At 42.1% G+C, this 485,417-nt stretch overlaps 2 protein-coding genes and 3 long non-coding RNA genes across 21 annotated transcripts; 4 read left to right on the forward strand and 1 right to left on the reverse strand.

Moving 5' to 3' along the window:
* Positions 1 to 8,258: 8,258 nt before the first annotated feature.
* BICD1 (BICD cargo adaptor 1) lies at positions 8,259 to 268,272 on the forward strand. 10 transcript variants are annotated; one of them, XM_078850128.1, is made up of 10 exons: positions 8,267 to 9,184; positions 122,235 to 122,447; positions 182,362 to 182,514; positions 187,330 to 187,767; positions 199,011 to 200,105; positions 210,654 to 210,805; positions 221,888 to 222,205; positions 223,514 to 223,704; positions 246,034 to 246,109; positions 263,391 to 268,272. In XM_078850128.1, exons 1-10 carry the CDS (start codon positions 8,972 to 8,974, stop codon positions 263,479 to 263,481), a joined length of 2,940 nt encoding a protein of 979 aa, XP_078706254.1. In that variant the 5' UTR covers positions 8,267 to 8,971; the 3' UTR covers positions 263,482 to 268,272. The 10 variants fall into 10 exon arrangements, with proteins under 10 accessions (XP_073177863.1, XP_073177753.2, XP_078706254.1 ...); XM_073321674.2 differs by having other exon boundaries at positions 8,268 to 9,184; positions 221,888 to 222,095; positions 223,542 to 223,704; XM_073321652.2 differs by lacking the exons at positions 246,034 to 246,109; positions 263,391 to 268,272 and adding an exon at positions 229,235 to 229,417 and having other exon boundaries at positions 8,266 to 9,184.
* On the reverse strand, positions 248,521 to 286,698 carry LOC140902114 (uncharacterized). 4 transcript variants are annotated; one of them, XR_012156010.2, is made up of 14 exons: positions 286,059 to 286,698; positions 281,479 to 281,615; positions 278,792 to 278,841; positions 278,016 to 278,102; positions 274,994 to 275,218; positions 267,664 to 267,799; positions 266,592 to 266,773; positions 260,402 to 260,486; positions 256,219 to 256,413; positions 255,715 to 255,791; positions 252,106 to 252,250; positions 250,086 to 250,184; positions 249,927 to 249,969; positions 248,521 to 248,908 (listed from the first exon to the last, which is right to left on the reverse strand). It is a non-coding gene; the product is annotated as an uncharacterized LOC140902114 (long non-coding RNA). The 4 variants fall into 4 exon arrangements; XR_012156011.2 differs by lacking the exons at positions 249,927 to 249,969; positions 256,219 to 256,413 and having other exon boundaries at positions 255,715 to 255,795; XR_012156008.2 differs by lacking the exons at positions 256,219 to 256,413; positions 266,592 to 266,773 and having other exon boundaries at positions 248,522 to 248,908; positions 255,715 to 255,795; positions 260,402 to 260,522.
* Positions 286,182 to 473,403, forward strand: FGD4 (FYVE, RhoGEF and PH domain containing 4). 4 transcript variants are annotated; one of them, XM_073321777.2, is made up of 17 exons: positions 286,182 to 286,596; positions 405,395 to 405,556; positions 421,795 to 421,978; positions 427,176 to 427,653; positions 443,970 to 444,059; positions 446,534 to 446,679; positions 453,276 to 453,432; positions 455,561 to 455,699; positions 456,695 to 456,753; positions 457,382 to 457,528; positions 459,480 to 459,652; positions 462,288 to 462,318; positions 462,545 to 462,640; positions 463,034 to 463,159; positions 465,118 to 465,258; positions 466,404 to 466,544; positions 466,882 to 473,403. In XM_073321777.2, the coding sequence occupies exons 1-17, from the start codon at positions 286,443 to 286,445 to the stop codon at positions 467,137 to 467,139; spliced, it is 2,682 nt and encodes an 893-aa protein (XP_073177878.1). In that variant the 5' UTR covers positions 286,182 to 286,442; the 3' UTR covers positions 467,140 to 473,403. The 4 variants fall into 4 exon arrangements, with proteins under 4 accessions (XP_073177878.1, XP_073177888.1, XP_073177897.1 ...); XM_073321787.2 differs by lacking the exon at positions 286,182 to 286,596 and adding an exon at positions 349,142 to 349,282; XM_073321796.2 differs by lacking the exons at positions 286,182 to 286,596; positions 405,395 to 405,556; positions 421,795 to 421,978; positions 427,176 to 427,653 and adding an exon at positions 437,437 to 437,650.
* Positions 358,400 to 378,318, forward strand: LOC140902123 (uncharacterized). 2 transcript variants are annotated; one of them, XR_012156013.2, is made up of 3 exons: positions 358,400 to 358,801; positions 371,821 to 372,015; positions 377,973 to 378,318. It is a non-coding gene; the product is annotated as an uncharacterized LOC140902123 (long non-coding RNA). The 2 variants fall into 2 exon arrangements; XR_012156012.1 differs by lacking the exon at positions 377,973 to 378,318 and adding an exon at positions 373,485 to 374,421.
* LOC140902129 (uncharacterized) lies at positions 393,520 to 398,831 on the forward strand. The gene is made up of 3 exons (XR_012156014.2): positions 393,520 to 393,800; positions 396,751 to 396,881; positions 396,973 to 398,831. It is a non-coding gene; the product is annotated as an uncharacterized LOC140902129 (long non-coding RNA).
* Positions 473,404 to 485,417: the final 12,014 nt, after the last annotated feature.

Consider the following 485,417-nt stretch of genomic DNA (forward strand, 5'->3'; position numbering starts at 1 on the left):
AGCACAGCCTTTGAAGCTGTGAGAAGCACAGGTGTGCTGCTACAATGTGCCTCTGGGAACATATACAACGATTAGGCTCACAGCAGACAGAGAAGCTGTGACAGACATGGCTCTTAGCCCCTACTAAATAGCGTGATGCACACACCCCAACATCCTAGGTGGGAAAATATTTACCCTAATAAAAGGAATGTCCAGTAGTCGAAACTTATTGTTTCTCTCCCTTGCAAGTGTAAACTACTCTTGCGAAAGCTGGCGTCGCCCAGACAGACCAGCCTCAGTTTGGCATAAGAAAGGAGAAAGAGAATAAAGGAGTACAGAGGTATAAGTATGGGACCTACAGCACCATGATTTTTGAGTGCTTTTCACTATCTATCTGCTGGTCAGATAAGTGACAGCCTCCCAAGGCTTCTGCAGCTAAGAGGGTCCCTAAGCCTTGTCCCTTATTCGTCTTTCCGCGGAATTGAGTGACCGATCCTGGCTTGGCACCGCTGGAATCGAGAGATGCAAGGAGGGTAAGAAGCACCCACACCTGATCTCCTATCTTTAGTGTACACATATTTTGAAATAGAGCTCTATACTTTGTTTTCTTTCTTTGGGATTGTGGCTTCAGTTTTGTAACTTGTTTGTGTGTGTAACATCTCTACATTTAAATAAGTAGGCACTAGCAATTTTGTAACCACATGATTAGAATCTAGTTTAATAAATTTTGGTAACCATTTGTGCATAAGCCTGACTTGTTTCTCTGGTTTACTGTAAAGCAGCCAACACAATTAAAGAACCTCAGCCGTTTTGGCTCTAAAGCCTGGCCATTAGGTGAGAGTACTAAGAGCCTAGTGTTGAGTTGTGCCGCCTCCACGGGGCAAACTCTTGGGGCGCCTGTCAGTCAATCCTGACTGCCCGCTGCGAAGGAGCTCTGAGCTCTAGCAGTTAAAGTCACGGGTGTGGAGAGGCTCTTAGTGCTGCCATTGGGGCACCTGTCAGTCAGTATTGACTGCCCGCTGCGAAGGAGCTCTGAGCTCTAGCGGTTAAAGTCACGGGTGTTTAGGACCTTGGGGCATCCGTCAGCCTAGCCCGGGCTGCCCGCCGCGAAGGGACAGTGCGTCCTAGCGGTTAAAGTCACGGATGGTATAAAACGGGCATAGCTGGCACCTCACCAAGCATCCTTGGCCATCGGCTAACGGAGGTTATTTAATATCAGTAAAGTGCTTTGAGATCCTCCTATAAGAGGTATTATTCAACCCACTAGTAGTACTAACTATTACTGTTGAAGCCTTCTACAGGGTGACTGGCTGAAATCATTACACAAGAGAAAACTAACTCCAAAGAATAAAAGTGAAGAAGAAATAATAATACAGGTAAATCAGATCTGTCAACTCTTAATAAGATGCAGGCACACGGGTTCTGAGCTGTCAAAGGCAGAAAGCATAAAGAGAGATCTGGGCAGGGCATAAAAGTCCATGAGATAACTTATGTTTATGCAATGAAATTATATAAAATAGTCACAGTATGCTTAGGGCTGTGCACTTTGACTATTAAGTAAATACCTGATGGCCCCAGAACTGTGGCCTAGAACCAGTGCTTAATTTGCACCTCCATGTAGCTAGCCTTAACTTTTATTTTTCATGGGAAATAAGGATGGGATCAGGGGGGTCTCAGCCAAGGGGGATCCAGTTGAGTGGATTTCCAGAAAAGATTAGACAAATCCAGAATGTGAGTACCTTTATCTCACACTGCAACACCTTCTTTGATAAAGCCATCATCAGCAGAATGCCATTTACAGCATCAGGTGCCGTGCTGTGATGCTTCACATGGCAGCCAGGGCTGAGACTCACCTTGTTGCCACTTGCATCCAGCATGGAGGAGTCTTGCCTATGCCAGTTGGGTGTTAGCTCCATAATGAGCCATGCAAGCTTTCTTCGCTGGGCCATATCAGCCCTGCCTCTGCCCTGCAGATTGACAATAGATGCACCCCTGAGTCTCTTCAAAGTGTCCCTCTGTAGTGTCCAGCCTCCCTAATCACTGGATACCCACATATATCCCAGATTCTCTGTTCCCAGAAAGAAAAGGAGTACTTGTGGCACCTTAGAGACTAACAAATTTATTTGAATATAAGCTTTCGTGAGCTACAGCTCACTTCATTGGATGCATTCAGTGGAAGATACTGTGGGGAGATTTATATACACACAGAACATGAAACAATGGGTGTTACCATACACCCTGTAACGAGTGATCAGGTAAGGCGAGCTATTACCAGCAGGAGAGCGGGGGGGGGGGCGGAACCTTTTGTTGTGATAATCAAGGTGGGCCATTTCCAGCAGTTGACAAGAACGTCTGAGAAACGGGGGGGGGGGGAAATAAACGTTGAGAAATAGTTTTACTTTGTGTAATGACCCATCCACTCCCAGTCTTTATTCAAGCCTAAGTTAATTGTATCCAGTTTGCAAATTAATTCCAATTCAGCAGTCTCTCATTGGAGTCTGTTTTTGAAGTTTTTTTGTTGAAGAATTGCAACTTTTAGGTTTGGGGTGGGGTGGGGAGAAAACCGGATTTGTGCTGGAAATGGCCCACCTTGATTATCATACACATTGTAAGGAGAGTAATCACTTTAGATAAGCTATTACCAACAGGAGAGTGGGTTTGTGACGGTGGTGGGGTGGGAGAAAATCTGGATTTGTGCTGGAAATGGCCCACCTTGATTATCATACACATTGTAAGGAGAGTGATCACTTTAGATAAGCTATTACCAGCAGGACAGTGGGGTGGGGGGAGAGAAAACTTTTTGTAGTGATAAACACCCATTTTTTCATGGTTTGTATGTATAAAAACATCTCTGTATTTTCCACAGTACGCATCCAATGAAGTGAGCTGTAGCTCATGAAAGCTTATGCTCAAATAAATTAGTTAGTCTCTAAGATGCCACAAGTACTCCTTAACTTTTAGGTCTGTAATCAAGTGACCAAAGAGATTGAAGTGTTCTCCGACTGGTTTTTGAATGTTATAATTCTTGACGTCTGATTTGTGTCCATTTATTCTTTTACGAAGAGACTGTCCAGTTTGACCAATGTACATGGGAGAGGGGCATTGCTGGCACATGATGGCATATATCACAGAACCACTAACCCAGGAACCTATCCTTGCAACAAAGCCTGTTGCCAACTGTGTCCACATATCTATTCAGGGGACACCATCATAGGGCCTAATCACATCAGCCACACAATCAGAGGCTCGTTCACCTGCATATCTACCAATGTGATATATGCCATCATGTGCCAGCAATGCCCCTCTGCCATGTACATTGGTCAAACTGGACAGTCTCTACGTAAAAGAATAAATTGACACATGTTTATTTCCCCCACTCCCACCCCACTGTTCCTCAGACTTTCTTGTCAACTGCTGGAAATGGCCCACCTTGATTATCACTAGAAAAGGTTCCTCCCCCCCCACTCTCCTGCTGGTAATAGCTCACCTTAAGTGATCACTCTCATTACAGTGTGTATGGTAACACCCATTGTTTTATGTTCTCTATGTATATAAATCTCCCGCTGTATTTTCCACTACATGCATCCGATGAAGTGAGCTGTAGCTCATGAAAGCTTATGCTCAAATAAATTTGTTAGTCTCTAAGGTGCCACAAGGACTCCTTTTCTTTTTGAGAATACAGACTAACATGGCTGCTACTCTGAAATCTGTTACCAAAGGAACAGTGTATCCCAGTTTACCAGTTTTACCTCTTAGACCATCGGTCCTGTATATCACACAACACGTGAGTTCAGTTATGGCAAAACAATAGGAAATTTATTTAAGAAAGAATAGAGATTTGGACAGAAATAAGTGTGAGTGATGGAAACAAGTGGTTTCATAAAAAACAAAATCCTAAACAAGAAGTTACCTTTCCTATCTAATAAAGTAGATTCCCATCCCTAAGTACAGTTTTTGCAGTGCTTGCTAGCCCCACAGAGGTACTATCAGTCTTTCATGAAGTATCCCTGTTCATCAAGGTCCCTCCTCAGTGAATGGTCCCCTAGTGTCTTTCTCTATCATGTGATATACTGAATCAGTCTTTTGTCTTTATTCACAGAGAGAGTGATCCCTTGCTATCATTCCTTTTCACTCCCAAGTGGTTTTGATGTTTATAGTTTCTTTGATGGGTTTCCATTGACTTTTCTGGGTTGGTGCAAAGGTGGACACTGAGCAATGCATTACATAATTGGCTAGCCAGAGAAGGTAGCAACTCCCTCCCATCTGAATGGGTCATCACCAGAAATATGATTTCCTAGTGCAGTGGTTCCCGAACTTGTTCTGCTGCTTGTGCTGGGAAAGCCCCTGGTGGGCCGGGCTGGTTTGTTTACCTGCCGTGTTTGCTGGTTTGGCTGAGCGCAGCTCCCAGTGGCTGCAGTTCGCTGCTCCAGGCCAATGGGAGCTGCTGGAAGTGACGGTGAGTACGTTCCTTGGCCTGTGCCTTTCTCACTGCTTAGATAAATTTTACTTTGAAGGGTAACCTTCAGCAGATTGCACTTCAAAGGGCTATAAAAGAAAGGAGCAGAGAATCCTAGACTATCAGGGTTGGAAGGGATCTCAAGAGGTCATTTAGTCCAACCCCCTGACTAATCCCCAATTTTTGCCCCAGATCCTTAAATGGCCCCCTCAAGGATTGAGCTCACAACCTTGGGTTTAGCAGGCCAATGCTCAAACCACTGAGCTATCCCTCCCCCTTAGAACCACAAGTTATCTGCTTCACCAAAGGAGACAAAGGACCCAGCACCTTTAGGCCTCTGGGAGAGATCCTGACTGAGGAGAGGGTCAGTCATTGTCTTGCAGGAAAATGTAGTTGAGAGAGACCATCTAGAACAAAGCCTTGAACCAAAACTTGCTAGATTAAGTTTTCGATTTGCAGATGTGTGTTTTCACTTTTATTTGCTGGGAACTATTTTCTAACTTTCTTTCTTAGGCTTTTAAGTGAATTCCAGTATATCTTCTTTTGTTAATAAACTTGTTTTATTTTTAATCTAAACTAACCGTGTGCTGAGTTTGAACTAAACTGTTTGGTACCATGAGTTAAAATAATAAACTGTTGACTATTGACTCCTTAAAGGGCCAATGAATCTTAATATCCCCCTGATTGTTCCAGGACAGGGCTAGACATTTCAGAACTCACACTTTTGGGAAAATTCAGGGCTGGGGAGAGTGTGAAGTCACCATTCCAGTTGTTAACCAAGGCTGATGGAAGCCAGTGGAAATCTGTGGTATTGCACACAGGGTCCAGGATTCAAAGCACTGGACCAGGGCTGCCCAATACATACACAGAGTGCATGCTTGTTGCTGACTTTGTGTCCCAGACAGAGAGCCACAGGGACAAGGCATTGTGTGGGTTACAGGGTAAGAGGTGACACAACTCTTCATGGGTCTGGATTGTACCCCAGAATGGGGCACTATGCTGCAACTGCTAGGAGATGCAGTGCAGGAGGCACAGCCCAGGAGAGTGAGGAGATAATGGTGGCAAATGATGGGCTATACTGGGGGTGGAATAGCCCCTAGCATAATTAGAGCAGCCGTAGGAGTTATTCTCAGTTAGGACAACTTTCCCCCAACTGCCAGGGAGCTGCTCCACAGTCCCGAACAGCTGGAGTTCACTCCATCTCCCACTCGTGGCTTCCCTGCATCCTCCCACCTCCGCTCCCAAAAATCAAGGACTCTATGGGGAAGGGGCAGCATAAGTCTCCCTACATTGCCTCTGTCAACCCAGTGCTAGGAATCTCAGTTAAAAAAAAAAAATCTCACTCGCCTACTGTGTGGAAAGAAATATGGCAGCAAGATGCCAAAATGTAATCAGTCAGGCCCCTCATCTCTTTTACGGTGCCCAGACTGGGTTTGTGCATGTGGCGAGGTGGTGCTTGTGTATGAGACAATGAACAAACTGATTTCAGTGGAGTTAGACCAAGGCTGGAGTAGCCCTGTACATCCAGTTGCATCCATCGATTTCCATACAGATCTTTGTCATGAACACATATAACGGTCTAGTATCTCTCAACAACCATGTATTTTTTAGCTCTGAACTTAAACAGTTTGTTTTTCAATCTATTGTTGAACAATTATTTATGTAAGCTTTGCTTCTAAAGTGGCATGAGTAGAAAGTTCAAGAGAACAGCAACACAGCACTTTCAAACCCTAGCAAGTCAAGGAAAATACATGCTCCCTTCCCTCCCCCAACCCATTTTATTGTTGGTTTCTTGTATCTTTCATCCTGTTTTAGGAAAAAATGTTGCTGGATGAAGCAAGCATGGAGTAACTGGCTTTTTGGCCTTGTTTTGATGTTTAATTACTTGCAGAAGCCTGTCACTGATTTGTCTACTTTGCTGTGAATATTCACTCTTATTTCTCAACTTCAATTTGTTAGAAGTTTCCTTGTTTGCTTAAAAGCTACTTTCCAACTACACAATAATGTAGCAAAGTTTGTTTGGTGTTTTTAACAAATAATTATTGCTTTCTTTATTTATCTCATTTTTGTTTTCAAGGAAGCAGGAAATAAACACAATTTTAGTATTTTAAGCAGATGGACCATGTTGGAATAATAACATTGAACTCTAATATGTCTAGTAACAAATCTCAAAGTACCTTACACAAGAAAAAAAGTATCATTATCTCATTTTACAAATGGAGAAACTGAGGCACAGAGATGACATAACTTGTCCAAAGTCACACAGCAGGTCAGTGGCAGCGCTGCGATTAGAATGCAGCTCTCCTGACTCCTAGTATAGTGCTCTGTCCACTGGACAATATTATCCCTGGTTTTAAAGACAGCATTTAAAATACAATTAGTCTTTCTCAGACAAATCATATTCTAGTTAGTAAATCTAATTTTCCTAATATTTTGAAAATAGAAGATTTTCAGGAAAACCTGATGCAATAGGGTTTAGTAGGGATTAGGACTCCATTCTTAGTTTTCAACACTGACTTTATATGAAAATTAGAGCCACAATCCAAATTCTGTTCCATGTAGGTGTTTCCCCAGTGAAGGACCAGTCAGTTATTCCATAACAAGCCTGTGAAAGCTACAGGCTGTGCTCTTGTCCATGTAATGGACTGGAGTGAGTCTCAGCTTCTGTTTTTAACAGCACAGTCAGTACTGTCACCATCAGAGAAACATGCTCAAAAAGCAAAAGGGCTAGTCATTAAGAGATTTAATGAATATGTACAGGCAAGACTTCAAAATTACAGTGGCTGATCTTACTAAACATGCAGCATCTTAGAAATACGAACACAGGACTTAGTACTCTCAGGGTGCATGTATGCTGTGGGTATGATGTGCACAACACAGAGGTCAGTTTGTAGCCATAATACACTCTGTGTGTATTATAATAATCTCCCTGATTTTTCAATTTATTAGACAATGAAGTGGAGAATTCCAAACCTTGGGGCCGCACTGTCACAGGGTCGGGGTTGTGTAGGCAGGGTGGCAGGCTCTGTTCCTTTCTTGCGAGGAAGAGGAAGAGAAACAGGGCGCTTTCTTCTCGGTGGCTAAATTATTCAGACTAATGAGTGTTTCCATTCCCATAAACACACGTCCTACGTTCAGTATGGTTAGGACAGAGTTGTACTGAGACAGCCTGGGGAGACTGACATCTCCCATAGGATACAGGATTTGCCATACTGACACATACCCCAAGTCCAACCGGTGCGGTATAGTATCTCTGACAGTGGCCAACATCAGATACCTCAAAGGACGGTCTAAGAATCCTGCCTTCCATGAAGATTTCAGCCTAATCCCAGTGAGGGTGGGAGCCGCAATCATAGAATCATAGAATCTCAGAGTTGGAAGGGACCTCAGGAGGTCATCTAGTCCAACCCCCTGCTCAAAGCAGGACCAGTCCCCAGTGTTTGCCCCAGATCCCTAAATGGCCCCCTCAAGGATTGAACTCACAACCCTGGGTTTAGCAGGCCAATGCTCAAACCACTGAGCTATCCCTCCCCCCCCCCCAATGTGTTTGTGTGTTCTAGGGTAGGAGGATGAATGACTTTGGGGTTCAGTAATATGTGTGTACTGAGGGGGGTGTTGCCTTACAGTGAATTTTTAGGGGGTCTGAGCTGTCCCCCTTCTGATATCCTCTTTGCAACGCTCTGTTTGCAAGAGTGCAGATGCATTGACAGGAAGTAGATGAGGATTGTTTCCTGCTCGTCTCCTTTTGCAAACCTGCCAGAGAATAACCTGGTGGGCGTCTGTGTGGGATTTCTGGGCTGGGGGTGGGAGGGAAAGCGAGCGAGCAAGCCAGAGAGAGAGATGTATACATATGAACAAACCTCTGTGGAGGCAACCACAAACACTCCTGCCCTCGAGGGGAGAGAGAGGCGACATCACTGCTACTTTCCCATCTCTCCTCCCTTCCTTCGTCCTTTCTGCCTCTCCTTCCTCCTGGCCGCTGGGGAGAGGTGTGTAGGGGGGTGGCTGGCTGGGGAGGTGGCTGTAGTCTCTCTCTTGCTGTGCTATGGTAATAATTGTCCCTTCCCCCCCAGCCCAGCTTTCCTCCCCATCTGCTTTCTCCTCCTCTCGTTTGGTTCCAGGCAGGCAGCAGACAGACTGCATCATTTTTTTGCACCGGCTGCAGCAGCAGCGGGGAGAGCGGGAGCAGGTGGAGAGTTCAGAGACTGCAGTGAAGCTGCCCTCGAGACATGGCGGATCAGTGCCTCTGAGGAAGCAAAAAGATCCCCAAGCTGCCTCCGCTCCCAGCCCCGGCTCGCTGGGCGGCTGCTGCCAGGCCAAGGAGCAGGAGAGAAGCGGCCAGAGGACAAATGGTGCTGCAGCCTTTTCTTTGATTTCCTCCCCTTCTTCTCCATGTTGCATCTCTCTTCGGTGCTTCAGTCCGTGTAGCCGCTGCTGCTAGCAGGAGCATCCAGGGACAGTGCCACCCAGCCCTCCCTTCCCCCACCCCCTCTCCATCTATCTGTCCGTCCAGCCCGCCAGCCATCCACAGGGGCTATGGCTGCAGAAGAGGTGTTGCAGGCCGTGGATCACTACAAGACTGAGATCGAAAGGCTGACTAAGGAGCTCACCGAAACAACCCGCGAAAAGATCCAGGCTGCTGAATATGGGCTGGTGGTGCTGGAGGAAAAACTCACCCTGAAGCAGCAATATGACGAGCTGGAGGCTGACTATGATTGCCTTAAACAGGAGCTGGAGCAGCTGAGGGAGGTGAGTTAGCGGATGCTTTTCTCTCCCCTTCTTCTTCTCCCTCCCGAATAAACCCCATGCACTAAACGAAACGAAATAAGGAAAGGTGCCTAAGGAGCTCTTCTTACTGATGCCCTCTGATAATCTACCTGAGCCCCTTGATCAGACATGGAAGCAAAAATGGCCTTGTGGAGAATGTGTGTAAAGAACCCTAGAGGCATGAATTGATGAGATGGGGAGGAGTGATTTATTTCGGGGCCCAAGAGTCAGCAATGACTGTAGAGTTTAGAGTGGATTATATGACGTTTTAAACTACTTAAGATGCCAATGATACGTAGGCATTGCCCTAACCTGTGTAGCAAGATAACAACTGGGAACCACAACTTCTAATAGCAGACATTGGCAGCACTGGCAAATACTTCAGCCATACATGAATGTTTGGCCCTTATTTAAAGAGAAACACTTGATGAAACCTGGACAATCTCAGTCTATAATATTATGGGTGTTATGTATACAGTATGTTGTAATATGTGGAAACAGAGACACCTTCTCTGGGTTACTTAGATACATTTAGGGGGCAGCCTCTCATTCAGCAGGGGCAAAGCAGCCAGAAGATAGTTATGAGATCACATTAATCAGTGAAAATTAAACTTCTAGCTCATCCTTAAAGGATGAAGTATTTGATCTAATACATATTTTTGGATATGTCTTTCAGCTGAGTTTGTTTATATAACATGGAAAGTATAATTATGAGTGTTACACATAACCTTTATCATGTAATCTTTTATTTATTCCTCACCTTTGGATTGTCATCCTGCTACCTATATTTATCATTAAGAGAAGTAACAAAGATTCATACAATGAGCATACAGTCCATCTATGGTAGCATGTGTTTGCATAGCCAGTATTATCCTATCTAATCTCTAAATTTTAAAATGGTCTCATCTTTGTTTATAAAGACAGAGCAAATTAATTCACACACAAAAATTACATTGATGTAATTAAGTAAACCTTTGGAGAAGAGGAGGAAACGTATAAGAATGATCTTTTCTGAACATTTAAAGGAATGTTTTTCTTCTGTAAAATTATATTGCCATTTATAATCAAATATAGGGAAGATCTATTCAGTGAGAAACAATGAACTAGATATTTCTCATTGAGAACAGTAATTTGTTGACCAAGCTTATAAATAACGTATCTACATATGTGTGCAGACACTAAGCTGTATGCACTTTTATAAATATTTGTTTATACATGAAAAGGTTTTGTTTTACCTCCTGATAAATGTGATAAGTTAAATACTTTGTTCCAGTGACCAGGATAGTTTTCAGAAATAATATTTTTGTAACAGAGTTATCTGATTTGTTGTGCTGCTCACACTCACGCTCTTATTAAGCTCTTATATAAAAGGTAGAGCTGAGGTTTTCCTCCAAAACTCGCTGGTCCAGTGCAGTGGGCTCAGGATTTGAAACCAGTGACCTCAGCTTCCTGGATTGGGATGGGTAACTTGTGCTGTCATGAGGGCTGAGCTGGTAAAAGTGGTCCAGTAGTAAAAGGGAACTATAACGAAGGTGCAATTATAAAATGTAATTGATAGGGAAAAAGGAGATATAAGTAACAGCATCTGGCTGTGATCTTCTCAAAGCAGTGTACATCAGTGCTGATCAGGAACTACTGAGGACACAGGGTTGGGCATTAACAGAGGGGCAATGATTAATGCAAGAAATTAAATTAAATGTGAAAAAATTAAGCTTGAGCAGTTATTCAGCTCCTGATGTCTGTGTTGACAAGATTTGTTGAAATTAGAAAACCTATAGGTATAAAATTCTGTTCTGATTTACACCCCACTGAAGCCTATGGGATTGCACGGGGTGCCTATCAGCACAGAATTGAGTCCACAGAACCAAATCCTTGTCTCTGGACCCACAGGCTGTGGAGGATTGGGCCAAAAGAAATCTGATGAGGTTCAACAAGGACAAGTGCAGAGTCCTGCACTTAGGACCGAAGAATCCAATGCATCGCTACAGACTAGGGACCGAATGGCTAGGCAGCAGTTCTGCAGAAAAGGACCTAGGGGTTACAGTGGACGAGAAGCTGGATATGAGTCAACAGTGTGCTCTTGTTGCCAAGAAGGCCAATGGCATTTTGGGATGTATAAGAGGGGCATTGCCAGCAGATCGAGGGATGTGATCGTTCCCCTCTATTCGACACTGGTGAGGCCTCATCTGGAGTACTGTGTCCAGTTTTGGGCCCCACACTACAAGAAGGATGTGGAAAAATTGGAAAGAGTCCAGCGGAGGGCAACAAAAATGATTAGGGGACTGGAACACATGACTTATGAGGAGAGGCTGGGGATGTTTAGTCTACGGAAGAGAAGAATGAGGGGGGATTTGATAGCTGCTTTCAACTACCTGAAAGGGGGTTCCAAAGAGGATGGCTGTAGACTGTTCTCAATGGTAGCAGATGACAGAACAAGGAGTAATGGTCTCAAGTTGCAGTGGGGGAGATTTAGGTTGGATATTAGGAAAAACTTTTTCACTAGGAGGGTGGTGAAGCACTGGAATGCGTTACCTAGGGAGGTGGTGGAATCTCCTTCCTTAGAAGTTTTTAAGGTCAGGCTTGACAAAGCCCTGGCTGGAATGATCTAATTGGGGATCAGTCCTGCTTTGAGCAGGGGGTTGGACTAGATGACCTCCTGAGGTCCCTTCCAGTCCTGATATTCTATGATTCTATGATAGGAAATAACCATTGAGGGAGGAAGGGGAAGAATCCTTTTGCTCCCGGACATGAAATGGCAGTGAAACTATTCCACAGTTGCTAATTGAGTTCCAGGATCCTGGCTCTCTCTGGCGTATATATCAATTCTGGAGAGGAGGGCAACTCCCCTGAGCTGTACATCGTGGTGTACAGGGCATTTAAACCCTCTCAACAGGCTACCAGAATTCTATTCTTCCTCCTGCTCCCTGCAGAAGAGCTACTGATTCTGTTACGTATAAGTAGAGCTTTGCATGGATACAAAATTTATATTCACATCCGATCCGCGATCTACAAACATGGTCCATGGATATCCGCATATGCAGAAGTGAAGCGGGTATCCACATCCACAGAAGTAAAGCAGGTATCCGCATCCACAGAAATAAAGTGGGTATCCACAGTGAATAGAATTGTTGAGGAACTGGCTGGAACCTGCTGAAAGCGATTCCATATCAATGCAGAATCCCAACGAGACAATAGAAATCCCCAGTGACTTAAACATTGACACCTAGGAAACCACAACCAAGTCCCCAGCTCAGGAACAAAAACTGAGATGTGACCCGCAGAGGATAGAGTGTGGGCTTCTGGTTCTGGGGGAGCGTGGCTGCTCTCTCTTGTGACTGACTAAGATGGTCAGAGAGAGAAAGAGGCTGAAATGGAGTTCTCTACAGCTTGGCTGGTGAATTGCTCTGGCTTGACCAGAATGGACTGTGATTTAACCTTTCTATTTCTCTACACTGACCTAAGGACTTCCAGTGCTGTGTTCCAGTGGACTAACAAATCCCACTGTGTTTTGACAATGCTGCTTGGCTGTCCCTGCAAATACTTGCCTTAGTCTCTGAAGAGTGTATAAGTCTTTAGCAGAAGGCTACCTCAGTTGGATTTCCACCAGCACTGGGCAGAGGTCAGCAGATGCTCAGTCTAGGATGTGGTGAGGCTGTGTGGCCTGCCCTGGCCTGAAGGAAGAGTAGGACTCCTTGGGGATCTGCCACACTAAAGGGATTCCTCTAAGAGACTGATTAAAAACTGGAGCATAGCACAGATCCTGTGGATCTGTGACACATGCAATGGAAACAAGTCAGTAAGACTGAAAGAAAAATGCTGTCAGACTTGCATTAGGTGCATCCTGATTGTGGCCCAGAATGTGAACCCTTATTTCACTGGTGATCAGTTACTGACGTGTACAATACAATGAAAACTTAAAAAGGAGGAAGGTGTCCCATACTGTTGTGTTAAACCAGTCTGTTCCTGTGCAGCAGTATGCACAGACAGGATAGTGTTGTAGGGATAAAGTCAGTTGCCCCAATTCAGGTTCCCTCCAAAACCTATGAAAAATGGCCTCTGTGTGTCTTCTGAAACATGCACTGCAGAGGGTATTCTGGGGTGTGGGCTGCACATGCAGGCAACTAAGACCTTTGACTAAGCAATGGTAGAAGTCAGTGGCAGATTTAGAGTTAGTGGGGCCCTGTGTGCAGCTTCATTTTCAGACCTCCCCACCACCCCCCAGGACCCAGCCAAGAAAAGGAACATTCTATCTTATCTCCTCCCTGTTTTTCATTCTTTTTTTCTTCAATCCTCCTATATTATAAGTAATGCAAAGTAAATGAAAATAAAGTGCGGTACCTTGATTGGGGCAGAGGGTTGGGGTGCAGAAGTGGGTGTGGGGGTTGGGCTCTGTGAGGGAGTTTGGGTGCTGAGTGCGGGCTCTGGGCTGGGGCAGGGGGTTGGGATGCGGGAGGGGGGTAGGGGGGTGGTGCTTACCTTGGGCAGCGCGGCTCCCAAAGTGACCGGCACACACACCCCTCTGGCAGCAGCTCATAGGTGGGGGTGGGGTCAGGGGGTCTACGTGTGCTTCTGCCCTCAGGCGCTGCCCCTGCAGCTCCCATTGGCCTGCCAATGGGAGCTGTGGAGTCAGTGCTCAGGGCGGGGCAGCACGCAGAGCCATGCCGGCCACTTCTGGGAGCAGCGCAGCATGGAGGGAGGGAGGGAGGCAGAGCGGGCAGGAAGCCGCCTTAGCCCTGCAGCTGTCACATTTTTGTGCCTCCCCTTGGGGGGAGGGGGTCAGCAGGTTTCCGTGTTTGTTTCATGGTAAATCCACTCCTGGTAGAGGTGGAACTCCCAAGACAGATTATTTTGCTTCTACAAGAATTATCTGTGTGTGTATGTGTGTGGTTTGTGCATGGGAGGAAGGACTGGGTTTCAAGCTATTTTCACTGTATATTTGCCACGTTCTGAATTCATTTGCACACTGGGATAGAATTTGGGTCTATATTTGTACTGACACAGGTATTCATTCAATTAATGAATTATTTCATTATTATACCCTTACATTCTGCTATTAGCAACTCTTTGCACGTTATCACTGATCAGACAGACCTGTCACTTTAACCTTTGCCTCCCTATTGGATGTGCCCCATTGGATGCAAGAAACATACCATGAAACTCAATCCTACAGTCCTTACACTTTCAAAACTCCCATCACTTCAAAGGGACTTTTCTATAAGGACTGCAGTAGGAAGCCTCAAATTTGAAAGAATGAAATATTTTTCAGTATTATGGGTCAGTGAGACGGGAAAGTAAATCCACGGTAGGGAGTAGCAGTGCAATCAATTGTAATGCATTGCATTAAATATTAATTTCTGTACATGTGATTTATGCTGTGCCACCATTAAAATACAAATCGCTGTGGTGGCCCATGACATTTCTTGTACAGTAGTTAAAATGGCCATATTTTAAACAAAGAGTTTGGTGTTTTGAGGTGTCATGATGTTACATGATACAAAAGATATGAGGCTGTAATCAATGAGCTAATAGCAAACTTGACTTCCAGTAAGTGAAATAGTTATTACATTAAGTCTGCCGTCCAGGTTTAAGAGCATTTGGTGGGAAGAAATGAGGAATCAATCAGCTATTATCTTTTGTTTTCCAAGAGTTGAAGCAATTAGTAGGAAGGTGAAAACAGAGATGCTGCTTTGCTGAGTTTACAGCTTTCAAGGTTGTAACATGGAGTTGTAATAGCTGTAGGTTTTAAGGGAGGATTGGCAGAATAGTGTAACAGTATGCCAAATGTCCATGAATTTTATCATTTTAAAAGCTCTTTTAGTTCTGTTGATTTTTTCCCCATCTTATAAATAAGGTTTCTGTTCATCACTAGTTTACATTTCAAGTATAAAAACTGAATTTTAGGCTTGCAGTGGCAATGTCTTGCTTTTAGGCACCAAGTCAGCAAGGTACTTAAGCACATGTGTACCTGTAATCATGCGAGTAGGGATTCAGTAGGACTATTTAAATGCTTAAAGTTATGCATGTGCTTAAAATATCTTGTTAAACTGGGGGCTTAACTGCCTACATTTAATTGTTTTCTGGAAACTGTTCTGTTTTTTTTTTTTTTAATAGAGTTTGTGTTTTTGCATGCTCACATATTAGCACTTGCAGTGCAATTCCTGCAATAAGAATAATTTTTGTAATTACTTTTTCACTAAAATCACTTTTTCACTAAAAAGTTAACAGGCACTAGAGACCTCAGTTAAAACACCAGGTTGCTCCTAAAGAGTGGGCCAGGCCCAACTGAAGAGGCATCCCAGCTGTGGGAGGAGCTGGGGTGGAAGCCTGAAGGGAGGGAGCTGCAGGGAGATAGCTAGGGAAAGATCTCTTCAATACCTCTGTGGTTGCTAGAGGGTGAAAGAAGGGCTAGAAAGAGGCAGAGGTACAGTAAGACCGGGGACGGGGAGGGTCATGGAAAAGGGCCTGAAGGAAGGCCAAGGTAGGAGGAAGTCTTCTACAGGGTTCCTAGACTGGAACCGAGAGCAGAGGGAGGGTCTGGGTTTCCCTTCCAGTCTACCAGAAAACGCAAAGGGGACAAGAACTACTGAGTTTGGACCTTACCACCAGGGAGGGAGAAAGCCCTGAAAGGCATTGCTCTGCACAAGAGTGGGAGGACAACTTTACAGAGGCTGGAAACGGGTGAGGAGTCTGGAGGAATGACCCCAGGTAGGAGTGAAGCAACCAATGTCCTGAGAGAGGGGGTGTGAATGGGAGGCATTTCCCCTTAACGCCGAGTGCCTGGGACAAGAAGAGCAAGGGAGGGAAGGGGCAGCTTCAAACAAGAAGGGAGAATGTGGGGCACTAATAAAAGTTGTTGTCTAAGGGTGTGCTGGCCCTTCAATAGCTGTGCCAGAGTCCCCATCCTGTAACTTCCCAAACCCCACATCCCTTCACTGCTCCAATCTTCCCCGCTCCCAACATTCCTTCTTCTGATACAAAGCACAGCTTTGCCAGTGATAGTAAAACCACGTCCCGCGAGTGAAGTGCATTATACCAGTAAAAGCACAGCTTTGCCTGTACAGCTGCATCTACACGAGGGACTTCTGCCAGCACAGCAATGTTGGTCAGGGATCACACATAATTTGTGGCCCAGGTGTGCTCAGAAAAAGGTAGAACTAGGTGATTTTGTAAACAGCTGATTTTAGCGGGACCTCCTGCTCAAGTGTGAACCACTAACTCTACCCCGTGTCCCCATGAGCCACAGCAAATTTCAAAACAAGCCAAATAAGCGTGTGTATTTTAACATACTTACAATAGTGGACCTTTAAACAGAAAGCAGCGATGCTTAGCCTGATAGTGGAGATGCACTCTGCTGTACTAAATCCAGCTGGAATATGACTTGTTTCCCTTTTCCTTAATTAAGCCATTTTTACCTTTCTCTATTCCCTCTGAGAAATACTGTCAATTTATGGGATCCTGACGACACAAATGGTCAGATTTTAACTCCTAAACTATTAAGAGTGGGAACTTGTGCCATATGTTATTTGAACTTTAATTTTCCATAGATTTTCAATAAAATCTTGTATTAGTACAAAATCTGAAATGATTGATAAAGGTGTTAATGGGTGGAACATGCATTATTATTGTTAAGTTAAATATTTCCTGTTTAAACTTGGGAATTAAGGTTATGGATGATTGAATAATTTTAAGTCTAAGTTAAGTCTGAACTAGCCTGCTGCAGACTAATTGTTTGTGTAGACCCTGCTGATCTGTGATAACAGTTTAATGTGCTCTGATCTACTCCTGTTTCAAAAAGACTAGATCAAAGCTCATTAACAAACTGTTAATGGACACAGCAGGTTCCACATGGACTGTCTGCAGCAGGCTACATTCACACCCCAGCTTCCCCAAAACTAATTGATTGTGTAGACAAGCCCCATGTCACTTAACCTCTCTTGCATTCACACTTCAGCTTGCCTCGAAGTAATTGTTATTGATAAACCTCAGGTGAAAGCTTTGTAGTAAATCATAGATAAACCTCAGGTGAAAGCTTTGTAGTAATTCGCTGGCTGATCTGGAAATAAAACCCAGAGAACTCTGGCTCCCAATCTCATGCTTAATCTGGGATGCTTAAATCTCATGCTCAGTTTGAGCCCTGTGACTTGTTTTATTCATTTATTAAACATTCAAAGTAGTCACTGAATTATAATTTGTATCATTGATATCCTGGATAAATAAAGACAAGAATTTTTCTTTCGCACATTGAAGGTTTCTCAGTGTTTTACAAAGCAGTAAAGAATTATACTGTTCTGAGTAAACCTGAAAGGTTTGTGCCCTGAGCAATAACAGGTGTACACAACTTTGGATTTAAACCTTGATGTTGAGAGAATGTATTGGTCAGGAATTTGGGTTATCTTGTAATCTTTCTGAAAATGGAGTGGGATAGAGACATACAGAAAAGATTTCATTTTAACACCTAACCTGAAGAATGGCCTCTCTAACAATGTACCGTCCTTTCAGTACTGCACATAAAATGTGGGATGAAATCCTGAACCCACTGAAAGTCAATGGCAAAACACCTATTGACTTCAATGGGGCCAGGATTCTTACCGCAGTGGCTGAACTTGTGACCAGCACCCTACTGGCTGAAAGCACTCTCAGCAGAACGTGACTGTTATACATTGTGACTTTTGGTTCCTTCCCACCAAAAAACAAAACAAAAAACAGAGTAGGGGTAACAAAGATCCCACGGTTGAGCAAATCACTGTCATGGGTCACAAAGAGATAGCTCCAGTCTTCCTGACTCTTTGTATAATATACAGTAAGGACAGTTGTTTCACACAAGAATAGTCTGATGGGTTAGTCCTCAAACAGCACTGACTGCCTTTAGGACTGATGCTGCCAAGTGCTGAGGGCCCTCTAATTTCACTGACTTCCTGGGGAGGTGAAAGCACTGAGCAACTCTTGGGAGGAGTTCAGCGCTTTGAAGGTTTGCACACATCAGGTGTTAGATAATTTCTTATCTTCTCTAGAATTTAGAGGCTGGTGGTTGTCCATTTGGTTAAAAAAAAATCATAATTTAAAAACTTCTCCTTTGTTTCACTCAATACAGAGCCAAATACTATTCTCAGCTGAATACTGTAGGTGTAAATCTGGAGTAACATCACTTAGGATGTTGGTGTTACTCCAGATGTACACCTGTACAACTGAAACTGGCTGGATTTGATGTTAAATGGTGACCTTTGGAATTTCAGGAACATACAATGAAGTCCCTGTTAAAGTTTTAGGCCCAAAATGTTCAAATCTTGGTGCCTAAAAGTGAGGTACATAAAATCTGTCTTTAATCATCTACACAGAAGCAGCTGTTTTTGTTTTGTTAGAGGTGCTGAGCAATCCCAGCTCCCATTGACATCAATGTGGCCTTCATTTACTCACCCACTTTGGAATATAGGTCACTTCTATGTGGATGCCTAGAAGTAGGTTTAAGAGCACAACTTTAAGGTATCTAAATAACACTGCATCTGAAGAAGTGGGTTTTTTACCCATGAAAAATTATGCCCAAATAAATCTGTTAGTCTTTAAGGTGCCACTGGACTCCTTGCTGTTTTTCTAAATAACACTGTTTTTCATGAAAGGATACAATGAGTATGTGTAGTACTGAATAGAATTTGTGATGTAGTACTGTAGATCAGTGGCTCTCAATCATTCCAGACTACTGTACCCCTTTCAGGACTTTGATTTGTCTTGCGTACCCCGAAAGTTACCCCTCATTTAAAATCTACTTACTTACAAAATCAGACATAAAAATACCAAATTGTCATAGCACACTATTACTGAAAAAATTGCTTACATTCTCATTTTTACCATATCATTATAAAATAAATCAATTGGAATATAAATATTGTACTTACATGTCAGTGTATAGTATATAGAGCCATATAAACAAGTCATTGTATGAAATTTTAGTTTGTACTGACTTGGCTAGTGCTTTTTATATAGCCTGTTGTAAAACTAGGCAAATATCTAGATGAGTTGATACACCCCCTGGAAGATCTCTGCATACCCCCAGGGGTACACGTATCCACTGCTGTAGATCATGACAGGTTCAAAGTACTCTTAACTTTTATTCCCTTCTTCTCTGCAGTAGAGTGGCTCAATATATAAAAGGGCAGAAATGCAATGCCATCCATAACAGACCATCGGCACTCAGTGTTTGAAAAATACTTTTCAATCATACTCTGGGCTATGACTGGTTAGCTTTACAGCCATTCCTATATTTTGTTGCTTTTTTGATGTGCATTTGTAGTAGATATTAACCTCAGGTGAACCTCCTGCCTGCAATCTCTTAGCAAGTAAAACGAGGAGGTGGGCCTTGCTGGGGAGTTGGTGCATCATTTATCTATGTTTAATAGGAAAAGCTAATGTTGCATGGCTTTTTTTTGTGTGGAGTCCTCCCTGAAGGGATCATAGGGATTGCCGTGGGCAAGATGGACCTTGGCAGTAAGACATCCCATTGGAATTGAAATGCCAGGAGAATAAGGTGTCACGGAGCACAGGGCGTACATACCAATGACACTTGCTTTTTTGCTGCTTCCCTGGGATCTGCTTGTTTTCCTGCTCAATCCATTCAGAAGAAGTTGCCGGGGGGAGTGGGACGGGACGGACCCTGCACCCTCCCCCAAAACGATTTATGGGAAATCCACAAGGAGATCCTTTGTGGGGATTTTCTCCCCCTGGCCTTTACTGTGGTATTTCCATGGGAGTTTTGTCTTATTCAAAATAAGAAATGTCTACTTCAAGTGGTTTATCAGCCTTCCTTAGTGGAAAGTAATCACATTTTTATCTGTAACTACTTGGAAAACAGTCAGAAATCTGATACATAGAACCTTTAAGAGACTGCAGTTCAATTCTTTGTGCCCTCTGTAAAGAATGGAATTGCAGCTTTGAAGTGACAGGAAGATTATGAATACCCAAGTGTCTAAGGTAGGAGTAGCCTTGGATGCAGAGGAAAAGTCAGAGCGAGTGAATCAGCATGACCTTGGTTGCTGCCAGAGCAATGGTTAATGCACACAGCCTGAACAATGGTTGCCATTGGTAGGGTGCTTTAGCAGGAAGTGCCTGCCGTGATATAAAACACACTGGACTAAGCCCTGTTGAAAAAGCATGCTATGTGTATGACCGGTGAAAGGGACAAAGAGGACTACACTGTAGTGAGAAACTACCTCAGCATAATACTGAAGTCTGTCATTTGTAACACTATCTTTTACTTGTAGTAGCTACAATGATTTCACTGTTTTAAAAACGAAGCCAAAGTACTGTATGTATCGCCAAATTTCATTCCACCTCCTGGGCTGTTAGCAATGTCGGCTGTACTTATTGTGTATTCATATTTACTTGTATTAAATTAGAACCTTCAGGCACTGACTCTCTACAGAGCCTAGCATAATATGGCCAAAACAAATGAGAGACAGTGCCTGCCCCAATGAGGTTTCAATCTAAATTGACAAGACAGGCAAAGGAAATAGTATTATCCCCATTTTACAGATGGGGAACTGAGGCACAGGGAGGTCAAACAGTTTAGCCAAGGTCACACAGGAAGTCTGTGCAGGAGTCAGGAATTGAACCCTCTTGACCCCTAGTCCAGTGCTTTAATCACAAGACCCACCCCCTCCATTCCTCCACTGTAAAAACTTAATGAAGGATCAAGGTGAAAACCAGCTGAACTAAAATTTCCCTTGCAAAAAAAGATTTTGGGTTTCTTGATCCATTGTCTCAACATTTGTGTGTTAGAACTATCAGCGCAGTCATGAAAAACTTTCACTGATTCCCCATCTGTCTATAGCTACCGTAGAATTACTTTCCTCTTCCAAAAGGCCTTTTGTTGTCATTCACCCATCTCCCTTTGTGATCTCATCTCTCTTTTCCCCCATTTGCACCTTCTGCTCTGCCTCTTCTGCTCTCCATTCTGTCCTCTTTTTTTCCATTAGAGATTGACCCTTTCCTGCTGCCATTCCAGGCTTTTGTAGCAGTCTACCCATCTCCTTCCTTCTTACATTCTCTGGATCTCTTTCCAAAACAGAGCTCCAACCCCTCCTCTTTTCTGCTATGAATGGGAACCTCACATTGGCATTTGCTATTAATTAGGGCTGGGTGCAGTTTTTCCACTGAAATGGTTTTCAATGGAAAACTGAGGGTGGGGGGAGTTGTCTAAATGATTTTTTTTTGCAGAAACTGTGTGCTTTCTACAGAAAAATTGGACTTTTGCCCAAAAACATTTGGACCAAAATCTTTAGGTGTTATTTTTTTTTTTGACAAACTCTAAATTATTCTGTGGGAGAAAATATATTCCAACCAACTCTCCTACTGACAAGGCTTCGTGCCTCTCCTCGTCTGCTGTCGCCATCCAATCTCATACTCGCTCCCACAACAAAGTTTTCATTGTTGTAACACTGTGTGTTAAAAAAAGTTAGCTTGCAATTGTTTATTGTGTGGAGTTCTGAAACGTGGGATGCTCTTTGTAGTTGTGGTATTTGAGAAATGTACATTTAATCTCAGATCCTGCAAGACGCGAGCCTCTGCAGTTCCAATATCTCACAAGAGGCATTCGACACCATCGGGTCCTTGTTGTGGAGCCGTTCACAATGGTTAGAGTTACAGTGGAACATGGAAGAGAGCCTTCGAGAAGCAGTGGATAGGGCATTGGGCTGGGAATCAGGAGCTCTGTCACTGACCTGCTGTTTGACTTTGGGCAAGTCACTTCCTCTCTTTGCTTATGCCTGTACTGCAATGACAGGGTGTGATTGCTGCTTGTGTAGACATGCCAGAGCTAGCTTTAATGGAGCTAGCTCAGGTACTGAAGCAGCGATGCTGCAGCAGCACACACTTGGGCATTGGCTAACTGCTTAAGTATCCAGATTTCCAGATGGGTGCAGACAAGCCATGCTGAGGCCTTTGCTGTTGTGTGCTTCACCCCCCCGGGATTGCAACAGACCATAGCCTGAGAGCAGTATACCCATACCATTTGACCTCCCACCCTTTGTATGTCTTGTCTATTTAAATTATAAAGTCTTTGGGACACAGGACTGTCCATTACTATATATTTGTACTAAAGCTAGCACAGGGAGGCCGCCACCGTGATTGGGACCTCTAGGCACTGTTGCAAAGATTTTGACAGTCAGGGGTTGGGAATACTGAACACATTAAATTGCTACTCAGAAGGAACAGTTACATTTTTGATTGCTTCATACCTGTGAGGTTTTATGAGATGACAATTGATGTATGTTAAAACCTTTTCAACATAATGCAAAATATTGATTCTGATCTCTTCACTTTTGTATTGCAAGGCTGTATGTAATAGTCTGGAGAGGCATAGATTCTAAGGACAGAAGAGATCATTGTGATCATCTAATCTAACATACTGTATAACACAGTCCATAGAACTTCCCTGAATTAATTCCTGTATGAACTAGAGCATATCTTTTAGAAAAATAATCTAATCTTGATTTAAAAATGGAAGTGATGGGGAATATATCACCACCTCTGGTAAATTGTTCTAATGAATAATTACCTTCACTATTAAAAATTCGTACCTTATTTGTAGCCTGAATTAGTCTAGCTTCAACTTTCAGCCACTAGATCTTGTGATACCTTTTTGTCTGCTAGATTCTATTATCAAATAGTTGTTCCCTATGTAAATACTTGTTAACTGTGATCAATTCACCCCTTAACCTTTTCTTAAGCTAAAGAGAGTGAGTTTCTGGAGTCTATTCCTGTAAGGCAAGTTTTCCAATCCTTTAATCATTCTTGAGGCTTTTCTCTGAACCCTCTCCAATTTATCACTATGCTTCTTGAATTGTGGACACCAGAACTGGACACAGTATCCTGGTAGTGGTTGCACCAGTGCCAAACCCAGAGGTATCTATACATAGGATCACATTAGTCCTTTTGGCCACTGCGTTGCACTGGAAGAGATGTTCAACTGATTATCCACCAAAACCTCCAAATCTTTTTCAGTTACTGCTTTCCAGGACAGAATCCCCCATCCTGTAAGTATGGCCTACACTATTCATTCCTAGATACCGTATATATTCGTTCATAAGCCAAATTTTTTTAGTAAAAAAGGGAAGCATCAGAGAAGGGGGTTGGCTTATGAACGGGTATAGAGATGGGGGGAGGTGGGACACAGCCTCCTCCCCACTCACAACAGAGGGGGCAAGGAGAGGCAGCACAGCCAGCAGAGCCAGAAGGGAAGAGGCGGGGCCAGAATCTCTCCGCTTGTGGCCACGCTCCTCTCCCCCCAGCCTCTGAAGCAGCTGCAGCTCCGGGGCTGGCAGGCTGCAGCCGCGCCGCCCAGCCTGCCGGAGCAGCTCTGGCCAGGCCAGAAACATCTTCCCCTGGCCCCAGGTAAGGTGGGAAGGGATGGGAAGAGGAGAGTGTGGGGGTCCTGGGCTAGGGGTAGGGTCATGTGGGGCGTGGTCACAGGGGTTACTCCCCTGACCCCCAGCTTTTCTTCCCCCCCAAAATTTCCCCACCACTTGCTGTCCCAGCCCGTCAGGGTAAGGAACTGGCAGGCCGGGACACTTTGTTTACTTAGGTTTACCTCCGCGCCTGCAGACGCTTGAGGTAAACAAACCATCTCAGCCTGCCAGCAGCTTATCCTGATGGCCCGGGAGCCAAAGTTTGCCGACCCCTGAATTATAGCATCAGCTTACGAATGAGTCATACAAATTTTCCATTTTTACTTATCCATCTTGGGGGGGTTGGCTTATGATCGAGTGTATACAGTAAATACATTTACATTTTGCTGTATTAAAACGCATATTGCTTGCTTGCACCCAGTTTATCAAGTGATCCAGATTGCTGATCCAGATCAATGATTTTTAAAAAATCAGATTTTTGTAAAAAAAAAAAAAAAATTTTCTAATTTAAATTAAATACTGGTTTATTGTTTAAAAATAAAACTATTCAAAATTAAATTTTATAAAGAAACTAAAACACCAAACTGGTGGAAGTCACTGGCCAAGCACCTGGAACCAGAGTCTGTTGATGTGCTAACCCAGCTTTTGGCAGCACTAGCTTCTTCTGCAGGTTCAGAGAGAATTTTTTTTTCCATTTCACTTTATTTAACTGGTTCAGCTCAGTGACCACTTCATTCAAAGTTAAGAAACTTAATGGAAGTTGAAAAAGCAGGAAAGCTTGCTTTTCCCCTTGCCATTCTATAAATAAAATCTAGGTGTGGGAGGATGGGATCTACTAAAATCTTGAAGGCCATGTTGACCAGAAACAGTCAGTTCAATACATTAACTATAGATGGTACTTCCTTTGTTTTATTAATCAGTTCATTTTAAAAGCAAAATATATTTTGATCCCTTTTTTTCTTAGGTATCTAGCAAGTTAACAATTAAAAAGGCTGGTTTTTGCACTTTTAATTGATTTTGAATTTGCATCCAAATAGAGCTGGAGACAAATTACAAGTAAAAAAATTAATCATCACCTATCAGTAACCATTTTCTAACAGAATCAAAATTGTAAAAATTAAGAATCTGAATAAATGTTAAGCTGCATAACTCCCAAAATAAATGGGTATAGATCCAGTGTCAGCAAAAAGAAACACCAAATTTAGTGTAAAGGCTATATTTAGTTGCAACATGTTGATGGTTGCAAGTCCTTCTTTAAGAAAATAACTAAAAAGTACAAATGCAAAACACAATTAAAATCTATTGTTTTAATCAAAGTTTCTAGCTTGCTGATTTAAATGATGATTAAAATTGCTTTGATTTAAATCAGTCCTCTCTCGATCGCTCTGAATCAGTGACTTGTCCTCTTCATTATTTATCACTCCCCCAGTCTTTGTCATGGGTGGCACGTGATTCCTGCATTTGGGGAGGCTGGGTGTGCACCAAAGGGAGGTGCGTCACATTCTGTTTGGGGAGGCTTAGCCTCTCTTGTACCGGCTGCCCATGGTCTTTGTCATCTGTGAACTTTATCTGTGATGACTTTGTTTTCTTCCAAGTTATTGATAAAAGTATGAAATAACATTGCACCAAGAACCAATCCCTGTGCGATCCCACCCATTTGATGATGATTCCTCACTTACAATTACATTTTGAGACCTGTCAGTTAGCCAGTTTTTAATCCACTTGATGTGTGTGCTGTTAATTTTGTATAGTTCTACTTCTTTAATCAAAATGTCATGCAGTACCAAGTTGTATGTCTTACAGAAGTCTAAATATATTACATCAACATTATTAATTTAATCAATCAAACTTGTAATCTCATCAAAAAAAGATAGAAAGATACTTTGACATGATCTATTTTCCATAAAACCATGTTGATTGGCCTTAATTATATTACCCTCCATTAATTATTTTTTGCTTTACAAAAAATACAGTAGATTGCAGTGGACATGGGATTGCAGCATCACTTTTATTAAAGCAGTTATTCCCAGACTTTATTGGTTCATGTACCACTTTCTTAGAATATTGATGTATGAAGTACCACATGCTAATTTCTCCTTGTTGAAAAATGCTGATTTGTAGAAACTGAAACTTTTCATGGAAAAGTACTAGTTTCAACTGAACTTTCATCGGGAAATGTTTCCGAGGTCTAGACTGGAATTTCTGGTCAAAACCAGAGCAAGACTCACCCCAGGATAACCTGATGGTCAGGACACTCACTTGGGCTGTGGGGGAGACAGGTTCAAATTCCTGCACCAATTAATATTTAACTTGTACAAAGTGGAACAGCTTCAACAGGAAATATTAAGAGACGCGCCCTAGAATAGCCAGTGGCCTCTGGTCAGAGCATTCACCTGGGATGTGGGATACATTGGTTCATGTCCCCACTTGTCTGATTCAGAGCAGGGACTTGAACCTGGGGCTTCCCCGTCCCTAGGGAATGTCCTAACCACCACACTATTGGCTATTCTGGGTTGGGTAGGTTTCTCCTAGTTTTTTTGTGAAAAACTTCAAAAGGTCCCCTTTTTGCCCTGTTGCAGAATTGGGCAATTTTTCAAATCACAAAATTTCACAAACCTGGGAAACCTGTTAGACCGAGGAAAAGGAGTTTGAGTTGGAGCATGTGGGGGCTGTGTGTGTGTAAAAGGCTGGGGAGGGGTAGAGAGGTGGGGGAGTCTTGGCTGCAAGTGTGTGTGTAGGGAGGTTATCAGGGCAACAGGCAGCCTCAGTTCCAGTTCACCCAGTTTCCCAGTTCCCACTGCAGCCCCTGGCCTCTCTGGTGAGTCTGTCCCTCAGGTCTCCTACTGCTCTGGTCTCACAACTCCTTCCACTTGATTAAGGAATTCCCCACCTCTCCTTCCTGGGGCCGTGACATGACCAAGGTTAAGATTTTGTCATAGTTATTTTCATAGGTGACTGGTAGGTCACTGATAAGTCAGGTTGGCGGCGCGGCAGGGGCCTGGGGCCAAGGCCCCTAGCGCTGCGCAGCTCCCAGAAGTGGCTGCCAGGTCCCTGAAATCCCTAAGCGCATGAGCGGCCAGGGAGGCTCTGTGCACTGCCCCCTCCCGAGTGCTTGCTCCGTAGCTCCCATTGGCCGGGAATCGTGACCAATGGGAGCTGCGGGGGCGGCACCTGCGGGTGTAAGGGCAGCGTGTGGAGCCACCTGACCACACCTCTGCTCAGGGGCTATAGGGACCTGGTGGCCACTTTCTGGGAGCCGCAGTAAGCGCTGCTGGGACCCCACATCCCCTCCTGCACCCCAACCCCCTGTCCCAGCCCGGAGTCCCCTCCTGCACCCAAACTCCCTCCTGGAGCCTGCACTCCCTACCCCCCCTACACTCCAACCCCATGTCCCAGGCCTGAGCCTGCTCCTGCATCCCAAATAGCTCATCCCTGTCCCCACCCAAAGCCCACACCCCCAGCCAGAGCCCGCACTCCTTTCCACAGCCCTAACCCCCTGCCCTAGCCCTGAGCCCGCACCTGCACCCCAAACCCCTCATCTCTGGCCCCACCCCAGAGCCCAACTCCCAGCCAGAACCCTCACCGTCCTGCACCCCAACCCCCTGCTCCAGTTCAGAGTCCCCTCCTGCACCCAAACTCCCTCCCAGTGCCTGCATCCTGAACCCCCCAACCCCCTGCCCCAGCCTGGAGCCCCCTCCTACACCCCAAACCCTCATACCTGGCCCCACCCCAGAGCCCTCACCCCTCTCCTGCACTGCAACCCCCTGTCCCAGTCAGGTGAAATTGAATGAGGGTGGGGGAGAGCGAGTGACAGAGGGAGGGGAGATGGAGCGAGCAGGGGGCGGGACCTCAAGGAGGGATGGGGCGGGGCAAGGCCTCAGTTTTCTGTTTTGTGTGATTAAAAAGTTGGCAACCCTATGTGGCTGCCAGCCACCAAGGAAGGGTTGCGACTCAGCAGGCTTTAGGGTGACCAGATAGCAAGTGTGAAATCTCGGGACAGGGGGAGGGGGGATAATAGGAGCCCATATAAAAAAAAAAGCCCCAAATATCGAGACTGTCCCGATAAAATCGGGACATCTGGTCACCCTAGCAGGCTTCTCCATGCCCTCTCTGGCAGAGAGCTGTGCTGCCACTGCATCTCGCTTCCCTGCTCCGGGCGCCACCTAGTGGGGCTCAGTGGGAGTGCTTGCTGCTGGTGCCTTTCCCAGGCACATCCCCTCAGCCGCGCTCAGCCCGACTCCCAAGCTGGCCAAAATTGTAGGGGAGCACGTTGTTGGGATGGTGCTGAATTATTATGAATTACTGTGGTTGACGAGAGTCTGGTAAAGCTTGGTAAGTCTGAATTTGCTAGAGGATTCTGGGAGCAGGGTTCTCTCAGCATCAGATAGGTTGTATGGAAATTTAATGAGAGTGCTGAAATTGCACTTGGATGCTGACTCTGCACTGTGAACCTTTAATCGTGGGCTCTGTGTGTATTTGTGCTGATCTGGAAGACCCATGGTCATGGTCAGTCAGGTTCACCAATAAAACACGCAGAAAACATGTAGGTGCTGAACTTGGAACTAACTGACCTGACTTACCTGACCCTTTAAGACAGCACAACAGTGAGAGCTCAGGTGAATGATTAATGAGAAAGTAAATGTCAGCTGGCCTTCGGTCTGTCTCTGTTGTCCCTTCCAAAAATCGTAATCAGGAAAACAAGTTATGAAACGCCAACAGGGCATATTTTGGGGACATGTGACTCCTTTGAGAAAAGGATATAAGTACTGGAGAACATCACGCGCTCTGACTTCACCCCACTTAACATCTGTCGCCGTCAGACGAAAAGCCCAGGGTAGCCAACCCCCTGCGATGAGGGATTTTTGAGCCCAAAGGTTTCAGGGTAGCCAACCCTCTGCCCCAGGGAATATTTGACAGACCAAGTGCTCGAGAAGAAGAAAAAGAAATAGAAGTCTTCATCTAGGATGGGTAGCTATATCTGCTTTGTTTGCCAGTCAGGATACTGTGTAGGGCCAACATAGTTACGGAGGGTTTATGCCTGAGGAACTGCGGCTTGTTAGGAAGAAGTGTCGTTTCACTTTTTGCCGCCTGTCTGTGATTCTTTCAAATAAATAGCAGTGCATTGCAATAAACCGAGTCTGGGTTTTAACTGGTACTAATACTGTAAATTCTGCCCAGCAGTGGGCCAATAAAGGACCCAGCTCTTCACATGTGACCCTGTGTCATCCGTCTACCCCCCTCCCCGGCCAATGCATCGGCTATGGTTATTTTTAGTAAAAGTCAGGGACAGGTCTTGGACAATAAACAAAAATTTAGGGAGCTGTGACCTGTCCTGACTTTTACTAAAAATAACGGGGGGTGGCGGAGAGGGCTGTGGGGGGAGTAATGCTTGAACTCCTTGGGGAGGACCAACAGCCCAAGCCCCATGACCATGGGAGGGGGGCACAGGCCTCGCTCCAGCCCTAGCTGAAGCCGTGAGGTGGGAGCACAAAGCAGCAGCTCTGGCACCCGTCGAAGCTGCAGGGTATGGGGCGGGGGGGACGACACACAGTCCCAGCTCTGGCTGCAGCCACGGGGGACGGCGGGGAGTCGCACAGCCCTGGCTCTGGCCCCAACTGAAGGTGTGTGTGTGTGTGTGTGTGTGTGCACACAGCCCAGGCTCCTGCTGCAGCTGCAAGAGGGGTGCACAGCCTGGCGCTGGCTGAAACTGCAGGTCAGGGGTGCACAATGCCAGCTCCAGCCCTGGCCATGAGGGCTGGGGGGGCACCACAGCTCCAGCTCCTGCCGCAGCTGCAAGGAGGGTACATGGCCCTGGCTCTGGCCAAAGCCACGGATCAGGGAGGCACAGCCCCGGCTCCACCCCTGCTGACAGCTGAAGTCACGGAGTTCTGGTAAAGTCACGGAATCCATGACCTCCATGACTAAATTGTATCCTTAGGCATGACTAAGGATTCCCCAGGCCACCAGTAGCTCTTTCAACACTGTGGGTTAGGTTGGTTTAACTACACCACTCTGGGCTGTGAATTTTTCACACCCCTGAGCGGTGTAGTTAAGCCAACTTAATTTTCTAGTGTAGACAGGCCTACCTCACTTTGGTACAGTAAGTCCAGATCCTCAGCTTTAATGGAGCTATGCCAATTGACAACAGCTAAGGATCTAGTTTTACATGGTTTGGCACTTTGGGCAATAGAACAAAAATCAGCTTGTTAATTCTTCTCCAGCATAGCAGTTCCCAACATGCGATGTAGCTGTGCCACTGTAGCATTTCTAGTGTAGACAAACCCGTGGTCTTTAAGTGTACACTGCAGTTAGACACCAGTGGCTGGCCTGTGCCAGCTGATTTCAGCTCATGGGGTTCAGGCTAAGGGGCTGTTTAACTGCACTGTAAACATTTGGGCTCAGGCTGCAGTCTGAACTCTGGGATGCTCCTGCCTCGCAAGGTCCTAAAGCCCAGGCTCTAGGTCTACAGTGCAATTAAATAGCCCTTAGCTTGAGCCCCAGGAGCCTGAGCCATCTGATACAGGCCAGCTGTGGGTTTTTAATTGCAGTGTAGACACATCCTAACTGGCCCTCTCTTCATCAGGGATCTGAAAAAATAAATTGCAGTAAGAAGGAACTTGTATTTACACTGCACATTTCATCCTGGATGGAGCCCAGAGTGTTTTATAAACTTTATTTACTGGGGGAGTGGGACGTTATCTGATACCAATATAACCAGATAGATCATTGTTGCAACCACTGTTATATATTTTCAGCAAATATTGTAGAAAGGTGAGTGATGTGCCTATGAAAAGGTTATGATTTGCTGGTTATGATTATGCTCTCTGTATGCATGTATCATTTTTGTATATGAAGTTATAAGTGTTGGCTCTATACTTGGATTTCAAATGTTTGCTCCTGGGGTAATGCCCACGAAGTAATTAGCCAGTACATCTTGGAGGGACTATTCAAATTGAGTGGCCCATCAAAAGAACATTTAACTGACAATGGACCATGGGAGATGCCTGTCTACACTTAATGAAATTTCCTGCTGTGACTAGGCAAAATGCATGGACTAGTGACTTGCCCATGTGACTCCAAACTCCATCTTGTTGCTATAATTTTTCACAGTAAGAACAATGGGATGCCCTTCACATGGCAAAAGCTATAAAAGGCCCCAGAAACACCTCCATTTTGTCTTCAATCCTGCTTCTTACCTCTGGAGGAATTTTTGCTACAAACTGAAGCTCTAAACAATGGACTGAATGACCCATCCAAGCTGTGGATGTACTCCAGAGACTTGACTTAGGCCAGCAGTTTATTCCATCACTGCCACAAGCTGAACCAAGAACTTTGCCATTACTGTATATAATTGATTCCTTTAACCAATTTTAACTCCCACCTTTTTTTCTTTCTTTTTATAAATAAACCTTTAGATTTTAGATACTAAAGGATTGGCATCAGTGTGATTTTTGGTTAAGATCTAAGTTATATATTGACCTGGGTGTGTGGCTGTTCTTTGGGATCAGAAGAACCTATTATTTGATAAGACTGGTTGTAAAGAACCACTCATCTCTGAATCCAGTGTTTTTGGTGGTGATATAAGAACTGGAATTCCTGAGGAAACTACCATTATGTTTTCAGTGTGGTGAAACAGGAGTTGTGTTTGCCCTGTTTCTCAGCAGTTCGTCCTGAATTTGGCACCCTCAGTTGTGACCCACTAAGGCACGGTTACAGGGAGTATTTCAAAGCTCATATAAAAGATTCCAGATTGAGTTAGTGCCTCCTATGTCCCCTCCCAAACATATTTCCAGTATCTTGTTCAGACTCCTTGTGTGATGTGTTCATTTGTAGGTTTGATGTTCTGTCTAGTTCTTTTGTTAAGTGGCTGAGATTATATTCCAGCTTTTCCCTTGTCTGAAGCCTTTATATTTCCTCCTGATAATGATTTACTGCAGTGTGGCCACCTCTCCTGGCTTCATTGCCACAAACAGGATCAGTACTCTACCTTATGCCTTTGGTTGACCTCACTTAGTTTACTTGGGGATAAAACTAAAGTGCTTTGCCTCCACTGTGAGGCAATATCTTTTATTGGACCAACTTCTGTTGGTGAGAGAGACAAGCTTTTGAGTTTACAAAGATCTCGGCTTCAAGTATGGGAAACATAATGTACTCAGTCACAGCTAGACACAAGGTGGAACAGGTTGTTTAGTATAAGTAGTTAATACATATTTCAAGGTGAAGTGGCCTGTTGACATCCCTCCAGTTACAGAAGAGACCTCTTTTTGGCTGAACACAGTGTGTAGGCTATCTCCTTTGGGAGTGGATTCTTTTAAAAACTTTGCCCATCAGCTGCTGCCTGTGGTGTTGATGCCATCTTTGTGGTGTTCATCAGCTACTGGCAGGTGCTGAGCAGTTTGATCAGGAGTCACTTTCCCCAGAACTGATCACATCACCAGTCAATGTGTTTGACTGCTCACTGGAGTGGATGACATAGTTGCTCTGACCAGTACATTGACTAACTGAGTGTAAGGGCAGCATAGTCAATTTTCCTGCATCTCCATGACTGAGCATGTTATTGCTCTAATATGTGTAATTACCTCCTGAAATAGAGACCATAGGAAGGGCATATTGAGTGAGGTCCCGTAGGGATCAGTTCTAGGGCTGGTTCTGTTCAATATCTTCATCAATGATTTAGATAATGGCATAGAGAGTACTCTTACAAAGTTTGCGGATGATACCAAGCTGGGAGGGGTTGCAAGTGCTTTGGAGGAGAGGATTAAAATTCAAAATGACCTGGACAAATTGGAGAAATGGTCTGAAGTAAATAGGATGAAATTCAATAAGGACAAATGCAAAGTACTCCACTTAGGAAGGAACAATTAGTTACATACATAATGGGAAATGACTGCCTAGGAAGGAGTACTGCAGAAAGGGATCTGGGGGTCAGAGTGTATCACAAGCTAAATTTGAGTCAGTTGTTGCAAAAAAAAGCAAACATCATTCTGGGATGTATTAGGAGGAGTGTTGTAAGCAAGACACAAAAAGTAAATCTTCTGCTCTTCTCGGTGCTGATTAGGCCTCAGCTGGAATATTATGGCTAGTTTTGAGTGCCATATTTCAGGAAAGATGTGGACAAATTGGAGAAAGGCCAGAGAAGAGCAACAAAGATGATTAAAGGTCTAAAAAACAGGACCTATGAAGGAAGATTGAAAAAATTGGTTTTGTTTAGTTTGGAGAGGTTTTCAAGTACATAAAAGGTTGTTACAAGGAGGAGGGAGAAAAAGTTGTTCTCCTTAACTGCTGAGGATAGGACAAGAAACAGTGGGCTTAAATTGTAGCAAGAGCAGTTTAAGCTGGACATTATGAAAACTTACTAACTGTCAAGCTGGTTAAGAACTGGAATAAATTGCTGAGGGAGGTTGTGGAATCTGCATCACTGGAGATTTTTCAGAGCAGGTTAGAGAAACACCTGTTAGGGATGGTCTAGATAATATTTAGTCCTGCCATGAGTGCAGGGGACTGGATTAGATGACCTCTCAAGGTTCCCTTCCAGACTTACGATTGAATGGGTAGGTTTAATTTTTACAGTGATCTTTTCATAAATTCTACTTGTGGCTGGCCACAAGGAACCTCCGTAACTTGACATTCCCTAGGCAGCTGCAGGTCACAGTTGTAGTTTGCTGCCCCAAAATGCATCTTCATCCTGTCGAAGAGGCACTTGACTCTGTGTGTGTGTGTGTGTGTGTTAGATTTCAAAACTTTTCCAATTTCGCATCAAGATGAAATGGAGACCTTTCAAAGTTTTTCACTGAAAGAGAGAAAGAGACCCTCCTACATTGCTCCCCAGAATAGTCAATAGCTATGATGATTGTAGGCCTGGCTTGACATGAGTAATTAAACATAGGAGAACCTCATTTCTTGGAAGACAGGATTAGGGAGGTAAACAGATCATTAGGCTGAAAACAGAATATGTGCTAACTAAGATAGGTAAATGAGAGAGACAGAATGTCTGAACTGGCTAAGATAAGGGGAGGGAACACTCAGGGAACCATTTACAGAGAACAAAATAACAATGGACAAGATAAGTTGAGAATGTAAAGATGAGGTAAAGAGTAGATCAAATATGGACAACGTATGAGGAATGCAGATTGGTTCCTGAAAAGTAACCAAGCCAATCCCAAAATGTGTGATGCATTGTTTATAATAAATGCAATGAGGTGTGTAAAGGAGTTCTTCTGTGTAACTTTGTGTCTGTGATGTACCCCGCTCAACTCAGTATAGCATTGCTGTATGCCATGTAAAGATACCTGAGTGACAAAGTCTAGAGCTGAATTTAGTTCTTGGGAAGCAGAGGGGATAAAGGTCTTGGAGGGAATTCTAAACAGCGGTCAGGGCACTCATGAGGGACACCCAGGTTCAAGCCCTTTCCGTTCAAGTGGCGGCCAGTACGTCCCTCAGCCTGCGCTGCTTCCAGCAGGTCCCATTGGCCTGGAGCAGCGAACCACGGCCAGTGGGAGCCGCAATCGGCCGAACCTGCCGACGCGGCAGGTAAACAAACCGGCCCGGCCTGGCAGGGGCTTTCCCTGAACAAGCGGCGGAACAAGTTTGGGAACCACTGCTCTATACCTTAGTGGATAGGTCAGTCACCCGGGTTGTGGTGGACCCATGTTCAAGTCCTTGCTCTGGATCAGGGACTTTAATATGGGTCTCCCATGTTTTAGGTGAGTGCCTGGCTGCTCTTACGGGGAGCTGTGTGTATGGTGGATTCTTGCTGACCAGAAATTCCATCCTGGATCTGAGAAACCTTTCCTCTTGAAAACTATTGCACATTCTTGTGAAAAGTTTGGGTTTTGACAAATCTGCAATTTCCAACAAAAAAATTCCATCAAAAATTTCCCAAACAGCTCCAAGAATTATTTGTCTGGATAGAAGGTGAGTTTTGAAGCATGCTCTGAAGATGAGCAGGCTTTTTGGTTGAATCTTACCTCCTCTAGTATTTAGGTGCCCTTAACTAAGAAGAGTGCTTTAGCTCCAGCCCTCCAGCTAATGAGAACGGTACAGAATTTATTGGTCAGTGCCATTTCTTAATTAACTGGGGTGATGACGGTAGTGCTGCATGAGGAAATTCCCCTCCCCAGGGACTCCATTGCCCTCAGTGATTCCACACCTTGCTGAGCCTGCAGTAATTTGATTTCACTTGCCAATGATAACTGGCCTGGTGCACCTATATAAAGTAGAAAGGCTAAAGCTTCAGTTTTAACTGATCTCTTTATTGGCCTAAGGTAGATCAGTTGAGTTCCATGGAGTTTAATGTCACTCAAATGAGACCTTAATATTGAGGTCCTGTCAGATCTGCTCAGATATCAAAAATTCATTGGTACTCTATAAGAACTGGGGCACACACCAGTGTCCTTGATTAAAATTAACGTCGTGACCTGACTTGGTATGTCTAATATTCGTATACTCTTTGTTTACATGGAAAAATAGTTATTTTTTAAGCATACAGAGCCTTGTCCCCCAGGCCTTGCCCATTCCCATTAGCTTCAGTGGCTGTTTTGCCTGAGTGAGGAATGTATCAGTTCCATACTTACTGATAAAAGTGGCAAAGAGTCCTGTGGCACCTTATAGACTAAGAGACATATTGGAGCATAAGCTTTCATGGGCGAATACCCACTTCGTCGGATGCATGTAGTGGAAATTTCCAGAGGCAGGTATAAATATGCAAGCAAGAATCAGGCTAGGGATAACGAAGTTAGTTCATTCAGGGAGGATGAGGCCCTCTTCTAGCAGTTGAGGTGGAACACCAAGGGAGGAGAAACTGCTTTTGTCATTGGCTAGCCATTCACAGTCTTTGTTTAATTCTGAGCTGATGGTGTCAAATTTGCCTCATTCTCTCTGACTGAACTAGCCTGATTCTTGCTTGCATATTTATACCTGCCTTTAGAAATTCCCACTACATGCATCCGATGAAGTGGGTATTCACCCACAAAAGCTTATGCTCCAATATGTCTGTTAGTCTATAAGGTGCCACAGGACTCTTTGCCCCTTTTACAGATCCAGACTAACATGGCTACCCCTCTGATACTTGATACTTACTGATGATCTCCTCCATCCTGTAATGCTGCAGAAGGGATGAGTAGCCACTTCTTCAGTGTAAGATCACAAGGGCAAATGTACCAAAGTGGACTGGAAGATCTGGCCTAAATTCATGATACAGAGAAATAAATCTGCGTATTGATATATAGTATGAACGGGATGAAAGCTGCCAAGAGCTTTGCCAGTGCACCATGGCTGCTGAAAGTTTTCTGCTGGTTGGGGGAGGGCAGAGGAGCCCTGCCAGCAGAGAATGATTTTTAGGCTGTCTATTTCCATAGATCCCCAGTTTCCTTGCTATTGGGAGGTTTCTCTCTTTCCCTATCACCCGAGAAGCTGATTTCCTGAAAACTTTGCCTAGTTAGCCTCCCAGAGCCTTCAGCCCCCTGTCTCTGTCTAGTGGAGGGGCCCTATGTGACTAAGGCCATGTCTACACTACAGAGTTAAATTGACTTAAGTTGACAATCATAAGATGCTTTAAATTACATTGGTTGTGCATGTCCACACAATGCTCCTTGTGTCAGCGGAGCGCATCCACAGTCATTGCTCTTCCATCGACAGAGCATTGCATCGTGGGTAGCTAACCCACATTGCAACTCGCCACCCTCTGTCACCCTCTGCTGCTGGGAGCTCTGGGAACAGATCTCGGTGCATCATGGGGGTGTGCTTGCCATCCCACGATGCAGTTCTTTCCGTCCCATCATTCCATGGGCTACCGACTTTGTTTTGCACTGTTATTTTTCAACAGCCCTTGTAAACTGTGCACCCGCCTTCTCTGCCTGACAGCATGGATCCTGAACTGCTGACCAGTCTGGTGATGAGCATTATGAACACAACGTGGCTGGTTCTGCAGTATTTTATGAGCTGCAAAACAGAGTGAATTGGTGGTGCCTGCCCTGCTGTCTGCCATGGCAATTGCTGTATGGAAGCTGGCAACTCCAGACTGCTACTGGTCAGTAGCAAATCCGTTTGGAGTTGGACAGTCCACTGTGGGGGTTGCAGTGATGCAAGTGTGTAGGGCCATTAATTGCCTCCTGCTGCGGCTACTTAACGTATGCGCAATGTGCCTGTTACCAGGATTCATCACTGAATTTGGTCTGCTGGTTGGATCATTAGCTTCCCTGGCTTGGGCTGGGTACTGACAGGGAGTGTGACATGAACACTGAAGAACTGTGACTCTTGGTAATGTACAGGAAATAATTGATGGCTGTTAGGCAATGGGATTCCCTAGCTGCGGCAGGGTGATAGATGGCACGTATATCCCAATTTTGGCCCCAGATCATCAACCAAAAGGGCTACTTCGCCATGGTCTGGCAGGCACTGGTGGATCACCGGGGCCTTTTTGCTGACATCAGTGCGGGTGATCAGGGAAAGTGCATCTTTCGGAACACTGGACTCTATAGAAAGCTGCACACTGAGACTTTCTTTGCAGACCAGAATATTCCAATGGGGGATGGGGAAATGCCCATAGTGATCCTTGGAGACCCTGCCTACCCCTTGCTTCTGTGACTCATGAAGCCTTACACCGGGAAGGCTAGACAGCAGCAAGAACGCTTCAACAACAGGCTCAGCAGGTGCCGAATGACCACTGAACGTGCCTTTGGCCGATTAAAAGATCGCTGGCTCTGCCTTTTTGGCCGGTTAGACCTCAGTAAGGAAAATATTCCGATGGTCATTGCGGCCTGCTGTACTCTGCATAATATTTGTAAAGTGAAGGGGGAAAAGTTTCCGCAGGGTTGGGTTGCTGAGGCTGATTGGCTGGCTGCTGTTTTTGAACAGCCAGATACCAGGGTAATTAGAGGGGCACAGAAGGTGGTTATTTGAATCAGGGCAGCATTGAAGGAACATTTTGACAATGATTCCCAGTAATCTGTCTTTATGTGATGCATTTGGCCAGTCAGTGTTTACTTGCTGCCTTGAATGACCTCTGTAGTGCTTGCTTCCTGAGCGTTAATTGTGCTGAGCAAATATTCCTGCCTATAGCCACTGTGTTTGAATGTTAGCACTGGCCAATTTATGTATGACACAAATAAAGACTCTCATTTTATTTCAAAGACTCAAATTTAATAACAGGACAAAGCACAGATTTTTGGTCAAACGGGGCATGGCAAGGAGGAACAGTCTCTCAGTTAGGGCTCTCACAGCTGTGTGTAACTCCAGCTTTCATTGTGAAACCAGTCCCTAGGCATGGAGTATACGGGGTACTGTGAGAGACCGGGAAAATACAAGGAATGTGTGTGTGTGGGAGTTAGGGGAGGGCATGGAATGGAGATTAGTATTGTCTGCAGGGGGAGTCATGCACAGATGTGCTCAGACTGCAGCGTAATGAGGGACTTCAGAATTTGTCTGGCCCTCCAAGAGCTTTATCATCCGTTTCTCCACCTCTCTCCTTTCCAGGCTATCCAGTCTGATTCTTTCATTAATTGTCTCCCTCCACGCTCTTAGAATCATAGAATATCAGGGTTGGAAGGGACCTCAGGAGGTCATCTAGTCCAATCCCCTGCTCAAAGCAGGACCAATCACCAACTAAATCATCCCAGCCAGGGCTTTGTCAAGCCTGAGCTTAAAAAGATCTAAGGAAGGAGATTCCATCACCTCCCTAGGTAACGCATTCCAGTGTTTCACCACCCTCCTAGTAAAAAAGTTTTTCCTAATATTCAACCTAAACCTCCCCCACTGCAACTTGAGACCATTACTCCTTGTTCTGTCATCAGCTACCACTGAGAACAGTCTAGATCCATCCTCTTTGGAACCCCCTTTTAGGTAGTTGAAAGCAGCTATCAAATCCCCCCTCATTCTTCTCTTCCGCAGACTAAACAATTCCAGTTCCCTCAGCCTCTCCTCATAAGTCATGTGTTCCAGTCCCCTAATCATTTTTGTTGCCCTCCGCTGGACTCTTTCCAATTTTTCCACATCCTTCTTATAGTGTGAGGCCCAAAACTGGACACAGTACTCCAGATGAGGCTTCACCAATGTCGAATAGAGGGGAACGATCACATCCCTCGATCTGCTGGCAATGCGCCTATTTATACATCCCAAAATGCCATTGGTCTTCTTGGCAACAAGGGCACGCTGTTGACTCATATCCAGCTTCTCGTCCACTGTAACCCCTAGGTCCTTTTCTGCAGAACTGCTGCCTAGCTATTCGATCCCTAGTCTGTAGTGGTGCATGGGATTCTTCTGTCCTAGGTGCAGGACTCTGCACTTGTCCTTGTTGAACCTCATCAGATTTCTTTTGGCCCAATCCTCTAATTTGTCTAGGTCCCTCTGTATCCTATCCTTACCCTCCAGCATATCTACCTCTCCTCCCAGTTTAGTGTCCTCTTGTTTTGCAAGTGACTGCAGCATTTCATGCAACACATCCTCCTCCTGGTTCGCCACCTTATCTGATTGAAGCACTCTGCTGGTGTGGAGGAGTGGGTCCTCAAAGGTACATCTTCAAAAGCCTAAGAAACAATGAATACAGAGAGTATTGTAAGTGTGCTCACAGCCATGAATCACAAAAGTTACATACACCTCTTTCTCACTGTCTTGGCTGGCACACAGCTTGGCACGAGTCCCAAATATCATGAGTTTGCTGTGGGGAGGGAAGGGGAAGGGGGAATTGGCAAGAAGGGACAAAGGGTCTGGTTGGTTTGTGAAGGGGGTTACTACAAGCACCTAGGGAGCCTGTTCTGAATATTTTTCAGAGTGGTAGCTGTTTTAGTCTGTATCAGCAAAAACGAGAAGTCCTTAATAGGTTCTATAATGGTCTGTGAGAGTGAACCTATCCTGAAGGACGATCCGTCACTCTCACAGACCTTGGGAGATAGGCCAGTCCTCGCTTACAGACAGCCCCCTAACCTGAAGCAAATACTCACAAACAACTACACACCACACAACAAAAACACTAACCTAGGAACCAGAGTTGGCAACAAACCCCGTGTCAACTCTGTCTGCATATCTATTCAAGGGGTACCATCATAGGACCTAACCGCATCAGCCACACCATCAGGGGCTTGTTCACCTGCACATTTACCAGTGAAATATATGCCGTCATGTGCCAGCAATGCCTCTCTGCCATGTACATTGGCCAAACTGGACAGTCTCTACGCAAAAGAATAAATGGACACAAATCTGACATCAGGAATTATAACATTCAAAAACCAGTAGGAGAACACTTCACTTCTCCCTGGTCACTCAATAACAGACTTAAAAGTGGCAATTCTTCAAAAAAAACAAAAAACAAAACAAAAACCCTTCAAAAACAGACTCCAACGAGAAACTGCAGAACTGGAATTAATTTGCAAATTGGACACAATCAAATTAGGCCTGAATAAAGACTGGGAGTGGATTGGTCATCACAAAAACAAATTCCCCCCTACAGTTACTCACACCTTCTTGTCAACTGTTTGAAATGGGCCACTACAAAAGTGATTTTTCCTCCCTTGGTATTCTACTGTTAATTGAATTGTTTTGTTAGCACTGACCCCCCCACTTGTTAAGGCAACTCCCATCTTTTCATGTACTGTGTATATATACCTGCTACTGTATTTTCCACTCCATGCATCTGATGAAGTGGGTTTTAGCCCACAAAAGCTTATGCCCAAATAAATTTGTTAGTCTCTAAGGTGCCACAAGGACTCCGAGTTGTTTTTGTTCTGAATATTGGTACCCTTTTCCAGAGGCTAGGATAATCAAACCCAATATCTCACTCCTGAGGGTAACCCACGATGCAAGGGTGCATCTTCTGTATGTGTGTGGCTTCAGACCATCTCCATATGCCGCTCACCTGTGTGCCACTCTGGTCCCTGCAGAAATAATTGCTGGGTGGCACAGCAAAGTTTTCTACAGCTTGTGGGGGAGAGAAACAAGACAGCTTTGCTAAGGAATCTTCTGCGGAGGACTGCAGGATACCTACAGGAAAGTTTCCTAGGGATCACTATGGAGGATTCTAGAGACATCCCCGTGTACATTAAGAAACTTTTCCACCGTGGCCCAACTGTGTAGATGGACAGGCTATGTTGTTAATTTCTGTCCCTTATCCCTCCTCTACCATATAACAAAGTAAATGAGAGCTCAATCTCCACACACCATGCATTATCAAAGCAAAATGAGCAATTACTGGAGGTCCTCTCTCCTGCATCATGGGTGCTAAAGTCAGAGTGCTGGGACTGGCTGGGCCCCTCCGAAGTCAAAAAGAGATCCTGGCTCACCATGCCATCGGACAACCCTGCTGTGTGCTACACATCGTCCTCCAGCTCCACTTCCTTGTCTGCCACTGTGTCCTTGGGGTTGAGTCTGCTGGCCCCTGCCTCCAGTCCCCTCAAAGTATCCATGGGGCTCTTGGCAATGTAGGTGGGGTTACCGCTGAGGATAGCATGCAGCTCCTTTTAGAAGAGCATGTCTTTAGCGCTGCACCAGAGTGACGGTTGGCCTCCCTTGCTTTCTGGTACGCATGCCTCAGCTCCTTGATCTTAGCACAGCACTGCTGTGTCTCCCTTTCATGCCCCTTCTCCTGCATGCTACGAGCAATCTGCCCGTAAGTATCCAAGTTCCTACGGCTGGAGCAAAGCTGCGACTGCACAGCTTCCTCTTCCCCTAGGCCGAGCAGATCCAACAGCTCCAGTGTACACCACGTGGGAGTGTTTCTGGTGCAGAAAGCTGGCCTGGTCAGCTGGGATGATGCTGTGTGAACTGTGCACGCTGAGCAAACAGGAAGAGGAATTTCAAAAATTCCTGGGCCTTTAAACGTAGTGGGAGGGGCGCATATCCGTGTACTTTTAGGGCAGCGGAGTTCCAACTACTTACCAGAGCGGTCAGGATGGGCATTGTGGGACACCTTCTGGAGGCCAGTTAGGGCAACATAACCAAGCACAGTATCTACACTGATGCTGCGTCACTCCAACTACATTGCAAAAGCCCTGTGCCTCTCATCGACGTGGTTTTATGATGTCAGGGGAGCAGGGAAGTTACATTGGCGGGAGGAGCATTTCAGTGTTTTGTCAACAAAAGCTGACTTTTGTCGACAAAATCGTGTAGTGCAGACAAGGCCTAACATTCAACAGTTAAGAAAGGGCTTGATTTACTCCCAGTGCTTATTTATGCCAATTGAGGATTGGGCCTCGTAACAGTACAAACCCAGATAAGTCTTTAGCCTGAAACACCACAGTTTATTCTAGTCCTGCTCACTGTTCACTCTAAGCTGTGCACGTGCGCAGACCCTAAACCCCACGCACACGGCAAAGCACCGCGTGCACAAAAATTGGCACAGAAGCACAACAATTTGCACAGAAGAAATTTTTTGCACACACGGCCTGTCAAAAATTTGCACAGAAGACATTTTTTGCACACACGGCGTGTCAAAAATTAGAGGGAACATTGGTCCTGTTATTATACTGCCTTGTTGAGAATGAGGGTCATAGGATTATGCACAGAAATAAAACCGCGTCTGTTTCATAGCAACAGCTTATTCCATGAATCATTTTTTTTTTTTTTTAATTTTTTTGTCTGGCTGCGTACAAGGAGGAATGCAGAAATAACCTTGTTGTTTCTAGCACAGACAAAATATATTTTATATGTAGCCAGACATTTAGGCTATTTAGGAACAATCTGATGAGAATGAACATTTGAAAGGGTGATGATTAATTTATGCTAACCACATTGCCCATCTGAAAATTGCTGTTTAGTGCACTTAAATGTCAATATTATTATCTGCTTGAAATGTTAAGCATTTTCTCCTCCTAACAATGCAGCATTTCTAGAATACCAGTAAGGCAGCTCCAGGGAGAGGGCAGAGGCCATTTGAAGATCTCAGCTGCAGCTTGTGTTTTGTTTTTCGCCTAGTGTGATTTATTCCATAACCATTGTCATGGAAAATTACAATGTGTTCACGTTTTTGGTGCTTGTTTCCCTAGTTTTGGGTTGCTATGTTGTTTTTTTGCTATTTAAAGTGTCTTTAAACTACAGAAGCAGAGAGAAGAATCTTTGAAATTTAAAAACATCTCAGATGATGTGATTTGTAACACTTTCATTTGTTGGAAAAGGACACCTGTATTCAATACTAAGAGTATATAATTAAATACGGCATCTTGACTGCACTTACAGTATATGTGTTCATTTAATTAAATCTTTTTTCCAAGTTCTCACTGAAATATTAATACAAATTTTGTTTTACATTTTAAAATTATGAAACAAAGATATTAACGTGCAGCTATTTTCAGAAACATGATTGCCTAAAGGTCTGTTTGCACCTGCAAGCAACTGTAATTCTGAGCACACAGAGCCAGATTCTTAAAAGTATTTAGATGCCTAAAGATGCAGACAGGGACTTAGTGGGATTTGCAAAAGAACCTAGGTTCTTCTTTAAAACCCATTAAGTGCCTTTCTGCATCTTTAGGCACCCAAACACCTTTAAAATCTGCCCCCAAATAATTAGTGCTTGGCCTCAAAATTATGTCCAAATGGATGAAAATAAGAATGCATGTTTAAAACTATCCAGTGTCACTTTGAAATGAGCAATATTTGTTTGATTGTAATGACCCAGTTCAATTTTAGTCTGACAGGATTCCATATCACCTGCTGAAGAGTGACATCTGAGGAGGAGCAAGGGTTTAAAATCCGGAATGTTTCCATACAGATTTCTCTTGTTGTGAAGGTGCAAGCTTAATGTTCCTGTCTTTTCCCCAACTACATTAAAATAGATATTAACACCTGGTATGGTGTGACAGGGTACACTGCCGTATCAGGGGAATCTGGGCTCACCCTGGCAGAAGTAACTTATAGCACCTCGTCTTTGGTCTGTGGAAGTGCAGGGAGGAAAGGGTGAAGACGCTAAGAGGCAAGAACACCTAGAGCCCATCAGGTATTTGGGGTCAGCTGCCTTACAAATACCAGAAAAAAAGGCAGTGGGGTTGAGGAGAAGGTGGCTTTGAACTTAGAGGGAGAATGCTATGTACTGTTTTACAGCACAGATCTTGCTGTATGAATAAAACTGTTTCTGACTGTGAAGGCAAAGCTTTATTTTTCGTCTCCCGTTTTTACCCCAGATGGGAAAGATGCATTTGGATGGGCTTTGTGCGCAAGAAGGAAGAGTGTAATAAGCTGGGCTGGAGCCTACCCTGTGACACAAGTCGATATGGGACCATGCTGGGCCTGAGCAGGGATGATCCTTTGCTTTTGTTAGGTCCTGTTGGGCAAAAAACATGACCAATGCCCATTATTAAGCTTAATCAATTTTAAAGCCTTACTGAGAAAAATGTAGGACAATATATCACAAGCGTAATCAAACATAAAAGAGAGCTGGGTAGGCTAGTGATCAGTTCCCCAGACCGGAGGCACAGGTAGGCTGTTTAGCTCTGTTTAGCTCTGTCCTGGTTTGGCTGTGTAGATCCTGCAATGCTTCCCCGCACATGGTTAGTAACTTCACAGAGACCAGCTCTCCTGTGTCAGAGCAGATGAGCCCCAGCCAGCCAATTAAAGGGGGCTGGGCTACACCTGGGCCTGTAAAGGGCTGCCAGGGGGCAGGAAATGAGGCGGTAGAAGAGAGAATGATTGGGCCAGGCTGTGCCTGGGGAAGAATGCGACTGTGGAGTGGAGTGATCTCCTGTGTGGAGTCCCTAGAGCAAGGGGCCAGGTGCTCAGGGAAGCAGCCCTGGGGCTAAAGCTCCAGGAAGGGAGCAAAGTTGATTGAAATGGGGAAGCTGTCAGGAGCAAGAGTGCTAGAGACCCTTGAAGTATGAGAGAAAGGAGTGAGTTAAAATTGTTTTCTGTTTATTTACCTGCCTATGTTAAGAGAATTAACCTTCTTAAAGGGGCCTGGACATGGCAGCGAGTGTTTGGAAGCTGTGGAGCAATGCTGCCCTATGACACTCTCCTTCTATGCCTGATACATGTACCTAACCCATACATTATGTGTGCACCATCCTTGCTCTTGCCCGTGTTGCCTAACTGGTAACTTATCACCCTTATCTGAATATTCCATACTATACATATGCTGCATTTTCACACAATACTCTTTTCCTGAATGGGACACATTTTCTTAGCATGCCTTGGTCATATATCCCTCCACTCATATTGTTATCTATATTGCTTACTTCTTTGTAGCCTTATTCATTTGACTGTCACCCTGACTCACTTTTCATTTGACTGTCACCCTGACTCACTTGTTCTTTCCCATACTATTTGTGACATTACCCGATTAAAATATGACCACATAGATCATTGTTGCAACCACTGTTATATATTTGCAACAAATATTGTACAAAATGTGGCATGTAAGATGTCTATGAAAAGGTTATGGTTTGCTCGTTATGTTCATGCTATTTATGCATGTATCATATTTGTATTTGAAGTTGAATCTTGGCTCTATACCTGGATTTCAAATGTTTGCTCCTGGGGTAATGCACACAAAGTACCAGAGTAACGGCCGTGTTAATCTGTATTCGCAAAAAGAAAAGGAATACTTGTGGCACCTTAAAGACTAACCAATTTATTTGAGCATAAGCTTTCGTGAGCTACAGCTCACTTCATCGGATGCATAAAGTGGAAAATACAGTGAAGATGTTTTTATATACACAGACGGTGAAAAAATGGGTGTTTATCACTACAAAAGATCCCCCCCCCCCCCCGTAATGCTGGTAATAGCTTATCTAAAGTGATCACTCTCCTTACAATGTGGATGATAATCAAGGTGGGCCATTTCCAGCACAAATCCAGGTTTTCTCACCCCCCCTCCCCCACAAACCCACTCTCCTGCTGGTAATAGCTTATCTAAAGTGACCACTCTCCTTACAATGTGGATGATAATCAAGGTGGGCCATTTCCAGCACAAATCCAGGTTTTAACAAGAACGTCTGAGGAACAGTGGGGGGGAAGGAATAAACAAGGGGAAATAGGTTACTTTTTATAATGACTCAACCACTCCCAGTCTCTATTCAAGTCTAAGTTAATTGTATCCAATCTGCAAATTAATTCCAATTCAGCAGTCTCTCAGTGGAGTCTGTTTCTGAAGTTTTTCTGTTGTAATATCGCAACTTTCATGTCTGTAATCGCGTGACCAGAGAGATTGAAGTGTTCTCCGACTGGTTTATGAATGTTATAATTCTTGACATCTGATTTGTGTCCATTTATTCTTTTATGTAGAGAATAAATAAAAGTAGGTCTGTGTGTATAAAAACATCCTCACTTTTTTTCATGGTCTGTGTGTATAAAAACATCTTCACTGTATTTTCCACTTTATGCATCCGATGAAGTGAGCTGTAGCTCACAAAAGCTTATGCTCAAATAAATTGGTTAGTCTCTAAGGTGCCACAAGTACTCCTTTTCTTTTTGCACACAAAGTAGTTAGCCAGCATATCTTGGAGGGACTATTCAAATTGAGTGGCCCATCGAAAGGACACTTACCTCACAATGGACCATGGGAGACGCCCATCTACACTGAATGGACTTTTCTGTGAACCTTCCATCTAAAGGTAATAGCTTTCTGCAATGACTGAGCAAAATCGGGCATGGATATATGACTTGCCCATGTGACTCTGAACTCCCATCTTTTATCTTTAATTTTCCACTAGCTGAGCTGAGGGCTTTGTATGAAACAGTGGATTTTGATTCACATAGCAGAAGCCCTGGAAACAACCTCCATTTTGCCTCTATCCTGCTCCAGCCTCTTTCCTGCTCAAACCTCTGGACTATGGATTTATACTAATGGGAGCATTCTAACCAAGGGACTGAGGTCCTTCCAATGATTTGGAAGCAACCAGAGACTTGACTTAAGCCAGCAGGTTATTCCATCACTGCTACAAGCCTGATCCAAGAACTTTACATTTATTGTATGTATTTGATTCCTTTAACCAATTTTAACTCTCATTTTTTCTTTCTTTTTATAAATAAACCTTTAGATTTTAGATACTAAAGGATTGGCAACAGTGCAATTTTTGGGTAAGATCTGAGGTATTTTTTATTGACCTGGGTGTGTGGCTGGTCCTTTGGGATGAGATGAACCTGGTTTTAAAGAACCACTCACCTTTAAATCCAGTGTTTTTGGTGGTGATGCAAGGATTGGAATATCTAAGGAAACTGCTTACCTGACTTCTTGTTTGCCAGTGTGGTGAGACAGAAGTTTACTTGTGTTGCTGGTTTGGTATATCTTATGGAACAATAACCACCAGTCTGGGGGTGTCTGCCCTATTTCTCAGCAGTTTGTCCTGAATTTGGTATTCTCAGTTGTGACCCACTGGGGCACGATTACACTGTTACCTATACATAGTAGGTTACTCACACAGCTTCTGGTTATCTGGTTTCTTACATGACCCTCCGATACTTGGTTTCTCTCAGATTGTGTGAGTGCCTGTTATTGTATTAAACTGATTGGGGAATGAATTTCTGGAGCGCATTCCTGCTCGGTCATTTTCTGGTAGAGACTGATTGACCCCATTTTCTGGGCATGGGAGAAGAATGCTGCATTGGTAGTTGTCTCTGTGTAGCTGGCTGCACAAATTGTTGATCAAAACCATTGACCGGTAGTGGTCATAGTACAGGGTGTAATAATTCCAAACCCTCCCTTATGTCAGAGATTGCCTTACTATCTGGTGTTTTTGGAGGCATAATTCATGGTAATTAACTTTTAGTAGGGGAGGAGAATTGGAGAGAGTGATTAACCATTAAGAATTTATCTCCTCCACAAAAAACCCCATAATCCTAGATATTTAGAATCACAGCCAGATTATAACAGGTTTTAAGGCAAATCTAATTCTGAGACTAAGTGCCAATTATCTCTGCCTGTAGTGACTGTTCCTTGTGTGTCTATCAGCCTGACATCTGGGTCCAAATAGCAGTTTTTGTTTGGTTGGTTTTTTTTATAAGAGAGGAAAAAACTGTCCATCTGAAGGTTGAGTTGAAAATTTGGCCCTAAATCTACCTGACAGCGTCTCTTTAAATAGAGCTTCCCGGAACTGTTTACCAGAATCATTAGCTCTGGTGAAAGAGCCTGGAAAGGCTTGTTAAGCTTCTGGTCCTCTGCCTAATAAGTTCTGTTCGTCCTCTGGCTGTCCCCTTACATTGTGAGCCTGAACTGTCCCATTCAGCTGATAATAAAGAATGAGCACTTACAAATAAATAAACAACCAGAGCAAATCCTTACAACTTGTTCTCTAAAACTCTGTAGACAGTGTCTCTGCTGACTCACAAGGGCATTTTCCGAACACTATTACTGCATCATGATCTCATTCTGAATAGGGGTTTTGTGTGTACACAGTATGTGAGGTGAACCTGAGGCCAGAGAGTGCTGGGTGACTGATCACAGATGTGTAGTGGGGAGGAGATGGTGAAATGTAGATTGAGACCCCAAAGAGCATTTTAATTGCATTGTTCTCATTGCATTGTTCTCAGAGTACTCTTCCAGTTCACAGTCTGCCTTCTAGCAATGATGTCTGAGCTACAAAAATACACTGTACAGCCATTGCAGAAACTCGCTGTGCAGACAGACGAAGCAGTTCCATTACTTAGCGTTTTCTTCTGCATTGCTTTGCAAGTTAGGATTGGGGAAAGCTTTCCTGCTTACAACTTTAGTACCGTCATTGGTTCATAACTACAGTCAAGAAACTGAAAGGATGGAGAAAAGAGGGTGAAAGGGTTCCTTTTATGGATTGATGGGTGATTTTTAGTGAATTAGAAAACAAAATTCCAATGGGAACTTTATCATGGAATTAACTGGCAGTGAAACGTGCATGAAGGGCCATTTCCAATAGGTAGGGCCCTGCCAAATTTATGGCCATGAAAAATGCATCACAGACTATGAAGTCTGGTCTCCTGCCGTTAAATCTGGTCTTCTGTGTGCTTTTACACTATATTATACAGATTTCAAGGGAGAGATCAGGGTTTCTCAAATTGGGAGTCCTGACCAAAAAGGGAGTTTCAGGCGGGTCACAAGATTATTTTAGGGGGCTCATGATATTGCCACCCTTATTTCTGCGCTGCCTTCAGAGCTGGGCGGCCAGAGAGTGGCGGCTGTTGGGCGAGTGCCCAGCTCTGAAGTCAGCGCCCCACCAGCAGCAGTGCAGAAGTAAGGGTGGCAATGCCACACCATGCCATGCTTACTTCTGCGCTGCTGCCTTGAGAGCTGGGCGACCAGAGAATGGCGCCTGCCGACTGAAGACCCAGCTCTGCAGGCAGCAGCATAGAAGTAAGGGTGGCAACACCCTACCATTCCATCCTTACTTCTGTGCTGCTGCAGGAGGTGGCTCTGCCTTCAGAGGCGCTCTCCAGCTGCCCAGCTCTGAAGGCAGCACCTCTGCCAGCAGCAGCACAGAAGTAAGGGTCGCAGTACCGCAACCCTCTGCCCGCCCCATACACACAAATAACCTTGCAAAACCCCCAACTCCTTTTTGGGGCAGGACCCCTACAATTACAACACTGACATTTCAGGTTTAAATAGCTGACTGTGAAATTGACCAAAATGGACTGTGAATTTGGTAGGGTCCTACCAAATGCACGATCTCCTCTCTAAGTAACAACTTGAAAATAGCTCCAACGTCTTCAGTACAATTTTGTTCTACATTTAGTTAAACCTCAACCTCTGCTAGACAACCATTTATGCTTACCCCCTTGTGGACAAGGTGGGTGAGGCAATTTTTTTTATGGGACCCACTTCTGTTGGGGTGTGTAAATGGCCCTGTCAGGGTTCCCTCCCCACTCTGAACTCTAGGGTACAGATGTGGGGAGCTGCATGAAAGACCCCCCCCTAAGCTTATTTCTACCAGCTTAGGTTAAAACTTCCCCAAGGCACAAATTCTTTGCCCTTGGAGGTACGCTGCCACCACCAAGTGATTTAACAAAGAATCAGGGAAAGGACCACTTGGAGTTCCTGTACCCCCAAAATATCCCCCCAAGCCTTTATACCCCCTCTCCTGGGAACGCTTGAGAATAATATCCTAACCCATTGGTTACAAAGTGATCACAGACCCAAACTCATGGGTCGTAGGACAATAAAGAAAACAGTCAGGTTCTTAAAAGAAGGATTTTATTTTAAAAAAAAAGGGGGGGGGTAAAAATCACCTCTGTAAAATCAGGATGGAAAATAACTTTACAGGGTAACAAAAGATTCAAAAACAACAGAACTTCCTCTAAGCTTAGTTTCAGAGTTACAAAAAACAGGAATAAACCTCCCTCCAGCAAAGGAAAAATTCACAAGCAGAACAAAAGATAATGTAACGCGCCTTGCCTGGCTTTTACTTACAATTTGTGTAATATGAGAGATTTTTAGGATGGTTTATAGGAGAAGGAGTTTTCTGACCTGATGCTTCTCTGCTTCCCAAGAGAACACACACAACAAAGCCTTCCGCCCCGCCCCGCCCGCCAAGATCTGAAAGTATCTTCTTTCCCCATTGGTCCTTTTGGTCAGGTGCCAACCAGGTTATTTGAGCTTCTTAACCCCTTACAGGTAAGGAGGAATTCTAGGCTACCCATAGCTGTATGGTTATGACAGGCCAACTCCACTTTGAATGGTCCCTTGTATATGTTAACTACTGATGCTAAGCAATCTGTTCCACTCTGTGTTTTAGCTGTGACACTCTGATTAAGGCCTTGTCTTCACTATAGAGTTTTGTCGACAAAAGTCATGTCGAAACTCAAAAAGCGCTATAATAAAAATAGGTATTGCGTGTTCACACTCGCTCCCTCTGTTGGCAGAGCACATCCACAGTTGAGGCATGATCATCAACCATGTGAGCAATGCATTGTGGGTACCTATCCCACAGTCCATCTCGACACCTTTTGCTGCTAGGACTGGTGGGAAGGTGGAGTGGGTTGCGGTGCAACTTGAGACTGGGCTTAATGTCCCATGATGCACTGCTTTTGGTCCCAGCATTCCATGGGCTTCCGGCTTTCTTTTGTGGCTTTTTCAATGGCCCTTGTTTGCTGTGCACCCCAGCTTCTTTGTGAGAAGGGATGGATCCCACACTGCTCTCCTATGCTCTGATAACTGTCATTAAGACATTGCAGATGGCAGTGCAGTTAATCATGAAGTTCCTAACTGAAGAAGACTCCCAGTTGCCTGACATGCTGTAGGATATTGATAGGAGCAACTTTAAATTGCTTTTGGCATTCTCGGAACAGCTGAAGACGGTGTTGCTTTTGGGCTCAGGGAAACAAGCACTGAATGGTGGGATTGTATCGTCATGCAGGTCTGGGATGATGAGCAGTGGCGACAGAACATTTGGATGTGGAAAGCCACCTCCCTGGAACTGTATGTGGAGCTTGCCTCAGCACTATGGCGCAAGGACACTAGAATGAGAGCTGCCCTATCGGCAGAGAAGCGTGTGGCAATTGCTGTGTGGAAGCTGGTGACTCCAGGCTCCGGGTTGGTCACGAATCAATTTGGAATCAGGAAGTCGACCATTGGGCTGCGTTAATGCAAGTGTGCAGGCCAATTATTTGCATCCTGCTATGAAGGACTGTGACTCTGGGAAGTGTGTGTGTGAGAAATATTGGATGGCTTTGTAGAAATGGGTTTCCCTGATGGTGGAGGGGTGATAGATGGCACACATTCCAATTTTGGCACCAGATCACTTTGCGACAGAGTACATCAATAGGAAGGGGTATTTATCCATGGTGTTGCAGGCACTTGTGGATCACTGTGGGCATTTCAGTTACATCAACGTGGGGTGGTCTGGGAAGATGCCTGACATGCACATCTTCAGGAACACTGGCCTGTATAGAAAGCTACAAGCGGGGACTTTATTTCCAGACCAGAAGCTTACGGTGTGGGATATTGAAATGCCCACAGTGATCCTGGAAGACCCCGTGTACCCCTTACAGCCATGGCTCATGAAACCTTACATGGGAAACTTGGATAGCAGTAAGGAGTAGTTCAACAACAGGTGGAGTAGGTGCCCGATGACAGTGGAATGTGTTTTTGCAGATTAAAGGTGTGCTGGTGATGCCTTTGTGGCTGGTTAGACCTCAATGAGGATAATTTTCCCTTGGTCATAGCCGCGTGTTGTATGTTACATAATCTCTGTGAAGCTAAGGGTGAAAGGTTTGCTCAGGGGTAGAGTGCTGAGGCAGACTGCTTGGCTGCTGATTTTGAGCAGGGCAGTGGAGTTCAAACTGCTGATCAGAGGGGTCAGGATGGGTGCTGTGCTCCTGGAGGCCAAAAAAGTGATAAAATCAAGCATGGTGTCTACACTGGCAGTTTATCGACAAATTTTGTGCAAAAAGCCTTATGTTTCTCGCCGGGGTGGTTTTATTTTGTCACCAAAACAGGGCATTTTTGCTGCCAAAAGTTGCGTTGCAGTATGTACGCATTCACTGTTTTGTTGACAAAAGCTGCCTTTTGTTGACAAAACTCTGTAGTGTAGACAAAGCGTGAGTTTGCCAGACCTGAAGAAGAGCTCCATGTAAGTTCAAAAGCTTGTGTTTGTCTCACCAACAGAAGGTAGTTCAATAAAAGATATTACATTACCCATCTTCTCTCTCTAATATCCTGAGACATACATGGGTACAACAACACTGCATACCCCCTTAGGTGTCACTTAAAACATACTCCTCTGTGTTTCTCAGTAAATGCTGCTCATTCAGGTCAGGAACTGGCATATGTACTAACTCTATGCAGTGTTGTCGTAGCTGAGTTGGTCCCAGGATGTGAGAGACAAGATGGGTGGTGTAATATCTTTTATTGGACCAACTTCTGCTGGTGAGAGAGACAAGAGTTACACAGAACTCTTCTTGAGGTCCGGGAAAGCTGCTCAGGGCTTGTCTACACACAAACCAGTACAGGGGCGCAATGGCACCACTGCAGCTATGCTGCTGTAGCTCTTTAGTGAAGATGTTACCTACACAGATGGGAGGAGCTCTTCCATTAGTGTAGGTAATCTGCCTCCCCAAGAGGCAGTAGCTAGGTCAACAGGATAATTCTTCCATCGACCTAGTGCTGAATACACAGGTGGTTAGGTTGGTTTAACTGCCTTGCTCAGAGGCGTGGGTTTTTTCCACGCCCCTGGATGATGTAGTTATACTGACCTAATTTCCTAGTGTTGACCAGGCCTCAGAGGGTACATCTATACTGCAATTAAAAACCCACAGCTGGCCCATGCCAGCAGACTGGAGCTTGCAGGTCTTGGGGCTGTTTAATTGGGGTGTAGACATTAGGGGCCCAGTCTGCAACCCAGACTCTAGGACTCTCCCATCTTGCAGGGCCCTAGCAGGGGCGTTGGAACAATTTTTATACAGGGGGTGCTGAGAGCTGTAAACCCTGTATATGATGGAAACCACTTCAAGCCAGAGGGTGTGGCAGCACCCCTAGTTCCAGCACCTATGGGTCCTGGATGTGGTACAGCACATGTAGTGGTAGGCATCTGTAGGACCCTGGGTCTTGAAAGATGTGTTGTGGGGGGTATAGATCATTGTAGCAGTGAATTAGTCTGCAGGTTTTGCATCTGTTATGGCAGAGTCTGGTGCCACTTTGAATTTGTGGGTCCTGGTATGTGGGGAGCGTGCTTCTGATGATGAGTTTGAGGGCCCCAATAACAACTGGGTGAAACCAGACCAATCACTAAGCTCTCAGATGAACGCTCACTGAAAAATAACAGAAAACCACTAAAACTCCGTCTTTATTAAGATACTGGATTTATGGTTTAAAATGACAATCTGTAACGCAATTAAACCCCTCCCCCGCCCCGGTATTTTTTGGCCCTGTGACTGCACCGGTGTTAACAAGCCACTTAAAACATATTGTGAAATTTAACTACTTATGCTTAACTGTCTGTTCCACCTTGTATTTAGCTGTGACACTTTGCAGTGTAGACAGTAAGCCTAGGGTTCTAACTCATTCTCAAGCATAACCCCACTTTCATTTCACACATTGTGCTAACACAGGGCTTGAACCCAGAGTCCCAGGACCCAACCAGGGTGGAGGGTCTGAGGCAAGCCAGGACCCAGGTCCAAGCCCTGTTGCTTTGCGTGTATGTAGAGCCCCACAGGACTTGTGCTCTGGGAGTCCACCAAAAGTATCCCACAATCCCCCCGGCTGACTTTCTTTGTCTGCTGGTCAGTCAAGTTTGGTGGACAGTCAAGTTTTCCCACCCTGCATACGAACAAAGGGCTAGAGTGGCCGTATTTTGGGAGGGCTCTAGGAAGTCTGGGATATGGGTGGTTGGACTCAGGCCTGCATAATGCAGTGTAAATGCTAGAGCCCTAGGTTGGGACCCAGGATTCAACAGTTCCTAACCTGCGGTTACAAATTAATGTAAATGCTCAAGCCGTAAATTAACAAACACAGAGTTTTGTTAACTCGAGTTCTACTAGCCCTAGGCTTACGTTGCAGTATAGACATGCCCTCAGAGTTCCTTTTCAAGATCTGAAGAAGAGCTCTGTGTAGCTCAAAAACTTCTCTCTTTTAGCAACAGAAGCTGGTCCAGTAAAAAGAGTTTACCTCACCCACCTTGTGTCTAACATGTACTAACTATACACTTTCATAACAAACAGACATACGGGTGTAAGTTATGACTGAACATAAATATTAGTATTGGTCGAACAGAGAAGATTAAAAATAGGGCTTGGTGATCTTGCTTGGGCAAAATAAAACCTTCTCCAACCTTCATATAAAAAGTTGTCCTAGATCTACTCTGAACAGTTTTAGCACATTTAAAAAAATTCTCCCTGCTACTTTATTTTTCATCTTCACATACCTTTGCTTCTCTTGTTTCCTGCTGGGGCTGTAAGATAAAGTGTTGAAACATTATGGTCTGCAGAACAGCCTTTCTTGTAGAGTTTCAGATAGTTTGGATAAACATTTGAACTATTGGTTGCTTATCTGAAATGAACCTTTTGGTGCTCACCCTTTTCCAGAAGAGGTGGAGCCCTGCTGCTAGGCCTGTGGAATCAAAGTTTGGATCTGAATGTGTTCAACTTTTGGCTTTGGGGTTTTGGTTCAGAAGCACTACTTTTAAAAAATGCACAAAAACTTATATGGAATTGAGAGGAAACAGTGTAATTAACTTAAATCTAAAAAAGAACAGGAGTACTTGTGACATCTTAGAGACTAACAAATTTATTTTAGCATAAGCTTTCGTGAGCTACAGCTGCTTTAATGTAACAAAAGCACTAAGAGCTTTTGCTTTTAGGTCAATTTAAGAACACTATTAAGAAAACAAACTAGGTCCTATCTAATACACATTTGTCTGTCTTTATCACTGACTATTGTAAGTGAAATAAACTGTATTTTTAGGTGAAAGAACATATTTGCTGTCAAGGTTCTTTCCCCATTCTGAACTCTAGGGTACAGATGTGGGGACCTGCATGAAAAACCCCCTAAGCTTATTTTTACCAGCTTAGGTTAAAACTTCCCCAAGGTACAAACTATTTTACCTTTTGTCCTTGGACTTTTTTGCTGCCACCACCAAGCGTCTAACAAATATATAATCAGTAAAGAGCCTGCTTGGAAGCATCTTTCCCCCCCACAATCCTCCCCAACCCTACACCCCCTTTCTTGGGGAAGGCTTGATAAAAATCCTCCCCAATTTGCATAGGTGAGCACAGACCCAAACCCTTGGATCTTAAGAACAATGAAAAAAACAATCAGGTTCTTAAAAGAAGAATTTTAATAGAAGAAAAAGTAAAGGATTCACCTCTGTAAAATCAGGATGGTAAATACCTTACAGGGTAATCAGATTCAAAACAGAGAGAATCCCTCTAGGCAAAACCTTAAGTTACAAAAAGACACACAAACAAGAATATACATTCCATTCAGCACAGCTTATTTTCTCAGCCATTTAAACAAAACCGAATCTAACGCATATCTAGCTAGATTACTTACTAAGTTCTAAGACTCCATTCCTGTTCTGTTCCCGGCAAAAGCCTCACAGAGACAGAGAGAACCCTTTGTTTCTCCCCCCACTCCAGCTTTGAAAGTATCTTGTGTCCTCGTTGGTCATTTTGGTCAGGTGCCAGCGAGGTTATCCTAGCTTCTTAACCCTTTACAGGTGAAAGGGTTTTTCCTCTGGCCAGGAGGGATTTAAAGGTGTTTACCCTTCCCTTTATATTTATGACATGTGCAGATACCAAAAAAACCAACAACTTCTGCTGGAACACTTCTTTGCACTTAATCTTGTCTCTCCCTCCTCTTTTTGCTCTTCTTCAATAAAGCTCATGTCCGCTGACTTTGGATTTCTTTGCCATTGCCTCAATCTAAACTAGGGGTTTTGTTTTTCATTCAGTCCAATTTATTCAGGGTCCTGTTTGGCAATGGACCTTTATTGATTTACACTAGTTGAGGATCTGGTCCTTTTGTCTCCCCTGTAGTTTACTTATTTGCAAAAATGGCATTCCATTTCATGAAATGCTGCAGCTTGTTTCAGAGAACATCAGCAGATAAGGTATCCTGTTACATTATATATAGGCAATATATTCAGTACACTCTTTAAAAACAAAATGGCTGTGCAAATATTACTCAACACGGAAGTTGCCTCATAATGGAAGTCACTACCCCTCCCACTTAAGTCTGTGGGCTCTCAGCTGCCAACCATCATGGAGTCTGCAGTAGCTAGGTCTACTTTTTTGAAAAGAACTTCACTGAGGAAGCCACATATAGCTACAACTCTTACTAGTCCTACAAAACCTAGGAACAATGCTATGTATACCCGAGTGCTGTTGGCTGGCACTTTATCCATTAAATAGCTATTTACTAGAGCTGGTCAAAAATTATCTGACAGAACAGTTTTCTCAAACTTTTCAGGGGAAATTATGAAAATGTTTCATTGAGTCTTTATCAGTTTGATAAATTATGATTATGATCAATTATATTATAAAATCATAAACTTGAAACAAAACATTTTGACCTTGTCTAAACGAAATGTTTCAATAAGATTAAACAAAATATTTTGGGGATGTTTTGTTTTGCAAAACATAGGGAATCGTGAGGGCTTGGTTGATTCTATATCACATGTGCACAGACCAACCTGCCCAGGGGAACGCCATGGGCTTGTCTTACCACACAAGTTGTATCAGTTTAACTAAAATTGTTTTTAAATCAATTTTTGTTAAATTGGTGCAAAACCCTGGGTGGAGACTCTCCATTCAATTTAACCCTGCCTTGTATTGCATTGGCAAGGAATTGATTTAAGCTAAACTGCTATAAACCAGATTTAAATATAATTGAGAGTCCACTCTGGGTTTTACACCAGTTCAGTAATATCAATTAAAAAAACACATTAATTAAAATGGTGCAATCTTGCATGTAGATTGGGCCACAGTCTATTCTAGATGAGCACGTTCCCTGTGGCAAAGAGCCCGAGGGACACCTCATACTCTTCCTGTTCCCAATTATGTTTAAAAGATGCAGTTGTTTTCTTAATCTAAAGTGGCACAGTCCTCCTCCATAATAGCACTAGGACTAACTCCCTCACTTTTTCAGTTGAATTGAGGGCCAGATCCTGCAAATCCTGACTTACATCAGTATTCCATTGACTTCAGTGAGACTCCCACTTGAGTTAGGGTTTGCTGGATGTGCCGTCATTGTTGATGAGATGAGTTGAGCCAACAGGCCAGGAGAAATAAGTCCATTATTTGCCCAGTGATGGCATGAACAGTGGCAGTGTAATCTTTCTCACGCTGCCCTCCCAGGTTTCGTCAAATCTGCAGTGGTAGGCCCACCTCTGGGGGTAATATGGTCTTTGATTTCCATGACTACTCAGTCTTTGGCACCTCTGCTCAGACTGCCAATGAAGATGCTACGTAGTGACCTCCCTGTGACTGTGCCCCTGCCATAAGGCTTTATGGAAATATGCTTATGAATGTATTTATGATATAACTAGAATATGTTTCATGTTACTTATGCCATATAACATTCTCTGTAAAGGTTATGATCTACTGAATCTATTAATCCTATTTGTATGTATGTATCATTTTTGTGTTCGAAGCTATGAATATTGGGTGTGTACTGGCTTGATTTTTAAGCAGCCTTTGTGAACATTTGGTCAGCTTCTTGAGAAAGGAATGTGCAAGTTAAATGCCCAATCAAGAAGCACTTAATGGACAATGGATCTTGAAGACGCCAATCCACATCTGAGCTTTCCCAGGAATGTGGCTTGGCTGGTAAGAAACTCAGTCATACATGGACATGTGACTTGCCCATGTGACTCCAAAACTCCATTTTGTAGCTGGATTCTACACAGGGGGAGGGGGCGGGGTGTCCACCCACAGGAGAAAGTCTATTTAAACCCTTGGGAGACCCCTCCATTTTGTCTTCACCTTGCTCAAGAGATAGCCTCTCCACCCACAAGGATACCTGAAAGAAACTGGAACAAAGGACAGTAACTACAGGGGGTGTGAGTGATTGCTGGACCCAGACTAGAAGGAGACTAGTCTGTAAAAGGAAGCTTCCTGGGTGAGGTTTTTAAGAAAACTGAATACAGATAAACATAGACTTGCGTGTTCTATTTTATTTTGCTTGGTAATTCACTTTGTTCTGACCGTTACTACTTGGAACCACTTACATGCTACTTTCTTTATTTAATAAAATCACTTTTTACTTATTAATTAACCCAGAGTATGTATTAATACCTGGGGGTGGGGGTGGGGAACGGGGACAGCTGTATAAGCTTTATACAGGGTAAAACGGATTTATTTGGGGTTTGGACCCCATTGGGAGTTGAGCATCTGAGTGTTAAAAGACAGGAACACTTTTTCAGTTGCTTTCAGTTAAGTCTGCAGCTTTGGGGCACGTGGTTCATACCCTGGGTCTGTGTTGGAGCAGACTGGCATGTCTGGCTCAATAAGACAGGGTGCTGGAGTCCAAAGCTGGCAGGGAAAGCAGGGGCAGAAGTAGTCTTGGAACATCAGTTGGCAGCTCCAAGGGGGTTTCTGTGATCCAACCCATCACACTCCCTGCACCCTAGGTGGAATTGAGGGAGGGCTGGAGGTTGTGGTGCTATGCCTGCCTTCCCTCATAATTTCCACAGGGCGGGTGGCCTCTTAAAAACCCACCAGAGACCTCTAAGGGTCTGTGCTGAATCAGCACATCCCAGACATTGCATCCCCCTTCCAGGACAGCTCTGCCTGCTTCATGGACTGATCTTGCTCCCCCGTAACTCCTTGCCACTGTCAGACTCCCCAGCTGGGCCTAATCCACAGATCTTGTGGAATTTGCCCTCCAACCCCCCAGTCATGTATGAAATGCTCTCAAATCTTTGTAGTTAATGAGCCAAATTCAGCCCCACATAGCCCCTTGCTCCCACTACCCCCTTTCACCTTACTTTCAGTGTTTTATTGGGCAGCAGCAACTTAAAATTACATCTGAACCACAATGGGGGAGACTTCAGAAATATGATGATCTAGCACATCATCTGACCACCCCAGTGATACCTCCTCCCTGACCAACGCCGCTCACTTTTTGGGTAGCGTTGTCGGTCAGCAAGCGCTTTGACAAAGCCAGGGATATGGCCGTGCTGCCAATTGTCACCTCCTCCCTGTTAGAACTTCCACCACAGTGTGTGCTCTGCCTTGATTTAAACTGGCCTAAAGCTGGAATTACTTTGTCCCCATGTTTGAAAAAGGAGCAGAACTTTGAACGTTTTTTGGAACTGGCTGGAAAACAAAAATTCCACTGTGTGAAAATTTGAGGCTTCAGAATTTTTGTTTTTATTTTGCTTCTGGATGAAACTGAGGCCTCTCAAAATTGAAACTTCAACCTGGTTCTCCAAGATCCTCGGTGACTACCCTAACCACTGTGCTAGACAATCAGTCTCCCTCTCTTTTTCAGTCTGCCCTGTTGGAGCTGTTCCATTTTGCATGAATAATTCAATATTCATTAGGCCAGAGAGAGACAGAGAGTCTGAGGCCTGGTCAACACTTTATTTTTCACATACCTGGATTCCATAGCTATGTCAACTGAAATTTTCACACCTCTGAGCTCCCTATCTGTGCCAACCTGATGCAGACATAGCTAGGTTGATGGAAAAATGCTTCCGGTGACCTACTTACCATCAGCTTTAGAGGTGGCATTCCTACAGTGATGGAAAAACCTGCTCTGTTGCTGTGGACTCCATTTATGCTATGCGGTTATGTCGGCTTTGCTATGGAGAGGTAGAGATGCTGCTATGCTCCCTTTTAGCATAGAGATAGCTGCACTGCTCTGAATCAGACAAAGCAGACTTTCACATTTGCAAGGCTGGGAAGTCTATGTAGACAGAAGGTGTCATTTTCAGCACCATGACTCACTAACTCAGAAAATCCAATTATAGTTAACATTTTCAAATATATTTCACAATTAAGTCATAGACAGAAGGTATTCTGACTTTTTGAACTTTCAAATTGTTGGGTGGGGTATTTCTTTACTACCACAGTGCCATACTTCACAGTCATCTTTTTCACTATTCCCATAACTCAAGAGATGTTGGACTGGACAAAAAGATTTAGTGGGGCCTCCTATTTTGCAGCAACTTCTGTTGTACTATTATTCTGAATTTGAGTGTTACAGCACAAAACTAAACATGGAAATGTATTTGCTGCCCAGGCACATTTGGTGAATTGTTCTCTTTTATGTGTTTTAAAAAGTGATTGAGTAATTAGGGGCATCTCGGTTTTCAAGTGCCCAATCCAACTCGATTATACCTTGAAGGTGCCTGACTTTCAGAAAGGGGATGCTCTGCACTTCATGAAAATCAGGCCTCTTTAATTGAGGGGACCCACATATCCCTGCAAAAAAAAAAAAAAAAAAGAGATGTTTTTGGAAATTTTGGCTTTTATATAGGCTTGAAAGGCTTAGCTTTTTATTGGTAAATTTCAGTAAACAGAAATTTCACTGTATGCACACAGATAAAAAAACATTTCCTTTGATAATTTAAAGTTACAGATAGGCAAAGTAAGAAAAATGCTGCTTGAGAAGTTATAGTTTTATTTAAATACGTTTACTTTGTATATTTTGACATGTGATGTTGACAATTTGTGTTTTAATGGTTATAAAGCTTTAACTTTTTGAATCAATGTCTACAATCATTAAATAATTGTCTGACACCTCAATTCTCTGCCCCCCCCCAATAATTTCCTACAACTGTGAAAATTTTAAATCAATAAAAATGGAAAAAGCTGCTTAAAATAAGCATTAACATTATCTGTCAGTTATATTTAAAAAAAAAATTGAATTCTGCCAAGCCAACTTTATAGGTGCATGGAGTTAGGTCAGAAGTAGGTCCTTGCGCTTTACTACATGTAAACAAAGGGTAGGGTGACCACACATCCTGTGTTCTAAGCCCTCCTGCAGGTGTCCCAACTTTTTCTTAAAAATGGGCAAATTGTCCCATATTTTCTGTCTCCCCGCTTCAGTACTGTCAGGTCCTGCTGTTGGCCAGATCCCTGCTCCCCAGCTGCCCGCCCATCAGCGGTGAGTGGAGGAGTCCAGGGACTGACGATGGGGGTGGGTGTGCAAGGCTCGTGGCGGAGCAAAGCTGCAGTGTGTGCGGCTGGCCGCTCCCGCTGCTGGTCCTTCAGCGCACCCCCCACTGGATGCTAGCTCTTGGCCAGCAGGGCCCCATCCCGTTTCCTGCCGGCACTGGCTGCGTGCTGTGAGCTGCAGGGGCTGGTGAGTGTCGGCAGGTGCCGGGCCGGCTACGTGTCACCTCTGCTGCCCGCCCATCAGCCCTTTACATGCTCCCCCTCTCGCTGTCCTCTCCCTGCTTTGCCCCTTCACCCCCACCCCTGCTGCTCCTCCATATCCCCCTAGGTGGGGCTCATCCTGCTACCAGTGCTGTGTGGCGAACCACCCCTCGTCTGAGCGCTCAGTTCATTAACAGCCTGGCTGGCAGGCTCTTTCCTTCCCCCACGGCCTCTGGCAGGGTCGGCCCCTGGGAAAACCCAAAACCCTCCGTCCCGGGGCACTGGCCAGGAGGAGCTGAGCCCAGCGTGTGCCAAAGCCCTGCACAGCACTGGCATGGGGCAGCCTCTCTGCTCCTCAGCTAAGCTCTGGAGTGGCGGGGCAGGGGAAAGGCGATTTCCAGCCTGTTCATGCCCCGACCCTGCAGGCTCCACAGCAGCCCTCTGGGCGGGGCTTAGCACCCTCTTTACCTGCCCCCCCCCCATCCCTTCCCCCAGGGAGTGTGGGGCTGCTCTGTGCCCTAAGCACCCTCCTCAGCTGAGCCACCTCTCTGGCCAGGTTCGCTGAAGCCCCTGCAGTCAGGTTTCCTGGGCCCTGATGCACAATGCAGCCTTAGGGCTTAACCCCTTCCTGCCCACGCTGTAGCCAGGGGACAGGAGGCAGCTGGGTTATGTCAGTGGCCAGCAGCAGCCAGGAGGTGTTAGCTGCCTTTTGACACTGTGTGGGCAGGAAGGGACAAGCTTCTTCCGGCCACATGGGAGAAGGGAGGGGGGAAGAGGTGAGCTCTGCAAAGACACAGGCGAGGTCATCCCTTCCCCCGTCCCCCTGTGGCTGGAAGCAGCTCCAGTCCCTTCCCTCCCACAAAGTGCCAAAAGGCTGCTGCTGACCACATTCTGGTGTGAACCCTGGCAAAATATGGGGAGGAGGGAGCATGTGATCCTGCGTACCCCCCACCATGTGTTGCCTTGGGAATATGTGGCACCTGGTACCAGAAGAGGCTGGTTCATCCTGGGGGCCCAGCCAGGCATGGAGCATGGAGAGTGCTGGGCTGGGAGGGTCAGGTCAGTCAGTCACCTCATCCTGTATGAGAGAGGTGTACAGGAGCATGAGTGTCACCTCTTTCCCGTGTGAACCCCAAAGCCTTAAAGATAAGAAGGTAAATAAAAAGAATCCAACTACGCAATATTTCTTTTTGACAGAGACTCAGTCAACTTGATGTTTGTTTGTGCTGCATAGTTCTGATTGATTGTCATTGAACTCACTTGAATACGAGTAATTTTACCAGGTGTCCTGTATTCAGCATAGGGAAATATGATCATCCCAACAAAGGCTGATGTGTACAATAAAGCATGTGAGAATACAGGTGGTGCTGTGCAATAGTTCAGACGTACCAAACAAGTTTCCTCTAGGGTTGCCACCTATAGCTTTCTGAAACTTTGAATTATTTAATGAATGCATCCGATGAAGTGAGCTGTAGCTCACAAAAGCTTATGCTCAAATAAATTGGTTAGTCTCTAAGGTGCCACAAGTCCTTCTTTTCTTTTTGCGGATACAGACTAACACGGCTGCTACTCTCACACCTGTCATTAATGAATTAAGAGACTCCCAGGATTTATGATACGTTGAATATTAACTGCTAAGCATTGTGTAAAACTGAATGTGTGCCATAAAAAACAGATTCCTGTGAAACTTTGAGCAGCGAGATTTTGAGTGGCTGCAAATGTTCCTAAATCTGAGAGAGTGTTTTATATTTGAAAATAAAAATAGTTGAAGTAGCATCTCTGATTTCCATGTGAAAAATGGAGGCACTTTTTCCTGAGTTCATAGTGCGTGGTGTTAATGGGGTTGGGGACCTGTGCATCAGAATGTTTGGCAGCCTGCTCCTTTTTCTCCTTTCCCTTGCTTTAATCTTCTTCCTCCTTTCATCTTCCTCGCCAAGACTTTTACTCTCCTACCCTTTCCCTTTCTCTCTCTGCTATAGATACTCCTCCACACCAGTCTTGTCCTTCATCTCTCTCTCTCTCTTTCTCTCTCTCTCTCTGTACTTTTGTTCCCCTGTCTTCACCCTCTATGCTGCCACAATCTAGTGTTCTTCTGCGGTGGCAGGGGAGGACACCAGCCCCCACTCTGCGTTAGTAGCTGTCTGCGTATGGTGGCATTGCAGCTCCATTGTCTGTAGGTTTGTTGCTTGCAGCGATGCCCAGGGTTTTGTCTATGCGGATCTGAATTCTGTATACGCAGCTTGAGAAGGTGTGCTCCCTGGGAGCGGTCATGGAGGGCAAAGTGGTAATATTATTGAATAACGGGCATGGGGATGGTCTCTGAAGTTCATACATGCTCATTCATCCTGATCTCAGTTTCACCAGCTTATGTGGCTGGTTGTTGGAGTTTACAAAATCAGGGCAAAACATGGTTTTCTGCACAACAGGCAATGACATGCCCTAAAAATTGAGACATTGATTTCCTTATTCATTTGTAAAAACTGTGATTGTGTTATTCACTCATGTTAATGCAAGGGGCTATGGGCATGGTGGACCAGGTGGCGAATGGGTCAGGAGTTTAACTCTTTTTTGGGGGGGGAGTGGGAGAGGATAGTGGTGGCGAGGCAGTGGGGAAGATTTAGTTGCAAATGTTTTACAGACGTAGCAAAAAATGCTAAGACCTGCCCTGCCAGCATCCTAGTTAGATTAGGCACTTACAGATATAGAGCCAGATCATCTGCTGGTATAAATCTGAAGTCAGTGGGAGCTGTTGAATGCTCAGCACTTTTGAAAATCAGACCATTTACGTTGGCACCTAAAAAGGATTTAGGAGCTTAATTTTAGGCAGCCATTTTTGAAAATATCATTCATATTTTTACGTGAAAGCAGTAGAAAGAACCTTTGAAGGCAGCACAGCTTACCACTGAAGTATTGTTTTAACCTTTCAGCTCCTGGTCCTCTATTGCCCTGCTTTGCCATCGTTGCCCTTTTCTTAGGGAATGCCTTGTGCATCCAGATGCATGGTGGATGTGTTCGGCTTGGAACAGTGAGTGAGCAGCCCTTAGAACTGGACATAACTTATTTTCCCCTGACTGTTAGTGTTCCTAACATTGGTGACTGCTGTTTGAGTACAAAACTCAGAACACCTTTTTGTTGCTAAATAACTTCATTATAAGATTGACTGTTACCCTGCGTGAACTGGAGCACGGCTTACTGTATAACAAATAAAGATATTCTGCTCCAAGATGATAGCATAGAAGGACATTAGTGAAATCAATATTGCATTAGAGATGCAGGATCCATTAACCATGTGTCAATATGACAGATTGTTTTTCACAAATGCTGACATCAGAGTTTTGTATGTACGTTTCTGCGCTTTCATAACAACAGTTCTGCTTACTAGGTAACTTAAAACTGTAGCCAGAGTTCTCTCTTGGGGGAACCTTCACTGTATTTCTCCTCCAGTTCCTACTGTACCTTTGCCTCTTCTTCCCACAGTAACCTTTGAGGCTACAGGCAGCACTAGAGGCTGCTCTGATGTTTACAGTTAGAAGTACTGCAGTGCTGTGTTGGGGTGTACCCTGGCTGTGATGTCCGTGAGAAATCCTGTTAAGCCGTCAGGGTTGCAGAATTATCTGAAAAGTAAAGGTAGGTTTGGAGTGGGTTGTAGAAGGCCCACAAGGAAGAGTGTGTGTGTGTGTGTGTGGCAGGGAGTGTTACATTCTGGGGTGTAACCCATACTGGTGAGGGGTTGTGTCATGGACTGCTGTGTTATTCTGGGTACCTTAAATACTCTGCTGCTTTGGTTCATAGTCTGGACACTGACAGCTAGCAGACAAGCAAGCACTGAACGTCTATGATAAGCAGCTCTGAACCAACAACTCTGATGCCAGCAGCCTGCTTGTTACACTGCAGCCACACTCTGGCACGTAACAGCTCTGGTTACACCTGGCATGGTGAATCCAACACTCCACCATGCTGAATTTTCCCCAGACCATGTGCTCTGCAATGTCCAGCCTTTTCCTGGCCCATTCAGAGGAATAATAAGGTTTGTCTGCTCCTCTGAAGAGACAAAACTTATCACTTTATAAGCTTATCACTTTAACTGGAGTTAGCAATCACTTCAACTGAAACATAGCACTGGGCTGGTTTAGGTTTAAAGTAAAACAAGTTTAACAAAAGGAGATAGAATTTAATGTGAGTAAAAGTATAAAGGATAGAGTTAGAAATGGCTACAAGCAAATGAAAAGTGAAACACGCTTTCTGTTGGCTGAGAATTAACACAACAAGCTACAGCCTTTTGTTCTGGTCAGGATCTCCCACGAAGTCCAGAGTGCTCCATTCCTTCTTAAGTGAAAGATAGCTTGGGCCTCTTTGCCCTTCTCTTTTATATAGTAAGTTACTCATAGACTTTAAGGTCAGAAGGAACCACTGTGATCATCTAGTCTGACCTCCTGCCTATTGCAGGCCACAGACCCTCACCCACTCTAGACCCCTAATGTCTGGCTGAGATACTCATGCCCTCAAACCAGGGTTTAAAGACTTCAAATTACAGAGAATCCACTATTTACACTAGTTTAAACCTGCATGTGACTCATACCCCATGCTGCAGAGGAAGATGACACCCCCCCGCCCCAACCCCTCTGGGTCTGTGCCAATCTGACCTGGGGAAAAATTCCTTCCAGATGCCAAATATGGTGATCAGTTAGACACTGAGCATGTGGGCAAGACCTGCCACGCAGATACCTAGGAGAGAATTCTCTGTAGTAACTCAGAGCCCTCCCCATCTAGTGTCCTGACTCCAGCAGTTGGTGATTTTTGCTATTGGCAGTCACCGATGGGCCACATGCCATCTTAGGCAGACCCATCATACCATCCTCTCCACAAACTTATCAAGCTCAGTCTTGAAGCCAGTTAGGTTTTTTGCCCCCACTGCTCCCCTTAGAAGGTCGTTCCAGAACTTCACTCCTCTGATGGTTAGAAACCTTCACCTAATTTCGAGCTAAACTTGTTGATGGCCAGTTTATACCCATTTGTTCTTGTGTCCATATTGGCGCTTAACTTAAACAACTCCTCTCCCCCCTCGTTGTTTACCCTTCTGATGTATTTATAGAGAGCAAACCTATCTCCCCTCAGCCTTCTTTTGGTTAGGCTAAACAAGCTAAGTTCTTTGAGTCTCCTCTCATAAGGTACGTTTTTCATTCCTTGGATCATCCTAGTAGGCCTTCTCTGCACCTGTTCCAGTTCGAATTCACCTTTCTTAAACATGGGAGACCAGAAGTGCACACAGTTTTCTAGATGCGTTCTCACCAGAGCCTTGTATAATGATACGAACACTTCCCTGTCTCACTGGAAATGCCTCACTTGATGCATCCTAGGGCTGCATTAGCCTTTTTTTCATGACCGCTTCATATTGACAGCTCATGGTTGATCACAGGATGACTAATACACCAGATCTTTTTCCTCCTCTGTCACTTCCAACTGATATATCCTCAGTTTATAGCAAAAATTCTTGTTGTTATTCCCTAAATGCATAACTTGCACTTTGTGGTGTTAAATTTCATCCCATTTCTATTACTCCAGTTTACAAGGTCATCCAGATCTTTTTGTATGATATTCCAGTCCTCCTTCGTATTGGCAATACCTCCCAACTTTGTGTCATCCGCAAATTTTATTAGAGCACTCTTACTTTTTGTGAGTAGGTCAGTAATAAAAACGTTAAATAAGATTGGTCCCAAGACTGATCCCTGAGGAACTCCACTGCTAACCTCGCTCCAGCCTGACAGTTCACCTTTCAGTATGACCCATTGTAGTCTCCCCTTTAATCAGTTCCTTATCCACCTTTCCATTCTCATATTAATCCCCATCTTCTCTAATTTAACTAATTTCCCATATGGGACCGTATCAAATGCGTATTGAAATCCAGGTAGATTAGATCAACAGATTTTGTAGACAAAGGAACTGCAGTAATCTTCTCAAAGAAGGAGATTAGGTTGGTCTGGCACGATCTTCCTTTTGTAAAACCATGTTGTATTTTATTCCAATTACTGTTCACCTCTGTGTCGTTAACTACTTTCTCTTTCAAAGTATGTTCCATGTTCATTCAAGATGAGGGGAAAGAGACATGGAGTTCACTGGTGAAGGAGATGCCAAGCTGGTTTCTTCCCCCCTGGTGTTTGCTAAAATGCAAATTAAATGGCCACTTGATATGTAATTGCTAATTGACTGACTCTCTGCTGACACCTGGCTGGAGGCATCAGCCTATCCTCTGTGTGGGAGAAACCTGTTTACCCACTCCCCAGATTTGTCTGGTAACAAACATTAGTTCCACATTTCCTCCATATTTGTACGGTCCCTCGGGCATTTACCATACATACACCATGCAAGAATATTAATGATCCATGTGTTGTTAGTGTTCCAGTGATACCTTATATGTCACTTCTGATAAAGTTTATGACAATGAATTGGGGCACACTGAGCTGGTTTGGCCAGCTGAAACTCACTACCGGATACCAGTGAGCCACTTTCCCTCTTGCATGGGGATGCTATTAAGGTTACAAGGGATGATGATGGTGCTAGAGGTTTCTATTATTTGTTTTCCTGGGCAAGTTGTTTGGTGCAATGGATAGAGCACTGGACTGGAACTCAAGAGTTCTGGGTTATATTCTTTTGACTCCGTGTTTGGCCTTGGGCAAGCCACTCTGTTCTCTCCATATGTAAAATGGGAATGCTGAAGCTCGCCTACCTTTTTATAGCAGTTTGAGATCTATGAGTGAGACTTGCTGAATATTAACTATTCATGGATTATTATGATTTGGTTCTTTCCCCACTCTCTCATTAACTTTTGTATGTAAATATTTGCATCTCTTGTTCTAGGAAGATTTTTCTTGTTACAACAGATGTTGTGGTTTCCTGTTTGCTTTGTTACTTCTTTAATGACAATTGTAATAATACTCTCCAGAAAAGGATGCATAAAAGAAAAATAGCAAAATGGTTTTGAATTTCAAAGACAGGTTTTTTTAAATTTTACTGTTTGCAGATAAACCAAAGTCCCGTAATGCTTTGTATCTGTAATCTTTTGTATTAAGGCTAAATCTGTGCTGTTGAATCTTGGATTATGCATGACCCCTTGCTCTGACCTGCTGACCTTTATGAAATGTGCCCAGGAAACCAAGAAAGGGAATAATTGTTTTTACAGATGTTTCTAATTAGGTTCACTGATGCTAATGAGAACTCCCAGCAGTGATCAATCCTGTGAGAGAGTTGCTGAGGGACTAGGACATGCTGTGGCTTGCATCAAAGAATTTCCTTAATAATGGCCTACGGGCGAAGATTTGTAGAACCATGATTGGGGCATGCAGTGCAATTTTCAGATCCTACTTTTTCCACAGGTCCCCCAAATCTGTAAGTTTCCATATCACAAGAATTCTATGGTGCTGCCGACCTTCTTCTACCCTGCTGCCATTGGCTTCTCTGCCAATGCCTGGACAGTCCTCCCAATGTGAAAGGGCAGTTGTCTTTCAGTAGCACCAAAAGGCCGTAACCAAGGTCAAGGCCCCATTGTGCTGCATGCTGTACCAGCATATAACAAGGACAGGAACTAAGTAGACAAGACAGACAAAAGGTGGGTGGGGAGAAGGAAATGACTTGCCCAAAGTCACATAGCAGGTCCGTGAGAGAGTTGGGAATTAATTTTTAAAATAGCTTAGCAACTTTCTATATTATTCATCTTAGTGACTTCTATGTAAATTATGGTTATATGCCCGGCTTGTCTGCAGATGGGGTTTAGAAGAATTATCTGATATGCTTGGCCCAAGGCCATTTTTCATTGTGTTTTAATATGACATGCCTGACTGCAAGTCCTTTTTCCTCGCCTGAGCATTAAGCTGCCCTGCTCTATTGTTTGTTTGTGAGCAGTCACCTTTCCTAACTTCCTCTACAGATTCCGAGGGTGGGGAAAGTGTGACAGTTGACAAGGGCTCAAAGCTGCAGGGGCAGAAAAATTAAGAAAAAAGCCTGATACGGGGATTGGAGGAAATATGTTTGCTTGCCCCAGGCACTAAAATGCCCAGTTACAGCTCTGCAGATTCCACAAATTCAAGTCCAAATCTATGCCTTTCTTTCTTGTGGTCTTGCTTTATTAATAAAGTAAATAAGATCATCTCCGGTTTGGCTGCTCCTTGTATTCCTCCTTTAGGACTGTTCAGTCCATAGCCCAGATGCTAGAGACCAGTTTCCACTGCCATCATATCCTGTGAGGCCATGAGTCACTGGTTTCAGTGAGAGAGCAAAACACACTTAACCCTTTCCCCACAGACGCCACACTGCTAATGGTGAGGTATTCTAGGCCAACGCCGCAACCCAGTGAATCTTGCTAGCAAAACTGATTTAAATCTCATGGTGTTGACCTGGAGCTGAGGATTGTACTTTAAAAAATGTGCCAAACTTTCCTTTCTGTGATCTGATAAAGGGATGAACTGTATCCCAGGTTTTTTGAAGTCTCCAGAATTCAAGTTATATCTTTTTTTCCCCCCATATATAGGCGCCGACTCTGTGGGTGGTCCAGGGCTGGAACACCCATGGGGGGAAAAAGTGGTAGGTGTTGAACACCCCCCGGCAACTCCTCTATCAGCTCCCCTCTTTCCCCTCCCCCAGTGCCTCCCACCTGCTGGTGGGCCCTGTTGGTCAGCGCTTCGTCCAACTCCCTGCACCTCCTGCCTGCTGGGATCAGTTATTTTGCGGGAGGCTGGGGAAGGAGGGAGGAGCAAGGATGCTTTCAGGAGAGGGGTAGGAAGAGGTAGGGTGGGGGCTTGAGAGAAAGGGTGGGGTGGGGCAGGAAGATGAGGAGCAGGGGCGGGGCCTTGAGGGAAGGGGTGGAATGGGGGCGGGCCTGGGGCAGAGCCTGGGGTCGAGCACCCTCCGGCACTTTGGAAAGTCAGCGCCTGTGTCCCCATAAATATGTAATAAGTTAAAGAAAAGGAAATAAACATTCATTACAGTGGTTGTAGTTAACATCACAAGGAGTTTTGTGCATGTTGATTTAATAATTATTTCACTGGCCTGCTCCACCTATCCACCTTCACACATGACAATAGATCCTAGAGTTTAAAAATAGGCATAACTAGTAGATGATGGTAAATGCTTATCTGTTTTCGTATGCATGAATAAGAATAAAGGTGTAACATACCCAGTTTTATGGTCAGTCCATTAATTATTGTATCCTAGACATTTGGAAGACAGAGGGCAAAGTCAACAAGATCTTTGCCTGTGTAAGAATTGCATAATTGGGCACAAGTGCACCAATATAACAAATGATGGCTGGCATCAAAACCGGGACAAGCTACTATACTTTAGTGGGCTAAAGTCAGTCTTTTGCAAATAAAGCAACTGTTATGTTCTGTGTCCGTTTGGTTTAACCCAACCTAAAAAGAAGCTTTTTTCCATGGCTGAAATATAAACAGGATAGCATATCATTAATAGAATCATAGCATATCAGGGTTGGAAGGGATCTCAGGAGGTCATCTAGTCCAACCCCCTGCTCAAAGCAGGACCAATCCCCACTAAATCATCCCAGCCAGGGCTTTGTCAAGCCTGACCTTAAAAACTTCAAAGGAAGGAGATTCCACCACTTCCCTAGGTAACGCATTCCAGTGCTTCACCACCCTCCTACGAAAAAGTTTTTCCTAATATTCAACCTAAACCTCCCCCACTGCAACTTGAGACCATTACTCCTTGTTCTGTCATCAGCTACCACTGAGAACAGTCTAGATCCATCCTCTTTGGAACCCCCTTTCAGGTAGTTGAGAGCAGCTATCAAATCCCCCCTCATTCTTCTCCTCCGCAGACTAAACAATCCCAGTTCACTCAGCCTCTCCTCATAAGTCATGTGTTCCAGTCCCCTAATCATTGTTGCCCTCTGCTGGATGTTTTCCAATTTTTCCACATCCTTCTTGTAGTGTGGGGCCCAAAACTGGACACAGTACTCCAGATGAGGCCTCACCAATGTCGAATAGAGGGGAACAATCACGTCCCTCAATCTGCTGACAATACCCCTACTTATACAGCCCAAAATGCCATTAGCCTTCTTGGCAACAAGGGCACACTGTTGACTCATATCCAGCTTCTTGTCCACTATAACCCCAGGTCCTTTTCTGCAGAACTGCTGCCAAGCCATTCAGTCCTGAGTCTGTAGCGGTGCATGGGATTCTTCCGTCCTAGGTGCAGGACTCTGCACTTGTCCTTGTTGAACCTCATCAGATTTCTTTTGGCCCAATCCTCTAATTTGTCTAGGTCCCTCTGTATCCTATCCCTACCCTCCAGCGTATCTACCTCTCCTCCCAGTTTAGTGTCATCCGCAAACTTGCTGAGGGTGCAGTCCACGCCAGCCTCCAGATCATTAATGAAGATATTGAACAAAACCAGCCCCAGGACCGACCCTTGGGGCACCCTGCTTGATACCGGCTGCCAACTAGACATGGAGCCATTGATCACTACCCGTTGAGCCTGACGATCTAGCCAGCTTTCTATCCACCTTATAGCCCATTCATCCAGCCCATACTTCTTTAACTTGTTGGCAAGAATACTGTGGGAGACTGTATCAAAAGCTTTGCTAAAGTTAAGGAATAACACGTCCACTGCTTTCCCCTCATCCACAGAGCCAGTTATCTCATCATAGAAGGCAATTAGATTAATAAGGCATGACTTGCCCTTGGTAAATTCATGCTGACTGTTCCTGATCACTTTCCTCTCCTCAAAGTGCTTCCAAATTGATTCCTTGAGGACCTGCTCCATGATTTTTCCAGGTACTGAGGTGAGGCTGGCTGGCCTGTAGTTCCCCGGATCCTCCTCCTTCCCTTTTTTAAAGATGGGCACTACGTTAGCCTTTTTCCAGTTGTCCAGGACCTCCCCCGGTCGCCATGAGTTTTCAAAGAGAATGGCCAATGGCTCTGCAATCACATCCGCAAACTCCTTTAGCACCCTCGGATGCAGTGCATCCGGCCCCATGGACTTGTGCTCGTCCAGCTTTTCTAAATAGTCCCGAACCACTTCTTTCTCCACAAAGGGCTGGTCACCTCCTCCCCATGCTGTCCTGCCCAGTGCAGCAGTCTGGGAGCTGACCTTGTTCATGAAGACAGAGGTAAAAAAAAAAGCATTGAGTACATTAGCTTTTTCCACATCCTCTGTCACTAGAAGATGTATCTGAGGAAATAAATTTTCTATTATTGCACATTTTTTGTTAACTTTGACCTCAAGCTCTGTTTTTATGAAACCTCAAATTCAAGACTGTAAAAAGAGTAGCGTTGTCATACTTTGCTCTGAACTCATGTTGAACTTGTAACCTTTTACAGATTTGCTTTTCTATTGCATAAGAAATGAGGACAGAAAGGGTGGAAAGCTATCATTCCCTTTTGAAAATGGTTTAAAAAAGATGTCTCAAAATATATTGTTTATCCAACCACTGAAATCAGATGACCAGATAGATTAGTTTACTGGGGGCCAGATCAGACCTCCTATGGAGTAAATCCACAGGAGGAGGTGCAGGGGTAGGGAATTTGCATCCCCTCACAGGGAGTATCATGGTGATCCATCAGAGGTGGCATTTATCTTGTGTAGAACAGACTGGAGAGACTCCCCACATCCTGAGGAAGCCTACCTGTGCAGAAGCCTTGCATCTTCATACCTGCCAGATGCCAGTATCTATTTGATCCTCGCCTGATCCTCACAATCTTTACCCCTTTCCTACTGCATGTATCCCTGGAGTAGTCAGGAGGACTCTATGGGATTTATGGAAAAATGGGGCATGGGAAACTGTGCTCTAGAGGTTGCTGAGCTCCTACCTTCAGCGTAGGAGTGGGGAGATCTGTTCATAGAGGGTTCTCTGGTGTGGAATTTGAGAACAGTGCCTCTGCTGGTAATCATGTACTCCCCATAGGTGGATTAGAAATGGCAATATTCATAGATTAAGGAAGTGCAGAAGGATATCTCCAAGGTTAAGCAATTGGGTGGTGGTGAATGAGAGTGTTTCCAGCTTTCTCTTATCTTTTAAGAAAGGTGGCTTTTGAAGAGAATAGGTAGTATAAAGTGACTTAGTAATTTCTCTAAGGGTATGTCTACGCTACGAAATTAGGTCAATCTTATAAGTCAATTTTTAGAATTCGATTTTATACAGTTGATTGCGTATGTTCACACTAAGCGCATTAAGTCAGCAGAGTGCGTCCTCACTACTGTGGCTAGCATCGACTTACAGAGCGGTTCACTGTGGGTAGCTATCCCACAGTTCCTGCAGTCTCCACTGCCCGTTGGAATTCTGGGTTAAGCTCCAATGCCTGATGGGGCAAAACTTTGTCGTGGATGGTTTTGGGTACATGTTGTTGTCAGGCCCCCCCTCTCCCTCCGTGAAAGCAACGGCAGAAGCTACCTAATGCAATATCTATATCTATGGCCTTCCTGCTCACAAAGCAGTCATGTCCCGCCCAAGGCTGACACAGCACAGAGTGCGTGTGACACAGCGACCTGGCTTGGCAGGATCGCTAGCAAGGCATGATACTTTTGCTGTTAAGCAAACACAGCAATTCTTTCCTGGCCTCTGCCACTGAATGCCTCCATGCATTAAGATGTGCCCTATCAGTGCGGGAGGACTGCATGAGCTCGGAAAACATGTCATCGCGAGTATCTTTTTTTTCGCCTTCTAATCTGCGATAACCTCTGGGACGGAGATAATGGGGGAGTGTAGAAACATTCTGTGATTCTGGGGGGACTGCATGGTCACCAGTGCTGCTGAGTTCGCCACACTGACCAAACAGGAAATTAAATTCAAAAACTCCCGGGGATTTTTCTGTGTACCTGGCTAGTGCATCGGAGTTCAAAATGCTGTCCAGAGTGGTCACAATGGAGCACTCTGGGATAGCTCCCGGAGGCCAATACCATCGAATTGCATCCACACTACCCCAAATTTGACCCGGTGATGTCTATTTCCCCACTAATCCCCTCGTCAGGGAGGAGTACAGAAATAGATTTTAAGAGCCCCTTAAGTCGACAAAAATGGCTTCGTCGTGTGGATGGGTGCAGGATTATATCAATCTAACGCTACTAAATTCGACCTAAACGCGTACTGTAGACCAGGGCTAATGTTCCTCCATGAGCAAAATAAATCCCACAAATGGAGTTAGAGAAGCAAGGCAGACACAGGGATGCTAGAGATCGTTGTTTGCCACTCTGTGGAACCAGGCCTCTGTCAGAATAGATACAGTCCTGCGAATGCTTCCTTTCTTCCATGCAGGACTGCATGTAACTTCAGAAAAAAATGTGCTCAGTTCTTCAGTTAGAGTTTTATTTTTTGCTTGTGGGAGTTGTTAGTTCAGTATAAAGGTTCAATCTCAGTTAAACGCTGTAAAGAAGTCAAGTTCAGCTAGTCCTCCTTGAGATCCTCATTTAGGCTTGTTCCTGCAACCACTGAAATGAAGGAGTAAACTCCCATCAGTAGGAACAGGCCCTGTTCCTGGACTGACGCTTTGGTGCAATTCGGTTTTCTTTTATAACCGGAAACAATAACAACTGATTTCAGTGGAGTTGTGTGAGACGTAAGTCAGGGCAGAATTTGTCCCTTAGTACAACTTCATGTGTACTGTTGTATCCAGGTTACTTAGAAATAATATTTGTCTAGTGCTAAAATATGGTGAGCACCATATATACAAAATTCATGGTGGAAAAAATATTTTAGCTTATGGTCCCATACTGATAGTGTCCCAGGTTAGGAGCACATACTAGATAACTTCATTTAGGTGTAGCCTTCTGTTAATATTTACTGGGTAATTACTGCACTTTCACCATGCAGTTTTTAATATCCTCTGCCTTATTTAGTAGCCCCAAAAGGAGACTCCCTTGCTGCTTCAAGTCCAAGACCCTCACTTGAGCGTGGAGAACTGTCTTTATTCCAATTCCACTTTATTTTTAAAAAGTTACTTTTTTGCATGTGTTCTCTCCCCATTGTCAAATTCATCACCCTCTTCCCTGATAACTGTCCGTTTTACTAGGGAGTTCAGTGTTGCGCATTTTAATTCAAGAACTATTTCTACTTGAAAGCAAAAAAGAACTAAAGCTGCAATGGCCAGTAATTAAGTGAAATAGAAGTCAAGCCTTCTAAATGAAGATAGATGGTGTATGGGACCACTGTATTTAAGACAATTGGTAGAATTCTCATATTTATCTTGATAGTGAAGACCTAGCCCCAATCAAAGTCAATGGGATTTTGCCATTGACTGCCGTGGGGTCAGGATTCCACCCACATTTTCTGTGTCCTTTCATTTGATCAGTGAGGAAATACAGAGCACAGTTTCTGTTTCCACCCGCGTGCCCTCCTCCCTGCACCCCCTTCTCCAGTCCAAGTCCAGTGATCTTGGACCTGAGCTGCGCAAATTGTATTAAGGGGAAGACTGAGTGAGCTAACTGAGTTACATGGTTTTGAAATCTCCATTTGGGAACTGATCTTGCAAGTTTTAGGGTAGAATTCCATCAACTTTAGTGACATCATTAGCACAGTTCACCTAGCTACTATTTCATTCTTGAAATCCCTCAGAAAAATGCAAGTCTTCCACGTACTCACAAGTAACAGCTTATGAGAGCAGAAGTAATCCCCAAATTATCCCTATCTCTGGATTTCACAGAGTTCTTTTCTGTGTCTTCAGGTGATGTAGTGTCTTTATTTTTGGGAATTATACAGCTCTGAGGACACAGTCGGCATTATGTAAATAATAAATAATTACATCTAAAAAAATCTACAATAAAAGAATTTTTAAAATTGCAAATCAAGCCTTCAGAAGTTAGGAAACTCACTAGATCTAAAATTAGATTGAAATTTCATTTCTTTGGGGACATCACAGGATCACATCTGCTCTGCGCATACGAATCCCGACTGTGTGGGAGGATGTGGGGCGTTCTCAGGGAGATGTAAGAGGATGCAGGGAATCTCTGCCGCAGGGTGGAACAAAATTTATCTGTGCGTCCCAGAGGAGTCAGACAGATAAATCCTGGGCCTGACCTATTAGCTGCTTTTCCATTATAGTGTAGCACTAACAAACATCTGTCAGCTGAGGGACTGCTGGAAGGCTGTTTCCCTGAAAGCAAAGGAGTACATATGAATGCCTGCCCGTATCATTGGAGAGTCCTCGGCAAGGTTCTTCCTCTTTTCTTCAGTTTGACCCTGTATCTCCTTAGTGCTGCCAGCCAGGTAGGTGACGTTAATGTCTTCAGGCAGTGGTTTATCTGGAATATTTCCCTGTCTGCTCAGTCAGCTGGGAAATAACCTGCCCACCACATTTTACTTTACCTTCCACCCTGCTCCTTGATTGCCCAAATAAGGTATTAAATTGAGTGAAGTAACAGAGTCTGAGTCAGATTCTAGCTACCAATAAGGCTGTGATGCAAAGCAACCTTCAAGTTACCAGGTCTGGTTAGTTGGAGAATCCCCAAGTATGGAGGACTCCCCAGTTGAAACAGAGCCACCTTCCCTCAGCCCCATGAGATATGTGGTGTGCTGGAGGTGGGAGAGGGCATGGTTGGAGCATGCGGTACTTTGACAATCTCCCGGGAGTGGGGTGTTCGTTGCAAGCTGATGGTGGTCGGAGTGGTTTCAGAGCTGCTCTAACTTGTGACGGGGGCTGAACCAGTCTTTGGCAGACCTAGGTATTGGGTGAGTGCATAGATGGCTTAGACGGCTAGCTTCTCCCTATGCCTTCTTGGGCGAGCCAAGCAGATGATGAGCTGGTTGGTTTTCTGTCCCCAGCCAAGCAGATAGATCTAAGGCAGCCACAGAATACCCTTTACGTGGCTCAGCAACCATTACTAAGAGGTACTTATTCCTTTGAATAGTGAGCAGCGTTGACAGCTGCATGCAGTCCAGAAAGATCTGAGGCTTCAAGAAATCTAGAGTAACAGAGCATTTGACCAAGTCATGAAATCTCGGTTCCCTCTTTGACCATCTCAGTGTGAACTGTCACATCTCTTAACCTCACTATGCATTGGTGTTCACATCTGTTGAATAGGGGTGATACTTGCATATGTCACCAACGTGTAGTGAGACTTAAGTAATACAAGTAATGTTTAAAGTTTGTGTGAGGATGTTTGATATCCTCAGCTGCAAGGTGCTACAGTATGTCCGAATTTCCATGGTACTGCCAAGGCAAATGCCAGTTTAGGCTGAAAGATGTCACTTGTGGAACGCATTCTGAATGTGACTTTTTCCTCAGAAAAAAAATTCTGTTAATTTCTCCTGGTTTTTGTTGTTTTACAGGAAGAGCTCTGATAGATAATGGTGTAAATGATGAAACAGAATTGAACTTGCATTATTTTCATGTCCTAGAGCTTTTTCAGTTTGTTCTTATATGCACAAATGAGAGAAAATCACTGAGTGAGTGTTCCGATAGCCTTTGGATAGGGAATAATGCCTGAAATATCATTTACGTTTCATCTATCTTCACGTATAAATAATATACTTTGCGTGTTTTCCCTTCCTATTACAAAGTAAATTCCCATTTTCTTTTCAAAATGGATGATACTGTTTTTGTGAATGTAATTGCATGCACCATCATAAAGCTGCTGTAATGGAAAGGAGTATTTGTTTCACTTGATACAGTGAGGCTATCTGTGGAATGCTGTTGTGATAATCTCTACTATAGATGTGGGTCTCACAAGGATAACAACATTTTGTGGATATGTTCACAAATAGAACTTAATCACCTGTATTCAAAATATATATTACCGGTGTCTTACAAGTGTGTTACTATGTTACCGATAGCTATTAGCCAAAATGGTCAGGGGACAGCCCCATGCTTTGTATGTCCCTAAACCTCCAACTGCCAGAAGCCGAGACTGGATGAATGAGGATGGATCACTTGAAATTGCCCTGTTCTTTTCAGTCCCTCTGAAGAATCTCATACTATCCACGGGGCTATGTGAACATTTGGTCTGACCCAGCAAGGCTGTCCTTACGTAGTATCTTACTAGTATGTTACTCTTTTACTAGTATCTCACTTGGAAAATTAACCTTGGATTTCAAAAAAACATTTTTTACTTCCTAAAAAGAGTTTCAATATGTGTCGATTCCATCAGTTAAAGAAGAACTTGATTCCATAGAGGCAGAACACGAATTAGTCATTATGACCCCGAGATCTGGGAACTGGGTTGTCACTAGGGAGGGGAAAAACTCCTCAGTCAGATTTTAGTTTTTTGAAACCAGCTCTGTTACTAGCAAAAAATCAGATCTGGGGTGGGCCCCATTTTATCTGAACGTATGATGTTTGAGAGAAGCAATTAGATGAAAGCTTCAGTCTCTCTATTTCAGATAGAAATGGACCAATCTGAGGATACCTATTTGTTTTTTTCAAAGGTAAAGATTGGGGTTTTGTTTTGCACAACCAAAACCAGATGCAATTTGGCTCTGAAGTCCATATTATCCAAATCCCTGCAAAGGGTGAGGCAGGGCAATATTTAGATAAGTGATCATGTTTTGACCCAAACTACTCGCCATGTAAAGGAAAAGAAGTGGATAGTCTTACATCCTCATGGTCTAGCTAAATGTCTTCAGTTAGTTGCACATTTGTCAGTTCTGCCTTCAAAAGTAGTCTGAACCATCACTGCTGGGGGGATATCAAAGGGATTTTCGACTTTCTAGGAGGAGTTGGGCCAACCTAATGTGCGCTTTTTTTTTTTTTTAAAACTTTCTTTTACTGACAAGTTTTTAATACAGGTCAGTTTGCTAGTTAACTGCTCTATCAATTTAGGACCTGATTTAAAGCTCATTGAAATCGAGGCTCTCCTTTGATTTCATTGGGCTTTGGATCAGGCTCAGAATGCATTTTGTGTTCCCTGAACGCTTTGCGTTCATTAGGGTGTCTCAGGGACCTCTTGATGCCAACTGGCAGAGGGCATAAGGGATGCATATAGGTTACAGGAATTCCTTCTGTTTGGTATTTAAATTCTTGTTCACCAGTGTTTAAGGAGAATGTCTAATAAAAGCCGATGTCACTCTGGTCATCAGTATCATTGTAAAATGTATGAAGGTTTTATATATATATGTGTGTGTGATATATTGTGGCAAAATACCTTTTTCGCCTCAGTAGGCTCAGTCCTTTTTAGCCTTGGAGACTCAGGTTTGGGGCAAGGCGAATCCTTATAGGTGGCACAGGGTCCTGCTACTCCTCTCCTCAGTCAGTCCCTTGTGCTTGTTTTCCTTCCCTTCTGGGGAGCGAGTGCAGCCTCCCTACTGGGAAGGTCTGGTGTCTTACTGCAAACAGCCTACTGGCAGCTTCCCTGCTCCTCTCACTCCCCGCCTCCTACCATCCAGGGGAGGGTTTAAAAAGGTCCCAAGTAGTTGGAGTCAGCTGAACCTAAATGATTCCCTAGCAATCCCTTTTCCAGCTGAACCTTTTTGCCTAGTGGTTCTCTCTCCTCAGTGGATAGGGAGGGGCCTTTTAATGCCCTGGGACTAATTACTACCCCCCTTTTGTAGCTGTTTGTCCTGGGTTTACCATTAATATATATAATAGTGTGTATATATATACTCTGAAAATTACGTTCTTAATGTATGCAATGGGGTCACCAGGAAAGCTGAAAAGCAGGTGTTTCTCCAGACAGGAGATGTTTGTTTATCTGTCTGTTTACATGTAAATTGAGTATCATCCGGTTCACAATGGGCAACTGTTAGCATTCTAAGTTGCATGCTAACGAAGAGCTGGCTGAGACTTCAGAAGGAAACTAAGGCCTTGTCTACGCTAGTGAGCTTACAGCGGCATAGCTGTACCAATGAAACGGCACCACTGTAAGGTTATGTCTACACTGCAGACCTTACAGCTTTGCCATTACAGTTGTGCTGCTGAAAGAGCTCTCCTGCTGGTAAAATAAAACTACCCCCAACGAGGTGCGGTAGCTTTGTTGGTGGGAGAGCATCTCCTGCCGACAAAGTGCTGTCCACGCTGGCACTTGTCATCAGTAAAACTTTTGTCAGTCGAGGGTATATTTTTTCACACCCCTGACCAACAAAAGTGTTACCGACAAAAGTGCAGTGTAGACATAGCTTTAGTTTGCTTGGGTAGTTGCTCTGAGCTGACGGGGGAGAGCTCTCCCAATGACATAAGATCACCTCAATGAGCAGCAGTAGCTATGTCAGCGGGAGAAGCTCTCCTGCCAACTTAGCACTGTGCACGCTACCACTTATGCTGGTCAAACTTTCATCACTCAGGGGGGTGTTCTTCTCACACCTCGGAGCAATGTATGTTTTGCTGACATCGGTGGTGTAGACATGGCCTAACAGGAAAATGTAAACTGGGGTGGGGGATGGGACTCTATCTTGAGGTGCACATCAAAGGTTTGTTCTGCAAGAGGCATCCTTTACTTAGGAACTAAATGGACGGTGAGTTTGCCTCACTCAAGTGGGGTTTCAATCAGTCTTGGAGAGAACTTTGGGTGAGATAAGCTGCTTTAGACAGGCAGTTAACCTGTTTAGTCTCTAGAAAGCTTGCTTGTGATTTTGTTTTGTACGTAACCATTTGTTTCCAACATTCTTACTCACTATCACATGAATCTCTATTCTTTGATAATAAACTTATTCTTGTTTTCATTATAAATATATGTAAGTGCTGTGTGCTCAGCAGTGCTATCTACTAAGGTATAACTAATAAGCTGTGATCTACTGTTCTTTTTGGGAACAGCAGGCCTGGTAGTTCTGTGAGTGTTCAGTGGATAAGGGGCTGGTTCCTACAGGCAATGCTTGGAGGATTCAGGGGGTGATTTGTGCCTATCACGAACCTGTACAAAGAGAGCGAGGCTTGCGGAGGCCTAAAAGGCAGTGCTTGTGTTGCCAGAGGCTGGTGGTCTCAGAGCTGACCCATAACGGACACAGATAAGATTTCCTCACAATAATAATAATAATAAATTCTGGTTGAACCTGGTTATTTAAAGTCCTTATTAATAATCCAAATCAAATCCTAATATAACAATGTGCCAGTTCTACCCTTGGGTGCACTAACACAAACCCACTGACACAGTTGAATGGGTATAACTGAGGACAGAATTTGGCTCCAAAATTAAAAAATCCTCAATATTGATTTTTTTTTCTTTTGACAAGCTATAGCAGTAATACTATATAGAATAGGAGTACTTGTGGCACCTTAGAGACTAACCAATTTATTAGAGCATAAGCTTTCTAATAAATTGGTTAGTCTCTAAGGTGCCACAAGTACTCCTTTTCTTTTTGCGAATACAGACCTAACACGGCTGTTACTCTGAAACCTGTCACTATATAGAATATTAACTTTGTATGCCATTAATAATAGGATAATATATTTGAATGATAGAAATTGAATACAGGGTGAAACCTACAAGAACGTTTAATATATAATAGGCTCTTCTTGGAGAGCACATTATTTCCAAATGGTGAGGTACATGCACGTGCAGCGATTGCAGATCTCTTGTTGCTTGCTCTAAATTGTGGAAATAATTAAAGATACCAAAGCAATTTGCACATGCCTCCTTGGAAATATCCAGGGACATTGATTCATTAAGTAGTTCTGCAGAGAAAGCTCTTTAGATTAGGCTACTGCTGGATGCATTAATTCATTAATTAATTTCAAAGAATATTCTTAAATTTGTATATGTCTTGCATTTTTAATCAGGAGGGGGAGGGGAAAATCTAGAGATGTACTGAACACGTTACAATTCAGTAAGACCGTTCTGCCAGCTAACCAAGGGCCTGGTCCAGAGTCCATTGAATGTATATTATGGGGAGGGGGGAGGAAAAAAGCCGTTTTTGTGACAATTGCATCTTGTGGGACCAAATTCTTCAAGTGCATTACACCCAGGGCAACCCCAATGAAATGAGTAGGTTTGCCTGGGTATAAATCAATGAGCTGTTTGGCAAAGAGTGCAGTTAGAAAGCATAATATGTGGGATAAATGTGAAAGTTAGCATCTGGATTAAATAGCGAAGTGGTATAAAAGAATGGGCTTTTAGATTGTATGCTTTTCAGGGCAAGGAAGGTATTTTTGTGTTGTGTTTTATGCAGCATGTAGCACAGCGGGGCCTCAATCCTCGATTAGGGTCTTTAGGGGCTACCACACTACAAACAATAAAAACAATAATAAAGGTGGACTTAGAAAGATCATCTTACAATCCAACGGATGAGAGAAAAGGGTTTTGGTAATATTTGGATCTCTTTCTGGGTAGTGTAGTTGAGTATTATATTGACTAAAATACACATTGTAACAATCTGTTAGTAAAAACTTAGTTCGATATGTAGTTGTGTTTAGCTGCCTGCATTTTCCCCCTTCAATATCCTCCTATCTATTGTCTCTTCTCCCCTTTCTGTTTTAATAATTTTTGCTTCATCTTCATCCTCTCTGACTTCTCTGCTGCATTTAATATGGTCCATCAAGGCTCATTTTCTTGTTCTTCCTTGGCTCATGGGGTACTAACTTCTCTTGGCTTTCCTCTTACCTCTCTGAGTCTTCCTTCAGTGTTTTATATGGCTTGTCTTCCTTCTTTTCTTTCCCATTGTCCATTGGAGTCCCACAGGGCCCTGTCCGCTTTTCACTTTCTTCACTTTTCTCATGTCAAACTCCTCCCCCCTCCAATCCATACAAAACATAGCCACTATGATGATTTTCTCAGCTTGTTACTTTGACCATGTCACTCCCCTCTCTGAACTTCTCTAGGGTTCCTCTTCCTCCAACACATCAAGTTCAAAATTCTTTTCCTTGCCTTTAAGACCTGAGAGAACTCAGGACCTGCTTAATTAGAATATAAGAATGGCCATAATGGGTCAGACCTATGGTCCATCTAGGCTAGTATCCTGTCTTCCAGCAGTGGTCAATGCCAGATCCTTCAGAGGGAATGAACAGAGATGGGCAATTTCGAGTGATCTATCCCCTGTCGTCCAGTCCCATCTTCTCACAGTTGGAGGTTTAGGGTCAGCTGAATCATAGGGTTGTCTACCTAACCATATTGAAGGATCTATCCTCCATGAACTTAACAAATTCTTTTTTGAAACCCAGTTATACTTTTTGCCCTACACAACATCCCATAGCAATGAGTTCCACAGATTGATAGTACTGTGTGACAAAGTACTTCCTTTTTTGTTTTGTTTTGTTTTTTAAACCTACTGCCTATTTAATTTTATAGTGACCTGTAGTTCTTTGTGTAATGTGAAGAGCAAAGAAACACTTCCCTATTCATCTTCTCCACATCATTCATGGTTTTACAGACCTCTAACATATTTCTCTCCCCCACTCCCGTCATCTCTTTTCTAAGCAAAACAGTCCTAATCTTTTTAATCTCTCCTCATATGGAAACTGTTCTATACCCCTAATCATTTTTGTTGCCCTTCTCTGTACCTTTTTCAGTTCTAATAAATCTCCTTTGAGATGGGGCAACCAGAACAGCACACAATATTCAAGGTGTGGGTGTACCATGGATTGATACAGTGGCATTGTTGTTTTTTGTTTTCTTATATTATTTCCTAATGATTCCTAACATCCTGTTAGCTTTTTTGACTGCTTCTGCACATTGAGGGGATGTTTTCAGAGAACTATCCACAGTGATTCCAAGATCTTTTTTGAGTGGTAACTGCTAATTTAGACCCCATCAATTTGTATGAATCGTTGGCATTATATTTTCCAATATGCATTACTTTGCACTTATCAACATAGAATTTCATCTGCCATTTTGTTGCCTATTCACCCAGTATTGTGAGAGCCTTTCATAACTTTTTCAAGTCAGCTTTGGACTTCACTATCTTGAGTAATTTTGTATCAGCTACAAATTTATCTTATCTAATGTTTGTCTCTTTTAGTATTGACACTTCTCTCCTCTGCTCCACAGGAAAGCAGCTTCCACTCTCCATTTGTCCTGTTCTCCCATTGATGTCTCTGTGTTATCTTCCACATGACCCTTTAAGTTTAGAACATGCTTCTTGAGCTGCAAGTATATTAAACTTTCCACATGGTATTCCCCTGAATACCCACTTGTATTGTGATGCCTACAAGAAAGTACCAGATGATTGTGCCAAGGTTGTGGGGTTCTTGGGGATATTCTGCATCTTACCAAGAAAAGTACAATTATTACCATATTATATTGTCAAGACGTGATAAATTACAATCCACCCTTTGTTGGCATTTTACATCTCTTTTCCCCTATCTTCCACCTTGTGTTAGAGTTTAAGGTCAGGATCTATAAGGACTATAAGGTGGATAGAAAGTTGGCTAGATTGTCGGGCTCAACGGGTAATGATCAATGGCTCCATGTCTAGTTGGCAGCCGGTATCAAGTGGAGTGCCCCAAGGGTTGGTCCTTGGGCCGGTTTTGTTCAATATCTTCATTAATGATCTGGAGGATGGTGTGGATTGCACCCTCAGAAAGTTTGCAGATGACACTAAGCTGGGAGGAGAGGTAGATACGCTGGAGGGTAGGGATAGGATACAGAGGGACCAAGACAAATTAGAGGACTGGGCCAAAAGAAATCTGATGAGGTTCAACAAGGACAAGTGCAGAGTCCTGCACTTAGGACAGAAGAACCCCATGCACCGCTACAGACTAGGGACCGAATGGCTCGGCAGCAGTTCTGCAGAAAAGGACCTAGGGGTTACAGTGGACGAGAAGCTGGATATGAGTCAACAGTGTGCCTTTGTTGCCAAGTAGGCCAATGGCATTTTGGGATGTATATGTAGGGGCATTGCCAGCAGATAGAGGGACGTGATCATTCCCCTCTATTCAACATTGGTGAGGCCTCATCTGGAGTCCTGTGTCCAGTTTTGGGCCCCACACTACAAGAAGGATTAGGAAAACATCCAGCGGAGGGCAACAAAAATGATTAGGGGACTGGAACACATGACTTAGTTGGGGATTGGTCCTGCTTTGAGCAGGGGGTTGGACTAGCTGACCTCCTGAGGTCCCTTCCAACCCTGATATTCTATGATTCTGTGATCTGTGCCTGGTGTTAGCACAGCTAACCATGTTGTGGGCATTCCTTAAAACAACAACAGTAATCATAGCTAACGTTGTTTAGGTTATAGGGCTTAAAGTATAAGCATTTAAAGCCTGCATTTGTATGGTAGAAGTGAATTTCAAGATGGGCACTGAAAACAGTTGGACATTTTAATGAAATAAATAAGTTTATATTGTATCATAAATACAAGACAGTCGAGCTATGTTGTTATGGCTTTGAAATAATAAAGAAGATATTAACTTGATATTATGCACATGGGGAATGCTAAACAAAATAATTTTATGTTTACAGTGTAGTTTCTACCATTCATTCCTCCACAGAGTACTGGGTGAATTCTGCACCAAAAAACTAAAAATTCTGCACACAAGATACTAAAATTCTGCATATTTTGTTTGTCAAAATAACACAATATAATCACACTGATTTAAATTATTTTGGTAATTTATTTCAAAATACCTATCGGCAAGTATGTCTAACAATACAGACGACAAAAAAGATTCAGGAAATGTTTTTTTGACAAATAGATTCCTTACTAGGCATATTAATACAGAATTTGAGTAAAATTCATTTAAACTACAATATAGAAATCTATTTCCTGCACCCCTCAGAAGCACTGCAAAGGCTTGAGGGAGCTAGGGGTAATGGAGGAGCTGAGGAAGAGGGAAGTAATTGCTGGGAAGGAGGCTGGGTGTGAACTTGGAGGGTTGTTGGATGTGGGTGTGAAGTATGAAACAGGGTTTTTTGATGGGGGGTGGAGGGATTGTTTGGGAGTTGGGGAGCCTCCCCCGCAGATCTGGCTGACCCCTAGGCTCTCCCATTCAGTCAGGCACATTTCCCCTTGTCCCTTTGTGTCCCTACACCTCCCCTTCCCGTGTGTCCCTGCATGCCCAACTCAACCACCACCTCTATGTCCCCACGTGTCCCTGCACCTCCACTCAACCACCCATCCTTGCCCCACCCCCAAGTGCCTCTGCACCACTGCTCAGCTGCCCCATCCACAAGTGTCCCTGCACCCACTTCCACTTGTCCCCTTGTGGCCCCCCCCACCCCCATTCAGCCTCTAGCTCAATGCTGTCGCCCCACTAGCTCCTGGGCCCCCATCCTAGTCTGTCCTCTTCCACTAGCCCTTCTGAACCCCAGTCTGTGACTCCCCATGTGCAGTCCCATGTGCCACAGTCTGTCCACCCCCATATCCCACGCCTCCTTAGCTGGTTCTGTGGGCAGGGTGCTGTGAGAAACACAATCTCTGGTCCCTCCCTATCCGTAGTTTGCTGAGCCAGCTGCCCTCTTTTCTGGAGCCACAGAAGCCCCAGGTGGGAGAAGGTGTAACTGCAGCACCTTCCCATCAGAATGCATTTTCGGGTGTGTGGGGGGAGGGGGGGATAAATCTGTGCGGGACATGAAATCTGCACCTGTGCGGTGGCGCAGAATTCCCCTAGGAGTAAAAAAGAGTGTGTCAGACACTTCAAAGCCTTTGGCCATATTGTTCCAATTTTTTATGATGATTTGTAGTACAATTTTTTTCCTCTAACAATTAAGAACATTGTGATGAGACTAAAGCAGTCCCTGTCTGAATTTGAAGAAGGAAGTTGATTCATAGCTGTTCTGGCTTTTTTTTATTAATGAGAAACTTGAAACAATACTTCAGATGACATATGAGGTTATTATACAGCATAAATAATTAAACAGAAAAAGATTATGACAATCTGGAATTGTGCTATCCTAAATCCAAGACACACATGGCTAAATCCTCCCTGGTAGAGCCAAAAGTGGGTTAGTGAGGGTGGCATAGGGATCCTTCTTTTGCATTCTGCCAGGCAGGATCCCTCAAAAAGTGTATGTGCGGCTGAGCCAGGCTAATGTGACTGGGCGTGAACGATATCGGATAGGACAGGTGATCTGTGGCTTAAGAGATGTGTCTGCCCCCTGTCTAGAGATTACACATCTACTGCCCTCCAGAGCATGCTCTACCTGTTAGACAAACAAGATTGTGTTTTTTCTATCCTAGAGAGAGATGGCAGAGAAATTTAGTAGAACCCCTATTTTACACACTAATAGAAGTTAGTAAAATCCTACATCTCAAAATTACAGTAGGTACAAAAGTTGCAGTATGGTTTACTACACGGATGGGATCGGAATGTGAAGGGTTGTTCTTCATCAACGTCACTTTCATTATGCTATTTATTTTATTTATTTATTTATTGGCTAGGGAAAAATGATTTATATAACTGGAAGATTGTTGCTTGTAACACTGAGGTTCTTCTGTAACTTTACAGGAGTACTGCATCTAGGACAGTGATTCCATACTGTTGTAAATACTGGCAATCCTGGAATAGCATTTGGCTGTGGTCACAATGATACAGAAGAGTTGATTGTTTGAGCAGACAGTTGAATATATTTTTATGTTCAAGATGGACTGTGTGATGGGTTATGCCCCTTAGGAAGCCACCTGATGTGCTGAGATACTACTGAGTCTACCTGTTTTGCCAGCATGGGCCCCCTTTAACCTGTCTTACTGAGCCAAGCTATTAAGGCCTCCTCTAACACACCCATGTGCAGGGCCCACCCAGGTGCAGTTCAGCTCTGGGAAGATTCCGCTTAAGGGACTTGCTTCAGCACTCAGGTGTTTTCCTCCCTCAATGTGGAGGAAAGTATGCACAATTCTTGTCCCCCCAGTTAGAAATTACAGAAACTGTGTTTAATAATAAAGAAAACACATTTTATTAACTATATAAAAGGCAGATTTTAAGTGGTAAAAGGGAGTAACAAATAGAACAAAGCAGATTACTAAGCAAATGAAATCAAACACACAAACTAAGCTCGTTTCACAAAAGAAACTGGTTACAAACAGTGTTTCTCACCCTAGATATTGTTGCAGGCAGTCTGAAAAGTTTCTGTGGTTAAGAGTTCCAGTTATATTTCTTTTCAGACTCGAACCCTGTCTGAGTCTGGACTCCTGCCGCATTCCCTTCAGGTGGCTTTTGCAGTCTTTCTTCTTGGGCAGACAGCCATGGAGGGGAGGAGTTCCATTTAGCTTCCTCCCCACCCTTAAATAGGATTTACATAAGGCGGGAATCCTTTGTTTCCCAAATTTGACTCCCCCCCCCCCACCTCCCTTACAGTGGTAAGTTACAAGAAGTTTCAGGTAATGTGTAGTATCAGGTGACAAGTCCACCTGACTCTGTAGTATCACAGCGTCCATGAGTCAGTGGCAGTTTGGAGCCTCCGCAGGAAGGCCAAGCCTTTTCACAGACAGTTGTCCTCGCTGATGGGCCATCTCCCCTCTCTGGCTTTTCCATTGTTGTACCTGAAGTGTTAGCAATGGACATCACTCAAAGTAGCATAGTTGAAATACAGATACGTAGTCAATATTCCTAATTTCAGATACAGAAATGGTACAGGCATACAAATTGGATAATCACATTCAGTAAATCATAACCTTTCCAATGATATCTCACATGAGCCATCTTGCATAAAGTATATCTCAGTTCTGTCATACTCCTATCATAAGCATATTTTCATAAGAAATATGGAATGACATGTCACAGACCATTTCCAAAATGTGTCATTGTGCCTGGACAACAAGACAAGCTGTTTTTTGTTGTGTTAGGGTTCAGTTTAGATGGTTGATTAATGAAACATTAGATAACTCCGCTCAATCAGTTTATTAAACATGGACACATTAGCACAAACAGAAGGCTCATACATTACCAGCCTCTGGGAAGCAGTCATGCAGTGATTACAGCTCAGATCATGTCTCTTCTCCAAAGTGTGAGTTTAATTTGACTTAGATTTATAGTATATTTGTTTGACAAGCAGAAGATTAATATACCTTACTTTTGCGTACCTTGTTTCATATCTATTTGTCAAAATACAAAGACATTTATACCAATCATACATAATAACATTTCAAGTATAAGTAAACCAAAGAATACAAATGGCATCAGAGCACAGTGACATGAATTGTTTTGGCCTAATGGTTCCTAGCAACAATTAATATATAACATTCCTTAACAGCACATACATCTGTCTCCTGGCAGGTTCTGCACACATGAAGAACAGGGTTTATTGAGTGTTTACCTAGTAGTATATTTCCACAATATAGCTTAGCATAAATTCAGGGTATCCTGGAAATATGGTTTGGCTAGCAGTTGGGTTCAGAATGTTCAAATTAACAAATCAACTTTTTGATGCAATATAAAATGAACTCAAAATGGATACTGCAGTCTTGTGGGATCATTCAGAAGTTCAGTAAGATACTACGGTGGTTGGTTATAAATAGCACTGTGGCTAGAGAAAGAACCATAAAAAACAGATACGATTGTTTGAGTGCGGTGTTCAGAATATGTTGCCACAGGATGCCAACATTTCATTGTATCTTTAAAGAAAGAAATTTTGTTTGATGAACGGTTTTGCAAGATACTGGCGAAGAAATTAATATATGGCTGTTTGGAATGGATTACAGCATTCATTTATGCCAGGGATTCTCAAACATTTTTTGCTTGAACCCCCTTTTGAAAATATTTCAGGCTCTGGTGATCCTTCCCCCAAAAAAGTGATGACACCCCCTCATACCATTCCACCATTACTTCTGTGCTGCTGCTGGCGGCTGCCCTCCCTTCAGAGCTGGGTGCCTGGACAACAGCCGCCACTCTTGGGTCGCCCAGCTCTGAAGGCAGTGCAGAAGTAAGGGTGACAATACTGTGACCGCTCCCCAAAATAGGCTTGTGACCCTCTTTTGGGTCGAGACCCCACAGTTTAAGAAACACTGATTTATGCAGTATATAGTGAGCGTATGCAATAGGCATTGAATTGCCATTAGAATTGCTTGTCTCAACAGATGGAGTTGTCTAATCAAAAGGATATTTGATTTTCCTGCCTGACTGATAGCATGGTGATATGTTAAAGAGTAGATGTGAATTAATTTTTAATTATTAAATGGAATACTAAGTTTCATTTAGGAAAACAGATCAAGACCTCATTTCAGTTTGTTCTGGGGGATATTCACTATTTATTTAAAATGTCATTTTGAAGATTGACCTTTTTGAAAGATATAAGTTGGCAATTATTTTAATTTTAATAATCTGATTCCTTCCGAAATACTTTCTTTCCTTTTGAGTTTTTAGATATTACATTTACTCTTCGCCAGATGCTTTCTGTACTTCACCCCTTTATTTAGACATTTAAAAGAGAAGATGTATGTGAGAAGATGTCGCTTTAATTAAATATTTGGGCTTTTTTGAAAACTTCTTTAAAAGAAAAATGACAGAAATCTTTACAGGTTTAAGATGTCTAAAATTCCCCAAGATATTTGGTTGTTAGATCTGTGCTGCTATTTTGTCCTGTAGTTGATGGCAGATATCTTAAGGTTATCTGTGTGGGTGATAGACCCTAACAAACCTGAAGTGATTTGGATAGCTACAAGGAGGGGAGAGAAAAGATGATGGCCCTGAACCACTGAAGCACTTTGTGCATCTGGTTAGTTACACTGAGCCCAATAGGACTGCTCATATGCTTAAAGTTACGCATCTACTTAAGTGCTTAGAAAATAGCAGCCTCTGCTTCCATCTCTGAAAACAGACATCTTTCGTGAGAAGTTAGCCGAGTGCATGCTTTTGCAATGAGACCCCACATCTGAAGGAAAAAAACTTTTTTTCGAGACTTCGAAAACCAGGTCATTTTTCTTCACCTTTTACCAGTAATTGATCATTGTCACATAAGGCTAACATTTGAAAAATCACTGAGGTCCAGACGTATGCTTCCTGAGTTGTCTCTTTCCTTTAGATCCTGAATGCATGTTCAGTGCTAATTGGGTTGTTTGTTCTTCTAAGATGACTCCTAAAATCTCTGGCCTCTTTGTCTAGAAGGCAATTGTTGTTCTCCTCTTCTAATTATTAATGCATAGAAGTCTAACATTATACGCCTGCCTTTATTTAACACGTGCCTTCACAGGGGACTTGTCCCTCTGGCATAGAGCGTTTGGTGCAGAATGATTGGCTTGATGTTGTAGCTTCTCAGTATTCTACAGAGTTCCTTTTCTTTTCCTGACCCTTTAATTGAAGCATCAGGTTGTCTATTTGTGTCTTTTTATTTTGTTGCTTTTCATCAGTACATTTAAAAAAAAATTCTATTATGTCCTTGAAACTTTCCTCCTTCTTTGCCACAAAATGCAATTGGTCAAATGTGGTGTTGCCATTACTCTCTGTAGCTGCTTTATGTTTTAATCACTGTCTATAAATGCCTAATATAGGGAATAGAAATTTAATAATGGAGGGCTCATCAATCTAGCAGACAAAGGTATATAACAAGAGCCAGTGTCTGAAAGTTGAAGCTAGACCAGTTCAAACTAGGAATAAGATGCCAGTTTTTAACAGTGAGGGTAATTAACCTCTGGAATGATTTATCAAGGGAGCAGTTTGATGGATTTTTCTATCAATGGAAATTTTTAAATCAAAATCAGATGTGTTTTTCTAAAATATATACTCTAGTTCACATAAGAATTTATTCAGGGAAGTTCTATGGCATGTGTGATGCAGGAAGTCAGGCTAGATGATGATGATGATGATTTTATAATCTAGGAAAGATTTCCACCGTTTCCCTACTGTGTGGATCTGTCTTTGTGACTGAGTACAAGTCCTGAACTCAAATGTCCTACTAGTGTTCCAGGACCGTTCAGTGATCATACTGTTTAGTGGAAAACAATTATGTCCCCTTTTTTAAGAAAAAAAAGAAAAAGAAAATTGGGCCATTTGTCTCCATAATTGAAAGGGAAGCAAATAATTAAGTATAAAATTATGCAACTTTATCTTAGTGTGTTATAATACGAAGTCTACATATGTTCTTTCTGTAGATAAGTGGTACACTTCTTCAAAAGCAGTTCAAGTAATCCATTATTTATTTATGTATTTGAATTTTCTTTACTATTTCTCAGCCGCTTTGTATCACTAGTTCTGACTTGGACAAAATCCAGGAGCATAATGTTGCGTGATGTGGTGGTTTTGTTGTTGTTGTTGTAAATACCGTCCCTCCACAGCTTCCTCCCCCACACACATACAACGCTGAAAATTTGCAACAGCTGAAGGAAAGTTATTACAAGGTCTAATGTTGTTTTCTCTGTTTCCAAGAAATATTCACAGGTCGCTGTGATGGACTGGATGGTTACCTGTTTAAAAAAAAAAAAATCTTGGATATACTCTGGAATTATTAAAAAATATAGTACTTAATATTTAAGACTGTGACTTCAAGAGAACGGCTTGTTGCCTATTATTATAATGGACGACGGTCTATGGTGCATGCAGATGGAACAAATTATATTGTGACCGAGTGCAGGGAGCAAACAGGTGAGCCTGTGCTCTGATCACTCCAATGTTAATTAGTTCCCCCGGAGACAGCTGATGTGGGGGCTGTAATTAGACAATCAGGCTGGCTGACTGGATGGGGTAAGGATCCAATTAGCCCATCAGCATGGGGCTGATAAAGAGGCTGGAAGGAAGTGTGAAGGGGGAGGAGAAAGAGAGAGAGATAACCAGGGCTAGTTGAGCTCGGTAACAGAGAGGTCGCAAGGGAGGGAGATCTCTGTTCCCCTTAAGTCCTAGGGAGAGGGCCACTAAAAAAGCGCTGTTGGTGCTGTAAATAGGTTGTTGCATGGGGATTATTGTAGAAATGGTAGAGGGAACTTAAAATTTAAAGGGTACAGTGAAGGCACAATCACTGGAGTCCATGCAGTTTTAGGCAGGAGGGGAGCTACACCCTGTGAGATACATACGGAAAAAAGATGTATAGTATTTGATACCACCTCAGGTAAAAGGGCTGAAATTCCCATGGTGCAGTTGCACTGAATCTGTGAAATAATATATGGGCAGAGACAAATGATGGAAAGCGGTCTGTTTGTTCAGGAAAGTGGAGTTCCATCCAACCTCTTTATATCAAATATTTTATAATACAGGACTATAAAAGGAAATTTTTTTTATAGAATGTGTTAGTTCAGAAGTCACTGAATAAGCAGTGTGGCTAGGTGTGAACCACACGTATCACAAAGTATCCAGAGAGTACAACTCGCAGGTGTCTGGATAAGAGAGTGCGGAGTGACATACTGGCATAATGACAGCGCCTGAGTTGAAACATAGCTTGGCAGTTAGAGTTGGGAGAGACTGCTGGCCTTAAAAAGACAGAACATTTGTCCTCTTAAGAGAAGTAGAAGGGAGTAAAAGGTACCTGGCCTAGGACACTTATCCCTTGGCAAAAGACTGTCCATCCCCAAAACATGATGCCCAGACTCTGGCTGCAAACAGTGAGAAAGTCTGGTGACCACTAAGGAATGGGGACAGCTTGTGGCTGGTGCTTTGCATGTGTAAAAGTAGGATAGAGAATGGAATAATGATGAAGACTCCTGAATATTATGCTCTGCTTTAACAGAGTCACTGGGTGACTTGGGGAAGTCACTAGACCTATCTGTCCATGTGCAAAGTGTTCTGTTTTCATCTCTTGAATCATATGGCTCCTATCCGCATAATAGCTGAGCACGGTATTGTTTGCTATCCATTTAAACCCAATCTTGAACTGGCTCACGTAGCTGCTTACAGGCCCAAAGTGTTGTCTGCTGTGCAGGATGAAAAAGCTGTGGCGACCCCTCAAGAAAGAACTCGGTGTCCTTCATGAAAATCACATAGGCCAGGATATTTCTTGTCTGGTCCAAGGACCTGCCCACAGTAGGTATCGCCATGACCCCAATCTGTGGAGAAGAGGACCAGCAGGCTAGGTCCACTATTTCCCCTGCATTTCACGCAGAAGCTGCTTCCCCCTGACCACCCATGCTCCTTGAGATTTACTTTCAGTATAGGTCTTGGGATTCTTTGCCACAACTTCATGGGAGTTTCATGCCAGTGCAGCCCTTTCATTTAGGCTCTGTTCCCTCTTTGAGGATTGAAGTGAGAGTCTGTGGTGTTGACGTTGTGTGGTTTTGAGATGTAGCTTTTTTGGTTTGATCTTTAACATAATAGCCAAGTAATGCTCTAGTCTAGGTTACATGCCTCTGGCCTTATTGGAGCCAGTAGTGTTCCCCATCTGTAACTGAGAGCAGAATTTAAGTCACAGGTTCTAGAAATGCATCCAAATCCTTGCATAGTTTCCTATCTATCCTGATGTTCATGTTTTTAGGAAGAGATGGTTCTTGAGTTGCTTACAAAGATCTCTTAAGTTAAAAACCTAACCAGCCTTGAAAGCTGTTTTCCTTCAAGTTTTCTGTCTCAGCATCTCAGAAGCTCATAACAACCTTCCTAGCTCATCATTTCCTGAAAAGGTGAGCAATTCTTTTTATGTTGATGGATGAAGAAATACAATTTAAAATGTTTGAGCTTGTACCCTTTATTTCACTTCAGAAATTATGAGAAATCAATTCTAAATAGTGTTCTGACACATTTAACATTGACGGAACTTACTTTAAATAAGTCAACAAGGACATTTCTTACAAATACGGCTTCCAGGTTGGACAACATGACTTGGTTTATGAACTGATCAAGCTGTCAAAAAGAAATGTGAACATGCACCTGTATTTGTTGTGTTAATGGATGAATTGCAATTACAGTATCATTTTCTGTGAGCTATATATGCAGTGTTCTAGCCTCATGAAATGGAAGTTAGCTGAGCTGTTAGGAAGAAAATGGGGAACGAAAATACTTTTCATTTGCAAATGCAGTGAGCCCTTTAGCATTTGGTCTGCATTCTCCAGATATTCACTCTATGCATAATATTATTATATTTGAAATATTCCAGTATGAACAGGCTGTGTTGGGGTTGGCGTGGGGGGATAATGTGGAAAGAAGAAATCTAATTATGCCTAACTGTAACCACACTCCCTTCCTTCTGATGGCTGCTGCCCCTCTTTCCTTCTCCTCTTGCAAATGCTTTCTCTCTGCTCCCTTTCCCTTGGTGGTTATTCCCTCTTCTGCTGCTTTCCCCAGTCTCTCCTCTTTTTCTTCTCCTGGTGTCTGTAGTCATGTGGTAGAGCACACAGCTGGGATCAGAAGATGTAGGTTGACCTAGCTACATTGCTTAGAGCTAGCAATGGAGTTAGGTTGACCTAGTCCCCACTAAAACACAGCTAAATCCGCCACAGCTGTGCCACTGTAACACTTGTAGCGTAGACATACTCATAGATTCTGTTCCGAGCTGTGCCACAGACTGCCTGTGTCACCATGGGCAAGACATTGAGATCAATGTTTTTAAACTTGGATGGCTAGAGTTAGGGACCTTTTAAAAGTGGGGGAGACCATGACCTCTCCAGTCCCCCCTTGGTTCTGGCCCCCTTGCCTTCATCAGTTTCCACTTCTGTAAAATAGATATTAAAACATACTTCACACAGGTGTGGTTAGGCTTAGCTAATATTTGTAACATGCTGTGAGATCCTCAGATGGGCACTAATTTAGGCCCACTGATGTCCATGGCAAAGCTCCATAGTCACTGTTGGGTTTATGAAGGACAAGTCCAGAGCAGTATTGTTGTTTTTCCTCTAATCCATTTTCCTGGTGGTTGCCTGCTCCCCCTCCCTTTCTCCTTCTCTAGCATCTGACTCCAGTCACACAAGAGGCTTTGGGAAATCTTGCTGATTTCACACTGTACTGTAAACCTTCAATTTTGGATCAAAACATGACTAACTTTTAGGCTATCATTGTCATCTAAGACTGCAGTGGTCATTGTAAAATACTTGGATTGTACTAATATGTATTTGTTCTTTTAGGTACAGTTTTATCCTTATATGTACTGTTATTATCTTAATGGCTTTTTTTTCCTCGTTCAGTGGAATTAATGAGTCAATTAGCTAGGCCATCACTCACTGTGAGTGTTTAGCAGCTCAGAATCTAATTAGTTTATCTCAAAACTGCTGTTTATAATGAGGATTTCCCAATTTAACTTCTATGTAAAGAAACACATTAACCTTTGTGGTCTGAGTAATATTCACCGTTGACCTCACCAGTACCTGCTGTCAAGAACATAATTATTTTCTAAATCAGCAGGTTATTTCAGCAATGTTGAAAACAGATGCAGTAATCACAGTTCTGTGGTTTAGTATATTTGGAACATAATGCTTTCATTTCAGGGATGTGGTTGCGTTTTTGGTGTCTCTGTGTTGGGAATTGCCCTAAAATACCCTTTGGTTATTTATGTAAATTTTTCTGAAGCAATCTCTGACTAGCTAATATAAATGCAGAACTGAAACATTACCTGACATACACACTATCCTACCTCAAAGCTTTTGCTGCTAAGTAGAATTACATTTTAAAACAACAGTCTTAGAAAAGTATAATACATTATTTATTACCAATTTTTGTAAGACAAAAGAGGTAGGAAATCTGATTGGTTTTTAAGGGTCCTATTTTTTGTGCCATCACTTAATAAGAGCTTATTTGACAAGCGTATGTGGCTGCTTTTTTTTGTAATGAATAAATTCATAACTGCCTAACCACTCAGTGTAGTGAATATCATATGAATCTGTACAGGAAAATTAACTGCATTCTTTCAGATTTTGTCACTATTTAAAAGATCCCTGGACATTTTAAAGCAATAAAGGTATATGTTGTGGAAAATTAGTGACAAGGTCATATTCAGTAAGTGAAGCAGCAAAATTATAGAAGGAAAATCCCCACTTATTTTGTCTTTGGGACAATCTTTATTTAAAAAAAGAATTGTTCCCTGGATGCACTGTTCTGTATACTCAAGGTCAATGTAGAAAAGAGGTCAATGAAATTTTGATTCTCAGAATAATCTGTTTCCAAACTTCTCACTCTTCAAATTGAAGCTTCAATAGCATTTTTCAAATTTTAAAAAAAAGTTGGACCATTTATGGCTTAGAGCTGGAATGAAGTTAGAGAAGGTCAGCTATTGCTTTAAAAAAAAAATACTAATGGTAACAAACTGTTTCAGAGACTTCCAAAATTTTAAATTCTCAGATTGGAAATCTAAGATTCCTAACATAGGCAGGCTCATTTTAGGATTGGGGGATCTGAGATGCAGGAAGAATGTGTACAGGTAAAATCCCATGAGATTGTTAATGCAAATCTCCTCTTTTGGTGACGGGTGCAACCATACACTATAGACAGAGATTGCATGCTTGTGGAGCCCAGCAGAGTTTGATCTAGAAAGCTGTGACCACCTGGATATAACTAGCAATTTGAAATTTTCACCCTTGGTTGGGCCATTGTCCCTACCTACAGTGTGCTCATAACAAGCCGATGTAGACATGTCATTATTCACAATAAGGATGACCAAAGCAGCAGGTGCAGTTAGAGAGAACTAGGACAGTGTAAATGAAAGGACCAATAAAGAACATGCAGTGACCTTAGGAAATGTTTCCCAAAGGAAATTAAAAATGTTTGTGGAAGTGTATGCCTGCTTGAATCCATAGTAACTAGTCTCGTATTAGAATGGTAAAACTACCTCCTCTAAATCAAACTCTGGTGGTGGTACATGGGGGTAGGAAATGTTTGTGCCAGGGAGCAATTCCAGACCATTAACCGGGAACTGTCTCTTTACACTCCCAGTCTCAATCCAGGGTACATGCAAATACCAAAGGATTTCTCCCCTCTAAATTCAAATCCTCTTGTTGCCTAGAAAATGCTGTTTGGGCACCATTAAAAGCAATTAAATATCAAAGCCTCAAAATATAAGCACCTCAAAATTTGTAGCAGGAAAAAAAAACCAACTGACAAGATTTTTGCAATATACAAATGTAATAGTTTGGATTTTGAGTAAGAAAAATCCCCTGACAAACCTGTTTGCAGAACACAAAGGAGTCTTAACATTAAAAAAATCATAGTGTGCTCTTCAAAACCTTCCCTTCTAATAGATTGAATGGTGGAATAAGATAATATATACTGAAATAAAAATGAAGGTTTGCAAATGATAAAAGTAAAAGCTTTGATAGGTATATTTTAATAATTTGTAATTATGGACAGTGGATGAGAATAGCTAGGGTAACCCTTAGGCCAAGGCCTTGCCAGGCATGAGTGTGTTTTTGCTGATCCTCCTTCTTCGATATTATTTCTGGTAAGATAAGTAATATGTTGAGTTGGAAGATGTAAATGAGAGGTACACAAACATGTAATTGATTTATAAAAATCCCTTTTTTTTCTGGGAAGACCTAGGAACAGGGTGACACTGACCAGCATGACACAGAAATTGCAAAACAGCATGAAAAATGCAGAAGGTGGGTAATTGAAGCTTGCATGTGCGTAGTGTATGGGTTACATAAAACATCAATGGGTAATGTGTTAAAAGCTGTTTGGAGAAAAGTTGAGAGAAGAGAATGTGAAATTGTGTAAGAATCCAAGTAAACATAAGCCCAAATTGGAGAAACCCTGGACCAGAAACTGAAGCATGGGACTGAAGGACCAGAGTAGGAGATCCAAGGAGGTGATGACCATCATGGCAGGTAGAAGCACGTCTCAGAGCTCTGGACTTTGGTAACTTGGGCTCATTTACTTACACTGTCTTGTCTGTTGCTTGTCTGGCATAAATGTATGTTCAGGCACCATACGTGACAATAATTCTGTCTGAAATTGTACAAATAAAGGCGAAAATTGATTAAGCCTAAATTGGATTAAACCCTAAATTATTACTCAGTTTTCCACCTTGCACTCCCAACAATGCTTTTGCAGCTGTATCAGTATGGACAAATGTGACAGTAAGTGGTCAGTTTACTTAAACAGAAGAGTTTGTGTACTTTGTATAACCAAGCTGGTATTCTAAAACATTTTTTTTTTTGACTGGAACAAACCTGAACATAAATTGAATATATACTGGCAGCCTCAATCTAACACCCAGTGGACAGATATCAACATTACAATGGGTTTCCTTATTGGAAGAGCCGACAGCGAGATTAAGAATTGCATGGGCAAGGAGACTGAACTCCGTTCTTGCCACTTGAGGCAGTAGTTGAGTTTTTCAGAGGTGAATAGTAGGGATGTTGGGTGCTGCCATTTTTGGGTGTCCAACTTGAAATATCTAAAAAGAAACTTGTTGTCAGAAAGTGCTGTGTTCTGGCCTTCTAAAATTCACATCCCTTTAAGATGTCTTGCAGTAGACACCCAATAGTAGAGGCATTTGAAATCACTAATCAATTCTGAAAATTGTGGCCGGGTCAGGTCAGGGTTGAAGCACATTGTCAGGATGGTACGCTGAGACTTGAACTTGTATTGCCTTGTGGCACCTGTTTTGTGGATAAAGTGGGCTTCAGTCTATCTCCTAGCCTTCTTCCATTCAACTTCACTTCATATTCCAGGCTGCTTCTTATAATATTACCTAATTGTATTGCAGTAGTGCCTAGATGTTCCAACCAGCACAAGAGCCCATTGTATAAGGCACTGTACAAATAAATATCATGAGATCGTCTCTATATGGAAGATCTTATATTCTAAATAGATCAGTCAGAGGAAGGGTGGGAGGTGGAGTTGCAAGGTTATTCTTGGGGTTGTTCTTATGTTCAGAATATTTATTTGAAATTGAGGCACAGAGAGATGAAGCGACTTGCCAAAGGTCAAACAGAAATTCTGTTGCAGAGCTAGGAATTGAAACCAGGTCTCTTGAGTCCTAATCTAGTACCTGATTGACAAGACCATCCTTCCTCCCTTATACTAGAATGTAACTCCCCATTTCAGTTCCCTTCCTGAGACACACTTTTTCAATGAAGCCTTATGATGATTTCTCCATCACCTCTTGCTTGTGTCATCACCTGATATGCTCTATGCCTGAGCTGTTTTATTGGTGTCTAAACTAGAATATAAGCTTCTTGCGGTAGTTACCGTCTGTCAATATGATTACAAGGCTTTGAGCAGAGTGTCACCATTAACTATCTTAATTGTTGTCAATGCCTCATCTTCCATGATAAATTTTAGAAAGAGAAAAGATATAAATTGCCCCCCAGATGTACAGTGCTCGTTTAAAGGTAGTCAGGATAAATTTATGTTTGGGTTTTTTTTAATTTTTTTTTTTTTTTGAGAACAGAAGGGGCTATTAGGTCATCTAGCCTGACCTGTATAACACTAGGCATAGAATGTCATTCAGTTACTCCTGTATTAAACCTAATAACTTGTTTTTGAATGAAGCAGGGTCTCTCAAACTTCATTGGTTCATGTAACACCTTATATTGTAGTGAAGTGAACTGATGGAACATTAAGCTCATGTACAACCACCAGTACTGTGGGACTAAAGCAATTCTTCTAGAAAGGCATTCTGTCTTGATTTGAAGACATCACTTCCTTCAGTAGTCTGTTGCAGTGATTAATCACCATAGGACTGAGTGGACTTGTAGGCTCTAAAGTTTTGCATTGATTTGTTGTTGAGTGCAGTTATGTAACAAAAAAAATTCTACATTTGTAAGTTGCATTTTCATGATAAAGAGATTGCACTACAGTACTTGTATGAGCTGAACTGAAAAAATACTATTTCTTTTGTTTATCATTTTTGTAGTGCAAGTATTTGTAATAAAAAAATAAATATAACATAAGCAGTGTACACTTTGTATTCTATGTTGTAATTGAAATCAATATATTTGAAAATGTAGAAAAACATCCAAAGTATTTAATAAATTTCAATTGGTATTCTATTGATTAACAGACGGAATAAAACTACGATTAATCGTGATTAATTTTTTGAGTTAATCATGTCAGTTAAACATCAGAGAGACATACCAGAAAAATGCTACCTCCAGAACTGGGCAGACCATGTACACTGAACATTTAGGAGAATTGTGGGGGTTTTCCTCTTTGTAAATTATTCATGCACACAGACTGCGAGTGTTTTACAATTTTATTTACTTATTACTATTCAGAATTGTTCAACACATTTTGTGCAAAGAAACTTCAGCCTATAAAAGGGCAGGAAACTGTTCACTGTGAGCATTTGCTGGAGGAACTGATATTTGCATTTTGATATTGCAGCTGTGGAAGTGGTCATCTAAGTTGCATAGGGTTGAACTAAGCTTTATAAACTGTTAACTCTCTAAAATTCAGAGACAAGTTAGATACTTCCTTTCTGAAAGGAAGAGAGAACATGTAAGCACTGACGAGTGGCTTTGCCCTAGTGTAGACTGCATAGAACCGCTACACAAGCGATCTTACAGGGCATAGCTGCATTGGTACAGCTGTGCCGCTGTAAGTTCGCTAGTGTAGACGTGACCTTCATGGCAGATTCAGTTTGCTAGCTAAGCATTCTCCTCTCTTGTTGCTGGTTACGGTTTCTTCCTTCTATGTATGGCTGATCCTGATTTCTCCAAAGACACTGACTTTGCTCCTCATGATGACATGGATAAAGTGAGGAATGAATTTCTTTCATTCCTAGGGAACTGCCACTATAGAAAGAAAGGTTTCAGAGTAACAGCCGTGTTAGTCTGTATTTGCAAAAAGAAAAGGAGTACTTGTGGCACCTTAGAGACTAACCAATTTATTTGAGCATGAGCTTTCGTGAGCTACAGCTCACGAAAGCTCATGCTCAAATAAATTGGTTAGTCTCTAAGGTGCCACAAGTACTCCTTTTCTTTTTATAGAAAGAAAGAATGTAAAGGGAACATGTTGATTACACCTAAGTTTTGTGAAAGTCTCTCTGAAAATAAGACTATACTTCTTGAGCTACAGTTGTCAGGATTTGTTAATTTAAAAAGCTATAGTTCCTTTAACAGCAAATAGTTCCTGCTCTCTGCTTGCAGGGAGTCTATGGTCAGAAGAATACAATACATCATCCAAAAATAAATACTTAGGGTTGAAATCCTGACCCCATTAAAGTCCATAGGAAGTTTGCCATTGACTTCAGTGGAGCCAGAGAACTTCACCCTTAGTACTTAGGTTTTCTCAATGGAACTGAAGCAGTCATGAATGCTTGGTTTGCTTATTAGAGAGAGAAGGTGGGTGAGGTAATATCTTTTATTGGACCAGTTTCTGTTCATGAGAGAGACAAGCTTACACATTTTGCTTATTCTCACTAAATTATTTTGCTGTCTGAAGATAGGTCACCTGGAGACAAAACTGCTGATAAGGCAAGAAGCATATTATCCTGTTAAAACTATTATCCCTTGCAAATTGTTCCCTGGAAGACAATTTATCCCATAAACGGAGCTTTTATTGCTAAAGAATATTTTTATTTTGCTTTGTTAAAGGATATGTGTAAGAATTTATTTCAAGAGGTATATAATTGACTGAAGCAGGGTGGTAGGATTCTCTTGGTAGGCTTGGAAACCCACAGGGAGCTTCTGGTTAATTCCTGCTGCCTCATAGATTCCAAGGTCAAAAGGTACCATTGTGATCATGTAGTCTGACCACCTGTATAACACAGGCTATAGAAGGTCCACAAAAGAATTCCAGGATTATATCTTGTAGAAAATGTCCAGTCTTGATTTAAAATTTGTCAGTGATGGAGAATCCACTACGACCCTTTTGTAAATTGTTCCAGTGGTTAATTACTCTGTGTTTAAAAAATTTGCACCTTATTTCCAGTTTGATTTTTGTCTAGCTTCAACTTCCAGCCTTTTCTCTACTAGATTCAAGAGCCCATTATTAAATATTTGTTACCCATGTAGGTATTTACAGACTGTAATCAAGTCACCTCTTAACTTTCTCCTTAGCTTAACAAACATTGAGCTCCCTGAGTCTAGCACTATAAGGAATATTTTCTAATCCTTTTATCACTCTTGAGGCTCTTCTCTGAACCCTCCCTAATTTTTCAACATCCTTCTTGAACTATGGACACCAGAACTGGATGAAGTATTCCAGCAGCAGTTGCACCAATGCCATGTACATAGGTAAAGTAATCTCTCCACTCCTACTTGAGATTCCCCTATTGATGCATTGAAGGATTGCATTAGCTCTTTTAGTAGATATTAAAACCACTACAATTCTTTTATGTGTGAACTAAAATGCTCTTTTGTTGTGTATTGCGACAAAGCTCTGTCTTTGTTTCCACGGGTCCCACGTTTCCTGGCGGATTTCGCTAGACTCAGAGGCTCACTGTGACCCTCCACGTAGCCCTTCTCTCTCTAGAGACAAAGGTCACAGCCTACTGAGCCATTTTTTCATCATAAGCCAGCGAGGGAGGTGAGGAAAAGCTATCCTCCCTTGCACAGTCTCTGTTGTCTCCCAGTCTCAGTGATTAATCGGGGGGGCAAAGGGAGGAGCCCAGGCCCGCCTTCTACTCCGGACTCCAGCCCGGGGACCCTAACAGTATCAGCTATGGTAGCTGGCTTTTTAGAAACAGGACCTGTACAGTTCCCTGGGCTACTTCCCCACAGCAGCGCCCACGTCCTCAAGATCCACTTCACCCTTACCTCAGGGCCTCCTTCCTTGAGCCTGATATGGTGTGTACTGCTCAGTCTCTCCAACAGCACAACTTCCTCCTACAGCTCCTGACATGCACGCCCACCTGACTAACTGGGAGGCTTTTAACTAGTTTCAGCCAGCCCCTGATTGGCTTCAGGTGTCCCAATCAACCTAGCATCCTCCCTGCCTTCTGGAAAGATCTTAATTGGCCCCAGGTGTCTTAATTGACCTGGAGCAGCTGCCATTTGCTTATCCTGGTAACAGGGATTTCTTTAGCCTGTGGCTAATATATCTGTCTCCCATTACTTTACTATAGCCATCTGGCCTTGCCCAGTCACAGTATCTATACAATTTAGTGCTTTGTACCTATTCAACTGAAAAGTTCTGTGTATTTAAGTTGAATCTTAGTGGGTGACAAAATGAAGGAAGGCGTGTATTCAGTAATGAAATGTGTATAATGTTTTAACTCCCTTGACCTAGTCTCAATGTGCAAGAAGGGATTCCTGGCATGAAAATGGCTGCCTATTACTACAGAAGTGTTAAAATGAATGAGTGGGGGCAACTGATAAGGGGTCCTTATAATCCACTTACGTTCTGCGATTGATGAGATATTTGTTATTGCACACGTTTTCTGTGATTTTATGAAATAATGACTCATAGAAAGAAATGTATAACTCATTAAGAATTGCGTGTTACCGCAGCTGTTAGTCTAATAACTGGATTAGAAAGTCCTTTTGCCTATCAATCATGTAAACTGAGATACCATACAAGAAAGTCTGTAAGTAATGAGGTAAACTGAGATATTAAAAACAGATCACTCAGTAGGATCAGTTTTGGGAGAATAGGATTTTTCTCCCCACAACGGAATTTTCTTTGCCCTAAACCAGGGGATAAGAAATGAATTTTGGGAAGTTAGTTGGGAGTGACTAACTCGGTTGAAGATTTATTTAAATAAGACATCATGGCTTATTAAGTTTAAACACAGTTCCCTTTTGGCCACAGTGTCGCCCTGGAAGCTAATGTTTAGTTGATTATTCATCACAAATCCTTTCAGAGTCACTGCTTCCCAGGATAGGGTCCCCCATCCTGTGAGATATGCCCTAGATTCTTCGTTCCTAGATGTGTATATTTACATTTAGCTGAATTAAAAGGCATATTGTTTCCTTGCACCCAGTTTACTAAGCGATCCACATTGCTCTTACTCAGGGTACGTCTACCCTGGCAGAGTTACAGCACTGCTCAGAGAGCGCTGAAGGGAAACCACTGTTGTGTGTTCACATTGTCAGCTGCCTACACAATAGCGTGTTAACACTTCTGGCAGTTGCAGTGGTATTCGGAGCAGTGCACTCTGGGCAGCTATCCCACAGAGCATCTCTTCCTCTTCTGCCGCTAAGAGTTGTGGGAAGGCAGAGAGGGTCACAGGGCATCCTGAGTCCTGTCCCAATGACCCTGATGCATTGCTTCGCATCCCAGAAATCCCGGTGCATCCATCCACATTTGGCGCCGTCTTTCAACGCCATCTTTGTACTCCGCGCTCTGCCTCTTCGGGCTGCAGGAATGAATCCCTAACTGTTGACCAATATGCTGCTTGCTCTGACTAACACATCACGAGTGGCTGTGGAGTTATTCCTTAAACCACAAAGGCAAAAGCAATTCAACATTGATCTTGCCATGCGTAGTAGTTACAACATGAGACTGCTTGCAGCATTCACAGAGGTGCTGACCACAGTGGAATGCCACTTTTGGGCTTGGGAAACAAGCAGAGAGTGGTGGGATCACATCGTCATGCACGTCTGGAATGACAAGCAGTGGCTGCAGAACTTTCGGATGAGGAAAGCCACATTCACCAGACTGTGTGAGCTCGCCCCAGCTTTGCGGCACAAAGACACAAGAAGGAGAGCTGCCCTGTCATTGGAGAAGCATGTGGTGATTGCACTGTGGAAGCTGGCTACTCCAGACTGCTACCTATCAGTTGCTTGTCATGGGAAAGTCGACAGTTGGACTCGTGTTGATGGAAGTGTGCAGGGCCATTAATCGCATCCTGCTCCGAAAGATTGTGACTCTGGGCAACGTACGTGACATTGTGGATGGCTTTGCACAAATGGGCTTCCCTAACTGTGGAGGGGCGATAGATGTCACGCATATTCCAATTCTGGCACCAGGCCAACTAGCCACAGAGTACATTAATTGCAAGGGGTATTTCTTAATGGTTCTCCAGTTGCTTGTGGATCACTGTGGGCATTTCACAGACATTAACGCAGGCTGGTCCTGAAAGGTGCATGACACACGCATCTTTCGGAACACTGCCCTGTTCAGGAAGCTGCAAGCAGGGACTTTCTTCCCGGGTCAGAAGATCACTGTACGGGAAGCCTAAATGCCCATTGTGATCCTGGGAGACCCTGCCTACCTCTTAATGTCGTGGCTCATGAAGCCATACACGGGGCACCTTGACAGCAGCAAGGAGCGGTTCAACAAGAGGCTGAGCAAGTGCAGAATGACTGTGGAGTGTGCATTTGGCCATTTAAAGGCCATCACATTGCCTATATGAGAGGCTGGACCTGGCAGATGACAATATTCTTATGCTTATAGCCGCATGCTGTACGCTTCATAATATTTATGAAGGGAAGGATGAAAGCTGTAGTTAGGGCTAGACAACTGAGGCTCAGTGCCTGGAGGCTGAGTTTGAACAGCCAGAGACCAGGGTTATTAGGGGACGCAGCATGGGGCCATAAAGATCAGGGATGCCTGGAGGCAGCAATTTGAAGCTGAAAGCCACTAATATTTGTTGCTATGCTCAGGAGTGCAGTGCTTGTAATGCTAGGAGGTGATTGCATTGTCTGCACCAATCGTACTATGAAGGTTTCAGAAAACTGCCTGTTGCTTTGCAAGACTCTTTGCTTTCAATTAATGGAATAAAGATTGCTTTCAAACCAAAACAATTCTGTTAAAAATCATGAGGAGAGAGACCAAAAAAACCCAAAACCCAACACATCAGCACTGAGTGGGATGGGGGAAGGGAGAGTCCCAGGAAGAAGTGGAGCCCTGGGACGGTTAAAGATTTGTGTATGTCCAGATATCCTATCCAACCTTCTCCTTTGGAGTACAGTGCATCAGGTACTATACTTCAGCAGGGCTAAACTGCAGAGGGACGGGGGTTGAGTGCAGTGGGTACTGGGAGTGCGCAGGGATGGACTGTGGTGGGGCAGGAGTGGAATGCAGCGGGTACAGACTGGAGCCAGGAGGTGTGTTGACGGTATCTGGGGGGCGCATGGGAAAGAGTTTTGTGACAGCGGCTGCAGGGAGGGCGGGCGGGCGCAGAGCTGCTCGGTTTGCAGCGCTAGTAGCACCTGGAGCGTGTTCTCTTGGTGCTCCATAATCTTTAAGAGCCGCTCCCTGGCTTCCTTCTGGCGCGCTGCGTTCTCCTTCCGGTCCCTCTTCTCGCTGTCCCGCCACGCCTTCAGTTCTTGGTTTCGGCTGTGGAGTGCATCATGACGTCACGCAGAAAGTCCCCTTTACTTCTTCGAGGCCGCTTTCTAGTTCTGCGCAGCCGTTCAGCTGCCGATAACAAAGAGGGAGGCTGGGATCCCAAGGTCATCTCTGTGAAGCCAAAATGCAACATTTTACAGAAGCAGTATTGTTTGCAACACAGAGACCACTGATCCAGTGATTTAAAACACAGCCACTATTCACATACCTGTCACTAACTGGCTGACCCCAGGCAAGCACACATGGAGAAGTCACAAGACCCCCAAAATGGTTAGTAACTGCAGGGGCAGGGGAAATCAGAGTTCCAGGACTGTACTGTACACTGGGCATATGGCTCTTGGGGAGAGCCAGCACTGAAGGGGTGGGGTGGAGGGCTTATAATCATTACTGTCCCCACATTTTCCACAGGCTATGCTCATTATGGAAGATATCTTGCTGCTGAGTGTGAGCAGGGAATCAAGGGAGGGTCTTCTTCAAGACTGCGGCTTCCGCCCTGGGCCGTATGCAGCTCGCCTGTGTGCAGCAATGGTCCCCACCCCCCAGTGACATCAGAATGGAGTGGGAAAGTTATCCTTAATGGGGCAAGAAACAAAGCATTTCTGTCAAAGAACCTGTGGCAGTGGATTGCTCAGTATCTCCATGAGAGTTTCCTGGAGATCTCTGAGGCAGATTCCCGTGAATTGAGGGAGTCAATCAACACCCTGGTCCACTGCTCAGACTAGGCATGTGGTGGTACGCGCATCATACAGAGACACGCCTGCTTTCTGCAACCCTCCTGCCCCCAACAACTCGCGTCAGCAATTCCCCAAATCAAAGCCACTTACTAGGGGCCTCCTCTCCTGTTTGTGCTTCATCAAGCTTCGACAGCTGTGACTGCCTAACCTCCTCCAGGGTAGAGAAGAGCTCCTGGCTGCATGCATTTCTGACCTCCGAGTTGTCCTCTGCCTCTGGGTCCACCTACCTCTCCACATCCTCATCCAAGATATCCTCCTCCTGGCTCGGTCCACTCTCAACTGGCATGCAAGCCCCCGAAGTATCCACAGTGGCCTTCGCAGTGGAGGTGGGGTCACCACCAACTATCGTGTCAAGCTCTCTGTAGAACCGGCAGCTCATGGGCACAGCACTGGAGCGGCGGTCTGCCTCTCGCACCTTGTGGTAGGTGTTCCGCAGCTCCTTCACTTTGACCCTGCACTGCAGTGTGTCCCGGTCAGGGCCCCTTTCTGACATGCATTGTGAAATCGGTCCGTAGGTGGTATAGTTCCTACGGCTGGAGCGCAGCTGGGACTGGACAGCTTCCTCTCCCACAATGCTGAAGAGGTCCAGAAGCTCGGCATTGCACCAAGCAGGGGATCGCCTGGTGCGTGGAGCAGGCATGGTCACCTGGAAAGATGTGCTGAGACCACTGCACGCGTCACCGAGCAAACAGGAAGGGGACTTTCACAATTCCCAAGGAATTTAAGGGGTGGGGCTGATGATTGGTCACCAGAGGGCAGGGCAGTAGAGTTTAAACCGATGACCAGAGAGAGGCAAGAACAGGCATGGTGGGACACCGCCCGGAGGCCAATCGCAGCGCTGTAATCGACCAGGGTGTCTACACTGGCACTGCGGCACTGTAGCCCCGCTGCAGAAAGCTGAACGCCTCTCGTCGGGGTGGGTTTTTTACAGTGCTGCAACGGTGCAGTTTCTGCGCACTAAATGGCTTGGCAGCATGTACATCTCGGGAGTTACAGCGCGGAAAGCTGCTTTACTGTGCAGAAACTTGCCAGTGTAGACAAGGCCTCAGTGGCCTCACCTCTTCATTATTTACCACTCCCCCAATTTTTGCATCATCTGCAAATCGTATGAGTAGTGATTTTATGTTTTCTGGAGTGTAGTGGGAGGGGGAAGGGAAAAATTCTTAATCCTTTTTGCTTATTCCTCCCCTCACCCACGCTCCCCAACCCTACTGGCTGGGGTGTAGAGGTGGAAGAAGCAATGGTGTCTCCCCACTCCCCATTTCCTTCCCAGCCACTTCCTCATGGTGCTAAAGGGGGAGTATTCGGCATGCAGCCTTTGGTAGCTCCAGGCATGGGGGAGAAAGCATCTGGCCAGCCCTGACATCTTCATGTGGTGAGAGGGTCCTTCCTCCCTCCCTGCTGTTCTGCATGGCTGCACTGTAGGGCTAGAAATAATCTTGCCCTTATACAGTGACTTAATGTTTAAGGAATCAAACTTCAACCAGACATTCTCTGCAAGCCACTTACAGGCAAACAAGTGAAAGCAAAGAACAGTTAGCTTGCGTATTTTGTGCATATAATGGAAAGCAGTGCATTGTTAAACTTCACTGTGCAGTGTTAAACTTGGGGCTTCCCATTTATTTACAATGTTTGCAGGAGTCTGTGAAAGGTGTTTTGTGTAATAGTTCAAACAAACATTTTAAGAATATCCTGGGTGATCCATGTTCAACCAAAGCTCTCACTGGTTTTAATGGAATTTTAGGTTTAGTAAGTGCTGAATAATGTGGCCTAATAACAATCTGAACTCGTATAATCTATAAGCAAAGAAGTATAAATCTTTTATCTCCAAATACCAGTAGATTTAATTTACTAAATTCAGCAGTGATTCAATTAGTGATTGTAAGCTGGTCTGGAAATAGGTGTGAATTTAGCTACCCTTTTTTAATGATTGTGTTTATTAACAATGTGTGATTGACTATTTACAGGAATAATGTCTTTAAAAATGAAAACAGTCAATAATAGAATTGCTTTAAACTACCAGCATAAATCTAATTAGTAGTGTAGATAAGCAGTTTCCTTTGTTACCACCACCTGCTTTCATGTATTTTCTGTGCCTAGAGGGAATTCTCAGGAAGGGTATTTAGATCCTCTTGAATGCTGTAATGCCTTTTAGAGAAGGATTCTGATTCAACTCCCACTTTTGCTAGATTGATGATTAACAATGGAGATTATTTGCACCTTAATTTCCATGGTAGCTCTTTCTTGTCCTGGACTATAAATGTGTCCTTAGCGATATATTTAGGGATATTTTTGCTCCTCATTATTTTTGCTCCTTCATTATAAAAATGAAGCTGTAAATTATGTATGTTTGCCCAAGGCCCTCTCACTATGCCATATTTATTGAAATCTGCACAGAATGGACTGCACAGGTGTGGCGATATCACTGGATGAGCTGAATGAAACTGGCCCCCCTGTAAATTTCTGACAGCATTTGTTGACTTGCATTTGATTATATGAGCTTCAACATGGATCTTAGACTCTCTAGGGGTTTATTGATAACATGCAGAAAAAGTCAACATAACTTTATTTCCTTTTGTCCTTTTATTTCCTTTGGGGGAATACTAAGAATTGTTTACTTTTCATGCTACAGCTCAGCATTTATAGCCTAGAAATTACCATCATTTTCCATACACACTGAACACCTTTCTATGTGTGGTATAGATAAGACACCTATCACATTTGAATCCATAAGAAACCAAGTTAGATACCCAATGCCAGAAGGTGCAAGTTACGCTTGTGCCACTATGCCCCATATTCTTCATAGAAATATTGTTGTAGTATGATTATAAGCATAGCTAAGATGTATTTTCTGCAAGATGGGTCGTGTGAGGTAGTATTGGAAAGGTTATGATTTACTGAATATGATTATCCTATTTGTATGCATGTATCATTTTTGTATATAAAGTTAGGAATATTGACTATGCATCTGTACTACAAAAGTGTTTGCACCTGGGGAATGCCCACCAGACAAAATGCAATCAGTCTGGCTGGTTAGCTGGGGACAAGTCAATGAACCATTAGGGAGAACAATAGGTCTTTGAAGATGCTAATATCCCAGCTTCCTGGGATGCTACTCATGGCTGCTTTGACACTGCAGGATCATGTGATCATGTCACCTGGTACTGGATTCCATGATAGAATACCAGTATTTTTCCACTGATGGGGGGGGAGGAATCACACTGGAAAATGAAGGATTCCCACCATATGTAAATCCTATTTAAGTCAGGGGAGTGAGATGATCAGGGTTTATTCTTCTCTGAATCCCTGCCCAGGATGATTGCTGGAAACATCTAACGGTAAATTTCTGCAGAACTCTTCTTCCGAATTTCTGTCCTGAGAATGAACTAATAAAAATAAAACAGAAACTCAGAGGGACTTCCCACAGCATCTTCCATTACCTACTACTGTTTTTAGTTGATCTTTTGCATATGTGGTGCTTTCTATCCTTGAATTAACTCACAGCTTCTTTAAAGGTTTCAGAGTAGCAGCCATGTTAGTCTGTATTCGCAAAAAGAAAAGGAGTCTCTAAGGTGCCACAAGTACTCCTTTTCTTTTAGCTTTTTTAAAAGTACTGAACATGATGGGGGTTTTTGTCTCTGAATAGGCATTGTCTTTCTGATTGTTACCTGTTTGTCGTACTATTCACAACTGTGGAATTGTTTGGATCAATCATATTTTTGTTACACTCCTTCAGGAGCATATGTCCACCTCGTTCCCTGCATTACTTCTTGCATGCCAATTATATTCAACACATAAAGGTTCTAAGATCTATGATGAATGACCTTGTTTTCATTTTTATTTCTAACTCATTTATCACATAGACTCCCAGGCCTCACATGTCCATTAACATGATCCCTTATAATGCACTGATATGAACTTCTGTCATTGCTGAATTCTCATTCTTCGGAGTGCTCAGAATCCATTTGGAATAAAAGTCACACTATATACTGTTATGAGGTTTCAAAGTCTCAGGGCAAATGCTCAGTGTTTAATGACATCATACTATACAGTTTTTGTGAGCAACTGAAAAGGAAAATTTCCCCCCTTCCCCCGCCAAGTAAATTTATCACCGACTCCCTCCTTGGGCAAATATCTGAGGTAAAAGATGGGCTCTATACTGTTACCTAAAGGTTCGATTCCAGGCTCAATTTATTAATCAAAGATTATTAGTAAAAGATTAATCAGCATGATACAGAAAGTCAAATACATTATCAATATGGGGAAGTGATTTTGCAGCCTGATGCATTCCAACTGTCTTGCAGAAATTCCCCCCTTTATATATTATACTTTACGAAAAAGAGACTCAGAAAATTTCATACTCATGACCTATTGACTTGTGGAATTCCTTTCATGGCATCTCAATTTATATAATTGTGATAAGCTAAAGACCTCTATCAAAAGTCCTTATCTCACAAATTATAGAAGACATCTGTAACAACATGTGTTCACTTTCTTGGTTTTCTGGACATATTTCTGAAGATCAGTGGGTCAGAGAAAGACATCACGCACAATCTGCCATTTGACAACACACAAAGATTTAGCCTGAATATGAAGGATTATAGTTATAAAGCATTATGGGACTTTGGTTCATCTACAAAGGATCGTTGGGGTCTGGTTCATCTGCTAACAGCGTCATGCCTTGGTGATCTCACACTTGACCTCTGTCACACCAGTCGGGGATGTCTTCCATTGAAAATGTGGCATTCGGCCTTTAGAACTTTAAATCTAGCTTGAGCATCACACCCAATTTAAACTGTTGTGGCACTGTACCAGGAGGCCAGTAGTTTGTCAGCCAGGACTCAAGCTATATAGGGCTTTAAATAGCAATATTAGTGTCTTGAATTGCATCAGGAAGCCAATGCAATTGTCAGAAAACTCATGTAATGTTTCTTGTAACTAAAAGCCAGCAGTGGGCCAGCAGTATCTTCTGAGTCGCTTTCTAGGGTAGTCACAACTAGAATTACTCTCAGTAATCTAATCAATCACAGAAGCTTGGGTGACTGGGGCAAAGTCCAGATCAGAGATAAACAGCTACAGTTATGGGACCAAGTACAGCTGAAAAAAAGCACATTCTGGCCTAGAGAAGCACCTGGAGTCCCCATACCTAGCTGTAATCCCTCCTCCACAAACTTGCATATATCTAATCTTCTCCTCAACCCCCATGTCCACTTAACACACCCATTTATTCCTTGTGACAGGGTATATTGTGCCTCTCTGCCCCCTGTGGAGGCATCAGCGCTCTGACATTCCCCGCTCAAGGAAAATCTATTCAGACCAGATGACCAAAAAGACAGTCCTCCAGAAGCCTAGAAGGGCCAGGAAGAAACTCTGACCAATCAAGAACCAGCAGGCCAGTTAAGAAGGTATAGCCTTCTTTTGTTCAGGGTGGAGCTGGGTAAGACGAGGACAGAGGAGGAATGCTTCGGGGTTGACCCAGAACCCAGGCCTAGTCAGGCCTTGCCCTAAGCATTGCAGCTAAGCATTTGCCTTTTTTCTCTTTGGTGCAGACAGCTGAATCCTGATGTGCTATTTAGTTATTTGATTGTTTAGAGACGGATGGTAAGATCACAGCACAGGTCATCCTGCCCCAAGCAGATAGCCAAACCTTGCAGACTAAGGTGGGAAGTACCTGCAGTACCACTTGTGGCCCTGAAGGGGGCACTGAGAGCAGCCCCAGCTCCCACATACCCCTCCACATGACCTAAATCCCAATTACACTCCTCCATACTCCACTGTACAGCCTACCCTCGTCTACATTTGACATCCAGCTCACACATGATGCATGCACAACTAACTCCTTTGCATCCAACAAATGCACATCCAACTCATTCTTCCTCTCAACCTGACTGGCACCAATAAGAATCTCCTTGAACCTTCATTCCTTTGAGAACCTGAACCAAGCAGGTTTCTTTTTTCAGGCTTCAGGGAAGTATTTGCCACTTTCAGTTCTTTGTTCCTGGGTGGCCTTCTAACACCTTCCCATCAGACGCTGTCACTGGGTAGCTCTCTGGCCCTCGTCTCCCATCCCATTTCTCTTTTAGGGCAAGCTATCTGCTCCCTGAATAAACATGGGGAAATAGTTTTACTTTGTGTAATGACACATCCATTGTTATTGGTTATATAAGGAAGAACTGTTTTCTACACAAATGCCTTAGGCTCTGATCTTGAAAATATTTATGCATGTGCATAACTTTAAATGTGTGAATAGTCCCATTGAAGCCCTTAAGTAGTTCTGTTTGGAAAGTTTAACCATTCTACGTGCAAATTGTTCTAATTGAAGTTGAAAAAGCACAAGGAGGACAACTGCTTGCATACACTTTGACAAAAGGATACTTTTGATATTCTCTGCTTGATGTGTGGGTTTGCATAATTTCCAACCATGCTAAGAGGAATTATGAAAAAAAAAAAAGGAGGGGGACTGGGGGGGGGAATAAATTGACAGCAATTTGTGGAGTAGTTTAATGGCTTAGCTTAAAATATTTTTACAGGCTATGTGTTCAAATTAGAATTCACAGGAAAAAATACGAAATTGTTTATTTCTCTCTAACTATAGCTAATTCCCCTGCTTATATTCACATCGTTGCTCTGGCTCTCATCAAGCTGCTGCAACTATAAATAGCAATGTAGCCACAGGAGGATGGGTAGTGGCAGGGGAGTGCTGAGCCATGCCAAGTACCTATCCACTGGTTTCAGGTTTGTGCTTGGCCTGGCTCCGCATGTCTCTGCTACCACTCCCCGCGCTACTGCAGTGACGCCGCTCGAGCGGGCGTATGTGCATATAAGCGGGGCAATCGTTCCCCGGCTTTGAGCTGTAAAATGTACATAAAAACTCATCAGCTCAGTTGCACCCTCATGTCTGATACCTCTTATATTTGGACATTTCATAGTTGTAAAGTATCAATTTCTGTGAGAGGTAGGAAGGTAGGCAATGGGGTGAAGTGATGGTAAAAAGCTTAAAGCTCTTACAGTGTGAGAACTAGTTTATAGTATGTGAAGTATGGTACAGCTTTGAAGATGATTGGTAGAAGTACAGTTCTTAATCAGTGTAATTCATAATTTGCTGTTAGTGGTTTTGTAAAAAGTGATTCCCGATAAATGATTTATCAGCACAGTAAAAGATTAAGCAAATTGCTGGTTCCATCGCTGAGCAGCTAAAATTCCATGGTTCCTGTGGAGACCTAAACATGTACTAGAGACCCGCTATATTTTTGGCAGCTAATTGTCCTGCATTCCTTTGAGAAAAAAGCATTTATAGCTTGGATTTTGGAGGGTGGGGATGGGAGGGGAAACAATCCTTTTGTGAATGGTTGCCTCTTCTTCCTCAGACTTGTATACACTCGGGAAAATCACAACTATTGTGCTCCTGTGTCCTGCAACTTGTGTTTGAAAATGTCCTTAGTTCTAGCATAGACATCATTTCAGCTCCATTACAGAAAGTGTGTTAGATGTGGTGCAGCAAATAATAATTAAATATTTGTTTGTATAATTTTTCTTATGCCCGAAAACCCTGAGGGTCTAATACAGTATTATTATTTTTTTAATTAAAAGTTGCTATGGACAAATGCTAACCAGGGGAAGGTTTTCAGGGAAGAAAAATAAAAACCCAAATCCCCTTTCAATGCACCCCACAAACATAAAAAGACAGCACCCTGACATTCTATATGAGGAAAAGGGCTCATGATGACCAACGTAGAAGGATGGATAGGTTCATTGATGGGAGGGATAGGTCCATCAATGGCTACTAGCCAAGATGGTCAGGGATGCAACCCCATGCTCGAGGTGTCCCTAAACCTCTGGCTGCCAGAAGCTGGGACTGGATGACAGCAGATTGATCACTCAGTACATTGCCTTGTTCTGTTCACTCTCTCTGAAGCATCTGGCACTGGCCATTGTCAAAAGACCGGATACTGGGCTAGATGGATCGTCGGTCTGACCCAGCATGGCCATTCTTATGTTTTCAAGGATACCACTGATGCATTTTGGCATTTATCCATAATATTCTCCTTAAGTGATATCTGACAGCATGGGAAGGATTCAGATTCTAGTAATATAGGTATTTAGTAGCAAGGCTGCCCTGCCCTCCCACCTTTTCAGGGGCTAGTTGTCTTCTCTTGCCGTGCCAGCTACAGCTGCTGTGATAGACACATTTTATATGCCACCATCTACAAACACACATAGCTAACATAAGAATGGCCATACTGGATCAGACCAATGGCCCAGGTAGCCCAGTATCCTGTCCTCCGACAGCTGCTGGTGCCAGATGCTTCAGAGGGAATGACCAGAACAAGGCAATTATTGAGTGATTCATCCCCTGTCATGCAATCTTGGCTTCTGAAGTCAGAGGTTTAGGGACACCCAGAGCATGGGGTTGCATCCCTGACCATCTTGGCTAATAGCCATTGATGGACCTATCTTTTGTGAATTTATCTAATTATTTTTTGAACCCAGTTATACTTTTGGCCTTCAGAACATCCCCTGGCAATGAGTTCCACAGGATGACTCTGCATTATGTGAAGAAATACTTCCTTATGTGTGTTTTTAAACTTGCTGCCTATTAATTTCCCTGCATGATCCCTGGTTCTTGTATTATGTGAAAAAGTAACACTTCTTTCTTCACTTTCTCCACACCATTTGTGATTTTTATAGACCTCTATTGTATCCTCCCTTAGTCGTCTGTTTTCTAAGCTGAACAATCCCAGTCGTCTTAATGTCTCCTCATTTGGAAGCTGTTTCATACCCTTCATCATTTTTGTTGCCCTTCTCTGCACTTTTTCCAATTCTAATCTATCTTTTTTTGAGATGGGAGAACCAGAACTAGATACATTATTCAAGGTGTGGGTATACCACTGATTTATATAGTGGCATTAAGATATTTTCTGTCATATTCTCTATCACTTTTCTAAAGGTTTCGAACATTGTGTTTAACTTTTTGGATTGCTGCTGCACATTAAGCAGATGTTTTCAGAGAACTGTCCACAATGACTCCAAGATCTTTCTTGAGTGGTAACAGCTAATTTAGAATCCATCATTTTGTATGTTTAGGTGGGATTGTGTTTTCCAGTGTTCATTACTTTGCATTTATCAACATTGAATTTCATAAAAAGAAAAGGAGTACTTGTGGCACCTTAGAGACTAACCAATTTATTTGAGCATGAGCTTTCGTGAGCTACAGCTCACTTCCTTGGATGCATACTGTGGAAACTGCTGAAGACATTATATACACAGAGACCATGAAACAATACCTCCTCCCACCCCACTCTCCTGCTGGTAATAGCTTATCTAAAGTGATCATCAAGTTGGGCCATTTCCAACACAAATCCAGGTTTTCTCACCCTCCGCAAACAAACTCACTCTCCTGCTGATAATAGCCCATCCAAAGTGACCACTCTCTTTAAAATGTGTATGATAATCAAGGTGGGCCATTTCCAGCACAAATCCAGGTTTTCTCACCTCCCCACCCCCCTCCAAAAACCACACACACAAACTCACTCTCCTGCTGGTAATAGCTCATCCAAAGCCCACCTTGATTATCATGCACATTGTAGGGAGATTTCAGAGTAGCAGCCGTGTTAGTCTGTATTCGCAAAAAGAAAAGGAGTACTTGTGGCACCTTAGAGACTAACCAATTTGGTTAGTCTCTAAGGTGCCACAAGTACTCCTTTTCTCATTGTAGGGAGAGTGGTCACTTTGGATGAGCTATTACCAGCAGGAGAGTGAGTTTTTGTGTGTGGTTTTTGGAGGGGGATGGGGGGGGTGAGAAAACCTGGATTTGTGCTGGAAATGGCCCAACTTGATGATCACTTTAGATAAGCTATTACCAGCAGGAGAGTGGGGTGGGAGGAGGTATTGTTTCATGGTCTCTGTGTATATAATGTCTTCTGCAGTTTCCACAGTATGCATCCGATGAAGTGAGCTGTAGCTCACGAAAGCTCATGCTCAAATAAATTGGTTAGTCTCTAAGGTGCCACAAGTACTCCTTTTCCTTTTGCGAATACAGACTAACACGGCTGTTACTCTGAAACCATTGAATTTCATCTGTCACTGTTGTCCAGTCACCCCGTTTTGTGAGATCACTTTGTAACTCTTTGTAGTCTGCCTGGGACTTAACTATCTTGAGTAATTTTGTACCATCTGCACACTTTCCCAACTCACTGTTTATCCCTTTTTCCAGATCATTTATAAACAAGTTGAATAGCACTGGTCCTAGTACAGATCCTTGTGGGATTCTGCTGTTTACCTCTCTCCGCTGTGAATACTGACCATTTATTCCTACCCGTTGTTCTCTATCTTTTAACCAGTTACTGATCCATGAGAGGACCTTCCCTCTTATCCCATGACTGCTTACTTTGCTTAAAAGTATTTGGTGAGGGACCTTGTCAAAGGCTTTCTGAAAATTCCAGTACACTATGTCCACTGGATTGCCCTTGTCCACATGTTTGTTGACCCCATCAAGGAATTCTAATGGAGTGGTGAGACATGATTTCTCTTTACAAAAGCCATGTTGACTCTTCGCCAACATATTGTGCTCATCTATGTGCCTGATAATTCTGTTCTTTACTATAGTTTCAACAAATTTGCCTGGTACTGAAGTTAGGCTTATTGGCCTGTAATTGCTGGGATTGCCTCTGGAGCCTTTTAGAAAAAATCGGCGTTACATTAGCTATCCTTCAGTCATCTGGTACAGAGGCTGATTTAATGGATAGGTTACATACCACAGTTAGTAGTTCTGCAATTTCATATTTGAGTTCCTTCAGAACTCTTGGGTGAATACCATCTGGTCCTTGTGATGTAGTACCATTTAATTTATCAGTTTGTTTCAAAATCTCCTCGACTGACAACTCAATCTGGGACAGATCCTCAGGTTTGTCATCAAAAAAGGGCAGCTGAGATGTAATCTCCCTTATATCTTCTGCAGTGAAGACTGATGCAACAAATTTATTTTGATTCTTTACAATGGCCTTGTCTTCCTTGAGTGCTCCTTTAACATCTTGATTGTCCAGTGGCCCCACCGATTGTTTGGCAGGTTTTTGCTTCTGGTGTTCTTAAAAAAGATTTTGCTGTTAGTTTTTGTGTCTTTTGCTAGTTGTTCCTCAAATTCTTTTTTTGGCTTGTCTAATTATACTTTTATGCTTGACTTTCCAGAGTTTATGTTCAGGGTTGACTTCCACTTTTAAAAAGATGTGTTTTTGTCTCTAGCTTTCATCACCACAGTATCTGTGTCCCTTTGATCGACAGGCACTTTATTGCTTAGGCCTTTAATAATTAATAATGAGCCACTGAATGCACCTTTTATTTCATAAGATGCACTTTATCGGCAGTGTTCTTAACTCACTGTTACATTAACAGGTTTATTGACTGAATCACAATTAACAGTTAACAGTTTCATTATTTTAAATCGAACCTCTTGTTTAAAATAATCCATCCAGTAAATTGCTGACTCCTGCTGTTTAAGAACTTGCAGCCTTTTGAAGAGACAGCTGGATTAATATATTATTGAATATATTTAGAATCCTTTAATGCTGATTTCACAATACCCTTCAAGTAAACCACACTTACAAAGTACAAAGGTATGAACAGAGTTTTGCGATTAAATTCTCAAGGGTTCTTTCAGTTGTGGTGCCAGTAAAAGGTTGCATGTGTTCTGAGAAGGCTATAAATAACAGTAAGGCAATGAACTTAATTCAGCATGACATTTCTATTAACAAGAAGGTAAAGGAGAGCACTGTTTACAAGAAGACCAACTGTCTAGTATACTTTGGGTTTGGGGTATCAGGCTGAGAATGGAGCTGAGTACAGCAGAAATTAAATTTTTGGGAGGGTCTCCATTAGAGGAATAGATGCTTCCACAACCTTTGTCAGCCCTGAAATGGGAAGACTATCACCATCTTCCAGCAAGAATAATTTATTGGGTTAAGAAATATGTGTGAGAGCTTTAGCTATTATTAAGATAGTGGCTCTTTGTTACTTCCATTGGATTTTGAGATAGACTGTCTGTCTGGTTTTGAGCAGGTTATCCACTGTTTTGACTAACAGTAATTAAAATGAAATGGCAGATGTTTCTTCACTATGTACCTTTTTGTCTGTCTTATTGAGCTAAATTATGCTGCTGATCTCTACTGGGCCTGCTGAAGTACTGAACTAGAGCTGTACAAAGCAACCATCTCTCTCATTAACCACTGGGAAATGCTGTGCAAGAAAGGGGATCACTCAAGCCAGCAGCAGGGAAAGAGTAACTGGCAAATATCTGTTCCTTTAGAAATTTCTCTTCATCCCTAAATAATAATACTCTCTTTTCCTGAGAGGAATAGGGGATAGAAAAGAAGGGAGTGGAGGGATGAGAAGAAGAAAGTAAATAAAAATGGAAATGCTGTCAAACTCTCTGATTTATTTTTTAAGAGTTTAAAAGTGGCATCCCTATTTGCTGTACAGTAATATAGATGGTCATTGCCTACATAGCCCTCTCAGCTTTCTTGTGAATTATGATCAGCCTTCGCACATTTTCTTTGCACCCCTGACTGCCTGAAGTTGGGTCACATCATAAGACACTGTTGAAAATGGAAGACAATGTAGAGAGCACTACTAGCCATGTACACTCTTTTAAAAAAATCTATTTAATAGAAATTAGAGAAAAAGAGCACTTGCAGATATTAGATTACCTAGTTCAGTGACGGCCAAATGGCTACCGATGACGTAAGCCCCACGGGCAGAGACAGTGTTTTGTCCTGCACCTCACAATGTAAGGGGGCCTGGTCCATGAATAGGTCTCCTAGGTGCTATGATAATACAAATAAGAATATTAAGCCCAGGAAGACTAAATGTCTCGGCAAGCAATGCATCATCTTGATCTCAGACGAGACTGCCTGGAAGAAGATGAAATATTGCACGGTGATACCTGTGTTCATTCTGAGCTACGTCTATGTTACAGATGACAAAAGCTTCAGTGTGTTTTATTTCATGCAAATTAAGTGGGGCCCTCTGTGATGTTACACCCCATATTTGTCATAGAAATATTGTTATGACATGAATATGGCATAACTAAGATATGTTTTATGCAAGGTGGGTCATGTGAGGTATCATTGAAAAGGTTATGATCTACTGAATGTGCTTATCCAATTTGTATGTATATATGATTTTTGTATCTGAGGTTAGGAATATTGACTTTATAACAATTACAACTGCGTGTGTACGTGGAGGAACGCCCACCAGACAGTAGGCAATCAGCCTGAATGAGCCATTTAAGAAGGACAATAGAACTTATAGAATATTAGGGTTGGAAGAGACCTCAGGAGGTCATCTACTCCAATCCCCTGCTCAAAGCAGAACCAACATTCACTAAATTATCCCAGCCAGGGCTTTGTCAAGCCGGGCCTTAAAAACCTCTAAGGATGGAGATTCCACCACCTCCCTAGGTTCATTCCACTGCTTTGGAGATATTAATCTCCCACCATCCTGAGGAGCTTTGTTGCTTTGACACTGCAGGGTCATCTGATGATGTCACCTGGTACAGAGTACCATCTTGGACATTGCTGGTATTTTTCCACTGGAAACAAAGGGTTCTCGCTTTATGTAAATTCTATTTAAGGCTGGGGAGTAAGACAAATAGGACTGGTCTCCATTGCCTCCCAGTCCAAGAAGGAAGATTGCTAAAAACACCTGAAGGGAAAGGCAGGGGTTGAGTCCAGGCTGAGACGGGTCCAGTCTGTAAAGAGAAATAACTGGAACTCTAAGCTACAGAAACTCTGCAACTTGCCTAAAACAACATTTAGGGTGAGAAATTACATTTTGTAATCTGTTTCTTGGGTGTATTAAGCTTCATTTGCATGTTTTGTTTTATTTGCTCAGTAATCTGCTTTGTTCTGTTTGCTATCCCTTATAATCACTTAAAATTTATCTTTTACAGTTTATGAACTAATTTCTTGTTTATTTCAAAACCCAGTTTGTGCCATTCATACCTTGGGGGGGGGGGAAAGCTGTGCACATCTCCCTCCACATTGAGGGAGGGGGTGAATTTTTATGAGCTTGCGCTGTGCAGAACTTTCTATACAGTTCAAGACAATATTACTTTGGGTTTATGCCGCAAAGGAGGTGTGCATGTGAGTGGTGGGAAATCCCCGAGCTGATTCCTCCCACACAGAGCTGATCTCAGTGTCTGTGTCCGTTTGCAGCAGGGTGTGTCCCTACCTGTGTATGTGTGCTGGAGAAGGCTTGAGGGCCTGGCACACCTAGGGCAGGGTGAGGAAACCCAGGCTGGTGGAACAGGCAGAACCAGTGGGACCCCAGCACATCAGGTGGCATCCCGGACAGGGGGTTCAACCTGCCACACCCTCATCTCTTGGAAAGCTGCTGATACAGTGTTTAGTTGGTCATAGCTTGGAGGCCCCAGATGTGGTCCATTCCTCATTGCAGGGCAGAGTTGCTCTCTACAGTGAGTAGATTTTTAAGGGCTTCCATTATTTTACTCTTGCAGGCATTTGGACAATCATTCTCAATCCACCGCAAAGTGGCTGAAGATGGTGAAACACGTGAAGAGACTCTCCTGCAGGAGTCTGCATCAAAGGAAGCTTATTACCTAGGGAAGATCTTGGAGATGCAAAATGAGCTGAAACAGAGCAGGGCAGTGGTCACCAAGGTTCAAGCAGAGAATGAGAGGCTCACTGCTATTGTCCACGACCTGAAAGAGGTAAATTGATGAGGGTGAGGGAGGTGGGCAGGGGATGGGACTAAGAATGGGGTTTTTTTGAGTTTGATAAATGGTATGGCTCTGAGTCTCAAAAATAGCCTTGCATCTATAAATATGGGAGTATCCTGCGGTAATCAATCCCAGGGACACCGCAACTGTGTGTGTGTGTGGGCGGGGCTTTTAAAAAGAAAACAATCACTGTTTTGAAAAGCTGCATTTGAAGTAAAACCAGGTCAGAAATTTATAATTTGAAAAGCACAGCAGGGTTTTCATCACTTACTGTTCAGGACCTGCAGAAAGATGCACTTCTCATAAATACCTGTTTTTTGTGTTCTCTTCTGTTCAGATGATTTCCTCTCTTCCTCTCACTTTCTGTTTTCTCACTCAGATTATTTTCGGTTGGCTATGCCTAGCCAGAGCTACCACTGCTTAGTTGTTCACTCTACTGTACAGGGGTCATGAGTTTGGTCATGTTTTGAAAGTTGGGATTAGGGAGGAAACAAACTGGCTAGCTAAGGTTACAGACTCCAGAGAATACATGTCTTCAGATTTCCTAGTCTTACCATTTTCTTAATAGAATAATGACAAACTGAATGAAGTGTAATAATTGGAGGTAACTACGCATCTCAGGTGCTTGTAGGCCTTTGGCCTGAGGAATAACCGTATCTCACATTACCCTCATACTCATATCCAGAAGTGTCCTGTTGCTTACATAGCTCATTGCTCCTCTCCTTCCAGGCATGCACATCTCACTGAGATTGATATCATAGGTCCTATGTGTCAGTAGGGAGTCAAGAACTGAGGTGCTGTTCTACTTTAAGTGACTGTGGACTTTGTCCCGTGTTCCACTACTGACACTAAGGCTTTGCCTACACTTGCAAGTGAAAGACAAAACTTTTGTCTTTCAGAGGTGTTAAAAAAGCACACACACCACAAAAGACAAAAGTTTTGCTGATGACAAGCGCCAGTATGAACAGTGCTTTGTCAACAGGAGCGCTTGCCTGCCGACAATGCTAACGCTGCTCGTTGGGGGTGGGAGTTTTTTTGTCGGCAGGAGCACTGTCTCCTGCTGACAAACAGTCGCTATGCTGCACAACTCTTACCGGCACAACTGTGTCGCCAAAAGCTGCATAGTGTAGACATAGTCTAAATAGAGTAGACAGAATCAGGCTCCAATACATAGAAACAGGTAGGAGAAATGCCTGCCACATTTTTGGGAGCTAGACAATAACAAAGAACTGATAAGTGCTCATGTAGTCATTACTGGCTGCTCTTGCCTGATTGCTCAGTTTTCAGAAAGCTGTTTAGTACATACTCTCCCAATCTGTGCCATATTCAGCCAGTTATTTGCAGCATTATTGTAGCCATGTTGGTCCCAGAATATGAGAGAGATAAGATGGATGAAGTAATATCTTCTATTAAACCAACTTCTGTTGGTGGAAGAGACAAGGTTTTGAGCTACACAGAGCTCTTCTTCTGATCTGGGAAAGGTAATCCCTTTTTGCAAAACAATCACTCCATATCTGACCCCTCAGGCCTCACCCTCAAAGGAAACCTGCACAACACCTTCAAATGACAAGTTTGGAAGTTTAAATTCATAACTTTGCTAGACACTGAAAATCATGGATTCAGACATACTGGCTTTATGTGGGCATGTCTACACATAAACTGCTACAGCAGCACAGTGAAGATACAAACTACGCCGATGGGAGAATCCCTCCTGTTGGTATAGGTATTCCACCTACCTGAGATGCTAGGTTGATGGGAGAATTTTCCCATCAACCTACTGCTGTCTACACCTGGGGTTAGGTCAGTTTAACTGCATTGCTGAGAGCTATGGATTTTTCACCCCCCTAACTGACATAATTATACCAACCTAATTTCCTAGTGTAGACCAGGCCTGTTTCTTTACAACAGTCTGTAACCTACCAACCCTTATTTGTCCCAAAACTGCAGAGATGTTAATGACCCACTTCATTTTGAAGTTACCACATGTGTTAACGCCGATGTTTAACAATCTGTTCTACTTCGTATTTAGCTGTGACACTCTGATTACCTTTCCCACACCCGAAGAAGAGCTCTGTATAGCTTGAAAGCTTGTCTCTTTCAACAACAGAAGTTGGTCCTATAAAAGATATTACCTTACCCACCTTGGCTCTCTAATATTCAACCAGTATGTTTAATAATCCATTTACAAAAAGAAATTGGAGAAGAACATGGTCTTGTGCTGTATGAGTAGAGAAACAAGCAAATATTAAGTCCAAAATCCTTTTTTTTTTTAAGAGGGGCTGTTGTTTGTTTTTTAAAATACTTAATAAAAAAATCATAAAGTACAAATTAAATTTAACCTCCCCATGTTTTAAAAAAAAACATTTTAACCACTCCTCCACAATGCTGGAGATAGTAATTTTTGTGAGTGTATCATAACCCCACAGTATTCTGGTCTGGACTCAGTTGATCCCCTTTGGTGTGGAAAACAGATTGTTGGAGTCTCCCAGTGCAGGCCCTGTTATAGGTACCATGTTGCTAAGTTGCTTGAGGAAAGTGCACCTCCAACCCCCATCTGTGTTGGGAACTCTCTTCTGATTGGGTTCTGCTTCTTATTCTGGTCATGTGTTTCAGAATCAGGATGCTGATCATGTACTGTAGGAGTGTCTGGTCAGCAGTTTTCCAACAGGGCAGAAATATCTGAATCCCTGCAAGGATATTTTGAACAATCAGGACATATTTGAAAGCCAATGGTTCTTATGAGCTCTGTGAATTGAGTAATCCCAGAGTTTAAAAAAACAGGAATTATTCCAACGATGTGCCATACTACAGTCTGTCAAGCTGTTTGAGCTGGATTTTCCTCATTATAAAAGGGGGATGGGGGCTGTCAGGGCTTTCTCTGTGAGGCCTGTGGGACTCTGGAACTTGTCCCACCCATCCTTGTGTGTGTGTCTGTCTCTTTCATGTACACACAGAAATAGGTTCAAATTGGTGCAAAAGACACCTGTCTGAGAGGGCTGAGGGTACGTGTCCCACAACAATGAAAGGTGGAAAGGAGTGTCTGGAGGTCTCTGACTGGCTGAGTTCCTATTGAAATTATTACATTAATGCTGCTGAGACTTCATTGTATTATTAATGATGTGTTGTGAGGTCTAGAACCTCGGCTAGGCATCCTAAAATTATTATTTTAAATCCAAATAAATAAATAAATAAATAAAATAAATGTTTTCAAAAGTAAGCCCGTCCTTTGTCCTCCCCACCCAAGGCCTCTGGCTTGTGACATTCAAAATTTGTAGTCCTAGAGTTTAAGGCCAGAAGGGACCATCAGATCATCACATCTGACCTCCTGTATGTTACAGACCAGCAAGACTACCCATCACCCATACACTACAGCCAACTACCAACATTGATTAGAGCCTCTTAAAATCTTTCAGTAATCTGAACCAGAGACCATATTCCGTTTTCATTAACTAAGTTTATAGTCATGAGGAACATTTTTCAGTAATCAGTGGCAAAGTTCAGATATATTATGGGAATAGTTGCTGGCCTGTGTGTCTATAGAAATCAATATGGTTAACAGCTTATTTAACCTTTTATGTAGCTGCATGTGAACTGGTGAAAGGTGAAAATAAGGCCAAAAGTGTCACAACGTAACAGGATCTTTTTACAATATAATCTTTATCTTCTGTCACTTTTGCTGTGAATTTTGCTATATTTTAAATATTTTTGGTTTTTATGGGGGAGATTTGCAAAGGCACAAATGGCAGTTAGGAGCCCAGTTTTGCCATTTGTGCCATTGAAAATCTCCCCCTAGAATAGGATAAGGGGGCTCAGTGCTTTATAGTCCAGCAAAAAGATGAGGTCTCTGACCTGAGGAGCTTACAGCCCTACTTTAGGCTAATTCCATATAAACAATATGTGACCAGACTCAAAATCCGGAGCAGGAAGCTCTTGCGAGGGGGCCAGCTGTGGAAGGACTCTACATGTATGGGAACTGTAAATCTGATCCGAGCACAGCTGACAGGATGTAGAAAAGCATGAAGTTAAGAGTGGGAAACCGTATTGAGGGGGGCGGTTATGAGATCAAGTTGGGCGTAACCAAGATCTTGAGTTTGGACGTAGGAGGAAAAGAGCAGAGATATAGGCAGAGTTGGAACTGTGCAAAGCTTAAAAGGGTAGGCTGAGGAGTTTGAACATGATGCAGATAAATCCCGTTTTTAGTCTCCAAACACGTTCACTGATAAGTTTTAAGGGCTGCCATTCATTCCAGCTCTCTTCAACCTATGGAAGAGGAACTTCAGATGAAACCTGGCAGACAAAGGGGTGAAACCATATTCTGTGTCATTGGAAACCTCTGCATAGCTGTTAGGATTGCAGAAAGGTACAGCCACCAAAAACCATGGCTGCCTGCAATCCAGTAGATAAAATAAATGAACATCAAGGCTTTGGTAATGGGAATGTTAAGGAGCTTAACCATCAGCGTACACCTGGTTTCCAGAGGGCATGGGGAAATAAGTAGCAGTGAAAGGGTGGATGGGGAGAAGAGAACAGGGTACACACTCCCCACAGACCTCTATCTTACACTGAGATTGGGCTGAGAGAGAAGTTTTAGGATCAAGTCCTGACCCTGCTGAAGTCAATAGCAAAACTCCCATTCACTTCATTGGCGTCAGGATTTCCCTTTTAATACCAAAAGGATATGGTGGATGAAACTTTGGACTATTTCTATTTCAAACCCATGCCAGACTTCACTGCTTCAGCAATTGAAATAGTTGTGCTGTGGATTTTTTCCAAGTATGAATAGCTACTATCAGGACCTTAATCACTAGCTATTATAATTCCTTTTGTTCTGGGCCATTTAATGATGGAGAAATTTAACTGTGCATGAAATGGCCTTTTTGCTTCCAAAACTTGAGCAAGTTTTGTACCCAAATTGATTTTCATTCCAGAGACGTTGGAATGTTTGCATTTTTATACTAAAAAAAGGACCCTTTAAAAAATAAATATGGGCTGTTTTCATTCGGAAATGATCCTTTAATCAGTTAAAAAAGCCACAATTATTTATGGTTTCTCCTCCCCCCCACCCCCAAAAAACCACAAACAAACGGAATATATTTGAAAATTTTAAATAAGATGTGAAATCCTCAAATATTGAGGTTTTTAAATTTTGTTTAGTGTTTTTTTTGCAGTAAAAACACAAATCAATTCAAAATTTTTATCACGTTACCCTCGTTCCTGATTTTGTTGTCTCTCTGATGCTAGCTAGTGGCCATATTTTGAACCTGCTCAATCTACTGAAAAATAACTAAGTATTCTTGCCATGAAAGAGTAATTGTATTATCTCCTTACAAACACCTATGTAGCTTTGTAAGAAAGGATCCACTTCTAGAGAGGTAGGAAGGAAAGACCTGAGAAGTGGTTAGCATGGCTTTCTAAACTGGCACCCACTTCACAATGTACTGTTGATAACTTTTATTTGAAAAGAAGCATAGAAGCTGGATGTCAGAGTGGCCCACGCAGATTGCTCTGAGGGTCTAGAACTGCCAAAGAAAAGAAGAATTGTTGAGGCACAGGTGGCAGCTGAACTAAAATTCATCTTTTCACTTTGCAAAGAGAGCACTCTTGTCACAATGAGTGATACGAAAGCAGAAGTAGTAGCAGTGAGTAGCTCAGGCATGAGACAGGTTGTAGGATAAGTCATGTAAAATTGGCATCCGTGGTTTCCTGTCTGGTTGTTCCTCTAGTTAGGAAGTTTTTCATTTATGTATTCCTAACTGTAAGAACAGTAGGACAATGGAACAGATGCCTACGGAGGTCGTGGAAGCACCTTCACTGGTGGTTTTCAAAAGGAGGATGGATAGTCATCTGTCTTGGACGGTTTAGACTCAACAAATCCTGCATCTTGGCAGAGGGTTAGACTAGGTGGCCATTGCGGTCCCTTCTAACCCTATGGTTCTATGATGATACCATTGTTGCATGTTGAAATTTAATAACAATTCCAGATTGTCAAATAACAGGATCAAATGGAATTATTTAATCAGATTATCAATCAGAGATTAGTACAGTACTAAACAGACTACAGAAAGAATAGATACATTACCACCCTTGGCCTCTGCCATGTACATTGGCCAAACTGGACAGTCTCTACGTAAAAGAATAAATGGACACAAATCAGACGTCAAGAATTATAACATTCAAAAACCAGGCAGAGAACACTTCAATCTCTTTGGTCACTCAATTACAGTCCTAAAAGTTACAATTCTTCAACAAAAAAACTTCAAAACCAGACTCCAATGAGAGACTGCTGAATTGGAATTAATTTGCAAACTGGATACAATTAATGTAGGCTTGAATAAAGACTGGGAGTGGGTGGGTCATTACACAAAGTAAATTTTTCCCAATGTTTATTACCCCCCCCCCCCCCCCGCTGTTCCTCAGATGTTCTTGTCAACTGCTGGAAATGGCCCACCTTGATTATCACTACAAAAGGTTTTTTCCCCCACTGCTCTCCTGCTGGTAATAGCTGACCTTACCTGATCACTCTGTAACACCCATTGTTTCATGTTCTCTGTGTATATAAATCTCCCCACTGTATTTTCCACTGAATGCATCCAATGAAGTGAGCTGTAGCTCACGAAAGCTTATGCTCAAATAAATTGGTTAGTGTCTAAGGTGCCATAAGTCCTCCTTTTCTTTTTGCGGATACAGACTAACACGGCTGCTACTCTGAAACCTGTCTTTTTATAGGGCATGAGACAAAGAAACCCCTTTTTGGAAGGAAAATTACTTTCCTACGATTAATTTCACTTTGTGTTATGTTTTAACAGTTTCATTTTACCTTATAGAATTTCTATTATGTTATCTTTAAGTTACATGATTGGTAAACTAAAGGGAATTCTAATCTGGTCATTATTACTGACTTTATTACAAACAGCATTTCCCACTGAGTTAATAACATCTTTTAATGGATCCCCATTTCATCATTTCAGAAAACATCTGCAATAACAATTGTTCCCTGTCAGTCACCCAATCCTTCTTATATTCCAGTAGACACTTTTAGTAGTTTGAGGGGGGTCTCTTTTTTGCACATCTGTTTTCCCAGACACTTAGAGGCACCTGCAATAATGAAGTACAGTCCAATACTCAGTCATATGAAATTCCTAAATATAGGTCATTCACAGGTTATAAACCAACACTCTTGCCTTACTTTTCAAACACACTCTTTGCTAATACCATATGGATTTTGGGAGAATCGTTGATATGTGAATGAATTTAATGTATAAAAAGAAGAGGACTAAAAGGATTAATATTTACTAACATCATGTTTTTTTGTTGTCTAACACAGGCATGTGTGGGGAAACAATTCATAAGAGCTGTGATGGAGAGTATGTACCTGCACACATGGGGGAATACTGAGTTTCATTTAGGGGTAAAAGATTTGCCTTGCCGTGAAGGGAGTGTATGAGCTGTCAGTCCTGCAGCAGTCTGGACAGGTGGGCCTTGTTAGGTTAAGCAGGCGTTTAAAAAGGCACTGTTTGTGCTATTGAGTACAATGAAGAATGCACTCCGCCAGGGGCGAGGGGACCCTGCAACCTTCCGGGGCTCAGGGATTAACAGCATAGAGGGTGAGAGACTTGGTACTTCTTCTACTTTGGACTACTTTGCTGATATAGTATCCCAGGGAGAGCCGGGGGGTGTGTGTGAGCGAGCTAGCCCCTACAGAGGATCTGAAATAGAACCCTTTTTAATACTTATTCCTGTTCTGTGCGTTGCTGTGTGAACTCTGAAATCAGATGGACCCCATCAACCTGAATCAAAGGGCCAGATTAATCTGGAGTCAAATGAATTATACTAGGGATGATTTGCTATTTAAACAAATAAAGCAGCAGCCTAGGGTGGCTCATGGTTTAATGACTGTTAACTGGATGAATGATCTGAGAGCCTGAGATTTTTCTACTTTCTAGTTTATCTATAGCAAAATGGAAATTGTCTCTCTGCTTCTATAGGCACATCACATAAAAGCACCTTTAAACTGGATGAGATTTTTGAGGTCATGCTGGATTTGCTATAAATAGCTTACTGCTTCAGTAGTAGGGTTTTATTATTTAGTTACTAGACATGATGGGAATATACCCAGATCTACATGATGCCCCATAAACAGCAGATCGGGAACCTTTTCCCTCTACCGCCCAAGTCAGAGCAGTAAACTTGTAAAGCCCCAGGTACTTTTTGGGGCTATATAAAAGTAACAGTAATAACAAGGCCTCCACCACGTGTTCACTGACCATTCTGTTAGGTCTGTGTGGATGAGGAGTTCCTGTTTGGTGATACCATTTGGCAAATCTACTCCTCAGCAGCCACAGCCCTGCCATGGAAGATCTGCCTTTAGAAATGTATCTTTAAAAGTGCCCTGTGCAAACTCCATTAAGACTCTGTTAGCTGGTGCCTTCTTTGGAAGTCCACCACCTGGTTCTGATGTGTCCATGAGGTGCTGTAAACTTTGATCCTGGGAACATGTTTGGAATCCAGTCACCTGACTGTCTTTTCCTTTGCACCTTGTTGTGACATTCCGGGGTGCAATCCAGACCAATGAGGGACTGTGTCACAACCTACCCTGCAGCCTTGGGTGCCTCACAATGCTTCACTGTTGTGGCTCCCAACCTGGGCTCCTCACAAACAGCCAAACAACATGCAGGTCACCTTGACTGTCTGTGTATAGCCACAGTCCTGATTCAGCAATTCTGACCCCGAGACTCTGTCACTAAACACCAGCCCCACTCTGGTTTACAGCAGCCTTGGCTACTGCATTCAGGGTGATCTCAACATATTCCCAGTCCTGAATTTCCCCTCCAAAAAATGTTTGTTCTGCACTGTTCAGCTCTCTCCTGGACAGTCCAGACATTTTAGGTCTGTCCCTGTCAGGGAACAATATACAACAATGTGCTCCTTTTAAATGGAGTTACCACACAGCCCAGTTTAACCACAACCCTGGATTAATTTTGACTAAAAAACTAAAACAAGTGTATTTAGCAAAAGAAGATAGGATTTTAAGTGAGTACAAGCACAGGCAATAAAGTCACAAATAGTTACAAGAGAAGTAGAGATAAAACACTTCCTGATACTAAAACTTTACAAACGTGGCTTGGTTCAAGATTAAATTCTTACCACATGCTCCCAACAGCATTACTGACTGATCTTCAGGTCAGGACCCCGTCCAAAGTCAAAGAGCTAGATTCTTTTGTCATCTTTGGTTCAAGAGAGATGGATAGGGAGAGAGAACTTGGGGTGTTTTTGCCCCTCACTCTTATAGTTCAGTTACCCTTTAAAATGCATCTTCCTGAGAGTGACCCGTAGATAAAGTTCTTTCTAGCTGAAAGCAAGGAGACATGGAGTCTGGTAGGGAGGAGGCTTTTTGCTGCTGTTTGCTGAGATGCAGACCTATTTATTCCTGCCCCCTTTCCTTGCCAAAGAATGGCCACTCGATAGGTTATGGCCCATCAGCTTTGATGACGTCTGGCTGTGGCATCAGTTTGTCCTTTGTCTTTGAGGAACAGGTTTACCTACTTCCCAGACTTGTCTAGTAAACACACTTCTGTTATGATTTCAGCTTATGTTAATAACTGTATATATAATGTTGTTATATACATTTGACCAGAATATTATTGACCAGCAAGCTATTAGTTTTCAAAGATTATTACAGTAGTGTGCAGGGTGTGACTATAAGGGCACATCTGTCACACTTGTGTAGTCACTTACATCGATGCAAAGTGAGCACAAAGTAGATGTAAATCCTTCTGATTTGATAGCATTGTAGCTCGCTTAGCACTCATTTTACACTTGTGTAATGACTGTATGAGATGCATGGCAATGGAAAATTAGGCCCCAGATATCTAAAAGGATGAGATTCTGATCCATGTCTGCAAGTGGTCTAGAGGGGGAAAAAAGCAGCAATTAAGCAAATTGAAGAGTAATAGATTTGGCTATACAAAGCAATAGAGGTACAAAATTGTAGTGAGTTTGTGGAATAGTGTTTGCTAGCGCTGACCCAGATTGAATAGAAATATTTTCCTGTGCCTCATTTTGCATGTAATGATCTTTATATTTATTGGGTCACTTCCTCTGTCCTTTGTATCCACTTTTCCTGTCTTCGGTGTGTCTTCCAGAAAACACCCAATAGGAAACTTTAGCATTCTTTGTACCACTGACCCAGAGAACTAAGTGATGTTCTCTGGGTCAGTGCTTTGGTAACCCTGCTAGGTCTTTTCTCATACTATAAAAGGGTACTGATACGCTACAATATGACATTACCTGTCCGTCATAGGAACAGCTGTGAGTTTGGGGGAGAACTTTCCAGAGTCTGGTTATGTCAATTGGCTTGAACTTGTTCTGAATACACTTATTAAGCAGTAGATCAGTTGAAGAATTGCAAGGCAGCCATTCACCCCCACCCACTTATTATGCATCATTGTACAGTTCCCCTGCTATTCTAAATTTCCATGCTTTCTCCCAGTGACTCATTCAGCCCTTATATCTGAAACCAAATGAGGGCCATATTGCATTAATTTTAACATTTGTTGAAACACAGTTCATAATATCATGACTGTTCATAATCTGATCATACATTCAAAAAAGACAATCTCACTGATTAAATGTGATTTTAACATTGTTTTTTTCAGAGCAATTTTCACACATCCAGTTCGTCGTCGTTGTACTCGAAAAGGCATCCACATTTGAACAAAAACATTTGTCGGTTGGTCTTGTTTCCTGTTGATGAATCTGGGACTGGGACTTTGAACACACATTTCTGATCTGACACATAAGTGACACTGTTTTCCTTTGGCAACATTCAGGCATTTAGCTCTGCCACAAATAAAAAGACTTAAACAATGGACAGAGGGGAGGTCAAGCAAGGGTTAGGCAGAATGATGGATCATTGATAAGAGGACACTGCATAATTTACAGCATGTATGTTACTTTAATCTCTCTATTCCCTGTTTTTCTTAGCAGAAAGGGTCTTTTAAGATTGTAAACGCCAAATGAGACAAGTGCACTTTCAACAGTGCTTTTTACTTTCTATGAAGTGATAAATCAAAGCAAGAGCCAGGAGCAGGATAAATCAGTGGAGGTACCTACTGAAACTACTGGGAAATGATTAGCCTCCTAGTTTTATTCTGTTTGTATCATGGTAGCATCTAGAGCCCCAGCTGACATCAGGGCTTCTTGGTGTTGGGTACTGTACGAACATGTAATGAGAGACAGTTCCTGCCCTGAAGAGCTTACAGTCTAGATAGACAAGGCAAAGGTTGGGAAGGGAAGTAGAGACACAGAGAGGTGAAGTGACTTGTCCAAGGTCACCCAGGAGATTAGTGCCAGAATCAGGAATAGAACCGGGGTCCCCTGAGTTCCAGTCCAGTGCTCTATTCACTGGACCATGCTGCTACTAAACCCTAAAAGTCTTCTTATGTGATCCCTATGATTAATATTGTTAATTATTATTATTATTGGGAATTTTTTTTCTAATAAGTAACAATTGAGTGACCAGTCCTTGTTTATAGATGAGGACGAGCCCCAGTGGGAAACATCTGTGCTGATTCAGTCTTATATAGTTATTGTTGGCTAAAAGTAACTTAGGCCAGCCGAAGGCTTTTCAGAAAGTGATGGACTAAGTCAATTGTTGACATTATTCGTATATGCTATTAAATCCTGAGTGGCCAGTTTTACAAATCTTTGCAAAGAGATCTGGATTCTTCAGGAGCAGTGGGCCAAGTTCTGTGCTGACTTTCACCCAATGACTTCAGGGGCTTGCACAGGGGTAAATCAGAAAAGAAATTTACCTCCTGTGTCTGACAGTTTGAGGCTTCAGTCTGCTTCAGTTTGTTTTGGGTTCAAATGTTTAATAACAATATGAGATGTCAAGTAACAGGCTCAATGGGCATTTATGTAAATGGAGATTATTAGTCAAAGATTAATACAGCACAGTGAAAAATACAGAAAGAGAGGTTACTCACCTGAGCTGAAGACTGGAGAAGTGACTTGATTCACTCATAACTTACTCCCCAAAACACTTCTCTTATGTACTGTTCAAGACAAAGAAATTTCTTTCCTATAATTGAGCTTAGTATAGGTTCTGTCCCAGATATCTCACAATCCAAAGTTACTCCTAGTGCTGTATGGGGGAATCGTTATGTAGTGAGCCTTATCAAAAGAAGCACCTTGCAGGTGGAGCCAGGAAGTCAAGTAAGCAACACCCATCTTTATGGTTTTCAGCAACAAGTAAAGTGTTTACTGCTACTTAAAGTCTCTAGTATCTTTTTTTAAAAAATGTTATCATAGTAGGTTGGCAACAGTTAGGACAAATAAGCTAAAGACAGCTGCAGCTGAGCCATGATTACAGAAACCATCAATGACAAAAGCAATTCTTCCCGACATAAACATCAATCAATGGTTCTTTATTTCATTAATCACAGAACACATCTGATAACAAACATTCCCTGTCAATCACCAGTGGTCCCTCTCTAGATGTCTGGGGTACACCCACACTGCAACAAAAAAATCCATGGCACTGGTCACAGAGCCCAGGTCAGTTGACACAGGTTTGCAGGGCTCAGGCTGTGGGACTAAACACTGTAGTGTATACTCTGGGCTTGGGCTGGAACCTTGGCTCTGGGACTCTCCCACATTGTGGGGTCTGGGAGCTGTGGCTCCAGCCCAAGTCCAAACGTCTACACAATTTTTAGCCCTGTAGCCTGAGCCCCATATGCCCGAGTCAGCTGGCCTAGGACAGCCGCAACCATGCTGCAGAGCTTTTATTGCAGTATAGACAAAATTGCTACAAGTCAGCGGGATCAGATCAAGGGAGTACGTGCATTCCATTATTGATTTAAATACATTCCATCATAAGTTTTCTGCCTTGGGTGGGGTGTGTGAGAATGAGAGAGAGAGACAACAATAGCAGAGCTCATAAAGTTGAAGTATTCCCGGTAGTCAAAAGTCACGTGCCACAGTTGACAAACCAACATGGATCTGTCTCCTTGGAACTGCAGGTTATATTGTGGCTCCGACTTGCTTAACATTTGATTACTGACTTTCTCATGTTCACCAAGAAAGGGCATATCCGTGCCCACCTTCTCAATCTACTGGCTCTGTCAGCTGCTCTTGGTTCAGTCTCTCTAGGGGTCCTAGCTTTCTCCTAAGTGGCCCCCTTCAATTCATCTACAGCAGTGGTTCTCAAGCTTATTTGATCATGCCCCACTTCTTTGTGTCTGGAGTAGTTTACCCTACCCCACCCCACAAGTACATATATCGATATATGTGGCCGTGCTTCACTTCAATCAGTTTCAGCTTCTTTGTTTTTTCACTTCAGTTGGGTTGTTTTTTTTTCTGTTGCACGAATGAGCCAACAATCTGTTGTAATAAGAAAAAAAGCAAAACTGTGATTGTGGGCCATGCTTACAATTAAATGTGAGCACCACGTTGTAGCAAATGGATTATCATACAGATGGCAATGACTCTGGTGTAATGCTCTGCAAGCTAACGCAAATCTGTCAAAATGCACAGCACCATCTAGAGACAAATGCACAGCGCCATGTGAGGACCTGATATGTCTGGAGAAATCAGCATTGGTAGTTATTCATTGCTGTGGGTAAAATGTGGTCAGCCTGGTTGCTTGTATGTAGGGATGACTCTCCTCTTTCTTCTGTCTGTGCTCGGTATGGGGTGTATAAACCCTCTTACAGGCTCCCTAACCAATTCAGGATCATGTTCATATTGCCTTCTTTGTTGTAAGGCACACTGTGGACATTCTGATGATGAGTCAAATACATGCAGGATTTTCTGTATGGCACTGTATGAAATGTAATATGGTTTCCTGTGGAAGACATTTTGTTGGGGGGGAAAAAAACCACTTCACTTTTGCATTTGTAATGGCTAACAGCACAGAACTGATTGTAACGTAAGGCCTCACAGGTTTAGAGGTTCATCATGAGTTCACTTAGCAAAACCAAAAGCTTTATGATCTCTTTGAGGCAGAGACCATCTTTTCATTATGTGCCTATCACAACATAGCCCTGTTTGGTGCTACCACAATACAAATAATAAATGGCAAGGAAAATATCAGTGACTCAGGTTAGAACATTTGCCGTTTCCTTATTTATTAAACAAATGCCAAATCTCGTCTTATCCTTATGCATGGTGGGAGGGGGGGGTGTGTCACACTGTGATTGCAAACTGGATGTTAAGATCGAAGAGGAATCTCTTCAAGTGCTGAGGAGCAGCATGTTCAAGGTGTTATAAAGTTGGTTTTAGTTAATAATGCGAGATCAGCCAGACTCTAAGGTGCCACAAGTACTCCTGTCCTTTTTGCAGACTCAACCAGTTTGCTGATCCAAGATAAATCAGCACAATACAAAGAGGTTATATATTACCAACTCTGGGGACCTGTCTTGCAATGTCAGTCCTGAAATCATGGGCTTACTTCTGCTCATTTTATACTACCCTTGTTTATACGCAATGAATGGAAATGCCCCAAACTCCGTTATATATGCACCAACCTTTAATCTTTTCTCAGAGCTGTGAGTAGGCATTTTAGCACCTGGGGCGAGGAAGCCTATTTGTATCTCCTACTAGAGGCAATGCATGCAGGGTCGCGTGCCCCCTCTCGAATTTTTTGGTTGCACCCGCCTGTCCGCCCCCACAACCCAGACAATCTGAGTGGGCCACTGAGGTGAATTGGGTTGGAGGTGATGCTCCCTCTCTGAGCCCTGCTGTGGCAGGTGGAACTGAGCCCCACTGGGCGTTGCTGTCCCCTCACTATCAATACTCCCATGTTGCCTCTGGCCCCTACTGTGTTTTTGTTATCATTTCTCTGCCTCATTTTTCTGTCCCCACGGCTTTGCACCCTGGGCAGCTGCCTTGCTCACCCCACCCTGGTTACAGCCCTGTCTTTTCTGATTTGGTTCCATAAATATGTTGCAAAACACAGAGACCAAGCAGACCCCAGCACAGATATCTGTACTTGGTAGTCTGCACATATTTCACAAGCTTCAACAGGGCATACGTTTTATTCTCTGACAGACTTGTCAAATAAAGAACAGAGCTATACCTACACGCAACAGAGATTGCAATAGTTTAGCTTCTTAGTAGATTTTCAAAATGCATTTCATAGCTCTATTTACAGTTCTTACTTTTACAACTTAAAATGGATACAAAGCATTTTAAAATGTATGCTAGATCTTATTTGGTTACTATTGGCGTCTTTCTTATGTAGTTGCACAACATACCTTATCCCATCACCTTTTTAGTTACAGTCGTAAAACCATTTGCATACTTTAGTTAATGTCTCTATTTGTGAGAACTGGATTCACAGTTCTTAGTACACTTCCATGTCCTTAGTACAGTTCCACTCCTTGTATGGAAACCACCACTGCAACATCAGTACTATAGTTTTTCAGGCAATATTTTCCCACTTCACCTTTGGTCTAGCCCAGGGGTGGCCAACCTGTGGCTCCGAGCCGCATGCGGCTCTTCAGAGGTTAATATGCAGCTCCTTACCTAGGCACTGATTCTGGGGCTGGAGCGACAGGCGCTGATTGGTGGGGGCTGCCGGCAGGCTGGGGAGCAGATGGGGGGCTGCTGACGTATTATTGTGGCTCTTTGGCAATGTACATTGGTACATTCTTGCTCCTTCTCAGGCTCAGGTTGGCCACCCCTGCTCTAGCCATAAAGCATTATGGGACTCTGGTTCAGTTTTGCCAACAATGGTGACATGACCCCAGCAGGAAAAACATTGTCAGATGAAACCAGATTGAGCCCAAGCCTAACTCTGACCAGACTGAAGTGCAAGACTCACTTTTTGTAAAGTCTTTTGCTAGTAGTAATTTACTTACAAAAACAAAGGAGGAAGTGGAATCAAAACTCCTGATTAAAGCTATGTTTTAGTCATGGGTATTTTCAGTAAAAGTCATGGACAGGTCATGGGCAATAAACAAAAATTCATGACTTGTAGTGGCTACTAGTGGGGAGGGACACTGGGGGCCCCAGCCAAAGGGGGGCATGTGGCCTCACCACGTGATACCGCATCCTGACCCTTCCCCGTCCCCACATTACTTGGCAAAGGGGGGCTCTGTCCCGCTGCGCTGTGCAGCTGCACTGCGCCAGGTAGTGCCCCGCCAGGCAGCATGGCCGGAAGAGGAGAGGCTCTGTCCCCGCTGGCTGCTGGTCCCTTGCCCTCCTCCTCCTCCCCGGCATTTGGGGAGGGTCATGTGACCCTCTGGGTCCCTCCCACCCACTGCCCTTGTCGGCCCATGACTTGTCCATGACTTTTACTATGTACCCTTAGCTAAAACTTGGGCCGGGGTTACTCGGGGGGGGGCGTCTGGGGGCATCGTGGGTGCTGGAAGGGGTGGCCTGGAACCCTGCTGGTGCTGGGGGGTGTTGGGGGTGGCCCACAGGCCAGGGGTGTGGCAGTGCATGGCCTAGGACCCCCGCTGGGGGAGGGTAGCGGGGCACGGTGGCACGTGATCCAGGACATAGCTGGTGGGGGGGGAGGGTTGGCAGGGCTGGTGGGCTCCCTACCTGTCTCTGACTGGCATGCCCCTGCAGCTCCTTTGGGGAGGGAAGGCCAGGGGCACTCCGTGGAGTCTGTGCGCTTCTTCTGCCACAAGTGCCGGCTCTGCAGCTCCCATTGGCTAGGAACCACAGCCAACAGGAACTGTAGGGGTGGCACTTGCGGTTACAGGTGGTGCGCAGAGCCCCCTGATCCCTCCACGTAGGAGCTGCAGGGGCATGCCAGTGAGAGCTGGGGTCCCCTCCCCTACGTGATCCGTGACCTCCATGACAGACGCGCAGTCTTACTCATGATACCATTGAGAGGCAGCGCGAGTGGCGGGCGGGTCTAGCCATCCCCAGTACACACCTAGTGTCTCTGATGAGAATGCACTCGAGAGAGTCTAACTCCTCCTGCCTCTCAAACTGCCATGTCCTCATTCTGTTAGCGTGCTAGCTCGCTCAGAGTTAGTGCAAGTGTCTGTCCTCGAGTTGGGAATCACTTGTCCAGCTTGAAGGGTAGACCTATCCTTAAGCACATTCTTGTCCACCTTGCTGTATAGAGTCCTAAAAGTTTAAGGCATACCCTCAAGTTAATTTCTCCTGTGTTTTTGTTTTTGTTTGGTGTGTTTTTGTATTCCATGTCATATACTCAGGCAGAACTCCTGATTGAATTCAATGGGACCTTCATCTCCGAAAACAAAAGGCTGCTATGCAAATCAGGAGTCGTCCTTTGCATGGCAATGTGGTGCCATTGCTCGGTACCATCCTCCACAGGGTAGTCTCTCATGCAATTCCCTCGTCTCACTGAAAACCCAGAACTCATTACCAATTTGGCACTTCAGTGAAATTGCTAATAAGTTCTTGGCTTTCATCATGAAGTCTAATTGTGCCTTCCGTGTCATCTCCTTTTCTCAAGGGGGAAAATGCCAGAGGAAGATGGCAGAAAGGTGAATAGTGTGAGAAACTCAAGGATTCCATTCCAGTGTCTCTTTTTACTTTATTGCTGTGTATGAAGCAAGCTGTTTATTTTTAGTTGTTCTCAATAACCAGTGCTAGTCAGCATCCAGGAAGAGGGCACCAAGTCAATTAGAGGTCAGACAGTGTTATCACCCTTTCATTGTGATGGTCAAATCCACTTTTAAGCTTCAGGATTGAGGTAAATGCACTTTTGCTGGCAAATGCTTTAGATGTGTACGTGCAGATGATCATACAAAATTACAACTTGGCAGCTTCTGTAACTAATTCTTTCAAAACACAACATGGGTCGAACTGGGTATTGATACAGTTTTTCTTTACTGTGGTGTTTTCTTTATACACAGCCCCCTTTCTTTGTACAGCAGCGCTTCACCCAAATGTGTCCTGGAAAACACCACAGTAGATACCTTTTTAAATGTCAAGGGAACATACTCAGAATGCCTATGTTTATGCTGGCTGTAGAATTGCATTTAAATAATTACCATGGAATGACAATGTCAGCATCACAGAGAGAGAGGTTTAACTACGGCCCACTTCCCAGTAGTGTTGCAGAGTTGGTGGTGAGAATGGGATATCAGAATTCTAATGCTAGCTATATTCCTGTGAGTTATGGAGTTGTGCTACATTTCTGTGTCCTGCACAATAACTCACAGACTATGTTAGCTGGTCACATTCTCATGAGAGAGATGGTAACAAGATGAGGAACTATCCTGTAGTTTGAGCAAAATCTGTATAGCAAAATAAATGTATTTAAATTAGGGGTTTTTTGGGTTAAAATTTCAAGAGCTAAGTTCTAATCAGGGCAGGAAAAGTGGTGTCACCTCTCCCAAAATTGGCGCACACATGTGCTTCAAAAGTGTTAAGACAACAGGAAGGTAAACATTAGAATAAATAAAAATATACAAGAGGATTGCTTGGCCCGCCTCTGGTTTTGAAGTACCCAGTGCAATTTCCTGCACTGAACTGAGGAAAAAAATTGAAGATGAGATCAGTCTTTTGGCTAACCCTGTGTGAGCACCAAGGCCCTCCCAATTCATCTTGACTTGACTCAACCCACAGAAAATGCCTAGTTAAAGGGGCAGGCTTTGCAATGTAGCCAGAAGTGAACAAACAGAAGTTACAGTCAGAGTGAAGAATCAGATGTGCAGGTCCTTTTGCAAGGGCTTAGGATATAGCTCCAGAACTGAGATTCCAGTCAAGGAGACACCTTAGCATGTGCCTAAATTTAAGCATGTGGATAATCTCACTATAGCACATAGGACCTTAGCACACAGGTAGTCTCCTTAACTATACAGTTAGGGTATGTCTACACTTTTGAGCTGCATAGGTGATTCCCAGGTCGAGGAGAGACACTCGCGCCATCTCTCATTGTGCTAGCACAATAAAAATAAAATGAAACCCCCAGCAGCATGAGCAGCAGGTAGGGCTAGCCACCCCAAATACTCACTTCATGTCTTAAGGGAGTCTAGCCCCTCCTGCCACTCCAGCTACCATGGCTACATTCTATTTTTAATGGGTTAGCTCGCTCAGAGCCAGCATGAGTGTCTCTCCTCGAGCTGGGAATCCCTTGTCCAGCTTGAAGGATAGACATATCCTTAGTCATGTTCTTGTCTACCTTGCTGAATGGAGGTCTAAAAGCTTAAGGGATACCCTCAATTTGATTTCTCCTGTGTTTATTTTTGGTAATTATTATGATAAACATTTTCCTGTGCAACCATTCCAGTCAAACAGGTATGGAATAAAGATTCAGACTGTTCAAAAAGGTTGATATAGATTTCCCTGATTAGCTTAAAATTGCCTTTGGTCCACACTGTATTGTAGATCTGAGAAACAACTGCAGATTGGGTTTGTTTGTTTATTTATTTGGGGGAAACTATAGGTAGAGCCCAGCTGTCCCCGGTCACGCTCGTGTGTTCAAGTGGTGCGCACGGCCCGGGACAGGAGTCCCTTCCAAGCAGCCATCTGTCTCCCCTGTCTGGGGCTGTGCACGCCGCTTGAACACACGAGCGTGACCAGGGACAGCTGCTGGTGAGCTTGGTGCCAGACCAAGTGGGCAGGGCTGGAGGCGGGGCTGTGGGTGGTACAGCTGTGCCAGAGGAGTGCCGGCACAGGGTGCCGGCCCCTGGGAGCAGCTGCCCCACGTGCTGCTCCTTTCGCCGCTGCGGTGCCTGGTACAGCCCTGCATCTCCACAGATACCGATTTATATCTGTGGATATAAATTTGTATCCGCACAGGGCTCTAACTATAGGGCTCAGGTCTTTGTTCATAATCTGCCTTGTCCCCCTCCCATCCCCAAGTATAAAAGCTATATTCCTCATAAAGCAGATTGTCTGTCCAAATCACTAGCTGCATTTCTGTCCATTCTTTTGACATGTTTGGTATACTGGTTCGTCACACCTCATTTTGCATTTTTATGCCTTATAAATATTTTAGGAAGTTCATAGGAAGGAAACTGTGATATGAAAGTGCAATTGTTTTCACACTTAAGATTAAGTACATATGAGCTGGCATACAGCATGGTCCATCTTGCCCAGTATCCTGTCTCCAACAGTGGCCCATATCAGAGCTTCAGGGGGAGTGTACAGAACAGGGCAATTATGGAGTAATTCACCCTGGTATTGCCTGATCTATAGATTGTGCATTAATTATATTGATTACTGCAGAATTCCCAGTTAACGTTTGGTAGGTTCTTGTCCCAAAATCAGGCCTAAGTGTTATTAAAATTAAAGTTTAGTCAGGAACCCCAATGTGCACGGTTGCATCGTTCACACTTGGGAAAGACTATCTGTATTTGTAATAGTTTTATTAAGCCACATAGCAACGTTACAAACACTCCAATCCGCAAGGTAGATAGAGATAATGCAGAACGTGCATCTGGGCATCCATTTGCAAAAGCACCCGAAGTGCTAGTCGTCGTCCTCATCCTCACCAATCCCATCTCCATCATCCTCAGTGGTTGGCATCCTGGCATCTCCCAAAAGTGACATGTCCCAAGGGACGCAGGCTGGGATACAGTTTTCATAATGACAGGTTCATAATGTGTTACACTGACGCCACTTTGCCTAATTCATATTCAGTAGGGGCGTCATCCCCTTCTCCTTGTCTGTATTTCTTCACCTTACTAATGTTGGGGTGCCATTCTCCCATAGGTTCTAGGCCTTGTACCTCAAGCTTCTTGGCATATATGTCAGTTAGTTACCATGGCATTCTTGTGGTCAGGCATCAGCTGATGTTCCTGATTTAAAATATCCCACGCTGGTATAAACTGGCATCTTGTGGTTACCTATCAGCAGGTTAGTCATTACAGCATTCTGTCTTATGATGTCTTATGATCTCTAGGGTTACTCCTGGCTCAGCTGCTTATGCTAAGGCTTTTGGGCCATATGCCTTGTTTAGCTAAGCTATTGTCTTGAAGGTTCATAGCCTTAACTTATGGCTATGCCCTACCTAGGAAATACCTAGACCTATAGGCTACACCTGTCTTAGTTCTGGATACTAAACCCATCATTTATAACTTTTTAGAATTTTCCATTCTTCCCTCTGTTCCCTTTTAAAGATAATGAGTTACTCTTCCTCCCAAAGCAGCTATATAATTTCTTTTTCCTCAATTTGTTATGAGAGATGGAGTTGCTCATCACAGTGGTAATTCTAGTTAAAAATAAATCATCCTATACATTTTAAATGACTCTGAATTTTAAATTACTGTAGAGTTTAAAAATACCATTCAATTATTCTCTGTTTGAAGTTATTTTTATTAACGTCTTCTCCAAAGGAAAAACAAAAATGACAGTGAATGTTTTGAAGTGTTAAATGTAAAAGGTTTCAGACCAATGGGGAGAAGAAAAGCACCATTGAGAAACCCATTTGGATTTGGAAACAAGAAATAATGAAACAACAACGGTGGTACTCCTGTTTATGAAATCCTTCTCTATTTAGAACGTTATCAATAGCAATACATTTGCCTTGTTTCCCTGTCAGATGTAATCGAGGGCAGCCACATCACCTGCCTCCTGCTGAATTCAGCTTGTGAATTGCATGAGTGCACCAAGGGCTAGACTACTGGAATTCAGTGAATACTATTACCTAGATTCACACTGCAGCAATTAGAAGACAATAATGAACGAACTAGCAACTTTGCTTAAGAGACATTTTTTCCTGTAGTTTGTTTAATCTGTTTTGTGTATGTGTGCTTGAGCACACTCACACACAAACACACTTTTTTTTTCTTCCCAAGGAAGAGGCAGTAAGACAGATGTATATGCTACAGATTGAAGCCCTTCTGAGTGTCCCTAGTATAGCATCTATACATGAAACTAAGAAATGTAAAAGATACCAATCCTTTACCTATTCATAGTAGCCAGTGATCCAGCCCTTGTAACTGGCATGTCTGAAGGAGAATGTGCCTTAACCATCTCCTTAACATTTTAAAGGCAGGATGGTTAGTAAAACAACATTCTTTAACTAACTACAAAGTACTTGTTTTCATGGGGAGTGAATTAATTATGATTCTGTTGTCATCATTGGTATCATTTCAATTATAAAACATCATACTAATTTAAAATGATTTCAGGGGTGTTCTTTCCATCAGGGAATTGAAAGCGAAGATCGGATTTTCATTGTTCAAGAATTATTAAAGCTGTGTATATCAAATCATACAGCACTGACCTCTTCTCAAGGAACAGCAAGCAAGCCCCAGGGTTAGTGAAAAACAGAGAAGGCTCAGTCCTTATTTCTTGCTGGATCACTTTCACTTAAGACGCAGTAAAAACACAATGGTTCCTACAACACTGAATAGCCTGAACATCCAAAAAGATTTGGCTTCTGTTGAGTCTGAACTAGAAATGATCGGGCAAGCAAGAAAAAAATGAACAGATTTGCCCAGTCTTTAGGCTTAAAATCTTCCTTCACAATGTATTAGTGTTGTTTCTTTGTTCTTTTTAATCTCCAGGGTGAACATCAATCCCTTTTGTAAATATTTGCACAAAAGGAGATTGGAATATGTATATTTTTTCCTTTTCTTGCCAGAGGAGTTATTGCAACAGCAAATCCTGCTGTACCGCACAGCTTGTCCCTCAGTTATGAAAATTATTTATATTACAATTTCAATGTCTGTTTTGTCACATGACCTCTGGGAGACAACCATGATACTTTGAACATGATGTGGTGGTGTTACTCATGAGAAGATAATCACAGCGGAATTTTGCTGCAGTTGTGAACTTCACACATCCTCAGCCACTGAGACATTGTATTTAGATAGATGGACTGTGTGTCAGAGTGTGTGTGGATAGATAATGTGTGTATAAAGGACTGATCCAAAGCTCACTGGCATCAGTAGGAGTATTTCCACTGAGACCAGTGAATTTTCCATCACTCCCTTTATATAATTATGTATATAATATTTAGGTTTTTATGACGTGACGGTAGAGGCAACTGGTTGGGGGTGGCAAACATCCTAAAATCGACCACTAAAAAGTACATCCCACGTGGTCACCGCAAGGCTTTCACCCCCTGCTGGACAAAAGAATCAGAGTCTTTCTTGAGGGAATATGAAAAAAGCGGCAACCCAGATAAAGCCAGTGTGCTGCTTGAGTCCTTGAATACGGTGCACCTGGAATGGTGGACAGAGACCACTGAAAGCCTTGATTTCACCCATTCAGGCCATAAGGCATGGGCTCTTTTGTGGCAACTTGGAGGATCCCTGCCAGTAACGCAACGTTCAGCAATGGTGACAGCAAATGCTGTTGCCTCTCATCTTCTTTCTAACAGCAAGACACCGACAGACAAGATTACATGCCAGGAGGTCCAGCGGGAACTCTGCAGAAACCTTCAACGATGCTCGGAGGAATCTCCTGTGACGTTGCACTCTTTTTGATTTTATAAAAATATGCTAATGAGTGTGAATATAATGTAACTGGAATATGCTTCATGCAGAAGGCCTCTTGTAAGGTATCATTACAAAGCTTATAATCTACTGAGTCTGGTGGTCATCCCGTTTGTATAAATGTATCATTCTTGTATCTGAAACTAGAAATATAAAATATAACTCTGAGATCCTATTGTAGTTATGCAAAGTGTGGGCCATTAATGGTGGTTTGGAATCTTAAATGGCTCCCATTAACCAGGACAATTGACTGTAGATGGCTCTCTACAAAAGAAAAAGGACACTAAACTTTCTAAACTACTACATGCTACAAGGGGCCACAGCAATGGTTCCCTCAACCCACCTAGCAATATTGTTAACCTATCCAACTATACTCTCAGCCCAGCAGAAGCAGCTGTTCTATCTCGGGGCCTCTCCTTCTGCCCCTCCACCCCCACGAACATGATACAGTTCTGTGGTGACCTAGAATCCTATTTTCGACGTCTCCGACTCAAGGAATATTTCCAAAATACCTCTGAACAGCATACTAATCCACAGAGTTCTCCCTACCAACACTACAGAAAGAGGGATTCTAGGTGGACTCCTCCTGAAGGTCGAAACAGCAGACTGGACTTCTACATAGAGTGCTTCCGCCGACGTGCACGGGCTGAAATTGTGGAAAAGCAGCATCACTTGCCCCATAACCTCAGCCATGCGGAACGCAATGCCATCCACAGCCTCAGAAACAACTCTGACATCATAATCAAAAAGGCTGATAAAGGAGGTGCTGTTGTCATCATGAATAGGTCGGAATATGAACAAGAGGCTGCTCGGCAGCTCTCCAACACGAGTTTCTACAAGCCATTACCCTCTGATCCCACTGAGAGTTACCAAAAGCAACTACAGCATTTGCTCAAGAAACTTCCTGAAGAAGCACAAGATCAAATCCGCACAGACACACCCCTGGAACCCCGACCTAGGATATTCTATCTACTACCCAAGATCCATAAACCTGGAAATCCTGGGCGCCCCATCATCTCAGGCATTGGCACCCTGACAGCAGGATTGTCTGGCTATGTAGACTTCCTCCTCAGGCCCTACGCTACCAGCACTCCCAGCTACCTTCGAGACACCACTGACTTCCTGAGGAAACTTCAATACATCGGTGATCTTCCTGATCACACCATCCTGGCCACTATGGATGTAGAAGCCCTCTACACCAACATTCCACACAAAGATGGACTACAAGCCGTCAAGAACCCTATCCCCGATACTGTCACGGCTAACCTGGTAGCTGAACTTTGTGACTTTGTCCTTACCCATAACTACTTCACATTTGGGGACAATGTATACCTTCAGATCAGCGGCACTGCTATGGGTACCCGCATGGCCCCACAGTATGCCAACATTTTTATGGCTGATTTAGAACAACGCTTCCTCAGCTCTCGTCCCCTAAAGCCCCTACTCTACTTGCGCTATATTGATGACATCTTCATCATCTGGACCCATGGAAAAGAAGCCCTTGAGGAATTCCACCATGATTTCAACAATTTCCATCCCACCACCAACCTCAGCCTGGTCCAGTCCACACAAGAGATCCACTTCCTGGACACTACAGTGCTAATAAACAATGGTCACATAAACACCACCCTATACCGGAAACCTACTGACCGCTATTCCTACCTGCATGCCTCCAGCTTTCACCCTGACCACACCACACGATCCATCGTCTACAGCCAAGCTCTGCGATACAACCGCATTTGCTCCAACCCCTCAGACAGAGACAAACACCTACAAGATCTCTGTCAAGCTTTCTTACAACTACAATACCCACCTGCAGAAGTAAAGAAACAGATTGATAGAGCCAGAAGAGTTCCCAGAAGTTACCTACTACAGGACAGGCCTAACAAAGAAAATAACAGAACGCCGCTAGCCGTCACCTTCAGGCCCCAACTAAAACCCCTCCAACGCATTATTAAGGATCTACAACCTATCCTAAAGGATGACCCAACACTCTCACAAATCTTGGGAGACAGGCCAGTCCTTGCCTACAGACAGCCCCGCAACCTGAAGCAAATACTCACCAACAACCACATACCACACTACAGAACCACTAACCCAGGAACTTATCCTTGCAACAAAGCCCGTTGCCAATTGTGCCCACATATCTATTCAGGGGACACCATCACAGGGCCTAATAACATCAGCCACACTATCAGAGGCTCGTTCACCTGCACATCCACCAATGTGATATATGCCATCATGTGCCAGCAATGCCCCTCTGCCATGTACATTGGTCAAACTGGACAGTCTCTACGTAAAAGAATAAATGGACACAAATCAGATGTCAAGAATTATAACATTCATAAACCAGTCGGAGAACACTTCAATCTCTCTGGTCACGCAATCACAGACATGAAGGTCGCTATCTTAAAACAAAAAAACTTCAAATCCAGACTCCAGCGAGAAACTGCTGAATTGGAATTCATTTGCAAATTGGATACTATTAATTTAGGCTTAAATAGAGACTGGGAGTGGCTCAGTCATTATGCAAGGTAGCCTGTTTCCTCTTGTTTTTTCCTACCCCCCCCCCCCAGATGTTCTGGTTTAACTTGGATTTAAACTTGAAGAGTGGTCAGTTTGGATGAGCTATTACCAGCAGGAGAGTGAGTTTGTGTGTGTATGGGGGTGGGGGGGATGTGAGAAAACCTGGATTTGTGCAGGAAATAGCCCAACTTGATTGTCATGCACATTGTGTAAAGAGTTGTCACTTTGGATGGGCTATCACCAGCAGGAGAGTGAATTTGTGTGGGGGGGTGGAGGGTGAGAAAACCTGGATTTGTGCTGGAAATGGCCCACCTGATGATCACTTTAGATAAGCTATTACCAGCAGGACAGTGGGGTGGGAGTAGGTATTGTTTCATATTCTCTGTGTATATATAAAGCCTGCTGCAGTTTCCACGATATGCATCTGAGGAAGTGAGCTGTAGCTCACGAAAGCTTATGCTCTAATAAATTGGTTAGTCTCTAAGGTGCCACAAGTACTCCTTTTCTTTTTGCGAATACAGACTAACACGGCTGTTACTCTGAAACCCGTCCATTTTACTTGTAAGTCTTCCTGTATACCTGTGGGCTGGCAAATGGGTAATGAAGTCTTACAGTGACATGTGATCGTGTCACCTGAACTGGAATTCATCTTTAACCTGGTGCTTTTCCATTGAGAAGGAGGGGTGGGAACCCAGAGGGACAAAGGATTCCCACCTTATGCAAAAGATATATAAGTGGGTGGAACAGAACAAATAGGGCGGCCATCATGAGAACTCCCCTAACTACCACCTGAGCTGGAACAAAGGGCTGTACCAGGGGAAAGGATTGTGCCAAGACTAGAAAGGTGTCAAGTCTGTGAAAGAAACTTATTGAAACATCTCTTGGCAGCAATGACTGGGGACCACACTTTAAGGTACACCTTAATGGCCAGATCCCTGGCACAATCACAGACTTGATCTTTTCACTGATATTTTTCACCTTTACCTCCAGCTTTCATTCACCAACAGTAGGAATCAGCTTCACACTGTAAGCTTTCAGTTTTATCTGCTTGTTGTGAATTCTTGTCTCCCCCACCCCTGCTCCAAGTTTTTTTATACTCAAGTCTGGTATAACATTGGCTTGTGCATCAGTGTCCAATTTAAAGTCACAAGGCTTCCAGTTGTTTCTAGTGTAATAGTCCAGTAATTAGATACTGCTTCTTGCAAAATTCTTATGAAAAGTTCTTTGCTGTCGCTTGCACTGTTGTGATCCTCCTCTTTGTGCAGCAAATGTACACTTTTTGTTTCTTTAGGAGCACAGTCTCCCAATCAGCCTGCTCTGCTTGGCTCAACTGCCGACTATTGTAGACATCCTGCACCTCATCCCCCAATTACATTTAGGAAGCTAGCTTGCATTTTGCTTGCTTGGATTCTCAATGGCTGTACTTGCTCACGTGTAAAGGCTGAACTGCTGCTCGAACCTCTTCCAGGTGTCTGCTGAATGAATGAAAAATTTTTTTTTTTTTTAGTGTTCACACCACGTAATCTGACCACTTATATCCAACCCCACTCTTAGGGCGCTCTGTAGGGATCTGATGAAGGAGTCAGAAGCCAGTGTTTGAGGAAGATGTTTCTTTATTGACGTTAACACCCAGCCTGTAACAGCATGTCTAACTTGGAGGTAGAGCTGCTCCGATTTAACTGAACTCCTCAGGTTAAATCCAACAATTTAATAGAGCGGCCATGGAGAAAAGAGAGTAGAGTCACAGACTAGCTCTTAAAGAGACATGATCCTCACAGGTATCTCATGACATTCTGATTAAAAAATGACCACTTTACAATATCAACAAAGTACACGTATTAGGTGGATTAAGAAAGGGCTAAATGACAAAACTCAGAAAGTAGTTGTCAATGAGGAATCTTCCTCAAATAGGGTTGTTTCTAATGCAGTTCTGCAGGGATTGATATTAGGCTCAATGCTCTTCAATATTTTCATCTATGATCTGGAAATAAATATAAAATCATTACTGAATAAAATTTGTAAATGATAATGACAGAGCAGCCACACAGGGCCATCTGAATCACTTGGTAAGCTGGGCTGATTCAAACAAAATATGTTTTAATACAGCCAGATTCTAGGAATAAGGGAGGCCATGCCTACAGAATGGGGACTGTATCTTGGAATGCAGTGACTTTGAAAAGGATTTAGGAGTCATAATGAAGAAACAGCTCAGCATGAGCTCCCAGTGTGATGCTCTGGATAATGAGTTCCTTGGATGTATAAACTGGGGAATAGCAAGGAAGAGTATAGAGATTGATACCTCTGTATTCAGCATTGATAAGACCAACACTGTAATAGTTGTACTGGAAGAGTGGATACAGTTCTGTGCCCACATTTTAAAAATTGGTGAGGGTGCAGAAAAGAGCCGCAAAAATTATATCAGTGCTGAAGAAAATGAGAGGCAGTGAAAGATGTAAGGAGCTCAGTCTGTTTATCAAAAAGAAGTGTGAGAGGTGACTTAATATAAATCCATGGTACGCCCAGACCTTGAATATTGTGTGCAGTTCTGGTCACCCCATCTCAAAACAGATATATTAGAATTGGAGAAGGGTAACAAAAATGATTAAGAGCATGGGACAGCATTCATATGAGGAGAAATTAAGAAGACTGCCTGGGACTGTTCAGCTTTGAAAAGAGATGAAAAAGAGGGGATAGGATAGAGGTCTATAAAACCGTGACGGGTGTGGAGAAAGTAAATAAGGAAGTGTTATTTACCCCTTCACATAACACAAGAACCAGGGGTCACCCAATGAAATTAATAGGCAGCAGGTTTAAAACAAACAAAAGGAAATACCTCTTCATACAACTTCTTCAGTCAACCTGTGGGACTCATTGCAAGGGGATGTTGTGAAGGCAAAAACTATAACAGGGTTAAAAAAAGAACTAGATAATTTCATGGAGGGTAGGTCCATCAATGGCTATTAGCCAAGATGGTCAAGGAGGCAGCCCCAGTCTCTGTATGTCCCTAGCCTCTGATTGCCAGAAGCTGGGAATGGTTCATAAGGGATGGATTGCTTGATGATTGCATGTTCTGTTTATTCCCTCGGAAGCACCTGGCATTGGCAGCTGTCTGAAGACAGGATACTGGGGTAGATTGAGCATTGGTCTGACCAAGTGTGATCGTTCTTCTGAACTGATAAGTACATAAGAACCTTCGGGGAAGACAATACTGGGCACTAAAGGGTTTTTAATCTCGCGGAGAAAGACATAACAACAACCAATGGCTGGAAGGTGAAACCAGGCAGATTCCAGTTGGAAATAAGGCTCATATTTTTAACAGTGAGGCTAATTAACCATTGGAGCTAAGTACCACAGCATATGGTGGATTCTCCATCTCTTGATGTCTTCAGTTCAAGACTGGATAGCTTTCTGGAAGTTATACTTTCATTATTCGGCTCAACACAGGGGTAACTGGGTGAAATTTAATGGTCTATGGTATACAGGTGATCAGACTAGATCTAGTGGTCCCTTCTTGCCTTAAACCAAGGGTATAGCTACGGGTGGGCCACAGCCCACCCACCTAGCATCCAGGCCCATCCCTCAGCCCTGGCTTTGCTCTGGCCCCAGCACTAGCCCTGCCCAGAACCGGAGGATGCTGCACACCGGGTGCACACACCCCCAGCCCAACCGGAAGACGAGGGACAGCAGCGGCACAGCAACGGAGAGCCTTACTAGCGTGCCACACTCGCTGCAGCAGGAGGAGGGTGGCCGACCCGCCTCCCCACCTGGCAGGGCGATCATCAAAAAATGTAGGCTTGCTGCCTTGGGGAGCCGGGCCCGGAGTGGGACAGTGCAACGGGGATGGGTGCCGGGAGCCAGGCGAACTGGAGAGCGGCATCTTCTCCTGGAGCTGGGTGCATGTCTGGGGCCCCGGCCAGAGTGTCCATTGGTCCCCACAAGGCCAGCTGGACTGGAGGGGGTAGGTGGAGGCAGGCCCCCTGACCCCTCCCGCACCCCTGTCATTGCCTGGCCACCCGAAGTCAGGGCCCACCTAATTGTCCCATGCTAGCTATGCCACTGCCTTAAACTGTATGAATGAATCCATGAGAAGTGATAACTTTCCACTGGAACAGGGACAATTTAAAAATAATAAAACTGGAATCCATTGCTGCACAGAGGTTGCCAGCAGTGAGAGAGTTAAGGAGGCATCAGCAAGAAGACCACAATAGCCACAGGCTAGCATGGCTTTTCATTCCATGTATTTAATCACTTCTGTTTAATGATAACTTGTTATGTCATACTCTGTAAGGTTCAAGAACACGTCCCTCTTAGTTATGCCACTGGCTTAGTAGAAGCAGAACTGAACTCCTTTCTAGTCTTTTATGACACAAAGGATCCAGTTTTTTTAAAGCTAGCATTGCAGTAGACAGAGGAACAAAATGTATCTTCAGGCCCAACAGTGATGCCATTCCAGAGTGTGGTAATACGGGGAGTGAAAGTTGTGAAGTACAATGAATGCATGTCACTTCCTTTACCTCAGGGGTGAGGAACCTTTTTTCTATCGGGGGCCATTGACCCACAGAAAATATCAGTCGTGGGCCACACACAGCCCTGTGGGGGGGGGGAGGGGCGGGCACAGAGGCTCAGGTGCAAAGGCTTGGGGCTTCCCCTAGGTTCTGGGGTGGAGCCAGAAAGAGGGGTTCAGGGTGCGGGAGGGAGTGATGGCTCCAGGTGGGGGTGCTGGCTCTGGGCTGGGGCTGGAGATGAGGGCTTTGGGGTACAGGAGGGGGCTCCAGGCTGGGGCCAAGGGGTTTGGAGTGTGGGAGGAGGTTCAAGGCTGGGGCAGGGAGTTGGGGTGCGGGGTCTGGGAGGGAGTTAATGTGAGGGAGGGGATTCCTACTTGAGGCGTGGTGCGGGCTCCGACTGGGCGGCACTTACCTCAGGCGGCTCCTAGTTGGCAGCACAGTGGAGCTAAGGCAGGCTCCCTGCCTTCCGTGGCTCCGCGCGGCTCCCAGAATGTTCCCGATGCAGAGGTGTTGCCAGGCAGCTCTGCGCGGTGCGCGCTGTCCATGCCCACAGGTGCTGCCCCCACAGCTCCCATTGACCTCCGTTCCCAGCCAATGGCAGCTGCCGAGGTGGCGCTCCAGGTGGGGGCAGTGCATGGAGCTTCTCTGATTGCACCAGTGCCTAGGGGGACCGCAGGGTCATGCCAGCTGCTTCTGGGAGCTGTGCGGAGCCAACCGGACTTTTAACAGCCTGGCAACTCTGGCTTCCCGCCGCAGCGGGGCAAGCTGGCACTTGCGGCTCTAGCTCTGCAGCAGGCAGGGGGAGGAAGTGCCAAGTCTCGGGGCTTCCGGCATGCGGTACGGAGACTTGAAATTAGGCAGTAGGACAGATCCGACCCGCAGGCCGTAGGTTCCCTACCCCTGCTTTTCCCGAAGCACATAACTTAGGGCCTGTCAAGTGCCATCACATGAAGGAATGTGACATTTCCACCTATTAGTCTCTGCGTTCAGTCTCCTTGCATTCCTTCTTCCATTAGGAATTTTTATTATTTCACTGAGATTAGCTCTAATTTTTAATAATGATTTATTGTAGCCTACTTGACAATTACGGAGATGGAATCTGTGTTTTCAAGTTAACTGTCCTCCAGGTGGATTCCAGTTTTTTGTTTTTCATAACCCTGTGTTTCTGTGGTGCAGTTCAGGAAGAGTCGATAACCTATTATCACTCCAAACGGATGGAAAAAAGGTAATTTTGTGTGATGAATATTTTCGAAGTGAAATTCAGTTTGTCCTTTCAATTTATTTTAGAAACAAAACTTCCATCTTCTCCAGAATCCAGAATGACTTCTTTAAAATTAAGATTTTACTGGAATTTTCATGAACAGTAAAGCTAATTTTCTTAAAAGAAAAGTAACGAATGACATAACAAACATTGAAGCATTACACTGGTCTTTCAGCACAGTGCAGTAGTGATGGTAAAGCTGAATTCCCCAAGAAGAAGCTTTCAACTCCATTGCAGCTCCTATTGATCGGTACTAAGCATGTTATACCTCTTCTTTCAGTTGCCTGGTTAAACAGTAGGTAAGTTAGTGCAAGCATCCTTGCCTAGCTAAACAACAGCAAGTAAGGTAGTGCAGGAAGCCTTCATTTTCATACACTTTTAAGTAAAAAGGTCAATTTAAAAATAAGCAACCTAGTTCATTTAAAGAGCTACTGGTGCATTGAGCAAAATCTGAAAAATCCCACTTTGAAACAATTCTGCCTCTAGCTTAATTCATCCTTGGCAAATCATTTTTCAAGCTGTATGTGTATTTCATGCTGTTCCCCTATAGTTCTCAAAATGCTTTGCAGTGTAAGTATTACTAAATATTACTAGAGTAAATCTCAGAGCCCCCTGTCAGGATCAGGATCTCGCTATGCTGGGTGTTTTAAACACAATGAGCATGAACTGTGCTTGTCTACGCTGGCCAGCCATTCATTGTCAACCTAGTGTTAGCTAACCTGCCTCTTCACTATCATGTTGAAAAAAGTTTTCCATGCGGAGACAAGCTCATTAAAAGGACTGGGTAGGTTAAGCATCCTCTTGTCTGGATGTTGACTCACAGATAAGCTGGTTCCAGTAGACATTGGCTAGCGCTGAACCTGTCTGAGGAGTTCTCTTTGTGTTGCACACTAGATGGCGGAAAGGAAGGTTAGCACCCAGGCCTGTCTGAACTAGTCTGTGCTCAGGATTAAGATCAACAGGCTTCTTGCGGTTATGTCATGTGACTTTGGGCAGCGGTGTTTTCCAAGAGAGAGTGGGTGGGATAAGCAGGACAGCGACAGAAAGTTGATAGAGCCCTGGTCTACACAACAAACTTATGTCGGTATAACTACATCACTCCGGGGTGTGGAAAATCCAGTGCTATAAGTGTAGACTAGCCCCCAGTAATCAAGGGTCTTCTGGCTAAAATACAATTCCCTTTATAGAGACAAGGTGGGTGATGAGGTAATATCTTTTACTGGACCAGCTTCTGTTGGTGAGAGAGACAAGCTTTTGAGCATGGGGCTCCTTTATTGCTCACTAACTCGCAAGTATAGCCAAGCCCACAGGGCTCTGCTTCAGGTCTGGGAAATGTTGTCAGAGTGTCACAGCTAATGAAGTGAGCTGTAGCTCACGAAAGCTTATGCTCAAATAAATTTGTTAGTCTCTAAGGTGCCACAAGTACTCCTTTTCTTTTTGCGAATACAGACTAACACGGCTGTTACTCTGAAACCTGTCATTAAGGTGCCACAAGTACTCCTTTTCTTTTAGCTAAATACAGGGTGGAACAGATTGTTAAGCATAAGTAGTTAACACATATTTTAAGGGACCATTCATGGTGAAGTGGCCCATTAACACCCATCCAGTCATAGAGAGGAAAGGGGGGGGGCTGTTAGTGGGGCATACACAAAGGGCCAGCCTCCTGCAGGACACAACCAACTTCATCCACAAACTCCACAACATTAACAACCTCTCTCAGAACACCATCCATGCTACCATGGATGTCACTTCCCTATACACCAACATCCTTTACAGTGACAGCATAGCTGCCTGCCTCAAATATTTACAAGAAAATGGACAACCCTTAGATATCCACCCCAAACTCATCCATTTCATCCTCACCCATAACAATTTTACATTCAACAACACATACTTTGTCCAAACCATGGGAACAGCCATGGGTACTGAGATGGCTCCCCAGTATGCCAACCTCTTCATGGGCCACCTTGAAGAAGAATTTCTGGACAACTGCACCATGAAACCAATGTTATAAATAAGATACATTGATGATATTTTCATCCTCTGCACAGACAACTTAAAAATCCCTCATAGATTTCCACCACAACTTCAGCAATCACCACCCATCCATTAAACTCTCTCTGGAACACTGCCACACTAGCATCAACTTCCTGGACACAACAATGGAACCCTACAGACAACCATATACAAGAAATCCACAGATCACCACACCTACCTTTATAGGTTCAGTAACCACCCCAACCACACCATGAAATCTATTAGCTACTGCCAGGCACTCTGACACCACAGAATATGCTCCGAAGAGAAAGTCCAGGGTATACACCTTAACACACTCAAAACTACCATCACCAAACAAGGACACTACACTCGAAATGTAGATCACATCATGGAACAGGTCACACAAATACCCCAAGAAAACCTTCTTCAATACAGAAATAAAATCCCCTCTGACCACACACCCCTAGTTATCACCTACCACCCCACACTGGAACCCATACTGGGTATCATCAAACTACTACTCCCCATACTCAGTGGGGATCCCATCCTGAAAGAAATGTTTCCTGAATCCCCTCTTCTGGCCTTCAAACATCACCCTAACCTCTCCAAGCTCACAATCAGAAGCAAGATCCCCACAAACCAGGACACACCCAACTCAAAGCAGCGCCAGACCCTGCTAAGAACAAGAGATACAAAACCTGCAGACATATCTCCACTGCCACAATGATCAACCCACCTTTCAAGATCCATTGGTCCTGCACATGCATATCACAACATGTGGTGTACCTCATCCAGGGCTGGCTCTAGGTTTTTTGCTGCCCCAAGCTCAGGTGGGGCTGGGGCTCACAGGCGGCGCTGGAAGCGGAGGGAGTGATGTCACCTTCTCCCAGCGCCTGCAGGGGCTTTACCCCCTCTCCCGCCTGGCCGCACAGAGAAGCCCCAAGATAAGGGGTGGCACAAGGCAGCGCAGCCGCCAGTGCGCAGATGAGGTGGTGCAGCCCCAGCTCCCTGGCAGGACTCTCCCTCTCCTCCCCAGGTTGCGGCTGGGCCCTGGCAGCTCAGCATCCTGGGGTTGGGGCTTCCCCTTCCTGCTTCAGCCGGGGGCGCGGCGTCCTCGCCCCGTCTAAGTGGCACAGCTCTGAGAGTGCAACTGCCCCGAAAAAAAAGGACAGCCGGGATGCTGCCCATGGAAATGTGCCATCCCAAGTACGTGCTTGCTTTGCTGGTGCCTAGAGCTGATCCTGACCTCATCCAGTGCACTAAATGTTGCAATAACAACTATGTGGGTGAAACAAGACAGTCACTACGTTCTTGAATGAACTCATACAGGAAAATGATAAGAGTCAAAAACACCACATCACCTGTGGATGAACACACTTTTCACAAAGCGATCACTCCATATCTGACCTCTCAGTCCTCATCCTCAGAGGAAACCTGCACAACACTTTCAAAAGGTGAGCCTGGGATCTTCAATTCATAACTTTGCTAGACACTAAAAATCATGGACTGAATAGAAACACTGGATTTATTGTTTATTACAATCTATAACCCACTAACAACTCCCCTCTTCCTTTCCCCTCTATGACTAGAGGGGTGTTAACAGGCCACTTCACCTTGAATGGTCCCTTGAAAGATGTATTAACTACATATGCTAAACAATCTGTTCCACTGAGTAAGTTTCCCAGACCTGAAGGAAAGCTCTGTATAAGCTCTAACGCTTGTCTCTCTCACCAACAGAAGTTGGTCCAATAAAAGCTATTAACTCATCCATCTTGTCTCTCTAACATCCTGGGACCCACACAACTACCACAACATTGCATAATTGCCTCTATAAATAATGGGGCCATTTTGGGGGTTTCTGAGAGTGAAGTTGCCTATGCACAGTTTCGCTGCTGTTGTTTGCTATCATTCCGGTAAAGGTAAACAGGGCTGCTGTATGTTTTGTGAATAAAAACACACAAGGAGGGAAATAACCTGAACCTGGGTCACCTATTGCTCTTCCAATGGGATAGTAACCTGCTGCAAAGCCCCCAAATCTGCTATCACTGGGCAAAGGGGCAACGGAAAATTCATTTTTTTCCCTAACATCACCAGTCACCCAAATATCCTTTGCACCCAGACAGGGGCTGGATCACTTTCCAAAAGGACTAAAGCCTTTTCCAGCCTGCTCATTCACTCTTCACCACCTGCTTTTCATGTGTAGCCTTACATCCTTCTGAGCCTGACTCCTGTGTTTCAACCATCCATAATATCTAAACAGGGTTAAAGTAGGCCCATGCATATGCTCCATCTTCTACTGAGATACTGAATAATACTCCACAATGCCATTATGGAAGTGTCATGACCGTTCACATTTGTGCATTTGTCCTGATTCAAAGACTATAAAACTTACAGTTATTGTGGAAAACAGACTAGATTTGCACAGGCATAAAGCTTTGAAATGTACAGAGCATGTTCTGTTGTCTGATCCTGCAGAAGAATCACCCTGGTGGATTTGGAAATTTTTTTATAATAAGACAGATAACTGGCTGCCAGAAACACCCATCCTCTCAGACCAGACTTCAGAAGCTCTTTTTCACTCTTTTGTTTTCATCTTATTCTCTAGGATTGGCAAAGTGATAGGCAAATCTTCATGAGTTTGTGTTATGGTCTCTTTGTTTTAGGGAACTGTTATTAGTCTGTTAGTAGAACTGCTAGTATCAAGATGCATCAAACACGCCTTAGTCTACACAATATATTTGCAAATCTTGGACCAAATGAATTGCTGGTGTAACTACAGTGACCTGTTGGGTGAGAGACGAGATCCACTCCACTTAATACAAGGGTTTCTTTTAGCTTTTATTATGTATGTTTTAAGACAATGCTATTATTACCTATAAATTACATGTACATACAAAAAGCAGACAAGCCAAGAAAAGTAAATGATCAAATTACCTTCCCTGGGGACAGGGTAATGCTTTTCAAATCTCTGGTCTCTGCTATCTTTGACAGGTTTCAGAGTAACAGCCGTGTTAGTCTGTATTCGCAAAAAGAAAAGGAGTACTTGTGGCACCTTAGAGACTAACCAATTTATTTGAGCATGAGCTTTCATGAGCTACAGCTCACTTCCACGGTATGCATCCGATGAAGTGAGCTGTAGCTCACGAAAGCTCATGCTCAAATAAATTGGTTAGTCTCTAAGGTGCCACAAGTACTCCTTTTCTTTTTGCTATCTTTGACTGTTCTTCCCTTGCTTTTTCTCCACTTTCTTATTATCAATCATTTATCTTTTATCCTTTGTTTCGTAACTTTGTGCAGACTCAATTTGCCAAGTTACCTTGTTGGGTCCATATTCATTCCATTCCATTTTAAACCCTAATTAAAACACCCTCATGCATAAATCACAGTATCTAACCTAAATTAATACATTTTTACTTATTCCAATGAAAGTAACTTTCATCTGGTTGCAGGTTTCAGCGTGGTAGCCGTGTTAGTCTGTATCAGCAAAAAGAACGAGAAGTCCTTGTCAGTCTCTAAGGTACCACAAGTACTCCTTGTTCTTTTTTCATCTGGTTAGCTCCCAGCTCTGCTTTTACTCCCACTGACTTTACCCATCAGTTCTTGTTTTAGAACAGATGTTCTTCTTACTGCTCTGTTCCTGTGGCCTTGAGCAGGGCTGTCCTTAGGATTTATGGGGCTCTATGCAGTATTATTAAACTGGTACCCCTATGCCTTATGGCAGCCTGGACTTGCATGTGTATTTTAGATAAAGGTGGTCTTTTGAAGGATTTATTTAAAAAACTATACGTCTGAAGATCCAAGCATTTAAGGCTAAAGATGAATACTCAGATTGTGCATGTAAAAATCTATGCAAGTTTTTTTTAGAGATGTGATTTTTAATCTTCAGCAACACACTAATGAAATATTTTTAAAGCAAATTTTAAACTAAGGTCCTGTAAACTAACATATTCTGAGTAAATATTAAAGTAATGCATAACTGTTTTTGTCAGTAAATTCAGAAACTGACAGTATATACCTGGGGATTGGCAAATGTCTGTTAAATGGCTTCATTACTGCTTGAATGGCTCTTTAACAGTTTCAGTGTTGTGCTAATAGGTCTGGCAGGCTGGAAGGCCTTTTCACTTTTAAATACTAGATCCCTCCGGAGGAAGACTCACCAGGCTGCAGCAGCCAGCTGTGGAGGGAGCCTGCAGGAGGGGTCAGAACAGGGATAGGAAGAGTCGGGATGGTGGACACTAAGACCCAGGGGTGCCCCAAATTTTCGGGTGCCCCACACAGCCATGTATGCTGTGAATGCCTAAGGACAGCCCTGGCCGTGAGTTTTGTGTGTTTTTGTTGGCAGGGACGTGATGTATTGCAGTATGGATTTACTCTTGGAAGTATCAGGAAACCTTATTTGGTGCTGTTTTCTAAAAATCCCACAATTTGCCATTTCAGGGGAAACCCCCCCCCCACCCCAAATACCAGCATTTTACCATGCTAGCCACATAGAATTATAGAATCAGAGACTATCAGGGTTGGAAGGGACCTCAGGAGGTCATCTAGTCCAACCCCCTGCTCAGAGCAGGACCAATCCCCAACTAAATCATCCCAGCCAGGGATTTGTCAAGCCTGACCTTAAAAAACCTCTAAGGAAGGAGATTCTATCACCTCCCTAGGTAACCCATTCCAATGCTTCACCGCCCTCCTGGTGAAAAAGTTTTTCCTAATATCCAACCTAAACCTCCCGCACTGCAACTTGAGACCATTACTCCTCCTAACATTCTCTTTCACAGATGAATCACTTTCTCAGCTCATACTAGTAATGCTGCAATTCCTATTGCTTCTTCAGTAGTGCTGCCATATATTCTTCTCTCCATATGCTTACAGGGATAATGTAACCAGTATGTGTTCCGTAGCAAACATTAATCTGATTCATATGTGAAATAGCTGACTATGGAGAAATATTCTATCTGTGCTCAAACCTTTTTGCTTATAAAATTATATATATATATTTTAAAATTGTAAATATATAATATTTACAGCTTTTTTTGTACAGTATGATATTGTTTAGCTAGTATCTGTTTGCCACTTACATACCATAGCACTTTTCACCTTCCAGGCACCAAACAAGTATTAATCCTCTCAACTTTACAGTGATGGGAGTGTATTTCTACTCATTTTACTGATGGGGAAACTAAGGCACACTGGCCTCTGCTACTCACAGCTGGATTTTTAAAGGTATTTAGGCACCTATCTGCAGCTTTAGGTGCCTAAATATTTTTTTTAAAACTGGCCTTTAGTGATTTGACTGGCGACACAGTGGGAATCAGTGATGCAGCTAGGACTAAAACTCAGGAGTTCCTAGCTCCCTGTCTAATGTTCAGACCACTAGACTATATTCATTCTTCCCTCTGCCTCCACTTCAAGTAAAAACACATTCTTTAGTAATACAATATAATGCATACACATTGGCCCCAAGGAACTAAAGTAAACTTCAGTTAATAAGGTAGGTAACTTTCATTTATTCTTCGTGTCCTCTGCATATTCCCACTCCAGGGGTGTGCCAAGAATCAATTAATGCAACTTTTTATTCATTTGCCAGTATTGGTGGAATGTTTTCTAATTGTATTAGTACCAGTCTATTATTGCTATTTCTTCTGTTTCCTTCTTGGGGAGGGGATGGACTCCATGAGTTAGTAGCTTTTTTCATATTTCTAACTACTATAGTCCCAATGTAAGGAAAATACAGAACACTCGTTAGTATTTTATGGTGGCATTTTAAATTTAATTAAAGTACAGTTCCTTTTATAAACTTTACAGTCAGCAAAGGTTTGTTAATAAATTAAGTGTCCCTAATTTAATGACAGGGGTTTGAAATATAATTTATACTTTAAACAAATGTTTCATTTTAAAAATATTCTCTCCCCATCAGCTATGTTTCCCATTTCCCCGTCACTTTCAAAGCTGTCTTCTGTTGCTAAATCCAAGATTCTAATTGAGATTCTAAGCAGGAAAAAATTGCATCATTGGCTTTTGTTTATCTGTGAAAGCCCATATTAATGGAGACTGTTCCATATAAAGAAGTGCACTTTCACTGTGAGAACAAAGGATAGATCTGGTATGAAACAAGTGCTGTAGCATATCAATGTTTTCAAAGGGCCCAACAGCGCTAGGAGGTGCTCCATCCAGAAACATTAGAGCTTCCTTTAATGAGTGTGGTACACCTCTGATGAAGTGACAAACTACACTGTGCAGTAAGAAGGAGCTCAGTCTCCAAATCTTTTCCCAGGGATGGGAGGGATGGGTCCTTTGAGCATCACTCACAGTCTGGAGGAGCCTGTTGTTTCAAATTCCCTGCATGAGAGTGACCATGCCTTCGGCCATAGAAGGCTGCACACTGCTCACTCCCCGCACACTTCCAAGGTGGCCAGAAATTTGGGATCTGATACATAGCCCAGTGAAGCCAATGGTTTTTGTTGTTTTGTTTTCTTTATTGACTTTAGTGGGTTTAGGTCAGCCTCTTAGGGTTTTTCTAAATTAGAAAGAGGCTGAGATTAAATCAGCATTACCTAACAGGTATTCCCTAACCTTGGCCTAACCACAGTCTTTCCCCTAGTGTTAGGTACAAGTTAACATACTTTACCTCAGCTAGTTATATTGAGGTAAAAGGTGTTAACCTGCATCTACAATAGGGAAAAGGTCAGGTTAAGCTATGACATGTTAACTGCCCCCTAGCTAACCTTGACTGCTTTTCCTAGTTCATACAAACTTTTAGGTCAGGCCCAGGCTAGGGAAAAAAGGTGTATTTTAATACACTAGCTAACGCATAGTACCATACATGCTAAAATGTTAGATTTTAAACTCTTTGGGGCAGGGGCATTTTTTTTTTGTTTTGTGTCTGTGCAGCACCCCTAGTACACTGGGGTCCTGGTCCATGACTGGGGCTCCTAGGCAGTATGTTAGTACCAATAAACAACATTAACAACAACTGGTGTGGACAAGACTAGTTATAATTTTAACATGCGCTAGCTGGTAGAAATACACTTGAGGTTCCCTCTGTGGGTTTTCCTTGACCTGGTAATGTGATACAATTACAGCTTGCCTTGTCCACACTAGGATTTTAATACATGCTAGTTAATATGTTAGCTAATATGTGTTAAAAAAATTTTTCCCAGCGAACAGACAGCCTAAATGCCTTGATAGCGTTCCTCCCAGCCCCATTCCCTTGGTAGGCCAACAGCACAGAATAACTCTCATATTTACTATTTACATTCACTTTCTTGTTTCTCTGAAGTGTTTCTGCTTCAGTTCCAAATCTCTTCCCAGGCTCATGATCTTGGTGAGATTACGGAGCTTGGAAGTTTTAATCAAAAAGAAAACTTGGTTGCTGGAAGATACTAAGGTTCACAGAACATTAAGGGAAGTGCTGCTGCAGAGACCAGAGCACTCATGGCTTTTGGGATTTTGGGTTGTCTCTCCCCCCCGCCTTTGTAATGATGCATAAAGAGCTAAAGTGTTTTTTTTTTACATTAGAAGTTCAGCTACTATCTGGCATTGAAAACTGACTGAGGAATGAGTGAACTTGCATCATGAGTCAAGACAGTGAGCGTTGAGCAAGTGAGAAGGAAAGATAGACAGACACTTTACCAGACTGCTTCATCTGTTCTTATTTTACAATATATAACCAGTTACTATTTAGCAATATTAAACCATAGAGCACAAACTAGAATACAAGTTGAAACAAGAGCATTTAGGGTAATTGTTCCCTGGTATTTCATCTTAGTTGTGTTGGGGTTTGATTTAGATTATCGAGGAGACGTCAGAAAACTGAGGCTCAGTCAGCTTTATTAGTCACACAAGAGAACGCAACACAGAAAGGAATGGGTTAATACTTTACCAAACCAACCTGGGAAACAGCATCTCTCAGCATCCAATCTGTTCTGCAATTAAGGGATCACTTTTGCTTATTATTGCCCTTGTTTACAACAAAATGGAAGATTCACAAATCCCACAGTATTCCCTAGGATTTATGCACCAGTTCTTATCAGTTTCTTATCTTGTTTTGAGCATAGTTTTCCAGAAGTCAGCAAAACTTAAGAGACATGCTGCCCTAACCTAGCTTGGTACAGAGAGCATGTTAGCTGAGCATCAACGAAATTGTTTGTCTTGGCCTGGGCCTCTCTGGTATGTCTCTTTAGCTCACACTGAAATACAACACTTCGCATTTCCTCTTGGTTAAACAGCATCCTGGGAAGAGCTTAACATGAATACAATTCATAGTTATATAAACGTATTAATACATACATATATATGAGCACTATGAATTGTATAGGATGCTGGCTAACACAGATTACAACCATCTAACTTCAGTGCAGTTCAAAGTTATACAATTTAGCATAAATATAAAGCATTCTAAATATAATATTTATTTACTACTAGCTACTTTCTTATGTTTGTTACACAAACACCTTATGCAATCAGACTTGTAGTTACAGCAATAAAGCAATTTACATTTTTGTTAATATATATGCTGATGAGAGGTGATTTCATGATTCATCTGTTTACAAGAATCAGCTTCACAGACCCCAGTACAGTTCTGTTCCTTATATTCATAGATTCAAAGGCCAGAAGGGAACACTGTGATTATCTTGTCTGACCTCCTGTATAACACAGGCCATTGGACTTCCCAAAACAATTCCTAGACCATCTCTGTTAGAAAAACATCCACTCATGATTTAAAAAGTCGTCAGTAAATTTAACTTTCATAAATTGTTCCAATGGCTAACTGCTCTCAGTGTTAAAGATGTATGCCTTATTTTCAATCTGAATTTGTCTAGCTTTAACTTCCAGCCATTGGATTGTGTTAAACCTTTTTCTGCTAAGTTGAAGAGCTCATTATTAAATATTTGTTCCTCGAGTTGATACTTCTGGACTCTAATCAAGTCACCCCTGAACCTTCTCTTTGTTAAGCTAAATAGATCGAGCTCTTTGAGTCTATCACTATAAGGTGTGATTTCTAATTCTGTAATCATTCTCGTTGCTCTTCTCAGCCCTCTCCAATTTATCAACATCATTCTTGAATTGTGGACACCAGAACTGGACACAGTATTCCAGCAGCGGTTGCACCAGTGCTATATATAGAGATCAAATTACCTCTCTACTACTACTCGAGATCCCAGGGTTGCATTAGCTCTTTCTGCCACAGCATCACACTGAGTTTCAAAGAATCTGCGTTTTCCCATGGAAAAAGAGTTCCATCAAAAAATTCCCAACTAGCTCTATTTGTATACTTTAAAATATTAACTATTGATTCTTTAGTGAGTGGGATAAAGAATGAGCTGTTTTTTGAATACTTCTGGGCATCCTCAGGGAAGACTTTTTGGATGAAGTATATTTAATTCTTTTTTTATAAAAACCAAAGATTTCACTGAGATTTTTCTCAAGAGAATTATTGCAATCAGCCCAGCTTCCTAAGCATTCCTTCAGTAATAACCTCATATAGAAGCCCAGTGGTAAGTAAAAACAAACTCCCTCCTAAGGCAACAAATTCTAAATTCAAGCTTTCAAAGGGTTAATACAAGCAAGAGTAATGAAAAAAAAGTGGATTTAAATATGATTTTAACCCCATTCCTTCCATTTCTAATGTTATTGAGTTTCAGGCAAACCCTCAGGGCGAAGGGATATTGTTTGTTACCTGCTACTACATTCCGTTCTTATTTGACTTCGAAAACAACAATTTAATTGTAGGGTTCAGCTACCATGTATCTCATGTCTGAGTAGCTCTCAGGCTGATTATATCAGGAGTAATTGGCCCTTGTATTCTGTTTCCATAGAATATATTATGTTTGGGACATTCTCTGGTATCATGCAGCGTATCTTGATATTTCTCACTTGATCAGTCCTTCAAAGCTGAGAGAGAAAATTGTCACTGTAAAAGTCACCTTTGATGACTGTAAGATGTGATGTAAGAGTACTGGAGGTATTATCTGTATTTTAAAATAAATAAAAGAAAGGTCAGAGCAAAATAGTCAAGACCATGTTTAAAATCAATTTATAATGAACTGGCAGAGAAAAAAAAACCACGTAAGTTATCAAGGAATTCACATAACCTCCAATGGTGGTTTGTTTTACTAAGGGCTTGTCTACACTGGCACTTTACAGTGCTGCAACTTTCTCGCTCAAGGGTGTGAAAAAAACACCCTCCTGAGCGCTGCAAGTTTCAGTGCTGTAATGTGTCAGTGTAGACAGTGCACCAGCGCTGGGAACTGCGCCCCTCGTGGAGGTGGGTTTTTTAGCCAGCGCTTTACCGTTGCCAGTGAAGATGTGCCCTTGCATATAGCAATTGATATTAATGAATTACCACGTGTGCCAAAACCAGTAAAAAAAAGTGGTATATGACATTCAGCTCTGAAAGACGTAGTTTACCATCACAGAAGAATCTCATCTTTGGTCATAACTCATTGCTGAAGTCACTCAAACACAGTGGCAAAAACAAAAATGCGAGATGTTCTGGGAAGAAAGAAATTAGTCACTGAAAGCTTGCCATCTTCTTAACACCAACACATGTGCCTGATGTCATAGAAAAACTAAGCATGTGTGCTCTGCATGCAAGGTCAGATACGTTGCAGTGTATTAGGTTTGTCTTGCAACATGTGTGTGAGGTAAAAGAATATGTAGATTTTAAGCACTGGAATTGCATATGCACTGTGGAGAAATTCTCTTCCCTTATCAGTGACAGAATTTATCACTGAGACAACATTTGGACTTTCTGGTACAGAAGTGTTTTTTCAAGATGAACACTGCCATTTTCTGAGTGCCATCTTGGAAAAGAGTGAGAATTGCTGTCGTGCTAGCTATTCATATTTTTTCTATTTTCATAACAGCGGGTGATATCGTACCATTGATTTTGAGTAAGGAGAGTTTGATATAGTTTACTGGCTTTGAGAGAGATGGCTTATGCAAATCTACAAAGAGCTTTTAAGATGCAGTGGCAACTGTCAATTTACAGAACACATTTTTCTACTAAAACTATTTTAAAAGACCTACAGGTATATATAGCATGTGTCTTTTGAAGTAGGATGACTTGGTAGCTGCCCAATTTTGCAGCGCTCATAAGCCGTGAAACTAAAATCCAGTTTCTCTCTAGCCTGTAGTAATTTATGCAAACTGCTTTCTAGAGCACATTCAAATTGATTTCTTCTTCTATTTCCTTCAATATACTGGCTCAATCTCAGTTTACCCTTAGGGAGCAACTCTTTGTATTAGCTTGATGTTAGTTCTATTTTTCTAGGAAGCAAGATCCTCTATGCCTGAGGAAGAGATGGTGAAAGCAAATTGCACAACTCTTAAGTAAATAAGTGTGCGTTGCACACATGCATCCAACTGATTGTTTGTGCTGTGCAGGGGTCTGCGCAAACTTTTTTGCATTTTGCATGGCATGGGTTCACAATCCTTGAATTTCAGATTGGAACACACTCATGAACTTGATGTAAAACTTGGCCTAAACCACCGAGTTTGGTAATGGAACCATGAGAAATAGAGGGCTTGTCTACACAGTGCATTAGTCACACCAGAGGGGTGTAGATCCAAGTGCACACTAGTGGCTGGTGCACTAACTGGCCCATGTGGACCCTGCTGGCATGCACTAAAAGTTCCTGCTTGCATATTAATGTAAATCCCATTTCAAACAGTACTACCTTAATGTCCACTAGTGAGCTTTTAGTACCTGCCAGCAGGGTCCGCATGGGCCAGTTAGCAAGCCACCCTCTAGGTCTCACTAGAATTTACTTCCCTCTGTTGCAGAATAAAGCACCGTATAGACAAGCCCAGAGTTTATGAGGCTTTCTGTATTATTAGTAGGGCTGTCAAGTGATTAAAAATATTAATCGCGATTAATTGCACTGTTAAACAATAATAGAATACCATTTATTTAAATATTTTTGATGTTTTTTACATTTTCAAATATATTGATTTCAATTACAAAACGGAATACAAAGTGTACAGTGCTCACTTTATATTTATTTCTGATTACAAGTATTGGCACTGTAAAAAAACTAAATAAATAGTATTTGTCAATTCACCTAATACAAGTACTGTAGTGCAATCTCTTTATCATGAAAGTTGAATTTACAATTGTAGAATTATGTACAAAAAAACTGCATTCAAAAATCCTACAAGTCCACTCAGTACTACTTCTTGTTCAGCCAATCGCTCAGACAAACAAGTTTGTTTACATTTGCAGGAGATAATGCTGCCTGCTTCTTATTTACAATGTCACCTGAAAGTGAGAACAGGCATTCTCATGGCACTGTTGTAGCTGGTGTCATAAGATATTTATGTGCCAGATGCGCTAAAGCTTCATATGTCCCTTCATGCTTCAGCCACCATTCCAGGGGACGTGCGTCCATGCTGATGATGGGTTCTGCTCGATAACAATCCAAAGCAGTGCGGACCAATGCATGTTCATTTTCATCCTCTTTTGAGTCAGATGTCACCAGCAGAAGGTTGATTTTCTTTTTTTGGTGGTTCAGGTTCTGTAGGTTCTGCATCTGAGTATTGCTCTTTTAAGACTTCTGAAAGCATACTCCGCACCTGGTCCCTCTCAGATGTTGGAAGGCACTTCAGATTCTTAAACCCTTGGGTCGAGTGCTGTAGCTATCTTTAAAAATCTCACATTGCATTTTGTCAAATCTGCTGTGAAAGTGTTCTTAAAATGAACAACACATGATGGGTCATCATCCGAGACTGCTATAACATGAGATATACTGCAAAATGTGGGTAAAACAGAGCAGGGGACATACAATTCTCCCCCAGGAGTTCAGTCACAAATTTAATTAACATATTATTTTTTTAACGAGCATCATCAGCATGGAAGCATGTCCCCTGGAATGGTGGCTGAAGCATGAAGAGGCATACAAATGTATAGCATATCTAGCACGTAAATACATTGCAATGCCAGCTACAAAAGTGCCATGCAAATGCTTGTTCTCACTTTCTGGTAACATTGTTAATAAGAAGAGGGCGGCATTATCTCCTGTAAATGTAAACAAACTTGTTTGTCTTAGCGACTGGCTGAACAAGAAGTAGGACTGAGTGGACTTGTATGCTCTGAAGCTTTACATTGTTTTGGTTTTGAGTGCAGATATTGTGGCAGAGCTCCAGCCTTGTCTCCGTGGGTCCCTCACTTCCAGGCAGTTTATACTAGCCTCAGAGGCTCACTGCAACCCTCCACGAAGCCCTTCTCTCTCTAGGGCCAGAGTTAAAGTCTACTGAGCCCTTTTCATCATAAAGCCAGCAAGGAGGTTGGTGAGAGAACTCCCACAGTCTCTGTTGTCCCTATGGGCTTATTCAAGAACAGTTTAGCCTGCTTTCCTGACAGGGGCCTGTCTTCGCCTCCCAGGAGGTGTTTGTGTAGTGACGGGTTGGGGGGAACCCAGGCTCACCCTCTACTCCAGGTTCTGGCCCAGGGACCCTAGTGGCAGCAGCTGTTGGCAGCCAACCTTTCACTGCCAGAGCTGCTACACTTCCCTGGGCCAGTTCCCCACAGCTCTCCCGGTTCTCTCTCTTAATGCTTTCTTCACCCTTACCTTAGGGCTCCCTTTCCAGTGGCTTGAGGGTGTCTTCATTACCCAGCTCTTCGGTCACACTTCCTTTCCTCTGGCTCCCTTTTCCTTTCCCAACTTGACCAGAGTGAGCTCTTTTACAGTATCAGAGGGGCCTCAGTAGAGTCAGGCGTTCACATTATCTTAACAGCCTCACCTGACTGTTTGCAGGCCAATTGGAGTCATGTGTCCACCGTAGCCTGGAGCAGCCCTCGCTCTGGTCAGTCAGGGAACAGAAACTGCTTATCCAGTGGCCAGTATATTTGCCTTCTACTACTCTGCTGTACCCAACTGGCCTGGGTGTATCACAATATGTGTGCAGTTCTGGTTTAATAAGGATGAATTCAAACTGGAACAGGTACAGAGAAGGGCTACTAGGATGATCTGTGGAATGGAAAACCTGTCTTATGAAAGGAGACGCAAAGAGCTTGGCTTGTTTAGCCTAACCAAAAGAAGGCTGAGGGAAAATATGATTGCTCTCTATAAATATATCAGAGGCATAAATACCAGGGAGGGAGAGGAACTATTTAAGCTCAATACCAATGTGGACACAAGAACAAATGGATATAAACTGGCCATCAGGAAGTTTAGACTTGAAATGAGATGAATGTTTCTAACCATCCAGAAGTTCTGGAACAGCCTTCCAAGGGGAGCAGTGGCAAGCACTTATAAGCTTGATAAGTTTATGGAGGGGATGGTATGATGGGATAGCCTAATTTTGGCAATTAATTGATTATCGGTGAATATGCCCAATGGCCTGTAATGGGATGTTAGATGGGGTGGGATCTGAGTTACGACGGAGAATACTTTCCTGGATGTCTGGCTGGTGAGTCTTGCCCACGTGCTCAGGGTTTAGCTGATCACCATATTTGGAGTCGGGAAGGAATTTTCGTCCAGGGCAGATTGGCAGAGGCCCTGGGGGTTTTTCGCGTTCCTCTGCAGCGTGGGGCACAGGTCACTTGCTGGAGGATTCTCTGCACCTTGAAATCTTTAAACCATGATTTGAAGACTTCAGTAGCTCAGACATAGGTTAGGGGTTTATTATAGGAGTGGGTGGGTGAGATTCTGTGGCCTGCAGGAGGTCAGACTAGGCGATCATAATGGTCCCTTCTGACGTTAAAGTCTATGACTCTATATGTTACACAAAAAAATCTACATTTGTAAGTTGCACTTTCACGACAAAGAGATTGCACTACAGTATTTGTATGAGATGAATTGAAAATTATTTCTTTTATCATTTTTACAGTGCAAATATTTGTAATAAAAATAATATACACTTTGATTTCAATTACAACACAGAATACAATATATATGAAAATGCATAAAAACATCCAAAATATTAAATACACACTCAATGGGTATTCTATTGTTTAACAGTGCAATTAAAACTGCAATTAATCGTGATTAATTTTTTTGTGATTAATTTTTTTGAGTTAATTGCATGACTTAACTGAAGTTAATCAACAGCCCTAATTATTATCATATTTGATTTTCAGTTTCTCTGAATATCGCTACTCTGTGTGTGTCTCATTAGGGGAGTTCGACTGCTACAGGCCTTGATCTTGCATCAGGATCCTCCAATGTAGGGTATGTCTTCACTAACAACGTTAAAGCGCTCCGTGGCTGCTGTAAAAAAATTACCCCCGTAAGGGGAGTAGCTACCAGTGTGGGAGCGTGGCTCCCAGCATTGGTGCACTGTCTACACTGCCACTTTACAGCGCTGAAACTTGCAGCGCTCAGGGGGGTGTTTTTTCACAGCCCTCAGCGAGAAAGTTGCAGTGCTGTAAAGTGGCAGTGTAGACAAGGCCTTAGACTTCTGTGCCCATGCAGAGTTCCACTTAATCAAGAGGGCTCTGCATGGACACAGGGATGGCACTAATGGATCCTGATGCAGGATCGGGACTCAGGCTTTAGTTCACTTTTAATTAGCTTTCACATGCAGTTGTGGGAAACAATGGGTACTATGTACCCATCCTCCCTTCTGGTCGACCTCCACATACTCTGCATAGATCCCCAGCCCCATGTGGTGCCTTCCAGGCTGGAAGGAAGAATGGTGTTGTGGCACCTCGCATGCATGGAATGGGTTTACATGGTGGATTAATGTTGTTTCGATGGACCACCCGTCACATTATTCCATTCCTGGTTTGGTGCATCGTTAATGTTTGAGTGGATTTTTTTCTTTGAAATCTGCTAACTCTTGAGGGTATCATGCTGTATAGAGCAGCTGATCCCTGGCTGTATTCCCTCTGCGGTCACCAAAATCCCCAGATTTCTAATTGTAATGTTGTCACAGAGAGGGGCTCCTATAGGGCAGAAGAGGAGAGAGCATGGCTTTTCCTCTCCCCCCTTATGGGTTGGTTTGCTTCCTTGTAAACCATGCCAGGAGGATAGAATATGCCCTATAGGATGCAGAAATAGATTTACTCTTCCATTTTGTTTGTTTGTTAAAACCCAAACACAAACCAATTTTTTTAAAAGAAAAGATGTAATTGGACCATATAGCTCCTAACAGTCTACCTCAAAGGCAGTAGAATAAGGACATTTTGGCGTTTTTTTTTTTTGGTGGTTTTTATTATTATTATTATTATTATTATTATTACTATTATTATTCTCAAGAAGTTTTCATTCATTTATTTATTTATGTTTTCCTAAGGCCAAATAGAAACAAATTTAGGATGGAGCAAGAAACAGAAATTATGTATAATATAATATAATTAATATAATTAATTATAATAATATGTTAAATTCTAAATCAAGATAAAATATAACTAAAAGGGTGTATTAAGTATTGGTGTCTACAAAACCCACACCTTTTATTTTCATGTGTGTAGATTAAAGTGAATTTGGCAGCCAAATTTACAATGATAGGTGTTCCCAGACTCGAGAGAGCAGACATTAGTTTAATCATAAATTGTCTAACTGACATAATTGGCTTCAAAACATCCCATTTATTGTTAGTACATTACAAATGTCATGTTCAAATGGGCTTTTGTATTGCATACATACAATATTCTGTTCTTAAAACCAAAGTACCAACCTTCTTCATTTTTCTTGCTCCTGAATTACTAAATTAATGCTATAAATTCACATACAGTGCAAATGGTTGTGGCTGCACTTCCCACCAGATAAGACTTAAACTTTGGTCCAGTGTAGACTAGCTTTGGTGCACATATCTGATTGTTTTCTGATTAACAGAGCTGATAAGTTTCAGAGTAGCAGCCGTGTTAGTCTGTATTCACAAAAAGAAAAGGAGGACTTGTGGCACTTTAGAGACTAGCAAATTTATTTGAGCATAAGCTTTCGTGAGCTACAGCTCACTTCATTGGATGCATCCGATGAAGTGAGTTGTAGCTCATGAGAGCTTATGCTCAAATAAATTTGTTAGAGCTGATAAGCATTCACTGTGGAAGAAAATAGGCTTTTTATTGTGCCAAAAGCTGCAGCCATGACTTCTGCTTAACTTGGAATCCCTCCCTTGAGTTTTATGTGAAGTAATGTGGAAAAAATGCTCATGACCCCATGTCCATATATAAGCCTAAATGAGACTCCTAACTATATACTTGTAAAGGATCAATGAAACATCTGGGGAATCGGCCTAGCTCTGTTCCAGAGAATAAAAAGACATGTTAACTAAAGATGATCTGAGAAACTTTGAGGGAACTATATTTGGTCAGAATATGCAGTTGTATAAAAATCAAAACACTTTGCAAAATTAGGTGGATTTCAGTGGAATTTCATTTTGGACGAAAACCAGAAAAAAAGTTTTGACAATGTCAGAATGCCCCATATCTACATTTTTGCAGCAATATGTTTAGACTTTTCATTTTGAATTATCATACAAAAACAGAAGTAAAAATCAAAAAACATCTCAGCCCAAAGCAATTTCAGGGAGGGGGGGGGGGGGCTCAAGTGCATAGTTTTTCATGAACTGTGGGGTGGGGGTGGGGGGGGGACGATGGATTTTTCTTTGGAAGATAATTTTGAAATTTTTGGTTTGCGTTCTGATTTGGAAGGGAGCCAGATTTTGAAATCTTGAAATCCTTTGTGAAATAGCAACGACAGCCTCTTCACAGCTCAAACGTTGAATATTTCATATCGTTATGTATTTGTATTGCAGAAATGTCTTGAAGCCCCAATCTGGGATTAGGGGCCCGTTGTATACACATGTAATAAAAAGACAAAGTTTACATATAGTTGTTTTTAATTTCCTTTTGGTTTCATATTGCTTTGTACGTTTCATGAAAAACTATGCACTTAAATACTTGGTACTGGGTAGCGGAATAGATGACTGGATGCAGTCTGTTGTTGCTTGTAAATTTAAAAGAAAAATTTACTGACAAAATTTAAAGATTCTTAATTACACTAAAACTCTGTTTCTCCAGATAACTCATTTTTTGACACCCTATAAGGTTTTTGCTTACATAGGTATATCCTGTAGACAGCATCTGTCCACTTCAAAATGTTTCAAGTTTTGGGAAGTAAATGAAATTTTAGTTGTGTGCTGTGCAACAGCTTCTTAAAAGAATAATATAACAATAACACAGCATTTCTCTAAGAGCATCTCGTATATTCCACTAAATAAACCATGTAAACATATCTAACTCCTGTGATAGACCCAGGCCAGTTGGGTACATCAGAATAGCCTTATTTGGATCCAGGAAGTGGGCAGGCGAAGCCCACCCACTGCTAAAGGATCCCCCCCAGCCTAAGGGGGGAGTCCACAGGACCTGGAAAACCAATTAATTACAGGGGACAACTAATGAACAACAGGGACGGGGTTGCGGTCAAAGGGTCAAACGAAGGGAACCTGACGGGGACACTGAGCAGAGAACCCCGGACAGCGCCCAGTGCTCCTCAAAGGCGTCAAGGGAGTCAGTGGACACCGCCCAGAGGAACTCTGCCCGGAGGCGTGAACGGACAGAGGATCGAAAATAGGCCCCACAGTCACAGGAGACTCCATCAGCCAACCTCCTCACCCTGGTTTTATAGATGGCTACAGCAGAATAGCAGAAGGCAGATATACTGGCCACTGGATTAACAAATATCTGTTCCCTGACTGACCAGAGCAGGGGCTGCTCCAGGCTAATGAGAACACCTGACTCCAATTAACCTGCAAAGAGTCAGGTGAGGCCATTAAGTTAATATTACCACTGGACTCTAATTAAGGCCCCCCTGATAATATAAAAGGGCTCACTCCAGTCAGGTAGAGGGAAGAAATGTGGCTGAAGGGCTGGTTAATGAAGATACCCTCAAGTCATTGGTAAGGGAGCCCTAAGTTAAGGGAGAAGCAGGAGAGCTGTGGGGAAGTGGCCCAGGGAAATATAGCAACCCTGGTAGTAAAAGGTTGGCTGCCAGTAGCTACTACCATTAGGGTCCCTGGGCCAGAACCCGGAGTAGAGGGCGGGCCTGGGTTCCCCCCAGCCCACCACTACAGAAACATCTCCTGAGAGGGGAAAACAGGCCCCTGTCAGGACAGGAGGCTAAACTGTTTGGGCATGAGGCCGTAGGAGCAACAGAGACTGGAACTCTCTCACCAACCTCCATTGCTGGCTTATGATGAAAGGGCTCAGTAGACTGTATCCCTAGCCCTAGAGAGAGAAGGGCTACATGGAGGGTTGCAGTGAGCCTCTGAAGCTAGCATAAACAGCCTGGAAGCCCGGGACCCACGGGGACAAGATTGGAGCTCTGCCACACTCCCAATATTAGTATTATAGTAGCTAAAATCAAAACCCAACAGATGTCACAAAATGAAATTAAAAGCATTTTGATCCAGAATTTTCCATATCTAAAACTACTAAGGCAGAAGTGTTTACTTCAATTCTGTGGTAGAATTCTCTGCTTAAAATAAAAAAGTGAACAGAAGGCAAAAGTACAATGAATCAGATCCTCAGCTGGCATAAGTCTGTGTAATTCTATTGCCGTCAGTAGAGCTGCACTATTTTACACCAGCTGAGGATTTGGCTCAATATCTTAAAGTTCAAAATGCTGCATTCTTCAATCCCTTAACCAAATGGTTCTAAAATATATTATACTTACACTAATATGCTGTATTAACTACAAAGGCTTATTGTTTAAAGTGCCTTTATGTTCCTTTCATGCCCAAGAGACCCCAGTCAGGATAGGGGTACCATTGTACTAGGCACATTGTGACCACATAGGAAGACACGGTTCCCTGAACTGAAGAATTCACAGTTCACGGCCATGACCCTTAGGCATATGCCCAGACACTTGGCATGTACTGTACTTTACATATATGAGTAGTGCCATTTAAGACGTGTCCGATGTTTGCAGATGTAAACTCTTAAGTTCCATCTTAATTGGTGCATTCAGTTTTACATTGTTTGGGATTTATTCTATTCTATATAGGTTCTTATATTGCCCTCATTACAGTAGCATCTGCATAACTTCCAGTAGTGCTTTAAGCAATATGTTAACACCTACAATAGTTAATGCACATGAGTCACGGTCTGATGCCATGCTGACAAGAAGTCTGTTGTTTTCTTTAGTTTCATAGGTGTCTCTTTCTTGCTTTTTTGGCACAGATGCATTAAAATAATTGCACCAAATTCCTCTTGTGATTGGGACAGAAAATAACCTCTACGCATTAAAACATTACTCGTGTACCTTTAGCTCCACCTCTTGGGTGTTTTACAGATACAGTAATATAGATAGAAGAATCTTCTCTGGAGGTGATAAAAATCTTTTGGTTAAACTCTTGAAAATATTTCTGGATCAGCAGCCATCCCTTGGAACTTTAATAGTCCGTACATGATTAAAAGTGAGGTTTAATTATGAATTATTTTGCTGATCATAGAATCATTTGGGTTAGAATTGTCCCCTAGTGGCTTATCTAGAAAATTGCCTGGCTGACTGATCCATTTTACATCATATAAAAGTATTTTGGTGCATTTCAAAAACACCATAGAGAGGCTTGATGTGGTGATCTAATGTGAAACTTGTGTCATGCTCCCACCCCGGCGTATGTAGCAGGAGACTGTTGTATACTCCATAATCATGTATTGTTCGGTAAAAATAATTTTTTTTAAACTGACAAAAAATAATAAACACAATTGTTGGTGGGCATATTTCCTATGTCTTTAATCAGAACATTTGGTGGAAGCAAATATAATACTTGTGACAGGGACCAAATACAAACTCAGCATGTTATTTGAAAAGACAAAAGAATATTTCACCAATGCAAACCACATAGAAATAGCATAACAGTGAAAATGCTGTAACATTACACACTAGCCTGAAAGACCTCTTCTGGTGTTTGCTCATACTAGGTACTAATTGCTTTTAGATTAGCCATGATAAAACATTGTGCTGTACTAGTAAAGGGTGCAGTATTGAAAACGAAGCAGTGCTTTGCAGCTGGATCTTTGCCAGCATAATGCAGGCTTTTGCAAAGTGCCAAGGGAGAGGTTGGAGTATAGAGTGCAATATTATGCCATTTTCAGTGACAAGATTTGTGTTTTACGTTAGTGAAATATTTTATCACCTTTTCAAAATAACCAGCTGAGTTGGTGTTGGTCCCTGTGACAGAGTAATAGGCTTGCTTCCACCCAATGCTTTGGATATACACTTAAGGTAACATCGGAGACAGAACTGTTAGCAGACATAGTTTTTGGCTGGTTCTTTTGCTGTTGCTGTTTTTTGTTTTAACCAGAGCAAATAGTGTATTGTTCTGTAGTAACATTTTCTGTGTGGATAAAAGAAGGGAGTGAGGAGAAATATAAGTGGTTCTGTTTATACGTCCAAGAATGTGGAGGAGAAGCAGTGGTATGTGGCGAAGGAATGAGCATTCTGTTTGTTTTAAGATGATGAATTTAAGAAAGATAGCCATTCAGCCTTCCTGTACAGTGGCTGTATGTTGTATTAGGGGGGAAAATGGTTCAATTCCTTGGTCTTAGACATTCAGTGAATCTCAGAGCCGTTTCCAAAATAAAATAGCTTGTAGTGCATCAGTGAAATAATGCATCAGGATTTGGTAAAAAGCCTTTTTATTCAGGTCCTTTGATCTGTGGCCATTTTGTCCCCTTCCTGCTTTTTCTAAGAGCTGTTCCTTTTGATCAAAGTAGCTGATTGCTGAGCCAGCTTGGGGTTTGTGTGTTTTTTTGTTTTTTTGTTTTTTTTAAATATTTACTGTATCCCAGAGTATGTGATGGATTTTGTAAAAATTAAGTATAGGACAAAATAATTGGTTAGTTTTGTATATTTGTTGTTAAAACCTTAATTTTATGTTATCAGCTGTTCAACCTTCTTACCCTTTGCTTAATCCAACAGTTACAAATTACTAGTTAAGATTTTTGACCTCCAACATTTTTTTGGTTGTGTGTTTTTTAAAATTTAATTTTGTATGTAAATTTGTTGCTCATGAAAGACTGGCATAATAGGCCTGATCCAAAGTCCATTGAAGTCAATGGGCGTCTTTCCATTGAAGTCAATGGGCTTTGGATCAGACTTAATGTGACCAGACATTAGTTTTCCTGTGTAACTCTGCAAATGCACCCTAATCCTGTTCTATCACACACCTTTCCTAAACTGCAATTGGCTAAGGGCCTGAGACTGCTGTGGACCATGTCAGCATTCCTGAGAGAGATTCCTTTAATGGATGGGGCTGTTATGGGGAAGGAGAATTCTTTAAAACACATTTGTTGCCTGGGTTGATTTTCAGCCACCCTCTCTTCATCCAGGGGCTGATCCTCTTCCAGGCATTGGTAAGGTTGTAGACAGCGCAGTTATGCTTGGCGTGAAAGAGAGGTAGAGCTGGGTGTCGTCCCCATACTGCTATCACTTCAGTCCATTTTGTCTCGCATTTCTCATGAATGTAGACTTGCATGTCTACCCAGACCCTACAGGACTCAAAATTAAAGACATACTGTCAGAAATGGAAATCATAGGCAGTTGTTCAGTGGTATTGGAATTATTAATATTAGACATTATTGATACTAATGTGGGAAATTACCAGACACTAATTTAACCACTAATTCCTTTATTTATTGTGTAGGTCAAATGGTATTTTATACAATTCTCTAAACATGCCTGCCGGCCTAAAAATAAGCAGTCACTACACTCAATACAGTACTAAAGTATTCATAAACATGTGATCAGTATACTTACAGTTCTGCGAGACCTAGGGAAAACTGTCTCAGTCTGGTGTGCTCCAGCATGATCAGGTAGAGTACGACAAAGAATCTTCAAATTCATAATTTTTTATACCCTTTAACAAACAAATGATGTCATTGCCACATACTGATTTCAGCTAAAACCAATTTGAGACAAGTCACCCTTATTTTCAGTCTTACCCTCAATCTTATCTGGATTATGTCTAAACTGGCACTTCGTCGGCAAAACTTTTGTCGTTCAGGGGTGTTGAAAAAAGACAAAAACACCCCCCTGACCGACAAAAGTGTTAATGACGAAAAGCGCCAGTGTGAGCAGCGCTTTGTCGGCAGGAGCACTCTCCTACTGCCGACAAAGCCACTGCCTCTTGTGGGGGGTGGAAGTTTTGTGTCAGCAGGAGAATTCTCTCCTGCCAACAGACAGCAGGTACACGGCTCTGCATTTAATGGCACTGCCGTAGTGGCACAGCTGTGTCGCTAAAAGCTGCGTAGGACAGACGTAGTCTTACAGCCTTCTCTCTCTCCAAGGCCTCTCCTCCCTTTCTCTTCCCCTCCTGGCTCACAAACAGTTTCTCCATTTTGCCTAGTTTACATAGCCCCTGGTTTTTGAGATAACATTGGTATGTGAGGTGGGAAGACTCATGACTCTTTTTAAGACAGATTCTCTTTTGCTTTATTTAAAACCATGTGCAGTCACCCTATTGGTCTCCTTTTTAGAAACTTCCCTTTAGGTCATTAGTTGTTTGTTTTTTTTAACCAGACACGCCCCCTATTTCATTCCTTCTGGCCTTATAACTCACTGTTTTCAAGGCCTTCCTTCTACTTGCTAGTCCGGCCTTTCTTTACAACACACATTATTTCCTTAACCAAACTTAGACTAACTCTATTTCTTTTATTGTATTTTATATTTATCCCACCGGTGGCATAAGCTGTCTTCCCCCTGAGAAATAATATACAATGCCATTCCCAGGTTTGACTCGCAGGCTCAGTCAGCAGGGAATGTTGCAGGAACACATTTAAATGGCCTTTTTTCCCTGGTGCTTCATGACTCTTTTGCCACCTGGGATCTTTCAACTAAAGTCTTGCTCCAAGTTCGAGATCTTGCAGTTTCTTTTCTTTTCTTAATTGAGTGCCAGGAGTTTTCATTAATTTTAATTTGGAATGAAAAGGCTTAGTCTAATAAGGTGCTTGTTTGTCATCCTTTGTAATCTTTGTTGCATCAACATATTTTATAGTGGTTTATAGTTTATCTTTTAGGCTTTTACACTTTAACCCAAATGCAAAACTAAATATCTGTGTCTTGCAGATCAACTCAGAATTGATAACACTTACTACTGCACCGTTATGTACTAGGAATTAATATGTACATAAAGACAGAGCCAGATTACACTTTTGTGGGGCCCTGGGCCAGAGCAAATGGGGGTCCCTCCTCACCATTTCCACCTGCAGTACCCTCCTACCCTCCTGCTGGGGAAATGGGGTCAGGGCCTGAGGGCTTGCCCTGCCCCATCCCCTTGCCCGTTGCTCCTGCTGGGGAGCAAGGATTGGGGTGCGGGGGCTTGCAGGAGCACCAGGCAGGCGGAGCGGGGCAAGCCCCAGCGCCCTGACCACGCTCCCCAGCAGGCACACCAGACAGACAGGCGGGTGGAGAGGGACAAGCCTCCGCGCCCAGACCCTGCTCCGCAACAGGAGCGCCGGGCGGGCAGAGCAGGTTAGAGTGTGGGGGCATTCCAATTGGCTGGGGCCCCTGGGCACAGGCCCCATTGGCCCAGTGGGTAATCTGCCACTGCATACAGAGCCAGATACACACAGATCACTGAATGCAGTTTCTATAGTGCCTGTTTCTTACAGAGATGTTCAACGTTTCAGAAAGATATGTCTATGATTGCTCTCCTGCTGCAGAAATCATAGATTATATTATTTTCTATCTCTGCTCCTCCTGGCATCACAGCAGAGACACAGTCTATGCCATCATTATGAATGTAGCCATTCTTCTTACTATAGAATACTCCGTCGTGCCCCCCGGGTACCACTGTGGCTGCAGTGCTCATTGTTCCTGCAGGAGGGGGAAGATATGACTGATGGTCCTTACCGCCATGAATCAGGACTGAAGGGGCTCACATACATAGCAGTGGTGGACAGTCTTACCCTAAAAGGCCATATCTGTTGCTGATTCACTTTCACCTACTCCATTATAAATAGGCTTGGTAGAATGGGATTTTGTTTATCATTTCAACAGATAATATTGATGTTTATTTTTACACTTTTTATTTTTTATCCATTCAAATTTTCACAGTTGCAGGATGTCAGCCAATAATTAGCTAATGAGAGCAAACTTTGAGATTCAAAAAGTTAAAGCTTTATAACTGCTAAAATACAAACTGTCGACATCATATGTCAAAATTTTACCCTTAAATCAAAATTTAATAAGTTTTCAAGCAGCATTTTCGTTACTTTGCCTGTCTTTAAATTTTGATTATTATTGATGGAAATAATTCTCATTCGTTTGTGTATGGTGAAATCAACTTCTGTTGATATTTACTGATAAAAATCAAATCATTACAAGCCTAATTATAAATCAGGAGTAACTCCATAGAAGACAGTGGGGTTAGACAAGTGTACCATTAAAATCAGGCCTCTGATATCTGATGATTTAGAGAGGTTAAAGGTCACTTCAGCATTTGAGTCTCCCACGAAGAATAACCTTAGCAAACCCAAGCTCGAGATGCAAAAAATTTGTCAAGCCTAGAATTAGGTGCAGTCAAATAACTTTTTGATGGCAGTTCTTGAAAACATATATGAGTGTCTAGAAAACTGGTAGGGTTATTGTTGAAATGACTTCTACCTATACCACTTTATACATACAGCAGAACCTGAAATGAGACCACTCTAATTAGTAACCTCTGGGTTTAAGAAGCTGCCTCTTGTTATCCTGAAATACTCCAGCTTTATTAGAAGACCACATCTGTTGAACAACTGAGTTTTCCATCGTTTGAGAAGTCTCTTGCAACAGGTTTTACTGAATAATACAGCACATAAATACCTGTACTTGATTTCAAAACATGAAGTTGGTTCTTATATTACTTCATCTTGGTTAATAGCTATCTTTGCAAGACAGACACCATTATTCATTTTTCTGCTGTATGAATTTAGTGTATTGTCCTTTAGTGAAAAACAGTAGACAATTGTGTTTTGATTTAAGCCTTTCAACCAGGCTTCTAGCAAATAAAAGTAATGAGACGATAAAGCACTAGAGGGTTTTTTAATTTAAATAGAAAATTAATCTTGGAACTATTTTGTTCAAGTTTCCATATCTCATATGCTCATTTGTGTCCATCCAGCCGTATAACAAATACTAGGAACTGTGGTATGACACCATATAAATTGTGGTACTGCTGTTTTGACATGTAGTGTTAAATCATTTTGATTACTTGTTTGTTGCCCTTGTTATACACTGGGGCCATGTTTACCATTCATGCTGCTGGAAATGAAATCGTCATTTTGGTTTTTTTCCCCTCTCCTTCAGAATAACGAAATGGCAGAGTTGCAGAGAATACGGATGAAAGATGAAATTCGAGAATACAAGTTCCGAGAGGCAAGACTTCTTCAGGATTACACTGAGCTTGAAGAAGAAAATATTACTTTGCAAAAACTGGTGTCCACACTGAAACAGAACCAAGTAAGCACAGAAGAGATTTCAGATGCTAGACTAAAAAAAAAAAAGTACAACACCGATTGACTTAAAACGGCATAATTTGACCTACCTTAAATTAATGTAGTATGAGATTCTTCATATCTTGCTGGTTATTGTTAAACAGTCATTATAAAATATAATACTGGCAAACTAACACACTGGAAATCTTACTAAAGTGCTGAATGCACCTGGAGGTTCCATGACAAGTTAAAACCCCACTGCAACCAGCTGTAAACAGTATCCAGGGTTGCTCTCCACTTGATACGTGTGCACAACTCCCATTGATGTTGAAGGGAAACTCAGACCCACTTATACGTATATGACATTTAGAAATGTTACTCTGAAAAAATGTAAATTTTTCTGTGGAAAATATTGTTGCTGGCGAAGTAATCAAGAAAACTGTTGTCTCGGACCAAAGGGATTTGTTCCTCTGTCAAAAGTGCTATCTTGTCATGATAAATCAGTAAATATGCAATTCAGGTGATTAAACTGGCAATATTTTTCTTCTTTTAAACACATTCCATGCCAGCACTGGATTACAATTTATAAGGCAATGCCTTCGTTTCTAACAGATTGTAATTGCTTCCTGCCTCCATAACATGCAGTTGCTTTTTAAGTCCTAACATGCTCAGCGGGATGATTAGGGCTTGCCACAAGATTGCCACTGTTTCTAAAGCGAGTTTGTTAACAAAACTATCTTGTTGCTGTCAGGATTTGCGGTACAATTTTATCTAACTGTTACTAATATTTTATCCATCCTGACATGGTGATTAAAGTACTTAGAACAACAAGGTAGAACAACTGGGGACATGGAGATAATAGAAACAGATCCATACTTTCCTTTCCTTATATTGAGACACTATGACTTACAAATTTCTAGAACTAAATTTCCAGCAGATTGTCTTTATCAGAGTGGTATTATCCAGGCTACTGTATTCCTCTTTTGAGGCAAAGGTATGATTCTCACTAGCTTCATGGAAATGATCTGCACAGATCCTGGGAAAACTAGACCCCTGAACGGACTGTTGTAGTTTCCACTAGAAGAGAATCTGTACACAAGTGCTATCTGTTAGAACACTTCACTCTTAATGAACCTGAATACCAGGGCCCCATAAAGAGGAAAAAATATTTGGCATATTTTGATTGACTAAAAAAAAATTACAGTATTTTTGTATCAAATGTTTTTTATTTGTTTTTGTAACTCAGAAAATAGTTTTGATCTACAAGATGAAATTTCATAAGAGATTAGTCCTGTATATTCTTTAACTTATAAAATCATGTATTACATAGTCCTTGTTATTTTATTATCAGATCTTTTTAGGCATTTGGAAGAACAATCCATGAAAAAGGGGAATGTAAAAATCAGTTATTGTTCACAGAGAGTGCAAATCTCCCTGCTTTTCATGAGAATTTCTGCTATACACAGCTTATGTTATATGTATAATCAAGAAAATATAGATACTGGATTTTATTAATAGGGCCTGTGTTTTCAGGATTCATTTCCCTACAAAACAGCAACACAGATTTGTGACCCCCGAATCCAAATCTGAAAATCTGAGATAAACCCCAAATCTCCAGATTTTCAAAAGATTCCCAGTATAATCAGTCACTAACTTTCTTGAGCTGTTTGATATCAGGTCACTGAGCAATCTGAAGGTTCAGATTCTAAAGACTGCCTTCTCAGCCAGCTCCCAAATAAAAGTCCTCACCTGTCTACTGAATATCCAAGCCCAAAAGGAACTTGCTCTAGCAGGGACCCATTCCTTGTATTATATTTAAATTCTGCTTTTTAAATATTTGTGTAGACACTGAATGAAACAAAGTTGCAGACCATCAACTGAAGAGGCAACTAATAATGCCTGCCAACTAGTAATGTCTGCCAAATTGTTTGAATTAGAAAAGGGTTTTTTACTTGGGAATTTTTCAACATTTACTTGAAAACCAAATTTCTCCCTCCTCCACCAAAAGACATTATTGCACTATTTAATCTGATTTATTATTTTAAAGTCAGAATTTTACAAATTAAAAATATTAAAGGATTATCATCAAACTAAAAGTCATACCACTATCTGTTTAAGGCTACCATTTTTACAAGTAGAGCTGATTGGAAAATGGAAGTGCTAATGAATCTTTATCAGAATTTTGTTTCAGTGAAAAAATGTGTCTGGTTCTATTTTATAATGAACACAAAAGAAATTGAAAGAAATTAGTCAAATATTTTTTCTTCCTTTTTTAAAGTTTGTGGATTTAACAGGCATTTGTGTATAGACAGTTTGCAGTGTATGGTCAGTAAATTTCCGTTTTGTTTGTGTGGGTCTTTCGTACAGCATCAAGGAACCAGAAAAAGATTGAAAATTGGGAAATTATTTCCTATAAATTTAAAAATATGAATAGGTAAAGCCACAGAAACTGTTCAAGAGATTCAGGGGCAGGTGTAGTACCAGAGAAAACTTTTAACTTTTTCTCTCACCCTTCTCCAACCCTCCCACCCCACCCTCTGAAACCACTTGTATGACACAAGGGTGAAATAAATGTCTTTTTTGTCCATAAAGTTTGAGAGTTACTTTTAATAATTTTTGTTCTGGGGTGAAAAGTACCAGGTATAACCCTATTCTGTTTTCATGAAACATCCTTTATTTTTGTGTCACTTTGCTTATCACTGAGGGAAGAATCAGAATGCCAGAATTGCTTGGTCACTTACATAATGACTCTTGTCCAACACATCCGTGTGTCTTGACTCGTCAGATGCTTATTCTAGCATAAGAACCCTTCCCATTCCAATTCAGCAGCCAGGGCTCTCTCAGTGTAGAATTGTCTGTCTTGGAGCTAGTGAGTCCATCAAGACAAGACACGGTGAAAGAAGGAATTATTACAGGTCCCAGTCTCGCAAGCTGCTCTGCATAGGCAGACTCATGAGTCAATGGGGCTGTGTGTGGAGGCATGGGAATCACATGTAGAAAGCAGTTTGCAGTAGCAGGATTAGATTTTTCCACAAAGAAGGAAATAAAATTGTAAAAATGTCAAATCTTCCTTCCCAACAAACTACAATGGAACTAAACCACTGTATTGGTAATGTCAGTTCCTAATTCTTTTGGATAATAGTGGAGATGAGGATCAGAGCAACTGGAATGCTAATGGGAGCCAAGGAACGCAGATCTTCTTCTATCTAAATGGCTGGTCATTGTGACAGCAACAGGATTTAGAACCCAAACCTACTCCCTTTTATGTAAGTGGGAGTTTTACCATTGATTTCAGTGGGAGAAGGATTAGGTCCTTAACAAACTGGTATCAAATGTATCTAAACCAACACTTCCACTAGCTTCTTTCTTTGGCTCTGTAGATGTGAAACTTTGAGTTTGTGTTAAACAGGTTAATTTTCTAAGTGAATTGTTCAGCATTGGAAGTAAACTGCCTAGAACCCTCCTTTTCTCGCCTGCATTTTTGTCCATGTCTGGCATAGCACATATCGTCTCCATTTTCTCCACTACACCGAGTGGCTATAGTTGTGGTGGGATGAGGCACTCTCTTCCTTTCTAAAAACATGGTAGTTACTTAGGAGAAGAAGCTGCCATTTTCCTCAGCCACATTATCACATGTATTGTGAAAATCCAGCTCCCTGCCTGTGGAGCTGGGTGGCTGATCTGCGATGAGGTGAGAGATTTATCAGTCAAAACTTGACTGGCCAACACCAGCTCAGCAGGGGAAGAATTTCAGTCTGGCCTGCTACAGGACCAGAAGACCAGCTGTCGGTGCCCTAAAATGGCTTCTGTATTCCCTGCTTGAACACCGCTACTATTATATTTTTCGGATTGTCAAAAGTCAACCTCTATTTTAAAACTGCTGCAACTTGAGGACATCTGGCAGTTTAAACAGGTTGGGTTATTAGTCTGTCCTTTCATTTTTAAAATAAAACCTTATTGAATAATTGTCATTAAACAAACCTATATCTCCCTACAGTATAAAAAACTGGACACACAGTGATTACATCAGATAAGAAGTTGGATGCCATGGTGATAGATGCCTTAGAAATACCTATGAGTGATAAGTTGAACAGTATAATTAACTTCCATCTATCCGCAATGCCATAATAGATAAACATTACTTATGATGACTAATAATAAAGCTGTACTTCCTAGTGTAGCTTCAGGTCAGTGACTGTTCTTGCATGAAATACAACAGAGGTTCTCAACCAGGGATCCAGGGTCCCCTAGGGGGCCTCAGGCAGGTTTCAGTGGGGCCTCCAAGCAGTGCCAGCATTAGACATACTGGAGCCCAGGGCAGAAAGCCAAAGCCCCACCACATGGGGCTGAAGCCCAGGTCCCTGCGCCCCACCACCTAGGGCTGAAGCCTGAACAATGTAGCTTTGTGGGGGCCCCTGTAGCATGGCCAGACTGAAATTCTAACGCTGGACCTGGCTTTTATATGCAGAAAACCAGTTATTGTGGCATAGGTAGGCTGTGGAGTTTTTATAGCATGTGGGGTGGCGGGGCGCACTCAGGAAGAAGAAGGTTGAGAACCTCTGAAATACAGTGTGTCCTAATAAATCATCCAGAGATTCTGATTCTCACCCCTTGAAAATGTGTGCAGTACAATAGAAAACCAAGAACTAATAAAATGGGGTACATGCAGTACACCTTTCCTCATGAATTTTCTGAGCATGACGCTCTTTGCAGCTACTGGCAATGCCTGGTCTAAGTAATTTTTGGCTATTTAGTGCCTAGTTCAATCAGGTTAATAAATGGCAGGTTTTTAAGACCCAAGTTTTAGTGTTATGAATGTTCTTTGTCTTGCCTAATTCAGGTTGAATATGAAGGTTTAAAGCATGAGATTAAACGATTTGAGGAGGAGACAGTATTGCTTAATAGCCAGCTAGAAGATGCCATTCGACTGAAGGAGATTGCCGAACATCAGCTGGAGGAAGCCCTGGAGACCTTAAAAAATGAAAGGGAGCAAAAGAACAATCTGAGGAAGGAACTCTCCCAGTATATCAACCTCAATGATAGTATGTACAGTAACCACATTAATATATCAGTAGATGGATTAAAGTTTGCAGAGGATGGGAGCGAACCTAATAATGATGACAAAATGAATGGGCACATCCATGGGCCTCTTGTGAAACTGACTGGAGATTACCGGACTCCCGCAGTTAGGAAAGGAGAATCTCTGCACCCAGTCTCTGATCTCTTCAGTGAGCTCAACATATCGGAAATGCAGAAATTAAAGCAGCAACTCGTGCAGGTAAGAGCTCAGCTTAAAACCATAAAGACTTTCACATAATTATACCAGACTGTAATGCTAATGACTGATTTACTTGTCCATGATCCCTATTCCCCTATTTCTCTGTTCTTAGCTTTCTGCCTAGGTGTTTTCTAATTTCCAGATCTCTCAAAAAAAGTTCAGTTGAGAGAATGATCAGAAACAAGGGGAAATGAGGAGAAAGGGACCCAGCAGTGGTTGAAGTGTGTGTGGGTCGGGGGGCAGGAGAGGAGAGTTCACAAGGGTTTGAAGATCTAGCAAACACAATCATTTTAAAAATCAAGCCAGTAAACTGAGGGGCACCCTTTAAGCATGGTCTTATGAAAGCTGCTCCTCCCACATAATAGACTTTGAGAACTGATGGGGGACAGGCATGGTTCCAGACCACTGGAGAAGAGTGTCACGGTTCATAGAGTGGGTCACAGCTAAGAATGCCAAACTCGGAACGCGCTGTCAGAAAACAGGGCAGACACACCCAAACTGGTGGTATATTCTGCAGTTAGATTTTACCAAGCCAGTAACAAAAGTGTACCCCAGGATCACTATATTAGTTTTACCAAGGAGTCACATACAGCCCCCTTAGCATTTCAGCCCAGACAAGCTGGACTTTATGATGTAAGGTTATTAAAACCAAACCCACCAAACATTAGGTTCTTCCAGTCACTTGCTCAGGTCACTGGATACATCAAGGTCTCACCAAAAACAGCACTGGAAGCCAATCCTTAGAAAACTAAACTAAAGATTTATTAATTCAGGAAAAGAAATAAGAGTTATTAAAAGGTCTAAGCAGATAAGAAACATTACAGTTGGTTCAGAATCTGTGAGACCAGTTATTAGCAGAGGTGTAATGCCTGCTAATTCTCCATAAGTCTCTTAGTGTCCTTTCATAAGTTCCTCAGGGTTTTACCAAAGCAGATTTGGGGAGATCTGTCTTGCATCTGGAATAGCCCCCTGATAGCATCCAGAAAGATTAGAGCTGTTGGATCAGTCCATAAATCTATATTTATAGCTCTCTGACATGAACAGGTTGATAGGTGTCTTCCTAGAAAGACAGTCCTGCCATCTAGTGTGAGGAAGAATAGATATTTGAGTCCGTGACAAGTCCTAATGGCCTTGTTTTGAAGATTGAATGCTTCAGCCCTAAGGTTTTGGTCTTGTAAACACAATGTGATAGCCACCAAGTCTTTATCAAGTAGTTTTCCATCTAAATGCTACATATGCGCTTTTTGATCTAATAACTGAGTATAGTTGCGTTCATAATGTAAAGGCAAATGCAAAACATGAAAAGTTAATTTGATTACACTGGTACCTTCTAAGAGGATGTGGGTAAATACAGACGGATGTGGGTAAATACAGACAAATACAATTTAGTATCTACTCCATTCTTATCAACACAAGTGAACCTCTTATATTTGGTTTCAGAGGGGTAGCCATGTTAGTCTGTAACAGCAAAAACAACAATGAGTCCTTGTGGCACCTTAGAGACTAACACGTTTATTTGGGCATAAGCTTTAACATTCCTTTGTTACTTAAACACAGTGAATTAGCCTGATTATCTTGCAATGCCTCCTGACATGCCTGTAAGATCACACTCAGGTGAATTGGTCTGTTAATTTTATCCTGAGCTGGTTTACCAGTGTCAAAGAGTTAATATAACCTATCTTTAAAAAGGGGAACAAAGAGATTTGTAGGGATTCGTAGACCAGTCAGCCTAACTTTGATACCTGGAAAGATACTGGAACAAATTATTAAACAATCAGTTTGTAAGCCTCTGGAGGACAATAGGGTTATAAGAAATAGCCAGCATGGATTTGTCAAGAACAAATCTTGACAAACCAACCTAATTTCCTTCTTTGACAGGGTTACTGGCCTAGTGGATAAGGGGAAGCAGTAGATGCGATATAACTTGATTTTAATAAGGCTATTGACACGGTCCCATGTGACATTCTCATAAGTAAACTAGGGAAATGTGGTCTAGATGAAAGGTGTGTGCAAAACTTGTTGAAAAACTATACTTACAGAGTAGTTATCAGTGGTTCATTGACAGACTGGGAGAGTATATCTAGTGGGGTCCTGCAAGGGTCAGTCCTTGTTCCGGTACTATTCAATATTTTCATTAATGACTTGGATAGTGGAGCAGAGAGTGCTTATAAAATTTGCAGATGACATCAAGCTGGAAAGGTTTGCAAGCATTTTGGATGACAGGATTAGAATTCAAACCACGTTGACACATTGGAAGTTGGTTGGAAATCAACGAGATGAAATTCAATAAAGAGAAATGAAAAGTACTTCACTTAGGAAGGAAAAATCAAATGCACAGCTATAAAATGCAGAATAACTGGCTATGTGGTAAAACTGCTAAAAAGGATCCGGGAGTTATAGTGGATCACAAATTGAATATAAATCAACTGTGGTGCAGCTGCCAAAAAAAAAAAAAAAAAGGCTAATGTCATTCTGGGGTATATTAACAGGAATGTAGTATGTAAGACACGGGAGATAATTGGCCCGCTCTACTCGGCACTGGGGAGTAGCTGGAGTCCTGTGTCCAGTTCTTGGCACCACACTTTAGGAAAGATGTGGATAAATTGGAGAGAGTCCAGAGGAAAGCAAAAATATGATAAAAGGTTTAGAAAACTTGACCTATGATGAAAGGTTCAGAAAAATGGGCATGTTTAGTCTTGAGAAAAGAAGACTAGGGAGGGACCCTGGTAACAGTTTTCACATATGTTAAGAGCTCTTATAAAGAGGACAGTGATAATTGTTCTCCATGTCCTTTAAAGTAGGAAAAGAAGTAATGGGCTTAATCTGCAGCAAGGGATTTAGGTTAGTGTATTAGCAGAGGGAGTGAGGGAGCTGCATTCACAGTGTGGAGCAGGCTTGTTATGAGCTAACAAGAGACACCTGGTGCAGGGGGGAGAGAACCTCAAGCAGCTGGTTCCTTATTAGAGAGCTGACAGCTGTTTGAGAGGGCTGACTCTGGGAAGTTTACAGGGGAGTCAGCTCTGTGCAGGACTGTTGCAAGCTGAACCCCAGGGCAGGTTACCCCGTAAGAACTCATTAACAAAGAACTCTAAGAAGGAACCCTTTTGGTCGCCCAGGCTCTGAGGTAAGAGCCGTGCCCCAGATTTTTGGGACTGAGTTTTGTCTGAATAAACCCAGGCCCCAATAAGGGTGGTGATTGGATGAGCAAGTGTGGAGTGTCTGTAAAAGGGCCTGGAAAAGGGAGAATAAAGGGCAAGGCAGGGCAGAGGCACAAGGCCACAAGAGGGCACATAGGGGCAGCCAACTCGTTTATAGTTAGATATTAGTAAAAACTTTCTAACTAGAAGAGTAGTTAAGCACTGGAATAGGCTTCCAAGGGAGGTTGTGGAATCCCAGTTGTTGGAGGTTTTTAAGAACAGGTGGGACAAACACCTGTCAGATGATGATTTAGGTTTACTTGGTCCTGCCTCAGCACAGGGGGTGGGACTTGATGACCTCTAGAGGTCCCTTCTAGCCCTACATTTCTGTGATTCTATGACTCTCACTTTTTCCAGACCACTTTCTGTAGTAGGATCCAGTTCTTCTTGCTGAATAAATTAGGGCCACATTCTGATACCATTACATTGGTTCAGTAGCACCTTACTCTCATTTACTTCAGTGAGACTATCTATGGACTAAGGTGCTATTCAGCGTGAGTAAGGGTATCTGAATTAGTCCTTAGTGTATGTAGACTCAGTTCTGTTTCTGTTACAGTCAATTGGAGTTTTTGCCATTAACTTAAGTTGGAAAAAGATTTGGCATTCCATCAAGAAAGAACAAAAGGGGAGAAGAGTTTCTCTTGAAGAATACATACCCGAAGAGCTTGTGGTGTTTGAGACATAACACAATGTTGTATTCCACATTAGCATCCCCTGCTGATGCATCCTGTATAGGGTACCACTGGCAAGTATAATACCAGCAGTTTGTTTTCCATTCCTCCATGCCTTATCTGAGGCATTATCAAAACTGGGAAGGGATCCAGTGTATATATACTTAAAAAGGGGAAAAAAAAAAAAAAAAGAAAAGAAAAGAAAAAAAAGACCCAGAAGAAGCTGCCAACATCTCTGTTATCATCACCCCAGAAAGAAATAATACAAAGCCACACAGCCTAAAGGTCCAACCATGCAAGCTGTTAAGCAATTCCTTTGGAGGTGCACAGCATGTCAGCTCAGTGCCAACTCGGTGTTCTGGGCACCTTCCAGGATTAGGACCATCATTATATCTCTCTCTACTAAAGGGTGAAAAAAAGTGAAAATATCTTGAAAAAAGGTGAGAGATGCACAGAAGTAAAATTGAGAATATAATGAACCTCACTTTATTTGTTCACTGGGGAAAAAAGTGCCCCACATGTTAAGTGACATTTTGCTGGAGTACTTATTGTTTTACCTATTTCATTACCAAATATTGGTTACGACATAAGAAAGCAGTGATGATATGGTACCTCGAACTTTGTGTATGCTTTTCCTCACAAAACTAATTGTATAAACGTGTTAACAGTATTCAGTTGGTAACTATTCTCAGTAACGTTGTCAGTCTACTGGCAATGACAATATTATAATATAATATTAATATAATATAATAATAAGATAATATTATTCTTCACATTTTAATAAGTGTATTCCATACAGTATACATACACGGGCAGGTTTTGTAGATGAATCCACAGTAGATATGCCTGGCCATAGCAACTTGATACTGTGTGTGATACAGACAGCAACTGCCCTTACTAGGCATCCTAAGCATGTTAAGAATTTTTTAAAAAAATAGACGCAGCGAGAAAACTGACATGATTTCTATAGATCAGCATGGCAGGGCTGGGCCAGCCCCCATGAGGGGTGGGGAGGGAGTACCACCCAGCCCTGCTCGGATCCCAGCCCTGCCCTCTGGCCTTAACTCCCGACCACAGCCCGGCCAACGCTTTGCTCCTGGCTCCAGCTTTGGCCCCCTTACACTTGTCTGAATCCCCCCTTCCAGGAGCTGCAGCCTGGCTCTGAGGGGGTGCAGACAGGGATAAGGAGGGGTGCGACCCTGAAAAGTTTGGGGACAACAGCTATAGATACTTAAAGGTTTACCGTAGAATGCTGGTGTGTGCTGGGTTTTGTTTTTTTTTACTTTTTTATGTAAACTGTCCTTTCTATTTGGAGCCACATGAGCTCACCTATGGTCTCACAAATTAAATGTGAGGAATTCCTCCAGGAAGTTTCTTGATGTTGGACATGGGAATTCAATTATGTTCATGCTGGTAATGCTTCAGCAAAACAAGATTTGCTATCTTCAGCAGTGTCTTTGTAGTGTTCTGTTCATAAAGGCATGTATCAAAGGTTAGTATGAGCACTTCCACCGAATGGTGTGTATTTTAGCTATTTGAAATTTCTGTACACAACAGCAATTTATTTGCCCTATTAAACCATAGGCCTATTGTTGCACATGCATCAAAATATTAGTTAAGGTGGGTACAATTCCTCCTGCAGCTCTGGGGCTGAACTCCTTCACGCCTCTTGACAGGCCAGCTCCTGGCTGGTGCCGAGGAGACCTTACTGTCACGGCTTGTATTTCAGTAGTGCAGACAAGACCCACTGTCTAAACAAGGTGAGTAACATGACCCACCAATTCCCAGCAAAGGTCCATGCCTCAATCAAAATTCCAATGGTTATTAATGGCAAAGATGTCTTCTCTGTTTTGGGAGGGAGGAATTATCCACGTCCTTTTCAGAACCCCTGTGATTCCTTCCACCACTTTATTCTCCTTATTCTTGAGGCCCCACCTCATAGCCACCTTTCTTCTGAGTGGAGAGGATTAGACAAATCTTTCTTCAGACCTGTTGACTCTTCATCATCCAATGCTGTGGCTGCTGAACAATGTTCAGTGTTCTCCCTCTCTGACCTCCTCCTTCAGTTTCCTTAGCTCTTCCAGTGCTTTTCCGTCCAGAGAACCAAGAAAATTAGACTAGACATCAGGTTCCATAATGGAAATTTCCTGTTCACAAGTTCTTCATGGTTCCCACCATCAGTTCATTGCTAACTTCTCTTGTTAACAAACTAAATAATAATGATATATGTGGTTCCCATAGGTCAAAGCAAACTGCTGACACACATTGGGGGAAAATACCCCAAAACTGAAATCACTGCAGAGAACTATGCTGCATGAAACACGTACAGCTCATTTGGGTGATATTTTAGTTTGTTTTAGATAATGATAAAGAGAGTTTGTGAAACTACTAATTTAGTTGTCTAAAAAACCCAGATGACACTGAAATATAACATCATGTTTCTAGAAGATTGCTGTGGGTGGAAATAAAAATACAGCAGATTATAGAAAGTGAAATACTTAGGAACAGCAGAAAGTCATTATTATTCAGGAGTTTGCTCTTGCTTTGTTTTTAAGACAGAAGCATATATTAGTCACTGAAACACACGCTAACATCCTAGTGTCGCCTAGTATTGTACTGCTTATTAGAATACATTGATATTGATTCCATAATGTCTTTAAATGTCTCACCTAGTATTCCAGTTAGCATATGGGTTCCAGATACACTACTTCTAACACTATGTTCTTTGTATCTGCAAACAGATAATCCTTTCCATGCAGGCTCTCTATTTCTTTTGCCAGTCTGAAATTTTGCAAGAGAAGCAATTTTTCCAGACCTGGTTTGTGTTTGTTAAAGATATCATAAACATTCCCGTTAATGTCCTTCTCCATAGTAGATGTCTGCATTGAACAATAACGTAGTAAAAGTCAATTCTTTCTAACTAGTTTAAGCAGTCATGGACATTGGAATACAGTGGCTCTGTACGGTTAACTTCCTGTAACAAATGGTAAAACATTATTTGACAATGAGCCCCATGCAGCCATCTTTATTTCTCTATTAGTAGAATCCACTGTTAGCTGCCAAATTCGAGGACTTCTCCGAATGTTCATGCTGTGGCACCACTTACCTTTAAGGGCCAGCACTTCTTGTGACAATATCCATATATCTTTTCAGTATATTGCTGTTGTTGTCACAGGAAGAGCTGGCACTTTAAGATGGTTGATACTCAGCCTCATCTCTGCCAGGTGTAGCCTACCTGGCCAGATGAATGGAATGAGTAGTACAGGTCTTGTGGTGGGGACCATGCAACTAAGAACCAGGCCTGCTAGGAGACAATTCAGCCAGGAGAGAGATTCCAGGGAGAGCAGACCTGGGAAATCTGTATAGCCTGATCTATAGATTAGGAATAAAAATTCCCAGTTATCACTTTCACGGTAGACAGGTTCTTGTCCCAAGATTAGGCCCAGTATTAAAATTATTATATAGTTGGGAACCCCGATGTGCACAGCTGCAACACTCACACTACAGTAACTCTTCTATATTTACAAATAATTTATGAATACATTTAGCAAAGTCACACACACTCTAACTCAGTAAAGTAGACAGAGATAATACAAAAGTACATACTTACACCATCCCTTGCAGAAGAAGCTGAAATGTTAGCTATTATCTTCCTCATCACCGTCACCTTCCTCATCTTCACCGGTGGCCATCATTCTGGTCCTTCCCAAGGGCTACATCTCTCTCCCTCCTACTGCCCTGGAATGCCACTTTTATAATATGTTCTGCTGATGTTACCATGTCTAATGCATATTCAGTAGGGGTTTCTTCCCTCTTCCTTATTTGTATTTCCTTCCCTTACCAATGTTAAGGTATCCTTTTTCTATAGCTTAATATATTTATGATTTCACCCCATTATAATATACATCAGTTCGTTGCCATGGCAGTCTTGCGGTTGGATGTTCCGTCCAAAACATTCCAGAAGCTGGTGTTAGTTCATGTTGCTATGGTTGGCTGATGTCATTATGGACAAAATTCCCCCTTACATTCTGCTTCCAGTTCCCCAAAATGTATGGGTTACATAAATTTATTTGTGCTAAAGTGCATAGGCCTCAAGCCTCATGCTAACTCCTGAAGCCAGTGTCTTACAGGATACAAGCCTGTAGGTTCCTTGCATTACTGCTGAATATAATAAAGCAGAATATAATGCAAAGCAGAGAATATAATAGAGGTAAGCTAGCTCACTGGGCTACACCAGTGTTCCATTAAAGAGTGGAGGGTCAGTGAAAACTAGGCTGAGGAGAGAGACTTGCAGGGAGCAAAAGCCTGCTAGGCCTGGGCAGCAGGTATAATAGGCACTGCCATGGCCACCAGACCCCTGGTTGCGGGGTTTGGCGGGTGAAGGTTTTGCTTTATTATGCCCCATGCAGGTTTCCGGGGTGGCTGAGGAGGTGGTGATTCACAGGTGCTATTCAGCTTCCTGGGTTTATCAGTAATCTCCCTGGACTCCAGAGAGATTACTGATGAACCCAGGAAGCTGAGTAGCAAATACTGCCTCCTCGGCCACCCTGGAACCTTCATGGGGCATATCAAAAGCATCTCCGGGAAGAGCTGCTTTTCCCCAGGGGGCTTAGGGTCTGGGGAGGGGAGGCCCAACTGTGGCTGGCCTGGGGCTCCTCTGGGCAATTGTGGGGGAGCTCGGGTCACCTCCAGGCCGGGTTCAGGGCTACGGCCAGTTTGGGGCTGCTCTGGTGGGGGTGGAAGGGGCGGAGCTGGGGGCTAGCTTCCCTGACAGGGGGCTCCACCCACCACCCATGCTGATAGAAAGAAAGTCTCAGCAGGCATTGGACTAGGAACCCTGAACCAAGGGTGTGAGCCAGCTAGCAAGGCTAATTGGAAGATCTGTGTTATTGTAAACTGTTGGTTTTTTTTTAATAAACCAGACAGTCAAAAAAGGGAGGGCTAAAGCGAAAACACTCACTGCATGAAGTCTGATTAATAGGGGAAACTGAAACAGTGGCAGAGCCCAAGACTGGACTGAAGAAGGCTCTGCTACAGCCATGGAATTAGACTAACCTCTTCAGTAGCCTTAGATTCCAGTGGGGACTAAATGCTTACAGAAATGCAGCTCTGTATGTCTGAGGAGGTGGATGTACTATTTGTGTTGTAACACAGATATGAGGAAAAACAGTAATACAGTTTGGCCCCAATTTTTCTGCTTAAGTGGGTTAAAGGAAGAGCCATCTTCTCTCATCCACCTGCACACACAAGAATTAAGGCCAGATTTTTAAAGAGGCTTTAAAATGGCTTCTATTTTTCCACCTACAATTTTGTGTCCGCTGCTGACTACAGGCGCAAAAATAGAGGCCAGGTTTTAAAAGCAGCCATATTAACCATCTATCATGCACTTAGCCCTTTAAATTGGGAAATGCAGAATTCCTAGCTATAGGATAATAGGAGTCTGAACTGCATTTTAGAATACTGAATGAACATTAATGGTATTAATATTCTTTTTTTTCCCCATATAAGTTTTGCAGAGACTCATTTGACTCTCCCAAATGTTGGCTGGGGAGATATCTATGGGGGGAAATGCTTTTTAAAAGGCTTTTAGAAACAGGCAGCTCTGATTTCTCTGAATTAGTCATTCTGTTCCCCATAAAACGAAGATGGAAATGGCATTTTTCTCCAAATATATAAACAGAGCTGGGAAGATGCAACAGTGGCTACTAAAGAGCACACTGAGTCATTCTCAATAAAATACCTGCTCACAACCCACACTTTAATCCTGCGTTTATTGAAATTACTGTCAAAACACCCATTGAAACCATGGGGAGCAGGGGTAGACCCACAGTCTTTTACCTTCCATTGCATCACCAGTTCTGATCTGGACAAAGACACATGGGGAAACTTTAAATTTTCTGGGGTTTTTTTATGTATGACAGTCTGTAGCTGAACAGACCAAACTACTAACAATTAACCTGGTTCCCTTGCTTTGAGATGTTCTGTATTAAAACCACTGGGGGAATGGCCATTCTCCATGGCACCATCTCCTTTTTTACCTCCAGATTTCTCTGTGGAAACCTAAGACAGAATTAATATAGCTCAGAGGCAATGGCAGCTCAATACCTGCTTTCCTTCTCCCAGACAGGAGAAGATGTAGTCCCAAAACTTTATAGCACACGTGCAGATTGCTGGCTTTTGATTGACACCATCTGTGTCTACCTCCAGGTTTGTAACAGAGCCAGTTTGTTAGTCCCCAGAGTGTGCTGCACGGACCACATTTTCTCCCTTGTCTTTGAGGAGATGAGTGCCGGGTGGGGGTACATAGTGGTGGAATGGACGTCTGGAGATTGTGTGTGCTGTAATTTCTGTTTCTATTTATGTCATTGCTGCATTACTTCATTTGAGCTGGAGGAATTTATGCATCTGTTTAATGTATTTTTTAAAGATTGTCAAAGATGCCCAGGAGCACTGATAGGGTGCTTTTTATAATTGTTGGTAAAAATCCAAATAAATAAATAATGATGGTGAAAGAATGGCAGAGTTTTTCACAGAAACTCCTAAATTAATGCATACGCTTAGGGGAGAAATGTATATGTATCATTATGATGAATTATATCATGACGTAGGCTGAATAATATATGGTGGCTGTTTAAAATTCAGAGAACATATTTTGGGATAAATCTGATATTTAATGAGAAACCAGTCACTGTCAATTTAGATGGCTAAGCAGAATTGCTTGGGAAGTGGGTAACCGTTGATGAAGTAAGCACTAATAAGAAATAATTCCCACGTGTCATTACGCTACTGCAAATGGGAGTGGGAGTTGAGATTTTCAGACACTCTAGGAGATTTATATGTACACCTACAATTTAATTTTAAAATGAATGGCTGGTGTGTCTAAATTTCCTCAAGTGCTTTGAAACCTCAACTAGGTTACATAGTTGGGGGTAAAAATGCTATTGGCAATGTTTGGTGACAAGCGCACAAGCACATGAAGATTGAGAACTGGCCTATACTGGGGCTGCAGAGCACCATTTAAAGTGTGTGTGGGGGGCACATAGATCCCTGCCTGACCTTTCTCTTCTCCTCTCTGGCACCCACCATCAACCTGACCCTCCCATCCACCCATCCCCTACAAATTTGAGCAAATGGCATTGCAACCTGGGTTGCAGTGCCTTTCAAGTTTGTCCCAGAAGCCCCTCCGGCATGACAGAGAGGAGGCCAGGACAAATTTGAGCGAGTGGCATTGTGACCTGGCACACAGTCACAGCACCACTCAGGTTTGGCCTAGCCAAAAAGTCAGGCCATGGCATAGGCTTCACGGCCTGTGGGTCTAGGTTTCTTAGTTTAATTCCCTTGTCAAATGTTAATATTCTTTATTATATCATTCCAGGTGGAGAGAGAAAAAGCTATTCTCCTGGCCAACCTTCAGGAGTCCCAGACGCAGCTAGAACACACAAAGGGAGCCCTAACTGAACAACACGAGCGAGTCCACAGGCTCACAGAGCACGTCAACGCCATGAGGGGACTGCAGAGCAACAAGGAGCTGAAAGTAGAGCTGGACTGTGAGAAGGGCCGAGACTCTGGCGAGGAAACACATGACTATGAAGTAGACATCAACGGCCTAGAGATCCTAGAATGTAAATACAAAGTGGCAGTGACAGAAGTGATTGACCTTAAAGCTGAGATAAAGGCCTTAAAGGAGAAATACAATAAATGTGTAGAAAACTACACTGAAGAAAAGGCAAAGTATGAGACCAGGATCCAGAGGTATGATGAGCAGGTGACGAACCTGGAAAAATCAACGAAGGAAAGTTACGAGAAAATGGTTCAAATGGAAAAAGAGTTGCAAAGGATGACGAGCGTAGCAAATGAAAACCATAATACCCTCAACACAGCCCAGGATGAGTTGGTGACATTTAGTGAGGAGCTGGCTCAGCTCTATCACCATGTATGTTTGTGTAATAATGAAACTCCCAATAGGGTCATGTTGGACTATTACAGGCAAAGTAGAGTCACCCGTAGCGGGAGCCTGAAGGGACCTGATGATCCTAGGGGGCTCCTGTCTCCACGGCTCACCAGAAGAGGAACGGCATCCCCAGTAGAAGCCAGGACCCCAACTGAGCATGTTTCGAAAGAGAGCACAGAGGCTGGCAAAGAACAAAGTCCAACCAAGACACCTACGATTTCTCCTGTCATCACGGCCCCTCCTTCCTCTCCCGTCTCTGACAGCAGTGACATACGCAAAGAGCCAATGAATATCTACAACCTAAATGCCATAATACGGGACCAAATCAAGCACTTGCAGAAGGCTGTAGATCGGTCACTGCAGCTGTCACGCCAGCGTGCGGCAGCACGTGAGCTGGTGCCCATGATTGATAAGGACAAGGAGGCCTTAATGGAAGAGATACTGAAACTGAAGTCCCTGCTGAGTACAAAACGGGAGCAGATAGCAACCTTGAGGGCAGTGTTGAAAGCCAACAAACAGGTAAGTGAGTAACAATGCTGTCAGTTTGTGGTGATCAGTATTTTCATAGCTGATTTATGGGCCTTTCAACAGGTATTGTGGTAGATGTTTGAACAATCAGCTGTCCATCTTTCCAGTCAGTCACAATGAGGCTGAGGTTTTTCTTGTTTTTCTTAACTCCCTGCAATCTTTCTGCATAGTCTTTTTGCAGCACCCAACCTTGACCTAAAGGATGGGCAGAGTGAGTGACTTGCTGTAGAGTTTGAGACCTCAATGTCCTTACATGGATCAGCCTACAGGAGAAGGAGAAGGGCAGTAAGAAAGGCACAGCAAGAGCCGAGCACTAATGTGGCTCCCTAGTGGGTCTCCTGGTTTGAGAAGAAACCAGGTTTTGAGGGCCACAACCAAACCTGGGTCTTCCAAATGGTAACGTGATGTGCTGTAGCCTCAAGGCCGTACGCAACTCCAGGGAGCTCGGGAATAAAAATTTACGTTGCATTTACACAGCTGACTATCTCAAAACACTTTACAAAGGTGGGTGTCTGTACCCCATTTTACAGGTGGGAATACTGAGGCACAGAAAGGCTAAGTGATTCCACCAAAGACATGAGGTGGGTCAGGATTAGAATCCAGGCCTCCTGTCTCTCATTCCCTAGCTGTACCCACTAGACTACAATGCCTTCGTGCTATCCTATCAACGGTGGGCGCTCTCCGCTAAACAAATTCAGTGACTGATCCCTTTATAGTCAACAGTAGTTAAATGGCAGCAATAATCCATGCACTCTAGGCAGGGGGAAACATTTATTTCTGCAAAGCAAAATGATCAACAAAATTGTAGACCCATCTGATTATTGAACAATGTCTGATCATTTAATACAAATGAGTGGATCACACAGCTCTCTTGGGTACGCAAATCTCTCATCCAATTTGGATACTAGTTTGTCACTGCAGTCTCCTGGCCAGATATAATGGTCCTGGTTTTCTTTTCTATACTGGTTTTACATCAGTAAAACTCTATTGACTTAAATGCAGTTACTCCTGATATTGAACGGGTTGGAATTTTTCAAATATTCGTTTTCCAGAAATGCCATTTTATTGCCATTGAAATTTTTGTTTGTCATTTTTAAAATAAGAAATATTGAAAATTTTAAAAAAAATATATCACTTTGGGGCAAAACTGATCAAAAACATCCCACATTTTTTTATTTTTATTTTGAAAATTATAGAGATTAAAAAATTTTCAAAAATGAAATAAAGATTTTAAAATTTGTCTCAAATTTTCTTTTCATTTTTTGACAAGGTCTGTTCTTGATATTGTATAGTAAGACTAGAATAAGGCCCATTGTATGTGAAATGCAAAAAAATCCCTGCACTTGCGCACTCTCTGTCATCACCATGTTCATTTAGTTGTGTTATACCCCTATCTCCAACCCTTTGTCTGCTTTTGCATCTTTAGGCTTTAGTATCTTTTTAGGCGCCAGTCTTGCAAACAATTATGCACGTTGTTATCCGCAAAAATCTAGGGCATCCCGCCTATACCCTGCTGAGGGCTCAAGGCGTGACCTGGTTAATTTCAGTACCCCCACCCTTTCCCTACTGAGGGCTCGGGCTGTGAAGCATATACCCTTACCCATGGAGCTCAGGGTAAACCTGTTCAATTTAAGTACCCGCCCTTTCCCACAGGGTTCTGGGCTATACAAGTCTGTGTAACTTTTTCCCAGTGAAAGAGCCTTACACAGCAGTGCTCTAAACATCAATTTATTAGCAATACATACAAAATACATCTGCCAAACAAAGCTATTACGCTCACCACTCCCAATAGACAGACAAACTTCACCCGATGGCAGTCAGGATCCACTCATCTGGGGATGCCGGTGCTACCTCTGCCCGTCACAGTTGTGCAAGGGCGTCAGTTCTAGCAGTTTTCAGAGTAACAGCCGTGTTAGTCTGTATTCGCAAAAAGAAAAGGAGGACTTGTGGCACCTTAGAGACTAACCAATTTATTAGAGCATAAGCTTTCGTGAGCTACAGCTCACTTCTTCAGATGCATATCGTGGAAACTGCAGCAGGCTTTATATATACACAGAGAATATGAAACAATACCTATTCCCATTGAACTGCAGGCCAGCGATGGTTCCCAAAGAGCATTGTTTTTCATTTACTTTATATAGGTAAAACTAGCTCCCTCCTTCAAATTTACTAAATCTATTACATTATTCAACACCCCTAGGTAATAACATTTAACCAATCATGCACTGGCACCTATGTTTGCTCCTCCCTGCTCTTTACATTTTATCTTTCATGCCCAAATTGTACCTTATTTATGACCTTCTTTGTTTGTGCAGATGGTCAGCATAAATTTGCTGGTCAGAGCTTATCTTATCTATTTCACCATTTGTGGGGGGTTTTCTGTATCCTCCCTAAACTTCCCAGCGCCTGGGTGTCTCTACTTTACAACCTTGGTGTTAGAACTATTGTTAGGGGCATTCCTGAGGTGGGGGTGCCTTAGCAGCAGGAGAGCATTTTTTCTTAATTTTAGTGGTGAAATCCCTGAGTTTTACCCAAGGCTAATCCAAGCTAGTTTAGTATGGGGGTGAGCTGCGTCCCCCAGGCCTACATGAGGTTGGTCAAGGCTAGGTTAGTATGGGGGTAAATTAAGTCCCAGGCCTACAATGTGCTTAACTTTATGCAGGTGAATAGTTCCATTGACTTCCATAGAACTACTTGTCCTCAAGCATGTGTTTATGTGTTTGCAGGATCAGGGCCATAGATTGTAAACTCTTGAGGGCTTTTCCATCATCTGTGTTAGTTTAGAGAACAGGACAATCGGTCCCAATCCTGATTAGGGCATTAGGTCACTACCATAATATAAATGATAGGCTGAAAATATAAAATCACCCAGAGGTCAGGAAATACAACCCTAAAGATTCCAACAGCAAAGTTAACTTGGATGTATTGTGAATTTTATTCCATATCAAGTTTTTTAGAAGGATATATTAACATACACACTTAACTAGAGAAAGAGTACTGGTGAATCTTATGTATATGAAATGAAGGTATTGCAACTGTGCCCTGAAAAGTTATTGTGTGAAAAAGCATGGTGGGATTCTGTGTCTGTTTCTCAATGACTCCAGTTGAATGTGGTCAGTTTGCAAATAAAAAGATGTCTCTTAATTGCTAACTTTGCAAACCCATCCCAATATTTGAAAGCCAATCAGATTTATTTCCATGTCATACTTCACCAACAATAATCTAACTATTAATCTAGGTCCTTATGAGGCCTTTATCACTATAGTATCTGAGCACGAGTAAACCCATCCTAATACAGGTATATTGTTGATTGTAGATGTGATGTAACTGAGATACACCCTTGTTCTAGGCCCTTTGACCTAGGTAAAAGGGCAGAGTGCAGGGGCTATGAAAGCCCCAGACCCAGCCAGGGGAGGATTCCCCAGCACAGAACCTCAGAAGAGAGCCCTAAGGCTGCACTCAGAGTATCTGGGGGGCGGTTGGGGGCTGCTGGGGCTGCAGTACTCAGAGCTAAGAAGATTCCAAGCAGCCCTGCAGCCCATATGGCAGCCTGGGAAGGCTGTGGTAACTTAGGACCTGTCTTAAGTAAAACAGCTCAAGTTAATACGTTCCCTTTACTGCACTGGAGCTAGTGTAGCACAGAACAACCACACTGCAAGGCAACAGTGGAGTTACATGGAGTCATTTGATTAGCTGATGATGAGTTATAACTCGAGCTGTTGCATCTCCACTACATTATTAGCTCAAGCTTCAACCCACCCCACTAACGGGCCAGCTATCTCCTAGCTCGAGCTTAAAGTACCAGTTAACTCAAGCTAGAGATTTTTGTGGGTGGATGGGAATCAAGCTAGGGGTGACACTCAAGACGCACCCTCAGACAGTCTCCTAGGACTGTCTATGTTATGCCAGGGGCCACAGAGCTGCCTCGGATTGGGAGGAGACAAAGATGGCACAAAGCACCATAGGCCCACCTCCTTCTGGGTTGCAAATACTGTGCTGTGCTTTTAGAAAGGTCAGCACATATTCTCACCCTTTATGCCCAAGAAAGCAGTCAAGACCCATCACATCCCTGGCCTCTTTGATTCTTGCTACATTGCCCTTGGTATTCTAAATAATTATTCTAAATAATGTCTAAAATCCTTTTTAGAAATGGCATCACTGTTTTTAAAAATGCCTGTTGGTAGTGGTTATTATTATTATTTTATTGTGATTAATGTTTGTTTGATTTTTCGTAAAGAAACACAATGACAAGTACAAAAGGGGTAAATGACTTACAGCTTGTTAAAGTTTCGAAATACAGTATGCTTCATGGGATCTGCAATACTAGTATGCAAGTTTACAAGTAAACAGTCACAGCAATGAATAATTTTGCCTTTTTGATAACATCTTCTGTTCAGGAACAGTGGGCATAATACTAAAAAAGAGAAGCATTAAATTAATGCCAAAAAGTTAGTGTGTTTTTATGGAAACATACCTATTTAAGAAGAGCATATTACTCTCTTCTTACCATCATTCAACTCAAGGAAAGGCTCCTTAGAAACAAAATGCAGGATTATGGTTTTGGGTATTGCTTAGGTAATGACATGACACAGTAAACCTAGGAAACATGGGTGCTATCTAGTGGCCACCAAGTAGCACTGTAACTTCTTTCTGAAAAAGAAAACTGCATCGTGTTGCTAAAAGAAACAGTAAAATGCAGTGTTTCACTAACATTTTCTGCTAAGTTGGCATTCTAACCCGTAGCTTCTTGAAAAAAAATGTACAGTACTGCCTCTTAACTTGAATTGTGCTTATCTGACTGAAGGAAAACAATCAAGGAACCTACAGTCCTCTTTGCTCATATTACAGTAGCCCTCCAACGTGCCAAACAGGATTAGAGTCCCATTGTACTAAAAATATACTAACTTAGAGGAGGACAGTGTCTCCCTTGCAACCTAAAATATCCAGTTAAAAAACCAGAAAAAGGGTGGTGAAAATGGGATCAAGCAATTTGATCAAGGGGATGATGAGCATACCTTTTGTTCGTTCACTTTCTCCTTTTTATTTTATGCATACACTTATTCAGCACGTCACTTGCTGTATCACCAGTAGTTTGGGCGCAAAACATAGAATCTTTAAAATCTAAAGCAATAGTAAAGTAATCATACTCACCATAAGGCTCACATCAATAATGGTTCTGATTTTTGGTTTCAGATAACATGTAGAAAATAAAATAAACCTGCCTACAATGGGGAAACTCAACAGCCTGAGAATTTCCTTTAAATTAATTAAAAATTAATACATACATAAATAAAATACCCTACTTCAGACAAATATGGTGAACGGTAGGACTCTCTATTCCCCTCTGGTCTATTCAATATCCATTTTACATATGTGCTGGCTGCAGCCACGATGCCTCTATCTTCAACAACTGGGGTGCCTCCTCAAGTCCTGAGACATTGCAGAAATTACTTGAAGACCTAAAATATCCCCTGAAGCCTGAGCCTTAAGCCAAAAGCCTGGAGTTAGGCAGGTATAGTAAAATGGAGATTTTGTACTTTGAATGCAAATGTAGATCATGATACTCAGTACTCCTCAAAGTGCTATGTACTTTCTATAACTAAAATAGCAGGTCCACTGTTTTACTTTTTTATGTGTAAAAAATGAAGTACTTACCGTTTTAGTGTTTTTCATTTTTTTCAGTAACAATTATCGCTCATTTGTTTTGCTTCACACACTGTTATCATAAAGCAAGTGGCAAGACTTTAGAAAGGTGTAAAGTTGTCTTGAAACTCAAAATATCTAAACTGAAAAAAAGTAAAGAAAGCAAAGTTAGCATGTGGGCTATAGTTTTAAGCCCACAACCTTTGAGAGATTGAATTTAGAACAGAAAAAGATTCCTGCTATAATATCGATAGACTGGGGGGGAAGAGTTGAGACAGGCAATACAAAGATATGCTGCATAATTTACATTTTTTTGCCCTGTATGGTCCTAAAACTGTTTACAAACTTAAACTGAAATACAAACTAAATGTAGGGATCGCTTCAACCAGCTATGAAACACACTCATTTTGGGGTGGAATGTCACAGCACTGTTAGCAGCAGTGTCAAAACAGGATAGGACCTACAGAATGCCATATCCATGTATCTGTGATACAATTTGTTAGCACTGTGGCACCAAAGAAAAAGACGCTTGAGAAATCACGTCAACTGTAGCAGAGGAGTACATAGGAGGAGATTATATTTTAAGTCTGACAGTGTGTATCCAGTGCTTCTCAAAGCGGTGGTCGGCAGACTGGTGCCAGTCCGCGAGCCATCAGCTGCCGGTCTGCGTGCACATTGGGGGAAAAAATTGCCAGTCCCCCACATCAGATAGCTTGAGAAGCATTGTCCTAGAGGATGTGGAGTGGCAGTGGAAGACAGTTCAGGAATGGGAGCTAACTGCTCTCCAAAATATTCTTGTACCAGCTCACAGGAAATGAACACAGCCATTATTTACCAGATAGATGTTTCCTTGAAATCCACATTAAGGTTCAGGAGGAATGTTTATATTGTCCCTCTCAAAATGGCAATCTTCTCCCATTGTACTCAATGAGATTAAGGCCCCAGATTCCCTATGGGAAGATGGTTAGTTCCCTGTGTTGTGTGGAGGCAGAGATACTCAGTACCATTGTGAACAATGAGGGAAAGAGAGAGAGAGAGACCCTCATCAAAATGGCCACCAACTGGTGAGTGTTGTAGTCCCTGTCCTATTGAGAACCATAGAAGATAGCAGACATTTTGAAAAAGGGCTTTTCTTTGTAGAGTTCTCAGCAGTACAACACTGTATTCTTCAGCTTCTGATGGAGAGACTTTCAGTTATGAAGAATAGGAAAAAATTAACATCAATCCAAAAATAAATTATTCAAATACACACTTTCTCAGAGTGTTAACTCTATGGGAAGTTAATGTGTATGGGAAGTGTGTTATTTCATTACTGAGATTGTGGGTGAGGTGAGGGTGAAGTCTAGCACCAGATACTAAATTACTTTATGTCCGTTTGATTCCTAAACAAATCAACAGCTTTACTTGTAAACTCTTAGAAGTTTCATTCTATGCTCAAACAAGAAGTGTGGTAAATTTGGGGAGGATACGCAGCATTGTTCGTACAAAGCAAAGTTTGGATTCCTGCTTTTAAGTACAAAAGAGAACTCAGCCTTAACTATGGAGTCACTACTAATACCTCCGTAAGGCAGCCGTGGCATCTTGAAACAGCACTGACTGTTGGGTTAAGTAATCTGCAGATGAGGACTCTTGACATGTGTCCAGTCTCCCTCATACCACTGAGCCACTACCGCCAAACAAGTAGATAGAACAGTCATTAATAGTGTAATTACAACTTGATCTCTTCAAATATGGCCTATACACAAATGTCAGTTAATTTTAACTGCCTGAAAAGTTGAAGCAACTGCATTAGTCCTTTCTTAAAATCATTTGAGACAAAGAAAAAACTGATGCAGATGCTATATTTCTTAAAGGATCAAATTTTAATTAGTCTTAATTCAAATTAATTAATTAATGGATTCACTTGTAAATTTTTAGAAAATTCATGTTATACTCAGTAAATGCTGTGAGTTAGGGAGGATACACTGTAGTTCATGTACAAAACAAAGATTGAATTTCTGTTTTATGTGCAAAATAGAACTCAGCTGAAGCCTCCATAGTGAACGTCCTGTCCTTTCCCTTCCCTCTCAACAACATGAATAACCCTATCACAAATAACACAGGTTTTAATAATTATTGTTAAATAGGAAGTTGTCCCCTTGTTCATTATTCTGTCACTTTTCTTTCTGAGATGGGTAAGAGCAGAGTGACTGACTATTTTATTAATGACAGTTAAATACTCTTCTATGTGTAAATTTTGACTGAATGTTTTTGCCAGTGTCTGGAAACAGATGACCTTTGCTGTAGCCTACCAAAGTGCACAGTGGTACAACACTATACCAAAGCATACCTTTGCCTCTTCATGTACGTTCATGAACAGTCATGAGAGTTGTGTTCATATGACTGTATCTCGGAGTGTTTTCTCACCGTTTCATGCGATGACCCCCAGGTTTGGTGTAGGAAAATGACCTATTTAAAATGACAGGTAGTTTCATAGTGGCTTCTTAAACCTTGGTCTGTCTTCTATGGAAACTAGTCATCAGAAGTAGGAAAAGAGTTAGACACGGTGTGCAGTAATTTGGAGACAATTTTGATATAATGTATTTTAGTACCACAATTTATAACTAAACTACTTCCCCAGAAGCAAATGAATAGAATTTTATTTTAGTGTAGGATTCTTTTGTTCCTTTTTTAAGAGACACTGAATTTGAAATCTAGTGAGTTTCAAAAAGATGGCTTAAAAGTACCTTCAGGTTTTACAGCCATTACCCTCTCCTCTGATGTTCCCATACCAATTTTTGTGGTTTTACAATCACATTTTTCCTATTTATTCTTTCCCCTGTTGATGTGTGAAAGATCCACAAAAACAACAAGGGGAACTGACAGAGTGTAGTGGAAACACAGCAATTGACTACACACTAACTGAAGTGCTCTCAGATGCACAAAGTAAAAATACTGGAAAAATTTAGAAGAAAAAATATTTCTTAATATATTTCAGTTGCAGTAATTTTAACTGAGACTTGTAACACTGCAAAAATACAAAAATGTAATTTTCTTAATTTTAAAATTTTTTATTTCTGTAAAATAAAAAAGTAATGAATAAAACTGACAAACAACAGCAAGCAAATAACAAGACAAAGTTAACATGAAATTTAGGTAGGTCAAGCAGGAAACAAGAAAGAAAATGAGCAGGGGGGGGAAAGAAAGATATAGGCAGAATATAGAGTAGGGTAATTTCATAACTTCTTCCCTAGATTTTCAGTTAAGTGAACATTATCATTTACACAACTGGTTGGTTGGTAAAATTTGCAGAATGAGAAGGCATAAAATTTTGTGACATGGCAGAGTATAACTGCTAATTTGTACAGTCTTGATATTTCAGGCTTATTGAATCCAATAGTTTTTAAGTTGACTATGTCCATTCAACAACATGGCTTCCCTCTTTCTAAGGAAAATAGTTTTTTTTTAACTTTTTTTAACGCATGTGTTGCATTAAAGCTCAAGTCTGACATTTTTTTACTTGAGAGAGACAAGGTGGGTGAGGTAATATCTTGTATTGGTCCAACCTCTGTTGGTGGAAGGGATAAGCTTTTGAACTTCACAGAGCTCTTTGTCAGATCTGGAGAAGGAAACTAAAATGCCAGAGATAAAATACAAGGTGGGACAGGTGGTTAAGCATAAGAGGTTCACACATGTTGCTTGAGACCATTTAAAGTGAAGTAGGCAATTGGCATATTTGCAGTGGTGGGAGAGTGGAGGGTTAATAGGCAGCAGGGTGTTACAAATTGTTGTAATGAGCCATAAAACAACTTTCTCTGTTCAGTACATAGTTTTTACTGTCCAGCAATTATGACTTTAAGGTCCAAGGCTTGTCTTTTGAAGTTGTAGTGTACGTTTCCTTTGAGAACAAGGACTGAAAGGTCAGATATGGAGTCATCAGTTTGTGAAAAGTGTTTGCCCATCGGGTGATGTGGTGTTTTTGTCTTGTCTTATTTTTCTGTGTGAATTCATTTGAGAGCATAGTGATTGTCTGGTTTCACCCACTTTGTTGTTGTTGGGGTATTTGACGCACTGGATGCGGTACACCACATATTGTGATAGGTATGAGTAGGACCCATGGTCTTCAAAGGTGTGTTGTGGGGGTATTGATCATCATACCAGTGGAGATATTTCACCAGGTTTTGCATCTATTGGTCTGACAGGATCTGGTGCCACTTTGAGTTGATGTGTCCCCTGGTCTGTGGGAAGCTTGCTTGTGATGATGAACTTGCTGAGGTTGTGGAGTTGTTTTAAGGCCAGAAGAGGGGGGTTGAGAAAAAATTTCAGGATGTGGTCCCCATCAAATATGGATTATAAATGTTTGATACCTGATTCTAGTGTGGGTTTGTAGGTGTACTGAAGCAGTTTCTCCTCAGGTATTTAGGTGGCCCATTCCATGATGTGATCTACTTCTCCGGTGCAGTCTCCTTGTTTCGTGAAGGCTGTTTTAAGTGTGTATCCCAGACTTTCTCTTCAGAGCATATTCTGAGGCATCTAAGTGCCTGGCAGTAGCTAACAGATTTCATGGTGCATTTGGAGTGGTTTCTGGATCTACGAAGGTAAGTGTGGTGATCCATGGATTTAGTTGTCTGTAGAGTTCCATTGTTGAAGGTTGTGGTATCCAGGAGGTTGATGCTGGTGTGGGAATGTTCTAGAGAGAGTGTGGTGGTTGTTGAAGTTGTGCTGGAAAACTGTGAGGGAGTTTAGGTCGTCTGTCCAGAGGATGAAAATATCATCAACGTATCTCAGGTATATCACTGGTTTCATGGTGCATTAACTTGTGAACGAAGGTGGAAGCCAGAAATGAGATCATAACCTGGCCTCTTAGCTGTTAGCAAATTCCCTTCTCAGAAGCATATATCCCTCTCTCTTTTTCAGACAGCTGAAGTGGCACTGGCCAATCTGAAGAATAAATATGAGAATGAAAAATCAATGGTGACTGAAACCATGACCAAACTGCGAAATGAATTAAAGGCTTTGAAAGAAGATGCAGCAACCTTCTCATCCTTGAGAGCGATGTTTGCAACCAGGTAAGGGAAACTGCCTCATAGGCTTCTCTCCTGCTCAATAGTTGAAAGGGCAAGCCTATGATGTGAGTAAGAGAACATTCTCCCCTACATGCATTTCTTCTCATGGTCTTGATGCGCTAATATGTGGATACAAAAACTGCTTTCCTCAGTGAGAGAGACAAGGTGGGTGAGGCAATATCTTTTACTGTTGGTGGAAGGGACAAGCTTTTGAGCTTTCTGCAATAGCAGAGCTTTGTTGGATGAAGGAGAATGAAGTTTGGAATGCAGACTCTGCAAAAGTTTCAAGCTTCCAAATGGCACCAAGCTGCATGCCTCTGAAAATAATGCTTTTAAGTGGCAATGCCAGTACAGCCTTGGGTAAAGTGTGATAAATAATTATATTAGAGCCCTGTATTTGGATTTGTATTCTGTATTTGGATTTATACTCTGTTTTTTGAAGTGGAAAATAAACATTAGATTTATGCGGCTTTCATTCACACTCAGAAAAGGCACACAGTGATTCTGCCATGTAAAACCCTTCACATGGCTAAACTCCATCTTTGTCCTTGCCATCTGATTTATTATTTACCATTGGGAAAAAAATCTATAATTCTCCATCAGTATGGCTCTGCTATAACCCAGCACTGATGATTATCAGGTTACTGCAATTTCTCATTGCACTGTAAATTATTATTTTCTACAGCTGGCAGTATTTCATTTATTATCTTCTCGTTCATAGGTTTAAAAATGTCACACACCTTCTGCAGTGAATATTTCAGTTCTTCCCAGCAGGAGCATAATTAATCACATATTGTCTTTTTTTTTTTTTCTTTTTTTTTTCTGAAAGGAAACTTTCATTTTTAGCTGGTTTCTTAAAGGTGACCTGCAAATAATTGTTTTCGAAAGATCCAACACCTGCAGCAGTCTGTGCTGAATTCCCCCAAGTAACCAAAGAAAGAGAGATATATTCAGCACTTTATGGGATTAAATCATCCTATTTTCCCCCTCTATTCTGACACCACATTTATTGCAGGCTCTTGCTTCATGTAGCACCCTATCATTTACTAATCCAGGAGTTCTCAAACTGGGGGTCAAGACCTCTCAGGGGGTCGCAAGGTTATTACATAGGGGGTCACAAAAGGTCAGTCTCCACCCCAAATCCCGCTTTGCCTCCAGCATTTATAATGGTGTTAAATGTATACAAAATAGGACTGTCGATTAATTGCAGTTAACTCTCATGATTAACTCAAAAAAATTAATCACAGTCTCAATTGCACTGTTAAACAATAGAATACCAATTGAAATTTATTAAATATTTTGGATGTTTTTCTACATTTTCATATATATTGTAACTGAAACCAAAGTGTATATTATTTTTATTACAAATATTTGCACTGTAAAAACGATAAATAAAAGAAATAGTATTTTTCAGTTCACCTCAAACAAGTACTGTAGTGCAATCACTTTGTTGTGGAAGTGCAACTTACAAATGTAGTTTGTTTGGGGTTTTTTTTGTTACATAACTGCACTCAAAAACAAAACAAATGTAAAACTTTAGAGCCTACAAGTCCACTCAGTCCTGCTTCTTGTTCAGCCAATCGCTAAGACAAACAAGTTTGTTTACATTTACAGGAGATAATGCTGCCTTTTTCTTATTTACAATGTCACCAGAAAGTGAGAACAGGCCTTTGCATGGCACTTTTGTAGCCAGCGTTGCATGTGCCAGATATGCTAAACATTTGTATGCCCCTTCATGCTTTGGCCACCATTCCAGAGGACATGCTTTCATGCTCATGAGGCTCATTTAAAAAAAATAAATGTGTTAATTAAATTTGTGACTGAACTCCTTGGGGAAGAATTGTATGCCCCCTGCTCTGTTTTATCTGCATTCTGCCATATATTTCATGTTCATAGCAGTCTTGGATGATAACCCAACACATGTTCGTTTTAAGAACACTTTCACAGCAGATTTAACAAAGCACAAAGAAAGTACCAAGAGATTTCTAAAGATAGCTACAGCACTTGGCCCAAGGTTTAAGAATTTGAACTATCTTCCAAAATCTGAGAGGGATGAGGTGTGGAGCATGATTTCAGAAATCTTAAAAGAGCAACACTCCAGTGCGGAAACTACAGAACCCGAACCACCAAAAAAGAAAATTAACCTTCTGCTGGTGGCATCTGACTCGGATAATGAAAATGAACATGCATCGGTCCATACTACTTTGGATTGTTATCGAGCAGAACCTGTCATCAGCATGGACACATGTCCCCTGGAACGGTGGTTGAAGCATGAAGGAACATATGAATCTTTAGCACATCTGGCATGTAAATATCTTGTGATGCCGGCTACAACGGTGCCATGAGAATGTCTTTCAGGTGACCTTGTAAACAAGAAGCGGGCAGCATTATCTTCTGCAAATGTAAACAAACTTATTTGTCTGAGTGATTGGCTGAACAAGATGTAGGACTGAGTGGACTTGCAGACTCTAAAATTTTACATTGTTTTAATTTTTAAAGCAGTTGTTTCGTACATAATTGTACATTTGAAAGTTCATGATAATGAGATTGCACTACAGCATTTGTATTAGGTGAATTGAAAAATACTATTTCGTTTGTTTTTTACAGTATAAATATTTGTAATAAAAAATAAATATAAAGTGAGCACTGTACACTTTGTATTCTGTGTAGTAATTGAAATTGAAATATTTGAAAATGTAGAAAACATCCAAAATATTTAAATAAATAGTATTCTATTATGTTTAACAGTGCGACGAATCGCGATTTTTTTAATTGCTTGACAACCCTAATAAAAAACTGTTTTTAATTTATAAGGGGGGTCACAGTCAGAGGCTTGCTGTGTGCAAGGGGTCACCAGTACAAAAGTTTGAGAACCATTGCACTAATCTAACCATATTATATGCACAGTTCCATACAGGAACTTTTCTATAGTAATTAGGAGCCAGATCAACAGCTGGTTTGAGTGAATGTAGCTTCTATGACTTCACTCCAGAAATGCATGGTTTTGTATAGGTTTTAAAAATCTGTTTATTAATCTTTTAAAAAGCACACTTTGTGAGGTATACATAGATGTAGGCCATTCCAGTCCGCAGCAGGGACCTGAGGAGGTTGTGGCATCAGTGGCATAAAGCAGACTGTTTATCATGTGGAACATGAGCCAGTAATTTGTATGTGGCTGGACTTTGAGAAGCTTGAGAAAGGAAGTGTCAAGGTAATGTTAGGTTGTTGGAATACTGAATGCACCTCTTTGTCCCGCTTGGGATAGTGAGCATACATTTCTAAACTCTGCAGGATTTAGGGGATGATCCAAAGCGTATTGGAGACAATAGAAGTTTTTCTGCTAACTTCACTGGGCTATATGTCAGGTCCTTAAAGAATATAGGTATTCTTGTAAGTCATCTTTTAAATACTAACTGAACATGAAAAATAAAGTGGAAACTGTCCATCAGGATATCAACAAAAATAAAAGAAAGGGCAAGTTACAGATTCTGGGACTTTCTTCCCCTTTTAGGATATGGGTGATTAAAATTGGTAAGCCCATTTACCACTAAAGAGAGTTACCCACATAAATCTCCTGCTTATTGATAAGGGAATAAACCCCTGTATTGTGATATGAATTACACCCTTTCGCTTTAAGTTCATGCATGAACGTACTCTTCATGCTTCTCTTGTTTTTAAGAATATCCTCTTCTCCCATTTGCTCCTAACATGCTAACATAGTTTTTGTGGTGCCAATTTTAGGACCCTATACTCGTAAGGTTTTCCTTGCATAGAGCACAGTATCAAGATGCATTAAGATGTGATTTAAAAACTCCTCCATAGCTGAATGTGTGGACTATAGTTTTTTTGACATTGTCTCCACTTCACAAGTAACAATGCAGAAATATTTCAGTAGATCCAGAAATGATTAGTGGTACAACGGTTGCTACCCTATCAATCCAGCAGAAGTTACACAGAAAACACCTTTGTAAATTATTGCTCTCCTAGCAAGACAGCAGTAGCTCATGGTGCTCTGATTATACACCTTGGGCTGGATTCACAAAGAAACGTAGGCAGGGTGATGGTGAGGGTTGCACTGTCTAACTCTGAGGCGCCTAGAAAATGGCTGGGATTCACTCAATTAGGGTGAACTGCAAAGAATGGGGCAGACAAACCCCATAGCTGGTGGATATTCTGATACTTAGATTTACCAAGCCAGCATAAAACAGCTTCTTAATTACCTCGTTAGTTATTCAGAAGTCAATAACACAGTCCCCTTAAAGTACCCAGCCTCAGGCCTCCATCCAGGTACCCACGTCAAATATGATAAAAATCATATTTCATCATATAAAGAAAAGATTCTACCAGTCCCTGAGAATTGGACACATTACCTCCCACGTTATTGAATATTTTAGATCTTGCACAAATACACACATACAGCCAATTCTAATTAACTAAACTAAAATTTATTAAAAAACAAAAGAGAGAAAGTATGGTTAAAAGATCAATATACATATAGACATAAGTTCAGTTATTGAGGTTCAGATACATAGCAGAGATGACAGGTTTCAGAGTAGCAGCCGTGTTACTCTGTATTCGCAAAAAGAAAAGGAGTACTTGGGGCACCTTAGAGACTAACAAATTTATGTGAGCATAAGCTTTCGTGACCTACAGCTCACTTCATTGGATGAATTCAGTGGAAAAAAAAAATGAATGCATCCGATGAAGTGAGCTATAGCTCACAAAAGCTTATGCTCAAATAAATTTGTTAGTCTCTAAGGTGCCCCAAGTACTCCTTTTCTTGTAGCAGAGATGGTGAGCTTAGTGGTTGCAAAGCTTTCCTTTAGAATTTAGTTCATAGGTTATAGTCCAATGTCCAATATCCTATTCAGGGGAGACCAGTCAGCACTGGGATCCCAGCCTTGTGTCTTAAGCTTCCCCTGCATTGAAGCGTCAAGCAGATCTGAGATTAACAGGATCAGGACAGAAGGATCTTTTATACAATTTCATGTCGTCTTTGACAAGTTGGAATCCCTCAGAGAGCAAAAGGTAATTAGGATGACTTTCAGAGTAACAGCTGTGTTAGTCTGTATTCGCAAAAAGAAAAGGAGTACTTGTGGCAGCTTAGAGACTAACCAATTTATTTGAGCATAAGCTTTCGTGAGCTACAGCTCACTTCATCGGATACATACATGCATCCGATGAAGTGAGCTGTAGGTCACGAAAGCTTATGCTCAAATAAATTGGTTAGTCTCTAAGCTGCCACAAGTACTCCTTTTCTTTTTAGGATGACTTTGAAGGAGGTCCTCCACCAGTACTTAGCAATACGAGTTAACATAAGGCAATTTGCTTGTTCCTCTACCATTCACAGATGATTTGCTATACATTTCAAAGAGAGATGTATACAGAGAGATCCTGTGTTTACAATTAATTTAAATGCTAGGATGTTCTTTTGATCTCTGAAAAAAGAAAAGGAGGACTTGTGGCACCTTAGAGACTAACCGATTTATTAGAGCTCTAATAACTTTATTATGCTCTAATAAATCGGTTAGTCTCTAAGGTGCCACAAGTCCTCCTTTTCTTTTTGCGAATACAGACTAACACGGCTGCTACTCTGAAACCTTTTGATCTCTGAATTATCAAAATACAGCATAGACAGGGACTGTTGATTACCTTGTCCACCACTACCTATAATATATATATATATATATGTAATGTAAATACACAAAAACACAAACATTCTTTCCCCACATGTCTTTAAGGGTTGAATCTAAGTCATTTATTTTGCAGGAAGTTTAACCCTTTCTGGCCATGCATCACACCATGGAAGGGCATTGTTGTGGCCACTGTAATCAAGGGATTGTTTATCAAAATCAAATGCCTTTTACTGGCATATAGTTTTCCTATATGAGCCTAATTGTATAGAGTAAAAACAATAAAATATGGATGACACTATTGCAGCCTGATCTATTTGGAATTAGGCTCCATATGTCTGTTAGAGTTAACTAGAGTCATGAGTAACATCACATAGAGATGTGCATCAGTGTTTAAAAATTTCACTGTATGAATTATAGAAGGCAGTGTTGGTTAAAGGTAGTGGCACTGTAGTATTCAAAAAGGTTGTGTAGTATTTTGTGGGTACAGACAGTCATAAAAAGTCAGTGTGTTTTTAAAAAAATTTCACTGCAGATCATATGTATCAGTACATTTTTTTGGTTCTGCTCTGCTGAAAATGTCCCCTCTCCTCTCCCTCCCCCAAAATCTAAGGAATTTTATATTTAAGTCGCTTTTTCCAAATGCTCAAATGATGCAGCAAGTCATTGTCCCCTATTTTGAAGCACTGTTTGTCTAAATAAAAATTGCTACTCCAAACAATGTACTGTGGGCATCCATTCAAGAAAAAAAATCTGTCTGGAAAAAATGGAAGAATGTGAGATTTTTCTAATCGCGACTCTGTTGTAGCATAACCTTAAGCATGAAAATTCAGTTGTGTAGTCTGCTGTTCAAGAAAAGTAGAGTGGTCCCTATGGCAACCCTGCATCACATGATTCCTGTTTCTGAGTCCATAGTGCAGGAATGGCAGTTCTTGAAAGAAGAGAATATTTATATTATAAATATGGATATTAAAATGATTTCTTCCGTTTTATAGTATTTGCAAGGAGAGTGTTTTTTTCCTCTATGAAGTACACTTCCCTGTTTTGTAGGGAAACTTTTGTTTGTTCTGGTGCTCTGCTGTACATAATCAGATATACCATCTTTGTGGTGATGCAGCATTTTAAATTCATGTCTTCAAGGGGGAAACAGCAGTCCTGTTCCTCACATGGATGCTAAAGGGGCAGATCCCCCATCTGCCCCCTCTCCCCTGCCAGGAGCACATGCTCCCCACAACTCTAGATCTCCTCCCACCCACCCACAGGGGAAGATTTGATAAAAATCCATTTCCTGTTCAAAGGAGGATCCGTTTCCCATGCTCTCCTAAGACAGTTGTTGTTTTGACCTTTGCATGGATTTTTGCAAAAGTTAGGGAGTCAGTTAAGATCAGATAGGCCACGTTAGCTGAGTGTGGAAATATTATGTGGTGGTGGGGAACAGGCTAGATCTCTTAACTGGTCATCTCCAGACATTCTAATGTTTGGGTTTTTTAAAGGTGAAGAAGTTTTTTAAGTGTAATCATGTTTTGGGGCACTAGCTGGACTCCATTAAAAGATTATTTCAGACATAATTCTTTTATAATGGCATTTTTTGTTTGTGATATTAATAGAGTATGCATGCTGAAGCTTATTCAGCAGGGGAAGTGATCTGCTGGGGCCATGGTTGTAGATGGAACCCTGCTGGCAGAGTAGAATTTGAATTCCTATTTTATTGCCTGGATGAGCAGAAGCTGATTTAATCCCCTGCCAACTGCTGCTGCCCACCTGAGCCCCAGATCTGATCCCTAACCCACTCACTCAATCCCCTGCTCCTTCCTGTATCCCTAGAGCTGATACGAGACACCAGCCCTCTCTACTCCTTCTGAGTGAGTGGCAGAGGGTTTGAGCATCATTTCTATGAAACAGTGCGACAGACAGAGTAACGCACATGGAGAGAGCATAGTAATAGACGGAAGGCTTTTAAAAAACAACCTTAATTTCCACATGCCACAGCAGACGATATGGTGAGAGGAGGTGAGAAAAAGCAGTCTAGTGCTGAAGGAAGGGAGAAGAGGTCTTGGCTCCCACCCCACCTTCTTGCTGGCCATCACAGCTGAGCCTGTGTTGGGAGTAGGGGGTGGTGATGGTAACTGACTGGTGATATGGGCCAATATCTGCTTACTTCCATACCAGAGGAAGAGTAACGAAGGAGAAAATTGTGACTCTGAGGATGGAGCACAAGTCCCTCTGAAAGGCAGTAGAATTTGTGCTTCTAAATCACTGAGGTGTATTTAAAACCCCCACTCTGAGCCACAATGCCTCTTGGATCTCCGCATAGCTACCACCCCAAGTTCAGGATTGTGCCTAATTTCATGTTAGCGCTTAAATTCTTTCTGCCACAATATGTTGCGAGGCTTAATTAATGTGGGTAAAATATTTGGAGACTTTGGGTGAAAGGCCCTATAGATATGCACATTATTATTATTTCTTTAATCAGAAATGTTTATCTTTTTATCCCATGACTGCATGTTGTATGGAATATTTAATATAAGAGGGAAAGTACCATGGCTACAACAGGCTACAACCTTCTGTAAACGGGAATAGCTTCCACCACTGTGGACTTCAAGGAGACTTATAGCACTTTGGTGATTCAGCAGCCTCAAAAGCCAATCATAGTCTTTGATTTGACTGTTTTGTTGACGTGCTTAAACTTTTAGAACACTGGTTCTCAACAAAACACAGAAACAATGGGCTGTACGTTTCTGAGAGATTATAGCATACTTTGAGTAGTGGTGTAGATCAAGTGACTTTTATTGCCCTGCAATGAATTGTCAAGAATTGCCGTTATGAAAATAAGTTTATGATGTATAGAAAATTAAGGATAACAGTCAGAGAACTGCTTTTATTAGGTCATCGGTAACATGCATGTCAGGTCACAAACAACCAGTAAAAAAGACTCCTTGTACGTCCAAACTTCTAAAGCCAATTTATGATGATTTCCTATATGGCAGTGAGAACTGTGTTTGTCTAAATTGGTTTTAATAACCTACATCTTCATTAAGCCTTATGTTTAAATAATAACTGCAAAGTTACACTGTTTTACAAGGCAGTTGTGCAGTTGCAGAGCATGTATTCTCTGAGGTCTAAAGTCAACTAATTTTAACCCAACAAGGAAACTGCATCATTGGCATATGAAAGCAAAGCAATCAGTTCTGTTGCGAGTGTTATACTGCAAGAGTTTGTGGTGTTGAATCTAGTAGTTACATTTTTTTTGTAAATTTCCTATTGGGGATGTAGTTAGAAGTCAAAGTTTCTTTATCTCTTCTTGGGTAAACTGAAGAGGAAAACTGGAGAAGGGAGATACAAGATCTGTCGGATCCCAGTGAGTAAGAATTTAAATCTGAGATATCATGGGTATTACAGCCATTTGTATTTCAAATTGATTAATTTGCTGACATCATTCTAGTGGCCCTGTCAAATAGATTTATTAAAACATCCATAAACATCAAACTGCTTCTATCAGCGAGAGGTGTCAGAGATGACTGTAAGCCAGCCAACAGTGCGGCAAAATCTGTTTTTCCCCATAGCTTGAACAATCAAATGCAGTCCTGCTTGTTAAAGCTCTGTAGAAAGCAGATATATACTGAAGCTGTGGCTGGCTTACAGTGATTTTGTTTGCATATGAAAGCTAAAACTAAAATCACTTGAAAGAAGAGCACAATGTATATATAGATTGAGTAAGAATTTTCCAAACACTGTGTTCCTGCTTTCTAACTGAAGGATACAATTCATAGACTAAATGGTTTCATCATTCAGTTAGCGAGAATTCAGAGGTTTATTGTGAGTCAGACATTTTGAGAGAGAAAATAAAATGGTGGACTGGGTGTTTACTTCCTGTTGATAGTCCTATTAGGGCTAAATTCGTCTCTGTTACACTGTTGTAAATCCATAGTAACTCCATACACTTCAGCAGAGTTACTGTGGGTGACACTTAAATAGGATTTTGCCCTTAGGACAGAAATGGTAGGATTTTATTATTTAAATAGATCTTTTTTTTATTTTGTGGTGAATTCAAACAATTTTTGTAATGAAATTTCTAACATAGTGGGTGCATATTTTAGTATTTTTTAAAAAGCATGTAGGAAGCATTGATGCTGCTGAAAATGAGTGATACTATACCATTCTAGTTATCCATAGAGCAGGACAATTGGACTGCATCTAGTAAGAGTTCTGACTGGAAAAGAGGCTCTTCGTTTAATAGAATTAAAGCTGTTTCACTCCAGCAACTGACTAATGCCATGACATAATGTCTTGGCCCACTATTAAGTCAGACTCATTTTTAATTTTCAAAGCATTTTATAAACATTAACGATATCACCTGGGCGATATAGTCGTACCTCAAAACCTTCCAAAGACCAAATATGAGATGCAGCATGGGTCAAAGTCCCCAAATGAGTGTGACCAGGAGAACTGTGGGGTAGAAATTCAAACTGTTGAGTGATTGATTTCTTTGACATTTCTGTACAAAGTGAGTTTCATGATTCAACCATTCCGATGTAAATAATATACAGTTAGAATAGTGAGAGAATGTCAGGTTGTTGTAAGACTAAAACTTAGATGTAAAATAAGTGAGGGATAGATAAGGGGTACGATCAGATGCGAATTATTGTTTAGCTCCAACGCTGAAGTGATGGGAGAAGTATGTGGATTAGGAGAATGGTAATGGGAAACAAAGCTTTTATTTACAGTTCACCATTTCAAATTCTGCTAAGGCTGTGAGCTAGAGGGTCTGAAAGTTACCACCTGACAGCTTTTGGGTAAAACGAGCAAGTGTCCACATCACAAAACCCTACTCACTACAATTTGCCTCACTGGCTCCCTGTTGGAAGTCTGGTCAAGGACTGAATGGGCCTGAACACCGAACAACCTCCTGATCCCTAAAAGTGGCATGTATCTTTTGAACAATTAGCACTGGCTAATAATTGATAGCATCTCATCACACAATCTATGCAATATTGGGTATTGAATGAAGATATACCTGCTCTTGTCATATTGTGTTGTGTAATACTTTGCTTTAGATAGAATGTATTATTTATGACCCCCTTCATGTTATGTAAATTATCAGTTTAATTTGCCCACATCACAATTGTGCTCAAAATTAGGGATGGTCCTAAACCAAAACCCTAGAGTTGAACACATAAGCTGGATCTGAAATCTGAAAAGTTTTCATGGGCCGCACCAGTACTCTGGATCCAAATTCTCCTGTTGAACTTGAGAGTTTGAAATCCAGATCTGAATCTCAGAGTAGTGGGGGGGCAAGGTTGAGATTAGGCCTAGAGATGAGTTTGAGCTGTGAACTTGATACAAATCATGGTCTATGGTTTAGATTTGGGGTGTTAGTTCAGGCCCATCTCTGCTTTGCTCTGTTTGGTTCTTAGAATACTTCACTAGGCTTCTATTCCATTTGTTTCTCCAGGTGTGATGAGTATGTCACACAGCTGGATGAGATGCAAAGGCAGTTGGCAGCTGCAGAGGATGAGAAGAAGACCTTAAACTCTCTATTGCGGATGGCTATCCAGCAAAAACTTGCCCTTACCCAGCGACTGGAGGATTTAGAGTTCGATCACGAGCAGTCCCGACGCAGCAAAGGCAAGCTTGGAAAGAGCAAGGACAGCCGCTCTAAAGTAAGTGAGGAAGCATCAGCCACCGTGCCAACCATAGACACTTTCCTCCTGCATAGTCAGGGCCCACAGCAACCAAACTTACTGGTCAGCAGTGGCACTCAGAGGAAAAGGTATGCATGCAGTGATCTTTATAGTACAGTGCAGTGGCCAGACTTTAGTTAAAGTCATTCACTGAATTGTAAACAGATTATTATTATTAATAATAATAATAATAATTATTATTATTTTGGTTGGGGAGAAGGGAGAGGGGAGGATAAAAATAGTGGCTGATCAAAACTCAAAGCCTGGCTAAGTGTGTTTCTGATTCCATCTACCCATAATGTTATCTCCTCCTTTTTACTGTAGTTGTAGACTATATTCTGTCAGTGTTTCAGTGCACCTTGTTTGTCCTTTTAAAATGAGTTAAGGTTTTGCATACAGCAAAATAACCTCCAGAAATTTTTAAAAAGATATGCTCTGTGAGCATGTCAATGCTTTTTTTCAAACCAAACAAACAAAACCTTTCTGATATGCTATAGTGCAGGGGTTCCCAAACTTGTTCCGCCGCTTGTGCAGGGAAAGCCCCTGGCGGGCCGGGCCGGTTTGTTTACCTGCCGCGTCCGCAGGTTCGGCTGATCGCGGCTCCCAGCAGCCGCAGTTCGTTGCTCCAGGCCAATGGGAGCTGCTGGAAGTGGCGAGGCGGCGGCCAGTACGTCCCTCGCCGCTTCCAGCAGCTCCCATTGGCCTGGAGCAGCGAACTGCGGCTGCTGGGAGCCGCGATCAGCCGAACCTGCGGACGCGGCAGGTAAACAAACCGGCCCGGCCCGCCAGGGGCTTTCCCTGCACAAGCGGCGGAAAAAGTTTGGGAGCCACTGATCTAGTACTTGCCTCTGTCTCCTCGTGAGTGGGAGAAGGATATGGATGTGTTCACTCGGATGAACTTTTCTGCATATTCAAAGGGAATGACTGCTGTTTATAACTTAAAGCAGATGTTCTGGTTGTTCAAGAAGTGAATTCTCATGTTGTCTTTTGACTGTCATGCCAAAGCTGTGTAGTTGTGGAGATGTCAGTGGTTCTGACACTGAAAAGGACTCCATTAGTGAAGTGTCCTGGGTGTTCATTCCCTTTCCCTGTACTTTCTGGTCACAATGTAAAGGATAAGAAAATGTTCAGGGAGCCCACTAAATGCTGAATATAATGATCGGGGGTGGGAAGGAGGGTGGAGAATAAATAAATAAACCTCATCTCCTCCTCAACTATGAAAAAGAATTTCCAACACAGGCAACATGTCGTGTTGTGGAAATGATAGGAGGTGGCAACACTAGCTGGTTTTACCTGTTAAACAAATTAGCATGCTGTTGTCATTCATGAGGCATTTAAAGATAATTAAAGTAAAACTCTTTTGTTTCCATATGTATTTTTCTTGGATCTCCTGCAAGACTATTCTCACCTTCCCCTTGTGATCAGAGCCATCCCAGGACTTCAGGGACCTACCTACAGAATATATTAAGAGCCCCCCTTGATCCCACCTCCACAGAATCATTTCTTCTGAGGGGCCCCCCTTCCATGAGTGAACTCATCCATGAGTACCGTCTCAGCAAGGAAAAAAGGTTAACCGTGGCCATACCAGGTAAACATTTTTTCCTTGGGTGCATGTGGTGCAAAGTGATTAGCAGAATAGGGGACCCCAAAACTGCACACACGATGTAATTTGGGCACCTTCTGTCAACTTTAAAATCAAAATGTCCTCTCCTATGTAATCTGTTGCAGCTGCTGGCAGAACGTCAGCTCCCACATGTACAAAAACTGGTTCTAGATGGTGTGGGTCAAGTTAATCTATTGTGTAAGTGGATACAACTCCCATTGGCATCCATAGGAGTTGCACCCAGTTACACCAGGGCTGAATTTGGTCCAGTGCCTCTTTTGTTAGCCAGTGATGAAAATACAAAATGAAAGTGAGAGAGGAATTAGGAGTTCAAAACCACTCACTAGAGCATATAATGGCTGGAAATAGGCAACGGTCAACAGTAGTATCTGTGTCCTGCTTGTGCTTGGCTACTTGATGGAGTTTTTTAAAGGTAATATTAAGCTCACAAAAGATTTATTTTATGTAAATTGATTCATGGGGTCCATCTTGCCAGGAAGCTTTCCTGGTTCCTAAGGTCATGTCATCTTTCTCTTCGTGGTGGGCAAACTAATCATTGCTATTTTTTCCTTAGAAATCAGAAAGCAATAAGGGGTCTGTGACTGAGCAGTGCTTTTAGCCTGTTTACATGAACACTTTTGATTGTCAATAGATATGTTCAACTGTTTGCTTTGAAGCTTGCCAGGCAGAAGAAGCCCAAACAGAAAATGTAAGAGGTAAAAACCAGACTGGTGGTATCCTCTGAAATAAATAAAATACCTGCTATAAGAAAATGGCATAATTATATCAGAATAGGCTGTCTCTCCCTTAGTGAAAGCAATACCACAGCAAGCTTAAAGTAGTGTGATTCAATTGACACCGGCTCATATATACCAGAAGCAGAACTGTAGGAAGCCTGAACAAAGCAGACACCCATAAGATTCTACCGTCAAAAAATCGAGTGGCTGACTGATGAAGGCAGCAGCTAAGAAATGACAACTTGCCACAGCAAATCGTATCTGTCTGTCATCAGGAATTCCTTTCAGATATTCCCATTGCATTGCTCTAGCAGCACCATAGGGGGTTACTGAATAAACCATCAGTTCTTACCTGTTAGGACTGATTATTTCAATAGGAGCATATAGGAGCAGTTGTGTCAATATTTTTCATAATTTGGAGGAAAGGGTAGTGTGCCAAGAAAGAGGAGATCATGTGTGTCTATAATTACCCTCTAGACAGGAATCTGTTCATTAAACACTGATGGTATCTGTTGTTTCTTCCTTCTCTTAGAATTGGGTCATGATCACTATTTCTGGGGGCCACTTACACTCCCCTAAAGAAACTGATCTTGCATTATTTGCATACCCAGAACTCCCAATTGCATAAGTAAAGGAGTTTCTTTCTTTTGTTAATGTAGAATTCACAAGATTCATAGATTTTTTAAGGCCAGAAGGAGCCATTACAATAATCTCATCTGATCTTCTGCATAGTAGAGGCCAAATAACTTCCTGGTACTGGAAAAGCAGAAGTGTTCCATTGATAATAAATTCTTATAGTCAAATAGTGCACTGTAGGTGCACCAGCATATCCTTAAAGACTATTAGGTTCTTAAGACAGTGTTATATATTGATGTATTCCTTTTCCTTCTCAAGGTAAAATACCCCTAAAATGGTTTCGTGGGTGGTGTTTATTGGCCTCTTTTGCTTTCATACGGCCCACATCTCAAGTAAACCTATTATAGTGGTTTGTTCAAATGAATGTGCTACTGAGCAGTTAATCCTGATGAAGGCAGATAGTTGTTTCCTCCCTCGTTTTCCTTTCCATTTCCTCATTTTACTTTACAGTTGAGTATGGCCATCAAAGCTTTATATCAGCTTCGGGTTTTAAGATTACCCTGGGCCTATTTTAGAATACGGATTGTGAATGACCGTGGGAAATTGACTAACATTGTTCTTATTGCAGCAGGCTTAGTTGTATTTTCTTGTTCCACAAAGCAGAAAGCATAAACACCTTATTCCATTGTCCATTTTTACAGGAATTTTGTAAGCTCTTTGTGTCAGGAACTGGGTATTTCTCCATGCATTGTACTGGGTTGGGCATAACATTTGGTGTTCAACAAATAACAATCCCTCTTCACCCTGTGGACTGTCAGATAGCAACAGCATCCAAACCCAAACTACACAAGAGAATGAAATACAAAGATTCTAGCAGCCATTTTCATTTAAATGAGCAATCATAAGTAGAATTAGCAATAGAATTCAAGAATGGTGACCCAGAATTAATTAAAACATCCACAACCACCCCGAAGAAGTTTGCAACCTTTATTCAGCAAACTTTTCCTGTGCTCTTCTTACCCAACTCCTATGACATAGTCCCAAGAAGACTCCATAACCCATTGCTCCCACTTCTACTCCTTTAGCGTTTTGTACATTTCTTCTTTGAATCTCCACTTCAAAGAAACAAGCCTTCTGGCCCAGTAAGACTGTCTGGCAGTCACTTTTTTGCCCATCAAGTTCACTATTTTTTTTTAACAATTGTCCGTGTTGATATGGTTTGTTCTCTTCATCTACAATTTAAACCCCCCCATATTTAATCTTATAAATGAACGTCCTTCTACTTATTACAGTGCTCACAGGTAGTGAACACCCAGCTAAGGTTGAAATGTGCCTCCCACTCTAACCCCTCCATAACCCCATCACTTCCTCAAACATATGGCCCTTGGGCTGAAATTGTCCATACTTGCTCTGAGTTCTGAGATGGATTTTTCACTGAAGTTTGAGAAAAATTGGTCCAGGTATCTTCAAGTTATGCAAGTGTGGGGAAAAAAATGGCTAAAGGTAGGAACTTCAAACTTGTATTGTTTTAATGTCCTCCTGAGGAAAGAAAAACACTATTGGTTCAGTAATTTTTTTTAAGTTATGGATATTTAAAATCAGCATTTCCTTCATAAGACAATTTCACCATATGACTTCTCTAGTCATTCTTTAATCTCCAGTGTGTTGGAATTAGAGATGTAATTGATAATGAAAACTAAGGACTAAAATAAGTGAATCTGGTGTGGAAAGATATCAGTTATGCCTCCCTATCCGTGAGCAGCTCCCTGTGCACCCGTTTTTACATTCCCATCTGTGTTGTTCATTTGTTCCTTGATGCTGCCCTTCTTTTAGATCTCCTGCTTGGCACATCACCTGGCTACCTTAGCCATGCCACATTCCTGGACACTGCTCCCTACTTTTAGGGAAGTGCTGGCGCTACTGGCCTTTTGGTAGAGAAGTTGGGTTGGTATCTGCAGTAAGGGGCTCTCATGGTGAAGATGACTGAGTGGATCCACCCCACACCAATAAAGAATTGCTGAGTTAAAGAACTCTCAGGAAATAATTCTTGATTCCTTCTTGATCCCAGTTGACTGTGTGCAACTAAATCAGCACATATAGACCATTCTGATTATTGCAGTATGATCCACCTGGGCTCCTTTATTGTACTAATGGTTTCTAATCACAATTGCTGAAAAACACCCATCAGTTCACTTACAAAGCATCTTGTTTGACTTCCTCAGAGTAATGTGTGTTTAGCTGTACTGTGGTCTTGCTGCACACTACACTGGGATCTCTTTTCCTATTTACACGAGAAAATTAGAGCAAAAAGGAAACAAAAGGCCCCGTAACACCTTTTATTCCTTCTAAAGGAGTCTCAGTAATGAACTTGATGCTGAATTTGACAGCGTCATAGCATGCAACATTGTATCACCAATGACCTTTTAATTTCAGTTGTATCTGAACTCCTTCCTCTCTAATTTTCATGCACAGACCCTGTAGATGATGTGATGAGATGGTCTTTAATATTCCACTACTGAAAATTTGACAGAGGCCATGTTTCTGTTGTCCTTTTTTGACTTTGTCAATGAAGGGAAGGAGAAAAGGTCCAAGGTTGGTCCTCAGCTCTTTTTCTTTGTCACATCTGTTATTTTGACATAAAACTTCTTTGTTATTTGTAGCAAATTGAGCTTAAAATGATACATTTCACTCCATTTTGATTCTTGGAGTTGGAGAAAAAAGCTTTAGATAATGGTTTCATGGGGGGCTTTTGAGCATGCTGTAGAAAAACAAATGCCTGCAATTTATTCTCCATAAAACGTTTGAACCACCATACAGTAGTGGGTACTAAACTGCTCTGTATTACTCTTTGATGTTCAATCTTGCTGCTCTTAAGAGATCATTCACAATATTTTTTGGTACATACAGATCTCTGTCCTTCTTTTGCATGCTACTGAATCAAACTATTGCAGGTTTCACATTTGTGCATTGTTATATTTATATTTACCAACAGTAGACTTTAAATATGTAAAAATACCATACAGGGATACGTGTTGAAGTGTTTCAGATTTGTCAAGAGGAGAAACCACCATTTTTTTTCTAATAGAAAAGTACTATAGAATGTAATGGATAATTATGTTTGTGCTATAGAACTCTATATAATCGGTTTGAAAAACAAACACAAAACAAATTCTGTAGAAATGACATTGCTCTCTGAAATTCAGAGACCAGCTGAGGCCAGATCCCCAGTTTATGTAAATCAGTGTAGTTCCATTGGAGCTATGCTCATTTACACAAGCTGAGGATTTGGCTCTGTAGGTTTTAGATTTCATTACTATTAATGACTAATTAATTTATTAATTACTATACAGCCTTTGCATAAAGAATACCATAGTGACCTGGAAAGGGTTTTTTGTTTAAATAAAAACCTGTTTAAAGGGTTTTAAATCAAAAAGAGGTTCAGTCCTCCAAGGTACTCAATGTCTCCAAGGGGCTCAGCATGTTCAAATCTCATTAGCATCAGGGGACATGGAAGGCACTGAGCATCTGTCAGGAGGTGCTTAGTACCATGCTAGATCAGCTCACAAGTAATGAAAAATTCATGTGGCCTTTATTTTTTCATTTCCAGTTGGATGATGATGATGATTGATGATGATGATGATGTTGTTTTAAAGAATTGTTTCCTGTAGCAACACTGCGTAACTACTGAATATTTAATTTAATAATTTTCCTCAGAAGTATTTTATACAATTTTTATTCTGTTTTTATTTGATTTATATTTCACCTTCTCTCTTTGTTGATAAGTGTGTGTGTGTGTCTGTGTGTGTGTTTAATTATAATGAAAATGTTATACATGTGTATTTAACACATGGGGCCAGATCCTTGGTTTCTGTTCCAGCCTGTTTGCACTGCTCAGGCTGCTGGAAAGTGGCAGCCAGTGGATTCCCTTGGTGTATGAGAACCCCCCACAGCACATAAATCTGTCTCTATACCACCTCTTCCCTTCCCTTCTGCACCGGAGCCACCTGATGCTGGGGAGAGGTTACAAAAGTGTCTATAAGGGGTGGGGCTATAGTTCATCCCTCTGGCCAATCCTCAACCAGTAGAGTAATCCTTGTGGGACAATTATTACTCCTGAGGGAATTCTGCACCAAAAAATAAAAATAAAAAAGTAAAAATATTTTAAAATTCTGCAAATTTTATTTCTCAATAACTAAATGCAGAGGCTCCAGCATGGCAGTGGGGAGCACAGGCCGCTGGCTGCATGGAGGTGGGAGATCACCCTGCAGCATCCCCCAGGACAGGAATTCAGCAGTGAGGCTGCACCCGAAGCCCCAGAAGCACCCCAGGCCCTGCCCCTCCCTCTGCACCAGGTACACCGGGTGTTGGCAGACAGCCTCAGCCCAGCAGGATCTAAGTATGGAGGGCTTAGTCTGGGGGGGATCCAGATGTGGGGTAAGAGGGTTCTGTGTGGAAAAATCTGGGTGCAGGCAGCTCAGTGGGAGATCTGGATGCACAGGGGTTTGTTGGGCACTTCCGGGTACTGGGGCAATGGGACTCTGCAGGGGGGTCCAGGTGAAGGTGGTTGGGGCTCATCAGGGGGAGCCTGGGGTAGGGGATAGGGCTTATCAGGGGGGTCTGGGTTTGGGAGGATGGGGCTTGGCATGCGGGGCTCTTCAGGGTGGTCCAGGTGCAGGATGGCTGGGGGTTTGATGGGCCTGCTTAATAGGAGAGCCCCAGCTGCAACTGCTGTTAAGGGGACACTGCATGATGAATTCCCACTGCACCCCCAATTCCCCTATCTCCTTCCCTTCCCCAGTCCATCCCCCTTCCCCACTGCCCCCGCCTCTATCCCCTCCTCCTTCCTCTCCCCTCTGTCCTATCTCCCTCCTCTCACTCCCACATCCACTTCCCCTGCCTTATCTCACCCCCTTCCTTTCCCACTGCCTCTTCCTCTCACCACCCTGTCCCCATTTCTCCCTCCACCCTTGCCCTGCCTACCATGGGCACTCACTGTTGTACAGAAAACAGGCACCCTCCTCCAGCCAGGCAGCTCTGTGCACACTGAAATGCAGGGGGCAGTGGCATGTGACCCCGTGTGCCCCTCCACGCCTCGCCTCTGGTTGGTAGGGGGCAGTGCCTCCTCCAACTATGCCCATGGGCATCCATGACACCCCACCCCCACACACACACACCCAGCATGGCTTCCCGTTGCTTCCAGATTACTTTGTGCTGGGAAGCAAAGAATCTGCGGAGGGGGGACATATTTCCTGCACGCATGAAGTGGCATTTCCCCAGGAGTAAATAATTGTAGCTAGGGCTGTCAAATGATTAAAAAAATTAATCATGATTAATCGTGAGATTAAAAAATTAATCACAGTTTTAATCACACTGTTAATAATAGAATACCATTTATTTAAATATTTTGGATATTTTCTACATTTTCAAATATATTGATTTCAATTATAACACAGAATACAACATGTACAGTGCTCACTTTATATATTTTATTATAAATATTTGCACTGTAAAAATGATAAGAAATAGTTATTTTTCAGTTCACCTCATACATATACTGTAGTGCAATCTCTTTATCGTGAAAGTGAAACTTACAAATGTAGAATTATTTTTTTTCATAACTGCACTCAAAAATAAAACCATGTAAAACTTAAGAGGCTACAAGTCCGCTCAGTCCTACTTCTTGTTCAGCCAATCACTCACAAGTTTGTTTACATTTATGGGAGATAATGCTGCTCGCTTGTTCACAATGTCACCTGAAAGTGAGAACAGGTGTTTGCACGGCACTCTTGTAGCTGGCGTTGCAAGGCATTTATGTGCCAGATATGCTAAACTTTCATATTCGCCTTCATGCTTCGACCACCATTGCAGAAGACATGCTTCCAAGTTGATGATGGGTTCTGCTTGATAACTATCCAAAGGAGTACAGACTGATGCACATTAATTTTCATCAACTGAGTCAGATGCTATCTTTTTTTTGTGGTTTGGATGCTGTAGTTTCCGAATCAGAGTGTTGCTCTTTCAGTACTTCTGACAGCATGTTCCACACCTCGTCCCTCTCAGATGTTGGAAGGCACTTCAGATTCTTAAACCTTGGGTCGAGTGCTGTAGCTATCTTTAGAAATCTCACATTGGTACCTTCTTTGCATTTTGTCAAATCTGCAATGAAAGTGTTCTTAAATTGAACAATATATGCAGGGTGGTCATCTGAAACTGCCATAACAACAAATATATGGCAGAATGTGGGTAAAACCACAGAGCAGGAGACATACAGTTCTCCCCCAAGGAGTTCAGTCACATATTTAAGTAACGCATTCTTTTTTTAACGAGCATCATCAGCATGGAAGCATGTCCTCTGGAATAGTGGCCAAAGCATGAAGGGGTATATGAATGTTTAGCATATCTGGCATGTAAATACCTTGCAACGCTAACTACAAAAGTGTTTTGGTTTTGAGTGCAGTTATGTAACAAAAAAAAGTCTACATTTGTAAGTTGCACTTTAACGATAAAGAGATTGCATTACGGTATTTGCATGAGGTGAATTAAAAAAATATTATTTCTTTTGTTTCTTTTTTACCGTGCAAATATTTTTAATAAAAATAATATAATGTGAGCACAGTACTCTTTGTATTCTGTGTTGTAATTTAAATCAATATATTTAAAAATGTAGAAAAACATCCAAAAATATTTATAATAAATTTAAATAGATATTCTATTATTGTTTAACAGTGCGATTAAAACTGCAATTAATCACTATTAACTTTTTTAATCGAGTTAATTTGTTTTGAGTTAATCGCTTAAGTTAAGTGTGATTATTTGACAGCCCTAATTATAGCCAGTGTAATTTACACCCTTGAAAGAGAAGAAAAAGTTGGTTTTTTTTAATCTGTTTGGTTTCTATCTTCTTTTTTCTGATGCTATTAATCTTCAAACTTTGGAGTTATACAGGTTACAACTTCTAATTTTAGTGGCTAATAAGCAGTTCAGCTTTGCTTTGCATTTAAGAACCAAATCCACAAAACTGTTCCTAACTTTATAAACTCCAGTACCATAAGTATCCCTTAAATTCCTACACCTTGATTTCTTCTAACATCTCTTTCTTTTGGGACAGCAGGACTGTTAGAAACCTATACAACTAGGAAAGCATAATTTCTTTAAAAAAAAAAAAAACCAAGGTGATCCAAGGCCATTGATAAAAGTTTTTAGCTTAGGTACTAATTTTGCAGTTAGCCTGCTTTTCAAAAGTATACCATCAGCCTATTCAACCAAGCCATAACAATGCCTCACTTGTCTCCTAGAACAAGGTTGATTGTAGACTTGGAAGTTTTTTAAAAAAACGTTTCTTCTCCTTGTCTTAAATTAAATGTTTTGGGTCAGTGGAACGCATTCAGAAAAGAGAAGCCATATGGACAGAAAATTGACAATTCCTTCTGTGCTAGTTAACTGTTGACGAAGCGTTTGATTCTGTAACAGGCTTCTGGTCTCAAAATTTTGTTGGGTGTAAGATCCAATTTTATGTATACATCGTGATAAATAATTAACTTTTTTGTTTAACGTAGCCACAGATATATAGCTAAAAATGCAACAGTACCACATAACCCTGCTTTTCAAAGAAATCTGTCAAAATTAATTCATTCAAAATTTTAACATACCTTAAAAATACTGGGCTAGATTCACCAGTAGGGCCTCTGGTTGCTTTCTACGGTGATGAAAAGCAGTCATAAACTGGCTTAACCAGCCAGATCAGATCAGTTTGTGGCTGCTCTATGTAATTAGAGCAACACAAAGCAGCTGGACCATGCTGAGGAATCTGGTCCAACATTTTAAAAAAATTGTCCTGACTCTGGAAATCCTCCAAATTCACAAAACTGAGGTCAACTACATAGATCAAATACAAATTACTCTCTTGGGTGTGTCATGGGCAAGAGGGTCTTAGTCTGAGTTTCTCTGTGATTCCCTGAATATGCATAAAATATATTTCTATGCACAGTGAATGCGTTCATGTTTATGGTCTGAATTCATATGCGCAAGTTGTCTTATCTATTTTTGTACACAGACAGGCTATTGACATTGACAGGATTCCTGCAGCAATAGTTTAATGTGTCTAACACTGTTTATGGAAATTATTTTAATCCATTTTTTCAGGGTTATGAACTGTAACTAAACCAGGTACTACATCCAAAAAGGATAATTTAGATATCTTTAATTTAATGTTATTACTTGTGTCCATTTTTTGTTCTGTTTCTGTTTTTTATTATTTTTGTAATGAACCATTTGTGTGTATGTAATTTTGTTTTCATTGTTTAATGTGTGGGGTTAGAGCATACATATAGAAATATCTATATATCCTTGCTATTAAGGTCTACATGTTCTACATCTGATATGCTCACTTAACTAAGCTTAATGAGCATTATGCATTTACATCACTCCTACTGTGGTACATTTGTCCTTGTGAAAGCGACTTCAAAACTGAAGAGAAGTATCATTGCCAAGGACTTTAGCTGGCTGTAACTGATCAAGAAATCAGCTGGCTAAATGTACTTTTACCTCCTGGTGCCACTGTGAATAGGACCACTTTGCTTTATGCTTTTTCTCTGTTATGTTTAGCTTCCTAATTACCACAGACAAGACCGATGGCATACATTTCATGCTGATCAATATCATTTAACTATTATGATTACATGAATTTACTGCTGTGCCACTGGTTGTATTTGCTTCTATTTGTATTTTCTCATTATGTTTTTAAAGTGGATTTAAAAAACCCTCCTTATGAATATATGTTGCCAGCTACAAAACAAAATTAAATAAGGAAATAAACGATTGCAGTGAAGTCCATGTCTTAAGGCTGAATATTATCAAGAGGTTATTGACTTTTTTCCATGTGCATAAACATTGTTACCTGGTTCTTAGATTGAATTTGTCTCATTTAAATAACAAATTTTAGCAACTTTCGTTGGAAGTTCTTGATTAGAATCAATTAGACTTTAGGCTGTTTCCAACCAAGTATATAGGCAGGTAACACATCACCTCTTTTAAAAATGTATTACCAGTACTCTGTTACTTTCCATAAAAAGATTGTGTTCCTGAATCTACCACCCTCAATTATCTGAAACAATTATTAACAGTTCTTCAAAATTCCTTTAACAAATAATGTCTGTCTTTATGTTCTGTGAAAAGGTTTAATGCAGTTTCATGAGTTACTTATTTTGATCACCAACAATACCTGAATATTAATTATTGTGCTAGTCATCTGAAAACATAAGATGGTGCAGAAGTGAGTCTCTGCTTGTTTAAGTTAGTGAAGCAAGGATTTTTTTTTTATCTCTGTTGCAGAGCTGTTCCTTGGGAGGTCATCATCTAATCTCACCAGTAACTTCTGTCATCAAAATGAACATATTCATTATTGTAGATGTATTGCTGTTTAGGGCTGTGACAGTTGCCAACAGTGCCTTTAGAGTCTATTCCAAAGCCTACCAAAATCCCATTCACCTTGACTTCAGCAGGCCTTGGATCAGACTCTTACGTGTACCCTGACATGGTACAAATTGTACCATGGCCTTGGCCATGTTTGCGGGCCAGAATGACCTTTGAAATGTATCCACCAGTCTTAAATTGATAACCTAGACAACAGTATCACAAGTGATATGTTTGTAAGCCTTTTCCTTTTTGTTTTTGAAGCCTCTAAATGATATATCACATTTTTAATATAAGTGTGTACACGGTAGATGCTTGGATCTGTAGAAATGCTATTTCTGTGAACTGTATAACACCCTTAACATAATATCTTTTTAAGCTTCTGTCCATTCCCATTTCTGCTAATTTACTAACTCACTATTTAGCTTGTCATTAGATTTTGTGAGGAATGATTTAAAACATATCCCACAAATTATATTCAGTATAAAAATGCAAAAGCATGATAACAATAAAAAAGTTTCAAATGGTCAAGAAATTTCTTAATATTGTTTTTTGTATCTGGAGAAAAAAATGCATGTTACAATAAGCCATTGTAACATACAAATGCATGTTACAATAAGCCACAACGAGGCAAAGATGAAGGTTAAAGTTGACATGCAGCTTTGCTTGCATTACTTTGGTCTGATTGTCATTCACGTGAGCAATGGAGTCCATGGAAAGACCAGGGGACACTTTAATTGGGGCTGGCAGGTAATTCAGGTGTCAGAAGAAAGTACTGAATAAAACTAACTAAAAAATTATGAAAAATCAGCTGTCTGGTCTCCTGATATGGGACAGCATGTTAAAAGGTGGGGAGGGAAGACTGAGAAAGGTATAGTGAATTGAGAAGTGGAACAGACCTGGGTGGACCAGCGTGGTTTTTTTAAAAAGATTATTTTGAATGATGCTTTCAGATAGGTGAAAATGTTTCTACAGTGTTGGGCAATGGGTACAAGATTTTGATAAAATACAAATATAAAAAAATATAAGAACATATGACCGATAGGGACCATCTGGGTTATTGATCCAGTCCCCTGCTATCACAGGAAATCCAAGGCAGGAAATATAATTAAAGAATTTAAATTTCCCACTGTTAAAAGAAAAAGAGCAAGAGGCCAGTGCAGCTAAGACAGCATCAGCATCTCCTGCACTAGCATATCTCTGTCTTCCTTTGATATTATGATCATTCTTAGGGTTAGATTTTCAGATGATGTAAAATCATCTGGCCCTTAATCTTGTATAGCTGGTATAGGTTTGGCTCCCAACTTCTGGTTTACTTAATCTTTGTTTCCCCCGAGCCTTTCTTTACTAAATGCTTGCTTAGCAAAGAGAGGCCTGCATCTTCTCACCTTCATTCCTAAATCTTGGGTGAAAATCTTGTCCTTCTGTGCCACTTCTGCTGCCTGCCCTCTGACTTTTTCTATTGCTTTAATTTCTGTTCCCTACGTAAAGAGCTCTAATGCAACCTGTCCCTCTCTTTGAACATTACTTGCACATTAAGTTTCAAAACCTGCCCCAGCCTACACTGAGAGAGGGAGCAGTGATTGCTCAGTGAGTCTTTTGCTAAAGGAATCTAGCTTCCTGGAGCAGGATTCAAAGCAGTGGGGCACATTTCATTTCTGCTCAGAGCAGGAGCACTAAGAACATAAGAACAGCCATATTGGGTCAGACCAAAGGTTCATGTAGCCCAGTATCCTGTCTTCTGACAGTGGCCAGTGCCAGGTGCTTCAGAGGGAATGAACAGAACAGATAATCATCACGTGAAACTCATAGGCAGCAGGTTTAAAACAAGCAAAAGGAAATATTTCTTTACACAACACACAGTCAACCTGTGGAACTCCTTGCCAGAGGATGCTGTGAAGGTCAAGACTATAACAGGGTTCAAAAATGAACTAGATAAATTCATGGAGGATAGGTCCATCGATGGCTATTAGCCAGGATGGGCAGGGATGGTGTCCCTACCTCTGTTTGCCAGAAGCTGGGAATGGGTGACAGGGGATGGATCATTTGTTGATTACTTGTTCTGTTCATTCCCTGTCGGGCACCTGGCATTGGCCACTGTCGGAAGATTTCTTTCTTGAGTGGTAACACCTAATTTAGACCCCATCATTTCATATGTATCATTGGGATGATATTTTCCAATGTGAGTTACTTTCCATTTATCAACATTTAATTTCATCTGCCTTTTTGTTGGCCAGTCACGCAGTTTTGTGAGATCCCTTTGTAACTCTTCATAGCCTGCTTTGCACTTAACTGTCTTGAGTAGTTTTGTATCATCTGCAAATTTTACCCCCTCACCCCTTTTTCCAGATCATTTATGAATATGTTGGACAGTACTGGTCCCAGTACAGACTCCTGAGGGACACCACTATTTACCTCTCTTTATTCTGAAAACTGACCATTTATTCCTGCCCATTGTTTCCTATCTTTTAACCAGTTATTGATCCATGAGGGGACCTTTCCTCTTATCCCATGACAGCTTACTTTGCTTAAGAGCCTTTGGTGAGGGACCTTGTCAAAGACTTTCTGAAAATCTAAGTACACTATATCCACTGGATCACCCTCATCTACATGCTTGTTGACCCCCTTAAAGAATTCTAGTAGATTGTTGAGGCATGATTTCCTGTTACAAAAACCATGTTGACTCTTCCCCAACAAATCGTATTCATCTATGTGTCTGATCATTCTGTTTTTTGCTATAGTTTCAACCAATTTGCTTAGTACTGAAGTTAGGCTTACCAGCCTGTAATTGCTGGGATTGCCTCTGGAGCCTTTTTTAAAAAATGGCGTCACATTAGCTATCCTCCAGTCATCTGGCACAGAAGCTGATTTAAATGATAGGTTACATACCACAGTTAGTACTTCTGCAATTTCACATTTTAGTTCCTTCAGAACCCTTGGATGAATACCATCTGGTCCTGGTGACTTATTACTGTTTAATTTATCAATTATCACTGTTGCACCTGGATAATGGTTGCTGCTGATAGGATAATGCTTGCTAGCTGGATGGGTGCATCTCCTAACCTACAAACCATGCCACCAGTGGAACATGTCTTCTGGTGCTCTTGTGTGGGTTAAAGCATCCTTGCCTGTTTCTTACATACTGGAGGAAAAGAGGAAATGTCCCCACCGCTTGTGCATGAATTCAGTAGAGGTCAGGATTTAGCGAAATCTACATGATTTCCTACAGTTTTCTGTGCATTGCAGGGCTAAAGTAGCTGGAACTCTGTGTTTGCTAAAATCTCAGTTGCACTGGGAAATTATCTGGCTAAATGCTAAGAGGAAGAAAAAAAGCCTAGTTGTATTGTTGGTTAGATGAAAGAGATCAGTAATAGTGTAGCCAGGGAAGCCTGAGATATTCCAGGAAGCAATTTAAACAAACTGATCCACAAAGCCATATATCTTCATGGCCAAACCAAAGTATAGCACTAAATTATTATTGTTAACAGTGCTTTATCACATTGTTCTGTGGTAGTCAGTAATACAGATGGCATCTTTCTAAATGCTTTTCTTTATCCCAGTAATGACATATTCTAGCCAGTCCAATAAACCAATCACCAGTTCTTGCTGATACGAAGCCTTTAGTTTATCTAATGCTTTCCTTCCATGCTTGTTATGAGACTGCATCTTTTGTACATACTTCAGCAGTAAACACATATTGAAACAGACATTGGGGAGTGATGAGATTTACACCTTTGGAAGTTTCCCTGTATTGCTGATCTTAACCCAATCAGTACTGTGTGTGTTTCTAAACCTTTGCTATAATAGAGAATTAAAAATATTTGATCAGAGCTGGCCCAAACATGCCCAGGAGCTGGGCAGGGGCATGTGAATACCTGTTCAGAGGTCAGTTTTGCAATCCCTGGGTCAATGTGACCTGGGCGAACTGCAGAAGCAGGATGTTCAGTTTTGCAGAATAATGAAATGTCTCATCACCCCCATATTCCTTTCCACCTGTCCCTAGAATCATTCTTTCTTCTACTATCCCCTGCACTCACTTAGTCCCAGCCTGCACAAGGCTATTCACAAATCCCTTGCAAATGAAACAATGGGCTAGGGTGGAATATGTTGGTCCGAAATCTCTGTTGTGAGCTCATCCCCCAGAGATGCTTTACCTGGGACATTGAGAAGTGAGCAGATCTATTGGCCAGCCCCCCACAAAGAACTGTGGAGGCAGTCAGCCTAGCCAGCCAGCCAAACAATGGGTGGGTGGGCAAAACAGGCAGATGAGCCTCTTCCCCAAGAAAAATGCAGCACACGGGAGGCACAAAGCTCTGTGTGGTAGAGACTTGTGTGGCCTGGGAGTGGAGAGATGACTGGACTTCCCCAAGCTTCCCCCTGCAGGAATAAAAACTGGAGGCAGCAGGATGGTGACCACATCTTAATTTTCTAAGCTCTCCCTTCTTCTTTCCCCCTCTTTCTTAAGAAAAAGAAAAGTTAAGTTCAGATTCTAGTATGGGTGAACTTTTGGTGGGTGAGGAGCACTTATTATATCTGATATGGTTGATTTATCTGTACACTGTAATATCATCTTGGTTCATTAACTTCTACCTGTGAAGGCATAAAATGCTGCCCATTACAGAAGGTGCTCCTCCTCCTCCATGTTTTGGAGGGTGTGAAATCTCTGATCTGGGGAGGAGGGAAAGAGCCAAGTACTGAAGAGTTTAAGGTCACCACCTTCTTCAGTTTTTCGTTCAGCACATTGTAAATAGAAAGACTTCTTCTGAGATTTTTTTAAGGTTAGGTCCAGTGCTTGTGAAGGCATCAGATTGATATTCCTTGCAACTAGAGACTGTCCATCCAAAGAACAGGTACAGTATGCGCAACGGTAATGCAAGCACACGCTGCCCTAGCAACAGGCCTCAATCTTGACCAGGAAGGGGCACCTATGGAGTTGAGAGAGTATCTTAATTTCCATGCTGTTCAGTTTCTTGTCCTGTGGAACGCCCAGCAAAGATGGCTGCTATGATGTAGACATCCTTCCAGTAGGAATTGGACTGAGATAGTCAACTCCTACACAGACCACAAACAGCCATCAGATGGTAGCTACTTTTGGTTACTATTGACCTGCATCAGATTCAGACCATTACACCCAAGGCGAAAGGTCCCCTCTCCCATTACCAGTCCCCTGAGCCATCCCATTGCCATCTTAGCTCCTCTTGATGCAATGTGCAGATGTTACTTATGTCATCTGTATGTTTAAATGGGAGTTCAGCAGCCTGTTCACATCTATTAACAATTTAATCCCTTCTTCAAATCAGCTTTGGGAAGAGACAAAATAAACAATGAAATAATCATTCATTTTTTGTTGAAAAACTCCATCCTATGTAAGAAAACTAGGGGAAAGCTAGAAACTCATGTAAAAAATGTTGAAGGGTGATTTTCTGCACGTAACACATTTAACATAAGTGTAATCTACAGCGTTGACACAATGTTAATGAAGGATCATTGCAAGACTTGCCACACAATATCACAGTCAACCTTACTGCATTAAATCAAATAGTAGATTTGGTGCTATCTAGCACTTATCAACCTTGTACCTGGAAGAAATACTATAAACGCTGCTGTGCTTCTACTGTACCACAGTCACTGCTTCCACTAAGTTACTGATCAGCAAGCCCTGGCCCGTGCCTCCGTTTGTTAACATGTTTGTAATAAGGTCTGGCACCTATCAATTATTCTGCTCTCCTCTGTGACCATACTGGCTGGTTTCCTTGGAGCATTGTTTGAGGACCATTACCAGCAGATCAACCAAAGTGATTATTCCCCTCTATTCGGCACTGGTGAGGCCACATCTGGAGTATTGCATCCAGTTTTGGGCCCCCCACTACAGAAAGGATGTGGAAAAGTTGGAGAGAGTCCAGTGGAGGGCAACAAAAATGATTAGGGAGCTGAGGCAGATGACTAATGAGGAGAGGATGAGGGAACTGGGCTTATTTAGTCTGCAGAAGAGAAGAGTGAGGAGGGATTTGATAGCAGCCTTCAACTACCTGAAGGGGGGTTCCAGAGAGGATGGAGCTTGGCTGTTCTCAGTGGTGGCAGAAGACAGAACAAGGAGCAGTGGTCCCAAGTTGCAGTGGAGGAGGTCTAGGGTGGATATTAGGATACATTATTTCACTAGGAGGGTGGTGAAGCACTGGAATGGGTTACCTAGGGAGGTGGTGAAATCTCCTTCCTTAGAGATTTTTAAGGCCCAGCTTGACAAAGCCCTAGCTGGGATGATTTAGTTGGGGATTGGTCCTGCTTTGAGCAGGGGGTTGGACTAGATGACCTCCTGAGGTCTCTTCCAACCCTAATCTTCTATGATTCTATGAGTGAGTACGCTCTTCTCATCCTTGAACTGTTACTTTTCTCATGCTGCCTTCTCTCTGAGGTAGCCAACAGCAGTCATCCCAATTGAAATCACCACATCAAATTCCGTTCATTTTAATAAAAGCACTGTTTCTTTGGCATAAATTAGGAAATCACGAGAAAAATCACAAATTTAACTGACGGTAGGAAATAAACTCAAATCGTCACATACCGAGACAAAAGCAGCACTAAGCTGTCCCAAATCTCGTGTTACAAAGTATGGAAATATTACCTATAACATACATGGAAAAAACACTTTTCTCATCTTAAAGGCTGTTAAGATTTCTCCCACTTTTTCAGCTTAGAGTTTCAGAATGTCTTGGGAGTTTGTCTCATAACAGCAAGGTGAGTGTTCTGCCTTCCAAGATGCTGCTGTTCTTGACATATCACACTGGCCTTTGACTTTGGAAATGAAGTATTTAGGCAGATCAGTCACTTAGAGCAGAGGGAACAAATTGTTTCAGTAGATTTTGCAGCGTAATACGCTGCATTTCTGCCTATTGCACAGCTAGGTTCCAGTGTTCAGAAGAAAGCGGGGGCGGGGGATGTTTTTAAGAAAAGGTTTTCTTGCTCACTACTCTTGATTCATTCTGTTAACCGGGGGTTACATTAAATCAATTTAGTTGTGGGTTTTGACATCCCAGGAAAGAGAATAATTCATTCTCAGGTAAATGGAGACTGCTCCTGTGTTCAGCTAAACTGTCAACAGCATGTCTCAGCAGAACACGTTATCAAGTTCCTGCAATATTTATGCAGCAAGTGCAATTGACATTCGGGGGCATGATAGTGGATACTATGAAAATCTAAGCTAGGAAGCAAGACTTTTCTGCAAGTTCTGTCAACACCAAGGGATCCTTTTGTCTCCAGTGTGAGTTTTATGTAAAACACCAAAACGTCAACTTCACATTTTGCAATAAGAAATTCATTTTCTTCTTTTCAGGAATTGATCCTGCAAATCTTTATTTGCACATTTGGCTTTCCTGATGTGAATAGTCCCTTTAAAATATTTTTTATATTTAGTGTTTTCCTCTTAATTTTTACCTATAAAATTTTATAGAAACATTTAATGAATTTTTAGTTAATATAATCGGAAGACAGCAAAAGATGTATACACCAGTCACTCATTTGCAGCACCACTCATGCTCTTCTTGATGCTTTTCTTGGTCTTGGATCCTTTGCTATTCTTGTTCCTTGATACTATCAAGTCACTCTTTATATCGACAGCTTGTTTAGTATATTCAATGACAGAATTTACAAAGGGAGTTCCATTATGCTGATTCTATAGTCACATGTAAAATTTTCACTGAGGATATTGCTGACGGCAGAAAAAATGCATGCCCATTTCTCAGACATTAAAAACACAGTCACACATGATAATGTTGATTGGATTCACCTATTTTATGGTCCAAAGGGCTGAACACACCTGTGATACTAGGTGTGGTGCTTAGCCAGAGGAAGACAGAGCAGAAAAAGATTTAGAAGAGTGTCAGGGATCCACAGGGTCCGGTCTATGCTCCAGCCTGCCACTAGTCCCTTGGGAGTGACCCCTTTAGCATGCTAGGCCCCGAAGATCCACACAGTTCACAGGGGCAGGCCGGCAGCCTCTGAGACTCCAAAACTGGACCTTTGGGTGCCAATGATCCCTGTTTCCTCTGGGGCTCCCGCTTCCCGCAGCAAGTCCTGCAGAGCTGGGCTCTTGTGGGAGGCTTGTCCTTTACTCCTTCAGGACGCAATGCTCCCAGTTAGTGTTTGCAGCAACGCCAAGCACTCTTTTCAAAGCAAGATAATCTGTTTGTCACCTGGCATTCAGAATGTGAAAGTTCTGAGGTTAGCGTAAAGCAGGGGTTCCCAAACTTGGTTCGCGGCTTGTTCAGGATAAGCCCCTAGCGGGCCGCGAGACACTTTGTTTACCTGAGCGTCCGCAGGTACAGCCGCTCCCAGCTCCCAGTGGCTGTGGTTCACCCTTCCCGACCAATGGGAGTTGCGGGAAGCAGTAGCCCGGCCCATGCCACTTCCCACAGCTCCCATTTGCGAGGAACGGTGAACCACAGCCACTGGGAACTGCAAGCGGCCATACCTGTGGATGCTCAGGTAAACAAAGCATCTCGCGACCTGCCAGGGGCTTACCCTGACCAAGCTGCAAACAAAGTTTGGGAATTATTGGCGTGGAGAAGCAAAGGTTAAGACAGAGCTCAGTCTAGCCAATGTAAGGGCTCTATCCAGCCGAGCTGCTGTAGAATCCACTTTGGCCCTGTCTCTGTCCCTTTGTCTTTGGTTCCGGCGGGGGTGGGGTTTATGCTGGATCTCTGTGAGCAGAGCTTTTGTCACAGTCACCTAGCAACTTTCCCCTTTGTTCTACTGCTTGAGGCCTTTGCTCTGCTTCTTTGCAGAGAGTTGGGCGGGGGGAGAGGTGGGGGGGGTCTCCTTCCTCTTGGCCATTGGTCACTAGCTGTGTTGGTCACTGGACATTGGGGTTTCCACTGTCTCTCTGGATCCTCCATTCACATGTGTAGACTTTTATTCAGTTTGTTAATGACTCTGGCTTCCAACTAGGCTGCTGAGTCACCACCTTATCCCTTCCCTTCACCCTCAGTACATAGCTGTGCAAAGCTCTGAGGGAAACTGAGGCACGCACCGGAATCATAAAAATATTACCAAAATTCCCACATTTTTCACAAAGAGTTTCTTGGTTCAACAGTATTTATAGGGCCAGTGTCAGTCCTGATGTAAGCAGGTGCAACTTCATTGAATTAACAGAATTTAAAGCTGTTCCACCAGGACTAAATTTGGCCCATAGCTAGCACTGGGCTTTAGATTTGAAAGGAGAAACTAGCTCTGGCCAGTCCAACAGTGAAGGGGAGTTGCTAGAATGATGAGAAGTTGTAGGGCTGACAAGAATGAGTGGTGATGGGAGTTGTGCCCTTAGAGTTTAAAAGAATGCTATTCTGAACCATGCTGAACCTTCTATATATTGCCTGTCACTAGTGTAGGGCTTTATCCTGTTGTCAATGGGAGTACTCCCACTGACTTCAGTATGAGTTGGATTGGGGGATTCTCATGCAAAATAGTCATTCTGTCCCTGTAGTGGTTGAAATCAACACTGCATTTGGCTTTCCTGGCAACAGAGACTTTAGGAATAAACCAGTCTGACTCTTGCGCCAATCAGTTCATTGATGCTCTTTTTAGGAGACTTATCATAAAGTAAAAATCTTTATGCACTAGCAATAAGCAGTGCCTGCATTTTATGGTTTAACTAATATTTCATCAGTCCTGGGAGCTAGAGAGACAGCACACTGATAGCCATTCAGGCATCACCCAATGTAAAAATCTTTTTCACCAGTTGAACAGTCATTTTGCTGCATAAGACACCCCCCTACCAAGCTATATGTTGATTTACCAAGACAAGACAGCTTTGGGTCTAAGACCAGCACTTCAAATAGAGTACTCTGTAAACTGCAACAAAAGAGCAGCTCTGTCAACTCAAGTCATATGACACATTTTGATGTGTTGAATAATAATTCCTTACACTCTTTCCTTCTCTTCCTGCCAAAGGTCATGGTCAGGGTCCAAAATCTATTATCTTTACTGAGGTGAGAAGGTAGGCACCAAGTGTGATTTGTCCACACCCACTTAGACCACTAGAGGGCTGCACAGATCACCTTAGGAGACAGACCCCTATATGATGGCTGATAAATGGATTTGTATGAGAAGGGGTGACTGTGGTACTAGAATGACCCCCAGTATTGTCAGGCAAGTACCCTGCCCTGTGTGAAAAAAGAACAGTACCAATAGCGTCAGCTACATGTGGGAGTCTTTGTATATATTACCAGCAACTTCTTCCATCTGAGTGAGACAGCAGAATTGAATTCCAAGAGAACAATCTTCCTCTACACCAGAGCAGAGACTGTGACGTTATTTGTACCTCCTTCAAAAGGAGTTTTGTGCTTTGAGTGACAGCCAGTGAGAAAAAGAAGAAAAGACTCATAATTCCTAAAAAAGATTCTGACTGACTATGATGTCTAATCACTTTTGTTTTTAAAATTCATGTTAGAATAACTTCCCTTTTCCTGAACAGTTGCTTTAGAGAAAGAAACTTAGAGAATCAAAAGCTGGGATCTAGAGAATCAAGATGCAATATTCACAGCAGGCAAGAGATGCACAGACCCCACTGAAGTCAATGGCAAAACTCCATCGATTTCAATGGAGTCTGGGTTTCACTCACAGATTTTAAGGCCAGAAAAGACCATGACGATCATCGGTCTGACTATGTGTATAACACAGGCCACAGAATGTTTGGACTGGCTCCATTATAAAGGGTCAGATTGTGTTAGTTTCTTATGTAGGTGTGCAGTGATGGGGTTTGCTCAGACTTGGAAGTTGGTAAGAGGCTAGCAGTTCAGGGTTTGTTTTGTTGTTGTTTGATTTAGTTTTTAAATCAAGAAAACAGAGAACGTTGTTAGTGGATTTAAAATCTGTTTCCTCGTTCCAGTAGAAACACAGTCACAGGAATTACAGTGGCTCTACATTTATTTCACAGACACAATCTCACTGCCACTACTTGCAGGTTTCGGAGTAGCAGCCATGTTAGTCTGTATTTGCAAAAAGAAAAGGAGGACTTCTGGCACCTTTAGTCTCTAAGGTGCCACAAGACCTCCTTTTCTTTTACTTGCAGGTTGTAATGTCTGGTTTAAATCTTTTTGAAAGAACTATGTTTCGATGGCACTGGAACTGCCTTTTTTTTTTACTCTGCAAGTTGTTTTTTTTTTTTTTTGGTAATAGGCGTAAGGTATCTTGATAATTTTAAAGTAGCTGTTACTGACATTTTATATTACTAGTAAGCAAACCAGTTGCATTCATACCCTATGATAAAATAATGGTTAATATGGCCTGATTCAGACCCCACTGAAGTCAGTGAAAAGACTATCATCAGACCCATATTGCAAAAGGTCCATCAGTACGTGCTCATTCAATATGGTTGGTTTAAAGCTCCCATCTAATAATATCTTGCCATTGCGGGGAAAAAATAAGCTCAAATGTTTCCATTAGTATTTGTGAAAGAAACTGTTACTTAGCTAACAAGAACTGAACATACATTCCTCACTAAATCTCTCCATCAGCTGCATAGTCTGTTTACTATTGTTACTAACCCCTTGCTTTGTCATCTCTTTGTATATATGTCTAATTTATCAGTTTCTTGTAGATTATCAGCAGCCTGCTGCCTCCATACCACTACGCAGCTCACAACTAGCCAGTGGGCCAGACTGCCAGACTGTCAGGTAACTTTAGCTAACTCTTTTCTCTTTGCATATAGCTGCATGCCAAAGCGAGTCTGCATCTACTCTTGCCTTTCCTATATAAATAGCCTTTCCTGTTTATTCAGGACATGGCTACACTGGAAACTTCAAAGCACTGTCGCGGGAGCGCTCGGAAGAGCGAGTGTGGTCGTGCGTGAGCGCTGGGAGAGAACTCTCCCAGCGCTCCTGGTAACCCACCTCCATGAGGGGATTAGCTCTGAGCACTGGGAGCATAGCTCCCAGCGCTCGGATCCTGTCTACACTAGCGCTTTAAAGCGCTCAGACTTGCTGTGCTCAGGGGGGTGATTTTTACACCCCTGAGCCAGCAAGTTAGAGCACTATAAAATGTAAGTGTAGCCAAGCCCAAAATTCTAAACTGTGTGTGGGGGATGGGCAGGCTTGCTTGCTTTTTAAGCAAAGTATTGATTTGAGTTACTCTGATACTTTCTGTAATTACTGCGTAGGAGATTCCCCCCCCCCCCGCCCCCACAGGTATTAGGGAAGCTGTTACTTGTAGATATATCAAAAATAAGGAAAATAATTGAGGGCTCAATCTTGCACTCCTTACCCCAGACAATTTCCCAGTGACATCAAAATTAATATATTTTGGGTGAAATTCTTGAGACTTTTGCCTGAGTAAGGACAGCAGAATCAACAGTAGCAGGTGACTCTACATTAAAAAACAAACTAGGCTTATATTTTCTAAGTCAGTGGGAGGCAATGTTCTCATGCGATTAGAACAGAGGACTGAGAGTCAGGAGACCTCCAGTCTTAGTTCTGCCACTGACTCCATGTCTGAGCTTGACCGAGTCACTTCACCTCTTGGTGAGTCTCAATTTTCCCATCTGTAAAATGGAGATAATGAAACTTTAAACACCTTTGAAATGTTTAGGATAAAAAATGCTATATAAGTTCTAAGTAGTATTATTAAAAAACTAATTAAAATATTTGGTTTGAAAGAGGAAACATCTCCACACAAGAGTTTTTAAAGTGCGAAAATCTCATTTCAACTATGTTGTACTGACCTGCCACTGAAAAATGTAACAGAAACGTCATCTTAAAGCAGTTGGTACTTGAAAAGTTTTTTTGCCATATAAACTATAATCTACATAAAATAAATAGGGTACACTTGTTTTAGAGATAGGTGAAGGTTCCAATATATGCTTTGTGCAAGATATTCACCCATGTTTTGACCTGCTTATTTGGAGTATGCTAAGTTATTTTTCATATCTGCCTCTAACTTATAAAACCTCTTATTTATTTACCCACACTCCAAAAATGAACTTCATCACAATACATATAGAAGGTCCCTTTAATCAGGTTAGAGAACAGGTGAGATATGATTAATAGACTAGAAGCTAGGGAATTCTAATCCCTGCTATGTCACTGTGACTCCTTCTATGGCCTTGGGGAAGTCCCTTAAACTCTTTGTGTCTCTGCTTTCCAGAAAACAAAAAACAACAAAATTTGCCCTTGCTAATTGAGTGAGTGGAACTTTGCAAGGCTCTCCAATTCCTATCAGGGAAATGACATCCTCCAAATGATCTAATATCACTTAGCACAGAACTGCTCATCAGTTCTTCTGCAAGCATGAAGTACAGTGATGCCGGCTGTGAAATGTATCTGTCATATCGCCAATGTGTTAATACTCCTGGTGAACAAACAGCAATGCATCTCGTAGAACAGTTGTGTTTTATGTTTAGAGCCTAAATTGAATCTAATCTAGTTAGTCAGACCTTTCAGGTCTGATTCTGTCAGAATGGAAGAACCACACCACGTTTGCTACTATAGCAAATCCACTTGGGTATATTATCTGTACTGCAAACAAAAGTGTGGAGAGAGGCAAGTCCAATGGAAAGTGCCAGGGTCCTCTGAATTGTCCCATTTTGCTCCTTGCACTTTTCAGTGCAGAGAACAGGGGAAGAATCCACAGAGAGGCCCAGAGCATCCATGCAAAGCCTGTCCATCCTTCCCCTCCTGCCACCTTTCTTCCGCACCCTGCCTCAGGACCTCTGCTCCCATGTTTTCTCACTGGCTGCCCTGATCTCTTCCTTGAGGAAAGATCAGCTTGCAGAGGAAGGATACCTCATAAGCCAGTGACAACAGGGTCAGCATTTATTTACGTGAGTAAACTCCCATGAATGTAGAGTGAGTAGATGCCACTTCATGTGGTTGTTTACTTTCCCCTCCTCCTCGTGGTGGGCAAAGCCCCAGTCCTATGCTAAGGGGTTTCCATAGGCTTTGGGGAAGTAGAGAGCCTGCTGCAGAGCCATTGTTCCCTCCCCTCCTTTGCACATGAAGGGATTTGATTTAGATCCCCTCCACATGCTATGGGAGAGGGGAAAATAAGGTCATTTGTAAAGTGCTGAGGTATCCAGACTGTGTAAACATGGATTAGGTCTCTCCCCAATTAGAAAGATCAGTCATTTATTTTGTTAGTTTGTTTACATATTTGCTTTCTTCCACATACTTCAGCTAGAACCCGATTTGGAAACTTTGCATGAGAAGCTTTTCTTGCAGTGTCCACCTAACTCAAAACCAGGGTACAGGGGAAATTAGAGTTTTGTAGTTAATAATTTTCAGAAATCCAGACTAGTCATCCCACAAGAAACAAGTAGACCTATATCCAGCCTATCTGTTGGCTTTGAAAAGATTGTCAGTTTCATCACCAGTTTGATGCTCTTCTTGATATATACATGTGCTGTAGGGCTGCCAATCATAAATATTCATGAATATGTCTGGCATGCCTAGGCCTCATAGCTGCATATCCTGGACTGTGTCCTGTACAGTGAGAAAACACAGGAAGAGCTCTGTTATCAGCACAACAGCATGATGGCATGATTTTTTACTGCTTTAAGTACCATAATTGGGATCTGGAATAAAAACTGAAGGCATTTGAGGGAACAGCAAATTGCCTATTCAGTTGTAACAGAGAGATGTGTGCATGCGTTTACAAATCCCTGCTACCATGCCTGCAGGAATGTGACCTCCCGAGGCCTCTAACCTGGAACTACACAGTGTCTTGTTATGACTGAAATTCACATGAATGTTTCTGCATCCCACGATATGTCAAGTCTAGTCATCTTCAAAATAGTTTACCATAACACAAATACAAAGTGTAGCATGAGCTCTTTACTCAAATGGGGCTGCACAAGCTCTTTTACTTAAATGGCACCTATGTAGGGCTTTACTTTATCCTGTAAAGTATCTGAAACTCACACTGTAATTACATATCCCCAGAGATATGTTGTTTTCATTCCAGTGTAATTCTAATTTACGAATATTTTTTGTAAATAGCTTCTGGTGAACTTCCTATGATAAATTTTAAGAGAAGATTCAAACCAAACTGAACCTGAAACTCTAAGGTTTAGAAACATTTGGTCAATATATTTTGTTGTTTTATGTTTACAGTTTTGCTTGCCTCTGCATATTTCAGCTAGAACCTGATTTGGAAACACTATAAGAAATTATTTTCTTGCTGTGTTTCCAACTAAACCAAAGACAGGGTACATTGGATAGCTTGAAAATTTGCATGACAATCCATCTGAATTTCTAAGCCCAAAAGGCCTGGATAAGCAGCCAAATTTTTAGATGTTTACCAAATTGTTGGATTTCTTCTTCAAGTGCTGGTCCCTAAGTGTAATCCACTGTGGATATGCATGTGTTCCATGCAGTGGCGCCAGAATAGGGGGTGGCGGTGGAGGGAAGACACCAGGGCCCTCTCACTTTTTGAAATGACCTTGCTCTCCTCATGCCTCCAGTCAAGGAGAAACAGGACGGAGTGGGCTGACTGCCTTACCTGTTCCTTCCAGTGTTCAGGGCTCTCCATCAAAGTCTTTGTTCTGTAAATATTCAAGATTGCCATAATGCTTTTTGTATGTAGATATTTCTATAGTTAGTAGTTGTAAAAGTTTTTAAAGCTTTTAATAAAAATTTTATAGTTAGATAGATTCCCTACCTTGGGGAGCCACCCTCCTGGCTTCAAGAATTGTGTGTCCTGCCTCCAGGCCCGCCGACAGCCATTCCGGGCCCCAGGGCAGAACAGTCAATGGGCCCCCTAGAAAGAGATGGCTGAGGTTTGATTTGTGCAGGGTGGGCTGGAGCCGTTTCGGCGTTGCCACATGGGCGCAGAGCTGGACCACATGCGGCAGCTGGTGCACGCACGCACAAGCCGTGCCTGCATGGACGCGGTCTGCCTGACATTTGGGCGGTGCTGAGTCTGCGCTGCTGGGTGCACTCTTCTGGCACAGCCAGCATAGGCGCCGATTCCATGGGTGCTCTGAGGCTGGAGCACCTACGGGGAAAAAGTGGGGCTGAGCACCCACTGGCAGCCCCCCTTCCAGAATCTCCCCCTCCCCCCAGCACCTCCTGCCCGTCGGTGGGCCCCACTGATCAGTGCCTCCCCCTCCCTCTCAGCAACTACTGCGGATCAGCTGTTTCACGGCATCTGCAGGCGCTGGGGGGCAAGGGGGAGGAGGAAGGGCGCAGCGTGCTCGGGGGACGGGACGGAACTGGGCGGGGAAGGGGTGGGGTGGGAAGAGGCAGGGCAGGGGCGGAGTGAGGGTGGGAAGAAGCAGGGTAGGGGTGGGGCCGTGGGGGAAAGGGTGGCGTGGGGGCAGGCCTTGGGCGGAGCCAGGGGAGAGCATCCCCTGGCAGATTAGAAACTTGGTGCCTATGATGGCCAGGGCTTCCACATCCCCGCCCGTCAGCTCCACTGCCCCAGGCCCTTTTAAATCGCCCAGGCCCCTGGGCAATTGTCCCTTTTGTTCCCACCCACCCCACCCCCAATTCCTTCTTGGCGAATGATGACTATCTGCACTGCTTGTACTGTCCCAGGGTGGCACATGTTGCAGGTAGGTGTAATATCTGCTGCCCTTTCCCTAGCCATGCCCATGAGACACAGAAACTTCAGGTTAGAAAACACCTCATGAAGAAGGTCATGAGACCACAGCTGGACCCCGGTCGAGGGACCTCCCTGTACATTCACCTGCATCCATATGGAATGCACCTCCCACCACGAGGTCTGACTGCTACAGGGGAGTCTGTATCCACTATCAGGGTCTCATCAGGAAGGCAGAGAACACTCACACAAACATAAAAGTAGGTCCCTTTCTAAGTCAGTTATAAAATCATCTGACACAATTGTGCGTAAGTCAAGCAAACCTACTCTAAGGATTTAGGATGTTCTAAGTCTCAGGGCCAGGACTCTAAAGCCCATAAAGCCAGGGCTTCTTTGATACTGGACTTGTTCTGGCAACACCCATTCCACCAGTACCATCCAAGTCAAAATCTCAGGAACCATCTGTTTCGGTGCGATCGGAAATACCTCCACTGGTGATGGTAGCAATACAAAGGCCAGGTCTGCACTCAGAAGTTAAGTTGTACCTAACTATGTCATTCAGGGATGTGAAAATTCCACACTCCTGAGTGACATAGTTAAGATGGCCTAATCCCCAGTGCAGACAGCACTAGGTCAAGAGAAGAATTCTTCTGTTGACCCAGCTACCGCCTCTTGGACAGGTGGATTACCTGTGTGGATGGGAGAACACCTCCCATCACTGTAGTGCGTGTCTACGCTGCAGTGCTGCAGCTGTACCATTGTAGTGTTTCAAGTGTAGACAAGCACAAAGTCTGCCTCTTCTGACCTCTTTGGTATGAGTGCATCGGACTCCTAGTACTCCAAAAAGGTCAGAGACCTATATCACACTGGAGAATATCTTTGCTCTTCCCCATCATCAGGACTTTCCCTAATGAGGAAGATTGTGACTCCACCAGGGGTTGTTACCATGGACAGAAGTCTATCCCCTCTTCCAGCTATGCTTTTTCTCTACCAGAACCATCAGTGGATACGGACTCTTTCTTCTCCTCCTTAGGGGAATCTGAGTCATCAGAACAGCCACTATCTCCTCCTCTGAGAGCTATTAGTCCAGACAGGAGATCCAGAGCTTCCTGGTACCAACCTTCACCTTGACACTCACCTTGGGATCACTGGTACCGCATGCCTTGGCGACCTCCACAACCTCCTCCAGACCCAGCATACTCGGCAACATGGGACCCTTGCAATCTGCCAGGGATTCTGTTCACCATTCCCCTCTGAGAGAACAGTCAGCGTTTCCCCCAACCCTAATGAAGACAAGGACTATAAACCAGTTCTGTCGGTTCTACCAGTACCGACAAGATTCTCTTCTTTGTCGCCCAACAAAGCAACCACCCCAGAATCTCCGTCCCCTCTGGATGACCATAAACATTTTCAGTCATTATTGTGCAGGGTGGCAGAAGCATTCCAGACCTCCCTAGAAGAGGTCCAGGATCCCCAACACAAGTTCCCAGATATTCTGCAAACCACTGGATCCAGCCAAATAGTCCAGTCAATAAAGCTATTCTGGAACCTGCCAGAGGAGTCAGGCATACACCAGCCACCCCAATGAAGGCATACACCAGCTTCTACCCCATACACCAGCTCCTACCCCAATGAAGGCGGAGAAACATCAAGGGAGCAGAATTCCTTTTTACTCACCCTGCACCAAACTCTGTGGTTGTCCAGGCTGCCACTGAGAGATCTAGACAACAATTGGGGGTTGGACTAGATGACCTTCTGGGGTCCCTTCCAACCCTGATATTCTATGATTCTATGAAAACATTAAATCTGCAGCTCCTGAGAAGGAGGCTAATCATCTAGACTTGTTGGGAAGAAAGGTATTCACATTTACTAGCCTTCAGTTCTGCACAGTGAACTATCAGCCACTGTTGGGTAAGTACAACTATCTCAACTATTCAACATTCACAGCCTTTGTAGACAAACTACCACAAGACAGAGCTCACTTCCAGGCTTGTATTGATGAGGGCAAGCTGGTGGCCAGAACTGCACTTCAATCAGTAACTGATACAACTGACACATCACCTAGGTCAATGGCAATGGCCACTGTAATGTGCCATGAGTCATGGTTACCCACCTTGTGATTTCCCAGGGAGGTCCAAAACACTATAGAGGACCTGCCCTTTGATGAAGCCCACCTTTTAAATGAAAAGAGAGATGAGTTCTTACAAACTTTAAAGGACTTTAAAGGCCACCCTCCGCTCCCTGGGAATATATATACCTGCCCCAAAAAGGAATTATCACAAGCAACCTCACAGACCTAGACTGGCATCTTAAAAGTTTTATCATGAGTGATCTTACGACCTTCCTCGTAAGAAGCAGAGAGTACAGAAGTCTCATTTCCCTGCACCCTCCACATATGCAGCACCCTCTCAACCCCACTCTCCAGCAAAAAGATATATTTGAGTTCAAGAGCTGCAAGCCCTTAACAATACCACCACTACACAATTAGGGGTCATTTAACACTCTCTTTCCACAACATTGTTTTCATTGATGGGCCATCACTTGAATACTTCATTCACAATGTGCTGGCTACACTGGATGTAAACTGCCTTGTGGGTGTTACCACAGGAGCAAACACATGTGAAATATAGGCACATAGTCAATATTCATAACTTCAGATACAAAAATGATGCATGCATACAAATAGGATAATCACATTTGGCAAATCATAACTTTTCCATTGACACCTTACATGGCATACTTTGTATAAGATTTGTTGCAATTATACAACAGGGGTAGCAACAATGATCTACATGATCACATTTTAATCAGATGTCACACATGGATATTCACCCTGCATGCAGATGTTTTCTCAGATTCATGGTGAGCCCCATCCACCTCCAGTACAGCGTTCTCCCATTTGGCGTTGCTACAGCCCCCAGAATTTTTATCAAGATCTTCCTGGTAATAGCAGCTTATTTCAGATGGAATGACTTCATAGTCTTCTCCTATCTTGATGATTGGCTTCTCATTGCTGAGACATATCAGGAGGCCCACAAGTTGACCTCAATGCTTATTTTCTTCCCTAAGAGTCGGAGTCAACTTGGAAAAGTCTGTTCTCACTCTGACACAGACTACAGACTTCATAAGGGCCACCCTCAATTCAGCAAAGGGAGAGCTTATCTGCCAAAGGGCAGGTTTCACACCATAAGCAACCTGATAGATCGGGCCGTATGCAACTCTTGAGCTTCAGTCAGAACTTTCCTTTCCTTTCTCATAAGGAACATGGCTTCATGCACTTACGTTACCCCATTCACCAGAGTCTGCTTACATTGCCTTCAGGCATGGCTCCACCAACCAAATACAACATGAACACCATGGTAACAATTTCTGCTAGAGTAACAGCTTCTCTAATGTGGTGGAAGGATCTTCATCAGGAGTGTATGGGGGTCCTCTTCCTACCATCCTACCAGACAAGATGATCATTAAAGACTCTCTCTCTCAGACTGGGAAGCCCATGTGGAGAGCTATACGGTTCAGGGCACTTGGTTGCCCCAAAAGGCCAGGATGCACCTCAACCTTCTGGAACTCTGGGCAGATTGAGATGCTTTCAAAGTCTTTTTGCAATTCATAAGGTCCTACCATGTCCCCACAATGTCAGACAATATGACAGGGAGGGGGTGAGATCAATCCCTCTGCGTAGAATCAGTCACCCTATGAAATTGGTATCAAGAATCCAATCACAATATCATTTCTCCATCAATCAGGAGTGGGAATTCAGTAGTAAACAACATTTCTGCTCAGTGGGGGACTCCCAACTGGGATCTGTTCACCTCCCAAATGAACAGGAAATGCAACACATATTGTTCCAGAGGTGCTGTAAGATTACACTCTCAGGGTAATGCTCTCCTTCTTTCCTGGTCGGGTCATCTGAGCTATGCCTTTCCTCCTTTACTGTTCCTACCTTGAGTCTTGCAGAAAATCTGTCAAGACCGGGCATGAGTCATCCTCATTATCCCCAACTGCCCCAGGCAGTTTTGGTTTCTGAACCTCATGTGGCTGTCATCCTGCCCTCTAATCAGCATCCAGTTGTTTCCTGTTCTCTTCACCCTGGAGAGGGGCAGGATCAAGTATCCCAATCCTGAGATGCTTCATCTCATGGCTTAGTTTTTGGATGGGCATCAACACTAGAACTTTCCCGTTCAGAAGCCATACAAACCATTCTTAAAACAGCAGAAAGAGCTCCACTAGGAAATCCTATTCAGCCAAGTGGAGGCGTTTCTCTATCTGGGTGCATCAAATGTGCATATCTCCCAAGTCAGCAGATGTTCCATTCGTTTTGGACTGTCTTCTTTCTGTCAAAATGGCTGGCTTTTCCCTCCGCTCTATACAAGTCTATCTGGCAGCAATCATTGTGCGCCATCCACTAGCAGATGGTTATTCAATTTTCACTCCGATTCTTAAAGGACCTAATTAGACCTTTCCACCAGTAAGGAAGCCTTCCCCTCATTGGGACTTGAACCTTATGCTGTCAGCTCCCACTAAGCACACCTTCAAGCTGTTAGGTGAGACATGGAAATGCAGCTATCTATGAAAGTTGCATTCCTTGTGGCCATCATCTCAGCCAGTAGGGTAGGTGAGTTGAGAATCCTAATGGCAGATCCACCATATACTTTATTCTATAAAGACAAAATCTGTTTATGGCTACATCTGAAATTCCTTCCCAAGGTTGGTGTGGAGTTTCACATAAACAAACCAATCAACTTACCTGTTTTTTCTAAAACTGCATGCATCTGTGGAGGAGAGGAGCCTTCATTCCCTTGACATATGACGTGCTCTCACCTTCTACCTACAAAGGACAAAATTGATTAGAAAATCACCCAGACTGTTTATTGCTATACCAGAAAGAGTCCAACATCACACTATCTCCTTTCAGAGGATCTCAGGTTGTATCTTATTCTGCTAGCAGTTGTCTCACCTTCCTCCCCCATAGTGGGTGAGGACTCATTCTACAAGACCACAAGCGACGTCTGTAGCATCACTTCAAGAAGTGCCTCTGGTTGAGGCAGTTATGTGGACTTCCATCCATACATTCACAAGACATTATGGTCTCCACAGGGCTTCACCACTTACACATCCTTTGGGACAATGGTCCTTCAAAGAGCTCTGATGCCTGCATCCATGCACCCTCCTCTTTCTTGACTACTGCTTGTCAGTCACCCACCGTGGAATATACATTGGGACCAGAACTCAAAGGAGAAGAAGAAGTTACCTACCTTATAGTAACTGGACATTCATCAAGATGCGCTGTCCCTTTCTATAGTCCACTACCCATCCTCTTTCCCCTCTACTTCAGACCATACTTGGATTCGCAGTAGAAAAAGAACTGAAGAGACAGTTGGCCTGCTCCGCCCTTTATCTCTTCAGTGGGAGGCATGTGGAGACTCAGGATGCGTGTGCGGGCCAGCTAGGGTGACCAGATAGCGAGTGTGAAAAATTGGGACACTTTCTTTTTCGCAGGAGCGGGGGGGGGGGGGGAGGGAGGGGATAGGTGATATAGTTGCATATATAAGACAAAGCCCCTAATATCGGGACGGTCCTGATAATATCAGGAGGTCTGATCATCCTAGGGCCAGCAGACACTGCTTTTAAAATTCTCTGACTCCAGGCACATGCAGCACATGCGTCTCCACGGTGGAACACAGATAGAGGCCACACGTTGGACGAATCTCCAGTTATTATAAGGTAAATAACCTCCTCTTGCCCCATCATCACCTGTAACCACTTATCTGCATTACTGTAGAGAGTATATTACCATATAATTACCCTGAGATTGTATGTTATGATATTTACTTTGGGCCATATTCAGGCTTCCATCTAATTCATTGGGAGCTCTGTGTGTATATATGAAGCCAAAAATGTAACCCCTGGTCATCTGTCGTAAATTTACAAGTGATTAAAGTAAAAGGAAGTGAGTTGATTATTTTTACATGAAATAAAGTATTTCTAAAACCTGACATGTTATCTGTACAAAACCATAGTTTTCATGAAATAACATTGGGCATCTATGGTTTGTAAATATACTCCACTGCTGATTCATTTTAGGCATGACTTAATGTTAATTAGATAACATTGTATGGTATATTATCTATTTAGGAAAGAGAAAATACTAGTTAAGAAGGCTTTGCATAGTACTTTCCAACTGGCATTAGAAATACATGATTAGCTTTTTCAATCATAGTTGAAATCCACTTAAAAATATACAGTAATTCTAGCTCAAACAAATGGCAATCATCATCCATAAACTATATAATATTAACCATTAAACAGAATTTAATAAAAACATGCATTAAAACTATGTTGTAAAAGCAGCACACATCACAGGTGTAGAGATACACATGTCCAGTTGTAGTAATTTGCAGGTTTATTCCCAATTCTGTGTCAAAAACTCCACATTTCTCCCTCCTTTGTATTGTTTTGTTTTATTATTAGTAATTTACTGTCATCTCATACTGCCTGCACTACTCAACATAGCTGACACTTGAACTCAAGAATACATTGCCACATTGATTTCATTCCTATGTACCATCATTAGAAACACACAGGTTGCAGTGTGTGCTTTAATGATTGTATCCTATAGATGATCTAACGCTTATCTGTGTACAGCTCTATTAATCTGAATTGCTCAACTATATTTTTTATTCTGAACAGAGATAGTGACAATGTCAGAGTCAATACAAGGATCAGATCAATATTCCCTACAAGACTCTGACGAGGATTGCAAATTATTAGTATTGTGTGCATTTTTGCTACAAAAACCATTCAATTGCCCATGCTGATAAATTTGTAATTTTATTTTCTTCTAATGCCTCTAATCATAGAAGATTAGGGTTGGAAGAGACCTCAGGAGGTCATCTAGTCCAACCCCCTGCTCAAAGCAGGACCAACCCCCAACTAAATCATCCCAGCCAGGGCTTTGTCAAGCCAGGCCTTAAAAACCTCTAAGGATGGAGATTCCACCACCTCCCTAGGTAACGCATTCCAGTGTTTCACCACCCTCCTAGTGAGATAGTTTTTCCTAATATCCAACCTAAACCTCCCCCACTGCAACTTGAGACCATTACTCCTTGTTCTGTCATCTTCTACCACTGAGACCAGCCTAGCTCCATCCTCTTTGGAACCCCCTTTAGGTCGTTGAAGGCTGCTATCAAATCCCCCCTCACTCTTCTCTTCTGCTGACTAAATAAGACCAGTTCCCTCAGCTTCTCCTCATAAGTCATGTGCCCCAGCCCCTTGATCATTTTCATTGCCCTCTGCTGGACTCTCTCCAATTTGTCCACATCCTTTCTGTAGTGGGGGGGCCCAAAACTGGACACAATACTCCAGATGTGGACTCACCAGTGCTGAATAGAGGGGAATAATCACTTCCCTCGATCTGCTGGCAATGATCCTACTAATGCAGCCAAATATGCCATTAGCCATCCTGGCAACAAGGGCACACTGTTGGCTCATGTCCAGCTTCTCATCCACTGTAATCCCCAGTTTTCTGCAGAACTGCCGCTTAGCCAGTTGGTCCCCAGCCTGTAGCAGTGCATGGGATACTTCCATCCTAAGTGCAGGACTCTGCACTTGTCCTTGTTGAACCTCATCGGATTTCTTTTGGCCCAATCCTCCAATTTGTCTATGTCACTCTGGACTCTATCCCTACCCTCCAGCGTATCTACCTCTCCCCCCCGTTTAGTGTCATCCATGAACTTGCTGAGGGTGCAATCCATACTGTCATCCAGATCATTAATGAAGATCTTGAACAAAACCAGCCCCAGGACAGACCCCTGGGGCATACCACTTGATACCGGCTGCCAATTAGACATGGAGCCATTGATCACTACCTATTGAGCCCGACGATCTAGCCAGCTTTCTATCCACCGTATAGTCCATTCATCCAATCCATACTTTTTAACCTGCTGGCAAGAATACTGTGGGAGACCATATCGAAAACTTTGCTAAAGTCAAGATATATCACGTCCACCATTTCCCCCCTATCCACAGAGCCAGTTATCTCATCATTATTTATTATTAATTAATATTATTAGTCATTAAGAGGTTGGTGAGACAGAATTGTTTCATATTTCTTTATGCATAAAAATGTTTTTATATACTAAGATGATCTCCAACTTAGCAGTACCATGAATAGAAAAATGAACACATGCTTAATGTCCTGAGTACTGGGATATTTTTGTATTACAATAACTGCAACCATGTCCTCCTCCTAATATGTATCACCTAATGTTATTTGTTTTAAAGGTAGGAAGGTAGCTTTGAAAGGCAACACATTTGGACAGATCTCTTTATAAACAAGAAAAAATTGCATGAGTCTTTCCGTTCCACTCTACCATTTTTATCAACCAATCACAGGAATCATAGAAAAAATGGGACCTTTCTAGGATTGTGGGGCCACCTCGTAGTAAATCCTTATCACCTGCTACTTTAAGGTTGAATTTCACTCCTTCACTGAGGGGGAAAACAAGATCTGTGCCTGAGCTAAATCCCACTTAAGCCCTATTTTGAAGACTTAAGAGGAGCAAAGGTCTTGTGTTGCTCTCAGTAAATGGATGAATTTCACCCTAAATGTCACCCTTTTCTGTGTCTCCTTCCCCACCCCTCCCTTTATTGGGGATGACCAGAATAGGCAAAGAGCTAATTCAGATCCCTCCCCTAATGTCAGCTCTATATTTACATGTTGTTGCATCTCACTAACAGCAATACAGAGGAAAGCACCATCATTGAATTTTTTAATGTAAAACAAATCCAGCTAGGAAAATATTTGGGCCAAAATATACGAGCCCAGGTTCCTAAAGTTAAGTTTCTAACTCCATATGTTATGAGGCTTGATCTTACAAGGTGCTGAGCATTCTGGCACTGACCCAGCTAGTGGGTCTACTCATGTGCTTAAGTGTTTGGCTGGATCAGTGCTCGGCCCATTGCAGGATAGAGCCCCAAAAGAGAAGTGGATTGATTTCAAAAGTGCTGAACCCTGCTTCCCCTGGTGAGTCCCTGCTAAAGAACCTCATTCTTTGAGGTGCTGGACACCTTCAACAATGACTGAAGCCAGTGGGGATTGAAGGTACCCAGCACCTTGCAGGTTTCATTCCATAATCATGCGTCTTCTATTTAAAGGCCTAAACGTGGAATTAAGAGCTTAACTTTCGGCATGCTAGATAGGGATTTTCAGAAGAGTCTAAAGGGGAGTTAGGTGCCCAATTGAATTCCAGTGGGAGGGAGGCACAAAATCTCTTAGACTCCCCAAATTTGAAAACTATGGCCTGCCATAATAAAATCACAGTGGTGATGATGTACCACATTCTTTTTGGCCTTTGAACAAATGGAAGTTCTTTTTTCCCCTTAATTAAATCCTGTATGTGCATATTTACGCATTTTCAACATGCTATAAATACCTTTGGCATTTCCAATTGATCCATTCCCAACAGCAGACTAATTGCAGTCCCTCAGCCAATATCTGCAATGCGCCAAAATTCTGTACTGGAGGGATAATATATACGTGAGACAGTGCAGTTTCTAAAGGAAGAAAAATAGAAAAGCCCTGGAAGAACAAGTACAAGGGCAATTGTGCTTAACTTTGCTTGCCAGACAGACTATAATACATACTGAGTCAAAAAAAGAAAGACATTTCCCAGACAGACTGAAAAACTGCAGGTGTTTATGGGTTGATTTTATTCACATACTGTATCTGAAGCTTGATGTGCCTGATGCTTCACTTGAAAAATTAAGGACTGTAACTCAAGCAGGCCTCAGATGTAAAAGCTTTCTGGCAGTGCAATTCACCCCTGCAAAGACAGCCTGGCCAAATGAGATGCTGTAAGGGGTGAAGTTTACCCTGGGTGAATATTGTTTCTAGACTAGTATTTAAAACAACAGGCAATGAAACCTGTCTTAAGCGACAAACCAAAGTTGGTTAGAAAGCAAACAAAGCATTACTGGAAATCTTGGGAATGTTTTAAAGTGGTTACTAGCATTAAAGCAGCAGTTCTTAAATTGTGGGTTGGGACCCCAAAGTGGGTCGCAACCCCATTTTAAAAAGGTCACCAGGACTGGCTTAGACTTGCTGGGGCCCAGGGGCTGAAGCCAAAGCTTGAACCCCACTGTCTGGGGCCAAAGCGGAAGCATGGGTCCAGAGCCAAAGTCCAAGGGCTTCAGCCCTGGGTGGCAGGGCTCAGGTTACAGGGCCCCTGCCTGGGGCTGAATCCCTTGGGCTTTGGCACCTCCAACCAAGGTGGTGGGGCTCGGGCAGGCTCAAGATTCGGTCCCCCTCCTGGGTTCGTGTAGTAATTTTTGTTGTCAGAAGGGGGTCGCGGTGCAATGAAGTTTGAGAACCCTTGCATTAGAGGGTACTTATCAGTGATGCTGCCCCTAAAGGCAGGTTTCAGCGGGTTTAAACAAATGCTTTGGTTGGTACATTGTATTCAAAGGGGATGAAACCTTGCTTCTGAACTGGCACCTTCAGTTTAGTATGGGTCATCATATGAACATATAAAATCCCTAGTGTGCAAATCAAATGGCACTTGTGAATTGCTGTTTAAATTTGATCCCACCATTTTGCTCATGCATTCATTTCCCCTCACAACATTCCTCATCTAAGCATGCAAACAGAAGTTGTGTGTCACAGTTCAGGGCAACTGCACTTGTCTTCCCCTCTATGGTCCACCAGGGGCACCCACTCTCAGGTTTCCATGTCCGCAGCCATTACCTGTTTGGTAGAGTCAGAATGCCTAAGCAGGCCTGTTTTGCTTTTCCCCTCAGAGACTATAAACAGCGTAATTACCCACAGTTATAAGCAGGGATCCTAGTTTTCCACAATAAAAAAAACCAAAATTCTCCAATTAAAAAAACATTAAAATCTGTGTTTTTCCATGATGAAAATGAAATGCTGAATTTTTGTTTTCCTAGCCACAATATAGATAGGTATCAGCTGAACACAATGTTTTATTGATAGATTTACAATTTTTAAGCAAGTTTGAAGCCTATGAGTGCCATCAATCATTATAATAAAATAAAATTAATAGAATTGCAATTTGTAATCTACAACCTTGCTGCATACAAGTACAGAACAGCACATTACCATCAATGTGAAATTTGTCCTTGCCAAACTCAGTGACACGGTCTTTAGGAGTGATTTTTAAAGTTTTCAGCATCTTTTTCTAACTTTAATTACTCACATCTAGAGGCTGAAGTGAAATTTGAGATGCATTAAAACACAAACCCCTATCCGTCGTTGAGTAACCACTATATTCCAGAAGCAGTTTATTGGAATATGTTTAGCTATGTAAATTTAAAGCTCATTGAAAAATCAACCACAAGAGGGGGAGATTGCACACACTGAATAAGTGACACTGGTACTTTCAGTAAAAGCTAGTTAATAGTTAATATATGTTTTTTATTTTTTCACAAAATGTAAAAATTAAAGAGTCCCTGTAAAACCACAAATTCTGTGTTTTTCTGCAGCAAACAGATTTTTAGGATACCTACTTATAAAGTACCACACAGCTTTTTCTAAGCAAGCACATTTTTTCTTAAGGTAAAAGCTTTACAGAAAAAACATATTAAAGCAATAAATGAATTTACACACATGCTACTAAGTTTACCAGAGATCACCCCAACTCAAAAAGGGCTCTGGTAGGAGTCAGTTCTTCAAACCAACAGGGGGTTTTCTCTGGTTACAAGTTCATAACCGCATTGGCTCAGAACAAGCACTCTTTCATACAGTTTGGGTCTTCAGTGTGCAGAAACTGTGAATAGATAATCAGCCAGAGAATGGGTCCCCTCCCCATGGCGAAGCTTCCGAAGGTTGGGTCTTTGCATAACGGAAGGTGGTAATTTGCATTCACCTCCACCCAGGTATTTCCTAGGAACCCCACTTAACTTTGTGGCTAGATGGACCATTAGTCTGACCCACTACGGCCGTTCTTATGTTTGTCTGGCATATTGTTTAATATAGTGATAACACTTCCCAAGGTTTATACTGGCCATGTCTCTCCACTAGAGAAGTCATGTACAACCCCACAATCATATATAAACTTTGCATTTTTAATACAATGGGCACCAAAGATACTTAAACTTAATTCAATAAGATGCAATTTAATTCAATAAGGTTTATCCAGGATATTACTAGAAACTGCTATCTCTGTGCCAGTGTGGTGCTAATTGGACAGCAGGACATCTTCAGCATCTGATTTCCTTGTGCAAGGGCCATTTTGTATGTGCACATTAGGGATGTTACATATGCAGATCACTGCCTGAATTAAATGGAGGGTGCAAATTTGCAAGCTGGGTTTCATCCCCTTTGAAAATCTGTGCCCACACCTGTTTTGTTTACGTTCATGTAAAGATTTGGCCATGTGTTTTAAACACTTTTTCTCTTCTTTTCAGTCCTGATGTAGCCTTTCCAGAAGAGCAGCCACATTCCAGCTCTCAATGTGCCCCTCTCAACTGTCTCTCCAAGCCTCCTCCTTATCCCTAATCTTCAGATGCAACATAAGAGAAAAAACAAACACATAAACTGAGTGGAGCTCACACAACAAAGGTTTAAGTTGCTCCCAAGGACCCAGTAGGCAATCCTGCCTTGTTGCTGCGTTGACAAGTCTGGATTCATATCCGTTTTGGCAACCGAGTGTTGGCTGAGAAGTAGGACACAAAGCACAGAGCCCTGCCTGTCAAAAAGACTTTTTATGGTTCCTCTAATTATATTCAAACTTTGCTGTCACACCTGAAGTTTAGTGAAATTTAACAGCGTGAGAAAATGTTCCTCCCAGCTGCGTGGCTTTACCTCTGAAATATTGAGAGACTTAAGCCAATATTTTAAAAAATTATGTTACAAAATCCTATTTTCACATCCTCCACGTTCAGCCATAGGAACTAGTTCAGATTTTCTTTTCTGTTGTTAAGGGTGTGATATTTATTTTTACTTTATTTGCACCATAATTTTGTGTTTATAAAATGTGGTCCTTGTTTTTTGGGTTTTGTTTTGTTTTGTTTCTCTTTTTGGTGAGAGTTGTATTTAATTCATTTTATTTTTAAAAAACAACCAGAAATAGCTTAAGTTAAGAATGACTGAGTTAGTCTTTAAAAAAAAATGATGATTGTTATCTTGGCCAGAGAGTATGGCCTATTTTTTTTTATTGCACAAAAACATTGAAAATGGGGTGAATTGGAATGTTAACAGTGACTTTGTATTTTGCTGCTGCACTGATATTGTTTATGCACTTGTTTTCTAATTTCTATTATACTAGCTGCTGGTTTTGTTCTAGGTCTTCACTGGAAGCTGATTATTAAACCTAAGAAGGAGATTAAAGAATGATGCTTTGACTTTCATTCAGATATTTGCTTGCATTTTAAGTATATTTTTGCATTTCAGACAAGTAGATGAATTGGTGCTTTTTCTGGGGGGGTGGGGAGGGTTCTGTTTGGCATCTGAGAAAGAAAAGCTAAAGCAACTTGAAGTAAAATGTTGTGTGTTAATTAAAAATTTCAGTTTTTTCTCCTGCTCCCAAATTGAGGGTACTAGTTTGAGGAATGACCAGTGAAAGTATAAAGAGTAAGAATGGTGAGGTTATATACATTTAGCGTGAGATATTCTATGGTGAAATACCTCATGCATGTAGGGTTAATGGCTTGGAATGAAATTGGCAGGATTTTACTGTAGTGCATTTTTTCCCTTGCCAAATATTAACAAATACAGAACCTTAGCTCATTGTCAGTTTGACAAATACTCAGGTGACCTATGGTGCACAGTGTTCCAAGTTAAAGATTCTCTCCTCTAAATGCTGAATAAAGCTGTGTTGCAGAGTAGTGGATTTTCATAGCAAAATGAAGGATAGCTGAATTTATTTTGCACAGAATCTGACAGCAAGGCAAGTAGCTAAATAAGCTGTGGTGTCTTAGCACCTTTGGGCTTCTTATCTGGTCATCAAGATGGAAAAATACAAGTACTGCCCATTCGTTGCTAATTAGCATACTCCTTGCTCTTGGTCAGTGGCCTTAACTTATTTAAAGAAGACAGGCGTTGACATGTCCATGTTTCTGTCTGTTTCTTCTCTGTGGTGTTAATATGATCCACAAGATGGAAATACAAATACAGTTTACTATTTGCAGCAATTAAAAAAAAATTGTTACAGATATAATTGGAATAATTCAATATAACTGAATCTGAGGAAATGAACACTGTCCTCCAATACTAAAAATGCTTACCAAATGTAATAACGTACAGTACATAAGTGGAGGAAAGAATCAGTGGCCAATCAGTGTGCCTAACAATCATTACCATAGTACCAGTAATGAAGGTGCTGTAAATAGAAGTATCCTAATGTAATCAACAATGTATACTATATAACCTTGTCAGAGCCATTGAGCTAATGTAATAAAACGTGTAGAATCGGAGGTGGAGAAAAACAGAAACAAATTCATGTAAAAGTCTGATCATACCAACCTAACAACTCTTTGCACTGTTTCTATATACGTTTCCAAGATGTTCACATGATCCTTCTTGTACTGCATTCACATAACTATTTAGTGCCATACTTAACCCACTCTTCTTACAGAAAAGTCAGATAAAACTTGTTTAGCATTATCATGCTGTTTGGCACTAAGATTAGCTGCTATGTAGATTTTTATTAAAGAACTGTTTTGTCTGGGCAAATGTTGCCTTTAAAAAGCACCTCAGAATACCTGATGATGTTAGATCAGTATATTATTATTCCTCAGTGGTAGCATCTGTGTCCAACAAAGATAGCTACTGCATATCAGTTAAGTGAGAAAAGAACTAGCATTGCCACACTGTATACAGTTGCTGTAAACTGTATTTAGAATATTATCTCCTGTTTTCATATCCAAACCAAACATCTGTTGAAACTATAAAGAACATTTCTTCCCCCTAATTTAAATATATGTTTTAGCTTTTTTTATATAGATATGAATCTGTGGAGAAAATACTTGTTTTGAAATATTCATTCAATAGTATATTCATTTTTAATTGTGATTTTCAAAGTAAAATTAGCAACTCTGATATACTGTACTGGTATGGCCGTTTGGATCAAGAGTTATAGAAGAGTGTTCCATGGATTAGAAATTTTGGTCATGTTTTACAGAAATAAGTGGGGTTTTTTAAATTTTTGATTCTCTTGTGATGCTTTAATTTAATTCCTAATCAATTTATAATTTTTTAAATATAATAAAGCAAGAATACGTGCTTGAAATTTAAGAGATCTAGGAAAGAACCAACTTAAATGTAAAAATGACTGTGGTTATTGCATTGTAAGAAATAAAGCTTTGTAGGCCCCAGAGCAGTCTTGCCTCTTTTGTCAGTTCACTGGGGAAAAAAAGTATCTTAAACTTCAGAAAACGTAAAGCCTTCTTGGTTAGATGATAATTAGTGATGTAAAGTTTTACCAAATGTCTGGTAGGAATTGTTTCTGAACCTCTGCCAGAAAAAAAACAAGCCCCAAGTTGTTTTTAATGTTTGCAAAATGTTGAATGTAGCCGTTTTAAAAAATCATTCCTAACGCATTGCCATCTATCTTGATTTTAAAATAAAGGGAAAAAAAGAACACATATATTCTTAAAGGCTGGGTATACTTAGAAATACTGATGTGTATCCCCCACAGCAAAGAAGCGCCTTTCAAAAGCTTGTCCAGACTTTCAGGTTTGAAATGCAGATATTGTTCATAAAGAGGGCCTTGGAGTCTCTCTGGTTGTCAGGTAGCCTATAAATTTCATGTCTGCTTTTTCCTTTTTTCTGACCTTGGGAGAGTTGTTTCCTGGTAGAAACAAATAATCCACATCTGAACAGCCAGTTACTGGAAATTTGTGGAAGGAAAACAAAATAAACAGTGTAAATCAAATTAAAATATAAGGTGAGAAGAAAGTGAATTAATGAAAAATTGTAAAACAGGGGAGCAGGGAAGAATATATTTTCTACCAGTGTCAGAAGGTAACCTTGAAACTTTTACAGAAAGAGAAAATATTGATAATTTCCCATCTCAAATCATGTAAGGGTCTTTGCCTTTTAGATAGAGGCAGTAGGGAGATCCTTTTTAATTGATCTCTGACAGGTTGGCATCTCCATGCTTATTCAACCCAAGTAGAATGAATGTAATTATAACTATACATTAGGATTAGTAGACTGAAACTGTTTATTATTAAGATAAGGTGGAAAACTTTAATACGAAGATTATGCTTCCGTTTTTTCCTGTTTAAAAATATGGAGTAGTTTTAACCATTTGCCATACATATCTGTAAACAAAAGGAGGAGGATTTGTTAAAAGATGATAAAGACATTGCCAATGAAGGCTGCAAACCTGGAATCATATGAGTATCAGTGTTTACGTACAGCAGCTAGTTATATGGGGCCCAGTCTTGCTTACATGGGCTGCAATGCAAGCAGAACTGGGCCCATATTATGCTAGCTACTTTAGAACTTGACCTTGCATCACTGGAGGAATTTTGCCATCAACTTCAGTAGAAATGGTGAGGGTGCATAATGAGGTTATAGATTACACATGCTCTTCAGAGGTCTTTTCCCTTTCTCAAGTGATAGATGTACATCTGTTGGAGTTGCAGTTGTTTCTTTCTGTACTAAAGAAGTCTTTATTTGAAAATTGCAGGCACTGATGTTTTACATTTGAAGCATGATCATTGCTGTATTTACCTCTTTAAAAATGATAGCCATCAATTTACTTCCGTTTTTCTCCTGCTGTACATGCAGTATGTCTCAAGGAGATATACAGTATTCAGAACTTTTTTCACCGTTGATGAATGTTGGGGTTTTTTAATTTTTAAATATTCTGTCAAAAAGAAATACACAAAAAAGCAATTAATTGCCTTTAGCCTTAAGGCACAAATGCACCTAAATATGCAATATAAAATGTGTGCATGAGATTCTTTAAATCATGTAGTCTTTTCCATGAGCATGATGATGAAGCTAGAGAATTCTTATTTCTTGTATGAACCATTACTCCCTGTGTCAGAAATGCAAGACAGCTGTTACAAAGAGTCTGTACATTACATCCTAAGAAGCATGGCTTAAATCCTCCTTGCATTTTAATCTCTTTCCTGTGGAGTTCTTGAAAATCCCCCTCTATTAAATCTAAAGTTAACAAAGTGACAAACTGACGTCAGATAAAAGGAAAATTCCCATATTCTATAAATGTAGTTAATTTGTTGTCAGACTCTGGATGATAGGGCCTTGGGTTTCAATTACTGTCTTTATATGAAGAAAGAAAAGGAGTACTTGTGGCACCTTAGAGACTAACCAATTTATTTGAGCATGAGCTTTCATGAGCTACAGCTCACTGCATCCGGTGAAGTGAGCTGTAGCTCACGAAAGCTCATGCTCAAATAAATTGGTTAGTCTCTAAGGTGCCACAAGTACTCCTTTTCTTTTTGCGAATACAGACTAACACGGCTGTTACTCTGAAACCTGTCTTTATATGGAGGTGTTTGTTCTGCTCATCATTATTAAGCCGTAATAGAAACAGTGGAGATTATTGTATGGTTTTTCTCATCATTAGTAAACATGGTTAAACAAATGGTTTTTTATTAAAACTTGTTTTTGATTTAAAAGGTGTGCTGGAGATTAATGAACAAAAGAGGCTGACACAAATGAACTGGTTTGCTAGCTGGTTCAGCTGTGAAGAAGAAAAATCTAGCTTTTTAAATGGTTGCTATTATTGTTATTAATTATTATTTATTTATTATTCACAGGTATGGCTTTGTGCACCATACCAGTGGGTAAATTAAGTGCATCTCATTAGTTATTGCCCTAATTTCAAGCCCTATGGTTTGACTGTTACAGGGTTAATTAACTTGATCCTTTGTTAAAAAAATGTTAAAAAAATACCAACAAAATCTGATGTTTTGTGACTTTTGTAATCTATTGAACATTTCCATTTGCATGATGATCTGTATCTAACAAACCATACCAACTGCTGTGTTCATTTCCAAACAGTTTTAACATTGGTGATGTTTGTGATAAACACAAATTTGTGTACTGTATGTTTACTGCTGTTATAACTTGGCTACTCCTATGTTGAATTGAAATTATGTTGTAATGCCTTCTTGGGTTTAAATGATGCAGTGTTTCTGGATGGTGAAGAATACAAAAGTATATGTGCTCATTGACTAAAATATTGAACATGAGAAATTTCCTCTTCTTGTTGGTACCTTTTGTTTAAAAGCAAAAAATGTTGAATAAGTCTTGGTTCCAAAAATGCATCATTTGTATTTCAAGTTAAAATAATCCCCATGTTAACCCTTCCCTGCCATGTTTCTTATACCTATAGATAATCCTAGGTGAATGCCTTGTGAGGGATTCATAAAGTATGTGCTTGTAAATGTGTAGTATGATCATGCAGTCAAATGGTTGAGAAAAACAATCCAGTGCTGAAGAAATCAATTAAAAGAATCAAATATACATATAATTATGTTGCAATTAAAATTACAGTGTAATGTATTACTGTCCCAGTAAATAAACTGGCCATTTTTTTTTTCATTTAATTCTATGCGCGCTCTCTCTCTCTCTTTTCTACCATACTGTCTCTGTAAGTAGTTTGCGGTGTGCTTTCTCTCTCTTTTCTACCATACTGTCTCTGTAAGTAGTTTGCGGTATGCTTTCTCTCTCTTTTCTACCATACTGTCTCTGTAAGTAGTTTGCGGTGTGCTTTTTTTTTTTTTTTGGCATTACTTGACGTTACTTGGCTTGGCCTCTTCTCCCCAAGGCCCCACCCTTGCTCCGCCTCTCTCCCAAGGCTCCGCCCACCACTTGCTCCTCTCCTCCCCCCACAATCACTCACCCTTATGGCAGGAAAAAAGTAGGAAAGCATAGCCCTCCCACTGTTAAAAGTGATGAGGCCCCTCTTCCGGTGCCCCTGTTGCTGGGTGTCCAGTTTTTTGACTGGAAAGTCCGGTCAAAAAGTGGACCTGGCAGTACATTAAAAGTCCAGTTAGAGGAGAAAGCGCAATCAGCTTCCCTGCCAGGAGGGTGGGAAGAGCAGCTGCTGCTGCCTGGAGGAGCTGCAGCTCAGCTGGAGAGAGAGAAAACTGGCTCCCAAGGACCTGGCTCTGGCAGAGAGAGTTAGGTACCAGCTCCATGCTGTGCCCAGGAGGATCCTGTCCACACACCCATCCCACTGTGCTCTTGCCCCTGGACCCTGCCTCACTCCAGCGACCGATCCACCCTACCCCGCTGTTCTCTTGCCCTTGGGCTCTGCCTTGCTCGAGAACCGACTCCCTTCCCCCTCACACTGTGCTCTTGTCTCCGGCCCCTGCCTTGCTCTGGGGACTGACACCCCTGCTGTGCTTGTCCCCAGCTCCTGCCTCATTGAAGGGACCAACATAGCCCCCTGTTAGCCTAGCCCTGGGCTCCCCCACAGCTCTGCCAGTACCCCTCACTCCCAATGTGCAGCCTTCTGCCAACCCAGCCCTGGGCTCTGCCCCAGAAATTAAGGAATAGTGATATACAAAGGCAAAAAATAAACCACACCATCTTCAGCGCAGTGAAAAGAGCATTAGACATGACTTTTCTATTGTTGTTACTGGAAATTGTGCATTTTATCCTCTGTGCAAATATTGAAATCTCAAGGATTTTAATTCCAATCCTGCTCTGGTATATATACAATATATTTATTTTATAATTTTACTATTATGTAGAGTTTACTACCGTGTCCAGAAGTCTTTGATTTTTGGATGCCAAAGAAATTAAACGTTACTCTTATTTATCAGCTAAAGATATTATTTAGTAATAAATGTAATTAAGATCTGGGTTTAGAAGGTACCATGCACTGAGCAGTCAAAAATTGTATGGGATAATGAAGGACCAAATTAGGCTTATTTATGGGGTAAAGTTTCATGCGTGTTTATGCCTGCATTTCCTGGAAGTGGATAGTTGGTCCATGTGATTAAGATTTCTTGTTTGTCAGAAAAGAAGTATATGGCCATATAAAGGCAAAGCATACAGTGACTTCATTCACTTTGCTTAAACCTGTGGGAGAGATGGGAGGGAGGTGGAGTGGATGGAGCGATGGGGGAGGAGGGAGAACAGCAAGCGGAAGGGCCAGGGGGCATGGGGGGGGGAGGGAAGAGGTGGGGCAGGGTGAGGTTCTGGCTCTCCTGCTTAGTGTCCCATGGAGGCCCACAAATATATTTGGCTCTGGGCCCACAAAAGTTTAGTCTGGCCCTGAATAGAAATGGTTTGCTGTTTCCTTTTACTGAAATTGAGGCAGACATTGGAGTAAGGACTAAATCCACTTATAGTGTTTCCACAAATTCGTATAATCTCTGAATTACACCAATATCTGCAGAGGATCTTCATCCTGTGAAGCTCTGTAAAATGCAAATCTCTGGCCTCAAGCAATGTGCAAGCAAAGGAAGACATGAAATCAGCAGAAAATTGGGTTAGGAATGCTATGCCTAGTGCAGCAAACCATACCTGTATATCAAAGCAAGAAACATCTTGTAAAGCAAGAAACATTCTTCCCTTGAGGAAGTCTGAGTAGGATCCGGCAGCAAAGGGGGTCAAAATCCTTCCCAAACAGCCAATCACTCCATATTCTGCTGATTGGAAGATGTTCCCCAGCGCAATGCTGATGAGCCTCATTGGCAGTCGGATGAGAAAGAAACTGTAGAAGGGATTGATTTGCCTACCAGGCTTGGCCTACATGACAGCTGAAGTAACCCTTTTCTTTCTGGCACTTTAGGGACAGGTGGAAGTAAGGTTGTATTTGTTTTGACCAGAGTGGCAGGGTCCTTTCTATAGTAAAAGGATTTGTCTGTGTCTGTGAAGATAAATGCAGCCAGCAGACTGAGAACTGTTGCTTGTCTGATATCTTTCCCACTTATCTGTCCTCTTTCTTTGCCCTGCTGGGTAAAGGTAGAGAGGTCATCACGCACCAACCCTTCTGTATTCATTACAGACAGTGCTGCTGCTGCCTTTACTTAAGGTTGCCTAAGAGTAACTTTGCATTATAATAACTTCCAAATCTATACCAGTTGGGCTGAAACGTTCCATGATGGCTGTCAGCAGATGATTTTTTATTTTAGTTTACTTTTAAGTTCCAGCTACTGTAGCTTACCTGTTTACAAGGTTAAGAGAAAAATACCCTTTTCGACTTTTTTGTTTTTTAAATCCTTACCATTTCATTGAGAAGCCCTAGTGCTTCCACGATGTGGAACAGGGACTTGAAGTTTGGCAGGCTGGGTCCATGCCTGGTGTGAGGATTGGAACTTTTTGCTTTCCCTATAAAAATCTGCCCACACATTTCTAATATTTATAAGCCTCTGGGGGACGGGGGAGGAGAGAAAAGAAACGAAAAGCCACTGTTTGCACATGCGTAGCAGAGTCTGTCTCCACTGACCCTTCCTCACAGCTTCTCTGTGCTCACCAGACTGAGCATCTTCCCAGGGCTGCACAAGGACAGCAGGATTTTCCCTGCAATCACTCATCCTGCCTCCCATTGTGACACCAGCCACCACAGCAGAGCAGAGACAACTCCACTTGGGCTCTCAATAACCCTAGGGCTGGCACCCACAGAGGTGGAGGAAACAACCTGTCTTGGAACACAGAGGAGTGTGAAGCAGGCAGAGGATAGTAAAGCTATTGAGCAGACAAAGGGAAATAGGTGGCAGGGAACAGAAATGGGCTGAGAATGATCAGAGTAGTGGAAGAGCAAGGTTGCCCTCATGGTAAGGTATCTGAATGCCACACTGAAGAACTGGATTCTATCTCTGCCTCTGTCACAGAGTTCCTGGGTGAATTCTGGGCAAGTCACATAAGCCCAGATCGTTGCACGGGGGAGGGGCACTAATTGTGTGTTCTTTATTTTCTGGACACCGGATTTGAGATACATGCAGCCAGATTTACAGAAGTGCTGAGCACTCCCAGCTGCAACGGAAGTCAAAGGGAACCATGCTTTGAACACGTAAACCAGGGGTTCTCAAACTGGGGGTCGGGACCCCTCAGGAGGTTGTGCACTATGAGTCTCCACCCCAAACCCGCTTTGCCTCCAGCATTTATAATGGTGTTAAATATATAAAAAAGTATTTTTAATTTATAAGGGGGGGTCACACTCAGAGACTTGCTATATGAAAGGGGTCACCAGCACAAAAGTTTGAGAATCGCTGATGTAAACTATGATAAAAATGTTAAGTATTCTGAAAAATCAGGCCCCAGGCCTCTCAAGTTGAGCACCCAAAATAGCAGATAGTTTTGACAATGCTGACCTTAACTTCTCTGAAGGTATCCTCATTCAACTTTTTTCATGTGTATTGTCATACATATAAAGGGAAGGGTATCCACCTTTCTGTATACAGTGCTATAAAATCCCTCCTGGCCAGAGGCAAAATCCTTTCACCTGTAAAGTGTTAAGGAGCTAAGGTAACCCCACTGGCACCTGACCCAAAATGGCCAATGAGGGGACAAGATTCTTTCAAATCTGTAGTGGGGGGAGAACAAAAAAGTTTGGTCTGTCTGTGTGATGCTTTTACTGGGAACAGATCAGGAATGCAGCCTCACAACTCCTGTTAAGTTAGTAAGTAATCTAACTAGAAATACGTTAGATTTCCTTTTGTTTAATGACTGGTAAAATAAGCTGTGCTGGATGGAATGTATATTCCTGTTTTTGTGTCTTTTTGTAATTTAAGGTTTTGCCTAGAGGGATTCTCTATGTTTTGAATCGGATTAACCTGTAAGGTATTTACCGTCCTGATTTTACAGAGGTGATTCTTTTACCTTTTCTTTAATTAAAATTCTTCTTTTAAGAACCTGATTGATTTTTCATTGTTCTTAAGATCCACGGGTTTGGGTCTGTGTTCACCTATGCAAATTGGTGAGGATTTTATCAAGCCCTCCCCAGGAAAGGGGGTGTAGGGCTTGAGGGAATATTTTGGGGGAAGACATCTCCAAGTGGGCTCTTTCCCTGTTTAAAAGCTTGGTGGTGGCAGCATACGGTTCAAGGACAAGGCAAAGTTTGTACCTTGGGGAAGTTTTTAATCTAGCTGGTAAGAATAAGCTTAGGGGGTCTTTCATGCAGGTCCCCACATCTGTACCCTAGAGTTCAGAGTGGGGAAGGAACCTTGACATGTGTTCTCCACCACCACCTCCTTGAGTCATCTCAAAGTTACTAGCCATTCCTTTTCTTGAGCAGAAGGCTGGCACTGAAAGCCCTGTTTATCTACCTAACCTGTCCATCACAGGCAGCAGCAGGAAAGCTTCCCCAAATGTGTGATGAGAGATATTGGCTAGATCACATAAAGAGACGGCTTTAAGCAATGACAAACTAATTCCATCTCCAGCCACATTCAGTCCTTAGCCTCTCTGCTGAAACATGGCCATGCATTTTGTGATGTAAACGTGCACTAAGTACTGTCACACACAGTCTGTGCCAATAATGTCAAGGTAACCCTTTTCTCTCCCTGCTTACACCCTTCAAAAACAATCCAGAATTTTAACCAGGGTTTTATAATCAATATATAATATATGTGAGGAAAGAAGTGTATATAACCACTGCCCAACCATTCTGTAAGGATAGCATTATGGAAACATACTGTTACAGGGAATATTAATAGACCAGTTTTGGCTTATTTGCAACTAAAGCATTATATCAAATCCCATGTGGAAAGCTAAGATTTCAGGAGACCATTAATAAGGATAGAAACACTAAATACAGGAAAAGTACCTCAAAGGACCTGATCTCCATATAACATAATAGTTATTGCTGGATCTGGAAGATAAAACTACCTTGATGGAAAAATGGAGAAAGGATCTAAAACCAAACATCACTTTGAAACATAAGAAAATAGCCGGAGGAAGGCCAAAACCACATTTGCTTGAGTAACCATTAACAAAAATAAAGAATGTCTGTTAATGGGAGGTGCGGTGTGTGCTCTGAGGGGAGATAAAAGCCCTCAATTCACATAAATTCCCCTGAGAAAACTTAGGGCTCTCCAACAGAAGTCAGTCCAATAAAAGATATTATCTCACCCACCTTGTCTCTCAGAACAAGCATGTGTAACAAATGTTGACACCTCAGTGATGAACTTCTAATAACCTGGCAAAAAATCTTGATGCGTTGAAGAAGTTCTCATAGTCTCTTTATGGCTATCAAAATAAATTAATAACTCATACTTCGCTAGTTATTCTTTATAAATCTCTTCATGAGTTCATCTGTACCCCAGCCAAAGTATCTAAGTCCAACAATAAGACATAGGATCTGATAATAAAATGCACAAATAATTTTCAAATTAGATTGTTACAATCATGCCATATTAAGAATGTTATTCATTTTGTAAAAGACTTTTATTGTTGAGGGGAAAACCCTTGAAGTTAGATTCTATAAAACAGGATTAAAAAGAAACCCACAAGGGAAAAAAAAACTTCAGCTCCCATGGTTGCTTTATCACAAAAGCAGACTTTAAGAATAAAGAGACATTTAAGCATATTTCAATTAATTCTTATGATTTTACCCCTGAGGGGTTAGCTGTTGCTGAGTGTTGCTTATATCCATCAGAAATGTTGTGATAAATGAAGGTGGGGGGAGAGCTCTCTTTTACGGATACTCAGCCAGCCAATTAGCTATAAAACCCCTGTTAGCAGCTGTTCTCTACTTCCTTTCCTGTAAAGGGTTAAAAGGTCCATAGATAAAAGGAAGGGAGTGGGTACCTGACCAAATTAGCCAATGGGAAGGTGAGAACATTTTAAAACTGGGAAAAAACTTCCCCTTTGTCTGTCTGTGTTGTTCTCCCGGAGAGCAGAGACAGGGCTGGAGCTATGTTGTAAAAGCTTGGGCCAGGTACGAAAATCATCAGAACATACCTAGAAACTACTCATTTGAAACCCCAGATATGTAAGTAGGTCAGGAAATGTCTAGGAAGACGCAAATAGGTTTATCTCTTTTATTTCTTTATGGCTTGTGGACTCCTCTGTGCTAACCCCAGGCGCTTTTGTTTTGCTTGTAACCTTTAAGCGGGACCTCAAGAAGCTATCTTGATGCTTAATCCTTGTAATTATTTTTTTTTAAAACCTAGCAAAAAGCCTAAATTCCAGATGTATTTTCTTTCTTTTTGTTTTTAATAAAATGTATCTTTTTTAAGAACAGGATTGGATTTTTGTGTTCCTAAGAGGTTTGTGCATATGCTGTTTAATTAGCTGGTGGCAACAGCTGATTTCCTTTGTTTTCTTTCTCAGCTCTTCCCCGGACGGAGTGAAAGGGCTTGAGGGAAGCCCACAGGAAGGAATTCCCAAGTGTGTCTTCCTGGGTTCTCAAAGGGGTTTTTGCACTTGGGTAGTGGCAGCATCTACCCATACAAGGTCAGAAAAAAGCTGTAACCTTGGGAGTTTAATACCAGCCTGGAGTGGCCAGTATTAATTTTTAGAATCCTTGCGGGTCCCCACCTTCTGCACTCAAAGTGCCAGAGTGGGGACTCAGCCTTAGCAAATGTTGACTCCTGGTGCTAAGTGTGCCACACTAGCTGATGAATTTAAAAAATGAGTCAAATTACCAGCGTAATACTGCAAGCCCTGTGTGCCCAAAACTCCCATGAAGTTCAATGGGATTCTGAATGCAGAGTGTTTGGGCTCTATATCATGTTCTCCTACTCTCACGAAGAGGCGAAAAGAATATGATTATGGGAGAAAAGATGACCATTGTGTTCCTAGAAGGTACGAAGCTCCTCCCCAAAGCAAGGCACCTCCATCTGTCCAAACAAAAAGGACTGAACAGTCTTGCTTTAGAGTTAGTCAAATACTACATGTTCAAAGGGGTCACTTTCCCCATTGACACACCTTTCTAATGCTTCAAACTCCTGCTTGCCCCAGGAGAAAAAGACCAAAGGAGCCCAGCTCTCTTACATGGCTGCCACTAGGCCACCCAACCAGCATGGTATTGCATTATAAGTTGGATAATTTGTGACCGCTTTCATGCTTAGGGTCTGATCAAAAGCCTTCAGTGGGCTTCAGATCGGGGTCCTAAACCATGACTGTGCAATCTGATCAACATAGGTCCCTGTGTTGTTGCAGAGCCCCATTAACTTCAGTATGGGCGCAGGGGTCCACCTGTGCGGATCAGATTGCAGCATTGGGGTCAGACTATTGAACATCTAATGCATTTCAAAAAGCAGTTGATGAATGATTCAAAGATTAATGTAAATAACTGAGTTGTCACAAACTGCAGTCATGCAACCTATGGAGCTGGAAGGTACATCAATCCATTGCACACAAATATCAGCAATCTCAGTGAAGCCCAATGTCACTGAAAAGAAAATGCTTTAATAAGTACCACTCCTGCTATAAAAAGTGTCTTATATCTAAGCACAATGCCAATTAATAACATATTTCTCTTGTCATCTTCTAACACTCTACACACATGAATTTATCATCGCAACATCCCTAGAAGCAGGTATTATGTCTCTCACAGATGGAAAAACTGAGGCCGAGAGGTTGAAGAGACACCATCAACTTTGAAAAATAAATCAGAAAAATTAGCTAAAATTAAGTTAAGGTACCACACTTTCTCCCTGAATCCCATTATCTATATTGGAGGTTCTACCATCATTTTCCTATTTTAATTTTTTTCTCTTCCCTGTTACTATGTGAAGGACACACAAATTACAGGGGAAACTGACTGACTGAGCAGGAGATTCTCAAAAAGAGCACACTGCCAAAACAGAGGAAAAGATTTCTCCCCCTCCAATGTCAGTCACAGTAAACTTGGTACTTGTAACAACAGTAAGTTTAAAAACAAATTCAGTCAGAAGTGTGATTTTTTTTAATATATATTCAAAGCATTTAAGCATTTTGTCCACAGCCCCAGAAGTGAATCTGTATCAGAGGTGGGACTGGAATTTTGGAGCTCTTGTACCCCAGTCCTAGGCTCAGACCAGATCATCTTACACTGCTAGGCTTATGCATGTTCATGCTTGCATATAAAAGTTTTCATCACGCCACATTTCCATATGACAAAGGCACACCCATTTGCAATGTATAAAGCTTTGAAATAATCAGATACATACCATTTCCAGAAAGTATGGTTTCCAAAATTAGAGAGAGAGTCAGGCATATAGAGGGGAAAGTCTGGCTGTCAGTGAGCTATGTTTCTCCTAAAATAAGTAAATAAATAAAGTAAAAATAATCATGCTATTTTTAAATGCTGAATGCAAGTAATAAAGCAGGGATAGGAGCAGCTCTTGCAGTATCCTCACAACTTCTCCTCCAAATAATCAAATCTCAGTTCATACACATCTAGTCAATCCATGGAACATGGGTGAGAATGAAAGGAACAAAAACAAGGATGGATGAGATTCCATAAGAAGATTTTTGTAAACACTGCAGCTGCTTTAAAATCACTATATTAAGTCACTACCAATTATTAATACCAATGTCAAACTTTATGCACAGGTACCATGCACCTCATTAAGAGAGATGCTAGGTATCTGACAGCTCTGTCGTATAGAGAATGAACAAAGGTGCATAAGGGCTGCTGTGTCAGAAAGAGAACTGCCAGCAGAACAAAGAAATAAAGTTACAACAGGGTTGTGACCATGACATTTCTTCCAGAATTTCTGTCTAATTAATGATGGGTTTTCTTTTACAAATAATTTGATCAGCTTGACGCTCTTTTAGTAACTTAGAGGAGAAGGAGATAAAAACCTCCACCCTGGTATTTGTAAAGTACACATTCAAAACATTTTGTTCTATTATTTAGTGAGGTTTCTATGCATACACCATTTTTATTACATTATGTATATAGCATTGCACATGTGCATGTACCTTTAAACACAGTACCTACCCCAGGGAGTTTTTTCATGCTCTCTGTAGGTATTGGTCTGTAAAGACAAACTAGGGTAGAGGCTGGGATTAGTTAGAGGACAAAACAAGGGAAAAGAGCAAGAGAGACAGCATTTAGTTTTTATAGTTACACGTTTCCATATGGTTTTTTCTCCTCCTCCTCCCCTGCAATATGGTGTCAACAGAAAATTGTTGGAAAGTTATGGGAGCATTCTTTTCTCTTTCCCCCTTCCCTCCACCTACGGGGCCTTATTGAAAGTCCATTGAACTCAAAGTAATGAATCCCAATGTAATAAATAACTTCAAGAGGACATTGGCACAGAACAGTAGGGTCCAACCATGGGACGAGAAAATGGATCCTTACATAATAACTTGTAATATCTATGGGACATAGGCTGTCTTATGATGTATAAACCTAGCTCTTAGTGTTGTTGTGGGAGTACCACATCCATATTCAAAGACAGAATTCAACCCTAGTATTATATAGAATAGTATACTATTAACTAGGGCTGTCAAGTGATTAAAAAAATTAATCATGATTAATCAAGTGGTTAAAAAAATTGCACTGTTAATAATAGAATACCATTTATTTAAATATTTTGGATGTTTTCTACATTTTCAAATATATTGATTTCAATTACAACACAAAATACAAAGTGTACAGTGCTCACTTTATTTTTATTACAAATATTTGCACTGAAAAAAACAAAAGAAATAGTATTTTTCAATTCACCTAATACAAATACTATAGTGAAATCTCTTTATCATGAAAGTTGAACTTACAAATGTAGAATTATGTACAAAAATAACTGCATTCAAAAATAAAACAATGTAAAACTTTAGAACCTACAAGTCCACTCAGTCCTACTTCAGCCAATTGCTCAGACAAACAAGTTTGGTTACAGTTTGAAGGAGATAATGCTGCCCACTTCTTGTTTACAATGTCACCTGAAAGTGAGAACAGGCATTCGCATGGCATTGTTTTAGCCGGCGTCACAAGATATTTATGTGCCAGATTCGCTAAAGATTCATATGCCCCTTCATGCTTCAACCACCATTCCAGAAGACATGCGTCCGTGCTGATAATGGGTTCTGCTCGATAATGATCCAAAGCAAAGCCGACTGATGCATGTTCATTTTCATCATCGAATCAGATGCCACCAGCAGAAGGTTGATTTTCTTTTTTGGTGGTTCAAGTTCTGTAGTTTCCGCATCAGAGTGTTGCTCCTTTAAGACATCTGAAAGCATTTTCCACACCTTGTCCCTCTCAGACTTTGACCGGCACTTCAGATGCTTAAAAGTTGGGTTGAGTGCTGTAGCTATTTTTAGAAATCTCACATTTTTACCTTCTTTGCTTTTTGTCAAATCTGCTATGAGAGTGTTCTGAAAATGAACATATGCTGGGTCATCATTCGAGACTGCTGTAACACGAAATATATGGGAGAATGTGGGTAAAACAGAACAGGAGACATACAATTCTCCCCCAAGGAGTTCAGTCACAAATTTAATTAATGCATTATTTTTTAACAAGCATCATCAGCATGGCAGCATGTCCTCTGGAATGGTGGCCGAAGCATGAAGGGGCATATGAATGTTTAGCATATCTGGCATGCAAATACCTTGCAACGCCAGCTGCAAAAGTGACATGTGAATGCCTGTTCTCACTTCCAGGTGACATTGTAAATAAGAAGCAGGAAGCATTATCTCCTGTAAATGTAAATAAACTTGTTTGTCTTAGCAACTGGCTGAACAAGAAGTAGGACTGAATTGACTTGTAGGCTCTAAAGTTTTACATTGTTATGTTCCAAAAACAAAAAAATCTACATTTGTAAGTTACACTTTCAGGATAAAGAGATTGCACTACAATACTTGTATGAGGTGAATTGAAAAATACTATTTCTTTTGTTTATCATTTTTACAGTGCAAATATTTGTAATAAAAATAATAATAATATAAAGTGAGCTCTGTACACTTTGTATTCTGTGTTGTAATAGAAATCAATATATTTGAAAATGTAGAAAAACATCCAAAAATATTTAATAAATTTCAATTGGTATTCTATTGTTTAACAATGCAATTAATCGCGATTAATTTTTTTAATCAGTTAATTTTTTTGAGTTAATCTTTGAGTTAACCGATTAATCGACAGCCCTAGTATTAACACAAGCTTTCTAATAGTGAAGTCCACCTGATTCCAGGCTGTGATCTGACATAAAGCTAAAGATTTGGCCATAATTATGAAAAGTGGCTAGTGATTTTAGGTGTTTAACTTGAGATCCCACTAACAGGCCCTAATTTTCATAATGTGCTGAGCACCCACTGTCTGAAAATCAGACCCCTTTGTCTCAAATTGTGCATCCAAAATCACTAATCGTTTTAAAAAATCTTTGCTTTTGGAGTTGCTGCTAGCTCTCATTGCAAAAGGAGCAGAAAGGGGGCTGGGGGATGGTATTTTCCCTAATTTAGGATTCTCTCCTTCTGTTCCAATTTATGAACATGACTCTGTGAAAGTTTGCCTTCACCTGAAGTTAATCTGTATCAAAGACAAATGCATTGATGGTATCTACATGTCAGATTTAATTGGGGATGGGACTTCATTAAACTGGGAGTGATGATGAAGAATATTCGGAGACTTTTAAAACGAATATGGAACTTTGATAAATGAGAATGCCATCCTGCAAGTCTTACCTAGTCAAACTGATTAGCAATAATTACTTCCTCCAAGCAGAAATCTTTCAATAACAATATGGAGTAATCAGTACAGTCTTTCTCAACACGATTTCAGTAAAGCATAACCATATGAACAGAATGGACCAGATGCGACTCTGTGGAAGAAAAATGTGTTTAAGATGAAAACAGCAGTAGAGACCAATGTGCTATGAGGGCAGGAATGCTTCATCGAGATGATGTGCTTCAATTGTGTGCATACATGTAGTAAAAAAACAAGCACAGCATTGCAACAGTCAGCATTCAACCTGTAGTCTTCCTTGTGGTAAAGAAGAGAGGAATTGGTTGTGATGAATATAATGATGATTCTTTGTTAAGGTTGCTGGACTCTGACTAGACCCTATAGTTCTCCAGGTCCCTAACAGCCACTTCTTTTTAATGTCATCACACAGGATCTACCTAATTCCTGGCCTGGAATTCTTAGTCATGGCAAGGACTGCTAACTATACTGCAAACCAAGCCACATCCCTGGGGCTTTATTCAAACTTTTATCCTCCATCATTCAAGGAGTCTCAGTCCACCTTCAAAGCATAACTGCACTTGCTAATCATTCTTGTATATACCTGACAGTGCACAAGGTTCTGAATTTGGCAATATGTAAACCACATTTCTGCTGATGTTGTAATACAGAGTCCAAAGGCTAACAAGAGAGATTATTTCACATTGGATTATTCAAGACGGTACTTGTCACACCCCACAAACATGGTCAAACAGTATGAAATAGGAAATCTAGCTAAAGCATTAGGAGCAGTGTGGCATTTTGAACCTTGGAATATGAGGGACTAGCATAGATTTTTGTCCCAACAGTTGTCTCCTCACCTTTCAGTGCCTCAATATTACACAAATAGGATACTTTAAACAGTGGATTATGTGGTTTGACATGACAGTTATGTGTGGCAATATTATGCTGTCGGGGTTGCAGTACTGTGTGGTACTCATCAATGAAGAGAGAAGCATGATGCGCCTATGATTTTTGACTCATGATTCCTACCAACCCTTTTTCACACTTAGATTAAGCTATTTTCATTCTCTTGCACTACTCACACATGGTGGTGTAATTGGTTCAACTCCCAAGTCAGCATAGCTCCATTAGTGCTGTCTCCCACCCGTTCCCCTGCTTTTAACTGCACTGGGCCACTCTAGCCCCTGTCCAGTCCCAGGATCAGGGAGCTGCAACTTCTCCCCTCCTGAACTGAGCCCATCTGCTATTAAGTGGCGTTGAGGATTGAGGTCACGGTCACTGTCTGCTATTCACTAATTCAAGAACCTGAAGTCCACCAGCATATGTCTCGGTTTCACACACCATCCTCAACTGCTAGATTTTGCATTGCTTTCTGATTTAACTGATATGTATATAAAATATCTTTCTACTTGCATGGCTCTCAAAGGCCTACCCTGCAGATACCCTGTGTGGAGGACTTCTGCTGCCATCAGAGGTTTTTCATAAGGAATGTGCAACAGAGTGCATGAGATCAAAGATGTTTGGTCTGATCAGTAAATCTAGTCCAGCAGTTCTCAAACTGTGAGTTGAGACCCCAAAGTGGGTCAACCAGGTCTTAATGGGGTCGCCAGGGCTGGCTTAGACTTGCTGGAGCTCAGGGCCAAAGCCCAAGCCTGAGGGCTTCAGCCCTGGGTGGCAGGGCTCAGGTTACAGGCCCCCTGCCTGGGGCTGAAGCCTTTGGGCTTCAGCCTTGGCCCCCCAGCCTGGGGAGGTGGGGCTTTGGCTTTGCGCCCCCCCTTCCCTCCAGGTGGCAGAGCTTGGGCAGGCTCAGGCTTCAGTCCCCCCTCCTGGGGTCCTGTAGTAATTTTTGTTCTTAGAAGGGGATCATGGTGCAAAGAAGTTTGAGAAACCCTGATCTAATCTATTTTTTGATATATCTACTTTTACTCTGTATATTTCCCCTTGGCTGGTCAGATTGTTGGTTCCACAGCATTCTGTTCAAAGGTCAGAATATATGACCAATGTGGCACCCAAATCTCTCAGCAGGATTTGGCTTGGCTGGCTACATATTTGACTATGGATTTTGTACACGGAGGATTCCATTTTGGTTTTACTATATATTGCTTGGGATTGTCAGTCCCCAAAAATAAATATTTATGAAATAATTTTTTTTTTAAAATAAGAGACACCCAACAGGCCTGATATTAAGTTGTAGGAAACTCACTGGCCTGCCAGTCAAACAAATGCTCTGACATAATGATTAGCCTACAAATCTGCAGTCCCCACAGGGTGAAGGAAAAGGATCTTTGTGCTGTAAGAATTTGTAAAACTTGATATTAAAGAATTACAAGAATTATCCTATTTGGTATTGCTGCAACATAAGGATTTAAATATTGAAAAGTGGCCAGCGATTTGGGGTATCTCAGTTTTTGGGCAGCAAGCTTTTCCATGCTCCACACAGAGATTTCTTAAACAAACTGCAACCCTTACAGTGGTCATTTTTATTTTAGTTCCTGAAGTGTTGGCTGTGGTTTTGTTTTTTTAACTGGGACAAGCTTTGATTTGTTTTTTTCAAACTTTGAGATACCTTAATGGGGGTTGATTTTCAGACCTCTGGATCTTAAAAATCACACCCCTGTAAAGTACTGAGCTGGGATCCAAACAAATCGCCAGTTTCTTTGGAAAATTTAGGGTAGAGCAATGACTGGCTTATACACAGTGAGGTGTTTGATGTGCCCTTAGGATCCCTTATTAAAATTGCACATATAGCTAGACGGGATACTAGGGTGACTTTCCTTATTCCAGTGGAGGCACTCCCTCTCTGGATACTGCTGAGTCATCCCTGACAGAGATTACAGTCTAGATTTTTATGTGGCCGCTATTATTGTGTTATCTGAGCATGTGACAGTCTCACACACACCTCATTTCAAATTACTCAAGCAACACTTTGTTCTATCAGCACTATGCTCTGCATATTTTCCATAAGCAAACATACACATTTCCAGTAAAGGGTACTAATGTATATTTGTATAGTTGTTTAAATGGGAATGTATATCTCAAGTTAAGAGAAAAAAATTAATTCTTGGATATATTCCTGATACCTGGAAGTTACCTGCTAACAAGGCAGCATAGGGCCAACATGCAGCTTTGGTCACTAAAAAAATAATCCTGCAAAAATGGAAAAGTCAATCCCCACCAAATACTGATGCCTGGCTCAGTGATACAGCTGACCCAGATGGGCTCTCCACAGAAAGGGAATGCCTGAAACATTCAAAGCAATTTGGGGTGACTTTTGAGAGATCTATGATGAATGTAGACCCTGAAGATAGATATGTCACTTCCCCTTCACTCCCTTTATCCTAACCCTCTTCATTTACTTTGGATACTATGATGAATCTGGTAGTTTGGTTGCTGTATTTGGACAAATTAATACAAATTATAAACAAATATATAAAAATATCTGGTGGGGTGACCTGGTAAGGCTCATTTCTAATAGACATGGAGAAATCTTTGAAGGAGTGGCATCAGAAATAAGTGGTGAGGGGGCGAAGGCAGTTTGTGGGGAAAGCAGAGTCTGCCTGGTGAGAAGGATCTGTTTGGGGATGGAAAGGTGGGGAGAGGATTGGAATCCTTGGGTATGGGAGAACTCCTCCATTTGCCTCTCCCTGCTGCCTAAGGGGTCTGCTGGAGCAAATTGGTCATTATTTCTTCTCACTTGCCAGGGCTTCTTTGAGCTCCCCCAGGCAGGGATCTATCTGTTCTCACCAGGAGGCTTGATTACCCAGACTCTCAATAGCTGTCGCTCAGGAAAGCTCATGCTCAAATAAATTGGTTAGTCTCTAAGGTGCCACAAGTCCTCCTTTTCTTTTTGCGAATACAGACTAACACGGCTGCTACTCTGAAAAATATATCGGATAGGTTTCAAATGGTCTGAGAGCTTCCCAATCCACTGAATGCTAGCGTGTGGGTACCTGCATGTTCATGCATGCTTATTCTGTGCTCTCTAGCGAAGCCATCGCATCAGCAGAGAGAGAGGAACAGGCAAGTCCAGGAAGCAGAAGATAAATCAGGAGGAACGGAAGCCGATACAAGCTCCTGCCCCTGCTTCTCCGTCCTGCGGGTGGGAGCTTTGCGGAGTTGTAGCCGGGAGGAAGGAGGCATTTGTCTTTTTGTCTCTTGGTGCGCTAGCGGGGGGGAGGTTTGGAGACTAGCGGAGTCTGGAAGTTAGCTGACAGCAAATCAAGGGCACTTGTGTTTACCAGCTGGAGGATCAAAGGTTTTACCTGAGCAGGGTGCGTGCCGTGTGTGGGGGCAGGTGGCACGGCAGCTGCAGAAACACTGGGCTAGTGCTGCGGGAAAGGAGAAGGGGGCGGAGAGTTCAAGGCAGGTACTGAGAGACTGGCAGTTGCCTGAGTGCATCCAAAAGTTGGGGGTGGGGAGGATCCGACGTGCGGGGTGTGTCGGACGCGGGAGGGGGCAAGCGGGGCTGCCGAGAAGTTGCTGGCGGAGGGGGAGGAGCTGCAGAGTTTCCATAGCGGGGTGGGTGGAAGCGGGTTGATTGCCTCCCAGGGGGAGGGCGCTGAGCGCAGGCAGGACTCACCTGACAGGTGCAGGAGGGAGGAGGAGTTACAAAGCCTGGGCAGGGCGGCGCCACCGGGGCTGGTGCAGGGGGCGCCTGGGGTCCAAGGCCAGCGGGAGCTGCAGTGCAGGGACGGGGCGGGCTTTGCTGGGGAGGGTCCCAGCGCCGCTGGCTTCCTTCCAGCCCGGCCTCCGCAGCGCTCCAGGGCTGCTGAGCCGCAGCTTGGCGGCTCTTCTCGGCGGGCGGGGGAGGCGCCGTCGGCACCGAGCCCCGCGCCCGGGCAGCAGCAGCAGCAGCCGCCGCAGCCGCAGCCCCTCTGCGCGAGCCGGTGCGATGCGAGCCCCGCTGTGCCCGGAGCGCTGAGCAGCGAGGGCGCGCCAGCTGCCGCCTCCGGGCCCCGGCAGGATGAGCAGAGCGGAGAGCGCTAACTTCAGGCGCATGGCGATCCGGAGGAAATCCAGCCCGACCCTGCGCAGCTCGGCCCTGGTCTTTGCTGCCCCCGCTGCAGGAGGCAGGTTCCGCCCGCCGCCGGGAGAGGAGGCTCGGGAGGAAGCAGCAGGTAACAACCCGCGCGCGCCTCCCGGTTTTCTTCCCCCCCGGCGCTGAGCCTGGCCAGCCCGCCCGGCCGCCTCCGCTCTCCGGCCCGGGGTCTCCGTCCGCACCGGCTGCCTGAGCGCGGGGGAGCCTGTCAAACTGCGTACGCTTTGGAGTGGCGGTGTGTGGGGCCCAGGAGACTAGACAAGGGGGTGGGGAGTGAGGTAACCTCTCCTGCGGGACCAACCGCTGTTGGTGAGCGACCCAAGCGTTCCAGTTCACACAGAGCTCTTCAGGTCTGGCGCCAAAGCTTGCCTCTCTCCTCAGTAGAAGCTGGTCCAGGAAAAGATATTCCCTCCCCCCCCACCCCCCTTCTCTCAGGTTTGGAATGTCTCCTTGATGGCAAGCAGTTTGGGGCAGGGCCTTTTTATTCTGTTTGTACAGTGCCTAGCACAATGGGGTTCAAGACTAGGACTCCAAAGGGCTAGGCCAGGGGTTCTCAAACTGGGGGTTGTGAGGTTATTCGATATGGAGGGGTTGAGAGCAGTCAGCTTGCACCCCAAAACCCTGCTTTGCATTCAGCATTTATCATGGTGTTAAATATATTAAAAAGTGTTTTTAATTTATAAGGTGAGGGGGTCACATTCAGTCTTCCTCTGTGAAAGGAGTCACCAGTACAAAAGTTTGAGAACCACTGGGCTAGGGTAGTACCAATAACTAATAAAAATGGAAACACACAAGCAAAAGCATCTTTTGCCGAATAGCAAGACTTCAGAATGGCTCTGACTTTACAGGGACTAATGCATCCCTCCTGGTGAAGCTGGAATTTTGGCCATTGGGTCAATAACATAATACAATAATATCTTTAAATGTTTCTATCATGTCATAACTAACACTGTTGGGTGTTAATAACTTTTTACTCTGGTTTTGGTGGTGTTTTGCTCTGTTCGGGCAATGAAAGTAGATTAGGTATTTTCTCTCTGGACGTCTCAATCGTTGGCATAAGGATGTTTTGTTTGCTTTTAAAATTCTCTTTGGGGTAAAAAAAAATCTTAAGTGTTTCTCCCCCTTCAACCCCCCTCCCCCAAAGTGCTTGTTTCTGCAAGAACTAATTTTTGAGGTTCAAAATTGAGTTGTCTGGGCCAAGTGTGTGCAGGTCCGGGTTAGTGAGTCTGTGCAAAAGTGTCTGGAGTGGAACTAAGAAAAGACTATGGAAAAAATAGCACCATCATACTACACAGATATGCTCCATGTGTGCATTCAGTGCTGTCTGACTTTCTAGTGACAATTTTTTATTGGATTCTCTGTTATCTCTGCAGAGCCAACATAGCTATAACAAAATGATCTGGGGATTCTATTTCATCTCATGCCTTCTGAATAGGCTTATTTATTAAATTTCCATCAGTCACACCTGTGCAGTTAAGGGGGGGGAGGGGCGTTACACAGGTGTCAATTAAGCTTGCAGAACCTTTATTACTGGTGGTGATTTGGGGGGATAGAAGGGAGCCAACTTGGCTCTGAGAGCCCAGTCTGAACGTGCTGGGCTTGCAGGTTGAAAAAAGACTCTTGTATTTTGAGCGCATCTGACATGGAAACTGTAGAAGCAGTAAACATGAGACTCCATCCTTGGTAATACTTCTACTATGTCTCGCTTTTCAGAGCACTACTCCTTGGAAGGAAGGAAGGAAAAAACTCACCTGTCGTGGATAAGCAACAAACTCCGTGTATTAATTTGCTGTTTGACACAAATTCAGGCTTGAAATGCCAGCTGCCACCCCCTAAATTTAAAGCACAGTGTTAAAGGGAAACTGTCAACTCAGATTTGCCTGCACGTGTGAACCTCATACGAACAAACTTTTTATAAAACTCATGATCAGTGACAGTGGCTGCGCTGGAAGTTTAAGAAGTTGTTTATGAGTAGGTTGATATGATATGCTAGTGCTCTTGCTACTGCTACCAGAGAAGGATATTGTTGGGTGTCTTTGTTTTTGTTTTAAAGCCTTTAACCCTCCTCTTTCCGTTTACTTGAAGGATTTTCCATAGGGCTTCTGTAGTGGGAGGGGAATTTTCATATTATATAGTGTAGTGGTGAGGACATGAGTAGTAACTCTTCTGCTCCTCCAAATGAGCAGCTAACTCTGTCCCAGTGGCTGTCGTTTCCTTTGCAGTTTCACTAACCCTCTGCAATTACCCTCTTTCTCACTACACTCTTGGATTAGTATCCCATCCTTCCCACCAGTTGTTCCTTACACAACATACATAGTATGAAGGAAACACATGAACACAGTAATCATGTTGACTGACTATATACATGCAAGGCCTTGCTATACATTCACACACCTCTACTCTGGTAGCTTCTGAAACATAAAGGACCATGAGAGCCCCTAGGGAGATCACAAACTATTTGAGAATTAAAACGAGGAGTACTTGTGGCACCTTAGAGACACACAAATTTATGTGGGCATAAGCTTTCATGGGCTAAAGTCCACTTCATCTGCTGCACTGATTATCACTACAAAAGGTTTTTTTCTCCTGCTGATAATAGCCCACCTTAATTAATTTGTCTCATTACAGTTGGTGTGGCAACAACCATTTTTTCATGTTCTCTGTGTGTGTGAGAAAATCTCTATATATTCCTAGTGTATTTTCCACTGCATGCATGTGATGAAGTGGGTTTTAGCCCACGGAAGCTCATGCCCAAATACATTGGTTAGTCTCTAAGGTGCCAAAGTACTCGTGGTTTTTTTTTTTTTTTTCTGATACAGACTAACATGGCTACCACTCTGAAACCTATTTCAGAATTACTGCTTGATTCCTATACGCTGTAATATCATACATAAAAAAACTTTAATTTCTTCTTAATTTCTTGTAGTGTTCGATGATTATGGGGATGCTTACGTTTAAAAGGGCTGTATGTTACATCTATAGTGGCCAAATAGGAAGGTCCCTACCCAAAGGAGCTACTCTCCAAATAGACATGGAGAAGTCGAGATGGGGATGGGAATCCAGAACGATGTGACTAAGTGGTGGTGATCAGTGTTCCTCTTGTAGTTTGTGGGTCTTTCGTTTTCACTTACTACAACATTTCAGTGGGGAGAGGTGGGTTAAGAAGCCTTGTGTTAGAAGCAAGTTTTTACTGGGAGAAATTTGAAGCAGAAGAGGACAGACAAGGTGAATGAGGTCAGAAAGGGAATTACAGGTGTAGGGAACCATATACAACTGCTACTCTAACCTACTGCCTCAGTCTGCACCTTATGCGTGATGCTGTTAAGATGAATGCATTATACCTTTTCCATGGTGACACTGTGTTGCAGTCGTAGGACATTGTTCACTGCAGCACTGAGTAAATGGAGAAACTGAATAGTGATGGGGGGCTAACATTTTTACTTGAGCAAGAATAATATCAAAATTCAAGGAGAGAATAATAATGCATCAAATATATAGAGCACTTCCTATTCAGGTTACTTCCCAAATGCAGTCCACACAACATCCTTGTATTAAGGACATCTTCATTTACAGGTAGGGAAGTGGAGACACAGGTTACATTGACATACCCAAGGCAACAAAGGATGTTAGACCCTATCTTGCAGTTAGCCACCTATGCAACCACACCAGTGTAAGCCCCTAGATGAAGTCTGTTCTTCCTATGACTGTATCATAAGACCACACCAATTAAATGAACAGCCAGTTTGATTTATTTTCATTATCACTTGGGAAATTTTCTCCTTTTAATCTTGCCCAGGGAAAAGTGACTCAGACTAGCTCCTGTTCTGAAAACATACACTTTAGCCTTCAGGCACAACATTAATGCATTGTAAAGCTGGATGTTGGCATAATGGGAAGGGTGCCAGATCTTGTGCAGTTTATATTTCATAAACTGCACATTGGACCTTGAGGAAACCTCCCAACCTAACTGCATTCTGTCAGGTATTGTGTGCATTGAATCATAAAAAATATTGAAATATTTGTCTCATGCTAGGCATTTGAAAATGTCAGCTATTTAGGTTACTACAAGGGGTCGGGAGCATTCTCACAACATTCGTAGCATCAGAAGTACTGTGTCTGGGTGTCAGACAAATGGAAAAACTACCCATGAGCTTGTATGGAAGACTATGAAGAGATTAGAGCAGATTTTAGACTTTTTGTAATCGGCTGGTATTTAAAAGCTCTTCATAAACTAGTAAGCTTTTTGTGTGTGGTTAGTGAGCAGACTCAGGAACTGAAGTAACCACTGTGCACTTAACGTCTCTTGCGCGGACCTGGATGTCAGAATTTGTTCATGTAGGGGACATTGTAGGTTATATCTAGTCTTTGGGAGACATATCATAGACTCTCTAATATATATATAGACAAGCAGTAAGTATTCCAGTTCAGTGTTGTGCACGGAAAAACAGCGCCTCTAATAGTCAAGCTCTCCTCCTCCCCACCCCCGTAAGGATTGTACTGCACATCAGCATTTAGTATAAGGTGAAATCCAGATGTGGGCTTTTAATACAAGACCTTCCAGCTTCTAGACAAATGTGCTACGAACTAAGCCACAGTAACTCATAATGATATGTTCAATGCCAATCTGATTATATTAAAAGTAAAGTGAAACCTGGCTTAAGTGACTACCCAAAGGACCAGTACAAATGATTTGCCAATTCATAGATACTAAGGTCAGAAGGGACCATTATGATCATCTAGTCCAACCTCCTGCGCAACGCAGGCCACAGAATCTCACTCATCCGCTCCTGCAAAAAACCTCTCACCTATGTCTGAGCTATTGAAGTCCTCAAATCGTGGTTTAAAGACTTCAAGGAGCAGAGAATCCTCCAGCAAGTGACCCGTGCCCCATGCTAGAGAGGAAGGTGAAAAACCTCCAGGGCCTCTTCCAATCTGCCCTGGAAGAAAATTCCTTCTTGACCCCAAATATGGCGATCAGCTAAACACGAGCATATGGGCAAGATCAGACGTTGACATTTAATGAAAAGCTGAATAAAATTATACTGGAAACTTAGAGATTTTAAAGGGGTGGCTGCAAATTGCAGGGCATGTGATTTTCACCAGTGGTTCTCAATATTTTTGGGCTCAAAACCCATTTGTAAATGTTGATGGCTGTCAGGACCCAGTAAACAGACCTTGGGGATGCCCAGTATGGTGGCAGGCCCTAGGGGGTGTTTGCAGAGCCCAGTCCACGCTCACCCTGCAGTGGTGACTTCTCTGGTTCCAGTCCCACATAGGTGGCCGGTCTTGACTCCGTGCTCTGGGTGTTGCAACCTGGTGCGTGTGGCTTGCAGCGTCACTCATGCAAATTAGGCCCAGCTGGCCCCCTGGAGCCAATCCCAGCCAGCCCCACTGGACTGGAGCCATGGACCTTTTGACATGTTCTGGGGACCTAATTTTGGGTCACAGCCTATGTGTTGAGAAACCCTGGCCTGTAGAAATCTGGTTAATCACAGATTATGAAGAGCATAGCTAAAGGCTTGTCTTCGCTGCAGAGTTAACTTGAGCTAGAACTCTAGTGTTGCTCCTAACTTGAGTCCCAACCACACAAGCAAACATTTAAGTGTAGTGGTGCTTTTCATTTGAGTTGGCTGGCCTATCAGAGGACATAGGCTATGGCTCAAGTTCACAGAACCATCAGTTTCTGATCCAGTCACTCTGTGCAGTCTGAGTGTAATATTGTAGTGTGGCTACTCTCAATCAAGGTAGGGTAACTTGAGAGGATTCATTTGAGTGTAGATAACTCAAGACGTTGCTCAAAGCACACAGATCAGTGATTGTTTACTGTCATCAATGGCTTTTTCCCTTTCATACATAAATGTGAACTCTTTCCTCTAAAAATTGAATGTGGTGCTTTTTTTGTTTTCTTTTTTTTTATTAAGGTCTGGTGGGGAGGAGGGCCAATTATGCGTAGCATGTGCTTATTTTGGTTCTCTTCCTTTAAATAAAAAATTACTGGATCACCTCTGCCCCACTTACCTCCCCATGGTATAGGATTGCCTGCCAGGCTCTTACACGTTAGCAGTGTTAGATGCTGCAGTATCGTGTTATATCCCTGTCTTGCTCTTTCAGAGAACTGAGGTGACCTGCATTCCGTACAGTATTGCTGCAGAAGGTATTTGCAAAGTCGAGCAGAAAAGACTGTGATTTCCCGCTGCTGCTGCTGTACCTTGGCTTGTCAAATGGATATGATCTCATGGGATTATTCAAATAATATTTTATGGGCTTTTTTTATATTTGTTACTTTTTGCAGGGGATGAAATAAAGGAGACTTCAGTGACATGCTGTGCAGTGCTTTAAGGGATGTCTGTGTTAAAACAGTGAATCAAATAGAGGCTGAGAACTCTGAACAAAATAAACAGTGCCCTGATTCTCTTTTCTGCCTGTGGAAATGAATAATTACCTTTGGGCATCCGCTCTCCTTGCTCCTGGGTGTAAGTCACCCGCTGCGTTACGGTTGATTGGACTGTAGTGATTGAATATCTGATTGCTATTTGATGTGTTCAGGGAAAACAAAAATGAGCATTAGTTAAAGCAGACAGCAATTACAGTACTGTATCTAGACACAGTGGAGACAATTGTGACCTAAAGCTTTCCATATATTGGACTTCCCTGGTATGCACAGGATTTTTCTTTTTTGGTTCTACATGAATTGTCCAACAAATTCTGATAGGTGTAATATCCAGAAAGAAGTTGGGGAGAACAGGGGGAGGTTCTCTTCAAAATATTTTCTCTCCAAAAAAATTTGAAGAATGTACAAGCAATTGTTTTACGGGAAATCATGCTGGAAATTTGGCTATACAATTTCCCAGTCTGCAGTTATTTTGCAGATTACCACCATGGACTAAATTCTGCTTCCAGATATATGTGCACATACCTCCCATAGAAGCAACGCAGAGTGTGAAGTTGCGTGAAAATAACAAAAATGCAGAATTTGGTATCCTAAGTCTTGGTGGTCCTGTCAGCACTACAGGCATCCAACTTTACTTAAAAACATCGATGCTATTGGAACCACCCTGACTGAATTTGATACATAGTCTGTCATTGGTATATATGGTACAGACGGCTTTTCTCAAACATTGTGTGCATATTTGTTTCCTGTTCGTTTTTTGTTTTTCAGCATTTAGGACTAAAATAACCAGAAGCTAACAGCAAAACACACTTTGGTTGATTAGGTTGTTTTTTTCCAAAAAAGAGAAAAAAAGGCCAGATGTGTCCATTATGATCATCTAATCTGACCTACTGCTTAATGCAGGCTGTAAAATTTCTCCTCTCCAACCCATAACGCTAACTTGTAGGAGAAAAAGGATTTGGCCCTTAATGAAGTCATTATCAATAAATCAGTGACTGGTTAGTAAGAGAGGGAGTTTTGCATCATGTCAAAATAATAAAAATATGCCTATTTAGCTGCTTCCTTTAGAATGTTTGGTAGAAGGCAGGAAATAGAGAGGCAATGGTGGTGGTGGTTCCTGAACTAGCTGCATGCCTACAATGTTGAAACTAGATCATGCATGTAAAACCCTGTTACTCTTCACTAATCCAATGTGCAGGCAACATGAGAAGTTTGGATGTTGCCAAAAAAAAAAGTGCATGGTTTGGAAAAATAAAAGGAACCTGCTCAGGAAGCATGTTGCTTTTGTGCTGTTACTACTACAGCACAAGTTCCCCAGGTCATTTGGAAAAGGCAAGCTATTGATGCAAAAGGAATGACTAATTTAGTCTCTAGTCAGTGATGTCCTTTTTCACGTGTTTGTTAACATGAGGTGTTCAAAACTGGTGTTGTCAAACTTATTCATGTTGTGGACCTCTTCTTAATAGTGCCTTGTGGAACACCTACCTCTCATTCCTGATCATGGGCCACCTGCCCCCTGGCTTCTCAATCAAAATTCCGTTTACGATTATGCAACATTTGTATGCCAATAGGTGCAGGTAAACTTTTTCTGTATCTGTTCTCCCTGGCTAACAAGCATTGGTGTAATCCTTAATTAATGGTTGACCATTTTACTCACTGGACTCACCATATAACCTAAAACATGCACACAGCTAACAGAGGGATTTGGAAAAGGGAGGGGAAAACGCAGTTCAGCCAAACTTCAAAACCAAAATGAATGGCTCATTTTCCTTGTTTCAGTTTATCTAGAGTTCTAGATACCTCTCAACATTTAAGAATACTAGAAAATTTGAACAATTGATAGTATAATATTTGCATCAAATTATCAATTAAAAGTTTTGCAAGTAAGACTTTTTTTCCATGAAGGACATTACTCCCTATTTCACCCATTAGAGGTATGGCCATACTCCCAATGGTGGAAGTCTATAGTCTGTTCTGCAGTATGTTGGACTAGATGATCATAAATGGTCCCTTCTGCTCTTTAAAATATATGAATCTTTCTTTGTCTCCAAAGGGCACATAACAGGGATTCTTCTTGATCATATTTGTAGCTGTTCACATCTGTCTAATTCAAGCACTTATGTACAAACTGGCATACTTCTGACACCTGAAGACAAGAATACTGTTCAGAGCAGGCATGTGTAAAGTTGTACTTTGTCAGTAGTTCTAGGGAAACGGAGACAACATGTGAGTAAGCAGAAGAAATTCGAAGAGACTGTTAAATGTCCTCTTGAACTAGCTGTAGGCAAATGGTGTCTGTCTGAGGGCTTGTCTGTATGGAGAGTTAGTGTTTGGCAATTGGGTGTAAATCCACAACACTGTAGCATGCCACATGTTAACTGGCCACGTGGACCCTGCTACTATACGGTAAATATGTCAGTGTGCTACGGAACTTTTAGTGCGTGGTAGCAAGTACCACACAGCTAGCTAGTGTACAACAGGCTAAAGTGCTATCAATTTTCACTTCAGCTTGCCACTCACTAACTCTCTGCAGACATACCCTATCAGAGGAAGTGGCATTTTAAACAGTAGGTGGCTTTGGCAGCATAAACTACTGTTATGTTACTGTACAATGCACCCCCATGTTCCACTGGGGCTGGGCTATTCCCTTGTTGATGGCCCTATTTCCGGTACTCTGACCTGGTCCGCCTTCTGCTATAAAATGGGTGCTTTAATCCCATCCAAAGGTTACAGTCAGAAATAGAATTCATAAAACCAAATGGAATTAATAAATTTTATATATATGGATTGCCCCAAGTGTCAGTTTGTTAAAACAAAAACACTACTTGGGAGCAAGTTTAACTTAAAAAGAGAGTCTGGCTTCATGTTGCATGAAAAGGGCACATTAGGATGTTTTGTGGTGGAATAACCTTCTAATCTTTTGTCTGTGCTTAAAATGCCACAGTTCTCTATGCAGTATGTGACACTTCAGCAGGACCCAAGTAAGTGACTATGAAGCCAAAAATAGTTCATTAAAGATTGGTTTAATGTGAGTAGGAAATGGATCATTGTGGCTAATGACACTAGCATAACTGGCATTTGTGGGCCAGTAAGCCATTGTTGCAGAAAGCTAAACTGTTATAGATTTAAACAAGTTCTCTTGAGGTTTAAGGGTAACTGTATTAGGTAAGTTTTTCCCCAGCGACATTTTTCAGTTGGTTCCATCTATACCACTTTTATTTTCAAATGGATACACTTTACATTTCCTTTACTGTTTCATCATACAGCCCGCCACAGAGGTATTTCAGGTCCATCTAGAAGTGCAGTGTCCTTTTCAACTCTAACCAGTTGCATCCGATGAAGTGAGCTGTAGCTGTAGCTCACGAAAGCTTATGCTCAAATAAATTGGTTAGTCTCTAAGGTGCCACAAGGACTCCTCTTCTTTTTGCAAATACAGACTAACACGGCTGCTACTCTGAAACCAGTCTACCACAGGGTCAGTGGTATTGCAGCCTTCAAAAATCATGAGTGGGACACCAAAATAATGTGAGACTGAATTAAAAAGTTAAGTGTGGGATTCTTTTTATTTGCATTGTACTGTCTGAGCTTCTAGGAGTCACATTTCCCAGATCATCTCTGCAGCCATGAGGGCTAGAAGTGATCACTTTTAAAATAAGTAACTGAGATTTTCATGTAATAACTACTATTCCATGAGCTGGGGCTTTAAGAGAAACACCGAAGAGCATGAGACTTGCAATAAAACCTTGAGTTGGCACCAGTGGGTGAGATCATTCTAAGTTTGAATTTTAGTTATGATGCCTATTAATTTAAATATGCTACTACGTTACCTTTATTAAAAATGCATTTTGACTGAATTGCAGCCTTACCTACATTGTATTACAAGTCTTAAGAGTTGAAAATGTGTCCACTTAGCTGGTGATAACTAGCAGCCATTAATACAAGAATATTTTAATAAAATAAAGGTTTACAAAGTCTTACCAGTGGTTTGAATCAACAGTTAGCCTTGTAATTATTCTTGCTCCCACCTACTCCCAGATTTGTAAGGGGTAATGCAATAACCATTGTTCCCTATAATTTGATTCCATTCAGAGTACTGCCTATGTACTCAGTTTCCAGTCCTGGAAACACCTGCATACTTAATTTTGAAGTTAATGGGACTGCACACAAGAGTAAAGTTAAACACAAATGTGGATGTTTTCAGGATCAGGACTGGGGTATAAGGAGAGAGTCCAGTGTTAATGTGACAGCCTGAGAACACTGGTGCTCTGTACAAATAGTATCCACTGCTATTTGCCACTTTCAGGGGCTTCATTGTTACTATTTCTGCAAGAATAGCTCTAATTCTAAATTTCCTAAAAGAGATGATCCCTGTCTCATACTGAACATGGGTGGTATCTTTAAAATAAAGCTGCAGGAGCACAATAAGAAATATATTTTTAAAATCTGCCTCTCAATGTATTTTGTTGGCTCTTTGGCACAAATAAGATCTGAAGGGCCCTTAATTAGCATCTGTGTAACCAAAGATTGCCACCTGAGAAGCTTTAAGTTAAGGGCCACTTTCTGATCTAGTCACACAAGTGACTATGTAATCAAAGTACTTCCCTAGGCTTTTCTCAAGGCTGACATTGTAACATGGTGTATGGGAAATGTTGAAAGGGGTAGCCTATTATTCATGGAGCTGAGAACAGCTGTGTGTGTATCAGAGAGAGAAGGAAAGAATCTGGAAATAACTTCAAAACCAAACAAGCTCTTTTGAAGGTTCTCTAGTTAGCTGCTCATTTCTGAGGATTTTTATTTTTTCTCCCCTAAAATTAACTATTATAACTTGACTCGCTCAGATTTCTGCTCCCCTTCCCCTAAATAGTTATGGAGATCTACTTTGCTCCTGGTTTAACAGCTGGGGCAAATCTATCAGCAGGTGATTTTTGACAGTAATAACTAAATTGTTGCTGCTTTTCTTAATTACCCTCTATTAATTGTGTAACTAATTAGCCCATTGTGGGTTTTTCCTTATCTCTTGTACGATTTGTAGCCAAAAATCCTAGCATAAATCTAGCAATTATTTAAACTCTGAGCCTCAGCTAAAGGCTGAGCTGCTACATTTGGCAGCTATAGATAGCAAATGAATCCTATTGTCATTAATCTTTTATCTCTTCAGTATTTCCTGTATGCCACTAATGAGAACCCAGCTTCAGTGAGACTGTTTAGTTTCAAATCATTTTTTTTTTTTTTTTTTAAATCTGGTACTACAAAACACAGAAAGTTTAAATGACACAGCAAGGTTTTCAGGTCTTGAAGTTTTAAAGTCAGTGATATTCATTTTCCAAAAGAAGTGAATCTAGAAAACACCCAGTGAAAGAAGCTGTACAGGGAAACCTCCTTAGACAACCTTTAAGAGAGTGTCTCAAATGTTTCAAAGGCAATTCTGCTTTCCCTTTATTAAGCCAACTCTGTTAAACAGCCTTTTGCCAATCCTTCTTCCCATTGTTCTAATACAGATCTCACCAGATTTTTAGATTTTTTTTTTTTCAGGTTTTTAACAATACAGATAAAACACTTGGTCTTCAGCATACATATAGAGCAACATGCAGTACATGACAACAGAGAGAAGGAGCATTGATCTTTTTTTTTTTAAAGTAATCTTTAATACCTCATATGATCTTTCAGAATTTCTTTGGCAAAATAATCCAGGAGTATGTTCAGTTATGTATGAATATCAAAATAGACCAGTTTCTATCTGAGGTACTCATATGGCTCCCATTATTAATCTAATATTTAAGTAATATCTAAGCACCTTGGAATTTTTTGTGTATTTATTCTCATCACACATCTGTGAGGTAGAAGTGCTATTATTCCCATTTTATAGATGAGGAACTGAGACACAGAGAGATCACAAGATTATCCAAAGTAACACAGGAAGTTGTCGGTGAGCAGGACTTGAACCCAGGGCTTCCCAGTCCTAGCCCAACTGTTGGAACATCCTTCCAATAAAGCAGAATGGAAGGGTCTTTAAAATTGATTCTGGGAGTATCCCGAGTCACTGGCTTTAGTAGCTTGACACCTGCCATTGCAAGGTCCAGAATATATATTAATTTTACTTTTTCCCCCTCTAGTTTACCATACTTCCTTTCAAATGCAATTCAGATTGGAGACTGTGAGAAGTGTTAATCCATTTGACATGGTGCATTTGACAAAATAGGCAAATTATCTTTGAAACATGCTATATTCTAGGATCATCAAATCCTTCTCAAGGCACACAGGGTATGTGAATAGGTACAGTGAAAGCACAATTTGAAAACCCACTGTAAAGAGACATAACAAGTGCCACTGTAAATTCAAATTATGCTGGTCAATTGAGTATTCTCCTCAGGTCTATCATGCATGCTATAAGCTTTTTCATCAACTTCTTGACTGTTGTCCTTTGTCAGTCTGGACATGTTTAGGTGATGCACTACAGGTCAGCAGAAGTCAGAGGTGCTCAATTGCTATAGCATTTTATAAAGAACTGGCTGCAGAGGAAAATTCAGTTTTCAACTGTAGTCCTTCAGTGTGTGAAATGTATTTGTTTTTGTTGGACCAGCACCAGCAAAACACTTTCCTTACCTACTCACTAAGGAAGGAGAGAAGAAAACTGGGCAGAAATAGTGGCTACTCCTGTTTGTTTGTTTGCAATAAGTATTATGTAGAACATAAAGCTTGAGTGGGGTAGGCTATCCAAGTACATACATGCATATTTTTGGTAGTCCACTATGCTATATACAATGCAATTAGTTCAGCTCTGCTCACTAGTTTAAAAACACATGTGACGGAAGAAAACTTAGGTAGATAGAAGGGGGTGTGTGTGTGTGTGTGTGTGTGTACAAAATGCTCAAGGAATTCTTCCCCTTCCATAGCCCCACCTTCCATATACCACACTTGTGTAGCTTCTTTCAGTAGGGGTGGGAATGAAGGGAACTACAATGTCACTGTATGTAAATTTCCTTTAAAGACCCAGCTATTAAAATATATTTAAAAATTATTTAGCTATAGCCTTGGTGTCTGTTTTTAATTGGATCTGGTGGATTATTAATTTATATATTCAAAGCCCAACTTTGCCCCTTTCACTCATGCTGACTAGTGTCTTACTCTGCCCTGTTTAAATCAGTGGTGCTACTTGTGAAGTAAGGTATGAGTAAGTAGCAAAACTGGGCCTTGAACAAACAAACATATTAAATGTGGAAAAACCTGGAAAACATTTGAATAGTTATTGGACCAGCTCTAGTATCAGTACTAGTGTGTGTGTTTTGGGGGGTGTTGGTACTCTAGTTTGAACAACGTGTGTTGAGCCAAAGAAGTTTCAGCTGCACAATTGTTCGCACTTGCTTGTGCGTGTCTGCCTCTGTAGAGCTAGGATCAGATTTCTGATAAGTGTTCCTTCCAGATAAGGTGAACAGGTGATGGTTAGAAAAGCAGAAGCAGGTTAATGATTTCAAGTGAGCGGCAGACTGCATTCCAGTTGCTTGATGCCAGAAGAGCTCCTCAGCTGGAGGGAGTTTTTCCTAGATATGCCTCACACGGAAAGGCCCCTCTCTCTGAGGGGAGGCTGATGACCTCTGAAAGCTGGTAAGTACAGCAGACTCATGGCAGATGGTAACAAACTGGCAGTGGCATGTAGAGTACGTGTAGCTACGGGGCGCATGAGAACCAGACTGTCCACGCTGTGGTGTATAGCTACGTGTGTCAGTGAAAGGCTCTGGTAGGGGGAGCCAGAGGGGGAAAGGCTCTGGTAGCAGGGAGCTGCTGAAGTCTTTCCCTGCTGCCGAAGTCTTCCCCTAGGGTGGTAGGGAAAGACACGGGTGGCAGCTCCCTGCAGCAGGGACAGGCTTCAGCACTGGGACACTACACAACTAAAAATCACAGCGTAGACTACGGATGCACTGCTTAGGTGTGTCTTTACTTGCCTAAGCAGTGCCTCAACATCTCTGTTTATACTGGTGCTAGGCGGCATGCAATGTATGTACTCTACATGCTGCTGGAAGTAGTGTGCAGGGTAGATTAACTCTAAAACAAAACTGACTAGGTAGTGCTTATTCTCAGGAACCTCTGTTGCTCTCTATCATAGTGAGCGCTATATGCATGTGGTTTTAGTACATGTTAGCAAACCATGTGTGTATGTATCTGACTGGGGTATAGTCCCAACATATATACTAACTTTTATATTTCTTGACTGCACTTTTACATGGGGTTTACTGAGGACCATCATTAAACAGTAATTCATAGGCTAAGGCAGTGGTTCTCCACCAGGAGTCTGGGGCCCCCTGGAGGGCCGCAAGCAGGTTTCAGAGGGTCCACCAAGCAGGGCTGGCATTAGACTTCCTGGGGTTCAGGGCAAAAAGCCAAAGACCCACCACATAGGGCTGAACTCCAGGGCCCTGAACCTCACCCCACTGAACCTCACCGAAGCCTGAGGAACTTAGATTTGCAGGACCCGGACAGTTGCCATGCTTGCTACCCTGTAATGCTGGCCCTGGCTTTTATATGCAGAAAAACAGTTGTTGTGGTACATATTTCAGGAGGAATATACTTAACTGAATGAACACATTTCTTTTGTTTTGCAAGCTGATAACAAGAGTTTTCTTTATCATGTAAAGTAATACCTGAAGCAAGGTTCCTAAAAGAACAGGGTGTGTGGTGGGTTGTGTGTTTTTTTTTTTTTTTTTGTTAATGGGTGTTTTGTTTTGGTGGTTTTTTTTTGCAAATAAGTAGTAAAGCTGCTGTGCAATAGTTACCTTTGCAGGAATATATCCATGTAGGTTAAAACAAAAGACTTGTGATTTGGATTCTTATAAGTGAGTAAGGAAAACCCTGTGTTTTAATTAAAACACACTACTGCAATGAATGAGATTTGACCACATATATTAGTGTTTCTTCTAACTATTATGTATATGCATTTCTTTGTACACTTCATAAAAGGAGCTTTGGTGCTTTTTCTCCCCACCCTAGAGATTATAAGAGGCTTGCTAAAACTAAAATAGAAAATCTCTGTATTTGACAGAAGTGAGTCAGTCTTTCTCCAAAAAGAAAGAGTACTTGTGGCACCTTAGAGACTAACAAATCTATTTGAGCATAAGCTTTCATGAGCTACAGCTCATTTCTTCCGATGATCACTTAAGATGAGCTAATACCAGCAGTAGGGGGTGGGAGAAAACCTTTTGTAGTGATAATCAAGGTGGGCCATTTCCAGCAGTTGACAAGAGCGTCTGAGGAACAGTGGGGGGAATAAACATGGGGAAATAGTTTTACTTTGTGTAATGACCCATCCACTCCCCGTCTCTATTCAAGCCTAAGTTAATTGTATCCAGTTTGCAAATTAATTCCAATTCAGCAGTCTCTCATTGGACTGTTTTTGAAGCTTTTTTTCTTGAAGAATTGCAACCTTTTTGGTCACTCGATTACAGACCTAGAGATTGAAGTGTTCTCTGCCTGGTTTTTGAATGTTATAATTCTTGATGTCTGATTTGGGTCCATTTATTCTTTTACGTAGAGACTGTCCAGTTTGACCAATGTACATGGCAGAGGGGCATTGCTGGCACATGATGGCATATATCACATTGGTAGATGTGCAGGTGAACGAGCCTCTGATAGCGTGGCTGATGTGATTAGGCCCTATGATTGTGTCCCCTGAATAGCTATGTGGACACAGCTGGCAACGGGCTTTGTTGCAAGGATAGGTTCCTGGGTTAGTGGTTCTGTTGTGTGGTGTGTGGTTGCTGGTGAGTATTTGCTTCAGGTTGGGGGGCTGTCTGTAAGCAAGGGCTGGCCTGTCTCCCAAGATCTGTGAGCGTGATGGGTCGTCCTTCAGGATAGGTTGTAGATCCTTGATGATGCGTTGGAGAGGTTTTAGTTGGGGGCTGAAGGTGATGGCTAGTGGCGTTCTGTTATTTTCTTTGTTGGGCCTGTCCTGTAGTAGGTGACTTCTGGGTACTCTTCTGGCTCTGTCAATCTGTTTATTCACTTCAGTAGGTGGATACTGTAGTTGTAAGAATGCTTGATAAAGATCTTGTAGTTGTAGGTGTTTGTCTCTGTCTGAGGGGTTGGAGCAAATGCGGTTGTATTGTAGAGCTTGGTTGTAGACAATGGATCGTGTGGTGTGGTCTGGGTGAAAGCAGAAAACACCTATTGTTTCATATTCTATGTGTATATAAATCTCCCCACTGTATTTTCCACTGAATGCATCCAATGAAGTGAGCTATCGCTCACAAAAGCTTATGCTCAAATAAATTCGTTAGTCTCTAAGGTGCCACAAGTACTCCTTTTCTTTTTGTGAATACAGACTAACACGGCTGCTACTCTGAAACCAGTCTTTCTCCAGCAGTTGAATACAAACACAAAGGAAGTGTATGTTGTACACAGGCTCTCTTCCCATGACTATAACAAGAGATGCACACAGATCTTACCTACTGAATGTTCCTGAAAAAGAGAGAATCCCTCACCCCTCTTAATAAAAAAAAAAAAAAAAAAAAAGTGAGACTAGAGAGCAGATGAATTAGCTGTAAATTTGCTGGGTAGAAACTTCTAGTATTAAGATATCAGGCAGCTTCCAGTTTCTCACCACAAAGGCTGCTTAAATGAGTTGCTGTTCAGCATTTAACCAGCAGATGGGAATGACTTTTCAGTGTATTACTCTTGGCAGAGGCAATTCCATTAAGCAGCTTTAATGGTAATCTTAAAAAATTCTTCATATTTAAAACAATGGGTCAAACTAATTGCTTGTGTAACTCCACAGACTGAACTTGACCGAATGTGTTTAGCATTTCAATGTGATTTATAGACCTTAATCATGGACTATTGTTCATGTTGTTGCCGGCACCCAGTGCCGAGAGGCAAAACAACAGCAGGGGTTGGCTCGCTACCCGGTGTGCTTCACCCAATAATCACAACGGGGTGGAGAAGCAGAAAAGTTTATTTGCAGCTTCAAAAAGGTACAGGGAGAATAGAATCTCAAATCCTGCACACAGAGCAGGAAGTTACACAGGCTTTTATACATCCTTTCTTCAGCATACTTATCCAATAGCAAGCTGCCCTAAGTATCCATATAGCCAGCCAATCCAGTTACCAGCTAGTTCCCTTGTTTTTTGTATCATTTGTTAAACTATACATAAAGCTGCTTTATTCAGCATTCTTCCATATCTGCCCTGTTTGGCCTTGTTTAGTTTCAGGCAGTCTGACTCTGTAACATGTTGCTGCAGATCCTCAGCATAACTGCTGTGAGTGCCTCCAGGCCGGGGGGGGCAAGGACACTTGGGCCTAATACGCAGAGCTGCTGCAAGCACCTCCAGGCAGGGAGCGCCAAGGACACTTGGGCCTAGTGCGAGGGGGCTTCATCGACACTCGTGGTCTTCCATCCCCTCGAGTAACCTAGTGGCCATGACCCAGTGTCCCCAACAATGTCAACAAATAAAGGTCAAGCACAATGTCTCTTTACCATTACTAGCTGGTTTTAAACGTAGATCATTCATGGTTTTCAAATAAATATAAATTGTCCTTTGTGTTCTAAAATATGTTGTTTGCAGTATTACACATGTATTGGTCCCAGGATATGAGAGACACAAAGTTGGTGTGGTAATAATCTTTTACTGGACCTAATAAAGTGTCATTTTATTTTATTGGACCAACTTCTGTTGATGAGAGACAAGCTTTTGAGCTACGCAGAGCTCTTCTTCAGGTCTGGGAAAGATACTCAGGGCTTGTCTACAGTACAGGTTGTGTTGATATAAGTTATGGTTTGTGAATAAACCACCACCCTGGCACCAACCTAAGCCCCAGTGGAGACAGCGCTACGTTGTTGGGAAAGCTTCTCTTGCCGACATAGCTACCCTCTCTTGGGAAGGTGGTTTTATTATGCCACCGGGAGAGCTCTCTCCTGTCGGCAGAAAGCGTCTTCAACAGACACGCTACAGTGGTGCTGCGCTGTAGTGCTTCTAGTGTAGACTAGCCCTGAGCCCTGGTCTACACTAGGACTTTAGGTCGAATTTAGCAGCGTTAAATCGATGTAAACCTGCACCCATCCACACAATGAAGCCCTTTATTTTGACTTAAAGGGCTCTTAAAATCGATTTCCTTACTCCACCCCTGACAAGTGGATTAGCGCTTAAATCGACGTTGCCGGCTCGAATTTGGGGTACTGTGGACACAATTCGATGGTATTGGCCTCCGGGAGCTATCCCAGAGTGCTCCATTATGACCGCTCTGGACAGTACTCTCAACTCAGATGCACTGGCCAGGTAGACAGGAAAAGAACCGCGAACTTTTGAATCTCATTTCCTGTTTGGCCAGCGTGGCAAGCTGCAGGTGACCATGCAGAGCTCATCAGCACAGGTGACCATGATGGAGTCCCAGAATCACAAAAGAGCTCCAGCATGGACCGAACGGGAGGTACGGGATCTGATCGCTGTTTGGGGAGAGGAATCCGTGCTATCAGAACTCCGTTCCAGTTTTCGAAATGCCAAAACCTTTGTGAAAATCTCACAGGGCATGAAGGACAGAGGCCATAACAGGGACCCAAAGCAGTGCCGCGTGAAACTGAAGGAGCTGAGGCAAGCCTACCAGAAAACCAGAGAGGCGAACAGCCGCTCTGGGTCAGAGCCCCAAACATGCCGCTTCTATGATGAGCTGCATGCCATTTTAGGGGGTTCAGCCACCACTACCCCAGCCGTGTTGTTTGACTCCTTCAATGGAGATGGAGGCAATACGGAAGCAGGTTTTGGGGACGAAGATGATAGCTCACAGCAAGCAAGCGGAGAAACCGGTTTTCCCAACAGCCAGGAACTGTTTCTCACTCTAGACCTAGAGCCAGTACCCCCCGAACCCACCCAAGGCTGCCTCCTGGACCCAGCAGGCGAAGAAGGGACCTCTGGTGAGTGTACCTTTTTAAAATACTATACATGGTTTAAAAGCAAGCATGTGAAAGGATTACTTTGCCCTGGCATTTGCGGTTCTCCTAGATGTAGTCCTAAAGCCTTTGCAAAAGGTTTCTGGGGAGGGCAGCATTATTGAAGAGTGTAGCCACTGTTTTATAAAATGTCTTTTTAAATACCGCTGTCCCTTTTTTTCCCTCCACCAGCTGCATGTGTTTCAATGATCACAGAATCTTCTCCTTCCCAGAGGCTAGTGAAGCTTAGAAAGAAAAAAAAAAAAAACGCACTCGCGATGAAATGTTCTCCGAGCTCATGCTGTCCTCCCACACTGACAGAGCACAGACGAATGCGTGGAGGCAAATAATGTCAGAGTGCAGGAAAGCACAAAATGACCGGGAGGAGAGGTGGCGGGCAGAAGAGAGTAAGTGGCAGGCTGAAGACAGGGCTGAAGCTCAAATGTGGCGGCAGCGTGATGAGAGGAGGCAGGATTCAATGCTGAGGCTGCTGCAGGACCAAACCAGTATGCTCCAGTGTATGGTTGAGCTGCAGCAAAGGCAGCTGGAGCACAGACTGCCACTGCAGCCCCTCTGTAACCAACCGCCCTCCTCCCCAAGTTCCATAGCCTCCACACCCAGATGCCCAAGAACGCGGTGGGGGGGCCTCTGGCCAACCAGCCACTCCACCACAGAGGATTGCCCAAAAAAACGAAGGCTGTCATTCAATAAATTTTAAAGTTGTAAACTTTTAAAGTGCTGTGCTTAAAGTGCTGTGTGGCATTTTCCTTCCCTCCTCCACCACCCCTCCTGGGCTACCTTGGTAGTCATCCCCCTATTTGTGTGATGAATGCATGAATGTGAAGCAACAATGACTTTATTGCCTCTGCAAGCGGTGATTGAAGGGAGGAGGGGCGGGTGGTTAGCTTACAGGGAAGTAGAGTGAACCAAGGGGCGGGGGGTTTCATCAAGGAGAAACAAACAGAACTTTCACACCGTAGCCTGGCCAGTCATGAAACTGGTTTTCAAAGCTTCTCTGATACGTACCGTGCCCTCCTGTGCTCTTCTAACCGCCCTGGTGTCTGGCTGCGCGTAACCAGCAGCCAGGCGATTTGCCTCAACCTCCCATCCCGCCATAAACGTCTCCCCCTTACTCTCACAGATATTGTGGAGCACACAGCAAGCAGTAATAACAGTGGGAATATTGGTTTCGCTGAGGTCTAAGCGAGTCAGTAAACTGCACCAGCGCGCCTTTAAACGTCCAAATGCACATTCTACCACCATTCTGCACTTGCTCAGCCTGTAGTTGAACAGCTCCTGACCACTGTCCAGGCTGCCTGTGTACGGCTTCATGAGCCATGGCATTAAGGGGTAGGCTGGGTCCCCAAGGATACATATAGGCATTTCAACATCCCCAACAGTTATTTTCTGGTCTGGGAATAAAGTCCCTTCCTGCAGCTTTTGAAACAGACCAGAGTTCCTGAAGATGCGAGCATCATGCACCTTTCCCGGCCATCCCACGTTGATGTTGGTGAAACGTCCCTTGTGATCCACCAGAGCTTGCAGCACTATCGAAAAGTACCCCTTGCGGTTTATGTACTCAGCGGCTTGGTGCTCCGGTGCCAAGATAGGGATATGGGTTCCGTCTATAGCCCCACCACAGTTAGGGAATCCCATTGCAGCAAAGCCATCCACTATGACCTGCACATTTCCCAGGGTCACTACCCTTGATATCAGCAGATCTTTGATTGCGTGGGCTACTTGCATCACAGCAGCCCCAACAGTAGATTTGCCCACTCCAAATTGATTCCCAACTGACCGGTAGCTGTCTGGCGTTGCGAGCTTCCACAGGGCTATCGCCCCTCGCTTCTCAACTGTGAGGGCTGCTCTCATCTTGGTATTCATGCGCTTCAGGGCAGGGGAAAGCAAGTCACAAAGTTCCATGAAAGTGCCCTTACGCATGCGAAAGTTTCGCAGCCACTGGGAATCGTCCCAGACCTGCAACACTAGGCGGTCCCACCAGTCTGTGCTTGTTTCCTGAGCCCAGAATCGGCGTTCCACAGCATGAACCTGCCCCATTAGCACCATGATGCATGCATTGGCAGGGCCCATGCTTTCAGAGAAATCTGTGTCCATGTCCTGATCACTCACGTGACCGCGCTGACGTCGCCTCCTCGCCCGGTATCGCTTTGCCAGGTTCCGGTGCCGCATATACTACTGGATAATGCGTGTGGTGTTTAATGTGCTCCTAATTGCCAAAGTGAGCTGAGCGGCCTCCATGCTTGCCTTGGTATGGCGTCCGCACAGAAAAAAGGCGCGGAACGATTGTCTGCCGTTGCTCTGATGGAGGGAGGGGCGACTGACGACACGGCTTACAGGGTTGGCTTCAGGGAGCTAAAATCAACAAAAAGGGGGTGTTTTTACATCAAGGAGTATTTCAGGCAGGACTTCACGGAGGGTTCCAATAAGAAATGGTGCACCTAAGTTATCGTTCTTATTGGAACAAGGTTAGCCTGGCCTCTGATTGATACATGGCTAGATTTACCTCGCTGCACCTTCTCTGTGAGTGACTGCAGTGTGACCTAGAGGAATGAGTCCCCTCGACAGGGGAGGAGGCAAATGAGTACAAAACAAATCTGGTCTATTTCTTGTTTTGACCCACTCCATCTATCTTTTACATCTTTGGCTGGCAGCAGACAGTGCAGAAGGACTGCATGCCATCCACATCTCATGGCTGCTCGGCAGATGATGGTACAGTACGGCTGCTAGCCATCCTCATCTCTTGCCTGCCTGGCAGAAGATGGTACAGTACGACTGCTAGCAGTCCGTATCGCCCGCTCACCATAAGACGGTTCAATAGGACTGACTGCAGGACTAAAGAGAATGACCTGGTCAAGTCACTCCAAATTTAGTCCCTGCGCCTATGTCTGCCCAGGCGCTCCCAGCCGACGTGGCCAGGAGCACATCGGACACGACGAGGACGACTACCAGTGGTATTGCACCGTCTGCTGCCAGAAGGCAATGGGTTGCTGCTACTGTGTAGCAAAGCCGTACTGCGTCTGCCAGCACCCAGGAGACATAGGGTGACGGTTACCTGAGCGGGCTCCATGCTTGCCGTGGTATGGCGTCTGCACAGGTAACTCAGGAAAAAAGGCGCAAAATGATTGTCTGCCCTTGCTTTCACGGAGGGAGGGAGGGAACGGGGGCCTGACGATATGTACCCAGAACCACCCGCGACAATGTTTTAGCCCCATCAGGCATTGGGATCTCAACCCAGAATTCCAATGGGCAGCGGAGACTGCGGGAACTGTGGGATAGCTACCCACAGTGCAACGCTCCGGAAGTCGACTCTAGCCTCGGTACTGTGGAAGCGCTCCGCCGAGTTAATGCACTTAATGCACTTAGAGCATTTTCTGTGGGGACACACACACTCGAATATATAAAATCGATTTCTAAAAAAACGACTTCTATAAATTTGACCTTATTCCATAGTGTAGACATACCCTGAGAGTGTCAAAGCTAAATACAAGGTGGAACAGATTGTTTAGCATAAATGGTTAACACACAGTTGCCCTGTTTCAAAGGGAATGAACACATCTGGCACCAGCCACTGTTGGAGGACCAGAAACTGGGCTGGATGAACCATTGGTCTGACCCAGTATGGCCATTCATGGTGAAGTAGCTCATTAACACCTCCGCACCTGTTCTGGCACGGTCTGATGCCACTTTGAGTTGGTGGGTCCTGGTCTGTGCAGAGCTTGCTTCTGATGATGAGTTTAGTGAGGTTGGGAGTTGTTTGAAGGCCAGAAGAGGTGGTTTGGAAAAGATTTATTTCAGGATGACGGGGGGGGGCCCATCATGTATAGGTTGTAGTGTAATGATACCTCATATGGGTTTTTTGTTTGGGATAAGTGACACCTTAGGGGTGTGCAGTCTGAAGGTTTTTTAGTTTTGCCAACCCCAAATGTTCAAAAACCATGAGTCAGGCTCACAAAAAATCATGAGATTATGCAAAAATAATAGATTTGGTGTTTATTTGCTTCCTGCTTTGAGCCTTTAGGGTACACTGGGGTCACATTTTTGAAGCTTTCCCCACATCCAAGAGGGCTAGAATCTTACCTTTTTTAAAAAATGAAGGCTGAAATCCTCAGATACCCATTTGACTCCAGGAGCTGGGGCTTTAAGGAAAACCATAATTTATCATGAGACTCATGACAAAATCATGAGAGGTTGCAACACTGTTTCCCCTGCGCCCCCCCATCCCCATATTGAAGCAGGTTCTCTCGGGGTATTTCGGTGGCCCATTCCATGATGCAATCTAGTTCTCTGGTGAAGTGTCCTTGTTTGATGTGTATCCTGGACTTGCTCTCCTGAGCATATTCTGTGGATCTGAGTGACTGGCTGCAGATCACAGATCCAGTAACCACCCCCAACACACCAGCAAATCTGTTAAGGTAAATCTGGTCATCCATGGTTTTGTTGTCTGTAGGCTTCCATTGCTGAAGCTGATCATGGTGTCTAGAAAGTTGATGCTCATGCAGGAGTGTTCTACAGAGATTTATTTTATTACAACAATCTGTAATCCACTAACCCCACCCCTTGTTTTGCCCTATCCTGCAGAAGTGTTAACTGGCCACTTCACCTTGAATGGTCTACTTATGCTAAACAACCTGTTTCCCCCTTGTATTTAGCTCTGGGTAGCTCAAAAGTTTCACCAACAGAAGTTGGTACAGTAAAATAAAATCGCACTTTATTTAGGATTATCTACTTCTTGATGTGCCCAAGTAGTAACATTGTCTTTTTTACTTTTTTTTTCTCCTCAATGTTCGTGGTACCACTATGCCTGTGGCAGTGTAAACTGGATTCTGTTCTACTCACTCATCAATTTGTTAGTGAAGTACTGACTTCAGAACTGTTATCTTTGGTGATGGTATAAAAGGAAGATAAGTGTCTCGTTCAGATCCCAAATTGAGTTTTCATAGCTCACCGTTTCAACTTTATCCTATAAATCTAAACTGAGCAACTTTTGATATGGAAGCTAATGAGAATATATATCATGTTTTTACAGGCAATTTTCTGACTACAACTATACTCTAATACTCACTCACCAATACACATTTGAAGAAAATTTTCAAAATAAAAACCCTTCTAGTATAACTCAATAGACAGAATGGTATATGGTGTTTGACCTGTATTTTAGCTTTGGTCCTAATTTTTCAGAAAAGTCGGAGTGTTTCTTGAGTTTTTTAAGGTTGAAAGTATTTTTTTTCTTCTATGAAAAATAGAGTAACCAGAATATGCTTAGAAAACAGCCCTTTCCTATAGTGAACAAATGAAATGAATGATGGTATTTACCGTACCTTATAACTTTGGGCTCCTGCATATATGAATTTTCAGTAGTGAATTCCTTGATCTTGAGCAGCTACCTAGTATAATATAAAGAAAAGGAGTACTAGTGGCACCTTAGAGACTAACCAATTTATTTGAGCATAAGCTTTCGTGAGCTGCAGCTCACTTCATCGGATGGCATCTGATGCTGGCATCCGCTGAAGTGAGCTGTAGCTCACGAAAGCTTATGCTGAAATAAATTGGTTAGTCTCTAAGGTGCCACTAGTACTCCTTTTTCTTTTTGCAAATACAGACTAACACGGCTGCTACTCTGAAACCTAGTATAGTATGAGCAATATAGAAATATTTATATAAGAATTAAGTATGTATGGAAGGTTTCCCCATATAGTGTATCAACAGAAAGATAACTTGCCCTAGATTGGCAGTGAGCTCTTAAATTTGACTTATTTCCTCAATCCATGATTTGATTTTTTTATAACTGTTGGTCAGATGTCACCCTTCTCTAGTGTTGGATTTAGTGAAGAGGAGAACTGGCTTCATACTAATTTTAAAGTAATTTGTTTTTCTGTCTCAATATAGTCGTGTCTGTCTGTCTGAGGTTTACCTGTCTGAAAGTGGCACTTTGCAATTTTAGGCATCATGATGACTGGCTGAGAAGATGCGTAATTTTTGTCTAGGTGTAATTCCAAACAAATGGGTTGTATAGACCTAGTAGGCAGTTCCAGGCTGACTCAATAAACTCTCTAGGAGCTCAAAAGTTGCAGGGGACGTTTCCTACTTTCCTCCCTTCCAGCATAGCCGCTCGGCTTTTTAAAACTAGAATGCTGAAGATCATCACCTAGTTTATTCTTATTTTGTAAATACTTTTCTAGTTCTAATCATATTCCTAGAAAACAAGTAAGTGTGCCAAGTGAATTGGAGAAAGTCAAATACAGTTAGAGAAACTATGCTGATAACCCCCCCCCCATAAAACCCCAACACAACTTTTTTCACCTTGTAGAACTACAGTGGTGAGTTATGATTTCTAGACACTGACCTGTGCAATGCCATTTTCATCAGGTGGACGGGAGGCCGGGGAGAGGAATGTCAGTGAAGGCAATACTGATTATTGCTACTAGGGCTAACTACTGTGTTTCTAGCTTGTCATAAAATTTGTTTTTTTTTATATTTGTCACTGATTTTTTTTCTGTGTTCTTTGAGTTCCTGATGTGCAAATGGCATTTTTAGAATGTACTGATTTAGCCATTATTAGGGGAATAAAATTTGTTTGTTTTAAATTATTGAGAGGACTATTCGCTTTACGTATCACAATGAAAAAGGGCAGCATTATGATGCATGTGATCATATGAAACAGTATTTGTACTTATGGATGTGTGTATACTTACCTGATCCAAATTTACGTGACCAATATGGTTGCTCCATTTGCTCCATGTTTTGCACACACTTAGGAATTTCCTTTATTTCATCTTCCATTCCCATCTCCTTTTTCAGTGTAGTTTTAATGTATCAAAACAAAAATTGAACAAAAAATCACCAGCCACATCTGAGGCTGAAGGTCATATGTTCAAGAACATTTAAAAATAGTTTAACGTTATTCTAGAGCTGTTCATAATATGTAGTAACACTAAACCTCAGTATTGATAAATGGTAAATCATTTACAAATCTGTGCCAGACACTGGTGGTTGAAAAGAAATAATGTACATAGGCCATGTGCTATAGAAGATAATCTAGTTTTGTGCATATCTAAGCATTCCTGTCCTTTCTTTTGTTCCAACTAAATGAAATATGATTGGGTCAGAAAATTAGAGTCTCGTTATAACTGATCTTTCTTTCTCACCCCCAATAACGTTTCTTATGGATAGGAGATTGATTTAGATTTTATAACTAAGCTTACAGTTGTCATAAAATAGCTACAGTCAACAGTTATGGTGCAGGTTGCTGTCCTGATTTCAAAGCCCTGTATAGCATTGGCCCTGTCTACCTAAGTGTCCATCTCTCCCTGTGGTCATGGCTGACTGGAACAATGAAGGGAGGGCAACACTCAAGACTGCATGGCAGAACTTTGACCAAGACTGTGGAACTTGCTGGTAGAAGAAATAAGAGGTTGACCTCTAACCTCACTGCATTCAGAACTAAATACAAAACTCTTCTCTTCAACCTAGCTTTCCCACAGTAGCCTTCTACACATCTTTGCCCCCACACACCAAAATGGGAAAAACTCCTATACTGTAAGCCAGCAAGAAGGGAGATAATATCTTGTTCCTTAATCTTGGTGGTGGTATTCACATAATATGGTGAAAGGTACCTATACAAGACCCCTAGAGAAAATCCAGACCACATCACACGTGATCCATTGTCTACAGCCAAGCCCTAAGATGCAACCGAATTTGCTCCAATCCCTCAGACAAACACCTACAAGACCTTTATCAAGCATTCTTACAACTACAATACCCACCTGGGGAATTGAGGAAACACTATTGACAGAGCAAGATGGGTACCCAGAAATCACCTACTACAGGACTGGCCCCACAAGGAAAATAACAGAACACCACTGGCCATCACATAGAGCCCCCAGCTCAAACCTCTCCAGCACATTATTGACTATCTACAACCTATCCTGGAAAACAATCCCTCACTCTCCCAGACCTTGGGAGACAGGCCAGTCCTCACTTACAGACAGCCCCCCAACCTGAAGCAAATACTCACCAGCAACTACGCACCACACCACAGAAACACTAACCCAGGAACCAATCCCTGTAGCAAACCTTGTTGCCTGCTCTGTCCCCATATCTACTCTAGCAACACCATCAGAGGACCCAGCCACATCAGCCACGCCACCAGAGGCTCATTCACCTGCGCACCTACTAATGTGATATATGCCATCATGTGCCAGCAATGCCCCTCTGCCATGTACATCAGCCAAACCACAGTCCCTATGTAAAAGAATAAATGGACACAAATCAGACATCAGGAATGGGAACATACAAAAGCCAGTGGGAGAACACTTCAATCTTCCTGGACATTCTGTAACAGATTTGAAAGTAGCTATACTGAACAAAAACACTTTAGAAACAGACTTCAAAGAGACAGCAGAACTAAAATTCATTTGCAAATTTAACACCATTAATTTGGGCTTGAATAGGGACTGGGAGTGGCTGGCTCATTACAGAAGCAGCTTTGCCTCTCCTGGAATTGACACCACCTCATCTATTGTTGGGAGTGGACTACATCCATCCTGATCGAATTGGCCCTGTCAACACTGGTTCTCAACTTGTGAGTGCTTCATGGGTCAGTATATTTGTCTGCATCTGTAATTTTCACTCCATGCATCTGAAGTGGGTTTTTTACCCACGAAAGCTTATGCTCAAATAAATCTGTTAGTCTTTAAGGTGCCACCAGACTCCTTGTTTTAGAGAGAACATGAAATTCTCTTTTTTAAGCTTGAGTCATTAATATCTTTGTAGAAACAGGCATTCTTTGACCTAGTCTTCAATATCTAAAGCAGAGATTACTGATCTCTGTGGACCACTGGTGTCTAGCAGAGAATAAATTGATTACGTGGTGTCAGCACCCCCTCCTTCATTTCTAGCTGCTAAATTGCATTCCAAGGAATTACATATATGTAGCACTTACATTCTTTTCTCCATGCTGTAGTTGTAACAGGGATATTTATTTGATCCTGAGTAGAGGGAGAAGTGGTCCAGGGGGCAATCTCTCTATTAAAACATGGGTCACACTATGGGAAATGTTTGAGAACCTCTGGTTCTGATTTGGGGGGGCTGTTGCTCAGATAATAGTAATGGCAGTTTTCATGTCATTCTGAGAATAATGCAGCGTAAAGAGAAGAGTAAGGTTCTCTCAGGTCCCTGTTAACTACTGGGTGATGCAGCAGTTTGATAGATCAGCACTGTGCAGTGTAGACATAGCCTAAGTGGGTTGGATGGAAAAGGAAACTAGCAAAGATGAACTTGGCAACCTTGTGAAACAATTGGATGAAACCTTTGCAAAATATGGTATGGAAATCAGTGCAGAGAAAACCAAGCTGACAGACAAACATGACAGGTTCAGCTCACATATCACTGTCAGTGGACAAGAGCTGGAGAAAATGAAACAGTTCAAGTATTTGGGGGCAGTCATCGCTGATGAAGGATCAAAGGCAGAAATTCTAGCAAGAACTGCGGAAACAGCAACAGTGGCAAAGCTAAAGCCAATTTGGAGGAACAAACATTTTCCTGGAATCCAAATTAAAACTGATGGTCATCTCCATTTTTCTGTATGTGTGCGAGACATGGACCCTTATGGCAGAACTTGAATGGAAAACACAGGTAGTAGAGATGAGATACTTCCATAAAATCCTGGGCATCTCCTCCTTCGACCACGTCACTAATGAAGAGGTCTGCAACATTATCACCCAATGCGCTGGGTCATATGAAGACCCCCCTGACGACTGTAAAGAAGCTTAGGCTGAAGTGGTACGGCCATGTAACAGATCATCTGGCCTATCCAAGATCATCTTTCAAGAGACAGTACAGGGGAAGACCTGAAGAGGTAGACAGAAGAAGAGATGGATTGGTAACGTAACTGTGGACCAGAATGGACTTCACGGAGACTCAACCACTGACACACAATCGTCAGGGGTGGAGACAATTGGTTGATTGCTCATCGATGATGGTGCCTCAACGACCAATGCGGTTATGGGAGTGGTGGTGATCTGACAAACTAATCAAAACATGGCTTAGAGCACTTTGAATTTTGAGTCTATATTTAGCTACTTAAATGATGAGATTTGTCTTGGATCCTTCACCAAAGTACAGTTCCTCTGTTAATTACCGATAGCTTTGAATTTAGTTAGTAACATTAAGGCTTTGTCTAAACCGCACTTTTGTTGTTAAAACTTTTGTCGCTTGGGATGGGGGGGATCCTCCGAAAGACAAAAGTTTTAATGACGAAAAGCGCTGGTATGGATAGTGCTTCGTCGGTGGTGTTATACCAATAAAATAAAAACCAGCAGGATCTTATTAAAGGGAAAAAGGCAAAATACCACATTTATTGTGAATACAGAAAGAATCATAGTAAGCAGTTAGTTATAGCTATAACATTCCATTCAATCTCATATTTATTCTCACATTCATTCATTCATACAAACACACACACACACACACACACAGGTTCTGCAAGGTTGTTATCATAGTTACCAGCCTTGGAGTTGCTCATGCCAAGTCACTGGCCAGGTGGCCTGGACATGAGGAGGGAGCAGGGCCTTGTCAGATGCTCATCTGATGCTCCTGGAAGTTGGTTTGCAGAATCAGACCCCAAAGTTCTCACTTTTTAGAGTCTATTTTTATAGGAATTTCTTCCTATGCCAGTCTATGGGAATTGCTTCATCATGCTGTTGCTGAATCAATCAGCAGATAGCACATTCCTGACAGCTCCAAGATGTTATCTTGTTCTTTGGTTCTCCCATTTTTGAGGCTGTTGGGTGGATTCCAGTCTGCCCTCCGGGGGAGGGGTCCTCTGGTTATTTCCACTTGACGCCTTCTTCAGCCGATGGACACTGGATTCTTAGGCTGGCACCTCCCTGATCATTCAGTTATTATCCACACCAAGCATCCATCCACATACATCCTCTATCTCTATTTTAATCACAATTGTTAATACAACAAAAGGGTGGGGAGTCTCTGGGTGCTGTTTCTGTTGTTAGAGTATTGCTTTGAGTCTCTCTCTCTTGTGAATTGCTTTGAGAATAGACTCTGTCTTAGAATGTACTAACACAATTAGCAGCTTGCAAGTTTCACACATAGAGGGAGAGAAACAGTACCAAAAACCAAGAGACCTCTTAATTAATAATACCCTGGAATTTAAACTCTGGGGAATCAAACTCATTTGTGATTTTAATACAGAACTTCTTTAATATGATCCAACAGTGGGAGAGCTACCGCCCCTCACTGGGGATGGTTTTATTTTTGTCAGGAGAGCTCTCTCCTGTCAACAGAGTGGCTATACTGCATGCTTTACAACGGCGAGGCTTTAGTGGCATGGCTGTGCCACTCTAAGGTGTGCATTGTAGACAAAGCCTAAAGCTCTGGGAAGAAATACTTAAATGATTTCTCTGTCCCAAATTTTGTCCTCTTGCCCAATTTCCTACTCCAATAACTTAGTGGAGGGTTGATCCTTCCCAAATCAAACGAAGTAAAAGTATTGGCTCCGGTTGTCTGGACTGGCCAGCAATAAACTGTGTCAGTAATATGGCTCTCCTTCTGAAGAGGACTTGGAACAGTTTGTAATATGCTATAATATTTTAATGATTGAAGAAGGTTTTGGGTTGACAGTTTTTGTAGACTGAAATTCATTATTCATCAACAGCCAGAGACAGTTAGTGCTTCCTACACTGATTTTAATTAAGACTGGAGATGGTGCAACAGATGGCTTCTCAGATGGACAGATGCTATATGGACTAATAGCAATGCAGTTAGTTCAGCGAAGGTCAGAATCCGGTGTCATATATACTGGGAATATTTCACATACACAGCTATATGAAAGCTATCAAATATATGTAAACGTGAGTTCATAGGTATGTGATAAGTTTTTGTAATATGTAAAAAAGTCTATTTTAATAGTATACCCTTTCCATGTGTAGCTCCAAAAGCTTGCCTCTGAATATGAAAACAAATTACAAAAACCAAAGGCCAGATACTTAATCTTCCTTTAGGCAAATGCTGAAACCTTTCTGGAACAGTCAGAAACTGTGTGTGTTGTTTTTTTTTTCCAGATTTTTTTTTTCCTGTGACAGCAAAATAGCTTTATTGTACTGTACATACAATGAAGTTAGGACAAACACAACTGAAACAGGAGGAACCCCACAAACCAGAAATAACCTGAAAAGGAAGGCCTCATGAAACTCGAGTTTTTTATTTAAAACTTCTCCCTCATGTACACTGGAAAATTAGGTGGCATGAGTGATCCTATATGAGATTGCCAAACAACTTCTGTCAGACATAACGGCTGGGCTTTTTCAAAGGAGCCTAAAGAAGATAGGTGCCCAAATATCACTGAAATCCGGGATGAGACAATTTTGAGGGGGGGGACCAAATGGCTGGGTGCTGTGGGAGATTTTGGGAGAGGGGTTGGAGGGATACAACTGCTTTAAGGAGTCTAAATATCTCTGGGTCCATAAATCCTTATAGCTGTCTGTTTCTTAGCCAAGGTGGTGGTTGTGTGGTGCAATCTCACAGGTGCTTAAGGAGAGGGGAGTATTTTGAGAATCTTTCATGGTTTGGAGGGCACTAGTGAGGTGGGAGAAGAAAATGTTTTCTGAGAAGACAACTTCTGCACATGGCGTCTTTGAGAGTGACCTCCCATCCTGGCTGCAGAAAGCCCTCCTAAGTGTCATGTGGAGAATCTGAGCCTCTTGCTTCTTTGAATAAACAATCTTTAGAGCATGTTACCTTTTTTTTTTGTGAAGCATAAAAGGAACAAAATAGAGACAGACCCCTGTGACGTTCCCCTGGTGTTATCTGGACTGGTGATCTGCTAGGTCACTCCAATCCTTGACTCTGGGAGCCAGCCTTACCCTGTTCTGCTGTGAGAACCTCCACTCCTGAGCTGTTCACGCACAGTCTCTGGCATGTAAGCGTTCTCCAGGCTTCAAGTCATGTTCGTGTACCTGGCCATTGCCCATTAGTGACCCCAACAACAGGTGTTTGAAGTGTCTGGGGGAATCACGTAGAAAAGACAAGTACAGGATCTGTAAAACCTTTTGCTTTTGAACTCAAAAGGAGCAGAATATCCCCTGGAAGGCCCTCCTCATGGAGGCTGTGCTTTGCCCTGTCTCAGAGCCCTCCCAATCGCACTCCATGACTAGTACTTTGGCATCGGCGCTCAGGGCACTGCTGGCACCAGAACCCACCCAGCACGGTTCCCCCTCGCCGGTGCCCAAGGAGCAGGCTGTCCCAGGAGATGAAGACTACCCTTCAGGATCTCCCCTTTGAGGGATGCACAGCTCACAGCCGTAAAGTCTCCCGTGCCACCCTCCAGTCCTTGGGCCTGCACACCCTTCAACGGGCTAGAAAGCCATTCCGTCCGCTGTCTCCTCCACCTTCGTCAAGGTCGTGGAGTGTCCCCCAGTCCTGCTCTTACAGAAAGGAGGAGGCAGACGAGGGGTTTAAGTGATGGAGACCAGGGCAGCCAGAAACGGGCATTTTGAGGATGCGCCCGAGGACGGCGCCACTGCCCAGAATCGTGCTTTTTCCTCGACCCTCTATGCTCCTTCCATTTGGCCTGGTTGCGGCTGATCTCAGACCATTGGGTGCTCGACACTTTTTTTTTTTTGGGCTACACCCTGCCTCCCACCCCTCTTCCCGGTCCCTCTTCAGGGACCCTTCTCACAAGCAACTACTTGTGCAAGAGGTCAAGAGCCTCCTGTTCCTGGGGGCGGTGGAGGAGGTCCCTCCAGACATGAGAGGGAAAGGGTTCTTTTGCTTTCGGAATTAGGGAATAACAGGAGTAGGAGGCCTCAGACCCATTCTAGACCTGCAACGCTTCAACAAGTCCCTCAGAAGTTAAAGTTCTGCATGATCTCCCTAGCTTCCATTATCCCCTCCTTGGATCCTAGGAACTGGTACACTGCTCTTGACTTAAAGGGGACATTTTTCCGGGGGCACAGGTGTTTATATATTTTTTTTTAATTGAGCCACCACCATTTTCAATTCACAGCACTACTCTTCAGCCTCTCGTCAGCTCAGAGTTTACGAAGTGTATAGTGCCAATGACCGCTTACCTGAGGCGCAAAGGTATCCGTACCTTGAGGACTGGTTAATAAAAGACCGATCCCGGGATCAGGTACAGAGTCATCTTGTCCTGGTTTGCTCCACCTGTCACAACCTGGGGCTGTTAATAAATTAGGCTAAATCAACCTTAGTCCTGATGCAGTGCATGGAGTTCATTGGAGCAGTACTCGACTCTACTCAGGCCAGGGCTTTCCTCCCCGAGGCCTGGTTCCTGGCCATGGCAGACCTGATCTCGTGTATACAAGATCACCCTCTCACCACTGCTCAGATCTGCCTGCAGTTGTTGGACCACCTGGCAACCTGTACTTACGGGGTTCGGCATGCGTGACTCCACCCCAGTCTGCTGCAGGCATGGCTGGCATTGGTCTACATCCCCAACAGACACAGCATGGACTGTGTAGACAAGGTCCCAGACCACATCCTGTCACTTGCATGGTGGCAAAATCCAGCATCAGTGTTAGAGGGAGTTCCGTTCGCAGTCCACCTGCTATCGGTTACCCTAGCCTCCAATGCTTCAGACCTGGGATCGGTTACCACCTGGGCAATCTCAGCACACAAGTTGTTAGTCCCACCTTGATTATTCACTACACATCAATGTCGGGGAGCTCAGAGCAGTCCACTTGGCCTGCCATGCCCTCCTACCTCACCTAAAAAGCAAGGTGGTCCAGGTCCTGATGGACAATGCAGCAGCTATGTTCTATATCAACAAGCAAGCCTGGGCCAGGTTGTCTGCCCTTTGCCAAGAAGCCCTCAGGCTATGGGACTTCTGTGTACAAAACAACATCCGTCTCGTAGCCACACACCTCCCCAGTGCCAGGAATACCTTGGCAGATCTCCTCAGCAGGATCTTCTCATCTCACTATGAGTGGTCCCTCCATCTGGAGGTGGTCAGCATCATCTTCCACAGGTGGGGGAAACTCTCCGGGTGGAGCTGTTTGCATCCAGGCACAACAGGAAATGCCATGTTTTCTGCTCCTTTCAGGGGTCTGACAGAGGTTCTGTCGGACACTTTTCTGCTCCCGTGATCGGGGGCTCTAATGTTCGCCATTCCCCCAGTTCTGTTGATTCACAGAGTCCTTATGAATTTCAACAGAACAGGGTGAAGGTGATCCTCGTAGTGCTGGCTTGGCCACGCCAGCACTGGTTTGGCACACCGCTGGATCTCATGTGCATTCAGCTACTTGCCCTCCTGCCCCTCTGTCATAGTTGCCGGCAAGAGAGAACTGAGAGAGCATAGGGTCAGTGGTGCCTGATATACTGATGCATGAGTGCGGCACTCAAGGGGGCGCTGCAGCCGACCCTATGGATACTGCTAAGGCAAAAGTCTCCGACTGTGCCCACGGGCACACATACATCTAGACTGGAATGGACATGAGCAATGCATCTCAAAGAACAACAGTTACGAAAGGTTAGTAACCACTATTTTTCTATTAAAGTTGAGGTCTAAGCTGTTCATTCTTCAAATGAAAAGTTTCACCGAAAGTGGCCTCTTTCAATTTAAAAAAAAAAATTGTTCACAAAATAGATTTTGGCATTGTCAGCAATTTCATCATTTTTGAAAAACTCTGCATTTTTAAAGTTATTGACAATATCAAATGTTTGCAAATAAAAATAAATTTGCAAAACTTCAACAATCCGGTCCACTTTAAACAACTGAAATTGAAAACAAGTTTGAAATTTGGAAACTTATTTGTGAAAGCAGATTATCTTCAACCAGCTTTGCATAACAGCCTATGGAAATTGGAACCAATTTTAGACACCTTAAAAATTTCTTCTAAAAATAGACACTCTTACTATTTTAAATGTTCTTTTCTGCATTGTGATTTGACTTTCCTTTCTGAGGCAGAACTTCAGCATTCCAAAGCTTCTTTGGAATAATTGTATTTTGTCCCACCCCCCAAAGAAGTGGTGCTTGTGACCTACTTACTATAGTTTGTGTTAAGGTTTTGTTTACCTCATGACCTAACTTTGATGAACAATTGCTACATGAAAATACATCCAAACGTCCTGCTAACCAGGTGTGACATTACCCAGGGTACACTCTGGAGTGATGCAAAGCCGTATCCCCTCAATTCCCAACCTGGCTTGCCTTTTCACCTTGCTTCGCTGTGAGAGCAACAACTCCTGGTCTGTGCACAGACAGCCTCCAGAATGTAAATCACTCCCAGCTATACCGCTTGAGTGCTGTAGTCCAGCCACTTGTAAATTATATTACAGGGCAACACTAGCAAACTCCCAGTCCCAGACTTCTCCCAGAAATGTGCATCTTGTTATTACCCAGCACCTTTCTGGCTAATACAAGCTCATATGAAATAGAAAATGGTATGCACAAATCTTGTTATGCCGAAATGGAGTTTCTCAAACACTTCAATCCAAACACGCTGGTTTAGATAAATCCACAAAACAAATGTGTTTTATTACAGAAAGATTTATAAGTGACTACAAGTAATGAGGCATAGAAGTCAGAATTGGTTACAAAGAAATGAACGATAAAATGCAATAACACCTAAGCAAATGCAAAACACAGGTCTCTCTCACCACATGTTCCATCAGTCTTACAAGCTGAGCCTCTTTCCGTCAGGATCTTTTCCCCCAGTCCAATGCTGCTTCCTTTGTTCTTTAGATGTTGATGCAGTTGTGGGTAGAGAGCAAGGAAGAGATGATTTGGGGTGTGTGCCCTCTCCTCTTACCACCCTTTCTCTTGTGCAAGAATCATCTTCAGCTGATGTTCAGAGACAGACCAGCAGTGTGACCAGGAACCTTACTTAAGCTGCTTCTTTGTAAAAATGTAAATCTTTTGCCCACACTCTCTTTCCTGCTGAAGAATAGCCACTTAATCAGGTGATGGTCCCTTTGATCCCATTGACACCTGGCTGAGGCATTGGCTAGCCTTTTGTCTGTGGGGAACTTGTTTGTGACTGCCCTCTGGAACATGTCTTGGTAACATTATAGAATCTTATATCCTTACATAAATGTTGCCACACACATTTTACCAGGACAGTAATCGGCAAATCATGAGTTTTCAAATGATACTTTGTACAGTATTGTGTAATATGCCCAGAACTGTGGGTCTATGTACAGGGCTGAGGTGGTTGGAAGGAGGTGCTGCTGTTTTATATAAAAGGCCATGCTGAAAGTTTCCATTTGGGGACATGATCCCCTTATATAATCTGTAAATTGAGAGTGCAAGTTGTTGCAAACCAGGATGTTTTGTTTTTACGTAAAAAGTTTATAATACTCCTCCCCACACCCTCCAAACAACTGGGAAGATTAGAGCATGTTTATAGCTGTGCAAAACTGAAATTGCTTGTTCAGTATGAATTTGAATTGCTTCACCCAATTTGTGCCCTTCCCTCATCCAGAAAATATTCTACTTTTTTGTAAAATTATAGCATGCTGGTTATAGGCCGTGAAGTTTTGAAGAAAAAATGCAAACTTGTGTAAACTTTGAGCAAAGAGATTTGCATTGAATATTGCCCATTGTTGCTTTGTAAAGAAAAGCAGCCTTTGTGTATCTTGGTGAAACTTTTATTAGAATTAGCACTGTCAAGGTTCCTCCCCCACTCTGAACTCTAGGGTACAGATGTGGGGACCTGCATGAAAAACCTCCTAAGCTTATCTTTACCAGCTTAGGTCAAAACTTCCCCAAGGTACAAAATATTACCCCCGTTATCCTTGGAATGGCCGCTACCACCACCAAACTAATACTGGTTACTGGGGAAGAGCTGTTTGGACGCGTCCTTCCCCCCAAAATACTTCCCAAAACCTTGCACCCCACTTCCTGGACAAGGTTTGGTAAAAAGCCTCACCAATTTGCCTAGGTGACTACAGACCCAGACCCTTGGATCTTAAGAACAATGAACAATCCTCCCAACACTTGCACCCCCCCCTTTCCTGGGAAATGTTGGATAAAAAGCCTCACCAATTTGCATAGGTGACCACAAACCCAAACCCTTGGATCTGAGAACAATGAAAAAGCATTCAGTGTTTTACAAGAAGACTTTTAATAAAAAATAGAAGTAAATAGAAATAAAGAAATCCCCCCTGTAAAATCAGGATGGTATATATCTTACAGGGTAATTAGATTCAAAAACATAGAGAACCCCTCTAGGCAAAACCTTAAGTTACAAAAAAGATACACAGACAGAAATAGTTATTCTATTCAGCACAATTCTTTTCTCAGCCATTTAAAGAAATCATAATCTAACACATACCTAGCTAGATTACTTACTAAAAGTTCTAAGACTCCATTCCTGTTCTGTCCCCGGCCAAGACGACTACAGACAGACCCTTTGTTCCTCTCCCTCCTCCCAGCTTTTGAAAGTATCTTGTCTCCTCATTGGTCATTTTGGTCAGGTGCCAGCGAGGTTACCTTTAGCTTCTTAACCCTTTACAGGTGAGAGGAGCTTTCCCCTGGCCAGGAGGGATTTCAAAGGGGTTTACCCTTCCCTTTATATTTATGACAAGCACTATTTTCAATTGTTTGAAAAAATGCCAACAAACAAGAAAACAAGGTTTTGGTTTTTTTGTTTTGCTTCACGTTACTGATATTTTATGCACCTGTATGTGTGTTGCTGCTTTAGAAATGGTCACTTGTTTTTAAAGCAATCATCAGCCATCAGGGATGACTTGTTGATAATATTCACTGTTTCCCACAGAAATATTAAGCAACCTATAAATACTAGGTAACTAAATGACTGCATAATAATGAAGTACAGTCCAATGATGTAGCTTCTAAAGAAATACATTTAACAAAAGAATATGCTTTCCATTCACCCAAATGTATGCTAAAATAGGTCCAGTTAAGTAGAATACTAGATAAAAATATGGATATGTTTTACAGTATAACTTGTCTTTTTTGAATATATACCTGTCAAAAGCAAATTCTTAGACTACTAGCACTGACATGTAGTAATTCTTGGATATTTCAATTGCCAGATTTGACCTATGAAATCAGGATCACAATTAGAGTGCATATGTCAGGTGTTTTACGTGTGATGCATCTCTTTTAATATGTAAATTGCCCACTTGGGAAGGCAGCTGTATGTTAGTAACATTACTGATTTTTTTTAACCATTAGGATTTGAAGAGAAATTCTGAAAGGTCAATAGACACCCTTTATTATGTCTGACAATCTTATGACATGATACACTTGAAGTAGAAAGGATTGTTATATTTCCTTACACAAAGACCAAAATACGTATTTTAGATCAAGGGAAACAGAAAAACCATCTGTTAGTGTGTGCGTCTGTGTCTCATACTTTTTTGAATCCCCTTGCAGCCCTGCCCTCTAGCAGAGAGGACAGGCACTTGCATTTAAAGACGCAGGACAGTGAAAAGTTTTGGAGTAGCAGTGAAAAGAGAATCAAAGCGATAGATACTGTAAGTGAAGAGGCTCCCACCCTCCTATTTGTCTTTACTCAAATGTGTATATTCAAAGGGTTTTATTAGTGTGGTGACTTCTTCTGAAAAGTGCAGTGATCTTCCAGTGGCAAGACTGTTTCAGCCTTGGTCTTGGAAGCCACAAAGGAAATGAGACTGCTAGCCCTGTCAGTATGTAGTTGTATGTATGTCCTGCTTTGGGTGTCTCAATATTCACGGTGTGAACAGGAAGTGAGCTTAGCTAAGTTTAAAAAAAGAGCCATATTTGAGGTTAAACAGCATAAATGAATCCAGCTGTTTCTTAGCAAATGTTCTGACTGTCTTCACTGGTAAGTTAATGTATTGTTTTGGCAGGATGAAGGTGCTTCAGAATTATAAGAGAACTATTGATCATTTTTCTAAAGGAATAGTTGTCATACTATGGTTCTGCAGATGTTTAATATAGAAAGTTATAAATTTTTAACACCATATAAAAGAAATGCTATGTGTATTAACCAAAGTGTGACTAATACTGAGAGTAATTTATTATAAAGTGATTATGGGAGTGACTGCTTTCAGAGTGCTGTGGCCAGTATTTTTAATTTGAATAACAAATCCATATTTAGGCACAGAATTAAGTGGCCTGATTTGCAGAGGAGCTGAGTGCTCTGAGCTCTTCCGAAAATCTCAGTTCCTCTGAAAATCAGGCTATTTAATTATGTGCCTAAATACAGATTTGGGTATTCAGGCATATTCTTCTTTTGTTAGATGGCTGGCAATAATCAGATCTTCTAGTCTTATGGCTGCAGATGCATGACTTTAGAGCACAGGTCAAATACTGTACAGTTTTCTTCTTCCACCATGTCTGGAGCGTTACTTTTGTATTAAGATGGGCAAAATCCACTTCCAGGGCAGTAACATCTGAAGGCTGTTGACTTTAATGATCCAGTGAAACTGGGAGGTTGAGTGGGAGATGATAGAGCAGGCATTCAATACCTGTAAGAAAAACCAATGCTTGTGATCTGTCTTTTAAGTGAAAACAAATCAACACTGCAATTACTGTGGTGCCTTTTATTATTGACTCGTGACAGCAGCTGCTGTACGGTTACATAGCTCATCCACCAAGTCACTGGCACACTTGCTGTAGGAGTAAATAATCTGTTTTCCAAAAGCACGGGAAATAATCCAAAATAATTGGAAGCCTTCCGAAGCCATAGGGAGTCTTTCATAATACAAGTGTAGCCCCCATGTAATTGGAATACAGATCCTGCTTGAAATCCATATCTATATGAGAGATTTTAACTATATTTAAATAAACAGTATTTTAAAAATCATGCCACGTTTATAGGTCATGACTAGTATCAAGGGGAAAAAACCCTTATAATGTTCCTTTTTGAGTCCTCTATTAAATTCAAATCTGGCTTTATACCTGAAGAGAATCTGAGGGAGGAGAGATCTTGATCCCAGTTTCTGCTAGAAAATGAGTATACGCGTAGTGTTTCTTTTAAGGTGCTTCTAAATATTGTTTAAAGTAAGGGTTGTGTAATGCTGTTGAGGCCTTTGTGGATGTCCATTCCACTCATGCATTTTTCTTTAATTGTGGAATGGTTTAAGAATGTGAAAGAACAGTTTGCAAGATATTTAAAAAAAAAAAAAAGGCTGTTGCTCTGTTTCAGTTCAGAGCAAGATTTGGTGAAATGAAAGGGCCATGAATGTATTCCTGGAGGAACACCCGAAGCGTATTTTGCTATAGCATGTTAAATATATTCTCTCCAAAGCAGGTATATTTTTGTATTACCATAAACTAGAAAAGGCAATCCTGACTGCTTTGCACTCTTGCTACATTCATTAGCATGATTGAGCTTATCCTCTGAATTGTTTTCATGACTCTCTTAATCCTAAGGACACTGTGAGCTCCCTAGTTCTGAGTAAGCTGGTCGTATCACTGTATTTCCAGAGCAGTTCACTCCTGGGGGAATTCTGTGCCAAAAAAATTCTGCAACTTTTATTTGTGAAAATAAGTCACTCCAGTTTCAGTTATTTTGGTAATTTATTTCAAAATATCTCTGTCAGCAAGTATGTCTGTAATAATGCAGACGACAACAAAAGATTTCCCCCAGGAGTAGAGAGTTAAAGAAATTCCCACAAACCCTTGTTTTTCTGTTATGCTTTTGTTGGGCATCTCCATCTGAGTGTGTCACATGTGCCAGCTGAGCACATCTTGAGAGAAAACTCTGCCCCTCCGGTCTTTTATTCTGTTCTCCTGTGCAGTAGCATAGAATTACCCCAGGAGTAGCAATTGCACTTTAAAAGAAAAAGATTCAACATCTGCTGGATCCTGGGCCTTTTCATCTGAACCATTACTGACTATCTCAGCATTTGCAAGCCTAAACTTTGTGTTTATTGCTCCAGTTTTCTGTCTCAGAAAAGGCTTTATTGAAACTACAATCTTATGACTCAGTACTATAGACCATTGCCACTAAAAATCTTTAGTTTGTTGGAAATTACTTCTGTCATGCTTATGCTGTTTCAGCAGTTGTGAGGTAGGGCACTGATAGGTCACCAAACTTCCTTTCAGTGGGTCTCTGGTCGTACCATGGGATTGAGAGTCTAACCCTGCCAATGCTTGCTGCTGCGAATACAGTTACCCTTGGTAGTCCTCATGTTCAACTCGGCAACACTGCTTGTCAGAGCATTTTCACGATTTGACCCAACAAGAAATAAAAGCATTCTCGGAAATATAAGAAAAAGAGGAACCACAAAAAAGATTTCTGGGGTTAAGCAACTGTCTAATCACTCATCCCCACCCACTCAGTAGAACAGAATTTCCTGCTAATACAGGCACCATTCCATTGATTTCTATGCCACTGAAGTAGGGGACATTAAAAAGATGAGAGGTAGTAATTTGGACTTTCTATCTCTAGGAAACAATAATAAATTTGTGGTGTTTATTAATAGTACAGAGGGGTCCAACTCTAATGTTGCATCCAAACACCATTGAATCCAAACCAGAATTGAATTTGTTAGCTCAGGCCCATGTCATCTTGTAAAACTCTTGCTTTTCTCTGGGAAGAATACTTCCAGAATTTAATTTGAAATGAGGCTCAGACTGTGAAGGTTCAGTGAGAAAACACCAGTTTTGCATGGCTAAAGAATGAGCCACATAGTATCTATGTGCTTGTTTTGTGTCTGGCAGATAAAAAGCCTTGTTAAATTTAGATTTCCCTGTGTCCATAGGTCATCAGAAGCATTAAAATCTTCTCCTTAGAAGTGACTAAATAGGGGTGAAGAAAAGGAAATGACCTTTAAACAAGACACTTGTGCTATATTAAGGCCCTGTCTACACTGGTAAGTTTCTGCGCAGTAAAGCAGCTTTCTGTGCTGTAACTTCCGAGGTGTACACGCTGCCAAGCCACTTAGTGCGCAGAAATCGCGCAGATGCAGCGCTGTAAAAAAAACCCACCCCGACGAGAGGCGTACGGCTTCCTGTGCCGGGCCTACAGTGCTGCAGTGCCAGTGTAGATACCCTGGTTGGTTGTTAGCGCTGTGACTGGCCTCCGGGAGGTGTCCCCCTATGCCTGTTCTCACCTCTCTGGTCATTGGTTTGAACTCTACTGCCCTGCCCTCAAGTGACCAACAGTCATCCCCACCCTGTACATTCCTTTGGAATTTTGAAAGTCCCCTTCCTGTTTGCTCGGTGACGCGTGCAGTGGTCTTAGCGCATCTTTCCAGGTGGCCATGCCTGCTCCACGCATCAGGCGATCCCCTGCTTGGAGCAATGCCGAGCTGATGGACCTCTTCAGCATTTGGGGAGAGGAGGCTGTCCAGTCCCAGCTGCGCTCCAACCATAGGAATTATGATACCTACAGACAGATTTCTAGATGCATGACAGAAAGGGGCCATGACCGAGACACACTGCAGGGCAGGGTCAAAGTGAAGGAGCTGCGGAACGCCTACCACAAGGCGTGGGAGGCAAACCACTGCTCCGGTACTGTTCCCACGAGCTGCTGGTTCTACAAAGAGCTGGACGCAATACTCGGTGGCGACCCCACCTCCACTGCAAAGGCCACTGTGGATACTTTGGTGGCTCCTGTTCCAGTCAAGAGTGGACTGAGCCAGGAGGAGGAAAGCTTGGACGAGCATAGGGAGGGGAAGGGGGACCCAGAGGCAGAGGATGTTTCGGAGGCCAGAGATGCATGCAGCCAGGAGCTCTTTTCTACCCTGGAGGAGGCTAGCCAGTCACAGCAGTCGGAGACTGGCGAAGCACAAACAGGACAGGAGACCCCTGTTAAGTGGATCTGATTTTTGGGAATTGCTGAAGTGAGTTGTTGGGGGCAGGAGGGTTGCAGAAAGCAGGCTTGTCTTCCACTGCATGCATAGTCTGAGTGGCAGAATAGGCTGTTGATTGATTCCCTCACTTCATGGGAATGTCCCTCAGAGATCGCCAGGAAACTCTTGTGGAGATACTTGGCAATCCACTGCTGCAGGTTCTTCGTCTGAGCTGCTTTGTTTTTTGCCCCATTAACTGTAACTTTCCCACGCCACTGTGCTGTCACTGGGGAGGGGGAGACCATTGCTGCATACAGGCTAGCCTCATAGGGCCAGGGCGGAAGCCGTAGTCTTGGAGAAAGACCCTCCTTTGATTCCCCGCTCACCCACATCAGCGAAATATCTTCCATAATGATCACCTTCTGTGGAAAGTGTGGGGACAAGAATGATTCAGGCCCACCCTACAGTGCTGGCTTTCCAAGTGCCCAAGAGCCACATGCCCAGTGTACAGCAGGGTCCAGAAACAGTGATTTACCCTGCTCTTGCGGCTACTCACCATTTTGGGGGTCTTGCAGCTTGTGTGCTTGCCTGGAGTCCGCCAGTTAATGACTGGGGTGTGAGTACTGGCTGTGTTTTAAAGCACTGAATTGTTGTCTATGCAAACAATACTGCTTCTGTAAAATGTTGCATTTAAACTTCACAGAGCACAGCCTGCTTCTCTGTTAGCAGCAGCAGAATGGTTGCAAAGAATTAGGAAACATCCAAGAAGAACTAAAGGAGGACTTTATGCCTAAGTTTATGATGCACTCTGCCATGGAGAAAAAAGGAATTGAAGGAGTGGCGGGACAGCAAGAAGAGGGACCAAAAGGAAAACGCAGCACGCAAGAATGAAGCCACGGAGCAGCTCTTAACCGTTATGGAGCACACCAAGCAGACACGCTCCAGGTGATATGAGCTCTTCAAACCGAGCAGCTCTGCGCCTGCCCTCCCCTGCTGTTTCCCGTGCATCCCCCCCCCACGCGCGCGCACGCCCCCGCCAACACAGTCTTATCAACCTTCTGGCTCCACTCTCTAACCACAGCATTCCACTCCTCACAGACCAGCAGTGTGGACTCCCAGTACCTACTGCACTCAACACCCATCCATCTGCAGTTTGGCCCTGCTGAAGTACGGCACCCTCTGCACTGTACTCCAAAGTAGGAGGTTTGGTATGGTCCCTGGACATATACAAATCTGTAGCTGTCCCGGGACCCCTCTTCCTCTTGAGACCTTCCATTTCCCCATTCCTTCCATTCTCCCATATCCCTACCTGCTGATGAATTTTTTTCATGGTCCTGCACACTCCTTTAACTCTCTCCTTTGGTGGTTGTCTTTCAATAAAAGAATTGTATTGGTTTGAAAGCAATCTTTACTCTATTAAGTGAAAGCAAAAAGAGCACTGAAAAGCAGCATACAATTATGTTAAACCCCCGTATTTGCATCGTGTGCACCAGTCACCTCCTCGCATTGCAAGCACCGCACTCCCGAGCATAGCCACAAACATTAGAGGCAGCAATTTGAAGCTGAAAGCCACAAGGCATCCCTGATCCTTATGGCCCCGCACTGTGCCCCTCTAATAGCCCTGGTCTCTGGCTGTTCAAACTCAGCCTCCAGGCGCTGCACTGCTGCAGTCCAGCTCTGAGTGAAGCTTTCACCCTTCCCTTCACAAATATTATGGAGCATACAACACATGGCTAAAAGCATAGGAATATTGTCATCGGCCAGGTCCAGCTTCCCACAGAGGCAGCACCAGTGGGCCTTGAAATGGCCAAAAGCACACTCAACTGTCATTCTTCACTTGCTGAGCTGTGATATTAAGGGGTAGGCGGCGTCTCCCAGGATCACAATGGGCATTTCGACTTTCCCTACGGTGATCTTCTGGTCTGGGAAGAAAGTCCCTGCTTACAGCTTCCTGAACAGGCCAGTGTTCCAAAAGATGCATGTGTCATGCACCTTTCCGGACCAGCCTGCATTAATGTCTGTGAAATCCCCCCGATGATCCACAAGCACCTGGAGAACCGTTGAGAAATACCCCTTCTGATTGATGTACTTTGTGGCTAGGTCGTCTGGTGCCAGAATTGGAATATGCGTGCCATCTATTGCCCCTCCACAGTTAAGGAAGCCCATTTGTGCAAAACCATCCACAATGTCACACACATTGCCTAGAGTCACGGACTTTTGGAGCCGGATGCAATTAATGGCCCTGCACACTTCCATCAACATGAGTCCAATGGTTGATTTTCCCACTCCGAACTGGTTAGCAACCAATGGGTAGCAGTCTGGAGTAGCCAGCTTCCACAGCGCAATCACCACATGCTTCTCCACCGAAAGGGCAGCTCTCATTCTCTCATCCTTGCGCTGCAGGGCTGGGGTGAGCTCATCACGCAGTCCCATAAACGTGGCTTGTCTCATGCGAAAGTTCTGCAGCCACTGCTCATCATCCTAGACGTGCATGACGATGTGATCCCACCACTCAGTGCTTGTTTCCTGAGCCCAAAAGTGGCATTCCACTGTGGTCAGCACCTCCATGAATGGCACAAACAATCTCATGTCGTAGCTACTACACGTGGTGAGATCAATGTTGCAGTCCTCTTGCCTTTGTGGTTTAAAGAACAACTCCACTGACACTTCTGACGTGTTAGTCAGAGCAAATGGCATACTGATCTGCAGTTTGGGATCCATTCCTGCAGCCTGAAGAGACAGGCTGTGCAGTACACAAACTGTTGAAAGATGGTGCTAAATGCGGATGGAAGCACAGATTTCTGGGATATGAAACAATGCATCACGGGGCATTGGGACAGGACCCAGGATGGCCGGCAACCCCCTCCACCTTCCTATAACTGTTAGCAGCAGAAGAGGAAGAGGTGCTCTGTGGGATAGCTGCCCAGAGTGCACCGCTCCAAATACCACTGCAAGTGCTGCAACTGTGAACACACTATTGCGTAGGCAGCTGACAGTGTAAATGCACAACAGCGGTTTTCCTTCAGCACTCTGAGTGGCGCTGTAACTGCCAGTGCTGTAACTTTGCCAGCATAGACGTGCCATAAGAAATTATTTTTACCACAAAGCGCAAGATGAGTCAATTCTGAACAGGAAATATTCTTGTGTGGGGGGTGGGGTGGTGGGAAGATTTGTTGTGTTTGTTTACCCTCCACCGGAAGAACAATTGCTTAGCAAGAATATACAATTTTTTTGTTGTGCTTACTCTAGTTTCTGTAAACTACAAAGGACCAAGCCAGGCCAAATTTTGTTTCACTTGTGTAAGTACACAGTAACAGAGAAACTTTAGCTGACTGCAGAGGACGAGTTTAATCATTGACCCTGCTGAAAATGTTGGCTTATGTTGTTTTCCCTATCCCTCACCTTCTACTTACGTGCCAAATATTAAATGGCTTGGTGCAGTCTGGCTACGCAGGCAAGTTGAAATGCTCACATCACTTCTATGCCACATTGACTTACACATCTTTAAAAGTCAGTTGTTAGTTCCTAGTGAAAAAGCCAGCTGCTATTTGGGGATTATTTTGAGGACAGTAGGTGGAAAGAGGGGAAAAATAATCAGAAATGTTCAGCTTTTGAATTATTCAGTTGTGACCCAGAAGATACTAACAATCTGGGGTCAAATTGTAAATCTCACAGGCATTAACTATAGTTTGCAGCAAAATGGGTTATTAAAGGGAAAGGGGAATAAAAGGAGAAAGCAGAGTTCTCTACTAAACATAAAGAATGAGCAAAAAGAAAAGGAGTACTTGTGGCACCTTAGACTAACCAATGTGAGCTACAGCTCACTTCATCGGATGCATCCGATGAAGTGAGCTGTAGCTCACGAAAGCTCATGCTCAAATAAATTGGTTAGTCTCTAAGGTGCCACTAGTACTCCTTTTCTTTTTGCAAATACAGACTAACATGGCTGCTACTCTGAAACCTGTCATAAAGAATGAGGAGTCCTTGTGGCACCTTAGAGACTTACAAATTTATTTGGGCATACTGTGAAGGTTCCTGCATCTATAAGGGCTCAGTGGTGCATTCACTGCAGTACCATTCAGGGGCCACCCCTCTGCAATTGTGTGCCTGGTAGGGAAGGGAGTGAAAATGAGCTATCTCATGTGCCACTCCCTCTCTCATGAGGAAATGAAAAGGATAGAATGGGGAAACTCTGCTCAGCAGATTCTGCTCTTCCCTTGTTTCCTGTGAGGTGATCTAAGACCTTTAAAGGATGCTCTAAGCTTCCTCTCCCCACACTGAAACTTCTTGTAAAGCCAGTGGAGCAGAGGTGTGGACAAGGGCAGAGAGGTAGGTGTGGGGAAGCAGAATGTGGATTGATGTGTGTACAGGCGATCCAGGGAGTTTGAGTGGGTATATGGGCAGGGCAGTCAGTACATGAGGGCATACCAAAGGGGGAGAGCCTGGGAGGAAAGAAGAGTAGAAAAGAGAGGGCTGAAACTGACTCAAGGCATGGCTACACTTGTGGACGTAGAGCACTGTGAGTTAAACCCGCCTTCGTAGAGCACAGTAGGGAAAGTGCTGTAGTGTGTCCGCACTGGTGCGGCCACATTTGCGGCACTTGCAGTGCATTATGGGCAGCCAGGAGGTATAATCAGTCCCTACCACCTTGCAAGATGTGCGAGATTCCAGCAGGGCTGTTGCAATGTTTTGGGTGGATGGGAAACATACCGTCATGACTGTCTGCCAGGCCCGATGCGTAACGCTTGGCAGGCCTGATGGTAAGCATGAAGTCCAAGACTTTGGGCCAGTTTATGCTTTTTTGTTTAAATCCATTCCTGAAATGAAGCAGAAACCCCAGAGAGGGATTTTTGTTTAAACCTGAGCCTCTTGCCACTCGACCCTGGACCTGCACAGAATCCACTCTGTATCTATGTCAGAGGCTGCATGTGGCCTCAAAATGGCTGCCGCTGATGTGGTGGGATTGGTGGGCTGGAGGAGATGCTTTGCATGTAAAGAAGCTGTAACTTGAATACGTTAGAGATGTAACATAGACCAAAATCTGTCTTTCCACAGTATGCATCCGATGAAGTGAGCTGTAGCTCACGAAAGCTTATGCTCAAATAAATTGGTTAGTCTCTAAGGTGCCACAAGTACTCCTTTTCTTTTTATAAAGAAAAATACTTGTCAGCAAAATATGCCTTTGGGTGTACACTGGACTGGAGGTTTCCAGTCGCCCCAAACAGCCATCAGAGGAGAGAATTTAGTCATTAGCTTGCTTTTTCTTTGTCTCATTGCACAACAAAAAATAATTTAAAAAGTGCCACATTGTATCTTAGCTCCCTGTTCCTGTCAAATTAAAAAGATTCTATTGAAAGGATGTGCTATTCCATTTTTTAAAAAGTACCAATTTCTTTAGTGTATTCCAAATGTCTTAATAAAAGATAATTTTGGCCTAAGCTTGAAAATGCACAGCAAGCATTTACACTTTCAAGAGAGACCTTCAAACTTGATCTCCCTTTTTTGGTTTCTATCTATCAGCCTTGACATATCCTTCTTCTTCATAGCTTGTGCGTTTGTGCACGTGTTAGTCTTTTGATATCTTCAGTAAGTGCATATGTGTATAGTAAAGGAAAGAAATGCCTGGTAAACACTTTATTTTTATTTTTATATATATATATATATATAGCCTATACTTACTTTGTACTATGTGGGTGTCCAAGGCTTTGCTAACCACTTCCTAATGTAGTCTGACCACCTAGCAAAGCAGAAAATAGTAATTCCAAACCTCATTTATTTCTATTTCATAGAATCATAGAATATCAGGGTTGGAAGGGACCCCAGAAGGTCATCTAGTCCAACCCCCTGCTCGAAGCAGGACCAATTCCCAGTTAAATCATCCCAGCCAGGGCTTTGTCAAGCCTGACCTTAAAAACCTCTAAGGAAGGAGATTCTACCATCTCCCTAGGTAACGCATTCCAGTATTTCACCACCCTCTTAGTGAAAAAGTTTTTCCTAATATCCAATCTAAACCTCCCCCACTGCAACTTGAGACCATTACTCCTCGTTCTGTCATCTGCTACCATTGAGAACAGTCTAGAGCCATCCTCTTTGGAACCCCCTTTCAGGTAGTTGAAAGCAGCTATCAAATCCCCCCTCATTCTTCTCTTCTGCAGGCTAAACAATCCCAGCTCCCTCAGCCTCTCCTCATAACTCATGTGTTCCAGTCCCCTAATCATTTTTGTTGCCCTTCGCTGGACTCTCTCCAATTTATCCACATCCTTCTTGAAGTGTGGGGCCCAAAACTGGACACAGTACTCCAGATGAGGCCTCACCAATGTTGAATATTTGATCTCTTCAGAATAGCTTCATTCATGGCTGTCCCTAGACGTATGCTGTCCCCAAATCATCATTCTTGGGGCTCAAATGAGTTGCATATTCTGCAGTGCTAGGAGTTCAGGTAGATGAAAAAGCAAACCACTAGCAGCTCATTAATTTCAAGAAAGGTTACCTTGGTATCTTTTTTCAGAAGAAAGTGTACACAGCCTGTAGGTTTTTGTCTGACCACCCATGAATAGTATCAGCCAGCCTGATCTCTATAATAGAGTTAGGATGAAGTTATTATGTTTTGATCATGTCTACTATATTTCTTAGTGACTGAGAGAGGTGCTGTAAAATAATTGTAATAACCATCAACAGCAAAGATCTAGGACCTTGTATGGGCAGAGTCAAATGGGGATTTAAGTATTTTTTTTTCTTCAACCACTGATAAAACATGTTATATAGACATTAGGATTTCATAGCAACATTTGATGCTAGTGGTCTTGAATTCCTAATGTGACAAGTGGTGTCATTCAGTGAGAGAGTTAATAATTTTTTTTCCCTGCCACTCGCTTCCATGCATGCACATGTGCGAGTGGAGGAGATGGAATGGAAAGACTCTCTTTCAGAACTATTAACATATAGAGTGTTCAGTTGCTTTTAATTAAGAATATAACCAATTGGATGCCTGCTAAAAGTTCATAGGCTGAACTAAGCATTTCGTAAACATATTTTAAAGGTTTAAAATAAGGGACAATGTAGCCATTAGTTTCAAGGGTGTGACTAGACAAAATGTTGCCCACTGTATGCGTGGATCTGATGTTCTTTGGTTTCATTACACTTCTCTTCACCCATAAGATGTTCAAGGCAATGCATTTTAAATTGATTATTGCAGGAATCAGGTGTCAGTCATTTGATCTTTGATTTTAACATCTTTAGGTGACTCCTTCTACACTTTCTGGATGCATATGTCAAGTACTCAGAAATAGTGACTCTTGTGTCCCTTCATTTTTTTTAAAGCAGCCATATGACTCATAGGCAGAATTTCTGCAATAGATTCCTAAAAGGCAACTTACATTTTTGAGAGTGTGTGTGTGTAATCCACTAATAAACAAATAACTATATTTTATAGGAAATAATTCATCATGCTCTTCTGCAATTTAGTCTCAAATATAGATTTGACTTTACTGTAGACCTAAAATGGTACCAGAGCCACCGCCTAGTGCCAACTCTTCTTTCTTATTATTCAGTGGGCTGTCCTGTTCTCATTTATGCCTGTGGGCTGTTTACTTCAACAGGTGTACTATCAGGCCTTACAAGAGTTGGGGTATGTCTAGGCTTAAAATGCTATAGCAGCACAGCTGTATCACTGCAGCCCTTGAGGGTACACACTATCTACGCCACTGGGAGGGATTCTCCTGTCAATGTAGGTAATTCACCTTCCTGAGAGGCAGTAGGTAGGTTGACAGAAGAATTCTTCAATCAACTTAGCACTGTCTGCACCAGGGTTTAGATTGGTCTAACTATGCCTGTCAGAGGGGTGGATATTTCACACCCCTGAGCGACGTAAGGAAGCCAACTTAATTTTCTTGTATAGACCAAGCATAGGCCTGTGCTAGACTCCTTTGTTAAAATTTCCCACAATTGCCATCACCAGTGCAGCTCTAATGGTGATATCGGTGGAGAGAACTCTAGTTGATAGGTGCTGGCAGATGCTAGTTTGTGAGGGGTTAGATGACCTAATAGTTTAAACATCAGCCACCAGTGTACACTAGAACCTTCTAATATGAATATCACCAGCAAACTGTTGCTAACAACTTAAAACTTTTGAACTATTTTATAGGGATATGTCTGGGGTTTGGGTATAAGAACTGTAAGAACGTGAAGATTTTTTTTTCCACTTAACTTTTTTTCTTTTAGCAGCAAAGACATTGAGTCATATCCTGCTTGCTTTACTTGCTTAAATAATTCCAGTGGCTTTTGTTGATTTCAATTGGAATCCTTCCTTGAACAAGAATAGGACTGTGAGCCTTTTATGTGCTGCCGCCTGATGCAAAAGCTTTTCAGAGCATGCACAATAACTGTAAATCATATGACTTGTGTTTTCAGTTTGTGGTAGGACTTTCAAGATGCTGCAGGAGTGAAACTGGATGCATGAGCTGATGTTTAGAGAGTCCATGGTATATGTATTGTTGGAGCCTCCAGATTCATGTTTATGGAACTCTGCTCTTTTTTGTTAATCTCTATGTGAAAAGTAACTATTGAACTAGAAGAGGAATATTTCAAAGGTCCAGTAGGCCAGTGCAAGTATTTTTGCGCATTATGGAAACATCAAGCTTTTTATGTTCAGGACAGATAATATATAAATTACCTAGAAACAATATTGGTCTTCCTACCATGCTAATTCCCTGCCTAGAGAGTGCAAAAAACAGTTGATTTACTAATGAATGAGTCCGATTTTAATAGGGAAATTTAAAATGCCATCTTTATGGCAGTTTCCAACTTTGCTCAATAGGAATGGGTAGTTTGCTTCCCAGCTTATGGCTGCCTCTGCTGCTTAGCCAAAGGCCTTAGCCTAAGAACAAGGCCTCAGACTGTCACACTAAGAGAAGGCCCTTACACCGGCAGACAGTGATTTTGATTCTTTCTTTTATACCTCTATAACTAGCTAAGTGATAAGAATACACCTAAATTCTTAGAGTATAGGCCTTTACAGACAGGCCTGAATATCTATAGCCTAACAGTACTGTGTCCAATTCTGGCCGCCATGCTTTAGAAAAGATGTGGATAAATTGGAGAGAGTCCAGAGGACAGCAACAGAAATGATAAAAAGTTTAGAAAACCTGACCTATGAAGAAAGGTTTTATTTAAAAAAAAAAAAAAAAAAAAGTGAGCATATTTAGCCTTGAGAAAGGAAGACTGCAGGGAGACCTAAGAACAGCCTTAATATGTTAAGGGCTGTTATAAAGAAGATGGGGCCTAATTGTTCTGTGTCCGCCGAAGGTAGGATAAGACGTAATCGGCTTAGTCTTCATCAAGGAAGAATTAGTTTAGGCATTAGGAAAAAACTTTCTAACTGTAAGAGAAGTTAAGCACTGGAACAGACTTCCGAGGGAGGTTGTGGAATTCCCATCATTGGAGGTTTTTAAGAACAGGTGGGACAAATACCTGTCACGAATGGTCAAGGATTACAGAGGGGTCTGGACTTGACCTCTTGATGTTCCTTCCAGCTCTACACTTCTATGATTAGTTTGTTTGGGTTTTTTTTTAAGAAAAAAAACAAACAAACAAAAAATCCTGTGCAGAATCTAATTCACTGTGTGATAATAGATCACTAATTACCGTGGAACACCAGGGGCATATGGAGTGTCAATAAGTTACCTTGAATATGTTTTATATTTTTCTCTACTAGAAAGTTCCAAACTTTCAGCTGTATACAAAGGCCTCTGCTTCTGTGAGTTCATGACCCGTGTAATTTACTGTAGTAGGCCACAAAGAGTTCCTGAACTCTCCTGCACATTAGTAAAACTATTAAACTTGGACACTCTACCTTCTTTTAAGTCACCTTTGAGGAAAATTTTGTAATATTCACTCTTGATCTTCCTGCTTTCTTCCCTCTTACTCTCATCAACAAATAAGAAAAAAAAACGCTCTTCCCTCACTGTCAAAAAAATCAGGAAGTTCACACATTTACAAATAGTCTGGTCTTGATCCTCTGACGAGAACAATTCTTCCTCTTTTTGCACTTTTCCCCTCAACTGTCCCAGAGACTGTCATTATTTGTCTAATTTAGATTGTTAGATCATTCTGGCATGGATGGCATATTCTGATTGTACTTGTATTTGTAAAAGACTTATTAGTATAGAGCAATGATACGGGAAGGATTTGTATTTCAGTAGATTCCAAACTGAGATCAAGCTCCCATTGAGACAGTGTCTGTCCCAAATTGCTTAAAAGTAATATAGGCCAGACAGATAAAGGAGGTAGTAGTATCTCCATTTTACAGATGGGGAATTGAGGCAGAGCATGACTTTACTTGCCCAAAGTCACATAGGAAGTGTCAGAGGTGGGAACTGAACTCAACGCCTGAGTCCCAATCCTGTCCCTTAACCAGAAGTACATCTTTCTTCTCTAGGAATGGTGTTCTCACAAGTTACTTGACCTGAGAAACAAAGATGTTTCTCTGATTCTATTTCAAGGCTGCAGATCCCAGTTTCCAGTCCCCACTTTGGTGTCCGTGCCTCTCAAGCTGGTGACTAAAGATGGAAATTTTTCATTCTTGGATAAATGTGTTTTTCTTTTTTCTGTATAATTAAGTATCCAGGTGCCAAATGAAATGCAACATAGTAAAATATTGACATGTACATACTGAAGCCAAAATTTACAAAAGCAGGTATCTTTCAATGGAAGCTGCAGGTTCTCACTTCTGGAAATTGGGCCACTGAGGGGCCTAAATAGGGATTTAGTTGCCTAACTTTGGCAACAGAGTATTACTGCACAGACAATTTTTATTTCTTACAGTTGTGGAAAAGGTTTGTTTTTTTTTAAAAAAAGATCCCTCTGTCCCCCCTTCAACAATTAAATCTCACCGACAAGAGGTAGACAGATTTAGGAGGCAGCAACACATAAAACAGGTGAATTCCATGGAGAATAAAATAAATTATTGGAAACAGGCAAAACTTTCTTTATTTCTGTGCCATTTGTAGTTGGTATTTTTTTATGTAGAGTACAAAAAACTTAGCAGTAAATATAGTGGTGAGGAAATCGGAGACCTTTTAGTTTGGAATAGATTTTTAATATTTATTCTCCACATGCGGCTTTCTTCAAATGAAAAAGTAAGATGCAGTTGTAAACCATGAAATCTGTAAAAAGCTGCCAAAAAGGAGAGGGAAAAGTAATGTTTGTCCTACAAAATTATGAGTCAGAGTCATGAGTGTATGTAGCTGTGAGCATGGCAACAACAGGGCCAGCTGTTCCAGGACTTGCTGTAATGGAAAAAACAGGTGACCAAATGGCAGAATTATAATTTCTCTTGCATTGTCCATCCGTACTACTCCTCAAGGGACAGGATCAGAGTCTAGGCCTGGCTCTACACCCATTGCCATAGTAAGGATTTTTTAGAAGGATCAGCCTTCTAGCTAGCAAGCTTTCAAAATTTTTTTAAACTAAGAAGTACAAGTGCTTCAGTTTTTCTGAGCCATCTGTGGTACACTTGTTCTATTAGGGTACCTACACCACTGCTAGAATGCCACCAGGGCATGACTGTACGTGGTTGGTAATACAATGGAAGGGGCTTTCTTTAAAACCAAAGCAAGCTTCGTATAGTTAAGTTCTTGTCGTTGCTCCAGCTTCGACACATGGATTCCTCTTCTTGTTGCTTTGGTCCAGCTTTATCAAAGCTCCACTTTCTTTCTGAACACTTGCTGTTGCTTTTCTTCCTCTTCACTTGGCTTTCAAACTTCTAATTGCCCTGTTACAAAGTAGACAATGGGAGTTAAATTTCTGAGCCACTTCTGGTGGATTGGATACATTTATATTTGAAATCTTGTGTAATCCACTAATAATGTATTCTTACAAGTTCACATTTCTCTTGCCTATGATGGTTCAAGTTGGATGATGGGGCAATGGCATATAACTAAAATTATATAGAGAAAAATGCTGTTTCCTAAAATGCACTGAACTCTGGCTCTTAGCACGTACAGTGTAAGTAGCAGAAACAATTTGACTGTCTTTGGAGAAGAAGCACTTCTACTGTGAAGATAAAAAAGGCAAATAGTACAGAAGTCAAACCTCAACATTTTACAGGATGTTTTGCAAAGTGGTTTAGAAGATAAACCTAAATGTATGGGGTTTTTTTCTTCCTTCAGGAGAAAAACTTGAGCATGAGAACCTCTGGCAATTCCCATTTTTTAATTTCCCTCAACCTTATGCCATAGACATTGGTAAATTCTGGCAAAATATGGCTGTTTAACATGGAGTTTTTAGTTTTATTAAATATTGCCTTTATTGAAGGGGGAGAAAAGGCAATTGTGTTCATCTCTAGATGTATTTTATCATATGTGGAGATCCTGGAAGATTTCCCCTCTTCTGCTCCCTTTCCCCTCACCACCAAAAAAAAAAAAAATCCAACCAACCCACCCACTTAATCGGTCACCTCTTCTAGCCAATGTGCATGAGAGGCTGCTGAAGGAGATAGCAAGGCATTCTGAGTTCTGGTGTCATTGTCCAGGTGATATGTAGCAGTGTTTCATTTCCATCAGATTGTGTTCATGTTGCCTGACCAAAGCTGGGGTGTCGATGAGAACAAATGAGTTGAAGTTTCCTCCAGAAAAGATTGAGATGATGTGGACTGGAGGAGAGATGCTGATTAAATAGCTGGGGTGGTTCCAGCTGCCATTATTGAGGAAGTTTCTTCACATTTCACACATTGGGGATGTTTTGAGATCCCTGACTGTTCCTGGAAACTCAAGTGGAATCAGTAGCCAGAAATTGTCTCACTATTTGCTCTCATGTGCAAATCAAGGCGGGGTCTTAGATTTATAAAGGCCTGAATAGCTTGGGACCTGGATACCTAAGAGGCCAGCTCTGTCCCCATGTTCCACTGTGGCAGCTGAGAGCAGTTTAGATGCTTCAACAAAACGATATAGATATAAATATCTGTGTGCTGGTGGTGTGGTGTTTGCAGTGTAGCGAAAGCCCGCTGGCCCTGGGCCAGCAAGGGAAGCAATTTTCAATCAGTCTGGTATTTAGGGTATGGTTCTGAGCCTGTCTCTTATCAGACTTTAATTGGAAGGGATGTGTGGGCTTTTTTAGGATGGTATTGATTTTGTTTTGAGCAGGCCTGTTACATTTTTCTTAATTATTAAGTCCTATAAAATTCAAAAGGAAATTGTTTATACACCATATTATTTGTATTGCAGTAGAACCTTGGAGTCCCACTCATGAACCAGAGCCCCATTTTGCAAGGTACCCATCAGTTTATATTGGGTATATTTTATATAATGAGTACTCTCTAGAATATGTTCTGGAGAAATACTGGCAAATGGAAACTCTCTTAGAATGGGTTTCAGAATAATAGCCATATTAGTCTGTATTCGCAAAAAGAAAAGGAGTACTTGTGGCACCTTAGACTCAAATTGGTTAGTCTCTAAGGTGCCACAAGTACTCCTTTTCTCTTAGGATGAATTCTAACACATGTGAGTTGAGTTCCCCTGCCCTCTACTGGATGGCTTATTGTTTTATAGATTTCTATTCTGGTTCACCTGTTGGACCAAACTCATTTGTTAAACTTATTTTGTTGGCACTCCATCAGTCAGGTGCTTTAAATGCTAAAATGCGATCCATTATTTAGTCTTGTCTTTCAATGCTAGAGATCTAGGTACACTGTTGTAGTAGTGTTCATATCCACTTACATGTAAGGCTAAGATCTCAATGCTTGACCTATGTATTGGACCTATAATGCTATGTAAATAATTGCATTTAAAAGTACAACTTATGTAAATGTTGAATAACCTAAACCAAAAGACACTGTCCTCATCCACAATATGTATTTTGATCTCTGCTACGTTTGAGGTTAATTTTTTGCTTGTGTTGATGAACATTTTGCATGATGGTGGAGGTCCCTGTTGGTGTCATGAAAAACACGGTGTTAAATTCAGCCTGGAAAATGGAGGCCAGAACATTCAAACTTGGGTGCCTTAACTTACCCAGCTACATGCATCTTACATTTTAAAGATGCTGAACCCCCTCTGTAGGGCTGTGGTGGGGACATAACATTCATGTGGGGGGCTGAGGGGCAGTTTAGTGGCTGTATTGAATCATGTGTGACTGAGGTGTTTTTTTAAACAGATGGAGGGATGACATGGTAAAAAAGTAACCAAAATCTTATACAGTTGGATAATGGAAGTGACACAATAACGGGGAAGGGACAGGAGGAAATTTGAAAGTGGGAAGGGAGTACACTCCAGATAATTAACACTGAACACTGCATAAAATATAGGAGAGAGAAGCAGAATATAGTTGCTCCATCTCTCTCTAACTGGTCCCTGGTGTGCAGTCAAGGTATGATCATAAGAATCAGATGAAAATAAAGAGGAAATTAAGTTGACCTGGAAGGACAGCAGAAAGTGCTCTTGAACAGGTACTGCACAGCAGCCCATTTAAACCACAGGTGTTGTAGCTGGCAAGTTTTTGAACTCCCAACATATGCTGGCTCAGTGCCTCATTTACAGAACTGGGACAAAGGACAAGACTGTGGTAGCCAGCTTTAATATGAGGCTAAGGTTGTTTAGTCATCAAATCATCACTCTGACAATCTAACTGAAATGAAGCTTCACTGAGAATCTTCAAGTATCAAAACTTGAAATACTTCTGCAGTGGGTAAGCCAACCCTTTCAGTCCCCATCCCCGCTGTAAACCAGTTTTGGTTTTGTGTTTTTTTAAGATAAAGTGAAAAGGACTTTTTCCAATAGATTAAGCAGTCCATGTAAAAGGAGATTCCAGATGCAAGAACTTCTTTAACAGAGAAGTGGAAAACACATCTGGGTGAAATAAAAGAAATTATTTCATGCTTACAAATAAAAAGTAGCAATGAAACCAAATGAAAAGAGGACTCTTCAAAAGTAAGTTGAAGGGGAGTTGGAAGACGACTTAAGAGCTGTGGGAATGTATAACTGACATAAGAATGGACGTATCACCACAGAGAACCTGAAATACGAAAAGAGACATTTCTGGTAATCCATGTGAAACCCTTACCAAGGACTTGCTTGTCTATATAAATGTTAAAGCTACCACGGCAGACTCATGCGTAGAAAAACTGGCTTGATCAAAGTCAATTGTGGACTGGTGGAAGAGATGGTCTTTGGTTAAGTTACTGGACTGGGAACCTGGGGTCAATTAATGGCTCTGTTTCAGGATTCTGTGTGACTTCAGGCAAGTTATTTAATCTCTGCCTCAGTCTTCTCATCTTTAAAATAGAGACAATATTTCTTTTATCTCTTTTGCTTACTTAGATTGTAAGATTTTTAGGACAAGGGACTGCTAGTATATAAGTGTACAGCACTTAGTACAAGTAGGCCCCCATCTTGACTAGGGCCTACAGTTGCTACTGCAATAAACAGCCTCATTGAAGAACAGATCTAAAATTTAGATCTCAGATTCTGTTCTACCTAGGTTATATCATGTCAGTCATTGTAGTATATGAGCATCTTGAGACCCAATTAATGTAAATTGGTGCAATGAAAATGGATTAGGGAGGGAGCCAAAGATGGATATTGTCTAACAGTACAACCTTAGTTATTTGAATGTCATGAGTGACATAAAATAAGCTTGAATATAAAGTGTACTATCTGTATAGGAGATGTTGAAGCATTACTTTGTTTCAGATAACTGTGGTATAGCACTGATATTGGTCTGTATGCATTCAGATGGAATCACTCCTCCCTGTTCTTGATGTGAGCAATAACTCTAGCAATGACAGTGATTAAACCAAATTTAACTCAAAGTGTAACAAGTGTATTTTTAGTGATGTTTTATTATTTATTGTGCCAGACACACTATTGCTCCTTTCAGAACGTAAAATTACCAGGGTGGGATGAAGAATTTACTGTCCATGCCTTAAGAAGCAAAGGGAAGTTTTATAGAACTAAAATGTTATTTAAAAAAGGCATTATGTATACTGTTTCCTTAAATATGTGGCATGAAGCCTACAAGAAAGGGGCTGAAGGAGTGTTCTGGATCAAGATTTTCATCAGGGATGACAGAAAGTAGTTTAGTTTTGGGGAATAATAGTGTTTTGCTTATTCTGACGAATTCCTTGTGTTAGAAGTGACTCATTCTTTTATTCTTTACTATTGTCACATGAGATGCCAGCTAGTAGGAGTTGCAGAAAAAAACAGGAATGCTAATAAATGTCATGTGATAAGCATTCTGTGCAAGCAGATTTCTTGGTGAAGGCACAGAGAAAAATAATTAGATTGTGAATCCATCGTTGACTGACTGGGTTCTTTAGATATAGTACATATTCTTTTTTTGGCATGATCTGTACAAAGGGTAACGTGGTCCAGCTATGATTTCAGGGACAACTCTTGTTGATCATGGAATGAGTTCTTGGATTTCAGGAAACCCTCCTGTTTCATAGACCAGTAAACCAACAGGAATCTGCTTAGCTGAGAGAATATGGGAATGCTGTCTTGGTTCCTGGTACTTCCTGCTTCCATCCTTTGAAATGGAGGTAACTGTTGGGCATCACCAGATGGAACCACTGCAAATGGCCTTCCTAGTTCTGATTTATCTGAATATATAAGCAGTAAGTTCTTGGAGAACTGCTTATCAGCTAGTTTGCAGTTCTTAGAGACACAGGGTTTCATAAAATCTGTTCACTGCTTTCATCTCTTGGTCTGTCTCAGTATTGCCAACCCAACAAAATAATGTCCGGTCCTAAAAATATAATCTTGAAATTGTTTAAAAATCAACCCCTCAGACAGAGACAAACACCTACAAGATCTCTATCAAGCGTTCTTACAACTACAATACCCACCTGCTGAAGTGAAGAAACAGATTGACAGAGCCAGAAGAGTACCCAGAAATTACCTACTACAGGACAGGCCCAACAAAGAAAATAACAGAACGCCACTAGCCATCACCTTCAGCCCCCAACTAAAACCTCTCCAATGCATCATCAAGGATCTACAACCTATCCTGAAGGATGACCCATCACGCTCACAGATCTTGGGAGACAGGCCAGTCCTTGCATACAGACAGCCCCCCAACCTGAAGCAAATACTCACCAGCAACCACACACCACACAACAGAACCACTAACCCAGGAACCTATCCTTGCAACAAAGCCCGTTGCCAACTGTGTCCACATATCTATTCCGGGGACACCAGCATAGGGCCTAATCACATCAGCCACGCTATCAGAGGCTCATTCACCTGCATATGTACCAATGTGATATATGCCATCATGTGCCAGCAATGCCCCTCTACCATGTACATTGGCCAAACTGGACAGTCTCTACGTAAAAGAATAAATGGACACAAATCAGACGTCAAGAATTATAACATTCAAAAACCAGGCAGAGAACACTTCAGTCTCTCTGGTCACTAGACTACAGACCTAAAAGTGGCAATTCTTCAACCAAAAAAGCTTGAAAAACAGACTCCAACAAGAGACTGCTGAATTGGAATTAATTTGCAAACTGGTTACAATTTAGGCTTGAATAAAGACTGGGAGTGGATGGGTCATTACACAAAGCAAAACTATTTCCCCGTGTTTATTTCTCCGCCCCTTCCCCCCCCCCGCCCCGCTGTTCCTCACAGACGTTCTTGTCAACTGCTGGAAATGGCCCACCTTGATTATCACTACAAAAGGTTCCTCCCCCTGCTCTCCTGCTGGTAATAGCTCACCTTACCTGATCACTCTTGTTACAGTCTGTATGGTAACACCCATTGTTTCATGTTCTCTGTGTATATTAAAATCTCCCCACTGTATTTTCCACTGAATGTATCCGATGAAGTGAGCTGTAGTTCACGAAAGCTTATGCTCAAATAAATTTGTTAGTCTCTAAGGTGCCACAAGTCCTCCTTTTTCTTTTTGCCTATACAGACTAACACAGCTGCTACTCTGAAACCTGTCATTAAAACATATTGTGGCTCTGTTTTTATTTACTTTTTTGATTTCTGAGGTTTTAGCGGGGTCATGTTCTCAAGTTTTTCTCCACAACTGAAAAAAATGCATTTTAAAAGCAAGCTGAAATTTTCACATAATCACATAGCTCCTGGTATATTATGATCAGTGAAATTGGAATCAGAGGGCCAGTGTTCCCTGGAATGACTGTTAATGATGGGATAACAGTGGAATAGATAATGCAGGGAATTAGACAGGAAGCAACTCGGACACGTGGACAGAATAGACCCCGGGGGGCTAATAATATTTCACTTGTTCAACTTTAAGCTCCATTCAGCTTCATACTTTGTGAATGAAAAACCAGGAACTGAGGCTTTGAGAAGAATGGCAAACATTGTGAGAGCTGGCACCATTCTGTCTGTTCAAGTTCCTTACCTATGGCTGTTGCCTGTGTAGGTTCTACTCATGAAAGCAAATGTTAGAGTGCCAATGTTTCACAGTGGGGCTTCAAGGAAAGAGCAGGACTGTGTCTGACAGAAGTAGTATATTACACTGAGTGTTCACTACAGTATGTTAGGTACAATATACACCTTGCACATGTGGAAATCTGTTGAAATGGACGTCCCTTTCCTTATGTAGCATGCCTGAACAAATTCTATAAATATATTTTTACAGACGTTCTATAGAGAGGATAGTCTTTTAGAACAATTTCTTTAGAAACCTATTGGTTTCATCTCCACATAATTCTATAGGATTGTTCTATAAGGGTTGGCAACTTGGGTGTGTTGGAAGCCTGTGACCTTGAGGGAATGTTAAGTTGAAAGCATGGCTTGCTGTAGGAACATTTTAGGCCAGCAGATCATTGAATCTTCTGAAAACAACGTTGTAATAACACTACAGCTTTAGTAGAATACTTGGCATTCAAAAGAGGAAAAGAATTGGGAGGTCACATCAGTGACCGATTGTTTGTGTTAGCTTTTTGCAGGAATGAAATACATAATAGAGGATTCAAATACTACTGATTTTAGTACAAATTACATAAAAATAAGACACAAGAATGAAACAGTTGAAAATATAGGGCTGTCCTATTTACTGGTCGCAGCTAGTTGCTGAAGGGTAATTTGGCTTGTGTAGACACTGCACCTATTTCTTGGATATAAATTCAATATTTAAAATGTGAGCCTGGAAATGGAAGTAACAAGAGAATAAGCTAATACCCTAACTCAAGTCATCCAAAGAGCCCTAATTGCTTTATAAACTGAAATACCACTTCTTCTGTATTTTGTAGTCATTTTTCACAAGCAACACTGCATACCAGGCTTTTAAGAAAGGGCAGTATAATCTGTATAGCTGTAATTGGACAGAACTTTAAGTCAAACAGAACGTAGTTACCAAGATAAATTTGCCCAGGATGCTGAGTTGAACTTTGTATGAGATCTTCTGTGATGTCTAATAGACAGCTCTTAAGTTGTTGGGTTTTTTTTACAAATCCTTAAAGTATAATTGTTTTTTAATTATAATTCTGCTCCAGTTCCCACTCCCTGGATGCTCTTACTGTGTTTTGAAATTTGTAGTATTGCGTATTTCCTGAGTCATATCAGTGTCAGTAATGGTTATGAAATTCAGAACTTCCTTTTTTTAAATGCGTCGTTTGTAACTCTTTCTGTTGCCAGTTTATTAGCTAAATCCAAAATGTGTAGACTCATTAACAGGTAAATATTTGCGATTAAGGAGAAGTCCAGTTCACATCGCTGGTTGGTTGTAGTTTTTTGATGAAAGGCATGGGAGGCTGTAAGTACACTATTTTTAATCAATGCATCTTAAGTATAGTATAGTTCCTTTGTTATATTTAGCTAGCTAAATTTATAGCCTGTATCGCCATAGTATCTGAGCATCCGCCAAGAATTTGAAACGAGAAATGTTTCCTCCTTTCCAGCCTTTAGGAAGGCTTGATTAATTTATAGATCTGATTTGTGTGAGTGAGGGAAAGAATTAAAAAATAATTTGAGGGAAACGTAAGTCAAATATCTTCTGTATTTGTTGCTGGACGTGATAAGACCTATGTGGTCATTTTTTGCCTTTGGAGAAGTCCATTTCATATTCTAGGTCCCTCTCCTGTGAGACTTGTCTCCCATCCTCACATGTAGCTGTTGAGGAGGGAGAGTTCATCTCTCAGGTAGATAAAGCCGCTCCCCCCTCACTTGTTGAGGGCTTTGAACCTCAGGTCAGACACACTGAGTTGGATTCTGTGCTCACTGGAGAGTCAATGCAGTAAGCAGAAGGTTGGTGTGTTTTGCACTGTCTCTCTTCATAGCAATGGCAAAATGTTGTAAATATGCTTTGTGCTCGAGTCTTTTATATTAAACTGTTTTCTGCTACCAACATTTGAATGTTCTCTTTCTGCTTCTTCTGTTGCTGGTCGATCTCTGTGGATCACAGGATGGGAAATGGTGTTACCGCCTATATCTGTAGTTAAGGAATGGTTGTAGTGCCTCATTTAAGTCTTCTGTTGGCTTCCTTAACAGTGAAGCCTTGTCTGCACTTCAAAGCCTTGCCATCATAGCTATACTGGCAAACCCTCCTACTGCAGACACAGCTAATGCTGGCAAAAAAAATGCTTTTGCTAACATAGCTTATAACTGTTCCCCAAACAAAACAAGCTAGATCTGCACAAGCTCCTTTTATGCCAATATAATTACATTTTGCATTTGGGTTTTTGCTAGCATAGCTAAATTTAAAAATAAAAATAAAAATTCATATCCTTAATGGAATAGATAGGCTGGCAAAACTTTACATGTAGCCCTACCTGGTCTGAGAAAATGTGACATAGCAGGCTGTCTGGTGATGGTGGAACTTAAACTTACACTATAGTAATTTAAAGCATTTGACAACGTAGCAAATTATACAGCTGTATCCACATACAGATGGGTAAAAATACTTCGTTTTCCTTTGACTGGGATAGTGCTTCACTACTGAAGTCAAGAGACTATTGACAATGCTGAAAATGTCTTTCTGAAAAATTGTTTCTTACTAGCAAAAAAATTTCTTCAGTTTATAATGTACTTCATTTTGTTCTGTGCAGTCACTGGAAATGCAAGTAATGCTACTCTTTTTTATGGTTATTTTTTTTCATGCGACACCCCCCCCTCCCCCCCCAGCCCGCCCGGCCAGCCATACACATGAGAACTACTACAGGTTACTTAGTAGGTTAATGGACAAATTATGAAAAATGTAAATTCCCATTTGCCAATTCTGCAAATGCTACCATGCCAATATCTGATTCTTACATGTTTGATGGAAAGACAGGTATTGCAGACCCTCTGGTTCTCACACTATTGTTGCTGAAATACATATTCATAATATTGTAAAGCTCCATGTAAACAACACTTTTTTGATGTATTCAAATCAGCAGAGGGAAATGTTCTTTTAAACACAAAAGTAAATAGGGAGATTATTTTTAATGACCTTGTATCTTCGATGCTATAGTTTCCTAAAGCTATTTATAATATCATGGCAGCATCCAGAGGCCCCACTCAGGATCAAGACCCCATTGTCTAGGCATAACACCTAGCACACAGACAGGTGCTACTAAAATGTCTTTTTGCAATCCGAGAGCTGTGTGTTCTTCCTTTTTCTATAGGGAGATTGCACAGGGGAATATGGAGCCACAGTAGTAACTAAAACTTTGAAATGAGGAAAAATGCTTTGATTGCCTTTCTAGTAACACACACTCTCTCTGTTACCACTTAGAGTGCACGAACAGTACTATACATGGGCTCTCTGAAAGCGAACACTGTGGTGCTGGCAGACCAGGTGCCAGCTTATGCCAGTGCTCCAGGCCTCAGTGAACACACTGACTAATGCATAGCTGGTCTGGCCAGTCTGGCTTATCTGTGGGTTAGTATAGTTTAAAATAGATATAAGAATGTGTTCAGTGTTTAGACTTTATGGAATTGCTTGTAGGATGCTGCATGTATTAATCCTACTTTTTATAATATCTGTATCCCATAGTATAAAGTCATATTCAGTGTTTGCATTGTCAACCTCTGCAATTATATAATTTACCAAACAGAAGAAGCATTAATTAAAGTGCTTGTCCAGCACACAAGATGACCCATTGAAGTCAAATGAGGCATTATGTAGCATCAAAGGAGAGGAAATCTTGTTGATTGTATTCCTCACTCCCTCCAGAAGGGGAGGCCTGGGGATGAACTCATCCCATCAGCTTGGATTCTGGAGTGAAGGAGATAAAAATCCCTGAAAAGGAGAAACTGAGTCTCTTTATGCTGTCTGGACTCTGAGGGGCAAAAATTTGTAAACATAAGTAACAGATCCCCATGCTGCATGTTATGGCTCAGCCCTAAAGGACGTATACAGCTGCTTATTATAGAAGCTTATGTTAGCTTTTTTAAATCTATGACTGTAACTCATTGGTGTATGTATGTATGTTTCCTGTTTTAACCTTGTAAACCTCTAATTTCTTTTGTTAGTTAATAAATCTTTAGTTTATTACAGGATTGACTACAGGCATGGTCATTCGTTTGAGATCTGAGTACACTTGACCTGAAAGAAGTGACTGGTGTTTTGGGACTGGTTGTAACCTGAATATTATTGTGATTTTTGGGGTGAAGTGACCATCCATCACAGAGTCCAGCCTGCCTGGGTGGCAAGATAAACTGGAATGCCCAAGGGGACTGTCTGTGACTCCATGGTACGACTGTTGGAGAGCTTTAGGAGTTAACACTTGTTACTGGTTTGGTGAAATCTTTTTATAGAACATACAACTAGTTTGGTGTCTCTTCCCTGCTTTTTGACAGTTTGCCCTGAGGTTGGCACTCATGGTTGTGAGCCACTCCAGACAGCATGACAAACACAAGCTGTGAAAATTGACACACATACATGTACGTGGAATTTTGAGCATTCATTCATTGGCACAGCTTCTGCTGCTATTAGCAAAACTTAAGATGTTGCTGTTCTTTTCCCCTTTGCGCCCCCCCCCCCCCCTTCTCTTGCTCACTTGGCATTAGAGTTGACAGCTGTGGTCACAGATAAGGAACACTCTGCAGTTGCATGATTAAATATCAGGACCTGGTTTCCTGGATAATAGTACTACTAACTAAGCTAGCACCCTCTGAAGGAGCTTCAGGCTAGAGAGTAGCAAGATGGCTTGCAAAATAGTCATGTGCCAATTTGTCAGAAAATTGCTGTGCAAGACCTTCATACCCTGCAGCAGCGCGAAAAGACTTTGTTAGATGTTCATGCACAAAGGCAGTTTTAAGGCCTAGCAACTGGTGGCAAAGAATTGCCAGTAGTACTTTCTGCATCGCTTTCCTCCTATGGCAGCTGGAATTTAGGCTATTGTATGACAGTCTCTCAGGTTTAATGAACAAAGATTTCATGAATATAAACACATACAACCAGCACTGGAAATACTTATGAATAATTTTGTTTTTATGTGGTAACTATATTGGTGTTTTCCACATAAGATTCACCATTCTGTTGTAATTAAATTTTTATTTTGGGATGTACGTTAGTACAGTGGTTTTCAAACTTTTTTATGGGGACCCAGTTGAAGAAAATAATTGATGCCTGTGACTCAATGGACCTGGGAATGAGGGGTTTGCGGTATGGGAGGGGCTCAGAGCTAGGGCAGAGGGTTGGGGTGAGGGCTGCAGGGTGGGGCCAGGAATGAGGACTCAGGGAGGGGGAGGGGGCTCCGGGCTGGGGCAGGGGGTTGGGGTGCAGAAGGGGGTCAGGGCTCTGGGGTGGGGCTGGGGGATGAGGGGTTTGGGGTGCAGAAAGGGGTTTCAGGTTCGGGGGCGGGGTTCAGAGCTGGGGCAGAGGATTGGGGCACAGGGTTCGGGGTGTGGACTTACCTCCGGTGGCTCCTGGTCAGGCTTCCCACCTGTCCTGGCACCGTGGATTGTGTTGCTCCCTTGCAGTGGCCAGCAGCAGGTCTGGATCCTAGGTGGAGGCGCCTAAGTACCTCCCTCCCCCCCAGTTCCCATTGGCCGGTTCCTAGCCAGTGGGAGTGTGGAGCCAGTGTTCAGGGTGGAGGCAGCTCACGGAGCCCTGTGGCCCCCCTGCCTAGAAGCCAGACCCACTGCTGGCCACTTCCAGAGCACAGCACAGTGTCGGAGTAGGTAGGCAATAGCCTGCCTTAGCTGGGCAGCACTGCCAACAGGACTTTTAATGTCCTGGTTGGCAGTGCTGAGCAGAGCAACGCAGTGCCTGACATGCCATAACCCAGTACTGGGTTATGACCCGAACTTTGAAAAACGCTTCCTTAGAACATACACCTACACATTCCTTCTGATCTTCTTAAGGTGATGACTTCACAGTCTCTCTTCAGCAGGGTCACCAACTGGTAGATCACAATCGACTGGTTGATCCTAGAGCCTCTGACAGTCAATTGTGATCTCCGGCCACTAACAGTCCAGCGGCGAGCGGGGTTAAGGCAGGCTCCCTGGCCCCGTGCTACTCCTGGACCTGGAAGTGGCTGGCATGTCCCTGTGGTGGCGTGGCCCCAGGGGGCAGGGAGTCTCCCTGCACTGCTAGAGTCTGAAAGCACTGCCCCCGCAGCTCCCATTGGCCATGAATAGGGAATTGAGGCCAAAGGGAGCTGTTGGGGTGGTGCCTGCAGAGAGGAACAGTGCACGGAGCCACATGCCCCCATGCCCAAGGAGCCACAGGGACATGCCAGCCGCTTCTGGTAGCAGCGCAGGGCCGGGGTAGGCAGGAAGCCTGCCTTTAGCCCTGCTGACCAGGAGCCACCCAAGGTAAGCGCTGCCCAGTGGGAACCTGCACCCCCTCCTGCAGCCCTGTGCCAGTCCTGAACCTGCACCCCTTCCTGCATCCCAACGCTCTGCCCCAGCCTGGAGCCCCCTCCGGCACCCAAACTCCCTCCCACAGCTTGGACCTCTCACCCCCTCCTGCACCCCACTCCCACACTCGAACCCCTACCCCAGCTCGGTGAAAGTGAGTGAGGATGGGGGAGAGTGAGTGACGGATGGAGTGAGCAGGGTGGGGCCTCAGGAAAGGGGCGGGGTAGATCCTGGGTTGCACTTAAATTCAGATAGTTACCTTGTATGTAAAAAGGTTAGAGACCACAGCTCTACAGCATGGCATAAAAGTGTGTGTGTGTGACTTGAACTCCTTAGAGCCAGAGAGAATGGCAGCCCCACAGTTCTCATCCACACTTTTCACTCTCCTCAGCAAAATACTCCAAAAATCCTCAAGGACAGCAGCAATTCCTGTGCATTAATCAGCTGTTACCAAGATCCTCAACTTTCAGTCAGTTAGGGAATCTTTAGCCATTATTCGAGGTGGCACATGTACTGGAGTTGGAGTGGAAGGATGGTCTAGTGATTAGGGCACTAGGCTAAGCCTTGGGAGATCTGAGTGCAGTTACCTGCTCTGTCATAGTCTTCTGTGGGAACTTGGGCGAGTCACTTAGCCTCTTGGTGCCTCAGTTCCCTGTCTGTAAAATGGTGGTGATAGTACCCTACCTCACAGGGGTGTTGGGAGGATAAATACATTAAAGATTGAGGTGTTCAGATAATACAGACCTATATTAGTCTGCCGTATCTTCTTTTCCTTTGCTTTGCCCCTTTAGTTGGGATCAGTGATCCTTGTTCTTCATCTCCAAAGATTCCTGTTGAGTGAGTCTTCCAAGCTGACGCTGATCTTCTTTGTGTCCTCCTTCAGTGTCTCAAATCACCTTTTTCTGGGTCTTCCTTGTGGTCTTTTTCCTGGGACTACTAGATATTGTACTCTGACCAGCATATCCCAGCTCTCATCTCACATTACTCAGCCATCTCAGTCGATGTTCCCTCAGCTTTTCCGTGATGGGATCTGTGAGGGGTTTGGGCCCTTTGGGGTGTCACCTGATGTGCCTGAGTTTAACTGAGCCTCCCCCTTCCCACATCAGCCTCTTCTGCCAGCCTGGGTCCCCTTTACCTGACCTTGCTGGGTTAGGCTCACAAGCCTCTTCCAGATAAGCACATAGGCAGAGCCACACCTCACTGCAGACACAGACTGAGGTCAGCTCTGTGTGAGAGGTCTCCCCCAGCACTCACTTCCCACTCCCTTTAAGGGGTACAAACAAAAAGGTTTTATGAAATTTGCCCCCTCCCTCAACGTGGAGGGAAATATACACAACTTCTTGCCCCCCCCCCATTAGAAATTACATAAACTGGGTTCTATTATAAACAAGCAACAAGTTAATAACAAAAGGTGAGTTTTAAGTGAATATAAGAGAACAGACAGAACAAAGCAGATTATTGAGCAAATAAAACAAAGTGCGCAAGCTAAGCTCAATATACTAAAGAAACAGGTTACAAAATGTAATTTCTTACCCTAAATGTTACTTTTAGGCAGGTTGCAAAGTTTCTGTGGTTCAGAATTCCAGTTATCTTTCTTTTCAGATTGGACCCCCTGTCTCAGTCAGGACTCTTCCCCTTCCCCCCCCCCCTCCACTTTCCCTTCAGGTGGCTTTAGCAATCTTTCTTCTTGGGCAGACAAGCCATGGAGAGGAGGAGTCCACCCTTAAATAGGATTTTCATAAGATGGGAATCCTTTGTTTCCCACAGTCTCACAGTGTTTGAGTCAGTGGCAGTATGGAGTGTCCGCAGGAAGGCCAGACCTTTTCACAGTCCATTGTCCTAGCAGTGGGCGTCACCCAAAGTAGATAGTCAATATTCCTAATTTCAGACACAGAAATGATACAGGCATACAAATTGGATAATTACGTTCAGGAAATTATAATATTTCCAATGATATCTTATAAGACTCCTCTTGCCTAAAGTATATCTGTTGTCATATTCATATCATAAGCATATTTTCATAAAGAATATGGAGTGAAACGTCACAGGGGCTACTTGCATCACAGCTTGTACCATTTCATTGTCACCTATCAATTCTCCTCTTACCCAGTTCCACCTGAGTATTCTCATTTCAGCAGTGTGAGGTGGTGGTTTCTCTGTTCCTTGCTGGCCAGCATTCTAACCTGCATGTCGTGGCTTTGGAACGGGAATGGATAGGAATTTGCGGAGAGAATTGTCTGAGGTCTACACAGACATGAGGGAAAATATCAGGTCTAGTTTTGGGCTTCTGAAGCCCAATGTCACTTGTAAAGCATTTCAGCCATCAGTTAACATTGGGAGGCAGTGTGGCCTAATGAACAGGGTACTGCCTGGGTTTTAATCCCAGCTCTGCCACTGATTGACACTATGGGTAAGCCACTTAGCCTGCCTGTGCCTCTTTCTCCTCCTACCCTTTGTCTATTTCATCTATTTAGACTGTAATCTCTTTGGGGCAGGGATTCTTCTTACGTGTTTGTACAGTAGCTACAACAATGGGGCTCCAATCTCTCCAGTAGTCTCTAGGTGCTACCCTAAAACAAATTATTAGCGATAGTTTGGTTTATTTTAATTTATAACTATATAGTTTTTGTTCTTTTTTTTATATAAGCTTAGTTCTTTTTATATCAACTTGTATAGCTCAGCAGTGCAGTGAGAATGAAAGGAATTGAGGATCCAGGAATAAAGGGCAGCACTGAGTGGTCTCATGGTGTGTAGCATCATCTGCAGGGAAATAGTAAGATTTATCACAGTGGGTTCCAATAGACGGCTTCTCATTCTCCTATAGGAATTGCTAATAGGCCTGCAGGATCAGGGCTAGCTAGCGGAATATAAGAGCAGTATTGTCGGAGAAGGAGGGGAAAAGGTTGGTTGGTTGGTTTTTCTTTCGCCACCCCCCGCCCCTGTATAGTAAGTCTGTTGAATTGGAAATTCCCCATGCTTAAGCTGGATCCAGATACTGGGTGGTTTGGCATCAGTTTACAGAAATCCTCTTCCATTTTCCAAAGCACTGTAAAGTATGAATGACAGAGTTTTGGAGGGCGAGGCAGTGAAAGGCTGAACTTGTAAACTGATCCCACCCACAAAATATTGGTAAACTGACAGGCATGCTCTGTCACTAAATAGGGCTCTTATTATTTTGAATGAGAATGGCATGCAATTAAAGCCTTAATGTATGCCTTCAAGGCTCTTCTCTGCAGGCAAGACTGCTATCAATTGTTCTTGGAAAAACCACTTCCCTGCTCTTCCTGTCCTCCAAAATAATGTCACTGGGGATTTTGCTAGGAGTGCTCCATTGGGCCGCTACATGTGTCAATGCAGGTTTCTTGCTAGATGGGTATGGTCAGGTGAGATGAATAGCTTCAGTTACTACACAGTCCAAAGAGCATTTTCTAGACTCTCTCCTCTCTGTTTCATATTCAGACTGCTTGTGGAGAACAGGTAGCTTTTGGCTGCTGAATCAGCTTTAGTCTTGCTGGATGAGGAGACAGAGAACCTAGCAGAGGCTCTAACAACAAAAGCAAGGAATTGCAATATTCTTGTGGAATAAAACCCTAAATTAGGAGATTAGAACATTTTTAGGTAAGGCAAAGCATAGTAGCTCCAGAAAATGCAGCAAGTGTTCCAACAGAGTAGGTATGAAACCTTTTCCAGTGGAAATAAACCATCCTTTGGAAAATTGTTCTGGCAATTATTTTTGTTCCATACTAGCATTGACTTAATTTACCTAACACTCCTACGTTCTTGTATTGTTTTATTAATAAGATTTAAATTTTAGCAGCTGTTTTGTTTGCTTGTGACATAATATAAATCTCAATCTATCCAGTGTGGTTTGGAAATTAATTCATTAGAGAAAAAAAAGACTGAATGAGTGCACTCAACCCTTCTGGAAATTAAGGTGAAAAATAAATCTAGAAGATAATTGTGTCCATAACTGTTGAGAGCTATTTTTAATAGACTTCAAGTTGAGCTTTGTGTGATCTTATTCTTGAGCATTAAACCTACCCGAAATATTAGGCATAGACCTGATCAAGGTTAAATCCAGATGAAAGCTTTTGTTGTGGTGCAGTGCCTTGTTTAAATGGCAAAACACCTGCTTAGGCATGCCCAGTAAGTGCTAGAAGCTTATATGTCCCTTCATTAAGGATTTGCAAGGCTGAAGCACAAAGAGTGATTGTTACCCAATAAGTGGTAGTCACACACTCTACCAATAGCCTTAGGAGAATTGGTTACCATGGAATCCACCATCTGTTCACTCCCCGCTGGAATGTGATTATCCTTACTGTGTTGGGGACTGGCAAAAGCAGGGAAGCGTGTGCTGTCTGCAATTATCTGCAATGGAGTGTGTTAATGGAAGCTTTGAATTAGTAAGCTGGAAGAGCACATAAAGGGATTTTACCAAAACTATTAATCATCTCTAGCCAAGAGGAGTAAATGCAGCTTTTATAAGGTTAGTACTAAATGCACAATATATATACTTTTTTTCTAATATTGATGCAATATATGGTTTCATGATCTAGAGATGAATAACTATTAGTCATTCAGTCTAGCAATTTTTATCAGTAAAGACTGGAAATATTAAGGTTCTAAAGATTCTTTTGTCTCATTTTAAGTAGTTGATTTTGGATCTCTGAAGTAGGAAATGAGAATAACAACTAGCCGAATTGGGGCAATTCGTACCTCTTTTCTATGTGAAATACTGTTCTTTGCCCCCATTACGCATTGAACTAGTTGACTGACTGATTTACACACCTTTTAATGTTAATTGCTTTTTCTTTGAGTGGCTTGTGATAAGCTTCACGTTGTTCTGTTTTGGAAGGGGGGATTGGGATGGGGTGGAGGGGGCATTCAAATGGAGGTACCGGTATAATAGATACATGGTTGTGACTTAGAACATGAAATGGTAGTCGAATGCAAGATCAATTCCCCCCCTCACTGCCACCCTGAACTCACTGACCGATTAAACGTTTAGAATCTTTATTTTGTAACAATATGCGGTTCAATTATGCAGTGACTTTGCACGAGTTCTCAGGGTGCTGTGCCTGTGGAAACAATATGACAGTGCTGTAAAAGCAAGTGTAAAATTAGGGAGACTCACTTTCATTTGTAAGGCTCCTTCTGTATCCATGGAGTCCTTTTTAAACAGTGTTTTGGTTGTGCTGTAGGAGGTAAGTATAACAAATGCTTGATTTAACATTATTTATATTCAATTAAAATTACTGTTGCCTTTATACAAGGGACTTCTAAAAATATGTCTTAAAGCACGATTGTACCAGAAATAGTCATTTAAGATAGCGTCCCTTCTGCAAAGATTTCTGGCCATGTTTTGGGATTTTCTTTTGAAATAAAGTGCTTATGCTGCATGCATTTTACCAAGACTGCCATTTTTATTTTGTATGGGGGAGGGCAGCACTAAAGCCTTTTAATTATGCCATGTCAGTCTTCCTCATTCCACTGATCTGCTCTCTGTGCTCTTAAAATGTCAGTAGGTTGAAAATGACATGGTTAATAAGGTCAACAGCGTGTAAAATAACAGTTTAAAAACGGTGAATTTTTCATCTGGCAGTGTTGTGCATTTTTGTAAAGTCTTGTAGTAGTGAACACTTAGTTCTTCTCCCTGGAGCAGTTATGGAGGCAGCGCTATGGTATAGGGGTTTGTTATGTAGAACGCACAGTAGCATGACTGCATATGTGCTCTGGAGGTAGGTAGGCTTAAAGTCCCTTTAAATGCATAAAGGAACAATGCTGTGCTTACTCCTGGTGGAAGTGGGAGAGTAGTTTTGGTAGCGGCTGTACCACCTTTCGTAATAATTAACTGGTTTTGCTTTTGGACAGATCCCTTCCTCCTTCACAATTAAGTGTTCTGCAATTGAACAGTGTCATTTATCTAGAGCTTGTTTTATTGGACTTAAAGTTGTGGTGCACTTGTTCGTGTGTACCACTTGTGTTTCATACTATTATATTTGGGTGCTATTTAAAAGAGAGACTGGCTCATGTAGTTGGAAAGACATGAGACTTTCACCGTTAGGACATTATGGACTTGAACTGGGTCAAAACTAATGATCAAAAGTTATGTCAAGGTAATTTTGTGGCTTATGTGAAATGAGTTGTTGGTCCCAGTTCGTTTCCTACTGGACGGTGTCAGTCATAGAATTCACCATCACAGTTGCCAATGAGATAACGGTGCAAGTGTAGGCAGAGAGGCCAACAATGGAATGGACTTAAAAGTGGCTTCTTGTGTGATTTTTTTTTTTTTTTTTTTGCTATATGATTTGCACGGAATTTGTACTGCCACTGCCTGTGTTCTGTTTCCAGCGTAAATAGAGGACTTCACAACTGACATTGTCTCAGATGCATCTCTGAATTTTAAATGACAGTGATGAACATGGTGTAAATGTCTAAATAGACTTTCAATAAAATATTTTTTTTTAAATTGGGATTCATATAAGAGGCTGCAAAATATGTGAATATTTTTTTTAACTTTGGTCACTGGGTCAGTCTTGATCTGCAGACAGAGATTTAAAGACCAGTCAGTAATTAATCCATTAAAGCATCTGGCCATTCATAACAGATTTTTTTTCATCTTCTGGATGCTACGAATAATGTTAAAATATGTGGACATTGATTCTTATGGAATCAGTTACTTTAATGTATTGTGGACAACACATGTAAATGTCCCTGACCTTCTTGATTCAGTGACAAATGAGGCCTACAGCAATGCACAGTCATAAGAGAGACCTATCCTGGAATGCTGGCTGTCTGGGTCAGCAGAGTCCACAGGTTGCACTGAGCCCCTCTGAGGGGGAGTTCCCTAAAGAAGGACTCTGTCGCTCCTTGGAATTCCTCCCTAAAATCTATCCCAGAGCAACACTGCTACCTTTATAGGAGATCTACACGAGGGAAAGATCACCTTTAGTGCATCTTGCCACAACCTCCTTCCCCTCCCCACCCGAAACCACCACCAACAAAAACTACTCCAGGATGCATTTAATTAGTGAAGAAAAAAGACATAACCAACATACTATGGCCAGAAATGTATGTATAGTGTAGGTACTTAATTGAGACATTTCTTAAGTCTCATTTGCAATATCTCTGTATATTAAACTATAAAGGAAGCCTGGCATTGAATAATGGGTTTGATTCAATGTAAAGGAGTCTAAAGGGCTTGCCAGCAAACTGACCCAATTGTTTCCCACAAACAGACAAGTCTTTCTGCTTTTACTTTGACACATTATTCTGGAATGCTGTCTGACATGACTTGGATTTATGCATTGCATCCAGGCTGTTAGCTTGCAGAGTTCGTAAACAAGTTTAGTTTTGATACATTTTTCTACTGTTTACTGATATGTTTTGAATTAAAAAAACAAACCCCAGCTTGTGGTTTGCTTCCTTGGGGATGCTCCTTAGCTTCAAGGTTAAAGCTGGCAATCCTCTCTCAACAGTCACGGTTTTGAAAAGTCAGTGTCTGTTTACAAGCCACTCTCTTTGCAACTTGTGTGAGATAATGGAAGTCTAGGGATGGTGGATGTGGGAGGAAAAACCTGCTGACATGGTTGTTGCTACTGCTGGTCTATTTGTAAGTCCTCTATATGAAATTACTTGTGCCTTCCATGCCTATTTTTATTTAAAAATATTGCTGATGTCTGCATTTTCTCCCCTCTCAAATTAGAAATTGCTTTACAAGGATTTAGGAAATTTGTGAAATAGCTTAATTTGGTTGAAAGCAAATCAGTGCTCTTGTTGTGATGAGATTTTGCCTAACTACAGCTAAATAGAAGAGACTCGGAGAGTGGCAGTGAAGGATTAAAAATACACCTATACATTTATAATAGAATTTTCAGTGTTTTACAAGGGATTTGTATTCAGTAGGGAAGACTATAATGCTTTTTTACCCTCCATTAGCAACATCTAACTGAAGATTTGGAGGACCTCCAAAATTGCTTTATAAACCAGAATAAATTCTCACAATTTACCTGTGAGGTAAGTAGCCTTCTTCCCATTTTGCACATAGGGAAACAAATACAGAGGGTAAGTGGGTTGGTAAAAGAGGCAGGAATAGAATATTAAAGTGAGATTATAAAAATAATGTTGCTTTTTATCATCCAGTTGCTCTGCTATATATAATTAACCAGCAGTTAAATGCAAGATGATGATACTTAGAATGCCATGAACATGGAACAAAATAGTGTGTTTATTGCATGTAAGAAATGACTGAGCAAACTGGCTACTTGAGTGTTTAAATCAAACAGTCCTAAAACCTGACCTTGGAAACACTTATGCGTGATGGTAATGTGAGTAATCTCTCGAGTTCCAAAGGGCTATTCATGTGAGTAAAGTTACTCTCATGCTTAGGATCAGACTGCTAGTTAGTAAGGTGTTTTTAGATTGATTGAGAAACACATTCATAAATCACAAGCACATCAAATAATGTTGTTGACTTAGGTGTGTGCAGGCCAGGTCAAGAATTGCATACGCAATGAAAAATAGTTGCCTGGCTTTTGATTGGAGCTGGTCAAATTACATTCTCTCAACTGACAATTCAATTTAATTTGGGTTTTTTTGGCTTTAAGAATAGAGACTGATCTCATTAGTACTCTGTATATTTCAGACAAATTGGTTTTCAGACTCTGGGTCATTTGTGAATGGCTTATGAATATTTCATTTTGACTCTTCCCTATTCATGGCATGTATTTGGCTCGTGATACTTCTCCCTGATTGGCCAGCTAAAACTTAGCTGAAGAATGCCAAGTACATTATCAATTTGTGAAACTTCAGGGATTCATGAGCATTTTTATGAATTCCTGATGGTTATCTTAATACTTGTAAGTAATAATGACTCCACGAGTAGCAGCAAATCTAAATTGAGCTGTTTGTTCACAAATCTGTGGTTCATTATTAGACCAGCTTTACTTTTTACACAACTGTCGGGGGAGCTTAACTTTATTACCCAAGGCAAAAACATGCAAGACGGAAATTTTCATTTCAGATACAATGACTGATGCCATCATATTATAAGCTGCCTTTTTAATGACTAGAATTGTGGAAATAATCGAGCTGCAGTAATTGCTATGCTGGCTATTTTTGCTTCATGCTAGGAGCCTATTCCTGCAAAGGGATGCTACAACATCATACCATAGGGATCATCCTTTAAATGAAAATAATTTTTCCACAGTTGTTTCTATTAGGAGCCTTTGCTGTAATTTTTAACCTGTTCTCAGCAGTCTATTTAGAGACTTATCTATACAGTCACTGATGGGCTTTGGACCATACTTTTTTACTGATATCTGTTGGGTTTAAGAAAACAGCACTACACTCTGTTAATGATTTCATGTAGCAAGTGGACAATCTGTGTTTTAAACCATATTCTGGATTGCCAAATTCATTTATACTTGTAAGAGTTATGGACAATATGTGGTAAACTTGGATGCTGATTAGGCATCCAAATCCATATTTAATTGCCTAAAGGAAAGGCCTGATTTTTTTTAAAGTAGTGCTGAATACCCACAATGCTCTCGGACTTCAGTGGAAGTTGTTGGTGCACTACAACTCTGATAATCTGGCTCTTTGGGGTCGTAAGTATGGATTTGAATGCTGAGTTTGAAAATGCCGATTGTTGTACTTCTGTACAGAAGTTTCCATCAACAGCTGTTACACAAACATCAGTTGCAAAACACCCCATTTGAAGTAGGTATGCAATCTTTTCTCTGTTACAGAAGGGAAAACAAGGCACAGTTTGATTTGCCCAAGGTCATAAGTCTAACAGTCAGCACTAGACCTCAAACACCTGAATCCCAGTCCTGTGCTTGAAGCACTGTATCCTCCTCTGTATATTGAGGTTTTTCATTTTGGTTGACTGGCTTGGCTTTTAGCAACATGAAGTCCATGTACTGTCCACTGGAGAACTGTAGGCCATCTTTACTGTTACCAGGCTCTCCATATATTTGTGGGCAGCAGGGTTATCTAAAGAGTTTCTTCAGATGAGTAATAGAAAAGACTAGTCCTCCTCCTACAGACTGTTGTTAATCACTTTGTAGTAACTTCTCTTCCAGGGCAGTAATTCCAGATTTGGGGTTTCCCTTGTTAATGTCTCGCCCCCCTTGCACTCTAATTCTAAATGTGCTTTAATTGTGTGATATTCAAAAAACCAATCGGGCTTCTGTGCTGGAGGATCTTTTTTCAGTGATACTAAACTTCATAAGCTGCCTACACTTGCTTTTATATGAAAGTGTAAGTCTGATGGTCCTTAATCTGCATTCCAGTACTTGTGTACTAAATCTTTTCATAACAGAATAGTAGACTAGCAGTAAGTGTCTCAGTTGCTCAGACTGAGCGTCTCAAGCAGAATACCTTATACTGGCTTTCCTTTTTTATTATTATTAATAAATAATTGTGCCTAGTGGACAAAGCTGGGATGGGACCCCATTGTTAGGTACCTATACAAACACATAGTGACTGTCCCTTGCCCCGAAGAATTTACAAAGTAGACAAGAAGGGAAAGGGTTCGAGGAGAAAGTGTGCACAGACAGATGAAGTGACTTGCCCAAGGTACTTCAGCACGTTAGTGGCAGAAGGAGATTTAGAACCCAAATCTCCTAATTTCTGTCCTGTCCTATGCATGCTGTCTCTCTTTTATTGTATCTATTACAGTAGAACTTCAGAGTTACGAACACCTCGGGAATGGAGGTTGTTTCAAAAGTTTACAACTGAACATTGACATAACAGAGCTTTGAAACTTTACTATGCAGAAGAAAAATGCTGCTTTTCACCATCTTAATTTAAATGAAACAAGCACAGAAAGTTTCCTTACCTCATCAAATCTTTTTATAAATTTCCTTTTATTTTTTAGCAGTTTATATTTATCATAGTACTCTACTGTATTTGCTCTTTTTTTTTTTTTGGTCTCTGCTGCTGGCTGATTGTGTACTTCCGCTTCTAAATGTGGTATGCGGTTGACCGGTCAGTTTGTAACTCTAGTGTTTGTAACTCTGAAGCTCTACTGTATTCCTTCTTTTAATAAAGAAACTCCTGATGCTCCTGAAGATGAATAATAATTCAACAAATTTATGTGTTTATAAGTAAAATTGCTTGGTGATAGCTCCCGGCCTGGTATTTGATCAGTTTTTAGTATTGGGATTGCCTTGGTTAGGCCTCATACTGGTGAGCTTTCTGAGAGGGGTGTCTTGACATGGTGGTGTGTGTTCAGTACTGTGAATAATAATGCTGAAGTATAGGGGGTTGCTGAGCTATCAAAGGGCTTCATCTGGATGATCTGATACCATCCTTACTTTCTCAAAAGTCCTGTTTTATTACTTAAGACTAATGTAATTGCTCCTTGGAAATTGCATGTTTTAGGTTCTTATGCACCAGTTCTCTTCAATAGCTACTGTATGTGCCATTGCTTGGGGCCATATTCTGGTGTTATGATTGGACACTTACTATAATCCACATGACCCATTTTTGCCCTTTGGTCCTGTTGTGACAATTTTCTGCTTTGTCTGTAAATGACTAAATTTTAAGCTGCTCTGCAGTAGATTATCTCTGTAGCTGTGAATGGGTGGTTTATTCTAAAATGTGTCTGGGTAGAGATCTGAGGTTCTCTTAAGAACAGATGTTTGGTAATAACGTGGTGGTCACGTTTTAATTCTCTTGTATCTAAAAATGTATTGCTTCATAAATCCGAACACTTGGAAATTGTGGTGGTCTGTTCAGGATAAAACATCCACTTTCCTTTGTAGATGCAGGGATCATTGTCTGTCAGTGCTTACTAACAAAAGAAGTTTGTATTACTGCAGTGCTCTTTCTGCCTGCATCCTGATTTTGCTAAATGCTCTTTTTTTCCCCTGGTTCAGAATACAGTCGCTGGCTTCCTGCATGCTGCAATGATTCATAGAATCATAGAATCATAGAATATCAGGGTTGGAAGGGACCCCAGAAGGTCATCTAGTCCAACCCCCTGCTCAAAGCAGGACCAATTCCCAGTTAAATCATCCCAGCCAGGGCTTTGTCAAGCCTGACCTTAAAAACCTCTAAGGAAGGAGATTCTACCACCTCCCTAGGTAACGCATTCCAGTGTTTCACCACCCTCTTAGTGAAAAAGTTTTTCCTAATATCCAATCTAAACCTTCCCCACTGCAACTTGAGACCATTACTCCTCGTTCTGTCATCTGCTACCATTGAGAACAGTCTAGAGCCATCCTCTTTGGAACCCCCTTTCAGGTGGTTGAAAGCAGCTATCAAATCCCCCCTCATTCTTCTCTTCCGCAGACTAAACAATTCCAATTCCCTCAGCCTCTCCTCATAAGTCATGTGTTCCAGTCCCCTAATCATTTTTGTTGCCTTTCGCTGGACTCTCTCCAATTTATCCACATCCTTCTTGAAGTGTGGGGCCCAAAACTGGACACAGTACTCCAGATGAGGCCTCACCAATGTCGAATAGAGGGGAACGATCACGTCCCTCGATCTGCTCGCTATGCCCCTACTTATACATCCCAAAATGCCATTGGCCTTCTTGGCAACAAGGGCACACTGCTGACTCATATCCAGCTTCTCGTCCACTGTCACCCCATTCTTGCTTGAGTTCTGATTTTTGCATTAAGCTTTTTGTATAAGATAGCACCAGCACCTCAAACGTGTCTTCAAAGCAGGGGTGGGCAAACTTTTTGGCCCGAGGGCCACATCTGGATGGGGAAATTACATGCAGGGCTATGAATGTAGGACTGGGGCAGGGGGTTGGGGTGCAGGATGGAGTTCGGGGTGTGGTGTGCAGGAAGGGTCTCAGGGCAAGAGGTTGGGGCAGAGGAGGGGTGCAGGGTGTACGAGGGGGCTCAGGGAAGATGGTGGGGTGCAGGAGGGGATGCACAGTGCGGGAGAGGGCTCAGGGCAGTGGTGCAGGGAGCAGGAGGGATGTGGGGTTCGGCAGAGGAATCACGGCAGGGAGCTAGGGTGCGGGGTGCAGGCTCCAGCCTGGTGCCGCTTACCTGGAGCAGTTCCAGGGTGGCAGCGGTGTGCACCGGGGCCAGGGCAGGCTCCCTGCTGGCCCCAGCCCCGTGTCACTCTGGGAAGTGGCTGGCACCACATCTGTGCAGCCCCTGGGGGAGGGGGGCAGAGGGCTCTGCACGCTGCTCTTGCCTCTGGGTACCTACCCCGAAGCTCCCATTGGCTGCAGTTCCCTGTTCCTGGCCCATGAGAGCTTTTGAGGGAGGTACCCCAGGCAAGAGCAGTTCACGGAGCCCTCTGTCCACCCTCCCCAGGAGCCACAGGGACGTGGTTCTTGACGCTTCTGGGAGCGGCGCGGGGCCCATGGTGCCACAGGGGTGGTAGTCCTGCGGGCCGGATCCAAAGCCCTGATGAGCCGGATCCAGCCCATTAGCCGTAGTTTGCTCACCCCTGCTTCAAAGCCTGCTGACCTTGTTTTACTTTTAGCTTTGCTGGTAAGCACCAGGCCATTAACGGAATATTTGACATTTTCACAAGTTGCAGGGATGCTTTTTCTCAGCACTTTGTGGAGCTAAAACTTTAGCTAGTAGGCCACTTAATCTTCATTTCCCGTTTGTTTTCTTTTAATTGTAAAATGCCTTCTCATACTTTGGGTGAATTATATTCTATGCAAACTGGAAGATGTTGCTGCAATCTGCTAATGCTGACTAATGCACTTGCATCTTGAGTATGGATGTTAGAGTAGAGCAATCTATAACCAGTTATGTAATGGACTGAGGTAAAGATAAAGAGGAGAAAAGCAAGCAATTTGTGAAAATCCACTTTATCTAACTAGGTTTTTCAATAAGATACAATAATATGTTAGTGTGTTGATCATGTTTCGGTTTATTCAGATTCTTCCCATATATTTCAATGCAAATATTGCAAAACCAGTTTATTTAAAATCTATCTAGACAGATGTGGTCCAGCTCGGTTTCATAAGAGTAAAACTTATATCTTTGATTTTGGTAAGAAAGCAAAAAATGAAATTTAAATAAGCATGTAGCTTATAGGAAACATATATTTTGTTCTTCAAGTTCCACAGAGCAGGGCCGGCTCTACAGTTTTTGCTGCCACAAGCAGTGAAAAAAACTGCTGTCGCGGACAGCAAAAGGAAGAAGCTGCCGCTGATTTGCCACCGCGGCCGGAGGAACTGCCGCCCCTTTCTAACTGCCACCCTAAGCGCCGGCTTGGAATGCTGGTGCCTGGAGCCGGCCCTGCCACAGAGCTCCTCAAGTAGATGGCAGCGGAGCAAATGTGAGAAAAGATCATTGCTCTTTTGTTAAAATAAATGATAAAAAGCCATTATTGAATGGCTGATGTAGGCTTAGATGTAGACAGTAGTAATTTAAAAGAAATTTCAGTGTAATTACTGCTGAAGCAATTTCTGAAAACTATTTGTGTTTACTTGATTCTTTCCTGTATAAAACAAAAAGCAGGGTGGCCCTGGAAATGTGGTCTCGTACCTTTATCACCACAAGAACTACAGATATAAATGATGTAACAATATTTAGTTATTTCACATAAGTGTTATCTTCTTTCTTTACATGGATTTTACCCTGGACTGTGTCTTATTAACATCCTATCAACCATTTTTAACTAGATATTTAAATTCAACTGGGGTAGATGGGATGACAGTTGTAGCAATTGTGTATGTTAGGATGGCAAATTCTAGGACCCTGTGTAGAAATGCTGCTGTTTTTGCTCGCTGACTCTGATGCCAGATTATGTGGGTCCTAATAGAGCCAAGCCAGATGAACAAACAATTTGTACATCTGAGAGAGAAGGCAATAAGGGCATGGACAGACAATAAGTATCTTTAGATATAAGCCCCCTTAAGAACAGCTGAGCTCAGGAAAAACGTAAGATGAGGTGTTTTTTTTAGATTTATTTTTATGGGGGGTAGGAGAGGAGAGCATTGTGCAGGGTGCTAGGGAAATTGATAGTAAGAGAACATCCTTACCGGAAGGAGTTTAGTTTAATTTAAAACAAAATATTAAATGTGGGCATAAAATTAGAGGAATGATGTTTACATGGATAGGAATATATGTATACTAGCTATATGCAAGCTGCTTTGTTTTTTGAGTTCATACACTTTGCTTACCTTACGTTTTGTTAACTCCAGACAACCGCTATATTTGGATCAGACTCAGTGTGTACTCCTGGGTGAATTCTGCGCTACTGTGCAAGCGCAGACTTGATGTCCTCTGCAAATTCTACTCTTTCCCTGCAAAATAATTGATTCATGCGCCCCTCTTGGGCAGCAGTCCCAAATGGGCACATTTGGTTTGGGTGCCGGGCAACCACCTCGGGGGGCTGGGCTGGGGTGGGCATGTATGTAAGACTCGGTCCCTTTTGCTTGCTATTGCGGCACATCTGGTGCAGAGGGGCACGGCCCCGGGATGTGTTTGGGGCAGGTCTGGCCATTGCACTCTGTCAGGGTCTGGTGCATCCTTATTCAGAGTCCCTGGCCCAGGGTGGTTGGGGGGCTGCAGGGTGATCACCCACCTCTGTGCAGGTAGTGGCCTGTGCTCCCCATTGCCAAGCTGGAGCCTCATTTCCATTGTCCTTCTAATCTATTGTCTGCAACAATTTAAATTCTAGACCAATGACTGAGTAGTGGTATGCTGAGTACTACTTAACCATGCCATTCACTAACCTTTAGCTTCAGGGCATTCCTTAAATGTCTCACCTGTTTTGGAGGTAGGCTTTCCCCACTCACCTTCTCAGGGATTTTTTTTTTTAAAGAGAAAACATTGCATACTCAAATGAAGCAAATCTAGTGAGCAGATTCATTGTGGTATTATAGTAGTACATGGATGCACATTGGATAAATGTCAATATTTGCAATTGTGTCCCAATACTTAGGGCTTGTCTATATTAGAAAAGTTGTACAGGGGGGAGGGATAGCTCAGTGGTTTGAGCATTGGCCTGCTAAACCCAGGGTTGTGAGTTCAATCCTTGAGGGGGCCATTTAGGGATCTGGGGCAAAAATTGGGGATTGGTCCTGCTTTGAGCAGGGGGTTGGGCTAGATGACCTCCTGAGGTCCCTTCCAACCCTGATATTCTATGATTCTTAACTAAATTAATTTGAAATCTGTGTAGTTAAATAGGTGATACCCCCTAATGTAGATGCACTTAAACCCATTTAATCCTTTGTTTAGCATATACTAGTAAATTACTAAATTAAACTAAACTGATTTAAGTGAGGATTAAACAGGTGTAAGTGAATCTACATTAAGTGAGAAGTACCACCACCATTAATATCCAAAACCAAAGTTTAAAAATCTTCCTACAACTTGGTTTATATTTAATCAATATGCACTAGTGCTACTAAAATAGAATGGACAAGCATTGTAAATAATAGCTACCTTTTTGGCAAATCAGAAATAAAAACACATAAGAGCATAAGAATGGCCATGCTGGATCTAGCCCCGTATCCTGTCTTCCAACAGTGGTCAATGCCAGGTGCTCCAGAGGGAATGAACAGAACAGGTAATCATCAAGTGATCCATCCCCTGTTGCCCATTCCCAGCTTCTGGCAAACAGAGGCAAAAGACACCATTCCTGCCCATCCTTGCTAATAGCAACTGAGGGACCTATCCTCCATTAATTTATCTAACTCTTTTTGGAACCCTATTATAGTCTCGCCCTTCACAACATCCTCTGGCAAAGAGTTCCACAGGTTGACTGTGGGTTGTGTGAAGAAATACTTCCTTTTGTTTGTTTTTAAACCTGCTTCCTATTGATTTCATTTGGTGATCCCCAGTTCTTGTGTTATGAGAGAGGAATAAATAACACTTCATTTACTTTCTCCACACCAGTCATGATTTTAGAGACCTCTATTGTATCCCCCCTTAGTTGTCTCTTTTCCAAGCTGAAAACTCCCAGTCTTATTTATCTCCCATCATATGAAAGCTGTTCCATACCCCTAATCATTTTTGTTGCCCTTTTCTGTACCTTTTTCAATTCCAATATATCTTTTTTTGAGATGGGGTGACAAAATCTGCGTGCAGTATTCAAGATGTGGGCATAGCATGGATTTATATAGAGGCAATATGATATTTTCTGTTGTCTTATATCGAAACAGTTCTCACAATTCTCTGAAATTAGAGTTAGGTTAACGAGGAAGCCTAAGAAATGTTGAGCTATTAACTTTATTAACAAGCAGAAACCACTAATGGTAAAGTCTGCAAGTTAGATAACATTTTAAATCCAAGCTGACAAAGGCGAAGTCTGTCTTTGTTCGAGAGAATTAGCAAACGAACCACAAGTTCCCATTTTTTGTAGACTATGTGAAAATGTTAAAGTCGCGGAAAACACTTTTTGTAGTAGTAATAAAACATGTATAGTAAATGTTTCAGGAGTGCTCACTCTGTTTTTTGCGTAACTAGATAAGGAGCCAGTCGTTGATAAGCAAGAATATGTAGCACAATTACTGGCTTTTGTAAAATCAGTAAAAACTTGGTTTTTTTTTTATTTGTACCATTGTAGTGTCCAGGAGCTCCTGTCGTGGACCAGGACTCCATTGTGCTAGGTGCTGTATAAATACAGAACAAAAAGACAGCTCTTTGAGGCAGGGACTAGGGAAACTGTTGTGCGCTGCAAATGGCTGTCTCTCTGCAGCACTTAACGAGCTCCATTTGAAAGAAGTTTGGAAGATGTACGAAGTAGCTCCACTCAAAAAAGGTAAGTATTAGCTCAGTAGCTCTGATGTAGTGATTACAGGTCCAGTTTGTGCTGTGATACTTTTTTGTTTTATGTGCTTCCTGTGCGCTGAACTGCAGCTGAAAAAGCTAACTTCTGGGGGGGGGGGGGGGGGGGTTGGTCCTTCCTGAAAAGGCCCCATGTACTTGAATCCAAATTCTTTTTTTTTTTTCTTCCCTTCCACCCCAAAATATACATGGGGTTTAGGATTTAGAGTTGTAGTTTGGACTCATTTCTAATCAGTAGCACGGCTTTATGATCACAGAATCATAGAATATCGGGGTTGGAAGGGACCTCAGGAGGTCATCTAGCCAACCCCCTGCTCAAAGCAGGACCGATCCCCAATTAAATCATCCCAGCCAGGGCTTTGTCAAGCCTGACCTTAAAAACCTCTAAGAAAGGAGATTCCACCACCTCCCTAGGTAACGCATTCCAGTGCTTCACCACCCTCCTAGTGAAAGTTTTTCCTAATATCCAACCTAAATCTCCCCCACTGCAACTTGAGACCATTACTCTTGTTCTGTCATCTGCTACCACTGAGAACAGTCTACAGCCATCCTCTTTGGAACCCCCTTTCAAGTGGTTGAAAGCAGCTATCAAATCCCCCCTCATTCTTCTCTTCCGCAGGGTAAACAATCCCAGTTCCCTCAGCCTCTCCTCGTAAGTCATGTGTTCCAGTCCCCTAATCATTTTTGTTGCCCTCCGCTGGACTCTTTCCAATTTTTCCACATCCTTCTTGTAACGTGGGGCCCAAAACTGGACACAGTACTCCAGATGAGGCCTCACCAGTGTCAAATAGAGGGGAACGATCACGTCCCTCGATCTGCTGGCAATGCCCCTACTTATACATCCCAAAATGCAGTTGGCCTTCTTGGCAACAAGGGCACACTGACTCATATCCAGCTTCTCGTCCACTGTAATCCCTAGGTCCTTTTCTGCAGAACTGCTGCCGAGCCATTCGGTCCCTAGTCTGAAGCAGTGCATGGGATTCTTCCGTCCTAAGTGTAGGACTCTGCACTTGTCCTTGTTGAACCTCATCAGATTTCTTTTGGCCCAATCCTCTAATTTGTCTAGGTCCCTCTGTATCCTATCCCTACCCTCCAGCATATCTACCTCTCCTCCCAGTTTAGATGTGCTAAGTTCTTAAAAATCAGCTTGAATGGCCATAAAGATTCCCATTTGTATAATTTGGATAGGAACATAGGAATTGTCTTGTTAGTGTTAATATAGTTGAAAATTTGTTACAGTAGTGCCCAGCGGCCAGTGGTCCATTTAATCCATTATACAATGGTGGCCAGTACCAGAGGCTTCTGTAAAAAGTTAAAAGAATCCCTGTAAAGGACAAATGTGGAGCAGTCTGCCCTCGGGGAAATGTCTAACAGGCTGGTGAAAGGGAACTGAAAGAAAACACCATAGATCATTATCTTTTATTGTTGTTTTTTGCATTACAGATCATACCTAGGACTCTGATATCAGGGCCCTATGGTACAAAAACAAAGTAAAAGACTGCCCGTGCCCCAAAGAGCTGACAATGTAAATAGACGACAAGGACAAAGGACAGGAGAGGAAACCGAGGTTGACCAAGGTTACACAGCAGGTCATTGGCAAAGTTGGGAGGAGAAGCTAGGTCTCCCAACTCACACTCCAGTATCCTATCCACTGGGTCACAGTACCTTTTTACATGTGAATACCTACCACCAATCCAAATATATTTTTGCTGCTGCCTTATTTTAAAATTGCTCACGGCTTTTATTAATATTACGATTTCATGGGAGTCTATGGTCAGAATGACTGATTTTTTTATTTTTTTTGTAATTATTGCAGTAAAGTACATTTGGCAGTTACTGAAATCCATTTGTGTGCTTATGTATGCACATACATAACATAGCATGGGTAGATTTCTTAGATATACTTCATGGAGGCTGGAGTACTCTGCTGTATACTCTATTAAATGCCAATTGCTACATTATGCTGCTAGCTTAAAATCTTCCTATATTGGGACCATATTCATTTAAAATATGAATACTGTACCTCTATAATGGTCAAGGTGAATTACAATATTGATGAATGGAGAAGTCATTAAGTTCCACACTGAATCTCCTCACATTCTTCCTTTGATGAAGGATGAAAGACATCAGGTTTTCAGGGCTACTGATTGCAGGGTACCCCAAAATTCAACAAAACAATAGTTTTGGCCCATCAGATAAGTTTTTCAACGGGGGCACAATCCTTAGTCATGGTGGGATGTGGGAGGATGCAAAATAATGCCCCCGTCTACCTCTCCTCCATCAGATCCTGGGAAGAGCTGGTAGCCAATTTGGCCCCCACTGTGAATTAGAGCAGCAGTAGGCTTATACCAGCTCCACAAGGGCCAATATATGGGTGAAGACTTCAGAAGCTAGTGTGCTCTGGCCATGCCCTGTTTTGCTCCTAGAATTCTCCATGGCATGCCCCCTGTGTGCTAGGGGGACTAGGAAGAGATGGCATGGAGCCAGCCATGCCTGCCTTCACCAGTTGGGGGTTCCTCTGTGCAAGGGTGTCTCTTTGGGGGTCAGTTTTAAATCCCCATTAGACGAGCGGAAAGGGGACTTAAGAAAGTGGGGTCTATCCTGGGGAAACCAGCACTCTCAGTGCAGAGCACTGGTGTGTTCAACACTCGTAACAGCTCTCTCCAGAAGAGAGACAAGCTGCTGCATTTGCCATCTGCTTGGAGCTACAGTTTGGGTTGGGACCTCTCAAGATTTGGTCTATGAAACAAAATCATTGTCTTGCAGCAGCTTGATACTATGGTGCAATATTCTATGCAAAACTGTTCAGGAGTCTGCAATAATTATTCACACTGTAAATGCACAAAGTCTTAATTCAAGTGAGTCACTGTCAACTGAACTAATTTGTAGTCTATCAGATTACCCTGGGTGTGCATCAATACAGAATTCAAGTACCTATTTTATCCTTTGTTGTGAAACTTCCGTATAGATTTTGTAATGAACCTCAAAATCATGTGACACATTAGCTGCTAGCTTCATCAAAGAGCACCAGTCTACCAGCTCGTTAATTTGGCTTCCTTTTCAATGCTCTTAATTCAGATTAATTTTGGATGTGTCCATAATGTTTATTTTCCATGTAACTCCCCTTGTTTCCGCCTCCCCCACTGCCGCCCCCCCCACACACTTTTTGTGACCTTGCATTAATGTTCACTTACTGTAAAGAGGTTTAGGCGGCACACTGGGGGATTGCAGCGCTATTATTTTTGCGGTGCAGTGGCTCCGTCTCACACAATGGATTTCGAAAGCTGGCTGTTGAAAACTTCAGTAGCTGCAGAGTGTGGCTGGTCATCTCATGACCAGGGAATCATCGTGAGCATTGAATATCGGTTCCACAAATGACTTGAATGCAATTGCATGATGTGTACACAATTGTGGAATGTGGCGCACAATGTTTTGTATCTCACGCATTTAGAAAGCTGAAAGCAAAACGTGGTTTAGAAGGCTTGCATTTTCTTGTTCAGTTCATTTAGGGGGTAGACTATATCAGCCAGGTGGGCACGTTTTGCACAACATGCCACGTCGGTGATCAAGTCTGTGTATGCAGATTCCTTCAAAGTTAAGAACATTTTACATTAGTCTCTCAGCTTATACAAATTTGAGAGAACTTTTTCCATGGGGAAAACCAGCATATTTCTGTGTGCAAAAGTAAATTTGAGTGTTCTGCTCCCATTTCCTCACAAAACTGCAAGAAAAGGCAACACTTCAAGGACCATGATTTTTATGAAGTTCACTACCTTTACTGCTCCATCTAGCACTAAAGAAAGTTCCTCTGGTAGTGTTTTGGCAACAAGAGCTTCACAGTGTAGGCAACAGTGGGTCACCAACACAGCTGGGTTTTGTTCTTTGACCTTGCTTTCAATCCCTTTCATTTTTGTCAGTCAGAGAGGCTGTCCCATCTGTGCGACTAGGACAATTTTTCCAGTGCAGTTCTCCCTCTTCAGGGAAGGTTCTTGTCACCCTTAATATTGTGTCTCCAGTTGTGTGACCTGGCAGCAGTTTGCAAAATAAAAATATCTTATACTATCTCCGTGAACGTACCCGGTGTTAGCCAAGAGTTGAGCATGACCACTGAGATCTGTTGATTCATCAAATTGCAGTGTAAACCTTCTGCTTGATTTGACTCTTTCTTGGAGCAATCTGAATGTCAGCTGACATATCATCAATATAGTAACTTATTATATTATCTGAAAGGGGAACATTTGCAATTTCATTGACTGCATTTACACCTAACGTTACTTTCACTTTTTCTTTTCTGTGATTGTATGCAACTTTTTTGCCTTCACCACAAGCTCAGCAACCAAGTAGCTTGCATCCAGCACTTAATCAGAAACAGTTACGCTCTCCAGTCATTTGTACTTGTTTATCATTATGGTCCTTCAAACACTCGAAAATTATTTTTGCTTGTTGGCAAGGGACAGATGTTTGCTTGTAAGGTGGTGTTTTAACTTATTTGGCCCCATGGCATGGCTTGAGAATTTCTTCCCACATAGAAGACATTGTGGAAGAGGGCAAGATGGTTCACCTGTAAATAAAAATCCAAATAGCAAATAACTCCCACAGTAGCGTCGGCTCACCACTTTGACTTTGCTGTGTTCACGTTCCGTTTCATCATTGAAAGTAGATCTGGAGGTGCTGGGCCAGAATCTTTCTTCAAACATTTCTCCATTTTTAAGTCTTCAGTTCAAAATTCACCACTGAAACTGAACAGTTGATAAGAAAACACGGCTGCTTGCATGGTATCACAGGTAGCAAGTTCATTTGAGTGTAGCATGATGCAATGTCTGTCTAACGCACGTACACCCAAAGAGCAATAACTCAAAATGCAATGTGGGTCTGACACTAATTAAAATAAATGAGATTATTTTTCCCCACAAGTGACCATTCCAAAATTCTGTTCGTGCCTGACAGCACAATAGCGTGCCATGGCACACAAGTTGGGAAACACTGCACTAGAGTACAACAGGTCTGCCAAGGACCTACTGGCCCTGGAGACAGGCACTCATGTGAGGATCCAGCCATTCGAGAGAGAGCAGAAGAAATGGACTAAAGCCTTTTGTGAGGGGTGCAATGGCACCCAAGTTATATGAAGTGACTACACAAGAATGGTAGGTGATCTGAAGGAACAAGAGACGCGAGCTTACAGAGATCATCAGAATGGAGTAACAGAGAACCATTGAGAAGCAAACCCCACAGGGAGGGAGAAGAGTTTGCTAGACTTAGAGACAGGTGACAGGAAGAGAGAAGTCTTTCCCATGTTGGTTGCGTGCTGAGGAGTTCAAACTATCTCAAAGACGCAGTGACCAGCTGGGTCTGTGGTAAAGGCAAGATTCCATCTCAGCTATGTGCTAGTAGCCTGGGGCCAAAAGGACCCAGGGTGAGGTCCTGGGTGTCAATTATTTGTTTTTAATGTTTGTATTAAAATGTTCCTAAAATAGGGAAAATGTATCCTAATTGGTGGAACTGGAGTCAGAGGGCCTGTGTTTCCTGAAGGGACTCTTACTCACATGTCACCAGTGGAACACAAAATGTGGGGAATTAGGCTAAAAGCAACTCAGGCATATAAACAGAGCTGGCCCTGGTATTTAATGTAGTTTTATTTAAACTGCAGTTAGCTTCACACTGAAACAAAATAGACTACTCAGGCACAGTGGCTATGGAATATACATCTCCTCCCCTGTGTGCTGCTTTAAAAAAAGATTATCATATGCATATGTTTTCATATTCATACAGATAAGTGCTACAGTATAATATATGTAATTAAAATGTGAAACTCAATATGAAGCAGGAGAACCATGGTCTAGTGATTAAAAGCATAGGACTTGGCATCAGGAGATTTGGGTTCTGTTCCTTGATCTAGCACTGACTTTGTCACTTAACCTCTCTCTTCCTCAGTTTCATCACTTGTAGAACAGCAGAATACAGAACTGAGTCACAGGGTGTTGGTGAAGCTTAATTATGACTTGAAGACTGCTTTGAGATGGAAGGCAAGACAGAGGTGCCAAGTATTTTATCAAGACGTTTGCATTAACTCTTCCAATTCCTGGAGTGCTGAGGCAGGGCACATTTTATTTAGCCAGTGGCTTCAATTTGTAGTGATAAACTAATTCCTGTGGAATTCAACTATGTACTGTGCATGTCCTTGAACCAACAATATGCTGTTTTATTGGATGTATATTTTATATTTTGAACAATTTCATATAGATAAAATTATCCATTTTAGAAACATTCTCTTTGTTAACCAGTAATGAAAACATTTATTTGAATCAGAGTTACTGAGATTTCATTTCATGACACTGTTTTCTATGTAGCTAAAGAACTTTAATCACATTGGTATTACTTTTCAATTTTTTACAGTTCTATAGTGACAATTTTGGGAAAATTTATTTCCCAGTAGCATGACAGTTTTGTGTGATTTTAGCATTGCTAACAAGGAAACTCTGTAGGAAATGTAACTGATGATGCATGGTCCTAAGAAATAGTGTTATCCCAGATGCTTGTAGGCACATTACTTTGAAGACATTAATGATATAGTTGCATTTATTGCCAATATGCTTCTAGTAAAGTCACACCAATATTTTACTATGTTGATTTTCAGTAGCACCATGGTCCAGTTTTATAGTTTGTACCATCCCTGCCTAGAATAAGGAATGCTGAATGTAACCTCAGTTGGAAGACCTGTAGATATAAGTTAATGAGATGGTCTATTTTGTGGCTGTCTTAAATCCCTTTACCTGCTGTTTAATCATATGGGATAAAACAATTGATCTTTTACTATGTTTTTAAGGCCGGCCATGTATTTTGAAAGTTTTATAAAACCATAATTCAGGCTCACTTCACTCTTCCAGCAAAATCAGTGCTAATGTCAGGCTGCTACTGAAAGTAAAATAATATCTGCATACAGTTCTTTAACTTCTAATTATCCCTTGGTTTTCCAAAGCTCTTAACTTTTCATGTGCTATAGAAAATGCTGTTCTGATAGCTAGTAAAATTAAGAAATTTCCCACTATAGAATACTCCTCGGCAGGGCTATCCCAGGCTTGCACATTCTTTGTCATCCATTGCCTTTTGAAGGTCAGACTGCCCTAAAGAGATTTTCTAGGAAAGTAAATTCTCAATGACTCTGAGTAGGGCTGGATTAATCATGCGATTAATTGCACTGTTAAACAATAGTAGAATACCATTTATTTAAATATTTTTGGGTGTTTTTTACATTTTCAAATATATTGATTTCAGTTACAACACAGAATACAAAGTGTACAGTGCTCACTTTATATTTATTTTTATTACAAGTATATGCACTGTAAAAAAACCCCAAAATAAATATTTTTTCAATTAACCTAATACAAGTACTATAGTGCAATCTCTTTATCATGAAAGCTGAATTTACAAATGTACAATTATGTAAAAAAACAAAAAAAAAACCTGCATTCAAAAATAAAGCAGTCCACTCAGTTCCATGTCTTGTTCCGCCAATTGCTCAGACAAACAAGTTTTTGTTTACGTTTGAGGGGGATAATGCTGCCCACTTCTTGTTTACAATGTCACCTGAAAGTGAGAACAGACATTCTCATGGCACTGTTGTGGCCAGCGTCGCAAGATATTTACCTGCCAGAAGCGCTAAAGATTCATATGTCCCTTCATGCTTCAACCACTGTGCCAGGGGACATGGGTCCATACTGATGATGGTTTCTGCTCGATAACAGTCCAAAACAGTGCGGATCGACGCATGTTCATTTTCATTATCTGAGTCAGATGCCACCAACAGAAAGTTGATTTTCTTTTTTGGTGGCTCAGGTTCTGTAGTTTCCACTTCGGAGTGTGCTCTTTTAAGATTTCTGAAAGCATGCTCCCCACCTCGTCCCTCTCAGAGTTCGGAAGGCTCTTCAGAGTCCTAAACCTTGGGTCGAGTGCTGTAGCTATCTCTAGAAATCTCACATTGGTGCCGCCTTTGCATGTTGTGAAATCTGCAGTGAGAATATTCTTAAAATTAACATGTGCTGGGTCATCACCTGAGACTGCTATAACATGTGATATATGGCAATATGCGGGTAAAACAGAACAGGGGAAATGGAATTCTCCCCCCCTCCCCCAGGAGTTCAGTCACAAATTTAATTAACGCATTTTTAATGAGCATCATCAGCATGGAAGCATGTCTTCTGGAATGGTGGCGGAAGCATGAACGGGCATACGCATGTTTAGCATATCTGGCACGTAAATACCTTGCAATGCCAGCTACAGAAGTGCCATGCAAATGCCTGTTTTCGCTCTCTGGTGACATTACAAATAAGAAAGCAGCATTATCTCCTGTAAATGTTGTTTGTCTTAGCGATTGGCTGAACAAGAAGTAGGACTGAGTGGACTTGTATGCTCTGAAGTTTTACATTGTTTTGTTTTTGACTGCAGTTATGTAACAAACAAATCTACATTTGTAAGTTGCACTTTAATACAATCTTTGTCTTGAAAGTACTTGTGTGAGGTGAATTGAAAAATACTGTTTTGTTTTTTATTACAAATATTTGCACTGTAAAAAGGATACTTTGATTTCAATTATAATATAGAATATATGAAAATGTAGAAAAACATCCAAAATATTTAATAAATTTCAATTGGAATTCTATTTAATAGTGCGATTAAAACTGCGATCAATTTTTTTCTGCTAATCACATGAGTTAACTGCGATTAATCGACAGCTCTAGCTCTGACATTACTCAGCTGTGTCCCCCCTCCCCCCCCCCGGTTACAGTGTCTTTGACGGTCATGTTCTATACCTTTATCTAATAGGCAGACTGCTAGTCTGTTTTCTTTTCTGACTGTTTAACTGAGCAGATCTCTCTATTCTGCATCCCTTTCTCATACTGAAAAGTAGTTTACTACATATATGGCTTATAATGTGCAGGAGTTCAGACTATACTGATGATACCTTTTGTCTTTAAAGTCAATCACTACGTATAGTACTTATGACAACCATTACCATATTATCTGAGCACCATGCCATTTTTAATGTATTTATCCTCAAAACACTACTTTGAGGTGGGGAAGGGCTATTACCCCTATTTTCGAGATGAGGGGCTGAGTCACAGCTGAGCCCAAGATCCAGCCTGAGCTGCAACTTCAAAGCACTATTTATACAGCTATTTTCAGAGGGCTACCACAAGCCCCCCTGGCCTGAGTCCCTTGACCCAGGCTGGAAGGTTCATTCCCATGGGCTGATACCCTGAGTCATGGTCACACAGGAAGTCTCCAGTGGAACTGATACTGACCCTGGGACTCGCTCCGTCTCGTGCGTGCGCGCACACACCCCCACCCAGCGGGGAAGGGGTTGAGACCACCAGAGCAGGGACGTTGTGGGGCGGGCTTGGGCCACATGGACCATTCAGGGGTGAGCAAGGAGCTCTCCTTTCCTCTGTCTCCACCACACCCACACATGGTGGGGAGGGAAAGTGGGACAGAGCCACCTTTTGGAAAGATTTTTTCTTTTCCTTGTTTCATGAGAGTCTCTGAAAACAAGGCTGAATGTTTGTTTTTCCTGTGGAAGGGGCGGAAGGAGGACAGTCAGGCCAAGCAAGGAGTGTGAAGAAGCTGGACGCAGGAGGGGTTTTACATAAGTGAAACGGAAAATAAATTGTATTATACTTACAGCAAATTGCTTTTGTGGTGTTTGTTTTTCTTACATCTCTTTTGTCTGCTAAAGGATAGTCCCTTTGGAGGCAGGGGACTGTATTCTATTGTGTGTTTGTAGGGTCTGCCACAGTGGGCTCCTGACCCTGGCTGGGGCCTTCAGTCACTATTGAAATCCAGATGAAAAATATGAAGAAATGAACACAGGTTTCCTAGGCCAGCAACCTAACCACTGATCCACCTTTCATCTCTGAATGTGGCACTAAATTTGCGATACATACTTGGTAGTGTTTGAATTACCTTTCAATTTAATTTCTGGCAGTATTTGTCTGTCTGTTTGGGAGGACTTGAGCTTCTCATTTAGAGCCTCAAGGATGGGGAATCACAGCTTTTCCTCTTTGCAGTTCTTCTAATTTTTAAATTTTACCCAGTGCTCGCTCCAAGGGTTCATCAATATATTGATATTCTCTTTAAGATATTTCGAATAGGTTCAAAACCTACTAAACCGGCTGGAGTGGACAGACCTCCATTTGACAGCAGACGGGTGGCCAACCTGTGGCTCTGGAGCCACATGCGGCTCTTCAGAAGTTTAATATGCGGCTCCTTGTATAGGCACCGACTCCAGGGCTGGAGCTACAGGCGCCAACTTTCCAGTGTGCCGGGGGGTGCTCACCGCTCAACCTCTGATTCTGCCACAGGCCCTGCGCCCACTCCACCCCTTCCCGCCCCCTCCCCTGAGCCTGCCATGCCCTCGCTCCTCCCCCTCCATGCCTCCGGCACACCACAAAACAGCTGATCGGGAGGTGTGGGGAGGTGCTGATTGGTGGGGCTGCCGGTGAGCGGGAGGTGTTGGGGGGAGGAGGGGGGTTGGAGGAGAGCTGATGGGGGGCTGCTGACGTACTACTGTGGCTCTTTGGCAATGTACATTGGTAAATTCTGGCTCCTTTTCAGGCTCAGGTTGGCCACCCTTGTGATAGTATGTCTTTCTATCCTGCTGTCACTTGCCCTTAGAAAACACAATTGTTGGGGAGGTGTTAATTTCAAAACAAAGAAACAGTGCAATTTAAAATTATTTTTGAAGGAAACATGGACTCCTATTGTTTGCTGAAATTCAGTTTTCCTGTTTGTTCACCATGGTGAGAGAGTTAGTGGGATCATCCCTGAACTTTTTGAATTAGAGGAAAACTAGGATTTGAATGGTGAAACCTCAAGGCTGTATTCCAGTTTCAGATATATACGAATGGGACTTGCATTTGTGCATTCAAAGTAAAAATATGTGCCAAAGATTTTAAAATAACCAAAGCAAAATTGTTATAAATTTTACTGTGTGTTTTGGCAAAACTCTGTCTGCTGACATGACTCAACATCTGTACCAGAAAGGAAATAATTAGTGGCTCAGTTCCAGAGAACTGACTATTCAATGCAAAGATAGTAAGCCAATTATTAATAACTTGATGATAATAGCTTATTTTGCATATATATAGCACCAAGCAGGGCTATAGGGAATACAAGTTTTAAGGTACTTGCTTCCTTAAAAATGTTGAAAATGTTACTTGTTGGGGATTAGTTACTCTTGGGGTTTTTGGATGTTCAAAATACTAGTTTTTAAAGCAGGTTCCATATCGTTTTGGGATCTAATATTGCATCCGTTATGGAGGCAAAACACCATTTGGACTGGCTTTTAAGTAGTTTCCCTACTAAAATTGCATATGTGTGGTAATAGGAAATGTTTTTGTAATAAACTGATATTGTAGTGGACCATGCCTTTCAAATATGCACTTTCATTACGAAGTAGTCCTATCTCTCAAAGCTTGGAGGTGGTTGACAGACAAATTTAGATTCAGATTTGGGAAGAGCAGTTCAACCCCACCATCTGCTTTATAACACATCCAGAAGTGAGGAGAAGATGGGGACTAAAACATATTTCAGAGTGGGGAAAGGGAAATTCACACCAGGATGTAAGAGTGAGGATAACTAGTCAGTAGGAGAGGCACTTACCTCTTGTAATGCTGCTACTTCGGGGCTCAGACGCTGGTAAAATTCTTGAGCATGAACTGGGTATTAGATGAAATGTGGTGGTGGTGGTTGTTTGTTAAATCTCTAACAGTGTATTTGCCATGGTACTGCACAAAACACACACACAGTGCACTGCATGACCCCAAATGGTTCTGTCTTAAAGTGTAGCAGGATTTCTATGATAGATGAGGAGTAAGGCCTGGTCTACAGTATGCGGTTATTTCAGAATTAGCTGAGTTACTTCAAAATAAAACTGATTCCGTCCACATGACCAAACCAGTTTTTTCGATTTAAAGGGATCTTTAATCCGATTTCTGTATTCCACCTCAGCAAGTGGAGTAGCGCTAAAATCGAGATGGCAGTTCTGGGTTGCAGGTACTGTGGACGCAATTCAATGTTATTGGCCTTCAGGAGCTATCCAAGAATGCTCCCTTCTGACCGCTCTGGACAACATTCTCAACTCCGATGCACTAGCCAGGTAGGCAGTAAAAGCCCCGGGAGCTTTTGAATTTCCTGTTTGGTCACCATCAGCACAGGTGACCATCAGCACAGTCCACCATCACAGGCAACTGTGCAGAGTCCACCATCACAAGAGACCACACAGTCCCGGATTCGCAGATGAGCTCCAGCATGGTCCGAACGGGAGGTAGTGGATCTCATCGCATGTTGGGGAGACGAATCTGTTATGGCAGAACTATGTTCCAAAAAAAGAAATGCCAATACATATGCTAAAGTCTCCAGGGCCATGACGGAAAGAGGCTACTCCAGGGACACAGAGCAGAGTCGTACAAAAATCAAGGAGCTCAGGCAAGCGTACCAAAAAGCCAAGGGAGGCGAACGGGTGCTCTGCGTCACAGCCCCATACATGCCGCTTGTACTGTGAGCTGCATGCAATTATGGGGGGTGACGTCACCACTACCCCACCACTGTCTGATACCTGGCAAGGGGGAGTTATTGGAGGATGAAGAGGAGGAGGAGGAGGACAGTGCACAGGCGGCAAGTGGGGAATCGGGTTTTTCCCCCCTAGCCAGGAACTAGTCTTATTGTTGGAGCCAATAGCTTCCTCCCACTCCCAAGGCGAGCTCCCGGACCATGACCCTGGAGAAGGCACTTCTGGTGAGGTGAGAGCTTGATCGGAGCCACACGGTGGGGGGGTGAGGGGGGAAGAGGGCGGGGACAGTGTTGTGTGAAGCGATCATCCCAGAGAGCCTGCAGGCCCTCCTTTTATATGGCAAACCCACCAGGCATTGCTTGCTATGGGAAAGGGGGACCAGCAGTTTGAAAGCATTGAAATGAATGCGGAAGAAGCAGAACCCTGCGTGCCCACTAGGGCTTACCATGGCTGCCTGCAAGCTGAATTCTGTTGCCCAGCCGCATGTGATGGCTTACTTGCTTCTCAACTGTGAGGGCAGCTCTCATTTTGGTGTCTTTGCACTTCAGGGCAGGGGACAGCAAGTCACAAAATTCCATGAAAGTGGCCCTACGCATACGAAAGTTTCTCACCCACTGGGAATCATCCCATATCCGCAACACTATGCGGTCCCACCAGTCTGTGCTTGTTTCCCAGGCCCAGAATCGGTGTTCCATGGCATGAACCTGGCCCAACACCACCATGATCTCCAAATCGCCACATGCCATGCTTCTAGGAATGTCTGTCAATGTCCTCATCACTATTGTAATCGCGCTGTTGTCGCTTCCTCGCCAGTTTTGCAGGTACTGCACATACTGCTGGATAATGTGCGAGGTATTTACAATGGTCAAAACTGCAGTGGAGATCTGAGCGGGCTCCATGGCTATGGTGCCTGCATGGGTAATCCTGGAAAAAAGGCGCAAAACGTAGGGGAGCAGAGTGGCAGCAGAAGAGGTGCTGTTCGGTTCACAAAAGCCAAAAAAAGGCGGGAAATGGTTGTCTTCTATAGCTTTCACGGAGGCGGGAGCCCAGGACAGACAACATGGAGAAGCTCGGTAGCGCAGCAAGAGCGGAAGAGCAGAGTTGGCGGCGGAAGCTGTGCTGCTTGGTTCATGATGGCTGAGCAGAGTTGGCAGCGGAAGCGTTCGATGAGGAAGAGAGAGAGAGTAGATAGTAGAGATTACTTAAGAAGATGAGAGGAAATGTGAGGTGCATTCATAGCAGGAGAGCAGCAGTGCACCGTCTGCTGAAAGCAGTATGGCGTCTGCACTCCAAAAAGGCTCAAAACGATTGTCTACCATAGCTTCTGTGAAGGGAGGAGCGACTGATGACACACCCAGAAACACCCGCAAGAAGGTTTTTGCCCCATCATGCACTGGGAGCTTAACCCAGAATTTCAATGGGCAGCGGGGACTGCAGGAACTGTGGGATAGCTACCCACAGTGCAGCGCGCCGACATTCAATGCAAGCCTTGGTACTGTGGACGCCCTCTGCCGAATTCACATGCTTTAGTGGGGACACAGAAGATAGAATGTATAAATGTATGTATTTTCGCTTCCCAAAATTCAAATAACTTCATTATGTAGACATACCCTAAATGTAGGCGGCTTTGACTGGTGAGCTCATGGAGGAAAGGAATTTTAAGAAGGAATTTGAATGGAGGTGGTGGTACCTTCCACCTTTAGGGTGAAAGAGTTCCCAGGTACAGCAAGAAAGCATTAAAGAAAATCTAGAAGAAAGCAGTAAGTCAGGAGTGGGATAAGGATACAAAGGGAGTGGTGAAATAAGGGATTTGGACAGGGAATAATAAAAAAAAATTAGAGCAAAGCTGAACATGATGCAATTCTAAGATACTATAATTTCTGTGCTCAGGTACTGAAAGAGAAGCTGAGTTAAAGTATGAACTTTAACTAATTTAACCTGCAACAGAGGTGCTGGAACAATTTGTATAGTGGGGGTGTTGAGAGCCATTGAATCAAACTGTAAACGCTGTATATGATGAAAACCATTTCAAGCCAGGGGGTATGGCAGCACCCCCAGAACCCATAGTTCCAGCACCTATGACCTACGCTGTCCTGTCAGTTGCCTTTCCTACTATATGCATCTCTTCTGTTCACTTGGTGTGCAAGTTACACCAATTTATACTCGCACCATCTTACACATCACCTTTCAGTCTTCCTGTAGACAGAGGCAGAGTTGTGCCCTCTGAAAAAATTCAGAGCAAAGCAAATATATGATCTGAACAACTATTGAAAAGATTACTTCAGCTGTGTGAATTAAATGAAAGCTGCCATGTTCTGGTTCACATTATCCAAATTTACCAAGAACAGTCAGTCTGATTTTAATCCATTTTGTTCCTCCTGCCAGAATGAAATTCATTCAGGGCTTTTAAGCTTTTTGTTTTTTCAAGCCTGGGGAGCATTTGTTCCTGTCACACGATCTATTTGGGTGAGGAGGAAACAGGGTAAGTTGCATTTATGTATCTTATTTTGCTGACCACTTTCAGTCATGGATACTGTTTGGTATGGTCTAAGCAAAATTACACCTGCAACAGGGTAATTGTCCTACAAGGCCAATGGGGCATGAAGGACAAGGAGAGGGGTTCTTAGCAAACTAGACTTAAGAATCTTCAGCAGTTTGTATGTAAACAGTAATTACTCTTTCTAGTTCATCTCTCATGTCTACTTTTCTAAGATTTGCATTTACACAATACAAAATTGACTCTGATTTATCTCTTTACTTATTGTCATAAATATAAAGGGAAGGGTAAACACCTTTAAAATCCCTCCTGGCCAGAGGAAAAACCCTTTCCCCTGTAAAGGGTTAAGAAGCTAGGATAACCTCGCTGGCACCTGACCAAAATGACCAATGAGGAGAGAAGATGCTTTCAAAGCTGGAGGAGGGGGAGAAACAAAGGCTCTCTCTGTCTGTGTGATGCTTTTGCCAGGAACAGAAAAAGAATGGAGTCTTAGAACTTAGTAAGTAGTCTAGCTAGATATGCGTTAGTAAGTAGTCTAGCTAGATATGCGTTAGTAAGTAGTCTAGCTAGATATGCGTTAGATTCTGTTTTGTTTAAATGGCTGATAAAAATAGCTGTGTTGAATGGAATGTATATTCCTGTTTTTGTGTCTTTTTGTAACTTAAGGTTTTGCCTAGAGGGATTCTGTTTTGAATCTGATTACCCTGTAAGGTATTTACCATCCTGATTTTACAGAGGTGATTCTTTTAGTTTTTCTTCAATTAAAATTCTTCTTTTAAGAACCTGACTGCTTTTTCGTTGTTCTTAAGATCCAAGGGTTTGGGTCTGTGTTCATCTATGCAAATTGGTGAGGATTTTTATCAAGCCTTCCCCAGGAAAGGGGGTGTAGGGTTTGGGGAGGATTTTGGGGGGAAAGACGTTTCCACTCGGGCTCTTTCCCTGTTATATATTTGTTAGACGCTTGGTGGTGGCAGCAAGAAAGTCCAGGGGCAAAAGGTAAAATAGTTTGTACCTTGGGGAAGTTTTAACCTAAGCTGGTAAAAATAAGCTTAGGGGGGTTTTCATGCAGGTCCCCACATCTGTACCCTAGAGTTCAGAGTGGGGAAGGAACCTTGACACTTATATTTACCTGCAAGCAGAGTCAGAGGCTGAAGAGAGAGGTGGTTGAGACAGAGGACAGCGAAGAGGAAAGCACAGTAGGTCTCTAGTGCTAACAGTGTACTGGCTTCATTCTCTGACCCTGTGCCTTTCTTCAGTATTTGTGGCAAGGATTGTTCCTCAAAAACTGAACTTTTTAGCCACTCACAATGCTCCAGCATGATACAAATTTTTTGAGATGCCATCAAAATATGTACCAGGGCACTGCCAAGCACATGGTTTAAGAGCCTTACTATTTTAAAACTGTATTTTTTCCAGTAACCCCATTCTATTACCAGTCTACACCAAAAAGGCCAGCATTCTATGAATACATTATAGAATCTTTTTTGGTTATACCTCTGCTCTAGAGTTCTAATCTTCACGTTTACTGTAGTTCAAAGAAGCAGTTTAAACACACTCTGTTTGCACAATGAAAAGGATATTGGAAACAAAAGTGACTTAGTAACAATGGGAATGCAAGTACCAACCAGAGGAAAGGGCTACTGATTTTATCATTTAACCTTGTTTTTTTATACAGTGGTGAAATTAAAACAGTTGTAGAAACTTCCAAAATAGCTGAGGCATTAGATGAAAACCACTTACTGTGTTCCCCTGCGCTTTGCTCCTGCGGTTTGAGGGTTACATAAGTTGATTCCCTTGTTTTTCTATTTACCAGGAATAAAACTGCCTCCAACTGACTGTCTGTCTCCTCACTTGTTAGTTTTGCTTGCTGCGCTCACTCTCTCGCTCTCTCCTACACAAAACAGACATGCCGTCAAAGAGGTGGGGCATATTACATGCTATGTCTTTGAACTGTAAATTTTCAGTATATACCGAGCATCTTATTAGAACTCCTCCTCAGTGGTCCCCAAAACTTGTAAATGGGGTATATGTGAACCTGTTATATGATCATTACCATTGTGAAATCGATTACTGGTGCATACAGCAGCATTAGAGTGAATTTGATATCAGCATACATGAAAACCATGTCCTTTGATCTAGGTAAGGCTGGCTTGTTTGGATTTTTGAATTGTTTTTTGTTGGTTGATAGTCTTTTAATTTGAGTTGTTGCCTGCGGAATGTGTAATAGTGTTTTAGGCCAAAGACAAATGAAAAGCAAAGTTTTATATCTGGTGCCTTAGAAGTATAGACATATTATAAATTCAGCTGCTTGATTGTGTAATACATTTGGAACATATTTGTTCAACTGACAAATCTGTAGATTTTTTTTTCTTGGAGTGTTTGCTTAGTTCATTGTGCAAAAATACTTTTTCTGCTCATCTTGCTACTTTCACCTCAACTCTCAAACAATTGAGTTTGCAGATATTTAAGTGCTTTCTATTTCTGGTTTGCTATTGAGCTGACAGCAACAATTCTGTTTACAGTTGAAAGGTCCATAGACTATGTTGCTATAAATCAGTATTTGTCTGAAATGTTTATTTTCTCAGTGGATCATGAATTAAGTACACATGGTTAATTTTGGGAGAGACAGGTTTGCTTTGCCAATTAATTCTGTATATGTGGTCTTGCAGTGGCCACTTTCACTTTATGCTTATTTTTCTAACTTGCTTTGCAGTAAGGAGTAGTGTTTTTTTTTAAAAAATTGCATTGTAATTTCAGCCTTGATAAGTGCTTACTGTGCAGGACACACAGTGTAAACATTCTCTGACCCTAAGAGCAAACTAGAATATTTTTTGAAAATGGAATCTAATCCAAAATTAGAGATGAAATAGATTTGTGAGGGGGTACATTGTAAAGCCCATCATCCCTGGTTGTTTTGAAAAGCACAGAACCAGTTAGCAGGGGGTAGGAGAAGTGAGAACTTCTTCTATGTGCTTGGAGTTGGGGTTTGATCTGGGGTTTTGATAGCAGTCTGCTGAGGAAGCTTGGGGTGAACTATGCAGCTAACTCTGCAGGACTCCATTCTCTGCAGGTCTATCCACCCCAACCGCAGTCCTCCCGACTTCAGCTTTTGCTGGTGTCAAACTTCTCACAGGTACACTGGGTGACATGTCACCCATATCAAGGAACTCCATTAGCTCCTCATTCATTTCATGTACCAATGCATGGGCCCAGAGGTTTTTAAAACCATTCTGATTTTAGAGACTAACCAATGTATTGGAGCATGAGCTGTAGCTCATGAAAGCTCATGCTCAAATAAATTGGTTAGTCTCTAAGGTGCCACAAGTACTCCTTTTCTTTTTGCGAATACAGACTAACACGGCTGTTACTCTGAAACCTGTCATTCTGATTTTGTCTTAGCTCAAAGAACTGGTCTCTTATTCCTCTCCTAACTTCCTTAATTTGTGTACTATCTTCTGTGCACCTTTGCACAATCTCACCATGATGGATGCAAGAATTTTTCTCTACATTCCTCCCCCCTACCCCCACCCCCCCGCTTTTGTATTTTTATTTCAACTTTGTAACACCACCCTGTTTTGGGGACACAATGTGTGTGAAAGAATACGCTTCATAAAGTTGTATTGTAAAACGTTACTGCAGAAAGGAAGTTGGCAGGATGTGAACAGCTGTGCGTTGGAAGTAAATGATAATGCATATGGTTCTTGTACATAGTATGCATACTTTTTTGCTTTTTGAGGGGAAAAAATGTCTAGGGTGGTTATTGTGGTCAAATTCTGTTCACATGGTATTAAGAGTACAATTCTTTGTTAGTTGCCATCAGAGTGATGTGCGATAGAACAGAGGTTCTCAAACTGTAATCCATGGACCACTGGTTCAGGTGATCCGCGGATAGTTCCCTCTAAGGTGTGAACTTGGGTGGCCGCACACGAGAGAATGAAGGGCCACCCATCTAATTAGTGGAGTCGCGCAGGCATGGCTCCACTAATGAAGTGCCTGGACCCTGGAGAAAGATGCACATGTACAGTGAGGTGGTGGCCTTGGGGGAAATAAGGGGTAGATGGGAGGAGGCAATGGGTGAGAAGAGGGAGTGGGGGGAATTTGGGATGTGCAGGGCTGCGGCAGCTAGAGACAGAGGTGACTTTCCCCAGCTCCAGGGCTGCAGCTGCCAGGGAGAGACCCCCCACTCCTTCCCAGCCCCAGCTCAGGGGCTGCTGCAGCGGGGGAGAGAGGGCACATCCATCACATTAGAAAGGTAAGACTACTGATATAAAAATGAGTTGTGTGCTTTTATTTGTAGAACAAAAAAAGTTAGATTTTTTTTATGTAGCGCCTTTATCCAAAGCGCTTTACAATAGTTAGCTAATGGTTCAAACAACATTTGGAAAGATCATTAAGTAGTCCACCGAGACCCTCAGCAATTTTCAAGTGGCCCATGAAAAAAAAAAGTTTGAGAACCACTGCAATAGAACAATTGGTGAAGGGCAGCGCTTGCCTTTTAGTTTATGGAAACTGATCAATATTGGGTGATTAGGCAATTTCACTCAGGTTGTAACCCCTCCAGAAAAGTACTGCTACCTGCAGAGGCTTGCGTATACTAGTTCAAACTGGATTCTCCAGCAACCGACAGACAAAGAAGGGACTTTTGGATAAAAAGCCTGAGTTTAAACTGACTCAGGGTCTTCTTTCTTATCCAGCAAACAGTCAGGGTCTTCTGTTCAAGGCCCCCACCCCTCACCCCAAATCCTTTCAGGGAGGAGTTGGAAGGACTTAATCTAGTGAGGCTATATAAGATAGGTGACCTCTAGTAAGCTTTTAGCATGCATATATTTACTATTTTTAATGTTTTCTCTGTAATGCTTTTACCTTAAAAAATAAATGTGCTTGCTTATAAAGAGCTGTGTGATAACTTGTGACTGCTGGCCATTACAGCTAATCATAACCTTCAAGGAGAAAGCAAAGTGCAGGTGCTGGCCTGTTGGGGATATAACAATGTAGCCAGGCAGAACTGTGCAGCCTGGAAAAACCCTGGTCAGGAGGGAGAGATGCGGGTCTCTGCCTGAGAGAGATGATGTCTGAGAAGCTGTGAACCTAGAATGAGTGCCTTCGGGGGACCACAGTTGACATTAAATGGTACTGGAGCTTCCAGAAGAACACCAAATATTGTGAGTTGGCAACAATCTGTTGGTTTTAAGTTGCCTTTTTTACCTGGCCAAAGGTTTAGAAGCTTTAATTTGATAAACTGAAGGAGGGTATTTGCAGAAAGAAGGACTTGGGAGATTGAGGGCCTTTCCCAGACAGGCCACAGTGGATGCTGCATGGGCTCTGGCAAACCCCATACAAAGACATTTGCCTTCATGAAACACTGGTAACTTTTACACGGAGGCTTATTTCAGCATTTTTTTTTTCAGTAGCATGGGATTTTGTGGAAAGTTCCTACTTTTTTATTTTAGGAATACTATAAACGCCAGGACAGGAAAGTGATTTAAATAGTCATATGATGCTTCAGCTGTTTTCAGTGTTCAGTGCTTCCAATAAGCAATTAAAGTCTTTTTGCATCAAAAAAAACTTAGAAGTATTCCCAGTTTGGGAATTAATCAAGTGATGTGTGCTAATACTAGTTGATGTAATGAAATAACTATACTTTTTTTGAGTGGGGGCAGGGAGAGGGGTGAAGGGTTTGGACAATGTAAAAACATTAAACTGTTGACCTTGGTCTTTCTGGATTTCTGTTATTACTGTCAACCTGATCGTTTAGTAACGTTTTAAGCAGAGTAAATTAGCATTTAATTACACAGAGCAGTTGAAAGAATTCATGCAAATCTGTTCAACCTTCAGTCTGAAGTGAGTATTTGAACAGCAAAACAATGTTCTCTGACAGATGAGATTGTTTTAATTTTTCTTTTGAATCCAAGACCATACTTAATGTGACTATGACTTACTTCCTTAATGACAGGTTTCAGAGTAACAGCCGTGTTAGTCTGTATTCGCAAAAAGAAAAGGAGTACTTGTGGCACCTTAGAGACTAGCCAATTTATTTGAGCATGAGCTTTCGTGAGCTACAGCTCACTTCATCCGATGCATAAGTGAGCTGTAGCTCACGAAAGCTCATGCTCAAATAAATTGGTTAGTCTCTAAGGTGCCACAAGTACTCCTTTTCTTTTTTCCTTAATGATGGTCATTATGCTCTGATGATATATGGAGGCCTAAGTCTTCATAGGCAATGTCCCCATAAAAACTTACACCACTGTGGCAAGTTTAGTAGAGGAGAATGACAGGAGACTGCAGGAGGGGTTCCAACTGAACGGTTTCACAGGAAGCCCTAAATTTGCTTAAATCAGCCATTTGAGGCTATTCTTATGGTATTTCCAACCAGGTCAAAAGCAGGAAGTACTGGAATTCTTGTGAAGTTTGCAGCTTGAGTTCTTTATATTTGAGTTGGTGCTGCAGACGTTCCCAGGGAGCTGCTGTTTGTTCTGTGTTGTGTAGATGTTGGCTGTTAATTACTTGGCAGCAAGCTGGGACTACTTAAGTAGCCTGAAAATGGGCTGTGTGCCCCAGAGATGAGAAGAAGCATGCTAAACAGAGCAGCTGTAGTGCTGCAGAGAGGCAATGCTGGTATTACCTATGTCAGGGGGCAGCGAGCGCAGGACTCACAGCCTGCTTCAGTCTGCTCTAACAACCGGGATGATTTTCTAAGGTATACTTCCCTTTTTACATGATTTTTTTGGGGGGGGGGGGTTCCCAGCAGTAAATGTTAGTGTCTGGACTTTGTTATGGAGTTAGCCCCAGTGCATGGCATTCTAGAATTAAGGCACTGCTTTTAAAACTTCTTTTCAGATTTGAATCCACAGGTCTTAAAGTCATGGTGTTCTTTTTGTGCTTGAGTTAGTGGGGCTACAAGTGGTTATGCCATACACGTTCTCCACTTCTGCCATTTGTAAGAAGAATTTAGAAATAAAAGATAGCGTGAACTATTAACAACAGTTTGGGTCAAGTGTTGAGATTTGTTTTTTTATGGCTCTTTCTTTTGTGTCTCTTCTATATTTCAGGCAGACTTCATAATGAGTCTTTTTATAGCATATAAAATAAACTGAGGTCATTTTCAAGACTTGAAATTTTGTATTTAAATTAATCAAAGGAGTAGTCCGTTTTAAAACTTCTTTAATTAGTTTGTTTTTCTCTTCTTGGGGCTAGGTATTTTCTTGCAGCATCCTGTTTCTAAAAATATTACCTAGTAGCACAGAGCCTTCGATCAGTGAAAGATATCTGCATTCATCTTTTAAAATGTATGTAACTATTTTTAAAACAAGACAACTCTTAAGCAACTTGCTTAACTGCATAGATCAATAGCCAGTAAGACTGACGGACCAGAAGGTTACAAAAGACGCATTAAACATGTGTTCTAATGCAGCATTTTCATATGAGTAATAAAGGAATGAAGGAATTTGAGTTTATATTTAGCTGTTCTTTTTTAGAAAGCCTGTGGCCCAGCCTTTGAAAATCTAAAAATACCATTATTCTATATTAGCCTTAAAAAAGGGAATGCAAATACACGAACATTTTCACTGTATTTTAGAACCTCAACTACAAGTGTAACCGCTATTTGTATTTCTGTGACATTAAGAACTCTTTTCTCTCTTTTTTTTTTTTTAAACTAGTGCTTCTCCAACAGCATTTGGGTGGCCATGTTAGATTTTACTCTGTTACAGAGCATAATTCCATGATAGGTGTCTTGTATATTGCTGGTATCTAGGGTTGCCAACTTTCTAATTGTAGAAAACCGAACACCCTTGCCCTGCCCCGCCCCTTCCTCGAGGCCTTGCCCCCCACTCACTCCATTCCACCTCCCTCTGTCGCTTGATCTCCCCCACCCTTGCTCATTTTCACTGGTCTGGGGCAGGGGGTTGGGGTGCAGGAGGGGTTGAGGGCTCCAGCTGGGGGTGTGGGCACTGGGGATGGGGGGTTTGGGGTGCAGGAGGGGGCTCCAGGCTGGGGCAGGAGTTTGGGGGGAGGGAGAGCTTTGAATGGGGGTGTGGGCTCTGGGGTGGGGCCAGGGCTGAGGGGTTTGGGTGCAGGAGAGGGCTCTGGGCTGGGTCTGAGGGGTTTGGAGTGCTGGAGGGGGTTCTGAGCTGGGGCAGGGGGTTGTGGTGTGGGACGGGGTTCAGGGTGTGGGCTCCGGACGGTGAGGACCTGAGGTGGCCCTAACATTTCCCGGGGATGGCAGAAGTCCATGTGGCTCCCAGGAAGTGGTGGCCTGTCCCTCCAGCTCCTAGGCACCCCGCTGCCTGCAGGTGCTACCTCTGAGGCCACATTGGCCGCGGTTCCCAGCCAATGGGAGCTGCAGAGGTGGCGCTCAGGGTGGTGCCTGTGTTTATGCTTATAAGAAGCACACAATCTTTTTAAAGGGGATAAGGGAAATGCCACATTTATTGAGTACAATTTAAGCACTGAAATCAGCAATGCTTCCATTTGCGTGCGCGCACACACATGCACCAGCTGCAGAACCTTGTGTGTATCTTATAGTTACCAGTCCTTAGTGTTGCTCGGTCAGTTCCAGTGGCCAGCTGAAACTGCACACGAGGGAGGGGAGCTGGGCCTCTGTCGAATGAACCCAAAGTCCCATGTCAATACACGCTTCTTTTATAGTAATAAATTCCCATACAAGTCTCACACCGGAGCTGTTAATCACAAGGTAGTCAAGGTTGTTCTTAATTAGCATTATTTTGAGTTGTTACTGGGAGGATCCGCAGCTGTTTATCTGTCCCTTTGACTCAACTTCTTATCTTGTCCTTGGGGTGTAAGCCTTTGCTTTAGGGTCGTCAATCTGTCAGCTGGGTTATTGATGATAAAGTTGGTGCCTCTTGACTCCTCCACTCCTTTCTTCACCATCCTGCCCAATTGTCCTTTCTCGGTTAATTTTCATACATTCTTCACTCACACCAAACTGTAAATAAGGCAATTACAGCCATAAAACTTCTATCCTTCCAAGAACAAATATTAACACAATCAGCAAAAAATAAACTCGGAACAATGTCTTTTTACTAATTCAAGGCTACAGTTTTTTACTAATTCAAAGGTAGCAAAATGGAGTATAGGGCAAAATAAGAAAAATGGAGTACAATTTTACTTGAAACAATTTCTTCCCATTAGGCTTTTGGCCTACACCTGTAGGTGGGGGCAGCATGCAGAGTCCCCTGGCTACCCCTCCGCCTAGGAGCCAGAGAGACATGCTTCCACTTCCCAGGAACTGCACAGAGCTAGCCACGGAGCCTGCCTGCCCTGCTGTGACCAACCAGACTTTTAGCAGCCCAGTCAGCTGTGCTGACCAGAGCTGCCAGGGTCCCTTTGAAAACCAGACACTTGGCAACCCTACTGGTACCCTGAAGAAAATGAACGAAATGGAAGATACACTTAAGGCCTGATTATGCAGCCCATATTAATGCAAGTAATCCCACTGAGTGTAATGAGTCTGCGTGTGAGAGTAAGGATTCCCTATGTTAAGGATTGCAGAACTGGGCTCTTTAGAAAATGATAAATCAGAACATTTGAGGCCTGATCCAAAGCATATTGAAGTCAGTGGAAAGATTCCCCTTGACTTCACTGGAATCCTGGCTATAAGTATTAAGCAGAATGTGTGTTTTTTCCAGTGGGAAAAGTGATGTAGAAAGAAGACATTTGCAGAGTTATTAACGTTCCAGAGTAATACCATGAGGATAAAGGGGAAAATCCACTGGGTATCATTACAGAAATGCTTCCTGTTTAATGCCTTCCAGCAGAGGTATATTTTACAATTGAAACTACCATTGATGTGTAGGGAGAGACTTACAAAAGCAACTGAAATTTGACTGGTTTCCTCTTTTTTTCTCCAGTCAAATGTGCAGGAAGCTATAAAAGCCAACAGAGAGCTAGGAGAGAGGAGGAGGAAGAAGAAAAACAGCCCTCAGACACACTACCCCAGTGACTCTCAACCTTTCTGGACTACTGTACTCCTTTTGAGAGTCTGATGTGTCTTGTGTACCCCAACTACTAGAAAACTACTTGCTTACAAAATCAGACATAAAATTACAAATGTCACAGCATGCTATTACTGAAAAATTGCTTACTTTCTCATTTTTACCATAATATTATAAAATAAATTAATTGGAATATAAACATTGTACTTACATTTCAGTGTATAGTATGTAGAGCAATATAAACCAGTGATGTAACTAAGAGTGGAAATTTGGGTGGGCCCCAACTTTCAGGCATACAGGCAATGACAGACTATGCTAGCTCAGCTTCTCCCCTAACGCCACACCCTCTTCCTAGCCCCGGTGCACCCAGACACAGGGCTACGGTGACCAGGTGTCCAGTTTTTTGACCAGGTGTTCTGGGTGAAAAGTGACCCTGGCAGCTCTGGTTGCACCACTGACCGGACCGTTAAAAGTCCGGTCGGCGGTCCTGTAGAGCTACGGTCCTGGCTTCGCACTGTGCCTGGGAAGTGGCCAGCAGGACCGGCTCCTAAGTGAGGGGGCCACTGGGCTCCATGCACTGCCTCCGCCCTGAGCACCGGCTCTGCACTCTGTTGGCCAGAAACCGTGGCCAATGTGAGCTGCAGGGGCAGTGCCTGTGGGTGAGAGTAAGAAAGAGGTCCTCACACAACCTCCTTCCGCGCCTCCGCCTAGGAGCTGGACCTGCTGGCCGCTTCCGGGGCGCAGCTCAGAGTCAGGACAGGGAGGAAACCTGTCTTAGCCCTCCCACTGTGCTGCTGACTGGGAGCTGCTGGAGATAAGCTGGAGCCCCAACCCCCTGCCCCAGCTCTGAGCCCCCCCACAACCCGGAGCCCACTCCTACACCGCAAACCCCTCATTCCTGGCCCCACCCCAGATCCCGCACCCCCAGCTGGAGCCCAGAGCCCCCTCCTGCACCTCAACCCCCTGCCCCAGCCCCCTTCTGTACCCCAGCCCAGTGAAAAGTGAGTGAAGGTGGGGAAGAGTGAGCCACTGGGGGAGGGGGAATGTAGTGAGCAGGGCCTGGGGGCAGGAGGCGATCAGATTCAGTACCTCCCGTTTGGTCCATGCTGGAGCTTTTTTGCGTTTCTGGGACTGCATAGTCACCTGTGCTGATGAGCTCACCGCTCTGGCCAAACAGGAAATGAAATTCAAAAGTTCTCAGGGCTTTTCCTGTGTACATGGCTAGTGCATCTGAGTTGAAAGCGCTGTCCAGAGCGATCGCAATGGAGCACTCTGGGATAGTTCCTGGAGGCCAATACCATCGAATTGCATCCACACTATCCCAGGTTTGACCCTGCAATGTCGATTTCAGCGCTAATCCCCTCAGGGAGGAGTACAGAAATGGATTTTAAGAGCCCTTTAAGTCGACAAAAATGGCTTCATAGTGTGGATAGGTGCAGGGTTAAATCGATCTAACGCTGCTAAATTTGACCTAAACTCGTAGTGTAGACCAGGGCTAAAAGTTTGCATGATGCACAGTACATCAAGATTCAGGTTTGGATCCAGATACGTGTTGCTGTAAATCTTGATCATGTTGTTGATGCTCCACTCTATCCTTAAAGCTTAATCCTACAATTCTCAGGGAGGCAAAACTCTTATTGACCTCTCTGAGAATTTCTGTGTCAAGACTGAATGATCAGACGTGATTATGATCAAGAAAACCTGTTGATTAAATAAGGACATAAGCAATTGATTAATATAGAAAAATACTCAACAGTTCAACTATTAAATTCCTCAGCTCAACCTCTTTCTGTGTTTGTGTTTTAGTACAAAATGAGCCAACTTGGTTTGGCAGCCTTCTTTGTATATCTGGGTGACTACTGCAGAAATAATCTTCTGCATATATTGACTCAAATAGTTTTAATAAGTTTAAATTCCTCTAGGTTTGTGTGGGGTTCAGGGTTGTTTTTTTGAGGGGAGGGGTGTTTATGTGTGGGTGTTTTTGTTTTTTGTTTAAAGTCCCAAAACTGATTTAAGCCCTTTTGGGGGTTTTCCTCATGATAATGAGGAGGGAATTTTTTTGCTTTTTCCTACATTTACGGAAAAGTATATAAGAGATTAGTAGGGATTTTGTATTGTTTGAAAGTATTCTATAGAATTTGAGAACTTTATCAGTATTATATAATTTTGTAGAATACTTAAAAAAAAATAGGATTGACATTTTCTTACATTTTTAAATAAAATTTTAAGGGTAATTTCTATGAACTTCTATAGTCTTTTCTCCATAAAGCTATAATGAAGGCCACAAAATCAAGAAGCTATTGAAAATTCAACTTAACTTATCAGAGTTGCCACAGATGCCTACTATTTGAAGTATGGGACAAAATACGGCGCCACCCATATGTGTTAACTGTTGGCAAAAGTTTACATTTTAATAGCAACCTCTGTAAATAAAATCTCAGTGTTTCAGCTGTTATCTTCCAGCATGAGTTCTACAACAGGTTGTGTGTGCGTACATGCATGTACGCACAATCTCCCTTATCCTCCTTTTTGCGTCAAACTTGTGAGCAGGAAGGGTAGTGAAGCTGACTGATCATAAAACACCCTGCCTGGTATCAAGAATTGACTGTCCTTGAAATGGAAAGGTAGTTTGTGGATGTTTGTGTCTCATTCACACCCTTAAACCAAATGCTCTGGTATCTAATTTTAGGCTTACCAACTTTAAGTATGCTATTAAAATCCGATATTCCTGTTTGTTACATCTATATGTTGCACAACCTCTATTAAAACTGAATACTTAGTACCCTTCTGTTGATGATGCACCAACTGGTCATGCTTGGGTAATTGGGGGAGTAAAACACCAGATAATTATTTCTAGATTAGGTGGGCTGACTTGTGTACCCACTTGTTAAACATTTTGCCTCTCCCAGAAAATACTGGGTAGTAAGTATTCCACATCCCGCTCAGGCTTCAGCTTGAATATTGTTGGTGTGAAACTGAACCTCAGATAAAACAAAACAGTATTTTGGAAATGCACTATTAACATGATCAATAAAGGCGCTAAACATTGTTAGTAGGGAGGAAGCAGTGTAAATGCCTTCTTGCTTCCTCTAAGATGATATATAACAAACCTGGTGAGGATTGATTTATTCCCTGCAGCAAATGATATGCAGCAAAAGAAGAGGGAATTCATGTAGCCCAGAGAACATTAGCAGGATGTATAACATACACTTAACCATTGAAAATAATGGTGAGGGAGGGACAGAGGAAGGGAGTGTACTTCTAGTGTCTACTGCAACGTACGAAACCTCTTTGCTTGTGTCTAGAGAATAGCGTAGTAAAAACTACCAATTTTCACATATCAGAACTAATATTTACTTGAATTTGCTCTTTGGCATATGTTTTGCCAATAAATATCTGTTCCATGCCTAAATTCAACCCTTCAAACATAATCCCAGATGTTTGCCACAGTGGAAATTTACACAATGCTTTTAGCAAACTAGGTTTTTGCAGAGAAGCAAAACTAGTTTCCTCCTGAATATTCCACCCACTAGTCCTCTGATAGAGGACCTGGTCTATGCTTAAAAATTAGGTGAACCTAGCTATGTCCCTTAGAACTGTGAAAAATGTCACGCCCTGAGCACTGTAATTAGGTTGACCTAACACCTGGTGTAGACCCAAGTAGGTTGTTGGAAGAATTCTTTGGTCGACGTAGCTACTGTCTCTGAGAGGTGGATTACCTGCATCAACAGAAACCCTCCTTCCATCGGTGGAGGAACTGTTACGCTACATTGCTACCCCTGATAGTTGTGCCGCTGTAGTGTAGATCTACCCAGAGAGTTGCTTTTCTCTTATTAACAGCATCATTGACTGCCTACAGCATTTCATCAGTTGCTTACCACTGCAAGCACCACCTTAAGTTAACCTCAGAACTCTGTGCAGAACAGAGTAACAGTGAGCAGACTTTTTAAAGCATTTACTGTTTGTAACTGACAATTGCTTCAAAATACAAATGTGTAATCAATTTGAGGGCAAGTCAGCAGTTCTTTTCCTCCCCACCGCCAGCTGTTGAATGTGTAGATTCCCTGCCTCTCCCTCTGAGTTTTAGTTAGTTTCAGAAACCTGAAAAAGCCCTGTTTGGTTCTAACCATTACTGTTCATGAGCTGGGACTGGCTCTTTCTGGTTTTGTATCAAAGATGCTTGAAACTTCTGGCTTTCCATGGTTTCATTCCAAAACCAGTGGAAATCCTGCAGTTTCCATTGAATTGTGGGCTTATTTGAACCCCAAATGTGAATATAGAATCAAATCTATGCATATCAAAGTTGGAGTAAATATATACACCCCAAAAGATCCAGAAGCAACCTCCTTTCTTGCATGTACAATTTAGCGGATGCAGCTGATGGGATTTACATGTCTACCTTATTGTGCTAGTAAATCGGCGACTGTAGTTAGGTGTGTAAATTATATCAAGTAACCCCATGCTTCTTTTGTATTCACAAACCTGCACTTACCAGATGTGAGTCTCAACTGAGGGATCTTCACAGTTCAGCCTCATAAAATTTTGGGAAACGTGCATCCCTGTTAATTGTATTAAATAGAATAAAATGTTCATACCACTTCTTCATCCATATTTCTCTTACGTCCCTTTACAAAGTCAGGTAAGCAATGTTAAGTAACTCTATCTGGCAGATGAGATGTCAGGCTGAAATTTTCAGAAGTGCCCACTGATTTTTTGGGAGCTTTGCTTTTGGAATGTCCACTGTGATACATACATCACTTTTTTTTACGGGAGCTAAGCAGGTAGCCAGGGGTAGAATCTAGATGTTCTGAGTCTCACTCCCTTTTGGGTCACGCTTTCTCACTTAAAAGTATTCAGAATTACCACACGCTCGCATTATGTGCTGTAGCTTGTTCTGGATTACTGGATTTTCGTACCACAGATCTCACTCTACCAAATGATACCTTCGGGGAAAGACTTGTACCTCATGGAGCAAATCCTTCACCCACGACTGCAGTCCCTGGCAGTCATAGAACTGGTGCAGTTTTCTTACATTAAGTTAAAGGCAGGATGCTGATGCCTCCTGTGTGCTTAATGAGCTCAGCTCCATGGAAGCTCTGTATGTCTGTGTGGATCAGAAATTAATCCACTGGATTTCCTTTCACATGTTGTGAATTCAGTAATCATTAATGTGACTTTTAAAAAAATCTGTACTCTTAAACGGACTTTGAGACTGTAATAGTTTTGCCTCCTGAAAACACTTGGCTTTTTCTTTCATTTGTGACTGAGTAAGTCTGTGTCCCTGTGACTTAGTCCAGAGGTTCTCAACCTTTTTCTTTCGGAGGCCCCACAACATGCATTAAAAATTCCATGGCCCACCTGTGCCACAATCACCGGTATTTTGCATATAAAAAAGCCAGGGCTGGCATTAGAGGGGTCGCAGGCAGGGCAGTTGCCTGGGGCCCCATGTCACAGGGACCTCTGCGAAATTGTTCAGGCTTCAGGCCTGGGTGGCAGGGCTCAGAGCCCTGGGCTTCAGCCCCATGCAGTGGGACTTTGCCTTTCTACCCTGGGCCCCAGCAAGTCTAATGCTGGCCCTGCTCGGCGGCCCCAGAGGGCCCCAGACCTCTAGTTGAGAACCACTGAGTTAGACTAAACCCTAAAACATTGTGTGCTGTTGGAGACACATAGGTGTCTTGAACGGGATTGAAAGTAAAAAAAAATCTGACCTAAACCCTAATCTTGTTTCAACTTCCTATGTCCTGCCCTACAGAACCACAGACTGAGGATCTGCATCTTGCCAAAATATTTTTTCACTTTTTACAAATGCAAATCAGCCCTTTTTGTTGTTTGTTGTTGGCACTTCTAACTGTGACAGATGAAATATGACTAGATTCTCCTAATTAAAATTTTCTGGAAAATTAGATTTTGCATCTCCCAGCCTAGAACAGATGGAGGATTCTTTCTAACCTCACTGCAGGTGATAGGCAAAAGTGATTAATAAAATACTCATCAAATTTTATGATCCCTAACCCTCTTTCCTAGTTGTGAGATATATAGATTGGAAAATCCTACTGGGATATGAAGAATGAGTGTGTTATTTCACACACTCTCATTCTTCATATCCCGGTGGGATTTTCCAGAGTGTGTGAAATATATATATTTCACACACTCTCATTCTTGCATATCCTGGTGAGGTTTTCCAATCTTTTTCTCTTCCTTTGCCCTCCCCCAGTGTATTTAGTTTTACCATCCCCAAAGTTATTAGTGTATTAACACTGTACAAGTAACTAGCTATCATTATGTTGGTACACAACTGAAATTCTGGGAGTTTCATTCAAGATTTGTAAATATTTGATGCAGAGAACAAATTTGCAGGTGTAAACAAATGTTTCGTTTTTCTCCGATTGAAAACAATTGCAATACAAATCTATTGCAGTCCACTGAAATCTGCAGCCTTTTGCAGTATGTTTTATTTCTTGCATGCCTAATAGGATTATAAGTAGCACTTCCGTTGCCTACCAGGCTAAATTAAGTTTGTTTTAAGACACTGGTTTGAAGCCAAAGCTGACAGTTCCTGAGAGTTAATATACATTAGATGTCCCCAGGGCATGACTACTAAACATTGTATAAGGATATCTTATAGCAAGGTTTCCTTGCACTACTTCAGTTTAAGTTCTGGGTACCCTTCATGAAAACAAAGCATAATCTATTCAACATGCCAGGATAAACTACACGTGCTTTTGAAGAAAATAGCACCATAAGCACACCTTTTTGTCATATGTTTGAAATGGGCCATCCTGATAGTCACTACAAAAGGTGGGTTTTTTCCTCTCTTGCTGATAATAGCCCACCTTAATTAATTGGTTTCATTACAGTTGGTATGGCAACACCCATTTTTTCATGGTGTGTGTGTGTGTGTGTGTGTGTGTGTGTGTATATATATATATATCTTCCTACTGTATTTTCCACTGCATGCATCCAGTGAAGTGGGTTTTAGCCCACAAAAGCTTATGCCCAAATAAATTTGTTAGTCTCTAAGGTGCCACAAGTCCTCCTCGATTTTTTTTTGTTAAATTTCTAAATAACTTTTAAAACTTCAACAAATATTGTGTTGTAAACAGGACAGATGTTTCTTTATTTTGAATAAAAGATTGTTCATTTGACAGGAATCTCGAACGTAGTCTAGCCCATTCATAAAACCAGTCCCTTGATGGGATGTGTTTTGTGTGTGTGTTGTATATGTTTTTTAAATCTTAAATAATTTATTAACCATCAACTTTGCAGTGGAAACCTTTTATGCTAGACTGTCTTTTATTACTTAGCAGCTAGGGTTTAAGAAACCATGATCAAAATTTTCAAACATAAAAGCCTATAATTAAGACCCTAAAGCTGTATTTAGACCACCTGCCTGCCTTTCAAAAATGCTGCACACCTAACAACTCCTACTGACCTCACTAAAGGCTCTTACTTTTGAAAAATTTGACTCAAGGTCTTAAATATCTGATCTAATTTTTCTATTAGATCAGTGGAATTGTAGAAGTAGTTGGTCTTGAAATGCTTACTTAGAATTAAATATTAATTGAAAGTGAGATTGAAAAGGGTGAATAATACTGCAAGCCCATTTGTAATCTCCAATGTGTTTTTGAAAAACGATCTCAACTCTGGTGTTGCATCAAGCTGTCTTTAGGCAAAGAAGATAACATACCTTTTCACGTGTTGGCATAAATCATATCTTACTGGGAGAATCATCGCAGGTTTCTTTTCAGATGCCTATAATAGAATGCTTGGAGAATGAAATAACAGATACAGTTAGATGAGATAAAAGGCAATTTTAACATTCCTTCTTCATGTACATAACCCATTATCACCAGCGTGGGTGATCATATAGGAAAGTTGTTACCTTTTAATCAGTCAAATGTCCACTACAGTAGTCTTTATTGAAGTATCTGTTTGCCAATCCAGGTAGCTCAGTGTGCTATCTTGGCAAAATCAATATAGAGAAAAGCAAAATAGTTGTTCGGTCATTCTATTTGCATATCTAAATCAGTTCACAAAATATTGCTAGATATGAAAGCATTTGGGAGGCTGTCTTTATGTGGCAACAAGTTTTTTAAAACTAGACAATTTCTTTCATTTTACCAAGAAAGAACACACATCTAGTGATTCTATTTATAGACATTTAAATGGAACAATAACTGGAAATGTGAAACCCATTACCCAGGGCTGCCACAATATCATTCATAACTTTTTCTGTAGAAGTGAAATGATAGAACATACTGTATAGAACATTATATCCCAACTATACTAAGCATTATTCATGCTTGCTTTTTTCTTTTTTTTTTTTTCCCCCCTACAGACAGCAGCACCTGTCCAAAGAGTCTCTTAACTAAATCTTGCTCAGCAAATAGCACAACCTGGCTAGTCAAGCAGAACGCATGCAATGAAGCGGCTCAGGGAATAAATGGAAACGTGCCAGTTAAACAATCCCCACGTTCAGCTTCAAATCCAAAGCCACAAGGTAAGTACAGATGCAAATGCTCTGTTTACATAAGTCATTCTGTGGCTACTTGACCCTGTTTCAAGAGGCAGGCAGCCAGGCTTCCTGGGAGGTGCAGCTTCTATTCCCCTTTGAGATTATTAAATGGTCTTCTTGCTCACCTTCATTTACCTTGAAAGTAAATGTCCTTTTCATTGTCTTTGGTTTCACCTTCCTTAATTTACATTGGAGACACAGTCAAGCCAGCAAAACAATAATTTTAGGGTTTAGGCACAGTATATTATCGGTTTGCATATGACACTTCACACAACACCTTTTAGCTACAGATTATGACAAAGGTGAATTGGGGCAACGAGTGCGTCAGGCCTGATGAGTTATGGTTTGGTGTACCCTCTACCAATTGGTATTGAGGGGCTCCCTGGGTCTCACGCTAGTTTCCAAAAAGGAGTCCTTACATCCCTGAGCTGGAAGGATATGAGCCTATATTTAAGCTAGATGGTGAGTAAAACAGCCCAGCTGAGTAGGAGGAGTTAAGGGGGAATTTCAGGTTCTAGCAGAAATGGGAACCCCTAGGTAGTGAAGTGCGTTGTTGGGTGGGAGAAGAACACTTTATATTGAAGGTATTATTCTTTATTATGCAAATGTGCACATTGAATGGAGGAAGTATATTTCCCTCACTACCACCACTGAATTACATATTCACTTTGATTTGCCTTCTAAAGATAGCTAAAGAGTAACAAGTAAACATTTTACAAATATGTGAGAAGCAAGAGGAAGACCAAGGATAGGGTGGGTCCATTACTTAATGAGGAGGGAAAGAGTAACAGAAAATGCAGCAGCATCTGAAGTGATAAATGCCTTTTTGGTTTCATTTTTCACCGGAAAGGTTAGCAGTGATCAGATGACTAATATAGAGAACATTAGTGTAAATGGGATAGGATCTGAGGCTTAAAATAAGAGAACAAGTTAAGAATTACTTAGACAAGTCGGCAGGGCCTGAGGAGATACTGAAGGAACTGGCTGAGGAGATTTGAGCCATTTTCTTTGAGAAGTCATGGAGAACAGGAGAAATTCCAGAACACTGGAAAAAGGTACTTTATTTACCCATCTATTAAAAAAGAGAATAAGGACAACCCAGAGAATTATAGCCCAGTCATAAAGGTGATGGAGCAAATAATCAGTTTGTAAGCACTTAGAAGATATTAAAAAGATAAGAAATGGTCAACATGGATTTATCAAGAACAACTCATGTCAAACCAACCTAATATCCTCCTTTAATAGGGTAACAAGCCTTGTGAAGCAGAGGATGGGGTGGGGAAGCAGTACATGTGATATAATCTTGGTTTTAATAAGGTGTTTGATGCTGTCTCACATGACATTCTCATAGGCAAACTTGGGAAATGTAGCCTAAACAAACCTACTATAAAATGAGTGCACAACTGATTGGGAAACTGTACTCAGAGTAGTTATCAATGATTCACAGTCAAGCTGGAAGGTTTCTCAGGAATCTGTCCTGGGTACGATTCTACTCAATATCTCCAAAAATGATTTGGATAATTGCATAGAGAGTACACTTATGAGGTTTGTGGACCATACCAAGCTGGAAGGGGTTACAAGCACTTTGGAGGACAAGATTAGAATTCAAAATGATCTTGACAAACTGGAGAAATTGTTACACCAATAAAATAAAAACCAGCAGGATCTTATTAAAGGGAAAAAGGCAAAATACCACATTTATTGTGAATACAGAAAGAATCATAGTAAGCAGTTAGTTACAGCTATAACATTCCATTCAATCTCATATTTATTCACACACACACACACACGTTCTGCAAGGTTGTTATCATAGTTACCAGCCTTAGAGTTGCTCATGCCAAGCCACTGGCCAGGTGGCCTGGACATGAGGAGGGAGCAGGGCCTTGTCAGATGCTCCTCTGATGCTCCTGGAAGTTGGTTTGCAGAATCAGACCCCAAAGTTCTCACTTTCTAGAGTCCATTTTTATAGGAATTTCTTCCTATGCTAGTCTATGGGAATTGCTTCATCATGCTGTTGCTGAATCAATCAGCAGATAGCACATTCCTGACGGCTCCGTGCTGCTAGATGTTATCTTGTTCTTTGGTTCTCCCATTCTTGAGGCTGTTGGGTGGATTCCAGTCTGCCCTCCGGGGGAGCGGGGGGGTCCTCTGGTTATTTCCACTTGACGCCTTCTTCAGCCGATGGACACTGGATTCTTAGGCTGGCACCTCCCTGATCATTCAGTTATTATCCACACCAAGCATCCATCCACATACATCTTCTAGTTCTATTTTAATCACAATTGTTAATACAACAAAAGGGCGGGGAGTCTCTGGGTGCTGTTTCTGTTGTTAAAAAGTATTGCTTTGAGTCTCTCTCTGTGTGAATTGCTTTGAGAACAGACTCTGTCTTAGAATGTACTTACGCAATTAGCAGCTTGCAAGTTTCACACATAGAGGGAGAGAAACAGTACCAAAAACCAAGAGACCTCTTAATTAATAATACCCTGGAATTTAAACTATGGGGAATGAAACTCATTTGTGATTTTAATACAGAACTTCTTTAATGTGATCCAACATAATAGTTTGAAATAATGAAGATGAAATTTAATAAGGACAAGTGCAAAGTACTACAATTAAGAAGGAATAATTAATTGCACAAATACAAAATCAGAAATGACTGCCTAGGAAGGTGTATTGCAGGAAAGGATCTGGGTATTATAATGGATCACAAACTAAATATGAACCAACAATGTAATACTGTGGCAAAAAAGTGAACATCATTCTGGGACGTATTAGCACGAATGTTGTAAGCAAGATGCAAGAAATACTGTGTCCAGATCTGGGTTCCACACTTCAGGAAAGATGTGGACAAATTGGAGAAGGTCCACAGGAGAGCAACCAGAATGATTAAAGGTCTAGAAAACATGACCTGTGAGAAAAATTGAAAAAATTTGGGTTTATTTAGTATGCAGAAGAGAAGACGGGGAACATAAGTCTTCAAGTACATAAAAGGTGGTTATAAAGAGGAGGGTAATTCATTGTTCTCCTTAACCGCTGAGAACAGGCCAAGAAGCAATGGAAGGGAGATTTACGTTAGACATTTGGAAAAACCTCTAACTGTCAGGGTAGTTAAGCAGTGGAACAAATTAGCTAGGGAAGTTGTGGAATCTTTTTGTTGGAGGTTTTTAAGCACAGGTCAGACAAACACCTGTTGGGGTGATCTAGATAATACTTAGTCTTGCCTCAGTGCAGGGGACTGGACTAGATGACCTATCAATGTCCCGTCCAGTTCTACATTTCTGTGATTTCATAGCTACAAGTTGAATTAGAATATATAAAACACAAACCATGTTTTTATGTGCGGTATACATTCTGGTATACAAAAATGTCAGTGCTAAGAATGCTGGTTGTGGGATGTAGAGCTTTTCACCTTGAAGTCATTGGTTAACATTTAGCACAGGTTGATAGTGACCAAAAGTCATTGCAATTTAAAATTTTGTCCTCTAAGAAATAAACTGATCTCAATTTACTTCCAGATGGACATATCCACAGTGCCGGTTGTGACCGCAATTTCTGTGATGATTAGTAACCTTTACCTTGGTCTCCACAGAGAAATGAAGAAGTATGGAGACTAATTCTCTCTTCCTAAGATAATACCCATGCAGGTTAGCTTGAGGCACATCGCTGATGTGGCGGAAACTAGCATTGCTATTGCCTGTACTGTGGATAAGTGAGGAGGTCACTCTCTAATGGTGCCACTCCAGCACCTTTCATAAATATCGAATTTGTCTCTCATTTAAGGGAGGAAAAAAGTCAGTGGGTGTTGAGGGCAAGTTTTGGTCTATTCAAGAAACATGAACAAAATAAAGCTGTGCTATCTGTACATAAAACCTCTGGTAAAAGAACCTTGTTTATAGTGAAGGGCGTATATAAACATTGCTCTGCTTAATAGCCTTTCTGTATTGCCTTAACGTCCTGTTGTAACTTCTCTGAAACCAAGCTAAAAAAATGTGGGGTTTTTTAGTTATTTTCCCCAAGAACAAAAACACTTAACAAATTAATGGATGAAAAGAAGTAGGAAATCCATAAAAATAGACTGATTTTTTTTTAAAACACCAATTTGTAGTAACTTATTATAGATTACAAGGCCAACTGTCTATTGGATAACTGTGAACATGACTAATTCAGGTAGTTTTGCAGCTGATACTGCTCCCTCCTAGCTATGAGTCCAATGTGTTTGTTCAGAAGAACCTCCTCCAGACAGGGCCACTTCCAGCAACATTGTTGCAAGATGAGGAGTGCAGATTTGCAGCTAAAAAGCAATAAAGCTATTACAAATAGTTTTGAGTCTGGTATGTTCAGGGCCTGCTCTGTGTGTCTCCCTCTCTCTGCTCCTCTGAGTGCATTCAGGGTATCAAAATTATCTTAAAGCATTTTGTATTGGGCTTGTCTGTTCATAAAAAGCAAACAGGCAGAAATGAGGGATGGAATGAGGTGTACCCTCATGAACCAAAACAATCCAAGTGCCTTAAACTGTTTGGGTTGCTCCATTGAGTAGCTGAATTTTTAACAGAATTGTAACTTTAGTTTACAGGTACGGTACACTGTTTTTTCCAATACTAGCAGGAAATGATTTTCAAAAATTGTTTTTTGGGCGGTTGCTTTAGTCTTGCCAACCTTAAATGTCTGTCTTTGATTAAAGGAAATAAGATCTCAGAACTGAATTGCAATGCCAGTTTCTTTGCTGCTGTTAGATTAATCACTAAGTGACATTGATCTAACCTACCAAAGTTTAGGAGAGAGAGATAACAAGTAGTAAAGATAAAGGGGTGTGTGTGTGTAAGTAATCAGCACTGTTTTGGAAATAAAGTGTAGACAAGGTCCTACATACTACCCAAGATTTGGATTTGAAACTAACCCTGGATCCTGAACCTGTCTTTAAGTGTAATTACTTGGTGTCTGTCTGAAAAATAACTTAAATCTTTGGAAATAATCACTCATCACATACCAGTCCTGATGCAGCCAGAGCAAGTGAATAAACTGCTGAACAGAATCCAACATAAAATTCTTTCCCCTCAATTTTGGTTATATTATTTCCTGGATTTTTAAGTAGAACACAAGTTAGTTTGTCTAAGATATTGAGGGTAAAAGGCAGAGTGGATTTGATTTAAATCACTAGTCAGGAAGACTCGATTTAATCATGGTTTTCTACATAAAAGTGCATTCTCGTTGGTTGTTATAACCTTAATACATGTTCTTCACAACTCAGAGATAGATGTAGGTTTCATTTTCAGAAGGTACAACTATACGTTTTTAACAGTGATTTATTTTGAAAACTTTTCAAATTAGTTTTACAGTTATATCAGAAAATGAATGATTGTTTGGTTATTTCATTTACCAAAGGTAATTGATGCAGATGTTTATGAAGTCATTGGGAGGTGAACTATCTCCAATTCAACAGGTTAATGATTAATATTTGGAGGATTTTCTTGCCATGCGTATTAGGAGGAGAACACCACCAGATTTTTAAATGGTTGTTTTAGTTAAATAAAACAATGTTAAGTATTCTTAAATGTAAGTATTCTTACATTTATCTCCAGACTTCTTGTCCAGATCTATTCCACCCCCAATGATCTTCTATTCATTGAACTTTTTGAAACATTGCACTTTTAGAGAGAGGTAAGGGATTGACTCTGTGTACACAAATTTGCAGAGGTACAATAGAGTTGAGGTCTGTTGTTTCTCACCTCTTTATTTATTTAAAAACATTTTTGCTGTTAACAGGCATGTTACCTCTGGAGACACAAATCCACAGTTTGAGAACTGCAAAACTAAGCATCTCTTCTGGTATTTTCTAGACTGAGCACGGAGACCCAGTAGATCAAATTATTTAGGTTAATCTTTCTATACAGAAGTCTGGAACTCCATAAGATTGGGTCCCTAATCTATGAACTATTGGAACTCATTTACAAAACTTTTCTTAAAAATTACATGAATATATGGTCTCATACTATAGAATTAGAATTTATAATCCCTATTCCATGATATAGAATGCGCTATAGTGTATCTTTGCGCTATAGTGTATCTTAATTAAAACTGTCTTTAGATCAGTTTTTCCCTCAAAAAGCATTCTATCAAAAAAATCCTATTTAAAATTTAAAAATCTGATTTTTTAAATCATTTTTATCCACCCTGGTAAAAGGATAGTTCTTGCTGAAAGGAGTTCTTAGGAAACAACACGCACACTCAGCAATTCATAGATCAAAATTCAGTCTTTAATGTTGTTGGGCTTTGATTTATTAATTGCTTTGAAAAATTATGAAAAAAGCCCTAAACTGGCTTCTGAAATAGACTGGAAGCCAGTGAAGGGACTTAAGCATGGTCCTGATGTGCTCACGGCAGCCTCCACCATAAAGGAAAGCAGGCAGGCACATTCTGTACCATCTGGAGCCTGCACATAGTCTTCAAATTCAGTTTAAAATAGAGTGAATGACAATAATCCAGCCTGGTGGTGACACGTGCATGGATCACTGTGGTCCTCACGGTCCACAAAGTTCTCTAACCATCCAGAGGTGAAATATGATGCTCTAGGTCACTGGGACAGAGAGCTGTAGGTAGTTTGGAATTTGCTCCCACTACAGATATGTCTGAGCCCTAGCCTCGGCTCGGCTTCACCATAATCACACACAATGTTACAAACAGGACAGATGGTCTGTCTTCTGGATGCTAGTGTTCTTCCACTTGCATGATCTATCTGTTGTAAGTTCTTATTTCATACCTGATGAAATTTAAGTCCTGTTATGTGGCAAACCAAAAAAAAAAAAAAGTTGATTTACTGCATCTCTAATAAGCCGCCTTACAAAGACATCTCAGTACATCTGTAGCTCTGGAGGATGTTCTAACTACAGGTTAGTAGTGGTTTTGGATTCCTCGCTGTCACTGAGCTCTCACATAGCAGCAACTGTGAGTAATGCTTTAATACCATCTCCAGGTGGTGAGGAGACTCTGTCCTTCCCTGATGGCCAAAGACGTGGCCTCAGTTATACATGGTCTCAGCTGGACTACAATACTGCAGTATACCGCAGCATGAAGACTTCGGTACTTAGGAAACTCCAGCTAGTGCCAAATGCTTCAACACATCTCCTCAGCTATGCAAACTACTGTGAGCCATGTCAAACCTGTTCTCTACTCTATACACTGGTTTCCCATAGAACTTCAAATAAAGTTCCAGGTCTCTGTCTTTATCTTCAAGATGCTGAATGACTTGGACCCAGGAGATCTAAAAGATCTCCTAAAGCTCCAGTGTGGATACCATGGCTCTCTTCTGGCAAAACAGAACGTTCCCCAGTAAAGCCAAAACTCATCTTTGCAGGAGACAGTACTCTCTTGAGAGCCCATCCAAGGCTGTGGAATAATTCAGTCACGCTGTTAACTCTGAGAGGTTGGGATATAGCTGGCCTTTCAACACCCCACTGGGACTTAGTAGATGTCATAGGCATTCTTGAGCAAAGTGACCCTGCTGGCTGCATACGGCACATCATATTTCCCTGCCCATCCCAGGGCTTCTGGGAGATGGTTTCCTTCCCTGCTGGGTGTGGGTCTCTGCTTGGGTTCGATCCCTGTCTTCTGATCCCATTCCATCCCTGTTAAGTTTTCTCTCAAAACCAGGATGACTATCCATATCCTGGCCTGCCAGTTTTCCAGCCATCATAACATCTCTAGGATGTTAGGGAAGCGATCAACGGCTCAATGTCTAGTTGACAGCTGGTATCAAGTAGAGTGCCCCCGGGGTCAGTCCTGAGGCTGGTTTGTTCAACGTCTTTATTAATCTGGACAATTGGATAGATTGCACCCTCCACAAGTTTGCGGATAACACTAAAATGATGGGAGAGGCAGATATGCTGGAGGATAGGGATAGGGTCCAGAGTAACGTAGACAAATTGGAGGATTGGGCCAAAACGAATCTGATGAGGTTCAACAAGGACAAGTGCAGAGTCGTGCACTTGCGACAGAAGAATCCCATACACAACTGCAGGCTGGGGATTGACTGGCTAAGCAGCAGTTCTGCAGAAAAGGACCTGTGGATTACATTGGATGAGAAGCTGGATCTGAGTCAGCAGTGTGCCCTTGTTGCCAAGAAGGCTAATGGCATAGTGGGCTGTATTAGTAGGAGCATTGCCAACAGACAGAGGGAAGTGATTATTCCCTTCTATTCGGCACTGGTGAGGCCATATCTCGCGTATTGCATCCAGTTATGGGCCCCCCACTACAGAAAGGATGTGGACAAATTGGAGAGAGTCAAGTGGAGGTCAGCGAAAATGATCGGGGGCACATGACTTACGAGGAGAGGCTGAGGGAACTGGGCTTGTTTAGACAGGCCACAGGAAATAACCAAAAAGTCACAGATAGTGACCTGTCTGTGACTTTTACTAAAAATATCTCTAACTAAATCTTACCTGCTGCGGGGGGAGGTGGGGGGGGCACCCTGGACTCCGTGACTTGTCAGTTCTAGTGGAACCAGGATTTTGCCTTGACATTATTGCTACCAGCTAGAAGGAGGTCTGACCACCTCTGGCCGTGGTTTGTTTAGGAAGGATCTAGAAACTGATTTTCCCCAAAATGAATATAGGGTTCAATGAGGGGAGAAAAAAAAATTTTCTGCTCCAAACATGCACCACTTGTATTTGCTAAACATAAACTCCATCAACACCAGCAATTTTTAGGAATTCTCACAATAGTATTAATTACTTATCAAACTGATTGATTTTCTACAATTGTACAAAGCCCATTATAGTTACTCGATGAAATGCATCATAGGAAATGTTGCTATACATCTTTTTAATTGTGGTCTTAAATCCACCCAAACTCCTCTTGTCCTTCCATCTTTTTCCCCCAGGGAAATTGGATTGCCCATACTCCGTTATCAGAGGGGTAGTCGTGTTAGTCTGGATCTGTAAAAGCGGCGAAGAGTCCTGTGGCACCTTACAGACTAACCGACGTATTGGAGCATAAGCTTTCGTGGGTGAATACCCACGTGCAACTGACGAAGTGGGTATTCACCCACGAAAGCTCATACTCCATTGTGTCCTGCTTCTTCCCAGCCTGTCTGGTTTTTTTCAGCTGTCTCATCACTTTTTTTTTTTAGTTCAGCTAGCTATCTAATTATTCATCTCTGACAATTATCTGATGCTCACTGGCCTAGATCTGTCAGTCCTCCTGAGAACTGCATATGAGAGGGGAGAACGGTAAAGAGAAAACAGTGCTTCATAGCAGCAAGCAGGCAGATGGAACAAACATATTTAATTTCTTTGGAAAGCAGCTCATTGTACAAAATGCTGGTGAGAATTGTTTCACTTGTTCAGTGATCATAATGCAATTCATTTAAAAATATGGCATGTTGAGTTACCTTTCCAGCGCTCATCTCCTCGCCACTGTTCTTAGTCTAGTCTATATCCTGGACCATAGGCATGTATATTAATTAATAAATATAAATGTTAAGAGCCAAGAACAGTTGCATACCTAAGAAACATCTCATTTCTTACTGTGACCCTCATCCTTCTCCATTGTTCTTTCATACTGTTGTTTCATTTATCATCCTTTGATGTTGGTATGATTGAAGTTATAAACTCTTTGGGAAAGGGTTCTGGCTATTTAAATAGATTAAAGTAACATGTACACTCTTATTTGTACTGAAGCTGTCACTAAAGCTACTCCTTGATAGCAAAGTTCTCTATTGGTAGTAGAATTCACTATTTCCTCTCGTACACTAATGCAAGGTAGAGATGGAAAAGCTGCTAGGTCAATTGCATCTTTCTGCCAGGGCATGGTTGTTCCTGACAGTACGGTATATATGCAACTATTACTCCTGGGGGAACTCTGCACTACTTCTGCATTCACAGAATTTATATACTCAGGGATGTCTTTGCATCCCTGCAGAAAAATGAGCTTCTGACAGGGCAGCAAAGGGAAGCCACAAGATCGGTCATGCAACCCTCCCAAGCAGTATGTTTCAGGTGCTTAGGGCAACCGGCAGAGGTAAATCACCGTGGGACAGGAGGCAGCACTGGCGAAGACTGGGCTGGTGGCTCTTACCCTGCGCCAGGCTCAGCTTCTAGTTCTAGCTGGGCTGGGGAGGACGGGACGCCTAGTGACGTAAATAGAAAAGAGCATAAACATTATATTTTTACATTTAAATTTGGTAGTAAGAAAAGCCAAAAAAGTTTTGAAGAACAGCTAGCCAAAAACTCAAAGGGTAATAATAAAATGTTTAAGTACATCAGAAGCAGGAAGCCTGGTAAACAATCACTGGGACCCCCGGACGGTCGAGATACAAAAGGAGCACTTAAAGACTATAAAGTCATTGCAGAGAAACTAAATGAATTCTTTGCTTCAATCTTCATGGCTGAGGATTTTAGGGAGATTCCCAAACCTGAGCCATCTTTTGTAGGTGACAAATCTGAGGAATTGTCACAGATTAAAGTGTCACTAGAGGAGGTTTTGGAACTAATTGAGAAGCTTAACAGTAACAAGTCACCGAGACCAGATGGCATTCACCCAAGAGTTCTGAAGGAACTCAAATGTGAAATTGCGGAACTAACTAACTAACTATGGTTTGTAACCTGACCTTTAAATCAGCTTCTGTAGCCAAGGACTGGAAGATAGCTAATGTAACGCCAATATTTAAGAAGGGCTCTAGAGGTAATCCTGGCAATTACAGACTGGTACATCTAACGTCCGTACCGGGCAAATTAGTTGAAACAATAGTAAAGAATAAAACTGTCAGACACATAGAAGAACATAAATTGTTGGGCAAAAGTCAACATGGTTTCTGTAAAGGGAGATCATGTCTTACTAATCAGAGTTCTTTGAAGGGGTCAACAAACATGTGGACAAGGGGGATCCAGTGGACATAGTGTACTTAGATTTCCAGAAAGCCTCTGACAAGGTCCCTCAGCAAAGGCTCTTATGTAAATTAAGTTGTCATGGGATAAGAGGGAAGATCCTTTCATGGATTGAGAACTGGTTAAAAGACAGGGAACAAAGGGTAGGAATAAATGGTAAATTTTCAGAATGGAGAGAGGTAACTAGTGGTGTTCCCCAAGGGTCAGTCCTAGGACCTATCCTATTCAACTTATTCATAAATGATCTGGAGAAAGGGGTAAACAGTGAGGTGGCAAAGTTTGCAGACAATACTAAACTGCTCAAGATAGTTAAGCAGACTGTGAAGAAATTCAAAAAGATCTCACAAAACTAAGTGATTGGGCAACAAAATGGCAAATGAAACTTAATGTGAATAAATGTAACGGTAATGCACATTGGAAAAAATAACCCCAACTATATACACCTCTACCCCAATATAACATGGTCCTTGGAGACAAAAAGTCTCACCGCATTATAGGTGAGACCGCATTATATCAAACTTGCTTTGGCCCCACCTGTTCCTTGTTCTCTGACAGCCCCATCCAGAGACCCCCATCCCTAATCACCCCCAGGACCCCATCTCCTACCCAACCCTCCTGCTCCTTGTCCCCTGACTGCTCCGACCCTTATCCACACTCCCGCCTCTGACAGGCACTCACTGGCAGTGGCGGGAAGCGGAGCAACGCGGCCCCAGCCCGCTCCACTCCACCACCTCCCAGCCGCGGTGCTCCGCTTCCTGCTGCTGGTGAGTGCGGGGAGGTTGGGGAAAGGACGCCCCCCGTACTCACCTGCGGTGGGAAGTGGAGCGCCGCAGCTGGGAGCTGGCGGAGTGGAGCGGGATGGGGCCGGGCTGCCCCGCTTCCACCACTGCCGGGGAGGGGGGGGCATCCCTTACCCCAAAACCCTTCCCCCGAGGGACACGGCTGGGGCCGGGGCAAGGGAAGCGGAGCGGGCTGCTCCCGGCCCACCGCTAATCCCCCGGGCCACTCTGGGACGGCAATGCCCCCCCCCCCCAGCTCCTGTCTCCCAGACCCTGGGGAGGCGAGCCCCTGACCACCCCCGAGACCCTCTGCCCCTTATCCAACCCCTTGGCCTGAGCCCCGGCCCAGCACCCTTAACTCACTGCTCAGAGCAGTGTGTTGGAGCTTTACCACATTGTATGCGAACCCGCGTTATATCGGGTCATGTTATATCTGGGTAGAGGTGTACATACAATATGATGGGGGCTAATTTAGCTACAACTAATCAGGAGAAAGATCTTGGAGTCATCGCGGATAGTTCTCTGAAGACGTCCACACAGTGTGCAGCGGCAGTCAAAAAAGCAAACGGGATGTTAGGAATCATTAAAAAGGGATAGAAAATAAGACTGAGGATATCTTATTGCCCTTCTATAAATCCGTGGTACGCCCACATCTTGAATACTGCATACAGATGTGGTCCCCTCATCTCAAAAAAGATATACTGGCATTAGCAAAGGTTCAGAAAAGAGCAACTAAAATGATTAGGGGGTTGGAACGGGTCCCATAAGAGGAGAGATTAAAGAGGCTAGGACTTTTCAGTTTGGAAAAGAGGAGACTAAAGGGGGATATGATAGAGGTCTATAAAATCATGAGTGGTGTGGAGAAAGTGAATAAGGAAAAATTATTTACTTGTTCCCATAATATAAGAACCAGGGGCCACCAAATGAAATTAATGGCAGCAGGTTTAAAACAAATAAAAGGAAGTTCTTCTTCACACAGTGCTCAATCAGCCTGTTGAACTCCTTGTCTGAGGAGGTTGTGAAGGCTAGGACTATAACAGGGTTTAAAAGAGAACTGGATAAATTCATGGAGGTTAAGTCCATTAATGGTTATTAGTCAGGATGGGTAAGGAATGGTGTCCCTAGCCTCTGTTTGTCAGAGGGTGGAGATGGATGGCAGGAGCGAGATCACTTGATCATTGCCTGTTAGGTTCACTCCCTCTGGGGCACCTGGCATTGGCCGCTGACGGTAGGGACCATTGGTCTAACCCAGGATGGCCATTCTTATGTTCTTAAGAGTTCCTCTTCCCCTACATGGCATTTGGAGCTGTGTCAGACCCACCCCCAGATTTCTCCCCTGGCTGTCGGAAGCTCTGCAAACTCCCCCCCCCCCCCCATGCTTCCTGCACCTATCACTTCTCAGCTGCAGGGGGAGGGATCACTGTACAGGGAGCTGCTCCCCCATCTGCCCAACTCCCATGCATCCACACCCCCCTTCATATCCAGACCCCCCCCCCGCCAAGCCTCACACACCCCCACGCCCAGAACCCCCACAACGAGCCCCACTTCCCCTGCACCTGGACCAGCCCAATGAGCCACCCACACCTGGGTCCCCACCCTACCGACCCCAAACCAGCTGCACATGGATTCCCCCCCCCCGACCGAGCCCCACTACTCCAGCATCTGGACCCCAAACACACACACCCAGACCCCCTGCTGAGCCCCAATCACCTTCACCTGGACCCCCCCTGCAGAGTCCCATTACCATTGCACACTCAACCCCCCAACAAGCTCCTGTGCATCTAGATCCTCCACTGAGCTGCCCGCACCCAAATTGCCCCACACACAACCATCTTAACCACACCTGGATCCCCCCCACACTAAGCCCCTTCACACTTGGATCCTGCCTTGCTGAGCCTGCCTGCCCACAACTGGTGCACCTGTCATAGAGGGGTAGGGCCCTGGGGTGTTTCTGGGGTAGGCTCGGTCCTTGTGCTCTGTCATGGTTCGGTGCAGCTTCACCTCTGAGCCTGTGTCCCTGTGGGAGCTGCACAGTGATCTCCCACCTCTGTGCAGCCAGTGGCCTGTGCTCCCCAATGCCATGCTGGAACCTCCACGTTTATTTAACAAATAAAATTTGCAGAATTTTAAATTTTTGGGCACAGAATTTTTAATTTTTTGGTGCATAATGCCCTCAGGAGTATAACTGTTTTCTTCAACCCAGTCTTTAAATCTTGGGTGATAGGACTTATACTGTTTTCAGTGAGGAACTGTCTCGGGATCCAGCAGTAAGCTTTTATTGATAAGGGGGGGGAGGAGGGGACACTTGATCTGCCTGTCCAGGTTGCCCACCTGTGTCTCGTAAACTGCCTTAAATGATTGCCCTCTTCTTGATGTCTCCATCATTTAAATAGCTGTGCACACCGATTGTCCTCCAATCTGAGTTGTCCTTCAGCCAAATTATAATTATTTATGACCTAACTCTTCAGTCTTTCCTAAAAATGGAGTCCCTCTCCCTCTTTAATAACTATGGGAATACTTACAATTTGAAGGTCTGATATTCAAGCATAATATATGGAAAATCAATAGAATCACAGGGAAAGGAGTGTGTCCGTGCTGCTAGGGAACTGTGTGGCTTTTAATCATGTACAGTACCATACATCAGTAGCTTCTAGAATGCTTGCTCTTCTTAGTCACAGGTGACACATAGCCCATACTAGTGCCATCTCCTGTCCTCTCTTGGTGGGAGTCTTGTTTTATTGGATGGATACAGGCTTTCAAGAGCTGATGTGTTTTTAGTGGAAGTGTGATTCAGGAAGTAACAAAATGGCTGCTCTTTAGACTTCCAATCAGTGAGAGAGAGAGAGAGAGTGTGTGTGTGTGTGTGTGTAAACTTTCTCCTTTTCCACTTCTGATGTTTCAGAGTAGCAGCCGTGTTACTCTGTATTCGCAAAAAGAAAAGGAGTACTTGTGGCACCTTAGAGACTAACCAATTTATTTGAGCATAAGCTTTCGTGAGCTACAGCTCACTTCATCGGATGCATAAAAGTGGAAAATGCCTCTACCCACAACTAATTTTTGGGGCATTGTTGCATGTGATTTCCCCTCCCCCTTTCCTTGCTATGCAAAAGCAGGTTTGCTGTTCTTAAATGATTGCAGGAAACAGTCAGGCCAAATGGAAGCTCTGCCACGCAGATGTGGTGGGTGCTGGTTTCTGATAGGGATAAGATTAGTTTGAAAACTACCAGCAGCTGTGACTCTGAAGGGCAGTGCTTCTCATGCAGCCTGGCCTGCTGCCTCTTGGCTACGGCTGTATAAAACCAGAGCTGATTACTAACAATTCCAGAAACACTTAGCTATTGTAGGAATGAGGGAAAGGGAATAAAAGCTTTCTGAACACAGTAAGCAAATATCACTAACTATTTTGGTGGGAGAAAGGAGGCTAAACTTCACTGTAGAGCTGGGGATGCTGGGGTGGAGACTGAAAAGCCAGGATCTGAGGCAAATTCTAGAAAGCAAAAGGATCCATGTTGGCTCATTTTAGATTAAGTAACTGTACAACAGTTGCTTTATAACTAGCAAACTATCTGTTCTTACTGTTCTCTTCTATGCCCTGCCGTACTGCTGCTGTTGGTTAGTGACCTGTAGTTCCAATGGGAGGTGATAGCAGGGCATTTTCCTCTAGGGTCCCATGACTTGGGAGTTCACTTACCCGTCTGCGTCTGCCAATGACTGATTCTCTACCCCCACCCCCCGGCCCCAACTTTCTGGATGTGCTGCAAAGCTTATCCTTTTTTGGGTGTTATGGAAACGGGGTGATCAAAGGAAGGGCCTTGCTGGATTTTTATTTATATCCAAGTCGTTATTTCTATTTTGCTTTGTATTGTGTATTTCAAAGGGTGGGTATTTATGAAGGTTTGTATAAATCTAAATTAGTTTATATATAGGACCATATTGTTAGCCACTGCAAAAGGGCAAAGGTCCAGTGAAGTAAATGGAGCTGCACCTGTTCATGCCAAAAGAAGAGCTCATAGACTTCAGCCTTAGTGCTCAGGGCAATGTCTCTTGGTACCGGACAACCAAAACTGAAGCTTTCCTGAAGCAAAGCCCTTCTGATATCAGTTGGTGGGGGTATGGGTGTGTGTGAGAGAGATGGAGCACCAAAGTTTTTTGTTCATAGCATTTTTTAGCCCCTGCTGGGGAAGAGTAACTGGAATAACCCCTGTGCCCTTCATCACAGCTAGATCTTGGAATTATATTAGTTCTTATTTTGGGTAAAACCACTGGTTATGAGGATCAAAACTGCCGTCCTTTTGATTTCAATAGATTCTGTAAAGCAACTTTATTAGATTGTTAAAGTAGCACATTGGCTGGCTTCTATCCAATAACTAGATGTCTGACAGTATACAGTAAATGTTGAAATCTAGTATGAATTGGTAAGAGAACTATTACATTTAGGTGAACTTAAGGAACTTTTCTTGGTGCTCCTGGTACCTTTTTCTATCGGTTGATCTATCTGTCTTCAATTTAGCAATGTTAAGTAATAGTTAATGTGTGGTGGTGGTTTTTTTTCCCCTTACAGTGCCTCCAAAGCCAGTGCATCTGCAGAATTCATTTTTATCCATCACACACCAAACCCCTATGCGGAAAGCTTTACCTACTGCACAACCAAGAATGGAGGAAGTCACACCTACCTCTGCTTCTTGTGTGTCAAAGGAAAAACCCCACAAGGTGTCAGATCTCATCAGTCGTTTTGAAGGAGGCAGGTAAGTCACTTGCTTTTTTTTAAAAGTAAGGGGTAAAGGGCGATGTGTCCTAATTCTTTTAACAACACTCTGTGCAGATTAATGAACTATAACATATTGCGTAAATGAATGGTATATGTTGTGAAAGTATAGACTCTGGTATTGCTCTCACTGAAGTCAATGGCAGTCTTGCTACTGATTTAAATAGGAACAGAGTAATGCCTATGATAACTATTTGATATCTCCCCAGGATTAGCTGCAACACAGTGCTTCTTGCTTTGCAATATATTGTCTAATTGCAGTATTTCATTAAAAGAAAAAGTGTGTTTAAACAAACCTAACTTGTGGTGGTCTGCCTAATACTTATAAATGTTGATTTAGAATATTAATAATTAATAATAGAAACTTAACTCTTTTTTTAGTCCTTGGAGTACACACTTTTTACAAGGTTAGTTTCTCGAGCACAATCTGAAGTGAAATAAATAATTTGCATGATTAAAATATCCTGAAAAATGTTCATAGTTTGGAATAAATATTTAAAATGAAATTGTTCAGGGAACCTTAATTCCTTTTGTGTTTATTAATAAATCTCAATTTATAAAAAGTGGAATCATTTGAAATCTTAATTTTTCTTTTGACTTTTCATACTGGTTTGCCCTTTCTTACATCATTCCGCGTACACAGGAAAACTAAATGGGTCACTTTCACTTACCTGTTTATGGTCCGTTTGACTTTCTGGTTGTAGTGAACTAGAACATTGCTGCTGTTCTTCATTTTACAAAACTGCAGAGTGCAGGCAAATATTTAGAACACTGAAAAATGTCAGCTGTGATGACATTTACTGTCACTAAAACATCCTGTTCACATACCATTTTTTTAATCAAAATGTACATGAAGGGACTAAATGCTCTAAAAGCACACTTTGAAGCAGTGAGAAGAAACCTATTTCTAATACTATAACAAACTTTTTATATCCATGTCCCAAGAGGTTTCCATGCTCCTGTATACACATGAAAGGTCAGTTCCTCTACTCAGGATATATGTGTGAACATAAGTTTAAAAGCCGGGTCGGGGGGATGGAATAACTACCATCAGAAGAGGGAGTAAATTTTAAGTGAATGTAATCTCAGGTGTTATCTTCATCTTAAAAGGAGATGTGTCAAATGAAAACAAACCCCAGGAAGCTCTTTGTTTAAACAATTGGATAAATGGTCATAAATATTATACGGTGACCTTTCAGAAAGCAGTAAAACCTCAGACTGGGCCAATTCTAGGAGCAGTGAGAGTTGTCTAGTGGGTATATATGGCATTGGCCTTCCAGTACTTCAAGGACATCCGCATTCTGAAGGAACATTTCCTACATGAATGTATGATTTATTATGCATCGCCAGCCCACTAATTTAAGGCCAATGTCCACACATGCATCAGAGGGCAGAATCTGGCCTTCAGGAGGTGGAATGCATCTTAACATACGAGTAGTCCAGTGCTGCAAGAGGAGACTTTATTTACTAGAAGCCCAAGACTATCACACGGATGATGAGCTTGATCTATGACAGGAAAAGGAGCCTCTAACCTATTTGAGATCTCATCTGACTGCTACACTGCCATGACAGCTGCGAATAGGGAAAGGGGAAATGCAATGTTGGAGGATTTGCAGGAACTTTTTCAGTTTAGGCCCCACCCCCAGTCTCTGTTTTGTTTTCCTTTTTATAATTCTCCTGAAGTATCAGTCTCAGAATTCTTTTAACAGTCTGGTATCCTTAGGAAAATGACTCTTACTCTTCCATCTGCTTTAATAGTTATCCAGTTTGGTAGGGACCTACTATGAGGCCTGTTTAACAAAAGCGAGGAAATGTCATGATGGAGCTGCGTGATACAGGATGGGTTAACTGACTCTTGTTACCCCACATGATGAATTTTCACCCATCCTTCAAACTGAACTGCTTCATTTTTGGTTAAGGAGGGAAATAAAAGAAATTAAAACATAGCCACTAGGACTTCCACCGCTCCCAGCTTCTTGAGAAAGAGCTAAGATGATCTCATGCATCTCCTTGATGCTGGGAAAAAAAAGCCAGGGAACCTTCTAACCACCCTCTAATATCAGGATCTCCTGACTGGGAATTACACGGGTAGCATGCTTTGATATCTGTCATCCTCAGGAGGAGGTATCTTGGTTCCATCTTTTGGGGATGTCTGAATGGTTTTGAGAAGTCTGTACTATTTTGGGACCAAAGGGAACTATAAATATTATTATGCTAAAGCCCTATTATTCCCTATTTACAATGTTTGTTCATTTTTTACTTATAAACATGGGAATTGCCTGACATGAAGAGATAATTGATCCATCTATCTAGTGTTTAATCCCATACACTAGCCTGTGCCTGACTTCTAGAGCAAGACTAATCCTCCTTTGAGAAAAAGCCTCCATAACACACCTGGCCAGTTCTGTGTTATATTGTGGGCTGGGGAAAAGAATTTTTTTTTCATATCCTCAGTTGGCAATGTGCTGCTGCTTTAAAGCAGGAAGACTGACATCCTCTGCCAATCTTTTGTCTTTGTATACCCAAACTGTGCAGTAGTACATTGTGATTGTGCAATACAGTAATAGGTTTTAGTTTGCTTGCACAGCCCAAAAGCTAATAGAAATGGGGAAGAGTTAGAATTATTCTTAACTATATGCAGCAATATAAAAAATACATATATTTTGGCATAAAAAAGCCAAAATGAATTTACAGGAAGTTAACTATTTTTATAAATGAATGTAGCATAATATGCATTTCACTGACTTTTTAAAAGGGTATCATTTTCACAAAACAAATTGCACTGTGATTTTAATTTGTATACATGCTGAAAAACAAAACACGAAAAAAAGAAAGCCAACTCACAGAAAACCAACATCCAAATGAAGTGCATTCTTCAAACCACCAATAAACCTGTTGAGTCTGTAATGTGGTTGTAATATTTATTTTAAGGAAGAGTTGTATGGTTTCTGCTATTTCTAACCCTTCTAAATTAATCCTGCAATGGAATTAATGGTCTTCACATATTACAAACAATGCAGCAGGAAGACTGCATCATTTATCACTTTATGCAAAATAGTTTTATCACCACAGTTCTTAAAAAAAATTTTTTGGGGGGGGATTATGAATTTCTAGTAAAACAGCAACATGCAAGTATTCCTTTTCATCCCAGTGATTTTACACTAATGCAATAAAACCTTTATTTTAGAATCATAGAATCATAGAATATCAGGGTTGGAAGGGACCTCAGGAGGTCATCCAGTCCAACCCCCTGCTCAAAGCAGGACCAATCCCCAATTAAATCATCCCAGCCAGGGCTTTGTCAAGCCTGACCTTAAAAACTTCTAAGGAAGGAGATTCTACCACCTCCCTAGGTAACGCATTCCAGTGTTTCACCACCCTCCTAGTGAAAAAGTTTTTCCTAATATCCAACCTAAACCTCCCCCACTGCAACTTGAGACCATTACTCCTTGTCCTGTCCTCTTCTACCACTGAGAATAGTCTAGAACCATCCTCTCTGGAACCACCTCTCAGGTAGTTGAAAGCAGCTATCAAATCCCCCCTCATTCTTCTCTTCAGCAGACTAAACAATCCCAGTTCCCTCAGCCTCTCCTCATAAGTCATGTGTTCCAGACTCCTAATCATTTTTGTTGCCCTTCGCTGGACTTTCTCCAATTTATCCACATCCTTCTTGTAGTGTGGGGCCCAAAACTGGACACAGTACTCCAGATGAGGCCTCACCAATGTCGAATAGAGGGGAACGATCACGTCCCTCGATCTGCTCGCTATGCCCCTACTTATACATCCTAAAATGCCATTGGCCTTCTTGGCAACAAGGGCACACTGCTGACTCATATCCAGCTTCTCGTCCACTGTCGCCCCTAGGTCCTTTTCCACAGAACTGCTGCCTAGCCATTCGGTCCCTAGTCTGTAGCTGTGCATTGGGTTCTTCCGTCCTAAGTGCAGGACCCTGCACTTATCCTTATTGAACCTCATCAGATTTCTTTTGGCCCAATCCTCCAATTTGTCTAGGTCCCTCTGTATCCTATCCCTGCCCTCCAGCGTATCTACCACTCCTCCTAGTTTAGTATCATCCGCAAATTTGCTGAGAGTGCAATCCACGCCATCCTCCAAATCATTTATGAAGATATTGAACAAAACCGGCCCCAGGACTGACCCCTGGGGCACTCCACTTGACACCGGCTGCCAACTAGACATGGAGCCATTGATCACTACCCATTGAGCCAGACAATCTAGCCAACTTTCTACCCACCTTATAGTGCATTCATCCAGCCCATACTTCTTTAACTTGCTGACAAGAATACTGGGGGAGACCGTGTCAAAAGCTCTGCTAAAGTCAAGAAACAATGCATCCACTGCTTTTATAGAGTATCTTTAATGTTAACAGTAGCCCAGAGTAGGAACCCTGAAAGAATACCACTGAAAGACAAAATTCGGGGTACATGCCAGGGACAGATGCATGTTTGGGACTGACTTGAACTGATGAGGCATGAACAGAAAGGCGGCTTTCCTCTTGATAGCAACAAGGATCTGAAAGGGTGGCACTAAATAAATTGACTGACTGACCTGGGTCTGGACTATAAAGATAAGCGTGTAGAGCTATATTAAGAATAGAAAGCTTTTACTATATCAGAATATAGTAAGGAAAATGGAAAAATTAAAATAATGTTTCTTGCACACTTAAGTGTAGCCATGGGAACAGAGGGGTCTATGGACAGAGCATTGGACTGGGATTTAGGAGATCTGGATTCTATTTCCAGCTCTGCTGCTGGCCTGCTGAGTGACCTTGGACAAGTCACTTCAGCTATGTGCCTCCATTTCCCTGTCTGTACAATGGGGATAATAATACTGACCACTTTTGTAATGTTCTTTGAGTTCTACTAGTGAGGAGTGTCATAAAAGTTGTTTATTAACAGGCAGACAATGGACACCATTTTAATTTCTAGGAAGATGTATACTGTTGCCCGTGTGATTTGTTGAATTAAATATGACTTTACACCATGGAAGGCCTATATTAGACATGTTCTGCACAACTGAACATTTCTAATATTAGCAAATAAAAATAGCTTTGCAGAAGTTTAAAGTTGTGCAATATAAATGCCCTCTTAAAGTTAAACACTTTTTTTCTAATGTTGCCCTTAACTCTTTTTTCTTTTTTTCTTTTTTTAACCTTTTAGTCCCTCAAGTCCTAGTGATTTGAAGAAAGAATCCTCTGTTGTAAAGGTTGCTAAATCTCAAGGAAGATATGGGTCAGCATCACCTCAGCCAAAACTCCTCTCCCAACACCCACTACAAAAGCAGGGAAATAATACAGGTCAAACTCAGGTTGTACAGAAACACACGGCCAATGGAGTAGTAGCACAAGGCCAGATGGAATGCAAGGACAATAAATTACTGGAACATAGCACCAATACATCCACTCCAGCTTCAGATATTGCAGTCAACAGTAACTTAGTAAATGGGGAACAAGAAAGCACTACTACAGACTCACTCCAAGCTACAACGGTCTGCACAGGGCAAACTCTTGACTGCTGCAGGACTCCAAGCAGGGACACATTGTTCCAATCTGAAAATGAAACTGTAGAAACTAATACTAATGTAGAGGAAAAACAGAATGAGGAACTCAATAAGGAAGAGGAGCATGTAGAAGCAAAGGTAAAATTACATTCTGTATTTTTTCCTTGCATACAACTGTGCCTGTGTTTTTTCCAGGTGCTTCGAATAAAAAAAATAAGTTTTTATAGAGCCATTCAAAATGGAAGATATTTTTGATTTCCCCTCACAACCCATTTATTCTTTTAAACTTTGAAAAAATGTGACCAGCTCTGCAAATAAATAAAATCAAATAACCAGAAACCTTTCAACAATAATTAGCCTTTTAATGAGGCACTTCTGAAAAGGCTGAATACTTTTAACCTGTGGAAATAGACCCAGATTATGTGCTGTGCAGTGGCATTATTATGTCCCAGTGCACCAAAGCTGGGACTCCTCATAGATCTTGAATATGCAAAATTTGGCAACTCTTCCAAATTGTTTAGTGAAGGAGGTAAAGGAGGGCATTTTAGAAAAGAACTGTAACTGACCTAAACTTGCATGTCTAGTCATGTTTGTGCTATGAGAGAAGGTGGAGGAACAAATGGTTGGAGTGGCAAAAAAACACACACTAACACAGCAGCATCAAGACATCTGGAGACAGAACTGGCTTGTGAGAGCTTAGCTCGAGTATAACCCATTGAACGGATCTAGCAAGACAATAGGAAGCCACTGGAATGTCCCAGTTAGACACCAGGGATGAAGAGATACATTTATCCCTTGTTGAAATCCCATTGAAGTCAGTAGAATTACACGGGGGATAAATCTGAGATTTCCTAGTAGGGACTTCTTTTGTTGTTGTTAAGAGGAAATGAGTGGGTGAAAGTGAATTGATCTTGGAAAATGTAACTGCAAAAAAATCACATCCTGCTTCCAAATGCAGATGACTTTTTAGTCCATGAGTCACTGTATTGTAACAAAACCATGGCCAGCTAGATTTGTGTGATTGCCACTTTGCTGCACACCAGGGTCACTTGAAACTTCAGGGGGAAGAGAAGGAGAGAACCAAGCTCTTGGTCTTGAAACCACAGCCCACTAATACTTGAGGTAAAAGACAATATCTACGGTCTGTCAGACAGAATTAGACACACATACTTGAGTGTTGCTATCTGAAACACACACCCACCCTCTGTTTGTGTGTGTGTCTCTCTCTCCCTACCTGTCAGTTTGCTATAGGATTATGTATTTTAGCAGTCTGTGGGTGGAGGCTTTTGTGATTTTGTACTGCTTCCCCCCCCCCCCCCCGCATGTATATTTTGTTCCCACAAATTTTGTCTTTTGTGTATTTTCTTTTGGGTTTTCACTTATGGAAGAAACAGCATATCACCGGGCATTTAATTTTGCATAGTTGGTGATCCTGTGTGTGTGCAGGATAAACAGTGCATGGGAAAGGTAGGTCTCAAATTTTCACATGTGTACTGTTGAATATCTTAGCCAGTGACTGGGAGGTTATCCTTGTTGCCGATGAAGAGTGTTAGGATCCCATCTGTGCATAGGTCTGATAGGAATCCAAGGTACCTTTGCCCTGCCACACCTTCTATTATATTTCTTTGCTTCCTGTTCTGTGATGCCTGTTTCTTTTTATGTGCATGTCTAGGCCAGTACAATACACTGGACACTTCTCAGGCAATACAGAATGGGAATCCAAATTATGCAACAGGTGTTGGCAGTATGTACAGGAAAAGGCAGAAATATGAGGCTGCTGGAATCTAAAATATAGGAAGGAACTGGGCAAATGCCTGGAGAAAATGCTAACGAGAGCAATCCCATCTGTGCCTGGTCTTGGCCCCGTGGATAGCCAACAGATGTTATCTGACCTAACTGACCAAAAAGAATAGGTGTAATATTTGAACCAGTTATGGCTAGATGCATTACCTTTTGGTGCTAGAAGAATAAAGAAGCAGACACAAAGTCAGAATGGTTAAAATATAGAACAGTAATACCAGCCCTGGAACATTCAACGCCCAGTATATTACATTAGAGATGACAACTGTTTCTGAACTATATATTCATTTGCAATACAAACAAGACCTTCATTCAGTCCTGGGTGCAGACTTTTGTTACCATCTTCAAGCAACTGCAGAAGCAGATTATGTTGTGAAAAAGAGAATGGAAAAGAAAGCACGTGCAATTTTATTTTTGCCTAACATCCCAACTCAACAGCAAAAAAAAAAAAAAAAAAAAAAAACAGGATGGTGTAAATGCAATCTAACAATTAGCAATAGCAGTAGATATAAACTCTGGTTCCCAAATTGTGAACCGTGGTTTCTTTGGGGAGCCATGAAGGGGTCATGAGCAAGCCACAAGTGTTTGGGAACAAATTTTAATCTATATGCCTGTTTTTGTTTATTCCTAATTAGGACACAATTAAATTGGACTCGCAATTAAATTGGACCCCTCTCTATGGGTCTGTGTCTTATGCTGCTGTTGGTGCTGGGGCAGCATCTGTGTCCTCCACCCCTAGGGCGGGCTCTCAGCAGAGAGACTTCCTGCTGAGGGAAGCAGTCAGTCAGAAGTCTCTCAGCTTAGAGCCCCCTGCTGGAGTAAAGGGCGCAAAACGTATGCCTGTAGTGCCCAGGGACTCCCCATGGAAGCAAGCGCCCCCAGCCCAGCCCAGGGCTAGAGACTTGGACTAGTGGGTCTCACGCTAGCACTCTAGAAATAGCTGCGTAGACAGTGCTTTGAAGTTGTGGCTTGGGCTGGGGCTCCAGGCCCTGAAGTCCCTCCTCCCCCTACGCTTCAAAGCCTGAATCACTGCCCATGGCAATGAACCTCCCAGCCCAAGCCACAATGTTTACACAGCTGTTTTTAGCACAGTAGCATGAGTCCTGCCAGCAAGAGTTGCCAACCCTCCAGGACTATCCTGGAGTCTCCAGGAATTAAAGATTAATCTTCAATTAAAGTTCGTCATAATGAAACCTCCAGGAATACATCCAACCACAACTGGCAACCCTATCACCAGCCAAGTCTGTCTACTCGGACTGGGGGGTTGCTGTGAGAAGTGTAAACATATCAAGAGAGGCTCCCAGTCCTGGCAGCAGCACCAGTGCCAGCAGATAGGGCAAGGAGACTGAGGTGGAGACAGGTGTGTCTTGTCTTGATAATGGAGTGATTTTTGCCAAATGCTAAGCCTACATGTAAAATATCTTTGACCAAAGAAGGTGATTTTAGTAAAGTTCAACAGCAGAGGAAGAAAAGTAGAGAACACAATGATAGTTCTATTATATCTGGATATTCATGTCACAGTGTGACTGTAGAACGTCCACAGCTACAACGTGTCATTTATTTTCAAGTGTTAGTAACTGAAAACATGATGCCAAGAGCATTTAGAAACCAACACTTGGAATTCGTGAACAAAAGCCATGCTTTTTCCTTCAGAAACTAGAAGAATTAAAGCATTCCCCCCCCCCAAGTCACGTCTAAAGAGGCAACTCCTCAGAGGCATCTTATGTGGCCATGCAGATTACAAAAAGCAAACAAGCACATACCATTGGTAGGACCCGTCTCATTCCATCAGTAATAGACGTGTAGAATTCTAATATGGGAAACAAGCAGCCATGACACGAAAAAACCATTCCTTTGTCAAATAACACCTTCCATCGGTGCATTGATGACCTTGCAGAAAACATCCAGGACCAGTTGATAGAACAAATTTAAGAAGAGTCAATATTTGCACTGTAGCTTGATCAACCACAGACGTAGCTAACATGGCTCAACTTCTGTGTTATCTGAGATTTATAAAAGTAAGTGCAATAGTTGAAGGACTTTTTATTTTGCAAAGAAACCCTGACCTGAACAACCAGTGAGGAAATACTCATGATCCTCAGTAAATTCATAGTGGATGAAGGTCTTAACTGGGCTATGTCTGAGGGTGGCTGTGCACGGATGGTGCTATAACTCGAGAGACCTTTGGGGTTGCAGCCATGAGTAAAGAAAGTGGCAAGAGCAGCAACATGGAAACTGAATGATTCCTTGCAAAGCTTTGGCATCAAAGAAGTTGCACCCTGAAATACATGAGGCCCTCAACATTGTTGTTACAATAATGTAAAATCCTGGGCAGTGAACATGTTATTTTAGTATAATGTGCTGAGATGGGTTCTGACTACATTCCTTTCACAGTAAAGTCAGGTGGTTGTCATGTGGGAAAGTGTTACAACACATCTTTAAATTGCTTGAAAAAATGAGAATTTTCTCCTGGGAAAACAGACCTTGCAGATTACGTTTGTAAGGGGGGCTTCTTGAGCGCATTTGATTGATTTACCTGATGGACATATTTGGCAAATTGAGTGCACAGAACCTAACACTTCAAACTAGGAATACAGATATGCTAGATCTGAAAGAGAAAATCAGGGGATTTATAAAAAAGCTTTGTCTTTGGAGATGCTGCATAGAAAAGAGTACTGAGATGTTTCCAGACTTAGAGATGTTGTCAAACTTTTTATCTTTTTTTAAAAGAGGGAAAGTGATCAAAATTCTAATGAGACCAAATATTAACTCATTTTTTCTGGTTTGTATTCTCATTTTGATGAATACTTTCCTGGAGTTGGACATGAATCTGCAAATACCAATTGGATTTGAAATCTGATCTAGGTAACAGTTTACTCCATTCCAACCTTAGGTATTTTATCTTACAAAAGTCTTAGAATTGTCAAGTAATCACACTGAAGACCAAGTTTTCAAATCCAACAAACCAGGAATTCTGGATTTCTGTTGAAGGAGAGTACAAAGAAGTCAGTGATAAAGCTATGAAAATACTGCTTTCACTTGCTCCCAGTTATCACTCTAAGGCTGAGTTGTAAGCGGTGATTTCTGTGAAAACTAACCATAGAAATGGTTAAAACTTGGAAACTAGCAGATACTCAACCAAATATTGCACAACTATGCAGTTTGTAATGGGCCCAGTCTTCTCACTAAAATCGTATGGTGTCTGAACATGCCAAAAATCCATAAAATCAAATTATAGTTTTAAAAACCCAGATTAGATCAGTGTATATAATTAAACTGTAGACATTTAAAGTCACAGAACTGTTCAGTCTTGTGTCCTTCTTGAATCTAGTGTCAAATACAAAAAATAAAAATTGGCTGTGGCAAATCACCAACTTTTAAAATGGGGTAATGGAGCTGCAGTACTAAAAGCTAGAGATCCACTATGTAAACGACCAGCTATATTCCTTGCCCAGCACCTTTGATGCTTTGAAATGTATTCCTAAAATTTAAGAAAAGGGAAGGAGGAGAGGGAAATATTCTTGCCTTCTGAATGTGTGTGTCTTAAAAAGATAAGTAGATCCATTGCTTCAAGGATGGGGCTGAGTTTGAGGCTGGGGACTATTGTGAAGCCAGAGCTCATAATAGAGAGCGAATTCTGAACGTTCTTCTCTGTTCCTTCTCTCAGTTCTATAGCAGGTAGATCTGACTAAGGCATTATGGAATTACAGGTTGTAAAGGGATTCTAACAAAATGGTCACTCGACGTGGCAGAGTTGTTCTGTTATTGCTGCAAAAATAATCCTGTGTGGAACTTGAGTTTTAAACACTTTACAGGATGTAAGAAAAAATCAAGAACTGCAAATAACACATGGCAAAAGACCTTTAAAGAGAAGATCTTAAGAAAATTGCCAGTCTTGTGTAATGGGATGTGTTTTTCTAACACAAAGGCTGAACAGTACAAAAATGCCACAGCTGTATGAGAGAACACTCTGGGAGAAGTGTTCCATTAGAACTAACTGAAGACACCCCCTCCCTTCCCAAAAAAAAAAAAGAAAAGAAACAAGTCTGACTACCCCTTTTGAATGTAACGGAAAATCAGAATATAGACTATTGTGTTCTAAGGAGATTAAAATCAATTGTGTATTTTCAGTAAACAAAGCATTTGTTTGACATGTGCTTTCAGTGGCCGTGCTACAGGCTGCAATATTGTAGACACACTTAAGTATCCCAGAGTTCATGCACGCTGCAGATGTGATGTGGTGTGCTTTTGGTCTGTGAAAAGGACGGGACAGTTTCTTGTATGATGAACGTTCTGCCCGAAAAGGACACACCTTTTGCCACACTTGTGAGACCGAGAAAACAGCTCTCCTTTATGCCCTAGGTTCTGTAGCTTTGCCTTCCCTGAAGGGACAGAAGTCAGAGTGTGAACATTGCTACATTTCCCTAGGGAAGAATATTCAAAAGGTCATCCCTTTAGCATTGTGTATAGGAGTGACAGCAGTGTCTAAACTAGTGCGGTCACATCTTCAGGGGTAATGAAATCTGTATACCCTTTCTTGAAGGTGGGTAGATAGACAATAAATTTATATTTGTAATATTTGGCAGCTTGAAGGGAAGCTGAAGAGAGAGATGTACTTAGTAAATAAGATGATATAATAATGTTGCCAGCTCTCATGATTTTATCGCAAGACTCATATTATTTGGAGTTTGCCTTAAAGCACCAGCTGCTGGAACCAAGAGATTGCATGAGAACATCAGTCTTCATTTAAATTATAGTTCTAGCCCACTTGGTTGCAGAGAAAAGCTTGAAAATGTAGAGTCCGTGTGACTTAAATGCTCAAACAGAAGTCATAGAATCATAGAATCATAGAATATCAGGGTTGGAAGGGACCCCAGAAGGTCATCTAGTCCAACCCCCTGCTCGAAGCAGGACCAATTCCCAGTTAAATCATCCCAGCCAGGGCTTTGTCAAGCCTGACCTTAAAAACCTCTAAGGAAGGAGATTCTACCACCTCCCTAGGTAACGCATTCCAGTGTTTCACCACCCTCTTAGTGAAAAAGTTTTTCCTAATATCCAATCTAAACCTCCCCCACTGCAACTTGAGACCATTACTCCTCGTTCTGTCATCTGCTACCATTGAGAACAGTCTAGAGCCATCCTCTTTGGAACCACCTCTCAGGTAGTTGAAAGCAGCTATCAAATCCCCCCTCATTCTTCTCTTCTGCAGGCTAAACAATCCCAGCTCCCTCAGCCTCTCCTCATAACTCATGTGTTCCAGACCCCTAATCATTTTTGTTGCCCTTCGCTGGACTCTCTCCAATTTATCCACATCCTTCTTGAAGTGTGGGGCCCAAAACTGCACACAGTACTCCAGATGAGGCCTCACCAATGTCGAATAGAGGGGAACGATCACGTCCCTCGATCTGCTCGCTATGCCCCTACTTATACATCCCAAAATGCCATTGGCCTTCTTGGCAACAAGGGCACACTGCTGACTCATATCCAGCTTCTCGTCCACTGTCACCCCTAGGTCCTTTTCTGCAGAACTGCTGCCTAGCCATTCGGTCCCTAGTCTGTAGCTGTGCATTGGGTTCTTCCGTCCTAAGTGCAGGACCCTGCACTTATCCTTATTGAACCTCATCAGATTCCTTTTGGCCCAATCTTCCAATTGGTCTAGGTCCTTCTGTATCCTATCCCTCCCCTCCAGCGTATCTACCACTCCTCCCAGTTTAGTATCATCCGCAAATTTGCTGAGAGTGCAATCCACACCATCCTCCAGATCATTTATGAAGATATTGAATAAAACCGGCCCCAGGACCGACCCTTGGGGCACTCCACTTGATACCGGCTGCCAACTAGACATGGAGCCATTGATCACTACCCGTTGAGCCCGACAATTTAGCCAGCTTTCTACCCACCTTATAGTGCATTCATCCAGCCCATACTTCCTTAACTTGCTGACAAGAATACTATGGGAGACCGTGTCAAAAGCTTTGCTAAAGTCAAGAAACAATACATCCACTGCTTTCCCTTCATCCACAGAACCAGTAATCTCATCATAAAAGGCGATTAGATTAGTCAGGCATGACCTTCCCTTGGTGAATCCATGCTGGCTGTTCCTGATCACTTTCCTCTCATGCAAGTGCTTCAGGATTGATTCTTTGAGGACCTGCTCCATGATTTTTCCAGGGACTGAGGTGAGGCTGACTGGCCTGTAGTTCCCAGGATCTTCCTTCTTCCCTTTTTTAAAGATTGGCACTACATTAGCCTTTTTCCAGTCATCCGGGACTTCCCCGGTTCGCCACGAGTTTTCAAAGATAATGGCCAGTGGCTCTGCAATCACAGCCGCCAATTCCTTCAGCACTCTCGGATGCAACTCGTCCGGCCCCATGGACTTGTGCACGTCCAGCTTTTCTAAATAGTCCCTAACCGCCTCTATCTCCACAGAGGGCTGGCCATCTCTTCCGCATTTTGTGATGCCCAGCGCAGCAGTCTGGGAGCTGACCTTGTTAGTGAAAACAGAGGCAAAAAAAGCATTGAGTACATTAGCTTTTTCCACATCCTCTGTCACTAGGTTGCCTCCCTCATTCAGTAAGGGGCCCACACATTCCTTGGCTTTCTTCTTGTTGCCAACATACCTGAAGAAACCCTTCTTGTTACTCTTGACATCTCTGGCTAGCTGCAGCTCCAGGTGCGATTTGGCCCTCCTGATAACATTCCTACATGCCCGAGCAATATTTTTATACTCTTCCCTGGTCATATGTCCAACCTTCCACTTCTTGTAAGCTTCTTTTTTATGTTTAAGATCCGCTAGGATTTCACCATTAAGCCAAGTTGGTCGCCTGCCATATTTACTATTCTTTCGACTCATCGGGATGGTTTGTCCCTGTAACCTCAACAGGGATTCCTTGAAATACAGCCAGCTCTCCTGGACTCCTTTCCCCTTCAAGTTAGTCCCCCAGGGGATCCTGGCCATCCGTTCCCTGAGGGAGTCGAAGTCTGCTTTCCTGAAGTCCAGGGTCCGTATCCTGCTGCTTACCTTTGTTCCCTGCGTCAGGATCCTGAACTCAACCAACTCATGGTCACTGCCTCCCAGATTCCCATCCACTTTTGCTTCCCCCACTAATTCTACCCGGTTTGTGAGCAGCAGGTCAAGAAAAGCACCCCCCCTAGTTGGCTCCTCTAGCACTTGCGCCAGGAAATTGTCCCCTACGCTTTCCAAAAACTTCCTGGATTGTCTATGCACCGCTGTATTGCTCTCCCAGCAGATATCAGGAAAATTAAAGTCACCCATGAGAATCAGGGCATGCGATCTAGTAGCTTCCGTGAGCTGCCGGAAGAAAGCCTCATCCACCTCATCCCCCTGGTCCGGTGGTCGGTAGCAGACTCCCACCACTACATCACTCTTGTTGCACACACTTCTAAACTTAATCCAGAGACACTCAGGTTTTTCTGCAGTTTCGTACCGGAGCTCTGAGCAGTCATACTGCTCCCTTACATACAGTGCTACTCCCCCACCTTTTCTGCCCTGCCTGTCCTTCCTGAACAGTTTATAACCATCCATGACAGTACTCCAGTCATATGAGTTATCCCACCAAGTCTCTGTTATTCCGATCACGTCATAGTTCCTTGACATCACCAGGACCTCCAGTTCTCCCTGCTTGTTTCCAAGGCTTTGTGCATTTGTATATAAGCACTTGAGATAACCTGTTGATCGCCCCTCATTGCCAGTATGAGGCCGGAGCCCTCCCCTCACAGACATTCCTGCCTGTGCTTCCTCCCGGTATCCCGCTTTCCCACTTACCTCAGGGCTTTGGTCTCCTTCCCCCGGTGAACCTAGTTTAAAGCCCTCCTCACTAGGTTAGCCAGCCTGCTGGCAAAGATGCTCTTCCCTCTCTTCGTAAGATGGAGCCCGTCTCTACCCAGCACTCCTCCTTCATGGAACACCATCCCATGGTCAAAGAAACCAAAGCCTTCTCTCCGACACCATCTGCGTAGCCATTCGTTGACTTCCACGATTCGATGCTCCCTACCTAGGCCTTTTCCTTCCACGGAAGTCCAAGTCAAATAAAAAGGAACTTCAAATGAATTATATTTTTAAATCTCATTGCTTTTAGGCCACTCGTTATTTCTGGGGCCCAACTAATGATTTTTGAACACATGAGTTTGGCAGTAGTGATGATATATAAAAATTATACATACTTTATATTTTTCTCCCCACCCTTCATATGTCACTTGCTGTATTAGATTGTAAATCCTTTGAGGCAAGGACTCAGTCTGGAAAGGAAAGAATCATATTCTATATTCCCATACCCTCTTCATGTTTGCTGGCAGAATTGGAAAAGCTTTGTTGGTAAGGGATTGATGCTAGTTTACTTCGATCTGCAAATTTCAGTAGAAACTGCCTCAAATAAATTGGGATGTAGTTCATAGAAAAAGTTTGATGTAAATTCACAGGATTTGTAAATTTATTGCAGGATTATGAAAAATGTCTACATACTGCTAATATTTTAACTATGGAAGTGTAATATGTTTTTTAATCTCTGCAGGCTTTTTTCACATCACAGCTTAATGTCTCAGTTCAGGCAGTAACTTAAATGCAAACTATTTGTTTTTTCGTTTTGTATCACCATAAAATGATTCTAAGGGGGAGAAACACTCATAACTTTGTAGTAAGAGGTGTGTACCCAGACCACATAGAATGCATAATTTTAGGCTTCATCTGTAAACTGATCAGTTATTTGCAGTCCTGTCTGATACATGGATTTTGCCAGTTGAGCTGGGTGAAACAGGAAAGGTGTTCTGGTCTGGGTGGCTAAATATTTTGAAAAAGCCAGCTGTTAAAAGACTGAACACAAAAGTTATCTATTCTAAGTTACTGACTGGAATAGATAACTTATAGCAGCATAGGGTTGCCAGGTGTCTGGTTTTCCACTGGAACTCCCAATCAAAAAGGGACCCTGGCAGCTCCAGTTGGCACCACCAACCAGGCCGTTAAAAGTCCAGTTGGTGGCACAGCAGGGGCACAGAGCTAAGGCAGGCTCCCTGCAGCTCCTGGAAGCGGCTGCCAGGTCCCTACAGCCCCTGGACGCATGGGCGGCCAGGGAGGCTCTGTGCGCTGCCCCCGCCCCAAGGGACAGCTCTGCAGCTTCATATTGGCTGGGAACAGCAACAAATGGGAGCTGCGGGGGCAGCACCTGTGGGCGTGAGGGCAGCACGTGGAGCCTCCCTGGCCCCCCCCATGCATTTAGGGGCTGTAGGGACCTGGTGACCTCTTCCCAGGAGCTGCAGTAAGCACCGCCAGGACCTTGCACCTTAAATGCTCTCCTGCACCCCAACCCTCTGCCCCAGCCCAGAGTCCCCTCCCGCACCCAAACTCTTTCCCAGAGCCCGCACCCACCCACCCCAACACCTTGTTAATCAGCATTTTGGAATCTTGTAGTTTTCATTTAATATTAATCTTTTGTGTATAATAGAGAATACTTCTTTTTCTTATGTTCCTTTGTGATATTTCATGTAATAGATGATTTCCTGGAGCTATATCAAGCCATCAGTTTTTTTAAATAGACCTCTTTACTGAGGTCAGTGGAAAGTTCCGCTTAACCAAGAAGGCATGCTGTGGCCCTAGTACATTATCTATCTTGCTATTCTTATTTGTATGTTCCATTTTTGTTATTTAAAATGTTAAGTTGTTTGTATACAACTACAAAAAATCTAATTATAAGTCATTAGTAGTTTGGCACAATACTGATCATAGTCAGAAAAATGTGGTTGTTTTTTTGTTTTGCTTTTTTTGCAAAATATGCCTTATTTAGAGTATGCAAAAATTCCATGAAATATATAAAATTGTTTATACATTTTCTTGAAAAATTCAGTATTTTTTCCCACTTTCACTATCTGTTTAACAATTTTCCCAGTTGTGAAGAGAGACACATGTTCTGTCCATATACATGTACATATCATACTATGGAGACATTGTTATACTTCCATCATTAAGGCTGAGACTTGAACGTAAAGCAGGTCTAAAATCCCTCTTTCATCCCTTTAATTAACTATTTTAGTCATCAGATTCAATACCCTAATTCTTCAGAGCAAAGCTGAATTTTTCATAATTTTTAAGCTAAGTCTTTGACACAGGAAATAATTTAAAATAGGCTCCTTCTAAAATTTCCCCTGAGATTCTAAGTTTTTTCCAGGCTCCTATAACTAAACAACCACAGGTTTCAGAGTGGTAGCCGTGTTAGTCTGTGTCAGCAAAAAGAACAAGAAGTTCTTGTGGCACCTTAGAGACTAACAAATTTATCTGAGCATAAGCTTTTGTGGGCTAAAACACCTACTTCATCGGATGCATGCAGTGGAAAATACAGTAGGAAGATTATATCTAGATAGATAGATATATACACAGAGAACATGAAAAAATGGGTGTTGCCATACCCACTATAACAAGCATGATCAGTTAAGGTGAGCTATTATCAGCAGGAGAAAAAAAAACATTTGTAGTGATAATCAGAATGGCCTATTTCCAACAGTTGACAAGAAGGTGTGAGTAACAGTAGGGGGAAAAATAAGCATGGGGCCTGTCCCGTAGTAGGTGACTTTGGGGTACTCTTCTGGCTCTGTCAATCTGTTTCTTCACTTCAGCAGATGGATATTGTAGTTGTAAGAACGCTTGATAGAGATCTTGTAGGTGTTTGTCTCTGTCTGAGGGGTTGGAGCAAATGCGGTTGTAGCAGTGCTAAGTGATGGTCACATAAACACCACCCTATACCGGAAACCTACTGACCGCTATTCCTACCTACATGCCTCCAGCTTTCATCCAGACTACACCACACGATCCATTGTCTACAGCCAAGCTCTACGATACAACCGTATTTGTTGGAGATGGGCCATCCTGATTATTGTTACAAAAGTTTTTCTTTCCTCCTGCTGATAATAGCTCACCTTAACTGATCACTCTCGTTATAGTGGGTATGGCAACACCCATTTTTTCATGCTCTGTGTGTGTGTGTGTGTGTATTTTCCACTGCATGCATCTGATGAAGTGGGTGTTAGCCCACAAAAGCTTGTGCTCAAATAAATTTGTTAGTCTCTAAGGTGCCACAAGTACTACTCGTTCTTTAAACAACCACAGTAACTGGAAACTCAACTTCACATCGCTTCATTTTTATAACATACCCACGTTAGGAACATGTTAAAAATATAACCTAAAAGTTATTTCCACTGATTCGTAATAACCAATATTCGATCTGCAAAGAAGACTCACTTCCCCTCTCCTACATTGCCCCATCTAAAAACTTACCTTCACTCATCTCACATGGCCCTAAAATAGAGTCTGAGACTGGGGAACCCATTTCCTGTGAGCCAAGGCATTGGTATTTCAGGTGTTCTCATTGTGCCATGGTGCATAGAAACTGGGCCAAGCACATCAGGTCTTCCAACACAGTGGTTCTCTACCTGGGGTATGTGTACCCCTGGGGGTATGCAGAGGTCTTCCAGGGGGTACATTAACTCATCTAGATATTTGCCTAGTTTTAAAACAGGCTGCATAAAAAGCACTAGCCAAGTCAGTACAAACTACATACAGATAATGGCTTGTTTAGATGGCTCTGTATACTATACACTGAAATGTAAGTACAATATTCCAATTAATTTATTTTATAATTATATAGTAAAAATGAAAAACTAAGCAATTTTTCAGTAACAGCGAGCTGTGACCCTTTTCTATTTTTATGCCTGATTTTTGTAGGCAAGTAGTTTTTATGTGAGGTGTAACTTGAGGGTACGCAAGACCAATCAAACTCCTTGAAGGGATACAGAAGTTTGGAGAGGTTGAGTGTCCCTTCCCTACAGTGTCCATATAAGAAAGTGAGGCTACCCCTACTAAATTGGCCACCACTTCCCACTATTTCAATGAGAGTGAAACCAGGCTGACCTTATGGAAATAGCTGTTGTTTTGTGGTTGGGGGACTAGTCAGGAAACCACAAGGAGAAGGAGAATCTGGGGAATAGAGGAGAGTGAGGACACACATGGGGATGGCAGTGGCAGCAGAAGGCTGAGAATAGCTGAATCGGGGTACAGAGTGGGAGACTAGGAGAAAGCATGGTTGGCGTTTGAGGGCTTGTCTACGTGTGAGCAAATTTACCAACATAATTCTGGTAAATTTTACTGTTATAGTTACACCAGTATAATTCCACACTTGGACACTCCCATTCTGGAATAAGAGCGCCTTTGTCTAGTTTACCTTATATTGTTTCCAAAGCAACGTAAACGCAAATGATATAATTAGGATGGTAAATTTCCCCATGTAGACCAGCCCTGAGTGGGGCACAGAGAAGAAAGGGGGGCAGCAGGAGACCGAGGAGGCGTAGGATTCAGGAGCATATTGAGTGGAGATGGGGCAATGTGGGAGCAGGAGAAGATGAGGAGAGGAGGAAATTGGGTGTCCATCTACCATAGGGTCCAGAGAAGAGATTGGAGAGGAGAATGTGGGGTGCAAGAGGGAGCTGAGGTGGTTCAGAGGAACATAAGAGGTAGGAGAAGACTAAACGAGATGGGAAGATGAAAAGGTTTAGGAAGAGACTAATAGGGATGCAGAGGAAAAGAAGGCAACTGTGGGGGAAATATAAAGGGAAAAGGAGGGAAAATATGGGGGCAGGAGACAGAAGTCAGTGGGATAGTGAAGGAAATGGGACAGGAGGAGAGACCAGGGTGGTGATCCAGCAGAGGACCAGAGAGGATAGAATGACAGCTTCTCCACCCCAGGGGTTAGGAGATGGCCCAGAGTGGAAATTCATACACGTTTGTGTGTGTTTCAGGTAAAATTTTGGAAGGGATTTCCAAAAAAATTTTCCCTTTGGTTGTGGGAAGCTTCCCCTTAAAAGGGGAAAAAGCAGATGGCAAACTTTTTTTAAATGTATTTGGCTTAAAAATGGTAGGATTTTTTTTTTAATCTCCCACATTTGAGGTCCCTAACTCATGATAATTTTAATGCTTTGCGTTGGCAATATCACAGTTGCGTTATTTTAACAAGTCTGGTCCCTGCTTGCTTTTTCCTTTAACTAGGTTCTGTAATACATGGACCCTGAAAATATGTAGTGAAATGGTTCTTCCCACAGGTTTGGGGAAACTGCTGGGATTTTGGCCGGGGGGGAGGGGCAAATAATTTTTGCAGAAAAACCAAGAATCTTTGTAGCTTGTAAAGTCCAAATGTAAGACTTTATCTGTAAATTATAATACTAACCTACAGCATCCTATAGTTGTTTAAGCTTTTCTGGTGTCTGCGGTGCTTCTGAGTGCATGTAGACAGTAGGAGTGCTATTTTATAAGCTCCAATAATACAGTGGTCATTATATGGTTAAGCAGATTTAATGGAGACTGTCTTGTCAAAGCAGCTATTTAAGTCTGAAGGGCAAAGTTTTGGCATGCAGCAATATGACTGGTGGCAGCCCTAAAGCTTAGGACCGAAGTGTGTTTCAGTTGCTTGCAGATACTAACGTTTCAAGGATGGTAATAGCATTGAAGCTTGGGTGAATACTACAAAAAATGAGCCGCTAACGGACTATCAAATAAAAGTGATGTACTTCAGTGTTCTGCAAACGTTTGTAAAGATGTCTGCAGCACGTGTGTGTCTTAGTCGTGAAAATGTGTTTGCTGGAAGATTCGCACCACAAATTACTTACTCAATTCCTCTTCTTAATAAAAGATTTACTCTTACAGCCACGTAGTGGAAACAATATCTTGGATGAAATCCTAGCCCCATGAAAGCCAATAACAAAACTCCCATTGACTTCATCGGGCCAGGATTTCACGCCATGTGAATAAGGTGAACAGCTACACAAGTGAATAGTAGAGCTGTTCCAAAATTTTTCCATGGGACGGTTTTCCATTAGAGAATGCCATTTCATCAAAATCAAAATGTTGTATGGAAATGTTGATTTCATTTTTTTTCCCCCTGAGATTGAAATGTTTTGTTTCAAGCCTTTTGTAATGGAGCGTTTCAATTTTTCTGTTTCAGAATGACTCCGTTGCAATTCTTTTCTGGTTTTTAATATATCATATTTTTTAAAAATTGAAATTGGAACAAAATGATCTGGAATAATAATTTTTGGAATTTCAGTATGGGGGGTGGAATTCAGAATTGTGGAATTTCCCATGAAACAGAAAATCCATTTCCTGCACAGCTCTGATGAATACTCTTACTGCAGCTAACCTATTATCTGGAATCCATAGCCTGATTGTCTACATAAAATGTTTGTGCAATAATTTTGATTAACAAAGTCGTGCAAAGAACAGTCAGTTTAAACTATATTGGAAACCAAAAAAAAGGGCTGAATTCATCTGGCAAAAAATAAGAATTAATTCATCCAGCTCTGAAATGTTAATGGTAATTATCAGGGCACTAGTTGTTCAACTGGGTAGGAATCTGGGATGGGGAGTATGGAAGGGTTTGGCAAATACCTAGTAATAATAGAAAGCCATCTGCACAAACAGGAAAACTGTTACATGTTTTGTGTTTGTTCTGCACTGCTCCTGATTTTTACTTCCTGGTAAATCCTTTGGGAATTTTATGTCATTTTGGATTACTTTGTGTTTGGCGGGGGGAAGTTACTAATTAAATGTAGACCTTGAATTATCCTGAACTATTCAGAAAAAGAATCTTATGTTTTTTCAGGAGACAGATGAGGAGAAACGTCACAAAATTGCTGATGAGCTTTTGCATACGGAAAGAGCCTATGTCAGCCGACTTGACCTCTTAGACAAGGTGAATTTTGCTTTAAGAAGTGCTTCATTCTTTTACTTACTTATACTGCAGTTCATGTGAGCTTTATCTGTTTGTAAAAACCACATTAAGGGATTGTGGGTTTTTGCCTTCTGCTAATCCTCTCAACTAAGCAGTCTTTTGCCACAACTACTTCATTTTGTTTTTAAATAATTTTAATGTTTGCAAAACATACTGGTCCCTGATGGACATAGAAACTGAACTCTTGTGTTTAGACCACAGTGTGAGCAATAGAAGTGCAAGCTTCCATACCAGTGGGACAGCCTAGAAAGAGGAGAGGCTAATTTCACCTCTCTGCCCATTCATTTCTTGGCCTTTACTGAAACTACCAACAAGGGTGCCAATGTTTAGTGGTATGTGTTTGATGTAATCACCTGCACACTAAGCCATTGAACAATGTCTCTGGGAGAACTTTGGTGTTTACTGATGTTAGCCAGCTTTCAAACAGTGACCTCGAAGAGAAGCATCCCATCTTAAACCTTCTCTTCTCTATTCTTCCATCACATGATCTGCCTAATTTCTATTAAAGTGAATGGAAGTTACTCATATTCTGTGATGGAAGAATTGAGTGCTTGCACTTTTCACAGCTTCAAACTATATTTGTCATTTCTTAAATGTCAAACTATCTGCAGTTCTCTAATTTTCTTTGAGCCTGACTACTTTCTCATATATATCCACTATACCTAGATATCTCTGATCATGCATTGCTTTGTCAGCTAACAGTGTTTTTCGTCTTCATTTCATGTTGATGTTTCCTTGGTCTAGCACATGAGCTTGTAAATCAAGATCAGGTCTGAAAAGTCCTAATTGCTATATTAAACAGCTGGTAGCTGTCAGACTGCTTAGGCATATCTGTTTTGGCTCTCATGAATATGAGAGAAATGATTAACATAGCTGTCTTACATGAACATGTGTTGAAAATAGACCTTTCTTGCAAATAAGAGCATTGTTTTAGGGGCATAAGAAATCACAGTAAAATATTCAAATTTACTTTTAGTCTCTTTTGACTGACATTGTAGAAGTATTTTCACAATCCCAATTTAAGATGAATTTCTCCATGCAAGTTTTTCCAAAATATCAGGCAAAATTCAGAGAAAAGCTAACGGATTGCACCTAAAACTACCAGCATCATGGGGAAAAAAAGGAGAATGGTGGAGGCTGTGTTTATATCCCTAAATGTAATTAAAATAATACTTATGTAATGTTTATAAGCCCTTCCACGCCTACGTTTCTATGATTCTGTAGGTGATGGGGTTTTTTTAATTCTACTGCTGTAGTACCAAAAGGCACAGATTCAGAATCAGAGCCCTGTTGTGCTAGATGTCTTAAAACACACATGAAGGCACAGCCCCTGTCTCCAAAGCGCTCATTTTCTAAAAGGACAAGGGGATCCAATGTACAAGCAAAGTGCTCAGGGTGATGGCTGCAAAACATCATGCTGAGCTCAGTGTTTTATGAGATACAGTGTGGGGCAGCAAGGGAGCATCAAGGGGATAAATTAACAAGAGGACTTTTCAGCTTGGAAAAGAGGAGACTAAGGGGGGATATGGTAGAGGTCTATAAAATCATGAGTGGTGTGGAGAAAGTGAATAAGGAAAAGTTATTTACTTGTTCCCATAATATAAGAACTAGGGGCCACCAAATGAAATTAATGGGTAGCAGGTTTAAAACCAATAAAGGGAAGTTCTTCACACAATGCACAGTCATCCTGTGGAACTCCTTGCCTGAGGAGATTGTGAAGGCTAGGACTATAACAGGGTTTAAAAGAGAACTGGATAAATTCATGGAGGTTCAGGCCATTAATGGCTATTAGCCAGGATGGGCAAGGAATGGTGTCCCTAGCCTCTGTTTGTCAGAGAGTGGAGATGGATGGCAGGAGAGAGATAACTTGATAATTACCTGTTCGGTTCACTCCCTCTGGGGCACCTGGCATTGGCCACTGTCGGTAAACAGGATACTGGGCTGGATGGACCTTTGGTCTGACCCAATATGGCCATTCTTATGTTCTTAAGAATATGGAAGTGGGAAGGGAAAGGGGATTATGAGGGAGAAGCAAAGAAAAGAAGATAGGATGGAGGACTGGAAAAGAGGCCAGAAAGAAAGGCCAGTCAGCTGATAGAAAGAATGCCTGTAGTCCAAACTGAAAGAAAGCAAAGTGTGATGACATCACTTGCACCCAATGTGTTCTGGAAGTGCCTTATTCCCCAGGGCTTCACTGCTGCTCTGGCTCCTGGAGGGCACATTGGGGTGAGGAGTTCCACAGATATCTGAAGGAGGTGAGGGGAAGTGGGGGGACAATACTTCAGTAATTTTGGATGCTCCCACAGTTTAGCAACAGCAGTAACCATCTTGAAATGCTTGGGGGGGGGGGGCGCGTTTGTCTGCTGTGTACCACTTAAAGATAACAGAAATGCACATTGGCCTGTTAACTTTTAAGTCCTTCTCCTCTGTTGCAGGTATTCTATGGCAGATTATTGGAGGAAGCTAACAGGGGTTCATTTCCAGCTGAGGTGGTCAATAAAATCTTTTCTAATATTTCATCGATCAATGCCTTCCACAGTAAATTCTTGCTTCCGGAGCTTGAGAAAAGAATGCAAGAATGGTAAGAATTGTTTTGAAAGATACTAAGCCTTTTAATAATGGGTCTGAGCTAGCATAGAAATTGTTACATGACAGAGACAGAGGACACTTTTACCGTTAAAATGCTCCAGGGAAGTTCTGCTGCTGGGAAAAAGTGTCTGCTGCTCTACTGTTCATCAGGGTTTCATTTAATAGAGGAATTAAGCATGTCCTTAGCTTAAGCACACGCATTGTCTCAGTGAAGTCAGTGGGATTACTCACATGTAAAATCTTTAGTTGAATGGGAGCAGTAGCCCTTTAAGATTACATGCTACCCGATGAGTCTGTTGCCTGAAATACAGGAATTGGTGCAAATGAATGTTTATACAGTTATTGTGCAAGAACCTGATGCATTAATTTTTATAGTTGCTTTCTACGCTATAATAAAGTAGAATTCCTTTTATTATTACATGTTTTAACTTTATCATTTAGTAATTAACACCTGGTTCTGAATTATTTTTAGGATGATGTTGTCATGGCATTTTTTCAAAGGAAAGTCATGTTAAAAGAGCAAGCCAGGGTGGTATATGTGTTAAAATATTGTGTAATGGGCATTTTGTACTCTGGATAAGCTTTTTATTTTCCCTCCTTAGTGCAAATAACTAGAAGTGTGCTGTGCTGTAATAACACTAGACATAGCGGTTGTCAGCACACACTCAAATTATTTAATCCAACCTAATTCTTCAAAAAAAGTAACATTTTCTATAAAGCAAGGAAATATCAGAATTAGATAACACCTAAACAGCATAAAATAAAGTAATGCTTAACATTAAGCTTGCATTCCGTACAATATTAAATACTTTATTATAATGGTGTATATGAGAAATTCATCTTTTTGGATTCATCAAATAAAAAAATCTGATACTAAATGTGAACCCAAATATTAAACTGCTCAATTTTGGGGGAGGGGAAGTACGCTTTACTTCAGTAATGCTTTAAAAGCTATAGCATACATAAACTACATTCTGCCTTAGAGAAAGAGCACAAATTATAGGAGACAGACTGTACTATGTGTCATATTAGTAAAATACTGTGACAGGATCCCGGAGTACAACCTGGAACTGTGGGACAACTGTTCCCCCTTAACTCTCCAACCTGGGCTGTCTCTCACAAAGCTATGCCAGTGACAAACAGCAAACCCTTCTAGGCACTGTGATCACTTAGCCATCATCATGTGGAGCCCCACACACAGCAAAATTGCATGAATGCTCCCAGAGCCACTCATGAATAAGGCTATGATTTAGTCACGCGTTTTTTAGTAAAAGTCACGTACAGGTCAGGAGCAATAAACAGAACTGGCTATGACTTTTATGAAAAATACCTCTAACTAAATCTTAGGTGCTAAGGAACATGGGGTGGGGGGAGGGCACTCCAGCATGTGGGGAAGGTGCTCCGGCAGTTGCTGCTGCTCCTGGGGACAGGTGGACAGCCCGGAGCCTCGCTGCTGCTCCTCTGGGTTGGGGATGGCCCGGGGCACCCCTGCTGCCACTACTGCTCCTCCAGGTGGGGGGGTGGCCCAGAGCTAGCAGGCACAGCTGAGGGTATAGCCTGAGGTAGAGTTTCATTGCAGCCTGGTCCGGCAACCTGCCTGCTTTGCCGTGAGAATGCAGGCTAATCAAGCCCAGGTTCTGTTAGGCCTCCAGTGCTAACCCACAATTCTATCTAGGCTGTGATTTCTTGTCTACCTGCTTCCTTCCTTCTGCACTGAGGTCACCTACACTGGCTCAGTACTTTAACCCCACATTTTCTCACTCCATTTTTGCTGTGCTTCCAAAGAATTTGAGCAGCGCTAGTTCATGAACGTGTGCTAAGAATCACTTTATGGCTCGCAGACTGAATTCCTTAGTGATGATCTCATTAGAAGTTCTTGATGCCGAATGCTGTTTGGTTTTGTGTACAAAACAGTCCGCATTAATGAGGAGCTCCGCTTGGAAGTTACTTAGATAAAGTGTTCTTATGTCGCTGACACAGGCAGCAGCTCCATGCTAAGTGAGAGAGAGCATCCTGCAAACAAATTCACGGAAGAGCCCAGGTTAATTCATACTAAGAACCATGGGATATCCCACCAGAAATCCCATCCCAGTTCACTGACTAGTGCAGCACCACTGGGGATACTATTGCACAAGGAGGACTTTGCAGTGGGGATGCACCAGGGTAGGTTAGTCTGGGCTAACTCTGCAGTGAAGCCATATACCCTAAATGGCACTAGAATTATAAGCTCTACGGACTTTGCTGGGTTGTGTTTGGTGGATTAACTAAGACTGTTTTGAACAAAAGGCAGTGAGAACCTGTTTATATTACAGCAGGCATTTAATCATGGGTAAATGGTGTTCCAGTTGGTCATGACATCTTGAGACTAGGGTTGTTGAATAATCTCAGCTAACTTACGCAATTAACTCAAAAAAATTAATCGTGATTAAAAAAATTAATCTCGATTAATTGCACAGTTAAACAATAGAATACCAATTGAAATGTATTAAATATTTTGGATGTTTTTCTACATTTTCAAATATATTGATTTCTATTATAACACAGAATACAAAGTGTACAGTGCTCACTTTATATAATTTTTTATTACAAATGTTTGCACTGTAAAAATGATAAACAAAAGAAATAGTATTTTTTAATTCACCTCATACAAATACTGTAGTGCAATCTCTTTATTGTGAAAGTGTAACTTACAAATGTAGATTTTGTTGTTGTTACATAACTGCACTCAAAAACAAAACAATGTAAAGCACTAGAGACTACAAGTCCACTCAGTCCTACTTCTTGTTCAGCCAATCGCTAAGACAAACAAATTTGTTTACATTTACGGGAGAGAATGCTGCCTGCTTCTTATTTACAATGTCACCTGAAAGAGGCATTTGCATGGCACTTTTATAGCTGGCATTTCAAGGTATTTACGTGCCAGATATGCTGAACATTTGTATGCCCCTTCATGCTTCGGCCACCATTCCAGAGGACATGCTGATGATGCTCTTCAAAAACAAAAAATATGTTAATTAAATGTGTGACTGAACTCCTGGGGGGAGAATGGTATGTCTCCAGCTCTATGTTTCACCCACATTCTGCCATGTATATCGTGTTCTAGCAGTCTTGGATGATGACCCAAGCACATCTTCGTTTTAAGAACACTTTCACTGCAGATTTGACAAAATGCAAAGAAGGCACCAATGTGAGATTTCTAAAAATAGCTCTAGCACTCGACCCAAGTTTTAAGCCTCTGAAGTGCTGTTCCGAGTCTGAGAGGGACGAGGTGTGGAGCATGCTTTCAGAAGTATTGAAAGAGCAACAATCAGATGCAGAAACTACGGAACCTGAACTACCAAAAAAGAAAATCAACCTTCTGCTGGTGTCATCTGTCTCAGATGATCAAAATGAACACGCAACGGTCCGCTCTGCTTTGGATAGCTGTTGAGCAGAACCTGTCATCAGCATGGACACATGTCCTCTGGAATGGTGGTTGAAGCATGAAGGGACATGTGAATCTTTAGTGTATCTGGCACGTAAATATCTTGCAACGCCGGTGTCAAGGTTCCTTCCCCACTCTGAACTCTAGGGTACAGATGTGGGGACCTGCATGAAAAACCCCCTAAGCTTATTTTTACCAGCTTAGGTTAAAACTTTCCCAAGGTACAAACTATTTTACCTTTTGCCCCAGAACTTTATTGCTGCCACAACCAAGCGTCTAACAAATATATAACAGGGAAAGAGCCCGCGTGGAAACGTCTTCCCACGCAAAATCCTTCCAAACCCTACACCCCCTTTCCTGGGGAAGGCAGGATAAAAATCCTCACCAATTTGCATAGGTGAACACAGACCCAAACCCTTGGATCTTAAGAACAATGAAAAAGCAATCAGGTTCTTAAAAGAAGAATTTTAATTGAAGAAAAAGTAAAAGAATCACCTCTGTAAAATCAGGATGGTAAATACCTTACAGGCTAATCAGATTCAAAACATAGAGAATTGCTCTAGGCAAAACCTTAAGTTACAAAAAGACACAAAAACAAGAATATACATTCCATTCAGCACAACTTATTTTATCAGCCATTTAAACAAAACAGAATCTAACGCTTATCTAACTAGATTGCTTATTAGCCCTTTACAGGAGTTCTGACCTGCATTCCTTTTCTGTTCCCAGCAAAAGCAACACACAGACCGAGAGAGCCTTTGTTTCTCCCCGCCTCCAGCTTTGAGAGTATCTTGTCTCCTCATTGGTCATTTTGGTCAGGTGCCAGCGAGGTTATCCTAGCTTCTTAACCCTTTACAGGTGAAAGGGCTTTTCCTCTGGCCGGGGGGGTGGGGGGGATTTAAAGGTGTTTACCCTTCCCTTTATATTTATGACAGCCGACTACAACAGTGCCATGCAAACACCTGTTCTCACTTTCAGGTGACATTGTAAACAAGAAGCGGGCAGCATTATCTCCTGCAAATTGTAACCAAACTTGTTTGTCTGAGTGATTAGCTGAAGTAGGACTGAGTGGAATTGTAGGCTCTAAAGTTTTACGTTGTGCTCTTAGCCCACTGAAAATGGGTATGGGTGAAAATGGGTATGGCTTTGAGTCTATGGTAAATGGATAGCATTGTCACGAGTAATCAAGCATTTTCAAACAGGGGCATATATTGCGGATAACGTTATGGTTTGGGAACTGGTAACAAGGTTCCGGTAGTTTTGATGAGCCAGCCAACGCACAAATTGTTTGAATCGTTTATGGATTGGTTATCTACAGCCATCAGTTCACCGATGGCACTATGCGTTCTGTCATCAGAAGATTCTTCTTTCCAAGCTGCCTCTGTGCTGCATGTTCTTCCAGAGTACTTTGTGCTGTGCCTTACGGATAAGCCCCTGCATTTTCCATTTAAACTGATTTTTACCACACACACAAATCCTGTGTTTTACAAAAAGTATTATTCACTTCCCCCCTGCCCCAATTTTCACTGTACTTTTATATATTCAAGTATATAAAAAAATAACTTGTTTTATTAGGAAAATACAATACATTGCGAGAGATTTAGATATTACAATAATACATTAATCTGTGTGTATATGCCACGCTTCCTGTTGGAGTAAGGCTATGTATTAATCTAGAAGATACACACAATAAACAGACATGCACGCAAGCTCTGAAGTACGTGCACATCTGAACGTACTGATGAATCTCACACCCACCATGTACATTTTTCAAGCTGTTAGAAGGTAACAGTTTAAAGATCTGACACACTAAACGGGACAAAAATGAAAATCTGTATCAGAATACATTTCAGAACACAAGGGAAGTATTCACAAGTTAAAAAAAACAAAAACAGGAGAAAAGGATGAAGTTGAGTGTATGCGCTGCTAATGGTGTGGCCCAATTATTAAATGTAAATATTTGTAGCCTAATAGTTCTAAGTCTACAATAGTAAACTTTATTCAAATGGAATTTTATTTGGGGATCAGAGTTGTATTGTTTTCTTAAACTCAGAGTTGGCATTGTGTTTTGAGTTCTGTTCTAGTTCTGCAGCAAACCACATTGAATTCCATTAATCTGCTGTACTTTTTCCCCTTTTCTTCCATCCACCCTCCCCCGCCCAATATTTACCCAGAAAAATTAGTAATTTTTTTCCACCAATTTTCACCTTTTGTTTGTGTTGTAATAAATACCAATACATTCCTGGGAAACATTAAATAAAATAAAAAATGAAAACGAAGGGCCCTACTTATGGAGGGGTTCTGAAGTCATAGTAGACTTTTATTCTTGCCAAGACTTAATGTGCTTGACTTTTTTGGACATCTCTGATATGGCCTACTGCCCAAGCTTGTAAAAATTGGACACCTTCAGGTCTGGCATTAGAGACAGCCTTGAAAATTTAGTTTCTCTGGAGGGAAAGTGAAATCAGACCACCTTCGGTAAACTAGCAGCTATAGATAAGTAGCCCATTTCATTTGTAGGGTATTTCTTGTTTGGCTCATTAAACTATTGGAACCTTGCTGCAAACTCTGTATGTTTGTGAAAAGGTCAGCACGAAGTGATTTTTCAAATTTTGAAAAGCTGCTAAATGCTACTTGTTTACTGTGCACCTAAAGCAACACGACATTCTTTACTACTTTAAGCTTCTAAGTGACTTAATTTTTTTTTTCAAAGTATGAAATTTATCATAATTAACTTAAAGCTGTCTGATTTTTTTCAATAGTTTCTAGCAATACTGGAATCTTCTCAGTTCTGCATTAATTGGCCTCCTGAGTTTTCACCTCCAGCTGAGAAGTGCAGTGTTGTATAACTTACAATGGCAGCTCAGAGAAATGCCATTCACTAAATGGAAATAATGAAAGAAGAATTAATATTTTATATAGTGCTTTATTCCTTACTTAAGGCCTTTATACATGATCAAGATAGGACATAAAGATTGTTTTCACTTTTGCAGGTCTCCTTTGAAGGTCAGACTAGGATCCTTTATGTAGTAAAGGATCCTTGGAGGATTCATTACTTTAGATTTTTTAAATAATATTTTTCCCTCATTCTGTCAGCTAGTTAATACCTTGTCGGCTTTTACTTATTTGCTGTGAAGTTGAGATTCAATCCTCTTGCTCTGCAGGACTGGGACCCCCAGAATTGGAGATATTCTGCAGAAGTTAGCTCCTTTCCTCAAGATGTATGGAGAGTATGTGAAAAACTTTGATAATGCAATGGAACTGGTGAAAACGTGGACTGAGCGGTCACCTCTATTCAAATCCATTATTCAGGACATTCAGGTAATGTAGGAGACTATTTCTTGAAAAGCTACAAAGTAGTGTGTATGTGTCATTTTCTATATTTCTGAAAGACCGTTTTAAATCATTAAATATCCAGTCCCTTAGAAAGACAAGGTAGGTAAGGTAATAATATCTTTTATTGGAAACTTTTATTCTTTTATTAAATCTTTTATTTATCTTTTATTCTGTTGGTGGAAGGAACAAACTTTCAAGCTACACAGAGCTCTTCCTCAGGTCTGGAGAAGGTAACCAGAGCGTCTGAGCTAAATACAAGGTGGGACAAGTCTAAGGGGTTCACACACACAGTAGGAGACAACTTCCCACTTCATTTTAAGTAAAGGGTGAGCAGGCAGTAGGGTGTTTTACAAATTGGTTTTATGGCTCATTACAACAGTCTGTGTTAAGTCCATGGTTTTCAGTGTCCAACAGAGTTATGAATTTAAGTTCCCAGGCTTGTCTTTTGAAAGCAGTTGTGTAGGTTTCCTATGAGGATGAGCAATGAGAGGTCAGATATGGAGTGATTGCTTTGCTTTGTGAAAAATATACACCCATGGGTGATAGGTTATTTTTTGTCTGTTATCATTTTTCTATGCGAGTTTGTTTGAGAATATAGTGATTGTCTGGTTTCACCCATGTAGTTGTTGTTGGAGTCTTTGATGCACTGGATGAGGTATACCAATGTTGCGATGGGTATGTATAGGAACCATGGATTTTGAAAAGTGTGTTGGGGGGGCTATTGATCATTTTAGCAGTGGAGTTATGTCTGCAGGTTTTGCATCTGTTGTTCTCACAGAGTCTGGTGCTGCTTTGAATTGATGTTTCCTGGTCTATGGGAAGCTTGCTTCTGATGATGAGCTTGGATAGGCTGGAGGATTGTTTGAAGCCCAGAAGAGAGGGTTGGGAAAGATTTCTTTCAGGATGTGGTTTCCATCAAGTATGCATTGTAATTGTTTGATACCCCTTATGAGTTCCAGTGGGGAGCGTTAGGTGACAAATAGGGCTATGCAGTCAGGGGGATTTTTGTTTTTGTAATGAAACAGATTCTCACGGGGTATTTGGGTGGACCATTCCATAACACAATCTATTTTTCTGGTCCCTTAGAAGCAAGTCAGGGTTCCATTTTGTCCATTTAATTTTGTCCTAGTTTTCCTTTTCCTTCCCATATCCTTCCTCTCCAGTGAAACGCATCATCGATCAAAGCATAAATGTTAAAACACGAGGACCAATGAATTTGCTTTGTCAGTCAAAGATACTAAAAAGTAAATAACATTTTTTTTTTACAATTACATACTTGCCCATCTCTAAATTCCTAACTTGTCATGTTGGCTGACATGACCTGCAGTTTTCCAAAACACCTGAGTTAGGAAGTACGTTTACAATCCTAAAAATTGAGTAATTGAAGGGTATAGAAGCAGTCAGTCATGGAAATGTATCTCTTTGGAAAAGTCTGTAACTTCACCTCTCCAAGGGCCCCTTCTTGATTTTTCTGTTAATTATGGATATCATTTCCAGCCTACAGACCAACCAACTAGAAGTTTAGGAAAGGAATAAGACATTCCTGCAGTGTGGTGCAATTTAAGCAGAATGTGTGGCCCTCAATAAGGGACTTCTTTTTGTGTGCTTTAGTCTAATCTACAGTTTACTCCTTTCTAAGGAAATGGAAGTAAACAGACATTATTTTTCTCAAAATAGCTACCCTTGTTTTTACATCATGTATAACTATGTATTGAAAGACAGCATTTGTCATACATGTGTGCCATATTAGAGTCCAGAAGAATATGCCCTGATCTTATGACTTGTCATGGTAAATTCAGTTTATCCCTTATTAACTGAATTAGATGCTTAAAATCAGTTATTACAGATATTATTAGAAAAATTAAGTTCAAATGCAATATCATTTGTGGTCCTATTTATGAAATTCTTTCTGCTTGATACAAAGAAAATAAATACAGTGATTCTCCCTGCTTTACAATAATTAACTTTACTTGCTTTTAAAGTCATTGGAAAGAATGTTAATTATTTTATTAGAATTTAGGTCAGTCACACCTTTATATTGTGTTATCACACGCTAAGTTATGGAAAAATATTGTCTGAACTGTGGTATCTAAATATATTTACATTTTCCTAGACACAAAAAGTCTGTGGGAGTTTGACATTGCAACATCATATGCTAGAACCAGTACAACGCATTCCACGCTATGAGATGCTACTAAAGGACTACCTAAGGAAACTGCCTCAAGATTCCCTAGACTGGAAGGATGCTGAAAGTAAGTATTTCATGGATTGTGTGATTACTTAATATAGCAATAAGAAAACAGTAATAAAAGAACCCTATAAATTAAAGCTATCCCAATAAAAATGAGGTAAAGGAACACTATTGCAGGGAAAATGTTAGTGTAGAGTTGTAAGAGTCTCTGAAAAATGACCCATATTTTATGTTGATTTCTAGGCTAGCATTAGAGCAGTGAAACTTACAATTTGTCCTTCCTGTCATGGAGCACAAAAATTCTACTTTTGTTTCACATGATTTTGCACCCTTTTCTGAAACTATGCCATATGCACAATCCTTAGGAGAAGGCTAGTTTGGCATTTAAACCCACTTTTGTGTGGCTTTTTATATAGAAATGGTCTTTGCTGGAAAAAAATTTGAAAATGGGATCCATATTTTGTTTTTTTAAAATACATATTTCAGCTATTTTTTTGTGAAAATAGATTCCATTTTCAAGTTTTATCATTTTTCATGTATAAATTATGCAAAATAGATCATATTTTTTCTTATTATTCAGAATTGTTGATCAAATAGCTTCTGCAAATAATTCTTGGCCTGGAGCAGTTTCTTAAAAGTATTTGAAATTGGAGCTGTTTTGGTTGGCTCTGTAGATCACACTGCATGTTTCTGCTCCCTGATTGAAGGAGCCATGATTCTCAGAATCATATTTTGGGTACAAGTACTCAAGTTCATGAATTTTGCGATTCATGCCACAAACACCCTACAATAATTGATTAAAACTGGCAAGGATTCCTGCTAAGCTTTTCAAGCATCTAATCTGTTAGCTCTAATTTTTATTATATTTTACATTCAATTAAGGCAAAAGTACCCTGTTGGACAAAACACTTGTACCTTACTTTATTGACAATTTTGGGGCTTGAGAAGGTTGACGTTCATATGAAATTTACAAGTATGCCATTCGACCTAGTAGTCTGTGTACTATAGTAAATAACAATGTATTTTCATTTGTTTTTCATTTTCGGTGCCATCTAGAATCCCTGGAAATTATTTCCACAGCAGCCAGTCACTCCAATAGTGCTATACGAAAAATGGTAAGTGGCTTTTGTGGGGTTTTCCCCTTTTTAATCCTCTGTTTTTAGTCTTGTGTATTAAGTAGCATGTACAGCTAGGAAATTCTGTGAATTTTACCAGGTATATGAAATGCAGATTTTTCAAACAGTGAAACTTATAAACTTTGGTTTCTTTGCTCCAAAATGTTGCTATTTATATTGTCCTTTTTACTGTCAGCTGGAATGCTTGATAAAATATGATATTGTAACTAAAACTCGGGAGTGGGAATTGGGATTTCTCTGTATTATTCCTGGCTGCCAGTAAGAGGTTATACTGGTCACTTAACTTTTCTGTGTTTGTTTCTGCACCTGTAAAATGGAGAAAATACTTATCTCCCTCACAGGGATGTTGTGGTCCATAAACCATTAAATATTTGTAAAATATTTTGGACATGAAATAGCACTCTATATAAGTACATTTTAAAATACTGGTTAGATAAATTAGATTACTAGAAACAGTTTATGCCCAAATACAATCTGGTTCTGGCAATTTATATATAAATATTCTTTTAAACTAGCGGTTTTCAGACTCTTACATAAGCTTCAGGTAAACCATTTTACATTGGCAAAATCACTTATTCATAAATGTAGTTTTATTTTAATTGAAAAGGAGAATCTAAAGAAGTTGTTGGAGGTGTATGAGATGTTGGGAGAAGAGGAAGATATTGTCAACCCCTCAAATGAGCTGATAAAAGAAGGACAGATCCTTAAACTTGCTGCTCGTAATACATCCGCCCAAGAACGATACCTTTTCTTAGTAAGTATCAAAACCTGTGTTTGTGTGAGTGATGTTAGGCTTGTTTCAAATTTCACGGAGCTGCCTGAAAGCAAGGGTGAAATCTTCTCTCTATTTAAGTCAATGGGGAAATTTTGCCATTAACTTCACCTGGAGCCGAGATTTTACCCACAACGCTTGCTGAAAAATGACAAAAATCATTTAGAAAAGAATGTTTCAAATAGAATTAAACCAGGGTCCAGTAACATATCTCAGAGTAAATGCAATATTGGTCTTTCTTAGTTGCTATAGCTACCATGGAGGCTAGTCATTTCTATTGATAGAATCTACTACTGTATTTGGGGTGCTTACATTTTGGAAACAAAAGTATTTAAGATTCTATTCTAATTAGATATTATTAGAATAGTATTTTATAGCAGTAGATTTAGCTAATCAAGTGGTCTGATTGAACATGCATGTATGTTACAGGTATAGTAATTATTAGATGTCCTTCAAAATCCTTGAGTGTGATGTGACCAAATGAGTCACATAGCCTTGTAAGAAACTAGTACCCCTGGAAAGTTCATACCCTCTTTTCAAAAGCTCTCATTGCTTTACCTAATCACATTTCCTTGGTTCACATACTCAGTGCTATCTTTATCTTAGCACTGTTGGACTCCATCAGTGATTCTTCATTAATTCCATTGTGGAATATTTGATATAACTCACTGCTGCCAATATATTAAAATGGCAAATTCAAGCCCTGATTTTTGCCATTTGCTGTATGGGCCACTGGATGCTTCATGCTCTCTGGCTAGTAAAGTATGTAGTTTCTGAGGGACGGATTTCTGCTCACCCGTGTTTCTAGCAGAGGAATAAATGATTAGTAAAAGTCTCTGAATGGGGCTAGACATGATATTAAAATGAGGGACATAAAAAGTTCAGATGTGCCATATCTGTGATATAGACTTCAGTTGACATGAATGTGGCTTAGACCATCAAAGGAATCATATTGAATCCTTCACCAGCCATTGTATGAAATCCATAATGATGCTTTTCTTGAGAGTGGTTTTAAAGTGCGCTCCAGAGATAAGCAAGCCCCTAGTCAACAGGACTTCTGAAGCACTAAGAAATATTAAAAAGGTCTTAAGTCATCTTAATGTGCCAGACTATGCTTCTATGAAACATCATTTAAAAATATGAGTTTCTGGTTTTAATAATAAGAAAAAACTGTCAACCATTATGGATCTGATTTTAAATCTTCAAAAGCACAAACTCATAGTAGTGGATACCCTCCTAGGCTGAAATTCTAGGCTGTTAAACAATGATTATTTAAAAGCTACAAATAATAAATGATACTAATACCTAGCTCTTATATAGTGCTTTTCTCCAGTAGAAACCAAAGCACTTTACAAAGAAGGTCGATGTCCTCAGCTTGTCCACCTTGGCCTCATATAATTTTTCCCTTCCTTTTGTGGATTTACATATTCTCAATGTAACTTTGATTTAAAAAAAAAAAAAGTACTGTGAAGAAAAAACAGAAATCTACCATTATATGAGTTGACACAATAGACTGGAAATTCCTTCAGAGTCAATTTGCTGCTCTTATAGTATAAAGATTTTTTTTAAAAAATCTATTTACGCAGTTGTTCAGTATATTGAAATCGGCTTGGAAAACTCTTAGCAAAAGGCTTACAGTGTTGCTAAACATCACATCCACTCAGTGTATTTGATTATAAACATTATGAAAATTACTGTACATATGCAGTAGCTGGCTTTTAAATGTATCAATTAGTTGGCTTTTAATTTTATTTCTAAATCCTATCCATAGTATCAGTTCTTTCCATTTTTATTTTGTCTGACATTAACAAGCCTAATCACAGTCTCCCTCAAGTTGTTTTTGTAAGGTGATAAATGCGATTCATCTCTTAATATATTATACTTGCCTTTCTTTGTTATTGATGTGTCCTTTTTCTTTTCTTTTTTCTAATAGTTCAACAACATGTTGCTGTATTGTGTACCCAAATTCAGTTTGGTAGGATCCAAGTACTCCGTGCGAACAAGGGTTGGTATTGATGGTATGAAGATTGTAGAAACACACAATGAAGAGTATCCATGCACTTTCCAGGTGTCTGGAAAAGAGCGAACACTGGAGTTGCAGGCCAGGTAAGAGGTGTGGTCTACTTTCGAAGCATTAAAAAATATATAAAAATAGAGGAGAATTGTGGGACTGGTCGATTTTGAAGAACTGGTAAGGTGATATGGAGCCTTTTATTTGTGAGCCTTTTATTTGTAAACCTTTAATTTGAAAAATGGCCTAGGTTGGTGGACCTAGAAATTGTCCTCACTGCTGTTCGGCCGTTTTGAATAAATTGGTTGCCTAGTTCTGTTTTAGTGGATAAGTTTCCTCTTTTCAGAAATCACTGCCACATTTAACCCTTGTTGACAGCCTCTGCAGAAAGACCAAGGATTAAACCCGCGTGCAGAAGTGACCTTTCATCCTGAACAGTGGTGTTTGCAGTTCATGATAGAAGCATACTGTCAGGAACTGTAGAAAAGTTTTTGTGGTCTTTTTTGTGCACGTTGTATATGTTCTGTGAATAAACAAACGCTTCGCGGTCATCTGCCTTTTTAGCTTTATGGAAAAATCCTCTATAATTTAAGAGGAATTATAACACTGCTCTCTCTAAAAATGTAACCGATCTGTATAAATTACCTTTAAAAGCTTTAAAATGTAATTGAAAATTATAATCTTGATACAGATTTTAACTGTCCAGTATAATTTGATGGCAGGGATACAATTGTCAATTCTGTAGGATGATTCAAAACCCATAGAAAAGTTATTTTGTGTTAAATTGTATTAGGACTCTTCCATGAAGGTAAATTTGTCTTTTAATGTTTTGATTCAATAATAGATTATTTTTTATTACATATCCTACTGGTCAGAAATTGTTGTGTGGTGGCAGAAGTAACACCATACAATGTGTTGACTGTGTTCCACCTGGAGGCAGCTGCATTTCACATGTGCAAAGCATTTTGTGACTGTGAACAAAATGCAGTTATCAACTATTTTTATTTTGTTCAACTTCCAGGGTGGTTAGTACTTTCATTAGCACTAAAGTTATTTAGTTTAGGGGGGAAACTTGTCTAGTTTTTGTGAACATTTTAGGGTGTGTTTCATAAAGTTCATTCAAAATTGTGAAGTAATATGTACAAAAATGCCACCCTAAAACTAGATCAGTGAGATTAAAATAATCTTAGTTGATGCATACTTTATTCTTAATGTATCCTATGCATAAATCTCATCCTATAAACTTGTCATAGCTCTGATGAAATGTTTAGTTTGCCCCAGGAATTCCCTTTTCCAGATAATTTTATATATTTATTTTCAGATTACTGCTTGAGTGCATTTTAGTGTTTCAGTCACTTTTTTTTTTAAATAGATAGTAGATCACTTCCTACATGGAGGGATTGCTTGTCTGATATGGGGATTACATACTACTTTTAAAAGTTAGTTGAGTTGTTGGATTAGGGAGAATTATTTTATCTAATTAGAAGATTCATTTTTCCAATATTTACAGACGGTAAAGAATGAGGAACAGGACTCTGTCCTTCTATTTTTGGATTCTAGTTTTATTGCTAGTTGCAGTAATATTACAAAATATAGAAGTGACACTGGAGGCATTCTCACCATAGATGGGTATGTGATCTCACCTGCACATCCCATCCAGCAGTAGGAAAAATCAAAAGGATTGTGTGAGTGTGAGTGAGAATTCTTTTTGTATGCACCTTACTTCATCAAAGTGAGGGGAGGAAGTGTTAAATGAGTAGCAGAACAAAAAATACTGTGGTGCTATTGTAACGCCGACAGACCCTGGTGGGACCTCTGGAATTTAGTGAATGAGCCCCTACTACATAAGCTAAAAGCCAGTTGGCTGTTAGCTAAGACTGTAGAGCAGACTCATTTCATCTCTCTCTTTAATTGGTCTCGGTGCCACTAGATGGGACAGAACACCACACCCAGGTGGTGTGTGGGTTACACTATTTCAAGTCTTTTTTTTCCTGATTCAAAATTCATAGGAAATTGGGTTTGTATTTACCCCATCACCAGATTACGGTAGTGTATTTACTTGGGGTACAAGGCATGTTTTCATAGGATTTGAATTTAGAGGCCTTATTGAGATGCTTTGAAAACAATTAATGTACAAGATTCTGGGTGGAAAATGCTTGGCCCTGTTGTCTTCGAAAGACCACCTACGCCAGTGAATAAAAGGGAACATACGGATGCCTGGTTTATGGTGTTAAAACAAAACTTTCCTTTGTTTCTGTTAGATAGTATCACCCTATTATGTCAACCCTTTTTATTTCTGCTCTTGTTTACTTAACTTTAATTTGAGGAAGGGAGCTGCAGGGAAAAGTTGATATATACTGATGCAGTTTCTCCCATTTTGGTTCATTTACAGCTATCTTAAATTCACACTGAAATGTGTGTGCTGTTTCTTTTATACACTGTGCTTTAAGAAAGCTTAATGCTGGAAATGCCATTATTATATATGTTTACAGAGTGCATTTAAGATGATCTTTCACGTAGAACTTAATTCTAGTCCATTAAACTTACCAGACTTCAAACCACGATTCTGATCCATTTTTAACTGGACAGTTTCATGAACACTGTTTTTATAAATGTTGGAATCATTTCAAATTCTCTGCTTCTTTTGTAAGTTACAGCTTCATTCACCAACTACCATGAGCTAATGTTTCCTAAGCTAGTTTTATACTAATATGTCAATGTTTGTTTTAGTTCTGAACAAGATAAGGAAGAATGGATAAAGGTAAACACATCTACATTTTGACTTTCCTTAATTAAAAAAAAACACCTTTATTTTTGGGCTGTGCCTGTGGTATTTAAGTTGAAATATTAACTTCTGATGAAATTAAATGCTGATCGTAATTAATTCACATTTCTGGTAGTTTTGTTGTTGGTCATTAAGTAGTCTAATTTCAAAGAGTCTATTAAATTTGTATGTTTGAGACCTTTATCCATTGTATTTATAATAGGCTCTTCAGAATACCATAGAAGCTTTTCATCAGAGGAATGAAACCTTCAGAAATGCCATTGCAAAAGAATATGAGGACATGCCCATTGAAGTTTCTGTAAGTTGAGTTACTGTAGCTTTGTACAACTGGTGCCCTTTTTGTCCTTTTCCAGTTACAAATGGCATATTGCTGGAGGATGTCAGATGCTGCATATTCAGGCTTAGGATTCTTCTAGAAATGGAATTACAAAGTAATCATTTTGCTGGTCAACCATTTCCCTTTATGAGCCAGACCATGCCTTATAAACAATCCTGTTCTTTCTAAAATGAATGATGGAGTGTCCTTTCGGCAATGTGTTACAATCTTTGACTGGATTCTTTGTTAGCTATCTCTTGCGTAGATTTCAAAACATAGCTTGAGCTGTGCTTTGCCATGTCCTTTCCAGAGGAAGAGAATAATTATTTTCTCTACTAAAAATACTGCACAATTGTCCTTCTTTTCCCTCTTCAGAAGGCTGAGCTTGGGAAGAGAGCACCAAGATGGATCCGAGACAATGAAGTAACAATGTGCATGAAATGCAAAGAGCCCTTCAATGCACTGACAAGGAGAAGGCATCATTGTCGAGCATGTGGACATGTAAGTGCAAAGCTACATCTGCTAGCTGGGTGACCAGACTCTAGAACAGATCTAAACAGTTGTTTAGAGTCCCCATCTGGTAGCTGGTTGTTGTTCATGTTACTGCAGCAGAGACTTCAGCTGTGACCTTTGTGGTTTGTAAGTAGCAGCTCTATTAGGTGAGCCAAAAAACAGAGCAGAAGCTGGAAAGAATTTCTTGTAAATTGTTCTTAGCAGAGCTAGGTATCTAAATGTGTAAGATATGCAAAATACCTGAAATATCAGTCCAGACTAGATCAACTATGACCTATGCACTCACCTTGGGATGCACTATAAATAGAGCAAAACTACCGTGCTTCTTCCCTCATCTCCCAGTAAGTTATTTCTTTCTCCAGTAAGTGATGGTGCAACGCCTAATTTTAATCTTAGTCTCAGAGTTTATCCTGGGTGATTTTGCATAATGTACATTTACATGCCTTTACTGCATTCATAACTTCGCTTTTGTGCTTTGCACTATGCTTCAGGCATTGTCATTAGCTCTTTCTGATTAGCACTAACTCTTTTAGTAGTTTTTGGGTTGCTTCCTCCAATTTAGAGGTGCCCAGTTAAACTTATGATCATTCCTTTTCCTTCCGCATGATTGGTGATTCAGGAAATTCTTAATTGACTTCTTTTTGTATTCTCTCTAATGCATGTCCTTCCATTTCATTTTAAAATGTTGTTTCATGGGGATATAAATATATTTTTAAAGGCTAATTCAGGTTGCTGCCAGAAGTCTTTTCTAGAAATGATACTTAATATTGCTCACTTACTTTTCATTAGGGGTTTTGGTTGAAGACCTTATGATCTAGATTAGTATGGGTTGGGCCCAACGAAAAACATTTGTTTTGGTGGTATATCAGAGTGCAGAATACATAGTACCGCTTATGTACTATTCCAGTTAGCTACTACAACCACTAAAAAAAAATTATTTTCACTCTCTTCTGTTTTTCATGCTGGGCTTCTTTTTCTCCTCAGAGGAATATTTGCTGCTGAAAAATGTTTACAATAAAAGACTGTCCTCCTACACCTTTTAGGAGTCTAGCTTTCTTGTTTTAGTCTATTTAAAAGAAAAAAGTTCACTGTCGGGGTACAACATGGAACTGTTTCAGTTCTTCCCTTGGTATGTGTTCGTCGTTGTTGTTTCATAACAAACTATGAAGCTGTATGCTTAGATTTCGTAACAAAGTTAAAAGATGTTTGTTTCCGACAAAAGCAACAATTTCTTTTACAAAAAACATGGTATCATTTTATATGTATTGGAGTGTATAGATCAGTGGTTCTCAACCCGTGACCAAATCAGCACACAGCTGCAGCCCATGCTGGGCGATACAGGTAGTATATATATTGTGTGGATGTGGCCCCACGCAACAGAGAGAGCTGCATGTGCCACCTATAATGGTAAATGGGTTGAGAACCACTGATATAGAGAATGAAATAGTAAGCGTACCTCTTGAGTGTTTCCTGCAGAAAAAGGACCACAAGACTAAACTGAATGGGGGCGTTTCTGCAGGAGAATTTATCTTATACTCAAGTTGTCCTTAATATTGATGTGAAGATATAAATTTGAAAGCTCTGATTGACCTCAGTGAGATTTAAACATGTGCTTAAGGTCAAGCTCATTGTGTAAGCACCCATCCTGAATGTGGGTGATTTCCTGAATCAGGACCTAAATTGTAGAACAGTTAAAAGAATCCTAGTACGCATTTTATTCAGTCCAGCAATTTGAAAGGTAAAAAGCACTCACTTATTCAAGAAATAGTGAAATATAATTAAAAATTGTTTTTCTTTTAAATTACAATTGGTATGATAGATAGCATTGCCAGTGTCAGAAGACAGCACTTACACCTCACTTGATCTACATTTTAGGAGTTTTTAAATTGATCATTAGATTTTGCTGGTAATTTTTCTTGCTTAATCTATTATTTCTTTTTCCTAAGGTGGTTTGCTGGAAATGTTCTGATTATAAAGCTCATCTTGAATACGATGGCAATAAATTGAACAAAGTTTGTAAGGACTGCTATCAGATTATAATGGGTTGCACAGACAGTGAAGAAAAGAAAAAGAAAGGCATCTTGGAGGTACGCTGTTTAAAGAATGAAATACTTGAATCTGTAAAATTCCTGCATGGGCATCTATTGCTACATACAATAAGAATCTGTTGGCTCATCACTAGCTGAAAAGTCCTATGAGCCAGTAAAATTCTGTTGTTTTGTTTTGTTTTTTTACCACTTCACAAATAAACAATATTGAAGTTTGGAGCAAGGCCACCCAATCGGATTGCGTACGCCAATTAGGTAAATCATCGTAGCTGGCTGCAATGAAACTCAGTGAAAGTTACTCTTTATCTCTGAGCCAATCAGATTGAATATGTATCCTCAAAGTTGAATAATTTTTTTTACTGGACTTCACCATATATATCTTCAGTATGCTAGTTCAAAAAAACCCCAAAATATGCTATATCTTTGAAATTTGTGGCCAGAATGAAGAGAATTTCAGATATTTCTGATGACATTCAAAATACCCGTAACAAGACTTAGTTTTGATCAATTTATGTAGCAGTAAATCTCTCAATATTAGCAAAAACATATCATGCTGAGATAGATTTCTATTGGGGTGAACATCAAGAGAAATTGACCTAAGATTGATTGTCTGAAAAATTGACTGAAAAATGGTTGCATTCCAATATGACCTTTGAAAATACATTTCTGTTGGATGCTTTCATAAAATTTTGAATGCCAAAAGAGGAGCATAATTGTGATGGGTTGCTGGTAACATTTGGATGCCTTCATGGTAGACATGCTAGAAATCAGAAAGATTGTTTCAGATATTAAAGAATCTAGCAACCAACCATTGGTGGACGTAGATTAAGAGTTAAGGGTGATTCTGCCATGCACTTTAAAAATTCTGGAGGGAGCAAGACAGATTGGGCATATTTAAGGGTGGGAGGTTGAATATATATCTCGATACATTTTTATTTTTCATACACCCTCAGGCCCTTATTCAGTTTTTAATCAGGCAAACTCTCATGATCTTCAGCAGACGTTTGTCAGGATTTGGCTCCTCATTAGCACTTTAGAACATCTCTGAGAAACTTCCACAGATTGTTATTAATGGTGTTGTATTTAATTGTTCTGTTTTATGCATTCTTGTCAAAATCATGAAAACTTGAGTTTTTCTTAAGGAAAATATTTTCCTTCTGACACTTTGTACTATCTCCCCACAGATTGAATCAGCTGAAGTCTCTGGAAACAGTGTCATATGTAGCTTTCTTCAATATATGGAAAAATCAAAGCCTTGGCAGAAAGCTTGGTGTGTTATTCCTAAACATGAAGCTCTCGTGCTATACATGTATGGTGCTCCACAGGTATGTAGCGAGGAAACAGAGTGAAAACAAATAGAAAATCCCTCCCACCCCCCTCACTCCTTTGCCCCATTGTGGCATCTGGGGAAAAAGACATGTAACGTGAGAATAAGGGGAAATCTGTGTAGGCAGTGGTGTTGTAGCAGTGTCAGTCCCAGGATGTATAGAGAAGGTGGGTGAGGTATCTTTTTTATTGGACCAACTTCTGTCAGTGAGAGAGACAAACTTTTGAGCTTACACAGAGCCCTTCTTCAGGTCTGGGAATAGTCAAGGAGTTGTTTTCAGCCTGTGTATTGTGAACCACAGTAGGTTTTTATCAGGATTTATTTCTTTTTCCTAGGATGTTAAAGCTTTGGCTACAATTCCACTACTGGGCTATGCAGTAGATGACACTCCAAGAAGTGCTGACCTCCCGCATAGCTTTAAACTGACCCAGTCCAAATCTGTACACAGCTTTGCAGCAGACAGCGAGGAACTGAAACAAAAATGGTTGAAAGTCATCCATTTAGCTGTCAAAGGTGAGACACCGGAATGTCAAAATGAATTGCAGATGAGTTTAGAGGAGCAGCCTGAATCTTCTAAAAAATCCGAATGCTGAAGCTCAAGACCACGTTCTGTTTTAAAATAATCCAGTCAGATTCTTGGTTAATTTTTCTTTGTTCAAGCAAAAGAAGCAAATTCTCCTAATGACTACATGCATCTCTTAGCACTTTATGTTGAAAAGATACTGATCTATTTAGAGATCACTTTCTTATATTTATGTTCTGTCAATGAAGTTAATGTACAGACCCATTCCACAGAATTTTTTTTAAAAAAACATAAATGCCATTAAAAGAACAAAACCTATTAACTTTAGTGTACTTCTTGTTTGTCTCAAAGTAAATTGCATTGTATGATTCACTTGCTATTGGGTTAAAGTTTGCTACTTTAATAAAGAATGTGGATATTTGATGTATCCTTTACATGTTAGGACTTTATCAGTATAAAAGATATACCTCCACATTGCCAAAATAGATCTGTAGTGAAATATACTGGGACAGTTTGGTTTATTGTATCTAGTTTATAGAATTACTTACACAATGCTGTACATATGTTATATTCACTTTTTTAATGCAAATTGCTTTTATAATAATTGGCTTTTGTCAGTTTATCAGGAAAAGAATCTAATTGTTTCAGTTTAGAAGTTCATTGCTAAAATAAAAGTACAATATATGTACAGTGTTAGAAAAAATTGTACTTGATTTTGCTTCATGACAGTACATAGGTTCTTATTAGTCTATAATTTATTTAAAATAAAGCATGTCTTCTCTTGCAAATTAAGCAGAGGGTTCTGAATTGAAAAAAATCACTCTTTAGTGATTTAACTAATTTACACCTACTGATCTTATTTTTATACATTATGAATTTTTTAAAAATAGCAGTAATTTAAGTGGCATGTAATGGATTTGTGAATTCCAGCTGTGTTTTTAAAAAAGAGTAGTCTTCTCTCTTTTTTTTTGGTTCTGTGCCTGTTATCTTTAAGGTGCCGGTGCTACCTTTCTAAAATACAGTATGTGCTTTGGCAATTAACATCCTGATCTTAAATGATCTTCTGGGATCATATTTTTTTTTTGCCTTTATGGTCATTGGAACACTTGTACGTGTTTAAAGTGTTTTAACTTTCACAAATACACATATTGCATCAGCTAGTGATAACTAAAAACTATCTGCAAGGATTATACATCATACTGTATGTTAGAGCCTTTTTGAATGAACTCAGATATAAAGTCTGATCCTGCAATTCTTGACTTGCATGAGTAGTCCTTACTCCTATTGAGTTCACTAGGACTGCTCTTGGGAATAAAGACTTACCTGTGTGAGTCAGGCTTTGACTATTGGGCCCGTGATGAATCTTCATTTCTAATAGTCTTTTATGTAGGGACAAATGACTCTGCTATAAGAGGATTTCTCTGTAACATTTTAGATGGACTATAAGTCTTTATAGTGCATATGCAATGACTGGCTCACTAATAGAACAAGTTAATCAATTTCTGACTTAAAAAAAACCAAATGAAATCTTTTATTTTCTAAAATACAGCAATTAGTTAAGATGGTCCCAAGTCACAAAATTCAGATTTAGATAGTCTTCTCAAAAACTCTGGGGGATAGACGCAATCAAAACTCTGGATCCATCTTTACAATTAGATAAAAATCAGTAACTTGAATCAAGATTTACTTTACCCCCCAAATTTATTTTGTCACTCTGACAGATCTTACTTTTTTTTATCATTGAGGGTGAAAGATTATCTTTCAGTCAACTGTTGTACTTGTGTATAGTCATTCACTTAATGTCATTTACTTCTGTGCATCCCAAATCTGTCTGTATTGCCCAATACTTAGGGAGACCAGGGTGAGTGTAAGGCAGTCACAGCAAATTCTGTGCTAACTCTTATGCACCCTCACTGAACTCAGTGGGCCAGATTCTCATCTCAGTTGTACTAGTGTAAATCTGGTGTAACCCTCTGATTTCAGTGGAGTTAGTCCAGATTTTTACCCAAGCAAGATCAGAATCTGGCCTCGTAAAGTTGCCCAGGATGTATGTCATTGCAGTGTTTGTCCCTTGGTCTTCACTTAGTTTAGACTGCTCTGCATGTAATTCTGTTCACTACTTTATTTTAATGCAGTATATAGTGTACAACTTATTTTATTTAAAAAAAAATCCTTTGGCAGTGTAGAAAAATTCAAACCACTTCTACAGTTCATAGTATGTCCCTTAAAGTTGGGCCCTCTCATACCCTTAGATTCATGCTGGTGTACAGGGGCAAACTAACGCATGGATCTGCTCATCTCACTCAGAAAGTGCAGCGTGACTTGGCCTCCTCTGTAGTAGCATTGCCTTCTTTCCCCAAATGGTACTGTCTCCTGGGGACATCCAGGCTTAGGGCATGGAAACACATAGGCTGAGCTCTGGCCAGAAAGAAGTACCTGGGGGTCAGTATTATATCTTTCCATGACCATTCTCCTCAGTGGAGATCTGCCTTCAAAAGGAGTTCCCAAGGCAACTGCTGATTTCTGAGAGCCTTGTCAGTGCATCTTGAGTGGGAATATCATTGCCAATACCCTGGAAGTCATGGATCATGCAGAATCTACATGAGGTTTCAGGACCTGTTCCATGAATGGACAACTCCCTCACCCACCCAATAGAAAAGAATCATGTAAGGAAAACCTCAGGTTTATTCTCCTTTGTCCCCTCCCACAGGAAGGGATGATCTGGACTGGAAATAATAATATATAGCACTAATAAAGTGCTTCATATTTTCAAAGCACTTCCCAAACATTAACTCAGTCTTCCTTGTGAGGCACATAAGTAGGCAATATTTTCCCCATTTTCCTAGATAGGGAAAACTGAGAAGTAAAGAGATTAGGGTCTGACTGTTCTGAGAGAGGCTAAGTACCTGCAACCGCTTCAGTTGGAGTTGTTGGAGTCAGCACCTCTGAAAGACCAAGCCCTAAATGACTTCTTCCAAAATCAGACTCTGAATTAGGGATTAAGCCAGAATCAGAAGTCAGGTGTTCCAGTACCTGGTCCCTTTCTCATTCCTGGTCCATATTAGCTCATTTTGAGCCATTAAAGTTTGTGTAAATCTGTAATTAGGTTTTTGACCCAATAATTTATTTCATTTTATTATCATAAAACTGTCTGCTCAAAGCCTATTCCCTTCTCAGTCAGCACATAATGGGAGATTCTGAAAAGCAAGAATTATTTTATTGTTGTGTGCATTCTACAAGTATAAACACGGGCCAACCATTCTGGACAAAAAGATATAGACAGTGAAGGAGAGAGGTTGCTTTTCTGGACCCAGTGACAACTCTTCCAAGTATTTTTACCCAGTACCTCACAGGCTAATCCACGTACCCGAATGCGAAAGCTTCTGTTTAATTTTAAGGTATATGTTCTGACTGCAAAGACATAAACTGAAAGTGGTAACTGCTATGCTTTAATTCCCATGACGTTAGAACATTTGAATTATGGAGGGAAAAAATTCTTTCCAACCCAACAGTTTAGATTGTGTCCAAATTTCAGCCCTGAGTGAGTTTTTTAAACCAAGTTCCCTAAAGAAAACATTGATAAATGTTTAATTTTAGTAGCATGAAGAGATGCTACATATGTGTAAGTGACAAATGGGCATTCATTTATTATGTATTTGAATGCCTTAGCTACAGTATTTAAGCTTTGTGATCCCTATATTCGAGAAGTGCTCATTTTAAAATGTTTTAGGTGATGGAGGATATTTTTGTGCAATTTAGAGCTTATCAGATATTTGACTACTTACTGTTTTTGTCATATTTAAGGGTTTTTTTCTGTATTCCACCAGAACTATGGCTAATCAAAAAGCTTTAGTCACATTTATTTGGCAAATAATGGTAAAATTTACATTATTTTTTCAACATATTTTTCCTGATGACTGCAAGCACAGAATCTCATTTGGGTAACCCTTTGCATTATTTTTAATATGTCTTAAACATTTCTGTACTACTGTTCCTATCTATTTTATTATGGCTTCATGTAATTACACTTGAACGATTAAAGGCTGTTAAAGCCTGTAGCATCTTGCAGCTTCAACTCTATTGACTTTGACAGGAGTATTTTTTGTATTTAAATACCCCAGTTCGACAGGAAAATATTTTTTGCAAAAAGCAAGCACTGAAAAAGGAAAACATTCTCTTCCCATTGGAGTGGAATGTTGAAAATATGTAAAGTATGTGTGCACATCATATAATTGCAGCTTTTTACAAAGAGGATCTCAAAGCTCTTTACTAACCTTTAATAAGCCTCATAATACCCTTGTGGGGTTAGAGGTGTATTATTCCTTCCATTTTAATATATGGGGTAAATTGAGGCAGAGAAACTAAATACAGAACACATACCCCAAGCCTGTATAGGTTTTAGAAGAGGTTACAGACAAGGATTCAAACAGGGTCTAAGTAGAGTGGTCAAAACTTTGAAACTTGAAAAGATGGGGAAAACTTCAAAAACTTTAAATCTTTTCCCCATTTTTACTATGGCTGTAGTTGGTCAAACTTTTAATTTCAAAAGGAAAACATGGAATTCCAAAAAAAGTGGCCATTTTTTCACTTTTTTTTATGAGTTCTAGGTCTAAGAACACCTGTTTTCTTACAGGAAGTTTTAAAAATGTTAACTATGGAAATAATTCTAAATAATGAATTTGAGACCCATCCATGAAAGCATGTAGGGACAGATCCTGAGCTGATGTCAATTGGCATAGCTCCCATGGTGCCTAAACAGCTCTGATGTTTTACATTAGCTCTATGTCTGGCTTATATTCTCTGAAGGCATGCACATGACAACCGGGATCTTTAGATGTGCTGCTGCTACTGCCATTCACCTGGACTCATAGGACCAGAGCCAACTTAAAATTGATTTCAGTGGGAGCTGGATCAAGTTCATAACCCTCTATCACACTATTGCAATCTCCAAAACAACTAACAATGGCGTAGGTGAGAATAAGTAGGTGGAAGTCCTTGAGAACAAATTATTTGTTTTCAGGCAGATAATTCAAATAATAAAGAATTGGGGTGGGCAATACCAACAATTGTATGTGCAGAATCCTTTAAAAAAAAAAATTGGCAAGGTGTGTATGGGTCTAACTCTATAGTGTTTGTGATGAGCTTAAAATGAACTATAAAAAGGAGACCTTGTTTTATCCTAGCTGTTATCTACTTCATGGCCATCTTGGTAAGAGGCAGTTAACTTACCAATATGGTTCTGACCAATTGGACTGTAGCGGAATATATTCTTTGGATGGAAATTTACATATGCCAATCAGATTGCTTTTTTTAGTCCTCTCTCCTTTTTATAAAACAATAGGGAGGCTTAATTAACATATATTTTTAAGACAATTATAATAGACTGATCTGATTCAGACAGCATTTTACAATCAAAAGTACACTGTGATTTAAAAATATAAGTAGTCTTTTGACAAAATTGTATATACCTTAAGGGGATAAAAATCAATACATAAGTAGATCTACTTTAGTTGCCTGTTTACTGTTTCCAACTGATTTACAAGCTGATATTCAGTCTAAGTATTCAGCTAAATATTCAACGTGGTTTTCGTACTGCCTCTTCATTAAATTATTCTCACATTTATTCATGACATTGTCATCCCCATCCCTCCAAATAAATGTAGATTTTATTTCTCGACAAAATGGTAAAAGCAGATGATTTCCATGAATAAAACATGTTGTTTCTGTCAATGTGTGATACTAACCTACTTCAATTTATAGTTTATCCTTGTGAATTCATTAACTATTTATAGTGGCAATGTTCAAGAAAGGGTAGGGAACTGTGTCAAAGCCTCTTTTACACAGAGGTGCCATAACGTTTAGAGGAAGGAGAGAAAGTTTGTTATACATAGGGAACAATTTGCAATAGAAGGATATTTTACATACAGTAAGATATCTCCTGCTACCACTTAAGCTAATGGGAGTTAGACTGTTTGCTTCAGTGGGAGTTGGATCAGCCCTACTGTGTAATGTCCGCTATACATGCAGTGCATTAGAACCTCTCAATTATGAAAACACTGTTTTCAGTTTAATTTGGAAGAAACTGATTTTTTTAATTAAAAAAAACCCAACCCTAATGTTTCAAAGAGGTGTAAATTTTGCTCTGATTTTACACTGAATTGCAAAATTTCAAAAAAGAGGCAAAATTTAAGTTGTGCAAATATAAGTGGCAATTTTTCTGGTCAAGAAATATATGAATGTAAAATATTTGCAGATATTGTATATATTTTCTGTAACATATGTATATTTGGTCATAAAGATGGGAGCTGGTGTATTGTAAAATTAAGCACTTTAATTCCTGTTGAATACTTAGTTTGTATGCTGTAAAATAAAAGCATCATTAAGTACTGTTGACTATCTTTCCATGATTTATTGCTGTGCTGATAAATTATTTAAAGTATAATGCCTAGCATATAGATGACACTGGAGAATAAGGGTTTGTCTATATAAGAAAGTTGTCATGGCTTAACTTAATATGCGATGTTAAACCAATGCAAAACGTCATGTGGATGCTGTACAAACATAAATTCTGGTTGATGATATGCAGCTATTTTGAAGTATTACTTCAAAAGGGGTAAACAGTGAGGTGGCAAAATTTTGCAGATGATACAAATTTGCTCAAGATAGTTAAGTCGCAGGCAGGGATAGATGAGACAGAAAATTCTACATTGCCTCTATATAAATCCATGCTATGCCCACATCTTGAATACTGAGTGAAGATGTGGTCGTCCCATCTCAAAAAAAGATGTATTGGAATTGGAAAAAGTTCAGAAAAGGGCAACAAAAACGATTAGGGGTATGCAACAGCTGCCATATGAGGAGAGATTAATAAGACTGGGACTTTTCAGCTTGGAAAAGGGACAACTAAGGGGGGGGCATATGCTTGAGGTCTATAACATCATGACTAGTGTGGAGAAAGTAAACAAGGAAGTGTTATTTACTCCTCATAACACAAGAACTAGGGGTCATCAAATGAAATTAATAGGCTGCAGGTTTAAAACAAACAAAAGGAAGTTGTTGTTTTCCACACAACGCACAGTCAACCTGTGGAACTCCTTGCCATAGGACGTTGTGAAGGTCAAGACTTTTACAGGGTTCAAAAAAGAACTAGATACATTTATGGAGGATAGGTCCATCAATGTCTGTTAGCCAGGATGGGCAGGGATGGTGTCCCTAGCCTCTGTTTGACAAAAGCTGGGAATGGGCGACAGGATGGATCACTTGATGATTACCTGTTCTGTTCATTCTCTCTGGGGCACCTGACAGTGGCTAATGTCGGAAGACAGGATACTGGGCTAGAAGGACCTTCAGTCTGACCCAGTATAGCCATTCTTAAGTTATGTTGTTACTACAAAAACTGTTATATCGTGAATGCCATTCCAAAGTGTGGTGGCAAAAGAATAAAAGAGGGTCATCAACTTAATATGTTCAAGCATTGAAATGTATTTTCTCTAGACAATATCACTTACCTAAGCATGGGTATGTCAGGTCAGAGGTCACCTTGGCAATGAAGTCACCTAGCAGAAAGGTTCAGGTCCTTTAATGGAATTGGCATATTGGGTATTTTTACTGTAAAAATAAATAAATAAAACTGAATTCTGCAGAATTCCATGTGGTCCCTATAGACCTGGAGGAGGTCTCCTGCATGAGACCACTTATCTCAAGCAAAAGACACTAAAAAATTTAAATTTAAAAAAAAATTAAACATGCAAAACTCAGTTTAATACCCTGTTATCATAAAAAAATCACTTTCTCCCATTAACAAATATTTTTCTACATATTTGCATTGTGCAAACTATTAGTTAGAGTGAACATGGAGAACAATTGATCCCCATCTTCTTTATAACAACCCTTAACATATTTGAAAACTTATCAGGTAACCCCTCAGTCATCTTTCTCAGGACAAAACATGCTCAGTTTTTTAAAATACTTTTTTAACCTTTCCTCATAGGTCAGGTTTTCTAAACCTTTTATCATTTTTGTGGATCTCCTCTGCACTCTTTCCAGTTTGTCCACATCTTTCCTAAAGTGTGGTACCCAGAAGTGGACACAGTACTCTAGCTTTTGATTGTTCCCATAATTTACAACTTTGCAATAACATGGAAGAAAGTTCTTCCCAGCCCCAAGCAGTTAATGGTTGATTTACATCTAGAAGATAGAGGGTTTGATAGTGTAACTGCAGATGGTATTCTTAGTAGTCATATAAACAAGGGGGTTTTACCATTGGGGTATTCAAAGGAAGTTTGAACACCCCACTCAATCACAACTTGCCACCATGTGAGAAAAAAAACTGGCAGAAGTTAGGGTTGTCAATTTTGGTTGGACCTATTCCTGGAGGTTTCATTACACGACATAATCTTTAATTCCTAGAGACTCCAGGACAATCCTGGATGATTGGAATCCCTACCATAGTCACTAAAACTCAAGAGAGTCGGGGGACAAGAAGAGAGGAACAACTTCCTCTCTCCACATCATCAATCTGCTGTTGATCCATCTTCAAGCTGAACTACAGTGGAGGTCTCACTCTTTTCTCCCTCCACCCTCATCGTGCTCAGCTCTGGGGCAAGATAAGCAGAGCTTCTGAAGGCTGTTGGGCTAACCTAAAGGAGCTCCACCTCAGAACTGAGGGATAGGGCAAAGAGAAGCACCCCCCGCAGCGAGCAACCTCTAGCCCATTGTTTCAACCTAGCCCCTGCAACTCCCCTCAGCCCCCACTCAGCATCTCCACCAGCCCCAAACTAATTACTCAGTATTTGTTCAAACTGAATTTAATCTGCTATTGTGCTGCCCAATGACCAAGCTCTGTTAGGTCTTTCACAATTCTGTTTAAGCCCTCAGACCTCAGTTCAAGGGTTTATAGGCTCCCTCTGCTGAGCATACAGTGTACTTTTGGAACTGAGTCATGAGGATTTCCAATTGCTCTGACTCCATGTCAAATAGGGCATCTTTACAAATATGTGACCATGACTTGGAACAACAGACACTGATTGCAGTTGTCGTTATTTTTGAGATTCTCAGCAGCTTGACAATTTTCAGAATCAACATTTTAAAATGCAGTACACTCATTGCTGTGATACTGATACAAATGCAGTGATCTGAGGTTGACTAAACATAAAATTATGGTTGGCATATTACAATATTCAACAGATTCCTTCTATAAGTGGTGGCTCTCATTCAAGATCCCAGTAGAAGTTAAACGAATTGTTTGTGGTGAAGGTGGTGGAATATTTTCTGCAAAGGAAAATCACGCTTCCTTAATTTGTTGAATTCTTGGAATGTGTCAGTAAACTAGTAGGTCTTTGCCAAAGTTCCTCATAAGAGGCTACTAAAGAAGCTAAGTAGTCATGGGGTGAGGCAGAGTATTACTGCTGACCAAAAACTGCTAGGAGACCCCCCAAAAAGTAGGATTGAGCAGTCAATTTTCATCTGGGCAAGAGATTAACTGAATGGTGCCTCAAGATTCAGTACTAGAGTGTCATACTGTCAGGTATGGCTTACAGCTGAAAGTGCCAGTCTCAGGTCAGACTGTTTAAAAAAGAGGGCAGACGCCCCAAACTGATGGTGCATTCTATAATTAGATTTCACCAAGCTGGTAATGTGTGCTCCTGGATCACTATATTAGTCTTACCGTGGAGCCACAGACAGGCCCTTTAGGCTGTCCAGCGCCTCTTTACCACCTGGACAAACTGGAATTGGTGATGAAAGTTTACTAAAAGCAAAAATCACCTCACATTACGTTAGATTTCTCCCAACCCTAAAGGGTTGGTCACTTACCCCAGGTCAATGGATACTCTGGAGCTCACACCAAAAACGAAGTTGACAGCCATTTTCTCTAGTAAACTAATTAAAGGTTTCTTGGGTAAGAAAAAGAAATGAGTTATTGAGAGGTGAAAGCAGGGAAAATACATTAACGTGTGAGTCAAAGTTTGTAAGTCCAAAATGATAGCGGAGATGTAGAGTTGCCAACTTTCTAATCACACAAAATTGAACACCCTTGCTCTGCCCTGACCCTTCCCCCAGGCCCTGCCCTGCCCCTTCTCTGAGGCTCTGCCCCCTAGTTCACTCCATGCCCCCCTCTTTCCATCACTTGCTCTCTTCCACCCTCACTTTCACTGGGCTGGGACAGGGGAATGTGGTGCGGGAGAGGGTGAGAGCTTTGGCTGGGGGTGTGGGCTCTGGGGTGGGGCTGGGGTTGAGGGGTTTGGGGTGTGAGAGGGGGCTCTAGGCTGGGGCCAAGGGGGTTGGAGTGGGTGAGGGGTGTGGGCTTTGGGAGGGAGTTACGGTGTGGGAGGGGGCTCAGGGCTGGGGTTGGAGTGTGGGAGGGGGTGCAGGGTGTGGGCTCTGGCCGGGCGGTGCTTATCTCAGGCGGCTCCCAGAAGCAGCCGGCATGTCCAGCTCCTGGGCGCATAGGCCAGGGGGCTCTGTGCATTGCCCATACCTGCAGGCAACGCCAATGGGAGCTGCAGAGCAGGAGCTTGGGGTGGGGGCAAAGTGCACAGCCCCTGTGGCCATCCCTGCACCTAGGAGACGGACATGCCAGCTACTTCTGGGAGCCACGTGGAGCCAGCCGTAGCCCCACTGCGCCACCTACTGGACTTTCCGCTCATGCTCAAATAAATTGGTCAGTCTCTAAGGTGCCACAAGTACTCCTTTCCCTTTTCAACTAGGCATTCTGGTTGAAAACCAGATACCTGGCAACTCTACAAAGATGTTGTAATCTGCTAGCGTTCCAGAAGTCTCTCAGGGTTACCTAGAATAGCTCTAGGTATCTCTGTTCAATCACTCAGTATTCCACCCCGTCAGAATCCAGAGATACGGATTGCTCCCTGGATCCATTCTTATAGGTGTCTTCACTGGGAGGCAATCTGACAAGTGGCTCCAGCATGGGCTTTTCCTCTGATTAAATGCAAACTGGGTCTGTGGATTTCCCATTGTCAAACACAATGATCCATGCTTTAAAGTTAGCTCCAGTCCTGATTGATGGACAATCCAACTAGATACACAACATGTTTAGTTACAACAATCCAAACAATCCTTCCTCAGTTTTCATGAAGTTTAAACATCAAGTAAATATACCTTTGATCTAGGATTAGCTAATTACAGGGTATCATAGGCGTGCACAGCACATTTCATTAGGGTGTGCATCCAGGGAATTTTTTTTTTTAAAGGTGAACATTTTGCACGCTGTTTTCCACCCTGAAAAAAACCAGTAACCTAATTAATAATAATAATTAATAAAATCAACTCACAGAATTAATGAAAAATGTCTGTATATTATATATGAGATTATTATATGAGAAATGAAAATGAGCTTGCTTTGGGATTTTACAAGGCACTTATATCATTTAAACACATTTGGTACCCTGGGTAATGATAACACTTCTTGAAAATCACATAAATAGGGATCTCATGATCCCCTTCCTTCACCCCATTGCAAAGGCGCAGGTGTTATTGCTGGCTGCCCAAGGGCTGCAGCAAACCCTATGGGCAAAACACATGGAAAGAAGAGGATCAATTTATACAGAGGGTTGAAGGGGGACTCCCATAGTGCATTAATTAACACTTAATAAATAGAATCATAGAATCATAGAATATCAGGGTTGGAAGGGACCCCAGAAGGTCATCTAGTCCAACCCCCTGCTCGAAGCAGGACCAATTCCCAGGACCAATACATCAAAATTAAATACATTACAGAGATAAGAACCTGTAACGACACCTTTACTTCATGAGAAGCTCCAGAGAAAGAAGACCCAGAGGAAGTACTGGCAGGGGGAATCCCAGGAAGACCAAAGGGGCTGGTAGAGGGAGCAGACAGAGAACAAGGGTAGAGGCAGAGTGGCTGCAGGGTTGGCCCAGTCTTCTGCATCTCCCCTGTGGGTGGAGACACTGATCTCTATCATTGTAAGAGGGAACAATGGAATGGAATGCCCAGAAGAATGAATGACTTGAGGACAATTTCCTGAGGGACCCATACCCTTGCAGAGCTTTTCTAGCTCTGACATTTACATTTCTACATGGTTTGGCCCACAGAAATAAAAATCTGCACATCTTCCGTGTGGTTTTGGACCAATGGAAAAAAAACAGTTACAATTCAAGTGACTTTTAAAATGCCCTATGAAACTGAGTTAACAAAATAAATGAGCTTCTGAACAACCAGAAAATATACTTCTCAAGTGAAAAACTGTAACTGGACTTCTTTGCAAAGAAATTGTAAGTTTTCTTACAAGAAAAGCCACAAACTGTCTGGAAAGGAAGAGTAGATTAAATTACTTGCCTCAGTGAAGTTAAATACCCAGAGAATTGCTGGGCTTGCGATGATGATGATGACTGGGGCTTGCTCACCTGTGGCTCCCCCGCCCCATGCTGTGGGGGCACAGCCAGGCTGGTCTGCATCTGCAAACAGGCCCCCTGCCTTAGCTGCAGCTCCCATTGGCCTTGGTGGCCAACAGTCTGGGAGCCTCCTGGTCAATGAGCTGGGGAGGGGAAGGGAGGGGAGGGCAGGAGAGGGGGAAGGCAACGGGGGTGATTGTAGGGAGCTTGGAAGCAGGGGAGGCAGGGGGGAGGGGAGCGGTCTCTGGAGGCACAAAGGGGGGGCTCTCTGGAGAAGGGTGATGGGGGCATAGGGGCTGATGGGGATCTTCCAGGGGGGCAGAGGGTTGTGTGGGGGGCGGGAGGGAGTGATGGACAGAGCCAGCTGCAGCCCGGGTCTGGTCTGTGGGGGAAGGGAGTGTTGCTATACCCGACCCCAAGGAAGCCCCCTCTGTACTGTGTATTTTATGCCAGCCCCGGAGTACCAATCGCTGCTCCTTTCTCCTGCCCCCAGCTCCATCTGTTTGTCTGCCCCCATAATGCCCCCCCATCTGTGTCTGACAGTGACAGACTCCTGCTGCTCTCTCTGCCTGCAGCTCCCAACCTACACCGCCCTGCCCCCCCCCCCAGCTGGGAACTGGGTCAGCTCTGGGAGGAGGGACGGAGGTAGCGTGCGGAGCTGCCCTGCCTCTGCCGAGACTCTCCGCAGCGCACAGGGTCGCCGGGGATGGGGGAGCTGCCCCCGAGGGGAGAGTGCCCCACATTGCCGAACCGTGGAGCATGGGCACCACGGCCCATCTCACCTCCTATGTATCCAACCCACCCTGCTCCCTGTCCCCTGACTGCCCCTTCCCCTTATCCAACCCCTCCGGCCCTCCCTAACCACGAGGCTCCTAGCAGCGTTTGGCTCAGCGCGGAGCCAGACACGCAGCCCCTTCCCCCCCCCCCCCCAGCTCTGCCCTGCATTAGGCTGTGCCTGGGCACACCCCATGCGCACACCTATGCAGGGTATACACAATGGAACTACATGTAATGAGATAAAAATTAAAGGAGTAACTTGTGGCACCTTAGAGGCTAACAAATTTTTGCAGATACAGACTAACACGGCTGCTACTCTGAAACACGTAATGAGATAGCAGACAACAGAATGCAGGTAGGTGAAAACAATACAATCAACATCTCCTTTTGATCTGTTCTAACAAGTGGATTGGCTTGAACACACTCTGACTTTTTAGCATTTCTTTGATATTTGCATGCAAGTGAATTGCCCTATTGCTCTAGCCTGAGCTAGCAATCTGGGATTTATATATTTATTAAAGATCTGCAAAAACGGTGTGCAGGTGAGTAGAGAAGGTAGCAAAATTTGCAGCTGACCCAAAGTTATTAGATTAATCAGAATTTAAAGAGGACTGAGGAATTTCAGAGACCTGAACAAGCCAACTAGGAGCAACATGATGGCAAGTTAAGTTCAGTGTTGACATGCAAAGTAATGCATGCTGGAGGGAAAAATTTGAACTATTCATATACCTTGCAAGATTCTGAGGAAAGAAATTGAGTGTCTTTGTAAACAGGTCAATTCAGACTTCTGCTCAATGTGCAGCTGCAGTCAAAAACCAACAAGATGTAAGGCTGCATAAGGAATGGGATAGAGAATAATACGGAAAATATGATCATGCCATTATATAACTTAGTGATGCAGTCTCCAGAGTGCTGTGTGTGTAGTGCAGGTCACTCTGTCTCCCAAAGGGGATTGCATAACGAAAGGAATTTAAAAAAGGGGTGACAAGAATGCTCAAGGTCATGGAAAAAATCAGAGGGAAGAGAGATCGAAAATGCTGTTTTCTTTAGAAAGGAAATGAATGAGAGGGGACGTGATAGAAGTATATAAGACAATTAATGGTTTGAGAAAATAAATTGGGAATTTATGTTCTCTCTGACTCCTAACATGAGAACAAAGGAACATTTAATGAAATTAAAAGGTGGCAAAATCAAACCCGATGAAAGGAAATACTTTTTCACACAATGCGCAATTAGACACTGGAACACATTGTTACAGGAAGTCATTAAGGACCAGAACTTGGCAACATTAAAACAAAGATTGGACATTTATATGGAAAACAGGAATATCCCGTTATAATTATGATAAAATGTTGGAAGGGATGTTAAACCTCCAACTCCTGGGAGTAGCAGGGGATCCCAGACCCTCATAGGGCCATCTGTGCCCAAGTAGGCCGGCCAGCACCGCAGATGTCAAGCCAGGCAATGGACCCAGCTAAGGCCCCGACATCTAAGGTCAAGCTAGTTATGGGCCCATCCTCTAAAGCAGAGAGCATGCCCTGTCTCTGGACCGCTGACATCGATCCCCATCACCATGAACTAGGACCTCAGCACCGCAGCCTCAGTCCTTGGTTAGAAGATCCCAGTCCCTGACACCAAGGTCCCAACCTACAAGGCATGGGACACCTAAATCACAATGCCGATCCCTGTACCCACTGCACCGTCAGGTCTCCCACCGGAGATCACCACGGTGCAGATCACTATTGCTAAGCGGTCTCCCAGGAGTCGATCCCTCCTGGTGTGGGATCATTCCCGGTCGCAGCACCAGTCTCCGGTTCCCCAATACCGCTCTTTGGGCAGGCACTGATCCTCCCCCTCTCCTTACCTGTTGCCGATGAGGGTCAGTCGGCAGACTCAGGCATCTACAGCACCGCCCAAGTCACTGGAAGGGCAATGGTCTGAGTGAAAGGGGAAGTTCAGCCCCTCACCTATAAAAGGCGAATTGCCACCGGCCTGCGAAACCCATGCGGCTCTGCAGTGGCGGCATGGAGACAGGGACAGTGGCCTCCTCAGTAGCAGTTACCTGTTATGCCGGTCCCATACTTCCACTGTTCCTCCCAGGCCACATCGGACAAACTGCCCCCAGCCCAGCTGGCACCACAGTTGGAGCACAGTGCCGAATCCGACATGGTGGTGACACCAATGCCCAAGGAGCCATCCCCAGACAAGCAAGGGAAAGCCGCCCTTCCCCCTGCAGTGCAGTCATCTTCCTCATCTCCAGATGAAGCAGTGGTGGGCCCCGGCAAACGAGCAGCCCTCCCCAATGACTTCCAGGAGCACCAGGGCCTGCTTTCAATGGGGGCTGCCAAGCTGAACTTGGAGGTCAAGAAGCTAGTGGAGGAGTCCAATGACCTCTTATATCATACCCTCCTCCACCCTGGCCCAGGTCATGTTGCCCGTCCACCCAGGGGGCCAAAAAATTGCTGTGTGGCAGACCCCCCTTTTCCATTCCATCTACCTCTAAGAAGGCAGAAAAGAAGGACTATGTCCACACAAAGGGATTTGAATACCTGTATACCCATCCTCCTGCGGGGTCCCTGGTCATGTCTGTTGTTAACAAAAGGGACAGGCCAGTAGCACACCGAAAAATGAAGACACCAAGATGCTGGACTTGTTTGGCAGGAAAATTTATTTCGACAGCCAGCCTGCAATTTCAGGTGTCTAACCATCAGGCCCTGCTAGGCAAGTACAATTCAGCCTGTGGGACTCCACCAGAAAGTTCAAGGAGGGCCTTGAACAGGAGTTCGCCACCTTGGTGGACAAGGGCAAAACAGTGGCAAGAGGCACCCTCTAGATGGTCTGGGATGCTATGGACTCTGCGGTGGTCATGAGGCACAGCTCTTGGGTGCAGTCCTCCAGGCTCTCCCAGGAGATGCAGGATCTCCCATTTGAGGGACCAGGGTTCTTCTCGGAACTGACCAATGCACGGCTCCATGGACTTAAAGACTCCTGTGCCGCATTCTGTCCCGTGGCCCTACACACACCTAAGCAGGCTAGGAAGCCATTCTGTTCCCTACCTCTGTTGAGTGCCTGGGGTGTCCCCCGGTCCAGCTCCTACAGGAAGAAGGACAGAGACAATGGGTTTAAGCAGCAGCTCCTTTCATCCTCCCGTTCCTCTGCCCAGTCTGGCCAAGGCTTCCAGAGGCCAAGGAAGCCAGAAGCAGGCATTTTGAGGATGCACTCAAGGATGGTGCCCCAGTCACTTCCCAGGATCCAGCATTCACAGGGTCTGTATCTCAGTCATGGGTGGTGCATGAACCACCAGCTGGGGGCAGGGCCGGCTCTAGGCACCAGCAAAACAAGCAGGTGCTTGGGGTGGCACATTTCTAGGGGTGGCATCCCGGCGCCAGCCATGCTGCCCCGGCAATGTGCCCCCGCTCGCCTCCGCTCCGCCCGCGGCTGCTCCCTTGAGCGCACCGCTGCCTCTCCGCTTCTCCCCCGTCCCTCCCAGGCTTGCTGCGTGCCAAACAGCTGTTTTGCCAGGCAAGCCCGGGAGGGAGGGAGGAGAAGCCACGCGGCGGCGCGCTCGGGGGAGGCGGCGGCGGTGGAGCGCAGGCGAGCTGGGGCAGGGAGCGGTTCCTCTACCACCCCCACTCACCCCCGCTTCGCCTGCTCCCCTGAACGCGCTGCCTCTCCCTCACCTGAGAGGGAGGGGGAAGAAGGGCAGCCGGTGTGTTCAAGGGAGCAGGCAGGAGCGGAGGTGAGCTGGGGTTGGCGGGGGGAGCCACAGGAAGCAATGGGGGTGGGGAAATGTGGCATGCCCGGGGGAGGAGGCGGGGCCGGGGATTTGGGGAAGGGGTTGGGAAGGGGCGGAGTTAGGGCAGAGCCAGGGGCAGCCAAACATTTTTTTGCTTGGGGCTGCAAAAATCCTAGAGCCAGCCCTGGCTAGGGGAGGCTAGCCGCAGCCGCCCCAGGCCCAGAGTGCCGGGAAGGTGGGTGGCGCGCACAGCCCCAGCCTCCATAGCTCCAGAGCACTGGGAAGGCGGGCAGCGCGCAACCTCCCCAGCCCCAAACGGAGCACTGGGGGGCTGGAGTAGGAGCCGGACTGGGGCTGCCGCTTGCAGGGAGCCGGGGCCATGCCTGGCTGTTTGGGGAGGCACAGCCTCCCCCAGCCTATGCGACCCACCGCTGGCCATGACATCAGTGTTCCTGCTTGAGAGGAATACGTGAGCGTTAGCATTCTAAGGGTTAATGGATGCCACTGTAGGACAATCACAATGGATTACTGTATCGTTATTGGGAATAATACATTCCACTGGGACTTTTCCCCACCAGGTACAGTCATTCAAGCACAATGTTCTGCACTTTACCTTGCATGAGCTTTAACTGCTTCTCTCTTTCATGAATATATTAATTTATGACTAGTTAATTTTTTATTTAAACTTTTGTCGTGAAATATTAGTCATTCCAGCAGCACTGAGATTCCATGTGCTATGGATGTCTCACTTGTGAAAACATAAATGGATAATAAATCCAAATACAGCTGGAAAATACATCTTACTGACTGGGAATAAGAATTGTGCAGAGAAGATCCCATGCTGATTGAGAAGAGGGGACTTACTCTGCTTTCTTTCCCCTTTTCTGTCTTTACCTTTCTGTCGCCCCTCCATGGTTGGAGGAAATGGGACAGGACTGACCAATTTACCCATAGAATGAATAGAAAGCATGATGTCATCCAGCACTTAATTGTCTCAGACTCAGACAAGTGCTGGGGAGTCAGTACTAGAGCTGGCTGAATAGTGGGGTAAAAGTTAACAAAATTCAAAATTCAATTCCATTATTTTCATAACTCTTTCATTTGGTAGTTCTTGAGTGAACACTTGTATTCATGCCATAAAGTCTCAACAAGCCACCTTATATATCTTCTATAAAACTGTTTTGGAGTGAGGATGTTACAGATAGAAAGAGGACAGGTGAAAAACCCAGTGATTTTAAAATAAGCAACCAAGCTGCATAAATATAATGGACTGATCACTTAGCATGAACATCAGTGAGCCTAGGGAATAGGAGTGGGGATGCTCAAGCAACAGAAAGATCCCTTGCCTAGAAACATTTCGAACATGGTTCAGCGCCAGAACATCAAGCCAGTTGGTTTCAGTGTACTGTAGATATTTAGGCAGAGGTGCTCAGCACTTGGGGACAGTTTCCCTATGGAACCATTTC

Source organism: Lepidochelys kempii, chromosome 1 (genome assembly GCF_965140285.1).
Source record: "Lepidochelys kempii isolate rLepKem1 chromosome 1, rLepKem1.hap1, whole genome shotgun sequence".
NCBI classification, from domain to species: Eukaryota; Metazoa; Chordata; order Testudines; family Cheloniidae; genus Lepidochelys; species Lepidochelys kempii.

Bases quoted from the DNA above. Each gene is read 5' to 3' on its own strand.
- BICD1 (XM_078850128.1), top strand. From the start codon at position 8,972: ATGGCTGCAGAAGAGGTGTTGCAGGCCGTGGATCACTACAAGACTGAG. The intron at 9,185-122,234 runs GTGAGTTAGCGG...TTACTCTTGCAG, and splicing joins AGCTGGAGCAGCTGAGGGAG to GCATTTGGACAATCATTCTC. The intron at 222,206-223,513 runs GTATGCATGCAG...ATCTCCTGCAAG, and splicing joins AGTGGCACTCAGAGGAAAAG to ACTATTCTCACCTTCCCCTT.
- FGD4 (XM_073321777.2), top strand. From the start codon at position 286,443: ATGAGCAGAGCGGAGAGCGCTAACTTCAGGCGCATGGCGATCCGGAGG. The intron at 455,700-456,694 runs GTAAGTATTTCA...GGTGCCATCTAG, and splicing joins AGACTGGAAGGATGCTGAAA to AATCCCTGGAAATTATTTCC. The intron at 462,319-462,544 runs GTAAACACATCT...TATTTATAATAG, and splicing joins ATAAGGAAGAATGGATAAAG to GCTCTTCAGAATACCATAGA.